The 576,716-nt window shown below is 43.7% G+C and overlaps 1 protein-coding gene and 1 non-coding gene across 4 annotated transcripts; both read right to left on the bottom strand.

Annotated features, from left to right (window-relative positions):
* Window positions 1-94,474: 94,474 nt before the first annotated feature.
* ADGRA3 (adhesion G protein-coupled receptor A3) lies at window positions 94,475-556,509 on the bottom strand. 3 transcript variants are annotated; one of them, XM_029590282.1, is made up of 20 exons: window positions 555,835-556,505; window positions 499,797-499,868; window positions 451,224-451,295; window positions 404,202-404,273; window positions 384,304-384,375; window positions 369,516-369,676; window positions 350,824-351,037; window positions 349,060-349,224; window positions 346,658-346,822; window positions 338,837-339,038; window positions 298,162-298,311; window positions 266,084-266,245; window positions 244,617-244,820; window positions 237,024-237,237; window positions 222,318-222,526; window positions 202,348-202,472; window positions 173,254-173,377; window positions 126,263-126,408; window positions 96,588-96,683; window positions 94,475-96,237 (listed from the first exon to the last, which is right to left on the bottom strand). In XM_029590282.1, exons 1-20 carry the CDS (start codon window positions 556,047-556,049, stop codon window positions 94,992-94,994), a joined length of 4,086 nt encoding a protein of 1,361 aa, XP_029446142.1. In that variant the 5' UTR covers window positions 556,050-556,505; the 3' UTR covers window positions 94,475-94,991. The 3 variants fall into 3 exon arrangements, with proteins under 3 accessions (XP_029446142.1, XP_029446160.1, XP_029446150.1); XM_029590300.1 differs by lacking the exon at window positions 244,617-244,820 and having other exon boundaries at window positions 555,835-556,509; XM_029590290.1 differs by lacking the exon at window positions 346,658-346,822.
* TRNAK-CUU lies at window positions 371,352-371,424 on the bottom strand. The gene has a single exon. It is a non-coding gene; the product is annotated as a tRNA-Lys (tRNA).
* Window positions 556,510-576,716: the final 20,207 nt, after the last annotated feature.

Raw genomic sequence — 576,716 nt, 5'->3', positions numbered from 1 at the left:
TCAGTGCAATGAGGGGTGCAACTCTCAATGCATAATTAGGAATAAAATGTCTGTAGAAGTTTGTGAATCCGAGGAAATACTGCAAGGCTTTCACTCACCCCCACGGGATGGGGCCAGTTTGTGATTGTAGATACTTTCTCTGGATCCATTTGAAAGCCAGTAGATGACACGATGTACCCCAAGAAGGGAAGCGACTCACATTCGAACATACATTTCTCGAGTTTAGCATACATGTTATTGTCTTTCAAGACTTGCAACACCTGTCTAACATGTTGGCGGTGGGACTCCAGATCTTGGGAATAAATTAAGACGTCATCCAAATACACTATGATGTAAGAGTGCAGCATCTCTCTCAACACCTCATTCATGAGATTTTGGAAGACTGCTGAAGCATTACACAAGCCAAACGGCATTACTAGGTATTCATAATGACCATCTCTTGTATTAAAGGCAGTCTTCCATTCGTTTCCAGGACGAATGCGAACTAAATTGTAAGCTCCCAGTAGATCGAGCTTAGTAAAGATCTTTGCCCCCTGCAGTCTGTCCAAGAGTTCTGGAATTAAAGGAAGGGGGTACCGATCTCACCTAGTTATGGCATTCAAGCCTCTGTAATCAATACAGGGTCTGAGTGTACCATCCTTTTTCCCCACGAAGAAAAATCTGACTCCAACTGGTGATCGAGAAGGGCGAATAAATCCCTTGGCGAGGTTCTCAGTGATGTACTCGGACATTGTGCGTGACTCTGGCAGAGACAAAGGATACACTCTATCACGCGGCGGCGTGGTGCTGGGCAATAATCTATGACGCAGTCAAATGGGCGATGACGAGGCAAAATCTCTGCTTTCTTCTTTGAAAAATCCTCTGCAAAGTTCATGTAAGGTGCAGGAGGCAATACTGAAGTACTTAGCATGGGCACGACAGAAGGTCTCGGCACCTTGAGACAATTGGAAAAACAAAAGGGGCTCCACTGGGCTATTTTTAAGGAGTCCCAATGAATCATGGGAGAATGCTGCTGTAACCACTGCAACCCCAGTACCACAGGATGCACAGCTTTCTCCAAAATCAAGAAAGATATCTCTTCCGAATGTAGCACTCTGGACCGAAGAGTCAGAGGAACTGTAGAGTCATAAATACTTCCAGGAAGGACTGTACCTCGGATAGAAGTGATGCATAGCGGGGGGCTTCGAGGAACAGTAGGAAAACGCAGCTGTTGCACCAAATTCAATAAAATGAAGTTTCTACCCGCTCCAGATTCTATGAAGGTGAGAGTATGAAAAGACCCTCCTGGATATTCTAGTGTCACCGGTACAGTACATTGAGAAGCAGAATTAACACAACCTAGGAGTAGCTCCCCTGTACTGCCTAGGCTTTGGCGTTTTCCGGGTGCTCCTTGCACTGAGCTAGAAAGTGGGCCTTGTTGCCACAGTATAGACACAATCCCAATGCGCGGCATCTTCGCCTCTCCTCAGCAGTCAACGGCGTGCGGCCTAACTGCATAGGTGACTTGAAGGCGTCATCATGGGTCTAGAGAAGACTGGTGCTAAAGATATGGGCCGGCGAAAAGGACGGCCCTTCTTGGCCCTTTGCTGGAGGCGTCGGTCTATCTGACCGGCTAATTCAATTACGTAGTTGAGATTATCAGGAATGTCTCTGGCGACCAACTCATCCTTGATGCGACCAGACAAGCCTTCCAAAAAGACTCCCCGCAAGCTGTTATCACACCAGCCTACCTCCATTGCGAGAGGACAAAACTCGATAGCATAGTCTTCCAGGGACCAAGATCCCTGTCTTAGCTGTAACAGCTCTGATGTAGCTGTAGGCAGGCACGCGGTTTCATCGAAGGCTTGTTTGAAGTTGAGAACAAACTGCTGCAAATTGTTCAACAAAGGATCCTGGCGCTCCCACTTCGGAGAAGCCCAATTCAATACCTTCCCATCCAGCAGCGACAATATGTAGGCAACCTTCACTGAATCTGACGGGAACTGTCCCGGAAGTAGTGAGAACCTTATGTAACACTGGTTCAGGAATCCTCGGCAACCTTTGTCATCGCCCGCGTAGCGGGAGGGGGCTGGGAGCTGAGTGGGCATAGTTATGCTTACTGTGGGAACCGGAGGAGGTACCGGCAGTGGCTCTGGCGGAGTGGCATCCAGCTGATTCGCCAGTCACTCGACAGTGGCAGCCAGGACGTCGAGACAGTGTTGCTGCTGCCACAGTCATTGGGCCATCCCAGGAATGGCTTGCAGTTCAGAGATTTCCGCCGAGTCCATGGCCTAGCAAACTATTGTGAACTGAACGGTGGACCCTTGGGCCAGCATGGAGGAGTGCACTGATGAGAAGAGCGAATTCTTTGGAGATGGCATAGGCCGGGAGGTGGAACCAAGATGGAGATGAAAGTGAAATCTTCACCCTGGAAGCCCGAGGTCCCCCCGAGAGAAGATCGTAAGGACCAGGACTGCTGGGACTTAGGTGACGGCAGTGAGACTGAAGAGTAGATGAAGTCTTCACCCTGGAAGCCCAAGGTCCCCCCGAGAGGAGCTCGTGAGGACCCAGACCGCTGGGACTTAGGTGAAGGAATGAGACGAGACATGAAGACAAGCCAGAGGTAGAGGCAGGCGGCTGACACGGAGAATCAGAAACAGAGCCAACGTCAGAAACCAAAGGACTAACCGAGGAGAATCCGGAAGCGGAGCAGGATCAGGATCAGCAGGTTCAGGATCATCAGAATCAGGACTAGCAGAATCAGCAACTAGGCATTCAGAGACTGAGAAACCTTGTTGCTAGGCAATTCCTCAGAGCAGACACCAGCCTTAAGTAGTCACCGGCATCTGACGTCATCAACGGGGTGGGTCGGAGCTCCCCGTGGCTGGACCATTAACAGATTCCCCCTTGCGCATGCACCCTGGGAAGGGGCGGAGTGTAGCTCGGGGCTCGGCGGCGTCTCCCTCGCGGAGACACCACCGTGAAGAGGCCCAGCAGGCCCGGGAAGCACCATGCCCCATCGCGGCCCGCAGCGGGAGGTAGCAGGTAAGGACCCGGTTGCTAGTCTAGCGACCGGGACCGCAACAAAATGTTCTTGTAAAGGGTATACCTCAGAGTGGTAAAGGGCAGAGAGACAGTATAAAGACAAGCCACAGTTTAGGTCAGTTTATTTAAATATCTCATTATCCTTAAGTATTATATTACTTGCTTAGTACTGAGTGTTAGGGATGTGCATTCGATTTTCACGAATTAGACAATTTCAATGAAATTGTCTAATTCATTCTGGTTTGGGAGAACCGAAAAATTAAAGCAATTTTCAAAAATTTCAGAAAAATTCAGTTTTCGGGTTAGCGCGCACTAATTCCTGTTAGTGCACACTAACTTTAAAATGTTAGCGCGCGCTAACCCAAAAATCAGGATCCCCCCCAAAAAAAGCCCGAACTGCAGGAAAAACGAGGTTTCCCGCAGCGGGTCAAAAACGAAGCCCAAACCGAATCTATTGAATGTAGTATCTATAACACAAAAGCAGTATGGAAAGGAATATTCTGGAAGAGACTAGTACTATGAGTTCAGTGGGGTAAAAAGTACTCAGATGTACAGAGGTGTGCCAAAGATCAGTGCTTGCTTTCCAGCTTAACTGCAGGCTCATTTTACATGTTGAATGGATTTGCATATTATTGATAAGGGAATTTGCATTTAATCACTTGGAGAAATATTTAATTTAATTTGCTAAGTAGCTAGATCATTGATATATAGATTAGAGGTGGTGACCTATTTAACCTACTATATCAGTAATCGATCTGAGAGAGACCTGTTTCTGTTTCATTGCACAGTAACCTGTAGTTCTCTCCAGAAGATATCTTATTATGGTTTGTTGTTCTGAATAAAAAGGGTTTTGTTTTTTAACTTCTGGTATTTAGCATTTTCTTGCAGCCCACAACAATAGGATTTTATTCTGGCTTTAGCATGAATTTTTCAGCGCTAACCTTACTCAGCTATCTAATATGGGTTAGTGCCAAAACATTCCACACTAAGAAACCCTCAGTATACTTAGCACCGGTGCATATAAATGAAGTTTTAGCTATTAAAGGGCAATGCAGAGAGCCAAATTAGGAGGAAGACATTTTAGTATGTGTTTTTAACAAGGAATATTTATCATCAGGGCAGGAATAAAAGTTGTCATATTTCTGGTGGTCATTTTAGTCTGTTGTATAGGTGCTTCTCCATGGCAAACATGAATTGCATACTTTTTTTTAATGGTTTGGTACATTTTGTGGTGAGCCGAAGAATTAAAGTGGCAAAAACTTTAGAGGAAAGAAGAGAGAGGGAAGAGAGAGAAAGGAGGCACTTTATTGCCAAAGAAGAAAGGAGAGTATGAGAAGAACCGGATGTTCCGGTTCAAATCATTTGGAAAAGGTAGGGATGTGCATGTGTTATTTCTTTTCGGTTTTAGTGCACACTAAAATATTAGTGCCCACTATTTCAATTCAATGCACACCATTTCAATATAATGCACAATAAATCAAAATAGTGCACACTAATAAAAATTAAAAAGTAAACAACAATGAATTAATTGAAATTAATCTAATAAAAAACAAACCCAAAATGAACCAGAAAAGAAAACACATTTTTTTCTGACTGCATGACCATAGTAGATGGGCACACAGGCAGCAGATATTTCAACTGAGGACAACACTGCTGGGTTTTCTGGAGACAGATGTGGTCCAGACATATAGACTGAGCTCTAGTGCAATTCTATCTCTTTATGAAGAAATCAGAGATGACTGTAGACATGTTATTCCAGGCTTGGTCAAGCTTCTTGATATCTTTGCATTTTCTTGCCACTGGTTGTAGTAGCAGTTATGCACCAGTCTTTACTTTCAAGTCATTTCAGTCAGGTACTGAGGGCTATGATGAAATGAGTCAGGCAGCAGTACGTCAAGTACCCATAGCAGCTTACACAATGGCAGGAGACGAAGCGTGTTTTTTTCAATATAGCTGGCATGCTGAATATAATGGGTGCAATAGACTGCCCCCATGAACTCACCCACTCACCACACACATATGGGAGAGAAATGTCATTCCATAACCAGAAGCATTTCCACTCCCTGATTATACAAGTTGTATACAATGTGCACATGAAGATCCTCAGTGTTATCTCCAGGTTTTCCTGATGTAACTATGACTCCTTCATTCTTGCCCAATTTAGGGTCCTAATGAAACAAATTTAAATCAAAACAAATTTTTTCCCAATGAATATACCTAGAAGCTTTCTTTTATTTCCCTGAAAGGAGGAGTGCCCAAGGAAACAGATGGACCATATCACAGACCTGCTTGTGTCACTTTTATCAACCAATAGGGAATACTGCAACATTTTTCAAACTAATGCTGTTTTTTGCTGCCATTTTCATTGCAGTTTTCTGCATGACAGTTTTAATACCAGGTTTGGCGCGCTTTTTGGGTTGCCGTGGATTTTTAGTGCCAATTTGATTTGCATATTATTAGTTTACTGTAAATGGAGCAGCCTGTTTTTAATGTTCATGGTATGAAAAATCGATATTAAAATGTTGTGCTGGATTTGGCATGGGTTTTATTACATTAGCTTCCCACTTGGTTTAAATTGGGTGATTGTCCTAGTTACAGCTATAAGTGGAAATAGGACGAAAGAAAGCTAAAGATGTCAGAACAAATCTGACATCCCTTAAGTTCTCTAGAAGAAATAAAAAGGCATGTCATAGAGCAAAAGATAGGGAATGATTTATAGCTGGAGTTATTTATAGGTGTGAGTTGGCTACTTACATTACTGCTGAGCCAAACTAATGAGATTTGATTAAAGGAGTGTAGTTTTATAGGCACAAAATTAATGTAGACAGAAAACATGATTTCCAACTAGAGATTTTTCCAAAGTTATTACTGATATTTTTCTTATTTTCAGCTTCTTAGATTGATTGACTGAAATGAAGTTCTCATTTTAAGGCATAAAGGGATAGTACTAAAATACAATAATGTATTTACAATGCAATCTCAGCTTCACCCTATGTATTAGCCATTTATCACTGCTTCCTATGTAAACAGAGTAGTAAGTAAGCTTATAATGAATAATGATTTTATTAATTATTCTAAATGTTTATACAAATGTGTGTTGTTGTTGTTGTTGAGTATGTGGACCCTTGAGCCGAGACGAGGTTGATACTGCCACCAAGGAAAGGTCCCCAGTGGTCATCGTCGTCAGGAAACGGTGCAGGCTGAGAAGACCCAACAGGAGCTTCACTTTTACTAGCCCATGCTCACTGCAGGTCGAGTCCTTGGGTACCGGGGCCGGCAAGATTTAGGTGCGTGTCTCTCACATCAAGGAGTCCAAAGGAGAAGAAAGCACGGAGTCGGGCAGGCGAGGGTTGAGGCAGGCAGTGGACAGACGAAACCAGGAGCAGGCCAAAGGTTGGGATGGGTAGCAGGCAGGCAAGATGAAGAAACAAGCTGGAGGTCAGGGCAGGCAGAGGTCAAGCGAAGTCAGAGTACCAGGCAAGGTTCAGGCAGGAGGAGAGCAGGCAAAAGTCCAAAACTGGGGAGTCAGTCCAAGGCCAGGAGCAGGAACAGTGGATCAAGAAGGCAAGGCTGGAATGCAGGATCAGGAACAGCGCAGACTACGCACTCAAGATCTGAAGAGGGCCTAATGCTGAGGCAAGGTGCAGTAGTCAGAGCCGGGTTTAAATACCCGGCCAAGGTGACGTCATCTCCCGTGGCCGCGGCAAAGTTTCCCACCACGGGCCCTTTAAAAGGAGGAGAACGGCGTGCATGCGTGCCTAGAGAGGCAGGTGCTGAGGCCAAGCCGACGGCATGTCATACTGCGTGGGCAGGCCGCTGCTGCAGGATTTGGGGCCTGGCCACTATGCACGGTGGAGGAGAGGACCGGAGCAAGTAAGGGAGCCCAGCCACCCACAGCCAGGAATCCTAACACTTGTATAGTGTTTACTTGCATTATAAATATGTTAAAAACCTTTCTACCTGGTATATGGCATTAAGTACTGTTTGCGACCGTTGGTCGCAGATGGCTGCGACCTCTGTTGCTTACCTCCTTTTTTCCTGCTTCAGTAATTCTTGGACAATTGGTGACCTCTGCATGCCGCTCTCCTCAGTGTTCCTGGGACAGTGTGGGTCATCCCATACGCCATCTTGAATCGGGGATTATCTAAGGTACGCACGCGTCATGGCGGGAACCTTGGGGGCGTCCCCTCCGCATGATGTCATCTACCTGCGTGAATTTGAGCCAGCCAGTCTGAGTTATCTACCAGTTAGCAAGGACTTCCTTCCTGCTGAATTCCACTCCTACGGAGACACTTTGCCTCACTACCTGAACTAGTTCCTGACCCAGAGACTTGAATGCCTTAGGTACCTGCTCCTCAGGGGCCTTGTCACGTTCTGGCTATCCGCTTCTCAGAGGGCCTTCCTACCTGGAGTCTCTCTACTTCTACTCTGGGCTTTGTCTGGATCAGCCTTGTGACTTGAATCGCTACTTTCAGCTGGCGAAACCTCCGGTGTACCCTGTGCCTCAGGGCACTACCGTGATCACCTCAGCGTGAGAACCTTCTGCTATTCTGCTCTACTGACCTCCTGCTCAACTTTCAACACTCTCCTGTAATTCTCGGTGTACCTCGCTCTGCAGGCCACTACCGGGGAAATCATCATTGAGCTACCGATTCCTCTGGACTGTGTCTCTCTTCCCACTTGGTGGGTTTCTCTACATTCCAATACAATAAAGTCTCTTGCTGTTGTGTCCATCTCAGTTAAAGCCACGCCTATCGTGATGAGTCCCCACAGGGCTCCTCCCTGTTGGTGGAATCAGTTCTCACCCTATTCCAGGATCTACAAACATAACAGTAGAACTTAAAAACATGCCATACTGGGTCAGACCAAGGGTCCATCAAGCCCAGCATCCTGTTTCCAACAGTGGCCAATCCAGGCCATAAGAACCTGGCAAGTACCCAAAAACTAAGTCTATTTCATGTTACCGTTGCTAGTAAGAGCAGTGGCTATTTTCTAAGTCAATTTAATTAATAGCAGGTAATGGACTTCTCCTCCAAGAACTTATCCAATCCTTTTTTAAACACAGCTTTACTAACTGAACTAACCACGTCCTCTGGCAACAAATTCCAGAGTTTAATTGTGCATTGAGTGAAAAAGAACTTTCTCCGATTAGTTTTAAATGTGCCACATGCTAACTTCATGGAGTGCCCCCTAGTCTTTCTATTATGTGAAAGACTAAATAACCGATTCACATCTACCTGCTCTAGACCTCTCATGATTTTAAACACCTCTATATTCCCCCCCCCCCCCCTCAGCCATCTCTTCTCCAAGCTGAAAAATCCTAACCTCTAGTCTTTCCTCATAGGGGAGCTGTTCCATTCCCCTTATTTTGGTTGCCCTTCTCTGTACCTTCTCCATCGCAATTATATCTTTTTTGAGATGCGGCGACCAGAATTGTACACAGTATTCAAGGTGGGGTCTCACTATGGAGCGATACAGAGGCATTATGATATTTTCCGTTTTATTCACCATTCCCTTCCTAACAATTTCCAACATTCTGTTTGCTTTTTTAACTGCCACATCACACTGAATCGACGATTTCAATGTGTTATCCACTATGACGCCTAGTTCTGTTTCTTGGGTGGTAGCACCTAATATGGAACCTAACATTGTGTAACTATAGTATGGGTTATTTTTCCCTATATGCATCACCTTGCACTTATCCACATTAAATTTCATCTGCCATTTCGATACCCAATTTTCCAGGCTCACAAGGTCTTCCTGTTATTTATCGCAATCTGCTTGTGATTTAACTAATCTGAACAATTTTGTATCATCTGCAAATTTGATTACCTCACTCATCATATTTCTTTCCAGATCATTTATAAATATATTGAAAAGATAGGGTCCCAATACAGATCCCTGAGGCATTCCACTGCCCACTCCCTTCCACTGAGAAAATTGTCCATTTAATCCTATTCTCTGTTTCCTGTCTTTTAGCCAGTTTGTAATCCACGAAAGGACATCACCACCTATACCATGACTTTTTACTTTTCCTAGAAGCTTCTCATGAGGAACTTTATCAAACACCTTCTGAAAATCCAAGATGACTACATCTACTGGTTCACCTTTATCTACATGTTTATTAACTCAAGATTATGACAAGTACAAATTGTATTATGTTTAAAAGCATACAAAGCTTTTTAGCACCAGTATGGGATCCCTTTATTATACTTTGGCTATAACAGCAAAGGAAGAAGGATGAAAAAGAGAGAGTGAGAGATGGGAAGAATAGAAAGAAAAAAGAGGAAGACACAGAGCAGGATAGCAAGTAAGACAGGTGAAGCCACAGCAAACAGGATTGCAGAGGAGGCCAGACAATTCGATAACCAGGATTTTTATACCCAGGAGCAGTCTATTGAGTCTTCCTGAGTCAGAAATCATCCACAGAAACAGATTGAGTTCAAATGCTATTTTGGCATTATAAGAAGAAATGAAAGATGGCCTTGGTCCTCAGACAGCTGAGTCTCAAGTTATAACCGACATTGTCAAGCCCCTGAGTGCATGATATTTCCTAGCCTCTGAGTTTTTCAGTCCATTGTGCTGGAGTTTGTGGAATAGAGCAGTCCATCTTTTCAGGTACTACATTGTCCAGCTACAACTAATTAGAAATGACAACTAATTAGAAATCTCAAAATATTGTACTTGATGCTGTTCATGAAACAAGTAATTTAGTTCTGCATCTTGCAGAATAAAAATGATTTTAAAAAATTATATAATTTTCCTAATCGAAGTACAGAATGAAAGGACCTAAAACTGAACTTTTATGTAATTGCAGGCCTACCTAACATGAAGGGTGCTATTGATTACATAAGAACATAAGAACATAAGAAATTGCCATGCTGGGTCAAACCAAGGGTCCATCAAGCCCAGCATCCTGTTTCCAACAGAGGCCAAACCAGGCCACAAGAACCTGGCAATTACCCAAACACCTAGAAGATCCCATGCTACTGATGCAATTAATAGCAGTGACTATTCCCTAAGTAAACTTGATTAATAGCAGTTAATGGACTTCTCTTCCAAGAACTTATCCAAACCTTTTTTGAACCCAGCTACACTAACTGCACTAACCACATCCTCTGGCAACAAATTCCAGAGATTTATTGTGCGTTGAGTGAAAAAGAATTTTCTCCGATTAGTCTTAAATGTGCTACTTGCTAACTTCATGGAATGCCCCCTAGTCCTTCTATTATTCGAAAGTGTAAATAACCGAGTCACATCTACTCGTTCAAGACCTCTCATGATCTTAAAGACCTCTATGATATCCCCCCTCAGCCGTCTCTTCTCCAAGCTGAACAGCCCTAACCTCTTCAGCCTTTCCTCATAGGGGAGCTGTTCCATCCCCTTTATCATTTTGGTTGCCCTTCTCTGTACCTTCTCCATTGCAACTATATCTTTTTTGAGATACGGCGACCAGAATTGTACACAGTATTCAAGGTGTGGTCTCACCATGGAGCGATATAGAGGCATTATGACATTTTCCGTTTTATTAACCATTCCCTTCCTAATAATTCCTAACATTTTATTTGCTTTTTTGACTGCTGCAGCACACTGAGCTGACGATTTCAATGTATTATCTACTATGACGCCTAGATCTCTTTCTTGGGTGGTAGTTCCTAATATGGAACCTAACATCGTGTAACTACAGCTAGGGTTATTTTTCCCTATATGCAACACCTTGCACTTGTCCACATTAAATTTCATCTGCCATTTGGATGCCCAATCTTCCAGTCTTGCAAGGTCCTCCTGTAATGTATCACAGTCTGCTTGTGATTTAACTACTCTGAATAATTTTGTATCATCTGCAAATTTGATAACGTCACTCATTGTATTCCTTTCCAGATCATTGATATATATATTGAAAAGCACCGGTCCAAGTACAGATCCCTGAGGCACTCCACTGTTTACCCTTTTCCACTGAGAAAATTGACCATTTAGTCCTACTCTCTGTTTCCTGTCTTTTAACCAGTTTGTAATCCACGAAAGGACATCGCCTCCTATCCCATGACTTTTTAGTTTTCGTAGAAGCCTCTCATGAGGGACTTTGTCAAACGCCTTCTGAAAATCCAAATACACTACATCTACCGGTTCACCTTTATCCACATGTTTATTAACCCCTTCAAAAAAATGAAGCAGGTTTGTTAGGCAAGACTTCCCTTGGGTAAATCCATGTTGACTGTGTCCCATTAAATCATGTCTTTCTATATGCTCTACAATTTTGATCTTGAGGATAGTTTCCACTATTTTTCCCGGCACTGAAGTTAGGCTCACTGGTCTATAGTTACCCGGATCACCCCTGGAGCCTTTTTTAAATATTGGGGTTACATTGGCCACCCTCCAGTCTTCAGGTACAATGGATGATTTTAATGATAGGTTACAAATTTTAACTAATAGGTCAGAAATTTCATTTTTGAGTTCCTTTAGTACCCTGGGATGCATACCATCCGGTCCAGGTGACTTGCTACTCTTTAGTTTGTCAATCTGGCCTACTATATCTTCCAGGTTGACAGTGATTTCGTTCAGTTCGTCTGACTCATCACCCCTGAAAACCAACTCCGGAACTGGTATCTCCCCAACATCCTCACTAGTAAACACGGAAGCAAAGAATTCATTTAGTCTTTCTGCAATGGCCTTATCTTCCCTAAGAGCCCCTTTAACCCCTCGGTCATCTAATGGTCCAACCGACTCCCTCACAGGTTTCTTGCTTTGGATATATTTAAAAAAGTTTTTATTATGAGTTTTTGCCTCTATGGCCAACTTCATTTCAAATTCTCTCTTCGCTTGTTTTATCAATGTTTTACACTTAACTTGACAATGCTTATGTTTTATCCTATTTTCTTCAGATGGATCTTTCTTCCAATTTTTGAAGGATGATTTTTTGGCTAAAATAGCCTCTTTCACCTCACCTTTTAACCATGACGGTAATCGTTTTGCCTTCCTTCCACCTTTCTTAATGCGTGGAATACATATGGACTGCGCCTCTAGGATTGTATTTTTAAACAATGTCCAAGCCTGTTGAACACTTTTAACCTTTGCAGCTGCACCTTTCAGTTTTTTTCTGACTATTTTCCTCATTTTATCAAAGTTTCCCTTTTGAAAGTTTAGTGTTAGAGCTGCAGATTTACTTATTGTCCCCCTACCAGTTATTAGTTTAAATTTGATCATGTTATGATCACTGTTGCCAAGTGGCCCCACCACCGTTACCTCTCTCACCAAATCCTGTGTTCCACTAAGAATTAAATCTAAAATAGCTCCCTCTCTTGTTGGTTCCTGAACCAATTGCTCCATGAAACAATCATTTATTACATCCAGGAACTTTATATCTCTAGCAAGTCCTGATGTTACATTTACCCAGTCAATATTGGGGTAATTGAAATCTCCCATTATTATTGCACTGCCAAATTGGTTTGCTTCCCTGATTTCTCTTAGCATTTCATCATCTGTCTGACCATTTTGTCCAGGTGGACGGTAGTATACTCCTATCACTATACTCTTACCCAACACACATGGGATTTCTACCCATATAGATTCTACTGAGCATTTAGTCTCTTGTATGATCTTTAGCCTGTTGGACTCTATACCCTCCCGGACATAAAGTGCCACACCCCCACCAAGTTGATCCTCCCTATCATTGCGATATAATTTGTACCCTGATATAGCACTGTCCCATTGGTTATCCTCCTTCCACCAAGTTTCTGTGATGCCAATTATGTCAATCTCATCATTTGCTGCTATACACTCTAACTCTCCCATCTTACTTCTTAGACTTCTGGCATTGGCATATAGACATTTCAAAGTGTGTTTTTTGTTTGTTTTAACAACCTGCTTTTCAGTTGTTTGGGATAATTCGGAAATCATTAGTTTTGGTGATTTTTTACATATAGGCATATGGACTATATTTGCTTTTAATGGAACCTCTCTGTTGGGATGCCCTAACTCTCCTGTTTCATTAGTATCCTTCAAGGATACATTTCTCCGAACCATGCACTGCTGAGTGACTGTCGGCTTTCCCCTTTGTTCTAGTTTAAAAGATGCTCTATCTCCTTTTTGAAAGTTAGTGCCAGCAGCTTGGTTCCACTCTGGTTAAGGTGGAGCCCATCCTTTCGGAAAAGTCTCCCCTTTCCCCAAAAGTTTCCCCAGTTCCTTACAAAGCTGAATCCCTCTTCCCTACACCATCGTCTCATCCACGCATTGAAACTCTGGAGCTCTGCCTGCCTCTGGGGTCCTGCACGTGGAACAGGAAGCATTTCAGAGAATGCCACCCTGGAGGTTCTGGATTTTAGCTTCCGACCTAATATCCTAAATTTGGCTTCCAGAACCTCTCTCCCACACTTTCCTATGTCGTTGGTGCCCACATGTACCACGACAGCCGGCTCCTCCCCAGCACTGTCTATAATCCTATCTAGGTGGCGCGTGAGGTCTGCCACCTTCGCACCAGGCAGGCAAGTTACCAGGCGGTCCTCACGTCCACCAGCCACCCTGCTATCTACATTTCTAATAATTGAATCGCCAACTATGATGGCAGGCCTAACCCTTCCCTCCTGGGCAGTAGCCCTGGGAGACTTGTCCTCGGTGCGAGAGGACAATACATCACCTGGAGAGCAGGTCCTTGCTACAGGATCACTTCCTGCTACACCAGGGTGATGTTCTCCTACTGGGAGACCTTTCTGATCCAAGGCAGCACTAGGGCTGCCAGACTGGATTTGGGACTTGACTACTATGTCCCTGAAGGTCTCGTCAATGTACCTCTCTGTCTCCCTCAGCTCCTCCAAGTCTGCTACTCTAGCATACATATTATGTTGATCTTTCCTCATAAAAGGGACTTACCAAAATTAGAAGCAATTTCATTCCTTTAATGTGCAAGTTGTTTGCAACCTGCACATGAAAGCCCTGAATGTGATAGTAAAGTTCCTGTGTTCTTGCCGTGATTTTTACATACTGTATCACTGTACCCTTTTTGACCAATTTGAGGTGGAAATGTATAGCTAAGTAATTGGCTGGCTGAGTACATTTCATTTCTATTAGTACTTTTCTTGCACATTCCACATCTTGGTCAAATCAAGGGATACACCACCACTACTCATGTATGGAGATTCAGCAGGGACTAAATGTTCCTTTAAGTGTTTGAACAGTTATAATATATGTCTAAGACTAAAGAACCCTGAAAGACCAAAGGCCATAGTATTTTAACTGGATCTAATTCTATCACAGAGTTCTGCTTGATTCTTCTCCCGTACTTTCTGAATCTGCTACTCCCTGATGATTTCATGATTATAAAGTGCATCAATCAGCAAGTGTGTTTTGGAGCAGTGTGTGATGGGGCTATGCCAGTCACCAATATAATGCTCAGTACTTTCCAGCTATGGGCAGTAGGAGAGCGGTTTTTTGTTATCTAGAATGCCTCTCCTTGCCATAACCCCACCTTTTTAAGAAAAGGCTTATGTGGGATATAAATATCCCCATGAGCATCTCAGTGTTTGGTGGGAAGGTGACTGAGGAGAAATTAGGTGGAAGGAGATTGGAGAAGGAGCTCAGGAGAGTCTTAGCTTCATCCCAGAAGGACCATTGACTTGAAGGATCTCAGCACCAGCATACACATCCTGCTTTAAAATGAAAATGCTATACCCCTCCCCTACCCACTTACCAAAACAATACATAAACTTACACATATCTTATTACCCATTCCCTCATAATAGCAATGTGAAGAAGCATACATAAAAAGACCTCAGAATTCTGTAAAGGACCAGTCTCAGCTTTCTGGTCCCAGTCCACCTTAAGACAGAGCATTATGGGTAACAAGTGGCTCCCAAAGCAGGATATAATGTAGGTTCAAAGGGGAGTAGGAGAGAGGCCTGCAAACCTGAAAGGAAGATGGTAACAGTGAGGTGAGAGAGGAAGCAGCCCATGGAAAGAGAGTGTTAAATGTTTGTGGTTGTGAAAATGTATATGAAATGAAGATTTGATGCAATGTAAAAAAAAAGTACTGAGAAAAGCCTTGACTGCTCATATACTGTGCCACAAGCAACAATTAAATAGTACTGTCACTTTTAAGTCACAGATTCAAATTCAGCTCAGGTTATTAATAAAAAATCATTACCATATGAAAGCTGTTCAGTAGCCTATACCAGTGGTTCTCAACCTTTTTCCCATCTTGACACACCTGACAGACCATGCTCACATGTGTGACACACTGCTCATTACAATTCATGACAGAAATAAAAAATAAAGACCCAGTATTATTTTTATTGTTGAGAATGACACAAGGGAAAGATAAGTACTGTGACTGAACAGAAATTGCATAAATAGTAAACATCCCAATCCAAAACAGCACCAATTTCCAGCACTCAAACAGTAACCACCTTACAAAGCGAAACTGAAAATATTACACCAGGTCTTAAAACTCCAAAACTCCTCCTATTAGGAAAAAGGACCAAGCCAGGCTACTCTAGAGCCCTATACATAAACTACATGTAACAGAATACCTCACATCAAGCACATGTGCAGACGCTCGCCTAACAAAGAATAAAGAAACCATAAAACATAAAAAGAAACATGCTGACAAACTGGGAACTGCAACAAGCCAGAGAGGCTGTATGCAGCATAACAAAGGAAAAAGAGAAACATTACCAGTCCTCATAAAACAAATCTAGAAATATAAAATCAATAGCAGTAAAACCATGATAATAAAAAGAACAGATTTCAAAACAACTGATGAGTGGAATATCCAATAATTTGAAACTCATATCAAAAATTTCTAGAAACCAATAAAATATTTCAAAATAGCAGGCACAAAGACCCAATAATGAAAAATAATAAGGATAAAAAATGCTTTGCATACCTGGAAACATTTGATATCCAGGTGCCCTGAGATTGTTTTGAATTAGGAGCAGAGATGGTTTGCTTGCAACCTTCTCCTCTCTCTCAGTCATACACAAGCTCTCACACTCACACTGGCTTTCAATCACACACACACACATGCTCTGCCTCTCATATAGGCTCTCAATCACACACATATACACATGCTTTTTCTCTCTCACTTATATATGCTGATAATCACACATTTACACTCATGCTGTCTTTTCACACATATATACACACAGGCTTTCAATTACACAAATACATATATGCTGTCTCTTTCTCTCACACACAAACAACTCATTCACACACTTACACTTTCATAGATTCTCAATCACGCACATATACAAAAGCTTTTTTTCTCTCACTTATATAGCTCTTAATCACACATTTACACAAATGCTTTCTGACTTTTCACACATACCCACAAAGATTTTCATTCACACACTTACTTACATGATGTCTCTTTCTCTCACACACAAAGACTCTCATTAACATGCTTACAGACATGCTCTCTTTCTTTCTCTCACTTACACACAGGCTCTCAATCACATACTCTCCCACCTACACCAGCTCTCAATCACACACAGATACACATGCTTTCTCTCTTACTTATATACACAGGCTCTTAATCATACTTACATATGATCTCTCTCATTTACACATACAAGTTCTCAGTCATACACGTACATTCATGCTTTCTCACACACATAGGCTCTCAGTCACACACACATACACTTTCTCACACAAACAGGTTTTCAATCACACACACATATAGGCTCTCAATCAATCACTCACTTACATACATGCTATCTCTCTCACACACACACACACACACACAGGATCTCAAACACATATGCTTCCTTGCTCACTCACTCACTCCCCCCACTGAACTAGTGACAGTAGCACCCTCCTCCACTTCCAGCCCTAACAGCCTCGAGGAAGGACTCCCATCAGCCGTGGGGGCTGACATTGCCTCTCTTGTGTTCCACGCCATGCCTCTCTTCTTCGGGCTGCGCTGCTCGCACTAGCATGGTCTCTTCTTCCCACGTGCACAGCCGCTGCACTTCACTTCCTCTTCCAGGCCGCTGGGGGCGGGAAGAAGAGACCATGCCGGTGCCGCTGACTCCAGCTCTCCTGCCACGTTCTGCCCAGGCTATCAGCATTTTAAACCCAGGTGAAAGATAAGTTCCTATTTCGCAGGGGCAGGATGAGCAGCCGGGCCAGTGGGGGACCAGGAAGTGTGGCGAGACACCTGTGTGCACTTGGTGACACACTGGTTGAGAACTGCTGGCCTTTACGACATGAGTTGGTGGTCTCAATTCACAAACCACTGGATGTGTTATCTGTATCACAAATACACTGAAAACATAGGCATTAATATGCATCTAAAATTTGCAATCTCAAAAGAGAAGACAAGGACTGAAGACAAGGACATTAATCTCTTGTAGAGGGAAGCTAACCAATTTGGCAGTACAGTAATAATGGAAGATTTCAATTACACCAGTATTGACTGGGTAAATGTAACATCAGGACATGCTAGAGAGGTAAAGTTCCTGGATGGAATAAATTACTGTTTCATGGAGCGATTGATTCAGGAACCTATGAGAGAGGGTGCTATTTTAGATCTAATTCTTAGTGAAATGCAGGATTTGGTGAGAGAGATAATGGTAGTGGGGGCCACTTGGAAATAGTAATCATAACAATCAAATTTGAACTAATAACTGAAAGGGAGACAATATGTAAATCTACAGCTCTAACACTAAACTTTCAAAAGTGAAACTGATAAAATGAGGAAAATAGAAAAAACTGAAAGGTACAGCTGCAAAGGTTTACAGTGTACAACAGGCGTGGACATTGATTAAAAATAACATCTTAGAAACACAATCCAGAAGTATTCCATGCATTAAGAAAGGTGAAAGGAAGGCCAAACAATTACCAGGATAGTTAAAAGGTGAGGTGAAAGAGGCTATTTTAGCTCATAAATATCCTTCAAAAATTGGAAGAAGGAACCATTTGAAGAAAATAGGAAGAAGCATAATCTGTGTCAAGTTAAATGTAAAACATTGATAAGAGAGGCTAAGAGAGAATTTAAAATTATGTTGGCAATAGAGGCAAAACTCAAATAAAATCATTTTTAAATATATCCGAAGCAGGAAACCTGCATGGTAGTCAGTTGGACCATTAGATGATCGCGTGGTTAAAGGGGCTCTTAGGGAAGATAAGGCCTTCACAGATAGACTAAATAAATTTGTTTTCATGTTTACAAATGAGGATGTTGGTGAGATAGCAGTTCTGAAGACGGTTTTACAAGGGTGATGATTCGGATGAACTGAATCAAATCGCAGTGAATCTAGAAGATGTAGTAGGCCACATTGACAAGCTAAAGAGTAGCAAATCATCAGACTGGATGGAATACACCCCAGGTTTCTGAAAGAACTCAAAATTGAAATTTCAGATCTATTATTAAAAATTTGCAACCTATCATTAAAATTGTCCATTGTACCTAAAGACTGGAGGTGGACAATGTAACCCTGATATTTTAAAAAAAGGGCTATGGGATGATCTGGGGAACTATAGACCGGTGAGCCTGACTTCCGTGCTGGGAAAAATAGTAGAAACTATTGTAAAGAACAAAATCAGAGAATATATAGAAAGACATGGTGTAATGGTACACAGCCAGCATGGATTTACCCAAGGGAAGTTTTGCCTCACAAATCTGCTACATTTTTTGAAGGGGTTAAAAAAATGTGGATAAAGGTGACCAGTAAATGTAATGTATTTGGATTTTTAGAAGGCACTGACAAAGTACCTCATGAGAGTCTTCTAAGAAAACTAAAAAGTCATGGGATAGGAGGAGATGTCCTTTTGTGGATTGCAAACAGGTTAAAAGACATGAAATAGAGAGTAGGATTAAATGGTCAGTCTTCTCAGTGGAAAAAAGTAAACAGTGGAGTGCCTCAGGGATCTGTACTTGGACCAGTGTTTTTCAATACATTTATAAATGATCTGAAAAGGGATACGATGAATGAGATGATCAAATTTACAGATGACAAAATTATTCAGAGTAGCTAAATCACATGCAGATTGTGATAAATTGCAGGAGGACCTTGGGAGACTGCAAGATTGAGCATCCAAATGACAAATGAAATTTAATGACAAGTGCAAGGTGATGCATATAGGGAAAAATAACCCTTGCTGTAGTTACACAATGTTAGGTTCCACATTAGGAGTTACCACCCAGGAAAAAGATCTAGGTGTCATAGTGGATAATTTATTTTATTTATTTATTTAACATCTTTTCTATACCGTCGCTAAGTTTACATGTAGGCACATAAATTAGTGTAAGTGAGGGCGTACAGTAGTACATTCTAACAAGTGCCGTTAAAGGTTTGGTTACAATATATCATTAAGACAATCAATTGTTCAGTGAAGTAGGTCATGACCAAATGTACCAGTAAGGTACTGTTCACGGGTAAAATTCATTTATTCATAGTGTTACAATTATGTTTATAGTGGTGTAGAGTTTGTAGACCACTCAACTGTGTATTCCTAAGTGCTGTGTGCCGGTGTTCTTCTACCTATTCCGGTATATTTTCTATTCTCCCGTCGCTTTATAAAATGCTTGTTTAAAAAGCCATGTTTTTAAACTTTTCTTAAATGTTTTGAGATCTCTTTGTAATCTGATCTCTAGAGGCATTGTGTTCCAAAGTATGGGGCCTGATAGTGATAAAGCCCTTTCTCTCACTTGGGTAAGTCTTGCCGTTTTTACTGAAGGAATGGTTAAGAGTGCATTATTTGCTGATCGAAGGTTTCTGTGTAGGACGTGTACTCGTAATGCAGTGTTTAGCCAGTCCGATTTCTCATCATGTATTAGTTTGTGTATGGTACATAAGGTTTTGTATTTAATTCTGTGTTCAATAGGTAACCAATGTAATTCCGCCAGGGTTTCAGTTATATGGTCTCTCCTCCTTTTACCGGTTAGTATTCTAGCTGCTGTGTTTTGAAGTATTTGAAGTGGCCTTAATGTTGTATTCGGGAGTCCTAGTAAAAGTGCATTACAGTAGTCAGTGCTGGAGAAAACTAGTGCCTGAAGTACTGTTCGGAAATTAATTAGTGTTAGTAGCGGTTTTAGTTTCCTGAGTACCATGATTTTAGCATAGCCTTCCTGTACTTTCAGTGATATGTGCTTTTCTATACCGATGTTTGTTGCACATCACATCGGTTTACAATGAAACAAGTTGAAAAACATAGAAATGGGATACAATAAGAAATTACATCTCAAAATTTCGAACATCTCAAAATATAGGGCAGTTAAGTTACAGGAAGTAGGATGAAGCTTCAAGGTAATCAGAGAGAGAAACAGTTGACAGCAATTTTAACATATTTTAACATATATATATAATAAAACTATTAGTGAGGAATAAGACTTTATATAAGGACTATTATAAGGATACTCATGCTTCCGGGCTAAATTGTCCGTGTGCGGGGGGTGTTGTGAAAATGCTGCTTGAAGAGCAAGTTTTCAATTTTTTCTTAAAATTTTGCTTGTTTGGTTCTAGTCTTAATTCTTGTGGCATTGAGTTCCAGATGGAAGGACCAGCAAGTGATAGTGCTCATTCACGGATGGAGGTGAGGTGTGTTAATTTGGGTGAGGGTATCGGCAAGGTTCCGTTGTTGGTGGATCTGGTGGTTCTTTGTGTGGTTTGAAAGTGGAGGGAGGCATTGAGCCAGTGTACATTTTGATTATGTAGAGTTTTGTGTATTAATGTTAGATTCTTAAAGAGTATTCTGAAGTGGATTGGAAGCCAGTGGAGGTCTTTTAGGATAGGAGTTATATTTTCATTTCTTTGGGTATTTGTAAGTTCTCTGGCGGTGGCATTTTGTAACAGTTGAAGGGGTTTGAGTGTTGCTGCTGGGAGTCCTAATAGTATAGCGTTGCAGTAGTCTACTTTCAAGAAGATTATTGCCTGAAGGACAGTTCTGAAGTCATTGTGATGTAGAAGGGGCCTTAGTTTTTTAGAGCATGTAGTTTATAATAGCATTCCTTCATTGTTGTGCTTATGAAATTTTTTAAATTCAATTCGCTGTCTAAGATTACACCTAGGTCTCTTACATCCTGCGCAATAGGGTGCTTAGATTGATTGGAGGTGATTTCAGATAGGATCTTATCATTTAGCTTGTGACATATTATTAGGAGTTCAGTTTTGGAGGTGTTCAGGGCTAAATTCATTTGAGTGTGTAGTTGGTTAAAAGCAGACATAGGTTCCCCAAAGTTGGAGTGATTTAGATATGGATTCAGTGATGGGGATTAGAATTTGTATGTCATCTGCATAGATGAAGTGTGTGAGTCCTAGGTCAGATAAAAATTTGCATATGGGCAACATATATGTTGAAAAGTGTTGATGATAGTGAGGAACCTTGGGGCAATCCTTGAGATAGTTTAATGGGTTCAGATTTGCTATTGCCTATTTTAGCTTTGTAATATCTATTTTCTACATGTGATTCAAACCATTGAAGTGCACTACCTGTTAAACCTATTTCGACCAGTCTGTCTATTAGAATCTTGTGACTGATGGCGTCAAATGCGGCCGAGATATCCAGCATTGCTAGAATATAGGATTGGCCATTATCTATTCCTTTGAGAACTGTATCATTGAGGGAGATTAATAGGGTTTCTGTGCTAAAAAATGTAGCAGTGATAAAGACGCATCAGGCAGGATTCATTGTGAAGCGTGCTTTCGGCTTCTGGGAAGCCTGCTCTTTTATTGTAAAATGATTACATAGCAATGCATATGATACATACGTCACATATTTACTGCTACAATATTTTCCACCATAAGTGTTTATGCTGACCTTTTACTAAGTAGGCGCAAGTGGGCAGTAGGTGCAAGCGGTCAGTCTTCAGGCAGGGAGGGGGGAGGTCATTAGCTGGTCATGAGGCAGTTGTACTGAACTATCTAGGTGTGAAAGCCACATAAATGCAAGTAGGTCATGAGCTGTTCTGGGACTGCAAAAAGCTTGCACTAGATATGTTTGACTTCCTGTTAGCTGGCGACAGGAAGTCTGTTTATTTGCTAAAGCTTACTGCGGTCGGAGCATGACATTTTCTCTACACTAAGCGTAGGCCCAGGGAAAAACAGTTAGACGTGGGACAGACATTGGCTCTGTGACGTGGCTTGCCAGCAGTCAGAAAGCCAAACTTCTAACCCCTACAAAAAACTTGAGAAAATCGAATTGCAACAGATATAGAATGTTGTGTTTTTCTAAGTGTTCAGTCAGTTGGTGGTTTACTACTTTTTCTAGAAGTTGAGCTAAGAAAGGGAGTATGGACATTAGGGGTGTGCATTCGGATTGACCGCATTAGTAAAACGCAACTCATATTTTTTTTTTACTTAAAAAATTGATTCGACATAAACGATCGGATTTCCCACATATCAAACATAGATATGTTCGATATGTGGGAAATCGCAATTGTTGAGCCAAAATAAAAATTTAAACCCCCTCACCCTCCTTAATCCCCCCCCCAGACTTACCACAACTCCCTGGTGATCGAGCGAGGAGTGAGGACGCCATTTCTGCAATCCTTGGCGAGAAGCATGTGACGTCAGCGGCACATCGAGTGACGCCGGCGTCACGTGATTCCCGGCTCGTTCGCGCCGGACGGCTCGTTCGGCCCAAAAAGAACTTTTGGCCAGCTTGGGGGGGTCAGGAGGCCCCCCCAAGCTGGCCAAAAGTTCTTTTTGGGCCGAACGAGCCGTCCGGCGCAAACGAGCCGGGAATCACGTGGCGCCGCGTCACTCAGACGCGACGTCACGTGATTCCCGGCAAGTTCGCGCCGGACGGCTCGTTCGGCCCAAAAAGAACTTTTGGCCAGCTTGAGGGGGTCAGGAGGCCCCCCCAAGCTGGCCAAAAGTTCTTTTTGGGCCGAACGAGCCGTCCGGCGCGAACTTGCCGGGAATCACGTGACGTCGGCGTCACGTGATTCCCGGCTCGTTCGCGCCGGACGGCTCGTTCGGCCCAAAAAGAACTTTTGGCCAGCTTGGGGGGGTCAGGAGGCCCCCCCAAGCTGGCCAAAAGTTCTTTTTGGGCCGAACGAGCCGTCCGGCGCGAACGAGCCGGGAATCACGTGACGCCGCGTCTGAGTGACGCGGCGCCACGTGATTCCCGGCAAGTTCGCGCCGGACAGCTCGTTCGGCCCAAAAAGAACTTTTGGCCAGCTTGAGGGGGTCAGGAGGCCCCCCCAAGCTGGCCAAAAGTTCTTTTTGGGCCGAACGAGCCGTCCGGCGCGAACTCGCCGGGAATCACGTGACGCCGCGTCACTCGACGTGCCACCAACATCACATGCTTCTCGCCAAGGATTGCAGAAATGACGTCCTCACTCCTCGCTCGATCACCAGGGAGTTGTGGTAAGTCTGGGGGGGGGGATTAAGGAGGGTGAGGGGGTTTAAATTTTTTTTTTGCACATATGTACATATACCCAACTCATTGGATTTTTTTTATGTCCATATTGGCCGCAAGTGGGACCCCCTTTCGGACATAAAAAATATGAACATAAAATTTTGCTCTGCACATCCCTAATGGACATTGGCCTGAAATTAGCTGGTTTTGAGGGGTTTAAATGGTTTTTTTTTTTAATATGGGTTTGACCATGGCCCCTTTTATTGCGACTGGGACATTTCCCTGTATTAGAGATGTATTACTGATATCAGATAATAGTTTGGATAGTATGTTTGGTATAGATTTTAGGGATTTTATTGGGATTGCATCTGCTGGGTGTACTGCAGGGTTTATTTTTTTTATGATCGTCTCTATTTCTGAGGAGGAAGTACTCTGGAAATTATCCTAGATAGCATCTGGATTTTTTGGAAGGACGATTTTGTTTGTGTTGGTCGGGGTAAAATTCGCTATTAGGTTTGTGATTTTATCTTTGAAGAAGTGAGCAAGATCGTTACATTTTGCTTTGGAATCTTTAGCAGATATTACTGGGGGAGAAATCTTTGTTAGGTCAGCTACGTAGCAGAAGAGGGCTTTTGCGTTAAGTTGGAAATCATGTATTTTCTTTGAGTAAAAATCACATTTGGTTTTAAGAATTGTTGTTCTATAATTGTTTAATGTGGTTCTGTTGGTGGTCAGTAAGCTGAGGGTGCGGTTACTTCACCATTTCTTTTCTACATTTCTAAGGGCGTGTTTTAGTTTTTTAGTTCGGGAGAGTACCATGTGTTTTTGTTTTTATGAGACGGGTTTAATTCTTTGGTCAATAAAGGGCAGTATTTGTTGGCTATGTTATTTGTAATTGTGTTCCATGTTGAAAGGGCAGACCATGTGCTGGTTAAATCTATGTTGTTCAGTGCATCTGGAAGTGATTCGATCAAGTCATCTGCCTTACATGCTTTTCTGAATTGGATTGTAGAATTGTGATTCGGTGGTGAATTGTCTATTTTCTTTATGGAGAGAATATCTTTTATCAGTGTATGATCGGACCACGGGACTGGTGTCCATGAGGGAGGTTCCGAGTTTTGTATGTGTGAGTTTATGGAAATTAGATCTAAGGAATGTCCAGCTTTGTGCATAGGGCAGTCTATGATTTGTTTAAAACCCATGGCATTTAGTGTGGTCAGGAGAGTTGGGGGGTTAGGGGAAGAGTGTCTACATGTAAATTAAAGTCACCTAGGATAATGGCTTGGATGCCCAAGTTAACATTTTCAGTGATAAATTCAATTGGGGGAGACATTACATTCAAGAAGTCTGGAGGGGTGTATTCCAAATAGACTTGTAGTTGATTGGATTTGAAGAAACTTATTTTGAATTGTGGTGCTGTGTGAATGGTCTGAAGTAAAAGTCCATGTTCTTTCTTTGCGGCTAAAAGAAGACTGCCTCCTCTTCTGTTGTTCCTAGGAATGGAGATGAAGTGTAGAGGTGAGTTGGTAGCTGGTTAATTAGGACTATGTTTGTCTTTTTGAATCATGTTTCAGTGATGGCGCATATGTCTGGTCTGTGGTCTAGTAAAATGTCATTTAAGATTGGGGTCTTTTTTTTTTTTTTTTTGCTAGGGATTGGGCATTGAATAATATTAATGAGAAGAAAATGAGACCAAGTAACTGGGTCCCAAGGGATATCATTTATTTATATTCCACTTTTCACACTTTTTTCATCACTTCAAAGTGGATTACATTCAGGTACTGTAGGTATTTCCCTATCCCCAGAGGGCTTACACTCTAAGTTTGTACCTGAGGCAGTGGAGAGTAAACTGACTTGCCCAAGGTCATGAAGAGCAACAGCAGGACTCAAACCCTGGTCTCCTGGTTTCTAGCCCAATGCTCTAACCACTAGGCTACTCCTCCACTCCAATTGGAATTAAAGATCTTGGCTGAATAACAAGTCTCTTGTTAAACGTTTTTTTGTAGTAATGGAGTTGGCTTCTGAAATTGGGTATAAGATTTCTTTCCATGTTTGAATATGATTCGTGGTTGTTATATATGGGGTGCTGAAGATGAGAATCTTGGAGACTGAGTACTTAGGTGTTGCAGTACGGAAGGGGATGCTGAGGGGCAGGCTTCAGTGCACTTTTGTACCCCCTTGATGAGTCGCTGGCACTGCAGGCGATAGAGTTAGCCTAATGCGGGGGTGGGGGGGGGGGAGGCATGGTCTGGTCTGCTGGGGGGCCTGCGTTGGTAGTCCAGGGTTTCAGGATGCAGAGCGGCAACGCAGGAAGGGGAGAGTAATGATGTTACTTACAGTTCCGAGTCCTGAGGGAGATGATGGAAGCAGAGAGATGAGGAAGTATCTGAGTAAGGGCTCCTGGTCTTGGCATTCAGGCAACAGCTGACAGGAGCAGCACAGAGGGGGCAGCACAAAGGGGCACACCAAGGGGAAGGCCCCTTTGGTCACGCTCCTTCGGCATGCAGCACCTGCGGCCCGCGTCTGCGCTTATGGTCCCCTCAGCACTCTAGGTGAAGTCACCAGGGGCGGGCCTCTTGGCCAAGGGGGGAACAGGGCAGGGGAAGTGATTCGTGGGCCGGACGCGCAGAGTGGTGGATGCAGGCGTCGGTGAGGCAGAAAATGATAATACATTGGAAAAATAGGCTCAGTGTGCTATGGTGATCAAAAAAAGAGAACAATGTTAGGAATTATTAGGAAGGAAATGGTGAATAAAACAATGGATGTCATAATGCCTCTGTATCGCTCCATGGTGATACCACACCTTGAATACTGTGTGCAATTCTGGTTGCCGCATCTTAAAAAAGATATAGTTGCACTGGAGAAAGTACAGAGAAGGGCGACCAAATGATAAAGGGGATGAAACGGCTCCCCTATGAGGGAAAGCTAAAGAGGTTAGGGCTGTTCAGCTTGGAGAAGAGATGGCTGAGGGGTGATATGATAGAGGTCTTTACAATCATGAGAGGACTAGAATAGGTAAATGTGAATTGGATATTTACTCTTTCAGACATCAGAAGGACTAGAGAGCATGCTAGGAACTTAGTAAGTAGCACATTTAAAACAAATCGGAGAAGAATCTTTTTTTCACTCACGGACGGATTTTAAAAGCCTTGCTCGCGTAAATCCGCCCGGATTTATGTGAGCAGGGCCCTCGCGCGCCGAGCCCCGGGACGCGTGTAAGTCCCGGGGTTTTTTGAAGGGGGCGTGTCAGGGGCGGGGCCAGGGTTGGGCACCGGCCCGGGGGAGTGGTCGAGGCCTCCGGACCAGCCCCCGGGTCGGATGACGGCACACCAGCAGTCCGCTGGCGCGCGTAGATTTACGTCTGCTTCTCGCAGGCGTAAATCTAGGGACAAAGGTAAGGGGGGGTTTAGATAGGGCCGGGGGGGTGCATTAGGTAGGTGAAAGGAGGGGAAGGTGAGGGGAGGGCGAAAGAAAGTTCCCTCCGAGGCCGCTCCGATTTCGGAGCGGCCTCAGAGGGAACGGAGGCAGGCTGTGCGGCTCGGCGCGCGCAGGCTGCCCAAAATCAGCAGCCTTGCACGCGCCGATCCAGGATTTTATAAGATATGCGCGGCTATGCGCGTATCTTATAAAATCCTGCATACTTTTGTTTGCGCCTGCTGGATTTTATAAGATACGCGCGTAGCCGCGCGTATCTTATAAAATCCGGGGTCGGCGCGCGCAAGGGGGTGCACATTTGTGCAACCTGCGTGCGCCGAGCCCAGCGCGTGCTGCCTGTTCCCTCCGAGGCCGCTCCGATTTTGGATCGGCCTTGGAGGGAACTTTCCTTCGCCTTCCCCTCCCTTCCCCTAACTAACCCACCCCCCGGCCCTATCTAAACCCCCCCCCATTACCTTTATTCCACGATTTACGTCTGCGAAAAGCAGACGTAAATCTGCGCGCGCCGGCCGGCTGCCCTGCTCCGTGTTCCGGTCCCGGGGGCTGGTCCGGAGCCCACGGCCACGCCCCCAGAATGCCCCCGGGCCGAAACCACACCCGCGTCGCCGCCCCCAAAATGCCACGTCATTCTGCCACGCCCCCGACATGCCCCCTCCCGCCCCTTTTAAAAAACCCCGGGACTTATGCGCGCACTGGCGCGCGAGGGCCCTGCACGCGTAAATCCTTCCGGATTTACGCGTGCAGGCCTTTTAAAATCCGCCCCTTAGGGAATAGCCACTGCTATTACTGGCATTAGTATCATAGGATCTATTTAATGTTTGGGTACTTGCAGATACTTATAACCTGGAATGGCCACTGTTGGAAACAGGATGCTGGGCTTGATGGACCTTCAGTCTGACCCAATATAGCAACTTCTTATGTTCTTATGTACATGGCAGGGAAGTTTGTGGAAGCATGCAGTACCACTGCTACTGCCTATATGCTACATATTCTCTAGATGAACAGAAAGCTGTACTTTCCATTCTTGTAAATACAGCACCTGAGGCAAAGGCTAAATAATCCAGGGAAAAATTATAATTCATCTATATTGTATGGACCTGTTGTCAAAATTTGAAGCATCGTATTTGCCTTTACTAGTAAACAACATCTTTCTCCTCTAATTATTTGTCTCAGCTTTTAGTAATATAGCTAAGTTTTAGAGGCAATAAAGAAATCTTCAGTCATATCTAGCCTTCTTTCAATTGCCCTGGACACCTGATATTGATGCTTCTGTTGTGTAGCCCTGTACTCACTGATAACCCTAATCATCTCAAGGTAAATTGGAGGAGTATATCTAATGAGACTTGTATATGTAGGGCAAATGAAAATGCATAATACCAGCAACTCTTCTAATTAAACATTTACTTTCAGGAAATGTTTTTTCCTCATTAGCCATTATTGCTTTAAATATAATTAATGTTAGCATATTGTAATTGAATTTACCAATGAAGCAAGAATTTAGGGAACTTTAGCAGAGCCAGGCATTAAAAATAAAAAGCTTTCAGTCTCATTGGATTCTGAAAAAGAAGTTTGCTGCACATAATCATGAAAACATTTGAATGAAGGTTGGGAGACATTTCAACATGATTGCACAGCTGTCTAATATATAGATTCTAATCTTCCTGTTCCTGCCACAGAATTGGTTTCCACTAGTATGCTCTACCTTCAAGTCAAGAATGTGCCAGTGTTCTAAACATGTGACATCACACACAACAAGGTCTGCATTACTCCATCAGTTTGATAAATAAATGATAAAAAGAGTGTATTCTGCTGATCAGATTACTTAGATGAGTGAAGGCCCCCTTGCTGCTTATTCCGTTAATATTAGTAATTTGTGCAGTAGAACGCCAACAAGTTGATTGGCTGTGCAATTTGAAACCACTATCCATTAGCTGCAAATGTATGGTTGGTTTATAACATGTTAATATCTTAGGAGGCACCTATTATTAGAAAACAGTATGATCTAGCTTGAGAAAGAATTACACAGCTTTGTAATTCTGATCCCATATCTGCCAACAAGACATTTATGGTTAGTCTTTTCCTCAGGAATTGTTTACTCTTGCAGCAGCCTATCACATAAGTCAGCAGAGAAGTGTTGGTAAAATGTATCATAGCTTTTATAAGGACATTTGTACATGGAAAATGAAACTCTGTATATTTCCAAAAAAAACCAAAACATGAAAATATCTTTAACCTAACATTTATATTGTTTGTTTGAAGCATATACAAGTTATAGCAAACCAATTAAGCAGCACTGGAAATGCGATACCTTGCCATATTCATGACTTCTATAGACAGGCCTGAATGTACAATAATGGTGTCTTCTACAATCACAAAACAACAAAGGTTCCCTTAGTGGTTCTTTCATTTAAACTTTTCTTGGACCAATGACACTCTACTGGGTCAGCCCTATCACTGACTACATAAATCAAACAAAATTTTAGTCTACACATACTCTCCATTTCCATGGTGATCACCATGAACATAAGCTCCTCAAAACAAGTTCACTCACCATTGCAAGAACTCACATAGTAAAGGAAAAATATTTCATGTACTGCATCTTGGACAGGAAACTTTTTTCACCAAAGCCTTTGAAATCCATAAAACTACTAATATCTATGTCAGATATCTCATTTCTTAACAAATCAAGGAGAACTGGGCTAAAACAAATTATAATATATATCTCACACCATAATAAGGTCTTAGTACTAGCATCCCTTAGCATTTAAACAAAGAAACGAACAGAAAACATGATTTGAATTCTTTCAATTTTTCTGAGGTCAATATTCAAAAGTAAACATTTAAATGAACAATTGAATTAGATGAATATCTTGGAAATAGATAACTTGGATAACATGGAGTTAGATGTATAACAAGTTAGATGCATAATTTGCCATTTAGATGGATAACTTGTGAGTTATTCATCTAAATAGCTTTGAATATTGACCTCTTGGAGTATGCTGGTCTTACTATTTATTATTTATTTATTTTTTTTGCAAAATTCTTTATTATTTCGGAGAAGCAGCAGAAATAAATACAGAACATAGTAACCATAAGCATTCAACAGGTAACATGGCAACCACAAAAAACTCGTACAGAACAAGAGACTGCGACCCTCCTATTTATGTTATGGACCCCTCCCCCCACCACCCCCATGCTCAACAAAGCATGAGAACTCTTTAACACACATACACACCACCTATGCACATCATTCACACCCCCACTTCTTACGTTCAGGGTGGGGCACAAGAAAACACATAATAAAATTACATAAAAATCAATTAACAATGACAAAAATCAAACAAAATCATAGACATTGACAGCACTGTTGTCAATATAGATGACTTTATAGTGCTCATGTATAGGGTTTACCACTAGCAGAATTAAACATTTTTACCAGGGGATCCTGCTTAGATGAAAAACCTTTTATCATCCTTTTTTCTACCCTTCTTGCCTTATGGACAGAAGTTTATTATCTGATTTTAGAGATGTGGTTTCTTTTCACTTCAGAATTTTTATTAACCAATGATTAATGTAGCACAGCATGCACTAGAATAAAACCAGACAATATGTAGTAAAAATATTTTCTTTATTCCAGATAAAGAAACATATTTATCTTAAAATCTCTAAATGATTCTATGAAACATTTCTATGTTCAAACCTTATTTTAATCAAACTATACACTACAATTAATGTGAAAACCATTAAGATGGTAACAGATAATATAGAGATTAAATAGATAGACTAAGGCCTCTTTTGTTTTATTTAACTAATGCATTTCTAATACATATGCCAATTTAGAAACAATAGCAATTAGTTTAAAAATTAAGTTCTCATATGCTAGAAATAAAATTTATTTTTTTTTACTAGATATCTGAAGCGGTCCCACTCTTTGTCTCTCTCAGCTTTTCATGTGTCAGGAAAAGCCAAATTTGTAATTCTCCCTTTCTTTGTCTGCTTCCCATTTTTATAATTCCAAAATCCTATAATCTGGGGCAACTGTATTATTTCTGTCAATACGTCAATTATTAGCCTTTGAAGAAAATGGTTTGAAACCTTGGAAAGGTTCAAACAATTTAATATCAGGATATGAAAAATAAAAATATAGGAGTTTCTTGCCTGATTAAAATGCTGCCTGTTTTTCTTTCATGGAGGCAGAACTAAGCAGTGCCAGGCAAAAAACAATTACTGTTTTTTTCTTTCTTCTAACAGTTCAGAGATAAGAGATTAAGTATTCCTTCCTATCCAGGAAATTCCAGGTACTTTTAATTAAAATGAACGGGACCCCTTTCAACTAGACAGATAAAGATTCAGCTTTTTTCAAAGCTCTTCCTGAGAACCAAATGTTTAATCAAAGGTTTGACTAAGTTGTGAAAGCCCTCCCTTTTTCCATTTCTCTCTCTCTCCAATTACACTTCTTTTACAACCAGACACAGAGAAGGATTTAGCTTCAAAGCTGTTCCTTTACGGTCTGGGAAGGGGGGTGGGCTAGAATGTATCCAGCAGAGGCTTTTTGACTAGTGCTGACTTTTTAGAAAAAAAAAAGGAAGCATGTGGGAACCAATGCTTTTGTTTCTCTTATGGCCTATTGATTACTAACTATACTGAATATAGGTAATTATCAATAAACACAAATTAATAACATTTTCTGACACTCAGATGGAAAATGCTATTGCTGCTGTACATGTAGAGGACAATTATCAAAGACATTTAATCAGGTAAACATGTATTTATAGGCAATATACCTGGGGGATGGGGCAATCTTCCAATTCTCCACATAGGCACAAAGTTCATTGCACATGCAGACATTGTTTCTAATTTTCAAAGAGCAGTTGGAGGTAAGGGTGAAAAGACAAACATGAGAAAAGTGATGAAAGTGGAAATGGCAGAGGGAAATGTAGAAGAAAGAAAGGGGAGGCCAAAGGGGAAAGACAAAATAGGTTAAGAGGTCAACAGAAATAAATAGAGATAAGAAAGAAGAGGAAGGGTATACAGAGTAGGGATGTGCAGAGCAAAATTTTATGTTCATATATTTTATGTTCGAAAGGGGGTCCCACTTGCGGCCAATATGGACATAAAAAAAATCCAATGAGTTGGGTATATGTACATATGTGCAAAAAAAAAAATGTAAACCCCCTCACCCTCCTTAATCCCCCCCCCCCCAGACTTACCACAACTCCCTGGTGATCGAGCGAGGAGTGAGGACGTCATTTCTGCAATCCTTGGCGAGAAGCATGTGACGTCGGTGGCACGTCGAGTGACGCGGCGTCACGTGATTCCCGGCGAGTTCGCGCCGGACGGCTCGTTCGGCCCAAAAAGAACTTTTGGCCAGCTTGAGGGGGTCAGGAGGCCCCCCCAAGCTGGCCAAAAGTTCTTTTTGGGCCGAACGAGCCGTCCGGCGCGAACTTGCTGGGAATCATGTGACGTCGGCGTCACGTGATTCCCAGCTCGTTCGCGCCGGACGGCTCGTTCGGCCCAAAAAGAACTTTTGGCCAGCTTGGGGGGGCCTCCTGACCCCCCCAAGCTGGCCAAAAGTTCTTTTTGGGCCGAACGAGCCGTCCGGCGCGAACGAGCCGGGAATCACGTGACGCCGGCGTCACTCGACGTGCCGCCGACGTCACATGCTTCTCGCCAAAGATTGCAGAAATGGCGTCCTCACTCCGCTCCATCACCAGGGAGTTGTGGTAAGTCGGGGGGGGGGGGGGGGTGGGATTAAGGAGGGTGAGGGGGTTTATATTTTTATTTTGGCTCAACAATCGCGATTTCCCACATATCGAACATATCTATGTTCGATATGTGGGAAATCCGATCGTTTATGTCGAATCAATTTTTTAAGTAAAAAAAAAAAATGAGTTGCGTTTCACTAATGCGGTCAATCCGAATGCACACCCCTAATACAGAGGAAGCTGAAATAGGGAAGAGATGAGAGGAGGACAAGTAAAGGTTATCATAGTAAAAGAAAGGGGGGGCATGTAAGAAAGGATGACCAGGGAAGAAAAAAGGAACAGCAAGTGATGAGAAGAGGGAATGGAAAAGTAAATGAGGGTACAGAAGGGAAGAAGAAAAGGGAAAGAATGGAAATGTAAATGAGGAGAGAAAAAGTGGAAGAAACTAAAAGGGAACAACATGGGGAAGAAGATGAGAAATAGCAGAGAGTTTTAAAAATAGTGTTGAGACAAGGGATTTAAGAGGGTGAATAAAAGAACAGAAAGAAGAAAGGAAAAGAAGATAAGCAGAAAATAAAAAGGTAGTTAGGGGGAAAACAACTGTGCACATGCAAAGGAAAAAGATGGCAAGAATAAAGGGGCAGTGAGGCTGGAGAAGCAATAGTGAAAGGGAAAGGATAGAAGAGAAGCCAGAGCAAAAGGGGGAAGAAGTGGAGAATGAACAGGAAACAAATAATAGAAAGGAGGAAAAGAGACGGAAACAAGAGAACGTTTGAAGGGAAGTAAGTAGAACAAGTCTTAAGCTGGGAAGTGAGGATGAATGGCAAAGAGGAGGGAAAGCAGAGATGAAGGTGAAAAGGTACAGAAAAGGAAGGATGAAAAGGGAAAGAGGTAGAGATGAGTTTAGCGAAATGAGGTTAGTGGAAGAAATTGGAGAAAGATGATATGAAGAGGAAAAATCACTTAATAAAAATGTTTCCATACAAAAAAAAAAAAGTGGATGGAGAAAAAGGGAACTGGGGGATAAAAGGGTATCTAATCAAGGAAGAAATTGAGAACTGCTTAAGGTAAGAAAGAGTTATAAATTTCCATTTCACTTTAGTTCTGTGCCGCACTCCCCATTTTTCATGTGTTTGTCATTCAGTTGCAGAAACCTCAGGTCCTTCAGTCCCCTGATAGCCCCACGGTCAACATGCATCACTTACTGGCCTCTTCTGACAGCTTTCTCAGTTATCACAACAGAGCAAGAGAGATTATTTCGTAAGTGGCAAATCTTAAGCCTTATTAACCTTATTAATAACAGAACTGCATTTTGTACTTTTTTTTTTATATTTGACATTGTTATTGTATTTTGCTGTTGAGCATCCCGTGAGGTGTTTTCATAGAGGTGATTAATAAATATGAGTAAATAGATAAATAAGCTCTAAACATATCTTGTCTTTTTAGGCAAGAAATGAACTTTTTTTTTAATTAATTCTGAAGCATCAAGATGGTGGGTAGAACAGGTGGTTCATTTTTAGCTTTTGAAACCACAAACCAGCCAAACAACTCTTACTCCATCTAAACCCCTGTGACCTGCTTTGCACTGATGCAGAAACTCTGCAATAATAGTAGGTTTGCCAATATTGTGACTGAAAACTAAGGGCATTTTCCATATTGAATACAGAAATGTCCCTCATCATATGGGACAGCTGGCAACCCCACTTTCTGAACCCAGGTCATTTTGGTAGCAATTATAAAGCACAAAAAGATCTGCAAATTAGTTTTGCAAGAGACTATCATCGTATTTTCCCTTTTCAAATTAGAAGCCAGCAGGAAGCATGGGTACAGTATTGTCCACTTGCTCCACAGTAAGTACATGGTATGGATGGGAACATGCGTACAGGGATTTCAAAATGATACCTCTGCATGTATATTGCCTTTCCTATCTTAACCCCATCCCTTTTCCATGGAAACAAGTACACGAGATGTGAAATAGCACACTTACTTTTAGCTGCTGAGGGACGTGCAATTTTCAGGCAGGGGATTTTACCTGGTGTCACTCCTTAAGTACCCAAGTAAATTCCTTTGAAAACTCTCCATATAATATGTCATACATTCAATAATTATTCCAGAGAATGTACTAAATGACTTCAGTGCAGGGCTAAAGTCACAAAATCCAGTGGATTTTTTTTCCTTTTACCTTTTACTTTTCTAACAAAAATGTTTGCTACTCTTAAAATCTCTCTTTTTGAATTTTGACTGCTGCTCTTCTACTTCCTGTAGCATATCCCCATCCAGTTAGTGTCTCCTTGAGGTACTACCCCATCTTAAAATTAGTTTTTCTGAAATCCAGGATCCTCAACTTTGAATGAATCACCACTGCCAGAGTTCTAAAATTAAACACATCATCCTGTGATCACTGGATCATTGATGAACTCCCATTATAGAATCAGAAACATGTGCCCCATGTCTAAGCACCAGTTCCAGAGAAGAAGATTGGGAGGTATTGGGTCCGACGGATGAGAGGAAGGTTTGAGTTTCTTCAGAATGTTTTCAATTTCCAGCGAAGATGTGGAAAAGGATTCAAGGGAAGAGTTACGTTGCGGTAAGGTTATGGGTGGGAGGTTAGAACTCTGATTAGAGGCTGTGAAAGGTGTGATGAGGTTGGTGATTTTTTTTTTTTTTAAGTAGTTGGCCAGATCTGAAGCTTTGCTGAAGGCTAGGTCATCCGGTATGATGGGTGGAGCTGGTTTGGTGAGAGCTGAGACATAGGAAAACAAGGCTTTAGAATCAAAAATAAAATGATGGATTTTTTGAGAGAAGAAATCTTTCTTGGATCTGTGAATGGCATTCCTGTAGGTATTAAGTTGGGTTTTGTAGGCCAATAGAGTCGAGGATACGGGGTTTTTGCGCCATCTATGTTCTTTGCTTCATAGGTTTTACTTCAGGGCCTTTAGTTCTGGGGTGAACCAAGGTTTCCTGTTGTCCTGCGTTAGGTGTAAAGTTTTGGTGATTGCTGGGCAGGATTGGTCTGCCACTTTGTTAGTGATATTGATCCAAGAAATAGTCACTGTGTTGGTGTCTTCGAGGTCGAGAAGGGCTAGTTCCTTGGTGAGCTGAGTGCTGAGGTGGTCTATAGAGCAGGGTTTCCTAAATTGGATTGTGGTTTTGGGGTAGGAATGGGGGGGGTGTTCTTTGATCTGTAGCACCGTAGAGATGATCTGATGGTCTGACCAGGGGACTGGGGAGCATGTAGGGTTGGTGAATAAGGAGATGCCCTCATTTATGAAGATGAGGTCCAATGTGTGGCCCAGTTTGTGCATAGGGTTGTTGACAATTTGTCTGAAACCCATGTGGCTTAGTGTAGTGAGGAGAATTTTGCAGTTCGGGGATTGTGCTGAAGCGTCCACATGTAGATTGAAGTCTCCTATCAATATGGCTGGCTTGTCGGTGTTGAAATGTTTGGCATTTGAAACATCTGGCAGATTGAAATTACATACCAATAACACCTCCCCTTTCAAATCAATTTTATGAATTTCTAATTAAATCTCTATCAGTTTTTATTTTTATTTATTATATACCGACATGCGATCTGAGATATCACATCGGTTTACATTCAGGTACTGTAGGTACTTCCCTAACTGCTAGGTTCATTAAGAAAAGTAAATGATCAGCAGCATAAAGTTGATTTTGAGTTCCCTTCCCTCTATACAAATCCCTTTGATTGTAGGGCTGCCCGAATAGCTGCCGCTAAGCCTTTCACTGCAAGGTCAAATAACAGAGGGGACAGCGGGCACCCTTGTCTGATGCCCCAGTATATTTCAAGAAAGAAGGTTAAGGACCCATTGACCAAAATTTGCGCTCTCAGTTTAGCATACATTGATTGAACCCAAGGTACCATTTTTGCTGAGAATCCAAATTTTTCAAGGACCTCGAATAAAAACATCCACAACATCCTATCAAAGGCTTTATCTGTGTCTAATGAGATACCTAATACGTCCTGCCACTCCTCTGTACAGCATATAATATGTTTGAAAGCCTCAGAGTATCAGCTATTGATATCCGCCCTTTTACAAATCCAGACTGGTCTTGGTCTATCAAGCTCGGTATGATATCCTTCAGACAGACCTGCAATAGTTTAACAGTAACTTTATGTCTGAACTAATTGATATCAGATGGTAAAAGCTACATTCCAAGCAGTCTTTTCCTTGTTTATAAATCAGGGAGATAAAGGCATCTGTTAGAATACAAGAAGAGACTTTGGAGTTCCTAACATTAAATAATGGCATCAAAAATTAATCTCCATTTGGCAAACATGTTTTATAAAAATCTATATGGAACCCATTGGGTCCCGGACTTTTACCAGCTGGCAGCACCTTCACTGCCTTCTGGATCTCGAGAGGGGTTATAGGGGCCACCAGCAATTCAGCTTGTTCTGTTGGAATCATCGGCAGCTGCAAGGTATCTAAGTAGGTTCTGACATCAACTGCTCCTCTTAAAAAAGAAATGGCCCAGAAAACCTTTTCAGTGTCCCCAAAATGATAAACCCTGTTTTCCTGTTTAGAGTTAAAGCAAATGATCAAAGACTAACTAATCCTTTTCTTAACAGCCCTTGCTAAGAAAGCCCCAGCTTTATCTCCTTGCTCATAGAATTTCAATTGTGCCTATTTTAAAGCATTTTCCACCGTCCCAGCCTCTAAGGTTTTGAACTCCTGATGCACTTTTCAAGTTATCTGTAAGTTATTTGAGCAATCAATTTTATGCTTGTGCTCTAGATGAATTATTTTGGATAATAGATCATTTTGTTTTGTTTGACACTTTCTCTGTACACTGCTGGCATAGGCTATTATTTTGCCCAGTAAATAAGCCTTAAATACTTCCCTCTGTAAAATGGGCTCATAATCAGCCTCTAGATTGAATTGATTGAATTCAGAAACTGCCCCAGACAACAACCTGGGAAAATCTTTATTCCCTAACATTTAAGCATCATATGGTTGAGATCTCTGTAGATCAATCACCATCAAAGTTGGGTGATAATCTGAAATAAAATTAGATAAAATGTCACTGTGCAGTGTGTGGGAGACCAGAGGCTGAGAACACAAGAAAGAATCAATTCTACAATACATATGATGCCGGACAAGTAAAACATATAATCCCTTACATCTTTAGGATGCAAACTCCAGATGTCCAGAAGCTTGAATTGTATGATCAGCAACTCAAGCCCCTATAGAGTACCAGACACTGACCCTGTTGATGAGGACTTATTTTGATAGGGCTGAAGGCAGATGTTCCAGTCCTCCATCAATATATAATCTGGAAGTATCAAATGTCAGGGGTTAGTTAGTTTTTTGTAAAACTCACTATGATGTTCATTAGGTCCATAAGTATTCACTAAGGGCCGGATATTCAGAATTATGCGAGTGTGCACAAATCTATGCCTGATTTTATAACATGCGCGTGCAGCCGCACGCATGTTTTAAAATCTGGGGTCGGGGAGCGCAAGGGGGTGCACACTTGTGCACCTTGCATGCGCCGAGCCCTAGGGGAGCCCCAATGGCTTTCCCCGTTCCCTCCGAGGCCACGCCGATCCTTCCACTCCCCCCCCACCTTCCCCCTCCCTTCCCCTATCTAACCCGCCCCCCCAGCCCTACCTAAATCCCCCCCCACCACCTTTGTTGTCCTATTTATGCCTGCCTCTGGCAGGTGTAAGTTGTGCGCACCGGCCAGCAGCCGGTGCACGATTCCCCTGGCACGGCTGCCGTGCCGGAGGCCTCAGTCCCGCTCCCGGATCGGCACCCCACCCATGTCCCCGGCCTGCTCCTTTTTCAAAGCCCCGGGACATATGCGCCTCCTGGGGCTTGCGCGCATCACTGAGCCTTTGCAAAATAGGCTTGGCACGCGCAGGAGGGGTTTTAAAGGGTTACGCGCGTAACCCTTTGAAAATCCGCCCCTAAGGTAATTATTGTAGAGTACAGCATATTTTCCAGGGTTATATACCTTCCCCCTCAGGATCAGATAGTGAGCACCATACCTCCAATGGTAAGGTTTTGTCAATCAAAATGCAGACTCCATGGCTTTTTGACATATAAAGCACATAATAAATTTGCCCTACCCAAGCCCTGCATAATTTTTCATGGTTTTTTTGGGGGGGGTTTTTTGACAAATGTATTTCCTGCAGGAACAGAGTATGATTTCTACATGCAAATTGAAGTATACATTTCTTCTTTTTTTTTTTTTTAATTGGTGATGTGAATCCTCTAATATTTATTGATATACATTTAACCTGGACTCCCATCAAGTTTCATCTAAGGAGAGTACCATTCACCTCTGTATGAAAAATGAGTCCAGCTTCTATCCAGTTCTAATGAATAACCCTTAGGTTGCTTACTTAGATTATAACTAGTAAATTGAGTTCCAGGTATCACTTTTGCAGTATGCCTTTTAATTTTTTACCTCAATTCTACTAAGAACTCATTTTCTCCCCCAACCCACCTATAACCCTGAACTAAGTCCCCCCACCCACACCTTCTCCCATCAAACAGTTCCTTGCACTCAATGTACTTCAGAACAGGAATACAAGACATAAAAGTCCCTGCAAATAAATATGATTATTTGCAAAACATATGGCATAAATTCTACTCTGCATTATAACTCTTGGTTTCCTGTGACACTGCATGGGGCAATGCAACATATGCTTCCTGTTCCAAGACCAAAAAAAAAAAATGTTCTCAAAAGACTCCTTGAGCATGGGTATGCAATATAGAAAGAAATTATACAATTTTTCAACAAAAATATCAAATCCCCTGCATGCTTTGACCCACAAGCCTGTTCTGCCCAGCAAATATGTGCAGGGACCCATGGCTCACAGAGTACAAATATAAACCCAGCTCCCGGCCTGTCTGGCTGAGTTTGATATATGTTATTCATTGTAAAAGCAAGTCTGAAACCAACACTTCATTTTATTCTGTAGGGGTTAAATCTGAAGTTGCTTATGTGGACATGCAGGGCTATGTATAAAACAACTGAATCATTAGCTTTATTAAGTTAATCCCCAACCAATATACCTCAGTGAAGTTTAAGTTGGACTTCCTCAACACATCACATCAGATCCCCCACTCCAGCCAAAGCCTTTAAGCCACAACACCACTTATATGTATTCCTTATTGGCAGTTTGCAATCTGTCTTTGAACAGAGAGAAAATAAACTGTTCCACTACTGCTGAGTCAAATACATAAACTTTCCCACAAACCACTACCCGGAGGTTAGCAGGGTAGAGCTTTGCATAACAAACCTATAGTTTCTGAAGTTCTTTTTTTTTTTTTAAACTCCCAAATACTCCTGCTGTTTATGCTGTAGTTCAGCAGAAAAGTCCTGAAACAATGATAACTCTGTTTCCCTGATATGTTAATACCACAGCTGATCACGCTGCCTCCAGAATTTTTCACTTATCCAAAAAATTATGTACCATATATTTACTGCTCTTGGTCTCGTCCCTCTTCCAGGAGTAGGGGCTAAAGCCCTGTGGTACTATTTACATATACATATTACCATGTAAAAGCCTCTTTTACATGGTATTTACAATAAATCTGGTAGCCATTTTGAAAAGAAGGATACTGGATCATTACAGACCAGTTTTTCCTGCACTCCCAGCACTCTTACAGTATAGTGGCAGGACCTGATCTCAATATCATAAGAACATAAGAAGAACATAAGAAAATGCCATACTGGGTCAGACCAAGGGTCCATCAAGCCCAGCATCCTGTTTCCAACAGTGGCCAATCCAGGCCATAAGAACCTGGCAAGTACCCAAAAACTAAGTCTATTCCATGTTACCATTGCTAATGGCAGTGGCCATTCTCTAAGTGAACTTAATAGCAGGAAATGGACTTCTCCTCCAAGAACTTATCCAATCCTTTTTTAAACACAGCTATACTAACTGCACTAACCACATTCTCTGGCAACAAATTCCAGAGTTTAATTGTGCGTTGAGTAAAAAAGAACTTTCTCCAATTAGTTTTAAATGTGCCCCATGCTAACTTCATGGAGTGCCCCCTAGTCTTTCTACTATCCGACCATTTTCTCCAAAGCTGCCAAGTAAATTTTCAGTCAAGCTTTTCTCTGTACTGAGGTGAGTGATAATTCAACATCCTCTAACCACATGTCCATCGCCTCGATTTGCGAAGCATTTTTTTGTACTGATTCTATCATCTGGGCAACTTTCTCCACAATAATACCAAGTTGCGTGTCCAGTTTTTAAAATATTTTTATCACAAATTCTTCCATTAACTCTCTTATGTATTCCAAGTTACCCAAGGCAACTTTCCTTTCGTTCTCACTCTGTCGATCACCATCTTAGTTATGGAAGCCATAGCATCCCCTCCCACTTTTGGTATACTTTTCTGCTGTTCAGACCAGAGTCCTGGTATAAGATCACTATCCATGCTCCGAGGCCATCTTTCATTCAGAGCGATTCAGCGGCACTAGTGGTGTTTTTAAAGGATAAACTAATTAGGCCCGGCAGGAGCTCAGCTGAATGGCTTTCATTTCTTTCAGAGCATACCCAGAAGTCCCCAGAAATTCTGGATTTTGTTCCCTTCTAGCACATGCTAGAGGAAGATAATTTTCTCACCCGTCTTGTGGAGGGTTTTTGCCTTGACTTTGGTTAGGAGGAAAGTAGAGGAGCTATTAGACGATGCATCATGGATAAAGAAACTGTGGCTTTTGTGATAAGGATTTTCCTAATGCTTTTTATATTGTTCATCATACTAACCTGGATTTTGTGGTAGATTTCATTAAGGATTCCTCTACCTGTCAGTACAAGCTGACCAGTGATAAAAGTACAGGTTTAAAAAAAAATAAATCTAGGCACTAATAGAAAGGGCTGAAAAGTCATTTGGAGATAGAGGCTGACATGGATAATTATAAGGAATATGTTTAAAGTAAATGAACATTTTTAGAGCAGTGTTACAATAAATAATTAAAATTGTTACTCTAATGGTACCTTTTTAACACCCCTAGTTTGATTAGTTCAACCCAAGGCTTCACAGTGAAAGTAGCACTGCCATGGCAACCGGACCGAGGACCGAAGCCATAACCACGGTAGCTTAGCGACCGCTTCCTTGACAACCTGTAATGAGGCTGGCGCATCTATACAAACCCCAGTCGCAGCGCAAGGACACAGAGAAAAGTAAAGACTTTAGTAAAGAGTTTTAAGGATATTAAAAATACCTCAAGCCAAAAGAATAGATGAAGCTGACAGGAAAAGGGATCTAAGGATAACCATCTAACCCATCTTGTCAGGTAGCATCAGGTACTATTTCCTATAATGACATCAGCAAAAGCAGGAATACCAAACCCTATGTAAGCTAAAGACAGTTATGGAATGCAACAGAGAGAGATCTGACTTTGAGCTGAGCTGATCTGCTGTCATAGTGCTCTGCCTACAGGCTCCTCCCCCCCCCCCCCCAAAAAAAAAAAAAAAAAAAAGTTCCAAAACACTTAATAGAGAAAGAACAGTTAATACCATATTAATGTATGAATGTGTAATGTGTGAGAGGTTGTTTTAAGCAGTGTTTTTGGAAAAGGAAAGAGAAGCTAATTTAGAAAAAGATTAATGTCCAGCTGCTACGTGGATCGTAGAGTAGCTTATTTTAGGAACAGAGAGACTGTGTTGGAGAAAGTTGTTTGTGGGTCATCCTCCCCCCCCTTAAGTGATATTAAAGAGAAGTAGGCAGCTAAAGGCAATGTGATATGAGAAACCCTGAGAGTAAATGGCAGCCGAGCATAATCAGGAAGTAAGACAGCATGAGAAAGATGCAAGCTGAATGTTAGAAGAAGAAAAAGTGTGTCCCAAAACTTTCTTACCAGTTCTACCTGCAAGAGAAACAATGAAATAAAAGCAGCAGAAATTATTAGAAAAAAATTAGTGTATGAGTGGGCAATGACAAACTGGATCTCTTAGTACTACAGAATAACAATTACATATTTTGTTATAGTTAGGTTTATTACAGTTACAGTATGTTTTGTGGATGCAAATACATTGAGGGACCATGACTGACAGTCTGCGGAAGATCATAATATTGATTAAGGGAGTTCATCTTTTTTATTGATTTGGTTAAAGCACAAGTTAGTAGGTAGAAAAAAAAAAGAAGAAAAGAAGCAAAGGAGAAAACTGCCACTGAGGAGAAGCTACATCACAGAAAGAGAGAGCGAGAGTACGAGAGAGAACATAAAGAAAACAGATAAGTGCATGCGTTAGTAAAAAGAAGCCAAGCCTGAGCTCACAGATGCAAAGTAACAGAAAGACACATAAGAGAGAGAAAGGAAAGAAAAAGAATAAAACAAACAAGAAAGAATTAAAGTACTTACCTTGGATAGAACCCCTTCCCTTTGAGTAGTTGATGCTGTAAAAAGAAATTGGACATAAAGTATCAATTCTTAGAATACAAGACTGAAAAATAATACAAAATAAAGGATAAGAATAGTGGATTGAACGTGAATAGTAGTTTACTCATCTGATACTGTTTTTGCTAGCATTCCATGGTTATTTGACTTCTGCTGTATCAAGTAGAATTTCTAGAAAGAAAAGAAAATATATTTATTTATAATGTAGAACAATTAAAGGATATATATGTGCAATATAATTTATGTGAGTTTATTAGCTATAACAGCTGAGTAATATATGTTTAACGAAAAAGTACTGTTTTGAAGAACATATAATTTGTTATTTCAGTCCCTATTTGCTCAGTTAGATTTTTTTATTTTATTTATTTATTTAAAAGTTTTTATATACCGCACAATAAGGCATTTATATGTCCATCTAGGCGGCTTACAAATATACAAACATAATTTAAAAACAGAAGTGACACAATAAAATAAAATACATACAAAGATATTTGGCCTCTAAGAGTATTATGATCAAGTAGTATATCTGCAAGTATTATGTTCTATAAGCATCATTAAACAGATATGTTTTTAACATTTTTTAAAACTCTTTATGATTTGATATCAACCGGATTTGTTCAGGAAGAGTGTTCCACAATGTCAGACCTGCAACAGAGAATGTCCTTTTCCATATTAACGCTAAACTGACAGTTCTGACTGATGGAATTTCTAGCAAACATTTGTCCATAGATCGGAGTCGTCTTGACGGTTTACATATTTGCAACAAGGAGCAGAGCCATACTGAATTGGGGTTGTAGAGTAAATTGTGGATAGTGGACAGAATTTTGTATGTGATGCGATGGGTTATAGGGAGCCAGTGCAGGTATTGTAATATAGGAGTTATGTGTTTTTTTTCGTGACAGGTTGTAAAGCATTTGTTGATCTCTTAGGGTAGGGCAAATTTAATTGTGTGTCTTGTGGGCAAATAACATAAAAAAAACTGCCGCCAAGTCAAACATGACTCCGTTTATATAACATCTACCTAGCCATGACAGAAGTCTTCATCCCCACAAGCCCCAGTGTACATGAGTGACTGTGATGGAAATCCCCACTACTGCACCAAAGTGCCAGAACTGTATACCTTCTCCCCAGCCGGTGAACTCCAGCACGCAGGGCTGATATCTGATGTATTTTGAGCAAGTGAGAGATCTGGGAGACAATCTGTGGCCCTTCAATAAGGTGACCACAAACCAAGAGAAGGGTTACACATAGTAACATGATGGCAGATAAAGACCCAAAAGGTCCATCCCAGCCTGCCCAGCAAGTTGCTTGGATGGTAACTGCTGCACTGTGCAATTTGACTCTCTGCCTTCTAAGGGCAGCAACGTCTGCTCCATGCACACTACCTCCCATGCATTATATTAAGGGGGGGGGGGGGGGGGGGTGCAGTTAACCTCTTAAGCTCTGCATTTCTGTTGCTATATTATGTTTTGTACACAGTGTCATACTCCTCTTCACAATCCCTACCCTGTCCTTCCTGAATAAATCATAGCCAGATATAACTATATTCCAGTCATTGCTCTCTCTGCACCATTTCTCTGTGACCACCACCATTCATATCATCCTCTGCCGTGAATGCCTCTAGATCAGAGACTTTGTTTCCCACATATGACTATTAGTGACTGTGCATAGCTTTCCAGATGTCTCTTTTTTTTATTTCTTTATACGTATTTAAAATTTACTTGAGTACTTTTACTTACCTTAGGGCACTGTCCACCCAGTCCTGACGATCCTAGCTTAAAGCTCTTCTAAGTAGATTTGCCAGTCAGTTTTGAAGACACCGAGCCTTACTTCAAAAGGCAAACCTATCTCTTGCTCAGAACTATATCATCCAGAAGGCTTAGGCGAGAAGTGGATAAATGGGGCTCTGGGGGTGGAGTTTTTGAGAGAAGGTGGGAGGAATTCCCAATATGCATGAGACATCAGAAAACAAAGTGGCATGTTCTTTCAGAGGAGAACTGAAGAGTGCATACATCCATGGGCTGAGATGTAAGAGTTGGATTTGGTGTTTTGAATGTTGAATTGCTACAGCAGGGGCAGGGAACAAAACCTCTGAAATTGTTTGTGTTTTAATGCTGGACTGCTACAAAAGCCACAGAAATATGATTTTTTTTCTTACTTGTAAAGACAGGAGATTGCAGGAGACAGCAGTTGGATGAGGCAACAAAAAAAGCCCAAGACTGTTTTTTCACTTCTTTTTTTTTTTTTGGCTGCTTTGAATCCATATTGCAGCAAGTGGGAACCAGGCACTAAAGACTGTTTGAACTGTGTGTGTTAAAGCATCCAGAGGATTGCCAAATAGTATTCACAATAGTCAGGAACAGAAAGAGGCCGAGGCCCTGTGAGCTGAGTTGTTTGTTTTACCGGATGGCTGCAAGTAGTTGGGGATGCAGCTAAGTCAGCATAGGTCAGGCATAACCTGCAGGATGGTCAGATGGAAAAGTTTATACAGTATCTAAGAACTCCTGCAGAGTAGAAGAGAACCAGGAAGCATGTACAGTTAAGGAGAGAAGAGCATTCAAGACTGGAAACTTCTTCACACTTAGCCATGCATAAATGTGAAATAACATTGATTGTGTAGATTGAGGCCCGCAAGTCAACGTAATGACTAAACACCTCCATGTTTTCCTTAAAGGCCCTATAGGGCTTATCCGTCACAGCGATCCTGTTTCACAGTAAAAACATCAAATAAATCAAAATCACAGAATTTAATACTTTATAATAAAAATATTAACAAACAAATGAATATCCCTATAGGCACAGAAAATAATATGAGCAAAAGTTGCAGCACACTCTGAAGCAGCTTAATAACAGTTACATTCCTATTTCTGAAAAGACCAAAGCATCTTCTGTTTCGTTTGCTCAGGTAAACATTCAATTGGTGCTCACATTGCCATCCGATAAGTTATTAATATAGTTCTTAACATCTTCTGAATCGTCAAATTTTAAAGCTGTTCACTGTGACACTTATTCTGCATTCATTTTCTGCCAAGGCTCGTGTAATGCAAAAAAATGCTTCCTTCTCTGTGCAATGTTTTTACTCACATCTGCTGCTAAAATGTGGTGTTTTAAATTAATAACATAAGACTTACCATACCGGGTCAGAGCAAGGGTCCATCAAACCCAGTATCCTGTTTCCAACAGTGGCCAATCCAAGTCACAAGTACCTTGGAGGATCCCAAGGGATAGATAGATTCCAAGCTGCTTATAAGAAATGGATTTCTGCAACTCCGCCTTAATAATTGTTAATGGATTTTTCCTCCAGAAACTTGTCCAAACCTTTTTTTTTTGCAGCTACACTAATAGCTTTCACCACATCCTCTGGCAACAAATTCCAGAGCTTAATTATGCGTTGAAATTTGTCTTGGCAATAATTTCCAGCATTTGAGAACAGCTCAGAACTTTTATTACAATTCCTCTTGCCAATTTTGCATTTTGAGATCTGAATAATTGCACTTTATGTGCTCTTTCAACCACAACTTGGTTATCAAACTTGACATTTCTGATACAAATGTTTCCATATATGCCACCAGAATCACTCCTGAACCGTCTTGTATTCCTAAAATCCATACATTATTTCTCCAATTTCTATTACTTAAATCTTCCAAATCTTTTCCCAAAGAAATAATAGTATTAAAGTTTTGGGGGAGGTAATTTTGTAATAGCCCCCAATTAATTTTCAAACATGCACATAAGTTAGATCAATTTTCAAAGGGTGTGTGTGTGTGTGTGTGTGTGTGTATGTGTGTGTAAGTGTACATACTTTCCCTTATAAAACAAAATGACTTGCACGCATTTATACCTAATTTGTGTGCAGAATTTTTTCAAGAAAATGTAAACACATGGGAGGTAATTTTCAAAAGGATTTACATGTGCAAAAGTAGCATATTTCGTAGCAATTTTTAAAAGCCCATTTACACAAACAAAACCCAGTTTTAAGTGCATAAAGCCTTTTGAAATTTACTTTCATACTTTTCAAAATGCAAAGTATACTCATAAGTGCAAACCCCTCTATTCACTGCAGTTAAACGCACACACCATACATGTTATATGCACCTAAGTTTTCCTGCATATTGGGCAGGCAATTTTATAAAAGGCCATTTCCATGGGTTAAGCACTGCTTTACTCATGGAAATGCTTTTGAAAATTACCTTCCCTTTATATGCCACTTTTTCTTTCAGTATTCTGTATCTATTTTTCTGAAATTCCTGCAACTGGGATGTTTGTGTAGAAATGTCTGGTTTCAGTTCTTCCATCATATCCTGGTTTTCTTTCAGTATATCTTTAATAGCTCTCAATTCCTCCATAATTTGTGCTGAAGTCTTTCACTGGAGCTAAATTTGGAATGGGTAGCAAACCTTGCTTAGCTTTCTTTATTCCTTGCAATTCCAGAAATTCTGCTTCAGTTATATTTGATATTCCAGGGGAAAATTGCTCTAAACTGTCGTACTGTGATTTACTGGAGGAGGATAATCTTTTTTGTTGCAAAATAATTGCAATTATATTGTCAGCCCCTATAATATCCATGTGCATCTGCTCATATAAGTGTTCACCAACACCACTCCTTTCTAAGTTCTATCAATATTTTTATTGATTATATTTCTATGATTTGTATTTAAATTTTACTTATATTAAGACAAAATGTAAACAAAATAAAGAATAAAAACAATTAAATTATCTTGCCACTAGGGCATTCATAATCTTTTCTTACCACCATTCCTCTTTTATATTGTCACACACCAGCAATTATTTCCTCTTTAACTTTGTCTTACTTTCAAATTGATTTAGTGTTATAGATATAATGACTTCTGCTGGCAAGTGTTCCATAATTTCACCACTCTAAGTTAAAAAAAAATTCCTTCCTTTTAAGGTGGTGAAATCTAGTTATGCCTTATTCTTAGAGGTTTCCCCCTTGTTTTGTTTGTAGCTGCTTCAGTAAAAAGACCACCTGTGAGATCATTATAGGTCCCACTGATATATGTACACTGTAATTAGATCTAAGTGGCTTTTTTCTAATGTAAATAGCCATAATGTGGTCAACTTTGCAGCATATTTAAGTACCTGTGGGCAGGGCCAGTGCGTTCATTAGGTAAACTTTGGTGGCTGCCTAGAGCGCCGAGCTGAAGGGAGCTCCCAAAGAGCAGCCACGTAGTGCCGCAAGCAGGGCCTATCCCGCTCACGGCAAAGAGAAATAGAGACTGTGTGCTGAGAAGCACATAGTTGGCGCCGAAACAGCTGGGGGGGGGGGGGGAGTGACCAGTGATGGGGCATGACCGGGGGGCGGCAGCGCAAGGGTCACCTAGGGTGCCCAATACCCTTGCACCGGCCCTACCTTTGGGGTATATCTGTAGCTTTCTAATATCTGGAAATCCTTTTTGAGTATAGATGCCCCAAACTGAAGCCTATACTCCAAATGTGGTCTGACAAATATCACACCTTTGATGATATCCTAATTCCCTGTTTCTCTCACCCCATTTTTTGACTCAGCAGTTTATCCTGCACCTTTGGGCTTCAAACCCAATTGGAACTAAGACTGGGATTTGGTACCATGAGCCTTCATTTGCACTTCATGCCTGCCTGAACTATTATATTAGTTCAGCAGTGGAACGAGACATTTACTTTTGCCACTGAAACACTAGCACCTCTCAAGCCAAATCCCATCAAAACTGTCCAAAATTCTCCTTGGTTCCATGAAGGTCTCTGCTTAAATAATCTTGAGAACTTGAACAGGCTTTAGCATAAACAGAAAACACATTCCAACATTCAGCTCTGCAAAGAACACCCCAAAACATACAAAGTGGCCACCTGTCAAGCAAAAAAAAAGACATTTCTAAACAACTCAAACTAGTGATGACCCACTCAAGTAAACTCTTTAAACTTGTACAGAACCTTTCTAAACCTAAAGTGCAAACATCCACCACTGCCACTGATGATCTTTCAATGGAAGACTTTGCTCAATTATTCACAGAAAAATAAACACATCTTCCCTAGATGCTTGTCCCTCCTGAACGTCACCAATTATGGCACTGCATCTTCCAAAGATACTACTGCCCATAAAATCTCAGCCAAACTATTCCCATTAACTGAGAGCTACATTATTTCCACTAACTGACAAAGTCACTCCACAAGAAATAGAAAAGATCCTCCAAAGAATCAGTCAATCCACTAGACTAGCCCACTAGACCCCATTCCACCAAGATTCATCTGCAGCCTGAAGCAAGACCCCATCTGGCAACTATTTTAAATGCTATCTTATCTCAAGGCACCTTCCCTCACCTTCAATCACTAAACCGAGTCTGAAGAAATCTGGGACAGATAAAAAAATTATATATATTAGACAACTATCGCCCAGTCTCTAGCCTCCCCTTATCTAAGCTAATGGACTACTTTTTCTATCTCCTCGACCACCTTGAGGAAAATATTTTACATTGTGAACAATCTGGCTTTAGGAAAGGCGATGGAACTGAATCTGTTCTACTAGCCATCATGAATGGCATCCACTTGCACACTGATCAAGGTGACGATTCCCTCCTTGCCTTGCTAGAACTTTCTGCTGCCTTTGACACAGTCAACCACCAACTTCTGATATAGAGCTTATGTGACATCAGCATAAGCCGACATGGTATTCCCTTAAGGTCAACACCTTATTTGTTAGACATGCCGTTACATCCCATAGAATCAATACAAAGATTAGGGGGTTCTATTTGATCAAAACCTCCATATGGTAAGGCACATCTCCAAAGTATTAAAAATCTCATTCATGCACCTGTGTCAGATCTGCCAATTACAGAACTATCTAGATAAACAAAACCTGACTACAGTTACCCATGCACTAATCACTAGAATAGACTATCACAATATTTTAATCAATGGCATCTCCCTATACAATTCAACACTCATCCCATTCTTACATAATACAGCAGCAAGAATTCTAGTAAGAGCAATTCTTGTCTGCAGTCACCAGTGCCAACTACACAGACTACCAGAAGACAGCAGTATCAAATTTAAAACATTTTGCTTTGTCTTCAAGTGCATGAACAAACAGGCCCAGAATCTCTCTCTCGCAACTCCTACTCCCTTATGTCCTCAAAAGAGAACTCAGATTTTCCCAACTGGTGCTACTTTCCAATCCGCCTCTGGCCTCTGCTAGACTATCCTGCATGAAACTTCAGGCCTTTCACTGTTATGCAACAAAGATATGGAACATTGTTGAGATTACTTACCTGATAATCTCGTTTTCCTTAGTGTAGACAGATGGACTCAGACGAATGGGTATAGTATGCTCGTGCTAGCAGTTGGAGACGGATCTGACGTCAGCACGGGTGTATATATACCCCCACAGGAAGCGTAGCAACTTAGTAATCTTCCTTGCAAAAGCTGTTATGGATATGTGTACTGACGCTCAGTGAAAAGTGAAACAGGATTCCCCTGACCGATTGATAGTAGCTGGAGACCGCCAGCATTCCCAACCGGAAGGCGTTGACACCTGGTAGAGTGTACGCTCTTATGGAAACAGATGACATGGCTTACCTTGAATCGGTGAAACCCATGTACACATGCAGCTGGGCGGGATGCTGAGTCCATCTGTCTACACTAAGGAAAACGAGATTATCAGGTAAGTAATCTCAACATTTCCTGTCGTGTAGCCAGATGGACTCAGAACGAATGGGATGTACAAAAGCTTTACTCCCAGCCTGGGCGGGAGGCTGCCTGAGGACCATGTAGGACCGCCCTTGCAAATGCTGTGTCCTCCCTGGCCTGGACATCCAGACGGTAGAACCTGGAGAAGGTATGGAGGGAGGACCACGTCGTGCTTTACAGATTTCCGCAGGCGACAGCATCCTGAATTCTGCCCAAGATGCCGCTTGTGCTCTGGTAGAATGAGCCTTGACTTGTAGAGGCGGAGACTTCCCAGCCTCCACCTAAGCTGCTCTGATAACTTTTTTAATCCAGTGGGTGATGGTGGGCCAAGAGGCCGCTTCCCCTTGTCTTTTCCCGCTGTGCAGGACGAACAGATGGTCCGTCCTTCGTACTTCTTGTGTCAAGTCCAGATATCTGGGCAGCAGTCTGCCTATGTCGAGATGGCGTAGCAAACGCCCTTCTTCAGATTTCTTCAAACCCGCCGTGGTAGGCAAGGATATAGTCTGGTTAAGGTGAAATTGTGAGACCACTTTAGGTAAAAAGGAGGGAACCGTGCGAAAATGGATAGCCTCTGGAGTGATTCTCAGAAAGGGATCACGGCAGGACAGTGCTTGTAGGTCTGAGACGCGGCGTGCTGAACACACCGCCAATAAGAACACCATCTTCAAGGTTAAAGAACAGAGAGACAGGCCCCGAAGGGGTCTGAAGGTGGATCCCGCGAGGAAATCCAAAACCAGGTTAAGGTTCCACAAAGGCACTGGCCACTTCAGTGGCGGACGAATGTGCTTGACTCCTTTCAGGAAGCGAGACACATCTGGATGCGTGACAATGGTCTTGCCATCCCTCCTGGGACCATAGCAAGACAATGCAGCCACCTGAACTTTGATGGAGCTGAGGGAGAGACCCTTCTGAAGCCCATCTTGCAGGAAATCCAGAACAATAGGGATCGTGGTCGCATGTGGATTGGTGCCATGAGTGTCGCACCATGCTTCAAATATTCTCCAGATCCTTACGTAGGTGAGGGAAGTGGAAAACTTGCGTGCTCGGAGGAGTGTATCTATCACGGGCTCCGAGTAACCTCTTTTCTTCAGTCTAGCCCTCTCAATGGCCAGACCGTAAGAGAGAATTGAGCTGGATCCTCGTGGAGGATGGGACCTTGACGTAGAAAGTCCTGTAGAGGAGGCAGGGAAAGGGGCTCCCCTGCCAGAGTCTTCTCATGTTCGCGTACCAGGGTCTTCTTGGCCAGTCTGGTGCCACTAGAAGAACTAGGCCCCGGTGTTTCTGAATCTTGTGGATGATGGCGCCCAGCAGAGGCCATGGAGGAAAGGTGTATAGCAGAGTCCCTGGAGGCCATGGCTGAACCAGGGCATCGATTCTGTGTGAGAACGGGTCGCGCTTGCGGCTGAAGTATCTGGGTACTTGAGCATTGGACTTGTCCGCCAGTAAATCCATGTCCGGAATCCCCCAGTGATCCACAATCATCTGGAAGGCTGTGGGTGACAGCTGCCACTCTCCCGGATTTAGGCTTTCTCTGCTGAGGAAGTCTGCCGTGGTGTTGTCCTTCCCGGCAATGTGGACGGCGGTGATGTCCTGAAGATTCGCCTCTGCCCAAGCCATCAGTGGGGCGATCTTCAGAGATACTTGTCGGCTTCTGGTTCCGCCCTGATGGTTGATGTATGCCACCGTGGTGGCGTTGTCGGACATCACTCTGACTGCTCTGTTCTTCAGTCTGTGAGCAAATCGAAGGCATGCCAATCGGACTGCCCGAGCCTCTAGACGGTTGATGTTCCACGCTGACTCTTCTCTGTTCCACTGCCCTTGTGTGGTAAGTCCTTCGCAGTGTGCACCCCAGCCGCTCAGGCTGGCATCTGTTGTGAGCAGAGTCCACGTGGGGGAGGACATCTTCGACCCCCTGCTCATGTGGTTGAACTGCAACCACCACCGTAACTGGGTCCGCACTCTGGCAGGCAGAGGCAGGTGCGTGGAATAGTTCCGTAGACGGGGGCTCCAGCGAGAGAGCAGGGAGTGTTGTAGAGGTCTCATATGGGCCCTTGCCCAAGGTACCACCTCCAGGGTGGATGCCATGAGACCGAGAACCTGCAGATAATCCCAAGCTATGGGCCGACTGGCTCCCATCAAGTACTGGATACGCGTCTGGAGTTTTAACCTTCTCTTGGTAGTGAGACTGACTGTGTCTGCCTGGGTGTCCAACTGTACTCCCAGGTATTCCAGCGACTGGGAAGGCTGTAGGCAACTCTTGCCGAGATTGATTACCCAGCCCAAGCTTTCCAGAAGGGCGATCACTCTGTCGGTTGTCCGATGGCTCTCCTCTCGTGATTTCGCCCTGATCAGCCAGTCGTCTAGGTAGGGGGTGGACCAGGATTCCTTCCCGTCTGAGTGAAGGTCCGTGGCGACATGGCCAACCCGAAGGGCAGAGCCCGGAATTGGAAGTGGCGGCCTAGAACCTTGAAGCGTAGGTAGCGCTGATGATCCGGATGGATCGGGATATGCAGGTAGGCTTCCGACAAGTCTAAGGCCGTGAGGAATTCTCCTGGCTGTATTGTGGTCTTGACGGAGCGCAGAGTTTCCATGTGAAACCTCGGGACCCTTAAGTATCGATTGACTGACTTGAGGTCCAGTACAGGCCGAAAGGTGCCCCCTTTCTTGGGTACCATGAAATAAATGGAATAGTGTCCAGAATTCACTTCCCAGGCAGGTACTGGGATGATGGCTTTCAAGGACAGGAGCCTCGCCAGGGTAGCTTCCAATGCTGCCTTCTTGTGTATGGGACATGAAGATTCCACAAACTTGTCCGGAGGGAGATGATGAAAGTCCAGATAATATCCCTCTCGGATAATGGCGAGGACCCACTGGTCCGACGTAATCTCGACCCATCTGGGGTAGAAGAGGGTTAACCTGCCCCCTATGGCTCCATCCCCTGGATGAATCGGCGGATTCTCATTGTGAGGCGCGGCCGGGACCTGATCCCGGGCCTGCTCCCCTCTTGCGCTGCTTGGTCCGAAAGGTCTGATTCCTGGCCTGAGGACGCGGCGCCTGGTAGCGACTCCTGTAGGGAATGAAGCGCTGTGAGCTCCTGCCCCTGGAGGGCCTTGGAAAGGCACGCTGGTTCCTTCTGATCCGATCTTCCGGCAGTCGAGGTACTGGTGAGGCGCCCCATGTGCTGGCCAGTCTATCAAGGTCGCTACCGAACAGGAAAGAGCCTTTAAAGGGCAATCTGGTGAGGCGTGACTTCGAAGGAGCATCAGCTGACCATTTCCGGATCCAGAGCTGCCTCCTAGCGGCTACAGAGGATGAGATCCCCTTGGCTGTTGTCCGGACTAGGTCTGATGCGGCATCCGTGAGGAACGAGAGAGCTGACTCCATGTCTGCTGCTGCAGCATTGTTCCTGACCTGTGACAAACAGGAACGCGTCACCACTGTGCAGCAGGTTGCGATCTGCAAAGATAGAGCTGCCACCTCAAAAGTCTGTTTCAGAATGGCGTCCAATCGCCAGTCATGAGGCTCCTTGAGGGCCACCCCCCTTCAACTGGAATGGTAGTGCGCTTGACCACAGCGCTAATCAAGGCGTCCACCTGAGGGCATGCCAGCAGCTCCTGGATAGGCGGTGCCAGGGGGTACATGCCTGTCAGGGCCCGACCCCCTTTGAATGAGGCCGCTGGTGCAGTCCATTCTAAGTCTATCAGTTGTTGTGCCGCTTGCAAGAATGGAAAATGGCGTGCTGTAGGACGAAGACCTTCCAGCAGGGGGTTCTGCACTGAGGGTACCGAAGCACTGGGACCTGTAATATCCAACTCCGCCAGGCACTGAGACACCAGGTCGGAGAGATCCTCTTTAGGGAAGAACCGCCTCATGGTTCTATATGGCTCAATCCCTGCGGGAAGTTCCCCCTCGTCCGGGAGTTTGGATTCGTCCGGTGAAACATCCGGGTCCGACTGGTCCGGACTCTCTGGAGGCGGAAGGTCCGGCACACGATAAGGGCGTGAAGGTCCCGGAACAGGATCCTCTGGAGCCGTAACCGCAGCGGCAGCCGCCACCGCAGCCGGACCAGCAGAAACAGCTGGAACAGTAGGAACAGCAGAGCCTGGACGGGAAGCCATTTGCATCTGTACAAAAGCATGAATCCCCTTAAAGAGATCCACCCAGGAAATGGAGGCGGCCTCTAATCGCCGGGGTACAAGATCCCCCGGGATTCCAGGTTGGTCGAGACAGCCCGCTAAATCCGGGGTAGCCCCTGGGGAACTGTCAGCGAATCGTGGCTGAGACTGGTCCTGACCCGAGGCTCCCACGGCCTCCTCACATTGGGCACATAGAGAATCCGGCTCTTCGCTGTGTGTGGCTCTAAGCTGGCATGTAGAGCAGAGGCCGAGGGCTTTAATGCCTGAGGCAAGAGGTGCCCCTGCTGAAGCCGCTGAGGCGTTCTGTTCCATTGAAAAATATGCGCTTAATAATAAGCAGCAGCAATATACGCTTAATGAAACAGGCGCTCAATAATAATCGGCAGCAATATACGCTGTAATACAACAGGTGCTCAATAATAAGCGGCAGCAATATACGCTTAATACAACAGGCGCTCAATAATATGCGGCAGCAATATACGCTGTAATACAATAGGTGCTCAATAATATGCGGCAGCAATATACGCTTTAATATAACAGGCGCACAATAATATGCGGCAGCAATATACGCTTAATACAACAGGCGCTTAATAATATGCGGCAGTAATATATGCTCAATGATATACAATATGCTCTCAGCAATAGGCGGCTAGCAATATACACTCAATGATATGCAATGTGCTCTCAGCAATATGCGGCTTAGCAATATACGCCCAATGATATACAATGTGCTCTCAGCAATATGCGGCTTAGCAATATATGCCCAATGATATGCAATCTGCTCTCAGCACTATGCGGCTTAGCAATATACGCCCAATGATATGCAATGTGCTCTTAGCAATATGCGGCTTAGCAATATACGCTCAATGGTATACAATATGCTCTCAGCAATATGCGGCTTAGTCATAGACCTGCGCCTATCACGGGCGCTCAATACCTGAGTAAGGCCAACAAAATGGCGCCCTTCCACGGCATGCTGCCCACAGGCCACGCCGCCGATCCTCGTTCCTCGGATTCCAAAGAGTAAGAGATGTACGCCTTACCTGATCCTCTGCGCTTCCCGGCTGGAACCCAGGCGGTCTCCGGCTGCGGGGGGAGAGGGCAAGTACCTTCACCGCCGCACTTTGAGGAAATGCACCCACTGCCTCGTCCACGCCGGGACCGAGGTGCCTTGTATGCCTCACCCGAGCCTCGCCCGGGGGCTACGTCCCTGCCGCGATTCGGCCACCGGACCGAGGACTTAAACCTCTGGGGGATCACGGAAATCACCCCGGGAAACTCAACTCAGGGAGGGACCTTAGGGTATCACCGCAGGAGTGCGGGGCTCGATGGTGCTGTAGAAGTTTTAGTAAAAAGAAAGTAGATTTGGAAAACACGCTCAGCGAGCGTGCAGGCTCTCCAAACTGCTTTGGAGACGGAAATAACTAAGTTGCTACGCTTCCTGTGGGGGTATATATACACCCGTGCTGACGTCAGATCCGTCTCCAACTGCTAGCACGAGCATACTATACCCATTCGTTCTGAGTCCATCTGGCTACACGACAGGAAAGCTTCCATTATCCCTATGTTTGGAGCCCAGCTACCTAACCTTCAGAAAGAAGGTTAAAGCATGGCCTTTTTATCCAAGCATTCCCTGTCCAGCAACCTAGTTACCACAGAAGAATTCCTATTTCTACAGCAACAACAAAAGAAACTACGAATCTAACTTTAAATATATAGATCATCAACAGTATTGCTGATTTAACAATTCTGTAACCTACTTTAAATTTACTTTAATCCACTTTGAAACCATTCATCATAAAAAGCAAAATATCAAATGCCAATTATTAAATAAAACCACTCTTTCCAGAAACCTATAATCATGGGCCCTAAATCTAGCTAGTAAGTGTCATCTTTGAATGATTGACGAGGATTCTTTCCCCAGGGGCTGTGAACACAGTCTCCATAGCATCCTCATTCCCGACTGAGCTGGAAAGTAGAAAATCTGAGCAAGGAATCAAATCCAGGACATCCACGTCAGTTCACAGCACTGCCACTGAACCAGTAATACCATGTCCCATTTAATGAATGCTAATTTGTCCAGCTTTGCTGTCTGACTTTACTCACACATTCCCAGTGTGTCATGGACATGTCCATTCTTTTGCCTAATGTTAGCAAGTAATTCCCCATTCAAAATATAAAGGAGCTGACCTGCCCCCTACGAAGATGGGGAGGCCACACCCGGTGAGGTGCTTGCCTGTGAAGGGGGCGGGGGGGGGGGGGCGGGGACTGGAGGGTTGGGCCAGAAAACAGAATTTAAAGTTGGGCTGGTCCACCTGATGAAGTACATGGCATGTGCAATTCTTGAAAGCTGACTGGGTAGAGAATACCAAGTAGCATGGTATTCCTGCTCCTATGCTGCATTGGGGGTGACAATGAGATGAGTTGACTGTCTTCGGCTCTGAAGGCCGGGATTGGCCTGCACATCACCCAAAATTGTGTTGGCATGCTTAATGAGTGATACCTGCTCTTTTACGGAGAAGACTTCAGCATACTGCTGAGAACTTACTCTGTAATCAGGATCTACTGCAGGATAACCTAAGGGGCAAGGTTTTGACGGCCCTGTGTCCTCCAATGGCGCTACATTGGTGTAGCATGATACTATAGAACCCTTGTGAAATTGGAGCATGGCTTCGACAGCCCTGCATCCACAATGGTGCTACATTGCAGTAGCAGGATCCTATGGAGCATTTAGTGAATTGAAATTCAGCAGGTGAGGGTGTGGTCATCCCTGGGGATTAAGAATATTTTAGTAATTGATGTTTGTAAATTTAATGAATGTTAGTAATTGTTTTATAATTAATTGCTGAATGCAATGACCCATGTTGCAGCCATATCCATCCAATAAAGATTTTTTTTTTCAAATAATGGACTGACAGTTGTTCCTTATAAATATGATGACATGGGACAAGGGTGGGTTAATTATAGATAGGTGAGAGGAGGCAGTTGTACCTGAGATGGTTGTGTATCTGCACTCTAATTCATTAGTCTATATTTATCCACATTAAATCTCATCTGACAATTTCCTACCCATTTAGCTAAAGATATTTACAACCTTCTGTAAAATTGGCAAATCCTTAATTGAAGGAAAGCCAGAGATCAACAGAGGACCATGGTATTGCCTAGTAAGTTAATAAACATGTGGATAAAGGTGAACTGGTAGATGTAGTGTACTTGGATTTTCAGGTGTTTCACACAGTTCCTCATGAGAAGCTTCTAGGAAAAGTAAAAATCATGGGATAGGTGGCGATATCCTTTTGTGAATTACAAACTGGTTAAAAGACAGGAAACAGAGAGTAGGATTAAATGGACAATTTTCTCAGCAGAAGGGAGTGGGAGGTGGAGTGCCTCAGGGATCTGTACTGGGACCCTTACTTTTCAATATATTTATAAATGATCTGGAAAGAAATATGACGAGTGAGATAATCAAATTTGCAGATGATACAAATTGTTCAGAGTAGTTAAATCACAAGCAGATTGTGATAAATTGCAGGAAGACCTTGTGAGACTGGAAAATTGGGCATCAAAATGGCAGATGAAATTTTATATGGATAAGTACAAGGTGATGCATATAGGGAAAAATAACCCATGCTATAGTTACACAATGTTAGGTTCCATATTAGGTGTTACCACCCAAGAAAGAGATTTAGGCATCATAGTGGATAACACATTGAAATCGTCGGTTCAGTGTGCTGGGGAAGTCAAAAAAATCAAACAGAATGTTGGGAATTATTAGAAAGGGAATGGTGAATAAAACGGAAAATGTCATAATGCCTCTGTATCGCTCCATGGTGAGTCCGCACCTTGAATACTGTGTTCAATTCTGGTTGCCGCATCTAAAAAAAGATGTAGTTGCGATGGAGAAGGTACAGAGAAGGGCACCAAAATGATAAGGGGAATGGAACAGCTCCCCTATGAGGAAAGACTAAAGAGGTTAGGACTTTTCAGCTTGGAGAAGAGACGGCTGAGGGGGATATGATAGAGGTGTTTAAAATCATGAGAGGTCTAGAACAGGTAGATGTGAATCGGTTATTTACTCTTTCAGATAATAGAAAGACTAGGGGGCATTCCATGAAATTAGCATGTAGCACATTTAAAACTAATCGGAGAAAGTTTTTTCACTCAATGCACAATTAAACTCTGGATTTTGTTGCCAGAGGATGTGGTTAGTGCAGTTAGTATAGCTGTGTTTAAAAAAGGATTGGATAAGTTCTTGGAGGAGAAGTCCAGTACCTGCTATTAAGTAAGTTGACTTAGAAAATAGCCACTGCTATTACTAGCAACGGTAACATGGAATAGACTTAGTTTTTAGGTACTTGCCAGGTTCTTATGGCCTGGATTGACCACTGTTGGAAACAGGATGCTGGGCTTGATGGACCCTTGGGTCTGACCCAGTATGGCATGTTCTTATGTTCTTATGATTAAGGTGTGAAGAAAGATGAAGAAATAGCAGAAATATTAGGGATGTGAATCGTGTCCTCGATCGTCTTAACGATCGATTTCGGCTGGGAGGGGGAGGGAATCGTATTGTTGCCGTTTGGGGGGGGTAAAATATCGTGAAAAATTGTTAAAAATCGAAAAATCGAAAAACCGGCACATTAAAACCCCCTAAAACCCACCCCCGACCCTTTAAATTAAATCCCCCACCCTCCCGAACCCCCCCCCCAATAACTTAAATAACCTGCGGGTCCAGCGGCGGTCCGGAACGGGCTCCTGCTCCTGAATCTTGTCGTCTTCAGCCGGCGCCATTTTCCAAAATGGCGCCGAAAAATGGCGGCGGCCATAGACGAAAAAGATTGGACGGCAGGAGGTCCTTCCGGACCCCCGCTGGACTTTTGGCAAGTCTCGTGGGGGTCAGGAGGCCCCCCACAAGCTGGCCAAAAGTTCCTGGAGGTCCAGCGGGGGTCAGGGAGCGATTTCCCGCCGCGAATCGTTTTCGTACGGAAAATGGCGCCGGCAGGAGATCGACTGCAGGAGGTCGTTCAGCGAGGCGCCGGAACCCTCGCTGAACGACCTCCTGCAGTCGATCTCCTGCCGGCGCCATTTTCCGTACGAAAACGATTCGCGGCGGGAAATCGCTCCCTGACCCCCGCTGGACCTCCAGGAACTTTTGGCCAGCTTGTGGGGGGCCTCCTGACCCCCACGAGACTTGCCAAAAGTCCAGCGGGGGTCCGGAAGGACCTCCTGCCGTCCAATCTTTTTCGTCTATGGCCGCCGCCATTTTTCGGCGCCATTTTGGAAAATGGCGCCGGCTGAAGACGACAAGATTCAGGAGCAGGAGCCCGTTCCGGACCGCTGCCGTTCCGGACCGCCGCTGGACCCGCAGGTTATTTAAGTTATTTGGGGGGGGGTTCGGGAGGGTGGGGGATTTAATTTAAAGGGTCGGGGGTGGGTTTTAGGGGGTTTTAGTGTGCCGGCTCACGATTCTAACGATTTATAACGATAAATCGTTAGAATCTGTATTGTATTGTGTTCCATAACGGTTTAAGACGATATTAAAATTATCGGACGATAATTTTAATCGTCCTAAAACGATTCACATCCCTAAGAAATATTAAATAAATACTTCAGTAGTTTTTAAATAGGAAACCAGTGGAGTAGATACATCCCCATTTACAGAGGAGAGTGCTTTGGTGGAACTAGAAAAACTGAAAGTAGGCAAGGCCATGGGGCTGGATGAGATTCATCACAGGATACTTAGGGAGCTCCAAGAAGTGCTAGCAAGTCTGCTGAAGAACATGTTCGATAGGTCCTTGGAAACGGAAGAAGTGCTGCAGGACTAGAGAAGTATGGTTGTGGTCCCACTTCACAAAAGTGGTAGCAGAGAAGAGGCTGGAAACTACAGACCAATTAGGCTTACCTTAGTGGTGGGAAAATTAATGGAGAGATTACTAAAGGAAAAAATAATAAACTATCTGCAATCCAATGGGTTACAGGATCTGAGACAACATGGTTTTACCAGAAGGTCCTGTCAAACAAATCTGATTGCTCTTTTTGATTGGGTGACTAGAGAATTGGATTAAGGAAAAGTTCTCATGTGATTTGCTTGGATTTCAGCAAGGCTTTTGATATGGTCCTGCATAGGTGGCTCATAAATAAATTGAGACGCCTGGGAGTGGGTCCCAAGGTGGTGCATGGATTACAGATTGACAGTCTGAAAGTCATTAGTAAGTAGTGGTAAATGGAACCTTTTCTGAAAAATGAAAAGTGCTAAGTGGAATTCCTCAAGTATTGATTCTGAGATCGGTTCTGTTTAATTTCTTTGTGAGTGATATTGCAGAGGGATTAGAAGGTACAATTTATCTTTTTGTAGATGACATGAAGATATGCAACAGACTGAACATGCCTGATAGAGAGAATGAGATGTGAACTAGAAAAAAAAATGTTGAATGTTTGGCAGTTGGGATTCAATACCAAGAAGTGCAGAGTCATGCCTTTGGGATTCAGCCATCTAAAGGAGTGTATGTGTTGGGCGGGGGAATACTGTATTCAGTTCTGGAGATCTCATCTAAAAAAAGATAAGGACAGAATAGAAGCAGTCCATAGAATGGCACCCAAAATGGTGTGGGGTCTGTACAGAAAGCCATGAGATGAGACTGAAGGAGCTTAATATGTATATCCTGGAAGAGAGAAGAGTCAGGGGAGATATGATACAGACCTTCAAATGCCTGAAAATTAATGATGTGGAAAACTAAATCTCTTCCAATGGAAACTGTAAAACTAGGGGGTCACAATAAAACTCCAAGGGGGAAGACTCAGGAATATGAAGGAAATATTTCTTCTAGGAAAGGGTGGCAGATGAATGGAATGCCCTCCTGGAAGAGGTGATGAAGATGAGAACAGTAATGGGCATGGGACAAACACAGAGGATGCCAGCTGGCTAGAGAATGGAAATGAAGAAATGGATTAGCTTTTCTATTATAGTTTGAGGATAGCCTGTACGGATCAGCAGTTTCTACTACTCTTAACAGAAAGTTTGGGGGTAGCCTGCATAGAGTTACTCCCCTCCAAAAAAAAACCCCAAAACAAAACAAAAACCAAAAACCTTGCTAAGCAGGCTAAATGGCCCATAGTAGTCTTTATTTGTCATATTTCACTATGTTACCTTGCTGTTGACTATAAGAAAAGGACTTTTGAACTCTGTGTCTTATGATCCTAACAGGATTGGCATAGCAGTCACCATACGTGCCTTGTCCAACTGGATAGCAGACTGTACTTAGCACTACTACATAGCTGCAGGCCTAAAATAACAGACTCTGTAAAAGCTCATAAAGTTAGACTTACGTCCTCTTCCACTACTCACCTCTGGGAGACACCTCTTGAAGATATCTGCACAGCTGCAAAGTGTACATCAAAACATACTTTACATCCCACTATTATCTAGACTATATCTTGAGGACCGACAGTAAATTTGGGCAGGTAATTTTGCATAACTTATTCTACAGTAATCTACTGTCCATAGTGGAGTCCGGGTTGCTTATTTAGTAACACTCTACTGTAACCCTCAGCCTGTGACTCCCCATGTGTCATGGCTAATTCAGCCTGCATATAAAGGGAAAAATAAGCTTGCTTACCGTATAAGCTGTTTTCCTTAGATAGCAGGATGAATTAACCATGTTATACCCACCCACTTTTCTGAAGAGTTGACTACCTGGATAGGATTAGCTCTGATATTGAGTGAAGAGGCTCATAAGGCAATACCTGCAGGAGAATTCCCATGCATGTTCAGTAGAGCTCAAAGCTCTTATTAGCTAGAAAAGACAAGTCTGTTTGATGCTGCCAGATGTCGTCATTCCACATATTATGGCTACTTCATCCTGCTGTCTACAGAAAACACTGTTTATGATAAGCAAATTTGCTTTCAGGGAGCCATAATACCAAACATTTAGCAGAAATAGTGAACATTCCCCTAATGGAAATGAGAGAGAGATGTTGGGATTTAAAGCTGCAAACACTCCTAATACTTGACAATATATTGGACACTGCTGTTCCAGTTTCCATTATTAAATTGCTTGTAGGATCAGCAGAAGTGGGAAGCAGCCCAGCTCCTATTTGATGCTCTACAACATTAATTCAGAAAATTGAAGCTTATGAAACATGATTCAGATGCAGCCTTGCTAATAGGTGAATACAGATATAAAATTCACAAGAGAAAAAAGGAAGACACAATTCATGTTCAAGGAGGCTGAAAGGAAGATGAGATGCAAGACCATATTCTGAAGGTGCAGCTACTTTGCAAGTAGCAGTAGCATCTTGATTGCTCAAAGTATCAGTTTGACTCGTGCTTAGCTTTCTTGCTTTTTTTGGTTTTATTTGCAGGTGCCCTTTCTTTTTAATCTAAGCAAATTTTATTTTTTATATTTAATATGCTTTTAAAAGTGTGCTGCCTGAGAAATGAAACAAAAATAATTAAAGGGAACTATAAAATGTTTTATTTTTCCCAGACTTAACAGATTTAATATTTCCTTTTTTATAGGGAACTGGATGGCTCAGTCAACTGCCTTAGAGATACAGAGGGCAATTTTCTAACCATTTTTTTCCTAGGTAACTAAGCAATTACCTGGTAAAACCAGGGGTTGAAAACTGCCCTCCCCCATTGTGAGTATTTGCATTGTTTCTCAGCATGGGTACTTTTACCCATGCACAAAAGGGCAAGGCTGGAGGCAAGGTGGAATTAGCATTTTGAAAATCCCATGAGTAGCTTACAGAAACAACCTTGCACTTTAGTATCTGTGGACTTTCTATCTGCTTTGTAAAGTCTCTGCAATGCCAGCTGGCCCCGAATTTTCAAAGGTAAATTCCAGAGGGTTTAAAAATTACTCCTATAAAGATTTTTACCCACATATCTTCAATTCAAATCCAGCTCAAGCCGTGAGAAGTAGTATATGAAGGCAGTGTGCCCAGTTATTCCTGCCCAAACTAAAAAGATATATCCCAGTTGCCAGCCAAAGAATCTTGACTGCTTATAGGTGTTACGACTGCGACCACTAATGCTCACCTCTTTCTTTACTGCCTTGACACTATTGGGGAAAAGCGGCGGCCTCCACCAGCTACCGCCAACCTCCCTGGCATTCCCATGTTCTTATGTTCACTCAGAAAGAAGATCCTCAGATGGGTGCATGACTCTGCTCGCAGGCCATCCCAGACAAGCTAGAACACTTTCTACTCTGCAAAGGTTCTACTGGTGGCCAACCATGAGAAAATACGTCCATACATATGTAGCATCGTGCCCTACTTGAGTCCGTCAAAAACCGCCAGCGGGTCACCTTTGGGGGCCTTCTTCAACCACTTCCTGCACCTAGCGAGCCGTGGACACATATAGCCATGGATTTCATTGTTGATTTACCTCTATCCAGTGCCAACACCATCATCTGGGTCAACGTGGACCGCTTTTCAAAGATGGCTCATTTCATGGCATTACCTGGTTTACCTTCGGCTCCAGAATTAGCGAAACTATTCATCCGCCATGTTTTTCACCTCCATGGTCTCCCAAGACACATCCTCTCTGATCGAGGGGTACAATTTACAGCAAAATTCTGGAGGTCATTATGTAGGAAATTCGACATATCCCTGGACCTCACATCAGCCTACCATCCACAGGGCAATGGACAGACAGAGAAGATGAACTGTACTTTAAAACAGTTTCTCCAGGCATATGTAAACTCTAGGCAGAGTGACTGGTCCGATTTGCTCCCCTGGGCCGAGTTTGCTCTAAACTTCCACCAGTCTGCTTCTACTGGATCTTCGCCCTTCCAAATTGTCTACGGACGCCATCCTCTGCCTCCTCTTCCAGTGCCTCTTTCTGTGTCATCTCCCGCAGCACAGGCCTCAGCGCAAGAACTACACCAACTCTGGGAGCACACCAAGCAACTTCTCTAACAAGCTGGTCAAAAGGCTAAGAAGTTCTATGATGCTCATCACCGGGCACCTGCACAGTTGCACCCCAGAGACAAAGTGTGGCTCAGTACCCGCTTCATCCACCTAAAACTGCCTTCAGCTCGCTTTGTGCCTAGATACATAGGGCCTTTTTCAGTACTTCGCCGCCTGGGTCCAGTTACTTAGTCTTCAGTTACCCACTTCACTTATGATCCACAACGCCTTCCATATCTCTCTCTTAAAGCCACTCATCCTGTGAGTTCTCAAGGAAACCACCTGAACCCCAACCTCTAACAGCTGAAGACGATATCACCTATCAGGTTGAAGACATCTTGGACGTAAGGAAGCATGGAAGGCATTGGGAATATCTCATTTCATGGGACGGATTTGGTCCCGAGGAGAAAAGTTGGGAGTCCGCAGCCAACATCCTCGACAAGGAACTGATAACACAGTTCCATGCTTCTCATCCTCAGAAACCAAAACCCCTGGGGAGGGGCCCTAAGAATGGGGGTACTGTTAAGCCCGGTCGCAGACGGCTGCGACCACTAATGCTCACCTCTTTGGGGAAAGTGGTGGCCTCCGCCAGCTACTGCCGACCTCCCTGGCATTCCCGGGACAGCGTGGGCACTGCCGACTGTCATCTTGCTCATGGGATCACTTAGGTGTGCGCGCGCACGCACAGGCCAGTCTTAAGCACGTCATGGTGGGAACCTCGGGGGCGTCCCCTCCGGATGACGTCTACACTCTGTTGTACTTAAGCTGGCTGGCCCTGCCTAATGAGTTAGCAAGGAGTTCCCTCATTGCTGAATCCACTTCACTCTTTCGGACTTCCTGTTCCAGTTCCTGCACTTCGGCGTGAGACACTCTGGGTACCCTCTCCTCGGGAGCCCTTCCTAGTATCTGGCTATCCGCTCCTCGGAGGGCCTTCTGCCTTGGACTGTTGTCTGTTCCCGTTCCCCGGGACCTCTCCTGGTACTATCACTCTGTGAGTACCTTGACTCCACAGACCACCACTACACCAGACTTTGTGGGATCCTTTCCGGTGGCCTTGGGCCTTGGGCCACTATCATACCATCTCTGAATGAGGAATCCCTCGGTGTACCCTGCGCTGCAGGCCACTACTACATCATCACTACAAAGAAACTTCTTCAGTGTACCCCGCTCTGCGGACCATTACCGGTTCGCCACATCTGAGGTATTCCCTCTGGGTATACCCCTCTGCTTAGACCTTATTACTTTCTCCTGCACCCCCGCACCGCGGGCTGTGCCTTTCTACCTCTTTAATACTCTATTCCACAGCTGTTTCTGATGTCCGCTGAGTGCGTGCCTCCCGACGGTGAGGCTCACAGGGCTCCTCCCTGTGGGCAGTACCATCTCTCACCTCGGCCCAGGGCCCACACACCTACAAGTCATAACAGTAGGATACTACATATTATCCAAATCAGTTTTTGTTTGCTTCCTCATTGATTCTTACCATCCTAGGTAGATGACCAAACATAAGCAATTTTGCATTTATTTCCCTTATCAAAGCTTAAGTCCATCATACAAGTTTAAATATTATGAGTTGCATCGCATGCAAATCAGCTTGTTATTAAGCATATGAAGCAAGGGTGTTCTATCATTATGCAAGGTGAGCTGGCCACTTCAGGAGGCACAATTTTGGAAGTGACAAGATGTGCCCCCCCAAACACTCCTGGGTGGCAGCATTCACCTTGTTGTGGGATTCTGAAGAGAGCCAATGATGGACCTCATCCTACTACGGCCATTATGATGTTTTGAAAATATTTTTCCTGTAAAGCTATTGTTACTGACTGTGAATTTACACCGATTAGGCTTGTAGAATTATTGAGGGTTGCTGACAAGCCAGAATATGTTGAAATGCTAGAATGTAGATCAGATGTCAAAAAAAATATGTCGCACTCAGCTTTAAGTTTCTTTCCTGTCTTCTGAGCTCAATTTACAAGAAATCACATGACTTACAAGAATCCCATCTTCATTAATATATATGAGATAAAATTATACCATTATCTTATTAACAAGATGTTGTGTTAATATCACCCAGTTAGAAAAATGTTATGAAAACAAACTAACTATCTTATTGATGTGTAAATTTGATTTAATCTATTGTGTAAAAATGCTCTTTGAGACTGCTTCTGAATTGTCTCTTCTGGAATATTCCAATACTGTATCTAAAGATCTTTCTTAAACTGCCAGTATAAAATGTCTACTTAGATTAATCCTCAACAGCTAGAAGAGAGATCCAGTGGGGCCATGTCAGATCCTATTATAACTGCTCTGCAATCTCCCTTTGTGTAGCTCTTCTGATTTCCATGTAAATACTTTGATTAGCAACTTATATCTATATTTCAGACAATTTTGTTACCCTATAATTATTGTACATACATCACTTACATAGTTCAACTCCTGTTAATTAAGCAACCTGCCCCTTGTTATTTATCATTGTTTAACAGTTCTTTGTAAAGCATATACGCTGCATTCCTGTTCCATGTAAACCGATGTGATGTTTCCAACAAATGTCGGTCTAAAAAACTTTAAATAAATAAATACATCTTGCCACTGCTTGATGAGAGAGGGGGGTCCTGAGAGTATGTATGTGTAAGAGTGAGAAGATGCATGTGTGTGTCAGAGAATGCCTGTGTATGTGTGTGAGAGGGCATGTACAAGACTGTGTGTGTGTGTGTGTGTGAAAGAATCTGTATGCATGCATGAGAGGGTGTGTGTGTATATGAGAGAGAGAAGATGACATTTATGTAATCCTCCTCCCTCAATCCATGAAAATTTCAGGGTGACTGGAAATCAAAAGATCCCTCGTATGGAAAGCAGAGAATATTTTTATTCTTATTAGTTTTAAATGTTGGATGTTATGGATATGTCTTGTTTTGAAATATTTTGTGTTTTGAGAAATTTTCAAACTTTTTTTTTAGTTTAATTATTGAATGATGTTCTGTTCAACAGCTGTTTGAAATATTTATTCTATTGTTTTACTATTATGATTGATGTGTTTTATTTCTTGATTTTATTACTATTAGTTGAGGACTGATGGTGTTTGTTTTTCCATTGTTGCAGTGCATGCAGAGTCTGGCTTTCTTGCACTTTCCAGTTCAGTTTTTGTCTACATGTTTCTATTTATGCTTTATGGTATCTTTATTCTATATCTGGTGAAAGTCCATCTGGGTTCTGCATGTGTGACCAAGGTGAAGTTATGCTGCTGGCATACAGTTTCTACGTAGGAATGTAGTTTGTTCTCTTTTCCTAATAGGAGGTGTGTTGATGTTTTACAGCATGGTGTTGCCTTTTCACAGGTAAGGTTAGAAACAGGATGCTGGGCTTGATGGACCCTTGATTTGACCCAGTATGGGATGTCTTGCTATCGGCATTTAGTGCTGTTTTTGTATGGGAGGTTTACTATATTGTAATTCAATTTACTAATGGTTTTCTGATGGCCAGGCCCACATCGAACACACTTTACAACAGGCCTAATACCATATGGGTTCCAAGTGTCTTTTATGCAGGATTTTCTGGTTGGCACCAAAGCAGGACATATAAAACAATATACATGTTGTAATATTTTTACCTCAGAAGACTATGAATACCCTTTTTCATTTAAAATCTCTTATAAATGCACAATTTTTAATTGTGTGGGGAGAGGGCTGGGAGGGTGGAGGCACAAGGCTGTGAAGTTTGCCTAGGGCACCTAAATACCCTTGCACCGACTTGGAGAGAGTCCACCACACACACAGATCCCCACAATCACCTATCTCCCATTTCTCCAGTAGGCAAAAGCTGGGGAAATGTGGAAGGCAAGTAGTAGAGTTCCAGGAAGGGTGACAGGCCTGCTGTTTCCTAGATATATCATCACTACCTGCCATTCCTCTGGGAATTCTAAATCCCTTTCTCCCTTCTGTAACATTTCAAATCACCAAAAGGACCAGAATCCCAGAGGATGCTTCCCTATTTCACCTGTTTCATGCCTTGGGTGGCATTAGGGAGTGCTATGTAATCCCTCACCTCAGGCAACAGATTGCCTTGAGCATTTCCTGACATACAATAGCATGGCTCAAGAAAAATCTTTGTTATCTATTCCTGGTCATTTACTGCCCTCCCTTACCCTAGCATATCCCCCAACACAGTATGAATTAATTCTTACTCCTTCTCAAATCCTATATCCACCTAAGTTTGACCAAATTTATTACCTCTAGGCCCCTTCCCTTCTCTTTTCCCAATCTAAAGAAACAAGTCACAGGTCTTCAGGGACAGGATTGATGCCTATTCTGTCCTAATCCTGCCAGTTCCATAATTCAAAATGGTACCACTTTGCAGAATATGTTCATTGCCCATTTGAATAAAGGTAGAAAACATCTTGAAAAATTGACTTCACTTTCCTACAGCAATCAAAAGATAACTCTCTTCATTCCCTTAGAGTGGGACTGAACATTAGTTCTCTTTTCTCTAGCAGAATTATATTTTTAAGTGTAGGCTGCAGTTGGTTCATATTACATATTAGTTTTTCCAAATGAAAATCTGCCTTCTATAAAGGTTCTCATAGAATTTCTGATGCAGAAGCAATTGTCCTTAAGGCTTTTCTTGCAATCTGTCATTTACATCTGATGAAAATCATCACCGACTTGTTTCTGTTTGCTCTGAGATACAAAAATTAAATTTCCTCACTATATTATTCAGAGCATTGATTTTCAATGTCCTATTGTCAATGCTCATTGCTCAGTCTTCACCAATATTGAGATGTTCACATAAACCTGTAATGCTGGCAGTTTCCCATCAAAATGTACAATTAATTAATGAAACTCTTCATTGAAATCATTTTCTTTTCTTCCAACAGCAATGCTGTTGGAAGTAATTTTATATTTTCAATCTACTTAAATATTTTATATTAAACTCAAATTTTCTCAAAGTTGTAAGAAAAAGCATAAACACAGGAAAATAAATATCAATACTTGAAAATAACATTGATCTTTAAAGTTTTCACCACTAGTAAAGTCCTCCATTATTCTGAAAGATCGAAGTCTCAACCTAAAGAAACAATTACTTAACCAAAAACAAAGAAATTGGTAATTATTCAAGACATGAAGGATACACATTAGGAAGAAGATATGGTTGGCAGTGACCCCATTCTGATCTATCTTATTTAAAAACAGGGTAAGCTAACTAAGCTAAAAAATATAACATGCACTTATAATAGTAGATATACCAGAGAACTTTAGGAAAACAGGACTCCCCCAACTGTAGAATCCTAGGTTTCACAAGAAGAAACTGTTTCCTTCCCTGTGTGGCCTTTTCAACATCTGGCTAGATTCTGAATTTCATATAATGAAAAAACTTGATGTCAAAAATAAAGCCTGAGGAGTTCGTCTCTATCCTGATTTAGAGCTAAAGTCGTACTCAAAATAGCAGTTAATGGAAGCTATTCATCTGATGATTCTAAAAATGCTGTTACATGCAGGCTATCTTCAGAGATTGGAGACAGTTCCATCTGATAACCTTCAGTTTCTGTCTTCATAAAAGGCAGAATACAGTATATTCTAGTAATGGATGGAACTTTTAAGTATTTCCAAAATGGTGAGGGGTCTGTATTTCACGACTTATAAGGAAAGGCTGAAGGATCTAAATATGTATAACCTGGAAGCAAGGACATGTAGGGGAAATGTGATACAGATCTTCAGATACCTGAAAGGTTTTAATGTTGCACAAACTTTGAACTTTTTCTTTTGGAAACAGTAGAACTAGGGGTCACGAAATGAAACTCCAGAGGGGAAGACTCAGAACCAACATCAGGAATATTTCTTCATGGAGAGGGTGGTAGAGCTTGGAATGCCCTTCCAGAAAAGGTGAAGAAAACAGTCAACAAATTCAAAGGGGCATGGGATAAACACTGTGGATCCTTAAAAGGCTAGAGAACAGATATGAAGGAAAGCGTGCATGGGGGTAACCTGCATGGAGTGGCAGTTACTACCCTTAACAGAAGGCATGGGGATTACTATCCTCAACCAATAGCCTTGATGCTTTTGCAACACTGTTCCCTGCCTCGATGGCGAGGGGGGGGGGGAGGGGGAATTGGATACAGATGACAACCAACATGCGCCCTGACTTTTACGGTCTGGGGTACTGACACGCAGACATAAGGGAAAAGTATAGGACAGCTTGTAGGGCCAACTCCCACGTAACAAAGCAAAGAATGTGAATCAGTATTGTCTGAATTATCATGGCAGTTTCTCACCCAGTCAAAATGTTGCTAGCAGTAATGTATTATTGGTTTGTGTGGAGCGGCAGTTACTATCCTTAAGAGAAACAAAGGAGTAGTTTGCACAGAGTGGTAGATACTACTAAAGGAAGCTTGTTGGGAAGACTAGATGGACCATCAAGTCCTTTTCTTATAGCATTACTGTTACTATGTGTCAATTAATAACATTAAAGCATTTCAATAGGTAGAACTACTCTCATCTGAGGAAAATTAATGAGCCGTAAATTATGGTGTCTAACTTGATTTTCCAATATTTCCACTTTCCTTCACAAGTAATGCTCATCCTTCACTGCAGCATTCCCATACATTCTTCCCATCATTTACAAGGTTCTCCTTCTGCACCTTATGCAAATTGAGCCTATTCTCAGAATCCTGGATCTTCACAGTTAATAAAGATATCTAACCAGTCAGGGACTTACCTAGCTCCAATATAACCTTCCATATTTCTTCAAATGTGAATTATTTAATTCTTTCCTGTTCAAATTTCTTCTGCCAGCTCTGCTGAAATTCAGGACCAGCTGATGGCACAGATATCTGCCCAAGCTGCAGAGCCAGAAACTAGCCTTGCACTGATCAGCCTGCCTGATCCAAGTGGGCAGTGTTAAAACATCTGAGCCACTGTTACAAGTAAGAGCACTCTCTGGTGCCTCACAAGCAACTCTTCCTGCAATTAACATGTGGATGATATCATCAGTCTCTGCAGTCTGGCTCAGTCTCAGAACTTGAGGTCTTTTTCTTATCCGGGTCTGGTGAAGCTTCCCTATCATCCAGGATGAATGAAACACTTGGATCATGAGAAAGAAAGGGAGAACTCTCCCACCCCCACACCTTCCAGAATCCTCAATGAACGTTAGCTACATTCAACTTGCTCTCACTGGACAAAGGAATCCATTGACCCCACTGTTACAAGTAGCCCATGTATTATAGGGTAAGTCCTAAGCCTTCCTTTCTGCTTGCTCATTAAAAGGAAAATTAAAGAAAAAAATCAGCATGGGTAATGAGCTGCAAATGAACACTGCCTCACCGAAACTGCTTAGATCTGCCTAATTCTTCTTTTAAAATAATCTCTCCTGCATGTATTACAGTATACAACATTGAAAGTGATTATATCTTCAGCTGTATAATACACTGGCATTAGGGTCTTTAACTCTTATTTTTAAGGCTATCAACAGTTTAGCTCCATGCTATTTAGATTTTAAGGATGGCTGGTATGGGTTGTTGGAGGTTATAAGTGTCATTTACAGGTGCTTCATTTTATTAGTTTTTCTTTTGTGGTTTAGTAAAGCTTGTTTATATTAGATGGTTTTATCTTTTTATTGTCATTTTTATTTTAGAGTTTTAGTTTATTTTATGTTTTTATAATATACTATGAATATAATGTAATCTGCCTAGAGTTGATGATAGTGCAGACTATAAATTATAAATACATAAAAAATAAAATATTTATATTTACATTGTTGTATTGGTCATTATATTTTTATGTAAACCACTTTGCTTCCCCTTTTTGTGAAATAAGGTGGTATAAACACCATCTTATTCTTCACAGCTTAGTCTAAGCAATCATTTGGCCATTGCCTTTTCCATACTCCATAGACTGTTTTCACTCCAATTTCAGTATTTTCATTAGAAAAAAATATACAAAAATTCATATTGCACTTTCCAGTACTCTTGCACATTTGCATCTGATATGTGAAATATGTAGATGTTTAATCTCTTCTTCTGAAGCCTTTTGTAGATATTCATCTTCAGTTGAAGCCATCTGTGTTCACTGATGTATGATGCATAGCAATTTCTGTGATATTTTTTGCCATGCATATATACTTGTAAATATGTTCATAATATGATGATCTTAATCTTCCAGTATCCTGTTTAATTTTTGCCCAGAAAAATTGTGGAAACTGTTATAATGAATAAAATCGCAAAACAATTAGATAGATATGGTTTGATGGGACACCGACAACATGGATTTAGCCAAGGGAAGTCTTGCCTCACAAATCTACATTTTTTGAAGGGGTAAATAAACATGTGGATAAAGGTGAACTGGTAGATGTGGTGTATTTGAATTTTCAGAAGGCGTTCAACAAAGTCCAGCATGAGAGGCCTCTAAGGGGGTTATTTTCCCAAAGGTATTGCACGCAAAAAGTCCCTTTTCGTGTGCGATATCTAAATCGGGGCGAAGTCTGCACCGGAAGAGGAGGAGTCGGGGCACCTTGGGTCGGACTCCGTGATGACTTCGCTGACGGCGAAAAGTAAGACTACTTATCGCTGCCAGTATCGCGCCCAATAGCACCACCTTTCACGGTGGCACTATTGGGAGCGAAAGCCGGCAGTGATCGCACCGTGGAGGTGCGATCACTGCCGGCTTTCGCAGGCCCACCCCCTGCTTCGCACCCCCGTCCCCCGTTACCGCTGGATTTTCTAAGTTCGCAGAACTTAGAAAATCCAGGCCTAAGAAAACTAAAAACTCATGGGATAGGAGGTGATGTCCTTTTGTGGATTGCAACTTGGTTAAAAGACAGAAAACAGAGAGTAGGATTAAATAATCAGTATTCACAGTGGAAAAAGGTAAACAGTGGAGTACCTCAGGGATCTGTACTTGGAGCTGTGCTTTTTAATATATTTATAAATGATCTGGAAATGGGTATGAGTGAGGTAATCAAATTTGCAGATGACACAAAATTATGCAGAGTAGTTAAATCTCAAGAGGATTGTGAGGAATTTCAGGAGGACCTTGCAAGACTGGATGATTGGGCTTCCAAATGGCAGATGAAATTTAACGTACACAAGTGCAAAGTGATGCATATAGGGAAAAACAACCCTTGCTGTAGTTACACAATGTTAGGTTCTTTCTTAGGAGTTACTTCCCAGGAAAGAGATCTAAGCATCATAGGGGACAATACATTGAAATCATTGGCCCAGTGTGCTGTGGAAATCAAAAAAGCACACAGTATGTTAGGAATTATTAAGAAGGGAATGGAAAATAAAACAAAGGATGTTATAATCCCTCAGTATCACTCCATGGTGAGACTGTACCTTGAATACTGTGTGCAGTTCTGGTCACCGCATCTCAAAAAGGATATTACTGCACTGGAGACAATGCAGAGAAGGGCGACCAAAATGATAAGGGGCATGGAATGGCTGCCCTATGAGGAAAGGCTAAAGAAGTTAGGGCTGTTCAGTTTGGAGAAGAGACAACTGAGGGGGGGATATGAAAGAAGTCTACAAAATCATGAAAGGACTTGAACAGGTTAATGTAAATTGGTTATTTACTCTTACAGATAATACAAGGTTCATGTGGCACTCCATGAAGTTAGCAAGTAGCTCATTTAAAACAAATCGAAGAAAATTCTTTTTCACTCAGCACATAGTCAAGCTCTGGAATTCATTGCCAGAGGATGTGGTTACAGAAGTTAGTGTAACTGGGTTTAAAAAAGGTTTGGATAATAATAAGCAATAGTAGCTTGTGCTCTATCTAATGTTTGGGTACTTGCCCAGTACTTATGACTTGGATTAGCCACTGTTGGAAACAGGATACTGGGCTTGATGGACCCTTGGTCTGACCCATTATGGCATATCTTATGTGCTCTCATTTGATTTCTACACTGTTTGCTGTCCATCTGGCACAGGATGTACAAGTTCACACTAAAGTTTTTCTGCAATCTGACAAAAATGGTTATTGTAGTGTAAACTATATTGTCTTACTTAAAAAAACATAAGGTCTATCGAACCCAACACTCTTCAACAGTGGCCAGTTTGGATCACTAGTAAAAAAGTAGATCTGTTTCTTGTTGCTCACCCCCAAGGGATAAGTAATGGCTTTCCCAAGTCTGCCTAGCTAATCTGATAATGGAATTTTCCTCCAGGAATGCATCTAAACCTCACTATACTGGTCACTTTGACCACATCCTTTGGCAAAAGATTATATAGCTTAATTGAGTGTAGAATGAAAAAATACTTCCTATAATTTATTTTAAATCTGCTAGTTGTTTGTTTCATAGGAGTGTCCCCTTATTTTAGTATTATTTGAAAGGGTAGATAACCCATCTCCAATTTACTTGTTCCAGTCCACTCATGATTTTATAAACCTGCATCATATCTCCTCTCTCAATAATCTGTTCCTCAAGTTGAATCTGTTCCTAACCTGTTTAGCCTTTCTCCATAAGTTCAATCCCCTTTATCATTTTTGTTTTCCATCTCTGTATCTTTTCTAGTTCTACTATATCTTATTGAGATGGAGTGCAACCAGAACCACATACAACACTCAAAAATGTGCTCACACAATGGATCAATACAGAGGCATTATAATATTCTCTAATCCTATCCAAATAATTTCTAACATTCCATTTGCTTTTTTTGACTGCCACTGCACACTGAGCTGAAGATTTCGAAATATTGTTCAAAAGGTATCAGAGGTCCTTTTTCAGGGAGATGATTTCTAATATGGAACCCAGTATTGCATACCTATAACTTTTGATTATTTTTCCCTAACTGCATCACTTTGCATTTGTCCACTTTAAATTTCATCTGCCATTTAGATGCCCAGACTGCTAGTCTCACAAGGTCCTTCTGCTACTATTTTAAAAGCTTTTAATAATTGAGCCTTCTGAAAATTTGATTACCTCACTCATTGATCCCTTTTCTAGACCAATAATGAATATAAAAATGTTGGTCCCAGAACAGATTTCTGGGGTACTCCACTATCAAACGTTTTCCATTTGGTAAGGTGACCATTTAGTCCTACTCCAGAATTTCTGTCTTTTAAACAGTTACCAATGAACAATAAGAAACTGCCTACTATATCATGACTTTTTAATTTCCTGAAGTTTCTCATGAGGGAGTTTATCAAATGCCTTCTGAAAATCTAAATGCATTTCACCAACTGGCTCACCAGGCTCCACCTTCAAATAAATCTAATGCATTGGCAAAGCAAGACTTCCCTTTGCTAAACCATGTTGCTTCTTCCTCATTAAGCCATGTCTATCTATGTGGTCAGTAATTTTGTTTTTAAGAATAGCTTTTACCATTTTGCTTGGACCCGATGCTAGGATCACCGGTCTGTAGTTTCATGGATCACCCTAGCACCCTTTTTAAAATTGGTTTTACATTGGACATCTTCCAGTCTTTAGATACTTTGGCTGTTTTAAATGATAGATTTGCAATTTCATGTTTGAGTTCTTTCTGAAATTTGGGGTGAATACCATCCAGTCTTGGTGATGTGTTACTCTTTACATTTTCAATTTAATCTATTACATCCCACATTTGGATCATGATTTGCTTTAGTTGCTCAGAATCATCATCATCATCATCATCAAAGAATGTTTCTGATGTGGGTATGTATCCAACATTCTTTTCAGTAAAGACCAAGGCAGAAAATTCATTTAGTTTCTTCCGCTATTTCTTTGTCCACTCTGAGTACCCTTTTTTTTTGCCCCTTGATCTAAAGGTCTGACTCCCTCATAGGCTTTTTGACTCAAATGTACATGAAAAATGTTTATTATTTTTACTTCTATGGCAAGCTTATTTTCAAATTCTTTCTTGGCCTTTCTTATGACTGTTTTACATCTAATTTACTAGTACTTATATTCTTCCCTATTTTACTCATTTGGGTATGCTTTCCATTTTTTTAAAAGATGCCCTTTGGCTTGAATTGCCTCTTTCAACATTAAACCATGCAGGCAGACATTTGATCTTCCTTTGACTTTTGTTAATGCATGGGATACATTTTATCTTGGTGTCTACTATGCTATTTTTGAACAATGTCCACGCCTCATGCAAACTTATAACCTTGGCAACTGCTCCTTTCAATTCTGTCTAATTTTCTCATTTATTGTAAACTGCTCCTTTAAAGTAAAACTTGTTGGGACCGGTCCTGCTCAATATCTTTGGGGGACGAGGTAAAGGTAAGGTTTGTCTTTTTGTGGATGATACTAAGATCTGCAACAGAGTGGACACGCTGGAAGGAGTGGAGAGAATGAGATGGGATTTACGGAAGCTGAGATTCAATGCCAAGAAGTGCAGAATCATGCATATGGGGTGTGGAAATCCAAAAGACAAGCCGATAGCTAAAGCCAGAAGAATGCTGGGCTGCATAGAGAGAGGAATATTTACTAAGAGAAAGGAAGTGATGATCCTCTTGTACAGGGCCTTGGTGAGGCCTCACCTGGAATACTGGGTTCAGTTCTGGAGATTATTTCCAAAGGGACAGACAGGATGGAGGCGGTCTAGAGAAGGGCGACCAAAAAGGTGTCTGTTCTTCATAAAATGTCTTATGAGGAGAGACTGAAGAACCTAAATATGTATACCCTGGAGGAGGAGCAGGGGTGATATGATACAGACTTTCAGATACTTGAAAGGTTTTAATGATCCATGGTCAACAACAAACCTTTTCCATTGGAAAGAAATCAGTAGAACTAGGGGTCACGATTTGAAACTCCAGGGAGGAAGACTCATAACCAATGCCAGGAAGTATTTCTTCACGGAGAGGGTGGTGGATGCCTGGAATGCCCTTCCGGAGGAAGCGGTGAAGACTAAAAGGATTTCAAAGGGACATGGGATAAACACTGTGGATCCATAAAGGCTAGAAGATGGGAATGAAGAGAAGAGCTATGGAGGTGGCTTGCTGGAATGGAGGCTAATATCTGGTAATTACTACCCTTACTCAAAAAGCCTTCACACAGTTAATGCAACTCCAACATTGCTCTCTGCTTCAACAGCAAGGGGAAATGTGGAAAAGAGGATTTGCATTCATACAACAACCAACAAGGACTGAACTACAGAGTCTGGGTAAACAAATAAGCATGGGGGTAGCTTGCTTATTGCGGCGGTTACTACCTTAATGCAATTAAGTCTAATACATCACTTTGAATGCATATACAGCGCTGCTCTCTGCTTCAACGGCAGGAGGAAATGTGGAAAAGAGGATTTGCATTCAGACAACAACCAACAAGGACTGAACTAGATAGTCTGGGAAAACAAATAAGCGTGGGGGTAGCTTGCTTATTGCGGCGGTTACTACCTTAATGCAATTAAGCCTAATACATCACTTTGAATGCATATACAGCGTTGCGTTTTGCTTCAATGGCAGGGAGAAATGTGGAAAAGAGGATTTACATTCAGACAACATCCAACAAGGCATGGATTTGTGCAGTCTGGGTAAACAAGCATCGGGGTAACTTGCTTGATGTGGCGGTTACTATCCGTAACCATTAAGCCTTAAGCTCACCTTTGATGCACCTTTGATGCAGCTCCAACATAAAAAAGGATTGGATAAGTTCTTGGAGGAGAAGTCCATTACCTGCTATTAAGTTCACTTAGAGAATAGCCACTGCCATTAGCAATGGTAACATGGAATAGACTTAGTTTTTGGGTACTTGCCAGGTTCTTATGGCCTGGATTGGCCACTGTTGGAAACAGGATGCTGGGCTTGATGGACCCTTGGTCTGACCCAATATGGCATTATCCCAGGACAAACAATGACCCCTAATGTCGCCCTCTAACTTTTAATTTGAGAAGGGAACCAGTGTAACTTATGTAAAATAACTCTAAATCCCCACACCTCTTGATGTAAAACAATTCTCTGCGCATTCCTAATTGACCATCATAATAGGCGTCATTGTGTGGCAATCCATGCCTGTCAATCACTCTGCCTTATGTTTAATCATAGGTCAGTCCATAATCAATTTTTTAAGAATTTTTTTTAGTGCTGTAGTGCTCCATGTGTTTTAAAATACTTCAAATATCCACTGTGCTATTAACACCTTTAACCAAGCTTTTAAATCTTCTTAGTACTTGATACACAGTTCTTTGGTACTTAGCTTTAGTTGAAAATATCACAACTCCTGCCCGAGTTTCTCCTATAGGATGATCCAGCAATGCGACCGATACCACATTGCTAAGTCTGTGCCCAACGCTGTACAGGTTTCGGACGGTGTCGTCCTTCCTCAAGGGCAAAATCTGCGCCACAAAAAGAATTTAGATCACTGCGGTTAATGCTATTATCTCTCGAACACAACAATGCACCAGCTACTCACTCATTACTGCATCATAATAGCTCTCAGCGTTTTTTCGTACTTCTCTTCCGGTTTAAATTTGCCGCCTCCATTTTAAAGCCCCTGATCGTTACGTACCGTCTACGTCACTTCTGGTGTCGAATTCACCTTTACTGACATCTTACCCTCGCGTTCTCAAGGCCCTTTTCGTACTTCTCTTCCGGTTTGAATTTCCCGCCTCCATTTTAAAGCCCCTGGTCCTTATGTACCCTCTATGACACTTCTGGTGTCAGGTTCACCATTTACTGACATCATTCCCTCGCATTCTCAAGACCCCTTATCAATCCATTACGTCTAAGTTGATGTTACAAAGAATACCAATCGATGATACTATTAAGTCCTGATGGCGTAACTGTGCTCATACGAAAAATCCATTGTTGTTCCCTTAAGTTTAATACAAAATTAGGATCACCCCCTCGCATGTTGTCTGCAATAACCTCTAATACTCGCCACTTGAGTTGTTGGAAAGTATGATGTTGTTCTGAGCAATGAGCCACCATTGGGGCTAACATTTTACCCGTGTTGATGCAACTGCGGTGTTCTATTAATCTAACTCGTATTTGTCGCTTCGTGCGTCCAATATAATACAAGTTACAAGGGCACACTACAATATATATTACCCTCGAAGTGTCACATGATGAATAATGTCGTGCTTTGTGCACTTGTCCATTTTTGTCAACCCATTTGTCACCTTCAATGGCCTGACTACACATGGAACAATGGTTACAAGCCCAGTGTCCTTTCTGTTGAATGGTATTACTTACTGTAACTGGTGACATAAAAGAATGTGGGAGATCTGGTTATGCATTCTTTTATGTCACCAGTTACAGTAAGTAATACCATTCAACAGAAAGGACACTGGGCTTGTAACCATTGTTCCATGTGTAGTCAGGCCATTGAAGGTGACAAATGGGTTGACAAAAATGGACAAGTGCACAAAGCACGACATTATTCATCATGTGACACTTCGAGGGTAATATATATTGTAGTGTGCCCTTGTAACTTGTATTATATTGGACGCACGAAGCGACAAATACGAGTTAGATTAATAGAACACCGCAGTTGCATCAACACGGGTAAAATGTTAGCCCCAATGGTGGCTCATTGCTCAGAACAACATCATACTTTCCAACAACTCAAGTGGCGAGTATTAGAGGTTATTGCAGACAACATGCGAGGGGGTGATCCTAATTTTGTATTAAACTTAAGGGAACAACAATGGATTTTTCGTATGAGCACAGTTACGCCATCAGGACTTAATAGTATCATCGATTGGTATTCTTTGTAACATCAACTTAGACGTAATGGATTGATAAGGGGTCTTGAGAATGCGAGGGAATGATGTCAGTAAATGGTGAACCTGACACCAGAAGTGTCGTAGAGGGTACATAAGGACCAGGGGCTTTAAAATGGAGACGGGAAATTCAAACCGGAAGAGAAGTACGAAAAGGGCCTTGAGAACGCGAGGGTAAGATGTCAGTAAAGGTGAATTCGACACCAGAAGTGACGTAGACGGTACGTAACGATCAGGGGCTTTAAAATGGAGGCGGCAAATTTAAACCGGAAGAGAAGTACGAAAAAACGCTGAGAGCCATTATGATGCAGTAATGAGTGAGTAGCTGGTGCATTGTTGTGTTCGAGAGATAATAGCATTAACCGCAGTGATCTAAATTCTTTTTGTGGCGCAGATTTTGCCCTTGAGGAAGGACGACACCGTCCGAAACCTGTACAGCGTTGGGCACAGACTTAGCAATGTGGTATCGGTCGCATTGCTGGATCATCCGATAGGAGAAACTCGGGCAGGAGTTGTGATATTTTCAACTAAAGCTAAGTACCAAAGAACTGTGTATCAAGTACTAAGAAGATTTAAAAGCTTGGTTAAAGGTGTTAATAGCACAGTGGATATTTGAAGTATTTTAAAACACATGGAGCACTACAGCACTAAAAAAAATTCTTAAAAAATTGATTATGGACTGACCTATGATTAAACATAAGGCAGAGTGATTGACAGGCATGGATTGCCACACAATGACGCCTATTATGATGGTCAATTAGGAATGCGCAGAGAATTGTTTTACATCAAGAGGTGTGGGGATTTAGAGTTATTTTACATTATCCCAGGACAAGCAGGATGCTAGTCCTCACATATGGGTGACGTCACTGAACGGAGCCCAGGCGGGAAAACTTTCTGTCAAAGTTTCTAGAAACTTTTGACTGGCCCCAGTGAGGCCACTGAGCATGCCCAGCATGCTATGATATTCTCTGCCACAGGTGTCTCTCTTCAGTCTTCGTTTTTTCCACGCTGCAGCTAGCATCGCGGATCCGGAGCCGTTGAGTTTACTCAACTATTATTCGACTTAGTAGTCGTAAATTTGAAATTCTCTGTCACAGAAATCTCTCGGGGTTTGTTCTTGCTGGCCGGTAAGTAACCCAGTCAAAAATTTTGATTTCGGAGATATTTTTAAATTCTCCTCAGTCGGATCGACGGCCGTCGATTTCACAATGTCCACAGGATTTAAAAAATGCCCTGTGTGCATGAGAAAAATGTCTCTTACAGACCCACACACTGAATGTGTGGTATGTTTAGGAGATAAACATGATGTCCATAACTGTCCTCAGTGCGCGGAGATGACTCCAAAAACTAGGAAAATCAGGCTTGAAAAGATGGAACATCTATTCAGCCTGCAGCTCATTCCTTCCACATCGCAGTCGTCGAAGTCGTCTCCGGCTGGAGCGACTAAGAGGGTAATACTTAAAAAACCTCAACCGGGACCTTCGGGAGACCACTCGTCCCCTTCCTCGTCCTCGACGAAATCGATAGAAAAATCAAAGTCGAAACATAGACACCGTCATCGAAGCCCCTCGTTGTCCGACTCGGCTTCCCAGGAACCCTCGACAGCGAAGCGGCCTAAAAATCAGGAAACCTCGGAGTCAATAACGCCTCGGCCTACCTCCACTCCGATATCGACACCAGAGCCACCACAAGGTACGTGTCAGGAAATTGTGCTTCAGCCTACGCCACCGCCCTCAACCGCTCTGCTCCCAACGGTTGTGCGGCCGGAATTGTCGGAATTAATCCGTCAAGCGATTTCACAGGCTCTGAAGGAACAACTTACCATACCGACTTCATTGTCGATGCCGATGTTCTCCACATCGATGCCGGCAAATTTGCCGATGCCGGTGACTACACCGATGCCGGGGTCAATTTTGGCTCCGACGGCTCAATCGACGTCGACACCAAAAATAATTACGTCATCGACGTCGATATACGCCCAAATCCCGGCTGTAATGTTACCACCGTCGACGGAATCGACACCGAGAGCATTACACTCGGCATCTACTTCGAGGACACCCATCCTTCCCTCGACAGTTACAGAGCAGGAAGATACTGAGGCCCAGGAATTAGCACTTTTTCGACGACTTTCACAAAAATATCAAAAAGTTGTCGACAAAACTCCTCAAAAACGGATGGACATAAATCCTCCAATGATCTCCATCGAGGACCCATTACCTGGACCATCAGGTATTCCTACTAAAACAATCCCAAGAACTCCATATTCACATCCAGATGAAGATGACTCTTGGGATGAGCAACAATCTGAGACATCTTCAGAAGAGTTCATGTCAGAACCTTCACCACCTGAAGTAAGAAAAAGATCCCCACCTGAGGACTTATCCTTTTCAAGTTTTGTCCAAGAGATGGCGGATACCATTCCATTCAAACTTTCCACTGAAGATGACTCAAGACAGCATACCTTAGAGGTATTACAATTTGTGGACCCACCAAAACAAGTTTTGGCTATTCCCATCCACGAAGTTCTGTTGGACCTACAACAATGAGTGTGGGAACACCCATGTACAGTCCCAGCAGTTAATAAAAGGGTAGATACCACTTACCTAGTGCAGCAGGCACCAGGTTTTCAAAAAACACAGTTACCACATCAATCTGTGGTAGTGGAATCTGCCCAGAAAAAATCTAAAAGGGTACGTCCACATTCATCAGCTCCCCCAGGAAAGGATCATCGCTTTCTGGACTCTTTGGGCAAAAAAGTGTACCAAAGTGCACTTTTATCTTCCAGAATCTCTGCTTACCAACTGTACATGACACAGTACCAAAGGGATCTCTGGAAGCAGATGGAGCATTTCACAAATTCTCTTCCAGAACAGTTTCAAGAGTCTGCACAATCAATTATTGCCAAGGGCCTAGAAGCTGGGAAACACGAGGTTAGGGCTGCTTATGACAACTTTGACACGGCCTCAAGAACAGCAGCAGCGGGCATCACTGCTCGAAGATGGGCCTGGTTAAAAGCGTCAGATCTCAGGCCTGAAGTACAGGACAAACTGGTAGATCTGCCATGCCGTGGAGATAATTTATTTGGGGAAAAAGTGCAAGATGCCGTCCAGCAACTTAAGGATCACACAGAGACCTTAAGGCAATTGTCACAATTACCTCAAGAACCAACTACCCAAGCCCCTAGACGTTTCCCACGTAGGGAACCTAGACGTCCATACTACAGGCCAAGGAGGTACTACAATCAACCTACGAGAACTAGGCCTTCTAGACCTACCCAGCGTTCTCAGGCCAGGCAACCAAGACCAGCCCGTACCCAGCCTCCTCAACAGACGGGTCCAGCTACGGGTTTTTGAACACAGATCCAGGGATCAGACCCAACCTCCAAAACCTAATCAAAACATTCCAGTGGGAGGAAGAATTTCCCTTTTCCACAACAACTGGGAAAGGATAACAACAGACCAATGGGTATTATCCATTGTAGCTCACGGCTACAAACTAAATTTTCTCTCAATTCCTCCAGAATTCCCACCAACTTCCTACCCACATCAAAATTCCCAAATAATTCAGCTACAAATAGAATTATCCACCCTTCTGACAGCCAGAGCCATACAACCAGTGCCTAGGTCTCAGCAGGGCAGAGGATTCTACTCCAGATATTTCCTCATTCCAAAGAAAACTGGAGGCCTAAGACCCATCCTAGACCTCAGAAATCTCAACAAATTTCTACAAAAAGAAAAGTTCAGGATGGTTTCCCTAGGCACAATGCTCCCACTTCTTCAAGCAGGGGATTGGCTCTGTTCTCTGGATCTTCAAGATGCTTATGCCCATATACCAATATACCCTCCTCATCGAAAATACCTACGCTTCAAGGTGGGCATTCATCATTACCAATACAAAGTACTGCCATTCGGACTAGCTTCTGCTCCCAGAGTGTTCACAAAATGTCTGGCAGTAATAACAGCGCACCTACACAAGCAAAGTGTACATGTTTTCCCATATCTAGACGATTGGCTCATCAGAAGCCAATCTCAACAAGGAGCAGTACAGTCTCTCAACAAAACTATTGCTCTGCTGCACTCCATGGGATTTCTCATCAATTATCCAAAGTCCCATCTTACTCCATCTCACCTGCTTCAATTCATAGGAGCGGATTTAAACACAAACCTCTCAAAGGTATTTCTACCAGAGGATCGAGCAAACACACTGTCTCTACTAGCAAGCTCGATTCACTCCAAGAAACAAGCTACAGCACATCAGTTTCTCACACTACTAGGCCACATGGCCTCCACAGTTCATGTCACTCCTATGGCAAGACTAGCCATGAGGGTAACTCAATGGACTCTAAGATCACAATGGATCCAAGCCATTCAACCACTTTATTCTCCAATTCAAGTAACCCACCAACTACGTTCTTCTCTTCTATGGTGGGTGAACAAGGACAATTTGTGCAAAGGCCTACCTTTTCAACAACCAGTCCCACAGGTAACTCTGACTACAGATGCATCCACCTTGGGTTGGGGAGCTCACATAGGGACTCTCCAAACACAAGGAACATGGACAAAGCTCGAAGCAACATTTCAAATCAATTTCCTGGAACTTCGAGCTATACGTTATGCTCTTCATGCCTTCAAGGACTGCCTTACAAACAAGACTGTGCTGATCCAAACAGACAACACAGTAGCCATGTGGTACATCAACAAACAGGGAGGGACAGGCTCGTACCTCCTCTGTCAAGAGGCAGCTCAGATATGGGGTTGGGCCTTGAACAACTCCATAATTCTCAAGGCCACTTACCTAGCAGGCATTCACAATGTAGTGGCGGACAGACTCAGTCGTCAATTCAAACCGCACGAATGGTCACTAGATCCCATAGTAGTGACCAAGATATTTCATCGTTGGGGACAACCAACAGTAGACCTCTTTGCAACACATCTGAATCACAAAGTGGACAACTACTGTTGCCTATACAACCTGAACAACAGGCCATCCAAGGACGCCTTTGCTCGCCCTTGGAACTCAGGCCTATTATATGCGTATCCTCCGATACCACTCATAACCAAAACTCTAGTGAAGCTACAACAGGACAAGGGAACAATGATACTCATAGCCCCATACTGGCCTCGACAAGTATGGTTTCCCACACTTCTAGACCTCTCAGTCAGGGATCCCATTCGCCTGGGAGTAGCTCCCACTCTTATAACTCAGGATCAGGGTCAGTTGCGGCATCCCAACCTTCAATCCCTGTCACTGACAGCTTAGATGTTGAAAGCTTGATCTTACAACCACTCAATCTTTCAGCTAACATTTCCCAAGTTCTTATAGCTTCACGTAAACCTTCCACAAGGAAGAACTATGCTTCCAAATGGAAGAGATACTCTTTGTGGTGCAGGCAAAAAGACATCAATCCTTTTTACTTGCCCCACAAAGTCTTTATTGGACTACTTGTACCATCTTTCAGAATCTGGTCTACAAACCTCCTCTGTAAGGGTACATTTAAGTGCAATTTCAGCTTACCATAATCAGGTATCAGATGCACCTATTTCTACACAACCTCTCATAAAAAGGTTTATGAGAGGTTTAATTCTTCTTAAACCACCAATTAGACACCCAGTCACTCAATGGGATCTAAATTTGGTTTTAACTAGACTCATGCGTTCTCCTTTTGAACCCATTGATTCCAGTGACCTAAAATTCCTTACATGGAAAACTATCTTCCTCATTGCCATTACATCAGCCAGAAGAGTTAGTGAATTGCAAGCACTGGTCACTTATGAACCCTACACCAAGTTCTTACATGACAGAGTGGTTCTCCGTACTCATCCTAAATTCCTTCCTAAGGTAGTTACGGAATTCCACTTAAACCAATCTATAGTTTTACCCACTTTCTTTCCAAGGCCTCATGCTCACCAAGGAGAAAGGGCCTTACACACATTAGATTGCAAACGCACTCTATCTTTTTACTTAAATCGCACTGCTGTTCATAGGAAATCCAATCAACTCTTTGTTTCCTATGACCCAAACAAACCAGGTAAAGCAGTGGGTAAACATACTCTATCAAACTGGTTAGCAGATTGCATACAGTTTTGCTATGAGAAAGCAGGCCTTCCTCTCCAAGGGCGAGTAAAAGCACATGCAGTTAGGGCAATGTCAACTTCAGTTGCACACTATCGTTCAGTGCCAATACTTGACATATGTAAAGCAGCAACATGGAGTTCCCTTCACACCTTTGCAGCTCATTACTGTTTGGACAAGCAAGGACGACAAGATTCAGCCTATGGACAATCTGTCTTAAAGAACTTGTTTCCAGCTTAAACCCAACTCCTACTACAACCAAACTGCTGTGATCTTCGGCTGACTCATTCAACAAAAACATTGCACTACACAATGACTCAGCCTCTAGCTTGCTAATCACCCATATGTGAGGACTAGCATCCTGCTTGTCCTGGGATAAAGCAAAATTGCTTACCTTGTAATAGGTGTTATCCCAGGACAGCAGGATGTAGTCCTCACAGAACCCACCCGCCACCCCGCGGAGTTGGGCCTTTTTATTTTATTATTCTTTTGCTAAAGCTTTTGCTACATACTAGACTGAAGAGAGACACCTGTGGCAGAGAATATCATAGCATGCTGGGCATGCTCAGTGGCCTCACTGGGGCCAGTCAAAAGTTTCTAGAAACTTTGACAGAAAGTTTTCCCGCCTGGGCTCCGTTCAGTGACGTCACCCATATGTGAGGACTACATCCTGCTGTCCTGGGATAACACCTATTACAAGGGAAGCAATTTTGCTTTTTCTTACGTTCTTATTACTCTCTACATTAATGGCAGAGGGTGACAGGAAATTTGAATCAGTTACCAACAAGGGCCATGATCTTGGTGGTCGGTGAAACAGATAAGTATGGGAAAATAAGTGTGGGAGCTTGCTGGGCAATCTGGATGGGCTAATTGGTCTTTTTCTGCCATCATTTCTATGTTTCTATAAGAGAAGGGGAAGAAAAAAGGAACAGTAAATGTGATAGAGAAAAAAAAATGAAGGACAAAACAATGATGGAAAATGGAAAGACAAGCACAAGGAAAGGCAGTGGGAAAACATGGGGAAGTACCTAGTAGTGTGAGGACAGAAGTATATAAAATCCACAGCACCGTAATTGGTTTTGATGCAATGTTTATTTGTGCTGATTAGGGTTTTCCCTAAATAGAATTGCCGGCCCTAGAGTCTTTTGTTTTTATGCAGATGTGTCAGTCGTTGCATTTAATTTTGGTTGGTTTTGGTTTTATTGTAATTGTCTATATTTTAAATTGTGACTTATACAAGTTTTTTAAATTGTAACCTGCTTTGAATATTGGATCTATGTGAGGTATAAATCTTTTAAATAAATGTGTCACTCAGCATGTAAAGGATATAGTTGGGGAATCATAAGACAATGTGAGAAGAAAACGAAGAGAAGTACTGTATGCAACAGAAATGGATGGTAAATCACATTGTGTAAGGCATGGGAAGTTACAAGAAAGAAAGGGAAAAATACAATGAGCGAAAGCAGTGAGGCATGATCTTGGAAACAACATATAGAAAAACAGAGGTGGGAAATAATGGTGAAAAAGGGCATAGAGGATAAAATGGGCAATATGGCAAAAGAAAGCAGAGTTGCTTACCTGTAACAGGTGATCTCCCAGGACAGCAGGATGTTAGTCCTCACAAATGGGTGACATCATCAGATGGAGCCCAGCACGGAAAACTTTTGTCAAAGTTTCTAGAACTTTGCCACCTCCAGCTGAAGGCCCACCTGCGCATGGCAGATGGAGATACAATCCGCCAGCCAGTTGGACAGAGTTTGCTTGCCCATCACAATGCCCAGTCTGCTCCTGTCAAAGGATATAAAGAGTTGCGAGGATTGCCTGTGGCCTGCTGTGCATTCAAAATAGAAAGCTAAAGCCCTCTTGCAGTCCAAACTGTGCAGAGCCCATTCGCCCTGGTGAGAATGAGGTCTTGGGAAAAAAAGTGGGCAGAATGATGGACTGATTAAGATGAAAATTAGTCACCACCTTAGGCAGGAACTTAGGGTACGTACGCAGGACCACCCTATCATTAAAGAATTTAGTGTAGGGAAGATCCGTAACAAACACCTGAAGCTCACTAACCCTGCGTGCCAAAGTGACCACCACCAGGAACAGAACTTTCCAGGTCAGGAACTTAAGATTGCAGGAGCGCAAAGGCTCAAAAGGGTCACACATGAGCTGTGCCAGTACTACATTGAAATCCCAGGAACAACATGAGGCTGAAGGGGAGGTTTCAGCTGAATCAAGCCCCACAGAAAACGCCCCACAAAGGGTTGCACAGAGATGGGCGTACCACCCACACCCTGATGGTAAGCGCTGAAGACACTCAGGTGTACTCTGACTGAGTTGTTTTTTAACCCAGCCTTTGAGAAGTGCCACAGACAGTCAAGCAACTTTACAGTGGGGCAGGCGAAGGGATCCAAAACATGACCCTCGCACCAGACGGAGAACCTCCTCCACTTTAGTCCTGATGGAAGGTTTTCTGGAAGCTACCAACACCTGAGACATGTCATCAGAGAGGTCCAGGGGCTGCAGGACTAGGCGCTCAACATCCAGGCCATCAAGGCTAACACTCGGAGGTTTGGATGGCAAGGTCTGTCCTGATTCAGTGTGATCAGAATAGGAGAGGTCCCCAGATGGATGGGTTCTCTGTCTTACAGATCCCGAAGGAGAGGGAACCAGACCTGTCTGGGGCAGTAAGGGGCCACAAGAATCATGGTCCCCTGCTCCTTGCTGGAGCTTCAAGAGAGTTTTCATGACCAGTGGAAGAGGAGGATATGCATACAGAAGACCTGTGCCTCAATGTCGGGCAAAGGCGTCCGAGGCTGGAAGTTCATCTGTGCTGAACAGGGAGCAGAAATGAATTTGCTCACCTTGCAGTTGTGGGTGGGGGTCATAGGGATCCACGTCTGGAGTTCCCCACTGGCAGACGATCCGGGCCACCACTGCTGGATCCAATGATCATTTGTGTGGCCAGAATGCTTGACTCAGAAGGTCCGCCACCACATTTTCTGTTCTGGCTAGGTACATCACTCTCAGGAGCATGCCCTGCAACAGAGCCCAGGACCAAATATGTATCGCCTCTTGACAGAGAAGGAACAACTCAGTGCCTCCCTGTTTATTGATGTAACACATTGCTACCTGATTGTCTGTTCAGATCAGGACTGCCTTGTGGGACAAACAGTCTCGAAACACCCAAAGGGCATAGCGAATCGCTTGAAACTCCAGGAAGTTGATCTGACAGAGATTCCTGAGCCGTTCACCGACCTTGCGTATGGAGGTCGTCCACTTGCGCTCCCCAACCCAAGGGGGGAGGCATTGGTGGTAAGCATAACCTGAGGCAGGGAAACTGAAAAGGGACCCCCCTGCTCCAGGTTGGATAGATCCTCCTACCAGGACAGGGAAACATGGAGAGGCGGCGTGATGTAGACACAAGCCCCGAGGTCCTAGGATGCCTGCTGCCACTGTGACTGCAAGGTCCACTCTGCCCTGCGCAAGCACAGGTTGGCCAAAGGGGTGACGTGGACAGACGCAGCCATGTGACCCAAAGGATGAAGCAGCAGACAAGCAGAAACCTGTTGACGGCTGCGGACCAAGCTCGCCAGCGACAACAGGGCAAGCACTCGATCGCAGGGAAGAAATGCTTTGGCCTGAACCGTGTCCAGTCTGGCCCCGATGTGGCGATGGGCTGAGGTGGGACTTGGGGTAACTGATGACAAACCTCAGAGAATGCATTACCTGGATGGTCAGACGTAAGGAGCGAAGCACCCCCTGCGCTGAGTGGCGCTTTTGATCAGCCAGTCATCCAAGTAGGGGAACATGTGCACCCCCTTATGTTGGAGGTGCACCCCTACCACTGCCAGGCACTTGGTGAAGACCCCGGAGGTCTGACCCAAGGCCAAATGGCAACACTCGATTCTGGAAGTGATCCTTTCCTACCACAAAGCGAAGATATTTCCTTTGACCCGGGAAGATCGCAATGTGGGCGTAGGCATCTTTCAGGTTGAGGGAGTAGAGCCAATATCCTCCTCTTCTTAGGAGCGAGATCAGGGTGCCCAAAGAGACTATCTTGAACGTTTCTCTTTGAAGGAATTTGTTCAAGGCTCTCAGATTGAGAATAGGGCGTAGACCCCCAGTTCTCTCTGATATCAGGAAATACCAAGAGTAGAACCTACTGTCCCACTGGTGGAGGGGAACGGGTTCTACTGCTCCGGCCATTAGAAGGGCAGAGAGCTCTGTCAAAAATATTTCCTGAGGAGCAGACACAGACATGGGGGAGAGTCTGCAGGGACATCCCTGAAGTTCAGTCGGTACCCTTGGCGAACGATGGTGAGAACCCACTGGTCCGACATAATGTGGGGCCAGCAGAACGCAAAATGATGCAGCCTGCCTCTAACTGGAGGGCAGGATGCCGAGGGTATGGCAAGCTGACTGATGCTCCCTCGCTCCCAGTCAAAACCCCGTGGCGGGGCTCTGCTGAGGGGCTGGCTGAGGCCTGGGGGTCTGCTGCTGATGGGAACTCCTGGAACCAGTGTGGTGTATGTGGGCCCGCAAAGCGGGAGGATATTTCCTTTGGCGATAGGACTTCCTTGAGCCTTGTCATGAGGATTTTTTGACTGAGGATGGAGAGCCAGAAGTACTAGCTGTCAGGTGTTGAAGGGTCTCATGGTGGTCCTTCAACTGGGCCACTGCATCCTTGATCTTATCTCTGAAGAGATTCTCACTGGTACAGGGTAGATCTGCCAGCTTTTTTTGGACTTTTGGCCGAAGGTCCGAGGCACAGAGCCAGGCCATCCTGCGGGCACCAATGCCCGCTGCAGCTACTCTCACTGCCGTTTCAAAAACATTGTAAGTGGACCTTACCTCATGTTTTCCTTCTTCCAGACCCTGCTATACTACCGCTGAGAACGCATCCTATTGGTGTTAGGGACAGGCACTCAGGCAGCTCCTGGACCTGCTTCCACAGGGTCTGGTTACATTGGGTCATATATAGTTGGTAGGAGGCGATACGGGAAATGAGCATAGCACCCTGATACACCTTCCTACCCAGGGTATCCAACACCCTGTGATCTTGCCTTGGAGGGGCAGAGGCGTGGATGCAGAAGCACTTGGTTTTTTTTTTAGGGCGGACTCCACCACAAACGATTGGTGTGGGAGATGGCACCCCTCAAAACCCAATGCCTGTTGGACCAGGTAGATGGCATCCTCCTTTTGATTAACTGGAGGAATGGACACAGGATGTTCCCAGGTCCTAAGGAGAAGTTCCTTAAAAATATCATGGACTGGGACAGCCACTACTTCCTATGGAGCATCCACAAACTGGAGGACCTCCAGCATTTTATATCGGGTATCCTCCTCCATGAGAAGCTGAATCGGGATGGCTTCAGCCATGGCTCGGACAAAGCCCGCAAAGGAAAGATCCTCTGAGGGAGATCTACATCTCTCACCTGGCGGAGAAGGTTCTAAAAGAAGATCATCTGAGTGCTCCGAAAAGGACTCCGAAGTATCACCCCCCCCCCCCCAAGAGTTATATGGGGCCTCTGGGGGCCAGTGTGGATGGTCTGTACCCAGGCCTCTTGGTTTGGGGACCGAGGACATTGACGGTGCTGAGGGCATTAAAGGCACCGATGGCACAGAGATCTCAGATGGCCCACGAACGGGATCGGGAAACTCCAGCCCTGAAGGCACAGATGGCCACAGTAAGTCTTCCTCCTTGGAGGATCCAATGATGGGTATCGTTCCAGATTGGGGCATTGGAGGCCGATGAAGAACAGATGGTCCTCCAGGCACCGACTTCATCAGAAGGACACTTAAAGGATGTTCAGATGCTCTAGCAGGGGTGCCAAGAGAGACAGCATAGGCTCCGGGTTCAGCATGGAGACGAGTGCCAGTGGCGGTTCAATGCTCCACAGGGCTCGGAGCATTGCCAGCTGAACCCTGTGATCCAACTCCTCCTGAAAGTCTGGTGACGTTAGGTTGGACAGAGGAGGAGGAGGTGTTACCAGAACCGCCTCTGAGCCCAGCACCGCCATTGGTGCGGAACACCTGAGATTCCTGGGTCTGATAGAGAATGATGCCTCTTCCCCATGAGGTCGCTTTGGTGGCAGTACAGCGGTCGCCAATGACACACTGGTCCCAGAGCCGTGCGTCGACGGTGACCTGTGACTATGTTTGCGGGACTTTTCGCGATGCTCAGCTCGGTCTTTCCCTGGCGCAGAGGATGGTGAAGACCCCAATGTCTTGCAGTGCAACAACACCAGAGACAGTCTATCTTCGGCTCCTCTCGAGAGAGACGGGCCTGCTGGGGAAGTGGAAAGGGACGATGTATCTAATGGCACCCCCTTGGCCTTTAGGTGTTGATGCCTCCAATGCCAGAGTAGATGGATCAGACTTTATGGACCCAAAAAGCTTTTCCATTTTGTCCACCTGGGCACGATGGCCTTTGGGGGTCATCTAATCGCACAGACGGCACCCAGAGATGTTGTGCAACGCCTCCAAGCAGAGGATACAGACCTCATACAGATCAGTAATAGACATGGTCTGCAGGCACTGGGGTCACCGTCGAAAACCGGATGACTCCATAGAAAACAGCCGGTGAGCGGTCGATTGGCCAGCGGCCACCAAGGAGCGACACGCTGGGAATCGACCGCAATGAATGGAAAAACAAACCAGGCTGCTGGACGGGGGACCCGGCGCAGAAAAAGTTGAGAAACAAGTGGGAAACACTTTGAAGAAGCACTATAGAGCAGAGCTCCACCACTGTGAGGCAACTACTTCGTGGAAAAATAGAGACTGAAGAGGGATTCCGCGTGGATGCGCAGATAGTGGCATGCTCAGTGTGCCAGTCAAAATTCTAGAAACTTTGACAAAATGTTTCCGTGCCAGGCTCCATCTGATTATGTCACCCATCTGTGAGGACTACCATCCTGCTTGTCCTAGGAGAAGATAAAAGTCATTCATGGGGGAATTTATGGAGGATGGCAATGTGAATGTGGAAGCTGGAGTCAGGGGAGGAAGTGTGGACTAGGGAGAAAAGTAGAGGAAGAGAGATGGAAAAGGGAAGTGGCAAGGAGTAGAAAAAGGTAGAATAAAGAGAAAAGAAATGAGGGGAGAAGACATGGAATTGCAAAATAAATGTAAAGGTTCTGTGAGGGTCTCTCATATTGACTGTGATTGAGCTGGGTATCGGAAGATCGCAGTACAATTACTAATTTGTATGGCACCTGTGCAGCTAGTTAGAGGATAAACAATAAAGAGATGGCACTGTGGGCATATGTAGATGGTCTATGATGACCCTTCCCACTGGTCACAAAAAGTAAATCCCTATGGACTAGTGCCAAACAACCTCCAAACTGAACCAAGTATCTTTTTCTAGCATGACATAAAAGTAGCAGCATGGATATCACTTACTCATTAACATATCTCAGGAATCATTCAAAATCAAGTGCTATATATGAGCACATATATACCTTCATAATGTCAGTAAGGCCTTTGCAAGTAAGGAATTCCCTCACATCTATTTTACTTGTATGAGCTAATTATAATATTGTATTTTTTTAAAAGGTAGTAAAATGCTTTGATTGGTCTTTGACCAGAAGACAATATTTAACAATTTTAAATACAATAAATAAAATTCAAGCTGTCTGTTTTAATTTGTAAACTGCTTTGAGCTATTAATGATAAAGTGGTATAAAATAAGCAAAAAAAATAATTTTTTATTCCTTCCATTCCATGCACACTGTTCTCAATATCAATAACCCTTGGCCTTCTGCTGAGATTGTGCTGAATGCAAATTTTGAAATAGTTTTCCATTTTGTGGAACCTATGACTCGAACAGGTCATTTCTTAAGAAAAATCAATTAATGGTATTCAGGTGATAACTACTGATTCTACCCAGTACAACTGAATGAATCTGAATTTTATTTCTTTTCACTTTACCTCCTTTTTGTAGGATAAGAACTACAATAAGCTCTTATAACTCAATAGTGCAAAATGCAACTTGACCAGAGAATGTTGGTATAGTAATTTACCTGACCATTGTCCTTTTCCTATTGGGTAACAGTGTTGGTGTTTGCTCATATATACATGCTGATAATAAACAATAATGCCTAGTGGATTAGTAAGCTGACTTATAGTCATGCGTCCTCTCATGCAGTGAGTTTCTTGCTGCACTCAGGTAAATCTAGTTCTTTGTTTTGCTTGAACACTAAGGAAAAACAACCTACTTAGAAAATTAATTTTATAAATTTAGTTTTATCTTAGGGAATTCATATAAAAGTGGTCACCTGCAACAAACATTAGAATTCTAGAGTAAATCTTTATATACAGGGGTGCTTAACACTATCTTATAAAACAAACCAAATTCCCTCTCCCCTCCCCCCCAAAAATTACCGCTGTGGAAACACACTTATTTATTACATATTTAAATACAAATCTGAAATGTGTTGTGGACACAGGAGGTCCCAGAATAAAACATATCTAAATTATGAAATGTCCTGTCCTGTTTTTCTTTTAAAAAATATTTTGATTTAAAGAAAAATTTCACAGAACTGTATTTGTGTAAAAACTGCAAAGATTTAAAAAATTAAAGTTATAAAAGTTATTTTCCACATAGTAGGTACTCTTTTTCATCCATAATACCAAATGTTTGTAAACAGTTTCTTTAGAACATACTTCAGCTTAAAGGAATGTGTGTAAATCACAGTCCATATAAATCTCTGGCAGTAAAGCAGACCAGAAATCCTACACAGTAGTTTCATGTTTCCATAAGCCAGTTCTAATATTACCACTGCTGTCCGCACTGCCTGTGGGTCCATCCTGATCGCTATCTTTAATTGGTCCATTCTGAATTACCAAATTTAAGCCATATGATTTTTGTTGGCTTTCAAGTTCAACCACTACAGGCTCCCTCAGAATATCCCTCTTGTTGTTTGTCGCAGCCACTTTTTCCATTTGTCTGTTATATTTTGGAAGCGTGCCGCTGGCATCACTGCTGTCTTGTTGGCACTGGTTAAACTGTCGTTCCCTGTAAGCCAAATAAGCTCTTCGATTTCTTGAGTGCCCGTCAGTGTTGCCTTGACGGTTCTTAGGTAAGCCATTCTGACTACTTCCTTCCACACTTGTGGGGACATCATATGCATACTCCCTCAATACTGTGAGCCTACTGGCTCGATGTCCCTTACCTCTGTTTTTATGATGCCGACTTGGCTGCCCATTTGTCCTAAACTGGACTTCTAGAGGGGCAATATGCATTTTTATATCATTGTCTACTGAATGCTCTGTCTGACTGTTATCAAGCTGAGTGGTATTCAGAGGTAGAGGACTAGTGTTACACTGAGTTGCTGCTGCTGCAGCCTGCAAGTTTGTTAATTTACAGCCCTGAGATGAATTCTTTAGGGTTGATGCGCTTTTATTTGTACAGGATGATTCTGCACTGCTGTTGGTACATTTAGGGGCATCTCCATTAGCCCCAGCAGAATTTGAGGGCTGAACATTAACTTGCACAGAGTATGTACTCCTTCCAGGGCAGCAGGTAGCTATCCAGGCGTGTCTTAGATCTTCCCGGTTCACACAATGGTGTATAATAAGGAAGGCACTAAGGATTAAACATGTGGCTCCAAAAAAACAGCTAAAAATCAAATCCATAGGGTAATATAATGAAACTGCCAAAGCTCCAAAAATCCATAGAAAGACATACAGAAACAAAGTAAGGCTTGCCCCTTGAAGCTGAGCCTGAAAGGTGTGTTCATTCTCTAGCGCCGATGTTGACACTAATGAGACAGACATGGAATCCTGACGGTTTGCTTCGCTGTGTTCATTAGTTGCCAGATGCTGCTGTTCCTCAGCTGGCTCCTTTAGCTCAAATTTGCGTTCAGGATGACGTTTTAACTGTATAAATATGCTGAGGAAGTACATACAGTTTATGAATATGATGAAGCTAGCTGGTCCATAAAAGGCTCCTAAACTGGGTTCCCATGCCATCCAGCAACTGAAAAAAAAGGACACAATACATTAAACAGATATATGCCTACACGCTAATTAGTCTGAAAAGGTTCAAATATGAGTTGGATGCAAGCAAGAGGAAGTGAAGACAAGTATGGTAATGGAATTCAAAAGAGCATGGCATCCCTTTTAGCTAGAGGATGGAAATCAAGAAATGGGGGAACAATAAACAACTTGCTGAGCAGATTGGATGGGGCATTTTGGTTTATTTGCCATCAATTACTATGCCATTATATGTCTCAAAGTGCCATCACAAGCATCACTAGAACATCTCCAGAAATGAACGCAAAACACTGAATCATAAAAGCAAAATGCAGAAGATATGCCAATACTCACTATGGCGCATTAGGTCTGCTGCCGTAATTCTTGATGTTAGCTGCTGCTGTTATTCCACAGACTATGATGGGGATTCCACCGCCAATTAGATAAAATCTAAAACAAAAAAGTCACATTAATTTAACAGCTTCAATTTCTTTTACCTTTTTCTTGATTTTTTTTTATCTTAAACAAAGCTTTGATAAAACAAGGTGGCTCATCAATTACAATTTGTAATACAATTTATCTCCGTCTACAAGGTTTTCTTATTCCAGACCAACAGATCTATTTGTATAGTTTACACAATTTCTCCTACCCTATTCCACGTTCCCCTCTCATTCAAGTCTAGCACTGTACTTTATAGTTCAAGGACACAGCTTCCTGGAAAATCACTTCTACTGCTGCTTCTTGGCTGTCATTTAAAATAAGAAATCAAATACTAAATGAAAGACAAATTCAATAAAACGCTAATTGTGGAACTAAATGGTTAAATTTATTAAAATAGACATACTGAATCCTACTGAGCAAATATATAGAGATAGGGCTTCTCAAACCTGTCCTGGTGACCCCATTGCCAGGATATCCACAAAAAAAAAAGAGAGAAAGAAAGAAACTTGTAAATACCAAGTCTCCAAATTATGCAAATAAATACCATGCATATTCATTCTGGATATCCTGAAAACCTGACTGTAGAGTCACCAGGACAGATTTGGAAAATCTTGGTCTAATGAAGGGGGTCCCCACATTTTTTTTAAATGAAGATCCACATGAGATATTTCAAATCACTGAGAGTGCAGGGGTCCCCTCAGAGTTTTGATGAGCTGGCAGGAAAGAAGAGGGCAGCAGGTTCTCTCTTGAAGTCAGAACCTTTTTATACCTGTTATGCCTGTTACGTTCTCAACTCCATGTTTCCTATGCCCTTGTTATATGTAATTTTTATTTTCCATTGTTACCCTTGTTCAATGTAAAACGGCATGATGTCCCTACGTATGTCGGTAAAGAAAAACCTTAAATAAATAAATAAATAAATAAATAAATAAATGGACATGCAGTAGAATGCGGGGTCACAGTGTTGCCGCAGATGTTTGACAGATTGGTGTAAGTAAAAAATATTTCTAGGAAGTTGGCAACTCTGCCACCTCAATGGAAATGGGCAGTGGATGGGCCATATGGTCTTTTTCTGTGCTTATGTTTCTCTGTTTCTAAATCCTACTACCTGCCTCAGCAGCTGTCCCCTGGATGAATGACAGGATAATGTGTTTGTGCCCACTCTCTCATACTCATACTCCCATGCACGCTCGCTCTTTTTTCTCTATACCCGCTCTCCCCTCAACCTCTCTCTTTCTCCTCATCTTCCTCTCATCTCCTGTGGGACATTTCTTCTGCTGGTGAGAGCTGAAAGACCCCATAGGTAAAAAAAAAGTAAAACTTGTTTTGTAGGACAATTCGGTCGCATTCAGGGAAGTATTTAGCAGACTGTAAAAAATTGCTCTGCAGGCCACAGTTTGTGAACCTCTGGTCTATTGGTTCATTATAAAGATTTAGAACCAAAATGCTAAATCCAGCTATTGTTCTATATGCAAGCAATTTCTTAACCTTACAAAATGTATTTATTTGACAACTTAAGAGAAACTACATTTTCTATGAAGCTTTCTATATTTTATAAGCAATTCATGAGCTTATTAAAAGTAGGAAAGAGTCTGAGTCTTGGATGACTGAATATAACATTTGTATATCTAAAACAATGCACTTTCTGCTTCAGTGGTCTTTCATTTTGTACAAATTAATCATACAGGATGATTTTGGCTCTAAAATATTAACTGCATATTTTACCTCTAACATTAATACCATTTTTAAAATTATTACGTTTTTGCACATTATCGCCTGGATTTTAAAAGCCCTGTGTGCATAAAATCCGGGCTTTACGCACGCTGAGCAAATTTTCGAAGGGGCCTGGCCACGCTCGTAAAGCCTGGTACGTACACAAGTGCTGGGCTTCTTCGAAGGGGCAGGTTGGGGGCGGGGAAGGGCGAGACGGAGGCTGGCAAGAACAGCAACCATTAGCCACTGTCCTGGGGGAAGCGTGAGCTGGCAGCCAGCTGCTGCATGTAAATTACTTCTGTTCCCAAGGAGATGCAAGTAATAAAACAAAAACATTAAGACCAGATAGGTGAGTTTTAGGGGGTAGGAAGGAGAGGGGAAGGGGAAGGAAGGTTAGGTAGGGGGTTAGGGAAGTTCCCAACCAGTCCGCTCCTTAATTGGAGAGGACTGGGAGGGAACAGAAGGCTGGAGTGCGTCACTGCATGGAGGTTACATTCTCCCCTCCCTTGCGTGCACTGCCCGCACGTACGCGCATGTTAGAAAATCAGCACGACATTGTGTGCGGGCCAGGAAGCGTGCACACGTTTGAAAATCTACCCCTTATTTTTATGATATGTATGTACAGATTTACATATACTTGTACTGGAGAGGAGTAGCAGCCTAGTGGTTAGAGCAGTGGGCTATGAATCAGGGAAACCAAGGTTCAAATCCCACTGCCGTTCCTTGTGACCTGGGATAAAACAATTTACCCTCCGTTACTTCAGGCAAAAACTTAAAACTAGATGCACTAAGCTACAATGTTTTTTCACGGGAGGGGTTTCACTATCACGGGAGGTGTAGCCGTGATAGTGGGTCCCTCCCCTGAAAAACATCATGGTTGTATTGCAAAACAACACAGCATTGTCCCTATTGGCATGATGGCAGCCCCAACCTCATGGGACCGCCATTTCCTTAAAGGATCATGTAACAAAGAAAAAAGCCCGCTCAAAATAGAAAAAGATGTGTATGTATGGCGGGGGGGGGGGGGGGGTGTTTCAAAGCTGACCTTTCTCACCCCAGGGCCACTACTGAGGTGGCCTTGACATCCCAAGTGGATAAAATATAAATGAGGTGTTCACGTGACAATAGTTCCCCCCACCCAAACACTGTCAAAATTCAATAAAGTGTATCCCCCACCCTCTCTTTCAATAGTAATATGCCCTTACAGATTCCCCCCTTCCCTCCACTCCCCCAATCCCCATCATAAAAAAATAGATTCATTGGGGTATAGTGTACCCCAGAAATCATCCCCCATGTGTAAGAAAACCTCGGTTTCTAGAGGACTCCCCAGCACCCCCAACCTCTAAAACTATCAGCGGATCCAGTGTTGGGGCTAGATCCAGGCCCGGTTGGCACCTTTTTAAAAATGGCTCCCTTGCTCTAGTCACATGATAGCATTGGGGATTTGGGGGGGGGGGGATTCATCACAAGAACACCTCATTTTATTCACTTTGGATTTTGAGGCTGCCTCGAGTGGCAGCTCTGGTTGATGAGTCGTGTCATCTTTGACCCACTACCTTTTTCTATTTTTTAAGGGTTTTTTGGGGGTTTTGCATGGCCCTTTAAATCTAATGCGGGAGCCTTGAGACCCGTGCTAGGGTCCCAAGGCTCCCAAGTTAGATTAGAATTTCTAATTCAGTCGTGTTAACTTACATGCATTGGATTGCCTATTCATGAGCTGCTTTACACAGATTTGCAAAATTTTAAATTTGAGAAAGTACCATTTGTGAGAAACCGGGTGTTTAAAATGTGATAGTTAAAGAAAGAAATCAAACCAAACAGTGGGCTTTCTCAAATTTTCCACTACATGTCAATCTGCAGGAGTGGTTTACATCATCACTTGTCTGTGCCATAAATTATACATTGCCAAAATCACACATTCAGTTAAAACTCGAATCACTGAGCATCGATCCAGTATCAATAACCACTGTGAAAATGCCCCTTTAGTTTCCCATTGGACTTTGATGTCCCACACTCTACAAGATCTTAGATTCTTTGTCATTGACGTGCTACCGCCGCCACTCCGGTGTGGGGGTGGGGGGTGGGGTGGGGTGTGTAATTGTAATTCGTAAAGAACAAAAGTGGATATACACTCTTGACAGTCTTTCTCCAAATGGCTTAAATAATGAAACTGAGTGGTGTTACTATACTTAATTCAAATCCAGGATGATTCCCATGGGTTCACTGTATTTACAATATTAGGCTTTGATTGGTCAGGACTCACCGCACTGGTGTAACCTGATTGGATACCTGTTTTTTGTGCCATTTGACAGCGTCTTTAAATGTCTGTATCTGTTTGTACTCATTGCGCTCCCTGTATTTCTATGTCAACAACACTTGAGGTATTTATTCTCAGAGACTGTTTTTGAGTATCCCCCTTTCCAGGTAGTCCTTATGTTTGAATACCTTTTATTTTTTAGATTGGAAATCTGTTGCCCCTCCTGATGTAGCCTTTCAGCGAAACACAGAGTCCGTGTTGGGGGACCCATTTAAAGTTCTACTCTTGTTACAAAACAGTGGAGTTGCCGTGTATAGTAAAGTTTCATGCAAACAGTTGGCGAATAAGTGTACGGACTCTTTATTTATCTGCATCTCTTTGAATTGATGATTTGATATCTGAACGCAGTTCTGTTGTCCGCTTCTGCTTGTGGTTCAAGAGAGCATTAAACCATTAAAGATAACTGGGTAGATAAAGCCAGTGAAAAGCATTGGATGGCCAGGGCATGAGCAAGAGTCAGTAAGTACCATGGGGAAGGAGGATTTGTAAAGCAACAAAAAGATAGCCAGAGCGGCAAGGAAGCAAAAGGTACCACTACTGGTTTGGAGCAGCGGTGGCAACATGGTGCTGATGATTATTAAAAACTGAAATAGTAGTAGCAGAGCAACACAGCAAGAAGAGTAGCTGAAAATTCCACATGGAGTATCTTGAAGACTGAGGTGGGAGGAAGATGAATGGTATCAAAATCTTGAGGAATGTTGCAGTGAGTGTGCAAGTCAATGGATGACTAGAGCAAGACCAAGAGGCGGCAAGTACTGTAAGGGAAAGGGTTCTGAAAAGAACCCTGAAACACCTGGAGTGGGGGGATGCATGTCTCAGTAGGAGGAAGGTAGTTGATCCTACCAGTGGACTAGCATATGCTTCTGTTAATAAACATGTTGGAGGTAGTTTTCAAAGGAATTACATACATAAAACCTATTGACATAGGTTTTAAAATAACACACATATAAAACCTATTGACAATTCAATGGTATATATTCAAAAGCCCACTTACATATATAAAGTGCATTTACACATGTAACACCCAATTTTAAGCATGTAAATGCTTTTCAAAATTACCCCAGTAATGTACACATGGCCAGCACAATGAAACTGTGAATAGCATATTAAATCAGTTATAGTTCCATCTGTTACTTAAACATGCCGATGAATGATGACGACCATGACGTGCAGTGCAGGGAATCACAGGCAGCATAAATATGTCAAAGCCTCCAAGGCATATCCTGCGGGGAATTGCAGACAGCACAAAGGCATCAAAGCCCCTAAGGCATACAGTGCAGGGAATCAAAATCATCATAAAGGCATCTAAACCCCCAAGGCATGGAGGATGTTAAATCCCCAAAGGCACAAAGGTCTCTAAACCACCAAGATGTGGAGCGAAGTGAATCATAAGCACTACAAAACTATCTAAATCACCATGGTGTACAGATCAGGGAATTGCAAAAAGCACAAAGGTCTAGACATGACTGGAAGCAAGATGGAAAACCATAAAAAGGAGTGGAATGGGAGGAGAATTTTTTATTTTTTTTCTGGGAACAACCCCCACCCCCAGTATAACAAATAGGGTGAGAGAACTAGGCTGAGATCCAACCAACATGGAGGCACCAAAACGCCTATGCTGGTACATAACAGGCATGGCAGGTAGGCATATTAATAGATCCCCAAGGTAGAAATGAAACTCTAGGTAGGACGAATCAGAACCAACATCAAGAAATATTTCTTCACGTGGAGGGTGATGGATGCCTAGAATGCCCTTCCAGAGGAGGTGGTGAAGACTAAAACAGTGAAAGATTTCAAAGGGGCATGGGATAAACACTGTGAAACCCTAAAGGCTAGAGGATGGAAATGAGGAAAAGAGCATAGGGGGGTAACTGCTGGTGTGGTGGTTACTACCCTTAACCAACAGCTTTCATACTGTTGATGCAATTTATTACTGCTCTCTGCTTTAATGGTAGGGGGGGGGGGGAAGAGGAAAAGATAATTAAATTTGGACAGCAACCAACAAGGACATGAATTTTACAGTCTGGGAAAACAAATAAGCATGGGGGTAACTTGCTGATGTGGCTGTTGCTACCCTTAACCAATAAGTTTTATACTTGTGATGTAACTCCAACATTGTTCTCTGCTTCAGTGGCAAGAGATAATGGGGAATTGGACTCAGACAGCAACCAAAAGGGCCCTGACTAAGTTTGGGAAACTAAGTATGGGGGTAACATACAGCATGGCAGTTGCCACCCCCGATGATACCTTTATGGGGGGAGACCTGTATGGCGTGGCTGTTGCTACCATAAGCTTGCTGGGAAGACTGGATAGACCATTTGGTCCTTTTCTGCTGTCATTTCTATGTTAGTATATCAAGGCCAAAGCAGTATATAGAGAGGTAGAATCAAGACCCTTAAGTTGGTATAAGAGGAGCATGACAGGTAGGCAGAATGGTGGCTGCAAAACCCCATAGGTGATATTTCAGATGCATGGGAGGTAGGCATAGTATCAGGAAGACCTGCTAAGGTGGTACATATGGGGTATGCAGGTAAGCATGTGGCAGTAAGTCCCCTAAAGTGGTACATTTGAAGCATGGCAGGGAGGCACAGCGGGTAGGCCTTCAAGGTGACATCATGCTACTTCATAAAAAGTGTGGAGGAGTAGCCTAGTAGAGCAGTGGGCTACAACCCAGGGAAACTAGAGTTCAAATCACACTGTCGTTCCTTGTGACCTTGGGCAAGTCACTTTACGCTCCGTTGCTTCAGGTACAAAATTAGATTGTAAGCCCTGTGGGGGATGGGGAAATACCAATAGTATCTACTGAAAAGTGGAATATCAAAATCCAAATAAATAAAAATTCTGGAAGCCTAAGCAAAGACAAATTAAAAAAAAAAAAACAGCTTGTCCATCAATTCTGGCACCAGCCTTGAGCGATGAGGGCTCACACTGTTCCCCGCTATTGACAAGACACATTTACTGGGCACACTGGTTGGCTAGATCTGGCTAGGTTTGTTTCCATGTCTTCAATGGACTTTGCAGGATAGCTTTTCATAAAAATTTCCATTGTGGTCGCCTTTGCTTGGGGTAGACAGAGGGTCTCTCTTGCCAGCTGCTTTAGCTATGGCCTGTGTCAGGAGAGATGGATCTTTGCGGGCAATGTGGCTTTGGTGTTTTGAGGTAAGGGAGGAATTGGTAGCTGATAGGGTGCTGCTTGCGCTTGTACTACTTTCTGAGGTGGCCACACTTTCCTGTGCTACATTCCCTCTATTTTCTGCCTCTGCCACTCCTATTCATATACCCTAGTTATCAGCATCTCCTTCACGACCGTGAGATACTGGGATTGGTTGAAGAGATTCCCTTTCACCCATGGATTATAAAGTGTAGCAAGCTTGTATGTATTCTTTTCTGTGAGAGGTTTCGGCCTCTCTTGCACTTGCTGTGGCAAGAAGTCCAGAAAGTATAACACCTCTGCTTCCATTCCTTCTTGTTCATGGAAGCCCCTTTTACTAGAATATTTACTATAGGGATGACCCCGCCAAAGGTGGCGTTTCTGGAACTCAGATCCTCCATGGCATCCTTGAAGAGCTCTATGACTGGTATCCAATCATGATACTCCAGGGGGCAAGTCACACCTATCTCTATTTCCAGAGAAAGGGTATCTGCTGCTATACTAACTTCTGTAGCATCAAATAGGTAGAATCAGATGTTTGTTGGGCATCACAAATTCTTTCTTCTTGTCACGGAGAAGCTGGCTTCCTTTCATTCTTTGATGGAAATGCACTGTTATTTTTCTGTATCTATCAGGTCCCTTCAGGAATAGATTCTCATGGACCTTGGGCCACAGCTCCAGCTTCACAGTATCCCTCATTGTCAGGTGCAGTAAGTGTGCAAAGCAATGAATACCCCATATGCCCTCATCTTCTATTGTCTTTACTATATCTGCACCACTGTCTGAAGACTCCTACCTCTCCAGTCTAGTTGCCAATCCTCCAGCATCTTTCTTATAGATGATAGAATATTGCACGAGGTATGGGAGCTATCCATCAACTGGATGTGCAGCAAAGCCCACCTACACCCAAATGTTCCATCCTGCTAGAGCTGCTGTCTGTCACGAGTCAGCCAAGTTCCACTAGTGTGCCATAAGGGAGAGGTGTGTGTATGTACATGCTGGTCCATATATCACTGGTGAAATGCACGCTATTTCCCTCTGCCTTAGTCATCTGTGCCTAGATGTAACTACAATACTGATTGTACAGGTTAGGGATTAACTTCCTACTAAATGTATTCTTGGACAGGATTTTGTAATTGGGGGCTAATACATACAGCAGATGCTTAAAGTCCATGTTCTCCACTACCTGCAGGGGCAATCATTTCCCTGATGCTCCTCATTACAAATTAAGCACTGCCTGCCTCTTGGCCTGGGACAGTGCTACAGAACACCACTCCATTTCCTCTGTGATGGGCTGCCACTAAGGATGCATGCTTGGGAGTGCTTGCTTGCCAACTGACTGGTGGAAGGGGCTTTTGTTTTGAGTTGCAGAAGCAGTCCCAGTTTACTACTACTACCCTCCCCTGATGGGTGCTGCTTCTGCAAAGGAAGCTGCATACCAGTTTGTCAGATGCCCCCTTGCTTCCTTCAACTGTTATCCTTGCTGCAGAAAATACATTGAGCAAAACGCATATCCTCTTTCACTTTAAAGTGCCTCCAGATGACAGTGACTGTTTTTCTAATTCACAAGAAACTGTTAACCAAACAGAATCAAAAGATGGCAGTCTGATAAAACTATTCTTCTCTTTAGTCCATCAGTGTGCACTGTTTATCTCACTGTTGTCCAGGAAGAGAAAAAAAATCACAGCACTGCTACAATCAAGATCAGCAGCAGTGCTGGTACAGTAAGTGAGACCACATCAGCACAGAGAAGATCAGAAGAGCACTTTACCTGTGCCAAATCAAAAAGTTTCTACGCTTTTTTTTTTTTTTTAAGACAGCTTATTTAAATGTCCTCCTTTGCCAAGAGCTAGAGAAGAAATACAGACTGCTTGCATATGCTCAAACATTACAGTGGGAGGCCTCTAACATCGATCCATAAGGTTATTTAAGAAAGATGCTCCTGTGTGGTTTCCTTACCAACTTGCCCTCACTCAGCTCTAACAATTCTATGAGGTCACACAGACAAGAGTTGGTTGCTAAATTACCTGCACCTGTTTATTTACTTAGAAAAGAGCCATAGACTTGAATGGGTCATAGTCTTGAATACTAACAAATGAATGGGACATATGTTTTGTTTCATTTGTGGGAACTTTCTATTCATTTCAGGGAACCAAAAATGCAACAAATATGGATTCAGTCATCATGTTTTATCTATTTGTTTCAAATGAATGCACATCACTAAAGCTTGTTTAATTTTGGTGTTACAAAATGTTGACTACATGCTTTATTATTCTCTTTGGCTTTCATATTTTCTAGATTAGACACAAGATACTAAGTTTGGTTTTTAAGGGTCTATCAAGGCATCAGGTAACACATTTATAAGATCTTCTAATTCCTTATTCATAAGTTAGGACTTTGTGCTAATCCTAATTGGATCTGTTAAAACTGCCAGGTCCAGTTGAGATGAGACTGGAATGTATATGATAGGAAACTTTTGCATATCAAGGCCCTCTGCTATGGAATGCAATTGCTTATGAATCAAATTTCTTAAAGTTCAGGAAACTAATCAAGTTGTGGTTATTCAACCAGACTTAATTTTGATAACTATGAGTTTTTTATTTTTACAAAGCAATATGTCTGTATGGTTAAGAGGATCAGGGGACTTACTTATTCATTGCCTTTTAATATTTAATGTTTTTATGTTACACAATGAACATTTATAATGTTTTTATTTGCTATTATAAGGGCAGAATTTTAACATTTTGCATGGTTTGTCTTTGATGCTGTGTTTCAATGATTTGATATATTTTAATGTTTTATATTTTAACTGTAAATCATTTTAACACATTGTATGAAAGGTGATATAATCAAATGTAATGAACTAAACTAAGTGTACTATCTCAGCATGCACTGAACTACTTGCATTCGATTAACATGACAATTTTGAAGCCATCAAAGTGCATAATGATGGTTATACAGAGGATGTTGAACTATCCTTCTGACTAGCTTGAAGAGGGATTTGAAAATTGTGCTTATGATAGTAATGTTATGTGACTTGACAGCAAGGGAATTTGTTTTCCTGATATATCCTTGTGATAACTGTAAAATATCTGTATACACTGTGAATGAAGAAATTTTCAGCATTATGATTTTTCTGCATCTGTCCATTGGACATGTTGATATTTGCAGATAATGTGACTGTAGACTGCTTTGTAATTCAGTGCTTGAAATGCTTCTAGCAGAGCCTGAAACAATTTAGTTTTTACATTATATTGGCCACATGCAGTATTACTTCATGGATTTTACATTTTCTATGTGCAACATCTCAATCTGTACTGGATCATTAGTGTTTGACTGATATGATTTAGAAGCTTTATGGAGAGTAATATATGACAACAATAGAGGGGAAGCTGTAGAATTCTGACTAGTTGAAAGAGAGAATATGTAAACTATTTCACTGGTTAATGGGATCATATGATCTGCTTGCAGATAGCTCCAGTAATTTCAGCTTTGATATTTCACTGTTATACAGCTTTTCTGAAATGGATTGCTGTTCTATTTATTTATTTATTTATTTATTTAAATATATATTCTTTCTTGCATTTCCCCTTGAGAAAGACATTCATTTGTTGAAGCAAGACTATGTAGGGATTTTTTATTTAGTTTCTCACAATTTTCACAATTATATTTATTTATATTCTGCTTTTTCAGGTATTTCAAAGTGGATTACATTCAAGTACTATAGGTATTCCCCTATCCCCAGAGGGCTTACAATCTAAAAGTCTAATAAAAGTATTAAGGGTTATGTAACCAATAAAATGTATTTTGGTGTAAAGGCTAGCATATTATGATGAACCATCTATTATGCTATTATTTAGTTGGTGTCTGGGAAACAGATTCCTTGTGGCCCTGCTGATACTGCAGTCACTCACATACTCTATAGTAGTGGTTCTCAACCTTTTTTCGGCCGGGTCACACTTGACAGATGGTTCTTACATGTGTGACACCACTGAACATGTGACTGTCACAGGATAAATATAAACATATAGGGGCAGATTTTTAATATTACGCGCGTGGGGTACATTTGTGCGCGCTAAAATGTACACCGGATTTTATAACATGCGCGCGCTGCTGCGCACATGTTATAAAATACGGGGTCAGCACGCGCAAGGGGGTGCACACTTGTGGACGCCGAGCCCAAGGGGAGCCCTGATGGCTTTCCCCGTTCCCTCCATCGAGCAGCCTCAGAGGGAACTTTTTTTCGCCTCCCCCCCCAACCTTTCCCTCCCTTCCCCTATCTAAACCACCCCCCAGCCCTACCTAAATCCCCCCCTACCTTATTTCGGCGAGTTAACTTGCGTGCACCAGCCAGCTGCCGGCGAGCAAATTTCCGGCACGGCTGCTGTGCCGGAGGACTCAGGAACGCCCCCGGCCCACCGCCACGCCCCCGGCCCACCGCCACGCCCCCAGAACGCCCATTTTTTAAAGCCCCGGGGCTTACGCGCGTCCCGGGGCTTGCACGTGCCACCAAGCCTATGCAAATTAGGCTTGGCACGAGCAGGGGTAGGTTTTCGGGGGTTACGCATGTAACCCTTTGAAAATCTACTCCATAGTCTGCATCCACAGGAACCCCCTCGACCCCCAACAATGGGTCAGAGCAGAACTAAGGCATTACCCATACAACAAAGATATTCTGGTTCTTATGTCATCTCAGTAAAAGCAAAACAGACTCCCTTTACTACCAGGCACAATAGCTTTCCTTATGAAAAGACAGTAATTTACCACTAATGCATGTCCTATTGAGAAAACACAAAATATGATTGCTACAAATGCCTACATGCTTGGAAAATACCTCACATCAGTCCCACACCCAGAATTGACCTTCACAGCAAGTTCAGGAAGACCACAAATTATAAATATGGAGACAAAAACTGGAATGGAAAACAAAAAAAGCCACTTTGCATACAGTGCAAACCTGGAGAAATGTAGAAAGAAATATAGCACCTAACATAGCTTCAGGATCTGCAATAATGCACACAAACTAATCTTCACAAAGTTACACCTGTATTATGGAACACACTCAAACAGTAACAACCCTATCTATGAAAAGGCAACACTACAAATATTAAACCAAGCCCTAAACACTAATGCACTTCTTATTAGGAAAACAGAATAAGCCAATCTTCTATAGATCCCCACACAGAAATAATTGTAAAGCTATACTAATAAATGTTACAAAACAGCAGATGAACAGAATAACATCCAACAATTAAAAACTCATAAAATTAGTAAAAATTGTCCCAATATCAATACAGTATTTCAAAACAGCAGACATCACATAATACCCAATAATTAAATTGGCAGTCTATCAAGGAAAATAAACTTAAAAAGACACCTTTACTTACCCTCTCCAACAACTCTCCTACTCCTTTTACCTTACAGGCCAAAAGTACATACCAGAAGCAAAAGTGACTGCTGAAGCTCTGTCCTCATGATCCTCTTCTTAGGGCCCACAACCAGTCACTCACACTCCCAGTTAGACCCCACGACCAGTCTCGGTCTCTCACACACCCACCAGTCATCTTCCTGACCAGTCTCTTTCTCTCACACAGAAACACATCACCTCCCTGACCAGTCTCTCAATCACACACAAATGCTCTTGCACCCATTCACAACCACACACACAAGCTCTCACCCAGGCACCCACTCACACCCACAAGCTCTCACCCAGGCACCCACAAACTCTATACTATACTATACTCTCACCACTCACACCCACAAACCCACACCCCGGCTCCCATTCACACCCAGGCTTCCATTCTCACTTGCATGCACCGGGCCTCACCGCCAAACCCCTTCTTCCTTCGCTGCAGGGATGAGCTCCAGTTCTGCTGCAGCTTTACTCCGGTGGCCTTCTTTTTCCTCTTCGCTGCCATGGGGATGAGCTCCCATGGCAGCCTTGCTTTGTCGGGGTTGGGCTTCTTCACCACCACGGGGATGAGCTCCCATGGTGGCCTTGCTTCATAGAGGTTGGGGTCAGGCTTCAACACTGCCACTCCTCCCAGCCCCATTAAAACCACCCCACCCTGGGCTATGCGATGCCCCTTCTTCCTGCTTCACGGCCAATCAGAGGCTTCCTCCCTTTTTCCAACTCTCACTGGCAGGTAGAAGAGAGGAGGCTTCCGATTGGCCTGCAAGGGAGCAGGAAGAATGGAGGAGGCTTCCCATTGGCCTGTGGGGACAGGAAAAAGGGAGGAGGGCAGCACAACCAGGGTAATGGGACACCGGGACCCGCAACACACCAGTTGAGAATCGCTGCTCTATAGGCAGTTTTCTTTCCCTCTTCTAAACATGCTTCTGAATACATAGTCAGGCTGGGGCTCACAAAAATCAGGCTGCAACATCTAGTGGTTTGCACTAGAAGCAGGAGTGCTAGTAATGTATGGCAGGAAGAATAAGTAATGGTGAAATGGGTTGTATCATTGGGGATGCAGGCTGCACTAGTTCCAGCAGCAAGCTATATCAGCTGCAGCTGTGAATGCAGGACATTTGGTAGTGTGGCACCAGTCAGGGGGCTTGTTGCAGTGACAGCAGCAGTTAAGGCAATGGTCATACTATGATTTGTGAACAGTGTACAGGCATAATCAGTGTACTGTAGAGGTGATGTCAGGCACCCTTGAAGCTGCACAGGTCATGATTGCCATGCAGGAAGCAGCAGGGGGTGTGTGATGAGATCAGAGATGGTTAGGGAAATGTAAGAGGACTGCGGGGAAGAGGGGGATGTTAGGGAGAGTGAAGAGTGGCACAAAGTGTGCATGTGCGAGTGTGTGCGCAAGTGTGTGTGTGTGTGTGTGAGAGAGAGAGAAGTTTGTAAAAAATGTGTGTGAAAGAGGGACCTGATACATGGATGTGAGGCATCTAGACCTGTTCAATAGAATCATGGAAACAGGAGTGGTGCCACAAGACTGGAGGAGAGCCGTGGTGGTCCTGCTTCACAAGAGTGAGAGCAGATAGGAGGCTGAAAACTATAGGCCGGTTAACCGCACCTCGGTGGTGGGAAAAATAATGGAGACTCTTCTGAAGGAAAAGATAGTGAACTATCTACAATCCGTTGAATGCCTCGACTTGAGGCAGCATGTATTCACCAGGAGAAGATCCTGTCAGACAATTTAATTGGGTGAGTAGAGAACTGGATTAGGTAGGAGCGCTTGATGTGATTTACTTGGATTTTAGTAAAGCTTTTGATACATAGGAGACTCTTGAACTAAGTGAGAAGCTTGGGAGTGGGTGCCACAGTAGTAGTGTGGATTGCAAACTGATTGACTGACAGGAGACAGCATGTAATGTTAAATGGCACCTACTTTGAATTGGAGTGCCACAGGAATCGGTTTTGGGACCAGTTCTGTTCAATATCTTTGTGAGAGACACTGCAGAAGGGATAGAAGGTAAAGTTTGTCTACTTGCGGATGATACCAAGATCTGTAACAGAATGGACACACCTGAAGGAGTAAAAAAAAAGAAAAGTGATTTAAGAAAGCTTGAAGAATCATGCTTCTGGGGTGCGGTAATCCAAAAGAATTGTATGCGGTAAAAGACTAATATGCATAGACAGAGAAGGACCTTAGTGTCTGGTGAGCTGAAGGCGACGAAGCAATGTGACAAGGTGATAGCTAAAGCCAGAAGAATGCTGTACAGAGAGAGGAATAACCAATAAGAAAAAAAGGTGATAATGCCCTTGGTGAGGCCTCACCTGGAGTACTGCGTTCGGTACTGGTGCCCGTATCTTAAAAAGGATAAAGATGAGATAGAGGCGGTCCAAAGAAGAGCAACTGTGTGTGGGGGGGGTGCTGTTGGCCGACAGGGAGGCCCATGCAGCTGCCGATGGACCTCATCCCACCAGCGGCTGAGTAGGGATGGGTGTTACTTCTATGTTGTGTGCTAGCTGTGCACAGCAGGAAGATAGGTGGGGCCTTGGTGGAGCTCATCCCACCATGGACCAAAGAAAAAGTCACCTCCAGGTGCTGCTCCTCCTCCTTCCTGCCTGTGCGGCATCGTAAGAAAAATGTTGCTGGAGCCACGCAGGCAGGAAGGAGGAGGAGCATCGGCCGCATGCAGAAAAGGAACATTTGTGGCAGGGCCACCGTGGATCCCACCTTGTGGCGGCCCGAGAAGTGGAGGCCCAGTAGCAGAGCCGCTGCGGATTCCACCTTGCAGTGACCCAAGAAGATCAGGGCCTCCATGGAGCTCATCCCGTGGCGACCCACAAAGAGGCGGCCCAGAGGTGACAGAAAGGCTGAGGCCCTGTAGAGTGTGAGTGGGTGTACGAGTGTGAGTTGAGAGATTGAGTGTGAGCCTGTATGTTCGGAGAGACAGAATGTGAGAGCATCAGTGTGTGTGAGACAGCATGTGAGAGTGAGGGAGCCTGTGTGTGAGTGAGACAGCATGTTAAAGAGAGACAGTGTGTATTTATGTATGAGAGCATGTGTGAGAGAAGGAAAGCATGTGAGAATGAGAGCCTGAGTGTGTGTTTGAGGGAAGAAGAGAAGAAGACAGGTGAAGAGAGAAGAAACAGAAAAAAAAGACCCTGTAAAAAGAATTGGTAAAAAGACAAGAAAGGGAAGGTGGAAAAAAAAAGTTTGTGACCAATCGATTAGAAAACTAAGATCAGACAGCAAAGTTAAAAAAAATAATAATTTTTCAATTTTTAGTGATTGTCATGTTATCTTTGGGAATGTGCAAGAGTAGCACTTTCTCTATGTCAATCTCGCAACGTACAAGATCAACCTGAAGGAACTGGAAGCCCGCAAATTTTTAATATCGCGGGGCCTGCACAGAGGTGGCAGCAGAACGGGCTTCAGTGCCAGTAGCAGCGATCGGCGCCTCCCCAATAGCCACGCGGCAGCAAAGGAATGAGAGAGGCTCCGAGGCTGCTGGCAAAAGAAAGAGAGGGAGTCTGCCTCCAGTGTGTGCATGTGTATGAATGGGAATCTGCCTGGGGATGTGTGTGTGTCTGTGTGAGAATGGGTGTCTGCCTGAGTGTGTGTATAAGAATGAATTGGTGCCTTCCTGGGGGTCTGTGAGTGTGTGAGAATAAATGTGTGCATGCCTGTGGGTTGGGGAGAAGGGGTGTGAGAATGAATGGGAGCCTGCCTGGGTGTGTGTTTATGTGAGGGAGCCAGTGAGAATGAGTGTGTATGCGAGAATCCGGGAGAGTAAGAGCTTATGTGCGATGGGTGGGTGGAGAGAGAGTGTCTTAGAGCCTGAGAGTGTCAGTGTCTGTGAGAGAGAGAGAGGTTGTGGGTGTGTATAAGAGCATGTATGTGTGTATGTGACAGTGTACGTGTGTGAGAGAGAGAGGATAAAGTTTGTGGGCCCCCCTCCCCCCCAACCCTTCCCAGGTATGGACAGCAGGAACGTTTTTTGTTTTTTTTTAATCCTTATTAGGTTTAATTATTGGGTATTACTTGATATGTGTACTGTTTTGAAATATTTTATTGGTGTTTGAGAAATTAAAAAAAAATGTATATGATTTTAATTAATAGAAGTTATTCTATTTGTCAGTAGTTTTAAAATATTCTTTTATTAGTATGGTTTTACTATTATAATTGATGCTTTATGTTTCTTGATTTTATTTGTTTTATAAGGAATGTTTTTCCATTGTTACACACAAAGTCTGGCTTCTTGAGATTTCCATTTCAGGTTTTGTATGCAAATTGCTGGTTCTAATTTGTGATCCTTTATTCTGTATTTGGTGAGGGTGTACCTCTGCTCTGAGTGTGTGACCAAGATGAGAGATTCTGCTAGCGTGTAGTATCTATATAGGGATCTAAAGCAATCAGGTTTGTTTTTTTTCCTCAGTAGGTGGGGTATTCTGGGACCCAGTGTAATATTTACCTGTGCTTTTTCACAGGTAGGGTTCTTGTTGTTTGAGTTCTTGGTGTTACTACTGTAATGTTATGATAGGTTTGCAGTATAGATTTTGAATGTCTTTTTTGGAGGGTTTTGTGGTAGTTCACTATGTGTCTGGCAGGGGAAGGTGTTTGTGCTGCTATTACTGTGTGATGACACCAGAATTTGAAAATATTTTTTTGTATGATGAGCTGAAAGGTAAACATAAAAGCCTCCACTGTTGGGGGAATTTCTGTGGATGCACAGAACTGGAGGTGTAGGATTTATACTGACATTCTGTCCCTTCCTATATATTCCAGACTTCACTCTCATACCCATACAGAATTAGTTGAATGAGGCTATCAAATAATTTTAATAGTAGTTTTACTAGAAGTGTGAAACTAGCCAGTTTTTGAAAATTAGGCGGAAGACCCTTTGGACTTTCTTAGTAAGAATTTTTATATGAGGAAATTGGCTCCCCCCCCCCCTCCAATTCTTCTGTCTAGAGATGCCACTGATTTTCTGTGATATTAAGCATTAGTACAAGAAGGATGGGGGGAGGCGCTGGAGAGGCACACAAATGCATTGGCCCCCAGGCTCTAGAGACCCTTGGTATGCCACTGGCTGAAGAATCTGACTATGGATACCCTGGAAGAGAGGAGATGCAGGGGAGATATGATACAGACCTTCAGATACCTCAAAGGTTCTAATGATGTACCATTGTCAAACCTTTTCTGTTGGAAAGAAATCAAAAGAACTAGGGGTCATGAAATGAAACTCCAGGGAACATACTTAGAAACAATGTCAGGAAATATTTCTTCATGGAGAGGGTGGTGAATGCCTGGAATGCCCTTCTGGAGGAGGAGGTGAAGACTAAAACAGCGAAAGAATTCAAAGGGGCATGGGATAAACATTGTGGATCCCTAAAGGGTAGAGGATGGAAATGATGAAAAGAGTGCATGGGGTGATTTGCTGGTGTGACGGTTACTACCCTTAACAAATAAGCCTTGATACTTATTAATGCAACCCTATCATTGCTCTCTGCATCAATAGCAGTAGGAAAAGGGGAACTGGATTCAGAGAGCAACCAACGAGGGCCCTGACTTTTACAGTTGGGGAACAAATAAGCAGGAAGGTAACTTACTGATGTGACTGTTACTATTCTTAACCAATAAGCCTGATACTTTTGATGCAATTCCAACATTGCTCTCTGCTTCCACAGCAAAGGTAAAGGGAAATTGGATTCAAACAGTATCCAATGAGGGCCCTAACTTTTACAGTCTGGGAAACTGATAAGTATGGGGATAACCTGTACAGCGTGGTAGATGCCACCATAAGCTTGCTGGGCAGACTGTGTGGATCATTTGGTACTTTTCTGCTGTCATTTCTATGATTCTATGTGAGAGGGTAGGTCAGGGATTGCTGAGGGGAGGTGAGAGAGCACCAGGGATGGGAATTGGAAGGGAAAGAAAGATGTCTGGGGGTGGGGAAATAAGGAAGAGCACGACTGGAGCTGAGGGTACCTCTTTTTTCCCCTCCTCATCTTTATCCTCCCCTGATGTTCTAATTCTGCTAAGGTCTTCAGTGAAAGAGTAATTTGAAGTCTTGTATTTACACAAGTACTGTTGTAATTAAAATATTTATCTAATCATAAATATTTTGCAGGTTTCAGCTGGTATTTATTGATTAGTAAATTTAGCTTACACCTTTTCATTAGTAACTCAAAGTGAATTGCATTCAGGATATAGTTGGCATTTTTTTGTCTCCAGAGGATATATAATCTATGGGCCTGATTTACCACGGCTCTTCTCCCATTCTGTGTCTATGCACTTTCCTCAGTGGAGGGTGAAGTGAATTGCCCAAAATCACAAGTAGTATCAGCAGGATTTGAACCCTGGCCTCTTGTTCTCTGTCTTGTGTTCTAACCACTAGGCTGCTACTACACGCCTATGCTCAAAATCAATACCCCATTCAGCAGAGTGGAAACAGATAAAGTGATATCTTTAGAAAGATGTGCAAGGGGTTACATTTAATTGTTGGTGATAGCCTTTGGGCCATTCCTTTGCAGACCATGTTGGCAAAGGTAATGGTCACTGAGCTCCTCAAAATATTCTTGTGCATAGGCTTATCCCAGGAAATCTGATCAGGGCACAGATGTTCACGTCCAAGTTACAGCGAGAGATTTGTCAGCTACCAGGCATCAACAATATGAGGACATCCACCTACCCCCACAAGACAGAAGACCATGCTCTGTAAATTCATAGCAGAGGATATCAAAGATTGGGATGGATAGATACCTATCTGTTTGAGTCTGATAAGTACCCCAGGCATTGACTGGATGTACCCTTTCAATGCATGCAGTGGTTTTATTTTTCTTCTGTTATTTTCCAAGGGGGAATGGAGAAATTATTTACCTGAAAGTTTTGTTTTCCTTAGTGTAGACAGATGGACTCAGGACCAGTGGGTTATGCACCTCTGCCAGCAGATGAAGACGGAGCAAACTGACGTCACAGTATATATATACTCCTGCAGTGACATCAGCATGCCAGTATTCTCTTCAAAAGCAACTGTGGACAGACTAGCAAAAAACAGTCAACCATTACTGTACACAACCAACAGGAAACACTGAACTCAGACAATGAATGAATGTACCCCAATCTAGGGACTGGACGAACACTTACCAGTAATCTCCTGGAACACGTAGCCCCCACAGGAGGTCCATTAACACAATCATTCGGCAGCCAAGGGCGGGAAGCTGAGTTCATCTGTCTACACTAAGGAAAACGAAATAATCAGGTCAGCAGTAATTTCTCCTTTCCTAGCACATAGGCAGATTGTACCCAAGCTACTCCTGAAAAGGGTGGGAGGCTGCCTGCGGTCCAATCAACACCGCACATGCAAAGGCTGCATTCTCCTGAGTCTGCACATCCAGACAATACCTGGAAAAAGTACGTAAGGAAGACCACGTCGCAGCTTGGTGAATGTCGAAGGGAGACAATGTAACTTCCGACAATGCCTGAGCCCTAATGGAATGCACCATAACCTGAGTAGGCAACAGCTTTTCAGCATCCACATATGCGGCCGTGACTACCTCCTTAATCCAGCGAGCTATTGTAGCCCGCGAAGCTGTTCTCCCTGATTTCCTCCACCATAAAAGACAAACAGACAATCCATCTTTTGGAGGGGTTTAGAAACTTCCAGATACCGCATGACATGTCTCGACATCCAAGGGACGCAACAGGCAATACTCTTCTACATCTCTTTCCTTATTCAAGGATGGCAAGAAAATGGACTAATTCAAGTGAAAATCCGAGACCCCTTTAGGCAAGAAAGAGGGAACAGTATACAGCTGTATCACTCCTGGAGTCACCTGAAGGAATGGCTCCTGGCAAGACAAGGCCTGCAGCTCGGAATTTGATGCGCAGAATATATCGCCACCAGAAACACTGCTTTCAAGGTCAATAACTGCAAGGAAAGGCTATGCAGTGGTTGAAACTTAGGGCCCGCCAGGAATCCAACACTAGGTTATGACTCCACAAGTGAACCAGTAAGTGCAAGGAAGGACGAAGATGTTTCACTCCCTTCAAGAAATGGGCCATATCAGGATGAGAAAATAAGGATTCACCATTCACCTGGCCCCTGCAACAGGCAAGAGTCGCAACCTGTACCTTCAAGGAATTAAGGGCTAACCCTTTATTTAACCCATCCTGCGAAAATTCCGAAATGAGCAGAAACTTAAATGAACAAGGAAGAACTTTCAAGCTTGTAGCAAGGTGGCAATCACTACAGAAGACTATCATCGTTTCAACAAGCGAGCCTTCTCACAGGCCATACCATTAGACAAAACCAAGTCAGATATTTGTGAAGGACAGGCTGCAACAGATTCTTGTGCGGTGGAAGATGAAGGGAGTCTCTACCAGGAGTCTTTACAGAACTGCATACCACGGTCTTCTGGGCCAATCTGGTGCCACCAAGAGCACCATCTCCCTGTGATCTTCGATCTGGCTATCTATCCTGCCCTCCATGGGCCACAGGGGAAAGACATACAGCAGCTTGCCTTCCAGCCAGACCTGCACGAAAGCATCAATACCCAAGGACCTTAGATGTCTCCTGCAACTGAAGAATCGAGGGGCCTTCGTATTGCGAGAAGTTGCCAGCAGGTCTAAGAATATAAGAACATAAGAGCATGCCATACTGGGTCAGACCAAGGGTCCATCAAGCCCAGCATCTTGTTTCCAACAGTGGCCAATCCAGGCCATAAGAACCTGGCAAGTACCCCAAAAACTAAGTCTATTCCATGTTACAGATGCTAGTAATAATGGTGGTTATTATCTAAGTCAACTTAATTAATAGCAAGTAATGGACTTCTCCTCCAAGGATTTATCCAATCTTTTGAAGGAACGGAAGGCCCAGCAATCCACTATGAGGTAAATGCCTCATCCGTCAATACCCATTCTCCTGTGTCCAGACTCTCCCAGTTGAAAAAAATCTGCTCTTACATTGTCTTTTCCTGCAATGTGAGAGGCTGAGATCAAGTTGGCTATTTCCTGTGACACTTGCTGGCTCTTGGTTCCACCATGCCAACTGATGAAAGCCACTGTTGTTGCGTTATCCAACATTACTCGAACTGCTTGACCATGCAGTCTGTCGCTGAACTGCAAGCACGCTAACCGGCCAGTCCGGGATTCCAGGCAAATGATGCTCCAGAGAGACTTTTCTGTATTCCAGCGTCCTTGTGCTTTTATTTTCTGACCGTTAGCTTCACAACCCTGGCAACTCACATCTGTCGCAAGTATCAACCAGTCTGGCGATGTCAGGGAAACTTCCTCTCTCAGATGATCCTCCTGCAACCACCACTGGAGGTGAGAGAAGAATGCTAGCAGCAAGTGAATCTGAACTGAGTAGTCCTGAGACTGTGGGTTCCAAGGAGACACCAGGGAGCGCTGAAGAGGACGCATATGTGCTCTCGCCCAGAGCCCAACTTCCAGGGTTGCCATCATCAAACCGAGAATCTGCAGATAGGACCACACTGTCGGGTGTATAGTGTTCACCAAAAGACGAACCTGTGACATCAAGTTCTGAATTCGAACTTCTGGCAGGAAAATGTTTTCCTGCCTCATGTCAAACCAAACACCCAGATACTCCAAAGATTGAAATGGCTGAAGACTGCTCCTGCAGTCAAGGAGATCACCTTGCGGGTCACCAGGCAGCTCTCTTCCAGAGGCTTGGCTTGAATCAGCCAGACATCCAAATACGGGTGTACTAGGATTCCATCCTATTTCAACTCTGCCACCACCACCACCATAACCTTGGAAAAGGTTCCAGGAGTGGTGGCTAGACCAAAAGGCAACGCCCAAAACTGATAACCAAACATATTATACATGTACTTAAGGACCTTCATTGGTTGCCAATATCTTTTAGAATCCATTTTAAAGTGTTAGTAATAATACATAAGGTACACTATAAACTGGAAAATGGATGGTTGAGATCCAGATTTCAGTGGTATATACCGCAAAGGGAATATGTGAATAAAGGTCTTTTAGTGACCACCTCAGGGAACATGGTCTGTGAACGAGCGATTACAGTGGCAGGACCAGTACTCTGGAATTTAAAGCTGGAGGAGTTATGGCTAATGAGAGAGCATAAGCTATTTAGGAAAATGATAAAAACCTGGCTTTTTAAGGATGATTGTAATATCTAAAGGTAAAGAGACCGGGCTGAAGAGTTAAGCAGCAAGAGGGTTTAGAGGGGGAAAGTCAAGAGTCGCTTATTCATGCTGTATGTTTTATACTCTTTTGTACTGGTATTGTATTTTATTTATTTTAAAATTTTATGTAAGTAAAATCTGTAAACTGCCTAGATTGATGATAGGCGGTATAGAAAAAAGAAAAAATAAGCAAACAATGGCACTCCAACATCGTGAAACGCAGAAAAAGTTGGTGTTCCAATTGGATGGGAATATGGAGGAAGGCCTTGGACAGATCCAGGGAGGTCAGAAATTCCCCCGATTGCACTGAGTGCAAGGTTTCCATGCAAAAATGAGTCACCCGCAAATGATGGTTGATTCCGTTGAGATCCAGGATGGGATGAAAGGAGCCTTTCCTTCTTAGGCACAACAAAATAAATGGAATATCGCCCCGTACTTTCTTGAGATCTAAGCACTGGAACCACAGCCCTCAAACTGAGGAGCCTTGAAAGAGTAGATTCCACTGCCTGATTCTTCTGCCAGGAGCACCAAGGAAACACCATGAAACTCCAGCGCATATCCTTCATGTATCACGTCCAGGACCCACTGATCCAGTGTGATCTTGTCCCACCTCTGATAAAAGAGAACGAGAGACATCCCTCTATCTCTTGTTCCAAGGGTGGGTTAGCAAACATTCATTGTGAAGTTCAAGAGGATCTGCTACCCTAGCCCGCACCTTGCTTGGGCTATCTGGGACGAAAGGACTGAGACCTGCTGAAAGGCCGAGTTCTCTGAAAGATCGACCCTCTGTAGAGACGAAACTGCTTGGAACCCCTGAGGCGACCCCTTATACCAAAGTGGCTCTGCAACTGCTTCTTATCCTCCAGCAACTGAGGAACCGAGGATTCGCTCCATTCTCCAACTCGCTCCCAAACAAGAACAAGCCTTAGATTAGCTTTGGAGGTCGTGTCAGCCTACAAACTACGCAGCCGTAATTGACACCTGGCCGCTATTACCAAAGCTATTCTTCTAGCTGAGATACAGACAAAATTGCAGCCCGTATCTGCTAAAAAGATGGTGGCAGGTTCCGTAACTACTTTGGAATTCACTCCAGAATCATCAACCTCCTGAGAGAGAAGCATTCAAGAATGAGTCTCTGGGCACAACAGGAAGCTATCTGCAATGCCACTGCTTCAAATGCTTGCTTAAGGATGGCCTCAATCCTCCTATCATGCACATCCTTCAAGACTGCTCCTCAATCCATGGGGATGGTCAACTGCTTAGAGACGGCACAAACAAGTGCATCCATTTTTGGAAAATGCAGGCGCTCTCTCCCCACTGGATCCAGGGAGTACAGACCTTCCAATGTCCGACCCCCTTCGAAATTTGCCTCCGGAGCATCCCATTGGAGATCGAACAATTTTTGAATGTCTTCCATAGCAGGGGAAAAAAAAAAAAAGAGGATTTATGCAAGGAAACCAAAATGGGCTCTTCTCCTTGGCTCAGACATGGAATCTGCCCCAGGCACTCCCAAGCATTTTCAAAGTCTGAGAAATCAGGGCCGGCAGTTCATCTATATGAAAGAACCGCAACACAGTCATATATGGTTCCAGATCAGGAGGAATTTTCCCATCTTTCAGAGAGTCAGGATCTGCCTCATCATCAGTGCCATCCGGATTCCTGTGGGGAATACCCGCAGATAACCAAGGTGTGCTTCGGCGCTTAAACATAATATCGGAAGATGGAGGGCCCACAGTCTGAGGATCCAATCTGACAGGATTGAATGGGGTTGAGGATTGCACCTGAAGAAAGGATTGCAATCTTTGAAAAAATTCTACTCAAGAAAAGGCAGAAAATCCATGCCAAAACCAGAAGGCACTTGTGCGGGGCCCATTGAGCTGCCATCCCCTGCAGAGGAATCAGACGCACTGTGCACACCGATGATCTTGTAGAGGGCAGCTGAACACACAGAAAAGTGTACTAAAACGCCACTGCAGCCTACCACATGGTGCAGAAGAAAAAGCCTAACAGCAGGGCCTAGCCCACCCAGATTGCTCAACCCACCAGGCTACCTAGTTCCGTTAACGAAAGGAGGGACGGTACACCAAGCATGGAGACTGTAGTAAGTCCTACACAAGCCCTCTACTCTGTCTCTGACTTTCATTTTTTTTTTTTTAAACAACTTACGGAAGCTCAGCCCTTCCCGGCTGAGAACAGAGACTGTCTCCAGCTGCAGGGGGAGATGGCATTTGCTGTTACCGCCACGCTCGGCTTTCTGCACCCGCTGCCTTTAATCTGTTCAATCAGCTACGTCCATGCCAGCTGAAGAACCAGCTAATGGACCAAGGCATACATCTGAGGGACCACAGAAATCACCTCAGGAATTCTCATCTGGGGGAGGGACCATTTGGTATCGCCGCAGGAGAGCGGGGCTTTTTTCTTTACTATATAAAATTCTCCTTTTAAAATATGAAGCAATCCCCAATAGGGAGATGCATGTCCACTATCTGCTGGAGATGGAGAATACTGGCAGGCTGTCACTGCAGGAGTATATATACTGTGACAACAGTTTGCTTCGTCTCCATCTGCTGGCAGATGGTCCTGAGTCCATCTGTCTACATGCTAGGAAAGTTATCTTTCTCCTTTTTATTTATCTGTGTCCTTGCTCATAGGACAAAAACGATAGAGGGGATGGAAAAACTCCCTTATAGAAGAAGGCTAAACAGCTTATGGCTATTCAGATTGGAAAAGAGATGAATGAGAAGGGATATGATTGAGATTTATAAAATCATGAATGTGTTATGTACACTAGGACTAGGGGACACTCCATGAAAATAGCAACTGGCAGATTTAAAAGAAATAATAGGAAGTATTTTTTTCACTCAGCGCACAATAAAAATGGTCAAGGCAAGTAACATTATGGGGTATGAAAGAGGGTTTGACAAGTTACTGAAATCCATAAACAATTACTAGTCAGGTAGACTGGGAAAGCCAGCATTTATCCCTGGGCATGAGATATAAGAAATAGATCAACTATTGGGTATCTGACAGGTACTTATGACCCAGATTAACTACTGCCAGAGACAGGATGCTGGGCTCAATGGACCTTGGTCTGACCCATTTATGTTTTTCTGATACTCTCAGTAACTATTTTTAATACACAATATTGTATCTGATTTATGTCTGTGATATCTTATTTATTTATTTATTTAACAACTTTTAATATACCGACGTTCGTATGGCACATCACGCCGGTTTACAAGTAACTCAATTAAAGGAGGAAATTACAATGAACAGGGGGCAGGGGATGGGAGCAGGCCAGAAAAAAAGGAGGGGGGTAAGGGAGACAGGAGAAGAGAGAGAAAGATAGGTAGCGTGAAAGAGTAAGGAACAACCGTCAAAAATAAGAAATAGGAGGAACTTATTTACAGAAGGGACTATTTACAGCAGTTACAACTAGCAATAGATTAATTACATCGATATCAATATCAATCGATATCAATATCAATAGATAACTCCTTTATACAAAGTTACAGTCTTGTTAATTGTAATGCTTTTTCAAATGTATGCACCTAAATACAAATCCTTTTCCAACTCTGCCTCCAAGAATGTTTCCAGTTAGTCCCAGTAAGCTTATATGTGAACAGGCACATGCAAGTACGTTTACCAGCATATTGGGCTGACAATTTTATAAAGCTCATTTCTGTCGGTAAAACAATGTTTTACCCTCAGAAGTACTTTTTAAAATGATTCTTTGTGTGACTATCTTCCATTGCCTCAAGAATATATGTATGTGTTGTATATATATATATATATATATATAAATATATATACTGTATATACACACGTACACAAATAAATATATACATACAGGTACAATTTTTGTCTGCAAAGACTTAAAATTTGAATTTTCTTTTAAATAATCCTGCAAACATTATTTACATATAACAAAATGCATTATGCTTATGGATTCTCCACTTTGTGCATACAAGGCAAGCAAAACTACACCTTGTGCCAAACAGTATAATCAACAATTAATAGCACTGAGTTTTACCCCAACATTAAAATGAATTTAAAGGTAACCTGTAAAAAAAGGAAATATCATCGGACATTAAGCAACAATCAGCTCCTGCCACCTTGTGGACAACTATTATTGTCACAATAATAATTTCTTCATCAGACTTCTTTTTTTCCAACTTGAAAACATTTCCACTTATCTGGAAAAGACATTTAACATTAAAAGACCCTATTTATGCTCCTTCTCTAATGTAGTTATATATCATTCAGTAGAAAAAAAATGTGAAAAGAGATGCTACACTGCCAAAATAGGTCAAAAGTAGTAGACAAGAATACCCAGATAAAATTACACCTAACAAATAAGATGAAGATGTCTCTGTGGGAGCACATTTTTAGGACCAGACCATTGCATCAATGATGATCACGATACTAAAAGACAAACCCAGAGCAATCCAGGAATGCAAGACATTTGCACTTAAAATGATCACACACTTTGGAATTGAAATGGGGATAGTAATTTATTTTTCATACTTCCTATGGAGCTGGCAAGCTTGCAGGCTCCTTGTACCCATGTATATCTGCAAGCCAATTTTGAAAGGGAAATGTCTTGTGGACTTTGCCTTTGAAAATTCTGTGGGGGACCAGTGCAATAGGTATTTTTTACTTTGTGTAACTTTACAGGTGCAAAGTACATGGCATAAAGCAGATCCTGAGATTTCAAATGAAATTGCCGCATGTTCTGTAAGCGCCTGCACTAACCCCAACCCTTTTACTCTCAGGGGGGAAGAGAGATTTTCAAAGGGTTTTTTTTTTCATCCTGGTAAACACCTGTTTACTTGCATTGCTCCCAAAAGGACTTAATAGCAATTTTTTTTTTAACAAGTTACCAGAAATAATTCTTTTGCCTCTTTGTCACCTTATTATCACTAATACATCAACTTACCACCAACTCCTGAGGTAAGAAGTTTTGCACACAAAAAAATGTGCGCACAACCACTCACTAATATGTAGGCATACATTAGTGCTCCTCCATGCAAATCCCATGTTAAGCAATGCATTAGCTATAACTCGCCAATGCAGAGAGATGAGTAGGCATAACTCCTGTTTTCTTAATGTTGGAAATGTATCTCCTGGACAGAGGTGTAGTATAATATCTGGGTCTAGTGTTAGTCAATAGGGCTGAAGCTAGAGTTTGTGGTGCTGGGGATCTTGTACTTGAAAAGTATGCATAGAAAACATAATGGTGTGCATAAACCGTTTCCTGCACAGAAAATATGTGTTATGTACACAGTCATGTTCAATGCACATAATCTTCCCCATTTATCCCCATGTCTCCCTCCCTTCTGAGAAAAACACCACTGCAGCTCCACTCTCTCTCAAGTCACTGTCTTCCAGTGCTGCTTTCTACTCCAGAAAACAAAGGATCCTTTCTCCAATAGTTTTGAAATGTTCCCTTGGGGTTGCAGTTTCCTCCTCTCCCTCCTCTTCTTTTTCTGTTATACCTGTCAAAACTTAGCTTGGGGCAGCTCCATCACAAAAATGGCAATGATTGGGAATCCACCTTCCAAAAAAAGACAGGAGCAGGAAGAGGGTGGGATCATCCTCACCAAAAAAGACTTGTCCTTTTTTGGATGTTGGATCCCCAATCACTACCCTTTTTGGGAGGGAGCTTCTCCTGGCTGTTTTGACAAATATAGCTGAGAGAGAAAGAGGGTGAGAGAGAGGAGGAAACTGCAGCCCTGTAGGGGCATTTTTAAAAATTTTAACATTTTAAAAGATGGAGGGAAAGGGAAAATTGACCCCATGATTTCTGCATATAAAACAGGACTAGTACGCATAAACCATACGGTATGATTTTGAAAAGCATTTTCAAGCTTAAAATTGGTTTTACATGTGTAAGTGCATGCTACCCGTTTAAGTGTGCTTTTGAAAATTGCTACAATAAATGCCACTGAATTGTCCATAGATATTCATGTGCAAGTGCACTTTATACTCGTAAATGGCTTTTTAAAATTGGTATGATAATATGCTACATTTAAACATGTAACTCCTTTTAAAATTACCTCCATATTGTGCATGTACATTTTTAAAGTTTACACACTTTTGTCAACATTTGCACACTATCAGTTTACCACATTGATTTTTTAGCCTGTATGTTAAACTGTGCTGAATTTCAGCACATGCTTCACACACAGCTTATTACATCAGCCTCTCTGTTTGGGTCCAAGGAAGGGAGTCTTAAATCTTGACAGTTAGTCAAGAAATAGGTTGATAATCAGATGATTTTACTTGGGTAAACTCATGTTTACCTATGTAAAATCATAGCCTCATTATTGCCCCACATCATGATTTTTTGTTTGCTTATTGACCTTCATTTCCATGCATTCAACTGGACTAACACAGCACCTGTACCATGTATGTGGTAAACCTCAAATTATTAAAACAAAAAGCACCAATGTAATGTACATGACTAGATTACCAACAATTAAACATTTTGGGTGTTACCAGTGTTTTAATAATGCTTGACTTGTCTCCAGAGCAACAACAGCAATATCCTGGTCCTTTAAAGCACTGGCCGTCCACCCAATTCTCAGGGAGCACCCAGCCACAATGAATATGCATGAGATATATTTGCATGCATGACTCCATGGTACACACTTATATCTCATGTATATTCAATGTGTATTTCCTGGAAACCAAATTGGCTGGATGGTTCCTGAGGATTGGTTTGAAGTTGATTTAAAGAGCCTAATCCTTAGTTCAATCTATCATTATCACAGAACTTGAAAATTGCAACACAGATAAATAATGCATAAGGCAAGTCACAGTCTCACCTGAGCATTGGCCTAGGGGGGAGAGGCGGCTCCTCGGGATCCTGGCATCTCTTCGTTTTTTTTGTTACTTGTTTGTAAATATTGCGTGCTGTAACTCCTACCCATAGCACTGTAGCAAGTGTGGAATAATGTAAAATTATTCCAACCTGCAGCAAAAAAAATTATATAAATAAAATCAGCTTTACCAATGCAGAGGAAATAAGCCATAAAATTCCAATCAAGACAATTGGGCATGCTATATATAACACAGATGCCTTTTGAATGGGAAAAGGTTTACAATGAAAGCAAAACTTTTTGCTTTGACCTGCAATTTTATTTTGACCTGATTAAGCGAGTAATAACATCTGAAAACTAGCAAAGAAATGTATTAAATTAGTCCAATAAAAAATCAATCACTTTATATTTTTGTTGACTATTTCCATATAAAGTAAGCAGAAACTGAAACCTCATACAAATATTTTACTCTCATGTTTTTGTCTCCAATATACTTTAAAAGCAATTCTGCTGGCAGTAGCCAAGTCAATAATTGTCAAAACTAACATCACAGAGATGGCACGAAGAAACCAGATATCTATATACCTACATGCACGGCCATCTATGTCATTTCCCTAGACAGTGCCAAGATGTTTAAAAAAAACTTCAAAATCATCATGAAAATGAAACTTATTGGTAAGATTTAACTGACACAAGCTTAGAATTAGCACATCTTTTATAAGGACTAAGTACACAAAAAAATCTGGAAGTCAGTATTTAAAGAATTTTTTTTGCAACCTGGAAAAAAAAACATCACCTTTGCTTTTTATCATGCTAGATTTTGGCTGGGTAAAATAGTCACTCTAACTTTTAAAAAAGAGATAGGACATGGAGGAAAGAAAACAGTCACTCAGCAGCTAATGGTTTGGAGGATGGAAACTTCCAAGGATATTGGCAAACCAAATAATTTAGGATGTCCTGATGGAGAGGTGATTGTTAAAGCTCAAAAAGCGCAAATGTATTTTGTATAGAGCATGTGGATAAAAAAAGACTCCAAACTGCCTGTATCATCTGGTAAGCAGGTTGTGGGTACATATTAAAATAGAAATACAATTAAACTTATTTTAAAATGTCTGTATGCAAATGCCAGCGGTCTGAAAAAGAAGACTGGCGATATTGACAAAACAGGCATCTGAGAGACCTGTTGGAAGAAAGATAACTAACCAAAGGGAGACTGTGAAAGCAGGGTACAAATTATATCGACATGATACGGCATTTTAAATGGGTGGAAGGGTGGCACTATATGTTAAGAATGGCATAGTCAAGCAGTATAGAAGTATTGCAGGAAACAAACTGCACTATGGAATACTTATGGATAGAAATTCCAAGGATAAAAGGGAAAAATATAGTAGCTGGGTTGCAGTATACTACCGCCTGCCTGGCCAGAATGAGGAAACAAGACTGTAAAATGTTAACAGATATTAGACTGGTTGGTTAAATGGGCAATATAATTATGTGAGATTTGATTACCCAAATATTGCTTGGGTAAACGTCACATCAAGATTTGCAAAGGTAAAATTTCTAGATGCCATCAATGACTGCTTCATGCAGTAGACGGCCCTGGACCCAACCAGAGGGGGAAACTACATTAGATCTAGATCTCAGTGTAAAGCAGGATCTGATGCAAGAGATAAAGGTGGTGAATCTGCTTGGCAACAGTGATTATAATGTAATTAAATTTGACAATCACTGGAGGACGAATACTAAGGAAAACAACTGCAGCAGTATTTAACTATAACAAGGAAGACTATGATAAAATGAGGAAGAAAAAATTAAAAGGATCAATTCACAAGGTTAAAAACTTGCAAGAGGCATGAAGACTAAAATTACCATCCTTGAGGCCCAAACAAAATGCATTCCATGATTAAAAGGTAGATGACAGTGGTTTAATGTAGATGACAGTGGTTTAATAGTGAGGAGAAAGAGGCAATTAAGGTAAGATAGGGCATCTTCAAAAAATGGAAAGCAGACCCAAATAAGAAAAATAGGGAACAGCAGTAGCAGTAGCAAGTAAGCTATAAAATGTAATTAAACATGCTATGAGAATTTGAAAATAATCTTGTCAAAGAGATAAAAACAAGCAATAAAAAATGTTAAAGAACATTAGAAGCAAAAAGCTTGCGAGGAAGTCAGTTGGGCTGCTTGATGACTGAGAAGTAAAAGGAGATGCTGAGAGAGGACAAGGAAAAAGCAGAAAAACAATTGAACTCTTTTCCTCTGTCTTTACTGAGGAAGATGTTGTGGTCATACCCACACCGGAAATAATTTTTGATGGTGATAACTCTGAGCAGATAAATGAAATGACAGTATAAAGAATAAACAGACTAATGACAGACTAAAGAATAACAAGTCACCACAAACGGACAGTATTCATTCCAGAATTCTGAAGGAACTCAAACATGAAATTTCAGACCTGTTTATGATGATTTACAACCTATCATCTAAAACAGCCATGGTACCTGAAGACTGGTGGTGGCCAATGTGACACTAATATTTAAAAAGGCTCCAGTATTGAGCCAAGAAATTACAGACCAGTGAGTTTGATGTTGGTTCTGGGCATAATAGTAGAAGCTATTTTTAAAAACAAAATGAATGTCCACATAGACAGCATGGTTTAATGGCAGAGTTAACAGTTTTTGCAAAGGGAAGTCTTGCCTTACCAATTTAGTAGATTTTTTGAAGATTAAAATAAGCATGTGGATAAAGGCAAGCTGATTGATATAGTGCATTTAGATTTCAGAAGGCATCTGACAAAGTCCTTCATGAGAGAAGACTCAGGAAACTGGAAGGTCATGGGATAGGACAGGGGTGAGCAAAGTGTTTGAGCTGAAATGCTCCTTCCATTGTACGTATATATGAAGGGTATACACCAGGCAGCCACACTACCAGCTAGTAACTCAAAACCCCCATTTTGGTTTTCTTCAAGTTGCTGAAAGGAATAAGCTCACACATATACACGCACTTGGGCACAGAAAGGCAGACAGCTGATACCCAGACCGACAGGACAGACAGACATAGTTACGCCATACTGAGACAGATACCCCACAGAGAGACAGAAACCCAGTACCTAGAAAGACACAGAAATACAGACATAACATACTTAGACAGAAAACCAGAAATAGACATACAGAGAGGCACAGACACAGCACACCCAAATACAGGAAAACACGCCACATCACAGGCTAAATCACTGAGAGACACACCACAATGATAAGGGCTGAAAAATGTTTCAAAAAGTTAGGTACCAACCAAAACTTTTTAGGAGCTAAGAAAATAATTGGGCAAGGTGGGATGAAGTTTATTTCTTTTTCTTTTTTTCAGTTTTCACTAATTTTTCCATATATTTTTGCATTTTTCTTAGTTTGCTCATCTTTTTTTGTTTTCTCATGTTTTGATTCGCTTAACTCTTTGTTTTGTTGTTTTTACATGTTTTGCCTTTATTCTCACAGGACAAGCAGGATGGTAGTCCTCACATATAGGTGACATCATCAGGATGGAGCCCAATCACGGAAAACTTTTGTCAAAGTTTCTAGAACTTTGACTGGCACCTATTGGGCATGCCCAGCATAACACCAACTCTGCATCCAGCAGGGGTCCTCCTTCAGTCTTCTTTTTTCCGCGCAGCAGTAGCCACGTGGGTTAAGGAGCTCTTCAGATATTCCTGTCAGGAATTTTCCTCAAGGAACTTCTTCAAGAAAATTTAAAATTTTTACCCCACAGGGGTCCCCCTATCGATAACTTTACTCCGCAGTCAAACGGTAAGTTTTTTACCTGCTTGTGGTCGATTCCCGTCGAGTTTTTCCCTCGCGGCCTACAGGCCATCGACCGCACCGCGGCTACAATTTGTCGAAATCATGGCGTCGGGTTACCGTTGGTGCCCCGACTGCACTCGAACAATGACCATCACTGACCCTCATATGGTCTGTGTGATGTGTTTGGGGTCCGACCATGATGTCCTAACTTGCACCAAATGTGCCCAAATGACACCAAAAGGTTGCAAGGCTCGGCTGGAGAAGATGGAACTTCTCTTTCGGTCTAAAACCCCGACTCCATTGATAGCTTCGACGTCGTCCGAACCAGTGCAGTCTACTTCACGCCAGCACCGTGAAATTGCTGCTGCCCGACCGGCTTCGACGACTCCGCGGTTGTCCACTCCTTCTGTCTCTCTGCGGGAAAAGGACTGGGGAGAGCACCGTGAAAAACGTTGACACCGCCATCGAAAAGCTCAGACCACCGATACAGGCAAGCCCTTGGCATCGACGTCGTCTGAGCCACCAACAAAGAAATCCCATCCAGAAAAGGCCCCATCCTCTTCTGTGTCTAGGTCACCGAGGCATTCCCCACCTGGACAGGTGCCGGGAGCCGCGACTCCACTGTCACCGGTGGACCCTCCGGCTATGCCAGTGCTGCCTCCTACTCCGGAACTGGGGCTCCACGCTCCAGGTTTCTGCGAGGAATTGGATCGGATGATCCAAGAGGCCATCGGAAAAGCACTCCAGGGGTTCAAACCTCCATCAATACTGGTGCCGGTTCAAGAGTCACCGACCCGATACCCGTGGTTCTTGCACCACTACTGGCCAGAATGGACGCTTTAATCGGTGCCTTTCCACCGGTGGATCCATGGGAACCGGTGGCCCCAATTCCTTCCACACCGATACCCTTATCGTCAGATGAAGAAGAAACACCGATCTCCATTTCGCCTTCCGGAGTGCTGCCACCGATGCGTCCATTGATGTCACCGATTCTATTGGTGCCTCCGTCGATGCCACCTCCGATTCCATCGATGCCTAGGCCTAGACCTTCAGGATAGGCATCGTTTCTCCCATCTGATGATCCCATGGGAGCTGGTGATGAGCCTTATGATCCCTGGACCAACGACATGTCCCAGGACACTGATGATCTATCTTCACAGCCCTCTCCTCCTGATGAAAGAAGACGTTCTCCTCCAGAGGACTTGTCTTTCATTAATTTTATAAAGGAGATGTCTGAAACAATTCCATTTTAGCTTCAGACAGAAGAGGACTCCAGGCACAAAATGCTGGAAGTACTCCAGTTCATTGATGCTCCTAAGGAAATCATGTCTATTCCAGTACATGAGATCCTTATTGTTCTATTGAAAAGAAATTGGGAGCATCCAGGTTCCATACCACCTGTCAATCGTTGGGCAGATGTGTTTATCATGGTTCAATGCTAATTTCTTGCACTGCTTCCTACCAACTGTACATGACATAGTACAATAGGGACCTGTTCAAAAAGATCCAAGATTTTTCTGAATCTCTACTGGAACAGTTTCAAGACCAGCTTCATACCCTTGCTCAAAAGGGTCTAGATGCTGGCAAGCATGAGGTCCGTGCTGCATAAGACATCTTTGACACTGCCTCTAGAATTTCTGCAAGATATGATTATACTGGCCACTTAAATTATATATCACACAAGTGTCAACCAAAAACCATATAAAGTGACATATATTTTGTATTCTTTATTACATTGAAAAAATTACAACAACATTTAAATATTTGACATATTACCCACAAAAATATGCATCTAAAAATGCTCCCTCCATTCATACATCATACATACCCTTACATACTTCCAATTTTTCTTCATAAAACCATCTCAATCCTCTCGGATTAAATCACATACCAGAACTTCCTTACAATGTACTATAAATTTTAAATACAATTTTTTAAATGCAAATTATTAAATAAGCAGAGAAAATCCCATTTTTCATGAATTATCACTTGTTTAAAAAAACGACCAATTCTTTAAATCTTCTTTTATTCTCTCAACATGTTTCGCCCACAGGCTTCCTCAGGAGATATTTGAACAAGTCTCCTACTGCTCAGCTGTTCATATTCATCACATATTTCTGAAAGGATTTCATTTGTACGTCTTCAAAAAGATTTCTCTTAGACGTACATATAAATGTACCATTCCACTCCCGCTGCTCCACGTCTTTCCAACAGGTATTCACCCTGACACTTAGTTTCAAACACTTTTTCCACCCTTCCTCTTATGAGTTACCATATCTTATAGTTCTTAACGCACTACCACCTTCATAACGTTCAAACAGACGCCGATATCTTAGATGCATATTTTTGTGGGTAATATGTCAAATATTTAAATGTTGTTGTAATTTTTTCAATGTAATAAAGAATACAAAATATATGTCACTTTATATGGTTTCTAGAATTTCTGCAGCAGGAATAAGTGCAAGAAGATAGGCCTGGCTCAAGTCTTCAGACCTCAGACCAGAAGTACAGGATAGGTTAGCTGACTTACCCTGTGCTGGGGATAATCTTTTTGGAGAAAAGATTCAAGAAACAGTGCGCAGCCAAAGGACTACCATGAGACTCTCCGCCAACTCTCCTTAGTACCTTCTGATTACTCTTCCTCTTCCAAGAGGTTTTTCAGAAGACTCCAAGAGGCCAGCGTATAAACCAAGGAGATATTACCCTCCGGCTTCCAGAGGTCGTCCCTCCAGGCCTTACCAAAAAGGCCAATCTAGACAACTTCGGATCCACAAGACACAGCCAGCCCCCTCAGCTGGGCCCAGCGTCTGGATTTTGACTCCTTCCTGGAGAGCAGTGCCCAGCCTCCTCTCCCTTCCAAACCAGTAGGAGGTCGATTGATCCACTTCACCAGCATGTGGCACACGGTCATGACAGATCAGTGGGTATTAGCTGTAGTGACTCAAGGTTACCACCTCAACTTCCTCACCATTCCACCGGATTCCCCACCTCGGCTGACGTGGGAAACATTTGACCATTCTCACCTTCTCGATCAGGAATTTTCCATCCTCCTCGAGTCCCGGGTAATAGAACCAGTACCTTTCTCCCAGCAGGGCCAGGGATTCTATTCCCGGTATTTTCTAATCCCAAAAAAGTCAGATGGCGTTCGCCCAATACTGGACCTTTGCCCTTAAACAAATACCTACAAAGAGAGAAGTTCAAGATGGTGACCTTGAGTTCTCTACTTCCCCTTCTGCAAAGGGAAGACTGGTTCTGCTCTCTAGACCTCCAGGACACTTACATGCACATCTCAATCACTCCATTACATCACAGATTCCTGCGGTTCCTGGTAGGCCCAAAGCACTTCCAGTATCGAGTGTTGCCAATCGGCCTAGCATCTGCCCCACGAGTCTTCACCAAGTGTCTCATCATGGTAGCAGCCTATCTCAGGACTCAAGGTGTCCACGTCTACCCCTGTCTCGACGATTGGTTGATCAAGGCTCCCAGTCATCAAATTGCGCTGATGTCCCTATGTCTCATTTTGCATACCCTGATCTCCCTAGGGTTCCTCATAAACTATCTGAAATCCAGGCTAGTTCCATCTCAAACCCTATCGTTCATAGGGGCCGACTTGAACACTTTAAAAGCGAAAGCCTTCCTACCCGGGATCGGGCTCTCACTCTCGCATTTTTGGCCCAACAACTGCAGTCTCGACAACACTCAACTGCACGTTACTTTCTGATCTTACTGGGTCATATGGCCTCCTCGGTGCATGTCACTTCGATGGCCCGCCTTGCCATGAGAGTAATGCAGTGGACTCTAAAATCGCAGTGGATTCAATCTTCTCAGCCAATTTCCACCATTGTCCACATCACCAACCAGCTCCGCTTCTCGCTGGCTTGGTGGATAAAAAATCCAATCTTCTTCAAGGCCTTCCATTTCAGGTTGCAGAACCTCAAATAACCTTGACAACAGATGCCGCCAACCTCGGCTGGGGTGCACATGTTACAAACCTGCAAACTCAGGGCATCTGGTCTCCAGAGGAAGCCAAACACCAGATAAATTAACTAGAGCTTCGGGCAATCAGATGCACTTTAACAAACCATGCACTTTAACAAACACTAAACCGTGTGTACATAAATTTTAAGAGAATGTTTACAAATTTATCATGAGGTCTTCTACTTGTCATCTTCGCATACTCCAATGTATATCTTAATCTCTCGTCCCCCTTCTTATTTCCTCCTCCAAGTTACACATCCTTGTTATAATGTAACTTTACTCTCCTTCAAATTGTCTTTACTGTTTGGTTGGTTATAGTTCCTACTTGTTTGATGTAAACCGAGCTGATTTGATTTGTATCAAGAAATTCGGTATAGAAAAGCCTTTAATAAATAAATAAATAAATAAATAAATATGCTCTCAGGGTCGTTTCAGGATTACCTCACCAACAAGGTCATCCTGATTCAAACAGACAACCAGGTGGCCATGTGGTACATCAACAAGCAAGAGGGAATGGGCTCCTACCTCCTGCGTCAGGAAGCTGCACAGATATGGGTGGAGGCCTTTTCCCACGCGATGTGCATCAGGGCCACCTACTTGCCGGGAGTGGACAATGTATTGGCAGACAAGCTGAGTCGCATTTTTCAACCGCACGAGTGGTGCCTCAACCCCACAGTAGTGGACTCAATATTTAAACGCTGGGGTTACCCTCATATAGACCTCTTTGCGTCAATCCACAACCACAAAGTAGAAAACTTCTGCTCTCTCACTCGCAGCCAAGAAATGCTTTCTCCCTCTCGTGGACCAGCAGTCTCCTTTATGCATACCCTCCACTTCCACTCATTTCGAAGACTCTCGTGAAGTTGCGAAAGGACAGGGGATTGATGATTCTGATAGCCCCTCACTGGCCACACCAGGTATGGTTTCCAATACTTCAGGACATTCTTCTGGGGAAGGATCCGCTTCTGATCACTCAGAATGACGGATCACTCAGAATGACGGATGCCTACGTCACCCCAACCTCAAGGCCCTATCTCTGACTGCCTGGATGTTGAAAGGTTAATTCTTCAACCTCTTAACTAGAGATGTGAATCGGAACCAGAATCGGTTCGGATTTCAGTTCCGATTCACATCTCTATAGATGTGAATCGGAACCAGAATCGGTTTGGATTTCAGTTCCGATTCACATCTCTACACTTAACCTTCCAGAGCCGGTTTCCCGTGTCCTGGTTGCTTCTTGAAAGCCTTCCACAAGAAAGTCTTATCGCTATAAATGGAATAGGTTTACGGTTTGGTGTCCTTCCATGTCCATCGACCCCTTCACTTATTCCACAGTGAAGTTTCTTGACTATTCTCTGGCACCTGTCAGAGTCAGGCCTAAAAACATCCTCTATCAGGGTGCATGTCAGTGCGGTGGCCGCCTTCCATAAAGGTGTCGGGGATGTCTCCATATCTGTCCAATCCCTGGGAACACCCTTTTTGAGGGGCTTGCTGCACCTAAAATGTCCATGGCGCCCTCCGGCCCTTCTTGGGACGGCTCATGAAACCGCCGTTTGAGCCTCTCCAACCTTATGATCTCTGCTATCTCACCTGGAAGGTGATTTTTCTTCTGGGGATCATAACCTCTCACAGAGTTAGTGAGTTACAGGCATTAGTCACCTACCCGCCTTACACTAAACTTCTGCATGACAGGGTAGTACTCTGCATTCACCCTATGTTTTTGCCTAAGGTAGTATCGGAGTTTCATATTAACCAATCCATTATACTACCCACTTTCTTTCCCAGGCCCCATTCAAATCCAGGAGAACAGGCTCTGCATACTCTCGACTGTAAATGTGCTCTAGCCTTCTACCTAGACCGTACAGCCGCCCACAGAAAGTCCACTCAATTGTTTGTCTCTTTTGATACCATCAAATTGGGTAAACCTGTGGGAAAGCAGACCTTCTCCTCCTGGTTAGCGGACTGTATTTCCTTTTGCTATCAGCAGGCAGGCATTCCGCTCCAAGACCATGTCAAAGCACACTCTATCAGGGCCAAGGCGACCTCAGTAGCGCACCTCTGCTCGGTGCCACTTACTGACATTTGTAAAGCTGCTACCTGGAGCTCTCTCCATACCTTTGCAGCCCATTATTGCTTAGACAAGGCTGGCAGACAAGATTCCATCTTTGTCCAGTCTGTCCTACGCAACTTATTTGACAATTAATGTACCAATAGCCTTCCACCGACCCATCAAGGTTCAGGATGCCCTTTTAACCAAATTTTCACCCCAGTTGTTGTGCCTGTTGCATGTCTTTCGGTACATTTGGTGCATTGCTCGGGCATCCTCAGCTCGGTACTCATCCTGCTTGTTCTGTGAGAAAGCAGAGTTGCTTACCTGTAACAGATGTTCTCACAGGACAGCAGGATGTTAGTCCTCACTAAACCTGCCCGCCACCCCGTGGTGTTGGGTTCGTTACGTTTTCTTATTTTTGCATGTATTTTTATTATAAGATGAGAATGAAGGGGGAACCCTGCTGATGTAGGGTTGGTGCTATGCTGGTCATGCCCAGTAAGTGCGGCAATCAATTAAACTGGACAATAGCACTATAAACAAGGCATAAAGTGACAGACAGACTCCCTAATTACTAAGTATCCTAATTACCCTAATTATGGTCACTGTATCCAGTACTAATTCTAAAATATCTACAACTGGACAATTATCTTTGAGATCAAAAATTTACTTTATTTCATATATATATTTGGCATTGCTTATATTTATATTTATTGCTACGTTAAATAGTTATACTGCTTATATAATATATTATATTTCTTTACTTATTACTATTTATTACCAGTTAAACTATTATTTCTTTATTTAGCTCTATGTTAAATTGTCAACCAGTTATACTGTTCCATATGTTCTACTGTTCCATGTAAAGCTCAGCTCTCTGTTGAGCAGTTCTTCGTTTTATGTAAACCGGAGTGATTTGTAGTCCCTACAAGAACTTCGGTATATAAAAATTAAAAATAAATAAATAAAATAAATAAATAAATAGTTTAATGAGTGCACACAACAATAGTGCACAAAGTTTAAATCAAAGAAGCGTAAACACGTAGTCATACAAAGCCCCGACACGGCCGTGTTTCGCGTCAGGCTGCGTCATGGGGATAAATTCCAAAGGTTCTTAGGAAGGATAGAACTAAAGCTCTAGTTGCAGCGAAATCACAGATATCTGATACTGAAACTTCAAACCACGGAATCCCGAACTGACTCGTTCAGTTGTAAACGTGTAGAAAATGAATTAAGCCCTCTGGGGACATCGCAGAGAACTGTAAAACACTTCAAAGAATGGAAGGTCTCAAGCACATATAATTCTGCGAGATGTAGATGCGGGTTGATAGCAAGTGATCAAAGAAATTTTCACTGCGCTTAAGCCCGACATGTTGAAAGATTGAAGATGTCCTAGCTGGGACATCGCGATTATACTTTCTATAAACCTCTTCAATCTTTCAACATGTCGGGCTTAAGCGCAGTGAAAATTTCTTGATCGCTTGCTATCAACCCGCATCTACATCTCGCAGAATTATATGTGTTTGACACCTTCGGGTCCATTCTTTGAAGTGTTTTACAGTTCTCTGCGATGTCCCCGGAGGGCTTAATTCATTTTCTACACGTTTACAACTGAACGAGTCAGTTCGGGATTCCGTGGTTTGAAGTTTCAGTATCAGATATCTGTGATTTCGCCGCAACTAGAGCTTTAGTTCTATTCTTCCTAAGAACCTTTGGAATTTATCCCCATGACGCAGCCTGACGCGAAACATGGCCGTGTCGGGGCTTTGTATGACTACGTGTTTACGCTTCTTTGATTTAAACTTTGTGCACTATTGTTGTGTGCACTCATTAAACTATTTATGCCTTGTTTACAGTGCTATTGTCCAGTTTAATTTATTGCCGCACATTATTCTGTTGTGATTTACCTAAATGTGTGTGCTCTTAACTCCGCCCCCTTTGCATGCATGCCCAGTAAGTGCCAGTCAAAGTTCTAGAAACTTTGACAAAGGTTTTCCGTGATTGGGTTCCATCCTGATGATGTCACCCATATGTGAGGACGTATATTTTGCAAAACTGCTGTCCTGTGAGAACACCTGTTACAGGTAAGTAACTCTGCTTTCTCCCGATACTACCATATTCTCTCTGGACTCTTTGCCCATTCCCCTCCCCTACCTCACTATTTCTTTTCCCCCAGCTGGGAACGGCTGTGATCTTTCTTCCTGGGTAGGGACCCAGCAGTATCAAGAACTCCTCCTGGTCTGAAGCCAGAGTATGCCAGTCCTTCCTCAACTGTGGAAAACCTCAGTGGCTGCTCCAATGTCCAGTTCCGCCACAGAGTAAGTGGCTCTCCCAGGTCTTCCACAGCAGAATTAGCTCCTCTCCCAGGCCCACAAAGAGACACATAGTTAAACCATGACATGCTTACAATGAGGTCACTACACTCGGGCTATTTCCTCCCTCCTGAGCTTGCAGTGCTTTACTGGTATAGAGACTTGTCAGTGTACCCTTTTTTCCTTCCTTGATTGGGCTGCTACTATGCCCCCCTTCAAGATTGTTCAAAGCCACCTGGGCCCCCCACCCAACTTCCAATTTGTTCATTTCTGGGATAGGAGGCAGTGGCCTATTGTGGACTGGTAACTGGCTAAAAAACAGGAAACAGAGGGTAGGACTAAAAGGTCAGTTTTTCAAATGGTGAAAATTAATGGCATTCCCCAGGGGGTCTGTACTGGAAGCTGTGCTATTTAACATATTCATAAATGATCTGCAAAAAGGAACAAGTGAGGTGATCAAATTGGAAGATGACACAATTACTTCAAGTCGTTAAAACAGCAGTGGATTGTGAAGAAATGAAGACGTTTGTGAGACTAGGAGACCGGGCATCTAAATGGCAGATGCAATTTAATATGGATAAGTTGAAAGTAATGTACATAGGGAAAAATAATCCCAACTACAGGTACTTGATGCCAAGTTCCATGTTAAGAGTAACCACCCAAGAAAAAGACCTTGGAGTCCTTGTGTGCAATATCCCTGAAGTCTTAGGCTCAGTGTGAGGCAGCAGTCAAACAGACAAATAAATTGTTAGGATTGGGAAAGGAAAAGAGAACAAAACTGAGAATATCATAATGCCTTTTTAGAGATCCATGATGAGACCGCACTTTGAATATTGTGTACAGCTCTGGTCATCTAGTCTCAAAAAAAGGTACAGGGACCTAAAAAAGGTACATGGAAGGTGCACAAAAATGACAAAGGGGAATGGAAAAGCTCCCTTATGGAGAAAGGCTAAACCGATTAGGGCTTTTGAGCTTGGAAAAGAGATGACAAAGGGGATATGATTGATATTTATAAAATCATGAATAGGGTGGAATAGGTGACTAAGGAATTATTTGCCCTTTCAAACAACACTAGGAGACACTCCATGAAACTAGCAACTGGCAGATTTAAACAAATTGTAGGAAGTTTTTTTTTTTTTACTTAGCACACACTCAAGCTGTAGAATTTGTCAGAGGATGTGGTCACTTGGGGTTCAAATGAGGCTGGACAAGTTCCTAAAGGAAAAGTCCATAAACCGTTATTAGTCAAGTAGACTTTGGAAAGCCAGCGCTTGTCCCTAGGAGTAACTGGAAATATATCTACTTTACAGGATGTGCTGTATACTTGAGACCTGGACTAGTCACTTTGGAGTTAGGATGCTGGGCTTGATGAACCTTGGTCTGACTCAGCCTGGCATTTCTTATGTTATTTCATATATTGAGAAGAATACAAAATTCCAGCATTGTTAGCTTCAGAATACTGGTAAATACAAATCTGAGAATCCATGCATAATTTCTCTGAGCATGCATTCTATGAGAAAGGAGTTAAATGTTATGTAAATAAACTCACTGCCATCCCAAGTAAAAGTCTGGTGAACATGTGACTGAGGGAGAGGATGTTATCTATTTGTGAATTAGTGAATTACATGTGTCCAGGTTCAGAAAGATATACTATGGTTAAAAATGGATGGATGAAAAAGTTTAATTTATTCCAGTAGATCTGCATAGTATGGAACTTCTCTATGCATTCAACTATATAGAGTTCAGGGTTGGGAAGGAAACTGGGGACAGTAATACTTGGAGTCATTCCTTAAATTATGCTTGTGACAGACTCTGCATCTCTCATTTTCTTTCCTTGGTACTCAGGAAGTGCCCCTCTGCAAAGTTTCAAAACATTTTTAGTCAATCATTTGAATATCTTCATCAAACAAGAGACTATAAATGTTTGTTTGAAAAATGACAGCACAGGACCAAATTCTCTTGGAGTTATGTTTGGCCATTTGTACAAGATAGCCATCTAGGTAATTATCCCACACCATGGTTTTCATGCAGCTTTAAAAGGCCGTGTCATTTCATTGTGTTTAAACATCTCAAACTCATGATCTAAGAAATATTTGGTCGTTTGTGCTACTGTGTCCTGGCCCTACAGAGGAACTGCTGGGGTGAACTCATCATTATTTATCTTTCCATGTCATCATTATGAGCTTCCTATACTGCACAGCAGAAGTAACCTGGTATTTCCACTTTCTGTCTACCAGTTGTTATAGAAACCATTTTATTTTTTTTTATTGTTCTTAACACATGCCGGGATATGAAAATACAGTTTTGAACAGTGGGACCTTCATGTAACATCTGTCCAAATATATTCAGTAGCTAAATATAAACAAGTGAAAGATCACATTTTACACATTCTCCTCAATTGTGTTCCAGCTTAAGACAACAATCGAGAAAACCTAAGCTGCTATCTTTAGTATATAGTCATTCTCACAGTCTGTATACAATGCTGAAAACAAATTTGCTAACCCCCTAGGATGGTCTATATTTTAGCACAATTTACTCTTAGAACATAATTAGATTCTAATTTAAACCCTGGTAAGAGAAAAAGTGTGCAATTAGAGTAGAAAGACCCTTACTTTGTGGGTCTTGAGGTCTCCATGAATAGGTAAGCTATACAGAGAATGATACTGTGAAACATATATTTTGCAAAACTTAGTAAGTCAGTTGTTTACTGTAAGTTGCTAAAGTCTTATATCATCATGGTGAAATTGTGTTAAAATCAAAGAAATAAGGTTACTTTGGATCTGTACCTGGACCCTTAGTCACAGTGAATATTGTAGTGCTTACTGTTTGCTATAATGAAAAGCATCACAAGGTATTGCAAAAGTATTTCTACAGACACCCAGCATGAGACGGATCCAAAAATGCAGGGTCTAAGGACTTGTCGCCTTAAAGCATAAAAGGACCAACGAGATCTAAGACAGAGGTAAAAGGGGGTTCCTTTAGCATTAGGGCATAGGTATATGGGGTAATAAGTGAGTAGGTGCAGATTTTAATCAGATCCGTGATTGGACCAACTGTATAGTAGAAACTGAACATTAGAGTATGATGCAAGGAAATATGTAAGGATATCACAACATGTTAATTGGTTTTTATATGCATTCAATGAAATGTATAGCAAATGTTGCTTACCTGATGTAACAGGTGTTCTCACAGGACAGCATGATGTTAGTCCTCACAAATAGGGTGACATCGAGGATGGAGCCCAACCACGGAAAACTTCTGTCAAAGTTTCAGGAACTTTGACTGGCCCCTACTGGGCATGCCCAGCACGGCACTAACCCTGCAGCCAGCAGGGGTCTCCCTTCAGTCTTGTTTCAAAGCTACAGGCAGTGCCGAAAAATAAAATAAAAACGAACCCAACACCGTGGGGTGGCGGGCGGGTTTCGTGAGGACTAACATCCTGCTGTCCTGTGAGAATACCGGTTACATCAGGTAAGCAACATTTGCTTTCTCACAGGACAAGCAGGATGGTTGTCCTCACAAATGGGTGAGTACCGAGCTGAGGATGTCCTAACATGCACCAAATGCACCCAACGGCGTGCAACAGGCACAACAATTGGGGTGGAATTTGGGAGAGGGCATCCGCACCCTACCGGGAAGGTGGAAGAGTGTTGGTACATCATGTTGGAAAAAGGTTACGCAAGACAGATTGGCCGAAGATGGAATCCTGTCTTCCAGCTTTGTCCAAACAATAGTGGGCTGCAAATGTATGGAGGGAACTCCAGGTTGCAGCCTTGCAGATGTCAGGAAGCGGCACCGATCGAAGGTGTGCTACTGAAGTCGCCATGGCCCTCACAGAGTGTGCTTTAACACAGTCTTGAAAAGGAATGCCAGCTTGCTGATAGCAGAAGGAGATGCAATCCGCCAACCAGGAGGAAAGAGCCTGCTTACCCACAGGTTGCCCTAACTTGTTAGGATGGAAAGAGACGAATAATTGAGTGCTCTTCCTGTGGGCAACTGTACGGTCTAGATAAAAAGCTAGAGCCCGTTTGCAGTCTAGGGTATGCAGAGTCTGTTCCCTGGAGTTGGAGTGGGGCCTGGGAAAGAAGATAGGTAGTATGATGGATTGATTAATATGAAACTCCGAAACTACCTTAGGTAAAAATTTAGGGTGAGTGCGGAGTACTGCCCGGTCCTGCAGGAGTTTAGTGTAAGGCGGATAGGTAACTAGGGCCTGTAATTCACTAACCCTGCGAGCTGAAGTGATAGCCAAAAGGAATAACACTTTCCATGTGAGATATTTTAAGTCACAGGAGTAAAGAGGTTCGAAAGGTGGTTTCATAAGGCGACCAAGAACCAGGTTAAGGTCCCAAGATGGGGCCGGAGGATGTAAAGATGGCTTCAAATGGAGCAATCCTTTAAGAAAACGTGTTACAAGGGGTTGTACTGAAATAGGGACACCCCCGATACCTTTATGGAAGGCGGCTACCGCACTGACATGCATTCTAATGGAAGAGGTCTTTAGACCTGATTCTGATAGATGCCAGAGATAGTCCAAGAATTTAGAAATTGGACAGGAGGGATCAAAGGACTGAGAGGTGCACCATGATGTATACCTTTTCCATTTGTAGGAATAAGATTTCCTTGTGGAAGGCTTTCGTGAAGCGATCAGGACACGAGAAACTGAATCTGAAAGGTTAAATGGCTGAAGGACTAACCTTTCAACATCCATGCCGTCAGGGACAAGGCTTGGAGGTTGGGATGGAGGAGGCATCCGTCGTTTTGAGTGAGCAGATGCGGGTCCCTCCCCAGAGGAATGTGCCTGCGGATGGATAGATCCTGGAGTATGGGAAACCACACTTGGCGTGGCCAGTGTGGTGCTATTAGGATCATAGTTCCCCTGTCCTGACGCAGCTTCACGAGAGTCTTCTACAGAAGAGGAAGTGGAGGGAATGCATAGAGCAGACCGGTTGTCCACGTGAGGGAGAATGCATCCCTCGGCCGAGAGTGCTGGCTCCGAATGAGAGAGCAATAATTGTCCACTTTGTGGTTCTGAGGGGACGCAAAGAGGTCTATATGGGGATAACCCCATTTGTGAAACAGAGAGGTTGCTACCAAGGGGTCGAGTGACCACTCGTGTGGTTGGAAGACGCGGCTCAGCTGGTCTGCCAATACATTGTCTGCTCCCGGCAGGTAGGTGGCCCTGAGGTACATGGAGTGGGAGAGGGCTTCTGCCCAAATCTGCGCAGCTTCCTGACACAGAAGGAAGGAGCCTGTGCCTCCCTGCTTGTTTATGTACCACATGGCCACCTGGTTGTCCGTCTGAATTAAGATTGCGTGGTTCGATAGGCAATCCTGAAAAGTCCTGAGAGCATAGCGAATTGCTCGCAGCTCCAGGAAATTTATCTGGTGTTTGGCTTCCTCTAGTGACCAGAATCCTTGAGTTTGTAGATTGTTTACATGGGCTCCCCAACCGATGTTGGAAGCGTCGGTGGTGAGGATTACCTGAGGGTCTGGTGGAAGAAAAGGTAAGCCCTGTAGGAGGTTGAATTGATTTGTCCACCAGGCAAGAGACAGACGGAGTGCATCGGTGATGCGAACAATGGAGGACAGAGGCTGAAGAGCTTGGGTCCATTGCGTGACTCTCATGGCCAGACGGGCCATGGGAGTCACATAAACTGAGGAGGCCATGTGTCCCAGTAGAACGAGGAATTGGCGAGCTGTTGCTGTGTGTTGAGACTGTAGCTGGCGAGCTAGGGACACAAGGGATTGAACCCGTTGATGAGGAAGGAAGGCTTTTGCCTGTAAGGTGTCCAAGTCTGCCCCAATGAAGGATAAGGGCTGAGATGGGCCTAAGTAGGATTTGTCGTAATTGACAAGAAACCCTAGAGAAAGCAAAGTTTGAGTTGTTAGGGTCAGGGAGGACCGAGCAATCTGCTGGGTTGGGGCCCTGATTAACCAATCGTCCAGATAGGGGTAGACGTGGACACCTGCCCTCCTCAAAAAAGCTGCGACTACCACGAGGCATTTGGCGAAAACTCGTGGTGCGGATGCGAGGCCGAAAGGTAGCACTCGGTATTGGTAGTGATTTCGGCCTACTAGAAAACGCAGGTATTTGCGATGAGATTGCGTGATCGCAATGTGGGTATATGCGTCTTTCAGGTCTAGAGAGCATAGCCAATCCCCTCTTTGCAGCAGAGGGAGAAGTGAGCCCAGGGTTACCATCTTGAACTTCTCCTTGTGAAGGTACTTGTTGAGGGCCCGTAGGTCTAGGATTGGACGAAGTCCCCCTGACTTTTTTGGGATCAGGAAGTACCTGGAGTAGAACCCTAGTCCTTGTTGTAAGGGAGGAACGGGTTCTATAGCGTTTGACTGTAGGAGAAGAGAAACTTCCTGCTCTAAAAGAACAGAGTGATCGGAGAGTCTCCACGCCTGCAGGGGTGGGGAGTCGGAAGGGAGAGTCAGGAAGTTGAGATGGTAACCCTGTGCAATTATCGCTATCACCCACTGATCTGTGGTGATATGATGCCACCTTTCTAGAAAGTGGCACAGCCGACCTCCTACTGGTATGGCTGGAAGAGGGGTTTGGCAAGTGCTCTCTAAGAGAGAGTCAAAAACCCGCCGCAGGGCCAGGTGGTGGAGCTGCTGCGGGCTTTTGTTTACGAGACTGGCGAGGTTGAGTTTTATGGTAAGACCTCGCAGGCCTAGTGGGGGATAATACTTCCATGGCCGGAAGAAAGACTTTTTAGAGTCCTTCCTAAACGGCTGTTTAGAAGGCAAGTCAGGAGGAATGGATGAGATCTGTTTAAGTGTCTCATGATGATCCTTTAGTTCAGCAACAATTTGCTGAATCTGCTCACCAAACAAATTATCCCCTAGACAGGGCAAGTCAGAGAGCCTGTCCTGAACTTCTGGACGAAGGTCAGATGACTTGAGCCAAGCCCAGCGTCTGGCAGAGATGGCCGTAGCAGAAAGTCTAGTGGAAGCATCAAAGATGTCATAAGCCGTTCTTATTTCATGCTTCCCAGCTTCAAATCCTTTATTTAGTAGGGGTTGAAACTGTTCTGGTAAGTCATCTGAGTACTCCTGCATCTGTTTTAGGATGACTCTATTATATTGAGTCATATACAGCTGATAAGAAGCTATTCTAGAGATCAGCATGGCTCCTTGGTACACCTTTCTACCTATACTATCTAGGAATTTATTTTCCTTAGTAGGAGGTATGGAAGAATGTGGCTTTAGTCTTTTAGCTTTCTTTTCAGCTGACTCTACCACAACAGAATGATGGTCCAATTGTGGCTTCTGAAAGCCAGGCGCTGAATGTACGAGATAGGTAGAGTCAGCTTTTTTGTTTACCGGAGCAATAGATCCAGGAGATTCCCAATTCTTTTTAAGAAGGTCTAGAAAAACCTGATGAATTGGAATAGAGATGATGACCTTAGGGGTATCCAGGAATTGGAGCAATTCCATCATCTGGTGCCTGTCATCTTGTTCAGATTGAAGTTGGAAAGGGACCAACTCCGACATTTCCTTCACAAAATTTATGAAAGAGAGGTCCTCAGGGGGAGAATGCTTTCTACTCCCCACAGGAGATGGAGGTGAAGGCAAATCATCAGTGTCAGTAGAGGTATCATCACCCCAGGTGTCATAAGGATCAGGATGCTGACCTGTAGGACCATGAGGGGGCTGAATACCTGAAGGCCCCGGTTGAGGCTCCGAGAAATTGGAAGGAATCACCGGGGGTATCGAGAATGTCCTCGATGGAATCGGAGCCGGCATCGGTGCCGGTGCCGGCATCGAAGGAATCGGTGTCGGCATCGAGGGAATCGGTGTCGGCATCGGAATCCTCGGTGGAGCTGATGTGCGTATCGCCCCCGAGGAATGTATCGGTGGTGAGGGACGACAAGGCACCGATGGAACTACCCCCGAAGGGGGAATTCGGTACGGTGTTTCTCCACCTGATGAGAAGGCTGTCGGTGATCTGGGTATTGCCGGTGGAAGGGCATTCATAAGCGCTTCCATCCGGGCAAGCAGCGGTGCCAGTGCTGCTGGAATCGGATCGGTGACCGGTTCCACTCTCGGTGCCGGAGGAGTCTGGAACTGTAGTATCACCTTGTTGATGGCCTCCTGGACCAGCCGGTCCAGTTCTGCCCAGAGACCTGGGGTAACGAGACCCGGCTCGACGGGAGAGGGAGGCTGAGCCGGAGGGACCACCGTCACCGGTGGAATCGCAGCTCCCAAACCCCGGAGGGGTGAGGGTTGCCTCGGTGTCTGCGAGACAGGAGTGGACGGTGCCACTTCTGGTTGAGACTTCTTTGGCGGAGGCTCGGATAGTGCGGAGGCCGATGACATCGGTTCCTCGACGGGCTGAGACTTATGACGTCGATGGCAATGTTTCTCCTTCCGATCCCCTCGATGATCAGGGGAAGGGACAGGAGTCGATGGCCGTGAAGTCGTCGATGGCGGACGGTCACCGGAGGGCTGTCGATGATGATGAGACTTCGACGGTGCCGGTTCCAATGACGTCGATGCAATCGATGGCGTTGGGGTACGAGCATGGAAAAGGAGTCCCATCTTCTCCATTCTGGCTTTGCGACCTTTTGGTGTCATTAGGGCACATTTGGTGCAAGTCAGGACATCATGCTCGCTTCCTAAGCACAAAACACAGACTCTATGTGGGTCTGTGATTGACATAGTTCGGGTACAATCCGGACACCGACGGAACTCCGACGCCATGGCCATAGGTCAAAAATTTAGCCGCAGGACTGTCGACTGCCAACGGGCCTCGAGGGCCAAACTCGACAGTAGTCGACCAAACGATGGCAAAAACTTACCGAAGTTCCACGGAGTGAAAAATTTGAAGAAGGGAGACCCCTGAGGGGCAAATTTTCTTCAGAAATGTAATTTTAGAATTCCTGTCAGGAACGTGGTTAAGAGCTCTTTGACCGCGTGGCTACTGCTGCGCGGAAAAAAGAAGACTGAAGGGAGACCCCTGCTGGCTGCAGGGTTAGTGCCGTGCTGGGCATGCCCAGTAGGGGCCAGTCAAAGTTCCTGAAACTTTGACAGAAGTTTTCCGTGGTTGGGCTCCATCCTCGATGTCACCCTATTTGTGAGGACAACCATCCTGCTTGTCCTGTGAGAAAATATATATAACTAAGTGTTTGGAAATTCAGAACAGCAGTAGAAGAGGACTGGATACTGCATACTGCGCCCAGCATCCCCCGGGAGATGAGTCCAGAGGTCACAGCAAGCGATTAAGGGATTGAATTCCACAGCCCCAGTTTCCAGAGGCCCTGCACCCTTTGCAGAGGACGGGAAGTGCGAGCCTAATGACGCACAAATCTCAAACCCTTCAATTGTTTGAGTGAAGATCAATTTAATGGTGGTTAAAGAGGATTGGTAAATATAGCTTTGAGAAATCTTTGGACATAACAGATTGGAGAAAGGTGAAATAGTGGGTTATATTCTTTAGAGTTTGTGTGTGTCTGAGATAATAAGCAAGCCAGAGATAGTTAATTCTAGTGTCTTTTTCCCACCCACTCAACTCTTGATGTTTAGGCAAGAGACACTTTCTCATTAAAAATCAATCTCTTATCTAAATCATACTACTGTACCAGCCCTTATTGAAAGTTTAATCATTGTAACTTTGACTTATTCCTGCCCATTGTTATCTTTCGTTTACTTGAATTGTTACTCCAGTTATACCCTTGTTAAATGTAAACCGATCCGATATGGTTATTTACTATGAAGGTCGGTATAAAAAACTGTTAAATAAAAATAAATAAATAAATAAAAAAATCACCTATGAATTTAAAGTACTCTAATTCCAACTCCCTTAGTATCCTAAATTTAACTAGAAACTAAACAAACTTAAGATGAAGGCAGCAGTCCAGCAGCAAGAGGGGGCTTTTCAGTCTTTTGCACTGAGTGTCACATGTATGATTTTTTACCCGCCTGTGAGAGATGGTATGTGTGCACTCGGTGCAAAGAGCTCCTGGCTCTCAGGGAACAAGTCCGATCTCTGGAGGCTAGAGTGGCAGACTTGGAAGAGCGGAGGCAGACAGAAAGATACATTGATGAGACCTTCAGGGACATAGTAACCAAGTCCCAAATCCAGACTAGCAGCCCCAGTGCTGCCTTAGATCAGAAAATTCTCCCAGTTGAAGAACATCACCTTGGTGTAATAGGAAGTGATCCTGTAGCAAGGACCTGCTCGCCAGGTGATGTATTGTTCTGTTGCACTGAGGACAAGGCTCCCAGGGCTACTGCCCAGGAGGGAAGGGTTAGGCCGGACATCACTGTTGGTGATTCGATTATTAGAAATGTAGATAGCAGGGTGGCTGGTGGACATGAGGATTGCCTGGTAACTTGCCTGTCTGGTGCGAAGGTGGCAGATCTCATGCGTCACCTAGATAGGATTATAGACAGTGCTGGGGAGGAGCCGGCTGTCGTGGTACATGTGGGCACCAATGACATAGGAAGCCAACTTTAGGATTTTAGGTAGAAAACTGAAATCCAGAACCTCCAGGATGGCATTCTCGGAAGTACTTCCTGTTCCACGTGCAGGTCCTCAGATGCAGGCAGAGCTCCAGAGTTTCAATGCGTAGATGAGACAATGGTGCAAGGAAGAGGGATTCCGTTTTTGAAAGGAACTGGGGAAACCTTTGGGTAAGGGGCAGAGACTTTTCCGAAAGGATGGGCTCCACCTTAACCAGAGTGGAACTAAGCTGCTGGCACTAACTTTTAAAAAGGAGACAGAGCAGCTTTTAAACTAGAACAAGGGGGAAAGCAGACAGTTATTCAGCAGTGCATGATTTGGAGGAATGTATCCTTGAAGGATACTAATGAAACAGGAGAGTTAGGGTACCCCAACAGAGAGGTTCCAATAAAAGCAAATGTAGTCCATGTGCCTATATGTAAAACATCACCTGAGCTAAAGATTTCCAAATTATCCCTATTAACTGAAAAACAGGTTGTTAATACAAACAAAAAACACACTTTGAAATGTCTGTATGCCAATGCCAGAAGTCTAAGAAGTAAGATGGGAGAGTTAGAGTGTATAGCAGTATGTGATGAGATTGGCATAACTGGCATCACAGAGACCTGGTGGAAGGAGGATAACCAATGGGACAAAGCTATATCAGGATACAAATTATAACCCAATGATAGGGTGGATCAACTTGGTGGGGGTGTGGCACTTTATGTCCGGGAGGGTATAGAGTCCAACAGGATAAAGATCATACAAAAGACTAAATGCTCAGTAGAATCTATACGGGTAGAAATCCCATGTGTGTTGGGGAAGAGTATAGTAATAGTAATCTACCGTTCACCTGGACAAAATTGTCAGACAGATGATGAAATGTTAAGAGAAATCAGGGAAGCTAATCAATTTGGCAGTGCAGTAATAATGAAGGCCACATGCACATCGGACACTTTACCCAACCGGGCACTTTTAGCAGCAGAGCCAGACATGGAACTAGTGGAAATAGGACACAGCTTTATTGAAGTAACTGTCTTACAATACAAACCTAGGAACCTGAGCCATAACAGAGTACTAGCCAATTGTGAACAGGCAGGCAGTGCGTTAGGAAATCCAGACAAGATGGAAGGAACTGGGAAGACTTGGACGAAGACAAGTGGGCACTGTTCCTCAGGGCACCCTACACAGCCCACTACTCAGGGCGGACCCAATGGGCTGGTCACGGACCACCCTGTCCTCTACATGCCCTACACAGCCTAAGAAGGCTGGTCACGGCCACGTGGGAGCGGGGCAGGCTCAGGAAAAGAATCCAGCTGGCAGGGGCTCCAGTGACCAGAAACAGGAACCGACGGAACGGATTTACCCTCGGGGTGGCCACCTGGAAGACTAGGAGAGCTGGAACATTGCAGGAACAGACATCAGGAAGATCAGGTACGTAAGGACCTCTAGCCATCGAGGACGTCAGGCCTTCTGGAACATCAGGAGGGTAGAGACGGAGGACGTCAGGAACATCAGGAGGGCAGAGACGGAGGACGTCAGGCTCAGGAAAGGAATCCAGCTGGCAGGAGCTCCAGTGACCGGAAACAGGAACTGACGGGACGGATTTACCCTTGGGTTGGCCACCTGGAGGACTAGGAGAGCTGGAACATTGCAGGAACAGACATCAGGAAGATCAGGTACATAAGGACCTGTAGCCATCGAGGACATCAGGCCTTCTGGAACATCAGAAGGGCAGAGCCATAGGGCGTCAGGAACATCAGGAGGGCAGACAGAGGACGTCAGGCTCAGGAAAGGAATCCAACTGGCAGAGGCTCCAGTGACCGGAAACAGGAACCAACGGAACGGATTTACCCTCGGGGTGGCCACCTGGAGGATTCGTGGAGCTGGAACATTGCAGGAACAGACATCAGGAAGATCAGGTACATAAGGACCTGTAGCCATCGAAGACGTCAGGCCTTCTGGAACATCAGGAGGGCAGAGACAGAGAATGACAGGGACATCAGGACATCAGAGACCGGGATCAGGAACAGCAGAGACGAAATGAAGAGGGATCCCTTGGAATACTGGAACACCAAGCAAGAGCAGGAACATGGAGTCCAAGGAGAAGCTCCTCAGACGACTGGCTCATTGCGAAGGCAAAGCTGACTGGAAGTTGAAGTCCTTTTATAGGGCTGAAGACAGGCAACTCCCTGGGAGGAGTCTGGATGGGCCACACCTAGCTGGCCCTATAACTGAGGAGAAATGCTGCGGGCCAGCCCCTAGGGAGAAGGGCGTGGCCCAAACCAGGAAGTCCATGCAGACCCAAGCAAGCCTCAGGCAGGCCCCAAAGACATCGAAAGCCTCCCAGGCCCTGGAGCAAATCCTGGATAGTTTGTAGGCAAGACCCCAGCTTCGGAGCGGCCTCCAGGAAAGAGGTGAGAAGCTTCCCGTAGCACAGCTACAGGAGGATTCATAACACATGAACATCATTTTTCTGATTTTTGATGCATAAACATTCAAATCAGCTGCAGCAAGAGAAGCCTGGAGATCTTTAGATATTAGTCTAGGGATCCTTGTAATTTTGGGATGATTTTCTGGTTTGTTTTTGGGGTGATCTTAGCAGGATGAACACTTCTGGGTAGTATCACTATAATCTTCAACTTTTTTCAATTATAGACTAACAGTGGAGGAGCCCCAAATGTTTAAAAATAGTATTGTTACCCTGTCTAGACAGATGAATATCAACTACTTTTTTATAGATCCACGGAAATTTCTTGTGATCATGCCATGAGATGGTCCCTGTACCTTTTATGGTAAATACCAAACTCAGAACACCTATTGGACCTTTATATAGGACAGGATGACCAAACTCAGTCATGGAGATTTACTCTTCAGGATGGTTTACTTATTATCCTATTTAAGCACCTGATTCTAATTAGCCAATTAATTGTGCCAACGCAACTAGTTGTTCACTTACTATGTCACACACACTGATTTTGAATTAATTTATTATTCCTACTTTGTACATTATTGTAACTCAAAAAACAAACGTCTTTAATTTATATTGCTTGAATAGCATTCTCCCCTTGCATTACAAAAGGCACTCATCCACAGAACTATTTTATGTAGGTATAAACACTTCTGAGAATCTGGTGGATAAGTGAAGGGCGTGATCTTATCGAAATGATCATGCTGTTAATTTATTTATTTATTTATTTATTTCGAGGCTTTTTTATACCGAAGTATAGCGGGATGCCTTCACTCCGGTTTACAGGATAAACAACTTATACATAGTGGTGACCAATTGGTAACTTATACAAATATGAATATAACATCTTATATAACTTAAATAACTTGGTAAACAGGTTGGTGACAACAGTCACTGGGGCACTCTAATGGCCTGGAGCACAGCCTGAGTGTTTAGAAACCAGAGCAATAGATCATAACAGTTCCTACTCATCAATGCAGAAAACAGAAGGGTGGAATAAACAGGATGAGTGGAGGAATATGATTTGATGCTTGGTTTCCGACCTCATATTTTTCATATCGCTGTAAGCCCTCAGCACTATGTCCTAGCACAAGCAGAGAAATACTAAGTTGCACAAAGAAAAGGCCAATTTTCAGCCTTCCAATAGAGCTTCCTCCAGTTTGCAAGCTAATCTCAAAGGGAAACTCTGCAGTGTTTCCCTTTGAAAATCAATAGCCTAGTGGAAACCACAGGTACATATGTATACACAGAATTTGCAAATGCAAACTCCCAAATGGGAAGTAGGAGCATGCCTTCCTGGCTGAATAAGCTCTAATTCTGCCCCTTTCCTCAAGGTAAAAAGCATACAGTGCTGTGGATAGAATGCACAATTTTCCCTGTAATGTGTGTGTGTGGGGGGGGGGGGGGAGGGCTCTTGCCATTCATAAAGCAAAGCTGCTTAACTGAAATAGGTGTTCTCTATAAATAGCAGAGCAAAACAGCCACACAAGTGGATGACATCATCAATGGCACCAATCCACAGGTTGTCCAAATTGAACAACTCCCTACACTATCACTCATCGAACAGACCTACGAGAACCGCCTATAAAGGAACCCTCCATATTCCTCTCCTCAAACTCACCCATGACATTGCCACGAAAGAACGGGCGCTGTCCATTGCTGGACCAACCCTATGGAATTCAATGCCCCCACAACTGCGTCTAGAACATTGTACCCAAACCTTTAAAAAAACCCTTAAAACTTGGCTCTTCTCACAAGCATTTACTTAACCTTGCCACTCCGATGTCACAGCTACCCCTCCTGTCCTCTAAACCGATGTGCTCTGCACCCTTCATTCTAAAGTCGCATCAGTTCAACTAAATGCCCCACCCCTTCCCCCCATACCTGCTTAATTCGCTACGCTAGTAGCCTTACCTCTTTCCCTCCCATAACTTTGCTCCCTTCATTACATGTAACTTCTAATCTCCAACTCCTTAAAGTTAATGGTTTCCCCTGTTCTTTGTAAACCGATGTGATATTCCCATGAATGTCGGTATAGAAAAGTTTTAAATAAATAAATAAATAGATAAATCCAGAAATGCGCTCTCAGAACAACAGAAGTCTGAGTATTTGTGGGAGTTTCTACGCACCAGCCTTACACAACTTTCCTCAGTCTTTTTTTTTTTAGTCGATCTTTAACTCTAAGGGGAGGAGGTGGGATCATGTAACTGTTTTGCTCTGCTGTCTACAGAATGCACCCATTGCAAGTACGAAACTTCACTTTCTCTGAGGACAAGCAGGCAATACAGTCACACAAGTGGGGATTCCCAAGCTGAGGGTTGCATGAAAGATTTTTGTAATCCTTATGATGGATATGCAACCCAATTAACTGTGGAAGGAAAGAGAGTTGATGGTATTAGTTGAATACATTTCTCAATACTGTTTTTCCAAAAGCGCTACTTGAGCAGGTTTATTCCTGTAAAAAAAATGCTTGGCAAAGGTATAAATAAGTGTGTGTGTGTGTATATATATATATATATATATATATATATATAGTAGCTTTAGAAATATTTTGTAAGGAGACTAATTAAAGAAATGCTATTGAAGTTGCCATTTCATGAATTTTGTTGAGCTGTAACATTGGTAGATTAATGCCTGCATCCGTGAAGCAATGAGTAATGCAGTCCGATAACCAGGAGGAAAGTTTGTTTCCTACCGAGAGGCTTTGTTTACTAGGATCATAAGAAATAAATAAGTAAAAAGTTTTTTCTGTAAGGTTTTGCTCTCTCTATAGAAAAATGGAAAGCTCTCCTGCAGTCCAAGGTATTATTTGCTCTGCTTTATGGAATGAGGTTTGGGGGGGGGGGGAAATAGGTAGAACTACTAATTGAAGTGGATTTGGGAAATGATTTTTGATAAAAATTTTAGTTATCCAGCTAAATGCATTTGAATATAGACCTCTCTGGTTTTAAAAAAACTGAGTGGATGGAGGGCATACTGCAAAAGCCTGTAGTTTACATTCTTCAAGCTGAAATTAAAGAAAGAGGATTTTGCACATTAGAAATCTGACATTATTAAGAACATACCATACTGGGTCAGACCAAGAGTCCATCAAGCCCAGCATCCTGTCTCCAACAGTGACCAAAGGTTCAAAAGGAGGATATATCAATTTTGATAGAACTAAATTTAAGTCCCATTAAGATGAAGAGTATATTATGAAGGTGAAAAAAACCACACACACATCTTGTTACTAATAGAAGGTAAGATACAGATAGACATCCATAGGAATGGTGATATGCCACAATAGTTCTGAGATGCACTCTGATGAAGTTGGATTTTAATCCTGGCTTGGAGAGATGAAGGAATTATTCTAGCAATGTTGATGGTTCACAGTAGAAATGATCTTGATTCTGAGGGGTACACCATAAAGAAAACATTTCCCATTTGAAATTGTAGGAAATGGTTGATGGTTCCTTAGTGCTAGCAATACTGTTTTAATGTCATCTGAAAAAGACAAGTGTTTTAAGAATTCACATAAAATATCTACACTGCCACTGCTAGAGTCGAGATTGGAAGAAGAGTTCCATTGAATTGCATTAGAAATAATGAAAACATTTTAGATGAATTGGTTTGGTGATTTCTAATCTTGTTAGCCAACTAAAACTGACTTGGCATAGACAAAATGGCGCTATTAGCATTCTTTTCTCTTTGTTATTCTGTGATTTGAGAATAATTTTTGCAATTAGGGGAATCGGGGGAAAATGCTTACAATAGGCCCTTCAACCAGGAGATTGCAAAAGTATCTGATGCTATGGCACTCTGGTGCAGTCTCTTGGAGCACTATAGAGAAAGTTTGTGATTGAAAAGATCAACAAAAAAGATTGACTTGCGAAGTTCCCTACTGACCAACAACATTATGCAGTGTAAGGTCAGAGACCATTCGTGAGGTTGAAGGTGACTGTCAGCGCTGGACAGGCCAGTGCAAGGTAATTCCCCAGACAGGAACAGCTTAGGGGTCAAGAGCAGAGCAGGGAAAGGTGTTCTGGCTGGCCAGCCTTCTCCTCCTTGGATTAAGCCCGCAGGTTTTGGTGACCGGAAGGACTTTGCTAGCAGAATTCAAGCAGGAACAAAGGCAGGCTGTGGTCAGGGATGGAGCTAGGCAGGAAATAGGGTAGGCAAGATGGAGACAGACAAACAAGGACACACAAGAGACAGGAGGACCACTGGATGGCCCACAGGAGACAGGGGGGCAAGGGAAAGAAAAGCCACTGGTGAGGCAGGCCACTGGGAGGCCTAACACAAAACAAGAACAAGACTGGGAACACACAAGCAAGGAAGGCCACTCGGCAGCCTAGGGACACACTGGTTAGAGAGAGGCCACTCAAAGGCTAAACAGGGCAAGGACAAGGGCAAGAAACACAGGCAAGATAGGCTACTGGGAAGGCTAGATGAGGCAAAGCAAAGGAGGTTACTGGAAGACCTAGACACGACAAGGGCAGGGAATGGAACACACAGGCAAAGTAAGATGCCAGGAGGCCTAGACAGGGCAAGGGTAAGGCAAGGCATACATAGGAAAGATAGGCAACTGGGAGGCTTAGGGCAAGGAATACACGGGCAAACTAATCCACCGGGAGACCTAGCAGGACAAGGGCAGGGAAAGGAACACACAGGCAAGATAGGCCACTGGGAGGCCTAGACAGGACAAGGACAAGGCAAGGAATACAGGGGCAAACTAGGCTACAGAATACCTAGACAGGACCAGGGCAAGGCAAGGAATACATAGGTAATCTACGCCATCGGGAGACCTAGACAGGACAAGCGCAAGTAAGGAACACAAGAACAAGGCAAGGTATACAGGAACCTTTAGCAAGGCAAGGCAATAGCAAGGATGGTCAAAGCAAGGAGCCAGGGCGACTTGATGAGAAGTCTCTGAGCTAAGAATGAGAATCAGAGGGAAACTAGGCCACTGGGAGACCTAGACAGGACAAGGACAAAATATGGAACACAAGAACAAGGCACGGTACACTGGAACATTTGGCAAGACAAGATAAAAGCAAGCAGCCAGGATGACTCAATGATGAAGCCCTGAGCTAATAATGAGAAGGTTTTTATAGGACTGGCCATGTTGCATCATGTAGCCTTCAAGGCAGAGGCTAGAGTGGGTTCAAATGTGGCCCAGTGAGAACCTCTGTTGGCAGAGGGGCTGCCTAGCTGACAGCATCATTTCAGTGATGGCTTAAGGAATTCTCTCTCAGAAGAAGTACAGTACTGAGGTTACTAATCCATTATACTGCCCAGGACCATATTTTGATAATTTCTTGACAACTTCATTGAGCCTGTTCATATAGAACATTGCTGCCATGTTGACTATTTGAATCTGGATTACTGTCCCTATTATGAAGGGTTTTTGAAGGCTTTGAGAGCTTTAAAAATTGATTTCATTTTTAGACTATTTATGTCCAGTCCAATAAGGTTGGGGAAAAAAACTGCATGCAGATGAACTCCCCAAGCTTGGAAGCATCCATGGTCAGAGTCTCTTGAATTGAAGTGGATGGAAGAAATGAGGGGCTGTTTCCAATGGTCCCAAGAGTGAATTAGAGGAAGAGAGAGAGGAATCTTGTGTGACAGCAGTTGGTAATGATGATTCCAATAATTCTTTTGATGCCACTGAGATTTATTCATGTGAAGTCTTGCAAATGGGTATCATATGGACCTGTGGCTGTCCTGTGACCTAGTATTTTTGTAAAGTTTCTGGATGATATCATTGTTTAGTTGTATAGGGATTGAACTACCTGCATTAGCTTGTTCATTCTTGGAAGAGGAAGGAAGGCCTTCATCACCTTAGTATCCAATGTCAATCTTATAAACTCCAGATAAGACTGTGTTAAATGGGATTTGTTGTAATAGAGAATAAATCCTAGAGAGGTAAGTGTGTGGATTGTTAAAGCTGTACTTTTTTTGCCTTTTCTAAAGATCAGCTTGATAATAACCAACCGTCAAAAACACTAAGACATTGTTTTTTTTAAGCAGGCTACAGCTACTGCAAGAAATTTTGTGAAAACTCTTAACTCTCCCAATAATCCAAATGGGAGAACCTTGCACTGATAATGCTGAGATATTTCCTGTGGACTGGATGAATAGGATTATGGGTGTATGTATGACTGGTACAAAGAAAAGTGATCATATCACTCCAATCTTGATTAAATTACACTGGTTTACAATAGAATCCTGGATTAAATTTAAATCAATCTGTATATTACATAAACTAATATATGCAGATCAGGTAGATTGGTTGAATGCTGCCATTAAATTACACGTGCCACAGAGAATCTCCGTTCTGCCAATAAAGGTTTATTAACCTTACCATCTGTACAATCAGCCCACCTGAACCAGGTGAGAGAGAGAGAGAGAGCTCTGTCAGTGGCAGGTCCTAAAATTTGGAATATGCTCCCTGCAGCGATCAGAATGGAATCCAATTTTAAGCAGATTAAGAGAGATCTTAAGACATGGCTGTTTAGTGAAGCTTATTCTAGCAAATCTTAAAGGTTTACTCTCCTTGATGAGAGTTAACTTGTATGGAGAAATAACCTGGTGAATTTGCTTGTTTATTTGTATATTTTAACCTGTATTTTATGCTCTTTTTATTTTTAGATGTAAGATGCTTTATGATGTTATTAGAGAATTTTAAGTCTGCTTTATTAGAGAATTTTAAGTCTGCTTTATTTATGATTTTAGACTTTATTTTACCAAAGACTTGTTATAAGTTACCTGTATTATAAATTAGGTACTTTAGGTTCATTTATTTGTATATTAGATCAGGTATATTGTTTTTATTTACTGTTGGGAACCATTACTATGGTCCTCTAGTGACGGTATATAAAACTAAATAAATAAAATAAATAAATAAATGCATATCTTAGTTCTAGAGAAATGAACTAATCACTTACTTCCAAATTGGGAAGGATGGTGAGAAGGGAGTTCATTCTGAACCTCTCTCTTTTTAGATATTTATTCATTTTTCACACATCTAGACTTGGATGAAGGCCTCCTGTTTTCTTTCAAGTTAGGAAGTAATTGAGTAAAATCCTTTATCTCTGCTACTGAAGCTGCCTCTATGGCATTTGCCAACAAAAAAGAGATTATTTCTTGCTTTAAAATGGGCAATTGTTTCCCATCCAATAGATGGGAAGAATGGGGACGAGTGGAAATTTAGTTTGTATCCTTTGTGAATGATGTTGAGAAACAAATAATCTGTAGTAGTAGTAGTAAGGATTCACTGAAGGTAGTAGACATGTAGTCTTCCCCCCATACCAGAAGCTGATTTTCTGGTAATGAAATGTTATATTCAGAAACTTGCCACTATTTTTATGACTTGCTTATTAAGTAGATTTTGTTTTACATCTCTCTCTTGAATTGTAGTTGGGGGGGGATTATGAAAACACTGTCTTTGATATGGATATAGCATATAGCGTCAAGATGGGTAACAGCATTGTTTCTTATATGACTATAATTGGAACTTCTTGTGAGTGGGCACTGGATCTGTGGTGGGTATGGTCAAGGTCTGTAAAGATGCACAGTATTGCTTTATAACATTGACAGTTTCCATAACTTCATCCATCTTTACAAGATTCATCTACATACTTTTCATGGATTTCTACCCTAGTCCAGAAGCCTTTATCCAAGTCAATCTTCTAGTGGCTATAGCAATCACAGACCTTTGGGATATATCATAAATGGGCTTTATAAGATATTTGGAACACTTATCTGCATCCTGTATATGCGATTCAAATTTGATTGGAGATCGATTGGGAGAGAAGTCATGGTATACCTTATTTTGTGTAGGATTTTATACAAATATTGCATCATCTGGAACTGATGAGCAGATATCCTGCTATGCAATGCTGACTTGAAAAGTTTCTTTCCTACATTATATCTAAGATTCTGCATTCTTTTCCAGGTAATTACTGGTGTATTTTTTTTTTTTTTTTGCTCTTCGAAGTGCCTATTCCACTACTACAGAATCATGGATAAGCTATAGATGGTTGTGACCTGGACACAGGGGCGGATTGGCCTATCGGGGGATCGGGCATCCCCCAGTGGGCCGGTCACGCTAGTCACATAGTCTGCCGTGCTCGGCAGACCACGTGGTATCTCCTGGGCCGGTCTTCATCGAGAATCCGCCACTGCCTGGACAATTTTTAAACTTGTATCTACGGTCTATCCTAGCTATTGGTGCTATCAAAAGGGGATTATACCATGTTTTGGCCTTTAAATTCTATAATGCTTTCCGAACTGGACTGCACATAATTGTTTAGGTGTTTTAATGTATTTTTAGGCTCCTGTGAAGTCTTTGGTTGATTCCAAGTCTTCTAGAAGCTGTAAAGAGATGGATTCTGACATCTTCCGTGGGCAAGACAAATCATCATTGCTCCTAGCCATCTATGGATAGGGTTCTGGAGGTAATGTTTGAGAGTTTTATGGAGAAAGATCAGAAAATGAATCATATGACTGATATTGTAGATCTGACTCTAATATGGGGATTGGTGATTCATATTTTTAACGTGAATAATGATATGTTTGAGGTTTTGTAACACTCTGGGAGATGTTGAAAAAGAAGGAGTGATAAGCCAGAGTCAACATACTATAATATTTTTCCAGCACTGGAGTAGGATGTTTAGATGCAGTATGCATACCTATCTCACAATTATGAACAAACTTCTTCCATATCTTTAGGACAAATGTATGGTCCAATGGAAAACTAGTCAAGAAAATGTGACTCCAGAACCAAAACTGATAAGACTATTTTTAGTCTTTTTGCTGTCTCTGTACCCTGTGCCATTGATGTCCATACTGTTGTTTTTGGCACTGAAGATAGAGCAAAAGTTTTATGTGCCAACTTTTGTTTTTTTTTTCCTCTTGGTTCAAGATATTTCACATTGAAATATGAGGCCAATGGCAAGGTCTTCTTGGAGAGGGTGATCTATGCTTGCATTGGCTGGACTGGGCAGATGATAAAGACCTCTTGCTCCAGGCATATAGGTGACTGACCTTTTAGTAGATCCTGGTACACCTGAAGGAGAAGTTTTGTAGAAGAGATTAAGCTGACGGTATCTGATACTCTGGGTGGTATTTTTCCATATTGTGGGATGAGCCCAAAGAATGGACACAGAGCTTCTGAAAATTTGCTGTGACTATTTTATGGCCACATTAGTGACACAGTTTGAAGGGCTGATTACCTGAAATTGTGGCCCCTCTGAAGAGAAAAAAATTGCCTCCCCCTCTTTTTCATTTTTTATAAGGCTGAACTAAATAAAAAGAAAAAGTTCTAACAAACAAAAAACCCCAATGATTTCTAGAATGAAAAAATGTAAAATTAGCGGTCTGGCTGAAAGAAAGAATCCTTTCAAGTCAGTGAAAAACGGACAGAGGACATTCACGTAGGAACTCCTGTGCATGATCAGAAAGACTTGTCTTTCTCAACTCTGAGACAGCATGTTTGGATTGGTGCCATTAGTGACATCACCCATTTGTGTGGCTGTATTTGCCTACATGTCCATGGAGAAACATCCATTTACCTATGGAAAGTCCTTTGAAAATTGTCCCCTACATGGAACACAAATTTGAGTAATGTGCTAAAAACATACTCTTAGAAATACGTGAAAGTAGTCAATTTTAATAATAAAGGGGTGAATTTCAGGACTATGTTTGTGGAAGGTCCAAACATGCGATGCCTTGTTAAAGTCTTCACAACTTTGTACATTTTTTCACATTCTGACTAAAAAATACAAATTAAAATGTATGAATGTAGGAGCTTGTATTACTTATTTACAGTGCACAACATATTCTATGTTTTCATCAGGAGAGAAAGATTATAGAAATATTCCAGAACTAATTATGAATAAAAATCCAGAAGTTCTTGATTGCACAAGTCTTCATATCCTTTTGTCACAGCGAACCCAGATTAGTGTTGGTTCAAAAAATTGTCTTAAGGCCTGCAACAAGCTAAAAAGAGCTCACCTGTGTTCAATCACAGTAGTTGAGCCAATTTGAATATTCCTAGTTGAAGAATCAAGCTCCTTCTATTGTATAAAATGAATCTGAAGCAAATGTCAAAACATGCCAGACAAGGAGCTGCCAAAAGAACTTCACGATAATACAAAAGTACAGATTGGAGTAAGGCTATAAGAAAAATTTAATGCATTTGAATAACTCTCAGGGCACTTTCAGGCCATTGTAAAGTGGAATTAGTTTGACACAACCAAGATACTGCAGCCACCTCCAAAGTCAGTAGCTGTGGGTTAAAGAAAACACTGTGGAAGGTCACTTTGAGGCTTCAGATTACTTTAAAAGAACTACAAAGGTCTCCGACTGAGACTGGGAAAAATGTTGACTGTTCAACATTTTCATGATTATTCCACACACATGGCCTGTATGGAAGAGTGGTAAGAAGGAAGTTCCTGTTGAAGAAAAGTCATATGATCTGCTTCATAGCATTTGCAAAGAAGTACTTAGGGGGACACACACACACATTGGAGAAGGTTTTGTCTGATGAGATCAAAGTGGAATTTTCTGGTCACAATGCTAAGCAATATGTGTAGTATAAAACAAATAACAAGGGAGGCAAGATGGCTGCCAAGTAGTACTGCTTTGGAATACCTGAGGAGAGGCTCTTTACTTCTGACTGTATTCTAAAATGCCTCATACTAAAAGAAAGGGAAGACAAAGAGGAGTGAATGTTAACTCACCCTCGTTCGACCCCCGACAGCCTCATATCGAAGGATACTTCACAGGGGCTATAACTTCATCGCCGGAGAGCTTGGTCGCTGGGGGAACGACAGTGGAGCGCAGGTCCTCCCCTTTGACTCATGACATTATGTTTAGCCCTGGAGTGCCGAACAGGCCCGCTCACCCAGGGAACATTGACATACCTTCTCTCGCTTCGGAGGAAGTGAGAACTGCCCTGGCATTGGTCCGGGGTGAAAGCAGCACAGATGACCGGGATACAAGCCTGAAAGAGACCCGTGTGTTGCAAGGAGTGGGAGGATTGAGCCCAGGAGGAGATATGGAGAGACCAACTTTGGCATGCACACCGGCAGTTCAGTGTGCAGCTGGAATATCATCCATGCAAGGTACAAGGGTGAGTGTGGGCACTGATATGGAAGCAGGAGAAACCCAACTAAGAGCTCTAACAGTGGGCTTAATAAACATCCAGACCTGAAAATATTACCTTAGAAGGGATCTGGACTGTATTGAAATAGATAGAAAATTCAATAAAAATGTTGTCTCAGGTTACACTGAATACTAGAAATCAAGCAGTACTAAATAATAATTTAATTTCAACATTTAATAAGAAGGTAGAAGATCTGGACGAGAGGATTACCACTTCTGAAACCATACAACAAAAACTGATTGCGTCTGAAAAAATAATAGCAAAAGATTAGAGGTGGTTGAAAACACGCTAAGGGCACATAATCTTAGGATTTTAAACTTTCCGGTAATAAATACGATTTTGCCCTTAGAACTCTTCAAGACTTATATGAAACAAATATTAAAAATCCCAGACACAGCCTTACCGGTGATTGTTAAAGCATACTATCTACAACAGCGAAATCATGTAGAAGAGCAGGATTCTCCGGCAAGACAAATATCAACGTTGGATATAACAAATTTATTGGAGATGTCTCTGGAAACAGGGATTAACCTAAGAAAATCTTTACTTGTTTCATTCGCTTTCTTATCGGAACGCAATCATATTATGAGACTTTTCTTCAGAAACAGAAACTCTTTTTTATGGTTATCCAATCTGGATTTTTCCTGATGTAATTAAAGTTACTCAAACACGTCGAAAAGATTTTCTACTGATGCGTTCTGATGTATTTAAACTTGGAGTTAGACTTATGTTAAAATATCCCTGCAAGTGCTGTGTGAGATATTTGAATGTTAATTATGTATTTCAGGAGCCTGAGCACCTTAGAGCATTCTTAGTGGCACACTCCCCAGAAGCAACCATTACAGGTTCGGCATAAGGAATTTGTTGTAGCACTACCTGACGTGTACATTTTCTTTTTTTTTTTTCTTATTACTTGCCCAGTACTTCAACAATAAAATTCAAAACTTATTGCTCCGTTTCCCTACAACCACACACATGTACCCTCTACCAAAAATCCACAGCGCCAAACTAGAAACACTTGATCTCACCTCATCCACTGAAACAGAATCCATTCTAAAGAAAACTAAACCTGCCACTCACCCATCTGACACTATCCCTACCAAATCCCTCTTATCCATTCCTAATGCTATTGCTAAACCCCTAGCTGAAATAATTAACTGCTCCTTCTCCCTAGGCAAAGTCCCTGACTCACTTAAACAGGCTGTAGTCAAACCCCTCCTCAAAAAACCCTCCCTAGACCCCGCTGATCCTGCCAATTACCGGCCCATTTCAAACCTTCCTTTCCTAACTAAAGTCATGGAAAAGGTAGTTAATTCCCAACTCTCAGACTACTTAGAAAACCATAATATCCTCTCCCAATCCCAATTCGGCTTCCGAAAGTTCTTCAACACTGAAACCCTCCTAATCACCCTTACTGACACCATTCTTAAAGGGTTTGACCAGGGTCAAACCTACATTATTGCCCTACTTGACAACTCGTCTGCATTTGACCCCATAAACCACAATATCCTTTTGAACCGGCTATAAGAAATAGGCATCTCTGGCATTGCCCATCTCTGGTTTAAATCTTATCTTGAGAAAAGAGACTACATAGTCAAAATTGGCAATACAGAATTCTTACCCATCCTCTTAACAGCTATTTATGATTTTATACTGTGTAATTTTTAGCTGTTACTCTTTTATGAACTATTGTATTTCTTGTATCCTAACTTGTAAACCGGTGTGATGGTTAGTCTGATTCATCGGTATATAAACAACAATAAACTAAACTAAACATAAACTAAACTAATTAACTCAAGGTGTCCCCCAAGGATCTTCCCTTTCCTCCACCCTCTTCAATATATACCTGTTGCCCCTCTGCCAACTCCTCTCTGAACTTGGCCTCAAACACTTTATCTATGCAATGTTCAAATACTTTTCCATATTCAATAATCCCTATCCAATTCCCTCAAAATCTGGGATAACTGTCTCTCATCCATTAATACCCTTCTCAACAATCTTCATTTAGCCCTAAACACTTCTAAAACAGAGCTACTCATCGTATCCTCTAACCATAACATAATATCACGCCTCACCAGTGATCCCCTCCTCCCCCCTATCCCCTTCCCGCACAGTGTATGGGATCTTGGTGCCACTATTGACCAACAACTAAATCTGAAAAAACATATCAACACAACCTTAAAAGATGTTTTTTTCAAGCTACAGGTTCTCAAAAAACTTAAACCCCTCCTTCATGTCCATAACTTCCACACTGTCCTCCAAGTGACTATTTTTGCTAAAATGGACTACTGCAATTCCCTTCTCTTAGGCCTCCCTTTCACCACCATTAAACCCCTCAAAATGCTACAAAATGCAGCAGCTAGAATTCTCACCAACACTCGCAAGTCTGACCACATTACCCCATCCTCAAAGAACTCCATTGGCTCCCTACCTCCTCTCGCATACTCTTCAAAACACTCACCATTATCCACAAAACTCTACACACTCACAACATCTACTGGCTCGACGACTCCCTCCGCTTCCTCTACTAACCGTCCCACTAGATCCGCCTATAAAGGTTGCCTATTCACTCCGTCCCCGAAAACTACACACCTCTCTTCTACTAAAGAACAAGCCTTATCCTTGGCAGGCCTGTCTCTCTGGAATTCCATGCCCCCCGATCTCCGCTTAGAGCCATGTTCTCAGAAATTTAAGAAAAAGCTTAAGACATGGCTTTTCAAACAGGCATACCCTGAATAGAGTCCATTTCCCCCCTTCCTTCCCTCTATTCTTCTTGCTTCCTCTCTCCCTTACTTCCATTCCTCATCCCCATTATTTCACTGTATTCATATTTTATATAGTTTACTGTATTCATCTTATATCATCCAGTGTTAGTCCTGTAAATTCTCTCATGTATTTCAGTTTATCTTTTGCCTTTTTTACTAGATTCACCTTATTTTATATTATCCATTTTTAGTCCTGTACTTTATTCCCTCTGTATTTCAGTATATTTTATGCCTTGCATTTCAGTATATTTTACGCCTTGAATTTCAGTATATTTTACGTCTTGTATTTCAGTATTTCTTACGCCTTATATCTCAGTATATGTTTGCCCCATTTTTCAGCATTTTCTATGCCTTGTTACCCCTGTACCATGTAGCCGTTATTTATTAATTACGTCACTTTTTGTCTGAATCCTCTTCCCCTGTGTATTTTAGTACCCTTTTTCCCATGTTACCGTCCTCTAGCTTCCGCGTTCATCTTAGCTTCTCCAATTATTCCATTTTACCACTCCTCACCCCCCTTGTTCGTTGGTTCCTCTATCATTCCCTTGTTTCCCCTACCCTTCTGCTCTGTAATACGTTAAGTTATCTGTAAACCGATATGATGTACCCACGAATACCGGTATAGAAAAGTTCTTTAAATAAATAAATAAATTAAATTAAATTATTTTGACACTCTTATTTCCGCCTCCCAAATCTCTTATAATTTAGATGTTTGGAATATGTATATGTTTTGGAATAGGGTGTATTCTATTTGCCTTTTTTTTTTTGTAAAGACATCACATTTTCTGTACAAGATGTTTTTCTTGGGAAAAATTTCAAAATTTGAAAATAAAGAATTAAAAAAAAAAAAAAAAAAAAGAAAAACACCAACAAATCAGCTTGCTACACCACCCCTACAAAAAAGCATGGTGATAGTAGCATTAGGTTATGGGGACCAGTGGAGACCAGCAGACTTGTGAATGTCAAGGGAAAGATAGATTTATTTATTTATTTATAGTTTTTTTAGACCGATTTTCCTGCATAAAATGCATATCAAACCGGTTTACAATGAAACAGAATAAGCAGGAAGTAAAATTCCTTAGTCTAATACATTTAAACGTCAATAATGAAATAATTTTAAACAAAGCAAAAAGCTAAATAACATTAATAAAAATTAAATTATTAACATAAACATAAATATAATTATATTGGAGCACAAAGGTTAGCACGAAGGTAGATGGTGCAAAGGATAGGCAGATCCAGAAAGAAAAGCTCTTTCAGTCTACCACACAACTGGGACTGAGAAGATTTACCTTTCAGGAGGACAATAATCTTAAGTAAAAAGGAAAACCAACAATGGAGTGGCTCAACAAGAAGACACTGAATGTCCTTGAGTGGCCCAGTCAAAGCTCAGATCTGAATCCAAGAGAAAATCTGTGGAAAGACTCAAAGACTGCAGCCCACAGACAATCTCCAGCAAACTTGAAAGAGCCTGAGCTCTTCTATCAAGAACGGGCAAAGACTGCACCATCCCACTATGCAAAGTTGATAGACACTTATTCTAATCCTAAATGATTCGTGGCTGCTGTTGCTGCAAAAGGAGCTTCCACAACATACTGAGTCAAGGGATGTGGCGATTTATGCAATCAAGACTTTTTGTTTTTTTTTTTATCTTAATTATTTTTGGAATATATTTGTATACTTATTCTATTGAAGAAAGTATATAGTATGTTGTATAGATCAGTGAAACATTCCTATTTTAATGCATTTTGATTTGAATTATTTTAGACAGCAGAATGTGAAAAATGTACAAGTTTGTTGGTTTTTTAGGCACCATATGCAATGACACATTCCCTATAATCTGTGTATCAGGCTGTCTAGCCTAGCTCATCAGATTTAGTTTGTGGTTCAGAAGGCTACAAACCTACTCTAGTATTGCTCCTCCTGCTTCCAGTTTGAATTCTAGCCTCAGATTAATCATCATCAGTTAGTGTCATCCACAAAAATATCAGAAACTTCCCTAAGAGAAAGTTCAGTCTCTGGTTCAGAATCATGTATGTATATATGTATTAACTGATTACTTAGGTTTGTTAATTTTTACAGTATTTTATTGTATTTTTGCCTTTATGTTATTTGGAGTATGTGTTATGTTACTCGCTAAATTCGGTGGCTTGGCGGGCTATACATTTTTCAAATAAATAAATATATAAATGAATCAGAGAGATCTAAGATTATTTCAGTTCTGTAATGATTAGCCGTCTATAAAAGCGTTATCTAGTACACAACAGTAAATTTTACTAAGACAGCAGCTTTTAAAGTGAATGATATCAAACAATGGCAAGACAGATTTTAAAATGCTTGCAGACAACACAATATGTTCTGACCTCTCTGAACTGAACCGTTTCTCCATGCGAAATACAAAGAAGGGACAATTCTAAGTTTCAGGGGCCATCAAGAGCACATGAAAAATATGAGCCAAAAGGTGGTTGCTCTATCATGTCTGGCAGAAAAAAATAATTGTATGTTATTGGGAGGAGGACATATTTACAGGGACAGAAACACATATATGAAGATTTTATAAGGCCAGCATCCCTGTAGGAAACTAGGTTGCAATCAATCTTTTTTTTTTTTTTTAATATCTTTATTGAAGCATGGTAATACATTGCAACAAAATTAGTAAAGACAACCAAGAATACGCCTCCAACTTTTTCCCCCATTTTGTTGAAAACCTCCCATCCCCCCTCCCCCAGCCCCCTCTCCTTACAGAGAACCTCAGAGACAAATATGTGAAAATCAGGTATAGTCAATCACCTTGTATGGTCATAAACCCAGCTGAAATCCAGCTTAAAATACCACTCCCGTAAGGCAGAATAGTTACGCCCAAACCCCAGTATGAATAGGAAGAAAAATAAACTATTCCTTCAGTTCCTGAGCCCCGGGCAGCGGAGCCAAATCTTTGATGGGCTGTGGAAAAGTTTGATAATAACCATCACAAATCTCCTGAAAAAAGTATTTTTTGCAGGGACTAAACCACTTATACATGGACCCATATTCTAGTTGATATAGCTCAGTCATTAGAGTGGCCCATAACGCCCGAGTAGGAGGATTATTGTCTATCCATCGCAGCAGTATGCACTTTTTGGCAATCAAGCAGGCTTTAGACATAAAACCCACGTTATCAACATTGAGACTTAGATCCCCAACATCATTATTCAGGATATAGAAGGAGCAGGACCATTGTATATCACTATGAAAAATGTCTGATAACCAATGACGAATATCATCTCAAAATGAGTGGATAACCGGGCATTCCCACAAACAGTGAATTAGGGAAGCCAGAGTCTGAGCACATTTGAGACAAGCGGCTGATGAAATAAGTCCCATCTTATAAGTCCGTGCAGGCGAAAAAACAATGCGATGAAATATCCGCTGTTGCAGTTCTCGTAGTCTTACGTTGTTAGTGATTTGAAATATGGAGAGGTAGCAATGTTTAAGCATGTTTTCCTCCAGCTCCTCCTCGCAATCACGCGACCACCTTGGGAGTAAATCCATAAAGATACAGTATTTTTGTACAGAATTGTAAAAGGCACATAACATGACAAAGATCCTTTCCGTGCCTGAAAACGTTCAAAGAGATCAACCTGAGCAGAATTGTCAATATCCCCCTCCACACATTGGAAGACATGCTGCACCCTGGCTCGGAGGTAGCCTTAGAGTAAAAAATGATGTGGTTGCAGACCCAACTTCTCCTGGCATTGAACTAAGGTCCATAACTCCCCAGTATTAGGGTCCAAAAGCTCCTTAAGAGGCCAGTTTGGGGTTACAGTAAATTGTTGGTGTACTAGGATATAAGTAGGAGATTCTATGGTAGAGCCCCTCATGGGATATTGATACGAGACATGGGCAGGTAATCCCGAGAGACAGCGAGTATGTCTCCACACCCTTCGTATTGTTTTCACCAGGCTACAGTGTCTGATATATTTGGAGACACACCGGGGCCGGAGCATGTAAAATAAAGCAGGGGTCAAAGGGTGAGCATAGAGCTCGAATACGTTGGGGGTCTGTATATTCTGAGGTACCCAAAACCCAATCTCCCAGAAAGCGGAGATTCGCCGCCCAGGAATACATCTGAAAGTTTAGGAGGCCATATCCCTCCTGAGACCATCGTAGTAGAGTAAGAAAGCCTGGCCCTCTTACCGTCCAGAGAAACAGTCTCACAGCCTTCTGAATAAGTTTGTGATCCCGGGAAAGAAGAAGAAACGGGAGCATAGAGAGCTTGTATAACAACTGAGGGGCAATAACCATTTTAATCACTGCAATATGGCCATGGATGGATAATGGAAGAAAATGCCAAACCCCCAATTTTTTAGACACTTTTTCAATCGTAGGCGGAATATTTAGGGCGTACCATCTCTTGGGGTCAGAATGCAGCTGAATACCCATATATTTAATTGCAGCATCCGCCCACTTCACTGGAAAGTCCGACCACTGCCCTTTCAAAGAGCCAAGAAGGTCTAAAGCCTCAGTTTTGTCCAAGTTTAGTTTAAACCCAGACAACCCTTGATAGATCTGAAAAATACTGATGGCCTATGGAAGAGCCTTTCGAGCGTGAGACAGTAAAAGCAAAATATCATCTGCAAACAAAAGTGTTAGATACGTTCGCCTGCCGACTGGAATGCCCGTGATTTCTGGAGTGGCCTTCAATTTACTCACCAAGGGTTTCATGGTCAAGATGAACAACAGGGGCAAGAGACGACACCCCTGGCGAGTACCCCTTTGTAAACAGAACTCGGTGGATAACTGACCATTTACCAGAATCCGTGCCGAGGGGTTGGTATATAGTAAAGTGATATAGTCATAAACTCTCCCTGTGACCCCCATCTTATTGAGAACTAATTTCAAAAAAGGCCAAGCAACCCTGTCAAATGCCTTCTCAGCATCACAGGTAATTACTAAAGGCTTGGGGATATTAGGGCAGCCAACACCTTATGGACATTTACAGTAAATTGTCTGCCTGATACAAAGCCCACTTGGTCTGGAGACACCAATAAAGGCATAATAGGTTTTAGTCGATTGGCCATAATTTTAGCAAAACGTTTAATATCCAGATTGAAATTGGCCGGTATGAGGAGGGCAAGAGCGGATCCCGACCTCCCTTGGGTAGCACAACTATAGTAGCTGCTCGCATTGTAGCTGGCATCTCTTGCCAGTCGGTCATCTCTTCAAATACTAAGCCCAGAACTGGTGCCACGTCGTCCACTTGATTAGTTTGCATATTTTCACACCACTTCCGCTGTAAGAACCTCCCAAAATCAGGGTCTGCAGAAAGAAAGGGTGGAAGTCTCCACTGACCCTGTGAGGCCCCATTACCCTGATTGAAAGATCTCCCCACAGGACAATGGTCTGAAACAGATAACGCTTCAATAGAAGATTTAGTAAAGCCAGAAAAGCCAGACTCTGAAACTAACAGTCTATCCGGGAACGTGAATCATGGGCTCTCGCAAGGTGTGTGAATTCATGCTCTCCAGGGTGCAATAGTTGGAGATGTTTGCAGAGGAAGGTTGGGCCTTTAGACTCACTAATCTGATGTTCCCCCCTTGCTGGCTGTTTATCCAACGTCGGGTCTATTGCAAAATTAAAATCTCACCCTATCACAATAGGGTATTCCCCCAATCTAGTGAGATGGGATAATAAAGTAGTATAAAAAGAGTGGTCATAAGAATTTGGAGCATACATTGATGCCAAGATAGTGGACTTCCCATCAAGCTCCCTTTAAGAATAAGATAGCGACCCTGAGAATCCGTCACAGACTCTTGAATTTTAAAGGGAGTGGATTTATGAAAAAGAATGGCTACCCCCCTACTTTTAGAATTACCCATGGCATAAAAAACCTGTGCCACCCATTTCTTTTGTAATTTTACTATTTCATTTGGAAGCAAGTGTGTTTCTCGTTAAAAAAAACAAAAAACACTTTAGCATGAAGTCTATTCAATCGGGCCAACACCTTTTCCCTCCTAATGGGGGTACCTAACCCTGCTACATTCCATGTTATCATATTTACCGCCATAACTCAATCCAGAGAGAATATATACACAACAACAAAATATCAAGAGCACTGAGAACTAGCCCTGTCTCATAGTTCCAAAGGCAAGGTGATTGGACAAAGAAAAAAAAGAAATGACAGAGAATACATACCATGAAAACACATCCAAACCAACTAACCTGAGCTTTATGTTTATGTTGAAAGAGGTTCACTGTAAGGACCCTAACCCTCCTATCCCCCCCTCCCCCCAAGAAGACCATCAACACCCAGCCCTTTCCATGGGTCAGATGATGAATTTTCCCCCCATAACCCCAAATACCTCATTTGTCCCAAGTTTAGGGATAGAGAGCACAAGATGAAACCATGTACTCGGCTGCCACCCCACAATCCCCCATTGAGAACTAAATACAGAATTGCCTCACAACACCAAACGAAGAAAGCAGAACTTATAAAACCATGACAATTACAACAAGTCCCCCGATGCAAAAAATATAAGAAAAACCAGAGGGCTGGGCCTAGCCCTGTTTGAGCTCGTCAGGAAGACTGTAAAAGGTGAACTGATAAAAAATCCAACACCAGTCTTGATCCCGTCCAGCGCTCTTGCGAAGGCCCGACTTCCCATGTTTTAGTATGGCACCAGGGAGTCCCTTTTCACCAACAAAGCCACAACAATGGCTGTAAGAAAAACAATGGCTGTAAGAAAAACTTACAGCCATTGAGGTAATATCAGGAGAATCACGACGATGATGAGGTCTCAGAACCCAGCAGTGTCTGCACGAATACTCGAGCCTCCGACGCTGAAGTAAAAAATTTAGTTTGCCCCTGGTGAGAAATCTTCAATTTTGCCGGGAACATCAAGGCAAAGCGCAGCTTTTTATTAAAGAGTTCAGAGCAAACACTGGTAAATGCCTTTCTCTGGAGGGTTACCCGCGGTTAAAAGTTTGAAATAGCAGCACACGGTGGGCCTCATAAAAGAATTCACGCGCCCTCCAATACTGCTGAAGCACCAGAGACTTGTGCGCGAAATGGAGGAAGCGGGCAATGATCACTCGCGGGCGGCGCTCAGCATCTCCCTCATTCCTGCGGCCCAACCGATGTGCTCTCTCTCTCCAACAGACCCCCTGAGGGGGAAGCCAGCGATGGAACTATGCTGAGTAGCCAGGCTTCCAATAAGCGCGTTAATTCAGATTCGGGTAGCGATTCCGGCATGCCGACGAAACGCAAATTCTTGTGTCGGGAGCGGTTCTCAAGATCGTCGAGCTTTTCTTCACTTGCCTTAGCCTGTTTCTCTAGCTTGTCGACATGGCATTCTAGGGCTCCAATATAGTCTTCGGCGAGCGCTATACTGCCTTCCACGCGCTCTACCCAGCCATCAAATTCTGAAAGTAAAGCTCGAACTTCCACAATCTGCTCAGATATTTGATGCAGACGCATGTCTAGGGCCTACACTACGGCTTGTGAGATTTTGTCCTCTAGCGATTAACCCATCTGCGAGTATCGCAGTCGGCGTGCCGGCCATTTTGGATTCTGAGGCCTTCGGTTTTTCTTTATCCCTCTTTATCATGCGCGACGCCATGCGGATCTCAGTAACTTCACGCTGCAACAGAGAGGCAGGCCAATGGTATTTGCAGTCATATCGAGCCGGGGGACGTGATGGGAGAGGATTTAGCTGGGGTGGCAGCCGGAGCTTAGCGGGCAGCAGCCTACCAAGCCCACCACATCACGTGATCTCTACAATTAATCTTTAGAATGATTTTATATTGGATTTCAGGATCACATGCATGAAAGTACAATCTAAGTGGTGAGGGGTAGAAAACCACAGTATACTGCACTCAGATTTGTTGAACCTGAGTGAGGAGGAAGTACTGATTATAATAAGATGATAAAATAATGTTAAAGACACCTATGTTTTATAATACCTTCTGATATTTATGGATCAAGACAAACATACATTAATTTTATTAAAATATTTGTAAGCATTTTAATTTTTCAGTGTTCACTTACTGCTTGGCAAATGCTGTTCTTTTTGGTCTGAGTTATGCCTCCAACAAACACAAGACATGTCAGGAAAATGTGAAAGCAGAGGTTCACTAACATGTGCCAGCTTTTAACACTGATCTTGATCAAACTGTAAGAGAAACACATATTGGTCAATGATGCTATACCAAATTATGACATTTTAGAAGGAGAAATTGCTTCTTACCTGATAATTTCCTTTCCTCTAATGAAGGCAGGCCAATCCCCACAAGTGGGCTGTACACCTCTACCACCAGATGGAGACGGAGTAAAAGCTGACGTTATGGACATGCAGCTCTGCCCTGACATCAGCCCAACAATATGCTCTGAAAAAGCCAAACTCTGGACAAACTGATTATAATTCAACATGATTATTAATACTCAATCACTCATGCTTTCAATCATCAGGGAACACTGAGCTTAGACAAAAGAATTAACCTTCACTAAACTGAGGGACCTGATAAGACACTTATCCAGTCCTCCAATGAGTAGCAGAAATAACATACTGCAACATCTGCACCTAAAGAGCCAATCAAAGGCAAATATTGGCAACTGGGGGCAGGCCGGGGATTGGCCTGCCTTCATTAGAGGAAAGGAAATTATCAGGTAAGTAGTAATTTCTTTTTCCTCTGCATTCAGGCAGGCCAATTCCCACAAATGGGAAGTAGCAAAGTGACTCCTGAACAGGGCGGGAGGCTGCCTGCGGTTTAGATAATACCGCATGTGTGAAGGCTGTGTCTTCCTGAGCCAAACATCCAAGCAGTAATGTTTGGATAAGTTGTGTAAAGAAGACCACATTGTCACTCGGCAAATCTCGACAAGAATCAACGAATTAATCTCCGCCTACAATACTGCCTGGGCCCTCGTAGAATGCATTTTGATGTGTTTCGACAAAGGAATCCCAGCATCCACTTAGACTGCTGTGATCACTTCCTTAACCCAACAGGCTATAGCTGCCCGCATCACCGGTTCACCCTGTTTGCCTCCACCATGGAACACAAACAGTCGACCAGACTTCCTGATGGGTTTGGTAACCTCCAAGTACTGCATCAGATGCTGCTTGACATCCAAGGCAGGCAAGAGACGGTATCCACTCATTTCTATTCCTGTCCAGTGTGGGCAGAGAACTAGACTGATTCAAATGAAACTCCAAAACCACCTTTGGTAAAAAGGAAGGCACCGTCCCTGAAGTAACATGCAGAAACAGCTCACAGCAAGAAAGAGCCTGCGATTTGGAAACCAGTGTGGAACAGATTGCCACTAGAAAAACTTTCTTCAAGGTAAGTAGCTTCAATGAGATGCTACGTGGCAGTCGAAAAATAGGACCCGCCAAAAAATCCAAGACCAGATTAAGGTTCCACAAAGGTACCGGTAGTCGCAAGGGAGGACAAAGATGCTTAACACCCTTCATGAATTAGGGCACATCCAGATGGGAAGACAAAGATCCACCATTGACTCACCCCCTATAACAAGTGAGAGCTGCCACTTGAACCTTCAAGGTGTTAAGGGCTAAGCCTTTAAGTAACCCTTCCTGAAAAAATTCCAAAATTAATGAAATTTCCACCTTGAGAGGCTGAGAATCTCACTCCTCACACCAGGCCTCTAAAACTCTCTAAACTCTAACATAAGCTAGAGACATAGAAAATTTGCTAGCTCGGAGCAAGGTGGAAATCACCTTGGCAGAATAACCACACTTCAATAACTGAGCCTTCTCAAGGGCCAAGCCGTAAGACAAAATTGACCCAGATCGTCGTGTAGAATGTGTCACTGCCACAGAAGATCTTTCCAGGGTGGCAGATTGAGAGGACTGCCTACCAGTAGCCTCTGCAGAACAGCATACCATGGCCTCTGGGACAATTCAGAGCCACCAGAAGCATGATTTCAGCCTGGTTTGCAATCTTTCGAATGATTCTGCCTATCAGCGGCCATGGCAGAAAGGCATATAGCACCTCACCCCCTGGTGACACCTGAACAAGAGCATCGATACCCAGAGCTTTTGGATCCCTTCTGTGACTAAAGAACCATGGAACTTTCACATTAATAGAGGTCACCAGCAAATCGAGAGGTAGGTGACCCCAGAGCACCACTGAGTTGAAAGGCTTTGTTCAACAACTCCAAATCTCCTGGGTCCAAGCTCTATCCACTGAGAAATTCGGCCCTTACATTGTCCTTTCTGGCAATTTGGGAGGCGGATATGTCTAAAAGATATTGCTCTGCCCATTCCATTAGCGCATCTATCTCCTCAAACAATGTTGACTTTTAGTTCCGCCCTGATAATTGGCATTGTCAGACATTATCCTGATGACCCAAATCTCTAGATGCTTAGGAAACTGCACATGCCTCCAATCGACTGATGCTCCACTGATGCTCTTTGGTGCTCCAGCAACTTTGCACCAGCAGCTCCTGACAGTGAGTCCCCCCAAACCCTGAAGGCTTGCATTTATCATGAGCACTAACCATTCCAGCGTTTCTATGGAAACTCCCTTCTAGAGATGATCCACTTGCAACCACCACTGTAAGTGGACACTCACCTCTAATGGCAAGTGAAGCCTTACCATGTAGTCCTGAGATTGCTGACTCCATCGGGAAATCAACGTGCATGGAAGAGGCTGCATGTGCGCTCTGGCCCAAGGAACAACTTCCAAGGTGGATGCCATCAAACCCAGCACCTGAAGATAAGACCACACTGTCCGGTGAATAGCCCTTCACAGGGACTGAACTTGAGCAATCAACTTTTGGATGTGATTCTCCTGCAGAAACACTCTGCCTTGCTTCATATCAATTTGAACACAGAGATATCCAGCGTCTGAGATGGCCTTAAGCTGCTTTTGACCAAGTTTTACTGTGGGATCTGGTATAACAAGACATGTGACTATAAGACACCCAATCTCCCGAACTGGAGAGCATCCTGAATACCCACCCTCACTCCCACAGAGTAGTCAGACATCCAAGATTCAGAATCCCACAAATAATTGGATTATAGTTGGCTCTGGCAGAATAAGGTCTGTGATGAAGACACCCCCATTCTCTCAACTGTTACCCTTACATAATGCTTTTTCTGCTTTAGAAAATGAAGAACCCCCAGCAACAGAACACGAAGTGATATCTGAAAGGGAAATAGTCACCCAACGCACCCAGAAACCCTCCATCATGGTCAAATGTCATAAAAGAAAGCTGCTTCTTCTGGGAGACTCAGTCATCAGAGGAACAATTTCGGAACTCAATTTGATGGGGACACAATGGTTAAATGCATTCCAGGATGCTCAACTAATAGAAACGCAAACCAGGTAGTTAGTGCAATTATAGAAGAAAGTAAGAATGCTGATATCAATGTTATCATCCATCTGGGAACCAATGACCTCACTATAAACTGTGTCCACAAGGTACATGAAGATTTTCAAAATTCTAGGGGAGAAAATTAGACACGTGCTTAAGACTATTGCTTTTTCAGAAGTACTACGGGTTCATAGAAAGGGAAAGAAAAAGTTATACCATATAAATAATTTCAATGTCTGGCTCAAAACCTGGTGTAAGGAAAATGGTTTTGGATACACTGGAGGCTGGGGCTGTGTATAGAGAGCAATAAAAGATTATATGGTAAGGATGGCCTACATGTCTGTGGCAGGAAAGAGGATGCTAAGTGAAAAATTCAGATCATACATTATCAGGTATTTAAACTAGGAAGTGGGGGTGGAAGGAGGTGGCCAGTGAAATTGGAATGTCACCCCCAAGTAATACAGAAAGTAGGAAGACAAAGTAACAAAATCAATCAGTAAAAAAAACAGAAAAGGTGACTAGGAAGAGCAGCTAGAAAGCTATGACCACAAATGCTTATAGTTTGAGCAATAAAATCTCAGACCTGCAGGCCCTAATGGTAGAGGCGGAATTACACATTGTTGCTGTTATGAAGACATGGTTCACAGAGCCTCATGATTGGGATGTGGCCAACCCAGCTATAACTTGTTAAGGAAGGGCAGAGAGGACAGAAAAGAGGGAGGAGCAGCTCTTTATGTCAAAAACAATATCCAAGCAACTGAATTGCAAGGGACGTGGTATAAAGAAGAAACATTATGGACCGCCTTAAAAAGAGAAGATGGTGCTTCCATTTTTACTGGTGTGATCCACAGGCCTCCAATCCAAACAGATGAACTGGATAGAAACCTCATAGAGGACATCCAAAAGTTGGGAAAGAAGGGAGAAGTATTGCTCGTTAGAGATTTCAATCTGCCGGATGTGGCTTGGAGCATCAGTAGAGAGATAGTGGATGCCCTTCAAAGTGTTCTGCTCAAACAAATGGTAATGGAACCCACGAAAGACGAAGTGATCCTCGATCTAGTGCTCACTAATGGGGGGAATGTCTCTGATGTTCGGGTAGGGGCTCACCTGAGTACTAGTGATCACCAGATGGTATGATTTGATATCGCAAATAGGATACAGAGAAGTCACAAAAAGTCCAGAGTTTTGAATTTCACAAATACAGACTTTGTCAAAATGGGGATGCACCTGAAGGAAGAAGCGGAAGACTGGGAGAAAATGGGTAAGGTGGAACAATAGTGGGCCAAATTAAGAGAGCTATTACAAAGGCAACAAATCTATATGTTAGGAAAGCAAAAAAGAGTAAGAGGAAAAAGAAACCGATCTAGTTCTCTAAGAAGGTGGCTGAAAAAATTAAGGCAAAAAGAACAGCATTCAAGAAGTATAAAGAACCTCAAAAAAAAAGGAAGACAAAGAAGAATATCTGTTAAAAATGAGGGAGATGAAGAAAGAAATCAGGAAAGCAAAAAGTCAAGCAGAAGAAAGAATTGCCAAAGCAGTAAAGAAAGGAGACAAAACATTTTTCAGATATATCAGAGAAAGAAGGGAGGGCTGAAGTGGTATAATAAAATTGAAAGGTGGCAAGGAGCACTGTGTAAAGAGAGATGAAGAAATGGCAGAAATATTAAACAAATACTTCAGGTTGGTGATCACTAAAGAAGACCCTGGAGAAGGACCGCTGCTGGTTGACAAGACCATAGATGGAGATGGGGTAGATGAAACTCCATTTACAGAAGAGAATGTATGGGAAGAGCTAGGAAAATTGAAAGTGAACAAGGCCATGGAGCTGGATGAGGTTCATCCCAGGATACTGAGGGAGCTCAGAGATGTACTGGCAGGTCTGGCTGCATGACCTGTTCAATAGATCCCTGGAAAAGGGCATGGTGCCGAGTGATTGGAGAAGAGCAGTGGTGGTCCTGCTTCACAAGAATTGTAGTAGAGAGGAAGATGGAAACTACAGGTCCGTTAGCCTCACCTCCGTGGTGGGAAAATTAATGGAAACTGCTGGAGGAAAGAATAGTGAACTATCTACAGTCAGGAGGATTGCTGGACCTAAGGCAGCATGGATTCATGAGGGGAAGGTCCTGTCAGATAAATCTGATTGAATGTTTTTTTGAATGGTTGATTAAAGAATTGGATCGAGGAAAAGTGCTAGATGTGATTTACTTGGATTTCAGCAAAGCTTTTGATACAGTCCTGCATAGGAGGCTTGAGAATAAAATGAGAAGCTTGGAACTGAGCGCCAAGATGTTTGGCATGGATTACAAACTGGTTGACGGATAGAAGAGTGTGTGATGGTAAATGGAACCTACTCTGTAGACAGGATAGTGTTAAGTGGAGTGCCACAAGGATCGGCGTTAGGACCAGTTCTGTTTAATATTTTTGTGAGCGACATTGCAAAAGGGATAGAAGGTAAGGTTTGTCTATTTGTGGATGATATAAAGATCTGCAACAGAGTAGACATGCCAAAAGGAGTACAGAGCATGAGAAGTGATTTAAGGAAACTTGAACAGTGGTTGAAAATATGGCAGCTGGGATTCAACGCCAAGAAGTGCAGAGTCATGCATCTGGGGTGCGGTAATCCAAACAAGCTATATGTGATGGGAGTTGAAGGGCTGCTGTGCACGGAGCAAGAGAGGGACCTGGGGTGATAGTGTCTAGTGATTTAAAGACAGCAAAGCAATTTGACAAGGTGATAGCTAAAGCCAGAAGAATGCTGGGATGCATAGAGAGAGGAATAACCAGTAAGAGAAAGGAGGTGATAATCCCCTTGTACAGGTCCTTGGTGAGGCCTCACCTTGAATACTGTGTTCAGTTCTGGAGACCATATCTCAAAAAGGACAGACAGGATGGAGGCAATCCAGAGAGGGCAACCAAAATGGTGGGGGGTCTCCATCAAATGACTTATGAGGAGAGGTTGAAGGACTTAAATATGTATATCCCTGGAGGAGAGGAATGCAAGGGAGATACAATACAGATCTTCAGATACCTGAAATGTTTTAATGATGAACAATCAAAAACAAACCTTTTCTGTTGGAAAGAAATCAGTAGCATTAGGGGTCACGAAATGAAACTCCAGGGAGGACAACTCAGAACCAACGTCAGGAAATATTTCTTCCCAGTGAGGGTGGTGGATACTGGAATGCCCTTCCGGAGGAAGTGGTGAAGACAAAAACAGTGAAAGATTTCAAAAGGGCATGGGACAAACACTGTGGATCCCTAAAAGGCTAGAGGATGGAAATGAAGAAAAGAGTGCATGGGGTAACTTGCTGGTGTGGCAGTTACTACCCTTAACCAATAAGACTGATACTTTTAATGCAACCCCAACATTGCTCTCTGCTTCAATGGCAAGAGATAATGGGGAAATGGATTCAAACAGCAACCAACAAGGGTCCTGACTGACAGTATGGGAAACTGATAAGTATGTGGGTGACTTGTATGGCGTAGCAGAAAGTACCATAAGCTTGCTGGGCGGACTGAATGAACCCTTTGGCCCTTTTCTGCCATCATTTCTATGTTTCTATAAGTTCTCCACCCACCTAATTCTTGCAGTAATGAAACCACCTTATATGAAGCCAGGTGACTCTCTCTCACACCTTTAGCCTGAATAAGCCAGTTGTTCAGATATGGATGCTGCTACTACCACTACGACCTTGGAGAGAAGATCTGGGCACAGTGGCCAGCCCGAAGGGCAAAGCTTGAAACTGATGATGTCCTAGAATGGCAAACTGCAGGAACCGGTGATGTTCCCGGCGAATGGGAACATGCAGATGCGTCTCTGCATATCCAGGGATGTGAGAAATTTCCCTGCTAGTACTTCCATTATTACAGAGCAAAGAGTTTCCATAAAGAAATGAGTCATCTGCAAGTGTTGATTTACTCCTTTGAGATCCAGGATGAGCTGAAAGGAACCCTCCTTTTTGGGTACGACAAGATAAATGGAATAGCGACCCATATTTTCTTGTGATTCGGGAACAGGAATTACAGCTTTAAGTCCAACAGCCTCCTTAAGGTAGTCTTCACTGCCACCTTCTTCTGTAGGGTGTTGTAGGGACTGACCATAAAGGCATCCAGGGGAATGTGAAGAAACTCTACCGCATAGATTCTCATATCACTTCCAGGATCCATTGGTCTGATGTGACCTGGACCCATCACTGAAAAAAAGTCAGATGCCTGCCCATCTCCTGCAAACCTTCATTGTGAAGATTGAGGTGCTCCGCTCCTGGAGACTGCATTCTTCCAAGGCTTTCCGGGCCAAAAGTACTGAAACCTTCCAAAAGGTCGAGACCTCTGGGTAGTCGTACCCCTATATGGACAAAAACACCTGCAGTCTCTTGCACCAAAGAAATGTGATGCTAGCTTCTTGTCTTCTGGCAAACGTGAGACCTGGAATTCCTCCCATCTATTTGCCATTCTCTTCAACTTGCTGCCAAATAAAAGAGAACCATTAAAGGGTAATCTCTTGAGATCGTGTCCACCTACCAATTTCTCATTCAGAGCTGACACCTAGTCACTGTCATGGAAGCAACCCCTCTGGTGGCAGCGCGAACAAGGTCACATCCTGCATCAGCCAAGGCAGTGGCTCCCAGTTCCATCACCATTCTGCTATTCGACCCTGCTCCACCAGTCTCCTGAGAGAGATACAGACTAGCTGGAGCCATTAGGGAGCAACAAGAGGCAATTTGTAAATTCGTCGCCATGGCCTCAAAAGGCCTGCTTAAGGAGAGATTCAATTCTCCTATCCTGAGTATCCTTTAGAGCTACCACTCCTTCTACTGGAATGGTGGTCCGCCTTTCTCACAGAACATACCAGCATATATACCTTCGGGAAACACAACTGTTTCCTTGCCACTAGATCCAAGGTGTTTAGACCCACTAAAGAGTGTCCCCCTTTAAAGTTTACTTCTGGAGCATTCCATTCAAGGTCAATCAACTTTTGAATTGCCTCCAGGAGGGGAAAGAAGCATGAAGCTTTGCATAGGATACCCAAAGGATCCTTCTTTTGCGCACCCGCAAAGTCAATGCCAACAACACGAAACATCTTCAAATCCATGATAAGAGACTTGGCAATTCATCTCCATGAAGGAGCAGAGTTCTATGTGGCTCTAAATCTGGAGGAATTTCCCCCTCTTCCAGAGGGGAGAAATCCAAATCATCATCAGAGTCATCCTTATCCACATCCTCCTTACCATCCTCAGGGACCACTGCACTGCAGCACTTGCATGTGGTGACAAGACAATTAGAACCCTGAGTATGAAGGTATTGACATATCTGCAAGGTGACCCTGCAGAAAGGTCTGTAGTCCCTGGAAGAATTCCACTCAGGAAAAGGAGGATGGGTTCATACCAGGCCCCAATCTGACATCCTTTGACCGAACATTCCCTGAAGAACTGTCATAGGGTTAACTGAAGAAGGGGACACCCTTGTGTCACCCTTAGCTCCAATGCCCCCCCTGTTTGAAGGGATGGATCAGCATCAGCAAAATCAGTCAGAGGGAAATCACTTTGAGCATCTAGACAGCGCTGACACAGACTCACAGAATTCCCTGACTGTATTGCTCATATATGGCAAGCAACACAGATCGCTAAAAGCTTTGACTTCTTTGTCACCAGCGCCAAGCTGCCTCGACTTTGTGTGCCGAAATAAGACATGCGCTTAAGGACGCTTACGTTCAGTAAGCGACCAAGCTGGTGCTCAGTACACGCGAAGAAGGCGCTCAGTAAGTGCGCTTCAGTATGCACTCATGTGCGCATCACCACTAAACTGCTGCGCGGCGAAAGGGCACATATGAAAAGCGCGAAAAAATCACTGCGGCCTACCATGCAGCTCGACAAACTAAAGACAGAGTGGAGCCTAGCCCAAAGGCTGCTCAAACTGCCGAGGCTGCACCACCTCCGCACCTCACAAAAATTCCCCAGAGTCATGAGAGGGAGAAGGGAAAGATGCTGACCACTTATGCCGAGGGCAGAAGACCTGGTACTGAAGGAATAGGGGAAAAAACTTCCCTATTCTCTTTCTTCTTTCCTTTATTTATTTTTACCTGAGCTCAGCCCTCCCTGGCTGAGAGCATGACTGGGTCTCTGGCTATGAGGGGAGAAGGTGAAAGCCTTCATCGCCGAACTTCCTTTGTCCTTCAACCACTTTACTTTTTTTTTTTTTTAAGTCCTCATCTGAAAGGCTGCTAGTCTACAGGTGTCAATTGACGGAGGAACCCACCAGCATCATCTCAGAAGTTCAAGCGGTGCTATTAAATTTCTCCTTTCTTCTTAATTTTCCTATTTTTTAAACTACAAGCAGACCCCAGTTGGGAAATGAATGTCCACCATCTACTGAACACAGAGGATACTGGTGGGCTGATGTTGGGGCAGAGCTTATGTCCATGATTGCTGCTTTTTCTCCATCTCCATCTGCTGGTAGAGGTCAACAACCCACTTGTGGGGATTGGCCTGAGTAAATGCAGAGGAAAACGCTAACATAAAACACAAACATATTCATGCTTGAAGTAGCAGAAATACTAAATTAAGTTTTTAAAAATCCAGTTTATAGAACACATTCAATTTTAAGGCCACCCCCTTCTCTTTTTAATCTAATTTCAGAAGAAAACTAACACTAGTAGTAGAAGAAATCTAAAGTCCAACTGTGCTGCTGTTAGTTGTGGCATCAGCATGTACAGAAAACAAGCAGCTAAACAGAGGCCACAAGGAGAAGAATTTTAAAAGGACAATGTATCCAAAAAATGTACACATTCTTTGTTTCAAATAAATACAACAATGCATAAATAAAATTCTGCAGCACAAAGAAAGGAGACATAGGAATAAAACCATTAGAGAATGAAAGACAAAAGCAATAGGCAAATTGATAACTGAAAGAACACAAGGAGCACTGCTGCTTTAATAATGGACTGAGATCTACCCAAATCAGGAACAGCATTCTAGTATTGAGTGCCACAGTGCAGAGTTCTAGTAGTCATATGGTCCTACTGAAAACAGGACTCTCTTACAAGTTGTAATATCAGAACACATAGTTCCTTTCTGCAAATGTGCCTGGGAGCTGTAATTATGAAGTACTTGGTAACTTGGACAATAAAGTTTCCAGTTTTTAGAGCAACCACCTCTATAATATGACTCAAGTCACCTACCTTTTTGTTTGTTGTGCACAAGAAATGAAATGTATAGTAAAGGTGTAAGAGAGAAAGTATGTGGTGGTAGTAGAAGTAACAGAGAAACCTTTGGCACAGTGAAAACAAGGCTCCTGTCAAGCTCATGCACCAAATGGTTGACCCTGCGGTTTCTCTCTTCCAGGCCCGATTCAGTAAAGTCCGCGGGAGAGCGGACGAACGCCCGCTCTTCCGGCGCGCGCACTGGCCCCTCGCCGGTGCGCGCAATGCAATATTCAAATTAGGTGTCGCGGTAGAAACGGGGAAAAGGAGGCGCTAGGGACACTAGCGCGTCCCTAGCGCCTCCTTTTGACCCGGAGCGGCGACTGTCAGCGGGTTTGACAGCCGATGCTCAATTTTGCCGGCGTCGGTTCTCGAGCCCGCTGACAGCCACGAGCTCGGAAACTGGACGAGCTCGGAAACTGGACGCCGTCCGGTTTTCGGCCCGACAGCCGCGGGCCGAATTAAAATTTTTATTTTTTTTTTAACTTTTTTTTACTCTTCGGGACCTCCGACTTAATATCGCTATGATATTAAGTCGGAGGGTGCACAGAAAAGCAGTTTTTACTGCTTTTCTGTGCACTTTCCCGGTGCCGGAAGAAATTAGCGCCGACCTTTGGGTCGGCGCTAATTTCTGAAAGTAAAATATGCGGCTTGGCTGCACATTTTGCTTTCTGAATCGCACGTGCATACTTAATAGGGCCATCAACATGCATTTGCATGTTGAGGGCGCTATTAGGTGCCGTGGGTTGGACGCGCATTTTCCTCCCCTTACTGAATAAGGGGTAAGGGAAAACGTGCTGTACTGTATCGGCCTGTTACTGAGCAGACTATGAAACATCATGACAAAGTTAGCTTTACCTTACTGATGATATGTTAATGTAACAGTGACTCTTGTTTAGTAAGAGAAGAAGCGAGGGTTCCAACTCTAAGAAAGCTCATGGTGATGTATCAAGAATCAAACAAAAAACATGGGAAATCAGCCATAAGGTTAATAATAAAAATAGAGTCCAGTGTACAGCCACAAACAAGAAAACTCCTTTATAATAGTAAGTCATCAAATAACAAAGGGTAATAACTGTGTCACCCAATCTTCCTTAAAGTCAAATTATTGACCCTTTAAGAATTCATCCTTTACAGTAAATAGCCATCTATGTCAACAATTCAATGCAGAAAATAATCAAGTTTGTAATATGGTTGCTGGCAGAGTAACCATGAAGAACATATGTTTTGTAGCAAAGTCAATATTCAAAGGGGTTTTTCTAGACTTGAGTTAGCAGCATAAACCCAGCAGTTTAAATATCTGCCACCTTTAACCAAATACATTTTATCCAGCTATGTCATTAACTGAATAAAATGTATCTGGATAAATAGGAGGCATTCTGAGGGTATTTTGGGGCAGAATTAATTTTGCCTCAAATTCCCCTCCTCCCATGACAACCCCAACCTGAATCCTTCTACCCCACTCGGCACCCCTGAAACCCTGCAAGGTCGTTGGGATCGTGGGACACTCGTAATGCTCCAGTGGTTTCCAGTGCTGTTTTGACAGCGAAGCTGGATGCGTAAGCTACCAGCACTGCTATCAGAATAATACTCTGAGAGCAATGCACTGCTGTCTGATAGCAATTTTGGTAGCTTAGACTTTCAGCACTACTGTCAAAGAAACGTTAGAAGCTACCAGGGGAACAGTACGAATGCACCACAATACCGGTGGCTCTGGGGTTTTTTGGATTGCCAGGAGGACCGAGGTTGAGGCTCCAAGGGGGGAGGGCAGGTTGAAGAAGGGGATCTGGAGGCACATATATTTTGTGGACGTGTGTGTGTGTGGGGGGGGGGGGGGGGGGAGGAGAGATTGGATCCTCTCTCAGGAAGTTAGGCCTGCAACTTTATTACTATCTTTTGGGGGAAGAGGAGAAGATCGAGCACAATACCCAACATAACTTTCAAGCATTTAGTAGTATAGAGGATTGGACCAATAGTCACAAAAGCTTTTTAAATTTCTATTTTCAGAACTTAACTAGCTATATCCTTATGGGTACATTTTTAAAAAAGAGCGCGCGCGTAAACAAAAGTACACCGGATTTTATAAGACACGCGCGTATCTTATAAAATCTGGGGTCGGCGCACGCAAGGGGGTGCACATTTGTGCAACTTGCGCGCACCGAGCCCTATGCGCGCTGCCCATTCCCTTCGAGGCCGAAATCGGAGCGGCCTCAGAGGGAACTTTCCTTCCGCCTCCCCCCACCTTCCCCTTCCTAACTCACCCCCCCCCCCCGCCATATCTAAAACCCCCTTACCTCTGTCGCACAAATTACGCCTGCTCAAGGCAGGCGTAACTTTGCGCACGCCAGCCCGGCTGCCGCGCGCCATGTTCCGGTCCGGGGACTGGTCCGGAGGCCGAGGCCATGCCCCCGGGCCGAAACCACGCCCACGGCACCGCCCCCGGATGACGCGCCGACCGCATCACGCCCCCGACACGCCCCCCAATGACGCGCGGATCGCAACATGCCCCCCGACAAGCCCCCTCCCAAGAAAACCCCGGGACTTACGCGCGTCCCGGGGCTTTGCACGCGCCAGAAGCCTACGCAAAATAGGCTTGGCGCACGCAGGGGGTTTTTAAAAGGGTTACACGCGTACCTTTTGCGCGTAACCCTTTTAAAATCCGGCCCTTATAATATAGCCAGTTAAGGTAAAGTTATCTGGGTACATATACTCTGATAACTTTAAGCTGAGTATAGGAATAGTCTAGTGGTTAGAGCAGTGTTCAAATCCCACTGCCACTCTTTGTGACCTTGGGCAAATCACTTCACCACCCTCCATTGTCTCAGGTACAAACTTGGGGGGCTTTTCTCCTATTCTGCATCTATGGGGAAAAATGCTTAGCAAATGAGGCTGAGTGTAAACCCTTGGGAACAGGGAAATAAATAAAAATAAATAAATAAATACCTACACATCTGAATGTAATTTATTTATTGTATTTATATCCGCTTTGAAGTGTCTGAAAAGTGGAATATAACTCAAATAAATAAATAACCAGTCATATTCAAACATAGCTAGTTAAATTTGAAAATATCCAGGAAATGTTACCTGGATAACTTTTGTTGTGATTGTTCAATCAGGAAGTGGATCCTTGGGCCGCCCGTCCCGGGGGACGGAAGGGAGGCAGAGCTCTGTGGTCTAGACGAGTCTTCACCTGGAAACCCGTGACTCCTCCAGAGGAGCTGTGGGAGCCCGGGTTGCTAGGACTTAGGAGTCTTCGCCCTGGAAGCCCGAAGTCCCCCCGGGAGGAGCCCGTAGGGACCCGGACCGCTGGGACTTAGGAGAAGCTAGAAGAATCCAAGGAGAAGAATACAATCCGGAGTCGGGGCAGGTGGATGGCAAGCAGAACGGAGTCACGGACCGGGGTCAAGGCAGGCGGCAGGCAAGCAGAGTAGAGGTCACGAACCGTAGTCAAGGCAGGCAGATGGCAAGCGGAGCGGAGTCACGGACCGGGGTCAAGGCTGGCGGCAGGCAAGCAGAGTAGTAGAGCAAGCAGAATTCAGGAACCGAGTCAGCAGGCAAAACCAGGGTCAGGCAGGCAGGAATCAGGAACCAGGCAAGCAGGAATCAGGAACCAGGCAAGCAGGAATCAGGAACCAGGCAATCCGAAAGGCAACTAGAGCTCAACAGAGAGACCTCGTTGCAAGGCATTTTGGAAGCGCCAGAGCCCCGTTTAAATCCCCTACCCGGCGTCTGATGTCACAGGGGGCGTGTCTGCACATCCGGGTGCAGACGCCTCAAAACGCGGCCCTTCGCGCGCGCGTTCCCCCGTCGAGGGGAGGAGTCTTCGGCGGCGTTTCCACGAGGAAACGCCGCTGCCATGCGGCCCTGGAGGCCAGGAACCCGGCGGTTCACGGCGCGGCAGCACAGGGTAAGAGCCCGGTCACTAAGCTAGTGACCGGGGTCGTAACAGTACCCCCCCCCCCCCCCTTTACGCCCCCTCTGTAGAAGACCGGGCTTTCCGGGATTGTCCAAATGGAATTGGGTTAGCAGAGACTTGTCCAGAATGTTTCGTGCAGGTTCCCAGGAGTCCTCCTCAGACCCACAGCCCTCCCATGCCAGCAAATACTCCCATCGACGATTGTGAAAGCGTACATCGCGTACCTCGTGTACTTGGTAAACAGGTTCCCCAGGAGATGAGACTGAGATATCATCAGGAGTGAGTCGATGAAAACGGGAGTGCACAACTGGTTTCAGAAGGGACACATGAAACACATTGTGAACACGCAAAGATGATGGAAGACGTAGCCAACTTGCGGGATCGACCGGAAAAATGCAGATTCTTGGTACTTAGCCATACCTTAGTACCGGGCAGTAACACTGGGGCAGGACGTCGATGACGATTCACTGCTCTTCGTGCCTTTTGTGCTGCCGAGGAGAGTCGTGACTGAAGAGCTGTCCACAGACGATGAAGTTGAGTGGCTACAGTCTGAGCTGCTGGTGAAGCAACCTCCACGGGAAGTGGAACAGGAGACCTGAGATGGCGTCCAAAGACGGTCTGGAATGGAGATTGGCCTGTAACTGAATTTTCGTGATTATTGTATGCAAATTCAGCCCAGGGCAGCAGGGTAACCCAATTATCCTTCTTCTCTGAAATGAAACTGCGGAGGAAGGACTTGAGAGATCGATTCATCCGTTCCGTTTGTCCATTACTTTGGGGGTGAAAAGCGGTAGATAGGTTCAACTGTACCCCAAATTTTTTACAAAGAGCCCGCCAGTAGCGAGCGGTAAACTGGGGACCTCGGTCGGAGACAATGCTTTGCGGGAGACCATGGACCCGGAAGATGTGTTGTATAAAAAGACTTGCCAGTTCTGGTGCTGAAGGAAGTTTAGGCAGAGGTACCAAGTGTACCATTTTAGAAAAACGGTCCACAATAACCCAAATTACCGTCTTTCCCTCTGAGGGAGGTAAGTCTACCACGAAGTCCGTGGCGATGTGGGTCCAAGGTTCCGTGGGAATTGGCAGAGGTTGCAGGAGCCCCCAGGGGCGACCAGTGAGAGGCTTCTGTCTGGCACATACTGGACAGGACGCCACATATTCTTGTACATCCTGTCGCACCCGAGGCCACCAGTAGAAACGATTCAAGAGAGTTAAGGTTCTTCCTCGACCGGCATGACCTCCTGTAAGCGAGTCGTGAGCCCATTCAAGGACCTTTCTCCGGTCTCGTCAGGGCACTACCACCCTTCCTTGCGCGGATATACTGGTGCTGGCAAGAGAGATCCTGGCAGGATCAATGATGTACTGTGGGGAATCATCTTTCTCCTCGAGGATGGTACTCCGTGACAGGGCATCTGCCCGAACATTCTTAGAGGCTGGTCGGTATTTAAGAATGAAATCAAACCGGCTAAAGAACAACGACCACCTAGCTTGCCTGGGATTGAGGCGCTGGGCTTGTGAAAGGAACTCCAAGTTCTTGTGGTCAGTATAAACCGTGATTTGATGTTGAGCTCCCTCTAACCACTGCCTCCAAGCTTCAAAAGCCAACTTGATGGCGAGGAGTTCCTTATCGCCTATTCCATAGTTACTCTCAGCAGGAGTGAACTTTTTAGAAAAGTAGGAGCATGGTAGTAATCTTCCTGAACTGGAGTGTTGTGACAATACTGCTCCTACAGCCACGCTGGAAGCGTCCACTTCCACAACAAAGGGACGTAGAGGGTCAGGATGGCGTAAACAAGTCTCCAACAGGAACGCGTCTTTTAAATCCTGAAACGCTTTACAAGCTTCAGAAGTCCATTGGCGAGCATCTGCTCCCTTCCTAGTTAAGGCCGTCAAAGGTGCTACCAGCCGGGAATATCCCGGAATGAAGTGCCTGTAAAAGTTTGCGAAACCTAAAAAGCGTTGCAATGCTTTTAATCCAGCAGGCTGAGGCCACTTTTTGATGGCGGACAACTTTTCAGGATCCATGCTGAATCCAGTAGCCGAAACAATATACCCTAGGAAGGGCAAAGAGTCCTGTTCAAAGAGACATTTCTCTAGTTTTGCGTAGAGGCGCTGGTCCCGGAGAATCTGTAGGACTTGTCCGACCTGCCGACGATGAGTGTTCAGGTCCTGTGAATAGATGAGGACGTCGTCCAAGTAAACTATAACACAGGAGTTTAACAGTTCTCTAAGGATCTCATTCATGAGATGCTGGTACACTGCGGGGGCATTGCATAAGCCGAATGGCATGACCAGATATTCATAGTGTCCGTCCCGGGTATTGAAGGCGGTCTTCCACTCGTCTCCGGGACGGATACGCACCAGGTTGTAGGCCCCTCTTAAGTCCAACTTAGTAAAAATTCGAGCCCCTTGGAGCCTAACAACTCCGGGATCAAAGGTAACGGGTAACGGTTCTTTTTGGTAATACTATTCAAACCCTGGTAATCGATGCAGGGCCGTAGGGACCCATCCTTTTTAGCCACAAAAAAGAAACCTGCCCCAGCAGATGACTTAGACTGACGTATAAATCCTTTAGCGAGGTTTTCCTTGATATAATCAGACATGGCTTTAGTCTCTGGTTGAGAGAGAGGATACACCCTGCCCCGGGGCGGTGCTGTACCGGGAAGAAGTTCAATGGCACAGTCGAAGGGACGATGTTGGGGCAGTAACTCCGCCTTTTCTTTAGAAAAAACGTCAGAATAATCGCTGTATGGAGCCGGAAGTATCGGTCCGGCGTGTGCCAAGGGAATAGGTGGAATCACCGCAGATTTTAGGCAGGACTGGAAACACTGAGAACTCCATTGGGTAATCTGTAAATCATCCCAGCGGATTACCGGAGAATGTTGCTGTAACCAGGGCAGGCCAAGGACTACGGGATGTATTGACCTCTCCAAAACGAGAAAAGCGATCACCTCCTCGTGAAGAAGCCCGGTCTGAAGTGTGATCGGGGTTGTGGCCACAGAAATGCTTCCGGGCAAAGAAGTCCCTTGGATGGAGGTGACTCGCAACGGAGGTTCACGGGGGCATGTAGTTATCTGAAGACGTTGTACCAGTGCGTGGGAGATGAAATTCCCTCCAGCCCCAGAGTCAATCAGTGCCCGCATCTCGAAGGAACCTCCTGGAAATTTTAAAGTTATAGGTACAGTACATTGAGGAGCAGCATTAAGACAGCCCAGGAGACACTCCTCCATCACTCCTAGGCGTGAGCGTTTCCCGGCCGTTCCTTACACTGTGAAAGGAAATGCCCTCTTCCACCGCAATACATGCACAGTCCTTGTGTCCGGCGGCGGCGTTTCTCCTCTTCAGATAAGGAAGTCCTTCCCAACTGCATAGGCTCTTCTGAAGAGGATTCGGCAGAGGCCCCCGCCGGCCGGAGAGCCGGCATAAGCGGTCTGGAGAATGCAGGAGCTAAGGGCGACATGCGTCGTGGAGGGCGTACTTCCCTGGCTCTTTGTTGCAAGCGCTGATCAATGCGTCCAGCGAGTTCAATGAGCGTGTTGAGGTCCTCAGGAAGGTCTCTGGCGGCTAGTACATCCTTAATCCGACCCGCCTGACCTTCAAGAAAAATTCCCCGAAGAGCATCATCACGCCACCCCACCTCAAGTGCAAGAGTGCGGAATTCCAAGGCATACTCCGCCAATGTGCGTGCTCCTTGACGGATTTGCAGTAATTCGGAAGTCGCCGAGGTCTGGCGAGCAGGTTCGTCGAAGGCGGCTCGGAAACTGGCCACAAAGAGATCCAGATTAGAAAGAGTGGCGTCATTCTTTTCCCACATAGGCGATGCCCAGTTCAAGGCCTTGCCATCCAACAAGGAAAAGATGTACGCTACCTTGACAGAGTCAGCAGGAAACTGAGTGGGAAGCAAGGCGAACCGTACAAAACATTGGTTGAGGAATCCACGGCAGGCTTTGGGATCCCCCGCGTATCGAGAAGGTGCAGGCAGCTGTGTAGGAGTCTGGAGCGTGACGACCGGAGCGGGTGCAGGAGCCGGGGCCGGTGCAGGAGCTTCAGCATCCATACGAGTAGCCATGCGCTCCACCGTAGCTACTAATGAATCCAGCACCTGTTGCTGTTGTACCAGCCGTTGAGCAAGCCCCGGAATGGCCTGAAGACCCGCGAGATCTGCCGGATCCATGGCCTTGCAAACTGTTGTGATTGTTCAATCAGGAAGTGGATCCTTGGGCCGCCCGTCCCGGAGGACGGAAGGGAGGCAGAGCTCTGTGGTCTAGACGAGTCTTCACCTGGAAACCCGTGACTCCTCCAGAGGAGCTGTGGGAGCCCGGGTCGCTAGGACTTAGGAGTCTTCGCCCTGGAAGCCCGAAGTCCCCCCGGGAGGAGCCCGTAGGGACCCGGACCGCTGGGACTTAGGAGAAGCTCGAAGAATCCAAGGAGAAGAATACAATCCGGAGTCGGGGCAGGTGGATGGCAAGCAGAACGGAGTCACGGACCGGGGTCAAGGCAGGCGGCAGGCAAGCAGAGTAGAGGTCACGAACCGTAGTCAAGGCAGGCAGATGGCAAGCGGAGTGGAGTCACGGACCGGGGTCAAGGCTGGCGGCAGGCAAGCAGAGTAGTAGAGCAAGCAGAATTCAGGAACCGAGTCAGCAGGCAAAACCAGGGTCAGGCAGGCAGGAATCAGGAACCAGGCAAGCAGGAATCAGGAACCAGGCAATCCGAAAGGCAACTAGAGCTCAACAGAGAGACCTCGTTGCAAGGCATTTTGGAAGCGCCAGAGCCCCGTTTAAATCCCCTACCCGGCGTCTGATGTCACAGGGGGCGTGTCTGCACATCCGGGTGCAGACGCCTCAAAACGCGGCCCTTCGCGCGCGCGTGTTCCCCCGTCGAGGGGAGGAGTCTTCGGCGGCGTTTCCACGAGGAAACGCCGCTGCCATGCGGCCCTGGAGGCCAGGAACCCGGCGGTTCGCGGCGCGGCAGCACAAGGTAAGAGCCCGGTCACTAAGCTAGTGACCGGGATCGTAACAACTTTATTCGTAAATATTCAGTAGGATGTTTATCCTGCTGAATGGAAAAATTGTATTCTTACCTGCTAATTTTCTTTCCTCAAGTTCTGTCAGACCAGTCGAGAGGAATGGGTTTTGCTCACTTCTTAGCAGATGGAGACAGAACTAGTTTGCTAAAGTCCCCTATTTAGTAATACATGCAGCTAGCAGCAATCCAGTATTTCTGTAACAGCGCAATGAAAATTTCCCCACTCGTCCACTGACCAGGGGAATCATTAACAGTCCCCGACAAAAATTTCCACCAACTATGGGAAGAAAGATCCTGAACACTAAACACCAATTACCTCTTCGGTCCACCTGGCTATTGTGCCCTTAGGCACAGCTTCCCCTTCCTTCTGGCCAGAAAAGAGGATGAACTGATGATGCAATCTTCTAAAGTCAATTATAACCTGCACATCTAGCAAACGAAGATCCTTTGAGTGCTCCATATTGTTTTCCTTCTTGAGAACTGGCACAGAGACTGCTCAGGTGAAATGGTAACACCACCATCATAAGCAATATTGGTACAGTATACATGTTTCTTAACATGAGGGGGCTTGTGATTCCAAAGCACGTCTAGCCAATCAGATTGCTACCATAAATGCCATCTTAATCATGAGATCTTTAATCAACACTTGTCCACTAGGCTCAAACGGAACCAAATTGAGATCTCAGGACAGAATGGTTGTTCTTACCAGAAGATGGAGATATTTCACTCCTTTCAGAAAACCTAAAATATCTGGATGAGCATACAGACTCCCCATGCACTCTCCCTTTTACAACAATTGATCACTGACACTTGAATCTTAAGGGAATTCAGAGCCAGGCACTTTTGAAACCCATCTGCAAGGAAACAAAATTTAAACAGTGTCACCTATTCTTGTGAGAACCACTCTTCAAAGACATTCCATTCTGACATAAGCCAGTGAAATGGACCTATTCCTTGCCTGCAAAAGGGTTGATATGCCCTCAACCTATTTCTCAACCTATTCCTTTTCAATAGCCATACCATAAGAAAAAAATGAAGACTTATCTAAATCAGTGGTTCTCAACCTTTTTTCGGTCGGGACACACCTCACAGATGGTTCTCACATGCGTGACACACTGAACATGTGACCATCACCAGGCTAAATGTAAACAAACACTGCATTCCACAGGAACTCCCTCGACTCCCAACAATGGGTGCAGAGCAGAACTAGGACATTCCCTGTTCAATTTACCATACAAAAAAATATATTTCTGGTGACATCTCAATAACAGCAACATAAACACTCTCTCCTACCAGGTGCAATAACCCTCCTTATGAAAAAACAGTAATTTACCACCAATACATGTTCTATTGAGAAAACACAACAAATAATATTGATACAAATGCCTACATGCTAGTAAAATACTTCAGCTTGGTCACACACACAGAATCAACCTTCACCAAGTACAGAAAGACCACAAATTACAAATATGGAAACAAACTGGAATGGAACCCCAAAAGAGCCACTCTGCATTCTGTGCAAAACAAAAATATAGCACCTATCAGACTTCCATGATCTGAAATAATGTACACAAACTAATGTGCACAAAGTTACACCTGCATTATGGAACTCAAACAGTAACAACCCTACCTATGAAAAGGCAGCATTGCAAAAATTACACCAGGCCCTAAATACCAATACACCTCCTATTAGGAAAACAGAACAAGCCAAGCTGCTATAGATCCCTACCAAGAAACTACAAGCTCGCAGAACATCCTTAGCTGAATCACACACACAGAACACAGACAGACCCTCACCAAATACAGAATAAAGTGACCATAAAGCTAATGCTTTTGTTTTTGCGTTGTTTTACTGCATACAGAGTTTGGCTTCTTGCTGTTTCCAGTTCAGTTTTTGTCTCCACATTTCTATTTATACATTCCCCGAAAAATATAAAATAATTCTAAAACTAGAATATAATAAATGTTTCAAAACAACCGATAAATGGAACATCCAATCATTAAACATTTTCAAAATTATTAAAAATTATCCAAACACCAATAAACAATTTCTAACAGCAGACACATCACATAATACCTAATAATTAAAATGGCAGTCAATCAAGAAAGATAAACTTAAAAAGCCACCTTTACTTACCCTCTCCAGTAACTCTCGTACTCCCTTCCATTGTAGGCCAATAGCACATACCAGAAGCAGCAAGGGCTGCTGAAGCTCTGTCCTCACGTACTTCTTCCTTAGGGCCCATGACTAGTCTATCTCACACACACCAGTCACCTGCCTGACCAATCTCCCTTACATACATACACACACATACGTCACCTGCCTGACCAATCTCTCTCTCACACACACACACCAGTCACCTGCCTGACCAATCTCTCTCTCACACTCACACACACCAGTCACCTGCCTGACCAATCTCTCACATACACACACACCAGTCACCTACCCAACCAATCTCTTTCTCTCACACATACCAGTGACTTTCCTGAGCAGTCTCTTGCTCTCACACATTTCTCTTACTTACACAGATGCTGACTCACTCTCTGTCTCACTCACCCCTACCCTCAGCACACATAGCACCTTCAGCACAAGGTAGCCAGTATGCTGCTATTAAAAGCAGTGTCTTGACAGGCTGGAAACCAGCAGGAGTGAGCTCCCCAACCCCACAGCGCTAAGAAGGCAGCACTCAGCTGTTTGCTTCTGCTGCGATCGTTCGCGGCACAGAGCAATCAGCTGAGATTGTAATTTTATTCTTTTCACCCCACCCCAGCCTTTTTTTTTTTTGCAGTTTGATTATTATAATTTTATATTTTCTTGCAGGTGTCGTGCTGGCGAGAGAAGGGGAGGTCGGACCCGGGGGGGGGGGGGGGGGGGCAGCGGTGACTTGCTCCTTCTGCAGCAGCAGCAGCATGCAGGCATGGCCTTTTCTTTTTCCCATGGGCTTGTAAATTTGTAAATTCTTTCTCCTTGTTAAATTCCTATTGATTTTCTCTGCTCCAAGTTGTGTATTTCCCTGTTATATTGTAACTGCAACGTTTTTTCGTTCCGCACCTGTTTATGTTCTTATTGTATCTTCTTTTTACACCCCTTTTTAATTGTAAACCGGCATGATGTGATTCTTATCACGAATGCTGGCATAGAAAACACAAAATAAATAAATAAATAGATAAAATGGGCCTGGTAGACATCACTTCCTCTTCCGGGCCACAGGGGCGGGAAGAAGAAAAGGTCCCGTTCCTGTTGCCAGCTTCCACAAAATACTGCTGCCGTTCCCCTCAGGGCTTGAATGTGCTGATAGCCCGGGCAGGAACGGCAGCAGTGTTTGTCTCACTGAGGTGAAAGGGGAGGGGGGGAGAGCAGCGGGTGCATGACACACTGGTTGAGAACCGCTGATCTAAATGAACCAGACCCTGGAGAAGAAGTACATCTACTCGAGGTAGACAGTGGATCCTCGACTAATAGCCACTTCAGATTTTCATACCATAGCATTCTGGACCAATCCAGAGTCGCCAGAACTACTTGCCCCTGATGTGCTCCAATCTTTTGTAGTGCCTTTTACCATCAGCAATAGCAGGAAGACATACAAAAGATCATGACAAGGCCATGGCTGAGACAGGGCATCCAAACCTGCTAACCCCATTTCTCTCCTTCAGCAGAAGAAGTCCGAGACCCTTACATTCTTTGCTAACACCATGAAATCTATCAAAGGCACACCCCCACCTGTCCACTATTATCCAAAGGTTTGGACTCATTAACTCCCACTGCTCTGGATTCAAAGTGTTCCGACTGAGATAAACTGACAGAGATGATCTCCTTCATCATTATCCACTCTTGCTATATGGGTTGCACAAAGATCTTTTAGGCAAGACTTTGCCCATTGGAGCAAGGATCCCATCTCCAGAGCTAAATGGCAATTTCTGATACCATCCTGTTAACTGACATAGGCCACTGCTGTGGTAGTGTCTGAGAATACTCTTACTGCCCTGCTACAGATCATTGAGGCGACTACATGCAATACTTTCCTTATGGCCTTCCTTCCAGCTGATTGATCAACCATTGTCTCTGTCATATTCCAGAAACCCTGGGTCATTTGGCCCAGACTATGGATGCGTCATCCCCCTCCCCCATAGGCTGGCATCTGTAGTAACTGTGATCCATGGAGAAGACTGCAGCTTAATCACTTTTCTCAGGTTCAGCTCCTCTAGCCACCAGCTTAAATTGTTCCTTACTTCACACTCTAGGGCTAATCTTTCTTCATAATCATGGAACTGTGCTCTTCACTGTGAAAAGAGTGAGCTCTTTGGCAGCCGCATGTGCACCCGCACCCACAGAACCAGATCCAGCACCGACACTATGGATACCAGAATCAGCAGATAATCCCAGATCCTGGGAATCCTCATCCTCAATTGCCCCTGATCTGAGAGCAGAGATTGACGACAAATTCTATTATAAAATATTTTCCTTTCCAAGAACTGAGACAGTATTAGCTTGTTTTTGGCAACATTTTTCACCCAGCCAAGTTCCTGGAGGTGGTGAACCACTTATACCGTGGACATCTTGCTTTCTTCCTCTGACTTTGCTCTGATTAACCAATCGTTGAGATGGGGTGGACCAGAATATCTTCCTTCTAAGTGCCACTGCCACTTCAACCATAAACTTGAAGAAGATTCACAGAGCCATGGCCAATCCAAAGGGAAATGCTCAAAACAATGTTCCCTTAAGACCACTAACCTGAAAAACCTCCAATGGTCCACTCTGATAGTTTCATGTGGAGTTAAGCCTCAGTCCAGTCCAAAGTCATAAGAAACGCCCCTTGTTGTACTGCCAAAATGTCTGAGCAAAGAATATCCATGCGGAAATGGATAATCTGAAGAACCCTGTTGACCAGCTTCAGGTCCAGGAAGGGACTTAAAGGTATACACCTTCTTAGGAACTACAAAATAAAGTACCTCCCCCACTCCCATTCTTCCCTTGGCACTGGAACCACTGAAGGAACAAACAGATGATCCAGCTTTCTTCACTGGCAAATGACATGGAGAAATCATATCGGCATCTGCAATATGATGGGAAAATTCTAATGTTCATAACAATCTTCAGGACCCACTGATCTTAAGTGTTTAAGTCTAGGAGAACCCTTTTCTGTATGATAAATGCCTGGCTTCCCTAAACCTGGACTTCCTTTTCCTGGGCTCATGCACAGCCCCTTGGTCTATCTTCCAGTAGTCTCTGGGATTTAATCAAACACAAAGCACTGCTTGAGTAAGCCCTTAATTCTTCTACCCTATGCATCCTTCAGCACTGTCCCATCCTTCAGCACTGTCCCGCCTTCCAATGATATTGTGGTTTTATGCGAAAAAACATCAAAACCAGAGCATCAGTCCTGGGACCTTAAGGGTTTTTTTTTTTTGTTTGTCAGCAGTTTATTCATTGCCATGCCTCCCTTGAGATCAGCCTCCAGAGCATCCCACAAAACTGAGATAAGATCCCTACATATCCAATGGATGAGGAAACCTTTTGTGGGCTGGCAGAAACCTTCTAGGATAGGTTCACCTTCTGTCCTCTCCTTGCTCTTTGGATATACTCAGGGCTGCTATAGCCTGCACAATTATGGATGTCAGCTCTTTTATTTTAAAGAAAGGTTTATCCATTTTGTCCACTAAAATTTCACCTTCTTCCAGGTTTCCTCCCATGGCCCATTACCATGGTCCCTTTGGCCTTTTGAGCCTAACCTCAAGGACTCAAAGTTTGAGACCATTAACATCTCTTCCAAGTCCAAAACGGACTCCCACCTAGGCTACTTTGCCTGATGAAGCAGACCCACACTCCACCCTTTAGAGCGAGGTTGGAGAGCCAGGGATAACATCCATCCTGAGGTCTGATACAATTAAAAAGACCAAGGTTCCCACCAAAAATGGGAACCCCCCCCCCAGCCTGCCCCAGACCTGTTTCCATCCCAGGACTATCCCCCAAACTCATCTGTTCCAGACATGCAACTTTATTGCTTGATCTACTCCTTAGGAACTCTGTATTTTAGAAAGAATATATCCTGTCACATTCAACTCCCATCTCATCTAATTTTTTAATATTTTTTTTTAAGAGGAGGAGAAAGGAGAGAGGAAAAAGGCATCCAGATTCCTCTGGCTTTTTTCCTGCCACCAGCCCCCCCCCCCCCTTCCCCCAGCCAAGCTGATGGGCCAATGCAGCCAGGAGCCACAGACACCCTACTTGGCTCTACTTCACTGGAGTAACACTCCACGGCCTAACCCACCAGGAGCAATTTCCAATTCAGCTGCAGTGACTTGCATAACCTACCATCTGCCAGAGTCAGAAAAGACTGGATTGCTGCTGGCTGCATGTGTCGCTATAAATGGAAAATCAGCAATCTAGCTGTCTTCTGTCTCCATTTAAGATCTGCATCACAGTAAATACATTTGAAGGAATAGAAAGAATGAAAAGCAATCTAAAAAAACTTGAGTAGTTGAAGGTTTGGCAGTTAAAATTCAAAGCTAAGAAGTACAGTCTTGTTCATTTGGGGTGCAGAAATCCAAAGGAGCTGTACGCAATGGGGGGCTAACGTCTGATGTGCATGGACTGGGAGAGAGACCTCAGATGTTAGTGTCTAATGATCTGAAGGCAGAAAAGCAGTGTGACAAGACAGTAGCTAAGGCCAGAGGGATGCTGAGCTGCCTAGAGAGATGTTGGGCTGCACAGAGTAGGAAAAAAGGAAGTGATAATGTCCCTGTATAGTCCATTGGTGAGGCCTCATCTGGAGTACTGCTTTAATCTCTGGAGACCATACCTCAAAAAGGATAGAGACAGGATGGATGCAGTCCATAGAAAGGCGACTAAAACTGTGTGGGGTCTGTACCAAAAGAGATATGAAATGAGATTAAAAGGACCTAAATATGTATACACTGGAGGAGAGAAGAGATAAAGACATTTAAATAACTGAAAGATATTAATAATGTACAGGAATCAAATCTTTTTCAATGAAAATAAAGTTGTAGGGGTCATAATATGAAGCTGCAAGAGGGTCGAGTAAGGGCCAATGTCAGGAATTATTTCTTTGTGGAATGTATAGTGGGTGTATGGAATGCCCTCCCAGAGGAGGTAAGAACATAAGAAGTTGCCATAGAGTCAGACTAAGGGTCCATCAAGCCCAGTTTCCTGTTTCCAACAGTGGCCAGTTGGCAAGAACCCAAACATTAAGTAGATCCCATACTACTAAAGCCAGTAATAGAAGTGACTATTCCCTAAGTCGTCTTGATTAATAGCAATTAATAATCTTCTCCTCCAAGAACTCATCCAAACGTTTTTAAACCCAGCTACACTAAATGCACTAACCACATCCTCTGGCAACAAATTCCACAGCTTAATTGTGTGTTGAGTGAAAAATAATTTTCTCCAATTTGTTTTAAATGTGCTACTTGCTAACATCATGGAGTGCCCCCTAGTCCTTCTGTTATCTGAAAGAGTAAATACCCGATTCACATTTACCTGTTCTAGACTTCTCATGATTTTATAGATTTCTAGGTATTGAGGCCAAAGATGGTAATATAATTAAAAAGAGCATGGAATAAACACAGAGGATGCCTAATTGCTAAATGATGGAAATGAAGAAAAGGAAAACCCGTGTTCACTGGGGAAACCTGCACAGAGCAACAATTACCCTAAGAATAATTTTAAAAAAAATGTTTTCTGGGCAGATTGGATGCACTGCTTGGGTCTTTCTGCTGACATTTAATATGTTACTATCTGCTGATAGATGAGCAAAATTCATGTGCCTCGATTAGTTTAGAGGAATGAAAAGGAAATGCCTGATAACTTCTCAATTAACTTTAGCCAGATAAGTTATTCATTCTCTGCTTTTCAGCATATTTGCTGCAGTATGTCTCTGGTGACAGTGGATCCAGCAAAAATTCCTCAAGAGCCCATTATTGCCAGGTTCATCATATATTTTTAGCCTCCTATTGCTGTAAGAGTTCCCCAAAACAAATTTCAACCAAATCTGTTCAAGTAGAGCCTTCCTGACACATGGCCATAGGCAGACAGACATGGCAATCCTATAAGCTGTTTTTACTTCTGTATAAAACATGCTAAGAAAAGATGAAAATACAATGGGCTCTTCACATTCCTCAAAAATAAGTGAAAAAAAAAAAAGAAAATTTATAAGAAATGATAGTCTGTGTGACAAAGAATATCTTAAACAAACATCTTAAATATATGCAAACATGTCCCTTCTGTATTGCTAAAATTGCATAACGGACATCTTAATCACAATTATGTAGAAAACAATGTCAGAAAACTGGCTGAACGGAGTGTAAGCAATTTTAAATAAGGTGGTTGTCAGTACTCAACTTTAAAATTCCTGACATGGCCATGTTTCAGTCTCCACTTCAGGGTCTGTGTGAAGGGCTTAAGACAGCAATGGCACTATTTTTGGCTCAAAGCAATGCTCTCTTCTCTGCTCAATCAATCTTCCAGCCATCGCAAAGCTCAGCACCCTTTGGCCTCTTCTCAGTGTTTACTGTTATATAATGGACTCTGTTTTTATTATTAGAGTAGCTGGCAATTGAATCCTGGAGATGGTTAGACTCGACAGAGGGAGAAAATTTTTAATGAAGATAAACTCCTTGCTCTGAAAGGAGACTCCTGAGAAAGGCTTCGGACAAACCAGCAAAACATTTTTTTGTGACCCAGTAGACCAGCTGCCACAGAATACCACAAATAAATGATACAATTTGAAAACTGCCTTAAAGCTTAACAAAGGCCAAAAGAAAATGAGAGAAAAATCCATGCAAGTGAAAGCTTAACAGTCAACTGAGACAGATATCTGGGATGAATGACTTATCAGAATGCCAAGGAACTGAAAATCAATGAAAACTGGTTTGGCATGCTTGGGTGGGGGGAGAGGAAGAAAAAGCTTTTGATTATCTTCTCCAAAGACACACAAGACTTTTGTCTGTGCCTCCACTTATTGTCATAGAACTTGAACAACCACCAAATCACAAGGGATACAATTTGTATTATTTATTTACAGTTTAATCATGCTAGCTGTAAATGTACTCAGATTATAACCATCTACTTGTCAAACTTTTTTTAATCACTAATTTAAACTATTTCAGCAATAATCAATTATAAGACAGAATGAAATGCTTTCTGCATTATACTTTTTGAATTTCATACTGGCAAGTAACCATACTTTTGTGTTTTCTTTTGATCTTTTCCTCCACTTTTCAAATTATACCTTTCTCTTAATAGTTCTTCTCATGTGGCATTGGCAAGCAAGTTGCTCATTATTATAGCTTATTTTCCTTAACTTCAAACCACTGATCATTAACATAAGAAATACATTACTAGAAGTTTTCAACTGTTTGAGAAATATTGTGGTATTGTTTTCATTAAACTCCTAATCTGCTGACTTGCATACCCTAGATTTCAACAAGGGCTGGACAACATTCAATGTTTGTTCTTATGTTCAACTGATTTTAATAATTACTCTATACCATTCATTAGCCTGTACTAAAGCTCTGTGGCTCAAACAATGAAAGAATTAACAAATAGTTCAGTTTCACAAGACTATAAGAAAATGTTCATCTACATATTTATATGCACACAAACTCACATGTACATATCTGATAAAACAAATGTCTGTCTATGACTTACCTGTGATGGTACATGTAGCTGATGATGATCATTAAGAGACATAACAGCAGAATTACAGCAGTGGCATAAACAACCGGATGCAAAAGATCAGCTGACTGTATGTACAAATCAGTTCCAGTAAGGTCCTTAAAAACAAGGCAAACATCTTAATTATAAATAGTCTTTTTTGTACAGAGGTGTGTGTGTGGGAGAAGGTACACATATTGAGAGATTATCAACAGCCCCCAATACCCCCATAGAGCTCTAGTATGTAGTCTAGATATATATTCATTTATCGAATAGCTCAGAATTGTTTCAAGATAACATATACAATGAACTGTGTGTTATTCCTTATTGCTTTATTTTCCCTCACATTTCTGGAAGAAAATGGATATGCCTTTTTTTTTTACACTGAATTTGTATGAAAAATGGAAGGGTACATAAGTTATGTTGCATTTTCAAAATATTTTGAAAAACATCTGCATGCACATTTTAACTGTCAGACTTTTTTGCCTCTAGTAACCCTATGCAAAATTAAAACTCTGGAGGCCAAACAGATTAATCTATAGTATTTGACAAGTTATAACTACACCATTCTGTTCTCTTGCACTTTTGCCCAATAACCAATTTAATAGAAACACAGATAATGACAGCAGAAAAAGCTCATACAGCCTATGTAGTCTGCCCACCCACATACCTGCTAATCATTAATGAAAGGGATTTTTATAGCTTTTTAAACATCCTATCTTGGTATAATGGTCAGTGTTCATGGGAAAAGACAATGACTCAGAGTTAAATAAAAAAAAAAGGTGGATTACTTTACAGTGCATTTATAGAAAAGATCCCAAACACACAAGTTATAATTACATAGTAAATGTTAGCAGATAAAAGATCAAAATAGCCCAACCAGTCTGCCCAGTTAAGATTTGTTTACTTTGAGTTGTTGTGCATATTACTTCCCATAAATAAATATGTCAACCCAACAGCAACACACCTCTCCCCCATGTCTTTCACAGCAGATCATCTTATATCTGACAAAGACTGAGACACTGATTGTCCCAGATTATGGATATTTATAGATTGGTTTCTAGTCTACCGAAACCTATTCTCTGATTAGTTCCTTTCTAAGATGCAAGCAGGTTTAAAACAACCTTTGAAAATGGTGGATCCAGTTGCCAGGTTAAAGCTGCAACCAAGTAGCAGAAGCGATTGCTGGGCAGACGTCGGAATCGTATGTATGCATTAAATAGCAGCGCTAATCTTTCATATGTTTGCATAAACTTAGCAAATACTGTCATTTTTAAACCTAGATTTGGCAATCTCTGGCCCCTGATGAAGCTGACAGAAACACGAGCCATGTCGGGCCAGGGCCAGTTTGATATTCCAGCTGCATATATCCTGCTACGATAAGTGTAATCTGCACTGACTTGATACTGGTAATATAACCAGGTTTAAAACATTGAAATCTTGTAAACACAAAAATCTCAAAAAATTTACAGCAGAGAAACAGATGATTAAAAGTCCTGTGACGGTCCGAATACCTACCTATGACTGCACGATTATATTATTGGCAATTGAGGCTAATGGAGTAATAGCCCGCCATTTTTATATGAGGTTTCTCTGTTTCTACATATGAGACTACATGGTATCAGCTATTTGATATTGTTACTAAATATGATGCAGGTCTGTACCAGGGCATTGATCCCCTGGGACTGCGGATCCCGCCTGCAGCTGAAGAATCTGGGTACTTGAGCGTTGGATCTGCTTGCTCTATGTCTGGGGTCCCCCACAGATTCACTATCATCTGGAAGGCTGTGAACGACAGCTTCCATTCTCCTGAGTTTAGACTTTCCCTGCTGAGGAAGTCTGCCGTGATGTTGTCTTTCCCGGCGATGTGGACGGCAGAGATCTCCTGGAGATTTGCTTCCGCCCACGCCATCAGTAGGTCTATTTCTAGGGACACCTGTTGGCTTCTGGTTCCGCCCTGTCGGTTGATGTAGGCCACAGTTGTGGCGTTGTCCAACATCACCCTGACCGCTTTGTCTCGGAGTCTGTGGGCGAATCGCAGGCAGGCTAGTCTGACTGCCCGCGCTTCTAGGCGGTTGATGTTCCATCCCGCCTCTTCTGCGTTCCACCGTCCTTGGGTGGTTAACTCTTCGCAGTGTGCTCCCCATCCGTGTAGACTGGCATCTGTGGTGAGCAGGGTCCAGGTTGGGGAGGATAGTCTTGATCCCCGGCTCATGTGGCTGGTCTGCAGCCACCACCGTAGCTGAGTCCGGATTCTGCCCGGGAGTGGTAGACATACGGTGTAGTTCTGGGACCGTGGGCTCCACCGCGATAGAAGTGAGCGTTGTAGGGGCCTCATGTGGGCTCGCGCCCATGGCACCACTTCCAGTGTGGATGCCATCAGCCCAAGGACTTGCAGGTAGTCCCATGCTGTGGGACGAGGAACGCTCAGCAAGGTCTGCAGTTGGCTCCGCAGTTTTGATCTCCTTGTCGGGGTCAAGCTGACCTTGTCTTCCTTGGTGTCGAATCGGACTCCTAGGTATTCCAGCGACTGTGAGGGCTGTAGGGAACTTTTGTTTGTGTTGACCACCCATCCTAGGCTTTCCAGCAGTGTTATCACTCTGCTGGTCGTTTGGTGGCTTTCCTCCGGTGACTTTGCCCTGATCAGCCAATCGTCTAGGTAAGGGTGAACGAGGATTCCTTCCTTCCTCAGTGTTGCCGCCACCACTACTATTACCTTGATGAACGTCCGGGGTGCTGTGGCTAACCCGAAGGGTAGTGCCCGGAACTGATAGTGACGATCCAGGACCTTGAAGCGTAGGTAGCGCTGGTGCTCCTGATGAATTGGGATGTGTAAGTAGGCCTCCGAAAGATCCAGGGATGTGATGAACTCTCCTGGTTGTATTGCGCGCATGACGGATCGTAGGGTTTCCATGCGGAAGCGGTGGATCCTTGGGTGGCGGTTGACTGACTTGAGGTCCAGGATAGGCCTGAATGTACCCTCTTTCTTGGGTACGACAAAGTAGATGGAGTAATGTCCAGTATTCATTTCCTGTGTAGGCACCGGGGTTATGGCCTCGAGGGCCAACAGTCTGGATAGAGTAGACCTCTTGAGGAGGTCGTGGCAGGGGGATTCCACGAACCTGTCCGGAGGGGTTCGAAGGTAGTACCCCTCCCGGATGATGGCTAGGACCCACTTGTCGGAAGTTATCTCGTCCCATCTGCGGTAGAATAGAGCTAGTCTGACCCCTATGGCTTCTTCCCTTGGATGGGTCGGCTGATTCTCATTGTGGGGCACAGCTGGGGCCTGTCCCCGAGCTGGCTCCCCTCTTGTTGTGCTTGGTCCGAAAGGTCTGGTTCCTGCCTGTAGGGCGGGGTGCTTGATAGTTGCTCTTGTAAGGGTTGAAGCGCTGCAAGCTTCTGCCCCTGGCGGACCTGTGGAAAGGACGCTGCTTTCTCTTCGTCCTGTCTTCTGGCAGGCATTGTAATGGGGAGTCGCCCCATTTGTTGGCCAGTTTCTCTAGTTCGCTGCCAAACAGGAGGGATCCTTTGAAGGGCATCCTCGTGAGGCTCGTCTTGGAAGAGGCGTCAGCCGACCAATTTCGAAGCCAGAGCTGTCTCCTGGCCGCCACTGCGGACGACACTCCTCTAGCTGCTGTGCGCACTAGATCGGTGCAGCAGGCCGCAATCTGCAGTGACATGGCTGCAACTTCAAATGACTGTTTTAGGATGGCTTCTAGGCGCCGGTCATGTGCATCCTTGAGCGCCGCTCCTCCCTCCACTGGGATGGTAGTGCGCTTGGCGACCGCGCAGACTATGGCGTCCACTCCAGGGCATGCCAGGAGCTCCTTGGTCGCTGGGTCCAGGGGGGTACATGGCTGACAAGGCTCGTCCCCCTTTGAATGTGGACTCTGGGACATTCCATTCCAGGTCAATTAGCTGTTGTGCTGCCTGTAAGAGACGAAAATGGCGGGACGTCTGGCGAAGGCCCTCCAGCAGGGGGTTCGTTCTGGGTTCCCCCGAGGTGCCTTGGCCCAGGATAGCGAGTTCCGTTAGACATTGGGATACGAGGTCTGGGAGCTCGTCCTTTGTGAAGAAGTGTCTCATGGTTCAGTGTGGCTCTGTCCCCGAGGGAAGTTCCCCCTCCTCCAGGGGCTCAACTTCGTCGGAAAAATCCATGTCCCCGTAGGCGGGGATTCTGGGTGGTGGGAGCCTGTGCCTAGGCCTCGAGGGCCCTGGGGCATGAGGGTCCTCCGGTGGAGCATGTGGCTGATCAGCCAGAGGTGCAGTTTGCATCTTGACAAAGGCATGAATCCCCTTGAATAACTCCACCCAAGATATCGATGCTGGGTCTAAGTTGAGGGGTGCAGGTTCTCTGGGGGTCCCAGTCTGTGTGGGGGAACCACTGGGGCCTGCTAGGTCTCGGGTACCCCCTGAGGAGCTAGCACTGGGCCCTGGGTGGGACTGGCCCTGACCTGGATCTCCCAGGGCCTCCTCACAGTGTGCACACAGGGTGTCGGCCTCCTCGCTCTGTGCGGCTCTGATGGGGCATGCAGGGCAGAGGCCTTGAGCTTTTATTCCTGTTTCTGGAGGTGCCATGTCTGTGGACGCGTAAGCTCTTGTGCGCTCCAGTGCGCCTGAGATGTGCGCGCAGATATGCGCCCAGCTCTGTGCGTGCAACTTATGCGCGCAAGGTTTTATGAGCGCGTAAGTTTATGCGCACAAGGATTTTTGTGCGCTTAGCTCAATTTGTGCGCTCAGATCGAATGGTGGGCGGCGCAGCGAATAGGGCCAAGATGGCGACAGCGAGCATGCGGGTAATATGGCGACCTCCTCGGAGGGTCTCCACGTGGGCAGACCCTTGGAAATAGCCGGGGCCTGGCCTTGCTAGGGCGGATCAACCCGGTGGCACTGGTTCCAATCGTTGGCCTGTGCTCCTCCTTGATCCTCGGAGACCAGAATCAAACAGCAGATTTCCACCTTACCTTGTCTTCGGCGCTTCCCGTTTCGTTCCGGGCTGTCTCCGGCTGCAGGGGGAGAGGGTCAATACCTTCACCGCCGCGCTCGAGGGGTGCACCCGCTGCCTCTCAGCCACGCCCAAGGATTGGGGGCTAGGTCCGCCGCGATTCAGCCGCCGGACCGAGGCTCACCTCCGAAGGACCACGGAAATCACCTCGGGAATCTCAACTGGGGGAGGGACCCGAGGGTATCACCGCAGGAGAGCGGGGCTCGTCTTCAGGTAGGTTTTCCCCTTTAATTTTGGTTTTCTTCTTCAGATTTGGCTCAAACGCTGTGAGAGCGTGCAGATAGTCCCTAACTGCTATGGAGACAGAAAATACTGGAGAGCTGCACTTCCTGCAGGGGTACATGAACTAGGAGCTGACGTCAGATTGAAATCGGATCTGTCTCCAACTGCTAACTGGAGTACACTATACCCATTGGTCCTGAATCCATCTGCTACACACTAGGAAATTCCCAATATTCTGTTTGCTTTTTTGACTGCTGCAGCACACTGAACCGACAATTTCAATGTGTTATCCACTATGACGCCTAGATCTCTTTCTTGGGTGGTAGCTCCTAATATGGAACCTAACATTGTGTAACTATAGCATGGGTTATTTTTCCCTATATGCATCACCTTGCACTTATCCACATTAAATTTCATCTGCCATTTGGATGCCAAATTTTCCAGTCTCAGAAGGTCTTCCTGCAATTTATCACAATCTGCTTGTGATTTAACTACTCAGAACAATTTTGTATCATCTGCAAATTTGATTGATTACATTGGATCAAAATCGAGTGCCTTCTCAACCTGATATGGAGGTAATAACTGTTTCACTTTTAAAACCTCCCCAAATAACTCTTGATAATATATGGGAAGCAATTACTAACCTCACAAGCCAACTCTCACGTTTTGTTTCTCAGCAATAAGAGTTAACCGGTCAAGTTAATGTTATAAAATCTCAAGTTCTGGAAATTAAAGCTCAAAATGAAGCTCAGGAGATTAAAGAGAAAAATATGCAAAAATCAGTGGATACAATTGTAAATGGTCATACATATTTACAAAATAAAATGGAAAATCTAGAAAATAACATTCATTGCTGTAATCTTAGGATTTTAAATTTTCCTAAGAAGAAATTGGTATCATCAGTTGAAATGCTTCGTAAATATTTTCTAGAAATATTGTTAATAAAGGAAGAGATGATACCATCTATCTTTAAAGCATATTACTTACCGGTTAAAACATCATCACAATTGAATATAAGACCATATGATTCTCCCATAATAGATACGTCTATCTTCATTTCTGGAGACCTCAATGGAAGAAGAAGTGAAAACGTCACCTTTGATTGTGTCATTAGCTCTGGACTTGGATAGGGAATTTGTCCTTAAAATGTTTTTCAGGAATAGAGAGGCACAGTTTCTAGATGTTGCAAAACCAACCCAAGCAAAAAGAAAATGTTTCCTCTTGATGCGCCCGGCTGTTATTGGTTTGGGTGCTTCTTTCTGGTTGTATTTCCCATGCAAGTGTGTTATTAAGCATGATGGAATTAAATATGTTTTTCTTGACCCCCTTAAATTCCTTTTTGAATAGCAGAGTTAATCCAGACTCTTCAATTGCTAGAACTAGCTCCGAGTAATCTGTTCTGACTCTAGAAAAAGAATAAGGAATACTAGTTTTTTGTGGTTGTTTACTTGTATTTAAAAGATAAAGATTTCCTGCATATTTTCAATTAGAAACCTCCTCCAATGTGGTCTGACAAGTAGCCAACATACTATGTCCTCTGACAACAAAAAAGCTTAAACAAAATGCGTCCAAAAGACAACCCTGGTTTAACGAAGAGCTGCGAAAACTCAAACACCTGCTTCGTCAGAAAGAAAGAAAATGGCGTAAAGCCCCCTCTACTTCCTCACTATCTGATTACAAACGTTCTCTCCACTTATACAAAAACATGACCTTAAAAACCAAAAGAGACTTCTATGCCAGCAAGATCCACCACCTCATCTTCGACTCTAAAGCTCTTTTCACCTACGTCTCCAGTCTCACTAAAGCTATCACTCCAGATATTCCAACCGAATTATCACAGACAAAAGCAGACGAACTGGCTCTTCATTTCAGTAAAAAAATCTCCGACCTCCTCAAACAACTGTCACCAAACAAGGGCACTTCCGATAGTACATATCTTCTCCCAAACAAAGACATTGACCTAAACGCCTTCGAACCCATCACCACTTCAGAGATTCAATCGGTTCTGAAGAAAATGAAACCGTCAACACACCCGTTTGATCAAATCCCGTCCAAATTACTTCTTCTAATCCCGGATACTATATCGAAAGCTCTAGCCGACATCATAAATTGTTCACTGTCCCAGGGTATCTACCCAGACGACCTCAAAACGGCTTCAATCAAATCACTTCTAAAAAAAACCCAACCTAAATGCGAACGATCCCAACAATTACTGCCCCATCTCCAACCTTCCGTTTATAGCTAAAATTATGGAAAAACTAGTAAACACCCAATTATCAAATTACATCGAGGATCACAAGATCCTCTCCCCAAACCAATATGGATTTCGCAAAGAATCAAGTACGGAAACACTTCTTCTCTCCCTCACGGACTTCCTACTCTCAGGCATAGATAAAGGTCATGCTTACCTATTAATCCTCCTTGACCTTTCGGCTGCCTTCGATACAGTCAACCACCACCTCCTCATAAAACAACTAGCAAACATAGGAGTGAAAGGCACAGCACTGACCTGGTTCAAAACTTTCTTGGACAACAGAGGATACAAAGTCAAAATTCATAACAAAGAATCACATTACTTTCCTTCCTCTCAAGGGGTGCCACAGGGCTCCTCTCTCACACCAACGTTATTCAATGTTTACTTGCTCCCTCTCTGCTTACTACTAACGAAACTAAACCTAAAACACTTCCTTTTTGCAGACGACGTCCAGATCGTGATACAGGTAAAAGAATCCATATCTAAAACAATAGAATTCTGGAATAGCTGCCTAACAGAAATCAACCACCTCCTCACCAATCTAAACCTAATTCTCAATGCCTCAAAAACGGAATTTCTACTTATTTCCCCGGAAAACAACAACACCCTTTCAAAGCCACCATCTATCCTTCAAACCTCTCATGTAAGAGACCTAGGAGCCATCATGGACAACCGCCTCAACTTAAAATCATTCATCAACCAAACCACCAAAGATTGCTTTCACAAACTACATATCCTAAAAAGAATAAAACCTTTATTCCACTCACAGGACTTCAGAACAATTCTTCAAGCAATAATCTTCTCCAAACTAGATTATTGTAACTCGCTACTACTAGGTCTACCAGCTTCCCACACCAAACCTCTACAAATGGTGCAGAATACAGCTGCCAGAATCCTGACGAACTCTAGGAGAATGGACCACATCACCCCAATCCTCAAAGACCTTCACTGGTTACCGATCCATTACAGAATCATATACAAATCCATCACCACCATCTACAAAGTCATTCACCAACAAGCCCGGATCAACTTACAAATTCCCTTCAAAAAACACACATCCGTCAGACCCATCAGGGAATCCTACAAAGAATCTCTTCAGGTGCCTCACACAAAAACCATGCATCATAAGTCTCTCAGTGCCAGAGCATTCTCAACCGCAGGTCCACCATTATGGAACTCCATCCCAGCGGATCTGAGACAAGAACCCTGCCTTCCAACATTTAGAAAAAGGCTGAAAACTTGGCTTTTTAAAAAAGCCTTTCCAATCCCTGACTGAGACCTTCACCGGACATCTTAACCACACTATCCAAGCTCCGACTGAGACCTACACCCCACATCTCAACCACACTATTAAAAATGGTTTAAACAACAAACTTTCTTATTCGCTGCCATTACCTTCACAGTGTTAACACTATCATTTATTAATCAAGTCACATTTAATCGGACTCAATCTTGTAACCTTGTAAATAATTTGCTGTAAGTTATATCCCCCTCTTCTCACTTCTAATTCCCAGTTATTTATTTCCCTGTTTTAATGTAACTGTCACTCTCCTTACAATGCTCTTGTTACTGTTGTTTGAGTTATCACTTTCTTGCACACTTTGTTAAATGTAAACCGGTTTGATGTGATCCATGTCATGAAAGCCGGTATAGTAAAAACAATAAATAAATAAATTACAGAGTATTTATGTTAGAATTATCTCCGACATGTATTCTGTTTATGTTATTTCCTATTAATTTTTTGCTTAAGCTCTGTATATAATTTTCTTGTCAAGTATATGCTTGTTAACTGAATATAAAAGCTTTATTTATAAGATGCAAAAACAAAACAAAACAAAAAAAACAAAAACCAGAGATACAATCTTGATGTTCTGCAATTCCACCTTTTTGCTTGACCTGCGCCTTCAGTTTTTCTATATCCTGTGTACGTCTTGTCTGGACCTTGACCACCTCCGTTTTCTGTCTTCTGTTCCAGTATTTTCCTCGCTACAGTTCCTCGCCAAGAAGTTCCAGCTTCTGTCCCTGGATCCTTGATTGCCCCCCTGACGGTATGGAGTAATACCTTTTTCTTCCCAAGCTGTTGACAAGAGGCTTGGGGAGGGGCTCTTTGAGGAGGGGGGTACTGTTGTGAACCTGCTCGCAACGCGCGCGGGCAGGCCCCCTACCTCTTTCCCAGCTGTTCTCTGCTTAACGCGGCAGGCTGCCGCCGATGCCGTCCTCCACGTCCCGGAGGCCGCGGCTGTCTTCTGTCCCGCGCGGCAAGACTGAGCCATCGCTGGGAGCCCTCCTCTCCGTGGCTGGGGCCACCGCTGCCGCTCCTGCTTCATCTTCACAGCTGGAGCCACTGCCGAGGTCTTCAGATGGCAGGGAAGCTGTCCCTGCCGATGCCTGCCTCTTTCTTCCATCTTCGTGGCCGGGCGCCGCTCATCCTTGGGCCCTCCATGCGGCAGGGATGCCGCCAGCGTTTCTCTCTCTTCCTGGCTCTCCTTAGGCGCGGGTGTGCACCTCAGCCTGACTCCTAAAGGGCCAGTGGCGGGAAAAGCCCCATGGCCCTCAAAGTTGACATCAGCCAGTCATGCTTCAGCTCTTTGTAAGGGGCCCTGTGCCAGTCTTTCGATGCCTTTGCAAGGAGCCAGTCCACTCCTGGATGTTCCTGTCCTTCGCTCCAGGAGTCTTCTGTGGTACATCCCTTCTTCAAGGTCCTGTGTTTCCTGTTGGAGCTCCTGTGTCTTCGTCTGAGCATCCATTCCTAATGTTCCATGTCCAGATGTCCAGTCGTCTTGTGAGTCCATTCCTGAAAGTCTTATTCCTCATCCTGATGTTCCAGATGCTCTGTGTTCCTGTTGCCTTGATCCTGATGCCTGTGTCTTCATTTCTGCATCTAGTTCCCAGGTTCCTGGTGCCCACGTCGTGGTCCGTACCAGCCCATGGGATGACTGTGTAGGGCGCTTCGTGGTACAAGGCCTCCTTCTATGCTGCAGCGCAAGCTTCCGGGAGATTTCTGTTCTGAAGCCTTGTTCCTGGTCTACAGAGTCCCCTTGCTTCTGCTCCGTCCATGTTTAAGACACTGCCAGAACTTGCCCGCTTCAGCGTGGTCTGCGACCAGTCACAGGTGGCTGTGTAGGGCATGCCCCGGCGCAGGCCTCTTCAGTATCTCTGCCATGTTCCGGTCTCAGCTTCCATGTACCTCGTCTGGAGTCTGCTTCGAGTACAGTGTGGTCCACGACCAGCCCATGGGATGGCTGTGTAGGGCGCGCTGCAAGGCAGTGCTCACCCAGAGCTTTTGCCTGACCTGAATCCTTGCTTGAATCTCCTGAGTAACCGAATCCTTGCTTGAATCTCCTGATGTCCAAATGTCCTCACCTGAGTCTTCGTCGATGTTTCCATGTTCCTGCCCTCAGCCTCCGTCTGGCCTCACGCACTCGTCGTTCCCAAGCGACGGGTCCGAAAGGGCTTCCGAGTGGCCGGAGGGCTACTCTCGCGACCAGCATTGCACTGCTGGGTCACACTGGTGAGTGCAGGACCAGCGGAGGAAGGTCCAGCCCAGTTCCTGTTCCGGATTCCATCGCTTGTCTTCAGTCCAGCCTTTCTCCTGTCCTGCCCATGCTCGGGCATGCCTTGCCTGCCTCGACACCTCTTCGGAGTCTGGGGTCGAGCCATGGCCCAAGAACACACATTCTCCTCAGAAGTAGAACTGCTCTCCTAGCGCTTCCTAACATCGGGTGTGAATAATTTTCTAAATTGGTCCACTTGACATGGAATGTCCCACATTTAATTAAGTTGGGGAAAATTCTTTTTCACTCAATGCACAATAAAGCTCTGGAATTCATTTCCTCTGGAATTCATTTCAAGAGGATATGGTAAAGGCAGCTAGCATAGCTGGATTTAAAAAAAGTTTTGACATGCTCTTGGAGATGTGATGATGAAAAATCAGGGATTAACTAGTTAACAATTGAAACCAAGAAAATTCACTAGTTAATATTTCTATTATTGGCACTTAAATAAATCTTACAATTTGAAGTTGCACCGTACCATTAAAATATTACTTTTATTATCACGTTTAAAATTGTCTCCTCATGTGTTATAATATTAAATGTCACTACATCCAATCCCATAAGAAGTCCTTTCCAAATGTTGAAAAATATTTTTTATACGGAAGATAAGACCTCAGCACTGGCACAGAATTCTGATAATGAACAGAAACTTTTTGCACCGGTCGGTACAATCACTGGTCTAATGTCTTCCTTTTTATTTTTGCTTTTCTTTAAAAAAATTTTTTTTGCTGAAACCTGCAATTTGCTCTGCAACTTCAAGATGTTAAACTTGAGCTTAAAATCGCTTAGATCTGAAGTTGTCGATTTGAAAATCAAACTGAAACAGTTTTATATTGTGCCGCCCGATTGTATGATACTATAGCGAGCAGAATTTGTTATTTATCCTATACTCCCACAATGTGGAGTTATAGTCCCGACAAACTTTACTTATCTTATTGAGCAGCTGATGCAGTCGTTTGTAGCCCAAGAATATTCTTTTGGCTGACTGAACCGCTAGATTTTTCTTATTAGAAAGCCACCAAACTGCCGACATTGTCAACATTTCGTAACCTGCATCAGGACGGGCTTTATTTTCTATGGACTTACCGTCTCAATAGTCTGGTTCATGTCATGCTCTTGGAGAAGTCCATAAATTGTTAACCACCAGATAGACTTGGGAAAAGCTACTACTTATCCCTGGGTGTTAGGAGCATGGGATCTATCTACTGTCTGGGATCCTGCCAAGTACTTGTAACTTGGATTGGCTACTGTTGGAAAGAGGATACTAGTTTTGATGGACCCTCTGTCTGACTCTGTATGGCAGTTCTTATGTAAGGACTTCAAACCAAGCATATATGATACTTTGGAGAGAGCGCAAGGGGATAGATAAGAAGTCAAATTCTTTTGTGAAATTACAAATAAATCACATATAAATTATATAAATTGTGCGTATATGTATGGATGAGTCATCTGCAGTATCTGTAGTTGCTCATACATTTCCTTCTCCCATACATACGTATTTGAATTTCAATTTATTAAAACTTATTGTCCACACTTATCACAGAGAACTATTTCAATGTGGATTCCAAAGAGACATTCACAAAACCACGCAAGTCTGCCCACCTGGCTCTTGCTAAAGGAACTACCTCTTTCATAATGCCGTCCCAAAATAATTTCCTGTAACATCACATTCCAGAGAAAACAGGTGACAGCTGACTCCATTAACTCTAATCCTGGCTTTCTGGTCCCTCTATGGACTCTGAATCCATTTAATCAAATTATTTCCTACTTACATCCACCATAGAGTGGCAAAAAAGAAAGGGCAATTCCATTTGGTCAAAAGCCTTTTCTGCATCTAATGAAAGTAATAAGGCTTCCTGCTCAGTCTTATTGACCAGATTAAGTTAAGCATTCTCCTGACATCTTTTGATCCCTGTCGGCCTTTCCTGAAATCTGTCTCATGATTCTTGTTGACTAATTTAGGTAGCAATTTTTCCAATTTACCCGCCAAAATATTTGCAAGTATTTTAATATAGTTCAAAAGGAAGATGGATCTATAGAATCCACGGTTCCTTGGATCCTTATGCTTCCTTTGGAATGATCGAGATGGTAGCTACCATCACTTGAGTCAGTCAGAAGCTGCCCCTCTAACACACTTTTGTACAGATCTGCTAGCTTGGGGATCAGAAGAGAAGCTTTTACAAATTTTTAAGTCAGGTTGCCTTCAACCAGACATTTACCTCAACTAAGGAACTTTATAGCATTCTCACTTTCTAATTCTGCAATTCTCTCCTTGAAAACATCTGATTTCTCTTTTGATAAGACAGGAATGTTCAAGTTTTCCAAGAATTATTATTTATTTATTTATTTATTTAATGTCTCTTATATACCGATGTCCGTTTGCACATCGCATCGGTTCACAGTAAAACATGAACTTTATGGGCGAAGCCCTTACAAGGAACAGATAAATACAGTTAACTTTAGGGCATAGCCCTTAACAAAAACCAAGGAAGAAATACATTGGAGGGGGGTATTGATTTACATACTATAACCTATATATATGTATATATATATATATATATATAAATAACTATAAACATAAAATTATAACATTTCAAGGTACCAAAATCAGAGGCATTTCGTAATCCAATATTCAGGCCGAGTTCACAAATGTGGATTGGGGTTATCCATTTCGGAAGGAGTTTATGTGATGGGGGGGTGACGTAGGGTAGGCTTGCTGGAAGAGCCAGGTCTTTAGTTTTTTTTTGAAAGTGGGTGTATATGACTCCATGCGGATGTCATGAGGTAAGGAGTTCCAGATAGTGGGACCGGCTAGAGAGAAGGCTCTGCTTATGGTGGAGGAGAGTTTGAAAGCTTTAATGGGTTGGGAATGTAGGGTTCCTAGGAGAGCTGTGCGGGTGGGTCTGTTGGAGGTGCGAGGGGTGAGTGGAGGGTTGATCCAATTGAGATTGGAGTGTAGCAGACTTTTGTGGATGATGGAGAGTGCTTTATAAAGAATTCGGGAGTGTATAGGGAGCCAGTGTAGAGAGATGAGTATGGGGGTGATATGGTCCTTCTTTTTGGAGTTTGATAGAATACGAGCGGCAGCATTTTGTAAAAGTTGTAAAGGCTTGGTGTGTGAAGCGGGGATGCCAAGGAGAAGTGCGTTACAATAGTCTATTTTGGATAGAATAATAGACTGAAGTACAGTACGGAAATCCATGAAATGGAGAAGAGGTCTGAGTTTTTTTATTGTTTGAAGCTTATAATAACATTCCTTAATGATAGAGTTAATGAATGATTTACAAGTCAGGTGATTATCTATAAGTACACCTAAATTGCGAACCTGTGTGGGGAAAGAGGAGGATGAGTGTGTAGGTGGAATGTCTGGAAGAGGTTGCTTGTTAGATATGATTAAAAGTTCAGTTTTTTTGGGATTTAAAGCTAGATGCATGTCATTAAGAAGTTGGGTGATGGAGGAAAGGCAGGATTCCCAGTTATGTAGGGCAGTTTGGAGGGAGTCGGAAAATGGGAAAATGATTTGCACATCGTCAGCATAAATGAAATGCTTGATGTGCAGGTTGGTGAGCAGGGTGGTGAGAGGAAGCATGTATATATTGAAGAGGGTAGAAGAGAGGGAGGAGCCTTGGGGAACACCCTGAGGCAGACTAATGGGGTCAGATTCTTTATTATCCACAAAGACAGTGAAGAAGCGATTTTGGAGATATGATTGTATCCAGGAGAGGGCATTGCCGGAGATCCCAATACTCCTGAGGATGTTAAGGAGGACATCGTGGTTGACTGTGTCGAACGCAGCCGAGATGTCAAGCATGGCAACCAGATAAGAGGAGCCTGAGTCAGTCCCTCTGATGAGAGTATCATGCAGGGAGAGCAGTAAGGTTTCAGTACTGAGATGTTTCCTGAAACCATGTAGTGTGGGAGGGAGGATATTGTTTAGTTCAAGGTGATCAGAAAGACGAGAGTTGACTAGTTTCTCAAGGATTTTAGCTAGGAAGGGGAGGTTAGAAACAGGTCTGTAGTTAGACAAGGTAGCGGGGTCGAGATTGGGTTTTTTGAGTAGTGGTTTCACTACTGCTTGTTTTAGGAAATTTGGGACTGAGCCATGTTCTAGTGAGCAGTTCAGGATATTCGATAGAGGTTTGGCAATTACTTTGGGTATTGAAAGCAGGAGTTTCGAAGGAATAGTTTCAGAGGGATGCGATGAGGGTTTCATCCTTTTAAGGATGTTTTCTACTTCGAGGGAGGAGGAAGAGTCGAACGAGGAGAGGGAGACTGAAGCGCTAAAAGTCGGTAGGCAAATATTTAAGTTATTATTAGAGAATTGCGTTGTGATGGCGGAGACTTTATTTTTAAAAAATTGGGCTAATTCATTGCAGCGATTTTTTGAAGAGTTAGAAATTTGTTGTGTGTGGGAGGGAGAGGTGAGTTCAGCTACCATAGAGAAAAGGGCCTTGGGATTGTATTGCAAGCCATGTATTTTTTTGGCGTAGTATTCACGTTTGGTGTGAATGATGGAATCTCTATATTCATGCATGCGTTGGTAGTAGATTGTTTTATTAGAGGGGGATTGTTGTTTGCGCCAGGATCTTTCAGCAGCTCTAAGTTGTGTTTTAAGATTTCTGAGGTACGGATTGTACCAGGGTTTTCTATTTCTGTGGTTCGGGTTTACAGTTTTTGTTATTTGTGGGCAATGCTCATTGGCAATGGAGAGAGTAATGTTGACCCAGGTGGAGAAGGCGTTTTCTGGGGAAGAGAGGTCAATTTTTTTTTCTAATTCAGCGCATGCTTGTGAGATGGTATCAGTGGAGCAGGCTTTACGAAATTTAAAAGATAATGGCTGTCGTGGTACGGTGGTAGAACTTTGAGGAAGAATAAGTTTAGTCTGGATCAAGTAATGATCTGACCAGGGAACTGCTGTGCAAGAGGGTGGATTGCTGATGTTGATGGGGGAGTTAATAAAAATCAGATCAAGTGTGTGGCCAGCTTTGTGTGTGGGAGAGTTCACAATTTGATGGAAACCCATAGCTTCAAGGGATGATATGAAAGTTTCGCAGGCCGGGGATTGTGGGGAGGTATCAACGTGTAAATTAAAGTCACCTAGGAGAATCGTAGGTATATCATGGGATAGTGAGTTTGCAATAAATTCAATGAGTGGGGATGAGTCTTTCTCTAGAAGCCCTGGGGAGGTATAAATGAGACAGAGCTGGAGTGTGTTGGATTTGAAAAATCCAATTTCGTATTGAATTGGAAGATCGCATTTTTGGGCCAATAGTTGTAAGTCCTTTTTAACAGCTAAGAGGATGCCGCCTCCTCTCTTCTTTTTCCTAGGGATTGAGAAAACATCGTAAGTATCTAAGGGTAATTGGTTGATGAGTGGTGTGTCATCAAATTCAGAGCTGTATAAAAGCCTACAAACTGGCTAAAAGACGGGAAACAGAGAGTGGGATTAAATGGACAATTTTCTCAGTGGAAGGGAGTGGGCAGTGAGGTGCCTCAGGGATCTGTATTGGGACCTGTACGTTTCAATATATTTATAAATGATCTGGAAAGAAATACGACAAGTGATGTAATCAAATTTGCAGAAGATACACAATTGTTCAGAGTAGTTAAATCACAAGCAAATTGTGATAAATTACAGGCAAATTACAGGCAAATAAATTACAGGCAAATTGTGATAAATTACAGGCAAATTGTGATAAATTACAGGCAAATTACAGGCAAATAAATTACAGGCAAATTGTGATAAATTACAAGCAAATTGTGATAAATTCCAGTCTCAGAAGACCTTCTGAGACTGGAAAATTTGGCATCCAAATGGCAGATGAAATTTAATGTGGATAAGTGCAAGGTGATGCATATAAGGAAAAATAACCCATGCTATAGTTACACAATGTTAGGTTCCATATTAGGAGCTACCACCCAAGAAAGAGATCTAGGCATCATAGTGGATAACACATTGAAATTGTCGGTTCAGTGTGCTATGGCAGTCAAAAAAGCAAATAGAACGTTGGGAATTATTAGGAAGGGAATGGTAAATAAAACGGAAAATGTCATAATGCCTTTGTATCGCTCCATGGTGAGACCACACCTTGAATACTGTGTATAATTCTGGGCGCCGCATCTCAAAAAAGATATAGTTACGATGGAGAAAGTACAGAGAAGGGTGACCAAAATGATAAAGGGAATGGAACAGCTCCCCTATGAAGAAAGACTAAAGAGGTTAGGACTTTTCAGCTTGGAGAAGAGACTGCTGAGGAGGGATATGATAGAGGTGTTTAAAATCATGAGAGGTCTAGAACGAGTTAATGTGAATCAGTTATTTACTCTTTCGGATAATAGAAAGACTAGGGGGCACTCCATGAAGTTAGCATGTGGCACATTTAAAACTAATCAGAGAAAGTTCTTTTTCACTCAATGCACAATTAAACTCTGGAATTTGTTGCCAGAGGATGTGGTTAGTGCAGTTAGTGTAGCTGTGTTTAAAAAAGGATTGGATAAGTTCTTGGAGAAGGCCATTACCTGCTATTAATTAAGTTAACTTAGAAAATAGCCACTGCTATTACTAGTAACAGTAACATGGAATAGACTTAGGGGTAGATTTTCAAATACCGCGAATAGGCGTACTTTTGTTGGCGCTCCAGGCGCAAACAAAAGTACGCTGGATTTTAGTAGATACGCGCGGAGCCGCGCGTATCCGCTAAAATCCGGGATCGGCGCGCGCAAGGCTATCGATTTTGTATAGCCGGCGCGCGCCGAGCCGCGCAGCCTACCCCCGTTCCCTCCGAGGCCGCTCCGAAATCAGAGCGGCCTCGGAGGGAATCCTCTAACGCCCTCCCCTCACCTTCCCCTCCCTTCCTCTACCTAACCCACCCGCCCGGCCCTGTCTAAACCCCATCCTTACCTTTGTCGGGGGATTTACGCCTCCCGGAGGGAGAAGTAAATCCCCGCGCGCCAGCGGGCCGCTAGCGCGCCGGGACGCGACCTGGGGGCGGGTCCGGAGGGTGCGGCCACGCCCCCGGACCGCCCCGGGCCGTAGCCACGCCCTCGAGCCCGCCCCGGGCTGTAGCCACGCCCCTGAGCCTGCCCCCGGAACGCTACCGACACGCCCCGAAAAGCCGCTGCACTCGGTCCCGCCCCCGACACGCCCCCGACACGCCCCCCTCCGAAAACCCCGGGACTTACGCGAGTCCCGGGGCTCTGCGCGCGCCGGTAGGCCTATGTAAAATAGGCTCACCGGCGAGCAGGGCTCTGAAAATCCGCCCCTTAGTTTTTTAGTACTTGCCAGGTTCTTATGGCCTGGATTGGCCACTGTTGGAAACAGGATGCTGGGCTTGTTGGACCCTTGGTCTGACCCAGTATAGCATGTTCTTATGTTCTTAAAGGCTTCACTGATTCTTTTAGGGTTATCAAAGTCATTCCATCACAAGGGAACATTTCCTCTACATATGTACTTGCTAACATTGTCTATAGTCTGTGTGCTAGCAATTTAATGGCTTTCTTGCTATGTTCATAAAACTTTTGTTCTTTTCATAATTCTCTCCACTTTGTGGTCTATCCGAACATTTATCACCCCCCCCCCCCCCTTTATGTAGTAATCTATTTAAAACAGGGGACAGACATAGGACATTATGATTATCAAGAGCCTTAACTTCCATTCTCAAATTGTATCCTATCTTCGCCCTTCTCTTCATTGCCCAGCATTGCATCACAATGATCAGATGGAGATCGCAGAATATGTTTGCTTGTGAAGCAGCCCTGAGGCAGTGTTTGTGTTGCAATGAAACATGGCCATGTCGGCATTTTTTTTTTTTTTGCAAGGTACTGTTACTGCTGTTTAGAACTGAATGATACTTTAAGAACTTTTGAGTAAGAACATTCCGATGTCTTTTGCAAAGTAAGTTCTGCTATTCCTGTTTGGAATTTAAACATTTGTTTCAGCCACCGATAATGGCTATAAACATTTAAAGTATTTTTGAGTAAGAAAGTATATTTTTGCACATTTTGAAGTATTCTGTTACATATTTATTTATTTATTTAAAGTTTTTTATATACCGACAATCGTTAAGAAAACATCACATCAGTTTCCATAGAACAACAAACAGGCCAACAGGGCTTCACAGTGTAACTGATAAAAGAACTAGAACTAGGGGGGAGGGGGGCAAAAAGGGGGGGGGACGGGGTGGAGGGAGGAGGTTTTACATAGAAACAGGGGAGATATTAAGGGAGGGGAAGTGGAGGGGGGTGGAGGGATAAGGGAAACTAATTTTAAACTGTACAAATATTTACATACAAAATATAATGCTTAAATACAAGAAAAGTATAATAGGACATAGTCAAGGCAATGAATGAAACAGTTTTTTCCTGTTATGGCAGCGTTAACAAAAGCTCACTGTAAGTACTGCAGAAGTTTTTGGACTCTGCAATTGCTGTCTGAAGTTTTTCCTTTCAATCAACAAGAATTTTACAACCAATAAATGTGTTATGCAATAGCAGTACGACTATTATAGTCATTTGTTTATGAGTAATTATCTTTTGTATAATCAAAAATTAAACAATAATAAATATATAAAAATAAGTGATATATGATACATAGAAATTATGACCAGTGTGTGCTATTGGCTGTATTGTTGTTGTTTATCTTTGTCCTATGTAGAGGCTATCAACTTCTGTTCATGAAGAGATTCATTGAAAACATACAATTTGACCAGAAGTACCTATTCGCACACAACTGAATGTACTCAAACTGTTTTGTACCCTTCATCTCAACATGTGAACTACAAAAATCTAAAAACAATATTTCAAATTTATACCTTCGTCTCTTACAGATGTTAGCTTTCTTTGCATTTTACTGCAAAAGTTACTTTCAATCAATTCAGACAACAAAACATTATTGCAAACCTCTGTAACAGGATTAAAGAGCCTTTCATACCATTAGCACAGCGTAGTTACTAAGGGAGTAGCACTGAATGGTGGTAATATTTTCATCAGAGGAGACAATATGACAGCCATCCGACTTCCATCCCCCCTGTCCATTCAGCAGATCAAAATCCCACCATGCTGCAACAGCGTCTGTTCCATGGGCAATGCGACGCAATGTTACATTGATGGGGATGTTCTGAGCTTTCATGTTTAGACCATCTGTTATAAAAAAGCAACAACAAAGCCAATACTAAATGCTTCAATTTCATTTGAAATTGTATACAAGTTATCACATTAAAATCTGGTATTTAACCAGTCCAGCATTTTACAATATTTATTTTACTGAACTATATTTTGTTATACTAATATTTAATAATTATAAGATAAATACTAGGTTGAAACAGCAGGAATTGCTCAGGAGTCTCATGTTTCACAGTTTTAATGCCAGTTAATTGAATCTTCATGCTCTCTCCTTTTTAAAATATGAGAAAACATCCTCAGACAGCAAGTTTAATTGCCATAAACTGTGTTTTCTGTAGATAGCAGGATGAATTAGCCATAACATATGGGTGACGTCATCCAGCAGCACTATGTGGACCTCTCTCTTGTACAGCTAATACAGCTTCAAGCTCTACTGAGCACATATGGGCATTCCCACTTGGGCATTGCCTCGTCAGCCCCTTCAGTCAATTTTAGAGCTAATTCTAGCTAGCTAGTTGACTCTCCAGAGAAGCAGGCGGGTATTTAGTATGGCTAATTCATCCTGGTCATCAACAGAAAAAAAGACTATTTACTGTACTCAAACTTGCTTTTTCACATCGATAAGCAGGGCTATGTTAGCTATAACATGCGAGGAGTCCCAAGCTTACCCAGTTCCCAACTGCGAAACTAAACTACTGGGTTTAACAGGTTTTGTAAAACTGCTTGTTCAAATTTACTGTCAATTTTTGAGAGATTGTCCAGACAGTAATGGGACATAAAGGTGTAAACTGGAGACCACTTGGCAGCTTAGCAAATGTCTTCAAGAAGCTATGAGATGAGCTACTGATAAGCCATGGTTCTAACTTGATGAGCTTTGATGTAGCCTGCTAGCTACTTGGATAATGTACATTTGGCCATTGCTATTCCAAGTCTGTTGGGATCATAAGAGATGAACAGTTGGGTAGCTTGATGATGAAGCTGTGATGCTTTTTTGTAGTAAGCCAAGCTGTTTCAGATGCCAAGGAATGAAGGGCTTTCTCACCTTCATGGCATGTGGCCTTGAGAAGAAAATGGGTGGCATAATGGCTTGATTAATATGGAAAGATGACAGAACCTTTAATAGAAACTTGGGTGGGTAAAGAATGAACTAAATCCTGAAGTTTGCTGACTCTTTTGGCTGAGGTTACTGTTACAAGGAATATTATTTTCCATGTTAGAAACTTGGGAGAAGCAGTCTCCAAATGTTCAAAGGATGGCTTTATCAGTTGTACCAGGACAATGTTAGGCTGAATCAGAAAGCACAAGAAGATAAATCAGTAACTCTTGGTTTGCATGCAAAGGAATATGAGCTGCTGTCTTGACACCATGTGACAAACCTTTTCAACAAAATTGCAAACTCTTCTATTTGATGGTTTTCTGGTAGACTCTATTATGTCCTCAACTTCTTTAAGTAAGGACAATTCTTTTATCATTGAGCATTCAACATCTAAGCCATCAGGCAGAGGGAGGGAATGTTCGGGTGAAACAGACATCCCTCTTATTAAGTTAGTAAGTATGGGTCTGGCCCGACATAAATCAGAGCATGGCTGGAGAGCTGAACTAGAATAGCACATTTTGCCCCATTCTGGCCATTAGTGGAACTGGTGGAAAAGTATACATGAGATCTGTATTACACTTCAACAGAAAAGCATCCTGATTGGATCCGAGTTTACTGGGAAGAGTGGAGCAAAACGTTTCAAATTTCTGTTTTGGTCTGATGCAAATGGGTTGATTTTTGAAAATTCTCAGAGACTGAACAGTCTGTTTCTTGATTGCTGAAGGGACCATTTGTATGGATGAAAGATTCTGCCAGGGCAATCTGCCAATGTGTTGGAGATTCTAGGAAGGTAGACTGCTTGTAGTATAGCTTGATGTTTGCATGCTCACTTCCATATTTTTTTTTTAATCGCTTTTGGCAAAGTCCAAGATCCTGTACCACCTTGTATGTTCACATACAACATGGTTACTTGTTTGAAAGAAAATGCTCTTTTCCCTTGAAGGTGGTGAGAGAATGTTGTTAGGGCATACCTTATTTAGTTTAGTTTATTTCTTGATTGGTCACATTTCTTACAAGGAGTAGATGTGACTCGGTTATTTTCACTTTCGAATAATAATAGAAGGACTAGGGGGCATTCCATGAAGTTAGCAAGTAGCACATTTAAGACTAATCGGAGAAAATTCTTTTTCACTCAATGCACAATAAAGCTCTGGAATTTGTTGCCAGAGGATGTGGTTAGTGCAGTTAGTGTAGCTGGGTTCAAAAAAGGTTTGGATAAGTTCTTGGAGGAGAAGTCCATTAATGGCTATTAATCAATTTTACTTAGGGAATAGCCACTGCTATTAATTGCATCAGTAGCATGGGATCTTCTTAGTGTTTGGGTAATTGCCAGGTTCTTGTGGCCTGGTTTTGGCCTCTGTTGGAAACAGGATGCTGGGCTTGATGGACCCTTGGTCTGACCCAGCATGGCAATTTCTTAAGTTCTTATGTTCAAAGTGACGTACAATGAAAGAATTAAAACTAATATATTATAACTAAACTAAAACACAAACAAATAACCATAAAAAAAATAAAACAATGAAAGTATAGATAAAAGTTCTGAAAGCTAAGAAGCAAACAACAATCAGCAAGAAGAGCTTTGATAAACAAATATTTTTAGATTTCCTAAATTTCAGATAATCTTTCTCAGCACATAATGATAAAGGGAAGGAATTCCACAGGCTGGGAACTAAATAAGGAAAAACTGATTTCTCATTCTTTCCAGCCTTATCTGTCTGGGTGAAGGTAAAACCAAAAGATTCTGCTGAGAGGAACAAATTAAACATGTAGGGTGGTAAGTAAGAATAAGGCAAGCCAAATATGGGGAATTCTCCCTTCATAAAGCCTTAAAGGTGAGATATTCTATTTTGAACTGGATGCATAATGTAAACTAGGAGCCTGTAGAAGAGGAGCAACATGGTCATATTTCTTTTTACTGAAAATTACCTTAGCTGCTGTATTTTGAAGCATTTGGAGTCTTCTGATCTGATTTGAAGTGAAGACCATGAAGTAGAGAATTGCAATAATCCAAATGGCTCAAGATGACAGAATGAGTGAGAACGTTTAAATTAGATGTCCAATAAAGGTCAAACCCGGTGAATGAATCATAGAAAGAAATAGGACTTCTGTATCACACTGGTTATATGCACAAAGGTTCAATGATGAGTCTAGATTTTTACCCAGTATAGCAATAACATCTTTAATCTGGATGGTATTGTTAGCAATAGCTGGTACTGAGAGTGGGCTAGAAACCTGCTTCCTGATAAATGACAGAGTCTGATTCGCTAAGGTTAACTTTTGAGTTTAGACAGATTAAGCCAATTTGCTAATTCTGTCAAACAATAGTTAAAGTTAATTGAAGTATCCGAAGATCCAGAATCATAACTTGTAACAATCTGAATATAGTCTGCATGAAAGTATTTGTAAAAACAATGCTCTGTATCAGTGTATGAGATATAAATTAAAAATAGGAGAAAACACAGAACCCTGAGGAATGTCATAACTTAAAAGATGTGGTAAGGATTTTGTGGAGTTCCAAGCTACTTGATAAAATATATTTTTTAAAAAAGATCTAAACCAGTTTAGAGCCTGATCGCGTATACCAACATCGTGTAACTGATTCAGTAAAGGTTAATGGTCAACTGTGTCGAATGTGACACTCATACCCAGACACACAAGAATAGCTGCTTTATCTTTGTCCGGGACCAAACTAACCTCATTGACGAGGGCTGCTAGTACTGTTTCCATGTACCTAGATTGTCTGGGATGTAAGACTAAGGCTCTCAACTCAAGGAAACTGATCTGAAATTGTTTCTCCTGGAATGGCATTATCCCTTGTTTAAAAAAGGGCCTGTATGGGCCCACCAGCCCTTTGTGGAGGTATCCGTTACTAAGGTTACTTGGTGAGGAGCTAGACACAGTAGAGCTCTTCCTGTAGAATAAAGAGGGTCCAGCCACCAACTTAATTCCTGTTTCATTCCTGATAAAATCGTTAGGGGAGAAGTTAGCTAGTCCTATTGGAAATGATGGCCCCACTGTAGGAGACATATGCGCAGCTGGGTCAGCGATATATCGTCGATTGCTGCTGCCATGTGACCAAGAACCACCAGCTGTTACATTTGCTGGCTCACGGGACATCCCCAGGAGCCAGCACAATCACGCTGGGACCTGCCAATGCCATATTCCTCTTTATGGCAGCAAGAACACCACTACCATGTTGCCCCCAGGATTATCCATAGGCATGCACATACTCTTCAAGGCCCCGCGGCTGGAACCTCTGCTACCAGTGCTCAGAGATGATGTCACAAGGCTGGATATTGAAACCCCAGCCGCGCAACAAACAGACGCATCAGCAATGGGTCACTTTCATGGTGTGAATAAGTGCAAGTTGCTGCATCTCCTGGTCATGTACTTGTCTCGTCTCTTCAGCCCAGCCTGTCTCGTTACATCCAGCCCTTGCATTCCTTCCTGCCTTTCCATGCTGGTCCTCCTCCTTGTCTACTCTGCCTGCTTTTGAACTGTCTTCTGGATCTGAACTTTGCCTGGACTTCGACCATTCTTGCCTGCAGCCTGCCTCTGACCCTTGTCCAGATACTGACCATTCTTGCCTGCCACCCACCACTGACCCTTGTCTGGGCACTGACCCTTCTAGTCTGCTGCTCTCCTCTGACTCTAGCCTGATACTGGTCCTGCGCTCTTGCCTCCTTCTTAAAGATTCTTGCCTAAGACCTGCTGGTCCCCAGAACCCAAGTGCTCAACCTGAGGGGAAAGGGGTTAGTATAGGTGAAGCTGCTGATCCGTCTCTGTCCAGGGTAGATCTGCCAGCTGTTGTGAAGACCTATGGAGCCTTCCCTGTAGGTTGATCCAACCTTACTGCAGCACAAGGGTTCACAAATCTTACACCAGCAGCTCTCTGGAAGTTGATTGATCTGTGTTCAGCAGTCTTTGAGCCAATGCGTAGGGAGTTTATGCTCGATCTGAAGGAAGGAAAGCTCTCTCCTGCATAAAATCTATCGACATCCCAATTAACTTGATTTTCTGGGAGGGAATCAGAGTCAATTTTTCAAAATTCATGAGGATGACAAGCAACTGAAAGAGTCATACTGATTTCTCCAGAGAGGTTAGAATGCCCCATCACAAACCAGTTGTACAAGGGAAGACCTGGATAACCCAGTGGCATCCGAGAAGCCAAAAGGGAGCACTTTTTAATAATAGTGAGAAGAATCCACTACGAAGAGCAGGTATTGCCAAAGGGAGGGGTGGATGAGAATGTAAGCATAAGCATCTATTAGATTTAGAGTGCATATCCACTCCTCATTCTGGATGAAAGGGAGGTTTGAGTGGAAGCAATTCATTTTGAATTTTTCCCAGAGTATATGCTTATTCAGGCTTGGTCTAATTCCCCCAGAATTCCTGGGGATGAGGAAATGGTGGGAGTAGAACCCCTGGCCATGGAGATGGGGAAGAACTGGTTTTATAGCCTACTTTTTGAGGAGAAAGTCCACCTCCTGGCAGAGTTACATCAAATGAAATGGATCCAGATTACAGGAAAAGCAGTAACGTGCTGGAAGCCTGGAGAAAAGCAAGCAGTATCCAGACACCACAATCTTGACAACCCAGCGATCTTTGATGATTTTATACCACTCTTCCAGGTAGCGATAGATTCTTCCCCCTACTAGAAAAGATAGTTGCTGGGTCTGAAAAGTGGTCAAAAACTAGGTCCAGGCTGGCTAATTGCACTGCTTTTGGTTAATGGTGTTCACATTGGGGCGGATTTTCAGAGCCCTGCTCGCGTAAATCCGCCCAAAACCGGGCGGATTTACGCGAGCAGGGCCCTGCGCGCCGGGAAGCCTATTTTACATAGGCCTCCCGGCGCGCGCAGAGCCCCGGGACTCGCGTAAGTCCCGGGGTTCTCCGAGGGGGGCATGTCGGGGGCGTGTCGGGGGGTGGGCCCGGTCGTCGCGGCGTTTCGGGGGCGTGTCGGCAGCGTTTCGGGGGCGGGGCTACGGCCCAGGGCGGTCCGGGGGCGTGGCCGCGCCCTCCGTACCCACCCCCAGGTCGCGGCCCGGCGCGCAGGAGGCCCGCTCGCGCCTCTGGGAGGCGTAAATCCCCCGACAAAGGTAAGGGGGGGTTTTAGACAGGGCCGGGTGGGTGGGTTAGGTAGGGGAAGGGAGGGGAAGGTGAGGGGAGGGCAAAGGAAAGTTCCCTCTGAGGCCGCTCCGATTTCGGAGCGGCCTTGGAGGGAACGGGGGTAGGCTGCGCGGCTCGGCGCGCGCCGGCTATACAAAATCCATAGCCTTGCGCGCGCCGATCCAGGTTTTTAGCAGATACGCGCGGCTCCGCGTGTATCTACTAAAATCCAGCGTACTTTTGTTTGCGCCTGGAGCGCAAACAAAAGTAGGCTATTCGCGCGCCTTTTAAAATCCACCCCATTGTTAAGTGTGAGTCAGAAATTATTGTTGCTGTGGAAGTAGGGATGGTATCCGGTATTGCTGGAATTGCCAGAAATGGCATCTCTAGAAATAATGTCTTTTAAAATCAAGAAGGTATGCCTTGAAGAAGACTACTGTTCCATTCTCATGGAGTGGGACTGCACCACCATGTATAGTTCCTTTATTTGAGTCACTGTTTCTCTGAGCTTTTTTCTTAAGAGGTTATCAGACAGGGCATGTCTGCCAACTTCTTGTGGACATCATCTCATAGGGTACTGGCTCTCAATCAGGCTATGTGGTGATCTGCAATGGAGTTCAACAAGGAGCTTCAGATGGTATTGAATGCCCTATAGACAGACTGAAGAAAATGGCTTGTACACTCTTCGGTATCCAATAGTGGCTGAGGGCAGGCAATTCCACCATAGCTGGTTGGAAGAAAAGGCTTCAGTTCTTGCATACAATCATATACTTACAGAGCCATGTAGAACTGACTAGCTGTGATCCATGCATGGAACTTTGAAACAGCTTTTTGCTAAAATTTTCCAATAGCCTGGGATCATTTCTTGGTGGTGCATTTGAATATATTCTTGTTTTCTTTTCTCTTTTAAGAGCTGATTCTATCACTACTGATTGATGGGGTAATTGTACTATTTCAAAACCTGGGGATTTTTGAACTCTATATTTGAGGTCAAGATCCTTGCTATTGGTGCACAGGAAGTGGAATTTTCCCCACATTCTCATTTGTAAATCTTGCAGGATATGATGAATCTGAAAAGGTATTGAGTCCACTGGAGCTTCTAGATCTTGGAAGAGATCCAAGACATCAGTACGAGAATCTTTGTCCTTACATACATTCATGCCAAGGATTTTGCCTAATTTGTCCAGAAACATGGAGTAGGAAAAGACTTCCAGTGGAGATGAGTATTCAGGAGGCTGTGGAAGTGGGTTGGAGGGAACACTGATCCAGGATTCCAATGATAAATCTAGTGACTGACCAGACACCCTTGGTTGCCTCGGAGGAGTGGACTCCTGGACATCCTCAGAGTGGCTAGAGTCTGTTGCAAGCAATACTGTGGTCTAGAAACACCTTGGGGGGGGGGGGGGGAATCTGATGGAAAATCCATATGAATTGCGGATGCTGGAATTCCTTCGCATGGAAGAAAAGATGACATCCTGGAAAGGAAAGGTTGCATGGTACTCTTATCTTTAGCCACTGGGCTTAAAAAACTCTCACCAACTCTGCTACTTGGTCAAGTGACTGATGCTCTAACCTTGAGTGAATGGAATCTTGCATAACTTCTGGAATTTGCAGATTTTGAACTGGAGGCCGAATGGATATAAGAGGCACCAGAGAGCAAATAGGATCTGGTATTTCTAGCCAGACACTGTGACAGATATTTTGCTGGTGAACGTGTTCTAGAAATTCATAGAGGAATATGAATCCTATTCTTCTGCTCCTTGACCAATGTATAGCTGCACAGGAAGATTTGCGGTATGATGCATCAATGCTTCCAATGGTTTAATGAGCAAAGGCATTGCAGACTTTTGCATCCATGGTGCTGGGACCTTATGTAGTAATGGCACTGATGCATCATGTGTCAATGACATTGGTATACTCAGACCTCTATGCTTCTTTGATGTTTGTTTTTCTGGCGGGTCCGCAGAGTGGCACTTCCATTTCTTCAACGCATGGTGGTTTTGTTTATTCAATCACGAAGATTTGGTCTATTCTAGTGACAGGAGATATTTTAGAGGCGCTAGTGCTCAATTCTATTCCCAGTGAGGCTGCACTTCAGGATGAGAACAGACTGTGGCTTCTCAGAGACTTACGCAGTTCACTCCATTTTCTAGGCTTTGGACTTGTGTTCACGGGGACATTCATCCATAATTATAACAAATGGCTTGGTTGGGTTCTGGACGCAGGCAAAGATAGCAGAGGTTGTAGCCATCTGTAATGGACATTTTCCTGCCACAAATAAGTATTTAAACCCACTTAATCTGGCCCCAAATAGCACTGAAAAGTGCTATTTGGGGCTGCTGAGGCAGCGAGGTAACTTTAAAGTTAAAAGTTTAAAGGATTTTTCACAAAGACAGAGATGGAGGTACATGTCCATGCTAGTGCTCATGAGGGTTAATTTTGCACTTATTTGTGTATGGTAACTAATTAATACTCTTGGGCATAATTATTTTTCCAGCCCACTTAATCGGGCAGTACTCTATATACCAAGTTTGAGTGGGGATTTATATTGCACTTATTTGTTCAAAGTACTAGCTGGCATCTATTATGTAAATTTTATTCCAGGATCTTAATTGGGCAAGTCTATAAATATAGATTTGAGACAGGGGTTAATGGAAATTGAGAGTGAGGGGCAGGTAGAGAGAGATGGGAAGGATGGGGAAAACAATTCAGGTAATAGCTCTATCATGTTCTCAAACAGAAAGAAACAGACTACAAAGGCACAATTAATAAAACTTCCCAGCATAAAAATAGCTTAGTTAAGCAAGTTAGAGCAATTCCACTTGTTTAGCAAGTACCAAGTCTCACTCTGAGCAGCTTCAGCTTTGATAGCAGCTCTCCAAGATTTGTAGATGGTTGATCTACTGAGGCAGTGATCTTAATGAGATCTACTAAGGCAGTGATCTTAATGAGATCTACTTTTTCTTTCACCTTATCTCCAAAGAGATTATCTCCTATGCATGAAACATCAACCAGCTTTTTGTGAACGTCCTCATGAAGGCCAGAGGCTCAAAGCCATTTTAGCCTTCTGACTCCTATGGCTACGACAGAAGTTCTGGAGGAAACATAGTATGCATTGTAAGGTAATCAAGGTAAATGCTTTCTACATTCTTTTGCGGCTTGTAATATTGGAATAAGAAGATCTGTAGTATCTGCCAGGAAGCTGGTGGATCACAACTTGCAGCTTTTGTATGAAGAAGATTTAGAACAGATTTCGAATCATTACAAGGTTCGAAATGACATTTTTATAATAATACAAAGTGGAAAAATAAGGGGGCAAGAATTTTTTTTTAAGATATATTAGTGATAGAAAGAAGTGCAAAAGTGGTATTGAGAGACTCAGATGTGAAGGGAATGTATATATAGAGGCTGATGAAGAAAAAGCAAAATTGCCTAAGAAATACTTCTGTTTGGTGTTCAAGGGCTTGGAGTAGGACCACATAAAACAAATAAGATTAATATGAGGTGAAACTCAATCGATTTTCAAAACAGTGTGCTTGTGAGGAGCTGACTAATCAAAGTAGATAAAGCGATGGGACAGGATGGGATACAGCCTAGGGTTTTAAGGGAACTTAGAGAAGTCATGAAAGCTCCACTGGCTGACTTTTTTAATGCTTCTTTAGAGTCAAGAGTAGTTCTGGAGGACTGAAGAGTGGCAGATGTGTTCCTATTCATAAAAGTGGAATTAAAGACATGGCTGGGAACAATAGACCAGTCTGATCTCTGTGATGAGCAAATTAATGGAATCATTGCTAAAACAGAGGATAGTGAGGTGTCTGGAATCCAATGGATTGCAAGATCTGAGGCAGCATTGTTTTACTAGAGGTAAATCTTGTCAGACGAATCTGATTAATTTCTCTGATTTGATGACCAGAAAGTTGGATCAATGGAGAGCACTAGATGTAATGTACTTGGATTTTAGTAAGGCCTTTTGTTACGCTTGGGCTGAGTTCAGGGGTAGTGAACACCACCCAAAAGGGTGGCTCCAGGTGGAGAGAGACAGGGATGGATGGAAACCGTGTCTGGGTCCCGGCTGGGTCAGAGCAGACAGCAAGTAGCAGTGTCTGGGTCTAGGCTGGGTCAGGGCAGGCGGCAGTTAGCAGGGTCTGGGTCCCAGCTGGGTCAGGGCAGGAGGCAGATAGCAGTGTCTAGGTTCAGGCTGGGTCAGGGCAGGCGGCAGATAGCAGTGTCTAGGTTCAGGCTGGATCAGGGCAGGCGGCAGATAGCAGTGTCTAGGTTCAGGCTGGGTCAGGGCAGGAGGCAGAGCAAGGCAGGTCAGAAGGCCCGTAGGCCACACACACACAGAAGGCCCGTAGGCCAGACACCGTAAGCGGGGCAAGGCAGGTCAGAAGGCCCGTAGGCCACACACCGTAAGCGGGGCAAGGCAGGTCAGAAGGCCCGTAGGCCACACACACACAGAAGGCCCGTAGGCCACACACCGTAAGCGGGGCAAGGCAGGTCAGAAAGCCCGTAGGCCACACACACACAGAAGGCCCGTAGGCCACACACCGTAAGCGGGGCAAGGCAGGTCAGAAGGCCCGTAGGCCACACACGCACAGAAGGCCCATAGGCCACACACCGTAAGCGGGGCAAGGCAGGTCAGAAGGCCCATAGGCCACACCCACACAGAAGGCCCGTAGGCCACACACAGTAAGCAGGGCAGAGAGCCCGTAGGCCAAACACACACAGACAGTAGAGCAGAGGGCCCATAGGACTGCACGCACAGTAAGCAAGGCAGGGCAGGGCAGAAGGTCCGAAGACCATACACAGCACAAGGTAGAAGGCCCGAAGGCCGCGCAAGGCAAGGCAAGGCAAGACAAGACAAGGTAGAAGGCCCGAAGGCCGCGCAAGGCAAGGCAAGGCAAGGCAAGACAAGACAGAAGGCCCGAAGGCCGCGCAAGGCAAGGCAAGGTAGAAGGCCCGAAGGCCACGCAAGGCAAGGCAAGGCAAGACAAGGTAGAAGGCCCGAAGGCCACGCAAGGCAAGGCAAGGTAGAAGGCCCGAAGGCCACGCAAGGCAAGGCAAGGCAAGACAAGGTAGAAGGCCCAAAGGCCACGCAAGACAAGGCAAGACAAGGTAGAAGGCCCGAAGGCCACGCAAGGCAAGGCAAGGCAAGGCAGAAGGCCACGCAAGGCAAGGCAAGGCAAGGCAGAAGGCCCGAAGGCCACGCAAGGCAAGGCTAGGCAAAGCAAGGTCAAAGGACCACACGCACAGCAAGCAAGGAAGGCTAGAGCAGGGAGCCCAGGCGAGCTCGATGCCGAAGCACTGAGGGAACTGTCAGGCAGGGTTATAAGGGAAAGCCCAGAACATAGAGAGGAGAAGGGAGATAGACTGGGCCTGTCAGGAGAGCCAGCTCTAGAGGGACCCATGGTGGTGAGGCGGTTGCACAGCAGCCATAGCCGTAACACCTTTGACACGATTCCACACAGGAAACTTAAAAATAAATTGAGCGCCCTTGGTATGAAATCTAAAGTGATTAATTGGGTTACAAACTACTCTAAGGCGACAAAAGTTAGTGGTAAATGTAGTTTACTCTGAGGAGGGGGTTGTTACTAGTGGTATGCCTCAAGGATCAGTCCTGGGACTGGTTCTTTTCAACATTTTCGTGAGTGACATAGCAGAAAGATTGTCAGGGAAAGGTTTGTCTTTTTGCTGATCATACCAAAATCTGCAACAGGGTAAACAGCCAGAAAGGTGTAGAAAACATGAGGAGAGATCTAGTGAAGCTTGAGGAATTGTCTAGAGATTTGCAGCTAAGATTTAATGATACAAAATGCAGAGTAATGCATTTAAGCTGCAAAAACCCAAGGGGAAGGTACAGTACTGGATGTGAAATTCTTCTCAGCACAAAAGAGGAGCGGAATCTGGGGGTGATTGCACCTGATGATCTTAAGGTGGCCAAACAGGTGGATAAAATTACAGCAAAAGCTAGAAAGGATCGCTACCCTTATCTTTGTGGCTGTGCCAGCCAATTTGTCTCCTGATGCAGTGAAACACCGCCAACATGTCGAAAACCACATGGCAGGTCGCCACCAACCTCAATGTGCCACACCACTCCTTAAGCGCGTGCGCACCCGACATCAGGGACTGTGGCAGGAAAGTCCCCATGGCCCATAGTGATGATGTCACCAGTACTGCCTTATATTAGGGTAGTTTCCCTGATATTCCCTGCCTCAGTAACAGGTCCAGCTACCTTGAGTAGTGTGTTGCTTCCCAGCTTATTTAGCCTTCGTTTGCCTAGCCTGTTCCTACCTCGCCTGCCCAACCTGCCTCAGCCCTATTCATTTTCCTCTTCCTTGGACAGATGCCTGGTTTTCACCTCTGCCTGGACTCTGGACAGGCCTGATTGCTGCCTGCCTTGACCCTTGCTGAGTCTATGGATATGCTTGATTGCTGCCTACCTATGACCCTAACCTGGGGCTTTGGACCATGTCTCCAGTCATGGGCAGAGGCCCTCGCCAAGTCTTGCCAGCTGCTGAACCCAAAGGCTCAATGCAAGGGGAATGAGAACTGGCAAAGATGAAGGACCTGACTGGTCTCTGCTTTGCCTGGGTCCGCCTGCTGACGATGAGAATCTGCAGGGCTCCTTCCCGCAGGCAAAGCCAATCTCACCTCAGTGGTCTTTGTTCTAAAGCATATGGTGATAGACTCAAAGATCTAAACATGTACACCCTAGAGGAAAGGTGAGATATGAAAGAGATTTAAATATCTCAAAAGCTTCCATAGAAAGGAGGCTCTAGAACAAGGGGTCATAGAAAGAGGGTAGACTCAGGAGTAATCTTAGGAAATATTTATTTACAGAGAGGGTAGTGGATTCATGGAACAGCCTCTTAATGGAGGTGGTGAAGAAAAAATGGTATCTGAATTCAAGAAAGCATGGAATAAATGCGGGGGTGGGGGGGAGGAGATCTTTGAGGTAGTGATGTGAATTGTAAGGGCTAGATAAATTAGATAAGCAGACTGGATGGGCCATATGTTTTTTTTCTGCTGTTGTATTTCTGTGTTTCTATGGTCACTCTGTAAACCTAAAACTATCCAAGATGCACAATGTCAAAATATCCATTTTAGGCTTTTTAATGGCTTGGTAGGGCATGCACTAATAGATGCTGGCAAGTGGGATCTCTGCAGCAAGAAACAGAGGGTCTGATTAGTATACTGTTATGTGCTGCAACATTCTGAAGTCAGTTATAGAACCTTTTTGTAACAGCAATTAGATATAACTAGTGTGGGTTGGGAATGAGATTACACACAATGGGACTGGGTACTTCAAGATGTTCCTATGACTGTCAATGGAATGTACATTTTGTTTATTGTATCCATTTGATAACACACCAGTCCACTATAAGCCCACAAGGCAGAGTACAATCAAAACATTTATATTTCTAATACATTCAACTATAACTAACATAAATAGGATAATAATTAAACCAACCAATTTTAAAACATTCCTATATTGTGGTAACAGCCAACATCTCCAATCCCCATAGTACACATTATTCAAGTAACATTAAAACCCATGCCTTTATGATTCCAATCCACCCCTATATAGTTGGTGACCAAAAACCAGGATATGCTAACCCACAAAACTTTTATGTTCAACTGTTTATTTCCAAAATAATATATCTGCAAACATAAATTAATCTAAGGGCCAACCTGATCGCTCAATGATCTGGGCTAAATTCCCAAGCCTAGCTTCTGCCCCTCTGGCCAACTAGAGCTGGGAATGATTCAGAGGCAATGCTCAGAGCTCCCAAGGGAAGGAGGAGTCTTGGTCATCCTGTAATGGCAATAGCTAGTGACCACGTTCAGGGTGCACATATACTGGATTCTGGAAAGCGGCATGATCTGTGGCCTCCAGCCACAGACTAGGCTTCACCTTATAAAGATAGGGTAAAGTAATGTGGCTGCCGTGTTAAGTCCACTTAAAAGCATGGAAATAAAGGTTAACAAAAATTAAAAAAAACAAAAACTCTAAGCTGATATCTTTTTATTGAACTAGTCAAGAAATGTATTAAGTTAGTCCAATAAAAAGGCATTACCTTATATATTTTCTACTTCCATGCATAAAAATGGGAAAAACCCCAGGTGGCTGTGAATGAATACTCATGGTGCTTTGCCCCAGTATAGGCTGGGTCCGATTGGCTGGAAGCTGTCAAAGGAGCAGGAGGAAACTGCTAGGTCAAAAAAAACCCATTCATTTTTCTTTTATGCAAATAGCTGAAACAGAACACAGTTTTAGTACTCATTAAACCAATGCACATAGAAACAAACCTATTTTGGCAAGAATGACGGGTGTAACTACTGTCCGTCGCTTCCCATCATCAGCAAGATGTGTGGAATTCCCAGTAGCAGGAAAAAGCTTCCCATTACGGAATGCAATCAGCTGAAGTTTGTAGATAGAATCGTCAACTGGCCTTATTTCTCTCTTCATCTTCTGTGAAAAAAGGGCAGACGGCAGCTGGATTGAAGCCTCCACAATAGTGTTCTGAAAACAAAAAATTAAAATATAAAATACCTCGTTTCTTGTCTGCATAATTTATATTTGGAAATAATACCCAAAATAACCAAAACAACCCTATGCTGAGTAAAGAGATATAAAATGACCATAATGGCACATTTTTATTATTGCAAAATTCAAATATTTTCGTAATGAAATTGCTGGCAACATAGAGTCTTGATGCAGACAGCAAGGTGCATTATGCTAACAATCACTAAGAAAATTATATTAGCCAATCCATTAGGCAGCTTCCTACGGATGCCCCCGCTGTCCTGGGAGCACTCTCTCAAGCACCATTCAGCCTGAGTGAGTGGTAGTACCTTGTCAAATCTTTCCCTTTAAAGGTACAGGGGGCTCTCGGGCAGCAGCACTTGGATCACTGTAAATTAGAAAAGCTGCCAGCTCACCTCTCAGCCTTTAAGAGGGTGGGTTTGAGAGGCTGTTGCCGCTCAGGCTGAGCAGTGCTGAGAAAGTATTCCCACACTCCTTTCAATGCAGCATATGTTCTGTCAAAGACCACCTCCTTTCCCTGCATCCTTGGAGAAGGACCCCACCCCACTCCTGCGCCTAGGAGCACTTAAAAAGTAAATTAAACCATAAATATTTATGCACACAGAGTACTATGCACAGCCTAGATCAGGGGTGCTCAAACCGGTGCTAAGCCCCCCTCCCCCAAGCCAGTTGGTTTTTCAGAATATCCCTAATGAATATGCATGAGATCTATGTGCATGCACTACCTCCTGAATTAAACTTATTAAAATCTCATGGGTTCTGAGGAATGTAGCAATTAAATGTTGAAGATGCTGCAATACAACTGGATCCCATGTATCTGGATTTAATTATTGAACAACAAGTAGATGATGACTGCTGAAGTGAGCAGTATAATCTATTGACTCAGGAAGAAAGCATGGAAATAAAACCAAAGTTAGCATTTCCTTTGTGGATCAATACATCTTAAATGTCAGAAAGAGTGAAGAATACAAGGAGGCAGACCCAGAGGCTGCAGGAGAAAGAAATACACTCTAGGCTGTAGAAACTGATATTGGGAGACACCCCAACTATACTAACCCTCTGCTGATCCAGTCAGGGAGCTGGCACAGAGGATGAGGCAGCCCATAGGTCCAATTTCCTCTCAGTCAACAAGAGGCAGTACTAATCCTAGATTCCAGGCAAGGACGAGAACATCCTGAGGAAAAAATTTGAAAGCCTTTCCACGGAGAGACGAAAACAGGAATGCTGCAACAGCCTGCCCCAGTGGAAAAACAGGACTTCTGCACCGACCCAGGAACCTTGAGGGTACCAAATTAGATTTAGTCTGACCTGCAGAACAGGCTATTCACACAGTAACATAGTAATGATTGCAGAAAAAGACACAATGGGTCCATCCAGTCTGCCCAGCAAGTTTCTTATGGTACTAATTGCAGGTCCTTGCAGACTATCCTTATATTTCTCTTAAAGATAGGAACAGCAACTGCATGCTGATGACCCTCAAGCCTTATGTTAAGGGTAGTAACTATCAAAACCAAGCAGCTGTCAAAATCCCATAACAAAATTACTGCTAGCAACATTTTTAGAGGGTGAGCAGCCTTTTTGATGATTCAAATAATGCTGCTTTTGGACTTGGCCGAAGAAGCAGTCCTGCGCTTTTTCCCTAATGTCTGCGTATCAGTATCCCAGACCATAAAATTCAGTGCCCAGCACTGGGCTGTCATCGGAATCCAATTCCCTTCCCCGCCGACAAATCAGAGAGCAATGTTGCAGTTGCATCAAAATCATGAAAGCAGCAGCTTCTTCCCCATGCCTTCTGACAGGGGAAGAAGCTGCTGCTCCATGCAGGTTACCCCCATTCATCCTTTTTTTCATTTCCATCTCTAGCCTTTAGGGGTCCATAGAGTTTATCCTATGCCATTTTGAATTTGTTTACTGTTTTCGTCCTCACCACCTCCTCCAGAAGGGCATTCTAGGCATCCATCACCCTTTTCATGATGAAATATATCCTGATGTTGGTTCTGAGTCATTCCCCCTGGAGTTTTCGTGACCCCCTAGGTTCTACTGTTCGCTTTCCAATGGAAAAGTTTTGAGGATTGTCAATCTGAAGGTCTCCATCATATCTCCCCTGCACATCCTCTCTTCAGGAGTTATTTAGATCCTTCAGCCTCTCCTCTTAAGAAGTCCTATACAGACCCCACACCATTTTGGTCGCCCTTCTCTGAACTGCTTCCAACCTGTCTCTATCTTTTGACATATGTACTCCAGAACTGAACGCAGTATTCCAGGTACAGCCTCACCAAGGACCTTTACAATGGCATTATCACCTTTTTCTTACCAGTTATTCCTCTCTCTATGCAGCCCAGCATTCTTCTGGCTTTAGCTATCGCCTTGTCATATTGCTTTGCTGCCTTCAGTTCGCCAGACACTATTACCCCAAGTTCCCTCTCCCAGTCTGTATAAAATAGTCTTTCACCACCCATCACATGCATTTCTTTTGGATAACTGCACCCCATATGCATGACTCTGCCCTTCTTGGCACTGAAGCCCAGGTGCCAAGTCTTTGACCTCTCTTCAAGCTTTCTTAAATCACTTTTCATTTTCTCTACTCCTTCAGATGTGTCCACTTTGTTGCAGATATTAGCATCATCCATAAATAGACAAACTATCTTCTATCCCTTCTGCAATGTTGCTCACAAAGATATTGAACAGAACCGGTCCTAAAACAAGGTCCTTGTGGCACTCCACTTAACACTGTTCTCTCTTAAGAGGAAGTTCTATTTATCATTTCATGCTATCTCCTATTAGTCAACCAGTTTGTAATCCACTCCACTCCACTGGCACAGACTCCCAAGCTCCTCATTTTATTCATGAGCCTGCTATGTGGGGCCGTATCAAAAGCTTTGCTGAAATCCAAGTAAATCGCATAGAGCGCTCTCTTCCTTGATCCATTTCTCTAGTCACTCAATCAAAAATATCAGATTTCTCTGACAGAACCTTCCCCTGGTGAATCCATGCTACCTTGGGTCCAGCAACCCACCAGAGTGCAGATAGTTCACTATCTTTTCCTTCCGCAGCATTTCCATTAATTTTCCCACCACTGAGGTGAGGCTAACCGGCCTGTAGCTTCCAGCCTCCTCTCTGCTACCACTCTTGTGAAATGGACCACCACTGTTCTTCTTCAATCTTGCAGCACCACTCCCGTTTCCAGAGATCTATTGAACAGGTCTTTCAGCGGACTCGCCAGCACATCTCTGAGCTCCCTTAGTATCCTGGGATGTACCTCATCTGGCCCCACGGCCTTTCCCATTTTCAGTTTTCCTAGTGCTTCCCATACAGCCTCTTCTGTAAATGGAGTTTCATCTACCCTATCACATCTATGTCTTGTCAACTAGAAAAGGTCTTCCTCTCACAAACCTGGCATAGGAATCAAAGCCTATTGCCAAAGATGACTAGTTTACCAACCTAATAACCTTGTAGCATATGAAGTTGCATGGACAAGGACCATCATGTCAACCAATGAACATACAGACAGAGGAATACTTGAAAAAGGAGAAGATTATGGCCTCTTTTGCCACATCACTCACCCTCTGATACATGAAATCCTCTCCTCATAGAATATTACCCAAATGTAGTCACAAAGTGAAAATATGCAGATTGTGCTGAACAGGTATCAGAAGAGGCACTTCCCCCATGTGGGAGAAATCCCTAACTGCTGCTAGGGAACAGATTCTCACAAGAGGTAATCCACAGCACTATAGCGAACCCAAGTTCGGGACAGCTCTCCGCATGCCACAAAGCATCTCTGATGCACAGTAATAAAACGGTAGAATGAGTGCTCCTCCTTCACGGGCTCTTGAATCTGGCAGGATATAGAAAGTGGTTGAGGAGCAAGCAGTCACTCAGGAGCAAAGCCCACCCAAAGACGGGGAAGTGAAAACAACCCCTTCCGTGAGTAGAAAACAAGGCAATGAGAGGGAGCCTACTAAGGTTGCTTCTCAAAATTCAAAAGCAAAACACATTCAAACAGCATTGTCTGAATTATCAAGAAGGCTGCTCTCCAGTAAAAAAGTTGATAGCAGTAATTTTGTTATGAGTTTGATAGATGCTTGGTTTTGATTGTAAATATTTCTACCCTTTACAAAAACACATGGGGGTAAACTGCATGGAGTGGCAGTTACTACATAAGAAACTTGTGGGCCAGACTGGATGGACCATTTGGTCTTTTTCTGCCGTCACTATATTAGCCATACCTCCAATCCTTGAGGGGGATGAAAAGCATAACTTTAATGAAGTCGTCCCGATACTGGAACCCCCTACTTTCCGTATGAGAATGGGACAGTCGCCGACCTATAAGGCTCTATTGGCGATATAGCCAGTCGCTAGAGGCTGTATAGGTAGCACAACAGACTATGCAACCAGGTGCAGGGACGCCCTGGCCGGCGTGCAACACTACATTCTTAGTATTCACCCCGAATGCAGTGCAAATAGAGTGCATTCTCACCTGAAAACCCAATGACAACCTGGTAAACTGGTGAATGTGGTGCACAAGCACATAAAGCCTTCCGTCACAAGAAGGGAGATACACATCAGAGAGCACCAAGGAATTGTGCTATCCTGAAATTGCAATACCTTGCACACATGCAGCGGTGCTTCATCATGCTGTCGGTGGTGCAAATGTGTTTGCCGTTGTAGTGCCAGTTGGCACAGCAGCCCATGTCTATGCTGCGGCATGCTTCATGCCACGGGTCTGGATTGGGTACAAAGCTGTTCAGTGCCTGTAGCAATGCACTATGAAGGAGCTGATCATCATGAATTGTGCAGTGGCTTTGTTACCATCAGTGCCATATAGCACTCATTGATGCCAGACGCTCAAGGGTACTGGATGGTGCCTGAGGCGCCTCTTGTCGATGGGTCCCGATGGCGAACAGTAGCCTCTGCACTGGTGTGCTTGGCCCAGATAGCTAGATTTCAAGGCATATACCAGCATGCGTGTCGAGTGTCTGATTCTGTTGATATCCTGTATGGTGCCCCTGGCGTCTACAGAGCCCCAAGTGCTCACAACACCAATGGCAACGACAGCGACACCTACATCCTTGGCACCCAGGCACTCCACAGTGCCAATGGCTTTGGTAGCATTCGGCGGCACCCATGCCGCTTAGATACTCTAAGATCTTGAAAATGTTAAGGACACCCACAGTGCTCAGACAATGGCATTTTCATGGTTGCCCTTTTCAAGGGCATTGTCCCCATGGCACCCTCAGCACTTGATGGTGTCAATGATGCTTGATGACACTCATAGGGCTCCCCGGTGCCCAAGGTGCTCAATGGCGTGGATGGCGCTCAACAATGTCAATGGTGTCCATGGCACTCGACAGCATCCATTGTGTCCATGGCATCCAGCACACTTGATGGCATTCATGGTACTCAACAGCGTTGACAACACCCCTCGGGTATAGATAAACTCCCCCCTGGCACTTGACGGCATCCATGGCACTCGATGCATCCATGGTCCTAGGGCACTTGGTAGTGTCCAAGCACTTGATGGCATCCATGGCATCCTCTGGTGCTCGATGGCATCCATGGGCATGATCCATGGCGCCCAACTGCATCAATGGTGTAGATGGCACCCATGGTACTCATGTGTTGGTGCTCGATGGTGTCAACTGCACCCATGGCACTCGATGGTGTTGACGTTGAGAGGCCCTAGCTCTGCTGGGTTACTCTCCCATGTCTGACCATCGGTGCTCTGGCACAGATATGCACGGGCACCCAATTTCAGGTGTGCCAGAGCAAGTTGACAAGTAGAAGGGGAGGCTATGTCATCCAGGGAGGCAGAGGTAGGAATAAATTGGGCCCATGGTGACTAGTTCCCTGAGGTGTGGTGAGGATAAGCTGTCCTCCCCATGGGAATTTTCTGGTCCTGGTCCTTCACTGTCTGAGCTTCTATCGATGCCCAGCAGTCAGATGAAGCGTCATGAAACTCCTGCCTGAATGGGAATTCAGGCAAATCCCTAGGCTAGAAACCTACTCAGACCACACAAAATGCATACTACAAATCTGACAAGACACCAACAGAGGCACAAAAAACAGACAAATTAAATAAGAGGACAATGCTAATAAGCTGCAGGTACAGCATTATTTATTAAAGGGAAGAGGAAAAGCAACTGCCAGGCTACAGAGTGCACTGCGCCCATCACGCAGCTGGCAGAGAAACCAGGAAAGGGAGAAAAAATGTAATAAACAAACTACCGAAAGATACATAAGGAAAAAATAAAACACAAAGGTTCTGTTAGAAAAAACAGCTGATGCAACTCCACAGCAAAACTGTGGAGGACCAGACCAGACCAGACGACCAGACTTAAGTTTTAATTTATCTTATAGTCGATATACTTAAAGTAGACATGACTTATCACAACCACTAAGTAATATTTAATATGAAACTATGTTACAGTATTTGGCACCTGTTTAGTTAATATAATTCAACACATTTAAGTTTGAAATTATGTGCCTTATTGTGAACCGTTGTGACGGCAACTGGCTTAACGATGGTATAGAAAAGATTTTAAATAAATAAATAAATAAAGCTGAAACGCGACCACACGGCTTAGGGAAAAAAGAAAGACTGGTGGGCTCTGCCTGGGATGCAGGGAAATGGCTACAGCTGCACATGCTCAGTACAGCACTTGAAAGAGCTAGGATCTTTGAGATCAAAGTTCCACACCAGGCTCCATTGGAGGTCGTCACCCTTGTGTGAGGTCTGCCAATCGGCTTGACCTCGGAGGTTCTCCGAGGTCAAGCAGGATATTGCATCATGAATCTATACAGAGGCATTATGCATTCAATTTTGGTTTCTATTCTGTCCAAATAATCGATAAACATTCTGTATTGCTTTTTTGGCTGCTGCTGCACACTGAGTTGAGAATTTCCATTACTGTTTACAATGACTCCAAGATCCTTTTCCTGAGATTTATCTCCTAATGTGCATACAGCTTTGTGAATATATAAGTAGGTTAATTCTTTTCTATGTGCATCACCTATAAAAAAAATAGTTCTGGTGTATATATCACTTCTAAATAAAGAAATTAGTTTGGCTAGTCAATATATAACTGTGCCCAATTATTGAAAAAACTCGAGTTGAAAAATGAACTGAAAAAAAAGGCATGATCATGAAACAAAATACTGGCACTGAATTTTGCCCACCTTAATCAAGATCCAATAATCAGTCCATTTTTATTATCATACTTTTTTCTAAGTGCATAACTCCAAATGATGGATAATAATGCAGAAACACTCATTATTGGCTTTGTTTATTTTGAATTACTTGGGCAAATAACTGTAGCATTCATGCCATGTTCCTAACATACTGAGAGTCATACCTTTAGAGCCACGCTAGAAAGCGTGTTTGAAACATTGCACTTAAAACTCAGCTGTTTATCTAGATTTCCATCTGGATCTCTTCTCCCAAAATCAGCAAGCCCTGTCCGATCCGATGCTGCAACTTTCTGGAATACGGTGCAGGTCATTCCAGTGAAACCAATGGCCTTTATCATATAGGCCTCTAATGCAATGTTTGGCGAATACTGTAATAATAAAATCATACAATAGTTGAACACTGCAGATTTTCATAGAAGCATGAATGACACAAAGCCAAAGAAGAAATTAGAATTTCATGCTGCGTGATTTGTCTTAACTCAAAGTCAGAGATACTGGGTATTGGGAATATGTTTCTAGAAGCTGCTGGGTTTTTTCAGTTAAATTTTGTTTGGTAGATCAATTTAGAAGATCAAGAATTCCAATACTGTTTAAAGTTAAAAGTCTGGGTGATATATTAGTTTCAGCTTTCTATTTGGAAGCTTTTATAGGCCTAACTTGTAAGAAGGCTGACTTTCAATTCAAGCAAATATGTTAGTTGAAAAAGCAAGTTTGCTTACTGTAAACAGTGTTTTCTGTAGATAACAGGGTGAATTAGCCATGGTCTTAGGTAATGTCCCCTTGGTGGCACAAAATTGGACCTCTCCTAGCTCGTAGAGCTTTTGTTCTACTGAACATGTGCAGGTTTTCCTGCATGACCATTGCCTCTGAGATACCTCAGTGTGAATGTAGCTGCAAGAAGGAATCCCATCTGATCTCCAGGGAGGCAGGCAGGTAATTCATGATTAATTCATCTTATCTACAAAAAAACACCATTTAAGGTAAGTAAATTTGCTTTTTCAGTTATAAAGCAAGCTGAATAAGCCATTATCTTGGGGAGTCCCCAGCTAACAGGTGCAAAGCCAAATGATAAACTTTTTTTTTTTTTAAACATAGAAATGACGGCAGAAAAGGACCAAATGATCTACCCAGTCTGCCCAGCAAGCTTATGTTTATGCCAGTATCTGCTGCACTGTACAAGTTATCCCCATTCTTATCAGTTTCTCAGACCATAAAAGTCAGGGCCCTTAGATGCTGTTTGAATCCAATTTCCCTTAACCCTTGCTGTGGAAGCAGAGAACAATGTTGGAGTTGCATCAAAAAAAATCAGGCTTAGTGATTAAGGGTAGTTAAAGCCTCATCAGCAAGTTACTCCCATGTTTATTTGTTCCCCAAACCATAAACATCGGGGCCCTCGTTGGTTGCTGTCTGAATCCAATTCCCCTTTTCCCACTGACAACCCATCCTCCTAATGTGGAGATCAGACTACAATTGAAGGACTTGCAACAGCACTGCTCTTCCCACAGTGCTGTCCACTTCCATTTGTTTGTCCAAGCAATAATGGGCGGAGAAAAATGAAGACCATGTCGCCACCCTGAAAATGTTCTTGATGGGGATGTTGGGCCACCGGTTCAGAAGGGACATCAAGAATGTGCAAGATGTTCAATACGACCATATGCGGATCAGGCTCCTTATGTACAAGAACATTCAAAGATCTCCCCATCTTTTCCAAGAACTTTGAATGTGTCAAACCCTCAGGTGGAGAGTTGCGATCTGGTGGAACTGGAGGTGGATTTGACAGGATCCCCGTAGAACTACTTGGGGACTCTCCCTGGGAGTGGATTCCAGAATATGTCGGTGAAGGAGAGCGGGATCATGGGGAGGCCAGCAAAGTTAGAGAAGCAGGTGTTGGTAGTTGGATCGGGGCAGGTCTTTCCCATGATAAATGCGTGCTGACGAGTTCCCTTGAGGTGAGAGGGAGGAACCTCTAGCACAACCACCGACAGCAATCGGATTAGCAAAGAAGGACATGTATCCGGCGGAAGTAATGTTGTCAAGGATGGTGGAAAAGCTACAAAGGAGGACTTGACTAGGTCTGTCAGTTGCTCTACAGATGATTACATTTCCCTCGCTGGTGAAGGGGGCTCTGTGTCCTCCTCCAGGACAAGAATGGATTCGTCCAGTCCTTAGAGCAAAGTGACAAGGACAGAAGAAGAATGGAGCAGAATGGCTGGGGTTCCTCCAGATGTAACCTTTGAGACATCAAGTGACCAATCAGCATGGTACGGATAGGTGGTGATAGCGAAGTGTTTGCTCCGGAATGGGTATGTGTCTATATGGCACTGGTAGCACCGTTGCCAAGATGTCCAAGTCGGGCCTTCTGTAGCGCCGATGCCAATTCTCCTGCATTGGGGATTGCCTTGAGGAATGAGTGGGTGTCGCCGCAGGAGTCATTCGCTAGGATGTTTTGAGCCTTGACAAATGTGTTGAGAAAGACAGTGAAATTGTACAATGCCCCTATGCTCCAGGAGAAGAATGTCTTAACACACTGGAAGGAGATTTGGAGTAATGCTCCGGGCAAGGAAGGTCTGGGATTTTTATGGCTTCAGGGCTTATGGACAAGCTGGTTTCGCAGCATGCTTCATCGGAGGAGAGGTGCCCAACACTATAGACTTTGAGCACTTCAGAAGAAATAGACACCAGGATTGCCGGCACAGGATGCTTCGGCTAAGACATCTTCTCTGGCACGGACTTATGAGCCAACATACCATGATCCTTGAGTGCATTATGCATCAGTGGCGCAGGCCCCAATGCGGCCTGCTTCGAAGCCTGTGTCGCATGTATTGAATGAGACTTCAACTCTGATTTCTGCCTTTTTGGAGTCTTCTCGCTTGGAGCTTTTGACTCACCGTGTGTCTGGGAGGAGAGGGCAATGCTAGCTTCACTGCCTGGAACAGGGGAGGAATGTTGCAGAAGTGGACCCTTGGACCGGGGTGAGGTTGATGCTTCCCACAGGAAGGAACCCTGTAGGTCCTCATCATTGGCAAACAGATGGCTGGAGCAGAGGCTTAACAGGAACTTCACCAATACCAGCCCTTGTTCCCCTCCCCTTAGGTTGAGGTTGTGGCCAGCAGGCAGAAAGCAAAGACAGTCCAATCAGAGGTCAGGGTAGGCAGCAGACACAACAGTGGGTCAAGGTCAAGGGCAGATGGAGTATTGTATGACAAAGAGCAAGCAGAAGTCACAAGGCTGGCAGAAGGCAATGTGGTTGAGAAGACGTCCTAGGTCAAGCCAGGAATCCAAACGAAGACAAACCGGAGATCTGAACCAAGGTCAAGCTGAGAAGTCAATCCAAAGGGAAGGAGGCAAGGTGGAACAGTAGGAAGACATGGAGGAAGGACAAAGAACCACAAGATAGGAATGCAGAAACACTAAAGCCACAGGAAGGAAGAGCAAGTTTGCTTGCCGTAAACGGTGTTTTCCGTAGATAGCAGATGAATTAGTTATGCTGTCTGGGTACGTCTTCCATGCCACTAGGTGGTGGAGCTCTCAAAGTCTAGGTAAATCTTTTAGTTAGGCACTCCCTCCCCTGCTGTATCCTGACAGGATCACCTCAGGCTCCTCAGTCAGTATCATAGCAAAGAAGATATGCTTGAACTGTCCGGGGAGGCGGCCGGGTCAGCATGGCTAATTCATCTATCTACGGAAAACACCGTTTACGGTAAGCAAACTTGCTATTTTCACGTAGATAAGCAGCTGAATTAGCCATGCTGTCTGGGAGTCCCCAACTGAAGTATTGAGCTGGTAATGTGTGTAATTTGGTATATTCGCTCAATACAGGAGATTGAGGTGGACAGTTCCTATGAAGGCTGTGTATGTGAGAAACATGTGCTCTGCCGTAGGATAGTCCGTCCTATTAGTGCATCATCCATAGTTTGTTTATCGAAACAGTAATGGGATGTGAAAGTGCGCAGTGATGACTATGCTGTCGCTTTACAGAGGCTTATAATAGGAACCTTATGTAGATGGGCCATCGGGTTGTAATGACATGCAGTTGGTGTGTCTGTGGATTCGGAGGTAGTGCTTGTGATAGTTTTTGATAGCAAAACTGAATACAGTCCGATTGGACGTAGATAAAGTGCATTTTGTTACAGGAATTCCCGAATGTTCGGGTTGAACGATAAAATGAGCTTTGAAGGTCTGTCAGGTGAATGAGTGCGCTGTTTGTAGTAGTCTAGCGCACGTGTACAGTCCAAAATATGGAGCTTTGCCTCATTCTCATATATATATATATATATATATATATATAAAAATAACCAAATACCAACAAAACCCTAGGACAGTGATGGCCAACCTTTTGCGCTCAGTGTGTCAAAATTCATAAAAAAAACGAGCATAACTCGGGTGGTGTGTCACTGCTAGAAAATTCCATAATTTTGTGATATTTGTAGCTCTAATATTAATTTTTACTTATTAAAAAACAAGAGAACATAAGTGTTCTGCTCACCTATTTATCTATCTATCCTTGTATACTGTATCATGAATGAATCTTTTATTTCAAAATCATATATAAAATTTCAGCTATATCAAACTTTTCTTCTGTTTAGATTGACACAACTGTACCTCACTCGTACTATTAAATTATCCCTTGCTTACACTATCCCATCCCACTGAATATATTGATTTATTCAAAATCAAACTACACCCCTTATTCATACAATCCCACCCCTGTAAAAATATACTCGTCTACTGGAAACCCACTTTAAAGACTTATGAAAGACTTATCAAATACCCCTATTTGTCAACATTTTTAACTTTTTATTTTAACATAAAAATCTTGCAAAAAAACCAGTTGTTATTACGGAATACCTTCTTATTTTAAAAGACATCTTTTGCTATACAGTTCCCAATGATGAAAATATTAAGATGGTGTTCCAGAGAACCAGTTCTATTCCAGATAATGAAAATCCACAGTATTCCAAAGACCCAGTTCGATTCCCAAATGGTGAATGTGTCCAGGTATTATTTCAAAAGCCCGACACCATGGCGTTTCGGCGGAGTCCCGGCTATTGGGGAGATGCCGATTGCTGCTACTGACACTGAAGCCCATTCTGCTGCCTCCTCTGTGCAGGCCCTGTGGGCTTCCATTTTCTCCATGCTGATCTCGTACATTGTGAGATCCGCATAGAGAAAGTGCTATTCTTGCACATTCCCAAAGATTACATGTGTCAATCACTAAAAAGTAATTTATTTTGTTTTTTACCTTTGCTGTCTGATCTTCATTTTCTAATTGGTTGGTCACAGGCTTTTTTTTCCCACCTTCCCTTTCTTATTTTTTTGCCAATTCCTTTTATATTGTCTTTTTTTCTGTTTCTTTTCTCTCCATCTTCTTCCCTCAAACACACAGGTTCTCATTCTCACACACACACAGGCTCTCACTGTCACATGCTCTCTCTCATACAATCATTCATACACACAGTCTCTCACTGGCACATGCTGTCTGACTCACACACACAGGCTCTCTCTCACTCCCACATGCTGTCTTGCTCAAGCACATGCCATCTCTGCAAACATTCAGGTCCTCACTCTCACAAACAATCTCTCAACTCATCTCATACACGCACACACACTCACCCTCTATAGACCCTCACCCTCTCTCTCACCTCTGGGCCTCCTCTTCGCGGGTTGTCGCAGGATGGGCTCTGCGGCAGCCCTGCTACCAGGCCTCTTCCTCTTCTCGGGCCGCTGCGACTTGGGATTCGCGGCTGCCCATAAACGCAAGCGCTGCTCCTCTTCTGCACGCGCCGATGCTTCACCTCCTTCCAGCCCACGTGGCTCCGGCAACGTTTACTTCCGGGGCCGCACAGGCAGGATGGAGGAGGAGCATCAGCGCGTTTAAACGTGATCTTTTTCTTCGGGCCACGGCCCTGCCTATCTGCCTGTCGCGGCACCCGGGGGCATTGGGGGGGGGGGGGTGGAGGGATACTAAAAAACTAGTTTTAAAGGGTCGGCGCAGCCGATTAAAAAAAATATTCCCGATAGTCCACGAAATGCTGCGCGTGTCAGCAAAAGGTCTCGGTGTGTCACCTCTGACACGCGTGTCATAGGTTAGCCATCACTGCCCTAAGATGCTCGTCAACATAGTAAAACGCCTAACAAAATCATCTTTCGAGGATCAATCACTTTCAACACCAAAGATCAATAGCAATGACTTCGCAGACTTCTTTAACAAAAAAAATCAAAATCCTCATAAAGAACCACCTAAAAAATGACTCACAAGACGAGAAATTAGTGAACATTCAAACAAAAACCTGGTCCAACTTTGAAACAGCATCTTCCTTAGAAATCCAAATAATCATTAAAAAAATGAACCCAGCTAAACACCCTATTGACGCCATACCCATTACAACAATAAAAAATCTAGAACCACCAATAACCAAGACATTAACTAAAATTGTAAACCTTTCCCTCATGGAAGGAAACTACCCAGAATGCCTAAAATCGGCAATCATCAAACTCATTCTAAAAAAGAATAATCTAGATCCAGAAAAGCCACTGAACTACAGACCCATAATCAAACCTCCCATTCATTGCCAAAATCATTGAGAAAGTTGTCCACACTCGACTCACTGACCATCTAGATGAAAACAACATCCTCCTACCCGCTCAATTTGGCTTCAGAAAGCAAATGAACACTGAAACCCTACTACTTGCAATGAATGACTTCGTACTCAAAGGTTTTGAAAAAGGCCAAAGTTACCTTCTAATCCTGCTCGACCTATCAGCAGCCTTTGATACAGTAAATCACTCTATATTGATTAATCGTCTATCTGAAATAGGAGCTAACAAAACAACCCTTCAATGGTTCTCCTCATACCTGTCACAAAGATCTATTATATTAAGTAGCATCAAGTGCTACTTAATGATTCCCTCTCAAAGAAAATCAACCTAAACACTGGAGTTCCCGAAGGATCTGCTCTTTCAGCAATGCTCTTTAACATCTATCTGCTCCCATTATACCACTTCCTTTCAAATCTGAATCTAACCCACTTCATCTATGCTGATATTCAAATATTAATCCCAATAAAAAATCACTAGAAGAAACATACAAATTAACAGCCAATTACCTAAACAGCATAAAGGAAATACTAGCCAACCTAAAACCCATTCTCAACTTCGACAAGACTGAATTAATATTACTAGACAGAAAGAACAACTCTCCTCAAATACCACCGCTCAACCTCATGAACCAAAATTCGATCATATCTCCAATCAACCATGCCCACAACCTCGGAGTAATAACTGACAGAGAACTTTCATTCAAAAACCATATATCAACAAAAATCCAAGACGGTTATCATAAACTACTTACACTCCGTCATCTAAAACCTTTTCTCTCCAACAATGACTTCAGATCAGTCCTCCAATTACTAATTTTCTCCAACACAGACTACTGCAACTCTCTTCTTCTCAACTAACCCCTAAACACCATTCGCCCACTCCAGATCCTGCAGAACGCAGCTGCAAGAATCCTCACAGGAGCAAAAAAGCATGACCACATCACCCCAACACTTATTTCACTTCATTGGCTACCAATAAGATACAGGATTGAATACAAAGTCCTATCCATCCTACATACAATTATATATGAAAAACAAGAAAATTGGCTAAGCCCCTACATACAACTATATACACCAAGCAGAAACCTTAGATCAGCAAATAAGGGACTCCTAAAAACACCACCAACGCACTCAAGTCAACTCACCTCAACCCAAAAAAGAGCAATCTCCCTTGGTAGCCCAAAACTTTGGAACTCCCTACCGACTAAGCTCAGAATTCAAGAAAACCTAAAAACCTTCAAAAAGGAGTTAAAAACGTGGTTGTTCAACAAAGCATACCAACTCACCCAATGAACAACTGAACATCATCGCCCTCCAATCCAACCTCATGAATAAATAAATTAAATTCATCACATCTAGATTTTCATACATAAGAAATGAAACAAAAAACTGAACTCAATTTTTACACATATTATCCCCTATGCTTAATAACAGTTTGTACTTTGCATCCTTTGTTTAACCCCCCTTATCCCTGTAACCTTATTTTGTAAACTGTTATGATGGCGTTATTTTGACGTTTCCGAATGACGGTATATAAAACTCATTAAATAAAAAAAAATAAAAATAAATATGAGAATGGGAATGGAAAGTGGGTAAGTAGATGGTTTAGTGATATGGAAAACTTGAAAACAGCTTTCCATGCAAGTACTTTCCATGAGAGATATCGAAGGTGAGAAGTGTCTAATGGTTCAAAGAGTGGAAATATTAGGTATTCAATGACCACAGTGACGTTCCACGGCACTGGTAGTTTCTGTTAGTTGGACATGGGCGCAATACTCCTTTCAGGAAACTTGAGACTAGTTTATGACCTGAAAAGGTTTCTCTAGTGAGATGAATGTGGAAAGCCGCTATAGCGTGTAAATGAACATGTAGTGAGGAAACAGCAATTTCCTTACTGTAGGGTAGATGAAGGTAGGAGAGAAACCGGTCAGGTGGGCAAGTTGACGGGTTCATACCTGTTGTTGAAACCCAAGAAGTGTAGCGTGATCACCTTTTGTAGTAAGTGAGTTAGGCTGATAGTTGTCTCGAGGACAGTAACATGTGATGAAGATCAGGAGAATGTTTAGGTGTTGATATGTGACTCGATTAATCCCCCTGCCGTGAGGTGTAGGGAGAAGAGGATGTAGGAGAGATCCCTTGTCCTGGGTGAGTAGCTGAGGGCTGCTGCTCAGTGGAATTTGGTTGCAGATTGATAGATGTAGTAAGTAGCTGCGCTCTGGTTGCATGGACGCAGTGGCGCGGTCTAGATCAAATTCGCTTGGTCCTCGATGCTTCTCTGGATCATACGAGATGAGTGGTATCGGAGGGCATACATGGTTGTGAGACCAACTGATGAGAAAAGCGTCTGGAGCGACACTCCGTGGCCTTGGGTAAACCGATAAGGTTTCCAGTTCTTGTAGTTCTCTGTTGCAAAGAGGTCGATGGAAGGATGGCTCCCCATTGAGAATATGTGTTGAGCCATGTTCTATTGTAAGTCACATTTGTGGGGATGAAATAGTCTGCTGAGCTTGTGGCTCTGGAGTTTGGAATTCTGGGTAGTGAAGTTGCTTGAAGAGAAATCAATCGTTGATGAGCCCACTCCAGTATCTAGACTGCCTCCTTGAAGAGGTTTCAAGAACCTGATCTTCCTTCGTCATTTATGTAGAAGTTTGAGATCCGGTTGTTGGTAATGAATCATTATTATCTTCACTCGTATGGAGTCTCCGAAGGCACGAAGGACGTTTCTCACTGCCTTGAGTCTAGTAAGTTTGTGTGCTAGGAACGGTCGTATGTGGTCCATAGACCCTGTGTCGATAATTGGCCTAGTTGAGCTCATGCACCCATGGTGAGTATTAACTGATGTTGTAAGGGGTTTTTTTTGTTTGTTTTTTTTTGGGGGGGGGGGGCAAGCCCGTTCGTAAAGTTGTCGGGAGTAGTCACCAATGAAGGTAGTTTGTTCATGCTGTTGATGAGGGTAACGGGGCATACAATGGATGGAGAAATTGAATCCATTGGTTCTATAGTTCCGATTGCCAGTGATGCATATGCAGGTGTGTATGCGGGACCATATAGATCAGTGGTTCTCAACCCTGTCCTGGGGACCCCCCCGGCCAGTCGGGTTTTCAGGATATCCACAATGAATATGCACGAGAGAACATTTGCATGTTATGCAGTGTATGCAAATTTTCTCTCATGCATATTCATTGTAGATATCCTGAAAACTCGACTGGCTGGGGGGGTCCCCAGGACAGGGTTGAGAACCACTGATATAGATGGATTTGTCTCAATGGTGCCTTGGCTATCTGTCAGGGACAGGCAGTCACTCAGGTAAGAAAAACATCATGATGCTATGTTGTCGGAGTACCTCCGTGCAATCCCTGGCGAGGATTCTTAAATCAGTAGGGACTCTGTTTAAGAATTCCTATTCCAGTTTGATGGAGGATATAGTCCTGCATGTCAAGCGGAGAAGTGTTAATAAAGGTTAGAGTGGGGGAAGGCAGCACAAGTGCGACGAAGATGAAAATGGAGAAATTGGTCTGTATAGAATTCCGAATGTTATGACAGAACAAGTAGAAGAGACTGCTTCCCACTAAAGGTGGTGGGAAATAGGAAGTGTAAGAAATCCCCCCGATGGCTCGTGGAAGCTGGCAGATATTCAAGAACACCACTGCTTTCCCTGCGAAATGAAAGCTGAAGTCGACACCAGTGGGTCAGGAAATGTAACATGATCAGTAGAAAGTCGTTCGATAACCAGTCTGATGAAGCAGGTACGGACAGAGACATGATTTGCTATTGTGCCGTACAGTCGGCGAGGATAATGTAAGGAAAGACTCGATCGTGTCCGTCGGCGTGGTACACATAAGAATGCGGGAAGACCAGGGTGGTCGGCATTCGACAGAATTCTGTGCTTGTTCCTGGCAAGAAATGGCAGGATGCACAATTATGGGGTTTTTTTGCTGTGGAGTTCATTGAAACAGCTTATCTTCATAGAAAATAGTATCGTGAAGTATCCCATGCTCTGGGAGAGAAACTTTAGAGACTGGAGTCCTGCATGGAAGATTACGGTTCAAAAAAAAATATAACTTTCTCCAGTAACAGAAATAGTAGTGCATACTGAAGTGCTCTTTTAGCTAAAGGTAAAACAGTCCATGTCCCCAGGTAGAGGGCTGGAAGAAGGTGAGACTTTTTTTTTTTTTTGGACAAACTTTGCGCGAATCAGAAAGACGGATTCGCCGAAGGAGAGATTTCACACCAAGAGGTGCAGTAGGGAGTGAGAAGCAGTCCTAGAGAAAGCCGCACACTGGCTAGGGGTATCTGAAGAAGATCTCCGAATGGGCCAACGGCGGAGGGAATTGGAGTCTTCCCATGTATTACGAGTCCTCAAAGATTATGCATGTCCCCATGCAGGGTCCTTAATACTGAAATGGAGCGGAGGAGTAGCCTAGTGGGCTACGAAGCAGGAGAGCAAGGTTCAAGCCTCACAGTCATTCCTTGTGAATCTGGGCAAGTCACTTTACCGTCCATTGCGTCAGGTACAAACTTAGAATGGAATTTCTCTGAGAATAGGGTAATACTCACTGTACCTGAATGTAATACTCTGAAGCACTGAAAAACGTAATAGAAATAAGAAAGAGAAGGATCCACTATACTGAAGGTGAGACCCATGATGGTCGGCGGGGCAATTGCATCACGTGGGATGCAGCCTCCTTAGCAGAGTGGTACTTGGCCATAGTATTACACACAGGCTGGCGCCACACTGCAGGGCTGATCTGTCGATGGTGCTCGATCACCTGCCGGTGTGCCCCAATTGATTTGGTGGCCAGCAGTCATGGAAGTGTGTTGGCATACTCGTAGGTGATTCAGCGAGTCTTCCCTTTTTTTACATTTTTTTTTGTGTCGCTGTGCGCATTGTGTTTCTCCACTCTTGGCGCGCACAAGGCGTCTGCGTACTCGTTGCTTTTCTCGGTGACCCGAAGTGTCTGTTCTGGCGTGCCCAGCGTCCGCGGCCACACTACCCATAGTAGATCCAAGCCCACGCCAATGGACGGCACGTTGCGGAACAGGGTGCCCTGATGAATCGGCAGAAGTGTTCTAGCACCTGTCTGGCGTGCTCATTGAGCCTTGTGCTCATAAGCCAGCTGTGTGGTGCAACCTTTATTTTATTTATTTTTTACCTATACATGCCTGGTGCAATTGTGTTTGCACGCTTTGTAGCTGCAGCGATGTCCTGGCATGTCTGGTGCCTCTGCCAACGCTCCGCCTCACTTTACTGTGGCTGGGTCTTGCGTCGGTGCGTCGGGTAGTGTGCCTTTGCGCCGGTACTCCCGGCACACCCGACGGCCTCTCCGGCGCACGTGCCAATGCTCCGGCTGCGCCGACCTCTATGGCACACGTGCCTATGCTCCGGCTGCGCCGGCCTCTCCAACGCATGCGCCTGGCTGCGAGCCTCTCCGGCGCACAAGGTCTCCTCGGCACTCCAGTACACACATCGGTGACCTTGGCGCTCCGGCGCACAGAACGATGGCCTTGGTAGTCCCAGCGTACGCCCTGATCTTTACGGCATGCTGGTGCGCGTGGATGACTCGGCGGGCCAAAAACTGAGGTAAATCAGTCGGCGTGCCGGCGTGCATATCCATGTCTCGGCCATGTCTAAATAGCGATGCCTCGGTGCACCGTTTTTGAATATGGCGCAGTTTTGCTTGGGTAGGCTGGTGAGTTCTCCAATGGCCGTGAGAAACGCCCCACCCCGAGTCTCTACTCGGTGCCACCCCGGGAAACCCGGGGGGCTAACTGAGGAGGCGAGATAAAAGGTAGCAAAATTGTTGAGAGTGGGGGAGGGGAATGCCCCGATATTGTAAGGAACCTCATGGGGGCAGTACTCCTTATGAAGGGTTTTTTTTCTTTCTTCTTTTCCTCTTCTTTTATGAGTATTTTACTCGTTGATTCTCTTCATCTCATTTATTCATCTTTTTTTTTTTTGAGGAGAAAGAGAGAGCTCCGTGCACCCTCTTGCGCAGAAAAAATTAGACTGAGGAACCTGAGGTGATCCTGTCAGGATACAGCGAGGAGGGAGTGCCTAGCTAAAAGATTTACCTAGACTTTGAGAGCTCTGCCACCTAGTGGCACGGCAGACGTACCCAGACAACATGGCTAATTCAGCTGCTTATCTACGTGAAAATCAGGAACACAAAGATAAGTCACAGGAAAAGAAGCAGGATCAGGAACAGCGAGGCAATCAGTTACTCAGGAGAGTTCTACCAATTGCCGAGGACATCTGAGGCTGGCCTGAGTTGGCCTTAAATAGTGGAGAGCCTGTGATGTCATCAGCAGGCGCCGCAATGGTTTTCCCGCTGAGGGCCCTTTAAATAGGGCTGAGTTGGGCGCGCCGAAGGACGCACCACTCAGCTGTTATGCTCTACTCCTCAAGAAGAGAGGAGTTAGCAATCTGTTACGAATTGGCTCTGCGGAGGGAGGAGTTTGCAAACTGATATGCTCAGCTCCTGTAGTGGGAGTAGTTAGCAATCTGTTAAGGTATAGACTGCGGAGTTGCAATCTGTTATGAATCTGTTGCTGAAGGCTCCTGATGGGAAGGAGTAGCAATCTGTTACCAGCGGAGTGCTTGGAGAGGGCACCCAGCTGTAGAGGAATGTAGATAGGTGGATCCTTGGGCTGATGGCAGATGACTGCGCCCCCAGGAGGATATCCTGAGAGGGACTACTGGTTAGGCTTGGGTATGGAGACAGACACAGATAATTCTTTTATTAGACAGGTTAGTAGAACCACCAGAGGTGGCAGTAGTGAGCTGATATGCCTGGCAGGGCTGAAGTCCCTCAGGTACTGGAACAGCGATCCCAGGGTTGCTAAGCTGTAGAGAAGCTATAGAAAGTGAGTAGACAGGGTATGCTGTGTTCATATCCAGAACTGGATAACAAAACTCACATAAGATCTTAAAGAAGCTCAGTAGCTGGAAAGGGTTAAGCCCTCGAGGAGCGAGTACCTGGTTCCAGGGAAAGCTCTGAGAGAGCGATGGTAACTCACAAATGTCTGTATCTGCGATAGCTTCCAGGCAGTAGAGAATCTTCAGAGTGTTCAGGAACGTGGGCCCTCGAGGAGCGAGTACCGGTTCCTATCTGCAATCTGAAATAAAGAAAAGAGAGCGAGGCCCCCAGGAGCGGGTACCCCTGGTAAGTCCGAGGAGGCAGAGTAGCTTGGACGAATCCTTGCTAACTCGATTCGTTAGCGAATACTGAGATCTTTTATATTGGAAGCGGATGACGTCATCTCAGGGGGACACCCCCTAGGTTCACGCCCTTGCTGGTACATACATCGGAGCGCTCGCCCTACGTCATCAGGCAACCGGATCTGCAGAGTCGTGCCGGTCTGGGGACGCCGGAGGGAGATGGCAAGAAGACGCCGTGGCATCTAACCATCCATCAGACCTGGAGGGAATTGCCACAGAGGTAAAGAGGGCGGAGTGAGGGCGTCGAGGAGCGACGGACGCAACAGCTGAGTGGCGTCCCTAGTGCAGCATTGTGCGGTGGCCAGACTAGTCTTTGCTCGGGGGCCTGCCGTGGCGTCGGCGACCCCCCTTGGCCTTAGGTGGAAGGTAAGAGCAGCCGGTTGCAGGTCGGACCCGTGACCAGTCAAACGCAACAAGGAAGATCTGCTGCATCCTTGTATGCTATGAAGCTCCTCAATCTTTCCCGCCCCTTTCCTTTGCGCACAGGGAGACATTTTGTCCCAGGCTGCACAGCTGGGCTGGTCATGGTCAGGACCTAAACACCGATAGCATTTGTTATGAGTGTCCGTCTCAGACAACAGGTGCCCACAAGGCAAACTTTATTTTATTTTATTTTTATTTATAGAATTAATAATTACAATGCCACATTAAATGACAAGAAAAGGCTTAAAGAATAACAGTAAATATTATAAAAGAAAACACAATTGAAAGAAACACAAATGTTGAGATTACTTACCTGATAATCTCGTTTTCCTTAGTGTAGACAGATGGACTCAGAACAAGTGGGTATAGTGTGCTCGTGCTAGCAGTTGGAGACGGATCTGATGTCAGCAAGGGTACATATACCCCCACAGGAAGTGAGGCAATTCAGTAATCTTCCTTGCAAAAGCTGTTATGGATATATGTGTACTGACGATCAATGAAATAGTGAAACAAGATTCCCCTGACCGATTGATAGTAGCTGGAGACCACCAGCATTCCCAACCGGAAGGCGTCGACACCTGGCAAAGGGGACGCTCTTATGTAAGAAAATGACATGGCCTACCTTGAATCGGTGAAACCCATGTATACCGGCAGCCGGGCGGGATGCTGAGTCCATCTGTCTACACTAAGGAAAACGAGATTATCAGGTTATCTCAACATTTCCTAGCGTGTAGCCAGATGGACTCAGAACAAGTGGGATGTACAAAAGCTTTACTCCCGGACTGGGCAGGAGGCTGCCTGAGGACAGCGTAAGACTGCCCTCGCAAATGTTGTGTCCTCCCTGGCCTGGACATCTAGACGGTAAAACCTGGAGAAGGTATGGAGGGAGGACCATGTCGCCGCTTTACATATTTCTGCAGGCGACAGCATCCTAGATTCCGCCCAAGATGCTGCTTGGGCTCTGGTAGAATGAGCCTTGACTTGTAGAGGTGGTGACTTCCCGGCCTCTACGTAAGCCGCTCTGATAACTTCTTTAATCCAGCGGGCGATGGTGGGCCGAGAGGCCGCTTCTCCTCGTTTCTTCCCACTGTGAAGGACGAACAGATGGTCCGTCTTTCGTACTTCTTCTGTCATTTCCAGATATCTGGGCAGCAATCTGCCGATGTCGAGATGGCGTAGTAAATGCCCTTCTTCTGATTTCTTCAAACCCGCCGTGGTTGGCAAGGATATGGTTTGGTTGAGGTGAAATTGTGAGACTACCTTAGGCAAGAAGGATGGAACCGTGCGAAGATGGATAGCCTCTGGAGTGATCCTAAGGAAGGGATCATGGCAGGACAGCGCTTGTAGTTCCGAAATACGGCGTGCTGAACACACAGCCAGCAAGAATACCATCTTCAAAGTTAGAGAACGGAGAGACAGGCCCCGAAGGGGTCTGAAAGTTGATTCCGCGAGGAAATCCAAAACTATGTTGAGGTTCCACAGGGGCACTGGCCACTTCAGTGGTGGACGAATGTGCTTGACTCCTTTCAGGAAGCGGAAAACATCTGGGTGCGTGGCAATAGTCTTGCCGTCCCTCCGGGGACCGTAGCAAGACAGCGCTGCCACCTGAACCTTGATGGAGCTGAGGGAGAGACCCTTCTGAAGTCCATCTTGCAGGAAATCCAAAACAATAGGGATTGTGGTCGCATGTGGATTGGTGCCATGAGTGTCGCACCAGGCTTCAAATACTCTCCAGATCCTTACGTAGGTGAGGGATGTGGAAAACTTGCGAGCTCGGAGGAGTGTATCTATCACCAGCTCCGAGTAACCTCTTTTCTTCAGCCTAGCCCTCTCAATGGCCAGACCGTAAGAGAGAATTGAGCCAGATCCTCGTGGAGGATGGGACCTTGACGTAGCAGGTCCCTGAGAGGAGGCAGGGGAAGGGGCTCCCCTGCCAGTAGTCTTCTCATGTCCGCGTACCAGGGTCTTCTTGGCCAGTCTGGTGCCACTAGAAGAACTAGGCCCCGGTGCTTCTGAATCTTGTGGATAAGGATGCCCAGCAGGGGCCACGGAGGAAAGGCGTATAGCAGGGTCCCGGGAGGCCATGGCTGAACCGGGGCGTCGATCCCGTGAGCGAACGGATCTCTCTTGCGGCTGAAGTATCTGGGTACTTGAGCATTGGACCTGTCCGCTAGTAAGTCCATGTCCGGAATCCCCCACTGATCCACAATCATCTGGAAGGCTGTGGGCGACAGCTGCCATTCCCCCGGATTTAGGCTTTCTCTGCTGAGGAAGTCTGCCGTGGTGTTGTCCTTCCCGGCAATGTGGACGGCGGAGATGTCCTGAAGATTCGCCTCTGCCTAAGCCATCAGCGGGGCTATCTCTAGGGACACCTGTCGGCTTCTGGTTCCGCCCTGACGGTTGATGTATGCCACCGTGGTGGCGTTGTCGGACATCACTCTGACTGCCCGGTTCCGCAGTCTGTGAGCAAATTGCAGGCAGGCTAACCGGACCGTCCGTGCCTCTAGACGGTTGATGTTCCACCCTGACTCTTCTCTGTTCCACCGCCCTTGTGCGGTGAGCTCTTCGCAGTGTGCTCCCCATCCGCTCAGGCTGGCATCTGTGGTGAGCAGAATCCACGTGGGGGAGGACATCTTCGACCCCCTGCTCATGTGGTTGGACTGCCACCGGACCGAGGCCTAGACCTCCGAGGGATCGCAGAAATCACCCCGGGAAACTCAACTGGGGGAGGGACCCGAGGGTATCACCGCAGGAGTGCGGGGCTGGATGTTCCTGTAGAAATTTAGTAAGTAGAATATAGAAAGTAGAAAATAAAAAATAGTATTGGAAAACACGCTCAGCGAGCGTACAGGCTCTCCAAACTGCTTTGGAGACGGAAATTACTGAATTGCCTCACTTCCTGTGGGGGTATATGTACCCATGCTGACGTCAGATCCGTCTCCAACTGCTAGCACGAGCACACTATACCCACTTGTTCTGAGTCCTTCTGGCTACACGCTAGGAAAACATCTCCAATAATTAGCCATAGTTCACAATAATATATAGGGGGCAGGGGTGTAGGGTGACTCATAAGGCATAGGGAGAGATAGAAGCAAAAAATATAATAAAGAAACAAAGCAATAACTTGCTACATAATAGTGATTTTTAAATCAATTTTGAACACCACCATTAGATAGTGAGAAAGGAGATTTCTTCTGATCCAAAAGGAAATGAAGTTGGTCAGGAAAAAAGAAATGATATCTGTTATCAGCATATGTAACTACACACTTGCACGTCTTTCTGAACAAGAACGTAGCTCCTAGGGAAAGGCATTCCTGATGCATTACAAGAAAAAGTTTCCTTCTCAACTGAGTACTTTTGACAACATCCAGCTAAATCCAGATACGATTCCCATAGTGCCACAAACAGGCCAGGTTTTCAGGATATCTACAATGAATATACATGAGAAATGTGCATGTATGTGGTACTCGAGGGCTGGAGTTCACTAGCACCGATATAGGAAGACCATTCCCCACTCTTCTAGGAGATGGCAGAAAAAAGGATTTGCTTATGTTATGTTAGCTTTATTTATTTACCTATAGGTGGACAAGCTTCATCAGGAATTCCAAGGACTTCAATGAAATATTTCTTAAGTGTTTCCTTTGTAGGAATCCCTTGGAGCTTAGGAAAACTTTAAAAATGCAGATTTAGACGTCTTGAAACGTTTTCCAGTTGTTCTATTTGCCTATGGATAGAATTCTTAACTTGTATTAAAAGTGGTATTCACTTTCTGAATATATTGTACTTGTTTTTCCACGTCCACAACCTTAGATTCAATGCCTTGAAGCTTTTGTGAATGAATTTCCCGAAGTTCTGAGATTTACTTCACTAATAAGCCGATATCTGATATGCAGCTATTTATGGCAGAGACCACGCTTATCAAATCTGAGCAGGCCTTACCAATAGTTGCGAGGGGCAACTCAGGAGAGAGGAGAAACAACCATTGCCAGCTTCAGTATCATGCACGGAGAAGCCGAAAAGCAGTGTCTCTCTGTTTCCTCCAACAAGGTTGATATCCAAGCTAGGTAAAACTACTCTGGCCATGCTCATCCACCCCGTCGCTGAAGAACCAGTCGCATAATTCTCCTGCGACGGGTGTGACACCACACTGTTGGGGTTGCCCGTCTGAAGTAGAGGGATGTACTCAGGGCGACAGAGTAACATCCAGTGGAGTCTGCACTCCCTCGTTAAACTCAACAGACTTTGCATCCCCTATATCCAATGATTGGTTGAAAACTGAACCTCAGGTAAAGAGGGGTAATTGCCTGGACTTTCCTTTCCTCTTCAGCATTGCAGCTGAAAAAGTGAATGTCAGCAATGCTACAGCCTAGCAAGCTGCCATCTTGACTCCGCCCCCACATCAAGGGTGGGCTTTGAAGCTGCATACTGCCTTTTTTGACTCAATTTTTTAATTTTCTTCATTGCTCCCTTTTTTTTTTTTTGAAAAATGTGAACTGAATAGAAAGTGCTGTTGGGGGCTGCCAAAGCAGTGAGGAAAGGTCAAAAACAGAAAAATACTGGAGAGAGAGAGAGAGAGAGAGAGAAGTCCATCTGTGCCTCAGTGAGGACAAAAAAAAAAAGACAGGGATCTCAGAGGCAACAGTCAGTGGGAATTCCCGCACATGTTCAGTACAGCAAAAGCTCTAGGAGCTAGGAGAGGTCTGGTTCAGTGCCACCAGGGGGCGTCACCCAAGATCAGGGCTAATTCAGCCTGCTTATCAATGGAAAACCATTTTTGGATGATTTTGGAGTGAAAACTGTTAAACTGGCTCTTATTTTTGGGGTATTTGATTACTGTAATGGTTTATTAGTTGGGCTACCTAATATTTTGATGAGATTACAATTGATCTAAAACAGTGCTGCAAGACTGGTATGCGGGAAGACTTGTTGGGAGAGAGTGTCTGCGCTACTGACTTCTCTGCACGGGCTTCCAGTGGCAGAAAGTGTCAAATTTAAATTACTCTCACTCACTTTTTGGTATATGTACTGATGGGATGAAATATATGGCTGCAAAGTTGGCATGGCAGAAACTTAATTGTGTCCTTGAGGCTGCCCAAGAAGTTTGATTAGTGCTTGTAAATGATCATAAATTTAGATCTGGTAAAGGGATGAAACACACTTTTTCATCTGTGGATCCTCGGGCTTGGAACTCTCTACTGGCTGTTATTGGAATGAAGCAAACTATTTAAAAATCAGGAAATGAATTAAGGCTCATCACTTTCCTTTTTAGTGGGAAGAGCTAAGGTGTGGTCGGCTGATACGTAAAGCAGGGGTAGCATGGAGAGAAAATACTATATTGTAAACTTGAACACACAGAAGTCAGTATTTAGACATAGCCGGCTAAGTAAGTTAGCCAGATAAGACTCATCTACCTAACATAAAGGAATATTCGGCTATGCTGCTGAATATCCCCGTATTTACTGCTACTTAGCTGGATTTAACAGGATAAGTCTGAATATCGCTGCTTATCTGGTTAAGTTTGCAGGATATGTGGCGCTGCCCAGTTATGCCCCTGCCCACCACCCACTATCTGGCTAAGTGGCAGCTGCTGAACATGGATATTTAGAGGCCGCCACTTCGCTGGATAAATCCAACTTATCCAGCTAAGTAGTGTTTGAATACCAGGCTCACAATCTTTTAAAATTCTGCAGACTTTATTTGTTCAGAGAACACAATATAACATTGTTTTGTCTAATAATTTATAATACAATACAGAAAAAAGTTATTATTCAAATTGTAAATTTTTTTAAATATTTTGAGCTAAATTTTCCCATCATATGCCTGGCCCGCCAAACCTTTTTTGCCTTCCCCCAAGCTCAATGACCCTCCCTAGCTCTCTACCCCTTATGGCTTGAACCTCTTCCCCATACTTGATCTCTCTTACCACTCAAGTCAATCTCTCCTGTTTGCTCACTAACCTACCACTCCCCAGCTTTCTCTCTGCCTCAGCAGACTGAACCAGATTTCTATTTCTCTTTCTACACCCACCCACCAGGAAGACTCTCAGCTCAGTCTCTCTGACACTGATCCCAGTCGCCCAGTTCTCTTTCTCCCCATCTCCCAAGCAAGTCTCTTAGTTTTCTTTTCCTTTCATCAGATTTGATCCTTCTTCCCGATCTCGACCCTTAGCTTCCTCTCTATGCCATCCAACAAGGCTTAAACCACTCCCCAGCTCCCTTCTGCTTCCTTCAGTTGTCTCCTGACTCCAGTAAGACCCCTCAGCTTTCTCTATGACTGCTCCCCCTGAATTTGCCCTTCCCCCAGGCTTAACTCCTTGGGGCAGACAGAAAGAAAGCTCCTTCCCCAGATCTCTCCCCCTTACCCAAGCAAGACTCCTCAATTTCTGTTTTCCTGTCTTTAGCAAGATCCCACTCTATCCCCCTCCAAGTTCACTATCTTTCATTCAGGATCCATTAGACCCCCATTATTCCCTCCTTTGTTTGGATCAGGCAAATCAAGGTTGATTCTACAGCATCAACTCTTCAAGCCTGTGTGAGCCAACATTGACTCTCCCAACTCTTTTGGTCCATAGAGGCTAGAACTTTTCTCGCTTCCAGTTCATTGACACTAGTTCTTCCTCTTTCGGCCCCTGCAGACCTCCACAACCATGGCTGTTGCTTCCTGGTTTCTGTATCTAATTCTGTGGGGCAAAGATGTGATTTTATACCTTTTAAAAATATCAGTGCTTCAAACATTATTAATTTGGTCAGAACTATCAATTTTCACCATTAGTTATACCAAACATTTATAATTTTGTCATATTTTATGCAAAGAAAAAACAAACTGTGGCAAACCCACCACAAACAGAAGCAAAATGCAGAAGATAAATAGTAGCTAGAAACTAAATATAAAGAAACATGAATAAACCAAATACATAATTTTAATATATATACACAACACAATACAACATAATAAATTCAAATTTCAATTAAAACCTGACATGGCCATTTTTTGATCTGTATACAAGCTAATCTAATTCATTCATATTAAGCATTAGAACAGAAGAAGTGCAGAAAAGAAATCAAAAGGATGAGGACAATAAATATGAATATGCCGTAGAAGTCTGTAACAAATATTTATAATGGATGAGTATGGCCACAAGCAACTTATGGTCCCCTTGATAACTGAAATTTGAATTCAGTGTATTTGTATTATTTTTTTGGTTTGTTCATATGTATTTATTCATATTTATTTACATTTAGCTACTATTTATCTTCTACCTCCACTCCATTTTTTTATATTTCAGGCAAATACATAAAAGGTTTAAAATTAAATCATCATGATGGAGAAAAAAATTCATAAACAAAAAAGCAGAAGAACTGATGTTTGCTTGGAAGAACGTGGTGCTTACTGTTGAATAAACCTGAGCACCATTGGCAAGTCTGTATGCAGCAATTCGCTGTAAGCACTGAACAATTCTCGTACAAGCTTTGGCTTCTTTCTGTGCCATCCATAGAACACGTTCATCGGCCAGCATAATGTTACTTGCAATGTCCACCATCACATCGCCAAGCTGAAGAGGTTAAAAAAAAAAATGTAACCATTCAAATATTTGAATATAAAGCTAATAATATATTTTTGTCCCAGCAGTTTCTGCCTGCTCCTTTGAGTTTCCTGCTCGATCAGAACTGGCATCTGAGACTATGGCACTATTCATTTGCAACTACCTGGATTTTTCCCTCATTTTAAACCTTCTTCCCCCATCCTCTCTAATTCTGTCAATGTAGTCCTTGCCACGTGACATATCCTTTTTTAATAATATTCTCCAAACATTCAAACATTGCTGTTTTCATTTATATAACAAAAATAGTTCAAATTTAAGGATTGGGTAAATGACTGGAAAATGCTATTAATTGAAAATACTAAACATGAGTTTGTAACATTATGGAAGTTGGAGGAAGAACAAATACTGGTAGTCCAAATTAATCTTAAATGAAAAATATTTGACAGTCCTTCAAAACACCAACTCTCAACATGATTTTAGGAAAATATGGATTTCTGCTCTAATGACCAATATGAGATGTAAATCGTATAACCTATAATCAGGACTCCCTGGTCTCCCATTATTCTGCGGCCAAAGAATCTGGCCCTTAAGGAACTACCAGTGGAGACGAGGCTAAATTGGGACAGGGGAGGATGACTGACAGGGAACTTGCAATTCTCTCTCAACCATACTGATTGGGTAGGAAATGGGAAATTTTGAGCAGAAGCACCTTGGGCTGTGTCCACCTCTGCCACCTGAGCCTGAATGCGTGTTCTACATAGTTCAAGGCAGAAGTTGGGCCCCAGGGGCATAGTAGGCTGCAGTGATAGCAACCTGAGAGATGCTAGAATACAGGGTATATTTGAAAGAGGGGCTGGGTGAATGGGTATGATATGTGTGTGTGTGTGTGTGTGTGTGTGTGTGTGTGCGTGCGTGTATGAATGGGTATGGTGCGCGCATGTGTGAGTGATTTGGTAGGATGCTTGTGTGTGAGTGAATGTAGGGTGCGCACGTGTGTGAGTGAATGGGTATGGTGCACGTGTATGTGTTGGAATGAAAGGATGAAAGAGGAGAAAGGGAACCCGGACTAGGGATGCAGTGCAGAGGGCATGGGTGGGGTTGCAAGGGGAAGAAGAGCTGGAGCCGGGAGAGGAATTCACAAGCTCTCTCCTCTTCTCCCTTATCCCAAATCTTTCCACTTTATGCTCTCCTACATCCTCCTTCTCTCATCCTTCCTATTTCCAATTCTCCCTCTTCTAGAATCCCTTCCTCCTCCTTTTTCTCTCTTTTCCCACATCAATACTGAGATAAGACCTGAGATCCCTCACCCATAAAATTCCCCAAAGAGCAAAATAATTGTATAGACATAAAGCAAGATTGGAAAACTACTTTTCTTTATTAAAATAAACATTAATATGCAAAATGATTCAAATTTATGCAAATGTGCCACCAAATTTTCTAATTATTGCCATAAAATCTATCGTTGGGCTACAGTGGGAAACTAGGAGTTATGCTTATGTTAGGTAGTACAATTAATGATAAATTCTAAGATTAAGATAGTGTACAGCAACATTACAAATAAATATAATTCTAGCAATCATGCCTTGATCATAAGCCATTCCTTCTCAAGAACCATATTTACCATATCTTTATAACTTTTCTCAGGTACTTAAGTGACTTGGTATTTTTTTGTGTTTTTTTCCCCTCACACAGAGGCCAAAGGATGTTGTACTTGGCCAATAAAGAGCATATTGCCTTGACACCATAAATCTACAAGAAGCATCCTCAAACAAAAGCCCTTCTTATAAGTAATCACTTGTCCACTATTGATTATATCATTTATAAAACTTTTTTTTTTAAGAAAAGAAAAACATTTGATAGGATTGAAGCAATTCATAAAAAAGCTAGCAAATAGAAAAAGGCAGTATATAAGAATAAAAAATCGAAGTAAGTTTAGGGCCTGAAATATAAACTCTACAGAGAGGCTTAAAGAACTCAAAATTTATAAACAGGAAGAGAAAAGGTAAAAGCACCAAGTAGGAGATTGAATTTATTTTTAGAGAAAATGCCATTGCAAGGAAATTTGAGAACGTGGGTTTTCTTAAAAGTGTAGAAGGGAGGTTCTGGAAGCCAAATTTAGGCTATTAGGTAGAAAGCTGAAATCCAGCACCTCCAGGGTTGCATTTTCTGTAATGCTCCCTGTTCCATGTGCAGCTCTCCCCAGAGGCAGGCAGAAGTCCAGAGTCTCAATGCGTGGATGAGACGATGGTATAGGGAAGAGGGATTATGTTTTGTAAGGAACTGGAGAACCATATGGAGAAGGGGGGAATCTTTTCTGTAGGGACAGCTCTACTTTAACCAGGGTGGAATCAGGATGCTGGCACTAACCATTACAAAGGAGATAGAGCAGCTTTTAAACTAGAACAAAGGGGAAAGTCGACAGTTGCTCTGCTGTGCATGGTTTGGAGCGTGATATCTTCGAAGGATCCTAATGAAGCAGCAGAGTTAGGGAACCTCAAACGCAAAAGTAGTTCATGTGCCTATAAGTAAAGAATCACCTGAGCTAAAAGATTCCAAATTATCCCTGTCAACTGAAAAGCAGGCTGTTATTACAAACAAAAAACACACTTAGAAATATCTGTGTCTCAATGCCAGCAATCTAAGAAATAATATAGGAGAGTTAGTGTATAGCAGTGAATGATGAGATAGACAATTGGCATCTCAGAGACATGGTGGAAGGAGGATAACCAATGGGATAGTACCATACCAGGGAACAAACTATATCGCAAAGATAGGGAGGAACAACTTGGTGGTAATGGTGGTAGTAGTGGCGCTTTATGTCTGGAAAGGCATAGAGTCCAACAGGAGATAAGGATCCTGCACGAGATTAAATACACAATAGAATTCTTATGGGTAGAAATCTCATGTGTGTCAGGGAAGAATATAGTGATAGGAGTATACTACCGTCCACCTGGCCAAAATGGTGAGACAGACGATGAAATGCTAAGAGAAATTAGGGAAGCTAACCAAATTGGTAATGCAGTAATAATGGTAGATTTCAATTACCTCAATATTGACGGGATAAACTGTAACATGAGAACATGCTAGAGATAAAGTTCCTGGATGGAATAAATGACAGCTTTATGGAGCAATTGGATCAGGAATCGACGAGAGAGGAAGCTATTTTAGATCTAACTCTTAGTGGAGTGCTGGATTTGGTGAGAGAGATAACGGTGGTAGGGCTGCTTGGCAATAATGATCATAACATGATAAAATTTGAATTCATGTCTGGAATTGGGACAATAAGTAAATCCATGGCTCTAGCACTAAACTATGAAAAGGAAAACTTTGATAAAATGAAAAAAATAGTTAGAAATAAACTGAAATGTACTGCTACAAAGGTCAAGAATGTACAAGTGTGGACATTGTTAAAAAAAATGCCATCTTAGAAGCAGAGCCCAGATGTATTCCATGTATTAAGAAACGTGAAAGGAAGGTCAGATGATTGCCGGTAAGGTTAAATGTTGAAGTGAAAGAAGTTATTTTAGCCAAAAGATCTTCCTTCAAAAATTGGAAGAAGGATCCATCTGATGAAAATAGGAAAAAGCATAAGCATTGGCAAGTTAAATGTAAAACATTGATAAGACAGGCTAAAAAAGAATTTGAAAGTTGTCCGTCGAGGCAAAAACTCGTAGTAAAAACTTTAAAAAATATATCCATAGCAGGAAGCCTGTGAGGGAGTCAGTTGGACCGTTAAGATGATCGAGGGGTTAAAGGGGCTCTTAGGGAAGATAAGGCCATCCTGGAAAGACTAAAATTCTTTGCTTCAGTGTTTACTAAGGAGGATGTTGGGGAGATATCTATTCCAGAGACGATTTTCAAGGGTGATGATTCAGATGAACTGAGCCAAATCACAGTGAACCTGAAAGATGTAGTAGGCAGATTCACAAACTGAAGAGTAGCAAATAACCTGGATTGGATGGTATACATGCCAGGGTTCTGAAAGACTCAAAAATGAAATTTCAGACCTATTACAAGTAATTTGTAACCAATCATTAAAATCATCCGTTGTACATGAAGACTCTAAGGTAGCCAATGTAACCCCAATATTTATAAAGGGCTCCAGAGGTGATCTGGGAAACCTCAGACCAGTGAAACTGAATTCAGTGTCAGGAAAAATCATGGAAACTATTATAAAGAAAAAAATCCCAGAACATATAGACAGACATGATTTAATGAGCCACAGCTAGCATGGATTTACCCAAGGGAAGTCTTGCCTCACAAATCAACTACAATTTTTTGAAGGGATAAATAAGCATGTGGATAAAGGTGAACCGGCAGATGTAGTGTAATTGGATTTTCAGAAGGTTTTTGATAAAGTCCCTCTATTCCTGATGCATTTCAACTAGCTTGATCACTCCATTCTTATACTTCACTTTCAATGCATATCCAGCATAGTTCTCTGCTTCAACGGCAGGGGAGAAGAAAAACTGTTACTTCACACATCCAGCAGAGCTCTCTGCTTCAACGGCAGGGGAGAAGAAAAAAAGGTTCACACTCACAAAGCGGGGAGTAGCTGGCTTGTTACGGCGGTTACTACCCCAAACCAAATGTACCTGATACTTCACTCTCGACGCATATCCAGCATGGCTCTCTGCTTCAACGGCATGGGAGAAAGACTGATACATCACGAATTTCCAGCATAGCTCTCTGCTTCAACGGCAGGGGAAAAGAAAAACTGATACTTCACACATATCCAGCATAACTTCAATGGCAGGGGAGAAGGAAAAAGGATTCACACTCACAAAGCGGGGAGTAGCTGGCTTGTTACGGCGGTTACTACCCCAAACCAAATGTGCCTGATACTTCATTTTCGATGCATAACCAGCATAGCTCCCTGCTTCAATGGCAGGGGAGAAGATAAACAACCAATAAGGGCTGTATAACATAATCTGGGTAAAAACAAATGGGCATGGGTGTAGCTTGCTTATTGCGGCGGTTACTGCCCCTACTACCTCTAACTAATCAAGCTAGATATTTCACTTGGATGCAGCTCCATCACCGCTCTCTGCATTAATGGTGGGGGTGCAAGGGAAATAGAACCAAGAGCTAAGAGAAACAGATAAGTATGAGAGAAAAAAATGTGTGAAGCTTGCTGGGCAGACTGGATGGGCCATATGGTCTTCTTCTGCCGTCATTTCTATGTTTCTATGTTTCTATGAGAGAGTTCTAAGAAAACTAAAATTCATGGGTTAGGAAATGTCCTTTTGTGGAATGCAAACTGTTTAAAAGACAGGAAACAGATAATAGGATTAAATGTTCAGGTTTCACAGTGGAAAATGTAAACAGTGGAGTGCCTCAGGGATCTGTACTTGGACAAGTGCTTTATAATATATTTATAAACAATCTGGAAAGAAGTATGACAAGGTGATCACATTTGCAGATGACACAAAATTATTCAGAATAGTTAAATCACAAGTGGATTGTAATAAATTGCAGGACCATCTTGTGAGACTGGAAGATTGATAGTTCATATGGCAGATGAAATATGTGGACAAGTGCAAGGTGATGCATATAGAGAAAAATAACCCATGTTGTAGCTACCTGATATTAGGTTCCATTTTAGAAGTTACCACCCAGGAAAAAGATCTGGGCGACAAATAATATCAACATCCGCTAGTTGTCAATACCCACACCCACCCCATCCCCAGAGCCATACCCCTTAAGAAAATAAAACAAAGACTCGGGTGGATGAAGAGGCCGCAGCTTTATTACAAACATTATTATCGAAACAACAAATCCAAAAACCCTGCACGAGCCACTTTCTGACATGAATCGTGTCCCCGGTGCTGCCCGCCATGTCTCCTAGCAAAGCAGCCCATCCAGCCTGGCCCCCCGCTGTGAACTCCAAGCAAGGGGGCCACCCAAGGCCAACCAAGTCGGCCCACCTGTTCGTGCACCAGCCTACAGCTGCGATAATTTCTTATACATATGCACAATAGTAACGGAAAAAACTAATATAGCCCATCTAGCTACTACCAAAACAGAAAACGAGGATCTGCTGTCAAACCCATGGGGAGTTAAAAATTTAGGCCTAAATTCTGCCACGACGAGGGGAGGTTGGATGGGGAACGCGGCAGCAGATGCAGGGAAAAGGGGGGAGCAAGGGGAGTTATTATTTATTAGATTTATATTCCGCTTTTCACACTTTTTTCAGCACTTCAAAGTGGATTACATTCAGGTATTTTTAGGTATTTCCCTATCCCCAGAGGGCTTACAATCTAAGTTTGTACCTGAGGAATGGAGGGTAAAGGAGCGACAGCGGGACTTGAACCCTGGTCTCCTGGTTCATAGCCCACTGCTCTAAGCACTAGGCTTAAGTAGGGCCTATGACGCACAGCAGTGCGCCAGGCGTGCCAAGATGATGCCGCTCCCAAGCCGAACACGATGCAAGGGAGGGGGGTGAATAGACTGCGCCCACGCGACCTGAACAACTTAGTGATGGTGTTGGGGCACTTGTGCCTGACCATGGCCTTGATGTTAATTGAGGGCTATCGGACATTGAGCACGAGCCCTCACTATAACATCGAGATCCGCTAGCTATCAGTACCCACTCCCACCCCGTCCCCAGAGCTGTACCCCTTAACAAAATAAAACAGAGACTCAGGTGGATGAATGGGCCTAGCTTTATTACAAACATTATTATCGAAACAACAAACCCAAAAACCCTGCATGAGCCTCATTCTGACTTCTGACATGAACAGTGTCCCGGTGTTGCATGCCATGTCTCCTAGCAAAGCAGCCCATCCAGCCCGGCCCCCCGCCGTGAACTTCAAGCAAAGGGGCCACCCAAGGCCAATCAAGTCGGCCCACCTGCTTGTGCACCCGCCACCAGCATGAGGTAGTGACACTTGCCTCATATTCCCCCATAAAGCTGCCACCTCTTTACCAGAAGACAGACTCAAGAGCTTCCTGTAATACGTTATTGAAAAGATCATAGCCAGTATCTGACAGGTGAATTCGGTCAGGTCTGTACAGGCCTTTGCAAAGATCATCTGCCCACTCGTGTAATATATGGTGCCTGCCTAACTTCTGAACCCATACCCCACCTGCAGGTTAATCTTCTTCCGACCTTTCTTCCATAGTTTACTGTCATTCCATTTTATCCGATAAATGATATCGGACCACATGACACATGTACTAGGGAACCAGGAAACTAACTCACTTAAATCATTCTTTATGCAGTGGATTAGTTGTACACAAGATGTCCCAAGATCGTTGCTGCCAAGATGTATGACAATAACATTAAGGCTTGGCTAACGTATCCTTCTTAAGTTGAACAAAAAGTAGAGGCAGATCCCAGGACATTCCTCTTTCTCCCATCCAAATATTACGAACATCCCGCGGGGACCAGACTCAAATGAGACCCATATGAGAGAACTAGAGCCTTCTTTGCTGCCCTTTGAACAAAGGAGTGTCTGAAAATCCAAACAATCCTTTGCTGTTGGGATAAATCTTTGAAAAGATGTCAAAAGAGAAGTTATACGTTCATGCACGACTTGTCCAGACAGAGGTGTATACTGTATCGGACTTCCATCTACCAATTCTTTGAACGGTATCGATATTCAACCCTGCCTGAGCTGCGCTTGTAGCCGCCCCTATTCTAAACAAATGGATCCCAAAGTCCCTGGCGGTGTACCGAATTTCAGATAAGGTGAGGCCAATATTGCTGAAAATTGATATCTGATAAGGGGGATATGGTCAACATGAATCAATAGGAATCTATTGCCATCCAGCCTCAATGCCAAGAAATTCAGCAAATTCTACAAGTGATGTTGCTCATTTCAGACAGACTAGAGTCTCATGCAGCCTGGTCCGTTTTTGACCTCTGTAGAATTATTTGCACTGAATGATGGGTTGCTTTGACATTTTGCATAAGTATACCCCTGTAGCCTGCATCTCGTTCTGAAGCGGCTACCAACTCGCTAATGTGCAGGGCACCGAAAAAACCCACAGAAAATGCAGCCCTAAACAGTTTGAGTTCGAAATCTGGCTCGCAAACAGCTGGTAGCGCCAGCCACAACCAAATGAGCAGATGTGTGATTGGTTGTCTTGAATCAAGGGTTGGCCCCGTCTTTTTAGCCCATCCTGCAAGCATTTTCTTGACCTAAAACCTCCTGGTTGGGTCACCCCATCCCTGTACTTTTGAAAAGAAAGTGAACCCAGCCAGCTGATTTGTCACCAAACCCCTTCGGATTTACCCCTATCCTGCCCAAGTGATAAATTTGACAATTAACTTGTCAAGGACAGGTCCTTCGACCCAACCCTGTCCTTTCAAAAATTCGGACATGGTAGCAAAAGCCCTGCAATATGCGCTCCATGTCACTGGAGCTACCGATCGCTGCAAGAGGTCTCTTGTGATGTCCTCCCAATGCTCCACAAGCAATCCACCACCAGTATTCCTTCCTTGTCTGCTCCAGGTACCTGTTTTCAAAACAAATCCCATTTAGCTCTTAACAGGGTGTCAGCAATACCATTATGAACCCCAGGGTCGTGGTGCGCCCTTATAACTGTGTTCAGGTGAAGACTAGTGAGTATAACCTCCCTCAATAACTCTGCTACCTTATGACACTTGGCAGACCTTCTAAGACCTGCAGTACTGCCATATTGTCGCACCAGAATATTATGGGCTTCTTTCGTAGTTTCTCGCCCCATATGACCAGGGCAACCAGAATGGGAAAGAGTTCCAAGAAAGTAACATGCATTAGGCCTGATTCTACCCAGGCCACAGGCCATTGCTCTGCTGACCAGGAACTCTACCAATACATGCTGAAACCCCACCCCCCGATACATCAGAACATATACCCAAGTCACGGTTGGAAATGGGGAGGTCCTGCCATATGGATGTTCAGAAGTTATCCTGAGGCAATCGGGATAAACTGGGTGGAATCAAGCTCAATACCCAAGAATCTGATTACCGTATTAGGACCCTCCGTTTTCTCTTGGGCTAGTGGCACTCTAAACTGGGAAGCAAGACTGTGAAAAGTAAGCAAGCGGGAGCAAGGCTGTGAGTCCTACGGGCCGACAAACAGAAAATCGTTGAAATAATGTACTATGTTATTCAGTCCAGCCTGCTGGGCAGTGGCCCAATGCAGAAATGAACTAAATAGTTCAAAGTATGCGAATGATATGGAACTCCCCATCGGCATGCACTTGTCGAAGTAATACGTGCCTCTGGAACAGAAACCCAATAACGGGAAGCTGCTGGGGTGTACCTGGGAGAAGCCGAAAAGCGGATTCAATATCCATCTTAGCCATGAGTGCCCCTCTGCCACACTTGCAGAGTATGCCTATGGCACTACTGAATGACGCCTACAAGTGCCTGAGCACTCGTCTTCGGGCAAGCGTTCATTCACCGAAGCTCCATATGGGTAAGACAAGTTCTGAATCAGTCAGCATTTCCTTGGTTCCTTCTTCGGGATAATGGCCAAAGGGGAGAGCATCATTTTACTGAAAGAAGAAAACTCAAATGGCCTGGCCATTCTGCCCATCGACAATTCCGAATCCAGTTTCTGTTGCACAAGATCCTCGTGGCTCGCTGCTGAAGGAATGTTCTCCACACACATTCCTTCGATGTTGCCCTGAAAAGGAATGGTGAATCCATTGTGAAAACCCTTGATCAACTTCTTAACCTGTTTCTGCTTCGGATAAAGATCGAGCCAACCCCGCATGGTGTCGAGATTTATTGGGGGTGGCGCCTTCGCAAATACGCTGTACACATTTTGACTTGGCATTACTCCCTGGATTCACCTTCTTCTGACACTTCATGGCTGGGTAAGGAGCCATGCAGATTGAACAAAGATGTTTGAACTTACAATTTTGAAAGGCGCAGGACGATTTGATATACCTCCATCAGTTTCCATTGTTATGGGCGCTAGGGACACCCTGCTCGGACTGCATTGCTTGCTGGCCTGACCTAGGTGATAACCGTGTGCTGGCTCTGGCATCAGCAGCTTTGTTCTTCATTTGCCTGAGCCACAGGCTGACATCCTGGGTGCCCCATGGCATAAAACAATTCTCCTCCATTTTGTCCCTGAAATGCTCGTCATAATTGAGCCATGCCCATCCATCATATGGGATCATACTGAGAAGGATCGTCGTGGACCACTACACTTGTCATCCGCAGGAATGCCCTTGTCCAGTTGATTATGTTTCTTGGAATTGGTTTATCCAAACCAGATGCATGGTCCTTCTTGTCCCTTCAGTTCCTCCGCCCTTCTAGTATCTTAAAGATATCTATGTATATCCGTTCCTTGATCTTCTTCCGCAGATCCTTGGGGAAGCTCTCCCATAGTTGCGATAATATTGTCAAGGCTGGAGGGCCTCTGGATGCGTCTGCCTCAGTTGCCTCTGACTTATCTTGAATATCCTCGAAGGAGGAGTCTGAGTTGGAGAAATCTGAGGAACTCTCCATACTAGAATTGGATTTGGCTTTCGATCTGAATTTATTCTCTCTCTTACTTGACCTCTCAGCTTTACCTCCCATCCCCACACCTCTATTCTTACCCGAGGCCCCAGATGACTCACCCATGTTAGCTCTCTCTGGATCGCCTGTGCTGACTCCGGAATCAGCTGGGAGTGTCGTATTTGCTTTCTGATCTCCAGCTTCCCTTCCCTTCCAGGGACATATGATCAAGGTTTGACTTGGTCAATGCTAGAAGATGGTTCCTTGCTGACGGGGCCTGGTTGATTGCTGGAGCCTGTATTCTCGTTCCACCATCTGAATGGCTGTGCATAGCCCCAACAGAAGACTCTGTCGTAGGTTGCACTGGCATGTGCAACGACCTCCCAAGACTGCGTCACCAGAACATAACTGGCGATGCCCGTATAGCTGTAGTAAAAATCTGAGCACCAGGATGGGGGCTGGCCTGGAATTCCCCGTGACCATGAGTAACTATTCAGCGTCATTGCGAACAGGTTTGCATGGAGCCAGTTCTACATAGGGGGGAAGTAAGGGCTTTGTGTGGGGCAGCTCGTTCCCCTTCCCACCCATGCTGAACACCCCAGCCTAGGAGAATCGCCTGCAGGGTAGAGGTGCCGCATGACCCACCTCCGAGGACTCCGGCACTGTTGGAGGCCATATCTATTGCTGCCTGCAAGCTAGTCTCTCGCGGGAACTGAGATGTGCCAGAGTCCAGCAACCCGGGGAATGACTGTTGTGAAACAATTGTATGCAGAGGTTGCAGGCCTATCTCTGGCAGCTTTGTGCTATGGTGGTGTGGCATCAGACCTGGATGCAGCTGCTGCGGTGCGGGGCCAGCATCATGAAGCCTTTGGATGGCCATGAGCTGTGTCAGGCCCCAACGCAGTCGGCTCAGATGACCGGCCTGTATCAAGCAGACCATCTAGCTCTTGTACGTTCTTCTGTCTAGCAGCCCTTAGTTCTTCTCCCTGCCTCCTATGTTTCTGCCTGCTTGCACGCGTTCTACCACTCCTGACCGACTCTGCCGGAGCACCCCTTTGCGTGCTCGCTCTCCGCATGTGAGGTCCTGATTCGGCCATGCTAGCGAGAACAAAGAAATGCTGGACTGATTGCCCTTTCCCTGCCCTTAAGGCCCACACGCCGCCCCTTGTAATTGCTGTGTTTTTTTTAAATTGGGAACACGGCATCAGGACAGTGAAGTGAACTGCTGGCGGAATGATGCTGCATCTGGAGTGATGTGAACCAGAACACGGTGGGAATACAGCGGCAGATGCAGGAAAAAGGGGAGAGCAAGGACAAGTCGAGGCTTAAGTAGGGCCTATGACGCACAGCAGTGCACCAGGCATGCCCCAATGATGCCGCTCCCGCGCCAAAGCTGACGCAAGGGGGGGTGAATAGGCCATGTGCATGCCAAACCTGGACGAGTTAGTGACAATGTTAGGGCACACGTGCCTGATTGCGACCTCAATGTTAATTAAGGGCTATTGGGCATTGAGCACTAGTCCTCACAGGTTGATATTACATTGAAATCATCAGCTCAGTGCATTGTGGCGGTCAAAAAAGCAAACAATGTTATGAATTATTAGGAAAGGAATGGCAAATAAAACAGAGGATGTCATAATGTTTCTGTATAGCTCAATGGTTAGACCGCACCTTGAATACTAAGTGCAATTCTGGTCATCACACCTCAAAAAAGATATAGTTGCACTGGAGAAAATACAGAGAAGGGTAACCAAAATGATATAGAGCATGGAATGGCTGCCCTCTGAGGAAAGGCTAAAGATGTTAGGGCTGTTCAGCTTGGAGAAGAGATGGCTGAGGAGGGATATGATAGATGTCTACAAATCATGAAAGGACTTGAACAGGTAAATGTGAATTGGTTATTTACTCTTTTGGATAATACAAGGACTAGGGGGCACTCCATGAAGTTATCAAGTAGCACATTTAAAACAAATCGAAGAAAACGTTTTTCACTTAACGGGCAATCAAGTTCTGGAAATCGTTGGCAGAGGATATGGTTAAGGCAACTAGAGTAGCTGGCTTTAAAAAAGGTTTGGATAAGTTCCTGGAAGAACAGGGAATACCCACTGCTTGTGGCCAGTATTAGTAGCATGGGATCTATTTAATGTTTGGGTATTTGCCAGGTACTTGTGACTTGGATTGGCCACTGTTGGAGATAGGATACTGGGCTTGATGGACCCTTGGTCTGACCCAGTATGTTCTTATGAATTTAAAGGGGGGCTCAGAAGAGATTATGAGAAAATATGCCTTTACTACAAAGGTGGTGAATACCATCCGAAGTAGTACTAACCTAAACTGTGAAAGAATTTAAGAAAGCTTGGGAGAGAGATAAAGAATAGCTGTAAAAATAGATGGGGGAGTAGTAAATGGGTAGTGGTGGGAGAGGGAGAGGCCTAGGCCTGCTCAACGGACCACTTATGAAAACAATATATTCAATCATATAGAACAGTAGAGTGTCAAAATGGGAAGAAGGCAATACAAATAAATGGTGGCATAGCCATTTCAAATTCCCAGAAATAGGAGGAAGGTCACCAAAGCAAAATGGCATCAAGTCTTTGATACATTTTTACATATAATTAGGGGAGGTGATACATTTACTAGCATGGGCTGCAAGCTGATTTGGCTATACTTCTAAACTACAGAAACAGCAATATCCTGCAGTGTTTTTAAAATTCTACACTTGACAGATGGGAGATATGTTTAACTCAGTAAGTGTGGCAGAGAAGGGAGGAGACAAAGAATAAGGAAAAGCGATGGCTATCACTAGAACAGTGGAGAAAGACAAACAGCAGAGGGCGGAAGATACCCTTAGATACAGTAGTACTGGCAGTGGCAACCAAGCAAACTGTGAGCCCCAAATGGGTCCTTATCAGCTGACATCTGCTACATTTGTATTTTCTATGTATCATACTTACAGACCAATAAACTAGCTGCCCTTTTTACGTGCATCTATAAATTAGATAATATAGAAATAAAGATCAACCCTGATTTTTCCTACATATTTAAGTAGACTAATGAGCAACAACACTGGTTCATTCATTAAGAAACTTATGGTAAAAATGTATCAAATGTTTTTTAAAAATGGGTGATTAAACTTTTATATCAATTTGAATAAACTTTGTCCGCTTTAAAAATCTGATGCTGTTGCTTTCTAAGAACTCTGCCAGAGTCCTGAACATTAATATTCAAATCATTTGCACTTTAAACATGCCAGTAACACTGCCTCAACAAAAGCAAGCTAACCACAGAAAAATAACTGCAATTCTAAAACAGAGTAAAATGCAAATAATTTCTTTGCCAAGTAAATTCAAACTTTGGCAGCACATCTCAAAGACGAACACATCACAAAACGAAGTTGAAAAAATGATAAACCAAATGAACCCTGCTACCCATATAATTGACACCATACCTATTACAGAATTAAAAAAAACTCGCCAGCACTGTAGCACCAACACTTACCAACATCATCAACTTATCACTAAATAAAGGAGTAATGCTGGATGCCTTGAAAGCAGCTATAATCAAACCGATCATTAAGAAAAAGAACCTTGACCCCCTCAATCTGAACAACTATAGACCAGTCTCCAACTTACCTCTTATAGCCAAACTCATTGAAAAAACAGTACAAAAACAATTGTCAAACCATCTTGAAAGTAACAACATATTATACCCAGCCCAACATGGATTCCGAAAACATTATAGTACAGAGACTTTACTGCTAGCACTATCTGATACTATCTTAAGAGGCTTCGACTCAGGAACACATTGCATTCTGGTTCTATTAGATCTCTCCGCAGCCTTTGACACTGTCAATCACAAAATATTAATCAGTAGACTGAAAGAAATAGGACTCAATAATAAAACAATAAACTGGTTTGAGTCATACTTAAACAACAGATATTTCCAAGCACAAATCAAAAATACACTTTCAGACAAAATTAAACTAACAACAGGTGTCCCACAAGGATCAGCCCTGTCTGCAACACTCTTCAATATTTACCTACTGCCAATCTGTCACCTTCTAGCAGGACTAGGAATCACGCATTACCTATACGCAGACGATATTCAACTACTGTTACCCATAGTAAACTCCATTGAAGAAACAATGCAACTAGCCAATATGTATCTTGAAATAATCAAACAGCTCTTAAATCAGATGGAACTGGTAATAAACATTGACAAAACTGAATTTTTACACCTTGAACGGAAAAACATTCACCCAACACAAACTACAATCAAAATCAAAAATAGTTAAGACGTGGAACTAGCAATAAAAGTACGGAATCTAGGAGAAATAATGGACCCTGAGTTAAGCATGAAACAGCACATCTCACAGAAAATAAAAGAAGGATACGGTAAACTAATGACTCTGAGAAGACTGAAACCCCTGTTAACACTAAATAACTTTCACACAAATTCTTCAGGCACTGATATTCGCAAGCACAGACTCTACTGCAACTCACTATTACTAGGACTACCACAATCCACGCTTAGGCCGCTGCAAATACTACAAAACTCCGCGTCTAGAATTTTGACTGGCAAAAAAAGAAGGGACCACATAACTGGAACACTCGACGAACTACACTGGCTCCCAATTGAACAAAGAATACAATACAAGGCACTATGTATAATCCACAAGCTAATACATGAGGAAAAAGCAGACTGGCTTAACAACAGCACTGCGCGTACATGTCCCGGATAGAAACCTAAGATCTGCGAATAAGGCTCTACTAACTGTCCCCTCTGTCAAATCAGCACACCTCACCCAAGTAAGGGAAAGAGCACTGTCACTGGCTGGTCCTGCACTATGGAACACCATGCCTCTCGAATTAAGGCTCCAAAAAAATTTGAAAATCTTTAAATCCAACCTGAAAACCTGGATCTTTAAACAAGCATTCGATAAAGACAAGGAGAAGGAGAAAAACAATTGATTAATATGGACGCACCGATCAAACAGTTGTTTTTTAAACATATAAATGCACTTTAACATTAAAACTGAACCGCTTATAAAATTTCCTACCAATCAGATAGGCTCCACTTAAACATAGCTTAATGTACTATATTGTTACCGTACTATGATGGCACATGTATATTTTGTAATCTATATCACTTATATTTTTTTATCGTGCCTATATGTAAACTGTTGTGATGGTTAACAAACTTAACGACGGTATAGAAGAGTTTTTAAATAAATAAATAAATAATACTGCTCCGCATGCAGCAGTGTCCTTTTCAATTACTCTGGTAATTACTCATGAAATAACGTCATACATTACATGTATGACGTTATTTCATGAGTTACAAATACCTTCTTTCTGCATGTGGCAGAATCAAAGGATTTACTTAATTATGCATGAAATAAAAACATGCATGTAAATCCTTGACGTGACATTTTCCTTTCATTTCAAAAGTAGTGAGTGTGAAGGAAAAGGAAGGAGCCTAATTAGACAAAAAAAAAAAGAATGTACTTATCTTAATGTTTTAGAAATGACATGTATTTTATAAGTATATCCTGTGAAAAATATATAAAATATTATAACAAAACTGCACTTTGTATATGAAATAAAACCATATTTATAGACAGGGCAGAAAGGAAAATAATGGCAAATTCTCTGGAGAATCATCACAATAAATGGTTGTCACAGCTCATTAAATCACTGCAGAATGTATTAAATGTGTAATCCAAGTAGATATTATAGCCACTCAATAAAATGATTACTTTTCTTTACCGGTGTTTAAAAAATAAATTGACTTTCCTATTTGGAAACAGATTAAAACTTGTGCTATTTGTCTTCTAATAAGCAGTAAGGCATGACAATAGACTGCACTAAATAAAATTGACATATGTAGGAAATGTCATGTCAACAATATTTAAAAATTAGGTTTCTGCTGCCAATTAACCTATATCTAGATAATAAGGTTATTACCTTTCACAGTTAAAAACAAACATTTATTAGTAAATGTCAGTATGGCTCACTTAAACATAGAAATGATGGCAGAAAAAGACCAATTGGCCCATCCAGTCTGCCCAGCAAGCTCCCACACTTATTTTCCCATACGTATCTGTTTCACCAACCACCAATTTCAGGGCCCTTGTTGATAACTGGGGCCCTGTTTGTGATATTAAACCATACCGTTTGATGATCACTGGTGCTGAGGTGGGCACCCACCTGGACATTAGAGACATTATTTCCATTAGTGAGCACTAAATCTAGTATAGCTCCCTCTCTCGTGGGTTCCATCACCAATTGTTTGAACAGAGACCCTTGCAGGGCCTCCACTATCTCTCTACTACTGTTAGATTCTGCAGAAGGGATTCTCCAGTCTACATCCGGCCGATTAAAATCTCTAACAATCACCACTTCTCCCTTCTTTCCCATCTTTTAGATATCTTCAACTAGAGCTTTGTCAAGCTCTTCCATTTGATTTGGAGGCCTGTAAACCACTCCAATAAAAATGGATGCCCCATCATCTTTTTTTAGGGCAGCCCATAGTGCTTCTTCTTTGCCCCATCTTCCTTGCAGCTCAGATGCTTGGATATTGTTTCTGATATAAAGAGCCACTCCTCCACCTTTCCAGTCCACTCTGTCCTTCCTTAACAAGTTATAACCCGGTATTGCCAATCATGTCCAAGTCCGCCTCCACCATTAGGGCTTGCAGATCTGGGATTTTATTGCCCAAACTACGAGCATTTGTGCTCATAGCTTTCCAGCTTTTTTCGTTCAGGTTACTACTTTTCTTGGACTCCTTTTGTGACATATTTAGCTGAGTTTTGCTATCCACTTCACCCTTTTCCATTGCATTAGTATTTGAGGGGTGACATTCTAATTTCTTTCTGCCATCCCCCGGCATCTAGTTTAAATGCCTTATGACATAGGATTTGAATTTATCTCTTAGGATCCTTTTTCCTGCCACAGACAGATGTAAGCCATCTTTGACAAAGAGCTTTTAACTGTTTCATACATGGCCCCAGCCCCCAATAAATCCAAAACTTTGTTCCTTACACCAGGATTTAAGCCATGCATTGAAGTTATTAATATGGCTTAGCCTCTCCTTCCCCTTTCCATGAACAGGTACCACTTCTGAAAAGGCAATGGTTGTCGCCATGTGGCTAATCTGCTTCGCTAGAAACTGGAAATCTCTCTTTACCTCTTGGATGCTGTTTCTAGCATTGTCATTGGTTCCCAGACGGATGATATTATCAACATTAGAGTCTATGCTTTCTTCTTTGATTGCTTTGACTATCTGAATAGCGTTTCTGCTGGCCGATGATCCTGGGAGGCTTATAACTGTAGTGTTTCCCTCTAAAATAATTCTCAAATTAGTGCCTCTGATGACAGAGTACCCAGCACAATGAGCTTTTTCCTTTGGTTATTGATTGTATTGATTGTATTTTGGAATTTCTGTATGCATTGGGCTTCTTCTTTCTTTTCAGATACCATTTCAATCTCTTCCACAAGAGCTTCATCATTATGTAGTAGAGAGAAGGTGTTTTGAACTTGTGTCACTTGAGAGAGTGTGTGTTTCCGCATCACCAGTCTTACTCTACCAGAGCCCACAGTAATCCCATTGATTTTGGGGTTCCTTAATGCTATGTGTAAGTGGGGGGGAGGGGGTAGACATGTGGGCTGCACTATTGTGTAGAATAGGTGTCTGTGGATCACAGGACTTATCCTACCTGAGCCCACTGTAAACTTCTTTTTCCTTGAGATTTGATTTTTCTGTGGTAATGGGGAATTAATTACTGAATATTGTGAAGTGGGTGAAACTTTCTTTATGGCCACCAATTCAACTTTAACTTCAACCAGCTCCTTTTTCAGGGAAGAGAGTTCTGAACAAATGATTCCAGATGATTTCTATCAAAATAAAGGCTCCACAATGGTTGCATTGGATAGTCCTCATTTTGGTAAATTTGATGGATAACACCTGAGAAATTACCAAATTTCTAACCTATTATTGTTGCCAATTATGTTTTCAGGTAGACTATATCAGAAAGCCAACCCCAGGGGTAGGTGGGAGTTAAACAGTTAACACTTGGTGAAGGTTGTCCTCAGGACCCTGTATCTGCAATTGAGTTTCAAAAGACCCTCCCCCAGATTGGCTTTCTAAGTTAAACATTTTTACTTATCTGGTCACAATAATCTTTAGTTCTTCCTGTCTCCTGGCTGATCACAGCAGACGTAGGACCTGATAGACCCCTGCTAGGCTCAGAGTCTCCCACCCCCAAGCTAATTCCAGCAAGACACTTCTGGAAACTTTTTATTTTGCCTTAAATGAAGCCCACAGCAAATTTATGCACCAATATCAATATCTACACAAAGAGAGAGTTTAGTGGCAGCTATTTCCAAATAAAGAGAGATTTTAGTGACAGCAGTATCTAATTCAATCTAGAGGGGTTTTTTTTGTTTCTTTTGTTGTTTTGTTTTTTGACAATTACATAAACCCCAACAAATTAATGCAGCAATTTTAATATCTAGAAAAAGAGATAGATTATAATAGAACTTCCCAGAGAATATAATATAACACAGAAGCCCTCTAGAATTAGTACAAATTGGTGGGTTAAAAAAATTTAAATTTAGTGGAAGTTAAATTCCAAACCTGTCTTTCTGAAATACTCCAGAGCTATGTCAAACACACAAGTACACCTTGAGACTGATAACAGCCAACCAAGGAATTCACTAGGAGGCTGATTTTCATCAAGGCTGAGCAACTAATATAGGCAGCCAAATTGTGGCCGACTAAGTTTTGGTGACATTTTAGCTGAAACTAGGAACCTAGGTTTTCTGCTGACATTTTGGCTGCCTAGACTTAGGCAATGAGCCTTGGCTGAAAATGAGTGCCTAAACTCTATCAAGCCTCCCAGCAGTCAGCAACACTCCTTCCTTTCTCGTGCTACATTTAGAACATGTGCCAGAATGAGGCACCAACCTGATGCCAGTCCCCATCTCTCCTACTGCCTCAAAATGTAATGGTGAGGGGAACTGCCAGCCTCCCAGCATCCCTCCTCCCACCTAACAGAAGTCAATATAAGGCACAAGCTGTAAGTCCCACCACCATTCTTTTTTCCCACCTGCCTAAAGTCTAAATAGTGATGTCAAAATCTTCCCACATTCAATCTCCCTCCTACTCCCGAAACTCATTCAAAAATCTCTTAACCTAGCTGGGAGGACATATGCTTACATTCTCCCAGACAAGTGCCCCCAACCACCCACAAAGGAAGGCCCAACTCTCTCAACTTCGTCCTCATTGTAGATGCCCCCTCCCTATATCCTTTTGTACTAGACCCTCTTCCACTACTGTGTCATGGGTACAATGTTTCAGGTATTACAATGAAAGAGGCTGGTCCGGGTGTACCACAATGTGGAGTATCAGGCAATACATAAATTCTGAATAAAGATAAGGATAAACTAAGTCACATGCCTTCTTCCCTTTTAGGTAACTTAAAATAATGAATAAAAATACTTAATCAATGGTACACCCAGAGGCTAGGAGGGAAGCAGGAGGTAAATTTAAATAAAAGATGATGGTATAAGATTTTAAGTTTTTGGTTTTTGGTTTTTAACTTATAGTTGAAATTTGTTTTGCAATTACTTTAAAATAAAATCCGCTGACAAGGGTGATAAATAGTTAAAAAAAATTAAAAAGTATTATAAAGTGCACAGGAATGTAAAAGCATTTTAAATCACTTTAAAACTTTTTAAACAAGTAGCTCACAATTACTCTTCCAGTCCATCAATAAATTTTGTTTTTTTCCCCCCAAAACCTTTTATTTATAAAACAAACAAATCAACAGAGGGATCAGAACTGATACAGTAATACAGATAGAAATATGAAAGGAGAGATATATATACTAGAAGGAAAACAATTGTTTTCTCTCACAAATGTGTACTACATTACATTACAGAGAGAAAATATAATTATATTAAATTGGTAATTTTTAATTCAAGAAAAATTATTGATATATACAATTTACAAATTTTCAGTGCAGCGTTGTACAAGTAACATATAACATTTATTAAAAAATACATAATCAAATCGCTGGATACCTTTAACATGTCACCTTATCCCTAGTATTCCAATAAAAAAATACCCATTTTGAAATACTTGACTCACCTCAGTTCACTCACAAACTCCACAAACACACTCACTTCTTCCTCCCTCACACCTACACCTAAAAAATGCCCCTAAATGGCCACTTGTGTTACTTAGTATGCACATCTATATATATTAAGGACTAATACTAAGATCACGCCCTGCATACAATGATCTTCAAGTGCTTGAGACTGATGAAAATCTTCCCATCCATAAACGCTCTTCAACTATTTCTTATAAATATTGCACAAATATGACACTTCTTATATGTCTCTCCAATCTACAGCCATAATAACCCCTTCACCCTAAAAGGGCTTCATCCAGGGGGAATTAATGAGATTCAAAAGAGCCTGTAGGAAATAAAACGAAATATTAGTCAACTTAGAAAAATTCTAAGTACACATGGAATAATCTTTACTATACATCCACCATATAAAACTAACCTATACTCAGCCTTCTATGTGCAAAGTGATTGGATAATGTTATATGTCAACTGTAAATCTTCTCACAGATATCCTACAGATCAGCTTTCTGATAGACGCCAATCTATACTTGCGTAATGATGCAGCAATCACTGATACAAAAAACTGTGTTAAAAAAACAAGTATCACTTACCCAAAGCACAAATTACTACAAACCAGAAGAACTTTTCAATACTTATTAGATTCACATAACAGCATATATTAAATAGCAAAAATCCAACTACATAGAAACACATTTTAGCAGCACCTACCTTCACATGACAAACTCACTCCACAATATAGCCTTTGATGCAATGCTATGACAACATCAACAGTTCAACATACTGACGTATGTATCACATAAATAAGGGCCCAATGAAAAAAATCGATGGTGCCAAACAACCAATTGACTAATAATCAAAAATGAACCACTGCTCCAAATGCCACAATTTAAGAGAAATATTGCCCCCTTTATTTAAATACACTTGTTGAATCACAAAAACCTTTAATATCTTCCATCGAGTGTGACCAGTAGTTAATAAAAGGCTCATTTTCTTTCCTTATTCATATACAACTCTTGTACATTTGTGGCAGTTGTGAATAAACTGAGGTGAGCCAAGGATTTTAACATGGGTATTTTTTATTTAAATACTATGGATAAGATGACATATTAAATGTATCCAGCGATTTGATTATATGTTGTTTAATAAATATATTATATATGCTAACTGAACAGCACTGCATTTAACATGTGTAAATTGTATACATAAGTATTTTTTTATATTAAAAATTACAAATCTAATATAACTACTTTTTCTCTCTATAATGTGATGTAGTACATATTTGTGAGAGACGTTAAATGTTTTCCTTCTAGTAAAAAAGCAAATAGAATGTTAGGAATTATTAGGAAGGGAATGGTTAATAGAACGGAAAATGTCATAATGCCTCTATATCGCTCCATGGTGAGACCACACCTTGAATACTGTGTACAATTCTGGTCGCCGCATCTCAAAAAAGATATAGTTGTGATGGAGAAGGTACAGAGAAGGGCAACCAAAATGATAAAGGGGATGGAACAGCTTCCCTATGAGGAAAGGCTGAAGAGATTAGGGCTGTTCAGCTTGGAGAAGAGACGGCTGAGGGGGGATATGATAGAGGTCTTTAAGATCATGAGAGGTCTTGAACGAGTAGATGTGACTCGGTTATTTTCACTTTCGAATAATAGAAGGACTAGGGGGCATTCCATGAAGTTAGCAAGTAGCACATTTAAGACTAATCGGAGAAAATTCTTTTTCACTCAACGCACAATAAAGCTCTGGAATTTGTTGCCAGAGGATGTGGTTAGTGCAGTTAGTGTAGCTGGGTTAAAAAAAGGTTTGGATACGTTCTTGGAGGAGAAGTCCATTAATGACTATTAATCAATTTTACTTAGGGAATAGCCACTGCTATTAATTGCATCAGTAGCATGGGATCTTCTTAGTGTTTGGGTAATTGCCAGGTTCTTGTGGCCTGGTTTTGGCCTCTGTTGGAAACAGGATGCTGGGCTTGATGGACCCTTGGTCTGACCCAGCATGGCAATTTCTTATGTTCTTAGTATATACCGGTATATGCCTTGCAGGTTTCCAGTTTAAGAATTAGTCTCACAATATCTGAATTGCTGCTTTTAATTTTTTGTGAAGTTATTTTTCAGCCGTTCTGGATGACGTTCCAATGCTTCCAAATCATTTAACACTAATGTCTCAAAAGCCAATATTATAGGATTTGGTGGCTCCAGTGGCATCCATTTAGATGGTTTAAACAAAATTGATTTTGTTTGAATAGTAAAACCTGCCCCCAAAGAAATCAGCAATGTGAAATCTTCTAAAAAAAAAGTTTGACTAATTCAACTCATGTGTTAGCTGCATCATATTTACCAGATGGTATAAAAAAACATTTATTCAATACTGACATCATGGCATTAGACAACAGTTTGGAAGACAAATTAAATACAACTTGTTCGCATGTATAAGCATTAAATTTATGATTTAATGATTTAATGCTCTAGGCTGTGACTATTCTATGTACCTAAAAGTATCTTTGTTCATGCTCCTCGCTGTCATCTTACATTCCAATAACGAGTGCCTAAAAATGATGGGCTATTATTTATCCCCTGATTAGGTATCTCCTGTGGAGCAGGTAGATTAAAAAATACATTGGCATAGTATTGCATCAAAGGCAGTATTGTGGAGTGAGTTTGTCACATGAAAGTAGATGCTGGCGAAAGATGTTTTGTTGCAGTTGGATCGGAGGTATTTAATATATGCTGTTATGTGTGTCTAGTAAGTACTGAAAAGTTCTTTTGGATTGTAGTAATTTGTGTTTTGGGTAAGGTTAGTGAGTAATACATGTTTTTTGATCACAGTTTTTGTATCCATGATTGTTGGATTGTGATGCAGTTATACATTGGCATCCAGAGAGATGATCTTTAGGAGATATGCAAGAAGATTTACAGTTGAAATCTGACATTATCCAATCACTTTGCACATAGAAGGCTGAATATGGTTTATTTTTATATGGTGGGTGTGTGGTAAAGATGATCCCATGTGTGGTTAGAAGTTTTCTAAATTGAATAATATCCAATTTTACTTACTACAGACTGTTGTGGCTTGTTAATTCCCCCGATGAAGCCCTTTTAGGGTGAAGGGGTTATTATAGATATAGATTGGAGAGAAATATAAGTATCGTATTTATATAGTATTTATAAGATGCAGTTGAAGAGCATTTTATGCATGGGACGATTTTCATCAGTCTCAAGCACTTGAATATCACTGAATACAGGCACAATCTTAGCACTAGTCATTAACATATACAGATGTACATATTGAGTAACACAAGTATATGGCCATTTAGGGGTATTTTTTAGATATAGGTGTGAGTGAGCAGAACAGTGAGTGTGTTTGTGGCGATTATGAGTGAATAGAGGTGAGCCAAGGATTTTAACATGGGTATTTTTTACTGGCATACTATGTTTAATGTGATGTTAAATGTATCCAGTGATTTGATTAAGCAAAATTGCTTACCTTGTAATAGGTGTTATCCCAGGACAGCAGGATGTAGTCCTCACATATGGGTGACATCAGTAATGGAGCCCTATACGGAAAAACTTCTGTCAAAGTTTCTAGAAACTTTTGACTGGCACAGTGTGTCCACTGAGCATGCTCGGCATACCATGATATTCTCAGCCACAGGGGTCTCCCTTCAGTCACGTTTGTAGCAATAAGCGTTAGCCAAAAATAAAAAAATTAAACGTATCAGACCCAACTCTGCGGGTGGGTTTCGTGAGGACTACATCCTGCTGTCCTGAGATAACACCTATTACAAGGTAAACAATTTTGCTTTATCCCAGGACAAGCAGGATGCTAGTCCTCACATATGGGTGATTAGCAAGCTACAGGCTGAGTGATCTTTGTATTGGATCAACAGCATACAACTTGTGTAACAGGCACAACAACTGGTGTACTATTGGGAAAAAAGAGGCAGCCTGAAATCACGAAAGGTTGGATGTGAAAGGAGTTGGGATTATACTGGAAACAAGTTCTTTAAGACAGATTGTCCATAGGCTGAGTCTTGTCGTCCTTCCTTGTCGAGACAGTAGTGAGCCGCAAAGGTGTGAAGGGAACTCCATGTTGCGGCCTTACATATGTCAGCTATTGGCACTGAACGATAGTGTGCTACTGAGGTTGACATTGCTCTTACTGAGTGCGCCTTTACTTGACCCTGGAGAGGAAGGCCTGCTTTCTCATAGCAAAACTGTATGCAATCTGTAAGCCAATTGGATAGAGTTTGCTTGTCTTCTGCTTTCCCAGGTTTGTTTGGATCAAAAGAAACAAAGAGCTGGTTGGATTTCCTATGGGCTGTAGTGCGATCTAAGTAGTACGCAAGTGCACGCTTACAGTCCAAGGTGTGTAAAGCCCTCTCTCCTTGATGAGAGTGTGGTTTTGGGAAGAAAGTAGGCAAGATGATGGATTGATTCAAATGGAATTCCGTAACAACTATAGGAAGAAATTTTGGGTGTGTACGGAGTACTACTCGATCATGTAGGAATTTTGTGTAGGGTGAGTATGTGACAAGTGCTTGTAACTCACTAACCCTTCTTGCTGATGTGATGGCTATTAAGAAAATAGTCTTCCAAGTGAGAAATTTAACATCAAAGGAATCCATGGGTTCAAAAGGAGAACGCATGAGCCTCGTTAAGACCACATTAAGGTCCCATTGTGTGACCGGTGGTCGATGTGGAGGTTTAAGCTGAATTAAACCTCTCATAAATCTACTAACTAGGGGTTGTACTGATATTGGTGCATCCCCAACGGTATTGTGATAAACTGAGATTGCACTTAAATTTACCCTTACAGATGATGTCTGGACACCAGAGTCTGAGAGGTGCCACAGATAGTCTACTAAAGATGATGTAATGCAGGAAAAAGGATCAACACTGTTTTGTGTGCACCACGCAGTAAACCTTTTCCATTTAGCACGATAGTTCTTTCGTGTGGAGGGTTTACGTGAAGCTACAAGCACTTGAGAGACATTAGTTGAAAGATTGAGAGGTTGTAGAATCAAGCTTTCAACATCCATGCTGTTAGGGATAGGGATTGAAGGTTGGGATGACGCAACCTGCCCTGATCCTGAGTTATGAGAGTGGGTGCTGTGCCCAGGCGAATTGGGTCTCTGATTGAGAGATCGAGGAGTATTGGAAACCATACCTGTCGAGACCAATATGGGGCTATGAGTATCATGGACCCTTTTTGTCCTAATGTAGCTTCACTAGAGTTTTGGTTATTAGCAGTACCGGAGGATACGCATGCAAAAGGCCTGAATTCCAGTGGCGAGCAAAGGCATCCCTGGGTAAGCGGTTTCTCTGCTTGAATAGGCAGCAATAATTGGCCACTCTGTAATTCACTTGTGATGCAAAGAGGTCCACTGTTGGGTGGCCCCAACTGTTGAAGATCTTGGTCACCACTTCTGGATCCAGAGACCACTCGTGAGGTTGGAATTGACGACTGAGGCGATCCGCCACTACGTTGTGAATGCCTGCCAGGTAAGTGGCCCGTAAAAGCATTGCATGTGTCAAGGCCCAGTCCCAAATCTTTGCTGCTTCTTGACAAAGGAGATACGAACTCGTACCTCCCTGTTTGTTGATCTTCCACATGGCCACTTATCTGGCAGGCATTCACAACATAGTTTGAATCTGTTTGTAACAGAACAGTCTTGTGGGAGAGGCAATCCTTGAACGCATGCAGCGCATAACGTATAGCTCGAAGCTCTAGGAAATTTATCTGAAATGTAGCTTCGAGTTTTGTCCAAGTACCTTGGGTCTGCAGATGACCAATGTGTGCTCCCCAGCCTAAGGTGGATGCATCTGTAGTTAACGTCACTTGCGTAATTGGTTGTTGGAAAGGTAGACCTTTGAGCAAGTTGTTCATGTTTGTCCATCACAGGAGCGAGGTTCGTAGTTGCTGAGTTACTTGAATTGGATAAGAAAATGGTTGAATGGCCCATATCCATTGTCGTTTGAGTGTCCATTGCGCGAGCCTCATGGCTAATCTGGCCATAGGAATGACGTGAACTGTGGAGGCCATGTGTCCCAAGAGAGTGAGACATTGATGAGCTGTTATTTGTGTGCGTACGCGGAGAGAGCCTGCTAACTAGGCTAGTGTCTGTGCATGGTCTTTTGGAAGGAAGGCTTTTGCTGTTATGGTGTTTAATTCTGCTCCGATGAATTGTAACAGGTAAGATGGTGTGAAGTGGGATTTCTGGTAGTTGATGAGGAATCCCAAGGAATGGAGTAGAGTTATTGTGAGCTTGAGAGAGTTCAGAGCTCCTTGCCTTGTTTGGCTTCTGATGAGCCAATCGTCCAGGTAAGGAAACACGTGCACTTACACCTTGTGTAAGTGGGCAGCTGCCACTGCTAGGCACTTTGGGAACACTGGAGGTGCTGAAGCAAGACCGAATGGGAGCACCCTGTACTGGAAATGCTGAGTTCCTACTAGGAATCGTAAATACTTGCGATGAGGAGGGAATATCGGAATGTGAGCGTAAGCCATCTTGAAGATCCAGAGAACAGAGCCAATCTCCCTTTTGAAGTAGAGGTAACATGGTACCTAGAGACACCATCCTGAATTTTTCTTTTCTCAGAAATTTGTTGAGATTTCTGAGGTTGAGGATGGGACATAGGCCTCCTGTTTTCTTTGGAATGAGGAAATAACGGGAGTAGAATCCTCTGCCCTGCTGAGGCTGGGGAATTGGTTCCACGGCCCTGGCTCTCAGAAGGGTGGATAATTCTGTTTATAAAAGTGTGGATTGGTTGTTTACTGTCCAAAATGAGGTGCGTGGAGTATCGTTTGGTACAGTGAGAAAGTCCAAGTGGTACCCCTGAGATGTGATGGAGATGGTCTGTGGTAATGCGTGACCAACTGTGGTGGAAGAAAGCAATCCGACCTCATACCGGCAAATTTGGGGTCGGATCGGTAGACAGGCTGCTGCTCCCTGGTAGTATTTCAAAACCCCGATGTTGCTCCTGTTTGCGGAGGGGGTTGAGCTCTAGGCGCTCTTGGTTGTCTAGACGGTGCTCTTTGAGTTGGTCTGGATGAGCGGCCATGGGCAGGAGGCGGATAGCAAATGTTGCTTACCTGTAACAGGTGTTCTCACAGGACAGCAGGATGTTAGTCCTCACATATGGGTGACATCACAGGATGGAGCCCAATCACGGAAAACTTCTATCAAAGTTTCTAGAACTTTGACTGGCCCCTACTGGGCATGCCCAGCATGGCACCAACCCTGCAGCCAGCAGGGGTCCCCCTTCAGTCTTATTTGATAGCTACAGGCAGTGCCGAAAAAATAAAACAACAAAATGTTACGAACCCAACACCGCGGGGCGGCGGGTGGGTTTTGTGAGGACTAACATCCTGCAGTCCTGTGAGAACACCTGTTACAGGTAAGCACATTTGCTTTCTCACAGGACAAGCAGGATGGTAGTCCTCACATATGGGTGAGTACCGAGCTGAGGATGTCCGAACATGCACCAAATGTACCCAACGGCGTGCAACAGGCACAACAACTGGGATGGAATTTGGTAGAGGGCATCCTGAACCCCACCGGGCAGGCGGAAGGGTGTTGGTACGTCACGTTGGAAATAGGTACGCAGGACAGATTGGCCGAAGATGGAATCTTGTCTTCCGGTTTTGTCCAAGCAATAGTGGGCTGCGAAGGTATGGAGAGAGCTCCAGGTGGCAGCCCTGCAAATGTCAGGAAGCGGCACCGATCTTAGGTGTGCTACTGAAGTCACCATGGCCCTCACAGAGTGTGCTTTAACACGGTCTTGAAAGGGAATGCCTGCTTGCTGGTAGCAAAAAGATATGCAGTCCGCCAACCAGGAGGAGAGAGTCTGCTTACCCACAGGTTGCCCTAATTTGTTGGGATGGAAAGAGAAGAATAATTGGGTGCTCTTCCTGTGGGAAAGTGTACGGTCTAGATAGAAAGCTAGAGCTCGTTTACAGTCAAGGGTATGCAGAGCCTGTTCCCCTGGATTGGAATGGGGCCTGGGAAAAAAAGGTAGGTAGTATGATGGATTGATTAATATGAAATTCCGAAACTACTTTGGGTAAAAACTTAGGGTGAGTGCGGAGTACCGCCCGGTCCTGCAGGAGTTTAGTGTAAGGCGGATAGGTAACTAGGGCCTGTAACTCACTAACCATGCGAGCTGAAGTGATAGCTAAAAGGAAAATCACTTTCCATGTGAGATATTTTAGGTCACAGGAGTGAAGAGGCTCGACTGGTGGTTTCATGAGCCGACCAAGAACCAGGTAAAGGTCCCAAGAAGGGGCCGGAGGATGTAAAGGTGGCTTGATATGGAGCAAGCCCTTTAAAAATCGTGTTACAAGGGGTAGTACTGATACAGGGACATCCCCGACACCTTTATGGAAGGCGGCTCCTTAGCCAGATCATCATCAAGTTGGGAAGAACCAGGCTTAGCAAAATCAGAGGAGGAAAATTCTTCCTGAACCTCTAAGCAGCACTGACAAGTTAGAGCAGTGATCCCCAAACCTGTTCTGGAGGGCCACCAGCCATTCGGGTTTTTGGGATATCCTCAATGAATATGCATGAGAGAAAATGTGCATGCACTGCCTCCATAACATGTAAATTTTCTCTCATGCATATTCATTGAGGATATTCCAAAAACCCGACTGGCTGGTGGCTCTCCAGGACAGGTTTGGGGACCACTGCGTTAGAGGGAACTCCAGGCTGAGATGCCCAAACATGACAGGCAACACAGAGAGAAAGGCGCATAGGTTTCTTGTTCACCAGCACCATTAGTTCGTCAGCCAACTGAGAATGTGCGTAGAGCCGGCTCGCAATGAAAAATTTCAAGCGCACAGATTTTATGCACCTCAAAAAACAAATGTACAAATAGTGTACCAAAATCTAGGTGCACCACAGATATGCTTAAAAAATATAGGCACAGGAAGTGCGCCCAAAACTGAGCACACAATGCGCATACCGATGTTACTGTAGAATGCAATCAAACATGCAGAGAAGCGCATGAAAACGCTGCTGCGGCCTATCACACACTGCGCAGGAAAAAGCCTAACAGCAGGGCCTAGCACACCCGGGCTGCCCAATCCTCTGTCCAGTTCTCTTAACCCCCATGGGAGAGGGAACTAATGTAGGATCCGCGTGCCGAGCATGGAGACAGTCCTACAAAACCTCTCTACACTGTCTCTGACTATTTGTTTTTTTTTTAAACTTACCTGAGTTCAGCCCTTCCCGGCTGAGTACAGAGACTGTCTCCGGCTATGGGGGGGAGAGGGCATCTGCCATCACCGCCACACTCGGCTTCCTGCACCCACTGCCTTTAAGCTGAACAATCAGCTAAGTCCACACCGGCAGAAAACCAGCTCCCAGACCAAGGCACACTTCTGAAGGGCCATAAAATCACCTCAGGAATTCTCAACTGGGGGAGGAACCATCTGGTAACACCACAAAAGAGCAGAGTTGTTTTTTTTTTTTTAATTCTCCTAAAATCTGAAGCAATCCCGATAGAGAGATATATGTCCACCATCTGCTGTAGAAGGAGAATACTGGCAGGCTGATGTAGCTGCAGGAAAATATATACTGTGACGTCAGCTTGCTCAGTCTCCATCTGCTGGCAGAGGTGTATAACCCACTGGTCCTGAGTCCATCTGTCTACACACTAGGAAAGTACAAACTTCTGCAGCGTGAATTGTGGTAGCAATTCCAAAACATCAGCATACTACTCCTTTTTTGAAAAAGTATCACTGGCTACCTGTTATTTGGAGAATTAAAGTGGCGATGTTGGCCTCTAAGGGTACAAATGGGTTGGCTCCAAACAGTTTTAATTCAGCTTTGAAACTATACCAACCATCAAGGGCTTTGAGATCTGGTTCTCAAATGCTATTAAATGTACCATAATTTACATTAATTCGACTAGATGAGTCAAGAGAGAGACTTATGTACGAGAACCAACGCTCTGGAATAGTTTGCCAGGATGTCTGAAAGCTGAAATTGGGTTGCTAAAGTTTAGGAAAATATTGAAGGCATTTTATTTTCAGCAGACATTTTACATCTGTCATGAACAGAATGGGTGAGGGCACACGCTGTATAATTATTAAAATCTGAGTTTTACTGTACCTTGTGATCTGCTTATATGATAATGTATAATTTTATGTAAGAGAGTATTGTTTTTATTGTTTTAACTGGTCCATTTTTATGAATTTCATGTTGTTCGTTTGTAATGAAGTAATTTTGGATGTTTTATTGGAAACCACCTAGAAATGTTGATAGGTGCTTAATGAATTATTAAATAAATAAATAAAGCCACCTAATGTGCATGAAAGATGTTAATGCACTTACATTATTGTTAGCACTAAATATTAAGGGTCCATATTTCAAAGCGCGTTCAGTGCTCGATAGATGAATAAGTAGGACTTATCTGGCTATTTAGCGGGCTGCTGAATATCTGGTTATATTCAGCGGCCAATAGATAGCTGGATAAGTCACTTATCTGGCTATCTCTTAGCCGCATAAAATGTGGGCGGGCACTGGCAGATCAGGGCAGCACTAATTATCTGGTTAAATTAATCAGATAAGTAGCGATTTGTGTGCGGATATTCAGTGGCATAGTTATGCCGCTGAATATCCCTTGTAACTTAGCCAGATAAGTTATAACCAGCTACATTACATCCCCAGATAGGTCTGAATATCAGGTTCTAAGAAAGTGAGATAATATGTAAAAATATGCAAACAGTCATTATCTATCAGCAGGAAAAACTAGAGGAAAGTTAAATATCACAAATTTTAACACAGATATGTTAACCTTTTTTGTGTAAACTACAGCTCTGGAGGTGTAGTTAACATTCTGCATTAATGCCAATATTAGTGCACTTGCACTACTTTCTATACATCTGAGCATTCTGCAGCTCATCTCACAATATATAAAAGCCAGTTCATTGTTTGGGTAAAGTTTGTTGACTACATGCTGCCATGTGGTCATGCATGGAGAGGCAGAATTGAGCACTTAGTAGAGTCTGCCAGCAGCACATATCCACGCAGTAGTTGGGAAGTGAGGCCATGCCAGCAGGGGAAAAAATGGCACCAGAGGAATGTAGTGAAGAGGTTGGAGGGGATAGAGTGATGTAGCTATGGCAAAAGAAGAGGAAGGGGACTACAGTGGTGGAAGAGAGAAGATAAGAAAGAAAAAAGGAGAAAAGGATGGATGGAAGTTTGCAGAGGAATGGAATGAATAGAGTGGTAGTTAATGCCACATTTACACTACACAGCTAAGTAAAAACATCTTTCAGATACTTATTAATAGACAACAAAAAGTAAGTTACCTCTTTGTACTTTTCAGCAAATCTTCCAAATTTTTCTATCATTTCAGCCACAAAGACAACATCCATCTTATCAGAAAAATTTGCTGCTTCTACAGTATAAGCCAACAATTGTCTGGCCGTTGCCACGGCATTAGTAAGATTGAGAGGCATCTGAGGAGAAATAAGTGTGAAATAAATCACAATATGGATAAAAGGTTAGTTTTGAATATTTTCTTGATACACTGCACAAACCGGAATAGCACTTTAATTCTGTATTTACACACCAGGTAAACCTGCTATTTAAAAACAATGGTGTACAATAAATACCTTTTACAAGTTCACATAAAATACAAATTCATTTTGAACTATGCAGAAAAATGGAAAATTTGCCTCATCCCTTTCCTCCAAATAGTCAGATTATTAACCCTATATGTCTATGATAGAATTTTTTCAAGAAAGTTAATCAGCTGCAGTCTATTTCAACTGTTCTGATTTCTATTTCCATATTCTGAATACATACTAACTTTACACAGACTCTTAAAACAGGATATGTTCTAATTATGAAAAATCTAAATATAAGCCTTATTTGGGAACACCAAAAATACAACAAGTGCTGCAGGTTATATTACAATGTAAGATGAGTTGTAAACATTGCTATAACTCTAGCAGCCGCCACATTACCCACGTGGCCGTTGTCCCTACCTTCTGGCCCTCTACTGCACACCTTAGACAAATTATGCATTCACTTTTGTAAACATGGAAAACACAGAAACTGTCATTGGTATAATAAAGCCATAGCTTTTATTTAACACATCAAGAAAAACTTCCCTGGGTACCCGAGCCAGTATGATGTCTCCACTGCTGCCCGCCCTAGGGACCAAGCAAGGCAGCCTTACTCCATGCGGCCCTCTCGCCTTGTCCCCAAGCAAGGGGGCCCCGACCATCGGCGCATTCCGCACCCCCTCCTTTTTGCTCCACCCAAGGTGCTGATCGGCTACCACGCCATCCTGTGATGTCACTGGCACTACTTGCAATATGCCCAACCGGCCCGGGTAACCGCCAAGACACAAGATAGGGTGGACCCTTGCCTCGTGTCCCCCCACTTAATGAATAAGCTGTGGCCTGTGTCTTTTTCTTGTCATACTATGTCCCGATGGCATCCTGTAGAGCATTATTAAATATGCCGCAACCGTCCTTGCCCCCCAGATGTATTATTATTACCCCTGGAGCAACCCTCGAGCCCTTCAGGCGCCATAGTAGGGGCAATAACTGTTCCCGACACATGCTGGGCTTTCCCATCCATGTGAAGACCCACTCTGGCGGTGCCAGTCCTAAGTGTGGTCCATAGGGTCATCCATGTGCTCTCTTATCAGCCCACCGCATATAGGATTGCCCAATGATCCAAGCTAAATGCTTAACGTATGGCAAATCTTTTATTTTTGTTAGATGTTTTGTTTTATTTTATTATTGTGTATGTTAGCTGTGAACCGTTTTGATTAATTCTTTGAATTGTAAAGGCGGTATACAAACATTTTTAAATAAATACAATAAAATAAAATAAATAAATAAAATATAATTAAGCATTTTGTTTAGATGTGATCACTTTATGCAGAGCAAAATTTCCTTGGGATACACCACCCAGACCGCCTAAATACAAACCATGTATCCTCATCATTAGACCATAGGGTCCATCGTATTGTCCGCATTGGATTGCCATCATCCAATTTTCTTTATCGTGGCTGCTTGAAGTCCAACTTGTGCCATGCTTGTAGCCGCGCACTGCCAAATACTTTTTGATTTGCATATTGTGCAGGTGTGGCACCCCGCCACACGTTTTGCAACAGTGTGGTTCTTCTTCTGGCTTGATCCGCCTTGGACTTGTATATGGTGGTGGTTAATGCCTCTGGCGTCCAACACATTCCTCCTAAGTAATCCGCTATCTCCTGTGCCCTCTTTGTTGGCCCATTTGCTCACTCTCAATGCTCCGAAGAAAGCAAGTGGGAAGGACATACAAACTTTCAAACTTAGACAAGCAAGATGATGCTAATAGGGTCCTGAGAGTGCTCATCATGTTGTGTGTAATGGGGTATCTGCTATCGATGGTGGGCCCTACTTTTCTTGACCATCCTGTCATTATTTTCTTCAGAATGAAGGACTTAGTGGTGTCATCCCGCTTGCGCACTTTGAAAGGAATGATAGGCCTAACCTGGTGGGTTTTTTTTTTTTAATGGAATTCCTAGAGACACCGTTCTCTTCTGCCGTGTCGACGTATTTGACAATTAGAATGTTGGTAACATTTATTTTATTTATTTAACGCTTTTTTATACCGACGTTCATAGGTACATAACATCGGTTTACAAAGAACAGGAGATAGAAAATGAAAGCTTACATATAACAAGTTGAAACATTTTGGATTACAAGGATAGGAGCAAAAAACTTGGCAGAGGGGATATTTTGGGGGAATAAATTTAACAAGTTAACAAGAGTATACACAAGAAAAATATGATTTGAAAGAAGGGTGAAAGAAGGGTGACAGGAGGGAGGTAGAGGGAGGGAGAGAGATGAGGGGGAGAGGGAGGAAGTCAAGGAGGGAGAAGGAAGGTGGAGGGGGAAAAGGGGGATGGAGGATGTAAAGTAATTAGTTAAATGCCTGTTGGAAGAGCCAGGTCTTTCATTTTTATTTTTTTTTTTACTTTTGTGAGCACGATTCCATACGTAAAGTAGGGGGCATTGAGTTCCAAATAGAGGGTCCTGCAATAGATAATGCCCGGTCACTTGTGGAGCTGAGGTGTGTGAGTTTGGGTGAGGGAGTGTGTATGGTCCCTTTGTATGCAGATCTGGTGGGTCTGTTTGAGGAATGAAAATAGAGAGAGTCGTTCATCCAGTTGAATTCCTGGTTGTGTAAGGTTTTGTGAATAATTGTGAGACCCTTGTAGAGGATTCTGAACGAGATGAGGAGCCAGTGGAGGTCTCTTAGGGTGGAAGTGATGTGGTCCATTGTACATGTGTTGGTGAGGATTCTGGCGGCGGCGTTCATGGCCTTACCTCAATCCGTTTTCTCCCAGGAGCTCGTTCACATAGTCCTAGCTCCTTCCCTATGACGTCCATGTAGCTGGTGCCACAGATATGTGTACTAACTCGGAGGTGGTTGCAGACCAATCCTTCATAGGTGTATCGGCATGTGTTCCCCCCCCACCCCCTTTTGCCGAGGCTCTTCCTATGGGAATAACCCGACATGCAACGTTCAAGGTACCAAGGGTGGATTGCACAACCCGTAGCGTTATCACCTTTGATGACATCACTTGCTGTATTATCCTGCGTCGTTTTTATTTTTATTTATTTAGCATTTGTTTATATACCGAGGTACAGCTGACATAGCCTTCACTCCGGTTTACATTATAACAAACCAGTTACATTTAAATTCATAACAGTGTAACAGAGAAATGAATCAGAACATTAACTTAATAAAGACAATAAATATATTGAACAATACATTGAACAATAGATATGAGTGTAAGCAGCACTTGAAGTTGACGGTTGATACCGTTAATGAGAAGAAAAGGTTTCTGCAAGATAGGACGAAAGACAGAAGGAGGGGATTGCTGACATAAAAAGAACGTGAAGGTGGATACGAAAAAGATTTATGTTCTGTTGTCATTGGGTGAGCAGCCATTGTAAGACTGTGAAAGTAGCCAGTCTTTAAGCTCTTTTTTAAAAGATTTAAAGTTTTCTTGCGAATTGAGGTGTTGAGGTAGTGAGTTCCATAATTTTGGGCCTACGATAGAGATGGCTCTATTTCTAGTGGAGGATAATTTGGCTTGAGGTAATGAAGGGACATCCAGCTGAACTTTATATGTAGATCTTGTTGTACGTGAAGATTTATGTAGGTGAATAATATTGTCCAAGGCAGAGTAGTCAGCTTTGTGAATTGATTTGTGTAGGATTTTTGACCTGTTGCTGGACCATCAGTTTTGCTGTGTGCCAACGGTACACGGAAATCCTCTGTGATGGACTGGAATTCACTTAGCAGGTGAAACTTCCTTTTCCTACTCCCTCTGGTCATTAACTGGGTGTACTGGAAGGAGTCTGAAGGCCGCTTCTATGTCAGCTTTTGCCATCCGAGCACCCACACGCATGTACTGAGTAGCGCTACTGCCAAATCAAAGGATGCATACTGCACCGCACACTTCTCTGGGGGCAATCGGTAATTCACAGATGCTCCTGCGAGGGTATGACAGATTCTGCCTGAGCCAGACTCCACCTTTTTCTTTATTAAGACTGACTGCCCGTGGTGAAAGGAACATGTTCTGGAAATGTTGCCGTGGGTAAGGACCGGCCATCCTTCCGAGTGTCATTTCGATCTCTATCCTCTTTTGCACCATGTGTGCATGTTGGATTGCTGATGATGCATTGCTTATAACACCATCATGTGTTGCCCTGTGACTGCGCCTGCCTGACTGAATACCTGCTGGGAGATGACCTTCTTAGATTTTTTGAGCGTATGGGAGGTGACCTTCTTATATTTCTTGAGCGTATTCCTTGATCCGCCGTTTTGCATGTCATCTGCTGCTGTGTTGTCGGGTCCAGGGCGGTGGGTGTTGTGCAGTCGCTAATGGAGAGCCTCCAGTTTGATCCCTAGGTGAGGTTTCCTTTTGTTATGCATGAGCTCACCCCTCTCTTTACTATTCTAACCTTATATATATATATATATATAGATATATATATACACACACACACACACACATGGGACCAGTGTGTGTGTGTGTGGGGGGGGGGGGGTGTCACTCAAGCTCCCCTTGTATGTAGTACTATCAAAAGAACATAAGAAAATGCCATACTGGGTCAGACCAAGGGTCCATCAAGCCCAGCATCCTGTTTCCAACAGTGGCCAATCCAGGCCATAAGAACCTGGCAAGTACCCAAAAACTAAGTCTAGTCCATGTTACCATTGCTAATGGCAGTGGCTATTCTCTAAGTGAACTTAATAGCAGGTAAAGGACTTCTCTCCTCCAAGAACTTATCCAATCCTTTTTTAAACACAGCTATACTAACTGCACTAACCACATCCTCTGGCAACAAATTCCAGAGTTTAATTGTGCGTTGAGTAAAAAAGAACTTTCTCCGATTAGTTTTAAATGTGCCCCATGCTAACTTCATGGAGTGCCCCCTAGTCTTTCTATTATCCAAAAGAGTAAATAACCGATTCACATCTACCCATTCTAGACCTCTCATAATTTTAAACATCTCTATCATATCCCCCCTCAGCCGTCTCTTCTCCAAGCTGAAAAGTCCTAACCTCTTTAGTCTTTCCTCATAGGGGAGCTGTTCCATTCCCCTTATCATTTTGGTAGCCCGTCTCTGTACCTTCTCCATTGCAAATATATCTTTTTTGAGATGCGGCGACCAGAATTGTACACAGTATTCAAGGTGCGGTCTCACCATGGAGCGATACAGAGGCATTATGACATTTTCCGTTTTATTCACCATTCCCTTTCTAATAATTCACAACATTCTGTTTGCTTTTTTGACTGCCGCAGCACACTGAACCGACAATTTCAATGTGTTATCCACTATGAGGCCTAGATCTCTTTCTTGGGCAGTAGCACCTAATGTGGAACCTAACATTTATTTATTTATTTTTAGTTTTTATATACCGATGTTCCTGTATAATATACATATCACACCGGTTTACAAGGAAATAAAACTGACACCTCGGTGGGTAGTTTACATTGTAACAAGATAACAGTTAACATAAAGGGGCAGGGGAACTTGAAGGAGGTTACAGAACATTGTGTAACTATGGCATGGGTTATTTTTCCATATATGCATAACCTTGCACTTATCCACATTAAATGTCATCTGCCATTTTGATGCCCAATTTTCCAGTCTCACAAGGTCTTCCTGCAATTTATCACAATCTGCTTGTGATTTAACTACTCTGAACAATTTTGTGTCATCTGCAAATTTGATTATCTCACTCATCGTATTTCTTTCCAGATCATTTATAAATATATTGAAAAGTAAGGGTCCCAGTACAGATCACTGAGGCACTCCACTGCCCACTCCCTTCCACTGAGAAAATTGTCCATTTAATCCTACTCTCTGTTTCCTGACTTTTAGCCAGTTTATAATCCACGAAAGGACATCACCATTTATACCATGACTTTTTACTTTTCCTATAAGCCTCTCCTGAGGAACTTTGTCAAACGCCTTCTGAAAATCCAAGTACACTACATCTACTGGTTTATTAACTCCTTCAAAAAAGTGAAGCAGATTTGTGAAGCAAGACTTGCCTTGGGTAAAGCCATGCTGCCTTTGTTCCATTAAACCATGTCTTTCTATATGTTCTGTGATTTTGATGTTTAGAACACTTTCTACTATTTTTCCTGGCACTGAAGTCAGGCTAACCGGTCTGTAGTTTCCCGGATCACCCCTGGAGCCCTTTTTAAATATTGGGGTTACATTCTTCAGGTACAATGGATGATTTTAATGGTAGGTTACAAATTTTTACTAATAGGTCTGAAATTTCATTTTTTAGTTCCTTCAGAACTCTGGGGTGTATACCATCCGGTCCGGGTGATTTACTACTCTTCAGTTTGTCAATCAGGCCTACCACATCTTCTAGGTTCACCTTGATTTGGTTCAGTCCATCTGAATCATTACCCATGAAAACCTTCTCCAGTATGGGTACCTCCCCATCATCCTCTTCAGTAAACACCGAAGCAAAGAAACCATTTAATCTTTCTGCGATGGCCTTATCTTCTCTAAGTGCCCCTTTAATCCCTCGATCATCTAACGGTCCAACTGACTCCCTCACAGGCTTTCTACTTCCACGAAAGGACATCGCCACCTATCCCATGACTTTTTACTTTTCCTAGAAGCCTCTCATGAGGAACTTTGTCAAACGCCTTCTGAAAATCCAAGTATACTACATCTACCGGTTCACCTTTATCCATTCCATATCTTTACATCCACCAATTCTCCATGTGAGGGAATTGAACTGGGGCATCAAAATTCTTTCCTGTGCACACCCCTCCCATTTATTTATTTATTTTTTTAAAAAACCTTGTCCGCTGGATCGTGAGTCGCCAAAGGCTATCTGCCTCAGATGCCGGGCTCGGAGCCACGTCTTCAGCGCGGCTTTCCGCCTGTGGATGCCCGGGACATAGCCGCCTCTCACCCCTGTAGGTTCACTACCAGATCCACCTTTACAGAGATATATATATATTTTTTTTTTTTTAAATCTGAAGATGTCTCCTCGCCCACCAACCCCCCCCCCCCCCCATTCTGGGCGCAGGGCGGCTGTGCTAATTCCTTGCCTATCCAAAATGGTGGGTTCCCCAGCCACGCGCCTTCCAATGCCCGCGAAAGCAATGAATTTCCCTCTATCCCCTCCAATACAAATTTGCTGCAGTGACCACGCTGCTCCTGCTGCCCTGTGCACTGGAAACCTCTGCTACCATGAGTGCCTCCCAGCCCACCATGTGGCCTGCAGGTTGCCACCAGATTGGGAATCCACTTTCCTCCCTTCCAAACCACCCCTCAGGCTGTTTGGGTAATGTGAGAGCCGCCATGAGGGCACCAGCTCAATTCACCAAGGATAGGGCTGCAGTTTGAACCAGTAGCCTCGAGGTGACAGGCTCTGTATCACTGTTACCATCCCCCTGAGCCATCCCGTCCCCCTCCCGACGGAAGGAGCCCCTCCGACGGCCTACCTCAACCTCTCCCGCCTGGGACAAACACCCCCTCCCCAACTGGGTCCATCCCCCCACCTGTCCAAATGCAAGTCTGGGACCCCTCTCCCCGAACACATCGAGTCACGGAACTGCCCGCTCCCTCGGAACCCTTTCTCCCCCCGAAGCAGCCCGCCATTCATTTTTCTAACCCTTGTTTTTGAACTGGCCTTGCTGCACCCGCTGCTCTCCCTGTTCAGCGGGTTGAATTTTTTCGGCACACGCTGGAAAGAAGAGGGTTCTCGGGCCTCCGTTGCGGCCCTGGGCCGATGACATCATCAGCCTGCGTCGCCAACGAACTCCCTAGGTGCCGACGCCCGGGCCATGCCTTAGCGCCACATCATCGCGCTTGCGCAGGGATGTGAGAGCCCAATTCCGCACCGGATACTCCCGTCCGCATTGCCGCGCGCCTCTCCCCCCCCCCCTTTCCCCCCTTGTGCTGCCGTCCTTCATGGGGGTGGCGGCGCATCGGTTAAAGGTGAGCTCTGGCCAGGAGGTGCAGGCCCACCTATAACTTTCCTCATTACATATTTTTATCTCCATTTATTACATGTTTTATTTCTTTTTATTTGTGATCTCTCCTATAGCAGTAAAGGTCAAAACCTTGCCCTTAAACTACATGCTTCTATTTGATGTTCTATTTTCTTTGTAAAATGTTGGAAAAAAATTGCTGATCAGTTCATTTCTAAATATTAAACAATTCTGAACACCTACACGTTTGGTTGTTTTACAGAGTGGAATTAAGGCCAAAAGAAAATATATTGGTAAAACAGGAGCCATCAGCTATTCTCCAAAGTATATATCCTTCTTGCCAACAAAATCATTACAAATTGCAATTATATCATTGTGCCCACTAATCGAATTACTTACATTTTAGGCAGAATATGCATGTGCTGGACTGAGATATGCACTGTAAGAACAGAATTATAAACAGTAGAAATGATACATTATGATGAATGTTCTACAAAGAAGCGATATTGTATAGGATTGCTTAATCTATGTCTGACAAGCTTGGCTAAAGGATGTATTCAGAAAGTAGACCTCAGTGTCCTTCCACTGGCCCTACATGATATAAAACAAGTATGGTAAAGAGAGAGAGAAACAACAAATGAATAGGCTCTGTAGCGAGGAAGTTAAAGTCACAAGAGAAAGTAAGCTGTTTCTCACTCTCGGCTAATGTTTTGGGAGATAGTATTCATCTCTCAAATTTGCTATTAGATATGCAGACAAAAAGAATATAACTAACAGAGGCACAGGGGAGAGACTCCCGAATTTCCATACGTGGCAGAGCTATATTGCTTTCCTGGGCCCTTTTTATTTCTGTACAGGAAAGTATTATATTGTATTATCATCATTGCCTTTGCTATTAAGTATTATCTCTGCATTACATTCTGAAGCATAACCGAGCACAGAATATACCTATTTCTGGAATCTATAGTTATACTGACTGAGGGTGTGAGTGTGGCATTTTGTGTCTATGGGTAGCAAATTTCACCAGGGAAACGCTGGGGCATACAGGCCTTGTGCCTTGGACAAATTCCTGGAAGAAAAGTCCATAAGCCATTACTAAGGTGGACCTGGAGAAATCCACTGCTTATCCCTGAGATAAGCAGCATGGAATGTCAGCCTTTTGGGATCCTGTCAGGTACTTGTGAACTGGATTGGCCATTATTTGAAACAGGATACTGGGCTATATAGACCTTTGGTCTGACCCAGTATGACAAATTTTATGTTCTTATGACTTACCAAACCCACACAGTGAACCTATAACAGATGTTGTGTGGAGTAGAAGCCTTGTGGTTAGTCATGGGCTGAGAATGGGATTGGAGTAGTAGCTTAGTATTTAGAGCAGTAGGCTACGAACAAGGAAAACCAGGGTTCAGTTCCTGCTGCTGCTCCTTATGATCTTGGGCAAGTCACTTCATCATTCATTGCCTCAAGTACAGACAGATTGTGGGCTCACAGGACAAGGAAATACACGAAGTACCTGAATGTAATACACTTTGAAGTGCCGCAAAAGTGGAATATAAATTAAATAAATAAAGACGTGTGTCTTTATTTAACACTTGACATTTAACATGATCACTATGGAAAGCACTGGTGACAATTTTATGCTATCTATATTATAGTATATAGCCTGTAGGTATGTTCTTCCATAGCCACATGTTTTTTGGCTACTTGCAAAAAGAAACATGCTGCAGTAGCATACAAATCAAAGTGCCTTGGTACATTGTGTTTGTCCTTCCAACTGCATGGTGTTAACTGTTCATGGCAACAAAACAATAGTTGGCAAATAAGGACCATTCAGGCTGCCCAGCTGCTCCTGCCTGCTGTGTCACCATAGATGCTGCTCCTGCCTTCTGTATATATCCACAGCATGTGCAAATTCAGTCACTACATTAGGTTTATGAATTTGATAGTAACTAACAACAGACAATAATATAGTGAATATCAGCCAATAAGTAACAGCCCAGTTGTGCCTGACTACAATTGCTCCAGCTAAGGAGCTCTAGCTGTCAACAGTGAAACTCGATTTCTTGCAGGAGATCACTCTTCATCCAAACTGGTTTTATCATCCCTCTTTTATCACTTTCTAGATAGATTACCTTTTAAAATTTCCATATTTAAAACAACAGCCATTTCATTTCATCTAGCTAACTTTTCCTTGTCCTGTGTTATTACCAATGCCCTCCATATCTGTCCCAAGTATGCTTCAATTTTGTCAGTTTTTGTTTCTAACAGCTCTGCTTCTAGGCTACTGCAGGCACCTATCTCCTTCTCTGTAAAGAAATAGCAACTATTTCCCCTGAGCCTTCGTATCATGGCTCTTTGTCTTTTAATTTCTTTTACTACAGAAAAGTGTATCTTCTCATACTTCAAAATATTTTAATTACTATTATTAAATATTTCTATCATGTCTCCCACTTTGCCCAGCAAATGCACTTTGAGTTTCTTAAGCCTCTTTTTGTGTGCTTGTTTCAGACCCTTTTCCAGTTTGATAGCCCTTCTGAGAACACCTTCCATTCTTTCAATGTCCTTAGAAAAGGTATAGCCTCCAGAAATGGTAGGGTTTTTACTAGTAACCAATAAAAAGCACCATTACCTCCTTTTTCTTGCAACACCAGAGAATACTCTAACTTTCCCTAATGCTTTATCTCTCTCAGTAAAGCAAGTCTGCTTACCTGTAAAAAGACAGCAGAAGGAATTAGCCATAAAGCATGGGTGACAATCTGATGGCATCAGCATGGATCCATCTATCAGAGCTCGGTGAAGACTTCACTGAGCATGCACAGTGCTTCATGAGCCTTTCAGTCTCTTTGAGAGCTTGAGCTTTAGCAAAGTAGTCAACTCTCTAGAGAGATATGCAGGCATTAAATATTGATAATTCATCCTGCTGTCTATGGAAAACCATATTTGCAGGGAAGCAAACTTCCTTTCTCTGTCGACAGACAAGCATAAATTATATATTAAACATGGGAAATTCCAAGCTGAAGGTTGCAGAGTGAAGCAACCATTGAAACAAGCAATCTGAACACCACCAAAGGAGAGTGGACTACTTGATGAACAGGCTGCACAAAACTACTTGTCCACAGTAACTGTCCTTGTTGTTGAGAGAGTTATGCGATATGAAGATGAGAACTGACTATCAAATAGCAGCTTAGCAAATATCTTCAATGGAAGTGGCCCTTAAATGAGCCATTGAAAATGCAATAGCTCTCACTTGATGAGCCTTGACAGAATCTGTAATCTACAAGCCAGCCAGCACATAACAATATAGTCTGCTAACCAATTAGACAGTTATTTTGGCAACTGACTATCCCAATCTATTGAGATTAAAGGATACAAACAGCTGAGAAGCTTGACAATAAGGCTGAATCCTTTTCTAGTAATACACTAGTGCCCTTTAATCTCTCTATATATGTGGTCTCCGGAAAAAAGTAGGCAGCACAATAGTTTAGTTGATGGAGGAATGCATATACTTTTGGTAGGAACTTGGGGTTAGTACTAGAGATGTGAATCGGAACCGGAATCGGTTCGGATTCCGGTTCCGATTCACATGTGGGTTTTTTTCCATCGGGCCCGATCGCGTTTTGTTTATCGGCTGCGCCCCAGCCGATAAACAAAAAGCCCACCCGACCCTTTAAAAGTAACCCCTTAGCTTCCCCCCCCAAACCTTTTTACAGGTACCTGGTGGTCCAGTGGGGGTCCTGGGAGCGATCTCCCGCGATCTCCCGCTCCAGGCCGTCCTCCGGCTCCCGGGCCATCGGCTGCCACTAATCAAAATGGTGCCGATGGCCCTTTGCCTTACCATGTGACAGGGTATCCGTGCCATTGGCCGGATCCTGTCACATGGTAGGAGCACTGGATGGCCGGCACCATCTTGTGCTCCTACCATGTGACAGGGGCTGACCAATGGCACCAGTAGCCCCTGTGACATAGTAAGGGCAAAGGCTATCGGCGCCATTTTGAATACTGGCAGCCGATGGTCCGAGTGCAGGAGGTCGCTCCTGGACCCCCGCTGGACTTTTGGCAAGTCTTGTAGGGGTCAGGAGGGTCCCCTAAGACTTGCCAAAAGCCCCTGGTGGTCCAGGGGGGTCCGGGAGCGATCTCCTGCACTCAGGCCATCGGCTGCCAGTAATCATGTTGAGGTCCCAAAGTACTGGAGGTTTACTGACCAGAAACTTGGAATGCCACAACCACTCATGAACTTTGCAACTATTGAGTAGACAGGCATCACATATCCTTCTACCCCCCCCCCCCCCCCCCAAGTGATATGCTGCAATGGCACTTAGATTTACTTTAACTGAAGAGGTGCTTAAAGCCTAAGGACAAGAGGAAGAACAGATATTGAAGCACTTCCCTTGGGCCATATGAGAAATGATCAAGCCAGCTGATCCACACCTCTTCCACTTTAATGTATAGGATCTTCTGGTGGAAAGCTTTCTAGCCAAAATAAGCATATCCACCATCTCCTTTAGAATGAGTAATGAGAAGATACTGCATATTCAACATCCTTGCTGTAAGGGCCAGTGATGACAGGCTCAGATGAGAGTCTATTGCCCTCCTGTGTAAAGAGAGTCAGAGAAACTGGAAATAAAATTGTTAGACTGATGAGATATCAATACCACACTTAAAGTGGTCATGCCAGTGCTATTAGAATCAATCTTTCCTTGTCCTGAATGACCTATTGGGAAGATCTGACAATAAGAGGAATTAGTGGGTATGGATAGAATAGACCAGATTCTAGTTGGGCACAAAGGCATCAGGAGCTGAACTATAGCTGCTTGGAAGAGTAGAGTTGCAGAAATCCACTGCTTATTTTTGGTATAAGCAGTTTGGAATCTATCTACCCCTTGGGATCCTGCCAGGTACTTGTGACCTGGATTGGCCACTGTTGGAAACAGGATACTGGCTTGATGGACCTTTGGTCTTACCCAGTATGGCAATTCTTATATTCTTATGGAAGCATGGAACAGAAGCACTTGACCTTTTTGTTGTCCTTTGAGGAGAACAGGTTGACCACCGGCGCTCCCCCAAAGATTCAAAAACTCGTCCGCAATCCTTTGATTCAAAGGTGCACGTGTGAGGTGGCACCACTCTACTTAGGTGGTCTGTCAACACATTTTACACTCCTGGAAGATGGGTGCTATGACCACTGGTCTATGAACAGATTCATAGGATTTCCTCGCAGAGGGCGTACAAGTTCATGAATCCTGTTTTTATGTAGAACATGGCCACTTGGTTGTCCATCTGGATCAGTATTTCCTTTCCCGAGAAAAGGTGACAGAATTCTCCTAGCGCATAACTGATATCTTGCAGCTCCAGCAGGATGACTTGCAGAAGGCTCTTTACTGTGGATCACAACTGGTGGGTCTACGCAGTTTCCATGTACACCCCCCCCCCCTTTGAGTGGAAGAGTCAATAGACAAGATCACTCAATGTGCTGGAATGCACAGCAAGAGGTTCATCTTGAGTACCTTTGGGTTCATCAACCGCAGAAGGGATGCCCTCATCTCAGGAGTCGCAAAGATTTGGTGGGATAACTTTTCATAGAACTGATCCCACCGATTTGTGAGGGCCCACTGAAGAGAACTATATGCATTGCTACAGCCATGAGTCCCAGATGAACCAAAGGTAATCTAGTTGGCACTCAGTGCAACTGAAGAAAAGAGCTCACTAGGCCCATCAGTAATGTGGCTCTTTCAACTGGAAGAAATGCCTTCTCCTTGGCTTAGTCCATCCATGCTCTTATGAACTGAATCCTTTGAGACGGGGTCAGGTTGGACTTCAGGGGAGTTGACCAGGAACCCAAGTAACTGAATAAATCAAATTTATTTTTTATTTTATTTATTTAGAACTTTTTTATATACCGACAACCGTTTGCACATCATATCGGTTTACAAGTAACTCAACTTTCCGGCAATGCCTTTACAGGGAACAATAACTATGTATACAAGAACTTGCAACTAATATAGAAGTGGGGTAACTATTTACAGGTACGATGGTAATTTACAGCAGCAATTTACAGTTTCCCAGGTACGGTGGCATATAAACAATAAACTGATTGCTTCCATGGGACTCCAGAACTCCTGTCGGAGATGGACCCATCACCAACCAATCATCAGGTATGGAATACGTAAACTCAGCAGATACACAACCATTGCAAGGCATTTTGTGAACTCTCTTGACAACATAGAGATGCCAAAAGGAAGCACCTTGTAGTGCATGTCCTTCAGCAGAAATCTGAGGAACTTCTGGTGAGAAGAATGAATGGGGGATGCTTACATATGTGTCTTTCTTCCAGGGTTGAATGATGGGACAAATTGTGTGGAGGGAGTTCATCTTGAACCTCTCACAAACCAACAGTTTATTCAATCCAGAAAGTCTCAATTTCCTAACTTCTTGGGGATCATAAAACACCAGGAGAAGAACTCCTGGCCACACACCCAAGAAGAGACAAGCAAATGGTAACCAAGCTCCACTGGTACACATGGTGGCACTGATCCATATTATAAGAAAGGACTGGGCCCTCCCCCCCATAAACACACAGGAAGAGGCAGAAAGGCGAGTCTCAAGGACATCAAAAACAGGTCCTGGGCTTAAGCTGCAACTGCTGCTGGGCCTTCAATTGATGCCTTTCCCTCTGCCAGAATCTAGCAAGCAGATGCTGTTACTAAAGAATGGAATGAGCCCAAGTATATTGAAAAGAGCAGAAGGAGAATATTTAGAAGAATAGATGCTTTAAGAAAAGTATTGTCACCGGACTGGAGGGAGCCAGTCGGTCCCCTGCTGCCACCAACAACTGTAGGGTGGACTAATGTTCCTTAATCAGAGCCACCATCTTCATCTTGTTGCCAAACAACTTCCCCCTAACACAGGGAAAATCCACAAGACAGTCATGCACATTTTTACTAAGGCCACTCATTCTCAACCATGCAAGCTTTGACCTCTGATGGAAGCAGCTAAGTGTCAAAAGCACAGAAGAATCAGATGCTTCTCACATTCTTAAATATCCTTTACAGCTCATCGGAATTCCACCTTTTCCCAAACTGATGAGTCTATCAAAGGGTATCAGTTTTTGCAAACATTCATTCAAATAATATAACATGCATTGCTGATGAGCCGTGATCCAGATGCTAAGCATGGATCCCTGGAAGTTCTTCCATCTAAACATATCTAACATCTTTGGGTTATCACAAATGCACTGTGCTGGATGACAACTCCAGCACAGAGTAGTGTGATAGCTGAGATTGTACCTTACACATCAGATCCAGGTTTTGGCCACCAGAAGGCTTGATATCAGAGGTCTTGCACATCCTCATCTGTATGTCTTTGAAGAGTCTATGTGCTGGAATGGATGCAGCATCTGGTGGTGGTTAGAAACTGAAGAAGCCTGAAGACATACACGCTCTAGGATCTACCTCCTTCCTGACACTGATAGGAAAGTGCTTTTGCCAAATTATCCAGGGAACATGAGTAGTAGAGATCTTCCAGAGGAAATATATGCTGGGGCAAGCCCTGTAAAGTGTCAGAAGGATTCCCTGGGGAATCCTACTCCTCCCTCGACCACTGCAATACTCTGAGCCAAGACTCCAATGATGATGGCAGTGACAGCAGAGAAGACATTTGCTACTCTGAAGGGGAAGATTCTGGGAGGAACCTTGAGTGCACTGAAGCCACTTCTTTCACTTCTGATCCAGGAACAGACTCCCCTGGAGGCAGCAAATCTACGACAACAGGGAAAGGACTTATTCCCCTCATTGGAAGTCCCTGAAGTGCAGCATGAGCCTCTTTGTGTGTGGGGGGGGGGGGGGGGAGGCCTTTGAGCAGCACCTCTATGTGGGAAGATGTCCATTTGGAAAGGAGAGGCTCAACCTTCCTCTTCTGTCCTCAGGATCTAGAAATGTTCCCCAGAAGCTTTGACAGCTGGACTCCCAAAGGCCAAGGGATCCTCTGCACTGGAACTGGAGAAGAGACCTAAATCAGCTCATCTTCACTAAAGCCGCTGATGCCAGTAGTGTTGAGTGGGAGCTTGAGACTGCAGTAGTAGCTGTAGCCATGGCCGGCTACAGAGCACGTCGAGCCAGATGCGGCAAGACTTATCTTTGATGGATGCTATGTCTTCCGAATGGCACTGGAGATGATTCTCTCTTTTTTGTTTTTTTATTTTCTTTTTAATTGCATTTATTAAAAGACAACCAAGGAACACATCAACAAGATGTCAAGGAATAATCAGATACGGTTACAATTCAAATAGTCATTATTCGGTAACAAGAAATATAATCCAAAACAGGAAAAAAAATGCAATTGTAATCCGTATATCTCTAAGGAAATAAGAGGGGGGGAAGGGTCATAAAGATAAAATAACAATGAAATATGTAAAAGGAAATAGATGAGAAATCACACCAATAATCATCTATTGCCTACCCTCATGAGACCTATTAGGTATGCGCATCTAAAAATGTACGAAGTTGTGAGAGATAAAATAAAAAAAGAGATAGTTAAAATTTCCATAATTAATTTGGCATTTACATGGATACAGCAAAATAAAACAAGCCTCCCTTGAAAGAACCTCATCATGCATTGACAGAAATTCTTTCCTCCGAAGTTGGGTTGATCTTGTAACATCTGGAAAAATCCATATCTTCTGTCCATAGAATATAGATTCTCTATTATGAACGAAGAATCAAAGTATTGCGATCCGAAAGAAAAGCAAATGAGACCAAAAGAGTTTTTCTTCTAGAAACTTCCAACTCATGCGATAGATCCAGAAGCTGAGTTAAATTCACAGAGGGTTCTTTAGGAGAATCTGTTATTGGTGTTCCTTCAGACTTAGGTAGAAAATATTTCTTAGTGTTTCACTGGCATTGCTGTTTCAGGGATTTTTAATATTTGAGAAAGATAGCTTTTAAATAAGTCTATAATGGGCAGAGATTTTATAACCGGAAAGTTCAAAACTCGCAAGTTATAACTTCTCAAATAATTTTCAATGTTTTCCAAATTCTTTGAAGTGATCAAATCAGATTGGACCAAAGAATGTTGAATTTTCTTCGCTCTAGTAAGCAGTGTATCCACCACATCAAATTTTGTTCCATATTGAAAAGTAGTATTAACATTAGCCAGAACCTTTGAATTAGTCTCCATGAAAATCTTAGTAAGGGTAGAAATAGAGTATTTGAGGGTCACAATAGCTTGCCATTAAACTTCCAACATAATCTCTGGAGGTTTAATCAAACCCAAATTAGATGATAAAGCATTCGAGTCTGCACCACCTCTAATCCTTATACCGCCCTCAAGCTGATCCAGCAGGGTTAATGTTCAACTTACAGTTGGAGAAATAGCCCCTTCCAAAACCTTTTCTCCAGGGCTCAATCCTCCTGCAGCGCCAAGTATGGAATCAGGCTCCAACAGTTCAGATCCAGATCGGGAATATCCACTGCTTGCCTCAGTCCCAGATCAGCTTGGCTCAGCTTCTCCATGGGCAGTTGTTCAAACAGCTCACATTTAGGAGGAGAAGGCATGGTAGGTGCCTCAGGGGTCAAAGTTGTCTCCTCGATCAGCAGGGACAGCGTATGCCCAGGGTCATTCCCTGCTGCGATCGTTTCCAGAGCCGTTTTTGGGGTGGCAGAAAAGAATCCCTCAATCCGCGGCTGCAGATTTTCCACTGACAGGGAGCTTATACTGGCGCCCTGCAGCTTAGCCTTGCGCTTTGTGTGTGGTATGGAGAATATAGGAAAAAGGTAAAAGAAATCACAGTGGAGGAGCTCTTCTCAGCATTCCTCGGTGGCAGCCATCTTGACTCTAAGAGATGATACTTTCTATGCTGTAGCAGAACCTTTACATTTCAGCATCAAGGTGCTCCTTCCTGTCAAGGACAGGGCATTAGCAGTTCGCACCATGGAGCAGGTCCATGCCGAAGAGATAAACAGTGCTCTGGACTGGCCTGGATCCAGATAGAAGATGTGGATTGACACTATGCCAAAAATGAAGATGGAACCTGAACCTGGGAAATCTTGTCAAATCTCAGGGTCAAAGTCAGCTACAGCGGAGCACCATGGCAACCGTTCAGCACTCTTTTGTGCTATGGGAGATGCTCATGAAGGGAGATCCTTCATACTTCTTAGGCACTCTTCTCTGTGCTCAGCCAGCATCCTGCTTTTCTCCAAAAAATTTCAAAAGCAATTCCATTTACTTTGCAGGATATAGCAGATCCTAGAGAAGATATATTTGGCATATTAAATATATTTAAAAGCCAAAACAAGCAGTAGCTATTCCAGTTCAGAGTGTGCTATACCTACAAAAGGGAAAAGAAAAAAATATATATATGAAAGCCACCCATTGCCCACTGGGGAACAGCAGGAATATATCTCTGGAATATTAGAGTGTGAATACTTATGCAAAGAGAAGAGGTGAGTGTCTGCAGGCAGTGAGTCAGGTGATGGCAGAGATGAGGCATCTGAGTGAAAAAGCATCTGCACCAAAAGGAAGAGCAGGAATGCAACCACCATCTCCACATACTGCAGCGACTAGCGATGACAAAGCAGGGTTCAGGAGATGTCATTGGTTGTCTGGAGTAGCAGCATTCAGGAACTGTCATTGGTGGTCTGGCGTGGCAGGGATCAGGGATTGTCATTGGTGGTCCGGCATGGCAGCAGACTGGGGATATTTTACAGTTCTTCGGATGGGGGGGGGGGGGGGGGGGAAACGCTCCCTAACTCAGACGGAAAGCTATGTGCCAGTCACCAGTAAGAGAAATGGTTCACTGCCGGATAGTCACTGATGGACTGACATAGGGCTGGGATAGGTCCAGATGGAGTCATTGGTGGTCCAGCATAGGGTCATGTCTAGATAAAGTCATGGTGGGGTCAGCGCAGTAGGAACTTGCTTTGAGGATTCTGTGTCCGTGTTCTGTCTGTGTCCGTGGCCCCCACTTCTGGCTTTGCATGGGAAGCTATTGCTGTCTGTGGCTTCTGAGAAGGATGTGCTTGCTTGCTAGGGGAACACTAGCCCATTCAGATGGTTCAGTGTCTCATTTGCATCCTACAAAGTAGAGACAAAGTCATGTAGGATGCCAGTAATGTCATGAGACAAAGCACGAATGTGAACAGATGTCACATTGGCTGCAGCTGTGCTCTCTCTCACTGATATTCTGGCCTCTCTATGCATTTGGTGCATTTCCTTTTGCATGCACTCCATCTCTACATGTTTTGCCCTCCATCTGTCCATCACACTGGACTCCACAATTTCCTGCCTTGCAATCAGTTCCGCTGCGAGTTGGTCCACCATCACATCTCCCTAATTCTCCTCATGCTATGGAACCTACCGCGTCATCTCGTTAGGCTTTAACTGACGCCTCTATATTTCACGAGGTTCTCTCTCCATTACTCATTAACCTTCAGTATAATCATTTTTCTGAAGCACTAAATCAATGGAACATGTTCTTGTCATCTGCCCTTGATCAAGTTGCTCCACTGGTAAATCCAAATCATGCCCTTGGTTACACCATCCTACTGTTCAAACTGCCAGGCATGCCCTTAGGAGAGTTGAACGCCTTTGGAGAGAAGCTCCCTCCTCTGAGCGTGCCCAGACCTTCCACCTTTTATTTCGTAAATATCAAGATTGCTCCAATCTAGCTACGAAGGATTATTTTTCCAAAAAATAAAATGTTATAATTCGAAAGTTCTTTTTAACATTGCAAAAAAACTTACCAATCCCATAACATCTCATACTACATTATTAGATATTCCATCTGCAGAATCTTTTTCAATTTTTTTCAAACTGAAAATTGAAAAACTATGTGCTTCTTTTTCTGAATACTCTTAATTTCTTTAATTTTAATTTAATTTCTGAATACTGTATACTCACCCTACTCCACTTACATCTTCATCCTAGGAGAATTTTGAATTTGTTTCTTCGAATGAGGTTGAAAATTTCCAAATCCAACAACACAAATGCTTTGCTCTTCATCAATCTTTACATGTTCTCATAACATTATAGCTCCAATTTTTTCTAAGCTTATCAATCTTTCTCTTAATGAAGATTTAGTGATTCCATCTTTAAAACACGCTGTTGTACGTCCTTTGTTTAAAAAAAAAAGCAATCTTCACCTTTCAGATCCAAGTAATTACCAACCGATTTCTGCTTTACCCTATTTTACGAAAATATTACAATCTGCTGTTTTGAGTCAGCTGAACCTACATTGAGAAAGCTGAACTATTAGACCAACATCATTACGGCTTCCATCGATGCTTGAGTACTGAACTTTTACTTCTCTCCCTCACTGATACATTAAGACGAGGTCTTGATTTGGGTCAACAATTCTTGTTGGTGTCTTTTGCAGCATTTAATACGATCAACCACAACATTCTACTTTATAGGCTCCAGGAAATGGAATTTCGGCTACTGTCCTTAAATGGTTTTCCTCCTATCTATCTGACCGTACTCAATCCATCAAACTTAAAAATGAATTAAATTTCCTCTATAAAAGCCGGAGTTCCACAAGGTTCTGCACTTTCTTCCACTCTTTTTAATTTTTGCCTTGCTCCTATTTGTAAACTTCTTGCTGCCTTATCTGTTTGTTACAAACTCTATGCAAATGACATTCAATTTGTTTTGCGCATATGCCCATCATGGGACAATACACTCAAACACCTCAACATTTGTTTTTCTGCTATTCAAAAGTGGTTAAAACATCATAAATTATTATTAAACATGGCCAAAACTGAGTTTCTTGCTGTCCATAGCCCCTACACTACTTTTAATTTCAGTTCCATTTTGCTTCAAGGCTGCAATTTCATTATTCAAAAGCAAATCAGGTTTTATAATAGATATCACCTTGTCATTTCGCCCACAAATTAGACATGTTATTTCCAAAGGCTTCTATAAAATTCGTGTTTTGTCTGGCCTTAAAAAGCTTCACCATCTTCGCGAATTTTGTACAGTACTTCAGGCTTCTATTTTCCCCATTCTAGACTACGGCTATTCTCTCTATATTGGTTTGGCTAATATCTCTCTTTGTCCTTTGCAGTTACTTCTTCATGCAGCTAGCTGTTTGCTTTTTGGTTTGAAGCAGAGTGATCATATTAGTTCTACCCTGATAGAGCTACACTGGCTTTCCATTCATGAGAGGATAAAATACAAGGTTGCTATGATTATCTTTAAACTCTTAAATGATGACACGTCTCTGGGCCAATGCCATCCTCAGATTTTATGAGCCTACAAGATCTTTGCGCTCTTCCCAACATGGCCTGCTGGATATACCATCTTCATGGCTTGCCAGACTCCATATTACTAGAGAATGTGCGTTCTCAGTTGCGGGGCCCACTCTCTGGAACTGTTTTCCCTATTGAAATTAGAAAATTTGATTCTATCAAGAGTTTCAGAAAGCTAGTTAAAACTTATCTTTTTAATCTTGCTTATTTTTAGTACTTTTATTGTGTGATATATATATATATATATATATATATATGGAGAAGGGTGGCGCTTCTAACGGTGGCACTCAATGCCATTCGGATACCCACCAGCGGCTACAGAATTGCCACTCACAGGTGCCAGGTATCACTGGTACATCCTGGATGTCTAGCAAGGATGTGTCTGGTCATTGAGTTAGAGCTTGACTCAATGTCCTCTTGTATGGCTGCCGGTGTCTCGTTTATCAACTGCAGACTTATAGTGGATTCTTCTGTTCCCATAAGAGGTGGATCCGGGGCTGTATCCCCTGAAATGTGATGGAGGCATTCTTTTCAGTCATGAAGAGAGTGCCTCCACCATCCGATGACCACCTTCTTCCATAGCTCTGAATCAGTGCCTCCAGTATGGGCATCTGTCACATAGTCCTGCTGCAGAGACTGGTGAGGTAGTTGAGTCTACTGGAAGCCTGGGATGTGTTGGACCAGGTATGTTGCGTTGGTCCTCTTGTTCACTGGAGGTATGGAGAGCAGGGATGCTCCCATAACCTGTGTAACAATTCAACAAGGACTTCGTGAATTAGGCCTGGATTTATCAAAATGCGGTAAGTAACGCATGCGATAGCAAAAGGGGCGTGTTTTATGCTAATATAGCATTTATTGCAAAGAGCTAAGTTATCACAATTGCGATAAGTGCCAGACCTGTATTTCCTGCATTCAACCACTGGGGGACCATTTTTCATGGTCCGGGGGGGGGGGGGGGGCAGAGAGAGAGAGAGAGAGAGAGAGAGACTGGCCATAATATTGTGGCCCATAGGCAGGTATTTGTATCCCTATGGTGGGCCCACCTAGTAACTCGAGGTGGGGATTAGGTAAGCGTGTAGGGGGTTAGGGGCCACTTTGACATGATACGTGACACCTACGAACAGAACAGTGGTCTCTTGTGAAGATTTGCTGGCCTTCGGAGTGAGGAAACTCACTCCAAGATGAGATTTGGGCAAGGTTCTCTCAACCTAGCTTGATGGACTCTCTCTACCTGGGTAGGTAGAGAGAGTCTCTCTACCTGGGTAGGTAGAAAGAGTCCATCAAGCTAGGTTGAGAGAACCTTGCCCAAATCTCATCTTGGAGTGAGTTTCCTCACTCCGAAGGCCAGCAAATCTTCACAAGAGACCACTGTTCTGTTCGTAGGTGTCACGTAGCATGTCAAAGTGGCCCCTAACCCCCTACACTCTTACCTAATCCCCACCTCGAGTTACTAGATGGGCCCACCATAGGGATACAAATACCTGCCTATGGGCCACAATATAATGGGGGGTGTGTGTCTCTCTCTCTCTCTCCCCCAACGCTCTGAAGCTGTCAATTCAGCTGAAATCGGACTTACGGCAGACATCGCAAATGGCGATGAAACCTTACCGCATGGTCACGGCAGCTATCGCACAGCCTAACGCAATCTAAAGAAGTGTTGTTAAAATCTGCGTTATGGCTGTGCGATAGCTCTTCGCAGGCAGGCTAACCCAGCCCACTCTCTGCCCCTAACTCCTCCTATTTTTGGAATTTGCATCACACCATACGATATGGTGCGATCGCATGCGGTAAACACGTTTTTGCATGCGTTAAGGGCTTATCGCATGCGTTAAAGGCCTATCGCATGCGTTAACGGGGCTTTTCGCATGCGATAAGCCCTTAACGCATGCGAAAACGCCTTACCGCATTTTGATAAATGACCCCCCTTGGTATTGCTAACACCTCTTTAGGTGGGTCCATGAACTGCAACACTTCCAGGGTCTTTTGTCTGGTGTCTTCCTCAGATTGTAGCTGAAAAGGAATGGTATCAGCCATATCTTTAATAAAATTGAGAATACTCCCAATCACTGATCACACAATGATTCAGGAATCATCTTCATCCTAACCTTCAGTCTTTGGCTCTGACTGCACAGATATTGAAAGTCAGCTAGTCTCTTCTACGCTGTTGCCTACTCAAGTAAGGTTATTCTACCTTCAAGAAAATACTCTACCAGAAGATCTTACATTTTCAAATGGAAAATGTTTTTCTACCTGGTCTGTATTGGTCAATCAGGATCTGAAATGTCCTGCTCCCCTCTTTCTTCAATTCCTCTTAAGCCTTTCTTACTCGGGATTGAAAATTAACTCCGTCAGGGTTTATCTTAGTGCTATGGAAGCACAATACAAGAATTTGAATTATATTTCTCAGCAAGCAATTATTGCCAGATTCATGAAATACCTAATTCATCTTAAACCTCTGATTAAAGATCTTCCTACTTTTTGGAATCTAAATATTGTTTTGGCTCAGCTTATGAGAACACCATAAGCCTCTAGCAAAAGCAAAACTAAAATTCCTTTCTTGGAAGGTTTTGTTTTAGATAGCTGTAACTTCTGCCAAGAGAGAGTGAGTTGCAAGCACTAGTATCTCATACTCTCCGAATACCCACATTTTCTACAACAGAATAATTTTGAAAACTTACCCTAAATTTTTACTAAAAGTGATCTCTCAATTTAATTTAAATCAAACCATTGTACTGTCAACATTTGTTTCTCCAGACCAAACACTTGTCATCAGGGCAAACAGACTCTTCATGCATTGGCTTGCAGAAGACTTTCATTGTATTATTTAAAGAGAGCAAAGCCTTACAAAAAATGTTCACATCTATTAATTTCCTTCAAATAAGTCAAACAGGTTTTTATCAGTTACAAAAATAACTCTTTGCTTATGGATTTCTGATCACATCTCTTATTGTTATACTCAATCAGAACAACAAAGCAAGATGAAAGCCCAACAAATCAGTTATGGCAGCTTCCTTAGGCCATCTTCGTTCTGCTTCCATAGAAGATATTTGAAAGGCTGCTACCTAGTCTTTTGTCTGTACTTAGAAAATGCTTCACATCAAGACTAATTTTGGTCAAGCAGTTCTCAAAAGTGTGCTTAATTCCTTCAACTCTCCCCCAAACTCTTCAACATATAGGTTTGCATGTTTTTCACTACTAATAAGAACATAACAAATGTTTTCATGTGACCATCAATTTTGGAATCCCCACTTGTGCTTACCTATAAGAGGTGTTCTTTGTAGAGAGAACAAATCAGTCATACAATAAACATTTCTCCTCTAAGAGTTGAAGTTTACCATGATATAAAGATTGATGAGATTCATGTGGTGACTGCTGCTTGCAAACATCTGTGCATCCTCGGAAAACATTCTCAGGTTTTCAGAACTTTGAAAAAGCTTTTGCAACTCAGCACCATCAGATGATGCCACCCATTTTTGTAGCAATTTGTCCTGCTGCCTATGAACAATACCTATTACAGATAAGCAACTTTGCTTTCTCTAAACAGAAAGAGCTTCACTTTACTGTTTTTATCCTTATCCTCAGTTAGAAATTCCTAATAGGCAATGGCCTCAAATACAAGAAAGATACCTGCTTCTTGCTTGCTCTTAGCTGCAACTGCCTTTCTACTTCTCATAAAAAGTCCCATGACACTTGGCTTTTATTAAATTAATAAGGCAAGTTAGCAACACTAACAAAAAAAGAAAGTTCAAATAAACTTTCTCCCCCCCCAACCCCCCCACAAAAAAATAAAACAAAAAATCCTTGCTGTGGTTTGGTTGTTTCTCTGAATCCCACACAGATTCTTATCCCATTTAATGTGCATGTTATTGACTAGTTTGTTTTCTCAAAACCACTGTCTTTGTAATTTTCCAGAAATGCCACATTAACTTTGCTTCAGTAGACTATCATTTTATCAAAAACATTGGATGCTTTCCCACTAGCTGCACTGCAGTCAATGTGTGTTTATCCTGTTCTACCACATATGTATCAACTTTATAATCACAGTGGATTCTTAAATGTTTTCCTAGCATCTCTCTGACACTTGCAGTACCAAAGACATTTCTCCAATGAATATATTCAGAGGTCCCTGCTTTGTTCTTTATTCATGAAGGCTTTTGTCTGGAGGCTTGATAACTTTTTAAGATGACTTCCAACTGAACAAAATAAGGTTTCCCCATCCTCTGAATCAAAGTCTTAGCCAGTATGATCATTTGATCACAGACTATTCATTTGATAAATATCTATTAGCTATACACCTACATAACACATTTTAGACAGTCACATATTTTTCAATTGATCCAACCCTGTCCTGGACTGCAACTGGGAACTGTGCTTTTCAAAGTGCACTTATAGAGTTTACTCCTGTTCCTTAAATTTGCCAAAATTTTAAAAATATTCTGATCTTCTAAATCCATCCAACAAAAATGGTAGTTCTTTGCTAGGGTTGTATATTTCTAAGGTTGCTGCATAAAAATCTAGCTATTCTTCACACAGATATGAAAAAAGCAAGTTTGCTTACTGTAAACAAGGTTCTCCGTAGACAGCAGGATGAATTAGCCATGACACATGGGTGACGTCATTTAGAGGCGTTGAATGGACCCATCTCTCTCTAGGTCAGTAAAGTCTTAGTACTGAGCATATGTGGGATTTCCTGCATGTGTTGCCCTCAGTCCATTGTAGAACTTAGCTTTAGTTAGATAGTTGAGTCGCCAGGGAGGCAAGTAGATATTAAACATAGCTAATTCATTCTGCTGTCTATGGAGAACACCAGTTATGGTAAGCAAACTTGTTTTTTCCATCAACAAACAAAGTTGAATTAGCTATGAAACGAGGGGAGACCCAAACTGAGGGTTGCAGAGCAGAGCAGGTACTGAATGAGCAACCTGGATCCCCTGTGGAGAGTGGAACACTGGGAGAACAGGCTGCACAAAACTGCATACCCAAAGTTACTGTCACTTAACATAAGAACTCGCCATGCTGGGTCAGACCAAGGTTCCATCAAGCCCAGCATCCTGTTGCCACGAGAACCTGGCAATTACCCAAACACTAAGAAGATCCCATGCTACTGATGCAATTAATAGCAGTGGCTATTCCCTAAGTAAATTTGATTAAAATCAGTTAATGGACTTCTCCTCCAAGAACTTATCCAAACCTTTTTTGAACCCAGTTACACTACCTGCACTAACTACATCCTCTGGCAATAAATTCCAGAGCTTAACTGTGCGTTGCGTGAAAAATAATTTTCTCCGATTAGTCTTAAATGTGCTACTTGCTAACTTCATGGAATGCCCCCTAGTCCTTCAATTATCCGAAAGTGTAAATTACCAAGTCACATCTACTCAATCAAGACCTCTCATGATCTTAAAGACCTCTATCATATCCCCCTCAGCCGTCTCTTCTCCAAGTTGAACAGCCCTAACCTCTTCAGCCTTTCCTCATAGGGGAGCTGTTCCATCCCCTTTATCATTTTGGTTGCCCTTCTCTGTACCTTCTCCATCGCAACTATATTTTTTTTGAGATGCGACAGCCAGAATTGTACACAGGTGGGGTCTCACCAGGGAGCGATACAGAGGCATTATAACATTTTTCCGTTTTATTAAACATTCCCTTCCTAACAATTCCTAACATTCTGTTTGCTTTTTTGACTGCTGCAGCACACTGAGCCGAAGATTATAAAGTATTATCCACTATCATGCCTAGATCTTTTTCCTGGGTGGTAAATCCTAATATGGAATCTAACATCATGTAACTACAGCACGGGTTATTTTTCCCTATATGCAACACCTTGCACTTGTCCACATTAAATTTCATCTCCCATTTGGATGCCCAATCTTTCAGCCTTGCAAGGTCCTCCTGTAATGTGTCACAATCCACTTGTGATTTAACTACTCTGAATGATTTTGTATCATCCGCAAATTTGATAACCTCACTCATCATATTCCTTTCCAGATCATTATATATATATATATATATATATATATATATATATATATATATATATATATTGAAAAGCACCGGTCCAAGTACAGATCCCTGAGGCACTCCACTACTTACCCTTATCCACTGAGAAAATTGACCATTTAATCCTACTTTCTGTTTCCTGTCTTTTAATCAGTTTGTAATCCACGAAAGGACATCGCCTCCTATCCCATGACTTTTTAGTTTTCTTAGAAGCCTCTCATGAGGGACTTTGTCAACCGCTTTCTGAAAATCCAAATACACTACATCTACCGGGCTCACCTTTATCCACGTTTATTAACCCCTTCAAAAAATGAAGCAGATTTGTTAGGCAAGACTTCCCTTGGGTAAATCCATGTTGACTGTGTTCCATTAAACCATGTCTTTCTATATGCTCTACAATTTTGATCTTGAGAATAGTTTCCACTATTTTTTCTGGCACTGAAGTCAGGCTCACTGGTCTATAGTTACCCGGATCGCCCCTGGAGCCCTTTTTAAATATTGAGGTTACATTGGCCACCCTCAAGTCTTCACGTACAATGGATGATTTGAATGATAGGTTAAAGGCAGGTTGAGGCCTCCAATTCAGTAATGGGTACACAAATAGGATCCCTACAGACTACTGGGGCCACCTTCATAAAAGACACTGTGATATTATATAAAAATTTGGAAAATATGGAAAATTTATTACGCAATAAGAATCTGCGATTTTTAAATTTCCCATATACGAGGTTATTATCTCCTCAAGAACTCTTTAAAAAATATATAAATGAGATCTTACATATTACTAATGATATTTTGATATCAAAAATGTATTATGTATCAAATTATAAGAGAGAATTAATAGAACCTGAAGGAGGAATAGATGTTTTGTGTGAAAAAAGCCCAAATTTAACATCATTTTTAGAGGCCTCAACGGATGATATAGCCACAAGAGCCACATTAATAGTGGCTTTTTCCTTAGAACAAGATAAGAATCATGTTCTAATGAAATATTTTCAAAATAAAAGTTTTCTTTTTTGTGGCAAATTGGTGCAAGTATTTCCTGACGTGTCTAGGAATACCCAGAATAGAAGGAGACAATTTCTTTTGATGCGTCAAAGAGTGTTAGCCCTTGGGGCAACATTTTTTCTTAAGTTTCCCTGCAAATGTATTGTGATTTACCAGAAAAATAAGTTTGTTTTTCTTGAACCTTCTAATCTAGAGTTATTCCTTTCAGATAAAGGTGGTTAGAGATTGAGTTTTGTTGGAAATATAGCTGGTCAGTAAAAAAATTTTTTCTCTCTTTAATATTCATGTAATGAATAATTTTCAGCAATTATTTTCTTTATATAAACTCCCCTATAAAGTGGACTTTCATGTAAAAGGAGGAAAGTATTTGTTTTATTTGATTTAAATGTGGTAGTATTTGCCTGTTCTTTTTACATTATACCTTTCTTTTCATTGTAAAAAAATGATTGAGAAATTTAATAAAGTATAAATAAAAAAAAAAAAAAAATTTAACTAATAGATCAGAAATTTCATTTCTTAGTTCCTTCAGTACCCTAGGACTCATACCATCCAGTCCAGGTGATTTGCTACTCTTTAGTTTGTCAATCTGGCCTACTACATCTTCCAGGTTCACAGTGATTTGGTTCAGTTCATCTGACTCATCACCCCTGAAAACCATCCCCAAAACTGGTATCTCCCCAACATCCTCATTAGTAAATATGGAAGCAAAGAATTCATTCAGTCTTTCAGCAATGGCCTTATCTTCCCTAAGAGCCCCTTTAACTCCTCGGTCACCTAATGGTCCAACCGACTCCCTCACAGGTTTCTTGCTTCAGATATATTTTAAAAAGTTTTTATTATGAGTTTTTACCTCTATGACCAACTTCATTTCAAATTCTCTCTTCAACTGTCTTATCAATGTTTTACACTTAACTTGACAATGCTTATGTTTTATCCTATTTTCTTCAGATGGATCATTCTTCCAGATTTTGAAGGATTTTTTTGGCTAAAATAGCCTCTTTTACCTCACCTTTTAGCCATCACGGTAATTGTTTTGTCTTCCTTCCACCTCTCTTAATGCGTGGAATACATATGGACTGCACCTCTAGGATTGTACTTTTAAACAATGTCCATGCCTGTTGAACACTTAACCTTTGCGGCTGCACCTTTCAAGTTTTTTCTAACTATTTTCCTCATTTTATCAAAGTTTCCCTTTTGAAAGTTTAGTGTTAGAGCTGTAGATTTACTTATTATCCCCCTTCCAGTTATTAGTTTAAATTTGATCATGTTATGATCATTGTTGCCAAGTGGCCCCACCACTGTTACTTCTCTCACCAAATCCTGCGTTCCACTAAGAATTAAATCTAAAATAGCTCCCTCTATTGTTGGTTCCTGAACCAATTGCTCCATGGAGCATGTCTGACTACTTTGTCCAGGTGGACGGTAGTATACTCCTATCACTATACTCTTACCCAACACACATGGGATTTCTACCCATATAGATTCTATTGAGCATTTAGTCTCTTGTATGATCTTTATCCTGTTGGACTCTATACCCTCCCGGACATAAAGTGCCACACCCCCACTAAGTTGATCCTCCCTATCATTGCGATATAATTTGTACCCTGATATAGCATTGTCCCTTTGGTTATCCTCCTTCCACCAAGTCTCTGTGATGCCAATTATGTCAATCTCATCATTTTTTGCTATACACTAACTCTCCCATCTTACTTCTTAAGATTTCTGGCACTGGCATACAGACATTACAAAATGTGTTTTTTGTTTGCATTAACAACCTGCTTTTCAGTTGTTAGGGATAATTTGGAAATCATTTGCTTCGGTGAATTTTTTACATATAGGCACATGGACTACATTTGCTTTTATTGGAACCTCTCTGTTGGGATGCCCTAACTCTCCTGTTTCATTAACATCCTTCAAGGATACATTTCTCCGAACCATGCACTGCTGAGTGACTGTCGGCTTTCCCCCTTGTTCTAGTTTAAAAGCTGCTCTATCTCCTTTTTGAAAGTTAGTGCAAGCAGGTTGGTTCCACTCTGGTTAAAGTGGAGCCCATCCTTTCGGAAAACTCTCCCCTTTCCCCAAAAGTTTCCCCAGTTCCTTACAAAACTGAATCTCTCTTCCCTGCACCATCATCTCATCTACGCATTGAAACTCTGGAGCTCTGCCTGCCTCTGGGGACCTGCAAGTGGAACAAGAAGCATTTCAGAGAATGCCACCCTGGAGGTTCTGGATTTCAGCTTCCTACCTAAAATCCTAAATTTGGCTTCCAGATACTGTAGATTGTCCAGACGGTAGTGAGACGTGAAGATGTGAACTGATGATCAGGTTGCAGCTTTACAGATGTCTTCAATGGCTCTTAAATAAGTAACTGAAGTAGCCATGGTTCTTACTTAATGAACATTGAAAAGGTCTGTGACCTGAAGGCCAGCCAATGCATAACAATTCATGATACAGTCTGCTAGCCAATTGGACAAAGTATGTTTGGCAACAGCTACGTCTAGTTTGTTAGGACCATAGGATACAAACAGTGGAGAAGCATGTGGCTGAGTTTTCTTCACATAACAGCATAAGGTCTGTTTACATTTCAGTGAATGGAGGGCCTTCTCTCCTTTATGGGCATGTTATCGTGGAAAGAATGCGGGCAAACAATAACTTGTGAATCTCCACACTTGATTCAAATGAAATGCAGAAACCACATTAAATAGAAACTTAGGATAGGTGCAAAGCATTACCCTATTGTGAAAAAATTGCAGGTACAGAGAGTAGTAAGCTGAATTTTCTAGCAGAAGTGATAGCGACCAAGAATACCACATTTAATATAAGAAACATCAAGGAAGCAGAGTCCAGTGGCTTGTAGGGTGGTTTTATCAGTTGTGCTATGATGATGTTGAAATCCCATGGCACTGGTGATTTCACATGCCACAGAACCTTCATGAATTTTTATAAGAGTCATGAATTTTGAAGAGTGACGCAAAATTTGACAACTTTCCTTTTGCTTCCTGATGCAAACAAGTTGACTGACAGAATATCCTGTTTGCTGCAACTTCATCCACTCATAGGATTGAAAAACTCTGCTGAGGTGATCAGCCTACATGTTGGAGAATCTGGGAAGGTAAGTAGCCTGAAAGAATGCCCCATGACTGAGGACCTATTTCCAAATTATCTTGAGTTTCCTGGCAGAGGGTCCAGGACCCTTTGCCCCCTTGCTTATGTAGAACATTGCCACTTGATTGTCGGTTTGAATCAAACTTCTCTTTCTGTAGAGAAGATGAGAAAATATTCTCAATGCATGATAAATGACTCATTGTTCTAAGAGACTGATTTGGAACAAGTGTTCTGTTGCTGATCAAGTTCCCCAAGTTGGAAACAGCTTCTTTGAATACCCTACCTTCTGGACACATCCATCACCAGTATCACCTAATAAGGTAAAACTCAAAGATGGTAACCCATCTTCAGGGCCATGTTTTTATCTCTGGGGTCAGTCTTATGGAATGCGACAAGGGATGATTCAGCTCATCCCACTGTGAGCAGAGGCCCCACCAGAGAGCTCTAATATTCAGTTGAGTCATAGGGACCACATGCACTGTCACCACCATGTGCCCAAGGAAAACCAAATTTCTTCAAGCTGTAGGGATTTATTACCTATGTTTAGCACCCCACTAAATAAATATATATATAAAGATATATTTTTTACCAGCAGCATGAGAATGTCAGAGAATTACACAAGTTCATTTGTCTTAAATAATGAAAATCATCTTGGTGGCAAGAACTTAGTAGATATCAGAAAATTTGGAGGACAATATCATATACATTAGTCTGGGCTTGCATCTGAAAGGTGCTAAAGAGCCTACTGTTTAACCCACTGATCAAAGCTAGGAACAAAACTCCAAATCTCACCATTGCTGCAGATTCTCATGGATTTCTGGTACTGGGTTTCATGATCTGCTGTCTCCTAACTCTGCTTATCTCTTGAAGTGCGCTTAGCTAGCAAGGAGACTCCCTCTGTCCTCAAGAGAGGGACAGAGCGAGTTCAGCACTTACTCTAAATACGCAGCAGGGAAGCAAAACTTCAATGTGGCGCTGTACTCTTTAGTTTTGCATCAGTCTCTTTCAGCCCAAATACAGGGAGAGGCTGTCAGCATGCTAAGGAGGATCATTCTTTTTCTTGATGGCTGCTGACCTCAGTGCTTTCTTTCCCTGCTGTTTTGAGGGCTTAGATATGCATTATTCAGTGAGCTAATTCACATTAAAGTGAATACACGATTAAAGGTGTGATTGGATGTTTTTCCCACTCTTGGACTGTTTCTTTGTCCTCGGTTCATCTCCAGGCCACATAAAGATTGACCAGGTTTACGATGCTGGCAGCTAGTTGATAACTCTTCTGATATAGATTGGTTGGCTCTGGCCAGGGGTTCATAAACCCAGGGACCCAGGGTGTCTATTTTTATACACACACACACCCATCCAATGTCCCATGTTCTCTCTGTATTTACAGAAAATAGACTTCTTTATTTGCAGGGCTCTGCAAATTAGGTACATTGTCTGGTTAGAAAAGGTCCTCATCTCTACATTTGAGCCAAAGAAAATACAGGTTAAGTATCAATTTTGCTGATGAAAGAGAATCCATTTTGACTGCATGTAGAGTAGTGAAGATTCAGGCATCACCCCTACAGGGCCATGACTATCTCGCTGCAGCAAGTCCTGGACCTGTGCTTGTCATGTTGTCATGTCTTTGTCATCTAATGAATCTCTCTATCTATGCCCTGATAAACTTGATTTTCTGGGTGGGGGATGAGGTTTGGCTTGGCGGAATTGACTATTAAACCTAGTGAATAAAGAAACTAGATCGCCTTCTGCAAGCAGTCTAGCCACACTGCCTGAGAAGATTCCATCACCAACAAATCACCCAGGTAAGAGAAAGCACAAATCCCATGACAAAGATGTGTCACTGCTACCGTCAAGACGTGGTATAGATTCCGGCCATCAATTCTTTCTCATTTCATTAGATATCTCCTCTGCTTTCTACACAGTTGACCATGAAATCTTGTTCCATCGACTTCAGGAATTCAGCCTTAGTGGTACTGTACTAAACTGGTTTCACTCCTATCTTTCACAACGCTCTCAAATTATCAAATTCAATAATGAACTTTCAACTCTGTCTCATCAAAACTGGTGTTCCCCAGGGTTCAGCACGCTCCTCTGTTCTCCAATTTTTTTTATCCCCCATCTGTAAAATTCTCTCTTTATGACTGTTTGTTACAAACTGTATGCCAATGACATACAATTTGAATTACGCATCACCCCTCTTTAGAACACCTTCAAATTTATTTTTCCACAATCACCTTATGGCTCAAGCACAATAAATTATCTTTAAGTATTGCCAAAATTGAATTTTTAGTTATTCACTGTCCTTATTCCTCCTTCAATTAAAATTCAGGTATTCCTCAAACTCATCTTCGCTCTCTGTAGTTGTTAAACTCTGCCGTGCGGCTCCTTGCAGATGTAAAACGATTCAAACATATCACTCCAATTCTAATTGAATTGCATTGGATCTCTATTAACAAATGCATTAAATATAAACTTGGTATGCTCGTTTACAAACTTCTCAATGACCAAACCTCTCACTGGGCCAATTCAATTCTTAAATTCTATCGACCCACCAGATTACTGCGTTACTCATAGTGAGGCCTTTTGGAAATTCCATCTCCCAAACAAGCTAGGCTTCACATTATTCGCAAATGTGCCTTTTCCATTGCTGCACCAACTTTATGGAGTTCTTTTCCAATAAATATTAGGCAATGTGACTCAATTAAGATGTTTAGGAAACAGATTAAAAAGTTTTTATTTAATCTGGCCTATAGTTAATGTTTGTGACTCTACTTGTCTATTTATTTTAACATGGTTATTATTTATTTTAATTTTATTTTCAGTTCTGTTTTTAGTGTATTTAAGTTTTTTACTCAAATCGGTTTATTATATGTTACTCATTTTATTGTCCTTTTAAGTTTTATTATATTATATATGTTTATTTGTTTTATTATATTATGTATGTAAACTTGTTCTCTGCCTAGGCCTCACAGTGTTAGGCAGTTTATAAATCCAAATAAATGTAAAATGTAAATGTCAGGAATTTTGTAAGATTTATGGGACCACCAGGCAGAACCTTAAATTGCCATACTGGGTCAGAGCAAGGGTCCATCAAACCCAGCATCCTGTTTCCAACAGTGGCCAATCCAGGCTACAAGTACCTGGCAAGTATCCAAACACTAAGTAGATCCCATGTTACTGATGCCAGTAATAGCAATGGCTATTCTCTAAAACAACTTGATTTATAACAGTTAATGGACTTCTTGTTGCGTTCGTGCCTATTCTCACCATTGCTCCACCCTCTCTACCTTTGTGGAGACTCCCTTTGGCTCAGACGGACAGATGCAGCTGTGGCTTCTCCCCGCCTCTTGGTCCCGGTATCCCGGGGCTGGCCTGACGCTACGGATCCGCCATGTTCCTGATGATGTAAGGGCACGTGCACGCGCTCCAGACTTTGTACCAGCAAGGGCGCAAACCTCGGGGGCATCCCCCCATAGTGATGTCATCCATTTTCAATTTAAAAGGTCTTGGTTTGCTAACTACAATCGAGTTAGCAAGGAACTCCAACGGGACTTGCTTCGGCAGTCCACGCTACTTGCAACTACGTTCCGAATCAGCAAGGGGAAATCTTTCTCCACTGCTCGGCCTTTTCAAACTTACCAGGAGTACCCGCTCCTCGGGGGGCTCCGCGCTCTCTCTTCTTGATTTCAGATTGTTGGATGGGATCCGGTATTCGCTCCTCAAGGGCCTACGTTCCCGAAGACTCAGAAGACTCTTACTGCCTGGAGGCGATGGCAGACGTGAACACAGTGAGTCCTGTTACAGACAGGAACCGATACTTGCTCCATGAGGGCCCTTGTTCCTAATCGCTAAGGCTTCCTTCAGTCTAAGACGTTATCGCAGGTATGGAGATCGTGAGTTACCATTGCAGATTGCAGATAGGAACCGGTACTCGCTCCACGAGGGCCTACGTTCCTAAATCTCTTCTAGCCTCTCTTCTATTCCAGAAGCCATCCCATACACTGCCTATAGGAACCAGTACTCGTCTGCGGCTCCTGTTCCTGAATACTGAAGACTCTCTGTTGAGAAGACATTACAGATATCTACAATTGTGAGTGTATCATCTACCACTGGTTATGCCCAGCATACCCTGTCTACTCACTACCTATAGTCTCTCCTTACAGCTCAGCAACTCAGAGATCATAGTTCTAGTATCAGAGGGACTTCAGCCCTGCCGGGCACATCAACTCACTACTGCCACCTCTGGTGGTTCTACTTCCAGTCTAATAAAGAACTATCTCTGTTTGTCTCACTACTCCACTTGAGGGCGCTGTCATCTGCTATCGGCCCAGGGATTCACTATTCTACTAAGTGTTACTCCTTACACTAATAGAGCGGTATTATCATCTGCCACTCTGTGGGAGCCAGCCCACATCAGACCATTACTCCTCTCTCTGCAGAAGCTGAACCATATCAGATAGCTATCTCCCCATGGGGATCATACAGATTGCTGGCTCATCTTTCTACAGGAAGAAAGCATACAGTTGCTACTCCTTCCCTCTTGGGGAGCAGAGCACTAACAGATTGCTACTCCTTGGCAAGATCCATAACAGATTGCTAAACTCGTCCTCCTACAGGAGCCAAGCCTATCAGACTGGGAGGAGCTGATCGATACCAGATTGCTCACTCCGCCCTCCTGGCGGGGTAAGCGCTAACAGATTGCTAACTCCTCCTTCAACAGGAGTATCCAGCAGCCAAATTCATAACAGATTGCTAACTCTGCCCCCCTGGCAGGGTGATAGCTAATTGATTGCTAACTCCGCCCCCCTGGCGGGGTGATTTATAATACTTCTCCTCCATGAACTTATCCAAACCATTTTTTAAACCCAGCTACACTAACTGCACTAACATCCTATGGCAACACATTCCAGAGCTTAATTGTACGTTGAGTGAAAAATAATTTTCTCCAATTAGTTTTAAATGGGCTCCCTGCTAACTTCATGGAGTGCCCCCTGGTCCTATTATCCGAAAGAGTAAATAACCGATTCACATTTATCTGTTCTAGACCTCTCATGATTTTAAAGACCACTATCATATCTGCCCTCAGCCATCTCCTTCTCCAAGCTGAACAGCCCTTACCTCTTCAGCCTTTCCTCATAGGGGAGCTGTTCCATCCCCTTTATCATTCTGGTTGCCGTTCTCTATATCTCCTCCATCACAACTATTTATTTATTTATTTATTTAAACTCTTTTGATATACCGATGCTCAAGACAAATATCTTATCGTACCGGTTTACAGCAAAACCAGGGATAACCAATTAAAATAGAAGAAAAGTTACAAAAAACAAGGTGAAGAATTCAGGACAATTAAGAGAGTAAGAGATAGCTTAACATAGCGCTACAATAGCGTAGGGTAAATAACAAGCAACTTATAATGGTAACTAGGTCACTGACCTGATAGGTAATTCAAACAGAAACAGTTTTACAGGTAAGGGGAGGGAAGGTGACAACTGTCAGTGGCAAACTATATCTTTTTTGAGATACAGCGACCAGAACTGTACACAGTACTCAAGGTGCGGTCTCACCATGGAGCGATATAGAGGCATTAATACATTTTCCATTTTATTCTGTTTGCTTTTTTGACTGATGCAATACACTGAGCTGAGAATTTCAATGTATTATGCACTATGACGCCTAGATCTTTTTCCTGGCTGGTAGCTGCTAATATGGAACCTAACATCGTGTAACTACAGCAAGGATTATTTTTCTCTATATGCATCACCTTGCACTTGTCCACATTAAATTTCATTTGCCATTTGGATGCCCAATCTTCCAGTCTCACATGGTCCTGCTGCAATTTATCACAATTCGCTTGTGATTGAATAATTTTGTATCATCTGCAAATTTGATTACTTCACTCATCATATTCCTTTCCAGATCATTTATAAATATATTGAAAAGCACCGGTCCAATTACAGATTCCTTAGGCACTCTACTGTTTACCCTTTTCCACGGAGAAAATTGACCATTTAATCATACTCAGTTTCCTGTCTTTCAATTAGTTTGTAATCCATGAAAGGACACAGCCTCCTATCCCATGACCTTTTAGTTTCCTTAGAAGCCTCTCATGAGGAGTTTGTCAAACGTCTTCTGAAAATCCAAATACACTGGCTCACCTTTATCCACGTATATTAATCCCTTCAAAAACTGAAGCAGATTTACCTTGCCTTGGGTAAATCCATGCTGACTTTTTTCTATTAAATCATATCTTAACTTACCTTGGGTAAATCCATGATGACTTTTTTCTATTAAATCTTGTCTTTCTATATGCTCTGTGATTTTGATCTTTAGAATAGTTTCCACTATTTTTCCTGGCACTGAAGTCAGGTTTACTGGTCTATAGTTTCCCAGATTGCCCCTGGAGCCCTTTTTAAATATTGAGGTTACATTCACTACACTCCAGTCTTCAGGTACAATGGATGATTTTAATGATAGGTTACAAGTTTTAACTAATAGATCTGAAATTTCATTTTTTAGTTCCTCCAGAACCCCAGTGTGCATACCATCCAGTCTAGGTAATTTGCTACTCTTTAGCTTGTCAATCTGGCCTACTACATCTTCCAAGTTCACAGTGATTTGGTTCAATTCATCTGAATCATCACCCTTGAAAACCATCTCTGGAATTGGTATCTCCCCAACATCCGCATTAGTAAACAGAGAAGCAAAGAATTCCGTTAGTCTTTCTGCAATGGCCTTATCTTCCCTAAGAGCCCCTTTAATGCCTCAGTCATCTAATGGTCCAACCGACGCCCTCACAGATTTCTTGCTTTGTATGAAATATTTTTTAAAGTTTTTATTACAAGATTGGCTTTGGAAGCTGCATCAGCTAACCAATTTCGCAACCATAGTTTATGCCTGGACGCTATCACCGAATCCACTCCTCTGCCCAATGTCTGGATCAAATCACAGCCTGTGTCTGCTAAAAAGGGGGCAGCAGGCTCCATAATCGCTCTGGAATTCCCTCCAGACTCATCAATCTCCTGAGAGAGAAGCAGACAAGATCTCGCCACTAGGGTGCAAATGGAGGCAATCTGTAAATTCATCGTCACTGCCTCAAAGGCTTGCTTAAGAATAGCCTCAATCCTTCTATTATGTACATTCTTCAAGGCTGCTGCTCCCTCTATGGGGATAGTCGTCCACTTAGAAATGGCACATACACAGCATCCACTCTGAGAAAATGCAAATGCTTTCTCACAGCCAGATGCAGTGGGTACAGGCCTAGCAATGTCTGACCCTCTTTAAAATTTGCCTCTGGAGCGTCCTATTCCAGATCAATCAATTTCTGAATGGCATCCATCATAGGAAAAAAACAAGAGGCTTTATTGTAAGGAAACCAAAATGGATTTCTTCCTTGGCTCTGACATAGCATCTGAACGAGGATCACCCATCTGTTTCAAAGTCTGGGAAATCAGGGCCGGCAGTTCATCTCTATGAAAGAACAACAACATGGTTCGATATGGTTCCAGCCCTGGAGGAATTTCCCCATCTTCCAGGGAATCGGGATCAACCTCATCATCAGTACAATCCGGATTCCTGTCGGGAGCAACTGCAGGGAGCCGAGGCGAGCCCCGGCACATAAGCATAGGACTGGAAGCGGGAAGAGCCACTGGCTGAGGGTCTGACTGGACAGAAATGGAGGAAGTGGAGGACTGTACCTGAAGAAAGGCTTGTAAACTTTGAAAAAATTACACCCAAGAAAAAGAAGCAAGTCTAGACCAAGACCAGAAGGAACAGGAGCTGGTCACACAGAACTGCCCTTGCCAGCAGAGGAGCCAGTCAAGGGAGAACCAAGATCTGGCATCCCCCCAGTCAAGGCTGTGACCAACCCATCATCAAAATGGGAAGAGCCATGCTTAACAAAATCAGAGGAAGACAACTCTCCCTGAGCGTCTGAGCAGTGCTGACACAGGTTAGAAGCCAGGTCAAGCTGAGAAGCTCTAATATGACAGGCAACACAAATAGGAAAATGCTTAGGTTTCTTGCTTACCAGCACCATTGCTGTGGTAGACATGCGACGGATCAACTCACGCTCAAAAATGAAATGTGCCCAAAAAATAAGCAACTAAAAGAAAGTACAGCAAGGCACATGTACAACCTGTGCACCAAGTCAAGTGCATAAAAAATTTTGTGCGCGTAAAAAGCACGCCCAAAAACAGAGCACACATGTTTGCAGAGCTAACACTGCGCACATCGACAGCCTACAGAGGGCAGAAGACGCACAAGAGCGTGCGAAAATGGCCACTGCGGTCTACCACACAGCGTGCAAGAAATAAAAGCCTAACTGAGGGGCCTAGCCCACTGGGGGCCGCTCAACTCGCCAGGCTGTTCAGTTCCCCAACGGGAGCAGGAACGAACATCGGTATGGCACACTGAGAACGGAGACCGGAAAAAGTCCTGAAACCCCTCTGTCTCTGATTCTGGGTAAAACTTTTCTGAGCTCAGCGCTTACCTGCTGAGTACAGAGACTATCTCCTGCTGCAGGGGGGAGAGGGCATCTGCCATCATTGCCGGGCTCAGCCTCCTGAACCCACTGGCTTTCAGCTGAACTATCAACTAAGTCCACGCCAGGAAACCCAGCTACCACACCAAGGTACACCTCTAAGGGACTATGGAATTCACCTCAGGAATTATCAATTGGGGGAGGGACATTTAGGTATCACCGCAGGAGAGTGGGGCTTTCTTTTCCTGAATTTAGAATTTCAAATTTCTCCTTCCAAAAAGCTCAAAGCAATCTCCATAGGGAGATGCACATCCATCTGCTGGAGACGGAGAATACTGGCAGGCTGGGGTCACTTCAGGGCTATATATAATGTATCGTCAGCTTGCTCTATCTCCATCTGCTGGCAGGGGAGCATAAACCTGAGTCCATCTGTCTACATGCTAGGAAATCTTCATTTTGTAATGCTAACAGGAATCAGGACCACTGAAATACACAAGGGGGATAATTTCCAGAACTCTATGCCTTGCTATTGGTACAGAGGGACATATCTATGGTTCACAAAAATACTATTCCTTTCAGAAATCAGAGAATTAGACCATTTATTTTTAAAACCTAATTTCACCAAAAAAAAAAAAAAAAAGGAAAAATAAAATTACCTGATTAAACATATAGAGGACTCGTGTCACATCATTTGCGTACTGGCATAGAGAATAGTCCTCTTCTGCCCAGAAGCCACCTCGGTCACATCTACGCCAAGCTCTTCTCTCATCCTGTGGGTTGCCAGGATATATCCCACTGCCAGCAGAGTAGCGAGTACACAGTAGGTATGCACTGATGCCAGCCAATGTTCTAGGCCACCTAGAGGGTTGAAGGAAAAAGATTAGAAGAATGTATGATAGGCATAACAAATTTAAAATAAATAAGGAATTAAGCTCTAGACAAACACTGAAGTATTAAACATCTGTAAGCCATTAAAAGATTACCTTGGACAGTCTCCTCAACTCCCTAAACTATGCAAAATATAAAAGGCAAATAACTGCCAGGAATGTAAAACTCAGATATCTTTCCAATGTGTCTGCAAACTAGAGACAAGAAAATATTGTAGAAAGTGCTGGTAGAAAATGTCACACCAGGATTATGAACCTCTTGAAAACAAGTTTTCCCCTTTACCTCTCTTTAAAAAAAAATCACTAAAATTCTAGAAATTCAATTAACAAAAGGCCTCCATATCAGCTTTTCAAACAAATTTAAATAGTCTCCTCAGAAACAGACTGCAATTTCTTGGCAAGTCTGTAGTGGGAGAATTGTAGATTTTTCAGTGTGTTCAAACACAAATTATCTTCCACAAAACTTTCCATTCTAATATGCCAAAAAGCAATTTTTCAATGCAGAAGGCAGTAGTGCAAACCTTTTTTTTGTTGTTGTTGTTAAACTTCAGTTGATAGTTATTCAAAAGGGGAACAGGGAAGATAAATGTAGAAAGAATTTGCGAAGAGTAGGACCAGCAGAAGGTAGAAGTCTCAAACAAGTCATTTGCTCATGGGGAAGGTGACAAAACTAAAGCAGGAAATGGCATTAATAAATGTAACAATTCCAAACTCATTTACAGGGAAGATAAGTACTTACACAATTGAGAGTGGCTAAGACTATGGGACCATATGGAGTACAGTTCAGGATACTAAAATAGCAAAAATTTGTATTGACTGCACCTCCCACTGCTCTGTTCAATTTGTCTTTGAAGACTGAGAAAGATTGGGAGGGCAACAGATGTAGTCTTACTACAAAAACTAGTAACATGGAGACAGCAGGCTCATTGACCCATTAGTCTAACTTAACTACAGGGCAAAACTATGGAAAAATACTTTAAAATAAAAAAAAAATATATATATAGTGCAGCAATTTTAACAGGCCGTTTCAAAACACTCCGCGGGCCACTCTCCTGACAACCGATGCTTAATTTTACCAGCGTCGGTTGTCGAACCCACTGACAGCCACGGGTTTGGAAAACGGATGCCGGCAAATTGAGCGTCCGTTTTCCAACCCGTGGGCCAGCAGACAGCTTTTTTTTGGGACTTCCAACTTAATATCGCTATGATATTAAGTCAAAGTTTTTTCTGCTTTTCTGAGAGTAAAATGTGCGGCTTGGCCGCACATTTTACTTTCAGTATAACGCGGGGATAATTAATAGGCTCATCAACATGTAGTTTCGTGGGGGGGGGGGGGGGGCAGGTTGGCTGCACGTTTTCCACGTGCTCTTATTATCCCTTACAATATAAAGGGGTAATAATAGCACGTCTAAAACGCGCGGTCAAAGGGGGGCTAAACGGTGCGCTCGGCTGAGCGCACCGTTGTGTATCAGCCTGTAAGTAAATAGATTAAGGACAACAAAAAAATATGGCTCCCTAAAATAAAAGCTCTTCAAACGAGTTCTTTAACAAGATGACAAGGATTAGGCTTGATGGCTGTGTGGTAGGATGCACTGCCATGAGGTAGACAAGTTAATATTTGTGGGCAGAGTACCTGCTATCTGGACTCATCAGGGCTGGAAATGCTGAGTTGGCAGCATTCACAGACCCTGGGGGAAGACATCTCAGGCATGAGACTCACCATCACTACCTAGAGAGGATCTGTGTCAGCTGTGTGAGTTCTGGAGGGAGTTAGTTTGCGGTCTCTGGCTGAGGACTGCAGCTGCGATGGCTGCATCAATTTGGGTAAGGGATAAAAATAGAGGAAAATTCCTGAGGAATTGCAAATCATAAAAAGAACATTTATTTCCTTACAGCTGAAAATATCCAAAGTGTAGAATAATATAACATACAATCAATAAAAAAAAAGACCCACCCTATTTTTTCCCAGACTCCCCTCCAAAAACAAAACCATTAAGTCTTCATCCATTTTTACCCTAAACACAATCACCCATTTTCCAAGAACAAATATAGCCTCACAACTTATCCCAAAATGTCAGTATCCGATACAGCATTACAAGAAGCAGTATTACTAATCTGGAAATACCTGGTCAAAGAACCATATTTTAATAGGGATGTGAATCGTGTGCCCGATCGTTTTAACGATCGGGTTCGGCTGGGGGGGGTGGGTGAAATCTGATCGTTAGAGATGTGAATTGGGATCGGTTCCGATTCCAATTCACATCACTAATTTGTTTTAGTGAGGCCCGCGCCGATAAAAAAAAACCCCACCCCGACCCTTTAAAATTACCCCCTTAGCCTCCCCCACTCTCCCGCCCCCCCCCCCCAAACCTTTTTACACATACCTGGTGGTCCAGGGGGGCCGCGGGGAGCGATCTCCCATTCCCAGGCCATCGGCTGTGCTAAAAAAAATGGCGCCGATGGCCCTTTGCCCTTACCATGTGACAGGGCAAAGGTAGCGCCAGCGCCATTTTGAATATTGGCAATATGGCCTGAGTGCAGGAGATCGCTCCCGGACCCCCGCTGGACCCCCAGGGACTTTTGGCCAGCTTGGGGGGGGGCCTCCTGACCCCCACAAGACTTGCCAAAAGTCCAGCGGGGTCCGGGAACGACCTCCTGCACTCCGGCCATATTGCCAATATTCAAAATGGCGCTGGCGCTACCTTTGCCCAGTCACATGGTAAGGGCAAAGGGCCATCGGCGCCATTTTTTTTAGCACAGCCGATGGCCTGGGAATGGGAGATCGCTCCCCGCGACCCCCCTGGACCACCAGGTATGTGTAAAAAGTTTTTTTTTGGGGGGGCGGGAGAGTGGGGGAGGCTAAGGGGGTAATTTTAAAGGGTCGGGGTGGGGTTTTTTTTTTTTTTATCGGGCCATCGGCGTCATTTATATTAGTGGCAGCCAAAATGGCGCCGATGGCCCGAGAGCGGGAGATCGCGCCGGGACCCCCCCCACTGGACCACCAGGTAATTTAAAACATTTTGGGGGGTTCAGGAGGGTGGGGGATTTGTTTTAAAGGGTCGGGGTGGGTTTAGGGGTTGTTTTGGTGTGCCGGTTTTCCCACCCTCCCCCGATTTACGATTTTTCATGATAAATTGGGGGAATTTCTATTGTATCGCGACTCTGATTTTTGACGATTTAAAAAATATCTGACGATTTTTTTAAATCGTCAAAAAACGATTCACATCCCTATATTTTAAGGCTCTGCTTAAAAAAGCCAAAATCTCATAGGCCACAGTTCCTTAGGTAATCTGCTCCAGAGATCAGGAACTGATCTTGGATAATCTAATCTCTGATTGCTGAACTAAATAGCCAAGTTTCCATAAGGGATCTCATTGTCCTTCTAGGCACACACAATTTTAAAGAATCCTGAAGATATTTAAAAGCTTGATCAACAATTGTCTTAAATGTAAATGTTAAAATTTTAAATTGTACTCAATGAAGGCCCATGGTGCCATAGCTGAGTACAGGCTGATGCTGCTTGAGCTAAAAGCTCAAAGGAGGAGAAAGAAACTGCTGGGCCCAAAAAAAAAAAAAAAAAGAAAAACTTGATCATGGAGTTATAGCAGATATTGCATATTTGGACTTCAGTTAGGCTTTTGACATGGCTCCACAAAGAAGACTGTATACAAGCAGGATAGCACAGGATTATGACAAAGTTGTAAATTGGGTGAGAAACTGATTAAGCAACAGAACACAAATTGTAGAGTCTTTGAAGTCCATGCTGATAAAGGAATGTGACAGGTGGAATATTCCAGAGCTCAGCACTAGGAACAGTTCTTGTCAATATCTTTATTTAGCAAATTTGCAGAGCAACTGGATGAAAAATATGCTCATTTGCAGATCATACAAAAATTTATAACAGAGTAGATACATTGGAAGTGGTGAAAAAAATGAAGAGACCTGAAACACTGGAAGAATGTTCAAAGGTTTGGAAAATGAGCTTCAGTGCTAATAAGTGTGATATCATGCAGCTGAAGTACAAAATTCCACTGGCAACATATAATTTGCAAGGACAAGAACTCGAAACTGTTAAATAAGAATGTGATCTAAGAGTAATCATCTCAGATGATGAAGGGAGCCAGTCAATGTAAAGTAACTAGGAAAACTCACTTATGCTTGGTTGCATAAGTAAAGAGAGGTATCATCAGCAAAGATGGAAGAGACAAGCTTCATAAGGGCATTGAGAGGATGGAAGTAATTCAGGGAAAGGCTACTAAAATGATACAGGGTCTGAAACACAAACCCTCAAAGGAAAGGCTAAACACACTTGAAATGTACTTATTGTTAGAAAGATGTGGGACAAGATAGAAATATCTACAGAATTTGTAAAATGTGAAGCATTTTAAGAGAACATGAATGATCGGACAAAATACGTCTTATTTTTAAACTATTTTATTATTAAAAACTATTTTATGCATGCTAAAGACTTCTTGGAACCCCCAAGCTCAGCAGGCCTTTGAAGAACTGAAACAACTCGTTGTATCAGCTCCAATCCTGCATCACCCTAATCCAGCCAAACCTTTTGTCTTAAAAGTAGATGCCTCCAAGTATAGCAAATGTTGCTTACCTGTAGCAAGTGTTCTCACAGGACAGCAGGATGTTAGTCCTCATATATGGGTTACATCAAAGGATGGAGCCCAATCATGGAACACTTTTGTCAAAGTTTCTAGAACTTTGACTGGCACCTACTGGGCATGCACAGGATGGCACTAACCCTGCAACCAGCAGGGGTCCCCCTTCAGTCTAGTTTAAAAGCTATAGTAAGTGCCAAAAAATAAAGTAAGAAAACGTAACGAACCCAAAACAGCAGGGTGGTGGGCGGGTTTCGTGAGGTCTAACACCCTGCTATCCTGTGAGAACACCTGTTACAGGTAAGCAACATTTGCTTTCTCACAGGACAAGCAGGATGGCAGTCCTCACAATTGGGTGAGTACTGAGCTAAGGATGTCTGAGAAATGCACCAAATGTACCCAAGATGTGCAATAGGCATAAAGAGTGGGGCAGAATTTGGTAGAGGGCATCCTGATCCCTAACGGGCAGGCGGAAGGGTGTTGATACATCAAGTTGCAAAACGGTTGCGCAAGACAGACTGGCCGAAAATGGAATCTTGTCTTACGGCTTTGTCTAAACAATAATGGGCTGTGAAGGTATGGAGAGAACGCCAGGTGGCAGCCCTACAAATATCAGAAAGCGGCACCAAGCGTAGGTGCGCTACTGTAGTTGCCATGGCCCTGACAGTGTGCTTTAACACGGTCTTGGAGTGGAATGCCTACTTGCTGATAGCAAAAGGATATGCAGTCCGCTAACCAATCTGGTGGAATGGAAAGAAACAAACAGTTGGGTGCTTTTCCTGTGGGCAGATATACGGTCTAGATAGAATGCTAGAGCCCGTTTACAGTCAAGGGTATGCAGAGCCTGTTCTCCTGGATTAGAATGGAGCCTGGGGGGGACTGGCGATAGCAGTGAGAGAGAGGCTGCCACCAACTTGCCTGGTCCGTCGAAGGAGAACCTGATTTCCATCCAGCACAGCTGTGGGACTCCTCCGATGCTGACATCATCAGCCAGAGACCGCGAGGGTAAAGTGAGTGTGGGACTGGCGATAGCAGTGAGAGAGAGGCTGCCACCAACTTGCCTGGTCCGTCGAAGGAGAACCTGATTTCCATCCAGCACAGCTGTGGGACTCCTCCGATGCTGACATCATCAGCCAGAGACCGCAAGGGTAAAGTGAGTGTGGGACTGGCGATAGCAGTGAGAGAGAGGCTGCCACCAACTTGCCTGGCCTGTCGAAGGAGAACCTGATTTCCATCCAGCACAGCTGTGGGACTCCTCCGACGCTGACATCATCAGCCAGAGACCGCGAGGGTAAAAGCCTGCGGTCTAGCGGCGCACCGCAGCCGCCGGCGTGCGCGGCTTAGATCGACTTTGATCGCCTGCAGATCGCCTGTAGATTGTTTATATGGGGTGCAAAAGAAAAGCAAAGTTTGTGACTTCGTCTCCGGCACAGCAGATAACCGGACCCATGGATGCTCATGTAAACAGAGGAGCTACGACACGAGGGGACAGTGAGGGAGACTTTCTTAATGCCTCCCTAAGTCCCAGCATAAGACCAGTCCCTCAACAGCCCCCAGGGGAAACAACAGGAAGTATTTCCGCCGAAGGAGAAGCTGCAAAAGTAAGTGACTTTAGTTTGCATTTAGTGTCACCGAAAGTTGCAATACCCCCCAGCCCAGAGCTGCAACAGCAGGGTGCAGGAGTTGGGACTCTAACGGTTAAATTAGATAGCCCACGGCTGACTACCCTGGACAAATCTAAAGTCACCCTGGGTGATTTGTGGAGGTTGTTGGTTAAGTTAGATTTGAACATGATACAGATGAACTCATCCTTTACAGCTATTGCAAATGGAAATAAGTCCCTCATACAAGAGCAAGAGAAACGAATAAATAATGTTGAAACTTCTATTAAGGATATTACATCAGAATTACAAAATGTAAAGATTTTGGAAAGTTATCATACTTCTGACAATGTTGCCTTATATTTTAATTTAGAGAATTTGGAAAACTTTATTAAAGTAAGAAATTTACGTTTTGTGAATTTTCCCATCACTAGGTTAATGTCACCTTTTGAAATGTTTTCTAAATATGTTAGGGAAAATTTGGTATGTGATGAGATCCCTTTAATATCTAAAATTTATTATATTCCGGTTCAAAGTGGTAACATATCTAGAGTAGGAGAGGAGAATACATTAGGAGTATCTACATTTTTGGAAGACTCATTGGATATAATAAATAAAAGTACAACGTTGTTCGTATCCTTTGCTTTAGAAAAGGATAAAGAGCTCATTTTGGATAAATTCTTTAAAAACAAAGATGTATTGTTCTGTGGACAGAAGGTATATGCATTTCCAGATGTATCCAAGCCTACCCAGGCAAGGAGGAAAAAGTTTCTTTCCCTGAAAACAAAAGTTATGGAACTAGGTGCGTCCTTTTACTTAAAGTATCCAAGTAAATCTTTCATTAATTTTCAGAGGAAAAAAATTGTGTTTACAGAACCCTCACATCTGGAAGTTTTTTTGAAGGATAAGATTGAAGTTAGTTTGAATAAAACAGTACCAATTGTAACACCTGAAGATAAGGTTGATTAAATATATAATTAGGCAACCCTCTCTTTATTGACTATTATTATATAAGTTTATATAATGTCTTGTCCTCGCATTATCTTATTTGAATAAACAAAGATCGTATAATTTGGAATGCAAGATCACTCCGTATGTATGCATTGTTGTCTATTCAAATTTCCTTGTTTATGCACAGAAATGTGAATATTTGTATTTCTTTTTTTTGAAAAACTTCAATAAAGATTAAATTATAAAAGAAAAAAAGAATGGAGCCTGGGAAAATCTGATGAGAAGGGAGGCACATCACGTTTCATCACCTAGGGACACACTACCATTCAGGTACCTTTAAAGATAATTCCTCCATTCAAAAGCAGGAGGATACTGCATATAAATCATCGCTCTGTTTTCCATTTATTCCCATCTTTGTTGCTGACCTGAAGTCTCCTTTGTTGTTAACCACCCTCTCCGGAGGGCAGTATTGCGCAGAGCTCTCTAACACCACAATATCTATGGTTCTAGAATTGTTCCCACGTTTGGTCTGAACATGGCAACCCCAGTTCCCTGTTGATCTGGCTTGGATATTGGAGATGATCAAGGCACTAGGAAAAGAAATGAAATTTATAATGGATTGATTAATGTGAAACTCCAAGATTACCTTAGGCAGAAACTTAGGGTGAGTGCGGAGTACTACCCGGTCGTGCAGAAGTTTAGTGTAAGGCGGAAAGGTAACTAGGGCCTGTAACTCACTAACTCTGCGAGCGGATGTGATTGCCAACAGAAAAATCACTTTCCATGTGAGATAGTGAAGATCACAGGATTGGAGAGGCTCAAATGGTGGTTTCATGCGCTGACTCAAAACTAGATTAAGGTCCCAAGAAGGGGCCAGAGGGCGTAGTGGAGGTTGAGGTAGAGCAAGCCCGTCAAAAATTGTTTGACAAGGGGTTGTACTGAAATGGGTACATCCCCAACACCTTTATGGAAGGCAGCTACCGCACTGACATGCATCCTGATGGAAGAAGTTTTTAGACCTGACTGATAGGTGCCAGAGGTAGTCCAGAAACTTCGTGGTGGAACAAGTGAAAGGATCAAGGGACAGTGAGGAACACCATGACTTAAACCTGTTCCATTTGTAAAAATAAGATTTTCTCATGGAAGGCTTCCGTGAAGCAATCAGGACACGGGAAACTGACTCCGAAAGGTTGAGCGGCTGAAGAATTAACCTTTCAACATCCAGGCAGTCAGGGACAAGGCCTGAAGATTGGGGTGGCGTAGGACCCGTCATTCTGAGTGATCAGAAGCGGGTCCTTCCCCAGGGGAATGTGCCTGCGAATGGAAAGGTCCTGAAAAATCAGAAACCACACTTGGCGTGTCCAATGAGGGGCTATCAGGATCATGGTTCCCTTGTCCTGACGTAGCTTCACGAGAGTCTTTGAGAGAAGTGGAAGTGGAGGGAATGCATAGAGGAGACCGGTGGCCCATGAGAGGGAGAACACGTCTATTGGTAGTGAACGATGGCTGCGAGTGAGCGAGCAAAAGTTCTCTACTTTGCGGTTTTGAGGTGACGCAAAGAGGTCTATGTAAGGGTAACCCCAACGTTGGAATATCGAGTTTGCTACTGTGGGGTTGAGAGACCACTCTTGCGACTGAAAAGTGCAACTGGGCCTGCCTGCCAACACATTGTCCACTCCCGGCAAGTAGGTGGCCCTGAGGTACATCGAGTGGGAAAAGGCCTCCGCCCATATCTGTGCAGCTTCTTGACACAGAAGGTAGGAGCCTGTCCCTCCCTGCTTGTTGATGTACCACACGGCCACCTGGTTGTCTGTCTGGATCAGGATGATCTGGTTGGAAAGGCGATCCTGAAACACCCAGAGAGCATATCTGATTGCTCATAGCTCCAGGAGTCTCCATCACTGCATATTGGCTTTATGACCAATTGAATTTCTCATCTACTCATCACTGCATCCACACTTGCATGTTCAATCATAAAATGTAATGTAGCAAAGTCTATGATTCTATCATTCCCCCTCTTCCTTTCCTCTGCTTTCTCTGGGGCTTATTGTATCCATCAGTCATAGTGCTAAGAACACTGCTAACAGAATTCCCTTGTCTCCATTCCGGTCCTTATATTTAGGTCTTGCCATATTCACCTTTTTAATCACTACTTATTCATCTATTTTTTATGTGAATACTACTCCTCTCTTCTCGTGTTCTGAATACATTTTCTTGTACTTGTATCCAATATCTGTTCGACAATCCAAGAAATTTGTCCTCTAGATCCCAAAAACAATGGACAGTAAATGAAGCCTACACAAATAACCAGGACCCTTAAGATTGTCTTAAAAGTGAAACACAGTTGGCTTCTCCGTAGCAGAAATGTATGAATTTTATTTACTTGATGTAATACATTTTATTCAGAAATTTTTCTAACTCATAAATAGGGGTTAATCAAGCTCATTTTGAGAAGACTGTGTACATAAAAAATAAAATCATCATCTGGCATCAAGGGTGGTCTGCAAGAGGAAACCAAGTGAAACCAAGAGCTGGTTTATTTATTTCATGAGAAACAAGTCAAACATTGTTTGCTTTTGAAATTAATGAACATGTTCAGGTTAAATAGCCTTGAAGTTCAACATTTCACTCCACCTCAGACTTCACTTCTTTCATCACATTCTAATTAAGTGCAATCTGATGAGAAGGGAGGCACATCACGTTTCATCACCTAGGGACACACTACCATTCAGGTACCTTTAAAGATAATTCCTCCATTCAAAAGCAGGAGGATACTGCATATAAATCATAGCTCTGTTTTCCATTTATTCCCATCTTTGTTGCTGACCTGAAGTCTCCTTTGTTGTTAACCACCCTCTCCGGAGGGCAGTATTGCGCAGAGCTCTCTAACACCACAATATCTATGGTTCTAGAATTGTTCCCACGTTTGGTCTGAACATGGCAACCCCAGTTCCCTGTTGATCTGGCTTGGATATTGGAGATGATCAAGGCACTAGGAAAAGAAATGAAATTTGCATAAACCTAACATGCATTCAATAACTACAAAATTTACCACAATATTCTAGTCATGTTTACCAAAGAAAAAGAGGCTCAACTCACTAAAAGTCCTTGAATTTCTTTGAATTCCATGTGCCAAAAAGATTTGTGAAAACAATTCCTTTTGGTATGGAGCAAAGTGCCCATAGACTACATCAGTGCATGTTCATGGGGTAAAACAAGGACTTGATCACCCTATCCTAAAAAAAATGGAGTAGGTTGGTAACTTTGCTTTAAAGGTCACATCTAGAAAAGGGGCGGGTAGGCCTGGATTTTATAATAGGCATCCTAGCCCTGTGCCTAGGGTGCTAAGCCTGCTGATTCACTGCCTCCCAGCTGCATTGAGTCTCACTCAGCAGAAAACTGTCCTTTATCTCCTACAACAGGCCCCTCCCCTCCCAGGCAGATAGCAAAGAACAGGTAGGGAAGGAAGGCTGGAATAAACAGATAAGAGCAAAGAAATGCTGATCTGATCCCTAATCCAAACCTCTCGACCTGGGGACAGAGGTCGGGGGAGCAACAACACCAACAGTGCCTAGGGGTGGCAAAAAAAATGAAATCTATCACTGGAGAAGGACAAAATTTGTTATGTTTAATACCACCCTACACAACCCTGCTGTTTCTGCAACATTTGTTTACACCCAGCCAGCTTTCATTCAAAGCCCTTGTATGTTGGAACATCACAAACCATTTGACAATTCAGAATTAAGAGTTCACATTATGCAGCAAGTATTTTCTTATTTTAGTATTACAGATCACATTTTTAAAAGATGTTAAAACAAAAACAGAGGAAAGGAAAATGAAAAGTTGTTTTATTTTAAGAATAAGCGAGGGGCGGTAGAAGGGATCTTTTATGTACTGCACAGCATTGAAAAAGTATACTACTATCTAAGCAGTAATATTTACCCTGTATCCATTAAGAATGATATTTTTAATTCATTATTTTTAAAATTCTCTAGGCAATCTCATCCACTGATCAACAAACATATCTAGTGGCTAGAATCAAGGCCCACCATTAGCTGGGTTTTAGGAGCCATGATTTGTGGCCTCCTGGGCCAAGGATGGTTACTGAGATTGTTGCGCTGAGTTGGGAGAAGGAATACAAAACAGATTCTGATTGAGTTGGAAGATCAAAATAGCAAAGGAAACAGCCAGATAAAAAATATTGTAACTGAACCCCCCCCACACACACACACACACACAAATTTCTTGGTTCAGTGGTTCATAAACTAACAATGCACTAGGCAGGTAGTCCTGGTTCTGTGGTAAAGAAGCAATATTCTGCCATTGTATTCTAATACAACGTGGCTTTAACTTTGGCCACAAAATTTTAAATAGATTCACTTCTCTTAAATAGTATACACAGTAAGGCATTTTATAAATTAAAAACTGTCCACTTGCAATAAGTTATAAAAATGGATCAAAAAGAAAGGAGTTGATTTATAGTACCAGTGCATTGTAGGCAGGCTACTTTTCCATGGGCCACCCTGTACAAGCATAGTAATATACCAATTTAAATTAAAAACAGGACGGTCCAAACTGTTGAGAAATTTACCTTGCAATCAATGAACAATTATGGACCATGTTCTTCTCTACAAAAATACCCTGGGATTCATTTGTTTCCACCATCTTCCCATCCTGATACCATAACACCTGCATATCCTGATCAATATATGAAGCCATGCACTCAAAAGGCAGGCTGTCTCCTTCAAAGACAACTTGACGATGAGATGGGGTCATAGAGAAGGATGGTAATTCAAGAGGAGGTTCTAGAAAAAAAAAAAAAAGTATATTAATTAAAAATACTTATCCTTACCAGAAAGTATAATACAAAACACTGTTTTCAGAACTTTGAATTCCGCTGAAACTGGAACATAGAGAACTGTTTGTACACCTGATCAGCTGTGGGCACTGTCAGAAGATTAATGAGTCAGGTATAGTTTTTACAGTGCTGTTACAAAGACACTATGGCAGCTATAGAAAAAGCATAATTGCCTGAACCTGTAGTACTTGGCATTAATTTAAAACCTTAACAAAGAATATCACCTTTCAGTGGAAAGGTAGTTATACAAGAGTTATGACAGGAGATTGAAGAAGGATAAACTTAGGAGTAACATAAGAAAGCACTTTTTAAAAAAAATGGCTGTGAGGATGCATGGAACAGCAACCCAACAGATACTTACTGTAAGGGGCAAAAACAATATCACATTTTTAAGAAAGCTTGCGAGATATGCAGAGAATCCTTGGAAATAAGACCAAGAGGGGAAAACAGTACACAAAAAATATAGGCAGACTAGATGGGCTTTGTAGTCTTATTCTATATACAGTGTGAGGAATTTATCTATTATGGTTTCTTCTTGCTGCTCAATCATAAAGAATGGTTTTCAAATAAAGATGTTTTATTCCTTATGGGATACTGCTCTTCTCATTCAAATAATCAGAGCTTAAACTATGAAGAAAAAAATTAATTAGAGGGGAATAACTTTTTGGAAGGACAAGATCTTCAGAAGCCCTCAAGTTACACATGTACTCTAATGCAATTTGTAGATACGTCTGGGTGTAATGTAGCAGGACTGGTCCTTTGATTAATATTTGGCATCACAGCACCACTACTGTATCCTTGCTACTCACGATCAGGAAGGATAAACCACCTTTTATTTATTTATTTATATATATATATATATATATATATATATATATATATATATATATATATGGAAAAAAAAATTATATATATATATATATTATATATATATATAATTTTTTTTTCCATTCTCTCTCTCTATTCTCCATAAATACATGTTATACAGTGCCCTGGAAATGAGGCTATATCCCCTATGTTGGAGAGAGTGTATAGCTTTTTTCCTAATGAAATAAAGTCACTGATTCCCTAAAACAGTCAAATACTCATAGGGGTAGATTTTAAAAGAAGCGCGATCAGCCTACTTTTGCTTGCGCATCAGACTCAAGCAAAAGTACGCTGGATTTTAGTAGATACGCGCGGAGCCGCGCGTATCCACTAAAATCCTGGATCGGCGCGCGCAAGGCTATCGATTTTGTATAGCCTGCGCGCGCCGAGCCGCGCTGCCTCCCCCCGTTCCCTCCAAGGCCGCTCCGAAATCGGAGCGGCCTCGGAGGGAACTTTCCTTTGCCCTCCCCTCACCTTACCCTCCCTTCCCCTACCTAACCCACCCACCCGGCCCTGTCTACACCCCCCCCCTTACCTTTGTCGGGGGATTTACGCCTCCCGGAGGGAGACGTAAATCCCCGCGCGCCAGCGGGCCTGCTGCGCGCCGGGCCGCGACCTGGGGGCGGGTACGGAGGGCGCGGCCATGCCCCCGGGCCGAAGCCACGCCCCCGTACCCGCCCCCAAAACGCTGCCGACACGCCCCCGGAACGCCGCGACAACCGGGCCCGCCCCCCGACACGCCCCCCTCCGAGAACCCCGGGACTTACGCGAGTCCCGGGGCTCTGCGCGCGCCGGGAGGCCTATGTAAAATAGGCTTCCCGGCGCGCAGGGCCCTGCTCGCGTAAATCCGCCCGGTTTTGGGCGGATTTACGCGAGCAGGGCTCTGAAAATCCGCCCCATAATGTGTAACTGTAAAGCTCTAAGCTCTAACTGGATCCAAAAGTTCCTCATCTGTTACATTTTCCGAAAGTGAGGAACACAGTCAACTTTTCACATGGTAGTCTTTTACTAAAGCCTTCCAAAATGATTACACTAAATATTTTTGCTTCTGCAGAATACATAGAACAGAAAATCAATGAGTACGTCACGCATAGTACCAGAGCCCGTGCTAGCTTTTTTGCTGTCCTGTGCGAACAATTACTGTGCTGCCCCCCCCCCCCCCATTCATTGTCCCAAGCCCATTAAAGAAAGCCCAGCTCCCTCCAGCAATCTTATTTTTAAAAATCGACATGCACACACACCCTCCAGCAATCTTATTTTTAAAAATCGACATGCACACACACCCCTCCCCCTGTAACTCAGGGATAGGGAAGGGTATTACATACCCTAGGGAAGCCTTGCACACCCCGCCCCCCCCCCCCCACCACCACATTCACACACACTCCCACAACCTTTACAGTTACACACAAATTATGCATTTATAACAAATTTTACATGACAAAGAACATTCACAAGTACAGTCTTCTGAGGCAAAATCATCATTTACAACATGCGTATTATATTTACATGCACTGTGGTGGTGTCAACCAGAAAACACTGCAAAAAAGATACTTGGAATTCCTATGGAATTAGACATTTTGTACTGCGTGCTGCATGTGGGCTTGGCCTTCAGAAAGCCCAGAATAAACAAAATTACCATTACAATATAGTAAACCTCCCATATTAAAACAACCCTAACTTCCAGCACTCAAGCAGTAACACCCTTATCTATGAAAAGGCAACACTGTAAATATTACACCAAGACCCAGAACACACCAATACACCTATTAGGAAAACAGAACAAATCAGACTGCTATAGATCCCTAGATAAATTAAATGATATTAGAATACTCACCTCGGTCACACATGGAGAACACAGACAGACCCTGAGCAAATACAGACTAAAGAGACCAGAAAGTATAAATAGAAACATACTGAGAAGATGTGACTCTGTTATTTACACTGTAGATGTGACTCGGTTATTTACACTTTCGAATAATAGAAGGACTAGGGGGCATTCCATGAAGTTAGCAAGTAACACATTTAAGACTAATCGGAGAAAATTCTTTTGCACTCAACGCACAATAAAGCTCTGGAGTTTGTTGCCAGAGGAGGTGGTTAGTGCAGTTAGTGTAGCTGGGTTCAAAAAAGGTTTGGATAAGTTCTTGGAGGAGAAGTCCATTAATGGCTATTAATCAATTTATTCTTAGGGAATAGCCACTGCTATTAACTGCATCAGTAGCATGGGTTCTTTCTTAGTGTTTGGGTAATTGCCAGGTTCTTGTGGCCTGGTTTTGGCCTCTGTTGGAAACAGGATGCTGGGCTTGATGGACCCTTGGTCTGACCCAGCATGGCTATTTCTTATGTTCTTAACTGAACTGGAACCCACAACAAGACAGCCTTAATAAGCAGCGCAACAATGGAAAAACAGAAACATCACCATTCTTCATAAAACATTAAATAATAAAATCAAGAAATCAATCATAATAGTAAAATCAGTCATAAAATAGAATATCCTAAATTTTCCAAACACCAATAAAATATTTCGAAACATCTGATGAATAAAAAAAAAATCCACAAAACAAATAAAAGTCAAAAACAGCAGAAACATCAAATTAAAACTAATAATTAAAACTAAAAGAAAATTATTCCTTACCTGCTAATTTTCGTTTCTGTAGTACCATAGATCATTCCAGACTGTGGGTTATGTTCCCTGTCCAGCAGATGGAGTTAGAACCAAAAATTCCCAGGGGAGGACCTATATAGCCACGCCTCCCTCGCCTCAATCCTCAGTAACTGGACTAGCAAAGCCATGACGAGAAGAGACAGAACCAGAGGAATCAATTAATCTAAAAAATATAGAGAAAAAATAACAGCTGTAAGTGACAGCAACTAACTTGTACTCAAAAAACTGTAACTGAGAACTTGCAAACAGCACTGTGTTCAAAGACACAGCTCGCAATAACTAGAGATACAGAGTGAAAATATTGTGAAGACAGGAAAGCAGGGATGGCCCACAAAGAACCCCCAAAACCAGGGAGGGGTCTGGAATGATCCATGGTACTACAGGAACGAAAATTAGCAATTAAGGAATAATTTTCTTTTCCCTGTACGTACCAGGATCATTCCAGACTGTGGGATGTACCAAAGCTTCCCCATCATGGGTGGGTCGCGGACAGCCCTGCCCGTATGACCCTGTCTCCAAGTTGACCGTGAGACGGCGCGCGAATGTCTAGACGATAATGTCTCGCGAAAGTGTGGAGAGACTTCCATGTGGCCGCCCTACAGATTTCCTGAGAAGAAACTGCAGAACTTTCCGCCCACGACGTCGCTTGAGCGTGGAGAGAATGCGCCTTAACAGCTAAAGGTGGAGACTTACCCACTCCGATGTATGCGGCTATAATCGCTCCTTTCAGCCAGCGAGCGATTGATTGTTTGGATGCCATGCAACCCTTCCTGGGTCCCGACCAAAGGACAAATGATCGGAGAGTCGAAATTTATTAGTGACCTCCAAATAATGTATCAAAGAACGTCGGACATCCAACCGATGCAGGTCAGAAGAATCAGAGGATAAAAATGACGGAAGCTCTATCGATTGGTTGAGATGGAAAGTCGAGACCACCTTCGGCAGAAAAGATGGAACTGTCCGCAGGGATACTCCCCCTGGCGTGAAACGAAGGTATGGCTCCCTACATGATAGAGCTTGTAGTTCAGAGATCCGACGAGCTGAGCTGATCGCCACCAGGAAGATGGTCTTAAGGGTGACATCCTTGAGTGTGGCCGAAGTCAGAGGCTCAAAAGGCAGTGCACATAGAGCCCGGAGTAACAAATTGAGATTCCAAGAAGGACAAGGTGGCCTAATTGGAGGCTTCAAGTGTTTTACCCCCTTTAGAAAACGTAGGATATCTGGATGTGAGACCAGGAGCTCCCTGTCATTACTATGTAGGAAGGCTCCCAACGCCGCCACCTGCACACGAAGAGAATTATAGGCAAGGCCCAAATCCAGACCAGCCTGTGGGAAGGAAAGCACATGTGTCACTGAGGCCTGCGTTGGTAGAATCAATTTTGACTCGCACCATTCCTCAAAAACCTTTCATACTCTGACATAAGTAACCAACGTGGATGTCTTCCTAGCTTTCAGGAGCGTGGAGATGACAGATTCTGGATATCCACGCCGCTCAATTGACGCCTCTCAAAAGCCAAGCCGCAAGACAGAAGCGATCTGCCTCCTTGAAAAATATTGGTCCTTGGCGAAGAAGACGTGGCAGATGACTGAGCCGAAGAGGGCCGTCTACTGCCAGATTGAGAAGATCTGCAACCATGGTCGACGAGGCCACTCTGGTGCAACTAGGATCACCGGACCTTGATGCGTCTCTATCCGTCGGATAACCTTGCTCACTAGAGGCCACGGAGGAAAGAGATACAGGAGACACTGTCGAGGCCAGGGAAGAACCAGCGCGTCGACTCCTTCCGCGCCGCGCTCTCGCCTGCGGCTGAAGAACCGGGAGGCCTTTGCATTTGTCGCGGTTGCCATTAGATCCACATGGGGTCTCCCCCAACGCTGTACTATCCTTCGCATTGCGTCCTCCGAGAGTTCCCACTCTCCGGGATCCAGGTGTTGTCGACTGAGAAAATCTGCCTGAACGTTGTCCACGCCCGCTATGTGCAAAGCCGCTAGCCGCTGTAAGTATAGCTCCGCCCATGTCATCAACTCGTCGGTCTCCAACGAGACTAGATGGCTTCTGGTGCCCCCCTGGCGATTGATGTACGCCACTGTGGTTGCATTGTCCGAAAGAATCCGAACCGCTCGACTGCATACCAGTGGGTAGAACCCCTGCAGCACTAGATGGACTGCTCTGGTCTCCAGCCGATTGATGGGACAAGTGGACTGTTCCATCGTCCATCGGCCTTGGAGAGACCTGTCCTGACAGACCGCCCCCCCAGCCGGTGAGACTGGCATCCGTGGTGACGACCACCCAATCCGGGTTCTGTAGAGACACTCCCTGAGCTAATTGTTGAGGGTCCAGCCACCACTGTAAGCTGAGCAAGACAACATCCGGGATGGGCAGTACTGCTTGAAAATCTCTCGACACTGGGTTCCATCGTGAAAGCAGAGACCTCTGGAGAGGCCTGAGATGAGCGAAGGCCCACGGAACCAAATCGATTGTTGAGGTCATGGTTCCCAGTACATGGAGATAATCCCACGCCGTGGGAGCAACTAGTGCCATGAACCGTGTTACCTGAGCACGCAGAGCCCGAGCTCTGTCCGGGTGCAGAAATAACTTGGCTCGGCTGGTGTCGAAGTGTGCTCCCAGAAAATCCAGTGATTGGGACGGTATCAGTTTGCTCTTTGAGAAATTGACGATCCATCCCAGAGACTGAAGAAGCTGTACTACCCTGTCTACAGCACGGTAACCCTGCGTCCTCGACTTCGCCCGAATGAGCCAGTCGTCTAGATAGGGATGTACAAGGATACCCTCCTTGCGGAGCGCCGCCGCCACCACTACCATGATCTTGGTGAAGACACGCGGAGCCGTCGCCAGACCAAAAGGGAGAGCACGAAACTGAAAATGCTGTCCCAAAATCTTGAAGCGTAAGAAGCGCTGATGATGGTGATGGTTCGGGATGTGAAAGTATGCCTCTGTAAGGTCCAAAGAGGCCAAGAATTCTCCCGGATGCACGGCTGCTAACACTGAACGGAGCGTTTCCATACGAAACGAGGAACTCTGAGACACTTGTTGACCGTCTTGAGATCCAGGATAGGTCGAAAAGTGCCCTCTTTCTTGGGAACCACGAAGTAGATTGAATAATGACTTTTTCCCAGATCGGAGGCCGCTTCTGGTACTATCGCCCCCAGCTGTAGCAGACGATCGAGAGTCTGTCGGACTGCTAATTGTTTGAGACGGGAACCGCAAGGAGAAAACAGAAAACGATCTCGGGGTTCATGTACAAAATCTAATACGTAGCCTTGTCTTAAGATGTCCAGCACCCATTGATCCGACGTAATTTGGGCCCACTCCTTGTAAAAGAGAGTAAGGCGACCCCCCAGGTGGTGGATCCCCTCTTGGGTCCTTCTGGCATCATTGTGAAGCCTTCGAGGAAGGACCTGCCCCTTGAGTATCCTTACCGTGGCGGCGCCCCCGAAAGGACCGGTTCCAGGTGTGTGATCGTGTAGAAGGAGCCCGAGGTGTCTGCTTTCTAGTAGGACGCGACCTCCGTTGATTCCGGTACCTATTTCTGGAGGAATAAAAAGATCTAGAAGAACGTGGACGATCTTCTGGTAGCTTGTGCACCGCATTCTCATTAAGAGATTTGATGATCTGATCCAAATCTTCCCCAAATAGGCACCTACCCTTGAAAGGAAGGGAACTCAGGCACGTCTTAGACGAAGCATCTGGCGCCCAGTTGCGTAGCCACAAAAGACGAAGAGCGGACACCACCGCCACCATGGAACGAGCGAGGACCCTTAACAGATCATAAAAAGCATCAGCTCCATAGGCAACCACCGCTTCAAGTCTATCAGCCTGAATAGTCTCTGCCTGTGGCAAAGATTGGGAAGTGAGAAGCTGTTGTACCCAACGCAGAGCTGCTCGCTGTGCTAGGGAACTGCAGATAGCAGCCCTCATCCCCAACGCTGAAACTTCGAAGATACGCTTGAGGAAAACCTCGAGCTTGCGATCCTGGACATCCTTCAATGCCGTCCCGCCCGTGACCGGGATGGTAGTATGTTTCGTGACCGCGGATATTGCTGAATCAACAGCAGGAACCTTAAGAATCTCCAAGAAATCAGTGGGGAGAGGGTATAACTTTTCCATGGCTCGACCGACTCGAAGATTGGCCTCAGGAGTATCCCACTCCCTTGAAATCAATTGCAAGATGTTGTGATGCGTGGGAAAAGCTTTCGCTAGAGGTCATAAGCCCGCTAGGAGAGGATCCCCTTTCTTAATCTTCAGATCCTGAGCCACAGGATCCGGAGGAGGGTCAATGTCCATTTCCTGGAGGATGTGGGGGATGAGATCATCAAATTCCGCTGCTTGAAAAATACGGAGGACCCTCGGGTCGTCACCTTCTACCTGGGCCGCCAGGGAGGGATCATCCGCATCTGGATCTTGCCATGGATCCCCGACGGTTGTTGCAGCAGTAAAGGAACCACGGGGGGGGGGGGGCTGAGTGGACCCCGCACCCCCTGTGGGCAAAGAAGCCCTCCCTAAGGGAGGGTCTGCCGTCGAAAGCTGTGTCAAGCAGGCCAGTTTGGGGGGAGGGGGACCCCAAATTCCAAGATTCGGATCCCTGCTCTGTAAAAATGCCTTGTGCATTAAAACAATGAATTCTGGTGAAAAAGCGGGAAGTGCTGATGAGGGGCCCCCCGAGACGTCGTCCCCTTGCCTGCCCTGGTCCGTTGCGCTCCGAAACTCCATACTGTTAGAGGAAACCTGGAGAGGAGCGTCGACGTCCTCCTCAGAGAGAGCTGCCTCCGAGTCAGCTGAGAAAATGGCCGCCGTTCCCGCGCTGAGGGGAAACGGGGCATGCCGCTTCCTGCCAGCGCGGTCCGACTCTCCTCCAAGCTGCCTACCAGGTAAGCCATACTCCCCCTCAGGAAAAGCTGAAGAAAATCCCTCTGAGGTCTGCTGAAGCCCGTGCCGAGCTCCGGAGCCGTTCGGCAATTTTTGCATCGCGGCGGGAGGGAAGGGGAGGGGTGGCTGCGGCGCGCGGCAACAACTGAAGCGGCGAATTAATAAAACTCTTCGGCCTCCGGACCCCTCACCGTCCCCAAGAGACCGTCGGGGAAAAACGCCGTCCCGACGGTGAGCAGCTCTGGGGAATGGGTCGTCGCAGAGCTGCAGGGCGGGAACTCCAATCACTCCCTGAAAGGGAGGAGGGGAAAAGGAAAACTCCGGGGCTAGGGGGAGCGGTCGGCACTACAGACTTTCACCCCTCATAAATTCCTGTTCCTACCAACGACTGTAAATGAAATAAAAATAACACTTACCACACTCTAGCCAGGCAAGGAAGAGGAAAAAAAAACCAAAAAGATAGGAAGAGAGAAATAAAGTGACAGGCAAAAAACACAGCCTGTCAGCAAGTTCCTGACTGGAAAACAGTGTCTCTCTTTGAACGGAGTGGTCCTGTCAGAACACTACAGAACCTATCCCTTAGAAGAAAACCTTTATCTAATATTATTTAATTGATTCCTCAAAGAGAAAATAAAACTAGAAGAGTGCTGGGGACCACCATGTCCCCTGCTCAATCTGCTGGAGTTAGAACTATACTGAGGATTGAGGCGAGGCTATATAGGTCCTCCCCTGGGAATTTTTGGTTCTAACTCCATCTGCTAGACAGGGAATATAACCCACAGTCTGGAATAATCCTGGTACGTACAGGGAAACCATGATGCCATACAGCACTTTTAGATGCTACATCAACCTGTGGCATCTAAAAGTGCTGTATGGCATCATGCAAAAGCAGATACAACTTATCAAGGTTATTTATCCCTCTCAGACCATTTTCAGGAGCTTACCCTTCTGTTAATAACCTGTCCTCTACTTCAAGGTGAAGAAGAAAAATCCTAGAAGATTTACAGACTCCTTTAAATATCATGGAAAAGCCATGGATGGGTTTATCTATGGACCTGCCTGAAGTTGCAAGGATCAGTGAGATACTGGAGCCGGTGGAAAGGTCTCCCCCTGTGATGCACAAATCAACTTACCCACAGATCCAGAACACCACTCCTCAGCAACCAATCCTCTGAAAATGCTCATTCATTTTAGCTTTTTTTTTTCCTCTCGAAATCTTTATAAGAAAGTTTGCAGAAGGAAGGAGAGGGAGAAGCTCAGAGTATCCTTTTCATTTTTAAAATCTGCTACAAGCAACCCCCTGGCTCTACCGAGGCCAACTAGGGCTGAGAGTCTGCACAGTAGAGCTCACTAATCTGGAAAACCAGGCACCTAAGCCCTCTGGGCACAGGGAAATCTAAGACCCTGCCTTAACAAATCCCAACAAGGAAGGCAGGTCCAGTGAACAAAATCCTGTAAAAGAACCAGTATGTCCTACCATCTGCTGGAGGCAGAGAATACTGGCTTTTTCTGGGCTGCACCACACATATGTAGTAGTGATGACATCACAGAGAAGGCTGTGCTGGGAGAAGGGAACAACTGACTTGTCTGGACTAGTGTAACAGAATGAAAAGGAAACAGTTATTAGCCAAGTAGACTTGGGAAAGCCAACACTTACCTCCAAGAGTGAGATACAAGAAATAAATCAACTATTGTAGAAATTATTTACCTGATAATTTCATTTTCCTTAGTGTAGACAGATGGACTCAGGACCAATGGGTATAGTGTGCTCCTGATAGCAGTTGCAGACAGAGTCAGATTTCAATCTGATGTCAGAACAACATATACCCATGCACGAGCGTTGCTCTCCAGTTTTCTCCTCGAAAAGCAATTATGGATATATGTGTTTGGATAATTTTTTTATTAACTTGGGTAACTTGATTAACTTGAATTGGTTGACGTGGATTCTAGCTGGAGACCGCTAGGACACTCAACCGAGATGGTAATATAGGTGTCTGAACTAGAGGTAAGGGTTGGCTTACCCGTGCTTGTGTTGCACTCGGGGGGAAGTTCCCTTGCAAGGCAGCCATGGGCAGGGGGCTGAGTCCATCTGTCTACACTAAGGAAAATGAAATTATCAGGTAAGTAATTTCTACATTTCCTAGCGTGTAGCAGATGGGCTCAGGACCAATGGGATGTACAGAAGCTACTCCCGAACTGGGTGGGAGGCTGCCCGTGGCCCATTTAGTACTGCCCTTGCGAATGCTGTGTCCTCCTTGGCCTGAACATCCAGGCGATAGAATCTCGAGAAGGTGTGGATGGAGGACCTTGTTGTCGCCCGACAGATCCCTGCGGGTGACAGCATCTTGGTTTCTGCCCAGGACACTGCCTGGGCCCTTGTGGAATGGGCCTCGACTTGTAGAGGTGGAGGCTTGCCTGCCTCTACGTAGGCCACCTTGATTACTTCTTTGATCCAGCGGGCTATGTTTGCCCACGAGACCGCTTCTCCTTGTTTCTTCCCGCTGTGAAAAACGAACAGATGGTCCGTCTTTCGCACAGGTTCCGATCTTTCCAGGTATCGGACTAGGAGTCTGCCGACATTCAGGTAGCGAAGAAGGCGTGAGTCTGAGTTCTTATGCTCGTCTGGAGATGGCAGCGAGATGGTTTGCTTTAGATGGAAGTGAGAAACCACCTTTGGCAGGAAGGAGGGTACCATGCGCAGCTGTATGGATCCCGGCGTGAATCAGAGAAACGGCTCCCGGCATGATAGTGCTTGAAGTTCGGAGATTCGACGGGCTGAGCAGATTGCCACGAGGAACGCAGTCTTCAAGGTCAGGAGCCATAGGACAGACCACGAGTTGGTCTGAACGAAGTTCCCGCTAGGAAGTCTAACACTAGATTTAGATTCCATAGGGGTATCGGTCACTTTAGGGGTGGCCGAATGTGCTTGACCCCTTTTAAGAAGCGGGAGACGTCTGGGTGGGCTGCTAGGCTGGTGCAGTCAACCCTGGGTCTGAAGCTGGCCAGAGCAGCCAGTTGCACCTTGATGGAGTTGAGGGACAACCCTTTGTTCACGCCGTCCTGCAAAAATTCCAGGATCATGGGTGTGTCACGGTCCTCACACCAGGCTTCGAATATTTTCCAAACTCGTATATATGTTAAGGAGGTGGAGAACTTGCGTGCTCGGAGCAGTGTGTCAATCACTGGTCCTGAGTATCCACTCTTTTACAAACGAGACCTCTCAACGGCCAGACCATAAGCGAGAATCTCGTTGGGTCTTCGTGGAGGATCGGTCCTTGCTGGAGTAGATCCCTGTGTGGAGGTAGGCATAGAGGGTTTCCCGCTAGAAGTCTTCGCATGTCCGCATACCACGGTCTTCTTGGCCAGTCCGGGGCCACTAGAAGTACCAGTTCTCTGTAGTGTTCTATCTTGCAGATGATTCCGCCCAGTAGTGGCCATGGAGGGAAGGTGTACAGTAGGTCGTCCTGTGGCCAGGTTTGGATGAGGGCGTCGATTCCCTGGGACAGCGGTTCCCGTCTTCGGCTGAAGAACTTAGGAACCCGGGTATTGGACCCGGTTGCCAGAAGATCGAGTGGTTTACTATCTGTTGGAAGGCTGCTGTAGACAGTGTCCATTCCCCTGGATCCAGACTCTCTCTGCTGAGATAGTCTGCAGTGACGTTGTCTTTTCCCGTGATGTGGGCAGCTGATATCTCCTGTAGTTTTGATTCTGCCCACGTCATTAGGGGCTCTGTTTCCAGGGACACCTGCTGGCTTCTGGTTCCCCCTTGGTGGTTGATGTGGGCCACTGTTGTGGCGTTGTCCGACATGACTGACTGATTTGCCCCGGAGTCTGTGGCTGAACCGTAGGCAGGCTAGTCTGACTGCTCGGGCTTCCAGTCGGTTTATGTTCCATGCCGACTCTTCTTTGTCCCATTGCCCTTGAGCCGTTAGCTCCTGGCAGGGGGCTCCCCATCCCCACAGGCTCGTATCCGTGGTGAGCAAGGTCTATTCCGGTGGGGATAGGCTTGTTCCCTCTCTCGGATGGTCTTCTTGTAGCCACCACTGTAGTAGGTTCCGAACCTTCGCCGGTAGCCAGAGGGGGCAGAGTAGTTCTGAGACATCGGGTTCCACCGTGACAGTAGGGAATGTTGTAGGGGCCGCATGTGGGCCTTTGCCCACAGGACGACTTCTATGGTTGATGCCATGAGTCCGAGGACTTGGAGATAGTCCCATGCCATGGGAAGAGTGGAGTTCAACAATGCTCGTAGTTGTTCCATCAATCTCCTTCTCCTTGTAGAGGGGAGGGTGACTTTGTTCCATTTGGTGTCGAACTGGACTCCCAGGTTCTTTAGAGATTGGGAGGGCTGCAGGTGGCTCTTGGGTGTGTTGATGACCCACCCAAGGTTCTGCAGTAGTTCCATGACTCTGGTGGTTGCTTGATGGCTTTCGTCTGGCGATTTCACTCTGATCAGCCAATTGTCCAGGTACGGGTGCACGAGGATCCCTTCTTTCCTCAGTGTCGCTGCTACTACCACCATGATCTTGGTAAACGTTCGGGGAGCCGTAGCTAGCCCGAACGGTAGGGCCTGGAACTGGTAGTGATGGCCCAATATCGCGAAGTGTAGGAAACGCTGATGGAGGCAATGGATCGGTATGTGAAGATAGCCTTCTGACAGATCCAGGGAGGTCAGGAGTTCTCCCGGTTGTACTGCCTTTATGACCTAATGCAAGGTTTCCATGCGGAAGCGGGGTACCTTCAGGGAGCGATTGACGGTCTTGAGGTCCAGTATGGGCCGGAATGTTCCCTCTTTCTTGGGCACGATAAAGTAGATGGAATAGTGCCCAGAATTTTGTTGGTGCATGGGCACCGGTGTTATTGCCTTTAGGGTGAGTAGTTTTGATAGTGTGGTTTCCACTGCCTTCCTCTTGGAGGGGGCCATGGCACGGAGAAATCACAAACTTGTCCAGGGGATGCTGTGGAAGTCCAGGTAGTATCCCTCTCAGATGATGGATAGGACCCAATTGTCCGATGTTATTTCGACCCATCTTTGGTAGAATAGGGCAAGCCTGCCCCCTATGATCTGTTCCTGTAGATGGGTCTGCTGATTCTCTTTGCGTGTTGCGGCTGGGGACTGGTCCCGAGCCGGCTCCTCTTTTGTTGTGTCTGTTCCGAAAGGACTGCCCCTTGCCGGCGGGGCAGGGGTCTCGGTAAGTGTTTTTGTATAGTCTATAACACTGGGATCCTCTGCCCTTGGGTGCCCGGGGAGAGGGGCGTTGGTTCCTCTTGTTCCTGTCCTCCTCGCGAGTCCCCAGTACCTCCTGACGGGGTACTGGGGACTCGCACCATTTGTCGGCTAATTTGTACAGGTCGCTTCCGAATAGGAGTGTTCCTCTAAAGGGCATTCTCGTGAGCCTCATCTCAGAGGACGCATCGACTGACCAGCTTTGGAGTCAAAGCTGTCTTCTGGCTGCCAATATGGACGAGAGGCTCCTGGCTGAGGTGCATACCAGGTCTGAGGTCGCATCCATGAGGAATGATATTGCTGGGTCTAATGCCTCGATTGGCATAGTTGCATCCCTGGCCATAGCCAGGCAGGCGCATGATACCACAGCACAGCAGGCAGCGATCTGTAAGGTCATAGCTGATACATCGTAAGACTGCTTGAGGATGGATTCCTGCCATCTGTCATTGGCATCCTTGAGTGAAGCTCCTCCCTCGACTGGTATGGTAATGCGCTTTGTGGTGGCGCAGACCAGGGTTTAGACCTTGGGAAACCTCAAGAGTTCCTTCGTAGCGGGGTCCAAGGATTAGAGAGCTTCTAGGGCTCGACCTCCCTTAATGGTGGCCTCTGGGGCGTCCCATTCCAGGTCGATCAGTTATTGTACGGCCTGTAGCGTAGGGAAATGGCGTGAGGTCTGGCGGTGCCTGGCCAGGAAGGGGCTCGCCTTGGACTCTGCTGTGTTGCATGTTTCCAGGATGGCCAATGCCTTCAGACTCGTGGCTACGAGATCTGATAATTTGTCTTTTGGGAAGAAGCACATCATGGTGTGATACGGTTCCGTTCCTGGAGGGAGTCCCCCCTCTTCCAGGGGTTCTGATTCCTCCACCACATCATCTGTGTCCCCTAAGGGGAGGTATTTGTCCAGGGGAGGCTCATCTGGTGGAGGCCGGGAGGGGCCTGGGAGGTTCTGGACCACTGGCGGGGGTTGCGGTTGTGCCGCTGGTGGCCCTGTCTGTGCGTGGATGTAGGATTGCAGCTCAGCGAAGAATCCCGCCCAGATGAAGTTGCCTGGGACCGCATTGGGTCCGACGGTGCTCCCCGAGGGCCCCCACTGTGGAGTTTCCGAGTCGGGAATAGAGAGGTCCGGGGTAGTATCGCTGGTGGATCCGGAGTCCTCTACAGGCTGAGGGGGACCTTGTCTCGGCTCCCCCCGAGCTTCTTCACATAGCAGGCACAGGGCGGATGTCACCTTGAGCTGCATCACTCTCAGTTGGCATGCCGGGCAGAGGACTGGACCTTTAGCTGTCTTGGACGGCGGTGCCATGATTTGTGCATGTATCCTGTACAGGTGCGCGTACCGGGAGGCCTGGTTATGCGTTCCGGGTGCACTTACGTTGTGCGTGTAGGAACAGAAGATGCACGCGTGGCTGTACGTGCGGGCCTAGTTGTGCACTTGGCATCCCTGGGCGTGCTGCTGTGCGCCCGGCCCTGATGTGTGTGCCACTGTGCCCATGGCGTAGATGCGCATGCCGCTAAGTGCACAAGTACTTTGTGCGCCCAGCTGGCCACTGAGCGCACGGCTCAGTTTTGAGGACAACGCAGCAACCGGGGGGGGGGGGGGGGGGGCAAAGGCGCCGGCAACCACGCGGTAAGATGGCGGCCCCCCCAGGGGTTCTCCATGTGGGAGGACCCTCTTGCCAGCTCGGGGTCTAGTCCGGACGGGGCTGCTCAACCCAAATGTACAGACGCTGGAGGGACGATCTGTGCAGCTGTCCGTGCCTCAGATACTGGAGACTTAGAGAAAGTTTTCTACCTTACCTTGTCTCGGCACTTCCCGGTCCCCTGCCGGGTGGTCTCTGGCTGCGGGGGGAGAGGGAATTACATAGAAACATAGAAGTGACGGCAGAAGAAGACCAAATGGCCCATCCAGTCTGCCCAGCAAGCTTTCACACCTATTTGTTTTCATAATCTGTTACTCTGACCGCTGAGGTCAGGGCCCTTATTGGTAACTTTTTGGTTCCAATTCCCTTCCACCCCCACCATTGATGCAGACGGCAGTGCTGGAGCTGCATCTAAGTGAAGTATCTAGCTAATTGGTTTGGGGTAGTAACCACCGTAATAAGCAAGCTACGCCCATTTGTTTACCCTGCATGTGCAATTCAGCCATTGTTAGTTGTCTGAATAAAAATCCTCTTTACTTAATTCCCTCTGTTGCTGAAGCAGTGAGCTGCGCTGGATACTTATTCCAAGTCAAGTATCATGCTTAATTGATTCGGGGTAGTAGCCACCGTAACAAGCAAGCTACACCCATGCTTAGTTTTTTACCCAGACTATGTAATTCATTCCTTGTTGGTTGATGCTGAATATAAATCATCTTTTCTTCATTTTCTCTGCCGTTGAAGCAGAGAGCTATGTTGGATGTGCATTGCAAGTGAAGTATCAGGCTTAATTGATTCCTGGGTAGTAAGCGCCGTAACAAGCCAGCTACTCCTATGCTTATCTGTTTGCCCAGACTATGTAATTCATTCCTTGTTGGTTGATGCTGAATATAAATCATCTTTTCTTCATTTTCCCTGCCATTGAAGGAGAGAGCTATGCTGGATGTGCATTGAAAGTGAAGTATCAGGCTTATTTGATTTGGGGTAGTAACCACCGTAACAAGCAAGCCACTCCCCTGCTTTTTTGTGGATGCAAATCCTTTTTTCCACATTTCCTCTTGCCGTTGAAGCATAGAGCAATATTGGAGTCACATTAACTGTGTGTATGTTTATTGAATAAGGATATTAATCTCCAGGTAGTAGCCGTCATTCCCGCAAGCAAGCCACCCCTTGCCTCTTCTCTTCATTCACATCCTCTAGACTTTATGGATCCACAGTGTTTATCCCACGCCCCTTTGAAATCCTTCACAGTTTTGGTCTTCACCACTTCCTCCGGAAGGGCATTCCAGGCATCCACCACCCTCTCCGTGAAGAAATACTTCCTGACATTGGTTCTGAGTCTTCCTCCCTGGAGTTTTAAATCGTGACCCCTGGTTCTGCTGATTTTTTTGTAACGGAAAAGGTTTGTCATTGTCTTTGGATCATTAAAACCTTTCAAGTATCTGAAAGTTTGAATCATATCACCCCTGCTCCTCCTTTCCTCCAGGGTGTACATATTTAGATTATTCAATCTCTCCTCATAAGTCATTCTATGAAGACCTTCCACCTTTTTGGTCACCCTTCTCTGGACCGCCTCGATCCTGTCTCTGTCCCTTCGGAGATACGGTCTCCAGAACTGAACACAGTACTCCAGGTGAGGCCTCACCAAGGACCTGTACAAGGGGATTATCACTTCCCTTTTCTTACTCGATATTCCTCTCTCTATGCAGCCCAGCATTCTTCTGGCTTTAGCTATCGCCTTGTCACATTGTTTCGCCGACTTCAGATCATTAGAGACTATCACCCCAAGGTCTCTCTCCTGCTCCGTACATATCAGCCCTACTCCCCCCATCGAATACAGTTCTTTCGGATTTCCACACCCCATGTGCATGACTCTGCACTTCTTGGCATTGAATCTCAGCTTACCTTCACCACCGCACTCTGTTCTGCATCCGCTGCCTCTCAGCCGCTCCCTTTTCAGAGGGCTAAGTCCAAGCCAGGTCAGCTACCAGACCAAGGCTGCCTCTCAGCCGCTCCCTTTCCCGGGGACTAAGTCCACGCCGGGACCGAGGCTTACTTCTGAGTGATCTCGGAAATCACCTCAGGAAATCTCGACTGGGGGAGGGACCCTTAGGTATCACCGCAGGAGAACGGGGCTCATTTTGGAGGTAAGTTTTTGTTTCTTCTTTAAATTTGGAGTTTGGTTTTCTAACGCTGTGCATGTGTGAAGTCCCGAACTGCTATGGAGACGGAAAAAACTGGAGAGCAAAGCCTCGTGCACAGGTATATGTAGTGCTGACGTAAGATGAAATCTGACTCCGTCTCCAACTGTTATCAGGAGCACACTATACCCATTGGTCCTGAGTCCATCTGCTACACTCTAGGAAATGGGGATCTACCAGGTACTTGTGATGCAGACTGGCCACTGTCATAGACAGCATGTGGGACTCCATGCTGGTTTGACCCAGCATGGCACTTATGTTCTTATGTGACATCTGAGGACTTCCTTGCATGAACAAAACTGAAACAGTTCTGTATGAAAGTGCCAAAATTTAAGGGCAATGTGAAAGACTAAACAACAGTTACAACAAACACTTAATTGAAGCTATTGCTGCTCAAGAAGGTGCCACCAGCAACTGAATGAAGGAAGGGTTAACCTACTTTTTCACACACTGATACTTATTGTTGAATCTTTTTGTTGAATAAGCATTTCAAAAGTATCCTTTTTGTCTGAGTTATTTATTCAATGGGGTTATCTTTCTTTTTTTATTGGGTTTAGATAAGGATCTAATCATATTTTGAGTATGCACTGTTCTAAAAAATAGATAATCCTAGAGGGTTCACAAATATTTTCTCTCTACTGTACCTAATGTGTAATTAATGGCATCTAGGATTTCCAGGCTGGCACTTGTAGCACCACCATTAGCCATCCCTCCCACAGATTAAAGCACCACATGTTGGTGGTGAACTGTGCCATTCTGGCATATAGAATCACTCTCTTGCAATCTGCTCATCTTGCAAACTATTTGGCAGGTTTGTACGCAACACTGACATATCCCCTTTACAAGAAACTCAATGGCATGTAAGATATGTATAACAAATACAGTATATACAAAGTCTCAGACAGTAAATGACTTATGCTTTAATTCGTATGATTTCTCTTACCACATGTAAGGAATTCTTGTCTGACACCAACCACAGGTTGCCCCTGCAAAGATTTGGGGTAGGCACACTTTGTTTCTCTCACTGTTACATTTCTTTCTTTTATCCACCGGAACATCCACAGTATATTACAGTCACATAAAAAATATTCAGTTTGAAATTCTCTGTAATAAAGCAATTAGATTTATAAAAACTGCAATGAACACACAAAAGAACAGTTCTTATATAGATTCTTTCAATCAGTCCTTACAAGGAATGGTTCCAGTACACATTTTGGTCCTCACAAAAAAAAAAAAAAACAGATTTTGTGTACAATGTGAATCATTCTATTAGGAATTGTAATATATGCATTTCCCAGAACACATAGGTCAGTCTCTTCTTCAGAAGTGACCTATTTGACTTCACAGCTCAAATATCACATCAGGAATATTCATTCTACGACCTGCATGCAGTCCTCAAGCCAAACTGTTCAGTAGCTCAAGTGTTGCATGCATGCCAAAGTCAAACAGCACAAGTCAGCAATTTCATATCTGTAGCCATATAAAGGGGAGGGCAGGAAGCATATCCCTCTCCTCTGCTGCTGTTCCCACCTTTCCCCATGACCTAATGGTTCTCAGATTTAAGATGTCAATAGGTAGCAGAAGCAGCAACATGGAGAAGATGCACTTCCTGCCTGTTCCCCCTCCCACCCCAACTGTTATTCACATTTTACAGCCAGCATTATTGTTATATTGGCCACTGCAAGGGATAGGAAGGAGGGGGATAAAAACAAAGGGGTGAAACAGGAGAAACAAGGGGGAAGTGCTAGAAGAAAGAAAAGGGGAACAGAAGCAGCAGAAAGCACTGCTGCAGGGATGGAGAGTCTTGACTAGGCACTGAGAGGAAAAGTTGGGGCCCTACACTTCAGCAACCACACGGATATCAAAATCTGACACAGAAATGGTTAAACAGGAGAAATTAAAACTAAAGATGAGAAATGGATAATTGCAGCACAGGGCAGTAGATTATGGACAAAATGGTTCACATCCAGCATGGAAAATACTAGTAAAACAAGAAATTCTGATTCTGTAACACAAAACTGGAAATGGCTACACATCTCATATTACTGGTTATGGCATGTTGATGTCAGAAATCCTTTATACAGAAAGACAAATAAAGGTGGCATGGCTTATCCACTAGAAATTGTGTGAACACTAACAACGATGTACACAAAAACACAGAGATCACAACCATGACAGAAGTTGTAATCATCTGGAACATTCAATTCCAACCAACAAACAGCTTGATGCTAGAATACTGGACATTGTGGTAAAGGAGAAAAAAGAACATCATAGAAGTGTCACTACCAAGCGATTGTTCTGAACAATGTATAAGAACATAAGAAAATGCTATACTGGGTCAGACCAAGGGTCCATCAAGCCCAGCATCCTGTTTCCAACAGTGGCCAATCCAGGCCATAAGAACCTGGCAAGTACCCAAAAACGAAGTCTATTCCATGTAACCATTGCTAATGGCAGTGGCTATTCTCTAAGTGAACTTAATAGCAGGTAATGGACTTCTCCTCCAAGAACTTATCCAATCCTTTTTTAAACACAGCTATACTAACTGCACGAACCACATTCTCTGGCAACAAATTCCAGAGTTTAATTGTGCGTTGAGTAAAAAAGAACTTTCTCCGATTAGTTTTAAATGTGCAGACCAGCGATACATCAAGAACAGCATCCTGTTTCCAACAGTTGCCAATTCAGGCCATAAGAACCTGCCAACTACCCAATGCTTCACTAACATTTTTGTAGGTTTCCTAATGAATTACTGAAATAGAAAAAGTGAATACCCATTCGCACAACATGGGGCTTGAACCCATGACCCTGAGATTAAGAGTCTCATGCTCTACCGACTGAGCTAGTCAGGCTTGGAGAACAGCAGTATGAAACACAGTATGAAACACAGAAGATAATACCTTGGAATTACCTTTGATAAAGAACTTAATTTCAAAGCTCACATCAAAAATCTAATTAAAGAAGGTTTTTATAAACTTCAAGTTCTAAGAAAATTGAAACCGTTACTACATCCTCCTGACTTTAGAACAGTACTACAAGCCTTAATTTGTGCAAAATTGGACTATTGCAACTCCATCTTAATAGATTGGCTGCTTCCACAATTAAACTGCTTCAACTGCTTCAAAATGCTGCCGCTAGATCCCTATCAAATTGCAGAAAATTTGAACACATCTCTCCAACTTTGCACCAATTACATTGGCTTCCCATCGTTTTTAGATCACAATATAAGATATTTATGCTTATTCATAAAGCACTGTACAATGATGACTCATCTTGGTTACAAAACCCACTATATCATTGTATTTCTACTAGAAATTTTCATTCTACAGACACTGGTTTACTCTCTATTCCCTACAGCAAAAAAATTCTCAAAACAGCTACTATAAATCGGGCCCCCTCTATAATTGGTCCTACTCTATGGAACTCCCTACCATCGCCACTAAGGACTGACCCTTCCACATCTAGCTTTAGAAAAAACCTTAAAACATGGATTTTTATCAAAGCTTTCCCCCAATAAACTCGATAGATTTCATCCCCTTATATACGGTTTGTTCCTTTTATTCTCGATGAGATACTGAATTTTGGTTTGATAATGATAGGTTATTATTTTATATAGTTCTATATTAATCTATTGATAATTATTAGTTTTTTGGGGGGGGGGGTTTGTTTCTTATTCCACACGCTGTTTTTGAACTGTTATACTGTATTAGGTCTTCAATAATATTTGTTGACAATTTGTTTCAATGTAAACCGATGTGATATTTTGAAATGAATGTCGGTATAAAAAAAGCAAATAAATAAATAAATATGCTTACCTCTTAACAGGGGTTCTTCATAGAAATTAGGACAAATCAGCCACACAAGTGAGGTGACATCACCCAAAGTGGAATGTGTTCTCGCCAAGCTCAGACAGACCAAAAAGTTACAGCCATGTCCTCAGTTACATCGGACAGCAGCGCAGGACATTTTACTTGCAGCATTACCTACAGGACCCCCAGTCAATAAAGGACAAGTCCATCCACCGCCTGGCAATCTAGCATCTAAAGCCATGCTCCAAATCTCTCAGGCTCGAAGCTCTTTCTTCTCAGATTTAGAGTCCATGGAGACAGGGGGCAAACAACAGACTACTTCCCCACCTGCTTCACCCCCTTCAACTTATCTGTGTGTATATTCGTTTGTCAAGTCCGTATCGATGTCCCAACAGGGCCTTGTTTCGAATCCTCGATTCTTCATCAGGGGACAAGATGTTTTGGTCCGGTGGTTGCTAATGTTCGGCTTTTCCTCAACTTTTAATCCGCCATCAATATGGTCGCCATTTTGATACGGACTTGACAAACGAATACACACACAGATAAGTTGAAGGGAAGTTACCCCATACAATAGCGTCTTGTTAATATTTGAAAAGATTATGTGTCGGCGTTTTTGGGAATAGTTCGGCATCTTGAGAAAAAGACTTTATACAAAAACCCAATCGGGTAGATAGAGCTTAAAAAAAAGAATTTTTATCTCACAATACTCACTATAAACTTACACACGCTAAAAAATAAAAAAATAACTTACGGGTTGGAGGAGGTTGGTTTATGATTAGAATTGCTGTACATTGCTGGATGCAGTGATATAGCGAAATTGTATGAAACCTTCCTCTTCTTTCCTAATAATTGTTTGTGGTGAAAATCCAGCTCTCCATTCCATTGAGAAATTCAGACTTAATCAATTGTTTAGAGAGAGTCTTTTTTTGAAGATATTTAGAGATAATAATATGGTATAATTGGCTCATTAGAGGTGATATCTTGTTTATTTGTTCATGGTATTTATATCCCTCGAAAATACACTCATGCATCATTTTTGTGCAGCTCCAATGTGGCATGCTGGGCAAAGGCCCTGAGCTTTGAGTTTATTTCTGTTGGTGCCATGGCTTGTGCGCGTAAAATACAGTTGTGCGCTCCGGTGTGCGTCAAAGTTGTGCACGTAGGTTTGGTGTGTGCTCAGGGAGATGTGCGCGCTGTTGTGCGCTCAGGTCGAAGTTATGCGCCTGGCACAGTAAGCGAGTGGCTATGCAACGTTGTGCACACAAGGTATTTGTGCGCACGTATTGAAATGGCAGACAGAGCGGCGAACAGAGCAAAATGGTGACGGTGACTACGGGGACAATATGGCGACCACCTCGGAGGGTTCTCCATGTGGGAGGACCCTCGGATCTGACAGAGGTCTAGCCCTGCTAGGGCAGATCAACCCGGTGGCGCTGGTTCCGGCTGGTGACCTGTGCAGCTCCTCGAGCTTCGGAGACCGGAGACTTTTAAATAGATTTTTACCTTACCTTGTCTCGGTGCTTCCCGGTCTTGTTCCGGGCGGTCTCCGGCTGCGGGGGGAAGAGGGAAAATACCTTCACCACCGTGCTCAAGGTTGCACCTGCTGCCTCTCAGCCTCACCTGATGTAGAGGGCTAGGTCCCCGTCGAGGGTCGGCCGCCGGACCAAGGCTTACCTCCGAGGGATCGCGGAAATCACCTCAGGAAATCTCAACTGGGGGAGGGACACAATGGGTGTCACCGCAGGAGAGCGGGGCTCGTCTGTAGAGGTAAGATTCCTTCTTATTTTTGGTTTTCTTTGGTAAAATTACTCTAACGCTGTGCGAGCGTGCATAGAGTCCTTAACTGCTATGGAGACGGAAAATACTGAAGAGCTACACTTCCTGCAGGGGTATATGTACTAGGGCTGACGTCAGATTGAAATCTGATCCGTCTCCAACTGCTATCAGGAGTACACTATACCCATTGGTCCTGAGTCCATCTGCTACACGCTAGGAAATGTATTGATTTTGTTCTTATTTATTTTGTTTCAATTGTCCTTATAATTCGATGTCCAATGCTTTTGTTGTGATGTATATCACTTTGAGAGGTTTATTGTAATCTGTATGATGCTTCATAAATGTTCTTAAATAAATAAATAAATAAATAAATAAATAAATAAATAAAATAAATAAGGTCCCAGGGGGATACTTTATGCCTGCAATTAGAGCATAATTTAAAACTGTATTTTTTAATCTCATCTGGAACTTTTTCAGGGATCCCAATAAGAAAAGAAAATATTTTAACTACCTTTTTTTTTTGCAGCTCAAAAGAAAAATTGAAGTAAAATACTGAAAAAACTAATAAGTTAAAATAAAAGCCATCAAAAAAAAACAAAACAAACAACAAACAGCAGCAGCAACTGAGAAGAGAGCAAACACACATATCATTTGCTATGGCAGAAGGTAAGACTAAAGAAGCTTGTGTGGTGGCAGCTATCTGGGAACTCCCATGCATGCTCAGAAAGATTTTTTGGACTTTCTGAGCTCTGAGAAAGCACATTTCATGTTGGTGCCATTGGATGATGTCACTCCACTTGTGTGACTGCATTTGTCCTACTTGCCTACGGTAAACATCAGGAACCAAGAGATGTAATCAGAGATCAACAAAACAAAACAGAAATATACAAAAATATACAACATATCTTGGCTTAAAGAGTCATGCCTGCCTTGAAATTCACAAAACAAATCAATTTGAAGACATTACTCCATGAGAAATTAAGAGGCACACAAGAGAACCTGATATAATAAGACAGGAGTAAAAAATATGCACTGTAATTCAGCATACATTTTCTTAATGCACTTACTAAAAATTTAACTCCTAGTGCTGTAAGCTAATATGCAAATGCATCAGGAATTTTAAGAAATGTGTAGACCTAAAAAATGTCACAAAAAGTGAACAGCATACATAAATCATGTTTAATGCGCACAATAAAAAATACATAAAAATACAATGCAATTGTACTGTTCCCAATGTTATACTGTATTTGTATCATAATGTATATAACTGTTAATATCTGTTATTATAATCCTTACTATTCTTCCCCCCCCCATGTACCATTTTGTTAAGTTACGAATATTTGTTTGATGTAAAACGCCCTCCAAGCGTATGTTTTTTGTTACACTGTAAACCAAGGTGATATCCCTGATGAACGTCGGTATATAAAATTTTTAAATAAAAAATAAATAAATAAAAACAATGATTTATGCTTATAAAACATGATTTTTTCGCACAAATCATGATCTAAAAGCACAAAATATGGTTTATGTTCACAATGTTTTGCATACGTAAATCACAGTTAATGTATACAAAACATGATTTAGGAGCATAAATTATGGTTTATGTGCATTGTGTGCAGAAAACATATTTTGCTAGCACATAAAAGCTGTGCACAAATAACATATATTAGGAGCATAAAAGTTGCACTTCTAATGCATATTTCATGTGTATAAATTTTAGGGGCATAAATCAAGTGCTACAAACAATGCACACAATGTTTTATGCATGTAAACGCTGAATGCTAGACCCCTACCATCATGAACTCCAGCTTCAACCAAACAGACTAATACTAACCCTAGAAACTTTACTCCATTTCTGACCAAAAGTTAAAATTTCTAACAATAAAAAGATAAAGGTTAAACCTGTGCAACTCTCTGCAGTGGGGAGTAATAGCTAATGCCTTGATAAATATGGGATTTGCATGGAGGAGGAGCTAATTTGTGCACAGTTTTGCTCACATTTGTGCGCACATTTTTCGTGCCCAAGTGTGTGCCACAGAATCTGAATATTTTTGTATTGCTAGTATTTTCCATGCTGGCTGTGAACCATTTTGTCTGTAGTATGTCCTGTGCTGCAGTTATTTATTTCTCATATTTAGGTTTAAATTCTCCAAGGACAAGCATGGCAGTTCTCACAAAAAGGAAATCCCTAGCTACAGTTTGCCCCAAATGAAAAAAGGGAAACAAAACAAGTGCTAATGGGCACAACAATTGTTTTTGTTGGCAACAAGTCTTTTTAATTTAATTTAATTTTTATTATAAGGGGCAACCTGGAACAAAAACAAAGAGCACTAAGAGGGAGCAGAGTTGGGTTCTGCACATCACTGAACAGACTGACCGAACCTAGTGGCACATCAGAGTTCCTATCCCAACAGTAGTGCAATGTGAAGGTGTGGAGAAAACTCCATATTGTAGTTTTGCAGATCTCCATGGAGATCAGTCTTAAGTGGGCTACCAAAGTTTCCATTGCTCTGACACTATGAGCCTTGACATGAACCAGCAGATCCAGGCCTACCTAGGCATAACAAAAGATGATGCAATGTTCTAGCCAACTGGATAAAGTCTGTTTGGCAATAGCAATGCCAAGTTTGTTGGTGTCAAAAGAAACAAAAAGATGGGCTTTCTATGGGCTTCCATCTGCTGCTCCAGGGAGAAGGCCAAAGCTCTCTTGCCCTCCAAACTGTGTTCTTGTTCACCTGGGCGAACATGTGACCTGGGAAAAAAACGGAAGGACGACTGACAGGTTACTGGTTAAGATGGAATTCCAACACCACCTCAGGCAAAAACTTAGGATGGGTATGCAAAACCATCCTATCATGATAAAACTTAATACAAGTTGTATAAGTTACTAGAACCTGGAGCTCACTGACTCTGCAAGCTGAAGTCACCACTACCGTACTAGAATAATGACCTTCCACTTCAGGTTCTTTAGGTTACAAGAGTGCAGTGGCTCAAAGGGAGTTTTCATTGCCTAGGTCAGTACCATGCGGAGGTCCCAAAATAAAGCAGGAGGCCTGATAGGAGACTTCAAATGAAGCAGGCCCTGCATGAATCGCTAATCTGCTTATCCATGACTGGACAAATAATTATAATCAATGAAACAAAATCAAATGAATCAATAACTATATACGGTTGATGCACCACCTGAACATGACAACGAAAGAAAAACCAAAAACAAAAAACCTACATGAGGATACTAGAAGGGATGGAAAAAAAAAAAACTGTGGGGTCCTATGACAAATGATTCCTGCCCCAAATCAGGACTGGAAATCTGAAAAAGGTAGGAGAGTGAAAATCCACAACCAGTGGGCTCTGTCAAAAAGAAGAGACTAAAGGGGTCCCCTGCATAGATGTGTGGCATAATGGAACTGGGGAACGTTTTGGGGAAGGAAGAGTCTTTTCCAAAGGAATGGGCTCCAACCTTAACCAGGGTGAAACCAGGCTGCTGGTGCTAACCTTTAAAAAGGAGATAGAGCAGTTTTTAAACTAAAACAATAGAAAAAGCTGACAGTCACCTAACAGCACATAGTTTGAAGGTAGGTATGTTTGAAGGATACTAATGAAGCAGGAGAGTTATGGCATCAAAACAGAGATTCCAATAAAAGCAAAGTAGTCCATATGCCTATAAGTAAAGAATCACCTGAACTAAAAGATTCCAAATTATCATTGTCAACTGAAAAGCAGGCTGTTAATACAAATGAAAAACATACTTTGAAATGTCTGTATGACTTCTAGCATTGTGGGGTTGAGGGACCACTTGTGCGGTTGAAAAGTGTGACTCAGCTTGTCTGCCAACGCATTGTCCACTCCCGGCAAGTAGGTGGCCCTGAGGTACATCGAGTGGGAAAGGGCTTCCGCCCATATCTGTGCAGCTTCCTGACACAGGAGGTAGGAGCCCCTTCCCCCTTGCTTGTTGATGTACCACATGGCCACCTGGTTGTCTGTTTGAATCAGGATGACCTGGTTGGAAAGGTGATCCTGAAAAGTCCTGCGAGCACATCTGATTGCACGAAGCTCCAGGAAATTGATTTGGTGTTTGGCGTCCTCTGGAGACCAAATGCCCTGAGTTTGCAAGTTTGCAACATGTGCACCCCAGCTGAGGTTGGAGGCATCTGTTGTCAAGGTTATTTGAGAGTCTAGAGCCTGAAATGTAAGGCCTTGAAGCAGATTGGATTGGTTTATCCACCAAGCCAGCGAGAAATGGAGCTGGTTGATGATGTGGACAATGGTGGACATTGGCTGAGAAGACTGAATCCACTGCGATTTTAGAGTCCACTGCATTACTCTCATGGCCAGGCAGGCCAAGGGAGTGACATGCACAGAGGAGGCCATATGACCCAGTAAGACCAGAAAATGACATGCAGTTGAGTGTTGTCGAGACTGCAGTCGATGGGCCAGAGAAGCGAGAGTGAAAGCTCGATCCTGAGGTAGGAAGGCTTTCGCTTTTAGAGTGTCCAAGTCGGCCCCTATGAACGATAGGGTTTGAGAGGGAACTAGCCTGGATTTTGGATAGTTTATGAGAAACCCTAGGGAGATCAGGGTATGGCACGTGAGATGTAGAGACATCAGTGCAGCTTGCTGAGTAGAAGCCCTGATCAACCAATCGTTGAGATAGGGGTAGACGTGGACACTGACTCCTGAGAAAGGCAGCTACCACTACGAGGCACTTGGTGAAGACTCGTGGGGCAGATGCTAGGTCAAATGGTAACACTCAATATTGGAAGTGTTTTGGCCTACTAGGAACCGCAGGAATCTGTGATGTGACGGAGTAATTGAAATATGTATGTAGGCATCCTGGAGGTCTAGAGAGCAGAGCCAGTCTTCCCTTTGGAGAAGGGGAAGAAGAGAACCCAAGATCACCATCTTGAACTTTTCTCTTTTTAGATATTTGTTTAAGGTGCGAAGATCCAGTATTGGGCGAATACCACCTGACTTTTTTGGTATCAGGAAATACCAGGAATAGAACCCCTGCCCCTGTTGGAAGAGGGGCACTGGCTCTATTGCTCGGGACTGGAGGAGGAGGGAGACCTCCTGCTCCAGGAGTGATGAGTGGTTGGATATTCCCCACGTCAGCCGAGGTGGGGAATCCGGTGGAACAGAGAGAAAGTTGAGGTGGTAACCTTGGGTTATTAGAGCGAGTACCCACTGATCTGTGGTAACTGTATGCCATGGTTTGGAGAAGTGGCACAACCGGCTTCCGACAGGAATGGTCGGAAGCGGAGGCTGGGAACTGCTCTCTAGGAAGGAGTCAAAAGCCAGACGCTGTACCTGGCTGGGGGCCTGGCTGTGACTTCTGTACTTAAGGTTGCTTGGATTGGCCTTTTTGGTAAGGCTTAGAAGCTGGACACCGAGGGATAGAATCTCCTTTGCTGGTAGAATTGTCTCTTGGAATCTCTCCTAAAACATCTTTTGGAAGAGGATGAGAGATCAGAAGGCAGTAAGGAGAGCTGGTGCAGAGTCTCCTGGTGGTCCTTGAGCTGCAACACTGCTTCTTGAATCCGAAAAGATCATCCCCAGAACAGGGCAAGTCAGCTAACCTGTCCTGTACTTCTGGTCTGAAGACTTTAGCCAGGCCCATCTTCTCGCACTAATTCCTGCCGCCAAAACTCTGGAGGCGGTGTCGAAGATGTCATATGCCGACCGTACGTCATGTTTGCCAACATCTAGACCCTTTTGTGCTAGGGCATGAAGTTGGTCCTGGAATTGCAGAGGTAAGGCTTCAGCAAATTCCTGAATCTTCGTAAACAGGGTCCTATTGTACTGGGTCATGTATAATTGATAGGAAACAATGCGAGAGATGAGCATTGACCCATGAAATACTCGCCTTCCAAATGCATCCAGAAATTTCTGTTCCTTTCCTGGGGGAATGGAAGAGTGGGGTTTGGAGCATCGTGCCCTCTTCTGGGCTGACTCCACAACTACTGAATGATGATCTAGTAGAGCTCTCTGGAAGCCAGGGGCTGGCTGAACTAGATAGGTGGCATCTGCCTTACGGTTGACAGGTGCCACAGAGCCAGGGTGCTCCCAATTTCTCTCTAAAAGGTCCAAGAGGATGTCATGAATAGGGATAGACATGATCTCCTTAGGAGCATCAAGAAATTGGAGAAGTTCTAACATCTGATGCCTAGAGTCCTCTTCGGTCTGAAGCTGGAATGGAACTGTTTCAGACATTTCTTTAACAAAGTTGATAAAGGACAAGTCCTCTGGAGGAGAACACTTCCTTTCATCAGGAAGAGAGGGCTGTGAAGACAGATCATCTGTATCCTGGGACGAATCATCGGTCCAGGGATTGTATGGCTCATCACCAGCTCCCATATGTTCATCAGAAGGGAGTAATGGTGTTATTCCGGAAGGTCCTGGCCTAGGCATCGATGGCCTTGAAGGTGGAATTGAAGGCATCGAAGGCATCAATGGGGGGCATCGACGGAGGCACTGATGGAATTGGTGACATCGATGGATGTGTCTGTGGTAGCACTCCGGAGGGCAGAATGGAGATCGGTGATTCTTCTTCTTCTTCCGATGACAAGGATATTGGTGAGGAAGGAATCGGGGCCATCTGTTCCCTTGGATGCACCGGTGGAAGGGCACCGATAAACTTATCCATTCTTGCCAATAGCGGTGCAAGCACCATGGGTATCGGATCGGTGGGCGGAGCAGGAACCGGCATCAATGGAGGTTTGAACGCCTGGAGTGCTTTACCGATGGCCTCTTGGATCATCTGATCCAATTCCTCACGGAAACCTGGGGCATGGATACCCGGTTCCGGAGTAGGAGGCCGCACTAGCGTAGCCGGAGGGTCCACCGGTGAAGGTGGAATCGCGGATCCCGGCACCTGTCCAGGTGGGGAACGCCTCAGTGACCCAGACACAGAAGAGGATAGGGCTTTTTCTGTTCGTGACTTCTTTGTTGGTGGCTCAGACGACGTCGATGCCGCAGGCTTGCCTGTATCGGTGGCCTGAGCTTTTCGATCGCAATGTCGATGTTTTTCTCGGTCTTTCTCCTGAGGAGGAACAGAGGGGGTCAACACCCGCAGAGTCGTCAAAGCCAGTCGGGCAGAAGCGGTTTCCCGGTGCTGGCGCAAAGTAGACGGTACTGGTTCAGACGATATCAAAGCTATTGATGGAGTTGGGGTTTCTGGCCAAAAGAGAAGTCCCATCTTCTCCAGCCTAGCCTTGTGACCCTTTGGTGTCATTTGGGCACATTTGGTGCAAGTAAGGACATCATGGTCGGACCCCAAACACATTACACAGACCGTGTGAGGGTCAGTGATGGACATCGTTCGAGTGCAGTCAGGGCACCGACAGAAACCCGATGCCATGGACTCGACAAAATTTAGCCGTGGTGTAGTCAATGGCCGATAGGCCGCGAGGGAAAAACTCGACGGGAATCAATCGCAAGCAGGTAAAAAACTTATTGTTCGACCGCGGAGCAAAGATATCGATAAGGGGACCCCTGTGGGGTAAAAGGTTTTTTGACATTTTTGATGAAGTTCCGTGAGGAAAAATTCCTGTCAGGAATCTATGACAAGCTCCTTAACCCGCGTGGCTACTGCTGCGTGGAAAAAAGAAGACTGAAGGGGGACCCCTTCTGGCTGCAGGGTTGGTGCTAAGCTGGGCATGCCCAGTAGGTGCCAGTCAAAGTTCTAGAAACTTTGACAAAAGTGTTCCATGATTGGGCTCCATCTGATGATGTCACCCATATGTGAGGACTACCATCCTGCTTGTCCTGTGAGAAAGAATAAAATCACAGAACATATAGATATACATGATTTAATGGGACAAAGCTAGCATAGATTTAACCAAGGGAAGTCCTGCTTCACAAATCTGCTACATTATTTTTTGAAGGACTGAATAAGCATGTGGATAAAGGTGAACCGGTAGATGTGGTGTATCTGGATTTTCAGGTGTATTTGACAAAGTCCCTCATGAGAGGCTTCTAAGAAAACTAAAAGTCATGGGATACGATGCGATGTCCTTTTGTGGATTGCAAACTGGTTAAAAGACAGGAAACAGTAGGATTAAATGGTCAGTTTTCACAGTGGAAAAAGATAAACAGTGGAGTGCCTCAGGAATCTGTATTTGAATCGGTGCTTTTTAATATATTTATAGAAGATCTGGAAAGTGCTACGGCAAGTGAGGTGATCAAATCTGCAGATGACACAAAATTATTCAGATTAGTTAAATCACAAGCAGATTGTGATAAACTGAAGGAGGACCTTGGAAGGCTGGAAGATTGGGCGTCCATATGGCAGATGAAATTTAATGTGGAGAAGTGCAAATTGATGCATACAGGAAAAAATAATCCATGCTGTAGCTACATGCATTAGATTCCATTTTAGGAAAAAGATCTGGGCGTCTTAGTTGACACTCCATGAAGTTAAGAGGAAGCAAAACAAATCAGAGAAAATTCTTTTTCACTCAATGCACAATTAAGCTCTGGAATTTGTTGCCAGAAGATGTGATTAAGGCAGTTAGTGTAGCTGGGTCTAAAAAAAGGTTGGATAAGTAGCTGGAGGAGAAGTCCATAAACTGCTATTAATCAATAGGGAATAGCTACTGATTGTTGCCGGCATTAGTAGCATGGGATTTATTTATTTGGGTACTTGCCAAGTACTTGTGACCTGGATTGGCCACTGTTGGAGACAGGATTCTGGGCTGCCTGGTCCCTTGGTCTGACTCAGTATGTTATATCTCAATTTCTTATGGCATGCTGCATGTGCCCAGTTAGGCATAATCAAAGCTCTAAAAACTATGACATAAAAGTTCTGGCCCAGGCTCCATCGGATAATGTTACCCACTTGGGGGATTGCCATCCTGCTTGACATCACAGAAGTTGCAATTAATTGGCACAATTATCAGTCTCTCAGCGACTCTCATAAGACACTGTTATAAACTCAGATCTGTCATAATTTTGCCATTAGAAATATTTAGATATTAAAATGATTCAAAGTTGCACTACCATGTAAAAGGTTAAAATTTCAAAATGCATCTTATTATCTTAAAATTAAATGCAAATCACAAATATTTAATCTTTTGGTTCTGTCTTATGTCTACTTTTGTGCACCAATTTAATTCCCATTTATAGTATCCATATTGTTTGCAATCTTTAAATTGTTTTCCTTCTCTTCAAACAGCAGAACTCCTAGAGGCAAGAGAGCAATCACTCCAAAAGAAACGGCAGCTCTAAAGGGGAAATCTTGAAGTCTGTCAGCAGACATATTTAAACCTGACAAGTATTTACTTGTAATCAAATATTTCTTCTGATTTCAAGACAAGTTATGAAGCATAAAAATAGCTGTTGCTGCAAAGTACAATGAAGATAATTCTGAAAGAGGGCAAGAGTTGACTGATCTCAAGAAAAATATATAGAAATAAAGGTCAACAAAAACACATATACATCTGGTAACTTTTACTGAATTAAATTTCTTCATTAGGTTTCAAGAGCTAGGCTCCTTTCATCAGGCTATTTATTCTGTCTTGACCTGATGAAAGGATTGCTGGCTTCCAAAATCCAATTAAGAAATGTATCAATTTAGGCCCGAGCCCCCCCCAAAAAAAAAATAAAAGTATCTTTTTTACTTTATTTTATTTATTTATTTATTTAAGGTTTTTATATACCGGCATTCATGATAAAATCACATCATGCTGGTTTACATTAAAACAGTGGTGCACAGAAAGAAAAAACAAACTGGAACTGTAGTGCGGAAGAAAGCAGTTACAAAAAACAGGGATGCTTAAACTGGGAGAGGAAGGAAAAAGAAAAGGTTAATAGCATTTTAAATATTTACAACGAACAGTTAAATGAGCTGGTTGTGTTATAGAACTTGAAGTTGAATGACATTAGCTGGATCCAGAAGGTAGGTATGTGGTGCTAGATTGCACTTTGTTGGGGGAATTGTTTACCCTGGTGAATGTCTATAGACCCAATATAGATCAGAGGGACTTGATCTTTATTACTATACATTTAAACACAGCAACCGCAATACCGTATCCCATAAAAATATAATACTGTCTTTTAAATGAAGAAAACATCCTCAATTTGTTTAGAGCAATCATACAATTTTGTAAAAAAAAAAGAAAAAAAATACTTTAAGAACATTTTACTTACAAAGACTTCAGTGAGCTCAGATTATCAAATGTTCCTTGTGTTAATGAAGAAAACAAGTTACCGGAAAGATTTCTGGGAAAGCAAAGGCAATAATTAGTGTTAACCTTAACAGTTTGGTCCAGGTAATTTAACATTCTTTCATATCAAGCAACTACAAAAGAAAAATAGCAAGTTTGCTTACTTTAAACAACGTTCTCCATAGACAATAAGGTGACATGGGTTACATCATCCAATGAGATCAAACGGACCCTTTTCTCATAGCTCAATCAGCTTTTGCTCTACTGACCATGAGCTTCTCAGTCGATTTTAGAGCTAAGCAGTCGGCTCTTCAGGGAGGAGGGTGGGTATTAAGCATGGCTAATTCAACTTGCTGTCCATGGAGAACACCGTTTTCGATAAGTAAACTTGCTTTCTCTGTCAACAAGTTGGCCTAAATTAGCTATAAGTGGGGAGTCCCAAGCTAATGGCTGCAGTGGAGCATTTACTGAAATAGCAATTCAAAGCTCACCATGAAGATGACTACTGGATGAATAGGCTACACAAAACTGCTTGTCCAAATTTTCTGTCACTTTTTGATAAATTGTCCAGACAGTAATGAAACATGAAAGTGTGCACCGATGACCAAGTTACAGCTTTGCAGATAAGCCACTAATGCAGCTATAGCTCTCATTTGATGAGCCTTGACAGATCCTGTAATTTGGAGGTCTGCTAGTACATAATGTGCAATACAGTCCACTAGCCAATTGTATAATGTTCGTTTGGCAACTTCTATGCTCAGATGGTTAGGATCATACGAGATGAATAACTGTGAGGCCAGATTATGAGGTTGAGTTCTTTTCTTGTATTAACCTTGTAGGGACCATATAACTGAAACCCTAGCAGAGTTACATTGGCTACCAATTGAACACAGAATTAAATACAAAACCCTATGTATCATTCACAAACTAATTTATGATGAGAAATCAGACTGGTTGAACACAGCATTACGGGTACACACTCCATACAGGAACCTCCGCTCAGCAAATAAAGCACTCCTAACCATTCCATCAGTTAAAACAGCAAGACTGACACAAGTGAGAGAAAGAGCCCTATCACTAGCAGGACCCATAATCTGGAACACAATGCCTCTAGAGATCAGGCTACAAAGTGATCTCAAGACATTCAAGAAAAACATAAAAACATGGCTTTTTAAACAAGCATTTTACAAAGAGACAGGAGAATAGAGAGAAATATTTCAAGAAAAGACAGAAAGGCACCGACATACAGTCATTAGGACTATAAAGTAGATTAGTCTATGAACTCTACACCACAATAAAATATAACTATAATACTATGTGTAATAAAACTACCAGTGTAAGTACCTTGGTACAATTGGTCATGAACTACTTCACTAAATGACTATGTCTAATGATATATTATAACCGAACCTTTGACGGCACCTGTTAGAATGTACTATAGTACACTTTCACCTACATTAAATATGTGCCTACATGTAAACCGTTGCAACGGTATTTAACTTAGCAATGGTATAGAAAATTTTTTAAATAAATAAATAAACCTAATGCTCTTTTACAAAGCTAAGGAATGAAAAGATTTTTCCCCTTTTATGTTCATGTGGTCTTAGAAAGAATGTAGGTAAAACAATGGCTGAATTACTATGAAAAGCAGAAATTACCTTGGATAGGAATTTTTGATTGATAAGGTGCACTACACTATTGTGGAAGAATTGCAGATAAGGTGAGTCATGAACCAAAGCCTGAAGTTCATTGACTCTTCTATCTAAAATGACTAAAACAAGAAATACTACTCACTACTCAAAAGTTGATTTCATAACGTTTTGTCAGAACTATGTTAAGGTTCCATGGAACATGGGGCTCAACCATTGAAAGCTGGATATGCCACAAGCCCTTCATGGATTTTGATACTAAAAGATATATGGAGATTGGCCTATTCACAATATGTAGGTGGTAAGCTTCTCAGCCCCAAGATGAACTTGTACTGATGTGTTACTAAGATCTGAGGAAAGAAGAAAGAAAGAACAAATACTGGAGAAACTCCCACAGCTCACACATGAATGGGTCCAAAGAGCTTTGCTGATGCCAAGTTGACAACAGTTTCAATTTAAATCTATAAACTCTTCTAGTTGAAGGCTTTCTAGCAGATATTGCTAGGTCTTCAACATCCTTGGGTAAGGAAAATGGAACAATCATTGAGCACTCAACATCCAGGCTGTCAGGTTCAGAGAGGGAAGGCTCAGATAAAATGGATGCTCATCTTTCTATGTTAACAAGGACAGAGCTGCATCTATTCAATTGGGGGGGGGGGGCTGATAGTTGCATGAGCTATGTAAACTACACTTATCTGGGCCATGCTGGTACAATAGGTTTCAGACAAGCCCTGTCTTTGAGAAGTTCCTGCACCGTCTTGGCTATCAGTGGAATCAGCAAAAATGTGTATATAAGATCTGCATTCCAGCTGAACAAAAAAGCGTCTTGTTCTATTTAACGTTTTTATATAACGACATTCATTAGAAACATCACATCGGTTTCCATGGCTTTACAGTGAAACTGATGTTAAACTGGGGAGGGGGAGAGGAGAGGAAGGAAATAAGCTGAGGGTAAAGATAGGATTAAGGATTGGATATTATGTACAACCGGAACTGAGACAATATGTAAAATCGGAACGGAGACAACATTATGTACAAGCATTAAGCGAGAGGTTTGGAGGTTATGTACAATCGTTAAAAGTGAGAGGACATTATGTACAATCATTAAAAGACAATATGTACAGTCAAAACTGTGAAACATTATGTGCAATCATTAAGCGTGGGGAGATGGTATGGGGGGAGATTGTCATGAGGGTACGTTGAAAAGTAACATTATTACAGGAATGGAAGTACTAAGGAGGGGATGTTATAGAATGAAATGCTGAGGTAAGGGGGTGTGGAAAATGCTGGGTTCGAAAATTGCAGTTATAGGGGGGAGTGAAATAGGGTGGGGGGGAGGATAGAGGAAGCTAAGGGGTTATGTACCTTGAAGAGATAAGTAGGGTGAGTGGAGGGTGGGAGGTGAAGGAGTTTAAAGTAAGGAGGAGGAATTAAGAATTGCAGAGGGGTAAGGAAAATTCAGAGGTTTATCTGGTAGGGAGTGGGATAGTTGGGGAGGGGGTAGCATAAAGGGGGTGGCATAGAGGGGGAGGTAGGTATCAGGTGTAGGCATGTGTGTGAACAGCCAAGTTTTAAGTTTTTGTCCGGAATTTTTTAGGCACATTTCTAGGCGTATGTTGGTGGGCATGGAGTTCCAAAGTGTACGTCCAGCTAAGGATAGAGAGCATTCTTTGGTGGATGTGAGATGAAAGAGTTTGGGGGAAGGGATGTGAATGGTTGCAAGATAGGGTGTTCTGGTGGGTCTTGTAGTGGAGCGAAGCTGAAGGGTGTCAGTAAACCAGAGCGTATTTGGGTTGTGGATGGCTTTGTGTATGAGAGTGAGTGTCTTAAAATGAATTCTTGAGGCGATGGGGAGCCAATGGAGTTGTTTCAGAATTGGGGTGATATGTTCCTTTCTGCGGGTGCCGGTCAATATGCACGCAGCGGCATTTTGTAGCAGCTGCAAGGAGGCTATAGTGCTTTTAGGAAGACCTAAGAGTAGGGCATTTGAGTGGTCTTGTTTGGATAGGATGAGAGACTGAAGGACTGTTCGATGAGGTGCAGGATTGGCTTAAGTTTTTTGAGTGTGTGGAGCTTGAAGTAACATTCTTTGAGGGTGGAGTTAATGAATTTCTGTAGGTTAAATTGAGTGTCTAGTGTAAAACCTGGGTCTCGTACATTTTGTGAGAAGGCTGGGAGGGATGGGGGTGTGTTGGCGGAAGAAAGTATGGGGTTGAGGTGTTGGGGTGCGACGATCATGAGTTCGGTTTTATTAGTATTTAGTGTTAGGTTGAGTTGTGAGAGCAGGCTGTTGATGGAAGAGAATGCACTTTCCCATTTTTTTAGTGCACTGGATAAGGAGTCTGTGATTGCTATGAGAATTTGCACATCGTCGGCGTATATGAAATGCGGGAGTCCGAGATTTACGAGGAGATGGCAGAGGGGCAAGAGGTAGATGTTAAAAAGTGTGGAGGAAAGGGAGGAGTCTTGCAGTACACCTCATGTTATGCTGATAGGTTTGGATTCGTGATTTCCAATTTTGACTTTGAAATGTCTTTTACTGATGTATGATTTGAACCAGAGGAGTGGGATCCCAGAGATGCCAATTTCAGACAGCCTGTCAATTAGGGTGCGGTGGTTGATAGTGTCAAAGGCTGCAGAGATGTCTAATAGAGCTAAAATGTATGTGTGGCCCTTGTCCATGCCTCTGAGGATGAAGTCGGATAGGGAGGACAAGAGTGTTTCAGTACTGAAATACTTACGGAAGCCGTGTTCTGATGGGAAGAGAAAGTGGTGCTGTTCTAGGTAGTTAGTTGTGTGTTGATGTTTTTTTCAAGAACTTTAGCTAGGAAGGGTAAGTTGGAAATGGGGCGATAGTTAGTTAGATCTGCTGGGTCAAGTTTTGGTTTCTTTATATAGGTTTTACCATGGCTAGTTTGAGTTGGTTAGGTACATTTCCAGTGGTCATTGAATTATTAATGATATTGGCTATGGGTTGGGCAATGGTGTTTGGAATGGATAAGAAGGCTTTGGTGGGGACAGTGTCTGAAAGATGGGTAGAGGATCTTAGTTCTCTTGGAAGAAGGGAACAAAACTTCTCTTCTGTCTTCCTCGACATGAAAAGGTAGATTGAGGGATGTTTCCAAAGACCAAACAATCTTTTAACTGTTAACTGGTGTAGGGATCATTTGTGTAGGCAAAATATCCTGCTGGGGCAATGCACCAGTGTATTGCCGATTCCCGGGAGGTAGGCTGCTTGAAGAACTGCTTGGTGATTGCAAGCCCATTCCCATATCTTTGTTTGTTGACATAAGAACATGGCTACTTCGTTGATGGTTTGAATAAGAAAGCAAATGTTGCTTACCTGTAACAGGTGTTCTCACAGGACAGCAGGATGTTAGTCCTCACATATGGGTGACATCATCAGGATGGAGCCCAATCACGGAAAACTTCTGTCAAAGTTTCCAGGACTTTGACTGGCCCCTACTGGGCATGCCCAGCATGGTACTAACCCTGCAGCCAGCAGGGGACCACCTTCAGTCTTATTTGATAGCTACAGGCAGTGCCGAAAAAATAAAACAACAAAACGTTACGAACCCAACACCGCGGGGCGGCGGGCGGGTTTCGTGAGGACTAACATCCTGCTGTCCTGTGAGAACACCTGTTACAGGTAAGCAACATTTGCTTTCTCACAGGACAAGCAGGATGGTAGTCCTCACATATGGGTGAGTACCGAGCTGAGGATGTCCAAACATGCACCAAATGTACCCAATGGCGTGCAAGAGGCACAACAACTGGGTGGAATTTGGTAGAGGGCATCCTGAACCCCACCGGGCAAGTGGAAGGGTGTTGGTACGTCACGTTGGAAATAGGTTACGCAGGACAGATTGGCCGAAGATGGAATCTTGTCTTCCAGCTTTGTCCAAGCAACAGTGGGCTGCGAAAGTGTGGAGTGAGCTCCAGATGGCAGCCCTGCAAATGTCAGGAAGCGGCACCAATCGTAGGTGTGCTACTGAAGTCGCCATGGCCCTCACAGAGTGTGCTTTAACACGGCCTTGGAATGGAATGCCTGCTTGCTGATAGCAAAAAGATATGCAGTCCGCCAACCAGGAGAAGAGAGTCTGCTTACCCACAGGTTGCCCTAATTTGTTGGGATGGAAAGATACGAATAACTGAGTGCTCTTCCTGTGGGCACCTGTACGGTCTAGGTAGAATGCTAGAGCCCGTTTACAGTCAAGGGTATGCAGAGCCTGTTCCCCTGGGTTGGAGTGAGGCCTGGGAAAGAAGGTGGGTAGTATGATGGATTGATTAATGTGAAACTCCGAAACTACCTTAGGCAAAAACATAGGGTGAATGCAGAGTACCACCCGGTCCTGCAGGAGTTTAGTGTAAGGCGGATAGGTAACTAGGGCCTGTAACTCACTAACCCTGCGAGCTGAAGTGATAGCTAAAAGGAAAATCACTTTCCATGTGAGATATTTTAGGTCACAGGAGTGAAGAGGCTCAAACGGAGGTTTCATGAGCTGACAGAGAACGAGATTAAGGTCCCAAGAAGGGGCTGGAGGACGTAAAAGTGGCTTGATATGGAGCAAACCTTTAAGAAAACGTGTTACAAGGGGTTGGACCAATATAGGGACATCCCCGACACCTTTATGGAAGGAAGCTACCGCACTAACATGCATTCTGATTGAAGAGGTTTTTAAACCTGACTCAGACAAATGCCAGAGATAGTCCAAAAACCTTGGGATTGGACAGGAAAAGGGATCAAGGGACTGCGAAGTGCACCATGATGTGTACCTTTTCCATTTATAGGAGTAAGATTTCCTTGTGGAAGGCTTTCGCGAAGCAATCAGGACACGAGAAACCGAATCTGAAAGGTTAAGTGGCTGAAGGATTAGCCTTTCAACATCCATGCCGTCAGGGACAAGGCCTGAAGATTGGGATGGCGTAGACATCCGTCGTTCTGAGTGATCAGAAGCGGGTCCTTTCCCAAGGGAATGTGCATGCGGATGGAGAGATCCTGGAGTATTGGAAACCACACTTGGCGTGGCCAGTGAGGTGCTATCAGGATCATGGTTCCCTTGTCCTGACGGAGCTTCACGAGAGTCTTCGAGACAAGAGGAAGTGGAGGGAATGCATAAAGCAGACTGGTTGTCCACGAGAGGGAGAATACATCTCTGGGCTGAGAGCGCTCGCTCCGAATGAGGGAGCAGTAATTGTCTACTTTGTGGTTCTGAGGGGGACGCAAAGAGATCTATTTGGGGATAACCTCATTGCTGGAAGAGAAAGGTTGCTACCGAGGAATTGAGCGACCACTCGTGCGGTTGGAAGACACGACTCAGTTTGTCTGCCAAGACATTGTGCACTCCCGGCCCTGAGGTACATCGAGTGGGAGAGTGCTTCCACCCAAATCTGTGCAGCTTCCTGACACAGAAGGAAGGAACCTGTGCCTCCCTGTTTGTTGATGTACCACATGGCCACCTGATTGTCCGTCTAAATTAGGATGACGTGATTTGATAGGTAATCCTGAAAAGCTCTGAGAACATATCGCATTGCTCGAAGCTCCAGGAAATTTATCTGGTGTTTGGCTTCCTCTGGAGACCAAGATCCTTGTGTCTGTAGATCGTTCACAAGAGCTCCCCAGCCGAGGTTGGAAGCATCGGTGGTGAGAATGAGTTGAGGATCTGGTAGATGAAAGGGCAGTTCCTGGAGGAGATTGTTCTGATCTTTCCACCAGGCGAGAGACAGACGGAGTGCATCAGTGATGTGGACAATGATTGACAGAGGCTGAGTCGCTTGAATCCATTGTGACCTCAGAGTCCAATGCATGACTCTCATGGCCAGGCGGGCCATTGGAGAGAGATGGACTGAGGACGCCATGTGTCCGAGAAGGACAAGGAATTGCTGAGCCGTTGCTGTATACTGAGACTGCAACTGGTGAGTGAGAGGCACGAGGGTTTGCACTCGTTGTTGAGGTAGAAAGGCTTTTGCCTGTAAGGTGTCCAAGTCTGCCCCAATGAAAGACAAGGTTTGAGATGGGGCTAAATAGGATTTCTCGTAATTGACGAGAAATCCTAGAGAGATTAGAGTGTGTAGGGTCAAATCCAGGGACGACCGAGCGGCTTGCTGGGATGGGGCCCTGATTAACCAGTCATCTAAATAGGGGTAGACGTGAACACCTTCTTTCCTGAGAAAAGCTGCGACAACTACGAGACATTTGGTAAAGACTCGTGGTGCCGATGCTAGGCCGAATGGAAGCACCCGGTATTGATAGTGCCTTGGGCCTACTAAAAACCGGAGGTACTTGCGATAAGCTGGAGCTATTGCAATGTGGGTGTATGTGTCCTGGAGGTCCAGAGAGCAGAGCCAGTCTCCTCTTTGTAGAAGAGGTAGAAGTGAGCCCAAGGTTACCATTTTGAACTTTTCCCGCTGGAGGTACTTGTTGAGGGCACGTAGGTCCAGAATTGGACGTAGCCCCCCGGATTTTTGGGGGATCAAAAAGTACCGGGAATAGAACCCTAGGCCTTGTTGTGAAAGAGGAACGGGTTCTATTGCTCTTAACTGGAGAAGAAGGGAAACCTCCTGCTCCAGAAGGACAGAGTGGTCGATTACTCTTCACGCTTGTAGAGGTGCGGAGTCTGGTGGAACAGCAAGAAAAAAATTCAGATGGTAACCCTGAGCAATGATTGCGAGCATCCATTGGTCGGTTGTGATTATTTGCCATATTCCATGAAAGTGGCATAATCGGCCTCCCACTGGTATGCTTGGCAGAGGGATCAGGCTGCTGCTCTCCAAGTGAAAGTCAAAAACCTGAAGCAGGCCCCGGCTGGGGAGCTGCTTGTGGCTTTTGCTTCCGGGGCTGGTGAGGCTGAGATTTCTGATAAGGCTGTTACGCTTGGGCTCCGGTAAGGAGGCGTGAACACCACCCAGCAGGGTGGCTCCAGGTGGAGAGAGACAGGAAGCTAGAAACAGTGTCTGGTTCCAGGCTGGGTCAAGGCAGGCAGCAATAAGCAGTGTCTAGTTCAGGCTGGGTCAGAGCAGGCGGCAAGGAGCAGAGTCTAAGTTCAGGCTGGGTCAGGGCAGGCGGCAATGAGCAGAGTCTAAGTTCAGGCTGGGTCAGGGCAGGCGGCAATGAGCAGAGTCTAAGTTCAGGCTGGGTCAGGGCAGGCGGCAATGAGCAGAGTCTAAGTTCAGGCTGGGTCAGGGCACAGTAAGCAGGGCAAGGCAGGTCAGAAGGCCCGTAGGCCACACACACACAGAAGGCCCATAGGCCACACACCATAAGCGGGGCAAGGCAGGTCAGAAGGCCCGTAGGCCACACACACACAGAAGGCCCGTAGGCCACACACCATAAGCGGGGCAAGGCAGGTCAGAAGGCCCGTAGGCTCCACACACACAGACAGAAGGCCCGTAGGCCAGGTGAGAACAACGAGGAAGGAGGCCCGAAGGCCGCGCAGGGCAAGGCAAGGAAAGGCCCGAAGGCCGCGCAAGGCTAGAGCAGGGAGCCCAGGTGAGCTCGATGCCGAAGCACCGAGGCAACTGTCAGGCAGGGTTATAAGGACACACCCAGAGCACAGAGTGGACAGATAAGATGGACTGGGCCTGTCCGGAAAGCCAGCACTAGAGGGACCCCTGGTGGTGAGGCGGTTGCACTGCAGCCAAAACTGTAACAAAGGCCTCGTAACTCGGGACCTTGGTGGTGGGGGATAGTACTTCCTTGGACGGAAGAATGACTTCTTAGAGTCCTTCTTGAAGGGCTGTCTAGAAGGGAAGTCAGACAGCTGTTTGAGGGTCTCATGATGGTCCTTTAACTCAGCCACAATTTGCTGAATCTGTTCACCGACTAGATTATCTCCTATACAGGGCAGGTCAGAGAGCCTGTCTTGTACTTCTGGGCGAAGGTCAGAAGACTTGAGCCAGGCCCAGCGTCTTGCCGAAATGGCAGTTGCAGACACTCTAGTGGAGGTGTCGAAGATATCGTAAGCTGTTCGTATCTCATGCTTCCCTGCCTCAAAGCCCTTGTTGACAAGGGTTTGAAGACGTTCTTGGAATTGGTCAGGCAGGGTTTCAGAGAAGTCCTGTATTTGCTTGAAAATGACCCTATTGTATTGGGTCATGTACAGCTGGTAAGAAGCAATTCTGGAGATGAGCATGGCCCCTTGGAACACTCGTTGACCAGTATTGTCTAGGAACTTGTGTTCCTTGACAGGAGGGGTAGAGAAGTGTGGCTTCGTCCTTTTCGCTTTCTTTTGAGCTGATTCTACCACAAATGAGTGGTGGTCAAGCTGAGATTTTTGAAAGCCCAGGGCTGACTGTACTAGATAAGTAGTGTCAGCTTTTCTGTGTACTGGGGCAATAGATCCAGGATTTTCCCAGTTCTTTTTGAGGAGGTCAAGAAGAACTTGATGAATGGGAATAGAAGTGATCACTTTAGGGGCATCTAGGAATTGGAGAAGCTCCATCACCTGGTGCCTATCATCTTGCTCCGTCTGAAGCTGAAAAGGGACCAATTCCGACATTTCCTTCACAAAGTTAATGAAAGAGAGGTCCTCTGGAGGAGAACGCTTTCTACTTTCAGTAGGAGAAGGAGATGAAGGTAAATCATTGGTGTCTGTGGAAGTATCATCACCCCAGGTGTCATAAGGATCAGCAGGCTGACCTGTAGGACGAGAAGGGAGTTGGATACCCGAAGGGCCCGGCTGAGGCTCCGAGAAAATCAAAGGAATCGCCGGGGGCATCGGTGCCGGCATCGAAGGCATCAATGGCGCATCGCCCCCGATGAATGAATCGGTGGCGAGGGACGACATGGCATCGATGGCTGAGGAAATACCCCCGAAGGAGGAATGCGGAACGGTGTTTCTCCTCCCGATGAAGCAGTCATCGGGGAGCGTACCGGAGCCGTCAGAGACCCGGGAATCACCGGTGGAAGGGCTGTCATGAGCGCCTCTATCCGGGATAGCAGCGGTGCCAGCGCTGCTGGAATCGGATCGATGACCGGTTCCACTCTCGGTGCCGGTGTCGGAGGGACCTGGAGTCGTTGCACTACCTTGTCAATGGCCTCCTGGACCAGCCGGTCCAGTTCTTCCCGGAGACCTGGGGCAATCAGCTCCAGCTCCGTGACGGAAGAGGGAGGCTGAGGCACAGTCAGAGGGACCACCTTTACAGGCGGAATTGAGACTCCCAAACCCCGATCGGGTAAGGGTGGCCTCGATGTCCCGGTCGCAGGATTGGTCGGTGCCGCTCCTGGACGGGGCTTCTTCGACGGTGGCTCGGATGATGATTTTGCTCCCTCGACGGTCCGAGACTTACAATGCCGATGGCGATACTTCTCCCTACGATCCTCTCGATCCTGAGGGGGAGAAACGGGAGTCGATGGCCGTGAAGACGTCGATGGCGGGCGGTCACCGGACAGTTGTCGATGGTGGTGCGACTTCGACGGTGCCGGTTCCGATGACATCGATGCGATGGACGGTGTTGGGGTGTGAGCACGGAAAAGGAGTCCCATCTTCTCCATTCTGGCCTTGCGACCTTTCGGTGTCATAAGGGCACATTTGGTGCAAGTCAGGACATCGTGCTCATGACCTAAACACATTACACAGACTCCATGAGGGTCTGTGATAGACATGGTACGAGTACAGTCCGGGCACAAACGAAAACCCGACTCCATGGCCACAGAAAAATCGAGCCGCGGTACGGTCGATGGCCAGTAGGCCGCGAGGGCCAAACTCGACGGTAATCGACGAAAAACGGTGAAAAACTTACCGGAGTACCGCGGCTTGAGAAAAGTTAGAGGAGGGACCCCTGAGGGGCGAAGCAATTTTAATTAAGTCCGTGAGGAAAATTCCTGTCAGGAATCTCTTCAGAGCTCCTAAACCGCGAGGCTACTGCTGCCCGGAAAAAAGAAGACTGAAGGGGGACCCCTGCTGGCTGCAGGGTCAGTGCCATGCTGGGCATGCCCAGTAGGGGCCAGTCAAAGTTCTGGAAACTTTGACAGAAGTTTTCTGTGATTGGGCTCCATCCTGATGATGTCATCCATATTTATTTATTTATTTAAAAACTTTTCTATACCGTCGTTTAGTAATGTACCATCACAACGGTTTACATTTAGGCACAAATAGGTTTGGTTTCTAGGTTATCCATAGTGTGCCAATATTTACGGTTACATAGATCAATAATATACTCTAAATGAGAAGTGAGGACTACCATCCTGCTTGTCCTGTGAGAATGCTTTTTCCCTCAAGCACATGAGAGAAAGTCATTAAGTCTTGTCTGATTGCTCGCAGCTCTTGAAAGTTGATCTTAAACTACCTTTTTGTTAACAACCAAGTCTCTTGGATTCGGAAGGGACCCGTGTGAGCTCTCCATTCATTGGTGGAGGTATCACTTGATAACGTTACTTGATAAGGAAGTAGCCTAAGTAGCGCATGTAGTAACGCATGTAGGGTTCTAACCACCAGTGAAGTTCTTGCTTCATTTCCTGCAAGATATTCACTCAAGTTATTAAGCGCTGAAACAGCTGATCACATTGACAGCAGAGGCCCCACTGCAGGAGTAGCATGTGCTGGCATGTTAGTGTTAGAACTACTAGCTCTTCCCTGGCTTTTTCTGATCCATGTTCATCAATCAATGAGCCAGGAACCTGAGAATCTATGCTAGATCTGATTGGAGAAATGCATTCCTCCATCTTCCAATGAATTTGCATTTCTGAGATGGAAGTGGGATTGATTTTTCAAAATTCAATAAGAAACCTAGGGATTAAAGGAGTTAAACTGTCTTCTGTAGGAAGGATAATACTCACTCCTGAGAAGTCCTGGTCACCAGCAATCGTTCAAGTAAGGTAATACACAGAGATGTACTGCCACCACCGCAAGGCATTTGGTAAAAACCCTTGGTGCTGCTGACAGACCAAATGGGAGCACGCTATACTGGTAGAGAGAGAATTCGACCACAAAGTGTAGACAGTGTCAGTGGAAGCCATGGATGAATATGTGAGCAAAGGCATCCTTTAGATCCAGGGCACACATCCACTCCGCTGCCTAAATGAAGAGTGTAGGATTGTATGAAGGGAATTCATCTTGATTTTCCTCTGTAACAGGTTCTTGTTCAAAATTGTTAAATGCAGGATGGGTCTCAATCCTCTGGTTTTAATGGGAATAAAAAAACAGAAACAGAATCCCAGGCCATGCTGTTTGGGCAGGACCAGTTCTATCACCCACTGTCTGAAGAGCAACTGCATTTCCAGGTAGAGTTGCATTGAATGAGACAGATCCAGATTGAAGGCTGAGCAATGGGGTAGCATGGGAAACCAGGAAAAATGCAAATGGTAATCAGATTTCACAATCTTGAGTACCAAGAAGTCTTTGGTAATCTTGCATCATCCCTCCAAGTAGATGAATTCTCCCCCTGTTAGACAGGATGATTGCTGGACATGAAGTTGGTCCGGGTTAAGGCTCAACTTGCTGCATTGCTTTCTGTTGGTGCCTTTTGTGCAGTTGGCCTCTTGACGGAAGCTGTTGTAGAAGTAGAGGCAGAGGTTGGTACCAGTGGAATTGCTAGAAGGGGTGTCTCTAATAGTATAACCATTTAAAAGTGAAGAAGGGTCACCTTAACGTGAACTGATGCTCTGAGCCCATTGAGTGACTTAATTGCTACACGATGCTCCTTGATTTGAGCGACTGTTTATCTCTTTAGAGACAAGCTCAGATAATCTCCCAGGCATGAGACATCCGCTAACTTATCATAGACATCATTGTATAAGCTGCTGGCCCTCAACTATTTCATTTAACATTCTCTGATGGAGACTGAAAAGGAGCGGGCTATCCTACTGAACTCCTCATACACTGGCCAGATAAGATGGCATATGCACTCCTCTGCCTCGAGGAGAGACTGTGGGTATGCAGAGCTGCTGTCCCCTAGAGATAAGTGCCCAGACTTGTCGGTCTTTGGATGGATAACTCCCGCAGGACAGGATACCAGACCCGTCTCGGCAAATGGGGTCTAGGAGGATCATAGTTTCCCTGTCGTCGCGTAGCTTCAAGAGAGTCTTCGCCACTAAAGAATTGGAGAATATGTATACAGATGACCTTTGCCCCAATGACAGGCAAGGATGTCCGAAGCTGGTTTGCCATTTGACCTGTACAGGGAGCAGAACTGAGGCACCTTCTTGAGGAAGGGGGACACGAACAGATCTACGTCCAGGTTTCCCCAGAGGCAGAATATCTGATTTGCTACCCCCTTATCCAGGGACCACTAGTGGGGTCTGAAGGCTCGATTCAGCCTGCTCGCTACCATGTTCTCCGTCCCAGCCAGGAACATGGCCCTGAGCACCATCCCATGGGACAGGGCCCACGACTAGTCTGGACCGTTCCTGACACAGGAGGTATGATCCAGTGCCCCCCCCCCCCCTGCTTGTTGAAATTTCACATTTACCTGTTTTTTCTGTTTGGATCAGCTGATCTCTAAAAGCCCATAGTGCGTACCAGATCGCCCAAAGCTCCAGAAGTTGATTTGACAAGAACATTCCTGAGCGGACCACAGCTCCTCACCCCATGGTGGAAGCATCCATAGTTAAGACAATTTGGGCAGGGGAACTTCGAAAAGAGATCCCCCGTTTCAGATTTGAAAGTACCCACCACCAGGACAATGAGTCCTGGAGAGACAGAGTGACTCAGATGCAATCCTGGAGACTCTGAGTGGCCTGGCACCACTGCGACCTCAGGATCCATTGGGCTCTGTACATGTGTAGATGTGCCAAGTGAGCAACATGGACAGTTACGCCATATGGCCCAACAGCCTCAACATGTGCCAAGCTGACACCTGCTGGCTCTGCTGAACCTCTGCGATGGTCATCCAAAGGACGGCCCTTTGTCAAGGAGGAAGGTCTTGGCCTGTGCCATGTCTAGCATGGCTTCTATGAAATCCAATTGAAGTGACAGGCTGAGATGGGACTTTGGGTAGTTGAGAACAACCCTAGTGACTCCAACACCTGGATGGTCAAGCACATGCACCTGATGGCCCCCTTCCAGAAATGTGCTCTTGATCAGCACTTTGTCTAGATAAGGGAAAACATGCACTCCTAGCCAGTGGGGAGGGGGTGCCGCCATCACAGCCAGGCACTATGTGAAAACGTGTGAGGCTGACGCTAGCCCAAACAGCAATACCCAGTACTGGAAGTGCTGTTTTCCACCACAAATCGAAGATACTTCCTGTGGCTCGAGAAGATCTCAATATGAACATATGCATCCTTTGATCCCTCTTTTTTGTAAAAAGGGGATCAAGATGCCCAGGGAAACCATCATGAACTTTTTTTTTTTTTTTAGAAACTTGTTCAAGGCCTTTAGGTCTAGGATGCGACAGAGTCCTTCTGGTCTGTTCTGAATCAGAAAGTACCTGGATAAGAATCCCTGCCCTCTTTGCCCTAGTGGTATGGGCTCGACTGCCCTGGCCATTAAGAGGGAGGACAGCTTCGCTAGTAATACCTCCTGATGTGCTACCAGCCCCCAAAATGGGCACAGAGGGCAATTTGGTTGGACACCCTTGATGGAAAGAACTCACTGGTCCAAGGTTATAATGGGTCTCTGGTTCGCAAAGAACTGCAGCCTGCCCTTGACTAGAGGGTCCACCATCCCAGGAACAGACAATTGGCCTATGATCCCTACAACCCAGTCAAAACCCTATCCCTGGAATTGACTGAGGCAATGGCTGGGGCTTAGGGGCTCTATGCTGCCTAGGGCGGCCACAGGAGCCTTGATGGTGTTGACAGGCGCGAAGGAGCAGAAGATAGTACTTCCTTTGGTAAAAGAAAGACTTCCTTGTCCCCAGTCTCAATAGCCTCCTAGAAGAGGACGGACAACTCCGGAGTACTGGCGGAGATTTGTTGGATGATTTCATGGTAGTCCTGAAGTTGGGCCACGGCCTCCCTCATCCTATCTCCGAAGACATTCTCTCCAGTACACGGCATGTCAGCTTGTCATTCCTCTACCTCTGGTCAAAGATCCGAAACCCACTGACATGCCATTCTCCAGGCGCTGATTCCCGATGCAGAAGCCATTTTGAAAACATTGTAGGTCACTAGGATCTTATGTTTTCTGCATGCCATGCCCTTATGTAGCAGTGACATGAGAGTGTCCTGCTGCTGTTGAGGCAGCTGCTCGGCCAACTCCTGCACCTGCTTCCGGGCAATGGGCATGGTGCCTTGAAAGACCTTATTCCCATGAGCGTCCATCGCCCTATGTCCTTCCCCGGGGGCACCGATGAATGGGTCCGAGAGTGCTTGGCCCTCTTGAAGGTGGATTCAATCACCACCGACTCATGGGGGGACCTGATACTTATCAAATCCAGCAGCCTTCTGGATGAGGTAGACCCCATCCACCTTCTTATTAATGGGAGGCACTGTGAGGGGGTTTTCCCATATCCTCATCAGCAGCTCCTTAAGGATCTCATGCACCAGGACCACCATGATCTCCTTAGGAGGCACCACAAACTGGAGGATCTCAAGCATTTTGTTCCTGGCATCCTCCTCCTTTAATAACTGAAAGGGGATGGCATCCACCATCACCCTCACAAGCCCTGTAAAGATTTGTTAGGACATATATCTCATGCGGATCCGTGATGGACATGGTCCTCGGGCACTGGGGACATCGCAGAAAACTGTACATGGCCATGTCGGATGAAACAAAGGTGGCACGAAGCACCAACGATGGCAGCTGGGGATCAATGCACCATCATCATGGGAATCGACCGCAAAAGGAAACTTATCTGAATTGCTAGATTGATGAGATCCGCGAACCACGGCCTTTGCGGCCACTCGGGAGCAACGAGAATCACCGGACCCCGGTGGAGCTCGATTCTCCGGAGAACTTTCCCCACCAGTGGCCAGGGGGGAAACAAGTACAGAAGGACGTCCCCTGGCCAAGGTAGAGCCAGAGCATCCACGCCCTCTGCGCCGTGCTCCCTCCAGCGGCTGAAGAACTGATTGGCCTTGGCATTGCGCAGAGTCGCCATGAGGTCGAGGTGAGGAGGACCCCACCTGTCCACTATCAGAGCCATGGCCGCGTCCGTGAGCTCCCACTCTCCCGGATCGAGCGACTGCCGGCTGAGGAAGTCGGCTTGAACATTGTCTTTTCCGGCGATGTGAGAAGCCGCAAGGCACTGTAGGTGACGCTCTGCCCAAGCGAAGAGACGGCTGGCTTCTAAGGCTACCAGGGGACTGCGAGTGCCCCCTTGGCGATTGATGTAGGCCACTGTGGTGGAGTTGTCGGACAGGACTCATACCGCCTTGCCGCGAATCAGGGGAAGGAACTCCTGAAGCGCCAGGTGGACCGCCAAAGTTTCCAGTCGATTGATGTGCCAGCGCGACTGAGTCTGCGACCATGTTCCCTGGATGGACTGAGAAAGGCAGACCGCACCCCAGCCCAACAGACTGGCGTCCGTGGTCACTATCGTCCACTGTGGAGCTTGAAGAGGCATCTCTTGCAGAAGATGAGGAAGAGACAGCCACCACTGTAATTCGTCGGCAGTAGAATCCAAGAACGGAGGGACTACGTGGAACTGCTCCGACACTGGCTGCCAACGGGACAGCAAAGCTTTCTGTAACGGACGCATATGAGCAAAAGCCCAGGGGACAAGGTCGATGGTAGAAGCCATGGATCCCAGGACTTGGAGATAATCCCAGGCTGTCGGGGAGGGTAGGGCAATCAAAGTCTGGACCTGATCGATCAGCTTGAGGGCTCGCACCCGAGGTAAGAAAACCTTGCCTTCTCGGGTGTCGAAGTGGGCTCCCAGAAATTCCAACTCCTGGGAGGGCTGAAGCTTGCTCTTGGAAAAGTTCACTATCCACCCGAGAGAGGCAAGGAGCTCCAAGACACGATCCACCGCCCGCCGGCAAGAGGTCTCCGACTTGGCCCTGATGAGCCAATCGTCCAGATAGGGATGGACGAGAATCCCCTCCCGGCGTAAGGCCGCCGCTACTACTACCATGACCTTCGTGAAGGTGAGAGGAGTGGTCGCGGGGCCAAAGGGGAGAGCTCGAAACTGGAAGTCCTGGTTGAGAATGTGGAATCGGAGATACTTCTGATAGTCGCGGTGAATTGGAATATGAAAATAAGCTTCTGCGAGATCGAGGGAAGCAAGGAACTCTCCGGGGCGGACCGCTGCAATGACCGCCCGCAGGGTTTCCATGCGGAAGTGGGGGATCTCGAGAGCCCGATTGACCCTCTTGAGGTCCAATATTGGGCGGAAGACCCGTCCTTTTTGGGCACGGTGAAGTAAATAGAATACTGGCTGGCGCCAATTTCCCTTTCCGGGACTGGGACCACCGCTCCCAGATCCAGAAGCTTGGAGAGAGTCTGGACCACCACGTCCCTCTTGGCCCGGCCGCAAGGTGAGAAAAGAAAGAGATCTGGAAGTTCCCTGACGAGGTCGAAAGCGTACCCGTCTCTGATAATGTCGAGGACCCACTGATCCGACGTGATCTTGACCCATTCCTCGAAGAACAGGGAGAGGCGTCCGCCGAGGTAAGGAACCGAGGAATGGGTCGGCTGAACTTCATTGCGTGGCAGGTTTAGCGGCGGCACGCACGAGCTGGCCCTCGCGAAAGAGCAGTCTGCCACGAAAGGACTGCGACCAGGACTGCGCACGAGAAGACCCCCTCGCAGAACCGCCCCGCCCCTGAGAAGCGAAGCAACGCTGGCCCCTGAAGCGAGAGCAAAACAAAAGGGAGGAGGGGCTCTAATTCCTCCTTACGAAAAAGACGGAGGGCTCTAGGGTCATCCCCCTCTGGGGAGGGGCATCCGCCGAATCCGAGGAAGCAGCGGGGTCCGAGGACATGGGAGACACCGGGGGTGGGGGGGGGGGAGGCACCCCCGGGATCACCCGCACCCGAACTGGTCCCTGGGGCTCCGTGGCCGGTCCAGTGGTCAACGGCGCTGAGCAAGGGATTTTTGGCGGAGGGGGCAAGGGGGGGGGGCTTTCGTCCAGCTCATGCAGGCTAGCTAGATAAGATTTGTGCATGAGGAGGACGAAATCCGCTGAAAAAGGGACCCTGGATTTGGCGGGGGGGGGGCACTCGCGGGGGCCAAATCGGGGGTTAAATCAAAAAAATCTGGCCCCCCAGCCCCAGGGAGCACTGAAATCGGCCCCGATGAAAAATCCAAGATGGCGGCCATTCCCGGGCTCTGCCAACCCGGGAAAGGCCTAGCCATCCCGGGAGGAGTGGAGCCCCGGGCTAAATTTGCTTGTCCTGCCGAGGAGGGACCTTCCTCACCTGGAAGGCAAGCAGTGCAGAGGCCCTGCCGCAAAAAACGCGAAGAGGGCAGCCCACAAGAAAGGCAGGCTGCCAGCCGGGACATAGCTAAGCCGCGGCTGAAGAAAAAAAAGCTGAAAAAAAAGCTTGATTGACAGCCTGCACAGCAGGAGAGCAGGCGGGAAACCTGCTGCCTTCTGCTTCTCTGGCTGCCGGTTCTAGCCCTACTCTGACCAGAAAAAAAATAAAAAAGCTGGTCAACTGCTGCAAATAAGTTAGAGGTAGGTGAGTACCTGCAACTTATTGAAGTCTGAAACTTTTAAACTCCTTTTCTTTTTTTTTTTACTGAGCGCAGCAGTGGGTTAAAAACCCTCTCGGCAGCCAGAGGGGGAACGAGGCCCAGAGAGCGTCGGTCCCCACACCTGGAAGCGTCCACGGACTCAGGACTATGCAGGGAACCCCCTCCTGCAAAAGGGGCAAAGCCTCCCTGAGCTGGGCAAAAGCTGGGAGACGGACGTCTCCCACACAAAAGCAGTAAAAGCACTAAAAGAAAGCAAAATTTCCTTCATAGATTTTTTTTTTCTTGTTTCTAAAACAAGCGGGAATCAAAGAACTACTTGCTTGAGCCGAAAAAGAAAGAAGAAGAGGCTGACTAGCCTACAGCAGAGAACCGAAGGGGAGATGCTGCACCTGCTGGAGACAGACGAATACTGGAGGGGTAGAGGATAGGCTCTGTCCTGATATGGGGCATCCTTCAAGTTTTAGTCTGTCTCCACCTGCTGGAAAGGAGGCTCAACCCACTGTCTGGACTGATCCGGGTACGTACAGGAATACCAAAGTATTTTGGGATCATTTGAGCCAAATAAAGTGGCACACTATTCTAAAGGCTGTGATTTTAGTGTATCTGCACAACATATATGCATCAAAAGTAAAGTTGAAAGTAGAACTGCATTTGCAGGATTTCACATTCATAAATTATAATCAACATATTTTCCTTCTAAATATACTTACAGTCTAATGAGATTGTTGAGTCCTTTAAATGTGTCTGTATTCAAGCAGCCTATTCTGTTATTGGCCAAATCTCTGTTGAGGAAATATATATATATGTAATAATAGTTTCAGATCATGCATATCCTACACATTTAATTCCTTGAACTTTTAAAGAAATTGCTTAGTAGGGGCAGAGTATAAAACTTAAAATAATCTTTAAACAGTGAGTAGTAAAACATTAATACAACACTTTTTTAGTGACACATATACAAGTAAATATAAGTAAACGCAAATATACAGGGATGAAAAAATATTTAGACAAATTATGTGCAGCCAAAATTTTGTTTGCCAGATAATTGTTTTTCGCCTTTTTTTTTTTTTTAAGTGGTAATTTGTTCTCTAGGCACGTTTTTTCCAGGGACCTTCCCCCTTACCAAGCACTCCCCCCTGTTCCCTCCCTGTGCTTCCAAACACTCTCTTCCCTTCACCTTTCCCTCCTCCTGCTTTCAAGCACTGCCTCTTCCCCCCTCCCATTTTCTTCTCCCTACTTCTAAGGGCTCCCTTCCTTTTTTTTCCTCGTGCTTCCACAGCTACACTTCTTTTCAATTCTACTTCTCTCCTTTTCTCCCCAACTCAACTCCTTGGCTCCAGCAATAGAACTTCTGTCAGCAGCAGCCACCTACTCTCTGTAGCCTGGGCCCCAGTAGTGGCAGATGTAAGAGTAGCTTTGTGCGGCTCCGGCCCCCCCAGCATCTCTTCCATCAGGTACCAGGGACTGAATTTTAGGGGCCCAGGAGTCTTCCAATCCTGCATATACTGTATGTGGTACATATATTTGTCATTTCACTGGACTGGATTCCTAGGATTCCTGAATATCTATGTACCTCGTATTCTTTAAACATTAGTAATTTAAATATTCTGAAATTATTTGGCATGCATATCATGAAGCAAAGATCTTTCCAAAATGTTTGAGAGAGGTAGACAGAATGGGAAAGGAGAAGAGAACTCAAGGTCTGAAACTTGATTCTACATTTGACCTGTGGAAATCTAAGACGCAATCATTTGTTACTGCTGCCTCCAAATGGAAAGAGGATGGACAAGAGGGGAAAAGAGCCTAATAAGTGTGAAGATGAGTGGAAATGTTTTAAGAGAAAAAGAAGGCCAACACAAATCACCACACACACATAGAGTTACAAAGAAAGATGGTAATTTGTATGGACTTGATTTAAGCAGTCAGTCCAATGAGGTTTACACAAACAAATGCTTAAAACATGTTCAATTTTACCTTTGTATGTGTGACATCAGAAATATGTGAAGCCTTATTTTTTGTGTTCTTATATTACAAATAAAATTGATTTAAAAAGTGTCTTATTTGCAGCATATGCTATTAGTCACCCTCACAAAAAAAAAAACCTACCAAATACACTAATTAAAAAGGAAGTAAAGAAAATAAACAATACATCCCCATTATTTCAGAACTATATGAAGGCTTCTAACAATAGAAATGAAGAGCAAAACAGCTGAAGGAAAAATCAAATCAACTGGCTTGACAAGCAGCAATACCTAAAAAGAGCTGCACATCAGAGCCCAAACATGGTTGGTGTTTCAAAAAACTCTACATTTGTTGTATGGTAGTCACTGCTATTTGAAGACAGACTCAGAGGAAAGACTCAAGCATAACACATAATGCACAGAATTTTGAAACACTGGATGTGGGGTGGTTCTGATATGCAATTTTACCTCTAGAATATTTTGAAAACAAGGTACAATGTAGACAAAATACAAAGGTGTAAAATATTAAGACCAAGAAGAAGAGAGCCATTTGGGTTAAAGAACAAAAGGGAAAAAGGGAAAGAAAACTGAACTTAGTATAGAGCAAAGGCCACCAATTTTTTTGAGTTAAGTAAATAGTGATTTTTCTGCCAGGTCACAGAAATGGAACAGTTTGGAATTAGCTTCCCCATTCCAACTAGAGGCCACCACTGGCCCAGACCTGGAACATGGAGGATAGTACTACCCTGTTTCCCCGAAAATAAGACATCCCCTGAAAATAAGACCTAGTAGAGGTTTTGCTGAATTGCTAAATATAAGACCTCCCCCGAAAGTAAGACCTAGCAAAGTTTTTATTTGGGAGCATGCCCGTCGCACAGAACACCAGAGCATGCAGCTGTGATTTTTTTACCCTGCAGGATTCACAGTTAGTTGTCATCACAAACCAGCATAACCAGACGGCTATTCAGAATATAATAAATGTTCATTTTTTTGTTCAACAATATATGTGAATTCTTCTTCATGGAAAAATAAGACATCCCCTGAAAATAAGGCCTAGTGCATCTTTGGTAGCAAAAATTAATATAAGACACTGTCTTATTTTCGGGGAAACACGGTATTTAATTGAGCTGCTGGATCTGTTAGCCAGCAGGACTTCCCAGAGCCATTTTAGTGTAACATGATGCCATTCACTGAGTTACTTTTTCCACCTGCTGAAAGAGGTGCATTAATATGGTTGAAGAGCAGGGAAGCAAAAGCAGAAGTGACAGTAACAGTAGTAAGGAATAGCAGGACAGAAATGATTACAGGTGGGATAAGCAGAGTTGCTTACCTGTTCTCCAAGGACAGCAGGATGTTAGTTATCACACATGGGTGACATTATTAGATGGAGCCCTGCTGCAGAAAACTTATGTCAAAGTTTCTAAAACTTTGACTAAGCACACTGAGCATGCCCAGAATGTCCTATACCACACATCCACGTGAGGGTCCCTCTCCAGTCTTGTAATATAGAATTACAAGCCGTTAAGCCCGTCACAACGGGCTACATTACATGTTTGTTTTCGGTCCATTTTCGAAAACAGCACCCTCCTACACTTTTTCTCCCTCATTCCCCCTTCCCCTCAGTCACTCACCCCCTTCCCACCCCTCAGTCTTACTCACTCTCTGTCTCCCACTGCCTCCTTCCCCTCACTCTCACCTCCCTCCCCTTCCCTCAGTCACTCCCACCTCTCTCCCCTTCCCTCAGTCACTCCCCACCCTGTCTCAATCCCATCCCCTCTCCCTCAGCCCTCCTCCACTCCCTTTTTCTCTGCTCCACAACTTCTTACCCTTCCACTTACTCACATCCCTGTCTCTCACCTCTCCCTCATTCTCCCTCTCCCCTCACTCTTCCCCACCCCCCCTCTCAGTCCCTCCCCCCTCACTCAGTCCCTCCCCCCTCCCTCCCTCAGTCCCTCCCCCTCCCTCCCTCTCACTCAGTCCTTCCCACTCAGTCCCTCCCTCCCTCCCACTCAGTCCCTCCCCCCCCCCTCCCTGTCCCTCCCCCCTCCCTCCCACTCAGTCCCTCCCTCTCACTCAGTCCCTCCCCTCCCTCTCACTCAGTCCCTCCCTCCCCCTCTCACTCAGTCCCTCCCTCCCCCTCACTCAGTCCCTCCCTCCCTCTCACTCAGTCCGTCCCTCCCTCTCACTCAGTCCCTCCCTCCCTCTCTCTCTCTCCTCCCTCCCTCGCTACTGGCCGCCGCTGCTCCTCGTCGTCGTTCGCTGCTGCCGCCCGCTGCCGCCCGACGCCGCTGCCGCCCGACGCCGCCATGTTTTATTTTTTTTTACGCTGGCTAAGACCAACATCCTTGCCCGCACATGCGCAGTAGAGCTGTGCTCTACTGCGCATTTGCGGGCCGTCGGTCATGGCCCATTTATAAGGTAGATGTTTAAAATAAAACTTAGAAGAAACCCAGCTCTTTGGGGTGGCAGGCAGATTTCATGAGGACTAACATCCTGCTGTTCTCTAAGAACCCCTGTTACAGGTGAGCAACTCTGTTTTCTCCAAGGACAAGCAGGATGGTAGTCCTCACACATAGGTGAATCCCTAGCTATACGCTGCTCCCCAACACAAAAAGGGAACCAAGAGACACTCAACCAGGTGCCAATGGCACAACATCACCGGTGCTCTTGGCAACAGAGGGGGAGACAGCCTGAACCCAAACAACAGGCCCTAGGGCAGGAGAGTTGGGTTCCTTACCTCAAACAGGTTCCAAGGGACAGACTGGCCGAACCTACTGTCATATTGGCCATCCCTATCCAAACAGTAATGAGATGTGAATGTGTGGAGAGAACTCCACATCACAGCTTTGCAGATTTTCTCCAGGGGAACTGCTCGCAAGTGGGCCACTGTCGCTGCCATGGCTCTGACAGAAAGAGCCTTGACACGACCCCTAAGATGCAGTCCCACCTGGGCATAACAGGAGGAGAAGCAACCTGCAAGCCAATTGGATAGTGTCTGTTTGGCAATGGCAATGCCCTACCTATTCTTATAAATAAATAAATAAATAAATAAATAAAAAGTTGGGCAGACTGTCTATGGGCTTCTGTCCACTTCAGATAGAAGGCTAAGGGTGCTTGCAGTCCAAACTGTGCAGTGCTCGTTCATCTTGGTGCGAATAGGACAGAACGATTGATTGGTTGGTTAAGATGGAAATTTATCACCACCTTAGGCAGGAACTTAGGATGCATACACAAAAGCATCCTGTCATAATACAACTTAGTGTAAAGTGGATAAATCACTAAGGCCTGAAGCTCACTGATCCTGAGTGCTGAAGTGACTACCACCAAAAATATGAACTTCCAAGTCAGTTACTTCAGGTCAAAAGGTGTGCAGTGCTCCAAAAGGACCTTTTAACAACCGAGCTAACACCACATTGAGTTCCCAAGACACATAGGAAGCCTTAGGGGAGGCTTCAATTGCAGGAGGCCCTGCATGAAATGTACAACTATAGGCTTTACAGAGATGGGCATACCATTTGCACCTTGGTTGTATGTGCCAAATGCACTGGATTGAACTCTAACGGAGATGTTTTTTAAGTCAACCTCTGACAGGTGTAGAAGGTAATCAAGCAGTTTTTGTGTGGTGCAAGAGAACAGATCGAGGGCAGTCTGCTCATACCCAGGATCTGAGACACATCCTCTGAAATATCAAGTGCCTGCAGAATTAACCTCTCAACATACAGGCTGTGAGCGACAGGGTCTGGAAGTTGGGATGCTTCAGCCTGCCTTGATCTTGTGTGATGAGATCTGGGGAAATCCCCAGACTGATCGGTCTCCGGATGGACAACCCCAGGATGAGTGGAAACCAGACCTGTCTCGGCAAATGAGGGGCAATGAGAATCATAGTCCCTCTGTCCTCGGAAAGCTTCAAGAGATTTTTCGCCAATAAGGGAATCAAGATGTTACGTGTACAGAAACCCCTTGCCCTAATAACGGGCAATGGCATCCAAGGCTGGTTTGCCATCTGACCTCTACAGGGAGCAGAATTGAGGCACCTTCCTGTTGCAGGGACGCATGAATAGAACTATGTCCGGGCTTCCCCAGAGGTGAAATATCCGATTCGCTACCCTCTGGTCCAAGGATCACTTGTGAGATCTGAAGGCTCGACTCAGATTGTCCGCTACCACGTTCTCCGTCCCGGGCCAGGTACATGGCCATGAGCACCATTCCATGGGCAGGGCTCACAACCATTTCTGGACCACTTCCTGATACAGGAGGTACGATCTGTGCCTCCCTACTTGTTGAAATACCACATGGCTACCTGGTTGTCGTCTGGATCAGGATAACTTTGTGGGACAACTGATCTCTGAAAGCCCATAGCTCATACCTGATCGCTCGAAGCTCCAGGAAACTGATTTGACAAGAGCGTTCCTGAATGGACCAGAGACCCTGGGTACCGAGCCCATATACATGAAAGACAGACAGACTTCCTTGGTCCCGGTCTCACAGACCCTCCTGTATGAGGAGGACAGGTCCGGAGTATTGGTGGAGAGTTGTTGGAGGGTTTCATAGTGGACCCGAAGTTGAGCCACAGCATCCCTCACACCCTGTTTCCGAAGAGATTCTCTCCAGTACACGGTACATCAGTGAGTTGTTCCTGTACCTCTGGTCAGAAATCCGAGGCCCGCAGCCATGCCATTCTGTGGGCGTCGATTCCCACCATAGAGACTCTTGATGCCGTCTCAAAAACATTGTAGGTCGCACAGACCTCATGTTTTCCGCACTCCAGGCCCTTTTGCACTAGCAACATGTGGGTGTCCAGCTGCTAAGGCAGCTGCTCAGCCACATCTGCACCTGCTTCTAGATGTCCCGCGCGTAGCGACTCATGTACAGCTGGTAGGCGATAAGCATGGCACCTTGAAATACATTCCTCCCAAGAGCGTCCATCTCTCTATGGTCCTTCCCCAGGGGTGCCGAGGAAAGAGTCCAAGCGTAACTGGTGGGGCAACTGATGCTTATCGAATCCAGAGACTTCTGGATGAGGTACACCCCCCGTCTGCCTTCTTATTAATGAGAGGCACTGCAAAGGGGTGTTCCCATCCTCAGCAGCATCTCCTTGAGGATCTCATGTACTGGGACCACCATGATCTCCTTAGGAGGCTCCATGAACTGGAGGATCTTAAGCATTTTGAGCTTGGCATACTCCGTCAATAACTGAAAAGGGATGACTTCTGCCATCACCCTCACAAAACCTACGAAGGTTACGTCCTCAGGCAGAGACTTCCTTCGCTCCTCTGGAAGAGAAGGGTCTGGAGGAGGACTCCGAAATGTCATCTCCCCAGGCGTCACAAGGCTCCTCATCCTTACTGAAGGCAACAAGAGATGGGTCCCTAGGTGTTTGGCCTACGACCAGAGTTGCAGGCACCAGTAGAACCGGATGGCGGGTGGCTGGCTTCAGCATCTCCGCTGGCCTCTCTAGAGCTTCCTAGGAGGAGGAACCAGGGATGACCACTGTTTCAGTAGGGGGAGGCTTCGGTGCCCTGCTGGGTATCGAAACTGTTCCGGGAACTGATGCCAGCCGAGTCGGTAACATACCAATGAACAAGTTTATTTTCTCCAGATGTAGTACGAGGATGGTCAGCATCGGGTCCAGTGCAGTCAGTGCCACAGGACCGAATCCCTGCAGCGCCCAGTTCACCGCTAGCTGGATTCAGCGCTCAAGCTCCTCCTCGAATGTTGCCAATGCCAAGACCGACTAGGATGAAGGATGGGTAGCCAGATCTTAAGTCCCTCCAGGTGGATCAATAACTGGCATCAGGACCACTGAAGACCATCGCGGACCCCCGGCATTGATGGAGGATTGGCAGTCCTCGCCGTGGGGTCATTTTGGGGGCATCATGGCAAAAGCCAGGGCATCCCTGTGCCCAGCACCATGCATCAACAGGGACTGATGCAGATGCTTTTTGGCTTCCCTCTATGCTCAGCCTGGTCTTTCCCCAGTGCGAGGCCGATGATGAGGAAACAGACGTCTTCGGCCTGAAGGAGATCGATGATGGTCTGTCTCCGGTGCCATTGTCTGCAGGTAACATCAATGGAACCTATGCTCCCACCAATGTCGATGGCTCGGTGTCCATCAGTTTAGATGCCAATAGCTTGGACTTCCTCAACCCAAAGAGTTGCTCCATCTTGTCGAGTAAAAGCAGACATACATTCGTGGTCATCTGGGCACATATGCAGCAGCCATGGACATCATGCAATGCCCCTAGGCAGAGGACATATTTCTCATGCAGATCCATAATGGACATGGTTCGGGTACCGGGGGCATCGCTGAAAACTGGACATGGTCATGATGGAAAAAAACAAAAGGGTCATTAACCGAAAATGATGGCTGAGGGGCATCTATGGCCTGTGGGCACCGATGCACTGCTGTCACGAGGGAAATCAAATGCAAAAGGAAACTTTCCCAAACGGCCGAAAACCCTGACTAGGAGATCATACAAGAGGGCACCAAGAGTGACCCGAAGAAAAACCCACAAAAAAATGCAAGAAAAACAAAGTTTTCCATAAGGCCAAAAAACAGCCAAAGTGAGCTCACTCACACCAAGAAGCTTACAGTTTCACGGAAAAAGAGAGACTGGCGAGGGACCCTGCATGTATGCATGGTATAGGGCATGCTCAGTGTGCGTAGTCAAAGTTCTAGAAACTGTAACATAAGTGTTTTGCATCAGGGCTCCATCTGATGATGTCACTCGTGTGAGGACTTCCATCCTGCTCATCTTCAAAGAAGGGGACTCAAGGACAGTCACATGGGGATAGGAGAAGGGGAAAGTCTGGGGAAGAAAAATATTTGGGGAATGGAATAGAGCAGAGTTTCCCAAAATGTCCTGGGAACTCCACAGCCATCAGGTTTTCAGAATATTCACAATGAATATGCAGGAGAAATTTTCATGCAATGGGGACCCAACATATGCAAACTAATCCCATGCATTCAATTTCAGATATCCTGAAAACTCAATTGGATGTGTGTTTAGGAAGCCCTGGAGTAGAAGCACACAAGTTTGTGGTACACAATTTTATTTTTAACTGAATGATTAACACTATTTTTCTTATTATACATGATGAGGTACACCCAACTCCTTTACTATGACCCAGATTTTTCAATCACATCTTAACAAATGTTGTCTATGTGAGTTTGGATAAGTTCTTGGAGGAGAAGTCCATTAATGGCTATTAATTAATTAATTATACTTAGAGAATAGCCACTGCTATTAATTGCATCAGTAGCATGGGTTCTTCTTAGTGTTTGGGTAATTGCCAGGTTCTTGTGGCCTGGTTTTGGCCTCTGTTGGAAACAGGATGCTGGGCTTGATGGACCCTTGGTCTGACCCAGCATGGCAATTTCTTATGTTCTTATGTCACCATGTTTTTTTTTATTGTGCATTAAATTGTGTTCCAGTACTGACTTGATGACTAAAGAAGAATCCAACTCAAAGTCAACTCATGGGAAGCAACAGAGCCAAAAAACAAATGTGTTGGTATTTTTCAGAATCTAGTTAACACTACTTCTTTAATGTAAAGATTTTAGACCACCAGAACTATTTTCCAAACATGGAGACAGCAATAGATTCTCATTGTAATAATTAGAAAACTGCTAAACCATCATTTTAGTTTCAAGATTTATGGCTCTACCAAGAGAACATGAATTACAAGATTGTCTAAATAAAATTTCTTCTCCAAAATCTGCACCACAATATATTGAAAATGAATCACTGAAACGACAACCAAGAATATTAAGCGCATACAAATATTTTTTCTCAGTACAGAACAAAGGACATCATAACACCCCCCACCCCCCCCCCCCCCCCCCGCAAAAAAAAACTTCTCCTTGGAATTACAAAGACTACCTGTACTGCTGGAATTGCAAAGAGCACTACAGAACCACTATTTATATAACTAGTATTCAACTAGCTACACCCAAGATGTTAAAAGCTACAGAAACTCTGCAAAAGGTGTTTTTTGTTTTGGGTTTTTTTTTAATTACTATACTATGGATCCAAGCAGGTTTAAAAGCATTAGCCAGGCTTTCAATGTAATGAAATGCTACCAGTTTTGAATGAATCCACAGGAATGTGGAAATTAAGGAAGGAAAGAAGGAAGGAGGTGATTATTACTTTTTTGCAAGGGCAACATATGTTCCATAAATTCAAGTAAACAATTAGCTAGTGCACTGCTATATGCAGTGGCTATAGAAAGTCTAAACCGGCTTTCAAAATGTTTGCCATTTGTTGCCATAGGGCCTGGAAGTAAAAAGGTGAATTTTAAAAGCCTGGCACGCACCAATATCGGGAGATACTTGCACATGTTCACCCGTTTTTAAAAGTCACCTACATTTTATTTTATTTTTATTTATTTAAAAGGTTTTTTATATACCGCGAAATGGCCAGGATCTGGCCGTCTATGCGGTTTACAAGAAGCACACATAATTTAGAATATCAAACAAATAATGTATATTAAATCAAACATAGCAATTAAATAAGGATTCAACATAAAAGGCCGCATAGTATATCAATACAAGTCATAGTGGTATATTGAAAATCCATCAAATATGATGTCAGTAAAATAGAATAGGCAAATGAAAACAATTAGCAATGACAGTTCTACCTATTATTACCTTGAATCAAAACTTGGTATAAAATAAAACAGTTTCAGTATTACATTAGATTGATATGCATGCACATCTCCCAATATGCAAATATCTCACTTTGAACAAAAACGGGGCATGCTGTGGGTGGGATTTTTGTCCTTGTAGACCTTGACTCCCAAAGCTCACCCAACTTATCTAATAACTTAGGGGCCGATGCAATATAGTGCGCTCAGCGTAGTGCACAGCTTGATGCGCTAGAATAACTCCCAATGCAATAATGGGATTAGTGTGTCCAAACCATCGCATAGCTACTAGTGCTCATCACATGTAAATAAGGAATAGCCGAAAGTCCTTAAAAAATCTGTTTATTACATAAATGAGTGCCTGACTCTAGGCCTGAGTTTCGCTCATTGGGGAAACACAGATACAGAAATAACGACAGACTATTAAGCATACAGAGAATTATAGTCATGTAAGGCAATTAATAAAGTAGGTATCCATTAAAAATGCAAGTACAGGGGGGTACAAACATGTTCTGAAAAAAGGAGGAGACGAAGCAGCAAAACCAAGGCACATATAGAATTAAAAACGCCATCAATCCTTACCGGGATATGAATGTAAATTGCACTGTGCGCTAGCGGCGCTAATGTAAAAATTATAGAAGAAGTTATCTGAAGTTAGTGGACTTACCAATATCAACCAATACATTCATATCCCGGTAAGGATTGATAGTGTTTTTAATTTATTCTTTCCTAAAAATGTTCAGTTTTAAATGTCTGGATAAGCAGAATTTTTAGTACCACGGTTTATATTTACATTTATATCGCTGTTTGCGCAGATGTAGGTTGTTTAAACTTCTCTTAGTATCGTTTATAAAAGCATACTTTCAGTGAAGCTGATGTTTGTTATAAATATTTTTTTAGTTCAATGTTTAAATTGGCACACATTTTTAGCGGGAAACATAGTACATTTTTAGAGAGCACACTGTTCTATGTGCACGGGTAAAGATAATTGGTTATTACAGTAATGTTTATATGGCTATAAATCATTTTTAGAGGTTTTTAACACAGGTTCTAAACACAATTGGATTTTATATTGCTCATCTTATTCACAATCACATTATGGGGTTACCTTATTAAATTTAGAACATCGGCTGTTGTTTGAATGCACATCTCTTCCTGTTGGAGTTCGGAGCCACTCTGATTGAAATCCAGAATTTATGCTGCTGTTTGAATGCACACTACTTTTTGTAGCTGCTCTGATTTTAAGAACATGAGTGCTCAATAATCGTGTTCTCAAGAGGTAATAACGTTTTTATTTTCATTCTATTTTTCTAATTTTTTCATTATTATTATTTTTTCCTATTAATATGAGTTATTTTATGTTCAAGTCTGTTTATGAACTTCCATGGAAAGAACACACCCATTGAACCTGTCAATCATGTTTTGGATATTGTTTTGAATGAGGTACGATCCTATATAAATAATTTTACTATTCCTCTTAAGATAGTTGCTTTCTTCATACATTATTTGTTTTTTAATTAATTAATTTTTTCCTTGTTAGGCTTGAGTGATTTAAAAGCACATCTTAAAAGTGACATTCTGTTGTTTTCAGGTAAAAAATCAATTCTATATGTGCCTTGGTTTTGCTGCTTCGTCTCCTCCTTTTTTCAGAACATGTTTGTACCCCCCTGTACTTGCATTTTTAATGGATACCTACTTTATTAATTACCTTACATGACTATAATTCTCTGTATTCTTAATAGTCTATGTCAAGTTATTTCTATATCTGTGTGTTTTTTAATTTAAATTATTTATTTTATTATAGCCCCTGACGCAGCCCCCAATGGGCGAAACTCAGGCCTAGAGTCGGGCACTCATTTATGAAATAAAAGATTTTTTAAGGACTTTCGGCTATTCCTTGTTTTAATTCCTCACGGCTTTTTTAGACCGTCTTCCTCCTTGTTTTTTGGGTCCATCACATGTAAATGACATGTAGATGAGGCTATTAGTTATTACCCCCAATGCAAAAAATCACCATGTGCTCGACACACACGTTTTAACACACAAATATTAACAACAGCCCCCAGAGCTGGCATTAAGTCTTGACACACCTCAAACCTCAAAATAAAACAAAAGATACTGCTTTTCTGTGGTTCCTCCTACTTAATATCGCCATGATACAGAAAGCAGCATTATGAAAAATAAAAAATTTTCAACAGCGGTCAGGCTAGGAAAACAGACCCTCATAAATTGAGCATCTGTTTTTCTGACCCATGCACAGTCACGTCACCTGGACGCCTGATGCCACAGACATGCTAGGAACGCACATTTTATCCCTAGCTCGTCCTTTTAACACAGCATTTCAATGGCACTGAGGACTTATGTACTGAGGGATGATACACTGATGGTGCCAGATGCATCAATGGGATGGAACCATGATCCTGGCTTCTTCCTATGCATTAACAAGTCCCATGGTGCCTGCAAAGTGCTTACAGACCCTTCCTCATGGCGCTTCCATACTTTGTTCTACCCCAGTGGAGCAGTGGATCCAGGGAATGGTGCCACAGAAGGGTACATAGCTTGAGGAGCTCCTCCTCAGTTTGGCACGGAGGGATCTCAAGGAAGCCTCACTCCAAGAGGAAGAATAATGCCCATTTTTCACGAACCTGATTCCAGCTTTTCACCAATCTGTTGCGTTTCTCCATCTTCCAGGCCCTGTTCCTCGGAGATCTCCAGCCACAATGGTAAGCATTAGCTGCAAGGTGGTCTGTCCCCAAACACAGATAATAAATGTTGTGGCCATCAGTTATGGACATCTTCCAGCCATATATGCAGTCTTTGAAGCCACTGGGTTTAGCCTTCTTAGAGCAGGACATGACGACTTATCTTTGTGTTTTTTATATTTTTGGTAGAACTGAAAAGTGCTACTGAAGGAGTGCGGGAGTGATGCAACTCAAGAGAGTTAAGTATCACAAAAACTAGAAGGGTACATATCTATGCAGAAGCTCAGATGAAAAACAGACTTGAGGGGCTCACAAGGCAGCACCCACGCAAGAACTCACTCGCATACTCAGTAGAACAAAAGTTCTACGAGATATCATAGAAAGGTCCCAATCAGTACTGTCAGAGGACATCACCCACATGTCATGGCTAATTCAGCTTTGCTTATTAACAGAGAAAGATAAATGTCCTGGAGTAGTGCAATCAAAGCTCCAACCTCAAGCCAATTGAAAATCTGTGACAAAACTTGAAGACTGCTTCCATCAATGCTCCCCAAGAACATGAACAGTTTTTTTTTAATGAAGAATAGTCTAACAAATCTATGTATGCAAAGTTGGTGAAGACCTATCCCAAAAGACTCACAACTGTAATTGCTGCCAAAGGTGCTTTCAACAAGTATTGACTCAAGAGGGTAGAGAGTTACCAAGGTGAGTGGAAACCTCTCCAATTATTGGATTCAAGTTTTCTTTTTTGGATACGTATATGCTTTGTCCCCCAATAAAACATTTTTGGCCCTGAAAGGTATGGTGAGTAGAAAGAAACTCAATGAAATGCATACAAATTTGACACAATGACAACAAAAATATGAAAAACGTTCAAGGGAGTGCAGATTTTCAATAGTGTATGTGTATATGTACATGAATTATATATAAAAGTATAGAGAGAGAAAGAAAGACAGAAAAGGCAGAGATGGGAGGGGGCACAGAAGAAAGGAGTGAAGTAAGATCAAACATTTCTAAATTCTGCATTGGAATTTACAAGGCTAGAATTTAAGAATTAAAATTTTATTTATTTATTTAAGAAATGTTTATCAATTGATCCCTCACTCTAAATACTCTTTACCACTCCTTCCTGCCTTCATCCTCACCTGACCTGCCTCTGCGACTTTTGTCCTTTTAATGTGATTTACCTCCAGAAAACATTTTTCTATTCCAGGATGTCATAAGGGGTGAGCAGTTTTGAGTCAGTTTGGGAATCTGTAAGTTCTTGAGCCTAAAAGGGAAGGGGGTACCAAAGGAAACCCTACACTGGGTGCTATTTTATCCAATGACTGCCCTGCCTCTAATCCAGAGACAAAACTTCTTGAGAATCCACTTCTTTATCTAGCCCTCGACTTCCTCTTCATTTCAACTCTAATAAACACCAGTTTCATGATCATACTTACTCTCATGGCCCTTGTCACTACTGCCTTCAACTATAATCCTTTAGAGCTTTCTATGCCTACAATTTCATACTTTTTTATTTGAGGGCAACAAATTGGATCAGATGCCAAAATGTCCATTTAGAATTTTTATTATGGAGACTCATTCATCCAATATAAAGCCCGACTCAGGCCGAGTTTCGCCCCCACAATGGGGCTGCCTCAGGGGCTGTATACAATATCTCTTGTATATGTATGATAGTTATCTCATGTCATAGAAGTGGTCAGAAAGTTTTTGGTTGTATTCCAGCAGCATAACAGTCTCCTTCTAAACGCGATAGGGTTTTTTTTGGAAATATGGGAGGTTTTTATCCACCCCTCCCCACCTGCAGGAGCTGGGCTTTTTCATCATGGTCCAACTTTGATACCGCATCCACACTTGAAATTCAATCTATTATAAACAAAATGAACCCCGCCAGCCATCCAATTGATAGCATCCCAATAACAACCCTTAAATCAATAGAACCCACCATATCAAAAACCATTACCAAAATTGTTAACCTTTCTCTAACTGAAGGTAATTACCCCATATGCCTCAAATTGGCTGTCATAAAACCAATCCTAAAAAAAACCAACCTTGATCCTGAAATACTCTCCAACTACCGCCCCCCATATCAAACCTCTCGTTCATTGCCAAAACCATTGAAAAAGTCATACACACTCAACTTGACGACTATCTTGAAACAAACAAAATCCTTCACCCATCCCAATATGGATTTAGAAAAAACCTAAACACTGAATTTCTCCTTATCTCCCTAAATGACATTATTATAAGAGGCTTTGACAAGGGAGAAAAATACCTTCTCATACTCCTTGACCTCTCGGCCGCCTTCGATACAGTAAACCACAAGATACTGTTGGAACAACTAACTCAAATTGGTTTAACTGGGACAACCCTACAATGGTTCTCCTCCTACCTATCTGACCGTACATACCAAGTATTAATCAAAAACAAGCCATCAAAAATGATCAACCTTAACACTGGAGTCCCTCAAGGATCTGCTTTATCTGCCATCCTTTTCAACATTTACCTTCTCCCCATCTGCCAACTAATTGAAGAGCACAAAATCACACATTTCCTATATGCTGATGACATTCAGCTTCTAATTCCCATACATAACTTATTGAAGACACCTACAAGAAAACCTCAGATCTAATGGTTTCAATCAAACATCTCCTAAATTCTTTGAAGCTAATAATCAATTTTGACAAAACTGAAATAATTCTCATGGACAAAAAACAGAATCCAGCGCCACCACCCCTGACAATTCCAGACAAACACATTATATCTATAATCCCCACCAACCACACCAGATACCTCGGAGTCATCATTGATAAAGATCTCTCTTTTAAGAATCACATATCAAATAAAACCAAAGAAGGATACCACAGACTCTTAACCCTAAGATATCTGAAACCATTTCTCAACCCAGACGATTTCAGAACAGTCCTGCAACTACTCATTTTCTCCACATTCAACTATTGCAACTCCTTACTAGTAGGAATACCCTTTTCAACCCTCAAACCTCTACAAATATTACAAAACTCAGCAGCCAGAGTCCTAACAGGAACAAAAAGAAATGACCACATAACGCCCATATTAACATCGCTTCACTGGCTTCCTATTACTGCACGTATTGCCTACAAAGCAATGACCATCATTCACAAAATTTTAAACAAAGATGACCAAGGCCTAAACACGCTTAACATAACTCATCAAAAACCCTCTAGAAACCTATGCTCCAATAACTCAAGTTACTTAAACATCCCTACCATAAAAGATGCACATCTGACAACAAGAGAAAGAGCCTTCTCCATCGCATCCCCCAAACTCTGGAACACACTACCTGAAGACTTGAGAACGCAGCACAACATAAAAACGTTAAAAAAAGACCTAAAAACTTTTTTCTTCCGCAAATTCTTCACTGACCCACTATCAGCTGACCATACCAACCATCAAATGAACTCTCAACTCTAATCTCCAACCAAACTCGCTTCCCTCCACTTCCAACCCAAGAATAGTTATTTGACCTGACTTGCTTATTTCTATATATGCTCATTCTGTTATAATGTTTCAATTCTGTTAAGAAAATAATATTCACTTTATAAACCGTTATGATGGCTCTACCGAATAACGGTATATAAAACTCATCAAATAAATAAATAAATAAATCAGACCTTTCCATCTGGAAGGCCATCTCAGACAGAATAAAAGAAGCAAGGAAGATGGGAACAGGAATTTCTGAAGACCTTCCATCAGGATCTTTACCCCAAAGGTCCAAGACAAAGGCTGGGTTTGAGGGTTGGATATACTGGACTAATGTAGGATTTTTTGGTAACTAAGTGGATCCCATCACCCATAGGATTTTCCTGAACTACTGGGAGGGGCAGTTTATACATTAAGTGAAGAAGTAGTAAGCTCTGTCCCAGGGAATTGAGAGACAAGACACAGACCCAGACAAAGAGAAAACACCTGTAAGCAACATGGCTGTAATCTCACAATTTTGATTTGATTGGACATTGAATTAAATCTGAGAAAATCAGTAAACTTTATTTTGAACATCCAGTACAGTGTCCAGCCTGTTTGTCCCAGATCTCATCCAGTGAGATCAGAAAGTAATATATACACACTAGGAAATCGTACACTATTACTAGGCTAAGAAGAACTGCCTTCAAACCCCATAGAAAGATCCCATTCCTTAGGAACTGGAGAGAAGGGAAAAAATGGTTGTGGAGACAGCCCCAGAAAATAAATACTTTTATGGCCCTTAGGGGACATCCGAACACTGGAAAAAGGGTTACAGTATTAAAAAGCAGTAGTCACATAATGGATCCCTGGGGTAGTCCAGTATTCACCTTTCTCCACTGGGAAAATTTGCCATTTAGATCTATTCTCTATTTACTATCTTTTAACCAGTTCCTAATCCACAATAGGACACTGTCACCTATCCCATTCATTTTTAATTTCTAAGAAGTCGCTCATGAGTGACTTTGTCAAATTCTTTCTGAAAATAAAGATACACTGTACTGGCTCACCTTTATCCATGTTTATTTATACTCTCAAAAAAATATAGCAGATTAGTAAGGCAAGACTTCCCCATGCTAAATCCATGTTGGCTTTGTCCTATTAAATTATGCCTATCTATACGTTCAGCAATTTTGGTCTTTATGATAGTTTCTACATTTTGCCTGGCACAGACGTCAGACTCACTGATCTGTAGTTTCATGGATCACCCCTTGATCCCTTTTTAAAAATTGGCATTACATTGGCAACCCTCCAGTCTTCAGGTACTATAGATGATTTTAATGATAGTTTACAAATTACTAACAGGAGATCTACAATTTCATATTTCAGTGATTTCAACACTCTGGGATATATACCATATGGTCCAGGTGATTTGCTACTCCTTAGTTTGTCAATTTGCCGTGGTATGTCTTCTAGGTTCACTGCGATTGGATTAAATTCTGCTGAATCATCACCTTTGAATATCACTTCTCACATGGGTATCTCTCTTACATCTTTCTTAGTGAAGACCAAAGCAAATAATTCATTTAGTTTCTCTGCTATGGCTTTAACTTCCCTAAGTGCTCCTTTTACCCCTTGACCATCTAATGGTCTAAGTGACTCCCTTGCAGGCTTTTTACTTCAAATGTACTTTAAAGTTTTTATTATGAAATTTTGTTTCCATGGGAAAAAATCGCCTAATAAAATGAAGGACAAAGGGTGAGGGGGAGAGAAAAGAGTGAGGACAGTGGATTTGGGGGGATTCAAAGAAGCATGATGGGGAAAGTAGCTAGGAAGAGTGGGTGGAAGAGAAAGAGGGACTGAATGAAGAGATGAGAAAATTGTATGGAAGTGGGCATGTCAGTCTGCGCAATGGCAACGTCTAATGGCTGGATTAGGGCCCATGATTGCAGGGTCCTAGGAGGAGTGCTAGTGCATGGCTCTCAGCCAAGGACTGTCCTGCAATGACTGGACTGAGAGAAGGGAAAATCTCTGGGTAGTCACAAATGAAGGCTCATTGTTTCAACTGATCAGGAAACCCAAAGGAGCAGGAGAAAACAAACATGTGGGGGGGGGGGGGGGGAGAATATTGTTTATTGCCAGATCCAACTATTTCGATTTGAACATAAATTTGTCAATAACCATATAAGATTGATCCTTCACTTACTTCTTCCAATCATATTTCACATCTGTTGCAAAGCTCATATTTTTTCTTAAGGTTCATTTGCAGACTTTGATCATTTCCTGATTGCACGGATCTTAATTCCTTAGTTTATTCCCTTATTCTATCTTGGCAATGCAATCGTTCATGGTTTTCAACTAAACAGATTAGAAGACTTCAAACCATTCAAAATACAGGCAACAAATTAATCATTGGTAAGCCGAGAAATGATCATGTTATTCCTTTCCTGAAAGAACTGCATTGGCTCCCTGTCTCCATGCACATCCAGTTCAAGATTGAGTGTTTAACCTTTAAGGCCCTTCGTTGGTATACTCCCTCTTATCTCACTAGTCTAACTGTCCCTCATCGCCCCTCCAGATTATTGGGTTCATCCCAACAAGAACTGTTAGTTTTCTCCTCACCGAGGGATATTAGGCTACAGTGGACTAAAGAGGTTTGCTTTTCATATTTAACCCCTAAGCCTTTGGAACTCTTTTCCATTAGCATTACATATAGAGAAAGATTATATCAAGTTCAGAAAAGCCTTCAGAAAAGACATCTATTCTTACTAGCCTTTCTTTCAGATTACACTTTACTTGGGCAAGTAAAAGGCAGTACATTGTTTTTTTATGTTTGTAAACCATTTTATTGGTTTTGGCTTATTTGATTTCAAATGTTTTCTGTAATTGAACTTCACTATTTTCATTTTAGGGTTCTGTTAAATGTTAATATGCTTTGGCACTTGCCTCTAATTTTTACATTAAATGTTTATTTCTTTTTTTATCAAATTTTATTTTATTGTGTGTTCATATTATACTATGTTCTTTTATTACGCCATGTTAATTTTACTTTATTGTACATCACATTGATTTACGTCTGTAAGATTTGCGATTTATCAAGTATTAAATAAACTAAAAAAAATTATCTAGCACCAGGCAACCTGTTACTTAAAATGAGCTCTCAGATTCATTAATGCTGTGCTTTCAAAATGTGGCTGTAGTTTTATTTTTCTTTACAAAATAAACAAATGAAACATCAGTCAATACTGAACCCCCTACATTTTGCCTTGATTTAGAATGAGAAAAAAATCCATAATTTTTCATTGAATACAGGAGCTGAGGTAATTTAGAATCGGAAGCCCAATTTATTAGGCTGCAGGATACCAGTTTCCAGTTTTACAAAGCTGAATGTTTTGAAAAGCAATTTAAGAGGTAAGATACCATCAGCAATTTCCACCTTTTAGCATGGTGACATTGGATTTGCCAATAGGAACACTAGGCCTATGCCTAGGGTGGCAGAAATCTGAGGGGACAGCAGGCCAGTTGAACATTTGTTGTTTTCCAGCTGTGCTTAATCTCACTCAGCAGAGAACATTCTTCTGTTTCAGCCCATCCTCTCCTAGTGCAGAGAAGAGGAGGGGAAGGGTGAGGCTAGAAGGGACAGTCAAAAACAAAAAAGCTCTGCTAATTTATTCTAGCTTCCCCCTTACTCATCCTATGCAGGGAACAGGAGAAGAGGGTTGAGACCAGAGCACATAGCAGCTCTCAGCTCCCCCATTCAGCCCTTCTCCTCCTGTCATTCAGGGTCTTTAGGTGAGGGGGTGAGCCTGGAGCAGATAGAATAGAACAAAGAAGGATGTGCCTTAGATCTTCTGCTCTGTTATTCCTTGTCCAGAGAGGGGGGTGGAGGAGGATAGACGGTTGGGGTAACAGCACCAACAGTGCCTAGGAGTAGCAAAATCCTAAATTCATCACTGAGCTAATCCTTTCCTCCTGTGGCCACCCAGCTCTTTCCTGTCTACCTGAGTTTTCTTTCAGGCTCCTTTTCAGCTACCACCTGCCAAGACTGTCTGATAAAACTCTACAACAACTTTCAAATTCACATCTATTATTTAAGACAGACATAAGGTAGCACATTACACCTGTTTTATCACTCTATGGTGTAGTCCAGAATCTGACACTGCCTCTCAATACACTTAATGTCAGTGTCACTACCTAACAGCAGTTAGGTACAGGAGAAAGATAAAAATATCTCTACTTTTAAAAGCCCTTCCCTTTGTGCTATCCTGTCTTCCCATATGCTTCAGCCTTTAATTATTTTAACTGCTGTGGTTTATTGTCCCCCAATTTCCTACTTGATCCCTCCCTCCTCCATTATTCTTTCCTTTACCAATCACTATTTTCTATTTCCCTAAAACTTTAAGTGCCAGCTTTAAGTTTCAAGCCAAATCAGAACAAGAAAAAAAGGGCAGCAAGACAGCAAAACGTCAGTCTGCTTGTGCAGTTTTGAAATAGCAACTCTTTTGCCAAGGATTTTATTTGTTGTATATTTAGCAAAGAAAAAAAAATCCTCACAAAAATGTGCACATAAAATCCTCTAGGACTTTTGCTTAACTTCTAAAAATTTTGCCTTGGGGCAAAAGTTCCACAGTTGTTTTCAGTGGATTTTTTTTACCTGCTCCTGAATGTGCTGGAAATTAAAGCTTTATCTTAAAAGGTACTATTTCCAAACTCTATAATTAAATTGAACTGCAGGCTTTGTGTACTTTTTTTTTTTCCCATAATCCTTAAATCTGACCCCAAGGCTGTTTTCTTCACTGGAAAACAGGCCCTCTGAAAATCACTTTCCATGTGAGATATCGAGGTTCACAAGAGTGAATAGGCTCGAAAGGCAGTTTCATAAGCCGACCGAGAACCAGATTAAGGTCCCAAGAAGGGGCCAGAGGACATAATGAAGGCTTGATGTTGAGCAAGCCTTTTAAAAAGCGTGTTACAAGGGGTTGTACTGATAAAGGGACATCCCCGATACCTTTATGGAAGGCGGCTACCACACTGACATGCATTCTGATGGAAGAGGTCTTTAGACTGGATTCTGACAAATGCCAAAGATAGTCCAGAAACGTCGGGATTGGACAGGAAAAGGGGTCAAGGGACTGAGAAGAGCAGGGGTCCCCAACCACCGGTCCGCGGACCGGGACCGGGCCGTGGGAGTTTTTTGCCGGTCCGCGGCACCGCCAAGCACCGGCAGGTGTGTCGCGCGCTTCCGGTCTCTGCCGCTGCCGTTGCTGCCGGGCTGTCAGCACGTTCAAGCCCAGTGGGAACGGCAGCGGTGCTAGAAAGAAGCTGTGGCACCCGCGGCTGGCCTTTTCTTCTTCCCGCGCCTGCCCCCCTCCCGTGACCCGGAACAGGAAGTGATACACGGAGCGGTGCGCGGGAAGGAGAAAGAGCATTGCCGCATGATAAAGTAGCAGCGGTGGCTGCAGCGTCGGTCCCCGAGCAATAGAAGCAGCCGGTAATTGAGAAAGGAGACAGCAGCATGAGCCTCCCGCGGCCGATGGGATTCTTCTTTCTTGGCCTGCGGGAGCTGCTGCAGCTCCCATTTGTGCTTGGGGGGGGGGGGGGGGAAAGAGAAGAGGAAGTGAGTGAGAGAAAGGGAGAGAAGCAGCCAGCCAGCCAGCCTGTGTGTGATTGACTGGTCAGAGAGCTGATGTGTGTGTGTATGTGAGAGACAATGAAAGTGACTACTCAAGGAGATGACTGATGTGTATGTGAGAGTGTGAGACATTAGTTAGGGAGGTGACTGATGTGTGTGTGTGAAAGAGAGAAAAAGCATGGAAGTGAGAAGTCTGGGTATGTGGGAAAGCATGGGTGTAAGAAGCCTGGTGTTGTGGGGGTGAAAGAAAGCATGGGAGTGAGAAACCTGGGTGAGTGTGCATGCATGAGAGAGAGAGACTGCTTGGTAAGGTGACGGTGTGTGTGAGAGAAAAAGACTGGTGTGTGTGAATGTGATTCAGGGAATGAGAAGCCTGTGCACGTGGAGAGTGAGCATGGAAATGAGAGAGACTGGTGTGTGTGTAACAGAGAGTAAGTGATTATTTATTTATTTCGGTGCTTTTATATATGCTTTTTATATATTATGGGAATGAGAAGCCTGTGCATGTGAAGAGAGTGAGCATGAGAGTGAGAAACCTGGGTGTGTGTGTGACACACAGCATGGGAGGGAGAAGCCTATATATCTGAAAGAGAACATGGGAGTGGGAAGCCTGTGTGTGTTTGTATGCATGAGCGAGATCAGGTGACTGGTGTGTGTGTGTGTGAGAGAGAGAGAGAGAAATAAAGTGATTATGGGAATGAGAAGCCTGTGCATGTGAAGAGAGTGAGCATGGGAGTGAGAAACCTGGGTGTGTGTGAGACACATCATGGGAGGGAGAAGCCTGTATATCTGAAAGAGAACATGGGAGTGAGAGACTGGTGAGTGTGTGTGTGTGTGTGTGTGAAAGAGAGAAAGAAAGTGATTATGGGAATGAGAAGCCTCTGCATGTGGAGAGAACAAGCATGGGAGTGAGAGACTGGTGAGTGTGTGGGTGTGTGTGTGTGTGTGTGAGAGAGAGAGAGACAGAGAAAGTGATTATGAGAGTGAGAAGCCCATATATGTAAGTAGAACATGGGAGTGGGAAGCCTGTGTGTGTGTGTGTGTATGGCATGAGAGAAACTGTTCAGGAAGGTGACTGGTGTGTGTGTGTGCCAAAGACTGTTTGGGAGATGATTGGTGTGTGAGAGACAGAAACTGGTCATGGGGGCATGACTGGTATGGTGTGTGTGTGAGAAACATGGGCACTAAGGAAGAGGACCATAAGTATAGAGCTTAGCTTCTACTGCTGCTTCTGGTGAGTGCCACGGCCTGCAGGGAAGGGGAGTAGGAGAGCTGCTGGAGGGTGAAGTAAAGGTGGCTTTTTAAGTTTATTTTTCTTGACTGCCATTTTAATTGTGTGATGGCCATTTTAATTGTGTGATGTCTGCTTTTTTGAAATATTTTATTGGTGTTTGGAGAATGTTTAATAGTTTTTATGAGTTTTTAATTGTTGGATGTTATTCTGTTCATAGCTGTTTTGAAACATTTATTCTGCTTATTAGTATAGTTTTACAATTATTTCTGTGTGGGGATCTATAGCTGCTTGCTAGTTCTGTTTTCCTAATAAGAGGTGTATTGGTTTTTAGGACCTGATTTAATATTTGTAGTGTTGCCTTTTCATAGATAGGGTTGCTCCTGTTTGAGTGTATTCCATAATGCAGGTGTAACTGTGTGCGGATTAGTTTATGTGCATTACTACAGATCCTGGGAGTATGTTAGGTCAGTTCTGTATCTGTTACCGAGATGAGATATTTTGCTAGCATGTAAGCGTTTGTATCGGTCTTATTTGTTGTGTTTTCTCAGAGGACATGCATTGGTGGTAAACTGCTGTCTTTTCATAAGTAGGGCTATTGAGCCTGGAAGTAGAAGGAATTTGAGTTGCTGTTACTGAGATGTCACCAGAACCAGAATATCTTTTTTGTAGGGTGAGTTGTATGGGGAATGTCATAATTCTGCTTTACATCCATTATTGTGGGTCAGGGGGTTTCCCGTGGATACAAACTGTACTTTTACATCTAGCCCCATGACGATCATGGGTCAGTGTGCCATGCATGTGAGAACCTATGGTGAGTTGAGTCACATTCACATTATAAATGTCATAATTAAATGATAAGTGTGCACTAAAATCCAATCCCCTCCATAACCCCGCCCCCATATGACCAAAGCCCCGCCCCTACCTCACCCCCACCCCGCCCTGCCGGGCCATGGAAAAATGGTCTTACTTGAAGCCGGGCCCTGGTGCAAAAAAGGTTGGGGACCACTGGAGAAGAGCACCATGACGTGAACCTTTTCCATTTGTAAGAGTAAGATTTTCTCGTGGAAGGCTTTCGTGAACCAATCAAGACATGGGAAACTGGATCTGAAAGGTTAAGTGGTTGAAGGATTAACCTTTCAACATCCATGCCGTCAGGGACAAGGCTGGAAGATTGGGATGGTATAGGCACCCGTCATTTTGAATGATCAGGAGCGGGTCCTTTCCCAAGGGAATGTGCCTGCGGATGGAGAGATCCTGAAGGATTGGAAACCACACTTGGCGAGGCCAGTGAGGTGCTATCAGGATCATGGTTCGCTAGTCCTGAAGTAACTTCACGAGTGTCTTCGAGAGAAAAGGAAGTGGAGGGAATGCATAAAGCAGACCGGTTGCCCATGAGAGGGAGAATGCGTCTCTGGGCTGAGTGTTCATTGTGAATGAGAGAGCAGTAGCTGTCCACTTTGTGGTACAGAGGGGACACAAAGAGGTCTATCTGAGGATATCCCCATTGTTGGAAAATGGATTTCGCTACTGAGGGGTTGAGAGACCACTCGTGTGGTTGAAAGACGTGACTCAGCTTGTCTGCCAGCACATTGTCCACTCCCGGCAAGTAGGTGGCCCTGAGGTACATCGAATGGGAGAGGGCTTCCGCCCAAATCTGCACAGCTTCCTGACACAGAAGGAAGGAGCCTGTGCCTCCCTGCTTGTTGATGTACCACATGGTTACCTGGTTGTCCATCTGAATTAGGATTACCTGATTTGACAGGCGATCCTGAAAAGTCCTGAGAGCATATCTTATTGCACGAAGTTCCAGGAAATTTATTTGGTTTCTGGCTTCCTCTGGAGACCAAGAGCCTTGTGTCTGCAGATCGGCTACGTGGGCTCCCCACCCGAGGTTGGAAGCATCGGTGGTGAGAATGATTTGAGGATTCGGAACCTGGAAGGGCAATCCCTGGAGGAGATTGGTCTGATTTTTCCACCAGGCGAGAGACAGACGGAGTGAGTCGGTGACGTGGACAATGGTCGACAGAGGCTGAACAGCTTGAGTCCACTGAGACCTGAGTCCAGTGCATGAGTCTCATGGCCAAGCGGGCCATTGGTGTGACATGGACTGAGGACGCCATGTGTCCCAGGAGGACGAGAAATTGACGTGCAGTCGCATGGTGTTGAGACTGCAGTTGGTGAGCAAGAGACACGAGAGTCAGTGCTCGTTGTCGAGACAGGAAAGCCTTTGCCTGTAAGGTGTTCAAGTCTGCCCCAATGAACGATAAGGTTTGAGATGGGACTAAGTAGGATTTGTCGTAGTTGACGAGAAACCCTAATAAAATTAGAGTGTGTAAGGTTAGACTGAGGGACGACAGAGCAGCTTGCTGAGTGGAAGCCCTGATTAACCAGTCGTCCAGATAGGGGTAGACGTGAACACCTTGTGTCCTGAGGAATGCTGCGACGACTACGAGGCATTTTGTAAAAACTTGTGGAGCCGATGCTAGGCCGAACAGAAGCACTCGGTATTGATAGTGCTTGAGGCCTACTAGGAATCTCAGGTATTTGCAATGAGCTGGACTTATCACAATATGAGTGTATGCGTCCTGGAGGTCCAGAGAGCAGAGCCAGTCTCCTCTTTGTAAAAGAGGTAGAAGCGAGCCCAAGGTGACCATATTGAACTTTTCTCGCTGGAGGTACTTGTTTAGGGCCCGTAGATCTAGAATAGGACGGACGCCCCCTGATTTTTTGGGGATTAGAAAGTACCGGGAATAGAAGCCTAGGCCTTGCTGAGAGCGTGGAACGGGTTCTATTGCTCTTGACTGGAGAAGGAGGGAGACCTCTTGATCCAGAAGAATGGAGTGGTCGGATGTTCTCCACATCTGCAGAGGTGGGGAGTCCGGTGGCAGGGCGAGAAAGTTCAGATGGTAACCCTGAGCAATGATTGCCAATACCCATTGGTCGGATGTGATTGAATGCCATATGTTGTGGAAGTGGCACAGTCGACCTCTCACTGGTATGTGCGGCAGAGGAATCTGGCTGCTGCTCTCCAAGTGGAAGTCAAAAACCTGAAGCAGGCCCCGGCTGGGGAGCTGCTTGTGGTTTTTGTTTTCGGGTTTGGCGAGACTGAGGTTTTTGATAAGGTCTCGTAGCATGGGATCTGGCTGGTGGCGGGTAGGACTTTCTTGGACGGTAGAACGACTTCTTAGAGTCCTTTCTAAAGGGCTGCTTTGAGGAGAAGTCGGAAGGCATCGAAGAGAGCTGTTTAAGGGTCTCATGATGGTCTTTTAATTTGGCCACCGTCTGCTGGATCTGTTCGCCGAACAGATTATCTCCTACACAAGGCAGGTTGGACAACCAGTCTTGCACTTCTGGGTGAAGGTCAGAAGACTTGAGCCAGGCCCACCTTCTTGCCGAAATGGCAGCTGCAGACACTCTGGTAGAGGTGTCAAAAATATCATAAGATGTTCTGATCTCATGCTTGCCTGCCTCAAAACCATCGCTTACAAGGGTTTGTAGTTGGTCTTGGAATTGTTGAGGCAGGGAGTCTGAGAAGTCCTGTATCTGCTTAAAGATGACCCTTTTATATTGGGTCATATAAAGCTGATAGGCAGCAATTCTTAAGAACATAAGAACATAAGAAAATGCCATACTGGGTCAGACCAAGGGTCCATCAAGCCCAGCATCCTGTTTCCAACAGTGGCCATCCTGTTTCCAACAGTGGCCAATCCAGACCATAAGAACCTGGCAAGTACCCAAAAACTAAGTCTATTCCATGTTACCATTGCTAATGGCAGTGGCTATTCTCTAAGTGAACTTAATAGCAGGGTAATGGACTTCTCCTCCAAGAACTCATCCAATCCTTTTTTTAAACACAGCTATACTACTGCACTAACCACATCCTCTGGCAACAAATTCCAGAGTTTAATTGTGCGTTGAGTAAAAAAGAACTTTCTCCGATTAGTTTTAAATGTGCCCCATGCTAACTTCATGGAGTGCCCCCTAGTCTTTCTACTATCCGAAAGAGTAAATAACCGATTCACATCTACCCGTTCTAGACCTCTCATGATTTTAAACACATCTATCATATTCCCCCTCAGTCGTCTCTTCTCCAAGCTGAAAAGTCCTAACCTCTTTAGTCTTTCCTCATAGGGGAGTTGTTCCATTCCCCTTATCATTTTGGTAGCCCTTCTCTGTACCTTCTCCATCGCAATGATATCTTTTTTGAGATGCGGCGACCAGAATTGTACACAGTATTCAAGGTGCGGTCTCACCATGGAGCGATACAGAGACATTATGACATTTTCGGTTTTATTCACCATTCCCTTTCTAATAATTCCCAACATTCTGTTTGCTTTTTTGACTGCTGCAGCACACTGTACCGACGATTTCAATGTGTTAGCCACTATGACACCTAGATCTCTTTCTTGGGTTGTAGCACCTAATATGGAACCCAACATTGTGTAATTATAGCATGGGTTATTTTTCCCTATAATCATCACCTTGCACTTATCCACATTAAATTTAATCTGCCATTTGGATGCCCAATTTTCCAGTCTCACAAGGTCTTCCTGCAATTTATCACAATCTGCTTGTGATTTAACTACTCTGAACAATTTTGTATCATCTGCAAATTTGATTATCTCACTCGTCGTATCTCTTTCCAGATCATTTATAAATATATTGAAAAGTAAGGGTCCCAATACAGATCCCTGAGGCACTCCACTGTCCACTCCCTTCCACTGAGAAAATTGCCCATTTAATCCTACTCTCTGTTTCCTGTCTTTTAGCCAGTTTGCAATCCACGAAAGGACATCGCCACCTATCCCATGACTTTTTACTTTTCCTAGAAGCCTCTCATGAGGAACTTTGTCAAACGCCTTCTGAAAATCCAAGTATACTATATCTACCGGTTCACCTATATCCACATGTTTATTAACTCCTTCAAAAAAGTGAAGCAGATTTGTGAGGCAAGACTTGCCCTGGGTAAAGCCATGCTGACTTTGTTCCATTAAACCATGTCTTTCTATATGTTCTGTGATTTTGATGTTTAGAACACTTTCCACTATTTTTCCTGGCACTGAAGTCAGGCTAACCGGTCTGTAGTTTCCCGGATCACCCCTGGAGCCCTTTTTAAATATTGGGGTTACATTTGCTATCCTCCAGTCTTCAGGTACGATGGTTGATTTTAATGATAAGTTACAAATTTTTACTAATAGGTCTGAAATTTCATTTTTTAGTTCCTTCAGAACGCTGGGGTGTATACCATCCGGTCCAGGTGATTTACTACTCTTCAGTTTGTCAATCAGGCCTAAAACATCTTCTAGGTTCACTGTGATTTGATTCAGTCCATCTGAATCATTACCCATGAAAACCTTCTCCATTACGGGTACCTCCCCAACATCCTCTTCAGTAAACACCGAAGCAAAGAAATCATTTAATCTTTCCGCGATGGCCTTATCTTCTCTAAGTGCCCCTTTAACCCCTCGATCATCTAACGGTCCAACTGACTCCCTCACAGGCTTTCTGCTTCGGATTTATTTAAAAAAGTTTTTACTGTGAGTTTTTGCCTCTATGGCCAACTTCTTTTCAAATTCTCTCTTAGCCTGTCAATGTCTTACATTTAACTTGCCAATGTTTATGCTTTATCCTATTTTCTTCTGTTGGATCCTTCTTCCAATTTTTGAATGAAGATCTTTTGGCTAAAATAGCTTCTTTCACCTCCCCTTTTAACCATGCCGGTAATCGTTTTGCCTTCTTTCCACCTTTCTTAATGTGTGGAATACATCTGGACTGTGCTTCTAGAATGGTATTTTTTAACAATGACCACGCCTCTTGGACATTTTTTACTTTTGTAGCCGCTCCTTTCAGTTTTTTTCTAACAATTTTTCTCATTTTATCAAAGTTTCCCTTTTGAAAGTTTAGCACTAGAGCCTTGGATTTGCACACTGTTCCTTTTCCAGTCATTAAATCAAATTTGATCATATTATGATCACTATTGCCAAGCGGCCCCACCACCGTTACCTCTCTCACCAAGTCCTGTGCTCCACTGAGAATTAGATCTAAAATTGCTCCCTCTCTCGTCGGTTCCTGAACTAATTGCTCCATAACGCTATCATTTATTCCATCCAGGAACGTTATATCTCTCTAGCGTGACCCGATGATACATTTACCCAGTCTATATTGGGGTAATTGAAGTCTCCCATTATTACTGCACTACCAATTTGGTTAGCTTCCCTAATTTCTCTTAGCATTTCACTGTCCGTCTCACCATCTTGACCAGGTGGACGGTAGTATACCCCTATCACTGTAGTCTTCCCCAACACACAAGGGATTTCTACCAATTTTGTATTTAGTCTCATGCAGGATGTTTATCCTGTTGGACTCTATGCCATCCCGGACATAAAGTGCCACACCTCCACCCGAGTGCTCCTCTCTGTCATTGCGATATAATTTGTACCCCGGTATAGCACTGTCCCATTGGTTATCCTCTTTCCACCATGTCTCTGAGATGCCAATTAAGTCTATGTCATCATTCACTGCTATACATTCTAATTCTCCCATCTTACTTCTTAGACTTCTGGCATTAGCATACAAACATTTCAAAGTTTGTTTTTTATTTGTATTTTCATTCTGCTTTTTAATTGATAGGGATAAGTTAGAATTTTTTAGCTCAGGTGAGTTTTTAGTTACAGGCACTTGGACTACTTTTCTAATTATTGGAACCTCACTGTCGGGATGCCCTAATTCTAATGCATCATTAGTATCCTTTAAAGATACCTCTCTCCGAACCATGCGCTGCTGAGCGACTGTCGGCTTTCCCCTTTGTTCTAGTTTAAAAGCTGCTATATCTCCTTTTTAAAGGTTAGCGCCAGCAGTCTGGTTCCACCCTGGTTAAGGTGGAGCCCATCCCTTCGGAGGAGACTCCCCCTTCCCCAAAAGGTTCCCCAGTTCCTAACAAAACTGAATCCCTCTTCCTTGCACCATCGTCTCATCCACGCATTGAGACTCCGGAGCTCTGCCTACATCTGGTGACCTGCGCGTGGAACAGGGAGCATTTCAGAGAATGCTACCCTGGAGGTTCTGGATTTAAGCTTTCTACCTAAGAGCCTAAATTTGGCTTCCAGATCCTCCCTCCCACATTTTCCTATGTCGTTGGTGCCCACATGTACCACGACACCCGGCTCCTCCCCAGCACTGTCTAAAATCCTATCTAGGTGACGCGTGAGGTCCGCCACCTTCGCACCAGGTAGGCATGTTACCAGGCGATCCTCATGCCCACCAGCCACCCAGCTATCTACATTCCTAATAATCGAATCACCAACTATGACGGCCGACCTAACCCTTCCCTCCTGGGCAGTAGGCCTCGGGGAGATATCCTCAGTGCGAAAGGATAATGCATCACCTGGAGAGCAGGTCCTTGCTACAGGATCCTTTCCTGCTACACCTGGTTGGTGCTCTCCCATCATGAGACCTTCTTCCTCCAAGGCAGCACCAGGGCTGCCAGTCTGAAGTTGGGACTTGACTACTATGTCCCTGAAGGTCTCATCTATATACCTCTCTGTCTGCCTCAGCTCCTCCAGGTCTGCCACTCTAGCCTCAAGAGACCGGACTCGTTCTCTGAGAGCCAGGAGCTCTTTGCATCGTATGCACATATACAACTTCTCACCGGTGGGTAAAAAATCATACATGTGACACTCGATGCAAAAGACTGGGAAGCCCCCCTCTTGCTGCTGGACTGCTGCCTTCATCTCTATTTTGATCAGTTCCTAGTTAAGTTTTAGGTTGCTATGGGAGTAGGAATGTGTCTAACTTCCTTTAAATGTATTAGTGAATTCACTATGTGTCTGGTAGTGGCCTACCGGGGTCTGATCGAAGTCTCAATAAAGTTTTTGTTGATGGGTTGTTTTTTGTTTTTTTTTGTGAAAGTGGCACCAGCCTATAAATTAAGGGATGAGCTAGGGGTGGGTGGGTTGGGAATTACAGTCTAACTTCAGTTAGTCAGCCTGAGTGACTCACTGCTCCCTTGATTAACAAATGTTGGTCCCTATTCAAACCCAATCACACTACCTCAACACCTTTCCAAGGTGAGTAACTGAGCTGAACTATTCAACTTTTTTACTTTGGTATACACTGCTCCTAGCTTATTTCTAGCTTCTGGCTACTTTTGGGTTGGTTTTCTTTTTTTTTTTGTGGTTTTTTGGGTTTTTTTTTCAATACAAGCATTCATACACACAGTCTCTCACTGGCACATGCTGTCTGACTCAGACACACAGGCTCTCTCTCACTCCCACATGCTGTCTTGCTCAAGCACAGGCTCTCACTGTCACATGAAGTCTCTCTCACACACACACACAGAGGCTCTCACATGCTGTCTCTGCAAACATTCAGGTCCTCACTCCCACACACAGTCTCTCAACTCATCTCATACATGCGCGCACACACACCCTCAGCCTCTCTCTCACCTCTGGGCCTCCTCTTCCCGGGTTGCCACAGGATGGGCTCTGCAGCGGCCCTGGTCTTCTCGGGCCGCCCGCAATGTGGGATTCGAGGCGGCCCGTAAGGGCTGCTCCTCCTTCCAGCACACGGTTGATGCTCTTCTTCCTTCCGGCACGCGGCTGATGCTCCTCTTCCGGCACGCGGCTGATGCTCCTCCCCCTTCCTGCCTGCGCGGCTCCGGCAACATTTTTCTTCCGGGGCGCGGGGCAGGAAGGAGGAGGAGTATTTGCAGGCTTAGAGCGACATTTTTTTCCGGGCCGTTGTAACGTGAGATCCACCATGGCCCTGCCGATCTTCGGCGGCTGTATGAGCCTTCTTATCGGCCACCAGCGGCTCGGCGCCCCCTAATGCTAGGCGCCCTAGGCGATCGCCTAGTTCGCCTAGTGCTTCCACCGGCCCTGGCCACTGCTATTAATTGCATCAGTAGCATGGGATCTTCTTGGTGTTTGGGTAATTGCCAGGTTCTTGTGGCCTGGTTTGGCCTCTGTTGGAAACAGGTTGCGGGGCTTGATGGACCCTTGGTCTGACCCAGCATGGCAATTTCTTATGTTTCTTATGTTCTTCTTCATTCAGTATGTCCCCAGAGCTACCTAGCAGCTCAAACTGCCTTCTGCAGTATGTTCCCAGAGCCACACCCTTCCTCAGCAGCACTGCTCAGAAACATTTTTTTTACCTCTGTCTTTTCTTCTGGAGACTGGTTCCTCCCTCAGTGCCTTGCTTAGAGGGATCCCACGAAGGCACTATATGTGGCACTCGAGCAGTCAAGGACTTGGATACAGCCAGAGGAATCACACTCAGACTCTACTGTAACTTCAGTGTGTTTATTTACAGTGCCACAGAAACACAAGGTCAGAATGGAAAACACAAATGAAAACACATAAGACATTTCTCTAGTCTCAGCAATTTAAATTAACTAGGTACTTCCCAGAAATGTGCCTATCCTCTCCCAGAGAGGTCTGCAGCTCCCACTCTCAGACAGAACCTGGAGCTCTTACTTTCAGATCCACGGGGACCATCCTTTCCCCACTGGCTCAACAACATATCCTCCCCCTGTACTGGGCACATCCTCTAAGCACCTACCATCTAGCAGGGTCCCGCTCATAGATATTCTCATTCTAGAGGTTTTAAAGGAGACCAGGCTCCTAGCCTGCTCCTGCACTTACAAGGGGACACTAGGGATGCTGCCTCACAATTTTTATACATGTGATCCAAGATACTAAGGCAATTCCACATATGCTTTACTCACCTCACATCCACACATACAATGGCATATATACAATTAAAAACTCCCCAAAATTTCAAAATATTCCAAGTATAGATACATTTTCTTCTTCTCTTGGACCCTGATTGTTTCAAAGATCCACTATATTAAAATAATCACTCACCAAATTCAAGAACCATGGGTCTTCATTGATTTCTAAATGGAATAGAGACCATCAGTTTTGCCACAGACTGCATGCATAATTTCTTATGCTACGAGGGTAAGTCAGTAAGTCACAAATCTCTCTACTAAGGTAATAAAACATATCTCTGTAATGTTGTCATATTCCATAGATGGCAGCACCTTAGAAGTGCTTATGTACATAAATAGTTATTTAAACTGTGCATGCACAGGGGCTGTGTACACAAGGAAAATGGCTGCCGTGTTGACAGATTGTACGGTCGAAGAACAACGTGCTGTTGTCCGATTTTTATGGGCTAAGGGCTTAGTGGCAAAAGACATTTCTTTATGAATGTATCCAGTATATGGAGAGAAATGTCTCTCACATAAAGCAATTTATAACTGGACCGATAAATTTGCACAAGGACGTGCCAACGTGAACGACGAAACCAGACCTGGTCGACATGTAGAGATTGCGACATAGGCAACTGTGAAGCAGTTTGAAGAGATGGTTCGCACTAACCGGAGGGTAACAATTGACGAAGTTGCCAAAGAAATTGGGTGTTCTCATGGGTTAGCATATTCCTTAGTGTACGATGCATTGAACTTTCGCAAAGTCTGTGCAAGATGGGTTTCCAAATAGCTGACCGAAGACAATAAGAACAACCGGATGGGTGTCTGTTTGGAAAATCTCTGCCGTTATGCACACAAAGGTGAATCACTGATGGCATGTATTGTTACTGGTGACGAGTCGTGGGTGCACCACTATCAACCAGAAGCGAAACGCGATTCCATGCAGTGGAAGCATCCACTATCACCGACACCAAGAAAGTTCAAGCTTGTACCTTCTGCAGGAAAGGTGATGTTGACTGTGTTTTGGGACCGAGATGGGATACTCTTAACCAGTCGTGGTGAATCTGTTAATTCGGCTTCCTACTGTGCTACTCGATTAAAGCTTAAAGGAGCTATTCGTAGAAAACGCCCAGATCTGGAAAAAAGAGGAGTGCTGATTCTTCACGATAATGCCAGACCACACACTTCGAATGAGACTCGTCAGACAATTGCGAACCTGCACTGGGAAGTTCTTGAACATCCACCATACAGTCCGGATTTGGCACCCAGCGATTTTCACTTGTTTGGCAAACTGAAAAGCCATCTCGGTGGTAAACATTTCGCCAGCGATGAAGAAGTGGAACAAGAGGTGAAGCGCTGGTTACAATGCCAGCCAAAAGACTTTTACGCAGAAGGTTTTGACGGACTTTTCAAACGCTGGGACAAATGTATAAATGTTCGCGGCGATTACATTGAAAAGTAGTTGGTTTTTCCAGAAAAACTGTTTGTGACTATATTCTGTATATTTCACAGTAAATAATTCATCTTTTGCATTTAAATACATTTCATGAATATTAATCCCATGTATGTTTGTGACTTACTTACCTTCATATTTTGCCTAATTCATAGTAGATTATAATCATTTGATCTCACTGATATATGTTGTGCTTTAGAAATATTTTTTACAAGTTTTTTTAAATTTGCAAATGAAAAGAATACCTAAATGGTATTGGACTATGTAAGGTATATGAAATCACTTATCATAAAATGAATCCTATCCTAAATGCACTGACAGTGAATGCTAGTTATGATATTTATATTTCACTCAACACTTGCCTCTTTCTGAATACTTCCTTTCAAATATCCCATCTTCTATCCCGACAAGGGGCCCTCATTTCGCCTGAAGCAGGCTTCATCAAGGAAGAACTTCAAAACCTACTGATTGTATCTCACCAGTAATAATTTGGTAAAAAATTTCACTTTTATAACAACTTCAAATTGTTAATCTACATTCAAATTCTGTTAAATGATCTTCACTGCATCAACTCCACCTCAGAATCACTTATCTATATCAGCTTACCACCACTTTTAGTTCAAGTGGCTAACGACATCTCTTCACCTGCAGCTTTCAACTGCAAGTGAAGAGACAGGTATGTTGCCAATGTTTGGAGGGAATTCATTTTGACTTTTTTCTGGAGTATATGCTTGCTCAAACTTCTCAGTACTCCAGATTTCTTGGTGATGTGGAAATAGCTGCAGTAGAACCATTGGCCATGGAGATGGGGAGGAAATGGTTCTATCACCATCCTCATCTATCGAGGAGTGAGTCCACATCCTGGCAGGGCTGCATCAAGTGAGACAGATCTGATTGAAGGTTGAGCATTGAGGAAGCATGGGAAGCTGGAGGAAAACCAAGTGGTATCCAGACTCCATGATTTTGAGAACCAGTGTTCTTTGGTAATCTTATGCCTCTCCTCTAGGTAGTGATGTTCCTCCCCGCTCCTGTAGAGGATAGTACTTGGCCTAGGTTTGGTTTGGATCTGTTGTGCTGCTTTTGATTGACAATGTTCACGCTGAGTCGGAAGTTGTTTCTGAAGTACAGATGGCATCCTGAAATGATAGAATTGCTAGAAATAGTACTCTGGAAATAAGGAATTTTAAAAGCATAGAATGGACACCTTGTTCAAGACTGCTGTTCTGTCCCCCCATGGAAAGGGACTGCACTGCCAAGTGTTGACCCTTTATTTCTGCCTTTGTTTCTCAATGTTCCTCCAAAGAGGTTATCACCGAGACAGAGCATGTCTGCCAGCTTTCATGAACAGCCTCACTTAAGGCACTGGCTTTCAACCAGGCCATGCAGCGAGCTATAATGGAGTTCGAAGAGGAACGTGTGGTGGTATCGAACGCTTCATAAATTGACTGAAGAAGATGGCATATACACTATTCGGCATCCAGTAGTCACTAAGGGTATGTGAATCCGCCATTACCAGCTGGAAGAAACAGTTTCAGTTTTTGTATATAGTCATGTAAGTACTGGGCGCAGCGATGCATTCATTAAGCATGGAGCTCTGAAACATCTTATTTGCCAAAAATTGTCCAACAGCCTGGAATCTTTCCCTGGAGACATGTTTGAAAATATTCTGGTTTTCTTCCCTTTTAAGAATGGATTCTACCACCACTGATTGATGGGGTAATTGTACTATTCCAAAGCCTGGGAATTTTTTCAACTCTGTACATGAGGTCAAGTTTCCTTGCTACTGGATTTACCCTACATTCTCATTTGTAAATCTTGCAGGATATGATGAAATGGAATAACTGCTGGAGCTTCTAGAACATGGAAGAGATCCAGGAGATCTGCACAAGGATCATTGCCCTTAGGCACATTAATTTAAAAAGATTTTTCTTAATTTGTCCAGAAATCTGAACTAGAAAGTTCTTCTAGGGAAGACAAGTGTTCTTGGAGGTGAATCAGAAGATATTCCTGTCGATCCATCCTCAGAGCCTAGAGGCAAGGGAACACTTACCCAGGACTCCAAGATGAACCTGGTGACCGAGGAAGGATCCTCAGTCATCTAAGAGGAGAGAACTCTTGGTGAATATGCTCAGTTCTGAGCTGGCTGAAGATAATGCTGAATTGGAACCAATAAAGAAAGTTTCACCCACTTTATATAATTCAGGAGTTAATCCCACATTACCACATAAAAACCAAAAGTAAAAATAAAAGGGGTTTACAGTGGGCTGAGGCAGGATAAGACCTGTGACCCACAGACACCCATTCTTGACAGCTGTGCAGCCAACAAGATTACCCTCTCACTCACATAGAGCATTAAGGAATTCAAAAGACAAAATTACAGTGGGCTCTGGTAGAATCAGACCTGTGATGCGGAGACACATACTGTATCAAGTTACAAAAGTGCAAAAAGTCTTCTCTATATTAGCTATTGAAGAAGATCTTGCGAAAGAGATTGACGTACTATCCGAAAAGAGAGAAGAAACTCAATGCATACAGAAATGTCACCCCCGAAATATAAATAAAAATGTAAAGGAAAAGGGTGAAGTGGATAAGAAAATTCAATTAAATAAGACACTAAAGCATTCCAAAAAAAGCTGTAACCAGAATGAGAAAAGCTGGAAAGCTATGAGCACAAATGCTCGTAGTTTAGTCAATAAAATCCCAGATCTGCAAGCCCTAATGATAGAGGCAGACTTGGACATTGTTGCTGTCATGGAGACATGGTTCACGGAATCTCATGATTGGGAAACTGCAATACCAGGCTATAACTTATTAAGGAAGGACAGAGAGGACAGGAAAGGGGGAGGAGTGGCTCTTTATGTCAGAAACAATATCCAAGCATCTGAGCTGCAAGGAAGATGGGGCAAAGAAGCTCTATGGGCTGACCTAAAAAAAGATGATGGGGCTTCCATTTCTATTGGAGTGATTTACAGGCCTCCAAATCAAATAGAAGAGCTTGACAAAGCTCTAGTTGAAGACATACAAAAGATGGGAAAGAAGGGAGAAGTGGTGATTGTTGGAGATTTTAATATGCCGGATGTAGACTGCAGAATCTAACAGTAGTAGAGAGATAGTGGATGCCCTACAAGGGGCTCTGTTCAAACAAATGGTAATGGAACCCATGAGGGAGGGAGCTATACTCAATTTAGTGCTCACTAATGGAGATAATGTCTCTAATGTCCAGGTGGGCACCCACCTCAGCACCAGTGATCATCTTACAGTATGGTTTCATATCACAAATAGGATACGGAGAAGTAGCACAAAGACTCGAGTTTTGCAGTTCAAAAACACGGACTTTGATAAAATGGGGAAGTACCTGGAGGAAGAACTAGAAGGCTGGGAGAACAAGAGAGATGTGGAACAACAGTGGACCAAACTAAAAGGAGCAATCACCAAGGCAACTAATATATATGTTAGAAAAGTAAAGAAAAGCAAGAGAAAAATGAGACCTATCTGGTTCTCAAAGGAGGTGGCTGACAAAATAAAAGCTAAAAGAACAGCGTTCAAGAAATATAAAGAATCCCAAAGAGAAGAACACAAGGAAGAATATCTAGTGGAACAGAGGGAGACAAAGAAAGCAATCAAGAAAGCAAAAATTCAAGCGGAAGAAAGGATCGCCAAAGAGGTAAAGCAAGGTGACAAAACATTTTTCAGATACATCAGTGAAAGGAGAAAAGTCCAAAGTGGAATACTGAAATTGAAAGGTGAAAAGGATCAATGGGTGGAGACAGATAAAGAAATGGCAGAATTATTAAACAAATACTTCAGTTCGGTGTTCACTAAAGAAGACCCTGGAGAAGGACCGTCGCTAGTTAACAAGAAAATAGAGGGGAATGGAAGAGATGTAACTCCATTTACAGTAGAGAATGTATGGGAAGAGCTGGAGAAACTGAAAGTAGACAAAGCCATGGGGTCTGATGAGGTTCATCCAAGGATACTGAGGGAGCTCAGAGATGTGCTGGCGGGTCAGCTGTGTGACCTGTTCAATAGATCCCTAGAAACGGGAGTGGTGCCGAATGATTGGAGAAGAGCGGTGGTGATCCCGCTTCACAAGAGTGGAAACAGAGAGGAGGCTGAAAACTACAGACCGGTTAGCCTCACCTCGGTGGTGGGAAAAAAATGATGAGCATTGGATACAAGAGAATCACACAGTGGAATCTCAAGTTTTTTGTCTTGAAGCAAGTTAAGTTGACATTAGGAGGCGATCTATCCACAGTGTTACATCGCATAGAACAGCGATTTATTTTTCAATGGGGTACGGTGGCCCCGAAGGGTCTTAACGGACCCATTGAATGGGAAGCATTTCTTTAAGTAATGAATGGAGTGTATTCTGAGTGAAATGAGGGGATTGGGTCTTTTAAATCAGTGGGAGTGGATAAGGATACATAAGATCTTAGCTGATGAATATACGTCATTACGTTTTTGTAAAGGGGCGGGGCTACTCCCCGAGGCCCGCGGCGCTCAAAGCGCAGCGGAGAGGTCGTCGGGGGAGCGGTGCTTGTCTCCCCCCCGGGGAGAAACCTGCCGCAGGGGCCTTCCCTTGAACCGCCTTGTCCCAGGCCGCCGCAGGACGGGCAACGAGCACGCTGCATCGCGCGAGCCCGGGGGGGGGGCGGGAACAATGGCGCCAAGAACAGAGAAGCCGGGAGTCGCGCCGCGGGAGGAGCGGGCCTGCCTCGCCCTCGCTCTACTCCGGAATCCCTCCCCCCGGGGGCGGCAGGGGAATGGGACCTCCGTGCCGCTTCGACCCCGGGGAATGGCGCATCGCAGGGCCGCGGGGGGAGGAGAGGAACCGCGGCTGAGAGGAGGGGAGAGGCTGGCACCACCAGCATCCACCTCCTAATGCTAGAATCCACTGCTGCAAAGCAAAGAAAAACACAGTACCTCCCCAAACTTACCCCCGAAGAGACAGCAAGGAAGGCTGAGCGAGGGAGGGGGGAAAAGAAGAGGCAGTCCTGATGGCAAGGAAAAAATTAGGGCGGCAAGCCCAAAACCGCCTCTCTACTGGTTATTATTATTTTTTTTTTTTTAACCTGCTTGATCCAACCTAAGAGGAAGAATAGTGAGAAGAATAAAAAATGTGGCACAGAAGCCACTAATTAGGGGAAGCAACGGGTTCCCCTCCTCACATCTGCTGGAGTCAGAGAGATACTGGGGATCTAGGAGGGGTGCACCAGCTTATATGCCAGCACCTTCCGAAGTTTGCTCTGACTCCATCTGCTGGACGGGGGACATAACCCATCTGGACTGATCCTGGTACGTACAGGGAACTAGTCCTACAAAAATATTTTAAACACAAAAGTTTTATGTTCTGTGGTAAATTAGTCCAGATTTTCCTTGATGTATCGAGGAACACTCAGATGAGAAGGAAACAATTTCTTTTGATGAGAGAGAGTGTTGGCCCTTGGGGCCACATTCTTTCTCAAATGTCCTTGTAAGTGTATTATTACACTACAAAAAATGTTTGTTTTCCTTGAACCCTCTCATCTTGAAGTTTTTCTTACAGATAAAGGTAGCTGAGGGAGTTGTAATCAGTTAATATGGATAAATTGTAAACTGGTAAAAAAAGATATAGTCTCCTGAAAGTTCATAAAGTGTTATGATTATTGCCTTGTTTTTTCTTTAAATTTAAGCTCCCTATTATGTGGACTTAATTATTGGAGATTTACGGTGAGACTCTACTTAAATTTAGATTGAAAGTGGTATATACAGGTAAGAAGCGGTATGTCTTGGGTGATTTAAAAAATTGGGCGCTTTGAATTTGAGCGTTGTTGAAATCTAAATGAGATAAGATGTCAGAAAATTTTATTTGAAATAATTTAGATATTCCGTTTGATTGTTGGATATAGGTCATATCCTGTGATTTTGAAATATGTCCCTGAGGAAGCCCAGTCTTGGGTGAAACAAGGATCCGTTGTTGGACTAGATGTACGGATGATGGAAGAAAAAGCAAAATTGCTTACCTTGTAATAGGTGTTATCCCAGGACAGCAGGATGTAGTCCTCACATATGGGTGACGTCATTCACGGAGCCCTTAAGCGGTAAAAACTTCTGGCAAGTTTCTAGAAGCTTTTGACTGGCTGTCCGAGGCTACTGAGCATGCCCGGCATGCCATGATATTCCCTGCCACAGGGGTCTCACTTCAGTCTGGTGTGTAGCAATAAGCGTTAGCAAAGCAAAATAATAAAACTTGTTAGGCCCAACTCCGCGGGGTGGCGGGTGGGTTCCGTGAGTACATCCTGCTGTCCTGGGATAACACCTATTACAAGGTAAGCAATTTTGCTTTATCCCAGGACAAGCAGGATGCTAGTCCTCACATATGGGTGATTAGCAAGCTAGAGGCTGAGTCATTGTCCATGCAGGTAGCAGTAATGCATCTTTGAGGAAAATGATGCAGCCGAAGATCACAGCAGGTTGGTTGTAGAAGGAGTTGGGATTAAACTGGAAACAAGTTCTTTAAGACAGATTGTCCATAGGCTGAATCTTGTCGTCCTTCCTTGTCCAAACAGTAATGAGCTGCAAAAGTGTGAAGAGAACTCCATGTTGCTGCTTTACAAATGTCAATGATTGGTACTGAACGAAAATGTGCTACTGAGGTTGACATTGCTCTTACTGAATGTGCCTTTACTCGCCCTTGGAGAGGAAAGCCTGCTTTTTCATAGCAAAACTGTATGCAATCTGCTAACCAATTGGATAGAGTATGCTTTCCCACTGCTTTACCTGGCTTATTTGGATCATAAGAGACAAAAAGCTGATTGGATTTTCTGAGGGATGTAGTGCGATTCAAATAAAAAGACAATGCACGTTTACAGTCCAAAGTGTGTAAAGCTCTTTCCCCTTGGTGAGAGTGAGGCCTTGGAAAGAATGTGGGTAGAACTATTGTTTGATTTAAATGGAATTCCGTAACTACCTTAGGAAGGAATTTTGGGTGCGTTCGGAAAACCACTCTGTCATGGAGAAACTTCGTATAAGGTTCATACGTGACAAGTGCTTGTAACTCACTAACCCTTCTAGCTGATGTAATGGCTATGAGGAAGATAGTTTTCCATGTGAGAAATTTAAGATCACAGGAATCTATGGGTTCGAAAGGAGAACGCATTAATCCAGTTAAAACCAGATTCAGGTCTCATTGTGTGACTGGAGGCCGAATTGGTGGTTTAAGGTGAGTTAGACCTCTCATGAATCTACTGACGAGAGGTTGTGTGGATATAGGTGCATCTCCTATCTTGTTATGATAAGCTGAGATTGCGCTCAAATGCACTCTGATTGACGATGTCTGAAGACCAGAGTCTGAGAGATAGTACAAATATTCCAGAAGAGAAGTTGTGGGGCAAGTGAAAGGATCAATATTGTTTTGCTTGCACCAGAAAGTAAACCGTTTCCATTTGAAAGAATAATTCCTTCGTGTGGAAGGTTTGTGTGAAGCTATAAGCACTTGAGAAACATTAGTTGAAAGATTAAGTGATTGTAGGATGAAGCTTTCAACATCCATGCAGTCAGGGATAGGGATTGAAGGTTGGGATGGCACAACCGACCCTGATCCTGAGTGATGAGATTGGGAGCTACTCCCAGGCGTATTGGATCCTTGACTGAAAGGTCTAGCAGAGTGGGAAACCATACTTGTCGAGGCCAATATGGGGCTATGAGTATCATGGACCCCTTGTCCTGTTGTAGCTTCACCAGTGTCTTGGTGATAAGCGGTATTGGAGGATATGCATATAGTAGGCCTGAGTTCCAAGGGCGAGCAAAGGCGTCCTTGGCTGGTTGGTTCTTCTGTTTGTGCAGAGAACAGAAGTTGTCCACTTTGTGGTTCAGATGCGACGCAAAGAGGTCTGTTGTTGGTTGTCCCCAACGTTGAAATATTTTGGTCGCTATAGAGGGATTTAGAGACCACTCGTGTGGTTGGAACTGGCGACTGAGTCTATTTGCTAGGACATTTTGAATCCCTGCTAGATAAGTGGCCTGTAGGAACATTGAGTGGTTCAAGGCCCAGTCCCAGATTTGTGCAGCTTCCTGACAAAGGAGATACGAGCCCGTACCTCCCTGTTTGTTGATGTACCACATGGCTACAGTATTGTCTGTCTGGATTAGCACAGTCTTGTGTGAAAGGCAGTCCTTGAATGCATGCAGTGCATAACGTATAGCTCGAAGTTCCAGAAAATTGATTTGATATGTGGCTTCGAGTTTTGTCCAAGTTCCTTGAGTTTGAAGAGAGTTTAGGTGAGCTCCCCACCCCAAGGTGGATGCATCTGTAGTTAATGTTATCTAAGGGATCGGTTTTTGGAAGGGTAGGCCCTTGCGTAAATTGTCCTTGATTGTCCACCACTGTAGCGAGGAGCATAGTTGGTGGGTTACTTGGATTTGATAATGTAGTGGTTGAATGGCTTGGATCCATTGTGATCGAAGAGTCCATTGGGTGAGTCGCATGGCAAGTCTTGCCATAGGAGTGACGTGAACCGTTGAAGCCATGTGGCCTAGTAAGATTAGAAACTGATGAGCTGTCACTTGTTGTTGTATGGAAATTGAGTACGCCAACTGGGACAGTGTGACTGCACGATCTTCTGGAAGAAAAGCTCGTGCAAGGTTTGTGTTTAACTCTGCTCCTATGAATTGGAGTAGATGAGACGGGTTCAGGTGGGATTTTTGATAATTGATGAGGAATCCCAGTTTGTGAAGTAACTTTATCGTAGAATGTAGAGAAGTTATTGCTCCTTGTTGCGATTGACTTTTGATTAGCCAATCGTCGAGATAAAGAAAGACATGAACCCCTTGTTTGTGTAAATGTCCCTCTATCACTGCCAGGCATTTGGTGAATACTCTGGGAGCTGAAGCTAGGCCGAATGGCAACACTCTGTATTGGAAATGCTGATTTCCCACTGTGAATCGCAGATACTTGCGATGAGACGGGAATATTGGAATGTGAGTGTATGCATCTTGAAGATCCAGAGAACAAAGCCAATCCCCTTTTTGTATTAGTGGAAGCATGGTGCCTAGGGACACCATCCTGAATTTTTCTTTTCTTAGGAATTTGTTGAGAATTCTGAGATCTAGAATGGGACGTAGGCCTCCGGTTTTCTTTGGAATGAGGAAATACCGGGAATAGAATCCTCTTCCCTTCTGAGTGTGTGGTACGTGTTCCACCGCTTTTGATTTCAGAAGAGCAGATAATTCTGTTTGTAATTGAGGAATATGTTCGAGATGGGAGTTTTGTGGTGGAAACTCCTGAGGGAGAGATGTGAAGTTTAGGCGGTAGCCTTGGTGAACAATGGACAGGACCCAGTGATCTGTTGTAATGTTTGTCCATTCTTTGTAAAATTGGGAAATTCTCCCTCCAACTGGCAATTCGGGATAAGGATTGGGTAGTTGGCTCTGCACTCTGGGATGACTTTCAAAAACCCAAGGTGGAAGCTGTTTGAGGCGGTGGCTGTGGCCTTGTAGACCGTTGCTGTCTTTGTTGTGGACGTTGTTGAGTCCTTGGAGGCCGTGACCTAGAGGCCTGAGGATAATATCTCCTTGGTCGGTAGAAAGGACGTTTAGGGTCCCTACGTGGTGGCCTGCGGGTTGGATGAGTTGCAGTGTCGTGTGACAAAGTGGAGAGTTGCTTCAAGGTTTCTGAATGTTCTCGAAGCTGTGCCACGGCATCTTGCACCTTTGTGCCAAACAAATTATCTCCTTGGCACGGTAAGTCCACTAATTTGTCTTGGACTTCAGGACGTAGATCTGAAGCCTTTAGCCAGGCCCATCTTCGTGCGCTGATGCCAGATGCCGCAATTCTTGATGAGGTTTTGAAAGCATCATAAGCTGCCCTTACCTCGTGCTTTCCAGCATCTAGGCCTTTCTGCACAATTTGCTGTGCTGCCTCTTGTTGTTGCTGAGGCAGGGATGGTAGAAACTCTTCTATTTGTTTCCAGAGATTTCTCTGGTGCTGTGTCATATAAAGATGATATGCAGCAATCTTGGAGTTCAGCATAGCTCCCTGGTAAATTTTCCTTCCCATGAGATCTAAAAATCTGCTGTCCTTCCCTGGAGGGATTGAAGCATGTGTTCTGGATCTGCGGGACTTCTTTTGAGCAGATTCTACAACTAGGGAGTTGTGAGGGAGTTGAGGTTTTTCAAAACCTGGGGCTGCTTGAACCAGATACGTAGAGTCTACTCTCCTGTTTACTCCAGGGGTTGTGCAAGGGTATTCCCATATTCTTTGCTGAAGCTGTAAAAGCACTTCATGCACTGGAATGGCCAAATTGTGTTTTGGAGGATCCACAAATTGTAGTATTTCCAACGTCTGTTGTCGCTCATCTTTTTCGGCCTGGAGTTGGAAAGGGATGGACTCAGACATTTCCTGAATAAAAGAGGAAAATGACAGGTCCTCTGGAGGTGACTGCTTTTTAGCTTGAGGTGGAGTATTCTCAGATAAAAAATCCTCTGAGGAATGCTCTGATTCTGTGTCTGACCATGTGTCTGAGGTATGTTGGTAATGATGAGGTTCCAGCCTTTTAGATGGGGGAACTCCTGATGGTCCTTGTAAGGGATCCTGAATATCTGGTGAACCCTCTCTGCCTTCATCCTCTATTTCCCCTTCGTCAGGTCCTGCAGGCAAGGATGCTAAAAGGTCTTGATACCTTTTAGTGAGTATAGCATGTAGTCTTGTCTCAGAAGAGGCTTCTGGAACTGGCATGGAAGTATGTTTATATTTTCCTGATGCCTTTTTTGTTGAAGCAGTTTTTTCTTGCACAGGTGCTCTAGATGGAGCTAGAGTGTATAGAGACATCGATTGTGAAGTAGTTGGAATCGATGAAGTAAGGAATGTAAACATGGAGATGGGGACCATTGATGAAATGGGTCTAGAAGCCATCGTGGTCATCGAGGTTTGTGAGATTATCGATGTCATTGATGGTTTTTGCAGTGCGAATGGTACTGTCATCGAAGAGGTAGTATACGGCATCGAGGAAGTCATCGCGTACATCTGCGTTGATGGGGTCGCTGGCATCGGCTGGGTAGCCGGCATTGCGGTTGAAATCATCGGCAATTCTGCCGGCATCGACAGGGCTGTCTCCATAGACACTGTAGCCGGTATCGGCATCGACATCGATGTCGGCATCGACCTGGTGGTCGGCATCGGCGATGACACCGGGATTTTATCCTTCAGGGCATCGGTGACTATCTGTTTGATTAACATGGTTAAGTCTGCAACCGATGTCGATGGTATCGATTCCTGCCCGAATGTTACGGAGGTCGATGAAATTTTTTGTTTTTTAGGTACCGGTTCCTCCGGCGGTGATAATGGAGGAATGGAACGGTGCCGTCGGTGCTTGTGTTTAGAACGTGTATCAGATTCCGACCTTGTCGATGACGCGGAGGGTGTTGGAGAGGAGGCATCCCCAGAACCCTCCGGAATTCTTTTCTTTATTAAGATCTTTTTTGTGATGCCCACCGGTGAGGATTTTGTTGAAGTCGTCGGCGATGGCGCTGCCTGAATTTGAAAAATTTGTGCCATCTTTTCCTGACGAAGCTTCCTACCTTTCACCGTCATTTCTTGGCATTGATTACAGGCCGCGATGTCATGGTCTCCACCAAGGCAGCGAACGCACTCGACATGCGGGTCCGTTATTGACATAGTCCGGTTGCAGGCCGGGCACTTTTTGAAGCCCGAAGTCTTTTCAGTCGACATCCGTCGATGAATTTTGTGTTTTCCTTGACGAAAAACGTATAGTTTTTGTCACCAGCCGGTGACAAATCGAGTGAGACCCGTAAAGGGCAAAAAGTATTATAAAACTTTAATAGTTGTGAGGTAACTCACAGGGCTCCTATGAACCGCGATGCAGTTTGCAGCACGGAAAAAAGAAGACTGAAGTGAGACCCCTGTGGCAGGGAATATCATGGCATGCCGGGCATGCTCAGTAGCCTCGGACAGCCAGTCAAAAGCTTCTAGAAACTTGCCAGAAGTTTTTCCCGCTTAAGGGCTCCGTGAATGACGTCACCCATATGTGAGGACTAGCATCCTGCTTGTCCTGGGATAAGGACAGTTTCGTCTTTTTTGTGTGAATTGAGAAGCAGTGAAGAATTATAAAAGCAACGTTGGGAGTACATAGTACCCTGATTAAAATATTGGAAACTCTATGAAAAAAGTGTTCCTATATTATAAAAGTTTTGAGGCATTTGTGCACTTTAAGGTGAAAAATTGTATAAGTTATATTGTGTCATCAGTGTGTTGGTTTTTAAGGTATGAGTGATGGAGTGATTGTTTTTTGCTGATTTTAATTGTGTAATTGTTTACATGTTGAATAATAAATAATATTGCACATCAATTGTACATGTTATATATTTCTCTATGTGTATGTATAGAATTGAGTTTCAGAGAAATTAATGTTAATATAGTCCCTATGTGTTGTTTGCCATAGGTTATCTCTCTCCACAGCAGCAGGTCTCCACCACCCGATCTCGGCCGGCTCAGCTTACTCCTCAGTCACAGCTGGTCTCCCCGCAAATACACCAACTTAGTAAAGATGGAAAAAATACCTCAGATAGAAACCGGCACAGAAGAAATTCAAGGACTCAACTTGAGGAACTGTGGATGAAACTAAATAGAACCACTAGAGAGGCAACAAAACCTTTTGGTTAGGCAACTAAACAAAAGCAAGAAGAGAAAGAGGTGACTGACTAAAACATTTTTAAAAAATGATAGATTTAGAAAGTAGAAGAGATCAAGGAATAGAATGCAATGGAATGGAAGGAGCATAAATTTAACCGTGCAAACTGTTAATTTGTTAAAAAAAAATCCTGTATTATCTACCTTCAATGTTATATGTAATGTACCATAAATAGGAAGCAAACAGTGTTCATAAACCAGGTTTATGAACACTGTGAAACAATTTTTAATAATGCCAACATTATATGCAAAAGAATACTTACAATCTCTTTAAAGATGAAAGCTCCAAAAAAGCTCCTGGTTCTATTTTACTTATTAGATTGTTTTTAAGATCCCTATTAAAAAAAAACAAAGAAGAAGTTTTTCAGATATTAAATGATAAAATGTACCACTAACATATATAATGTATGTATATACATATACACACACACATATATACATGCATACACACAAACATCAAATAAAATAAGCCTCATCATATGCTTCAGAGTCTTCAGGGTCAAGTTCTGAGAATTCATAAAAAAAACCTCTGCTCCTCTCACACTCACATATGCTTCCACTCCTCCTCCGAACCAGCTAATCTGCACCCTTGCAGAGCTGTGTGTATGGTGGGGGGGAGGGGGGGGGGCTGTGCTGCAGAACAGTTGCATCAAGTGTGGGACTATGAACCAGCTCACTCAAGTCCTTGCAGCAGCTTTGTCTATTCCTCCCAATGTTTTATTTTTCGAACAGAAGGGAGATGGCCTATCACATGCTTTGGGAAAAATCCACAAACCGCAAGAAGAGTAATCCTGCACGTCGTATATAACATCCAAGGGAAAACGAGCAGGAAAGTCCAAAGTCCACACGTTGATTAAATAGATATATTACTTATTTATTTGGTACTGCGACTCCACAGATTAAATTAAACGCAGTGCTTATATTTTATATATTGGGGGATTTGTTGAAATATAAGAACTGCGTTTAATTTAGTCTGTGGAGTCGCAGTACCAAATAAATAAGTAATATATCTATTTAACCGTGTGGACTTTGGACTTTTCTGCTCGTTTTCTCTTGGATGTTCTATCACATGCTTTAACAGCTCTATTACTCACAGCAACAGTCCATACACATTGCTCAGGTGCCAATGGAGATGGGATGGCCACAGCTGTTACCACAACTTGCAAGCGGTATTCTTGAGACTTGGTTAGGCAATGGATAACACAGTAATAGTTTCCTATCCTCACGATGTAGAAAAGGGCAAACAACAGATCATATTTTACATGGTTTCTAATGTTTGCCAAGGCAATAGAATTCTGTAAATGTGCTTCAAAGTATGGTTTGTTTGTTTTTTGCCTCTGATTTTTCACAAAATTTTAGTTCACCTGAAGAGAGCAAGTAAAGGAAAGTTGCTTACCTGTATCAGGTGTTCTACAAGGACAGCAGGACATCAGTCTTCACAAGTGGGCAACATCATCCAATGGAACCCAGCCCGGAACTTTATCCATATTTATAACTAATTGTGCCTCACCTGGCATGCCTAGCATATCCTTATACTACGCGCCCTTGTGAAGGCCCCCTTGTCTTATTTCTTAGCAAAAATACTGAGAAACCAACACCTAGGGGAAGCTTTTCTTTATTTTCTTATGAGGGGTAGCCTGAAACAAAAACAGTGAGTCCTAGGAAGGAATGGAGTCGGGTTCTACACCTCAAAGAGATTTCACAGGAGAGACCAGCTAGGTGGACTTTCTGTGGGCTTCAGTCTGCTCCAGTTAGAAGACCAATGTTCTTTTGCAGTCCAAGCTATGCATTGTTTGTTCACCTTGGTGGACATGTGGCCTGGGAAAGAATGCTGGAAGGACACTGGTTAAGATGGAATTCTGATAATAACTTAGGCAAAACCTTAAGATGGTTAGATAGAACCACTCTCATGATAAAACAAAGTATAAGGTGGTAAAGAAGTGTATGTTAGATCCTCCTTAAAAGCCTACAATCAGGCATCTAGCCTGGTCCCCTTAAGACAGTCACAGGGGAATTCTGGTTGTAGGGCATTTCCCCTGGAAAGAGGAATAAGACACAGGGCCCAGAGGGAAGAAGGCAGCCCCAGACTAGCACTGCTGAGGTAAACAGGCTTTTGTGCGTTAATTTGCTTGAAAATAATAAAACTGTATAGAAAAATAGCCAGAGTCCAGACTGCTCTGTCCTCTGGCAAACCAAAGATCACTCATACTATCTTACAAAAGTGAATAAGACACTCGACCTGCCATGCTGAAGTGACCACCAGAAAAAATACAATCTTCCAAGTCAGGCATTTCAGGTCATAGGAGTGTAGTGGCTCAAAGTGAGCTTTTATCAGCTGGGTCAGTACCACGTTGAAATGTTAAGATACAGTGGGAGACCTGATGGGAGGCTTCATTAAACACCTGGCACAAGCAAAGGCTGTATAGATTGATCTACCTTCTACATATTAGTGATAGGTGCCAACTGCACTGAATTGGTCTTGACCCAACTCAGATAAATGTATAAAGGTAATCGAGTAGGAGAAAGGATCTAGAGCCGTTGCTCACACCAAAGAAAACCTTCTCCATTTTAGTCTATAGGACTTCCTTCTGTAATCCTTTCTTGAAGCTAAGAGAACAAAACACATTCTCTGACATGCACCAACTCAACATTCAGGCAGTGAGAGCCAGGGACCTGACTTTGGGATGGTGAATCCTGAGTGATGAGAGCTGGGAAAATCCCAAGTTTGATTAGTTCCCTGTTCTCCCTCAGGAGTGGGATCCAAACCGGTCTCAGTAAAAATGGGGTGATGAGAATCATGATCTTAGGGTCTTCTCTTAGTTTCAACAGAGTCTTCACGACTAGCGTATTGGAAGATATGCATACAGCAGGCCCTTGCACAAACTGAGGGCAAAGCTAGTTTTTCTTGTGCCTTTTACTGGAACAGAAGAGGAGAACTTTCTGTTCGAGGGGATACAAACAGATTTATCATGGGCATGTCCCACTCACCGAATATTTGGTTTGCTAACCCCCCCCCGTGCAGGATCCATTCATGAAGCTCCAGAACTTGACTCAGTCTGTCTGCTGGTACATTCTCAGCACCTGTCAGATACATGGCTCTGAGGACCATCCCCGATAGATGGTCCAGTTCCTCACTTGGATAGTCTCCGGACATAGGAGGAACGCTCCAGGGCTGTACTACTTGATTGTCCATCTGCACCAGGATGATTTTTGTTGGTGAACTGATTTCTGAAACCCTTCAGAGCATACCAAACCACCCATTACTCCAGGAGGTTTATCTGATGAAGCTTCTCTTGAACAGATCAAAGACCTTGAGTGAAGAGCCCATCTACATGGGCTCTCCACCCCAGGTTGGGCACATCCATGGTCAGGACAGTTAGACTGAAGACATTTGGAAAGATATGATTCTGGTTAGATTGAAATTATCTCACCACTGGAACAATGGTTCCTTGAGAGACTGACTGATGCAGTCCTTATGACAGAGTGGCCTGAAGCCACTGTGATCTGAGCATCCATTATCCTCTCCTCTTATGGAGACGTACAAAGGGAGTAACATGGATTGTTGATGCCATAAGGCCCAACACCCTCAACATTTTCCATGCTCATGCCTGATGACTCACTTGGATCTTTTCCACTGCAGATATCAATGTAAAAGCCATCTCTTGTGGAAGGAAGGCTCTTGCCTTAGTCATGTCTACCAGAGCTCTGAAAAACTTCAAATGAGATGATGGGCTCAAGTGGGGCTTAGGGTAATTGATGACGAATCCTAGTAACTACAATACCCAGATGGTTTTGCGTATTGATTCCAAGGACCCTGCCTACAATGTCTTAATTAGCCAACCGTCTGGGAAGGGGAACAGGTGCATTTCATGTTGTGAAGGTGCGCTGCCACCATGGCAAGACATTTGGTAAAGACATGAGGTACTGAAGCTAGGCCAAAGGTAGCACACAATACTGAAAGGGATGGTCCCCCCTATTACAAATCTGAGATATTTCCTATGATGCGGAAATACCTCTATGTGATTGTAAGCATCCTTGAGACAGAGAGCATAGCCAGTCCCTTTTGTAAAAAGGGAATAAAGTGCCCAGGGAAACCATCTTGAACTTTTATTTTTACAGAAACTTGTTCAAGGCTGTTAGGTATAGGATGAAACAGGGTCCCCTGTTTTCTAAGGAATCAGGAAGTACTTGGAGTAAAATCTCCACCCTCATTCCCCTGGTAGAATAGCTTTATTGCATTGGTCTCTGAGGAAGGAGGCAAGTTTCTTCTTAAACAATTTCTGATACATTTAAATGCCCCCAAGCGGAGTTTAGAGGTTGATTTGGAGGGACATTCAATAAACAATCTGTATTCTTTTTATGATGCTGAGGCCACACATGTCTGATGCTATACTGGAAGATAGGGAACTGGTATGATATGTGATAAATATTATGACAATGTAAGAAATAATCACATATATAAATGAGTTAATCAACGTGTTAAACCCTCATTTTTGAGCACGTTGTACACTTAAGCTACATAGCGTATTAACGTTCAAAACACTTGTTGTTTGTAGTGTTTGCTCAGTATGTTTTAATCATGGGGTATTTTCATGTTGTTTCATTGGCACCAGTATAAGGCTGCTGGGAAGCTGCAAGGACTCAAGCAAAGGCTGGACCTCTGCCTTCATTGGCCCCAATATTCTCAATGCTAGTCAAACTAGCGAAACCCATTCAATTGATGCGATTGTCCTCTATTATATGTAGGACGCACATCGAGACCAATTAGGGCCCGACTAGGAGAGCACCGTAGTCGACTGAATACGGGGAACATTGAAACTCCCATAGTAAAACATTGTCTACAAGCGAATCATACTTTTTTAGACCTACAATGGACTATCCTAGAAATGGTCCCGCAAAACCCTAGAGGAGGAGACAGTCATTCCGTACTGAATTATAAAGAACAAAGATGGATCTTTGAATTATCAACAGAATTCCCCCGTGGTATGAATGACACTATTGAATGGTCTTCGCTAGTTTGACTAAGCCGGTCTATTATTGGCTAAACTGAATTTTCTCCCTTTTTTCTGATAAAGCAATTGGTTTTCCATTCCAGACGCACATGTAAGTTTAAAATTTATTTAGGTTTTCACTTTAGAATGAACTGGACAATTACAGGTTGTACTTCATGTTTCTCTTTTAGAAACATAAGCCCCTGTTGAAGTTTGCGAAACACCAGCAGTGCCGGGATGTTTGTTGAGCAATCACCGAATAAAACCGGCGAGTGTCTGGCTTCAGGCGTTTACCATAGTTTTTTTCATTTAAAACGATGAAGGGATAATATTCTCCCCCATAAAGTTTGAAAAAATTCACACAATACTTGTTCATTTAAAGACTGTGGCAATTGAGAAACAATGTGAAAATACCCCATGATTAAAACATACTGAGCAAACACTACAAACGAGTGTTTTGAACGTTAAGACACTTATGTAGCATAAGTGTACAACGTGCTCAAAAATGAGGGTTTAACACGTTGATTAACTCATTTATATATGTGATTATTTCTTACACTGATGCTACACTGGGCCAACAGTTTATATAAAACCTCAGCCTGCGTCTGACAGAAAGGTCTACCAGCACAAGTATGGGGAGATACAGGGCCATGCTCTCCACAATGTAGTCAAAATTCTGTCTCAGGTTTTGCTTGGGGATGCATGCTGCTGCCTCGAATGGGCACAAAGGACCTGTCGTGTATGTGACCAAGGGAGTGAAGGATAATGCCTCCTCGGCTGGAAGAAGTGTTTCCTTGGTCCCATGCTCAGGTACCTCTTGGCAGAGGAGGATCAATGTGGAGGAGCTGTAGAGAGCTGTTGAAGCAGTGCACATCATTCACAGATCTGTCTCATCATAGAAATATAGAAATAGTACATGGCACATCAGCAAGACTTTTCTGACTTCAAGTCTGAGGTCTTAGGCCCAAGCCAGGTAAGTATGGGTGCCGGTCACCACAGTAGAGACTCTTGATGTCATCTTGAAAATGTCAGTTGGCCCATGTGTTTCCTACACTCCATTCTCTTTTCCACTAGGAACTGAAGGTTGTCACACTGCTTCTGAGGAAGCTTCTTGGCCACCTACCATATCTGCTTCAGCGAATCTCTCATGTACTGATCCATAAAGAGCTGGTGAGAGTCTAGGCATTGAGCCTAGCTCCCTGAAACACCTTCCTCCCAAGAGTATCCAAGATTTTGGAATTCTTCCCCAAGAGGCAATGAGGATTGAGTCCTCGTTCTCTTGGCCCTCGACTTGAATTTGGTCACCACAGATTGGTGTAGTAGCAGCCTCTTTTTTAATCAGGATGCCTTCTCGATGAGATAAGCTGCAGCCACCTTCTTTATTAAGGGAGCCAGAGAGAGATTCCTGTAAATAAGGTGATGGAATCAGTACCTCTGAAGGATCTTGTGAAATGGGACTGCTGCAATCTCCTTAGGAGGCTCCCTGAACTGGAGGATGTCCAGCATCATATTCCTGGTTTCATCCTCCAACAAAAAAAAAAAAAAAGGGTATGGCCTCTGCAATTCTCAAAATAAATCCAGCAAAGGAGAGGTCCTCCTGAGAGCCCTTCCTTCTCTTTGATAGAGGAGGGGGTTAGAGAGGAGACCTGTCAATTTCTCTTCCTCAGATCTGTAGCCATACCCCCAGAGCCCGACTGGTACGCTGGAGAAGACCTAGATGGGCGTACTTGTCTTCTGGAGCTTAGGAACCAGAGGAACTCCTGCATCTTGGGGAAGCTTCCCCCCACTCCCAGTGAAATGGAGATTACTTTTGGAGCATCTTTCACCGATCCCAAATTGCCTCTGAGAATTTTCATTGGCACCAGTATAAAGCTGCTGGGAAGCTGCAAGAACTCAAACAAAGGCTGGACCTCTGCCTTCATTGGCCCCAATATTCTCAATGCTAGAGGACTGAAACTTTGCATCACCATGTCCATGGCCTATTGGATCTTTCTGTCCAGCTACTCCTTAAAGGAGATAGACAAAGATATAAACATGTTCACCCTAGAAGAAAGGCGAGATAGGGAATATATGATAGAGACCTTCAATTATCTCAAAGGTTTCCATGTACAGGAGGTGAGCCTCTTTCAACGGAAACAACTCTAGAACGATGGGGTAGACTCACGAGTAATCTTAGGAAATATTTCTATACAGAGATGGTGGTAGATGCGTGGAACAGCACCCCAGTGGAGGTAGTAGAGACAAAAAAACAGTATCTGAATTCAAGAAAGCATGGGATATATACAGGGGAACTCTAATGAAGTGATGTGAATTATAATGCTAATTTAATTGGATAGATGGGCAGACTAGATGGGCCATATTGTCTGTCATGTTTGTATCATCAATACTAACAATGACTGGGAGACAGGAGTGGTAGCCACATCTTTCTGGAAAGCCAAAAGTGTATCAATGGCTTAGACCTGGATCCTTGAAGATTGATGTGGTTTCTGAGACTACATTGAGGATGAGCTCTCCTCTCTAAGAAACTATTGCAAAGGATTCACACCCTCAGCCAAAATGTCCCTGCACCCATCATCATTCACCGATAGAAACGAACGCCAATTCTTCTTCGCCTTTGCTCAGTGCCCAACATTGAAACTCCTTGATGCTGGAATCGAATAGGTAGAGCCCATCATCTTAATGTTCAATGTAAAGGAGGTACAATGCCTCCCTCAAAGTCAATGAATCCGGTGCAGCTCCTGGGTTCACCAATATCTACAATGTCAATTCAAATACGCCAGTCTCTCAGTGCCCAAAGTGCTTTTTCATCAGTTCCAGATGGGACAAAATCTCTTTGGGGTCACAGCCGTTCATCGGTGACACCCTTGGACATCATGCAATGCCCTAGGCATAGGATTTATCTATTATAGAGATCCATAATAGATAAAACCCTCTTACATCAAAAGAATATAAGATTTGCCATACTGGGTCAAACCGAAGGTCCATCAAGCCAAGTTTCCTTTTTCCCAATAGTGACCAATCTAGGTCATAAGTACCTGGAAGGATCCAAAAAAAGGTAAACAGATTTCATGCTTATCCCAGGGTATAAGCAGTGTATTTACCCAAGTCCAACTTAACAATGATTTATGGATTTTTCCTCCAGAAACTTGTCTAAACCTTTTTTAAACCCAGATACACAAATAGCGTTCACCATGTCCTCTCGTAATTAATTCCAGAGCTTAATTATGCATTGAGTAAAAAAATATTTTCTTTTATTTGTTTTAAATGTACTACTTAGTAACTTCATTGCATGTCCCCTATTCTTTGTTCTTTTCTAAAGAAGGAACAACCAATTCACATTTACCCTTTCCACTCCACTCATTATTTTACAGACCTCCATCATATCTCCCCTCAGCCGTCTCTTCTCCAAACTAAGTCCTAACCTCTTTGGCCTTTCCTAACAGGGGAATCGTTCCATCCCTTTAATTATTTTTGGCAGCCCCTCTCTGTATTTTTTTCTAATTCTGCTATATCTTTTTTGAGATACAGTGACATCGTTGTTAGCCACTGGTTTACTTATCCATGACTGGATGAAAAAAAAGAGAAGCGAAATCAAGAACTTGATGACTGCAAGCAGTAGATGCCCTCAGTGTATCAGCAATGCACCTGCTAAGAACAAGGAATAGAAACTTAGAAAAATGACCAAGAAATCTACTCAAGACATTAGAAGGGGTAGAAAAAGACCGCAGGCCCTGCAACAAATGAATACTGATGATTTGTGCTGAAAAGAAAAACCAGCTGAAGGAGGGTATGGAACCACGACCAGTGTGCTTTGTGGAAAAGAAGAGACTGAAGGCTGGCCCCCCACGAGCACATGGAATAACAACATGTTGAGCATGTCCAGTAGGGCAGAAAGTTCTAGAAACTTTGATATAAAATTTCTGGGCCAGGCTCACCCACTTGAGAGGATTTCCATCCTGCTTGTCTTCAAAGAAAACATTTTTACAAGCATATTTTCAATAACTGCATTTTACTAAGCCAGTTTTAGTTATATGTTGGTAGACAGAGAAGTCTCGGGGTTCTGCCTTTTTATTTTTGCTTCTGAGATACAGAACTATCACAGCAATCACCACATTTTATTGTTGAGAGAATAGCCATTAAAAAAAATAGGATCTTGACAAAAATGAAACAGAAAAACCAAATGACAAATGTGAATATTGAAAACTGTCTTTAATGTATGTAAACAGGTAGGTTGTAGTAGGCTAACTTATGTTTCATAATTATATTTTGTGTGGGAAGAAAGGTGTATTGCTATTTTTTTTTCTTTGTATTTTTCATTTCTCTTGCTTTTCCTGGTAGCGTAACTGGATGCATTAAGAAAAACAATTACTCACATTAAAAAAGAAAACTGCTAGCCTAGATCTTATAAACAGAATTTAAAAAATTCTGCAACAACTTACTCACTAGGAACAAAATTCACTCATAATATTCTCTAGCCAGTCCCACCCCAAACCACCAACATTTTTTGGAATGGGAAGGCCCAAAGCAGGAATGCATTATATGCACATTTCTTCCCTGTAAGGTGTGCACCCTCTACCAAATGCAACACTCTTTTTCCTGTTCTACCTCCCCCCTCCAACCAACCTGAATAAATCTTCCAGGAAAAATGTGCAAAAATCACTCCCAGTGTGCAAAACTAGCAGAAACTTACCCAAACAAACTTAAAAGCTGTTATTTCAGCAAAAGGTGGTTCTAGCAAGTACTATTCTGAAGGGGTTGAATACTTATGCAAGCAGCATTTTCAGTTTTTATTTCTTTTTTTACAAAAAATGCAAAGAAATAATGAATTATGATTTTGAAAATTTACTTTAATATACTGGCTTGCAATAAACATACTGTCTGGAACAATCTAAGTGTCATTTGTAATCCACATAAATCTGACTTTTTAGGGGGTCAAATACTTTGTACATCATTTCCAATAATAAGACAGTCACATAAAATGCTTCAATGACTAGCAGGAAATCATAGTTCTGATTCCCAAACTAAGGACACATTAGAGCTATCATAAGAACACACCAAAGATCTATCAGGGTCAATGTCCTGTCTCGGACAGTGGTCAATTCAGGATCTGGCTAATAATATGTAGATATTGTTATAGTCCTGAAAACATGGGGAGATCCAAGAAAGAAAATTCCAGAATTGGAATAAAAAATAATAGAAACAAAAAATTGTAGTCATATAGCCTTAAACAGATGCTGATCATGAATCCTCCACCACTATCCATACAATTAGTCACTGGATTCCAGATCCTGAGCTAATCGAATGCTTGTTGGTATTCTATTTTTATTGTGTTTTTAATTTTATTAACATTTCAAATTTAACACAAATAGTACTTGTTACTGAAAATCTGAGAAGATTCAGCAGTAAAATAAAATCCAAAATCATGTAACAAGAAATAAAAATCCATTGCTGAATAGCCCCCATGAATTATTAAGAAATAAAACCAAAGGGGAAAAAAAAGAACTAGACAAGAGGAAAAACATTACATTTAAAAATGCCAATATTATGAAGCTGACTAACCATGACCATCATGAGAGTCCGGATATTATCTCAATTAAGAAGGCTCAAAATATATAAATTTCAATTTAGAATGTTTCATGATACATTTATAGAGATAACGAAGGACAAATTGTGTGCCAAGAGGAGAGGAGTGGAGAGGAGAGTGAGCCTCTGGGGAGGCCTTCACAGTATTCAACTATTTATATGACTATAGGATGGTCAGCTAATAGCTCGAGGTGAGGTGTTGGTGTTGGTGGTGGTTTAGGGGCCAGTTTTACATGCAGAGTGAGACGTATGAACTGCACAGTACACCTCAGTGAAGATTTGACGTTATTTAGAGTGAGGAAAGTCTCACAAAGATGAGATTTCTACTATGCTTTCTCGGCCTAGTTTGCTGGTACCCTGTTATAGAGTCTTATATACACCATAAAGGCATTACTGGTGCAAGTTAATTCTTTTAAAGGCAACCACCGTTTGCGTGGATTGACTTTGCACCTGCTAAGTCGTTTAACTCCTGACAGTTGTAACAACTTTGTTCAAGGAGCTAGGACAGTCCAACTAGAATCCAAAACTAAAACTGCAGGTTTTACCAGGATTTCTTTTGACTCAGAGGCCATTGCTTGCATCCCATCTGTTAAATTCCTGTCAGGTCCCACTCATCTGTCTGTCTCTGCACCCTACTGTGAGCAAACCATGCCCCCACCCCCTCTTTCTCACCACTAAGAGGCTGAGACCAAAATCAACACCATGGCTTCTGCCAGGTAATCCAGGAGGGAAGCCAGCATATCTCTGTCTAATGATGCATTGGTCTCAGCATCACATAGATATAGACTCTAACAGAGGCCATATCTGCTGAATAGATGTGAGGACTAGAGGAGATGGTCAAATATTGGGACTCAAAATGTTTCAGTTACAAGCACTTCCACAGTAAGGGATATACCCAATGAAATTCCAGATATCTCCCACCTCATGAATGTGTCAATGTTAATTTGACTAGACACAGCAGAGGATGGAGAACCAATGGGTAGGTCTTAATTTGTCCCTTACGTTTGAATAAAAAATAGGATGAAATCCCCTCTTGTCATGGAGTCCTACACAGACGCTGTAGCTACTTCAATGCTATCTTTGATGAGCTGCAGCCAATTTTAAGGACCTGTTACAGATTATCAATAGCGTCTGTAATTTCATATATGAGTTATTTTAGACCTCTGGGGTGAATGCCATCTGGTCTTGGTGATTTGTTAATCTGTAATTTGTCAAGTTGCTCTATTACATTTTTCAATTTTAGTTATTTGTTTCAGTTCTTCTAAATCATCTTCAAAGCTCATTTTGTTGTAGGAATCTCCCCAATATCCTCATGAGTAGAGACCAAAGCAAAGACCTAATTTAGTTTTTCTGCTATTATCCTGTTCTCCCCAAGTACCCCCTTTACCACCTGGCCATCTACTAGTCCAAATGACTCCCTCACAGTCTTCTTGCTTTTCATGTACTTGCAAAAATTAATAAAACCTTTGTCATCTATGGCAATTTCCTTCTCAAAATCTTTCTTGGCCTCCTTATTAATATTTTACATTTATCCTGCCAGTGTGTATGGCCTTTCCTACTCTCTTTTGGATCTGCCTTCCTTTTTTTTTTTTTTTTTTTTTTAAGAAACCATTTTGTCTTATTGCCTCTTTCACCTCACCATTTAACCATACTGGCAGTTCTCTGCTTTTCCTTCAACATTTTTAAAGCAAGGAATGCATTTTATTTGGGCTTCCAAGCTGGTATTTTTTAAATAATCTCCACACCTCATGTAAACTTTTAACCCTCACAAATGTTTTTAGTTTTGTTTCTAATTTCACTGAAGTAGTTTTACTTGATATCCTTCCTCCAATGATGTCATATGCAATTGCATTATGCTCACTACTGCCAAGCAACTTCACCTTTACCCCATGCATTCCATTGAGGATTAGATGTAAAGTAGTTCCTCCTCTTGTCAGTTTCCAGACCAGCTGCTTCATGAAGCAGTCAATGGCATCTAGGAACTTCACCTCCTTAGCACATCTTTATAAGACATATACCTAATCACAAATTATTTAGTATTTAAGAGGTGAAAGATATATACTTGCAATATGGAAAAATTCTTGGTAAAAAAAAAAAAAACTTGCTAAACTTAACAAGTTTTTCCTCTATATCTGTAGTATGCTGGATAATAAAATATTGACAGATGAACAGGCTTTTCAAATAATGAAATGCCAAAAACCTTGTAAACTTGCAGGAGCAAGATACATGCAACCAATTAAATGGCAGTGTCCACCTTTTAAAAACTGTTACTCTGAACCTCTTATTTATATTATACTGAAATGGAACCACAACTCCTTCACTCTAATATGTTAAGCCTATTGTTGTCACAACAGCACTTTACCTTTCATATCACAGTTGTCACTAGACCTCTGGCATTTTGATAGGTTTCTTTTTCCTTACCAATCTGATACTTCATTTTTAATTCTCTCTATCGACTAAAAGAACTATTGGGTCACATAGGGTGTTTCACCCACTACAGAGTTCAAGATTCATTCCTAGGTTAAATATGTTTCAGTTCCTAGTGGATGTAAAACACAGATGTAGGGAGACCCCCCTTTAATTGACACTTTCTTGGTATCCAGGAACATTGGATGTTCTGGGAGAGGGAAACCCTGCTCTTACATTTGACCTGGATGATAAATGTTTTACTTGTTTTCTGTTGCAAAATCTCAAAATGACCACAGGATGGCCATTTTATAAAGCGGAGAAATCCACAAAAGGAAGATGGAGTAAGTGCTGCACTTCAAGCATACATTAATGAACAGAAGGGGAAACGCAGCAGATTTTAATAAGTCCCAAAACAACTTCAACGTTGTAAATTCTTTCAACACTTTATTAGCGGCAACTCCATTGCTTAAAAAGTCTTTTTAAGAAATGGAGTTATTAGTCTTTTAAGCTAATAAAGTGTTGAAAGAATTTACAAAGTTGAAGTTGTTTTGGGACTTATTAAAATCTGCTGCGTTTCCCCTTCTGTTCATTTTATAAAGCGGGTCATTGCTGTTTCTGTGATAATGTGATTTGGGGGGAAAACGGTGTGTGTTCCCTTAAATATGTGAGGGTTTCTGATTGGGAAGGTTTTTGCAGGTTTACCCTTTTGGATCCTGCCCTTTTCAGAGTGGGGTGTATGAAAGGGACCTCCAGGGTTGAAGCCACTTGGAGTAGCCAGCCTTTGGGTTGATGAGCCCATGGGACCCTGTAGGTGGCTCTTCCCCTCAAGAGGAGAGGCCCTAATCCATGGAGTAAAGAGATTTGCTCCTCCTCTCGACAAAATGACCGCAGCCATGTGGAGTGGCAGCTGTTTAGTTTCCCTAAAGGAAATGAGGCCAGGAGAAAAGGATTCTTGGTAAAGTCCAAGACGAGGAGTGCCCCAACAGGTCCATGGCCTGGAGAATGCTATGGCACTGGAGAGATATACAAGTCAAGTGGGAAGGTCGTGGACCAAGGAGTCATGAGCAGTGCTAACAACAGAAATTGTACCTCCCCCTTTGGATGTGAATTTTGATAGAGCATAAGTGGAAAAATTCCAAGTATGTAAACCCCCATTCCTAGATAGAGGGATTGGGGAACAGGATATCGGGTAAGGTGAGGAATGGGAGGCTGCCCTTTAAGCCTAAGGGTTAGCTATAGTGTATAAGATGTGATTCATGACTGTTTGATGCCCATAGATTCTGAGATATTCAGCATGTACCATTTACTCTATTTCAATCATTGCAAATAGTTGCTAGCTGGTTTATACAGAAATAAAGTTAATGGTTTGAAGTTTGAAAGTGCTGTCTGCTACACTTTATTGCTGCCAGCACTAATGGGAAGCATGGGGCCAGAGTTAATGGAGGGGAGATAGATGTGCTTTCCCTTTCCATTCAAAGAAGAGTGGGGGATTAAATGCCACCTCAGCTGTCACCAGACAGGGCCATTTCACCACCTGCATGACCTATTCAAAGAACCCACTAAATACATTAGAAGGAATGAACCTTAACGAACAAAGGAAACCCCTTCCATCATTGTATGTATCCCAAATGGGGGGTACACAGAGATGGACAATTTTGGATGGAAAGAGGCTTATGGCCCAGAAGTCCATCTTTAAGAAGTGAGTAATGAAATCTTCTGTTCTCATACAAACTGAGTGACTACAACTTAAGATGATGTATTCCAAATTCTAACCACTAAGTATGAGTGAAGAAGTGTTCTCTGAAGTCTCTCATGACCTCTAATATATTATTTTCTATTAATCTATAATCAGAATGGTCCCACAGAAAAATGGAGTCAATGTTCTTGATACCACATTATAGACACAGAAAATAAATTCTGGCTTGAGTCCAGATAGTTTCCAATCTGGGCATGTTCTAGAACATACATGTATCAACTGCACTATCCAGTCAACCCCACCACCTACTCCAAATTAACAATGTTATAAAAATGTGTAACTACACCAGAATTTCCTAAACAGAGGCAGTATCAGTAAATTTGTCGCTTGAAAATGAGCCAATTCAGGGACAGGATTTCCCTTTAAAGTATATATGTTCCTGAATGATTTACTTTTTTCCTGTTGAAGGTCACTAGCGATTGTTGAAGAATACTCATATTTAATTACCACACTAGACTGATATAAAAAAAAATAAAAAATCTCTTTTAAAAATGCCAGTATGTTGATTTCTTTACCAAATCAAGTGATTATATCCAGTTCCACATTTCTGATCAATAATAAATACTCTCTCTTTTAGCCTCTATTCAGTGGTGGCAGTGACAGTGTCCCCTCTTCTGGCCCACTGCAGTAGAAGCTGCTCTCCTTTGGACCCAACTGCAGCAGTGTCTCCTGTTCCAGTCCAGGCCCAAGCACAAAGGAAGCATCTCCTCTTTCAGGCCAGTCCTGCGAGCAGTATCTCCTCCTAGACTCAGTCCACAACAGCTAAAGTGGCTCTTCTTATGATCCAGCCCACCGCAGCAATAGTGGCTCCTCCTGGGCCAGTGTCAAACAAAATTTTAGGGACACAGGAACTTTCCACCCCAAGCATGATTCTGTTATGGATGTTAATAGGGTAGAGAAGGATTTGTCTACCTTCTTATACCTATCTTTGGTACATTAGCACAACTGTGGTCAGCTCTCTTGACCACAGATGACCACAACTCTTGCTTGCAGAGATATCTGCACACAGAAGTCACAGATGAAGAAATCAAAATAATGCAAGCATTTGCAGCACTCCATGTGTCCAGTGTTCTCATTTAGCTGTTATTCCTGGGGGAATTCTGAGCACAAAAATTAAACATTTTGTGCACAAGAATTTTAAATTCTGCAAAATTCTGTATATTGGTGAAAATAATGCAATACACATCATAGTGTTTCAGTAATTCATTTAAAATGGAATACAGAAAAGTTATTACTCAAAGATGCAGAGTTTTAAATATTTTGAGCAGAATTCCCCTAGAACAGGGGTCAGGAACCTATGGCTCTTTTGATGGCTGCATCTGGCTCGCAGACAAATCTTTAATAAAAAAGTAAAAATCTAACAAAATCCCCCACCCTCCTGACCCCCCCCCCCCCCCCAAGACCTGCCAAAAGTCCCTGGTGGTCCAGGAGCGATCCGGGAGCGATCTCCTGGACTTGGGCTGTCGGCTGCCAGTAGTCAAAATGGCGCCGACGGCCCTTTGCCCTTACTATGTCAGTCACAGGGGCTACCGCCACCATTGGTTGACCCCAGTGACATAGTGAGGGCAAAGGGCCGTCGGCGCCATTTTGACTAGTGGCAGCCGACAGCCCAAGTCCAGGAGATCGCTCCCGGACCCCCGCTGGACCACCAGGGACTTTTGGCAGGTCTTGGGGGCGTCAGGAGGGTTGTAGTAAATTAATTTTGGAGGTCTTGGGGGGCATCAGGAGGGTGAGGGATTTTGTTAGATTTTTACTTTTTTATTAAAGATTTGTCTGCGAGCCCTGGACCCCCGCTGGATCACTAAGGACTTTTGGCAGGTCTTGGGGGGGGGGGGTTAGGAGGATGGCGGGTTGTAGTAAATTAATTTGTTAGGTCTTGGGGGAGTCAGGAGGGTGGGGGGTTGTAGTTAGTATGGCTCTCACGGAATTACATTTTAAAATATGTGGTGTTCATGGCTCTCTCAGCCAAAAAGGTTCCCGACCCCTGCCCTAGAAGTACAATGAAAAAGTTACCTTTCCACCTCTCTCCCTATTCCCCTGGCCAGACCTCTTTCACCTCTTAGGCCCCAATTCCTCTGCTCTCTACTCTCTCTCTCATCCCCCTTACACTCTATTTCTAGCTCTCAGCCCACCACTCCCACAGTTTGACCCCTCTCTTATACAGCCTCTCACACCAGCTCCTTCTGACTCTCTCACAAACAAACACACCCTCAAAGCATCCCTGTCTCTCACACTGGCTCCCTCTGTACCTCTCACAAGCTCCCTTCTCTTTCTCTCGCATACCCACCCTCACACAGTTTCTCTGTCTCACTCACACACACATACTCCTTTACACAGGACCCCTCTCTCTCGCACACCCTCACACAAGCTCCTTCTCTGTTGCACACACATATACATACCCTCAACACAGGCTACCTCTCTCACACAAACACACACACACCCAATTGACAGAAGCTCCTGCTCTCTCTCTCTGCTTGCCACACACACACACCTTCACACAGGCTCCTCTCTCTCACACACACATGCAATCCCCCTTATTCACACATATAGGATCCAAAACTCTCACTCACATACACACTACCTCACACAGGCTCTCCTTTCTCACACACACACACACAGGCACCCTCACAAGCACACTTCCTTTCTCTCTCACAGGCTCATGAGCTTTTACTGGGCCTTCTCTGCCATTGGGCTTTTACTGGGCCTTCTCTGCCATTGGGCCTGCTGATCTTTGCGCAAATTTTGTACTCCGTAGCAGCACAGAATTCCCCAGGGGGGAAGGGGGTGTGCTTCCACCGCTTTCTAATTGATTGGTGCCACTTCTACTGTATTGTGCTTTGAACAGTGTAGCACCATGAATTATCTGGCGTGGCGTCAGGCTGTTAGAAAATAGTCAGAAGTCCCCACACAAGTTAGCAAGAACATTAACTCATGACGATGCATAAGGAACACCTAAAGTAGTATTTTGGACAGCTCTTGAAATTTTCTTATTTCTCAGTCATAGTCAGACAACAGAGGCAAAGTCAAAAGATGAAATTTTTAAAAAGACCTGCTGAAAGAAATTGCAACCAAGTCTCATGCATCGAATGCAGTTCAGCAGAGCCAAAGCTGCAACATAGAAAGCTGAGATAATAACCACAAAACTAGAAAGATTTTCTTATATTTCTCAGGCTAACTAGAGAGACCAAGAGGTGTTAAAAGAAAAACCTAGATTAGGAGGGAATCTTTGCAGCAATGAAAATAAAGTACAGACACACAAAAATCAGCTGAGTCTAAAATAGCAGCTATAACATTCCAGTATGAAATTTTCCTCAACAACTGAAAAGAGAAAACAGATCCAGTAGCACACAGGATAACCCGCTGATGCTTAGTAGCTTTATACTGCAAAGTCCTAGCAGTTTTATGGCAGTTTCTCAAAAGTACAGTGTCAGCAACTTATAACTGCTAGCAATTGTGGTAACGTCCAGACTGTCAGTATACCACAGGTCCCAGGCTTACAGAACTTAATAGTTCATGTCAGTTTTTGGTAGCCATGTTTGGCTCCTAAGCTATCATATAACAAATGGTACAAATAAGCAGCATCTGCCAAACTATTACTGTAAAATCAATAATGTAAATTGAAAATTAAAACAAGATTTGGCAAGGTTTTTGGTATTACCTCCTTGCAAGTTGTTTGTGCCAAGGAGGCCACCAATGTGTATGAGGTGAGGGGGGAGAGACAGAACTCTGTGGACTGGCTGGGGAAAAGGAGAGCAATAGAGATGGACTGGGTGCGAGAGCTCAGAATACCATTTGTAAGCTTGCAGAATGGAAAGGTATTGATCAGTTGAAATGGTGACCACCCACACACATGCCTCTACATATCAACTGATCAATGCCCACAGAGATGTACTGGGGGATTCTCTCCTGTAAACCTGGAAACGATGTTGTACTGTGCATGGCTCCATGAACAGACATGCTCACACTCCCTACATGTTCAACTGGAAACTTGTGGTGCATCAAACAGCAGGGTGGAAAAGTAGAAGCGGAGGGGGCATTTCAGTCATGTTTTCATTTAATTCTAAAGCATTTTGCTTGTGTATGTGTGCATGTGTGCATATAATTATATAAAATTGCATAAAAATATTAGACAATCTAAATAAAATAGAGTGACATTATGATGTTTGGGATGTGGAAGATTGTTAAAGATAATAAAGTATTTTCATTATAAACTTGTCTTATTTTTTCTAGCTTTCAGAAGATATTGCCATTACATTTCTCCTGTACTGAAATGATCTAAGCCCATAAAGTGAAGCTTTTGATACCAATACAGATTTGCAAAATGATCAAACTACCTCCATATTTTGTTTTACCTCAAAACATGGAGGGCAGCAGGCTGTGTCACACATAGGCTCACTGTCATCTGTAGATGGCAGGTTGCTGGAAGGTCATAGTGTGTTATGTGTCACAGATAGTCATGAAGTATAGCAGTACCCACATATATTTGTACCCTCAACATGTGCACAATCTTCACTGTTAAAATACAACTACTCCCTGTAGCAATGCAGGTGTAATGTCAGAAGTCCGTTAAAGCACTTTCGCTCAGCACTCTTGTCCAAAACACTTTGCATGTAGTACCGTAACCAACATCAATGCACACATTTCCATGCTTTCATGGTTGCATGGCGTGGCTGATGCATATGCATGTGACCACATCTGTGGATCGCTGAACAGCTGCTATGCTGTAGGCTCAGCAGTAAGTGGTGTTACACGCTTCTGCTGTTTATGAGGTGGCCTGCTCTGGTCCTATACAGTCCATGTAGTCCTCTGTGTATTGCATTCTGTGTTGATCTAGGGTGGTCAGCTGAACAGGTTATGAGCGTACAGGCTGCCTCAATAGTAACCGCCACACCATGCTCACTGAATAGGCCTAGTGCTCCCACACATCATATATTTGCCATGATTGTGACTCATATGCCGTGTGTGGCTTGCTCACTCAGTATGTGAGGGTGGTATTGGTTTCGGAGGTTGCTCCCTTGGGCCTGCATTCCAATACCCTTTAAAGACAGTGTGTGTGTGTTCCTAAATTTAGCGCACACACCTTTTATGGAGTGGTTGTCCTCTGGAGAGGGTGTGCCTCTGACAGGGCAGCTTATGGACAGCGATAGGAATGATCTTACACCTTCAACTGCTCATTTTCACCAAGTACACTCAAAGTTTATATGTAGTGTTCACTGAGGGGCAGAGGTGTGCAGGTGGCCATGGTGACACATCCAGTATGCTATATAACTTGAATGTTATCCTGAGCATTTGGCTGTTTGTCTCACCATGGACTCCCCCCTCCCCCCCACACGCACACACAGATGTTTTACCAGCAACTAATTGGAATAGGACGAATAATGTAGTTTTTATGGATTGTGCTGGCTACATACAACTAGGCCTGGCACAGACCCTTTGAAAGTCATGGAGGGAGCTTGTGTTGCTTAAGGAACTGCCCAGTGAATGTGGGAATGCTGTGATACATGGTACAGGCACTGTAAAAGGAGTATGTAATGGTATGCTTATAGGGAGGATTCAGCTGAATACTTACCATCATGCAGTTTTACATGATGCATGTACAGAGAAACCAGGTGCATGGGTTTGTAGGGGGGGGTGGGGGGGAGAAGCAGGTGCTTGCTGTGCCATGTCACACAGGCATTGGGAACATCCTATGACAGAGTCCCATTTTTGTGGCACTGTTTTCTGTTAGCACCTCTCAGTATTTCATATCATGCACAGTTGACATAGAGGTTGGCACACACCAGCCACCCTTTTGTTATCATTCCCTCTGTGCTGTGTTGACTTAGGAACAGTACGCCTACCGTCTATCTCCCATATGAACAACAATACCTCTTCTGTGCAAAGCTAGATGTAGTGCGCTTATATCTGCCTATAAAGGAAGGTGCCACCATTTCCTAAACACTGAGGGAGCTTCACTTGTACAGTAATCAAACATTGTTCCACTACACTGTATACCTGGCAACTCTTGCAACACTGTCAGCTGCTGTGTAACAAGCAGGGAGGAGGAATGAGCAAGTACTATGTGCTACACAATCTGCACATGTGCACAGCACAGGACGAAGAGGGGTACTGCTGTTGCTGTGGACCAGGCAGATTTCCACAGACTGCCTGCCATGCCTGTAGTAGCCTGCCCTTGGGATCTGGATTCTACCTGTAAGGTCACCCATACCTTACACGTATTATACAGACCCCCTGAGCCAGTGTGGAAGGCAGCCTGGTCCCCGGCACCAGCAGCATCTTTCTAGGGCCTCTGGTGGTTGCCATGGACATTGTACACCAGATGGTACTCCCTCACTCATCATCCCTACTTGTGAGTCATAAGCAGCTGAGACTTTGTACCAAGACTCAGTAAGTGCACATCATATTTTGTTTACAATGTAAGCTACAAATGTATGTGATCACATACCCTTGTTCTCCTGACAGAAGTAAGGGGACAGAAAATAAACTGTTGGGTCATAAAGATTCCAAGTTCCCCCTTTACATCACCCCAGCTGTACATGCACACTATATAATGTGTTGACCATGAAGGTACAGAGCAGGTCGCAGATAGGCACATGTAAGCAGGAATTAGCAAACAGTATGGTATGTGAAGAAGGCAACAAGAGGCAATAGTGAAGGTCCACAGCTGCTTCTTTACCTCTGGCTGCCTTGCTTACCAGCATACACGCAGTTTTTATTGTAATGCCATATGGTCTTGCATGCTCGCTAACTGCAGAAAAGGAATGAGGCAGGACACTGGAGCATGCAAGGTTATGTGGAGAGCAAACCTTTTAACTTCAGTACCATAAACACAAAAAGCACACAATGAAAGGACACCACCTATATTTCCAAAAAGTGAGCACTTTATTAGCAAACACATGTAGTGCACTGTTTGAAAAACAGGCAATGTCTTAGGTAATCATATTCTGCAAGGACAAGATAGCAAATTGCACTAAAACAATGTACATTTCATGAACACCACATTCAGTGTACATTTATCTACATAAATAAAAATAAAAATGTAAATGTTCATTTGTTCAAAATCTTTAATCTACGAAAGTTCTTCACCGATTGCTTTGAAATTTTGACACAACGTTACATTCGAATACGCGCTTGTTTTTATATACCTATGTTATAATGATGTCACACCTGTGACAGGTAAAAACATGCTTTTTTGGAAAAACAGAGCCATCTGTTGGACGTAAAAGCAACACATGCTATCTACAATATAAATGGGCTCTGACCGACGGACCTCAAATGCGCAGTAGAGAGCAGCTCTTCCGCGCATGTGCGGACCATAGAGCTCTGCGCTACGTGCTGGGTGTCACATAGGGGAGGAGGAAAGGGCAGACGAGTCGCCACTCCAAGAAACGGCTCAGCCCGTTCCTCTGCCGCTGGGGAAGGGGGGAGGGAGTAGGGACTGCTGGATAGTTACACACAGGAGGAGGAAAGGGTAGAAGAGTCGCCGAGCCAGTCCGTCCACCGCTGGGGAAGGGGGGGAGGGAGTTGGGACGGCCGGAGCAGAGCAAATGCAGTAGAAAGCGGCTGTGAAGAGATCACGAGCAGCTGCAGCTGCCAAAGCACAAAGAGCTGAACAGAGAACAGCTCGCTTAAACATATTAGAAACGTGCGCTCTCTTTTTTCTCTCTTTTCCATTTAACCAGACTTGAGCCACAGCAACGCGTGGCCGGGTACACTAGTACATTAATAGACTGAAACAACGTCGTGGCATACACAGCCATTGCATCTTATCCTTAATTCACAATTATGATTACAACTAAAAGAAAGAGGAAGTGGCAACCCAAAAGCTATAGTAGTGCTGTAAAGTAACAGTTACATGTGTGTAAACAAAGGCCCCAGACAGTGCATGCTGAAAGGGTGCACTCAAAGAGGACAGCCTAAGGGGCACGGCAGCAAAGTTCAGCATGCAAGCAGCAGAAGAATGACCAAACAGTTCAGCAAGTAGGCAGCAAGAGTAGGATCAGAGTGCTGATTCACTACAGCAGGAGCAGCACAAGACGCAACAGTATGGAGGCAGGAGGCCCAGGAGGAGACCAGCAGCATGGCCCCAGCATGCAGGAGATGAGAAGAGATGACACCCCGCAGCATGGAGCCAGCACTTGCAGAGGATGAAAAGCGATGACACCCCACAGCATGGAGCAGGAGATAGGACAGTCTGACTACATACAGTAGGTGCAAAGTGATTGCAGGCTTCTTAAAGTAGCCCATAATAGTCCCTGAGGCTCAAGGCTTCTTAGTAAGTGCGCTGCTTGAAAATGCTTCACAGAACACCATCCATTGTGCGTGGCAGCACAACGACTCTGTACTGAGGACACGTTGAGCCGGTTTCTTCCATCTAGACGGCACAGCAACTCTGTGAAGAGCCCGTCCCAGTCTTCTTGGCCCTTATTGGCCATTTTATCCATTATTTCAAGGGCCCTTGCCACACCGTGGCTTCCCACTTTGGGGGGGAGGGGGGCCTACCCTGTGGCATCTTGAATCTCTAGGACTGCTGCAGGGTGTTGATGCAAGGGATGCAGCTGAGGATTGACAGATACTCCGGCATGCGCTGAAAGATTTGTGTCAGCATGTTGCTGAGGTTGTTTATGGCTGCAACAATAATAATTTGCATTTTGGGTGCTGGCTGCCATAGTTTGTGGCAGGATACTGTTCTGTCAGTCTACTGATCTTCACAGGACCCATATCTCTTCCCACAAGTACTCGACTTCACATGCAGACATGCCTGCTGCAGGTACCATGTTTGTTCTGGTCCTGGTGGTGGTGTGGGTGCTGCTGACGGTGGCCCTGATGGTGCCGTTGTCTGTGGCAAAGCTGAAGGTGCTGGTGGTGTCTGACGGCATAACCTGGACATGGGTGGGCTTGTACCCACGTGACCTGGTGATGGTGAGTCCGCAGGATGGCGTGGGTTACTGGTTCCTGCTAATGCGCATCCGAAGGTTGTCAGTCCACATTGCCTGCCTCCATTAATGTCTCCAGATCAAGGTCCACATGAAGTGGGGTTCTTGAGCCTAGGTGCTGCAGCAAGAACATCGGCTGTGATTGCTGCTCCTCCTCCCCCCACTGTTTCTCAGCATCCATCTGTAAGGGCCTCTGTAGGATTGGTATCTGGCAGCTGGCCCTAGGGCATCCCAACTGGGTCCTGGGCGTTCCTGGCTGGGACCGGAAGCTTACTGCTCGAAAGCTGTGGAAAAAGAGAAGAAACAAAAAATAAGACATAAATACATATGCCAGCAAGTAAGGTTTATTTGGCATCAGAGGTGTACTTTGCTTATTTGCAAAGTGATCATCTTTTGCCAACATGTGTTACACCTGTTGATGTTTGCTGCTGTTTACTGTTTGAGGTGAACTTACAGACTGCAGCTCATGTGGTGTCTAGCCGCTTATCCATGCCTTCAAAAACGTCCGGTCCCAGCCTATGAGTCGCTGCTCAATCTCAGTCACTACTATTAGACAGGGAGCCGCTCATCCAGTCTGTCATTGATACTTGGATCTCAATGCTATCTTCGCCTTGATCTGGGCTTTTTACATCCCAGTAACGCTGGGAGATCTGCTCTCCTCTTTTTTGTAATCCGCTGTAGCGCTGATGGCCTGGGCAATGTTTAAGCATAAATAATCCAAATCATCTGACTGGTGATTTGGATGCTTGAATGTTTCATCCTTGATCTCCTTAATAAATTCAATCCAAGAATTAAGACGACTGGTCTATGTTTTTTTTATCTGCTTCCTGGCTCTTATAGACCATCTTCCATACTGTTTTCTGGGCAATGTTTTTCCATATTTGGCCCTTGGCTGACAGAGGTCTTTGCTGCGTGGTTCCCAAACAAAATGGCATAATGCTGCAGGACACCAGCGATAAGAAGCACTAAAATTTACGGCCCTATGACACTGCCGTGATGCCACCGCTCCTCCTCATATTCCACTCCTCATCACCAACTTCACACAAAAAGACAAACTGGATTTACAAGCTTTCGCGCCAACAAATATCACAAAAGACAAAGGTCAAGGGAAACAGAAGACTACAGAAAACAAAACAACTTACTCAGCAATCACAAGAACTACTCCAAAACACCTCTACCAACACTACCCTCCTCTCCTCTCACTCCAACGCCTGACACACCATCAAAGAAGTAGGTGCAGAAGTCTGCATTTATACAGGTGAAAAATAACACACTGCATGATGATGCAATGAAATGTGCAATGACACGCGACGTGCATTATTTATCTGTGCAATGCAGCAGGCCAGCAATTTGAACAGACATGCCCCTTTTGTTTATCGCACACATTATTCGCGTGAAAAAGCATTTTGACGAATCTAGGGGTTAATAAGTTAGCCAGCTAACTTTAGGACAGCTCTTTGACTTAACCAGACTTAGCCGGCTGAGTCATCCAGCTAACTCTGAACATGGGTTCAAAAAAAGGTTTGGATAAGTTCTTGGAGGAGAAGTCCATTAACGGCTATTAATCAATTATACTTAGGGAATAGCCACTGCTATTAATTGCATCAGTAGCATGGGATCTTCTTAGTATTTGGATAATTGCCAGGTTCTTGTGGCCTGGTTTTGGCCTCTGTTGGAAACAGGATGATGGGCTTGATGGATCCCTGGTCTGACCCAGCATGGCAATTTCTTATGTTCTTATGTTCTTTCTTATTGGAGTTAGCTGTTTAACTTAGCAGGCAAACTCAACTCCTCCCAGTTACACCACTGGAACGCCCCTAATTTATCCAGCTAAATTATAGTCAGTTAGAATTTAGCGGGATAAAGGCTGAATGTAGCCAAGTAAGCCATTTTCAGGCCGATTCATTAAAACTCGCGGGACAGCCTGTGCGCGCAATTCAGGGGGAAGAAGATGCAAATTAGGGCCCACGGTAAAAAGAGGCACTAGGGACACTAGTGCGTCCCTAGCGCCTTTTTGATAGGAGCGGCGGCTGTCAGTGGGTTTGACAGCCGACGCTCAATTTTACCGGTGTCTGTTCTCAAACCCGTGATAGCCACAGGTTCGGAAAACGGACGCCGGCTAAATTGCGTCCGTCTTCTGACCCGCGGGCTGCTGGCCTATTTAATTTTTATTTTTTTTAATTTGATTTTTTTTAAATTTTGGGGCCTCTGACATATTAAGTCGGAGGATGTACAGAAAAGCAGTTTTTTTCTGCTTTTCTGTACACTTCCCTGTTGTCGGCAGAAATTAACACCAGCCATTGGGCAGGCGTTAATTTCTGAACGTAAAATGTGCAGCTTGGCTGCACAATTTACTTTCTGTACCGCGCGGGAATAACTAATAGGGCTATCAACATGCATTTGCATGTTGCGGGCACTATTATTGATTGAGAATGTGCATTTGTTATTGAATATGCTTCGTTATTGATTGAGAATATGCATTTGTTCTTTATAGTTAAAGGAGTTATATTATGTACTCCTGAAATCCGTTATTTATGTAAAGCCTGTTGCTGTCATTTGTTTACATCCTGTAAAGCCTGTTGTATGTAAAGCCTGTTGCTAATTTATTGTTTACTGTAAACAGAGGTGATGTATATCTTTACGTGCCGCGGTATATAAGAATCACTAAATAAAAATAAATAAATAAATAAAAATATTTGTTTCGGGGAGGTTGGACGCGCGTTTTCGACACGCTATTACCCCTTACTGTATAAGGGATAAAGCTAGCGTGTCGAAAACGCACGGCCAAACCCGGGCTAACAATGTGATCCATTGTCTAAATGGCTTTTGAGTATGGACCTCCTTTAGTATAGTAGATGACAGAATATGAAATAAAAAATGAAATAAAACCAATCATATTCAGATTTCTTATATTGATTTAATAAAAGACAGAACAACTTGCAAACAATGCATTTTTCTCCAGGACTGGCTACTAATACTCTAAATTACATACATAAATAAATAAATAAATAAATAAATAAATACATACATACATACATACATAGTGGTTATCAGTTATTTGTGGTTTTTTATATTCCGCTCATCATTTGGAACATCTGATCGGTTTACAGTATAACATCAAAAATTCAGCAACAGGCTTTACATGTAACTTAGAGTGTAACAAAATTGGCAGTAGGAAGAACGTAGGTGAACAACAAGAGCAAGGTAAACAGTAGCAAGTGGGAGATAACTGTTTCTTAAATATATACAGATATTTACATCTGTAGTTTGTTTAGGCTGCATATGAGTAAAATATTGTTTACAAAATGCTTAATTAACTCTGCATGTGGTTGTTTTGGTTGCAGTATAACTGTAAGAGTGACTAATTGACAATCATACAACTAGATGATTCTGCAAATTGAATCAATAGCAATTGGCAGGTTGAAGATAGACTGTTGTGCCCCTGCATTCTAATTCCAAGTTACTGTTTTAGGTTCCAAAAACCCATCTGAAAATGGCAAGCGTTCCTAGAAGTTTATTTGATCCTAAAAATTTTACTACATGTTTGTTTCAAATAAATGTTTTACTTATCTTTACCTGTCCCAGATATATCCTCTGAACACAAGATTTTTTTTTTAATTGCTCAGTAATATACTAACACCACATTTTTGCCTCCCTGGAAAAGTTTTTCTTTTAGAATATGTTGAAAAACAGATCAGCATGACTAAACACATCACATGACTAGAGACCTTCATTTTCAGTTATTTTATTTTCCAGGGAATTTCAATGTTAAAACAAAAAAACCAACGGAAAAAGAAATTACCAGGAATAATAAAAACTGAAAAGGAAGGTCCGAGCCCTCAATTTCCTACCGCAGATTTTGCAAGAGATTCTACAGCATGACTTGGCAAATTTGCATAATTCTGTATAAAGATTCACATCCGACTATGCAAAAAAAGTCACATTTTTATTGAGAACTTTTTAACATTGTTTTAAAACAATATTTAAGCTACATAAAAATACAAATTTGAGTAAAAACATATAAAAGTTAAACATTTAACTGTTAAATGTTACTTTTGTCTTGAATTTAAATACAGTGCAACCATTTTTTTTCTTCAAAAAGTCTAAGAACATGAACTTAAGTATGCCAAGTGTGCTCAACATCAGCAGTGTGTCATGCCATTAATTACACAGATGTGTGTGTGCATATATTGGACATATGGCAACAGACACAAAAAGGGGTTGAATTAGTATTAGTGCTGGTCATCAAGGCTTTGATAAATTGGAATTAAATGCCCTCTCTGCCAGCTATGGAACACCAACAGTTGCAGACTTCCAAAAGACATCCAGATCTTTGTTGATGGTGTATGATTGGCCACGTATACAGATAACAAGAACCTTTGTATAAAAGAAAAAAAAAAGAATCAAACATTCTGACTGCTTTGTCTGTCCACTGCATCTTCACTCCTCCTCTTCTGTTCCCCTACAGGACAGAAGGGAAAGGTTGGATTAGGGGGGAAAAGTGCCTCTTTCACCTCTGCTTTGTCTGCTCCAGCCTCAGCTTGACCTCCTCCTCCTGTTCTCTGAAGGCTGACTGTGAGGAGAGGGGCAAAAGCAACAAACAGACAGGCCAATATAATAAAACCTGTGCTATTTTTTGTGCCATTTTTTATTCCATGCATTGTAAAAAACTATCGGTCCCGCTCGATGTAATAACATAATAATTTGCAAAGGAGATCCAAATTAAAAATCCACTCTAGGTAAAAACACATGCGCTGGAACCCACGCTAAAGCCCCAATGCAGAAATCCGTAGGAAAAACAGGCGTTAAAACTGGCACTAATTGGAAAATTTCTGCAGAGTTATTTATTGGCTGTTTAAAGTGACATGAGCCCAATTGAGGTGTAATTGGTGTGCATAGATGTCCATCACATTTTCTGGGACTTTCCTTGCAGGGGAATAAAACGTAACTCTTTCCAGGGCCATGTGCTGGGTGTCAGGAGTTGGTGGTTGGAGATGTTCTTTTGCAATTGCTGAGTGGTATAATTTGTGCTGCTTGTTTTTCCCTCACTGTCCCATTCCTTTTGTCTGCATCATTGAGCATCTTTTAAGTGCATCTAGTTATTAGTCTGTAACTGTGTGTCTTTTTTGTCTGCTTGTTTAAAGTTCCTGAAAGAGCGGAGAGGGTGTTCATGGCTGTGGTGAGAATGAAGCATGTCAGAGGGTTCAAGTGAAGGAGAAGATGAGCATGATAAGCAGGTGAGTGGTGGTGGAGGAGAGGATAGGAGAAGCATGGTGCGTGAGTTAGTTGAGCATAGCCAGAGAAAGAAGATGGGGGAGAAGAAGAGGGGTGTGCGCTAAGGATATAGCTAGAAGGGGAGGAAAGGAAGGTGGGTGGAGATGCCAGAACAGGGATAGGAGGAGGGGGGGAGGGAATAGAAGCTGGGAGTAGGAGTAGTGCCCAAGAAAAGACTACATGCAGAGATGGAGCGCATGCAAAAGGAAATGTGCCGTCGTGTAGAGAAGCCAGAATGTCTGTGAAGGAGAGCACAGCTGCAGCCAATATGATGTCAAATCGCATTAGTGCTTCATCTGACGACATTGCTGGTGTCCTACATGGTCTTGAATCTGCTTTGTGGATTTAAATTGGACACAACTATATTAACTGGGCTCATATTCCCACAGGAGCACTGCAGTCCCCTACAAAAAGGCAGAGGTGGTGTCCACAGACACAAGCAGTATTCTTGAGGCAAGTTTCCACTGCACCGACACCCACCACGATGTTTTCTGGACCTGATCTCCACTGCACCATTGCTGACGCCATCTGGACCCATCTTAGCCCCATGCTGGATCAACAATAACTATCCTGCAGTCAACTGTCACGCCGGACCACCAATGACTCAGATCACTTCTGTAACCAGTGGCTGGCACATAGCTGTCTGTCAGGTTTCCTGGGCATGCCCCCTCCCCCCCACACACACACTTGAGAACAGGAAAACATTGGTAGTCTGTTGCTAAGCTGGACCACCAATAATAGTCTTTCATCCCCAAACTGGCCAACGTCAGACCAATGACAGTCCCCGAACCCCACCATGATCCATGTCAGAACACCAATGATAGCCTCAGGAAGTCATGGGCTGTAATCTGTCACTCCAGACCACCAATGATAGTCTCTGAACCCCACTGTATTCTCTTCTTAAGGATGCATGGTGGGAAAGGCATTTTCCAATGGTACATCATTGGCACTTGATGCTGCAGTATGCCCAAATGGTGCCTGCATTTCTGCTCTTCCTTCAGGTGCAGGCACTTCTATTCGGATGCCTTTCCCACTCGTCTTTGCTATCCCAGGACACAGCATCAACGCTAGTCTCTTCTCTTTACATGAGTATTTGTACACCAACATTCCATAGCACCATTCTTTCTGGTTCCCCTGTAGGTGCTGGATGGCTTCAGAATTGCTTTTCTCTTTCTTTTTTCAGGTGGGTTCATCATTATGTAAACATTGTGGTTAAACTCCTACTCTTCCTTCCGGCACAGATGCTTCTCCAACTCAGATGCCCCATCCCTGCCACTGCCTGTCCTGCAACCCGCTGATGCTAGTCTGTTCTCTTCCTGTGAGTATTCACACTTTAAAATTCCAGAGATGTACTCCTGCTGGCTCCTCAGAGAGCTCAACAACTTCAGATCTGCATGTATTCTCATTTTTTCCCCTTCTCCCTTTTGCAGGTGGGTGCATCTTCATTATCAGTATTCATCACTGCAATATGCGGAGACAGTAGATCCCTCCCAGTTCACTCATCGCTGCTGTTTTGATGAGACAGTGGATCATCTAAAACTCTTTCTTCAGAACAGAGATGCTTTGTCTGCCTTGCAGGCTTTTCAGCGGGGGTCTCTCAGTTTATGGACCTATTGATGGAATTTGTGGACTTTTGTTTTATATGCAATCTTGCATTTTATGCAGTCAATTTTAAGTCAGTTCTAAATGTTTACTGGTACAATTGCTTTTGAAGTCAAATAAACAAACAATGTGAAACTTTTACACGTGTTTTTTCTTGCTGGTCTGGACCTGCAGCCTGGGTCCAGAGATTTGTAAGACCAGTCTTGTAAATTCCTGGACCAAGGGCCTCTGTTTCATGAATTACACAGGTCCAGAGTCTTTGGCCCAGAGACTTCTATAATGGTCTGGAAGACTGAGGACCAAGGACACTTGGCCGGCAATATCCGTGAAACAGCTAGGCCAGGGCCAGCATCTTTGGTCCAGAGATTTCCACACCACTGTGGAAGGGTTTGGACCAAGGATGCTAGGCCTCTGTTTCATGGATATCACAGGCCCAGCATTCACACCAATGAAGAACATGGCTGTTAAAAAAAAATAAAAAAATGTAACTATTAAAATTGCATTTAAAATGGGAATTTATTACAAAAACATGTCATAAAACAGGCACATTGAAACATTTTAAAGACAGGCACATTTACAGTTTGAACATATTAAAGAAGGATGCATTGTTTTACTGGCATTCATCTTCCCTGGGGTTGGCACTGATCTGAGAAAAGAAAAATGGTGAGAATCCCACTTCTCTCCATACACCATCAGGTCAAATCATCCCACCCCCACCATGTGTATAAATGAACTTCCAAAGTAGTCCGTAATGACCATGCAATGGAGGTCATTCCTCTTGCAATGCTATCTTTGTTTGTGGCAGGAGAAAACATTTCAGGCTCAGGCCCCAGGTCTGGATTCATATCTTAAGGAATGCCATGAGGACGGCAATACTGTGCAGCATGCAGCATACCATATCCACCACTTTCTCCGATGAATACTGCAGCATACTTCCAAAGTGGTCAAGACAGTAGAACCTGCTTTTCAAAACACATACGGGCGAATTTTAAATCGCCCACACATGTAAAATACGGGGGTTACACACGTGGCCAGGCCTTGTGCTTGCCGCGCCCATTTTAGAAGGGGCCCAACCGCGCGCATAACCCCTTTTACATGCACAGGAGCAGGGCCTCGCAAAAGGGGCGGTCTGGGGAAGTGGCTGATACAGTGGCCATTTGCTGCTCTGCTGGCACATGCAATTTATGCCAGCTTAGGAGCTGGCATAAGTTCTGAAACAAAGAGAAAAAATAAAGATAGGCTGTTTTAAGGGGTCGGCGAGGACAGGGGGTAGGGAAGCGGACTGGGAGGGACCTGGGGAAGGCCACAATGCGTCGCCAAGTGAAAATTACATTATTTCACCCCCCTTGCGTGCGCCGCCCCAGATTTTATAACATGCGCACGCATGTTATAAAATTGAGCACGCATGTGCACGTGCCTGATAGCGAGCACACATGGACACGCGCATATGTTTAAAAATCTACCCTTGAATGTACGTTCAATGACCACTCTCTTTCGTGTGTGCCATATTGTACTGGATTTCTGCTGCTATGTGTGGCACAGACAAGAGCATGAGCAGCCATGCTTTGCAACTGTAACCAGCATTCCCTGTATTAAAAAAATAAAATTAAATAAAAGGAAGTTAAGTACTATTGTTCAGCAAATTTCCATCTTTTGGTATCTACTCAGGGCAGCTAACATGTTAAGTGGATTAGTATGTGCTTTGGCCCCATGTACTAAAACGCATGTACTAGTCTGCCTTTGGTACCCATCCCAGAGAGCTTACGTGTGTAGCTGATTAATATGCGCTTTGGCGCCATGTACTAAAAAGTGCGTACTATTCTGCCTTTGATATCCACCCCAGAGAGCTTACACTGAAACTTTTGGTTCCATACCACCAACCCACTTCATTCTATAGTGGAATAGTACACACTTTTGGCACCATGCACCTCAAAGTGTGCACTAATCCATTTTTGGTACTCACCCCAGCGAGTTTACATTGCAACTTTTAAGTCTGCACTTTGTTTTGACTTGCATTTCAAACTTACCAAGCAACCAGCCATTGCTATATTTCCTTTCAGTGAAATTTTGGGCCAGCACCGGCTGTGCAAGGATTTTGGGGGGGGGGGGGGTGTCATGGCTGCTTCCAGCAAACTTGGAGATAACACTGATGATCTTCATGTACGCATTAGAGACAACTTGCATATTCAGAGAGTGGAAATGCTTTCTGTTACAGCATGCCATTTTTCTCCCATGTGGGGCAATCAATTGCACCCATTACATTAGGCATGACAGAGAAACAAAGAAAGCATGCTTCATCTCCTGCCACTCCATAAAATGCTGTGGATACTTGATATACTGCCTGACCCGTTTCACCATGGCCCTTAGTACCTAACTAAAATGCCTTGAAAACATTTACTGGTCCATACCAGCTACCACAACCGCTGTGTTCTGGAATGAGCCTGTGGTAAGAAAATGCAAGGCATTGAGAAGCTTGATCAAGCCTGGAATGGCATGTCCGTGCTCTGTTACAGGATCTATATCATCCATGAGTTATTCATAGAGCGTAAGAATTGCCCTGGAGCTCAGTCTATACTTCTGCCTCACATCTGTCACAGCAACACCAGCAGTGTTGTCCTCAGGCAGAATGTCCGATACCTGCCTGCCCTTCTTGAGCCAAGTCCCACTCCTCTTGGGATCTGCTCTCTTCTTCTACAATAAACATCTTCTTTCTGTCTGACCCCTCTCTCTTCCTTGCTGAAAAGTCTCTGCCACTGTTATTCTTCAGCTGTCCCACAAAATGTACCAAAGCATCAAAAAAATGTATGTAATCAATGATTATAAAGAAGCACCTACACACAGCCTCACAAATGGCAGCAATGGACTAAAATAACCATGCTTTAACTTTTACTGCTACCCTGACCCAGGCATTAAAAAACCAGGCACTAAAATGTCTCGCTGCTAATGTGGCTTTCTGCATTGCCCAGTAATAGTTAATAGCTTCGTTTACATGGCATTTGCATGTGCCCACGCTAAACCAACTGCATTTTACACTGGTTTTTGCATAGTTTTTTTTGATGCTAAAACCTGTATTACATAATTTAGCACTGAAACATGCATGCAAAAATGGGAGTAGAAACACATTGTTGGCAAGGTGTGGCTTATCACATCAGCCTCCGAGAGAGACTGATGGCAGGCACCCTTTAACGTTCACTAATCAAGATATCAGATGCAAACAAAAAAATATTCAAAAAAATTGCTTTAAAATAATGAAAATAATTAGAACATATTAAAAAATTCGATTAAAAAAATCTAAATATTTAAAATACAATTTTAAACCACCCATAACATCATCAATAATAAGATGATATTAATGGAGCCCAACAATTAAACAATGCCACACCATAAACCACCTTATAACTTTCTTCAGATAAAAGGATTAGTAGATAGCCCCACAATCAACTACCTGAAGCTCCCCTATGAGGCAACAGGCTAATGATGTGATTTCTCATGCAGTTGCATAATCACAGAAGCCTAGGTGAACTGCCTATAATGAAATCACCATGCTTAGTGCTTACCATCTCTCACTGTCAGAATTCAGTACAGCATAAACACAAGATATTTTTCCAGCACAAATACACCCGCTCACTTTTTTCTGCTCAATTTCTACTAATGAACTCCCACTTGAAGCTAAATCAGATAAGAACATAACATTTATCATATTGGGTTAGACCACAGGTCCATCAAGCCCAGTATCCTATTTCCAACAGTGGCCAATCCAAGTCACAAGTAAATGGCTGGATCCCAAAAGGTAAATAAATTCCATGCTGCTTATCCCAAGGAAAAGCAGTAGATTTCCCCAAGAATACCTTAATAATGATTTATGGACTTTTTTCCCCGGGAACTTGTTCAAACCTTTTTTAAAACTAGCTACACTAACAGCTTTTGCCACGTCTCTGGCAATGAATCCCAGAGTTTAATTATGTGTTGAGAAAAAAATATTTTTTCCTATTTCTTTTAAATGAACTTAGTAACTTAGTATTTTTATTTTTTGAAACAGTAAACAACTGATATGTATTCATCCATACCATCCCACTCATTATTTTATAGGCTTCCATCATATCTCCCCTCCGCTGTCTTTTCTCCAGGCTGAACAGACCTATAACCTCTTTAGCCTTTCCTCATAAGGAATGGTTCCATTCCTTTTAACATTTTGGTCGCCCTTCTCTTTACCTTTTTTAATTCTGCTATATCTTTTCCGAGATACAGTGACCATAACTAAACACAATACTTGAGATGTGGTTGCACCAGTGAGTGATACAGAGCCATTATGATATTCTCTATTTTATTCCCCATTCTTTTCCTAATAATTACTAGCATTATATTTGCTTTCTTGGCTGCCACCACACACTGAGCAGAGTTTAACATATTCTCTGCGATGACGCGTAGATCCCTTTTCCTGGGCAGTGACTCCTAATGTTAAACCTTGCATGGGGTAGCTATAGTTTAGATTACTCTTCCTTATGTGCATTACTTTGCACTTTTCAATATTAAATGTCATCCACTATTTGTAAGCCCAGTCTCCCATTCTCTCAAGGTCCTCTTACAACTTCTCACAATCCTCTTGTGAGTTAACAACTTTGAATAATTTTGTATCATCTGCAAATCTGATCACCTTACTCGTTGTTCCCAATTCCAGGTCATTTGTAAATATGTTAAAAAAAAAAGCAGTGGTTCCAGAACAGATTCCTGGGGTACTCCACTACTCACCTTTCTCCATCAAGAAAAAATGACCATTTAGCCCTACTTTCAGTTTTCTATCTTTTAACCAGGTCCCAATTTACAATAGGGCATTGCCTCTTATCCCATGACTTTTTAATTTACCCCGAAGTCTCTCATGAGTGACTTTGTCAAATGTTTTCTGGAAATCCAGAAACACTATATCAACTGGCTCACCTTTATCCACACCTTCAAAAAATGTAGCAGATTTGTAAGGCAAGACCTTCCCCTTGGCTAAATCTATGTTGGGATTGTCCCATTAAAATAGGACTATCAGAGATGTGCTTCGGGTAAAAATTTCATGTCAGGCTTCGTTTTGGGTCGTCCCCCCCCAGTGGAAATTTTGTTTTTCCCGTGGTTAGGGGGTGTTTTTTTTTCGGGGACCCCAATTTTCGGGTTAGTGCACGCTATCGAGAGTTAGCGTGCACTAACTCAAAAATGAATTTTTGCCAAAATTTCAGAAAAAAAAAAAATCAATCGTTTTTTGGTTCTCCCGAACCATTCCGAATTAGGCAATTTTGTTGACATTGCCTAATTCGGAAAAAACGATTGCACATCCCTATTATCTATATGTACAGTAATTTTGTTCTTTATGATAGCTTCTACCATTTTGTCTGGTACTGATCACTGATCTCTAGTTTCCTGGATCACCCCAGAACCCTTTTTAAAAATTGGTGTTGCATTGGCATTCGTCCAATCTTCAGCTACCGTAGAGGATTGTAAAGATAGTTTACACATTACTAACAGTATGTCTGCAATTTCATTTTTTAGTTCCTTCAACACTCTGCGATGTATACCATCTGGTCCAGGTGATTTGCTACTCTTTAGTTTTCAATTTGTTTTATTATAACTTCCAGGTTCACAGGGATTTGTTTCAGTTCCTTTGAATCATCGCTTCTGAATATCATTTCTGGCATGGGTAACTCCTTAATATATGGATATCTACATCCCAACATACATCTTATATAACAAAAAAAATTGTTTACAGAAAAGCTTTTTGGATCTACATGCTTCATATAGTAACACCATTTGGAATAAATGAAGAATTAAACTGGTCAGCTTTGGTATAGGAATTTTGTTTAAAACAAATCTTTTGAAAGTTTTGCATCTCAACTACATCAGCTGATTGGCTCTTTTGGATCAGTTATATTGATACAATTGGTTTCTTCATTGACTTCTGTTCTCATTGGTTAGTTTCAGGTCACATGATGGAAATATAAACTAAGAAATGGATATTAGTTGTCGCTCTGCTTACATATTCAGTGAGTGTCTCAAGCAAAAGAGATGAGGATTACAGCATTGGACTCAGCATTGGATAATCGGCACCACAAAAAAAAGACAACTTCCCCATACAAAGGATTTAATTCGATACATGGCCTCATTGGGAGGGCAGTAAGCTATTTTTTTTTATGCCGTTCTATACTTGATGCTAGAAGATTATCATGTCACGAACTGGCAGGGCAGTAAGCCATCATCTTTCAATGCCATTTTTAAGCTTGACGCCAGAAGATTATTTCATGAATTGATATTAGATTAATGTAGGAGAGCCACTTTTGAACAATTTTTCAAGAAATTATTTTTTGAATTTTCACAAAAATCGTTTTCAATAAAAATATGGACATAAAAGTGAGGAAGGAGGTTGGTAGTTCATGGTTATATTAAACTGTGGGACTTTTGAGTACCAGGATGGTAACAGCCTTTGCGTTATATGAAACCAGCAATCTCTTTCATAAAAATTAAATTTTAAAAAATTGTTTTAGAATAATTAATAAAAAAAATAATTTTTGTTATATAAGATGTATGTTTGAATGTAGATATCCATAGTATTGTTTTGTTCATTTCTGGAAGATTGAGGACTGTTATAGTATTAACAAAAATAAATTGTTTCCTAGTGGTTATTTTTAATATAAGTATCTCCTTTGCTTCATTCGTCACTGAGGAAGATGTAAAGAATTCACTTAGTCTCTCCTCTATGGTCTTATCTTCCCTTAGTGCCCCCTTTTACCCTTTGATCATCTAGTGATCCAACAGACTCCCTTCACAGGCTGTTTGAATGTACCTGAAAAAGTTTTTATTATGAGTTTTTGCTTCCTTGGCAAGTTTCTTTTCAAATTCTCTCCTTGCCTTTCTTACCAATGCTTTGCATGTAATTTTCCAGTGCTGTTTCCTTCATTTGGATCTTTTCCATTTTTTGAAAAAAACCAAGTTTGCTTACCGTAAACGGTGTTTCCGTAGATAGCAGGATGAATTAGCCATGCTGTCATGGGAACTGTCACTCAGGTCCGGGAGGCGGAGCTTTACCAAGCAGAGGCCAGAGTTTTGCTCTCTGCGGCTGCGCGTGTGTTCCTGCGCAGGAAAGTAAGAGATTCTCCTCAGTCTGTGATTAAGCTGTAATGTAGTTGAAGAGACGGCGACTGCCAGGGAGGAGGGAGGGTCAGCATGGCTAATTCATCCTGCTATCTACGGAAACACCGTTTACGGTAAGCAAACTTGCTTTTTCCCGTTGATAGCAGGGCTGAATTAGCCATGCTGTCATGGGAGTCCCAAGCTCTCGATCACGTTGCTTGTGATGTGTAGAGGCGTACGTGATCCATATTAGTGCGGCAGTCACCGTGGACAGGAGGATAGAGATTGCAGGATTGCTTGCCCTATCTTCGCATCAGTGGCTGCTTGTTGATCAAGGCAGTAGTGGGATGTGAAGGTATGGAGCGATGAGCATGTAGCTGCTTACAAATGTCTATAGGCTGTACATTTTTAAGGTGTGCCAAGGAGGCCGCCACTGCTCTGACTTGGTGAGCTTTGGGAACAGAATGTAGATGTAATTTCTGTTTTTCTTAGCAGAATTTGATGCACTGTGCTATCCAGCTGGAGATGGTGCATTTAGCCACTGGTAGTCCAGGTGCTTTCGGGTCGAAAGAGACAAATAGCTGAGAAACACGGGAGTCCGAGTGTGTTCTTTCTTTGTAGTATGCCAACGCTCTTTTGCAGTCCAGTGTATGCAGTAGTTTTTCCCTATCATTAGAGTGAGGTTTAGGGGAAAAGATGGGTAGTTCTATGGTTTGATTGAGATGGAATTGAGAAACCACTTTTGGCAGGAAGGATGGGTGAGTCCGGAGAACTACCTTTTGGTGATAAAACTGTAAATATGGAGCATAGTGGACTAAGGCTTGTAATTCACTGACTCAGCGCGCTGATGTTACCGCTACCAGGAATACTACCTTCCATGTAAGGAATTTCATGTGTGCCGAGTCCATGGGTTCAAACGGGGAAAGCATGAGCTGTTCAAGAACTATGTTGAGGTTCCATGGAACTGGAGGCTTAGAAATTGGAGGACGAAGGTGAGTTAACCCTTTAATGAAACGAGAGAGTAAGGGGTGATTGGAGATAGGAATATTGTTAACTAGGCTATGATATGCCCCTATGGCACTAAGATGAACCCTAATGGATAATGTTGCTAGACCAGCTGTGTATAGTATATGAAGATAGTCCATGAGTAGTTCGGGTGAGCAGTCCAATGGTGTTATGCCCTTGGAAGTGCACCAGGTAGAGTAGCACTTCCATTTATAGCTATAATTTTTCCTAGTTGAGAGTTTCCTGGATTCCAACAAGATGAACTGCGTTGAAGTGGAAACTCCCTGTTCTGTTAGAAGGAGCCATTCAATCTCCATGCTGTCAAATGGAGAGATGAGTGTAGTGGGTGCAGGAGTGTCCCCTGTTCTTGGAACAGTAGATCTGGGCGATTCGGTAGTCGAATTGGGTCTTTGATGGATAATCGTAGAAGGAAACTGTACCACAGCTGTCTGGGCCAGGCTGGGGCTACGAGTATCAGTTGAGCCTTGTCGGCTATGCACTTTTGAATTGTTCTGGTAATGAGTGGTATGGGAGGAAAGGCATACAGGAGGTCCTTTGTCCACGGAATGAGGAAGGCATCCTGAGCGATTCTGAGCGGACTGGGTCTTATTGAGCAGAAGTTGATAACTTGAGCATTGATTTCCGTTGCAAAGAGATCTATCGAGGGTGTCCCCCTTGTTTGAAGATGTCGTGGGCTATCTCTGCATTGACTGCCCATTCGTGAGGATGAAAGATGCGACTTAGCCTGTCCACTCTCGTATTCGCTACTCCCGGTAGTTAAGTTGCTTGCAGATGTATGCAATGTCAATGAGCGTGTTTGAAGATTATCAGGGTCTCCTTGCATAGGGACCATGAACCGGACCCTCCTTGTTTGTTGATGTAAAACATCGCCACTTGATTGTCTGTGTAGATCATGATGCTGCGGCCCTTCAGGTGGTCTTGAAACACTTGTGGTGCATTTCGAATCGCTGAGTTCCAATAAATTTATTTCAAGGGTCTTCTCGGACATTGTCCATAAACATTGTTTCGTAAATCTCAAGATGTGCTCCCCATCCCTTGTGAGACGCATCTGTGGTTAAGACTGCGTTGTGAGGGAGGCAGGCTGAATAATGCTCCCTTGGAAAGGATGGAGTCCAGGAGCCACCATGCTATGTCCTTTCTCATCTTGGATGTTAGCGATAGTCTATGTGTCAATGGTTGTGAATGTTGTTTCCATTGATGTTTTAAGCCCCATTGCAGGCATCGCATATGTAGACTGGTGTTTGGGACCATGAAAATTGCTGCTGCCATGTGACCTAGGACTATTAAAACTTGTCTCGCCTAAGGCCTTTGAGTTTGGTTCAACAAATGGAGGAGTTGACGCATTTGTGTTGCCCGGTCTTTTGGTAGGTATGCCCGGTTGAGAGTTGTGTCCAGACATGTCCATATGAATTGTAGCTTTTGTGTTGGCTGTAGATTTGATTTCTGAAAATTGATCGCCAGCCCCAATTCCTGTAAGCACTCTATTACCCGTCAGAGGTGATCGATCAAAACGTTCGGAGTCGAGGCTATTATCAACCAATCGTCCAGATATGGAAAGATGGTCATACCCTTTGTCTGAGATGAGCCACCACCACTACCATGCATTTCATGAAAACCCTGGGTGCAGCATAGTCCAAAGGGGAGAACCTTGTACTGGTAATGACGCCTGTAGCGAAAGCATAGGTAACACCAAGAGGATGGATGGATTGGAATGTGTGTGTAAGCATCCTTCAGATTGATGGAACACATCCAATCATTGGGTTGAATCAGAGGTAGGATCGATTTCAATGATACCATCTTGAATTTTTCTTTGGTCATGAACTTGTTCAACTCTCAAAGATCCAGTATGGGACAAAGGCCACCCGACTTCTTGGAAATGAGGAAATATGGGGAATAAAACCCTAAGTTTCGGGCTTTCGGAGAAATCAGTTGTATGGCTTGTTGTTTGTGAAGTAAAGCAATCTCCTCCCCGAGTTGTATTTGGGACCTTTGAAGCCTTTGAATTGAAATTGAATTGAATTGAAAGGTGAGGTGTCGTACGATCTCTAAAACCCATTGATCGGATGTTATTCTCTCCCAGGCTGCTAGGCAAGAATTTATTTATTTTTAATTTTTATATACCAATGTTCTTGTAAGAAATACAAATCACTCCGGTTTACATAAAACAGCTCTGCCGGGTGGTGCTTTATGCTGTGGTGGTGGCTGAGGTCTTAAAAAGATGGTGTCGATTTTACCGGGGCTGCCGGTTGTTGGGTCGGCTGCCTCTGGTTTCATGACTTACCCCTACGTTGATTTGGGGTCTGTTGTTGAGTTTGAGGACGCTGGTAAGATGGGTAAAACGGTGTACGAAATGACTGGTAAAACATGTAGGGTCTACGGGCATATGATTGTTGGCGATTAGAGCCATAGTATCGATGTGAAGTTGAGTATTGAGGTTGCGATGTCAAGGTCTGAACCGCTAGAGCTTCATCTTTTAATTTGCCTACTATTTCCCGATAGCGTTCTCCAAATAAATTAATTGTCTCCTGTACACGGGAGGTTAGCTAGCTTTTCATGCAGATCTTCCCGTATGGTACTAGAACGCAGCCATGGCATTCTGCGGGCTGCAATGGCTGTTGCAGACGCCCTGGAAGATGTCTCAAATCCTTCATATATCGCCCTCAAAAGGTGTCTAGAACACTTTTCCATATCATGGAGAGGTGGTGGTACCTGGTCTCCAGTCGAGGTAAGCATACCTTTTGTGGCTTGTATGCAGTCATATAGATATTTTACCATATATTTATTTTTAACTTTTATATACCGACATTCTTGCATTAAATGCAAATCATGCCGGTTTACAGTGAAACAAAAAAAGCAGGAAAAAATTCCTTAGTCGAATACAATGAAACAGCTTAGTTAACAAAGGAAACAAAAATAAATTATTACATATACACAAAGGTTTGCACGAAGGGGTGCACAAAGGGGAGAGCCCCTTTGTCGCGCCCCTTCGGCGCGCAACGCCTGGTGTTGAGGCTGTCTTAACTGTCCGATGTTAGTGACATCATGGGGGGGCAGGTCTAATGATCGCAGCACTTACATTGCTGCTTCTTTCCAGTTCCAGGTGAAGATCAAGCTGTTTCCTTCACTTCCCCTCCCATGACTGTGGGGTGAGAAGCGCTGCTGGGTGCCCCTTGATGTTATCTGGCTTCCCACACGCGACGCCTGGTGTTGAGGCTGTCTTAACTGTCCGATGTTAGTGACGTCAACTGATAGAACTGATGGTGCATAATGTGGGCGTTTAACATTGCATTTTGGTACATCTTTCTTCCAAACTCATCTAGACATCGGTTGTCTTTGCCTGGTGGATAGGAGGTATGTGTCTTTGCTTTCTTAAATCTTTGCATCGCAGACTTGACCACAATTGATACGTGCGGTAATTGTGGCATAGTGTAGGGTGTTGTTTTTCGCATGCGGAATTTTATATCTATCTTCCTTGAAATCGCTGACAGAGAGTATGGTGTTTCCCAGGATTTCTGTAAGATGCTATGTAAGACGTCTTGCGGTGGAAGAGACGTGGGTTCTCCTGGAGCATCAAAAATCTTCAGGAGACCCATGGTTTCCGTTCTAGGATCAGTCTCCTTTTTGGACCTCTAGGTGTAATATCATACCCAGTTTTTCTAAAGATTTCGGGTAAGTGAGGTCCTCTGGAGGGGAATACGGTTCCTGCGGTTGTTCTTGTGGGTCTGATGGGAACCCGGTAGACAAGGATGGTGATGTTTGTGGAGACATGGAGTCCATTGGCGTGTCTGGATTTTGAATTGGTGAAGTTGGGCGACATCTTACTGGAGATGATGGAGGCTCCACCGATGGTTCCCTGGAAATATGTATATTCTGTTCTGGGGAACTTGCAAAGGGGTCGTTAGACATCTTAAAGGATGATTCAAGGGTTTCAAAAAAATCCTGCTAACAACTGGAATAACTGAAAAAATGCCTCTTTTGTTTGAGGAGGCATTGCTGAACGACCGGTTTGTTTAGGTATCTCACGTGCCTTAGGCTCCACTAGAAATGGTTGAGGTAGAGTATGTGGGACATCATGCTTCTTCCCTCTATTGCCTTCTGTAGTCTTAGTGGAATTATGTGAGGATGTAGAGGCATTGGAGGAAGTAACTTGTATTACTTCCTTGTTTGATCTGTGTATAGGTTTGGAACCTTGTGTATGAGAAGAAATAGAAATAGAAGGGCTTACTTCCCAACCTCTAATTGTTTGTGAAGCCTTTTTATGGTGTGAGTGATGAGAATGCCTATGGTGATGGCCCGACGAGGTTTCTGTGTGGGTCCTCTTTCCTGACAGTGATCGTCTTCTATGTTTTGGTCTGTATCCTTTAGAATGGATTTTGAGGATCATGAACTAAAAGAGTGGTTTGGTGTTGAATCTTTAGAGGTTGAATGGGATACCCCTGGAAACTCATGCCGTCTTTTTAAATCATGTTGTATTTGGTGAGATGATTGTTTTGGCTTATTTGTTGCCTTTTGCGCCATGTGCGCCTACTTTCCATCATTGGCGTGGTTGTTTGTGCAGCATGCGCCGTATCTTGTGCGCCGTATCCTTCTGTGCCATCGGCGCCATAGTGTGTTCCTGTGGCGCCGGGCTCCACAATGCACTGTGTGTCGGTTGCTTTGTGGCATGCTTCTGCGCGCCGTGTACGCCTCTTGTGTCATTGTCGGCGCCACCTACGCCACTTGCACCGCTCCCGGTGTCTTGTGTGCATGGTGTTTTGAGGACGGCGCCATCTTTAATAGTGAGGCCGAATCCTTGTCCCAGTCCCTCGGATCAGGTCCCTGATCCGATAGCCTAGGGTGTCGTGACAAGTCCATACCTCCAGGCCTGGAGGGTCTAGGATCCCACGACGCTGCTCTTTTAAGTAATGGGGCCGGTTTTGTCGAAGGCCCTGGTGAAGAGTGAGCCTCAGAAGGCTCCGACAAATTTAAGAGCTCTCATCCTATAGGCCAGCTGTTTTTGGGCCCTAGGTGACATTCGGGCCAAAATTCACAGTCTCTTTGACTGTGATTTGACCCGAGGCACCGGTAACATCGGTCATGGCCATCCATGACCGACATTACCCTCCCACACCTGCAGGGTTTAAAGCCAGATTTCTTAGACATTTTGTGAAAAAACAAAAACACAGAGGAGAAAAACAGCTCTGCGTGCGATCCCGCGCGCGGAAAGAACAGACCGAGGAGAATCTCTTATTTTCCTGCACGGGAAAACATGCGCAGCCACAAAGAGCGAAACTCTGGCCTCTGCTTGGTAAAGCTCCGCCTCCCGGACCTGAATGACAGTTCCCATGACAACATGGCTAATTCAGCCCTGCTATCAATGGGAAATGTTCTTTTAACTATACTAGCCTCTCTCACCTCGTCTTTTAACCATGCAGGTAGTCATTTAGCCTTCTTTCCATCTTTTGTAATGTTGAGATTACTTACCTGATAATCTCCTTTTCCTTAGTGTAGACAGATGGACTCAGAACAAGTGAGGTATAGTGTGCTTGTGCTAGCAGTTGGAGACAGATCTGACGTCAGCACGGGTACATATACCCCCACAGGAAGTGAAGCAACTCAGTAATCTTCCTTGCAAAAGCTGTTATGGATATATGTGTACTGACGATCAATGAATTAGTGAAACAGGATTCCCCTGACCGATTGATAGTAGCTGGAGACCGCCAGCGCTTCCAACCGAAAGGCGTCGACACCTGGTAGAATGGACGCTCTTATGTAAGAAAATGACATGGCGTACCTTGAATCGGTGAAACCCATGTACACCGGCAGCCGGGCGGGATGCTGAGTCCATCTGTCTACACTAAGGAAAAGGAGATTATCAGGTAAGTAATCTCAACATTTCCTAGCGTGTAGCCAGATGGATTCAGAACAAGTGGGATGTACAAAAGCTTTACTCCCGGACTGGGCGGGAGGCTGCCTGAGGACCGCGTAGGACTGCCCTCGCAAATGCTGTGTCCTCCCTGGCCTGAACATCCAGACGGTAAAATCTGGAAAAGGAATGGAGGGAGGACCATGTCGCCGCCTTACATATCTCTGCGGGTGACAGCATCCTAGATTCTGCCCAAGAGGCCGCCTGCGCTCTGGTGGAGTGAGCCTTGACCTGCAGAGGTGGTGACTTCCCGGCCTCTACGTAGGCCGCTCTGACAACTTCCTTGATCCAGCGGGCGATGGTGGGCCGAGAGGCCGCTTCCCCTTGCTTCTTCCCGCTGTGGAGGACGAACAGATGGTCCGTCTTACGTACTGCTTCTGTCTTTTCTAGGTATCTGGGCAGCAATCTGCCGATGTCAAGATGGCGTAGCAAACGCCCTTCTTCTGATTTCTTCAAACCCGCCGTGGTTGGCAAAGATATGGTCTGGTTGAGGTGAAATTGTGAGACTACTTTAGGTAAGAAAGAAGGAACCGTGCGAAGATGGATAGCCTCTGGAGTGATTCTGAGAAATTTGTAAGTAGAAAGTAGAAAATAGAAAGTAGATTTGGAAAACACACTCAGCGAGCATGCAGGAGCTCCAAACTGCTTTGGAGACGGAAATTACTGAGTTGCTTCACTTCCTGTGGGGGTATATGTACCCATGCTGACGTCAGATCCGTCTCCAACTGCTAGCACGAGCACACTATACCCCACTTGTTCTGAGTCCATCTGGCTACACGCTAGGAAATGATGGATTCAATCTGGTCTGAGCTTCCACGATGGTATTTTTAAACAAGGTCCATGCATGCTGTAAACCTTGGCAGCTGCTCCTTTCAGTATTTTTTTCCTTAACCATTTTTCTCACAATATCCTTTTTGAAAGTTAAATGCTATCACAGTAGATTTCTTTAATGTCTTCCCTCCGGTTATTAAGTCCAAATTTGATCATGTTATGATCACTATTGCCAAATAGCCCCAAAACTATTACTTCTTGCACCAAATCATGTGTTTCACTGAGGACTAGGTATAAAATAGCTCCCCTCCAGCCTTGTTGGTTCTTGAATCAGCCGCTCCTTAAAGCAGTCATTTATTTCATCTAGAAACTTCTCCTCTTTAGCATGTCCTGATGTGAGACATTTATCCGGTCAATACTAGGATAATTAAAATCACCTGTTATCACTGTGTTGTTAATTTTGTTAGCTTCCCTAATTTCTGCTAGTTTTCACTGTAATTTGTATCTTTCTGCTGTAAGTTTTCCAGGAACAGTAGAACAGAGGCAATCTAATTTTATTTTTTTTTACTTAAAATAACTATCAGCTCTGACAAATATGTCTATATGCTGCAGCTGCTGTTGCTTTTTTTAGGATTCATGTCCTTGGGCAACAAAAGTAAATATATAGAAAAACAAAACAGGCTTTCAAGCATGGGTTCTCTCTGCCAAATGAAAATGTAAACAAATTGTGGGTGCAGCAGTAAACAGCTGCCCCTTACTAAAGCTTGCCTCGATTTTCTGGAATGGATTTAAATTACCACAGAAGCAGCATAGCCTTGGAGGCCAGGCCCTCGCACTTTCATTTTCTATTTAAACACAGAGACCAAAAATACAGCGAAAGAGTTCCAGAGCAGCAGAAGAAATCAAGCAGTAGAAGCACAACAAGGAAGCATTTTCAGAGTTGGTACAAAAATTGTTTTTAAGTTTTGAAATTATGATGTTAACTCTATTGTTGTGACATGAGAATTTCTGCAGATTCAATATAATCATGTTTTATTTAACTTCTCTCCTAAAAGAAAGACAACCTGGCTCCCTTAGTGCTAGTGCAAAAAAGCATATGCCTAGTAGCAACTAGTGTTAACTCCTGCAGATGCCAGACTACATAAAGTCAACCGAGATCTCCTCCAAGAGTTCCAGTTGCAAATCACTTAGATACTTAAGTACCATCTTTTTCAAACACTCAAAAATGAACACTAGAGCCTTAAACGTCTGTTTATAACAGGGAGCTAGTACAAATTTGCATAGTTTGGTTATCCTAAAAAACAAACTTGGTTGGGACACTCAAGGACCAGTGTCCTCAGATAAGGCACTTAAGACCAAATCTGTATGATTAACCAGGTGTTTCTGTGAGGGTCTTGAGAGTGAAGTCCAATTAAGTTTATTGCAGAATATGTCTGACTGTGTTGGGTGGGAGTTGTTTCACTATATGATGGATTATAGGCTTGTGTTTTATGATTATTCATATTGTATCACTGTTGTATATGATTTTTATAATATGAGCTAATTGTTTTTATTTTTATATTGTATAGTAATCCAGTTTAAAGTAAAAAATTTAAAGGTGAGAAATCAAGTTTATAAGAAAGCAAATAATAGATAAATAAATAAGCAAGTAGTTCTTATTTATTTAATAGTTTTTATATACCGACGTTCAAAGATATCATGTCGGTGTACATTGAACAAAAACATTACGCCAAAGGCGTTTGACATAAAACGCGTTGGGAAATATAAGTTCAAACTATAGGGACAGCATTGTATAAGAAGTTTACAGTGTAGCAACAGTGATATATAATATTTAACAGATAACAGTGCAAAATAATATATACAAGATAAAAGAACAACGGTATGTACGAGTAACAGTGTAAGCTGAAATAAACAGGATAAAGAACAGCGGAAAGTGTTAAAACTGAGGGAGAGTTTAGGTATCGAGGGGTGGGGAAAAGAGATTTTCTTGGGATCAAATGAATACAAATACCAAATGAATATCTATTGAAGAAACTCTGAAATCCAGATCTGTCTGTGTCACTAGAGGACCTATCCTAGGAATGACTTTTCAAGCTCAAAAACACATTTCTGTTTTTTTTGCTTATTTCTTGGGGGTGGGGGAATCACCTAAAGCCTAACAGTATGCTTCACAATCAGTTTACAAATGCAATAACTGACTTTAGCATGTGCATTAAAAAATGGTCACTAATTCCATTGTGTTGAAGGCACAAGGCTGGAAAGTACTCAGAAGCATGTTACTAAATCCTGTAATGCATAATCTATTGTGTGTTATCACTATAATTGTATTTAATGCACAAGTGAACAGCTTGCCTAACAATGGTGATTCCTAAATCCAGTCTTTGAGGCCCTCAATTACCCTCAAAATCAAACCAGACATCTATAGATTAAATAGGGTTCTGGACAGGTGGAAAATCTCAGGCACTGACTAGAATTTCATTCCCGGCATTTGCCCAACACCACTAAGATGGATATGCAGCAGCAACCACTGAACATACCACAAGGAAGACAGGCTGTTGCAGGTCGCCAAGAAGAAGTGCAGCAGCGGCTCAGCATAGGTCCTGCCAGTTATCAATGTGGTACAAATGCTGCTTGGGTTCAGCTTGACTCCCACCAAGCTCATAGAAGTAGCAACCCCACGGTAAAGTGGAGGGGGGAAGGAGTTTGGCATAGGAAGGAAGAAAGGAGGGGAAGAAGATAGAAGAAAAAAGGAAACAGAAAAGCATAAAATAAAAATATTCTCCCTAGAACCCAAAAGATAAGGAAATACACAGCATAAAATAAGCCAACAGCAACATAAAAAAATGGAAGAAGAAAAAAATAACAGCAAAAAAAAAAATAAAGAAATTAAAGAAAAAAATATATTTGACTAGCTCCTAACATTTCTAAATATTTTCCACCTTGTTCTTAGATCATATGTAAGCAAATTATTTTATGAATATTCATTAATTTTAATTATTAATTAATTATTTCAATTATCTTATTTATTTAATTAATACTATTTAATTAATTGATTTTAATTATTAATTTAACTATGGATTAATTAATTAATTATTGTTAATTATAGCACTATTGTTTTTATGTTATATTCTCTGTTATTAAATGTTTCCATGTATGAAGTTGTTCAATGTACACCGGAGTGAAGGCTTCTCGCTATACTTCTGTATAAAAAAGAATCTAAATAAATAAATAAATAAATTATGGGCTACCCCAAAACAGATTTATTTGGTGGCGGTTGTATAACAGGGGAGACCTCAAAGAACAGATTTGAAAACCATTGCTCCAAAATATACAGGATGCAGAGTCCAGCAACATCCAAAAAAAGTTACTCAGATTTTAATATATGCACCTTCCGTTGAAAGCTGTTTGAAAAATATAAAGACCTTTTGCATTATGGTGACTAGAAAAACGAGTAGGAAAAAATATTTTTGAATACTTACAATCTTTCAAGAAGTCTTAGTCCAGCAAAGGAGCCATTCTTCAACTCTAGTATTTTATTATTGTTGAGAATCCTGTATAAAAATAAAAATCACAAAATCAAGTAAAATTATTTCTAGTTCATAACCTTAAAATCAAAGGAATTCCATTTATGTCATATGCACAAAGTATAAACTAAAGACAGGATATTAAATAGAGATATCATATCAAACAGATCTGATCAGTTTCTTTGATTGGGTGGCATAGATCATAGGTGTGTACTGAATCTAGCATACTTGCAGTTCAGCAAAACACTTTTGCAACTACCTAGAACAGAAAGCTCATAAACTGAGAAGTCTAGGAGTATGCCCAATATGGCAAATCAGATTAGAAATTCATCAAGTGATAAGAAACACTCGTGGAAGGTCACATGGAGGAAAGAGCGTTTATTGGTGAATTACTTCAAGAATTTGATCCATGGGCTAGTTCTATTCTATATATCTAAGACACTGAAAAGGGTATTTATTTATTTATTTATTTATTTATTGCTTTTATGCTTTTTTGTCATTTTTTGGCAGTGAGGGTTACAGTTATTCTGTTCAGGTTATTTTTTGTCTTTTTTTTCTTACTTTACTTTTTTGTTCTTTGCATTATTTTTGACTCTTTGCTATCTCTTTCCCTCCCCTTCCTCTGACTTCTCTCCCCCTATCTGTTCCCTGACCCTTCTCTTTAAGCTGCATCCCTTCCCTATAACACCTTCCTTCTTGCTAGTCATCCTCCAGGTCTTCTCCCATCCCCCACCCCCTAGGGATCCCCATGTTTAAATGGTCTGGTGGAATGAGGAAACTCCAGGTCGCAGCATCAATAATTAAATGGGCCAGCTGCAGAAGCAGTAGCTGCACCTCTCTTCAAGCCCAAGTTTGGGCTGGCTGTTACAACAGTGGCATTTCTCCCTGGGTCTGACTGGCACCAAACACCTATTTTGAAGAACTTGAGCGTCCTGGTACACAGGACTTTTTTCAGCCCTTGAACAGTTCTGCACTGGCTTGTTTTGGTGGGCCTGTGTATTTTTACTACTAAAGTTTTACCATCTAACAAAACGAAAGGTCCATACAAGGTGGAACCAAGCCATATGGTAAGTACAGGATGTGCGTTTTGATTTGGAATGTGCTGGACTTGTGATTACTGTTTAAGAGATGTTTTGTTTTCAAGAATTGTGAGAGTCGCAGTTTGACACATGTGATATTGGTCACTTTTGTTGGATGTAGACAGAACCTGCAGGACCACCCTTCCATACAAAGCATCCCCATCTCTGGAATGTACTACAGTACTGCTGAAGCAGATCTACTACTGTAGAAATTGCCCTGCCTTCATTTATACCAAGCAAAAGATTTCTTTGGTTTTGTTTCACTGGCTTTGCTAGCTGCTAGTTTTTGGTCACATTTCAAACCTTTAAGGGCACCACTCCACCTTCAGGTATTAGGAGCTCTATACATAGAGAGAACATTTTATAAGGCATTTACACAGGTGTATTGCCCTGGCTGGAAACTATCTCCCCCCCCCAAGAAGCTAAAAGTACATGTGGGCTTTCATAGGGGTCGATGTAATACAGCTGAGTGCACTTGTTAACCTGCAGTCGGACACAGGTAGATTAGGCGCTAATCAATCCCCTAATGCAATAAGGGGATCAGCTCATATTCAACGTGCGTCCAACATGGAGTGAATCTAATAGTGCTCATCACATGCAAATGCATGTGAATGAGGCTATTAGGCATTCACTCCCGATGCAAAAAAAAAAAAAAAAAAGTGTGTGTCTCGGACACATATTTAACTGTCATCTGGAGCAGGCTAATAGCTGAGGGCATCAAAAAAAGCATAGAAAAAACAGCTTTTCTGTATGATGAAAAATAAAAGAGAAAAGTTAAAAAAAAAAATAGTCTGATTCAGGAAACAGAGCTCGACCGACAAGCATTCGCTTCCTGAACTCTCGGCATCTGTTTTCCTTACCAGTGGACAGCCATCACGAAAACAGACGCCAATAAACCTGGCATCAATTTTCGTGACTGCTGTCCGCCGGTAAGGAAAACAGACGCCGGGTTTATCGGTGTCTGTTTTCGTGACTCGGCTGTCCGCCGAATCATGGAAACCGATTGGATTCACATTAGCCTCCTTGCTAACGCTACCTCCTAATTTAAATATTGCATGGCGCCCCCTTGTGCCTGGGGCCCGTTAAGAGAGCAGGCGCTGACTGTTCAGTGCCTGCTTTCTACGCGACTTTATTGCATCGGCCCCATAGCATGCACTTTAACCAGACCAAAATATGACTAGGTTGGGGGAATAAACGGTGTGTACACACATTTGGATTTTCAAATGCCTATGCACTGTTTTACCATCCCCACCTCCCCCATTCAGCCATCCATACAACGAACAGGTGTAAATGTATGCAGGCATTTTGTATTTCTCTGCCCAAGTATCTCAAAACATATCAAGTTTTTCGAGAAAGCAAGGAAAGGTTTTTTCCTGCTCTTTTGGATTTTATATGCATACTACTGAAAAATATAAAATACAAAATATTGGGGGGGGGGGAACACTGATGATTAAGTGACAGTGTAGGTACATCTTGTTTCCAGTGTTATTAGAGGAGTCCCTAATAAATAATCTTTCATTTGTCAGCCAGTGTTTACTTGCACATGAAACCTTAGAAACCATAATATAGGAGGCCAACAGAAACAAATTGCAGACTCAAACAAACTTGCTTTCATCTCCTCTTTCCCCCATCTTATTTCATATAATACTAATACACATGGCATATTAAAGTAAAGTGTTATCAGCATTATCGTTCTTATGATTCACTGTGATACAGACATAATAAGCACATTTTCCCATAGATGCAAAATGAGGAGTGGGAATCCTTCTAGTAACTCTAGGCCTTGATGACTTTGATCTCCAGCCCTTCTGCTATGCAACAGCAGTCTCAAACTCTGTATACAACCACATTTCTCCATACGCCTCAACTGTTTATATAACCTGAAACAGGATCAGGCCTCAAAACACAGCCTACATGCAGCATGCAATTTAACAACCAGTCTTTTGTTTAACCTGATTATTTTAATCTTTAAATCCATACAGGGCCCCTTTTCAAACCTTCAGCATAAATCACGGTGAAGATGATGGCCTGTTTCAATAATTTAGACATTTGCTAGGAAGCCATGAGGGAAACTACAACAAACAGCAGACATCCTCAGCCTCAGTTAATTACTTGTGCAGTGTCTCCACAATCCTAACATTTTTCACTTACCACTTCCCATCCACCCACTCCCTCCCCCTTCTTGTGGGCCAGTCTGGGTTTGACCACGGCCCCAACAGTGCCTTCTATACCCAGGTATAATGGCCAGTGTCAGACCCCAAATTTTGGTCTTCTATACAACATTGTGCCACTTTTTTTTCCAGGCCTGAATTTAGGACAATTCAGGGTACACTGTTTAAGATTATGTATGTTCGCATCTTTATTTATTTTTTCGTTTTTTTGGATGAATATGGGGATGTATCACCTTTGAAACTGTAAAAATGTATTTGATGAAATGTCTAATCTTGGTAGCTGTCCAAACATTTTGTATAACTGTTCCATTGCCACTGTGCAAGGAACTATTGTATATATTTCAACATAGCGGAAACCAATTTACAAAGAATGAATTTCATCTTCAAGTTAAATCCCCATACTCACAACTAAACATATTTCTGTACCAAAACAAGGGAGAAACCAAAACACACACCAGATTTCAAGGATGCTGGCCAGTGAATATTATAAAGAAATTCTGAAGAATCACTCACTTGAAGTTTTTACTGTTTTTTAATTTAATAAACTAGTATCCACATTTTAACTTATCCTTAAGAAAAATGGAAATCTCCTTAGAAAAGCAGAAGGATTAACATTTGCAATGCCAGACATCTTCATGAACGGGCATGATCCAGAAGCACCAACATCTCCCTAGATCTGAAATTTTGACTTTCTACTGAAATGTCTAAACTAAGTAAAAAGTGCAGAATAACATAGGCTCAGTTACATGCCATATGATATCTGGACAACCCATTACTCACAAGAACTTGAATAAACTCTATTTCTGACACACTTAACATGGAAAAGTCACTTCAATGGCTCAAAAGCCAATAATTATGTTGCACATCTTACTCAGTCAGATGTCAGATTTACTCAAAACTTTAGTCTCAGAACTTACATTCCTTCAAAACAAACTGAACAAACCTGCTCCCAAGAACTAGCATTAGAAAATTAGCCAGAGAAAACATTTTTCAAAACTGTACACAGAGCCATCATGGATATTTCATATCAGGTTTGGAAAACAATCAGAGAAAGGTTTGTAGCAAATTTAAACAATTTCAATTATGATCTTTTTCAACTTTACACAAACCAGTGCATACACATTAAATTCAATGATTTCTGAGTCTGTCCTGTTTTCAAGATATACACAAGGCATACGTGTGAGAAATGTTTGCATAAATTAGAGATTATGCATATTCACGGTGGAGATCTTAAAACTTGATTGGCGGTAAAGCCAACAGGACAAGTTTAGAAGCCACTGGAACATCCAAGCACTGAGCAATGCAAGAGTGGAAGTCCATTACAATTTCCATTTAACAAACCAAGGCTCCAGCATTATGCAATCATGCCAATGAAAATCAGAAAAATCACCCTAACAATTTTCTACGCAAAAGCAAGCAAAGTAAAGCAAGTCTGCTTACCTGTAAATATGGTACTCCATAGACAGCAGGATGAACTAGCTATGATGCGTCATCCAACAGCGTCGAGACGGCCCCACCTCCTAGAGCTCAGGAAAAACTTTACTGAGCAGGTGCGGAATTCTCACGCATGCACACTACTTCATGAGCCAGACTTGTCCAGATCTTAAACTTTAGTAAAGTCGTCAACTCTCCAGGAAGGTGAGCATGTATTAAGAATGGTTAATTTATCCTGCTGTCTACAAAGAACTCCGTTTACAGGTAAGCAAACTTGCTTTCGCTGTCAACAAACAAACAAATTAGACATTACTTGTGGGGAGTCCCAAGCTGTAAAGAAAACCCAGCCCCACCAAGAGGAGAGTGGACTACTAGGTGAACAGGCTGTGTAGAACTGTTTGTCTAAATTTACTATTTCCTCAGAACATACTGTCCAGATAGTAGTGGGATGTGAAGGTATGAATAGACAACCAAATAGCAAGCTTTGTAAATGTCCTCAACAGAAGTGGCCTTGTGATGAAGCACTGAAGTCTCCATGGCTCTCACTTGATGAGCTTTGACAGTCTGTAATCTGTAAGCCAGCTAGCACATAATCTGCTAGCCAAGTGATCAGAGTTTGTTTGGCTACTGCCATTCCCAATCTATTGTGTAATAGACCACTTCTGGATGGCCAGTCTCAAATCCCCACTATGGAGACCAAAAGATATTATAGAAATTACTTCCGAGGATGTTATCAGACAAGTCTATTACAAAGCCCCCCTTTCCTCAGGGCACATAAACCCACCCAGTCAATACTCCCAGAGGTAGAGAGGAATAATAAATTAAAACAGAATAAAATTATAATAGCAAAAACATACCTTCAGTAGAATAAAAGGCAGAATTGTCTAGAGGAAGTTCATCTTGAACCTCTCTCCACCAACAACTTGTTCAGGCTCTGCAAGTCCAGTATAGATCTTAGATACCCCCCCACCCCCCAAATTCTTGGGTATAAGGAAATACCTGGAATAGCATGTTTGCTCACCATAAACTGCAGGATGAATAAGCAACTTTGTTTACCGTAAACAGCGTTTTCCATAGATAGCAGGATGAATTAGCCATGCAGTCTGGATGACATCATCCAACGGCACGAGGCAGAGCCTTCTCTCCAAGCTCACAGAGTTTTGCTCTCCTGAGCATGCGCAGCAGTTTCTACACAATTTTCTGTAAGTTCTCCTCAGTTTGTATCAAAGTGTAGAGACGATGTCTACCATAGAAAAACAAAGGCTGTCCATGAATGAGCGGGTATGCAAACTTTCTTTTTTTCGTCGATAAGGAGGCTGAATTAGCCATGCTGTCTGGAGAGTCCAAAGCTGAGATTTGCTGCAGAGCCATGACCCATAATTTCTTTCACTAACCTTCATTTATCTGCAATCCAGACTCCTGAGTGGAGAGCCATTACTTGTCTGCCATGTGTTTTAAGACCGCTCGACCTACTGAACTGTCAGAGGCCGATAGTTGGTCGAGGCAGTAATGGGATGTGAAAGTATGAACTGAGGACCAAGTTGCTACTTTGCAAATGCCCTTAATTGGTACATCGTTTAGGTGCGCTATAGAAGAAGCAGTTGCACTAACTTGGTGCATCTTTATTGAGCTTGATAATTGTAATGAATTTGAGCTATAGCAGAACTGTATAAAGTAAGTGATCCAGTTTGACAAGGTCCTCTGTCATTGCTGCTCTCAAGGAATTCTGATTATAAGAAATGAAGTGTTAAGATCTATGCCTATGACAGAGTCCTGCGCTTGTAATAAGCCAAGGCTCATTTACAATCCAAGGTATGTAGCACTTTTTCCCTTTTTTCCCCTAAACCACAAGAGAATGAAAGTAGGAAGTGTAATAGACTGATTAAGATGAAAGCAGATACTATTTTTGGTAGAAATTTGGATATGTCCAAAGTACAACTTTATCATGGAAAAACTGAAAATGCAGAAGAAAATGAACCAAGACTTTAAGTTCGCTTACTCTCCTAGCTGAAGTAACTGCTCCCAAAAACAGAATTTTCCATGTATTTCATAGATGTGGATTCCAAAGGCTCAAAAGGGGCTTTCATCAGTGTGGATAAAACCACATTAATGCCCAATGGGACTTTTGTATAGGAGGGCAAAGGGTCTTTGTATAGGAGGGCAATGGGTCTTTGTATAGGAGGGCAAAGCTGAAAGAGACCATTCATGAAACATAAGGTGAGAGGATGCATTGAAATTGCTGGTGCTTCGTCTCAACTGTGATAGGCTGCAATAGAACTTAGATGGACTCTGACTAATGCAGTGGCAAGTCCTGATTAGGACAGGTGGTGCAAATATATTAGCAACTGCTCCAATTTAAAAGTGTAAGGGTCGATACAGAGTTAGACACACCATGTAGAATAACGCCGCCACTTAAACGAATAGTTATGATGAGTAGACTGTTTTCTTGCATGGATAAGATTGTCTTGAACTGGGTCCAGTAAGTTGAATTTTGCTAAAACTGTGCATTCAACATCCAAGCTGTGAGGTGAAGGGATGTGTGTAGTGGGTGGAGAAGATAATCTCTTTCTTGAGTCAAGAGATCCGGGTAGTCACCTAGGATCCTTGGAGCTTGAACTGAAAATTGTCTGAGATAATCATACCATGATTGACTTGGCCATGCTGGAGTTATTAGATTCTTGCTCTGTCTTGGATGCATTTTTGCACTATCCAGACGATCCATGGGATTGAGAGAAAGGCATAGACTAGTCCCCTCGACCATGAAAGAAGAAAGCATCCTGGGTCTCTCTGTTGGGACTAGAATGAAGGGAACAAAACCTCTTTAGTTTTCTGTTCTGTCACAAACAGGTCTATCTACGGTCAGCCCCAGTGATGAAATATGCCATCACTACCTGCTGACTGAGGGACCTTTCATGCAGGTGAAACACCCTGCTGAGTCTAACGGCTTTTGTGTTTGCTATGTCTAGCAAGTATGTTGCTTGAAGGGAGATAGAGTGTATCGCCACCCATTCCCAGATGTGAACAGCTTCTCTGCAGAGGATCCATGAACAGGACCCTCCTTGTTTGTTTATATAAAACATGGCTACCTGATTCTGTGATTCACAGCAAACTTGTTTTGCAGTATGTGAGAGAACATGTATATGGCATTCTGTATCACTCTTAGCTCTAACAGATTGATTTAGTAGGAGATTTCTTCCCAAGACCACCGTCCTTACATCTTGTACTAGAGTATGGTGAGTGACCCATCCCTGAGTCAAAGTGTCTATAGTGAGAATCAGCTGATGGGGAACTGGATGAAGGGGAGTGCCCGTGGTCAAAACACTCTGTGTCAGCCACCAAGTGATGTCTATATTCATGGATGCCATCATGGCTATCTTGGTGCATAGGGGCTATACATACTGTGGCCAGAGATTTTTTAACCCCCCATTATAAATGACACATACGGAGTCGAGTTGGAGGACCTTCATAAACTGCTGCTGCCATATGGGCGATCACTACTAAATATGTGGTATGCTGTCAAAGAAGACTGTTTTTGGAGCTGAAGACACAGTTGACGCAGCAGTTGGGCTCTGTTGTCGGGAAGGAAAGCACTTGATATAATTGTATTTATCTTTGTTCCTATAAATTGTAGAATTTGAGTCTGTTTGAGTACTAACTTCGTGTAATTTATCAAGAAGCCTTATCCTTCAAGGTATTGAATGGTATTCCTGAAATCTGACTAAAGGGTTTCTGGATCCAGGGAAACTATGAGCCAATCGTCCAGATACGAGAATACGGATATTCGCACAGGACAAGCAGGATGGTAGTCCTCACATATGGGTAACATCATCAGGTTGGAGCCCAATCACGGAACACTTTTGTCAAAGTTTCCAGAACTTTGACTTGCACCTATTGGGCATGCCCAGCATAGTACTGACCCTGCAGCCAGCAGGGGTCCCCCTTCAGTCTTCTTTTTTCCATGCAGCAGTAGCCACGCGGGTTAAGGAGCTCCTTAGAGATTCCTGACAGGAATTTTCCTCACGGAACTTTGAAAAATTTCAAAATGTTTTACCCCACAGGGGTCCCCTTATCGATATCTTTGGTCCGCGGTCGAATGATAAGTTTTTTGCCTGTTTGCGGTCGATTCCAGTCGAGTTTTTCCCTCGCGGCCTAGCGGCCATTGACCGCACCGCGACTAAATTTTGTTGAAGCCATGGCGTCAGGTTTCTGTCCGTGCCCCGACTGCACTAGAACAATGTCCATCACTGACCCTCACTCGGTCTGTGTGATGTGCTTAGGGTCCGGCCACGATGTCCTTCCATCGATACCGGTACCGGTTCCTCCGCCAGCCACCGATCCGATGCCCATGGCACTGGCACCGCTATTGGGTAGAATGGACAAGATAATCGGTGCCCTTCCACCACCAGTGTATCCGAGGGACCGACTCCTTCCTCGCCAATTCCCTTGTCATCGGAGGAAGATGACAAGGGAATTTACAGTGACGTAAATTTACAGTGACGCCGGCGGCTCCTCCTTTCGTCGCGCTTCCAGCCCCGCTCGAAGCCTCACCTCTCCTCGCCGCTCGATCCGCCGGGGCTCGCACGGTCGGCGCAGCCCATCCGGGGCAAGAGCCCGGTCACCCCCGAGGGTGAGCAGCGCGGATCAGACCCAGACCCGAGGCCGCAGAAGAATTTAGGAAGCAGGAAACGGCGGTGAGTTTTTCGCTGCACCCACTCCACCTCAGCCGGCCAATCAGGGGCGGACTCAGGCCCTTTAAATTTACAGTGACGCCGGCGGTGTCGCGCGCCCAAAGGGGCGTGACCTAAGGGGCCTGCCCCTTAGTGCGCCCCTTGGTGAGACCCGGAGACTCGACCCTTACCGGCCACCTCTCCGTACAACATCTCGCCCAGATCCCAGCATTATTCATCCAGCCTCGACCAGCTTTCCACCAGCAGTCCTTTCATTCAACGCCATGCTTTCCAGCTCCACCTTCAGCAACCCTCCCCCAACTTCACCCCAGCACTCTTCCAACATTCATCCAGCGGGGGCCAATACCTACTAACTCTCCCATTTGCCCAGCACTTACCAGTTCAACTAATTCTCAACGTTCCCAAGCAACTCACTGCATGTTCAACCCACATCTTATCAGAAGGACACTCTCCCAATACATAACCTGCTCTTATGGTTCCAACACCAGAATCTCATCGCTCCAGCTCAAACCCCATTCATTCACATCAGACAAACTTTCATCAACTACCCCTAATAACTCTTTATACATAAGAAATTTCCAGCCCTCTCATCCAAGCACCAACAATCATCTCTGAGAAAAACTCAATACAGGAGTATCAAAGACCACTATCTTCATCCCTCCCTCACAACAACCTTCCTTTCCTACATCATCTGAGTCAACATGCTAACCTACCCCATACCCATCATTCATCGTCACCACCCTCACCACTTGAGACTTCTACAACGAACCCTGAGCCACACTAAGAGATCACTCATCCCTATCATGATATCTCCTCTCACCCAGCTATTAGGACTCTCATTATTTTCTCTGACACTATTCAACGCCCAATCCCTCACAAAGAAAACCCATATCCTCAATGACTACCTGCTAGATTCCAAACCAGACGTCTGTGCCATCACAGAAACCTGGTTAAAAAGTTCTGACACTCCCCTGATAAACCAACCACCGATACACCTCTACGACCTCTTCTCTATCCCAAGACACAAAAAAAGAGGAGGAGGGCTTCTACTAGCCACCAAGAAAGAACTCCATCTCACACAGCAACCAGTCAAGACCTCCTCAAAAAAACTGGAACTAGGTCTCTTCAAGTCAAAACATATCCAAATTCTTCTGGTTTATGCTCCACCAGGATTACTCGACACCGAAGCCTCCCCTCTCATAGAAACAATCGCCAAATACATTAATACAGACTCACCAGCTTTGATATTGGGGGATTTCAATCTACATGTTGACGCCTCGCCACTCTCTCCTAACTGTGAATCCTTCCTCTCCACTCTCAGAACTATGGGTTTTGAACAAATCATCAATAAGCCAACCCACAAAGCAGGACACACGCTTGACCTCATTTTCATTAACTCAAACCTGTCTTACAATAATTCCCCAGACTGCACCCCTGTCCCCTGGTCTGATCACTCCCTGATATCAACCATTCTCACTACTAAAGTAAATCCTATTAAAAGTCAACCTCACTCTACCATACACTTCCGGAAAGTATGCCCCTCCGACACTCTTAGTGAACATCTAACTAAAGATCTTCCTAATTTGGATATCTCCAACCCCAACTCTGCCCTTCTCTCTTGGAGCAGTATCACGGAATCAATAGCCAATAAGCTTTGCCCTAAAATGACGAAAATCATCAATTGGTCTCAAAAAAAGAAACAACCCTGGTTCTCCCCAGAACTTAAACAGATGAAGCTAGATCTCCGACACAAAGAAGGCACATGGCGTAAAAACCCCAACACTACAACACTATTGGATTACAAACGTACCCTCCATCTCTACAAGATCTCTCTTCTACAGACAAAAAAAGATTTTTATGCAAGCAGAATCCACGATATACAATACGATGCCAGGGCTCTGTTCTCCTTCGTATCCCAACTCACAAAACCCTCTGCCCCCACCATCCCTGATGAATAAGCTCAATCAAAAGCCAATGAACTAGCACGCTTCTTTCAGGATAAAATTACAAACACACTGGCTCTTCTCCCCACTAACCCAATGCCCCCAGCCCTCAACTCTAATCCCAACCATCGCCTTAGAGCCACCCTCGACTCCTTCGAACCCACTACCACCCTGGAGATAGAATCCACCATTAAGAAAATGAAACCTTCCAACCATCCGACGGACCACATCCCAACTAAACTTCTGCTCCTTATCCCCAGCACCATCTCTAGATCACTGACCATCATCATAAACTGTTCCCTAGCCCAAGAAATCTACCCGGATGAGCTAAAAATTGCATCACTCAAACCCCTCTTGAAGAAACCCAACCTGGACACAAAAGAACTCTCCAATTTCAGACTCATATCCAACCTTCTGTTTCTAGCGAAGCTCACAGAGAAAGTTGTGAACACACAACTCTCTGACTACCTTGAGGAACATAAAATACTATACCCTTCACAGTACGGTTTCCAGAAATCCTCCAGTACAGAAACCCTTCTCATCGCCCTATCAGACCACATCCTCATGGGTCTTGACAAAGGGCTTTCACATACTTACTGGTCCTCCTAGATATCTCAGCGGCTTTCGATACGATAAACCATGCCATCCTGCTAAATCGTCTATCAGACATTGGTATCGCTGGACTAGGCCTCAGATGGTTCCACTCTTTCCTCAACAATAGAAGCTACAAGGTTAGAGTCAACAACAAAGAATCACCAAGTTATAAATCAATGCTAGGCATCCCACAAGGCTCTTCTTTATCTCTGACCCTCTTCAATATCTACTTACTGCCCCTTTGCCATCTGCTCACAAATCTAAAATTAACACACTACCTCTATGCAGATGATGTTCAGATCTTAATCCCCATAAAAGAATCCCTGCCAAAAACGCTTGACTACTGGGAAAATTGCCTGAAGTCCATAAAAAGCCTCCTCTCCAGCCTGAACCTGGTTCTCAATGCATCCAAGACGGAAATCCTTCTTATCTCCCCTGAACACTCAACCAACACTGATCTTACAGCTCTTGACCCACAGATTTCTCAAACTAGAGATTTAGGAGTTATACTAGACAATCATCTGAATTTAAAGAAATCAATCACCAAGGACTGTTTCTATAAGCTTCAAGTTCTAAAAAGAATCAAACCCCTTTTCCACTTCCAGGACTTCAGAACCGTCCTTCAATCTACGTTATTCTCGAAAACCGACTACTGTAATGCTTTACTCCTGGGGCTCCCAATCTCAGCTACAAAACCTCTAACAAATGCTCCAGAACATAGCAGCCAGAATCTTAACCAACACCAACCGACGTGCTCACATCACCCCCATCCTCCGAAACCCACACTGGCTGCCAATAAAATACAGAATTCTACATAAAGCACTCACTATAATCCACAAAACCATCCACAAACAGCTCACACTAGACCTTCAGACCCATCAGAGAAGCATATAAAGGAACCCTACAAGTTCCACCTACTAAATCCACCCGTCTAACATCCACCAAAGAACGTTCCTTCTCCACAGCAGGCCCAGTCCTTTGGAACAAACTGCCGACTGACCTAAGACTGGAACCCTGCCTTCTTACCTTTCGAAGAAAACTTAAAACGTGGCTTTTCCTCCAAGCCTTCCCCTAATTCAAAAATATCACTACAGACTCAGCCCAAGGAATGGGACGTTTTCTAATCCCATATCCCGTCATATTATTTACTTGTAATTAAATTTCCTTTCTGTCTACTTCCTGGCTACTATAGCCCCCAAGTTCTATCTCCCTGTTATATGTAACTTTGCTTCGACTTTCTTGTTTGGTTACACTTGTTTATCCCCAAGTTCCATGTAAACCGGCCTGATATGAATCCCTTTCATGAAGTCCGGTATAGAAATATGTTAAATAAAATAAATGAAGAAACACCGCTCTTCATTCCACCATCGGAAGTGCCGCCACTGACACATCCATCGATGTCACCGATACCATCGGTGCCTCAAATCAAGGCTTACCTTGATGCCTTCGATTCCTCCTTCGGGACCATCGATGCCCAGGCTAGGGCCTTCAGGAATAACCCCGTTACTTCCTTCTGAAGAACATTTGGGAGCTGGTGATGACCCTTATAATCCTTGGACGGACAATTTGTCCCTGGATTCTGATGATCTACCTTTCCAGCCCTCCCCTCCTGATGAAAGGACGCGTTCTCCTCCAGAGGACCTGTCCTTTATTAATTTTGTAAAGGAGATGTCTGAAACAATCCCATTCCAGCTTCAGACAGAAGAGGACTCTAGACACCAGATGCTAGAGCTTCTACAATTTCTCGATGCTCCAAAGGAAATCATGTACATCCCTATTCATGACATCCTTTTGGACCTTTTGAAGAGAAACTGGGAGCACCCTGGCTCGGTGGCACCTGTTAACCGAAAGCAGATGCCACCTACTTGGTTCAGTCAGCCCCTGGCTTCCAAAGAACTCAGTTGAATCATCACTCTGTGGTTGTAGAGTTAGCCCAGAAGAGGGCCAGACGCTCCAAACCTCATTCATCCATTCCCCCAGGGAAAGATCATTCCTGGATGCATTTGGAAGACGGGTAATTCCATGGATCAATGCTCATCTCTCACATTGCATCTTACCAACTCTACATGACCCAATATAATAGGGCCTTGTTCATGAAGATTCAATACTTTGCTGAGGCCTTACCTCTGCAGTTCCAGGACCAACTTCATGCCCTAGCACAAAAGGGTTTAGATGCTGGCAAGCATGAAGTACGATCAGCGTATGACATCTTTGACACAGCTTCCAGGGTGTCGGCAGCCAGTATCAGTGCAAGGAGATGGGCCTGGCTGAAATCTTCAGACCTCAGACCAGAGGTACAAGACAGATTGGCTGATTTGCCCTGTGCGGGGGATAATCTTTTCAGTAAAAAGATTCAAGAAGCAGTGACGCAGCTCAAGGACCACCAAGAGACTCTGCACCAGCTCTCCTTACTGCCTTCTGATCCCTCTTCTTCATTCAAAAGATCTTTTAAGAAGGATTCTAAGAGACAATTCTATCAGCAGAAGAGATACTATCCCCCAGCTTCCAGGGGTCGGCCTTTGAAGCCTTATCAAAAAGGCCAACTTAGGTAGCCTAGAGGGCAGAAGTCACAGCCAGCCACTCAACCAGGTCCAGCGGCAGGTTTTTGACTCCTTTCTAGAGAGCAGTACACCCAGCTTCCACTTCCAACCATTCCAGTCGGCGGCCGGTTGTGCCACTTCTCCAGCCTATGGCACACAGTCACCACAGATCAGTGGGTACTTGCAGTAGTGTCCAAAGGTTACCACCTCAACTTTTTCTCTGTCCCACCGGATTCCCCGCCTCGGCTGACGTGGGGAACATCCGATCATTCACCACTCTTGGAGCAGTCCAGTCCCGAGCAATAGAACCAGCGCCCCTCTCAGAACAGGGGCAAGGGTTCTATTCCAGGTATTTCCTGATACAAAAAAAGTCAGGTGGGGTGCGCCCAATATTGGATCTTCGCACTCTGAACAAATACCTACAAAGAGAAAAAGTTCAAGATGGTGACCTTGGGTTCTCTACTTCCCCTTCTTCAAAGGGGAGACTGGCTCTGCTCTCTAGACCTTCAGGATGCCTACATGCATATTTCAATTACTCCGTCACATCGCAGATTCCTGCGATTCCTAGTAGGCCCAAAACACTTCCAATATAGAGTGTTACCTTTCAGCCTAGCATCTGCCCCACACGTCTTCACCAAGTGCCTTGTGGTGGTAGCGGCCTACCTCAGGAGTCAGAGTGTCCACATCTACCCCTATCTGGACGATTGGTTGATCAGGGCTCCCTCTCAGCAAGGCGAACTGACGTCCCTTCACCTCACTTTACATTCCCTGATCTCCCTGGGTTTTCTCATAAACTATCAAAAATCCAGACTAGTTCCTTCGAAAACTCTATTGTTCATAGGGGCCGACTTGAACACTCTAAGAGTGAAAGCTTTCCTACCTCAGCATCGAGCTCTCACTCTCGCTTCTCTGACCTTTCGACTGCAGTGTCGACAACATTCAACTGCACGTCATTTCCTGATAGTACTGGGTTATATGGCCTCCACAGTGCATGTCACTCCCATGGCTCGCCTCGCCATGAGAGTAATGCAGTGGACTCTATGATCGCAGTGGACTAGTCTTCTCAGCCAATGTCCTCCACAATCTGCATCACCAAACAGCTCCGTCTTTCACTAGCTTGGTGGGCAAACCAATCCAATCTGATATAAGGCCTCCCCCATTTCAGATTCCAGAACCTCAAATAACCTTGACAACAGATGCCTCCAACGTCGGCTGGGGAGCATTCCCAGAGGGTCCCGTCTGGAGGGCCGAGCTGGGGATAGAGAGGTCCGGGGTACTATCAGTGGATCCAGATTCCTGTACTGGCTGGGGGGGACCTTGCCCTAATTCTCCCAGAGCCGTCTCGCACTGTAGGCACAGGGCAGTAGCCTCTTCATGCTGCGCAGCTCTTATGTGGCAGGCTGGGCAGAGGTCTTGTGCTTTGGCTTTCTTGGCCGGTGGTGCCATAGTTTGTGCGCATAGGGGCGTTCAAACCCGGTCTGTGCATTTATATGCGCGCGCCAGGAGGCTTAGATATGCGCTCTGGATGTGCAGAGGGTGTGCGTGCAGGCTGTGAAGATATGCGCGCGCCTCGCTGTGCGCCCGGCACTTATGCGCTCGCTGCTGTGCGGACAACTATGTTATGCACCCGGTTTGCCACTGTGCGCATGGCTCAGTTGGGCGGACAGTATGGCGATCAAGGGGGGGGGGGGAAGGCGCCGGCGACCATGCGATTAAGATGGTGACACCACCACCCCCCCCCCCCCGGAGGGTCTCCCTATGGGAGGACCCTCAAGTCGGATTGGGATCTAGCCTGGAAGGGGCTGCTCAACCCAATGGGACAGACGCCGACGAGCGATCTGTGCAGCTATCTGAGCCTTGGAAACCAGAGACTTAAGAAAGCTTTCTACCATACCTTGTCTCGGCGCTTCCCGGTCTCGTGCCGGGCGGTCTCCAGCTGCGGGGGGAGAGAGAATACCTTCACCGCCGCACTCGGTCTTGCACCTGCTGCCTCTCAGCCACTCCCGCCTGGGGGCTAACTCCACGCCGGGAACCGGCAGCTGAACCGAGGGCTTACCTCTGAGGGTTCACGGAAATCACCTCAGGAATTCTCGACTGGGGGAGGGATCCTTAGGTATCATCGCAGGAGAGTGGGGCTCGTCTTGTAGAGGTAAGATTTTGAATTTTCTTTCTTCTTTGGTTTGGATTTCCTAATGCTGAGCGAACGTGTATAGAGTCCCAAACTGCTAAGGAGACTGAGAAATACTGAAGAGCAGAGCTTCCTGCAGGAGTATATGTAGTGCTGACGTCAGATTGAAATCTGACTCCGTCTCCAACTGCTATCAAGAGCACACTACACCCATTGGTCCTGAGTCCATCTGCTACACGCTAGGAAATAAAAAGATCAGAAAGTATAAACAGAAATGTGCTGAACTGGAACCCACCACAAGCCAGCCTCTATATGTAGAGCAACAATGGATAAACAGAATCAAGGGACAAGCTGGCTGCAGCAGAATCAAGGGACAAGATGGCTGCAGGTCAATACACGCTGAACTGCTTAGCGCTGTCTTCATTTCCTCAAGCTTTTTGTTTAGCATCTGGTTATGGTGCTGAAGAAGGGGACAGTTACCTCCAGGTCGGCAGTCAATTGTCAGCTTTTCATCTACGGCAGACCCTCAAAGTCTCGGTGGAGATTTCCCTAATGCAGCACTCAGCGAGGATTGTTGCAAGCTCAGAAGGTATTTCCAAATCTGAAGAAGCCAAAGACCATGGTGTGGGGGCCTTTATCCTTCATAACATAAGATTTTCCATATTGGGTCAGACCACAGGTGCATCAAGCCTAGAATCCTGTTTCCAACAATGGCCAATCCAGGTCACAAGTACTTGGCAGGATCCCAAAATGGATAGGCAACATGGAATCTATCTACAAGGGGTAAGCAATGGATTTCTCTAGGTCATCTTAATAATGGTTTATGGATTTTTTCCTCTAGAAACTCGTCCAAATCTTTTTTAAATCCAACAACACTAACAGTTTTTACCTCATCCTCCGGCAACAAATTCCAGAGTTTAATTATACAATGAATAAAAAATATTTTCTCCTATTTGTCCCCTAGTGTTTGTACTTTTTGAAAGAGTAAACAACCAATTTGCATTTTCCCATTCCACATCACTCATTATTTTATAGACTATCACATTTCCCCTCAACTGTCTCTTCTCCAAGCCTTGCCCAGCCTGTCCAGGAATCTGGACTATGAGAGGTCTTCTAGTGATGAAGAATGCACAGACAGACCAGGTAGGTGGTCTTCAGAATCCCTATAGACCCCTTCCTCAGAACTGAGAGGTGAAGGGACACTAACCCATGACTCCAATGAAGATGAAGGCAACTGGACTAGGACTAGGGTCACTGGCTAGATTCCTCCAGAGAGGTAGCCATATTACAGCTGATAGAAACTATGATTTGTTCTCCAACATCTATTATTGGCCCCTGAAGTTGATGAGAATTACATCGAAACACTGTCAGTGTCAGGCAGCGATCCCCATGACCATTGCTACTGAATATCAAGATGGCTAAGCATGGACAATGCAAAGCTAAGTATTTGTAGAATCTGCTGCTATTTTGAGGCACTGCCTCTTTTGCATGGGGTCTAAGTGTATTGAAAAGTTGGAGACTTAATAGATGACTTAATCATATACCATAGAACACTACAATACACTGTGAGCAGTTGCTAGACATTTTTGTTTGCATAAAGAAATAAGAAAATACATTTTTCACTCACGATTAAGTCTGGTAGATGATTGCAAGATTGGCAAATGCACAAACACAAATTGGCTGCTTTCCATCGAAGTATGATACCAGCACGGTATAGCACAATCTTCTTGGAGACCCATTGTTGTGTTTTTGTTCATAATCGATGGGTTATTTCACTTCGTGGTCTTTATAGTTAATGCAGAAGCTCTGACAAAAAAAAAGGCTGAGGGGCTCACAAGGCAGCAAGTGCATACCGTAGGAACTCCTATGATTGCACAATAGGACAAAAGCTCTATGAGCTAGAGAGATGGCTCCATTTGGCGCTGTCTGATGGCATTATCCCACATAGCGTGGCTAATTCAGCCCTGCTTGTTGATGGAGAAAGAATCCCTGGCCTTCTCCTGAGAAGGGACAGGTTGTACTGCCTTCTGCTGATGAAGCCTAAGACTAAAGTCCACTGCATCAGAGCAGGGTAAGAGACATGTAAGTAATAGTCATATTTATCAGGACTTACCAGGTATTTGGTGATATGGAGCCATTCCAGGAGGAAGGACTCCTCTCCCCAGAGGAGGCAGGGATACAGGTCTGAAAATCACTGGCAAGTTAGATGTAAACCAGTAGTTATGGGCCAAGAGAAACTTTGAGAAAAAGCCTGCCAAAGAGGCAAAAAAAAACCTTTCAAGTACATTTGAAGCAAAAAGCCTACAAGGGAGACAGCTAGGATACCAGATGACCAAGGAGCTAAAGGGGTGCTCAGGGAGGATGAAGAAATAGCAGAAAAACTGAATGAATTATTTGTCTTGATCTTTACAGAAGAAGATGTTAGGAATACACCCAAACTTGAAACATTTTTTCATGGTGGAGATTCTGAGCAAGTAAAACAAATATCTGTGACAATGGAGAATGTAATAGATCAGATTGACAAACTAAACAGTAACAAATCACTACCAATCACAACCCAGAGTTATTAAACATGAAATCGCTAACCTGTTCCTAGTAATCTGCAACCTTTCATTTCAAACAAACACGATTCATAAATATTGTAAGGTGGCCAATGTGAGGTCGGTTTTTAAAAAGGGTTCAAGGGGTAACCCATTAAACTATAGATCGGTGGCAGATGTCATTCTTAAAAACAAAATCACTGGCCACAAAGATAAACATGGCTTAATGGAGAAGGGTCAACATGCTTTTAGCATGGGGAAATCTTGTTTTACCAATCTTAGAATTTTTTGAAGGTGTAAACAAACATGTAGATAAAAGGTGAGCTGGTTGATATAGTGTAGATTTTCAGAAGGCATCTGATGAAGTCCCCAGTGAAAGACTCCTCAGGAAATTACAAAGTAATTGGGTAAGAGACCGTGTTCTTTTGTGAATTGGTAACTGGTTAAAAGGTTGAAAACTGAGGGTAGGACTAAATGATCAGTTTTCCAAATGAAGAAAGGTGATTAGTGGAGTACCACAGGAATTGGTACTGTGGCTTGTGCTGTTTAACATTCATAAATGATCTGAAAAAAAGAGAACAAAAGTGAAGTGATCAAATTTGCAGATGACCCAAAGTTGTTATAAAACTAAAAAAAATAGGCAGAGGGTTTGAGAAACTACAAAAGGATTCTGTGAGACTAGGAAACTAAGCAACTGAATGGCAGACGAAATTTAATGTGGAAAAGTGAACAACAGATAAAAATAATCTTAACCTCAAGTACATAATGCAGGGTTTTATATTGGGAATCACTACACAGAGAAAGGATCTTGGAGTCCTTGTGGACAATACATTTAAATTATCTGTTCAGTGTGTGGCGGCAATCTAAAAAGTAAATAGGAATGATCCAAAAAGGAATTAAAAATAGTTCAGAAAATATTATATTGCCTCTATATTGAGCCATGGTGTGACTGCATCTTAAGAACTGTATGCAGTTCTGGTCGTCCCAGCTCAAGTAAAACATAGCGGATCTAGAAAAGTGCAGAGGAGGGCAAGAAAAATGATAAAGGGGATGGAACGTCTCTCCTATAAGGAGAGACTACAAAGGATATGGCTCTTCAGCTTGGAAGAGAGACAGCAGAGGGGACATGATGGAAGTTTATAAAACTATGAGTTGGGTGGAATGGGTAAATGAAGGACGGCTATTTGACCTTTCAAATAATACTAAAAAAAAAGGGGGGACAATCCACAAAATTAACTGCAAGATTCAAAACAGATCATAGAAAGTATTTTTTCACTCAGCGAGCTATCAAGCTATGGAGTCTATTGCTAGAGAACGTACCATATTTTTCGCTCCATAAGACGCACTTTTTCCCCCCCAAAAGTGGGGGGAAAATGTCTGCGTCTTATGGAGCGTATATATAAAAAAAAAACAAACCCCAAAACCATCCTAACCCTTTAAATTTAATTAACTACAACCCCCCACACTCCCCCCCCCCCCCCAAGACTTACCAAAAGTCCCTGGTGGTCCAGTGGGGGTGCGGGAGTGATCTCCTGGCACTCGGGCCGTCGGCTGCCAGTATTCAAAATGGCGCCAGCCATCCATTGCTCCTATCATGTGACAGGGGCTGACCAATGGCACCAGTAGCCCCTGTAACATAGTAAGGGCAAATGGTATCGGCATCATTTTGAATACTGGCAGCCGAAGGCCCGAGTGCAAGAGATCACTCCCGCACCCCCGCTGGATCACCAGGGACTTTTGGCAAGTCTTGAAGCAGGCGTAACTTGCGCGCGCTGCCTCGGCATCCCCCGGCACAGGCCGCAGTGCCAGGAGACTCAGGACCACCCTCCCGGCCCGCCCCTGAACACATGCCAAAGAAAACTACCCACACCTCTAACTCTGCCCTCAATATCACATTCCTGCCAGAAAACTGTAAACAAATGCACTTGAAAAGCAAGGAGCAGGTGCCAGAAGTCAAGATGATATAAAAAAGTCCTTAGACATTCTATACATCAGGGACACTGCCATTTGTTCCCTAAGCATAAGGATTCTTATTACGATCAAACATAGCAATCCAATATACCCCACTCATTGGAGAATCCCTAAAATAAGGGTGAGAATTTGAATTGTGATCCTAAACCGTAGTGTTTACATTCATATCTAATTCAGATAAAACCAGATCTTCAATGATGAGAAATACTGTAAGCCACATCAGTGCATTCTTTAGCATCAGTTGTAATGAAAGAAAATCACTAGAGATCTTAAAAAAGGGCCATATATGAAAGGTGTACTTCTCATTTTCTGTCAAAAAATGGAGAAATTACTTACCTGATAATTTCGTTTTCCTTAGTGTAGACAGATGGACTCAGGACCAGTGGGTTATGTGCTCTTCTGCTAGCAGATGGGAGACTGAGTCAGGTTTCAAAGCTGACGTCACCCTAGATATCCCCTGCAGTGATCTCAGCTCCTCAGTATCCTCCTCGAAAAGCCATTGTGGATATATATCTTGCATAAACAACCTGATTAAACTTCTTAAACTTGATTAAACTTCTTAAACTGATTTAAAAAACTGGAGACAGCCAGTGCACTCAACCAAGTTAACGCCGACACCAGACTAACTGTGGGTGTTTTGAGCTAGGGATAGATAATGTCTTACCCGTAATTGTTTAGTCTCGAGGTTCGCTTTCAGAGGTCCTCCTTTTCTGGGGCAGCCATGGGTAGGATGCTGAGTCCATCTGTCTACACTAAGGAAAAAGAAATTATCAGGTAAGTAATTTCTCCATTTCCTAGCGTGTAGCCAGATGGACTCAGGACCAGTGGGATGTACAAAAGCTACTCCCGGACAGGGTGGGAGGCTGCCCGTGGCTCACTTAATACTGCCCTTGTGAAGGGTACATCTTCTCGGGCCTGAACATCCAGGCGGTAGAACCTGGAGAAGGTGTGTAGGGAGGACCACGTCACCGCCCAACAGATCTCAGCGGGCGATAGCAGCTTGGTTTCTGCCCAAGATACTGCCTGTGCCCTCATAGAATGAGCCTTAACCTGCAGTGGTAAAGGCTTCCCTGCCCCTATGTAGGCTGCCTTGATTACTTCCTTGATCCAGCGGGCTATGGTTGCCCGCAAGGCCTCTTTTCCTTGTTTCTTCCTGCTGTGAAGAATGAACAGGCGATCCGTCTTGCACACCGGTTCCGATCTTTCCAGATATCGCACCAGGAGTCTGCGGATATTTAGATGGCGAAGAAGGTGGGAGTCTTCCGAGTCCGTAAATTCATCCGGAGATGGCTTGGTTCAAATGAAACTTGCAAATCACTTTCTGTAGGAAGGAGGGGACAGTGCGCAGCTGTATGGTTCCAGGAATGAACCTAAGGAACGGTTCCAGACAGGATAGTGTCTGCAGCTCAGAAATGCGACAGGCAGAGCATATTGCCACCAGGAATACAGTCTCCAATGTTAAGAGGCGTAGTGACAGACCGTGCGTTGGTCTGAAGGAAGCCCCCTCTAGGAAGTCTAATACCAGATTGAGGTTCCATAGGGGCACCAGCCACTTTAGGGGTGGCCGGTTGCTTAACCCCTTTTAGGAAACGGGTCAAATCCGATGAGCTGATAGACTGATTCCATTCTCTTCGGCTCTGAAGCAGGAGAGGGCTGCTACCTGAACCTTGACGGAGTTGAGAGACAACCCCTTCTTCATACCGTCCTGTAGGAACTCCAGAATCATGGGGTTCTTGACCATCCGCGGGAGTGTCCCACGGTCCTCGCACCAGGCTTCGAATATTCTCCAGATTCATATGTATGTCAGAGATGTTGAAAACTTTCACACGCAGAGCAGGGTGTCACTCACAGCCTTCAAGTAACCGTGCTTCTTTAGGTGAGTCCTCTCAAGGGTCAGAACGTAAGAGAGAATCGAGCTGGATCTTCGTGAAGAATCGGGCCCTGCTGGAGAAGGTTCCTGTACGGAGGTAGAGAGAGAGAGAGAGCTCCCCACAAGGAGTCTTTGCATGTCCGCGTATCATGGGAGTCTTGCCCAATCCAGGGCCACTAGTAGAACTAGCCCCCTGTGGTGTTCTATCTTGCAGATGACCTTGCCCAGTAGTGGCCGGGGGGGGGGGGGGGGGGGGGGGGGGGGGGGAGGCGTACAAGTAAGCTTTCTTCTGGCCAGGTGTGGACAAGAGAGAGTGTTGATCCCTTGGGAGTGTGGCTCTCGACTGTGGCTGAAAAACCTAGGGACTTGGGCACTGAGAAAGGTGGCCAGTAGATCCATGGTTGGGAGGCCCCAGCGATTTTCTGTCAGTTGGAAGGCTATGGTCGACAGCATTCATTCCCCCGGGTCCAGGCTCTCTCTGCTGAGGAAGTCTGCTGAGACGTTGTCTTTTCCTGTGATGTGGGAGGCCAAGATTCCTTGTAGGTTTATCTCTGCCCATGCCATGAGAGGGTCTATCTCCAGAGACACCTGCTCGCTCCTGGTTTCTCCCTGGCGGTTGATGTAGGCAATCGTTGTAGCGTTGTCAGACATTACTCGAACCGCTTTGCCTTAGAGTCTGTGGTTGAATCGCAGGCACGCTAGTCTGACTGCTCGAGTTTCCAAGTGGTTTAATATTCCATCCCGCCTCTTCCTTGCTCCATTGTCCCTGGGTCATTAGTTCCTGACAATGGGCTCCCCACTCTTGCAGGCTCGCATCCGTGGTGAGCAAGATCCAGTTTGGTGGGGATAGGCTTACTCCTTTGCTTAGGTGATCTTCCTGTGGCCATCTCTGCTGGTAGCTAGAGGTGAAGTGAGTAGTCCTGGGACAGTGGGTTCCAGCGTGACAGTTAGGAGTGCTGAAGTGGTCGTATGTGGGCCCTTGCCCACGGGACGACCTCCAGGGTTGAAGCCATGAGGCCGAGGATTTGAAGATAGTCCCATACCTTGGGGTGTGTATTAGTCATCAACTGCCGTAACTGTTGCATCAGCTTCCTTCTCCTCGGGGGAGGTAGGAAGACATTGTTCTGTTTAGTGTCGAAACATGCCCCCAGGTACTCTAGAGACTGAGAGGGCTGCAGACTGCTCTTGCCTGTGTTCACCCAACCGAGCTCCTGTAGTAGGCTCTTGACTCTGCTGGTCACCTGCCGGCTCTCTTCCGAAGACTTTGCTCTGATCAGCCAGTTGTCACTTTCTGGAGGGACAAAGTGCCTGGAACTGTGAGTTCCTATAGGGTCTAAAGTGTTGCGAGCCTCTGCCCCGGTTCTTCTGGGGGAGGAGCGCTGGGATCTTTTACCCCCATCTTCCGGTAGCCAAGGCACTGGGGATTCGCCCCACTTGCTGGCTAGCTTTTCCAATTCGCTTCCGAATAGGAGAGATCCTTTAAAAGGGCATTCTCGTGATATTTGCTTTAGAGGTCGCGTCAGCAGAACAATTCCATAGCCATAGTTGTCTTCTGGCTGCCACTACAGAGGCTACTCCTCTGGCTGAGGTACGCACCAGATCTGAGCTTGCGTCCGTCAGGAAGACTGCTGCAGGTTCCATCGTCTCACTGGTAAACATTCCGGAGCTATTTGCCTCATGAGAGAGAAGCCAGCAGCAATGTGCCACCAGTGCGCAGCAGGAAGCAATCTGCAGTGTCATTGCTGTTGTGAAGGCCTGCTTAAGAATGGATTCCAATCATCTATCCTGAGTATCCTTCAATGCAGCCCCTCCCTCAACGGGAATGGTTGTTCGCTTTGAGATGGCACAGACCATGGCATCCACTTTCGGAAAACATAGGCATTCCTTGGTCACTAGTTCCAGAGGGTATAAGGCTTCCAAGGCCCGACCTCCTTTAAAGCTGGCCTCCAGGCCATCCCATTCCAGGTCAATCAGTTGCTGGATGGCTTCCATCATTGGGAAGTAGCATGAGGCTTTACGGAGGGAGACCAATATGGGGTTCTTCTTTGGTTCCGCCATAGGGTCTGTGCCTAGAATACCCAGAGTCTGGGAAACAAGGGCTAGTAATTCATCCCTGTGAAAGAAGTGAAGCACGGTGCGGTATGGTTCCGGGCCTGGAGGGATTTCTCCTTCTTCCAGGGAGCCGCCATAGACTGAGGTGTCCGGGTCCCTGTCCGGGAAATTCTTGGTTAGGCGGGGCATGTCTCGGGGCATCCGCATAGGGCCGGGAGGATCTTGTGCTTCCGACAGGGGTTGAGCCCAGGACGCAGTCAGGGCTGATTATGCCTGAACGAAGGCTTGCAGTCTTTGGAAAAATTGTAACCAGGAGGTCCCTGGGTCTATGTTAATCCCAGAGGGAGTCAGAGTAGGGGCCCCTGAGGTGCCCTCTTTTGGAGAAGCCATCTCGGAGTTGCATAGGTCCGGGGAGCTATCGTATGTAGTAGTTCCGGATCCATCCTCAGACAGTGAGAGACCAGGCTTTGGTCCCCCCTGGGCTTCTTCGCAATGCTTACACAGGAAGGAGTCCAGTTCCAGCTGCGCGACTCTTATGTGGCAGGCTGTGCAAAGAGTGCCTTCTGGCCTTCTTGGGCGCCGGTGCCATTGTCTCTATGTGTAGGCACGAGTGTAGTTGTAAATGCAGCTGTGCGTGTAGTTATGCGCATGGATGCGCTCAGTTGTGCGCGCTGCTGTATTGGACGCGCGCAGGTTAGGCGCATTGGCCGCCCGGCCTGCCCCGCGCATACCGCTGGTCGAGAAGGGAAGATGGTGCCCCCTGAGGGTCTCCACGGGTGTGGACCCATGCACTAGATCGGGGCCTAGCCCAACCAAGGCTACCTCGCCAGAAGAAGGAATCGGTATGGCAATCCGAGCTCTGGAGACCGGAGACCTGAATTTAAAGATTTCTGCTTACCTGGTCTCGGCGCTTACCGATCGTGTGCCGGGCGGTCTCCAACTGCGGAGGGAGAGGGAACTACCTTCACTGCCGCACTCTGTTCTGCACCCGCTGCCTTTCAGCCACTCTGGGGGCTAAGTCCACGCTGGGAGTCAGCTAACAGACCAAGGCACACCTCTGAGGAATATCGGAGATCACTTCAGGAATTCTTGACTGGGGGAGGGACCATTAGGTATCACCGCAGCAGAGCGGGGCTCAATCTTCTTTAAGGTAATTTTGTCTTCTTGCTGCAGTTTTCCTGTGTAGTGTGTGGGATAGTGTCCACATCTAATAGGAGACGGAGAAATATTGAGGAGTTGATGTCACTGCAGGGGTATATCTAGGGTGACGTCAGCTTTGAAATCTGACTCCGTCTCCTATCTGCTAGCAGAAGAGCACATAACCCACTGGTCCTGAGTCCATCTGGCTACACGCTAGGAAAATGTTTAGTATATTCAGACAACGTTTGAGGGTTTGTTTGTTTTTTTTATCTAACATAAACAGACATTTTACATCATCCACTTATGAAATGACACTTACCTGCTATTGGCCCATGAAAGCAACAGAAGAGATAGTGGGGTAGTGCTATGGGCATGTTGATGCCAGTCTGTCAGCACCCCCTTAATTCACTAACTGAAGCTCCATTCTTAACTTTAAAAAAGCAAATGGAAACATTTCCCACTCCCCCTCTCAGATTCCTACTTTGCAGTCAAGTTACAGTCTGCTGCTATTTTAATCAAATACTAATCTGGCTTCCCACTTAAGATTGCAGGCATGCTCCCTGAAGACAGAAATTAAGGTTAACAAAAAATATAAGCTGATACCTTTTACACAATTTGGGTTTGTTTTCATGTATTCATGTGGACTAACACAGCAATCCCACCACTTTATACAAGATATCTCCAGAAAAGACATTATACATTTTCTTCACAAAAAAATTAAAAATAAAAATGAAAGGCTTCTTTAGAATAACAGTATATGCCACTGCTAAACTCCCCTGTATCTATGTACTCAATCTGCAGTGTACTCATTACTCTTAATTATGACCTACTACATTTCTTTAGATAAATAAAATGTTATTTTTGGGAGTGGATGGTAGAAGGTAGCTGGCAGTCCTCTTCTTTCTTTGGATTTCCAGCCTTTTGTTGTGGCACCATGAGCCTTCCTTTGGAACTCATGGGTTGCCCATCCATTACAGCAACAGCCCTCGGATCCCTCTGAATCCTGGTATACACATACACTCTTGAGTCTGGTCGCTAATTGTCACTTGTGTGATGGCTATGCCAAGGCTGTGCCTTGGCCCTGGTTCTACCGGAAGAAAATTACCTGAAGGAACGCTGTCTATCCTCCGGCAGCCGATGCACCGAATTTTCCCCCAGTGACTTGATGATCTGATCCAGGTCCTCTCCAAATAAAAACTTCCCCCGAAAGGGGAGGGAGCCAAGGCTCGACTTGGAGGAAGCATCCGCCGCCCAGTTGCGAAGCCACAAGAGCCGCCGGGCTGCTACAACCGAAACCATGGACCGCGCCATTACGCGAAAGAGATCATACAGGCGTCCGCCCCGTATGCTATGGCAGATTCCAGACGGTCCGCCTGGGCGGCCTCTGTGGGGGGCAACTCCTGAGAGGTGAGAAGCTGCTGTACCCAGAGTAAGCTGGCCCTTTGCGCGAGCGAACTGCATATCATGGCCCGCATACCTAGGGCGGAGACTTCGAAGACCCTCTTGAGGAAGGTTTCTAGTTTACGGTCCTGCGTATCCCGCAGGGCCGTTCCACCCGTGACCGGGATGGTCGTCCTCTTGGTCACTGCCGACACCGCTGAATCCACCTTGGGCACCTTGATAAGATCCAAAAAATCCTCAGGGAGCGGGTATAGCTTTTCCATGGCGCGTGTGACTTTCAAGGACGCCTTGGGAGTGTCCCACTCCCTGGTGAGAAGCTGTAGGAAGGACTCATGGATAGGGAAAGCCCTTGCCCTAGGACGGAGGGCAGCAAGTACTGGATCCCCTTTGCGAGAAGAGGTGGCGACGGCAGGAGCCACAGGGATCGGCGGATCTGGAGGTGGGTCGAGGTCCAGCTCCTGAATAATATGGTGGATGAGTTCATCCAGCTCTTCTTTTTGAAAAATCCGTAGGGCTCGAGGGTCGTCCCCCTCCGTATGTCCATCCGGATGCGCCTCCGGGGGTTCCGGGGAGTCGTCTCTCACCGGCGAAGCAGCCCCCTTGGTACGCCGGGGTGGCACGGGAGAGGGACCCGGCAGGGATCCAGGCGTAACGGGCGAGGCGGTGAGACCAACAGCAAGTTTAGGAATCTTGGGGGGAGGGGCTCCCAGGGGATTCGGTGCCTGCGCTCCCATACCCTGCAAATAAGCCATGTGCATTGCCAGAATAAAATCAGGTGAGAAAAAAAAAAACGGGGAGCTGACTGGAATCCCTGGGGGGACCGTCCTGGGAGCCCCGGTCGGGCAAACCCCCCGCCGGGGGCAAAGCCTGTTGAGAGCCAGTGCAACCAATCCTGTCTGCATCTGGGAGCGAGTCCGTCTCACGCTGTCCCCCTAAAATGGCCGCCGATCCCGCCAAAGGCGGCGTCGTGGCCGGCCCGCGCCGCCCGGGCTGAGGAGGAGGCAGGTCCGAAATCGCACCGGAGGACTGCAGGGTGCCTTCCCCGTCGGGGAAGCACCGCTCACAAAGCCCCTCCCTCAGAAATTGATTCCCCGGTTCGCCGCAGGCCTCATACCTCGAGGACTGCGGCATGTCAGCACCGGGAAAAAAGCCTCGGGGGTGGGGCCAAAAATGAGCTAGTGCCGTGGGGGGGCCTGGAATGGCCCTAACAACCCGCCGAAGGGGTCCAGGAACTGCGGGGGAAAACCCCCGTTTCAGTTGAGCACACACCCGCGGGTGGAGCTTGCGAACCGCGGGACCCACAAACGACGCGTGGAGCGGCCGGAACCACCGGCATCCATGGGGCACCACCAAAAAGAAGCAAACCTGTGGAGAAAGAAACTCAAAAAAATTCCACTTACCCCAACGGAAGAGGAAAGGAGTACAGAATAGAGAAGGCAGAGCCACAGACACACGCCGCCTCAAAAATTGAAAAGTCTTTTTTTTTTTTTTTTTTTAATTTTAAGGATCCAAAATGAAGAGAAACATAAGACAGGGAAATACTGTGGAGAAAAATAAAGAAATAACCAAAAATGAAGAAACCCTGTCAATCTGGGGGAGCTAATGGATCCCCCCCACTCACATCTGCTGGAGTCAGAAGAATACTGAGCTCCAGCAGAGGGTGCACTACTCTATATGCTAACAAATTACAAAATACAATCCTAGAGGCGCAGTCCATATGTATTCCGCGCATTAAGAAAGGTGGAAGGAAGGCAAAACGATTACCGTCATGGTAAAAGGTGAGGTGAAAGAGGCTATTTTAGCCAAAAAAACATCCTTCAAAAATTGGAAGAAGGATCCATCTGAAGAAAATAGGATAAAACATAAGCATTGTCAAGGTAAGTGTAAAACATTGATAAGACAGGCGAAGAGAGAATTTGAAATGAAGTTGGCCATAGAGGCAAAAACTCATAATAAAAACTTTTTTAAATATATCCAAAGCAAGAAACCTGTGAGGGAGTCGGTTGGACCATTAGATGACAGAGGGGTTAAAGGGGCTCTTAGGGAAGATAAGGCCATTGCAGAAAGACTAAATGAATTCTTTGCCTCCGTGTTTACTAATGAGGATGTTGGGGAGATACCAGTTTCGGAGATGGTTTTCAGGGGTGATGACTCAGACGAACTGAACGAAATCACTGTGAACCTGGAAGATGTAGTAGGCCAGATTGACAAACTAAAGAGTAGCAAATCACCTGGACCGGATGGTATGCATCCTAGGGTTCTGAAGGAACTCAAAAATGAAATTTCTGATCTATTAGTTAAACTTTGTAACCTATCATTAAAATCATCCATTGTACCTGAAGACTGGAGGGTGGCCAATGTAACCCCAATATTTAAAAAAGGCTCCAGGGGCGATCCGGGTAATTATAGACCAGTGAGCCTGACTTCAGTGCCGGGAAAAACAGTGGAAACTATTCTCAAGATCAAAATTGTAGAGCATATAGAAAGACATAATTTAATGGGACACAGTCAACATGATTTACCCAAGGGAAGTCTTGCCTAACAAATCTGCTTCATTTTTTTGAAGGGATTAATAAACATGTGGATAAAGGTGAACCGGTAGATGTAGTGTATTTGGATTTTCAGAAGGCGTTTGACAAAGTCCCTCATGAGAGGCTTCCTCGAAAACTAAAAAGTCATGGGATAGGAGGTGATGTCCTTTCGTGGATTACAAACTGGTTAAAAGACAGGAAACAGAGAGTAGGATTAAATGGTCAATATTCTCAGTGGAAAAGGGTAAACAGTGGAGTACCTCAGGGATCTGTATTGGGACCGGTGCTTTTCAATATATATATAAATGATCTGGAAAGGAATACGACGAGTGAGGTTATCAAATATGCGGATGATACAAAAGTATTCAGAGTAGTTAAATCACAGGCAGACTGTGATACATTACAGGAGGACCTTGCAAGACTGGAAGATTGGGCATCCAAATGGCAGATGAAATTTAATGTGGACAAGTGCAAGGTGTCGCACATAGGGAAAAATAACCCTTGCTGTAATTACACGATGTTAGGTTCCATGTTAGGAGCTACCACCCAGGAAAAAGATCTAGGCATCATAGTGGATAATACTTTAAAATTGTCGGCTCAGTGTGCTGCAGCAGTCAAAAAAGCAAATAGAATGTTGGGAATTATTAGGAAGGGAATGGTTAACAGAACGGAAAATGTCATAATGCCTCTGTATCGCTCCATGGTGAGACCGCACCTTGAATACTGTGTACAATTCTGGTCGCCGCATCTCAAAAAAGATATAGTTGCGATGGAGAAGGTACAGAGAAGGGCAACCAAAATGATAAAGGGGATGGAACAGCTCCCCTATGAGGAAAGGCTGAAGAGGTTAGGGCTATTCAGCTTGGAAAAGAGACGGCTGAGGGGGGATATGATAGAGGTCTTTAAGATCATGAGAGGTCTTGAACGAGTAGATGTGACTCGGTTATTTACACTTTTGAATAATAGAAGGACTAGGGGGCATTCCATGAAGTTAGCAAGTAACACATTTAAGACTAATCGGAGAAAATTCTTTTCCACTCAACGCACAATAAAGCTCTGGAATTTGTTGCCAGAGAAGGTAGTTAGTACAGTTAGTGTAGCTGGGTTCAAAAAAGGTTTGGATAAGTTCTTTGAGGAGAAGTCCATTAATGGCTATTAATCAATTATACTTAGGGAATAGCCACTGCTATTAATTGCATCAGTAGCATGGGTTCTTCTTAGTGTTTGGGTAATTGCCAGGTTCTTGTGGCCTGGTTTTTGGCCTCTGTTGGAAACAGGATGCTGGGCTTGATGGACCCTTGGTCTGTCCCAGCATGGCAATTTCTTATGTTCTTATGTTCTTATGCTCTCAAACTCTGTTCTGACTCCATCTGCTGGTCGGGGGGATATAACCACTGTCTGGACTGATCCAGGTACGTACAGGGAAAGAGAGACACTTTCCCTTTTTAGCACTCAGATATGTAATTACTTAAGAGATGTTAGCATGTAAAGATTGTGGAAAGCTGCTGCTACTTAAATTCCCAATGGTAGGGATGCCAAAATAAGTCTGTGGTGTGCTGACTTCAATATTAAGTTTAACAATTGTGGTTTGTCAGTTCTTTTTTTCTGCTCAACTTTTCTCTTGATTTTTCTCATGCTTCCAGATTTTGACCATTTTTAATGTCAACATGCCAGATTGCTCTCTACTTTCCTCTGCCACCAGAGCAATCAGAACACATGACCAGCAAACCTCAGCACCACACATGCATGTAAAATATGAATGTTAGAACAGCTATTGATCATTTCTTAAAGCATAAACACAGTCGCATAGTTGTCAGATGACCAGAGCTTCATCCAGTCCTACCTTATTTCTGATTTGACTAAAAACTCCCTTCATGGTATTCACTCCTATGTGCATCTATAGTTAGATCTGAAGCACAGAGGAAAAAAAAAAAACCACACATTACATCTTGACCCTCAATTAGCTTAAGTACTTGGATCAACATGTTTTTTCTTTGTCTAACTGCATGATCATACCTTGGCAATCTGTTTGCAGCAAAGCCTAATCTAGTTTTCTTTTCAAGTTACAGTGTTGATTGTTGTATCCATGACTCCTAGTTGGCAAAATGTTCCATCATTTCGCCACTCTGAATAATGAATCTTTTCTTATGAAGGTGGTGAAAGCTATTTCCCTTTAATTTTACAAGATGCCCTTCTGTCTTTTGCTCTTTGGGTGAAAAGCTGAGTCCACTGACATGTACAGTATAACAAAATTCCTTTCAGTTTTTTTCCCTAAAGAAAATAGACCATGTCTTGGTTAGTCATAAGTACCAAAGATTTGCCATACTAGGTCAGGCCAAGGGTTCTTTAAGCCCAGTATCCTGTTTCCAACAGTAGCCAATCCAGGCACAAGTACCTAACAGGATCCCAAGTGACAGAAAAATACCATGCTGCTTATCCCAGGGATAAGACATGGATTTCTGTAATTCCATCTTAATAATGGTTAAGGACCTTTCCTCCAGGAACTTATCCAAACCTTTTTGAAACGCAACTACATTAATAGCTTTCACTACACAACAAATTCCGGAGCTTAATTATGCATTAAATAAAAAAAAAATATTTACTCTTATTAGTTTTAAATGTATCACCTAGTAACTTCATTGTGTGTCCTCTAGTCTTTGTACTCTTTGAAAGAGTAAACAGATTTGCATTTACCTGTTACACTCCACTCATTATTTTATAGATCTCTATCATATCTCCCCTCAGGCGTCTCTTCTCCACGCTAAAAAGTCCTAAGCTCTTTAGCCTTTCCTCATAGGGGAATCATTCTATCCCCCTTTATCATTTTGATCTTTCAGCATACATCCAAAATCACAATCTCCTATAGCGATGAGTAGTCACAGCGATATTTATATCAGAATTGTGAGCTGTACATCTTCAGTGCTAGCTGGTAATCCTCAAAATATCAGCTGTATTTCTGCTTATTTTTGGTGTTTATTCATGTCTCATTTTTATTTTGCAACATTTTATTTTATGCTTTTGTGCTTCTTTGGCAGAAAATGTGTATAATTAAAAAACAAAAAACTCTCTTGAATCTACTTTTCGAATATTTGTGCAGTATACATGGGTAATAATATAGCAAACAAACTTTCAATAGTACATTTCCCAATCTCAGATTCCAGTATGTTACTAACATTAACAAAAACTACCTGACAGCTGAGGCACTTCCAACATGGGTGAAAAATATACCAAATACTGCGATTCTAAATTATGGTCCTAAACCTCACCCAAGCTCTGTGTTTTTCCAATTAAGCAGTTTGTGAGAACCACAACCTTCCAGCCACCACCCCATCCTCCATAATAAATAAATAAATAAAATAAATAAAAAAAATTCACAAAAAGGCTCTTTGGAGATCACAGATAAAATAGAAATATCAATAATAAAAAAGACTTTCATATTTCAACTACAATTTCTGATTTTGTTTTTCATTTTTGGACCACAACAGAGAATTTGGGGTAGAGTAATTTAGGGTGAAGATCCAGGCTAGGTGTTCTTCTTGCCCATCTACAAATTAGGCTATTTTCTTTTCCAGATATACTCATAAGTAACCCAGACAAGTAAAAAACAAAAAGTCAATATACCCAATCTAAATGATTGTAGCTACTACGGAGCACCTCCATTGTGGTGCTTAGGCGCCCAATGACCAATCATTAGCCAATTCACCTGTTTCAAGTGTAAAAACCCAGCTACAAGCAGAAGATAACACTGACTGGGACTGTTTGGATAAGTTGCTATGGCTATTAATCTTTTGCTAAGTGAAAATTAAGTCAATTAACAGGAACTGATTTAGGATACTAAACCATAAAGTCAGCAATCTTCAGGAAGCAAATATGCTTTGAACTTTGAAAGTCTTAAATCTATGATAAAAACAACAGATTCAGTAGCAAGCAGGCACATGAAAGGATTCTAACCATCAGCACTTCTCAAATCACTTGCTCAACAAACAAGTTATAGGCAATGCCTTTTTATTGGACTATTACATTTGCAACTATTTTTTGAGAGCTAAATTTCCTTCATCAGGTCAGTGAGTAATGAGAAGGATGAACTTTCCCCAAAAAAACTGCAGGTCCATTCAGGCAATATCACCCTAACTCATTTTGCATTGATCTAAAGAAGAGGGCATACCTCCCAAAAGCTAGCCACAGATGTATTAAATTAATCCAGTAAAGAAGGCAACAATTTTAAGTTATTTGCTGTTTATTTCTATGTTTCCAAGTGAACTAATGTGAAAACCACAATACTTTACTCAAATTGACTGAAATCCTGGCAAACAACTGCATCACAAGAGAACAAAGAGGCAGCCCATCCCTTAACTTCTCACATCTGCCACACAACTAAAACATGATCTTAACAGGGATCATCTTAACTAAAATACTGTTGTGCAGATCTGCAGCATTAGGACCAGCAAAAGATGTAATTTCTGTAATGGATACAGAGTTATGCAAACAAGTCAAAAGAAAATGAGGTGAGAGACCAAGATGGCCACTGCCTAAGAGATATGCTAAGAGAGAGCTCTCCCCGAGTTTTGTTTCCTGGTTTAATTTTCTTGCTGCTAGCATGCCTCATACTAAATGAAAGGCAAAATTAATGGAGAATGTATATTCTTCTCCCTTGATGGAATTACAACAGCCTCAGATCGAGAGCTTTTTCGTGGCTCCACCGCCAATCTCACCAGAAGTGCAGGCCATTTCGAAGTCTGACGCAGAGCAAACACCAGCTCCAATGGCCAAAGTTATTTCACTCAGCCCTGGTGCACCGATAACGCCTTCCCCTCCATATAGTGCTTTTGCTGCTGATAAGGTAGATCAGCCACTGCACCCTGAATGGGGGCACAGAATGCTGTCATTGGGAGGGGCTGGACCAGAGGGTGGTGGTAGTAGTAGTGGTAGTGTGGTTTCACCTCTAATGGAGCCTTTGAGAACGGACGATTTTATGGGCCATGTTTCTGCTACAACTCTTCCCAGGATTGAGGAAGGTATTAATACCCCTATGAGAGCAGGCGACGGGGATGTCAAGGTATGTCCGATATCCAGATCACCATTAAGCCATCCATAACGTTGAACGCTGTTTGAAATGCACTTGTATCACTGGAATCAGCTATTTCTTCTTTAACCACTGTTAGTATCGATACCAAACCGTGTCCTTGCTACTGAAAGTTGGAGTAAAATTTGAAGAATTGGAATCACGGATTACCACAGTTGAGAATGTCCAGCATAAAGCTAGTTCAGTCTGACTTGGTATTTTCAAAAAGGTTGGAGAATGCTGAGAATTAATTGAGAATCCTGAATTTAAGGGTTCTCAATTTTCCACTAATCAAAATGATTTCCCCATATGATTTATTCAAGAGCTACCCCTCTCAAATTCTTAAGATTCCATTGGACGCTATATGCCTGTAATCTCTAAAGCTTACTATTTACCTCAAAGTGAAGCTGGAACACCTGAAAACCAAGTGCCAGGCCTTTCTTTAAATTTGACGGACATTCTTGAACTCTCTCAGGAAACATTATCCTTAAGAAAGGAGTTTTGTTGGTTTCTTTCAAATTTATTTCAGATACAAATTGTGTGCTCAGGTTTTTTCTTCGTAATAATTTACAACTATTTCACAGACAGAAAATATGGATATATCCCCATATTACCAGGATAACACAAGAGCGCAGAAAAAAGTGTCTTTCAATGAGATCTGAAGTGTGATCATGGGGGGGGGGGGGGGGGGGGGGGATTTACCTTATGATACCCTTGCAAGGGTTTAGTGAAATATCTTAACTCATATTTTCTTTGAACCTTCACAGTTGCGAATGTTCCTCGACTCCCATGCCTAGGGAACTCTCAAAATATAGGTTCAGCTAAATTAGATGTTAGCGATTGTGTAATCTCTCGAGGTTTTCTTTTTACCTTGTTTTTTCATTGTATTTTTCATTCTTTATCCTCTTGGTTTCCCTTTTTCTTGTTACTTGGGGATATGTACTATAGTGATATTTACTTTTATAGATTTTTTCTTTACTTTTCTGTGTGACGATCTTGAGGCTTATCTCCTTTTTTCTGGTACAAGATGATTGTATTCAATTGTAAAATTCATTAAAACAAAAAAGAAAAGAGGTATTTTTAGAAATAATTTAGTAGCAACTTTGATGTGAATCACGAATTTTAGTATTAAAAACAAAACAAAAAATCCCAAAACAGATAGTAGTCATTAAGGGCTCAAGTCAGTTAATTTGAGGGCAACAAGAAGGCTATGGTGAATAGCTATTAGGAGTGTGGCAAATTTTAGAAAGCCATGCAAGACCAAGGCAGAGACGCATAGGAGGCTGAATAAGGTCAAATTAGATAATGGAGAAATTACTTACCTGAATATTTCGTTTTCCTTAGTGTAGACAGATGGACTCAGGACCAATGGGTGTTCTGCTCTCTTGATAGCAGATGGAAGACGGAGTCAGATTTCAAAGCTGACGTCAGCCTACATATAGCCGTGCAGCGTGCTTAGCTCTTCAGTATTGTCTTCGAAAAGCCAGTGTGGATATACGTTGCTTAATACTTGATTATACTTAATTAACTTTGAACTGGTTCAACTGATTATATATATAAAACTTTTGGAACTGGAGACCGCCAGTGCACTGAAACAATAAAACGCAGACACCTGGGCAACTGCGGGTGTCTTGGATTAGAGGTAGGCAGTGGCTTACCCGTACTCGTTCAGTCTCGAGTTTTGATATCCGAGGTTCTCGATTTCTGGAGCAGCCGTGGGCAGGATGCTGAATTCATCTGTCTATACTAAGGAAAACGAAATTATCAGGTAAGTAATTTCTCCATTTCCTAGCGTGTAGCCAGATGGACTCAGGTCCAATGGGATGTACAAAAGCTACTCCCCTACAGGGTGGGAGGCTGCCCGTGGCCCACTTAGTGCTGCCCTTGCGAAGGCTGTATCCTCCCTGGCCTGAATATCCAGGCAGTAAAACCCAGAGAAGGTGTGTAGGGAGGACCATATCGCCGCCCGATAGATCTCGGCTGGCGACAGTAGCTTGGTTACAGCCCAGGAGACCGCCTGGGCCCTTGTAGAATGCGCCTTGACCTGTCGAGGTAATGGTTTTCCTGCCTCTATGTAGACAGCATTAATTACTTCTTTGATCCAGCAGGCTATGGTGGCCCACGATGCAGCTTCCCCTTGTTTCTTCCCGCTGTGAAGAACGAACAGGTGGTCAGTTTTGCACAATGATTCCGATCTCTTCAGGTATCAGACTAGGATTCTGCAGACATTCAGGTGGCGGAGGAGACATGAGTCTTCCGAATCCCTGTGCTCATCTGGTGATGGAAAGGATACGGTCTGGTTCATATGGAACTGGGAAACCACTTTCGGAAGGAAGGATGGTACCGTACGTAGCTGTTTGGTGCCCGGGGTGAACGGTCCCCAACAGGATAATGCTTGAAGTTCAGAGATGCGCCAGGCTGAGCATACTGCGATCAAGAACACCATCTTTTAGGTCAAAAGAAGTAGAGGCAGGGCGCTTGTTGGTCTGAAAGATTCCCCTGCTAGGAAGTCTAGTACTAGGTTGAGGTTCCATAGAGGCACTGGCCACTTTAGTGGTGGTCGGAGTTGTTTGACTCCTTTCAGGAAGCGGGACACATCAGGATGAGTTGATAGTCTGATGCCGTCCACATCGGACCTGAAACAGGCCAGTGCTGTGACTTGGACCTTGAAGTAGTTAAGGAACAACCCCTTCTGCATGCCGTCCTGTAGGAATTCTAGGATCGTGGGAATTTTGGCTTTCCTTGGGAGGAGACAGTGGTCTTCACACCAAGCTCCAAATACTCTCCAGATCCAGATGTAAGACAGATGTGGAGAACTTGCATGCCCGAAGCTGGGTGTCAATCACGGCTTTTGAGCAGCAGCACTTCTTTAGGCTAGTCCTCTCAAGGGCCATACCGTAAGAGAGAATCGAGCCGGGTCTTCGTGGAAGATCGGTCCCTGCTGAAAAAGGTCCCTGTATGGCGGTAGACGTAGAGGATGCCCCACCAATAGTCTTCACATGTCCGCGTACCATGGTCTTCTTGGCCAGTCCAGGGCGACTAGTAGAACACCACGGAGGACTAGTCCTATCTTGTGGATGACCCTGCCCAGTAGAGGCCAGGGTGGTAAGGCATACCGGAGGCTTTCCTCTGGCCAGTTCTGGACGAGAGCGTCGATTCCCTGTGGTTCTCGTCTGTGGCTGAAGAATCCGGGGACCCAGGCATTGTGACAAGTTGCTAGTAGGTCCATGGCTAGGAGACCCCATTGATTTACTATCAGCTGGAAGGCTGTGTTCGCCTTGGACCATTCCCCCGGGTCTAGGCTTTCTCTGCTGAGATAGTCCGAAGAGATTCTGTCTTTTCCCACGATGTGGGAGGCCAAGATCCCTTGTAGATTTATTTCTGCCCACTCCATAAGGGGGTCTATTTCTAGACACCCCTATTGGCTCTTGGTTCCTCCCTGTTGGTTGATGTAAGCAACTGTTTTTGTGTTGTCAGACATGACTGACGGACTCGCCTCGGAGTCTGTGGCTGAATCGTAGGCAGGCTAGTCTGACCATTCGCACTTCCAGGCGGTTTATGTTCCATCCCGCCTCTTCCTTGTTCCATTGTCCCTGGGCCTTCAGTTCCTGACAGTGGGCTCCCCACCCTCGTAGGCTTGCGTCCATGGTGAGCAAGATCCACTTCGGAGCGGATAGGTTTACGCCTCTGCTTAGGTGTTCTTCCTGTAGCCACCATTGAAGCTGCTCCCGAACCTGAGTCGGTAGCTGGAGGCGAATTGAGTAGCTCTGGGACACTGGATTCCATCGTGATAGTAGGGAACATTGTAGCGGCCGCATATGGGCCCTTGCCTATGGAACAACTTCCAGAGTTGATGTCATGAGGCAGAGGACTTTTAAGGTAGTCCCCTACCTTGGGGCGAACCAAGTTCAACAGCTTTTGTAATTGATCCATTAGCTTCCTTCTTCGTGGAGGGGGAAGGTAAACCTTGTTCTGTTTAGTATCGAACCAGACTCCCAAGTATTCTAGTGACTGGGAGGGCTGTAGACAACTCTTGGTTGTGTTCACAACCCACCCGAGCTCTTATAGTAGATTCTTGACTCTGGTGGTCGCATGGCAACTCTCCTCTGGAGACTTTGCCCTGATCAGCCAATCGTCCAGGTAAGGATGTATCAAGACTACTCCTTTCCTCAGTGCTGCCGCCACTACCACCATGATTTTGGTGAAGGTTCTGGGGGCGGTAGCTAATCCGAAAGGTAGCGCTCAGAATTGATAATGATGACCCAGTATTGCAAATCGCAGGAAGCGCTGGTGGTTCTGATAGACCGGGATGTGAAGGTAGGCTTCGGATAGGTCTAGGGAGGTTAAGAATTCTCCTGGTTGTACTGCCATTATAATGGAGCGTAGGGTTTCCATGCGGAAGTGAGGAACCTTCAGGTAACAGATGACGGCCTTGAGGTCTAGGATAGGTCGGAATGTTCCTTCTTTCTTGGGAACAGTAAAATAGATGGAATAGTGGCCAGTATTTTGTTGCAACATGGGCACTGGGGCTATTGCCTTCAGGCTGAGTAGTCTTACTAGCGTGGTTTCCACTGCCAGTCTCTTGGAGTGGGAGTGGCACGGCGACTTTATAAATTTGTCTTGGGCAATGCTTTGGAATTCCAGTGAGTACCCCTCTCAAATGATGGTTAGGACCCACTTGTCCGAAGTTCTCTCGATCCATCTTTGGTAGAAGAGGATAAGTCTGCTCCCGATGTCTTCTTCCTGTAGATGGGTCTGAGTCTTCTCATTGTGGGGTACAGCCGGGGCCTGACCCTGAGCTTGCTCCTCTCTTACTGTGCCTGTTCTGAAAGGACCGAGACCTTCCAGAAAGACGAGGTGCTTGGGACTGTGTATTCTTGTAAGGCTTAAAGCGCTGCGATCTTCTACCCTTGGTTCTTCTGGGGGAGGAACGCTGATATGTTCTTTTGTTTCTGTCCTCAGGTAAACCCTGTACTGGAGATTCACCGCATTTATTGGCTAATTTCTCCAGTTCGCTCCCGAACAGGAGGGATCCTTTAAAGGGCATTTTTGTGAGGTTCGCTTTGGAAGTCGCGTAAGCCGACCAATTTCAGAGCCATAATTGTCTTCTTGCCGCCACTGCGGCGGCGACACCTCTGGATGAGGTGCGCACGAGGTCTGCGGTAGCATCAGTGAGGAAGGAGACCACAGACGCCATCGTTTCTCCGAGCGTGGTTGCATCTCCGGCGAGGATCAAACAGGAACCTGTCACTAAGGCGCAGCAGGAAGCAATTTGTAGCGTCATTGCTGATACAAAGGACTGCTTAAGGATGGCTTCCAGCCTTCTATCCTGGGTGTCCTTCAGTGTCGCTCCTCCCTCCACTGGGATTGTAGTGCGTTTTGAGACTGAACAGATCATAGCATCCACTTTGGGGAAACGTAGAAGTTCCTTAGCCGTGGGTTCCAGTAGGCATAGGGCTTCTAAAGCCCTCCCCCCTTTGAAAGTGGCCTCTGGAGCATTCCATTCCAGGTCAATCAGTTCCTTAATGGGCTCCAATATAGGGAAATAGCATGTGGCCTTACGGAGGTACACCAGCATGGGATTCTTCTTTGGTTCTGCTGTGGACTCCGTGCCTGGGAGACCGTGTCTTCATAGACTGGGACACTAGGGTTGGTAATTTGTTCTTGTGGAAGAAACGGAGCATGGTCCAGTATGGCTCCATCCCTGGGGGAATTTCTCCTTTTTCCAGGGAGTCTGTTTCATCCTCTGAGGTATCTGGATCCCCATCAGAGAGGCTCTTGGTTAGGAGAGGCATGTCTTGAGAAGTCCAGGAGGTGCTGGGAAGGACTTGTGCTTCCGGCTAGGGGTTTGAGTCAGGTGGACAGCAGAGGTTGGTTGTGCCTGGACAAAGGTTTGCAGCCCTTTGAAAAATTCCACCCAGGAGAAGGTTTCTGGATCCATGTTGATCCCAGGAGGGGTTGTAGTGGTAGCCCCGGAGGAATTTTCCTGTGGGGGCGCCGAGTTGGAGATACTTAGGTCCGGGATGCCATCATCCATGGTACCCGATTCCTCTCCTGGCTGTAGAGGGTCTTTATTTGGTGCTCCCTGGTTCTGTTCGCACTGTTGGCACAAGAGGGATTCCAATTCAGGCTGTGCAGCTCTTAAGTGGCAGGCTGGACAAAGGAAGGGTCCCTTGGCTTTCTTGGATGGCGGTGCCATTATTTGTGAGCATGTAGGGCTTAGGAATTCGCCCGTGCGTGGAGTTATGCGTCCGGATGCACTTAGTTGTGAGCGTCGGAAGCGCAGAAGTTATGCACACAAAGTGCGCACAATTGTGCATGCAGGCAACGGAGTTTGTGCACGCGGCACAGTTATGCATCCAGTTGTGCGCGCCGCTGTGCGCTCAAACCGTACTTAAGCTCTTAAGTTAGACGCTTTCGGCCTCCCCTGCGTGTACCGTCGGTTGGAGGGGGAAAATGGTGCTGACGACCCCGAAGGCAAGATGGTGCCCCCCCTCCCCCCCTGGAGGGTCTCCACGTATGTGGACCCTCGCACCGAATTGGGGCCTGCCCCAAAGGAGGGCTGCTCAACCCGATTTAAACCTCGGAGGAAAGGCGGTATATGGCTGTTCGAGCCTTGGAGACTGGAGACTTAGAAGTAAAGGTTTCTACCTTACCTGGTCTCGGCGCTTACTGGTCGTGTGCCGGACGGTGAGGGAAATATCTTCCCCGCCGCGCTCGAATTTGCACCCGCTGCCTTTCAGCCATCATAGGGGCTAAGTCGACGCCGGGAATCGGCCAGCGGACTAAGGCTCGCCTCTGAGGGATATCAAATCGACCTCAGGAAAGTCTCGACTGGGGGAGGGACAGTTAGGAGAAGCGGGGCTCTCTTCTTAAGGTAATTTTTTTTCTTTCTTCTTTCTTGCTGTTAATGTTACACTATTCTTGTTTGGGATAGTGTCCGTATCTGCTATGGAGACGGAGAACTACTGAAGAGCTAAGCACGCTGCACGGGTATATGTAGGCCAACGTCAGCTTTGAAATCTGACTCAGTCTCTCATCTGCTATCAGGAGAGCACAATACCCATTGGTCCTGAGTCCATTTGGCTACAGTCTAGGAAATGATTATTTAATGAATCATTTCAGGCCTTTCTACTCCAGGTCACAAATATATTAGTTTCCTCATTTCCCTATGCATAAATCCAAATAGCCCTTTTCAAAAATGCAAAATCCCCTACAGAAAGCAATAGGAAAAATGGATGGAGCATATCCAGGTCTAGATATCGGTGCAAAACAAAGGTTAAGGTCAATACACTAGCTCATTCTGCAAGCTCCATACCTTAATTTTCCCAGGTTTCAAAAGGAATCAATGAGAGCCTCCACTCTCACCTGCATAAGGCCAAACAAAGTACAGCAGTACCAAAATATATCACCACACATCATCTCAATTTTAGGAACAGAAACATTAGCTAAATGTATATATATTTTTTTGTTTTCATACACATATTCATATACAGGAAAATGCTGAATATCACTATGCAGCTTGCTGCCACACAGTCTGGAACTAATTAAGCACCTCTTAAGGGGAGAGGTATAAGTATTCCTGGACAATCAGGACAACTCATATGAAGTAGTGAAGATCTTAGTGTCCATGTTGACATTAACATCACAGTACTTGCAGCACACGTCAAAATTCATTAATTCTAAAATTACTACTGTTCCAATGTGCCCTTAACCCTTCTTCACTCTGCCCACCCACTTCAAAAAGAGAAAATACACATGCACAAGCAAAGATCTCTTACCATAACTCCTTATCCAAGTAAATTTTGTCATCTTCACTATTTGGTCCGCTAACATTCAAGGCAGACACATTTCCATACTTATTTAAAAGATTCTTCTTGCCCAACCACCAAGGCACCCCACGTAAGGTACAACAGATAACAATCAAAACAAAAAGTAGCCAAGATAGTAATCAGCCTTAATCATTAGCATCATCCTACAATGTACACCTATCAAAAACAGTGCATAAATAGCAGTACAATAAATCCAAATAGGTATTAAAGGTGGTATTGAGGACTTTTTAAAATTGCATTTAGACATTTAAGATTAGCGTACAGTTGTTCAAGCCTTTGTTGAGAGTACACAATTACTGCAACTCACTTTGTAAAGTTTCCCAATAAAACAAATCCAAGTATTATAGTTGTTACAAAATGCAGTAGAGATGTGAATCGGAACTGATATCGGATCCGATTCTGGTTCCTATTCACATCTATAGAGTTGTGAATCGGAACTGAAATCGGATCCGATTCTGGTTCCGATTCACATCTCTAAAATGCAGTAGCCCGACTTGTAACCTATGACATTCAAAGACCACGTTTCTCCGATTCTGTAGCAAATGCGATGGTTACCTATCAGGTTAAGAATTTTTTTTTTTAATTATATTTTAGTTTATAAGATTTTACAAAATGATTTTCCTCAATATCTGAGAGAGCTTCTCCAGTCATATATATCCCTCGACAATCACGTTGCTCAGGCAGGCACTTTCTGATGGTAACCTCATTTAAAAAGTTTGCAATGTACAACAGAATGTGCCTTTTCTGTAGTTGGTTCCATGCTCTGGAACATTTTATCAAGAAAACTTTGTGCGATTTTCGATTGCCAGCTGTTTCGTAAACAGTTGAAGGTGGATTTCATGATTAACATATTTTGCATATAGAGGACTGAACCCATACTAATGATCTTTCTTTAGTTGGTTTGGCATACTTTTTTAGGCAAACATTTGGATAATATTTAAATATTCTGTTTCATATAATGTGTGTACAATTTTATGTACGTTTTTCTTTTGCCTTGCATATAATGACCGAGTTACTTTAAGCAGGTTATAAAAACTGAGAAATAAATAAATGTAATACAATCCAGGGTTCTAACATTACTGTACCCTCAACCCAAGAAGCTTATATAAAGTCAATACTAATTATTGTCAGCATTTCTGATCAAATAAAATTAAAAGTATACAACAGAATAAAATAAAAAATGAGGCTTGACTAAGATAAAGGCGATTAATTCCTCATAAACCAATACATATTCTCTCTAGAGTTTCACTGAGGTTTAAAAGTTTGCACAATATGAAACATTAAAATGCTTAGAGCTTATTACCCTACCTACCATTCTGAAACTAAGAGTAACCATTGGCCCAGTGAAAAACCTAAGTGGATGGTCATATTTAAGAAGGGCAAAACACCCGACTAAACAGTCACGTCTTAAGATGCTTTTGGAAAGTCAGCTCCTCTTTAGCCAGAGTTCACTTGAAAGGCTGATCCAAAGAATACATGAGAAACAAAGGAAAGCCCTATTATGGACTGCAGTCAACTTAAACCTTTTAAATGGTGGAACAATTAACAGATGATCATCGTCTTGATAATTGGCAGGCCAATTCAGTAAAAGTCGCGGGAGAGCGGTGCGCGCACAGGCCACTCTCCTGTGCGCGCGATTCAGTATTTAAATGAGGGCCCACGGTAAAAAGAAGCGCTAGGGACACTAGCGCCTCTTTTTTGACAGGAGCGGCGGCTATCAGCGAGTTTGACAGCAGACGCTCAATTTTGCCGGCGTCAGTTCTCAAACCTGCTGACAGCCACGGGTTCGGAAACCGGACGCTGGCAAATTTGAGCGTCCGGTTTTCAACCCGCGAGCTAATTTTAAATTATTTTTTACTTTGGGACCTCCGACTTAATATCGCCATGATATTAAGTCGGAGGCTGTACAGAAAAACAGTTTTTACTGCTTTTCTGTACACTTTCCCGGTGCCGGCAGAAATTAACACCTTTGGGTAGGCGCTAATTTCTGAAAGTAAAATGTGCGGCTTGGCTGTACATTTTACTTACTGAATCACGCGGGAATAACTAATAGGGCCATCAACATGCATTTGCATGTTGCGGGTGCTATTAGTTTCGGGGGGGGGGGGGGTTTGGACAACTGTAGAGAATATCCCTTCAATAACTAGGGATCAACTCGTTTAAGATTTTAAAAATTAGGGCTAGGTCTTTAAATTTGGCTTTAATTCCAATGTAACCAATACAGGCACAAAAGACGAGAGGACATAATCCCTTGGGCTACATTCAACTAACACACCAATAGCTTCAATCTGAGATTTAGTGCAAAGATCTCAAAACCTTAGGAGGGCATTGCCATAGTCCAGGTGAGATGTCACATAAGATGAATTAGCACATAAGAACATAAGAAATTGCCATGCTGGGTCAGACCAAGGTTCCATCAAGCCCAGCATCCTGTTTCCAACAGAGGCCAAACCAGGCCACAAGAACCTGGTAATTACTCAAATACTAAGAAGATCCCATACTACTGATGCAATTAATAGCAGTGGCTATTCCCCAAGTAAACTTGATTAATAGCCGTTAATGGTCTTCTCCTCCAAGAACTTATCCAAACCTTTTTTGAACCCAGCTACACTAACTGTACTAACCACATCCTCTGGCAACAAATTCCAGAGCTTTATTGTACGTTGAGTGAAAAAGAATTTTCTCTGATTAGTCTTAAATGTGCTACTTGCTAACTTCATGGAATGCCCTCTAGTCCTTCTATTATTCAAAAGTGTAAATAACCGAGTCGCATCTACTCGTTCAAGACCTCTCATGATTTTAAAGACCTCTATCATATCCCCCTCAGCTGTCTCTTCTCCAAGCTGAACAGCCCTAACCTCTTCAGCCTTTCCTCATAGGGGAGCTGTTCCATCCCCTTTATCATTTTGGTTGCCCTTCTCTGTACCTTTTCCATCGCAACTATATCTTTTTTGAGATGCGGCGGCCAGAATTCTACACAGTATTCAAGGTGTGGTCTCACCATGGAGCGATATAGAGGCATTATGACATTTTCCGTTCTATTAACCATTACCCTCCTAATAATTCCTAACATTCTGTTTGCTTTTTTGACTGCTGCAGCACACTGAGCTGACGATTTTAAAGTATTATCCTCTATGATGCCTAGATCTTTTTCCTGGGTGATAGCTCCTAATATGAAACCTAACATTGTGTAACTACAGCAAGGGTTATTTTTCCCTATATGCAACACCTTGCACTTGTCCACATTAAATTTCATCTGCCATTTGGATGCCCAATCTTCCAGTCTTGCAAGGACCTCCTGTAATGTATCACAGTCTGCTTGTGATTTAACTACTCTAAATAATTTTGTATCATCCACAAATTTGATAACCTCACTCGTCGTATTCCTTTCCAGATCATTTATAAATATATTGAAAAGCACCGGTCCAAGTACAGATCCCTGAGGCACTCCACTGTTTACCCTTTTCCACTTAGAAAATTGACCATTTAATCCTACTCTCTGTTTCCTGTCTTTTAACCAGTTTATAATCCATGAAAGGACATCGCCTCCTAGCCCATGACTTTTTAGTTTTTGTAGAAGCCTCTCATAAGGGATTTTGTCAAACGCCTTCTGAAAATCCAAATATACTACATCTACCGGTTCACCTTTATCCACATGTTTATTAACCCCTTCAAAAAAATGAAGCAGATTTCTTAGGCAAGATTTCCCTTGAGTAAATCCATGTTGACTATGTTCCATTAAACCATGTCTTTTTATATGCTCTACGATTTTGATCTTTAGAATAGTTTCCACTATTTTTCCCAGCACGGAAGTCAGGCTCACTGGTCTATAGTTACCTGGATCGCCACTAGAGCCTTTTTTAAATATTGGGATTACATTGGCCACCCTCCAGTCTTCAGGTACAATGGATGATTTTAATGATAGGTTACAAATTTAAATTAATAGATCAGAAATTTCATTTTTTGAGTTCCTTCAGTACCCTAGGATGCATACCATCCGGTCCAGGTGATTTGCTACTCTTTAGTTTGTCAATCTGGCCTACTACATCTTCCAAGGTTCACAGTGGTTTCGTTCAGTTCGCTGACTCATCACCCTTGAAAACCATCTCTGGAACTGGAATCTCCCCAACATCCTCATTAGTAAACACAGAAGCAAAGAATTCATTTAATCTTTCTGTGATGGCCTTATCTTCCCTAAGAGCCCCTTTAATCCCTCAGTCATCTAACAGTCCAACAGACTCCCTCACAGGTTTCTTGCTTCGGATATATTTTTAAAAGTTTTTATTATGAGTTTTTGCCTCTATGGTCAACTTCACTTCAAATTCTCTCTTCACCTATCTTCTTAATGTTTTACACTTAACTTGACAATGCTTATCCTTTATCCTATTTTCTTCAGATGGATCCTTCTTCCAATTTTTGAAGGATTTTTTTTGGCTAAAATAGCCTCTTTCACCTCACCTTTTAACCATGCCAGTAATCGTTTTGCCTTCCTTCAACCTTTCTTAATGCATGGAATACATCTGGACTGACCGTCTAGGATTGTATTTTTAAACAATGTCCATATCTGTTGAACACTTTTAGCCTTTGCAGCTGCACCTTTCAGTTTTTTCTAACTATTTTCCTCATTTTATCAGTTTCCCTTTTGAAAATTTAGTGTTAGAACTGTAGATTTACTTATTGTCCCCCTTCCAGTTATTAGTTTAAATGTGATCACGTTATGATCACTCTTGCCAACTGGCCCCACCACCGTTACCTCTCTCACTAAATCCTGTGTTCCACTAAGAATTAAATCTAAAATAGCTCTCCATTAGAATCTGTGTTGTGGGCTCCTGAAGGAGGGAGGAGCTAGCAATCTGTTAGGAAAGCTCTGTGTTAGAGCTGGGAGTTAGCAATCTGTAATAAATCTGTTAGACTGCGGAGTAGCAATCTGATATTGGCTCCTAGGAAAGGAGGAGTCAGCAATCTTGTAGTGTCTCAGATATCATCTTGCTAAGGAGTAGCAATCTGTAATGAATCTGATATAGTTGTGGGTGGATCCCTGGGCCGCTGGCAGATGACCATGCCCCCGGGAGGATATCCCGAGAGGGACCACCAGCTAGGCTTGAGTATGGAGACAGACACACATTAGTTCTTTTATTAAACAGGTTTTTGAAGCCACCAGAGGTGGTAGTAGTGAGCTGATATGCCCGGCAGGGCTGTAGTCCCTCAGGTACTGGAAACAGAGATCCAGGATGGCTGAGCTGTTGAGAAACTGTAGAAAGTGAGTAGGCAGAGTTCATGAACAGAACTAGATGACAAAACTCACATAAGGTCTCAAAGAAGCTCAGGAGCTGGAAAGGTTTAGGCCCTCGAGGAGCGAGTACCGGTTCCAGGGAAAGCTCTGAGAGAGCGATGGTAACTCACAAATGTTTATAGCAGCGGTAGCTTCCAGGCAGTAGAGAATCTTTAGAGTGTCCAGGAACATGGGCCCTCGAGGAGCGAGTACCGGTTCCTATCTGTAATCTGAAAGTAAAGAAAAAGAGTGAGGCCCCCGAGGAGCGGGTATCTCTGGTAAGTCCGAGGAGGCAGAGTAGCTTGGATAGCCGAAGCGAGTCCTTGCTAACTCAGTTTGTTAGCGAAATAGAGACCTTTAAATATTGGAAGCGGATGACATCATCTCAGAGGGACGCCCCTGCGGTTCGCGCTCTTGCTGGTACTACTATCAGAGCGCGCGCCCTAGGTCTTCAGGCAACATGGCGGATCTGCAACATCGAGCTGGTCTGGGGATGCCGGAGGGAGACGGCATGAAGACGCCGAGGCAGCCAGCCGTCCATCAGACCCGGAGAGAGTCGCCACAGAGGTAAAGAGGGCAGAGTGAGGACGTCGAGCAGTGAAGGTCGCAACACTCTCTCATTGGTTCCTGAACCAATTGCTCCATGAAGCAGTCATTTATGACATCTAGGAACTTTATATCTCTAGCTTGTCCTGATGTTACATTTACCCAGTCAATATTGGGGTAATTGAAATCTCCCATTATTATTGCACTGCCAAATTGGTTAGCTTCCCTGATTTCTCTTAGCATTTCATCATCTGTCTGACCATTTTGTCCAGGTGGACGGTAATATACTTCTATCACTATACTCTTACCCAACACACATGGGATTTCTACCCATATAGATTCTACTGAGCATTTAGTCTCTTGTATGATCTTTATCCTCTCTACCCTCTATATACCCTCCCAGACAAAGTGCCATACCCCCACCAAGTTGATCTTCCCTATCATTGCGATATAATTTGTACTCTGATATTGCACTGTCCCATTAGTTATCCTCCTTCCACCAGGTCTCTATGATGCCAATTATGTCAATCTCATCATTTACTGCTATACACTCTAACTCTCCCATCTTACTTCTTAGACTTCTGTTTTTGTTTGTATTAACAATCTGCTTTTCAGTTCTTAGGGATAATTTTGAAATCTTTGGCTCAGGTGATTTTTTTACATATAGGCACATGGACTACGTTTGCTTTTATTGGAACCTCTCTGTTGGGATGCCCTAACTCTCCTATTTCATTAGTATCCTCCAAGGATACATCTCTCCGAACCATGCACTGCTGAGTGACTGTCGGCTTTCCCCCTTATTCTAGTTTAAAAGCTGCTCTATCTCCTTTTTAAAAAAGATAGTGCCAACAGCTTGGTTCCACTCTGGTTAAGGTGGAGCCCATCCTTTCGGAAAAGTCACCTCCTTCCCCAAATTTTCTACCTAAAATTTGACTTCTAGAACCCCTCTCTCACATTTTCCTATGTCACTGGTGCCCACATGTACCACGACAGCTAGCTCCTCCCCAGCAATCATATCTAGGTGATGCGTGAGTTTTGCTACCTTCGCACCAGGCAGGCAAGTTACCAGGCAGTCCTCATGTCCAACAGCCACCCTATCTACATTTCTAATAATTGAATCACCAACTATGATGGCCGGCCTAACCCTTCCCTCTTGGGCAGTAGCCCTGGGAGACTTGTCCTCAGTGCAAGAGGAGAATATATCACCTGAAGAGCCGGTCCTTGCTATAGGATCACTTCCTGTTACACCAGGGTGATATTCTCCTACTGGGAGACCTTTCTGATCCAAGGCAGCACTGGAGCTGCCAGACTGGATTTGGGACTTTGCTACTATGTCCCTGAAGGTCTCAGCAATGTACCTCTCTGTCTGCCTCAGCTCCTCCAAGTCTGCTACTCTAGCAATTGGCATCTTGAGATGCATGTGGCTCTTTGGAGCACAAACTGCGGCTCACGAGAGAAATCCTCTCTGTACCACCGACCATCTCCTCTGCTTATTACAGGCTACAAGCCTCCTAAATTTACAACTCTTGCCCACGAGCCAGCTGCTGAGAAGGGAAAGGATCACAGCATTCAGAAGCTACCTGTTGTCACATCCACATAACCCCAATGAGCACCAAAGACAAGGTCCGGACAGGCCACTGCAGAGCCCATTCCACAGCAGCCAAGAAAAAACTCAGTGAGCCACCATGAAAGCCCATCCCTCAGGAGCCTAAGATGAGGACCTGAGAGAGAGAGTAAGCGCATATCTATGTCTGTGTGTCTGAAAGCGTGTGAATAAAGCTCTGGAATTTGTTGCCAGAGGATGTGGTTAGTGCAGTTAGTGTAGCTGGGTTCAAAAAAGGTTTGGATAAGTTCTTGGAGGCGAAGTCCATTAATGGCTATTAATCAATTTTACTTAGGGAATAGCCACTGTTATTAATTGCATCAGTTGCATGGGATCTTCTTAGTGTTTGGGTAATTGCCAGTTTCTTGTGGCCTGGTTTTGGCCTCTGTTGGGAACAGGATGCTGGGCTTGATGGACCCTTGGTCTGACCCAGCATGGCAATTTCTTATGTTCTTATGTTAATGTGAGTCTGAGAAGAAGCACATGAGTGTATGCCTGTGTCAGAGTATGTGCGCACACATGTGAGTGCTTGCGCCCGCTTGTCTGTATGTCTGTCTGAGTGTGTGCGCACATCTGTGTCAGTGAGTGCATGTATGCACATCTGTGTCTGTGTCTGAGATAGAGTATTCATGCATTGGTGTTTGTGTGTCTGTGTTTGTATGCCAGGCACTTAATATTCATTTATTCATTATCTGCCAATTGGTCCTTTTATTGATATGTGTCAGTGAGTGAACAGCTCTGCCTGAAGGGTATTCTCTGGCAAATGTTCCCAGGTGGGAAGGGGCTGGTTTGGAAGGCTCCAAGACCAATTTCTTTAAAAAAAAAAAAAGTTAAGTAAAAGCTTTACAACAATAGGTTTTATCCTTTATATGGAAAAGGTGTCCTCCTAAGATTGCGAGAAGGGTTCTAAATAGAGCAAAAGCAGCAGGAGGCCTTGGTGTTCCCAATATACTGAACTATTATATAGCTTCTCAACTACAGGCAGTGGTGGAATGCCATGATGCAGTGCAAAAGAAGCAATGGATGGATATTGCACAAACTTTGCTGGGCTCCACCCCTATAACTAGCTTATTCTGGGGACAAAAGCTGCCGAATGCTGGGGAGTTGACTGTACTTCTTTCGTTGAGATGTACACTCACACTATAAAGTTGTAGGGAAAGAGGGGGATTTCTTCCCTTCACTGATTAGGTATGTTGGAGGTTTTTCAATTGGAAGGGACTATGAGGTCTTTAAAAAATGGGAAGGGAAGGGCCTCAGGAGAGTGGACCAGGTCTGAACAGCAGGTTCGGTGTTGTCCTTTTCAGAACTTCAGTCTATGTATGACATAAGGATTTCTTGGCTTATGCCCAACTGCAGCAGTTTCTCAATACAAAAGAAGTTAAACCAAATCTATTCAAAGGGGCTTCTCTACCATGTCTCACAAGCCACCTAACTGATTTAAAAAATTTATTAAAAAGTCTTATCAGATGATGATCCATATTCTGATTCTGGGAGAGATATCTGAGGGCACAATAGGATAAATCATGGTGGGATGAATGTTTTCAGAGATTAGGAAAAAATACAGGGGCCACCTCTATGATTGAAAATGGGTACAAATTGCTATATAGATGGTATCTATATCCTGTTAAACTGGCTAGATGGTCCCCATCTGTGTCTGATAAATGTTGGCACCACTGCCAGTCGGTGGGCACCTTTTTCCATGTATGGTGGACACGTGAAGTAATACAGAATTTCTGGCTTGGGGTATGGCAATTGCTTACAAAAATACTGGGCTGTGAGGTATCCACACAACCAGAGGTGTGGCTTTTGGGGATACCTGAGGATAACAAATCACCACCCCAATGTCAATTTATCTATTTTACTGCTACGGCTGCCCACAAAGTGGTGGCGGCTTGATGGTCCCGTGGAGAAGTGATGCCCAAGAACACTGGTAGTTAAAAAATGAATAGGTATCTGGGAAATGAAATGATCTCAGCACTAAGACATGACCAGTTAGTTAAATATGACTTAATTTGGTCCCCATTCGAAAAGTGGTTGAAATTACACCCTATGCCTTCTCCTTCACTCCCTTAAAGTACCAAGCTGGGTGGGTTTTCTATTTCCCAAAATAAGATGGTTTATCCAAGTGAGGATATTAAGTCAGATTGTGTAAGGGGAGGCATGACGGAGAGGGAGGGATAGGAAAGGGTAATCAAGAAAACTGAGGGGGGGGGGGTTGTATACTGGAAAGTACAAGATGAATGTTGTTGCTGTTTTGGAATTGTTAGGTTTTACAACTCTCTCAATCAACAGTTAATTACAAAAAAAAGAGGAGAAGGGTGGCACTGGGAGGAGGACAGACCAAACCTGCTGGGCTGACTGAACCCGGATTCATACCCAGACCTACTGGGCTGACACGATGAGAAGAAGGGCAGGAAGGAGGGTGAAACAGACTGAGGAAGGACCGACCCAGACTGACTGGCCAGCCAGGCAGCAGTTGGGCATGATGGGAGAGGGAGGATTTGTCGGATTGACCCACTTGGCCAGCCTGGCCACAATGGAGAACTTTGTTTTTTTGGTTTTGTTTTTATTAGCATGTGGTGGCATGCAAATAAACCACACGTTAAAAAAAAGCGGGGGGGGGGGGGGGGGGGGGGGGGGGGGTGGTTTCCTCCTCGTCTATTTCATGTCATTAGCTTATTACATCCCGCAGGGACTGCAGTTCTTAGTGCCCACGTTAAATAAAACTCACGCTAAAATCTAACTCCAATTTCAGCATGGGTTTTATTATATCAGCCCCAGAAAAGTAGTGGATGCAAAGAAGAGCCTCCCAACAGAAGTGTTGGTGGTGGTTCAAGAATTTAAGAAAGCCCAGGATTAGTAGCATGGAAGAAAGGATAAAGCTGGAGATCAAGCAGCATGTGCGGTATGGCAACAGGAAAAGAAAATATGCACATTAGCGGGGTTCTGCAGTCATTAACCATCATTTTCCATGTTTCATATTCTACAGAAACTTACTATTAGAAGGCTTTTCGAGTTGTTAAAAGAGACTTACTTATTAGAAGGCTTTTCGAGTTGTTAAAAGGCATTACAAGATTTTTCAGGTTTTTTTTTTCAAGTACTTGAAAAAAAAAACCTGAAAAATCTTGTAATGCCTTTCAAACTGGATTCTTTGTAGACTGCGAGACCTTATACCAAAATTAGAATTATTCCAACATGAAATGTATGAGCTTTCAAGAGTAGACAACAATAAGGCTACTAAAACTGTTTTCAAAGAGTGCATCAAAAAACCCTGCATGTTTACAGTTAGAATGCACTGCATAACAGTTCATGCTAAAAACAGCACTCATGCTAATTAGTGAAACAAACTGTGCCAAAAAATGTTTATCGAGTATACAGCTACTTATCCATGAGGTGATGGTCTTAAAATTGACCTCTTGTGAGAAGGGGAGGAAGAGGGAATTGTTACTCAAAGGAATCATCATGGTGTCACAGAGCATTGCACTTCTAGCTGACCATCTCAAATCCAGCTCATATCAGAGACCTATGTGAATGAGTTGGTGATCTCAGTCCAGGTACCAGTAGCAGATGTCCATATCATAACAACCACCATCCCAATCTGTCACTATCTTGCAATACTGTAGCCAGTCTCAGCAGAAAAGGTTGAAAACACACAAGAGAGACCGAAATATTCTCTCACCCTAGACATCCTTTTTCCAGAAAAGTGCAATGGGTTTTCCAATGCTGTAAATCTGACCCCCTTCACAAGGACTAAATTTGCTGAAAAGATGCTGTTTTCTAGTCATACTTGTAATTAGTTTCAATGAATTTGGAAATTTGGAGACACCATTACCTCCCTAAGGCAAAAGATGCAGTATCTCAAATTCTGTAGTGTTTAAAGGGCAGATTAGATAAACATCTGTCCAAGATACTTTAGAGACAGCATATTCCTGCCTACAGGCACAGGGATATACCAGATGCCCTTGTGAGATCTCTTCTAGCTTAGTATAATAAACCAGTTAAGCAAATGCATGCTGAAATTGCCTTCTTTTAAAAGAGAACAATATCATTTCTTTGCAATATGACTAATTCTAAAATTCACGAGGGCAAAGGCATTGAAGCCTCTCAAAATACAAAAAAAAAAAAAACAACAACTTGCAGCCAAGTGGGTGAAAGCTTTAGAATAAAGGTGTTACAGATAAAAGTTAAGATGCAACTGTTGTATGACTTAGCTGTTTAACTCAGCACAGTTCTGCAAATAGATTTTCCTAATTTATCTGGAAAAGTTGAAAGGATGACGTAACTGGTTACTTGCCAACAATGCACTGGCTGTAACCTTGAAGAGCAGCAATACCCATTCTTTATTACTCAGGAAGACAAGTTAGAAATGAGTAGAAGACCAAAATTGGTCACATGTAGATATATTTTAACCTTACATTAAAGCTACTATATACTTTTGGCAGGTGGTCCTCATGTCCATTCAAAAGTCAGTGTCTTCCTGGCTAGATATTAAATGTGAAACACTTATTTGCTGATAAACTGGACTGGAACAGCCACTGCTTAGCTGCTGGACATTCTCATTTTCCATACAGTAGCAGTCCATGGCATTGGGTCATCCCTCTCTTTACTACTGGGATCAGAACAAATACATCTGAATGGCAGAAGTTTAAGGTAAACAACTTTTTCTGAGTAACCCCAATCAAGAAGACTCTCCAAAATGCAAACTGGGGGTTGCCTACTGAAAGGTCCTGATAGCTTTTACTATAAAGAAGCAAGGACTGCTCAGACAATTAAACTTCTTGATTGGCTGATACACCCCAAGACTGTAAATCCTACAGTACAAGGCTTCCCAAACCTGTCCCAGGGGCTCCACAGCCACTTAGATTTTCAGGATATCTCCAATGAATATACATGACAAATATGGAAATAATGGGTCTCCAATGAAGGCAGATTTCTTTCTTGCATGTTCATTGTGGATATTCTAAAAACTCAATTGGCTGTGGTATCAGGAAAAGTTTGGGAAGCTCTACTGTGTAGTAGAGTGGTAACTGGACATTCCATTTGACTGCAGGAGACTCTTCTATATGGCATATTTTCAAACTAAAAAAAATGACTAGAGTAAGTAAAATTCCTAAGTGCTTTATCAGAAGTTAATAAGGGTTACTCCCTGTAAATCCCAATTTAAGGCTGTCCCTACACCCAAGTCTGGCTTATTCTTTATCTAATTGGCCAAATCTGAACATACACTGAAACAATAAGACACCCCAGCAGAAGCACTTTTTCATTTTAACTACTCGGAAAAGGGTGACACTTTCATTCAGATTACAAACCTATACCACACACACATGCTAACCCCTGCATCCCGCCCCATCCCCCCCAAAAAAGGAGTTTTGCAGCACCCCCGCCGCGGGCACCGGAATAGCGGCTGGCACATTCCAAACTAGGCAGAGATTCCCTCTGCCCCTGGATAAAACTAATTTGCAAGTACGGCGGAGAAGTTAACAGCTGTTACAGAGAGCACCTCTTATCCTACAAGAGAGCGTACACGAGATCCACATACACATTTTTCCCTTTTTAACACCCGAGATCGGATTTTCAGTGGCCGGGCTATACTCACAGGCTAAGGGTCCGGTTAGGCAGGGTGTGGACGAGTGGCGGGCTGCTCAGCTCCAGGTTGCTGCACACCACCTTGCGGGTCTCCGGCCCCGCCGCCGCCGGCCTCCCTCCGCTCTTGGGCCTCACGTCCTGCTTGCAGCCGGGAGGCAGGAGGGAGCCGGAGCTGCCAAGTCCGAGCAGGAGCAAGAACAGCGCGGCCAGGCCGGGGCCCTCCATGGGACGAGGGGGTTGAAGGGTCACTGTTTGGCGTTACGGCTACTCTACACGCTGCGGGCGGGGAGCGGCGCTACGCGCGTGCTCTCGCTCCGGCGCCCCCTCTCCGGCCACTCCCGGGCGCCGCTGCCATCTCCTCCTCCGCCGCCGCTCTCGGGCTCCTCATGGCGCGAGTCGGGCGGCTTCCGCTCCTCCCCGCTTCTTTGTTACAGCCAGGAGAGGGGGACAAAGCCCCGGCTCCTTCCTCTTACTCCTCGCTTCCCGGGGAGAGTGTTAGCGGCGGACCTCCGGAAAATGCAAAGCAACCAAACACCGGCCCGGACCCTCCTCCTCCTCCTCCTCTCCCCCACAGGTTATAGAATGGCGGCTTCTCTCAGCGACTCTTCAATTTCGCCCTCTCCCCTCCTCTCAGCAAACCTGCACAGACACCCACAGCGCATCCCCCCTCCCCTCCCGTGACGTCACGCTGCTGGCGGCGGGTAAGGGGCGTACAGAGAGCGAGCGAGAGAGAGAGAGATAGACAGACGGCGCGCTCTGAGTCTCGTGCAATTGAACGGCTCCAGCTGCCTGCCTTCTCAGACAAGCATTACTGTACTAACGCATCCTTGCCCACAGCGTAATCGCCGCAGGCTGAGACAGACCCCGTCTCAGCCTGCGGCGATTACGCTGTGGGCTGCACCGGAGAGAGTCCTGACCTTGAAAAAGAAAAAAAAAGAGACAGGCAGGCACCTGTTCCAGCGGTAGCTGCACCGTCCATAAGGCTATCTAGGTTGTGTGCTGAAGAGAGTAGACGATACAGACAGCGGTTAGATCAGAATCTTTCACAGAAAAAAAAAACAAAAACAAAAAACATGTTTGTGGTATAGAAAAACAAGTTCCACCAAAAACTAAAGAAGCCTACTTTCTGGCGATGTGTACGTGCGCTCAATTCACGCATATGAATGAATCAAAAAATCCCCACTCCTGTCAAGAGTCCTCAGGTAACTCCAGAAATATCCTGAAAATTTGGTATGGATAGGAAGGCTTCAAACTTTTGCTAATCAGGGCCGGGTCTAGGTTAACCCACACCCTTGGGACCGATGCAATAAAGTGCACCCATCCTCAATGGCGTAGCCAGAATTGATTTTTTAGGTGGGCACAAGGTTAACATGGGTGAGCTGTAGGCATGCAGGTCTGAGACCTACTAGTTGTTTTCTTATTGATAAATAATGCCATATACTGCACCCTAGAATGGCTTTCTAAGTAATTTGCAACAGCCATTATGCATCATGTGTGAAACTTTAAAACATTTTGCCTCAATTATTTCAAGCACTTACCAGCATTAAAAACTTCCTGCAGGGGTACTTGGGGGGGGGGGGGGGAGCGGTTCAAGGGTATTAGGCACCCTAGGCAAACCTTACAGCCTGGCGCCCTCCCCCCATACACAATTTTAAATTATGCATTTATAACATATTTTACATGAAAGTGACATTCTGAGGTAAAATTAATATACACATTGTGATAATTTCATGCACTGTTGTGATGCCAACAAGAAAACTTTGCATCTTAGAATTCATATAGCATCATACCTATTGTGATATATTTCGGCATGGTCCTCCCGTATCAACACAGTACTATCTGCCAACACTCAAAGAGTAACAACCCTACCAATGAAAAAGAATACCACAAATATTACACCAAAATCTAAAATATCAATACACCTCCTATCAGGAAAATAGAACAGGCCAAGCTACTACAGATCCCTACAGAGAAACCACATGTTAAAAGAATGCTTCATCTCAGTCTTTGCATGTAGAACACAAACCCTCACCAAATACAGAATAAAGCCACATAAAGTATAAATAGAAATGTGCAGACAAAAACTGAACTGTAAAACACATCACACCAGACTCTATACAGTGCAACAATGGAAAAACAAAAATGTCACCATTCCTCATGAAACAATCAATAAAATCAAGATATATAAATCATTAATCATAATTTTAAAATCATACTAATAAAATCATTTCAAAACAGCTGATGAATAGAATATCCAATAATTAAAGACTCATGCAAATTTTGAAAGCTTTACCAAACACCAATAAAATATTTCAAACAGCAGACACATCACATACTACCCAATAATTAAAATGGTAGTCAATCAAGAAAAATGAACTTAAAAAGCCACCTTTACTTACCCTCTCCAGCAGTTCTACTCCTTTCCCTTGCAGGCCACAGCAGTAGCTGCTGAAGCTGTCCTCACGGTCCTCTTCCTTAGGGACCACAACTAGTTTCTCCTCTCTCTCTCTCTCTCTCTCACACACACACACACCCACACCAGTCACACCCTCAGGACCAGTTTCTGTCTCTCACACACCAATCATCTCCCCAACCAGTCTCTCTCTCTCTCTCTCTCACACACAAGCACACACATACCAGTCATCTCCCTGATCAGTCTCTCTCACACATACACACGACACCTCTCTGGCCAGTCTCTCTCAATCACACAATGCTCTCGCTCTCTTACTTACACACAGGCTTTCAATCACACACAGGCTCTCTCTATTTCACTTACACACAAGCTCTCAATTACACACATGTTCTATCTCACAAACAGGCTCAATCACACACATGCTCTCTCTCTCACAGCCACAAGCCAGCCTAAAACATGCTCCATCTCTCTCTCGCACACACATTGACACACACAAATACTCTCCCTGACTCACATATACACCACACACACATACAGAAGCACCCTCCCTGTCTCACACATTACACTCTCACAGAAGCACATTCTCTGTCTCACATACAGAAGCACATTCCTTTCTCACACACCACATATACACACACAGAAGCTCCATTCCTTTCTCACATACACACCACATATAGACACACAGCTCCATTCCTTTCTCACATATACACACACACATAAGCACTTTTCCTATCTCAAACACACATACACACAAAGGCCCCCAGCTGAACAGCTTGTCTCCGGCGGCGGCTAGCAGCACCGGTCTTCTTTTCTTCAGCCCCCGCCGGCCTGGTCTCCAGCTGCGCTGATCTTTTCTTCGGCCCCGCCGGCCTGGTCTCCGGCAGTGGCTGGCTGCGCCAATCTTCTTTTCTTTGGCCCTCGCAGCCTGGTCTCTGGCAGCGGCTGGCTGCGCCAATCTTCTTTTCTTCGGCCCCCGCCGGCCTGGTCTCCGCCAGTGGCTGGCAGCGACGCCTCGTGCTGCAGGGCTCATCACAGCCACACGGTGCCCTCAATGTGAGCAGGAGCAGAGGAGGCCACGTGATCAGCTAGACCGGCCCACCGGGGGAAGCCCGATCCCCCAATAAGCCAATCCGCCCCTGGATCCCGCGACGGCCTTGCTGGTCCAGTGCTCCACTTCTGGTTCCAGTTAGGTGGGCCTGGGTCCAAATTGGGTTGGCAGCTGCCCACCCAGGCCCACCAGTGGCTACGCCACTGCCCATCCTACTGCACCGATTTCGGCACATTTCTGACCCGCTAGACTAGCACCTGATGCAATAAGGAGATTAGTGCATTCAAAACTCCCGCCCAAACAAATGAGTAGCCCATAGCACTCATCACATGTAAATTCCATGTAGATGAAGCTATAAGCGATTACCCCCTCTCCCATGCAGAAAATCACTGGGTGTGCACTTTTTAACACTGCAAATTTAACTCCAGGCTCAGAGCTGGCATTAAATCAATCTGAGTCAAGGCCACAGGAAACATTTTGAAAATACTGTCTTCTGTAATTCCTCCTACTTAGTATCTTGTGATACTTAAATCTACTACTTGCAGTGTTTTAAGAATAAAGATATAATGCAATGGTTTGATGTAAAAACAAATTGTGGATGCACAATTTACACACTACAGGCCAATTTTGCCCCTTGCTATTGTATGTGTATATTGTGTGTGTGAATTGGGTGAAATCGACCTGAAGTGGGATAAAATGGACGCTCATATTGAGCGCCCATTGCAGTTGTGGAGCCCGATGCATTTGAGTGCTAAGGATGCACAATTCTTCCCTAGCGCATCCTTTTTACTGCAGCAGCTCATTTAAATATTGCATAGGGCACCCGGGAGATGTGGCTGTGTGCCTGTTTTAACACGAGTCTTATTGCAGCGGCCTGCCTGTGCGAAATTTGCTGAAGTTAACACTCTCACTCCCTCTCCCTTCATCACAGACAGAATCACAGTGCACAACTCTAGGGCAAATGGTGCCCCCCCCCCCCCCGAACCTCAGGGACAAAGGTTAAGGTAGTCAGACTGGGAGGTAAAGGAGAAGTGCTAAACACTCTTCTCTCAAAATGACATAGATTAACAGCAGTGGGCACACTTTCTCTCTCTCTTTCTCTCTTTCTCTGTCTTCAGCACTCTCCGCATTCCCCACTTCCACCCCTCCCCTCCACCACTCCAGTGCCGACCTTAGAAATATAGAAATACACATACTGTAAATATAGAAATGCTGCATCCACAGAATAAAAAGACATTTTTACATTTTCTATTAGTTGTGTATTCCTAGATCACACATCACCAGCAGAACTGAGCCAAACAATCTCTAACACAAATTTCAAATTTTGTCTAAATAGCCAAGAAGTAGAGCACACCCATAAACTTTGTTTACCTTGGCCTGACATTAACTTTATTTGGCAACTTGGCTATAAGACATAAGAACATAAGAAGTTGCCATACTAGGAGAGACAAAGGGTCCATCAAGCCCAGCATCCTGTTTCCAACAATAGGTTGGCCAATCCAGGTTGCAAGTAATGGCAAGTACCAAAACATTAAATAGTTCCCATGATACTAATGCCAGTAATAAGCAATGGCTGTTCCCTAAATCAGCATGATTAATAGTAGTTTATGCACTTCTCCTTAAGGAACTTATCCAACTAAACTAACCACTTTAACCACATCCTCTGGCAATGAATTCCAGAGCTTAATTGGGCATTGAGTGAAAAATAATTTTCTCCAAATTTCTTTTAAAAGTGCTACTTGCTAACTGCATGGATTCCCTTCAGTCCTTCTGAAAGAGTAAATAAATGATTCACATGTACCCATTCAAGTCCTTTCATGATTTTATAGACCTATCATATTCCCCCTTAGCCATCTCTTTTCCAAGCTGAACAGCCATAACCTCTACCTTTCTTCACAGGGAAGCCATTCCATGCCTTTTATCATTGTAGTTGCCCTTCTCTGTACCTTCTCCATCACAACTATATCTTTTTTGAGATGCGGCGACCAGAATTGTATACAGTATTCAAGGTGCGGCCTCACCTTGGAGTGATACAAAGGCATTATGACATTCTCCATTTTATTCACCATTCCCTTCCTAATAATTTCTAACATCCTGTTTGCTTTTTTTGACCACAGCTGCATACTGGGCTGACGATTTTAATTTATTAGCCACTATGATGCCCAGATCTTTTTCCTAGGTAATAACTCCTAAAATGGAACCTAACATCGTGTAACTAAGCATGGATTATTTTTCCCTATGTTCAACACCTTGACCTTGCCCACATTAAATTTTGTCTGCCATATGGATGCCCAATCTTCCAGTCTCACAAGGTCCTCCTGCAATTTATCACAAATACAACAAAAACTTCTAAGGGACTCCTAAGGGCCCTATTTGCAATAAAGAGAAAGCCCTGGCCAGTTTTAGCCACCAAGCAAAACTATTTTTAAAATCTAACAGCATTTCATTATCAATTTTAGAAAGTGGATACAAGATCATATTCAGATGATATTTAATAGAGATGTGAATCGGAACTGAAATCCGACCCGATTCTGGTTCCGATTCACATCTATAGAGATGTGAATCGGAACTGAAATCCGAACCGATTCTGGTTCCGATTCACATCTCTAATATTTAACTCCTCATTACCCTTAGGTGTCAATTAACTGTTGGAGAGAATTACAGAATAGAGAAATCATAAAGCATAAATGTAATGTGCAGACAAAACTGAACTGTAAATTACAACATTACTACTCCTAATAAAATACCAGACAATAAAATTAAGAAATACATCATGAATCATAACAGTAAAACCCAGGGCTTAATCTGAAGACAAAAAGGAAGTGGAATTGTGGAGGCGGTGAGATGGGCGGGGCCAGAGCCAAGTTTGTCCTGTGCCAAATACCCAAATCAAAGCCATATGGCTGCCCTTCCTCAGGGTAAGCAGCTTTGCTTTCTTCAATAACTGGGGGGGGGGAGGGGAAGAAGTGATCCATACAACTACTGAGTATGTTCTGTTTCCTCAGGTAAGCCAGAACTGATAAAAGGTGGCAGAACACCCTTCTGGGTTGCTCTGCCAGAAACTAAGTCCTTAGTAATGGACACAAAAGGGGGCTGAATTAGCATAAGTTTGAAAGTTGTGAGCTGTAGTACCATTTATCAAGACCAGGGTTGAAGCTTTAACACAACTTTTTTTTATGTCTTTTCTTGCTCTGCAGTGTCTGCTTCAATATCATCCCTTTCCCTTCTGTTCCCTGCAATGCTGGAGGAGAAGTGGGGGGGAAGGAGAACAAGAGAGTTGGGGCTGGATTAGAGAACAGAGGGGCTGGCACAAATAAAGTCTCTCAAAACAGAGTCACACCACTCCAAGGTATAACTAAACTTAACTTTATTTCTGTTTTTTATAGCCAGCTACTATGTACATTTTAGTTGAAAATAAACATTCCATACTGAATACTCAGATACATAGGCAGAGTAAAGAACATCCACTACTAAGGCCTATCTGAACAGAAATTAGATCTTGACAATCCTCCCTTATTCTGCTTTTTCGTACTTTCCTCCCATCTCTCCACCTTCATCTCTCCACTTTTTGGGACATGGAGCTTACATCCCCAATTACCCCTCCAGTCAGTCATACCTGTCCCCCAAGGCCTACTTATAACCTCATGACCTCAGAAACCTTTCTTCCTTCCTCCTGGCTCTTTCTATCAAAATGTGCAGGATTCTCCAGTCACCTCCACATTCCACTTCTCCTTAGGGTTCTCCTCATCTCAGAACACCCCTTCATCTCCCCCTCTAAGGCATTTTTCCTCGTGGGATGGAATTGCTTCTCCTCAAAATCATCACACCAGTTCCTCAGGGGGAGAAACACAAGCTCTCCACTCCTCAGCCTCAGGCCTTTTTCCTTGGGGGGAAAACACCCCTATAGGATCTACTCAGTACTAGAGGGGTCCCCGGGCACCACCAGTCCAGGGACTGGCTACTCCAGGATCATTGGAGATCATTGGATGTCCCTCTCTTCCCACACTCCATCCTAGAAAGGGCAACTCTTGCCAATTTGACCTAGATTTATACCTTCCCTGGACACCACTCAACCAATCGGAATCTCCCATATACTTAAGGGGACACAATATCACCCAAAACTCAGATGCCTTTACACATAGCAATAACTACAACCCAGCAATCCAGTATCACACCAAGTGCCATCCATTAGTCAATCAAAAATAGCGCAGGTTTAAACATTAACTCTTTTTTTAACATTTCAAATAATGATAAATTCCTGGGTCTCCCCCACCCAAAATATTCCTGGGTCTCCCCCACCCAAAATATCATGTTCTACTAAACTAGAATGGGACACAAAATTGAGGCCTCCCCCACACACACACATTTCTGAAATGTCATTCTTTTAGGTATTTGTCATTTTTCTGTTTGGATACGTCCCAAAAAATTAGATTTAGTCCAGTACTTTGCCTAGGTTTCAATACTTGGGATATATTACAGTCAGGAGTTTCACCAAACAGCTGCCTATTTCTGGCAAAAATTTAGTTATGGAAAAGTCCCCAAATTAAAAAAAAAAGTTGATTTTCTTACTGGCCCTAGACTTCTGGTGACCGCTGCCACCACCACCACCTCCTCTCCCTCCAATCCCATCCCTTTCCCAGATACTCTCCTTTCTTCCATTCACATATATTTTTGTTTCTGGGCCCCTCCCCACTCTTTCCTAGGTTCTCTTCCTCATAGCCTCCCTCATGGCCCTTACCAGGATTCTCTTCTTCATGTCCCTTTCTGGGTTCTTTCCACCCATGTCTCCATGCCAAGTCCTCCCCCCCCCCCCCCCCCCCCCCCCAATCTCCAGCCATGCCCTTGCCTCACCTCTTTGGCTGGTCTAGTGGCAACAGCATTAAGAGGGAAAGTCAGCATGGGGATTGTCAAGGGGCACAAGTCCACATAGCCTGCAGCAGCCCAAGCGCTTCACACAAGTTTCAAGAAGCTGGTGTGGGAGACGAGGTCAGGCTGCCATGGGGCATATGAGTGCACACCCCCTGACAGACCCTGTGCTGAGTTGCCCTTCTATTGCTGCTGTGGGCAGTCAGCTGATGTAGGGCCACAGGCCCCTCTCCCCCATGGGCCCACCAACATTGTCTAATTGAGCAACATTTACACCACTGTCTCAGTTTTCATTTCCTTTTTGGGTCTGCTTCCCCTGAGATTTTTCAGCAGTAGCTCAACTCCCTCTGCTGAGAAGTACAGGAAGTGCAGAGATCAAATTGCTAACCCACAATTAGTGGTTAGTAAAAGTGTTCTCAGTGATTTTTGAATGTTTTTGAGTGTATATGGAATTTTTTTGGAAGTTTTTCTGTCCACCCTTCCTTCCTTCAAATTGAAACACCCTGGTTCCATCTACGAGAACTGTGAGGAAAAGGAGTGCATATCAACTGGAATCAAAAGCCGGGAAGTGAGAGGAAGAAACTGGAACCACAAAGCAGAGATTTTCAGCCAGGAAAACAGGAAAAGGGAGCTTTGGAGTATGAAGATTCAAGCAGTGGACCTCAGGTATTGTTCACGGAAGATTCTTAAGGGATAAGATAACCCTTTCGAGTACAATCCAAGCAGCCCATATTCCATCCATGGGAAGAACTGGGACCCTGCAAAAAGATCAAGAAACTAAAGACACTGATCATTGGGGATTTCATTTACTGCTGAGATTTCTGTTTTTCCCAGTTGTATTTCTGTTTTTCCCAGTTCTATGTAACCTGGTTCCATGAAATGCCTGTTGCAATTTTGTGTTACACTGTAAACCGATATGATATGTATCTTTCCACATGAATGTCGGTATAGAAAAGGTCAAAATAAATAAATAAATAAATGAAACAAATGTACCTGCTGCCACTTAATTTCTATTGAATAAGCCGAGGAGTAAACTTTTCATCTTTTTTAAAACCTCATATCTGTCCAGCCTGTTTGTTGCACTGGAAGCTACCGAGACACAAAGTTTGAACATACACCCACAGAAAAGAGACTTACAGTATGCCAGGGCCTTGGAAGCCTATCCCCCCCCCCCCCCTCCCGCCCTTTCAGAGAATCCATGCCAGAGAGCTGTGCATGGACTAAATTCTGGTACTGAGTGTGTTCTCTTCTGTCTTCATAGTTAAACCTAGTAGAGAGCTATATATGCAAACGTATAATGCAAAAATAAGTCAGTGTAATAGAAAAACAAGAAGTTCTACCAAGAACTAAAGAAGCCTACATCCTGGGATGTGTACATGCATTCATTCATAGTCCACACACATGGATAGATTAAAATAAGAACTCCTGACCTTATGTGATCCCTGAAATATCCTAAAAATTTGGTGTGGATAGAAAGCCTTGATGAGTAGTGTTACTTCTTACAAGTTTCAGACTTTTGCTAATTTAACCTCAATTTGTGTCTGTTACCATGTGTCCAATAAATGCACATTCCTCTGTAATTAAAGGTAGGTATATTTTGCATATGCACTGATTATACACACTTTAGATCCAAGGAAATGGATTTCCTGAGTGACTGAGATCATTATTATCCTGAGTAAATGCCAAAAAATGTATTTTAAATTAAGTTGAACAGTCTAAATGCTTAAATAAAATTAGGCAAGCTTTGGAATTTATATAGGGAGAGAAAGGCACTCATTGCAGGATCTGTGGCAAACTATGATTCTTTTTATATTTTTCTGATTTTAGCCTAAAAGGTGACTAAGTATCAAATCATTCAGAGACCAAGAAAATGAGGCAGAAAGTCATATGTAACCCTTTTCTCGAAGGGGTTTTATCCTTCAGGGCACACAAAATAAATTCTCTCTTTAGGGGCTGTCTCTCTTGCCACATGTTCTTTCCCGGTGCTGGTATCCCAGGGATGAGTCCTTTCTCACAGGACAAGCAGGATGGTAGTCCTCACATATGGGTGACGACAGGATGGAGCCCTGTATGGAAAACCTTTCTGTCAAAGTTTCTACAAAGCTTTGACCTACACTGGCACACTGAGTGCACTGAGCATGCTCAGCCTGCAATTGTCCCTGTGAGCCACAGGTGTCTCCCTCAGTCTTCTTTTTTCCGCTCTGCAGTAAGCATAGCGGTTAGGAGCTCTGTGAGAAATTCTAATACTTTTTCCACACAGAAACACTTAAACTTTTACTTCACAAACACTTTTCCCTGCACGGGTCTCCCTCCGCATACATTTATTCAACGCTCGGTTAGTACTATGCCCTGTTTTTTCGGTCGGTTCCTGTCACCTTCCTGGCCTGCCAACCGCCTGCGGCCTTCCCTCTCCCTATGTTTTCAGTTAGCCACACATAGTATGCGAGTGTCCCTCTGTGACACTCTGCCTGGTTATTAGCACTAGTGGGACAGGGACTTCCATGGTTTCCGTTGCCGCCAGGGCCCCTATTGATTCAGGTTCTTCGATTCCTCGGTACCCTCGCGCAGTCGATGCCCCCATCGCTACCGTCAGTACCCCCTTCAGACCATTCTGGATTCTTAGATGTCATCGGTACACCTTCCCCTGCGGTACTCTGATGCCATCGTCCCTGCATCATTTCTATCAGTGCCATCCATGTTTTTCATCCATGGCACTGATTTTTCCTTGGGTTTCATCGGTACCATCATTGCCCGGATGGATGCCATCGACGTACACCTTGTTTTGTCAGTGCCATCCATGCCTAGGTTGATGTCACTGTCGCCCGGGGCACTTCCATCGATGCCAGGGTCATTTCCATCGATGCCATCCTTTATTTTATGGATGCCATCGATGCTCAAGACCTTTCCATTGATGCCCAGGTCCTTTCCCTCAATGGGCACCGATGCCAGGGTCGATTCCATCGATGGACATCGATGCCTATGTTGATTCCATCGATGGGCATCGATGCCAATGTCAATTCCATGGTTGGCATCGATGCCAATTCCATGGGTGGCATCAATGCCAAAGTGGATTCCATCGATGCCAATGTCAATTCCATCGATGGAATACATGCCAACATCGATTCAATCAGTGACCATGTCGGTGCCATTGATGCCCATGTCTGTGGCATCGATGCCATGGACGCCATTCGTGCCCGAGTCAATCCAATTGATACCGTCGATGCCCGTGGCCATGTCACCGATGCCGTCGGCGCCCGCCTCCATACATCGATGCCCTTGATGCCCACGTCGTTTTCATCGGTGTCTTTGACGTTCCTATCAAGGCGGTCATCGACTCCGTCAATGCTCGTATCATTTTTCCGATACCAACGATGATTTTTCGATTATTCAATGCCACATCGTTCCCATAGATACCTACGCCGATGCCGTCAGTGCTCCGTCACTGTCATCATTGCTCTAGCCAAGTTATCGATATTTTTTCATATACATTTTTTACGATACCCTCGAGGCCACTTCAGCCGCCATCGACACCGTCAATACCGACATAGCACCTCCACGTAATGCCCTCTCCTGAAAACAGTGCTCCATGCTTTGGGTTCTTATTAAATCCATGTATTAGCCTACGACACTATATAGTGCCAGGAGTAGTGCAGGCATGCTGACAGTCCATCAACAGTTGCCATCCAAGACAGCGAAGGCATCCATCTCGGCGCTGGGGAAAGACCGGGCTGAGTACCATGGCATGCATCGTCACCGACATGGTGACCGTCCACCACTGATGCCATCCAGCACATCGGTGCTATCCTTCTCGATGCTGGACAATGCTCAGGCCGAGCAACATCACCACTGCCATCAGCACTGTTCCGCACAGGTTTGGCAGTCCTTGGTGCTCCAGAAACACCGGAACGAGTTCCGAAGAATTCTGCACTGGCCTCACAAAACATCGAGCCGCTGCGACGAGGGCCGGGTTCACGAGCTGTTAATCGGCTCCCCTGTTCCCGAGGCGTGCCCCACCAACATCGGTGGGGGATTGTGGCCCTCCACAAAATACAACTGTGGTTGCACCAGCCACGCTCAGCCTGTTTCCTCTATACCTGCGCCACCATACCAGGCATCAGAGTTGAGACGGGCGTCTACTCCCTAGATGACTCCTGGAATCATAAGAACATAAGAACATAAGAAATTGCCATGCTGGGTCAGACCAAGGGTCCATCAAGCCCAGCATCCTGTTTCCAACAGAGGCCAAAACCAGGCCACAAGAACCTGGCAATTACCCAAACACTAAGAAGATCCCATGCTACTGATGCAATTAATAGCAGTGGCTATTCCCTAAGTAAAATTGATTAATAGCCATTAATGGACTTCTCCTCCAAGAACTTATCCAAACCTTTTTTGAACTAACTGCACTAACCATATCCTCTGGCAACAAATTCCAGAGCTTTATTGTGCATTGAGTGAAAAAGAATTTTCTCCGATTAGTCTTAAATGTGCTACTTGCTAACTTCATGGAATGCCCCCTAGTCCTTCTATTATTCGAAAGTGAAAATAACCGAGTCACATCTACTCGTTCAAGACCTCTCATGATCTTAAAGACCTCTATCATATCCCCCCTCAGCCGTCTCTTCTCCAAGCTGAACAGCCCTAATCTCTTAGCCTATCCTCATAGGGAAGCTGTTCCATCCCCTTTATCATTTTGGTTGCCCTTCTCTGTACCTTCTCCATCGCAACTATATCTTTTTTGAGATGCGGCGACCAGAATTGTACACAGTATTCAAGGTGTGGTCTCACCATGGAGCGATATAGAGGCATTATGACATTTTCCGTTCTATTAACCATTCCCTTCCTAATAATTCCTAACATTCTATTTGCTTTTTTGACTGCTGCAGCACACTGAGCTGACGATTTTAAAGTATTATCCACTATGATGCCTAGATCTTTTTCCTGGGTGGTAGCTCCTAATATGGAACCTAACATCGTGTAACTACAGCAACGGTTATTTTTCCCTATATGCAACACCTTGCACTTGTCCACATTAAAATTCATCTGCCATTTGGATGCCCAATCTTCAAGTCTTGTAAGGTCCTCCTGCAATGTATCACAGTCTGCTTGTGATTTAACTACTCTAAATAATTTTGTATCATCTGCAAATTTGATAACCTCACTCGTCGTATTCCTTTCCAGACCATTTATATATATATTGAAAAGCACCGGTCCAAGTACAGATCCCTGAGGCACTCCACTGTTTACCCTTTTCCACTGAGAAAATTGACCATTTAATCCTACTCTCTGTTTCTGTTGGCTTCGTGGACCCTTGGGCCAATTGGAACCGATGGATGAGCTGCTGTGAGGGTTCGCAGCAGTGGTCCCGACCGGGAGCCGGCAGAGGCAGACTCGAGGATGGCCGGAGAAAGAACCACGGAGGGCCCTATGCGACCAAGGGCTCAGGAGGGGAATGAAGAGAAGGTGAGACTGGCCTGGTAGTAGAAGGTCTTCGCCCTGGAAGCCGGTACTCCCCCGAGAGGAGCTCGTAAGAGTCCGGCCGCTGGGACTTAGGAGATTCACCCTGGAAGCCGGTGTCCCCCCAGGAGGAGCCCGTAGGGACCCGGCCGCTGGGATTTAGGAGAGTCCTCGGAGATGGAGTCTTGAAGGGATCCTAGCAGGTCGTCGCTCACCAGTCCAGGGTCGAGTGCCAGAGAATCACCGTCAGCCAATCCGAGTCAGGTACCAGAGAATCAACGTCAGCCAAACCGAGTCAGGAACCAGGGAATCACCGTCAGCCAATCCGAGTCAGGAACCAGAGAATCAACGTCAGCCAAACCGAGTCAGGAACCAGAAAATCACACGAACAAACAGGAACTCCGCAACTGGAACAGGAACAACCTGGGAACCTCGTTGCAAGGCCCTGGGAACAGTAACTGCAGGGCTTAAGTAGCCCTGCAGCGTCTGACGTCACCCGAGGGAGGAACCAGGTTTTCCCGCGCTGGCCCTTTAAATTTGGAGCCGGGACGCGCGCGTGCGCCTAGGGGGCGGAGCCAGCCGCGGCGATATGCCGGCTGCTCCGACGGAGCGGGATCGTGGCGGCAGGAGAGGGTGCAGGCCCGGGCGAGGTGTGCACGCGTCGGGAGCGCGGCGGCAAGAGTCCCCGGAGGCCCGGGGAGGGCAGACAGGGCCCGGAAACCCAACGAGGTAGGCGGCGCTCCCGGGGCCGACCCGGGACCGCAACAGTTTCCTGTCTTTTAACCAGCTTGTAATCCACGAAAGGACATCGCCTCCTATCCCATGACTTTTTAGTTTATGTAGAAGCCTCTCATGAGGGACTTTGTCAAACGCCTTCTGAAAATCCAAATACACTACATCTACCGGTTCACCTTTATCCACATGTTTATTAACCCCTTCAAAAAAATGAAGCAGATTTGTTAGGCAAGACTTCCTTTGGGTAAATCCATGTTGACTATGTTCCATTAAATCATGTCTTTCTATATGCTTTACAATTTTGTTCTTGAGAATAGTTTCCACTATTTTTCCCAGCACTGAAGTCAGGCTCACTGGTCTATAGTTACCTGGATCGCCCCTGGAGCCTTTTTTAAATATTGGGGTTACATTGGCCACTCTCCAGTCTTCAGGTACAATGGATGATTTTAATGATAGGTTACAAATTTTAAATAATAGATCAGAAATTTCATTTTTGAGTTCCTTCAGACCTAGGATGCATACCATCCGGTCCAGGTGATTTGCTACTCTTTAGTTTGTCAATCTGGCCTACTACATCTTCCAGGTTCACAGTGATTTTGTTCAGTTCGTCTGACTCATCACCCCTGAAAACCAGCAAGGTTGAAAACCAGCAAGGTTGAAAACTGGTATCTCCCCAACATCCTCATTTGTAAACACGGAGGCAAAGAATTCATTTAGTCTATCTGCAATGGCCTTATCCATGGAGCCAGCAGTCTTCACCGGTTTGTCCATCGGCGATCCACGTCGGATGGTAAGTACCCGCTTCTGTGGCATTCCCATTGAGATGTGTTCTCTAATTCGGGCCACGTGGTTCAAAAAGTTCTAGGTTATGTACCTTCCAAGAACTGTATTAGTGTCACATATCGCTATGTCAGCTATGTCAGCCACAATACCAAGAGAACCTCTCTATCATTTCTTTGGGATTGCATCAGGGCATCCTCCCTTTTTCAGCAACGAGGCTCTGTACTGATTAATGCTCTAGCTTCTGGTTCCTGCTTCAGAACCAAAGTTCCAGGTGCATTTGCTGATCTGCTAAACACGAGATCCAGCAAATACTGCCTCAAGTGCAAGTCCACCTCGAAGCCTAACGACAGGTCTCGATGTCTCCTTGTACAGCACACAGAAATGTGGGTAAGACTTTACCGCTCACACTCCCGTGGGAGGTTACATGATATCCAGATTACATCATCCCCTCCAGTTGGACACCTACTGGTCTCCCAACTGGCCGGATATCAGAGCGGCCACCCCGCCTTGCACCAAGGTTCCTGGTACACTCCCCCAGATGCTACAAAGCGCAGAGGGGGAGGGGGGTTGGAGAGTTTTAATTTCACTATTCTTTCTTTCAACAGAAAGTAGTTACTCTCCGCCCATCCTGGACCTCAGAAATACCAACTTTCTTCAGAAGGCACAGGTAAAATGGTATCTCCCATTACCATGCTTCCATATCGCAGTAAGTACATTACCTCTAATCTTTCTATGTGCTTCATGGTGAGTCAACAATATTACAACTGGGGTATTCATTGAATCACTATTGTTGAATTCTGTTTCTCTGTGGAGTGCAACATCATTCACGCTTTTCCTTGCATGGACAGCTGCATAACCACAGTCAGTCCACGCAAGGAGCTCTAACTTCTTCATTACTAACTGGGATTACTGTCACTGCCATAAATCCCTTATACAACACTTTTGGACACCACGGTCATAATGATCTTCCTGTCCAGTATACGCGTAGACATTCTAATAAATTCTTACATGTCCCTGTGCGCATTTTTCCATAACCTCAGCCCCTCAATTCTTCATTGTCGGGCTATGGGGTTTTTTCACTATGCACTTTCCTCATAGATCCAAAACTGTTATGGGTTAGATTCAGTGAAATTCCATTATCAGTGGGTCTAAGCTGTTCAACTGCTTTCGGCCCTCATCTATATTGCAGATCTAGAACCAAAACCTAGTCTGATCCCGCTCATGCTCACATTTACTCAGGTTTGTAAGTTTGACCTAAAATCTTCTCAACCCAATATGTGTCTATTCTGCTCCAGGCACAGTTTCACATAAAGTTCCTGGAGCTTGTAGCCATGAGTTATACCCTTATGCCTTCCAATACTGCCTCTGCAACAAATCTTTGTGCATACAGACAGACAGCATAGGGACAATGTGCTTTCCAACACACAAGCACGCACAACATCTTAGCTGCTCTGCAAGGAAGCTACGCAGCTCTACCCTTGGCCCTTGCTCACTCTACGCATCCTCGGGCCACTTATCTAAGTGACTTACTGAACGCACTAACAGACCTTCTCCATATAGGTTCCATCTTCTCGAATGGTCTCGGACTACATGTGTGGCGAGAAAAATCTTCTGATGCTGAGGTCAACCGAACTTGCCCTCTGCGTCCGAATTGAACCATACGGTGCACAGATTCTACTCCCTACACATGTTTCCAATGTGTTCCCATAGACGCCTTTCTTCCATCAAGGGCCTCTTAAATGTGTCTCTTCCGCTGTCTCTCATAGCCAGCTCTCTTCTAATGCTGAACCGGGACGGGGTTCACTGTTCCTCAGACCCACGTCCTGGCCAAGACCAGTATGCTTCCCATACTTCTCAATCTATCACACCAGTAACCAATTCACCTTCTCACCAGTCAGTCACAAATCATAGACTCACTGATGTTCTCAAGTACTGGTAGCGTCACAAAACCTTCCATACATAAATCCTACCATTCAAAATGGCATGATTTACCACATGATGCATACAAAAGGGTATTACCCTTTTTCTTTTTTCTACACCACTCTTTTCTCTTGCTCCCTCGGATTCTGCTCCCCAGACATCCTCCACATAGGTACATCTCTGATCCAGTTGGTGTATCGTTTGGGAATGGGGATACCCGATTAACGGTAAACCCCTTCTGAGTCAGCTTACCATGGATTATCCACTGATCAAGCCGCCTCTATTTTCACTAGTCACGGAATGGAACCTATATTTCTTGCTTATAAGTCTCATACATTCTCCGTTCGAGCAGTTCCATTCCTCTCATTTCACAGTTTGGCATGGGAAATTCTTTCCCTCATAAATGTCATTTCTGCCAACAGGGTCAATGAATTGCACACCTTGTTACATACTCATCCGACCCTGCGTTCCTCCGTGACCAAGTGGTTTTATGTGTTCAACTTCATATCCTTCTTAAGGTAGACGTTGTATCTCACCTTACTCAGAATATACTCTGCCCATTTGTCCCAACACCTCTTTCTTACCAAAGCGAGAGGGCTTTTCCACTTCTTGGACAGTAATAGTGCACTTGCATTCTATCTAGATCACACTACATTCCATAGGAATTCCACCTAACTCTTTTCTTCTGTGGCAAGAGTCAAGCTGTGAGTTCCAGTAGGCAAACAGACCTATTCCTCCTAATTGATGGTCTGTATCTCTTTTCCTACCAACAAGCAGGCATTTCACTACAACACTGTGTGTAAGCACACTCTGTTGCATCCGTCCCAGCCTCAATAGCTTCCCCTCGGCCGCTGCTGCTTGTACATATTTATCAGGCTGCAACCTGGAGCTCTCTCCATACCTTCGCAGCCCATTATTGCTTAGATACGACTAGCCGGCATACTCCATGTTTGGCCAGTCTGTCTATTCTTATTCTTTTCGGTTTAACTACCCAACATCCTTCCACTAACCCGTTACGGGTTTCAGGATGCCTTCCGTTCCAAATTCCACCCCGCCATTGTGCCTTTTGCGCGTCTTGGGTGCATTTGGTGCACTCTCGGGCATCCTCAGCTCGGTACTCACCCATATGCGAGGACTACCATCCTGCTTGTCCTGTGAGAAAGCAAATGTTGCTTACCTGTAACAGGTATTCTCACAGGACAGCAGGATGTTAGTTCTCACGAAACCCACCCACCACCCGCGGAGTTGGGTCTGTATATGGTTTTACTTTTATTTTAGTTTTGCTTGTGCTTTTAGCTATAAGACGAGACTGAGGGAGACACCTGTGGCTCACAGGGATAACTGCAGGCTGAGCATGCTCAGTGCACCCAGTGTGTCAGTGTCAGTCAAAGCTTTGTAGAAACTTTGACAGAAAAGTTTTCCGTACAGGGCTCCATCCTGTGATGTCACCCATATGTACCTATCCAAAAATCAAAAACCAAAGAAACATCAGATCTCAACAATTACAGACCAATTGCCTCTCTTACTTCTTTAGCAAAACTTATAGAATCAGCAGTACTACATCAACTAACTGATTTTCTCACAGAACACAATATTCTACATATCAATCAACATGGATTCAGAAAAGGACATTCTACAGAAACACTCTTACTATCCTCTTTCGACACTTTTTTTCACGCTTTTGATTCATATACGGATTACATTATAGTTTTTCTAGATATTTCATCTGCTTTTGATACAGTGGATCATCAAATTCTCATATCAGGTTTAAAATCTATAGGTGTTACAGGAACAGTTTTAAATTGGTTCTCATCATTCCTCTCAGATCGCCCCCAACAAGTTAACTACAATCATCACTCATCCACTCCCTACATTATTCATTCCGGTGTCCCCCAAGGTTCTTCTTTATCCCCTATTCTGTTCAATATATATCTCTTGCCACTTTGCAACATCTTATCCTCACTCAATCTTCAATTCAAAATCTATGCAGATGATATTCAGTTCTATGTTCCATATAAAACATCTTGGTCAGTAACATTATCTTTGGTTTCCCTCTATCTATCTACCATACACTCTTGGTTTTCTCATAATCGGTTAAAACTAAACTCTTCAAAAACTGAAATTATGCATTTATCGTCTATTTCAGATACTTCAATAGGCCCACCATCACACCTGTCAATAAACAATACTACTATACCCATAACACGTCAAGCTACAAACCTAGGTATACTTATAAACTCAGATCTTTCTATGAAGCAACATATCTCCTCACTTACCAAAAAATCATTCTACAAACTACGGCTCCTAAAACATCTTCAACCACTACTCTTTTATCGTGACTATCGAACTATTCTTCAATCCCTAGTTTTCTCCGGTCTCGATTATTGTAATGCTCTCTACCTAGGGCTACCAGATTCTTCACTATACCCCCTTCAACTAATTCAAAACAGTGCAGCTCGAATTTTAACAAGAACACCTTTACATCATCATATCACTCCCATCCTTCAATCTTTACATTGGCTCCCCATAAAATTCAGGTTAAAATATAAAATTCTTTCCACTATTCATAGCCTAATTCATAACCCAACTTCCACCTGGCTCTGCTCATTACTACGGATTTACAAACCAACAAGACACTTAAGATCACTTACCCAAAATCTTTTAGACATTCCCTCACCAAAACAAGCTAGATTAGACGTCACCAGAAAGAGAGCTTTCTCGGTAGCTGGCCCCATCCTTTGGAACTCACTCCCAAATCCTCTCCGATCTATATCAAATCCATCTCATTTCAAAAAATCACTCAAAACACATTTGTTCCAACTCGCATTTCAAACATCCACTCAAGAACAAGTTTAATGCTCACTCATTTTCATTTCCACATCCATCAGATTCATCTCACCCCTTCCCCTTTTACCATTTCCCTATTCCCCTCTTATTAGCTACACTTCCATTTTTTCATACCCCTCCCCCTTCCCTACCTTCCCCTGATAAGTAGTCCAAGGCAACATATTTTATTATTTTGTTTTTGAGTAATTAATTTGATTTATCTTTAAGCTAAATTTTAGCTATTAACTAATTTTTGTATATTTTAACTTATTTTAATTTGATTTTCTTTGAATAATTTTATTTTAATCATGTAAACCGTTTTGACAAAAACTCATTTTATAAAACGGTATATAAATTTTTTTAAATAAATAAATAAATAAATAAAATGTGAGGACTAACATCCTGCTGTCCTGTGAGAACACCTGTTACAGGTAAGCAACATTTGCTTTCTGTGGGGGAAAGCTATTGCTTGTGACTCAGGCAGTGAGGTGGAACCCTTTGTGAATATGTTGCTAGTTAATGTGCTCATGCTTGGCAGGAAAAGATAATGCAAGACACAGGTCTTGGTGTTCAAATAATAAACGTTTACTAATTTCTTGAAAAAAGCGAATCAATGTCTAGGTGAAATAATGTTACAGACGAGTGACCTGTTCTCTCTGTGTATGTTCTAACAATTCAGGTTCCTGGAGGGGCTCCTAACTCTCCTGAAATGAGAGTATCCATGTCCTAGACTCTTGGGGAAATCCTACGCTATGAGAGAGATCCCCTTAGAGGTTGACACAGTCCTACCTGAATTGCAATAGGCTCCAAACAGCTGCTCAGCCTGTTCCTATGTTCCCAGTAG

The sequence above is a fragment of the Rhinatrema bivittatum genome, chromosome 1 (genome assembly GCF_901001135.1).
Source record: "Rhinatrema bivittatum chromosome 1, aRhiBiv1.1, whole genome shotgun sequence".
NCBI classification, from domain to species: domain Eukaryota; kingdom Metazoa; phylum Chordata; class Amphibia; order Gymnophiona; family Rhinatrematidae; genus Rhinatrema; species Rhinatrema bivittatum.
Note: the sequence above shows the minus strand (reverse complement) of the source record. Positions and strands in the feature narration are given on the sequence as shown.

Bases quoted from the DNA above. Each gene is read 5' to 3' on its own strand.
- ADGRA3 (XM_029590282.1), bottom strand. From the start codon at position 556,049: ATGGAGGGCCCCGGCCTGGCCGCGCTGTTCTTGCTCCTGCTCGGACTT. The intron at 351,038-369,515 runs GTAAGAGAAATC...TTTTTTTTCTAG, and splicing joins ACAAGAATTCCTTACATGTG to AACCTCCTCTTGAATTACCA. The intron at 339,039-346,657 runs GTCAGCAACAAA...TCAACCCTCTAG, and splicing joins AACAACAAAGGAGACTTCAG to GTGGCCTAGAACATTGGCTG.